The 508,244-nt window shown below is 36.2% G+C and overlaps 1 protein-coding gene across 1 annotated transcript; it reads left to right on the forward strand.

The window, feature by feature from the left end:
• The first annotated feature begins 66,319 nt into the window (after positions 1-66,319).
• LOC149551258 (Pleckstrin homology (PH) domain superfamily protein) lies at positions 66,320-350,435 on the forward strand. Its single transcript, XM_089786820.1, has 10 exons — positions 66,320-66,830; positions 108,331-108,428; positions 115,093-115,180; positions 172,628-172,865; positions 172,976-173,026; positions 173,145-173,213; positions 211,509-211,606; positions 250,202-250,324; positions 294,874-294,963; positions 350,115-350,435. The coding sequence occupies exons 1-10, from the start codon at positions 66,720-66,722 to the stop codon at positions 350,256-350,258; spliced, it is 1,110 nt and encodes a 369-aa protein (XP_089642946.1). The 5' UTR covers positions 66,320-66,719; the 3' UTR covers positions 350,259-350,435.
• Positions 350,436-508,244: the final 157,809 nt, after the last annotated feature.

Raw genomic sequence — 508,244 nt, forward strand, 5'->3', positions numbered from 1 at the left:
CAAGCATCAGAGACTTCAAATGTCGAGTAACAGAGTTTTTCATAGTTATTTGTATTGGCACAAACTACTATGTAAACCATTTTTTAGCTAACTTATAGATTGAATTACAATATTTGGTGATAAGGACAAATCTTAAGTTGGAATCCCTATGAATTACATGCATCCAATCAGGTAAAGGGAAGGTATAAGTGGAAAAATGGATGAATCATAGCCATTGATTCACACCTAACCCTAAGGCACCTACGTCTTCTTAAGGAGGAAAACCCCTAAAATTCTTATGAGCATGAAAGGGAATGAATGAATGATCAAGGAGAGTTTGCATGCACAAACCAGGACATTCATGGTGACCAAGGTATTATGATCTAAAATTGCATTGTAGAATTAGTTAAAGGAGAATAGATGAAGGAAATAGTAAACAATAGAGAGACATCTAATCAAGAAGGATTAAGAATACATTAGTTTAGAGGTGTTCTATCATCAAGCAAGAAACTGCTAATCGCATGATCAATGCTGAGACATTCTAATAGGTGAATTAGTTAAATCTCTTTAAAAAGTGGTCCTAACAAGCTGTATTGGAATCATCTGACAAGGTGCTTACTTTATTGTGAGTTTAAGTCCTTTAACAAGGCACACTTTTTGTAAGAATTTTTCTAAGGGAAAAATTCATCCAGGAACTAAGAACTCAAACACAAGCACATAGTAGACCAAAGAGAGAGAGAGAGTATGATTAGAATAACAATGTATTCAATAATTGGTTTCTTATAGTACACTAGGATTGCCTGAATATAAAGGCCTCAAGAGAGCTTTTAGAATGCATAGAAGTTAGCATCATGATGTGTCATACAACCAAGCACATGTCCACCAGATATGGATTATCCTCCATTAAGCACAAAAGTAAGTGTGATGATGAGAGAATAAGCCTACAAGGGTGGGACACAGAAAACAATGTTGTAGACACCATGTGCTCAAATAGAGTTGCATACTCCTATGTTTTCAACATGACAACTCAAAAGGTGTGCAAACTCTTAAGTGTCTCCCAAATAAAAATAATAAAATAATGCAAAATAATTAAATAATGTATTAACCTAAGTAAACTTAAGTAAGTGTAATAAGTGAATACTTATTTACACCAACACCCCCCCTTAAGTGCAAATTAGGGGAATGCCCTTAAGCTTACGAACTAGGATGAAGATGCATAATGGGTCCCGGCTACTAGGCCATGTAAGGTACCCATGTACATAATGAAATGCAATCTCCCATAAAGTGGAGAAAGAGGGAAAACCTCATGGGAAAAACCCTCCCCCAAAAAGAGAGATAGAGAAGGATGCATCGATGGATGGAGTAATCAAGATCCCCCCATTATGACATACATCTAGTATATACATAACAGAATAAAAGAAGGAAGAGAGATAGAATAGGCTCCCCCCCCAAAAGAGGAATGCCAACAAGTGAAAGCTGCTTCGATGAAGAAGTTGGTCCAAGAATGCAGAATGGTGCTCCTCCCCTTAGGAAGAAACAATGGAAAAGGTACAGTCCTAAAGATGTGTGCTGGCCCTAAAACCTGCTCAAGTATCCATGTACTGATGTTGAAGTTCACCCCTTCCAACTGTGCTGAAAAGAATGAATGCAAATCTATCAAGGATGTCTGCTAAACCTATTCCAATGAACCATCTATCTCCTCTACTGACAAAGAGATGTCCACTAATTTCTGTTCATAAGGATCCACAATCATGCCAACCTGTCCAGATTGATCATGTAGAGAATGGACATGAGGATCAGAGTGAGCCCTCGCAACAACTGTAGAAGAATCATCATCAATGAGAAGATGTAAGTCCTCAAGTCTATCTCCCAAGTCAACTGAAGTTGGAGCTGGAAGATGAGATGTACCACGTTGTGATGGACCTTTGACTGTGGCAATATAAGCACGTGGACTGAACTAATGTGACCTCTCACTGCAACTGTCGATAGAACCCCACATGTCTGAACCTATTGAAGCACTATCACATGTGTGACTATCAGTTTCCACTATCTATAATGTGCGAAGAGGAGTAGAGGATAAGCTCGATAAACTTTTCTCAAAGTGTACATCCTTCTCCACAAAAATCTCATGAGTCTTTGGATCCATAAGTTTGTAAGCCTTCACATTGTCTTCATAACCGATAAAGGTACAAGGCCTAGGTGTTGGTGCCTTGCAACTCCTGGAAGAAAGGTTTGCCCATGCTAGACAACCAAAGACTCTAAGGTGACTCACAACTAGTTTTCTACCACACCATGCCTCAAAAAGAGTCTTTCCATCTAAGGCTAGATGAGGAGGCCTATTAAGTATGTGAGTAGAACTGCTAATGGCTCCAACTTCTAATGTAGGATCAAGAGACTTGGCCTTTATCATGCAACTTGCCATGGTCTTGAGAGTCCTAATCCTCATAGCTGCAACATTTGTCTTGTACGGACTGAATGCTGGTGAAATCTGAAGATCAATCTCCTCAATCCTGCAAAAATTTGTAAGTCTTCTATCAACATATATGTTCTCATTGTCCACTCTAAGTACTTTGATGGCTTTCCTTGACTTGTGTTCAACATGAGTCGTAAAGTCTTGAAGCTTCTGAACTACTTCATTCTTAATATGAAGGAAGAAGACCCAAGTGAATCTTGAAAAGTCATCAACAAATGCAAGTATGTAGCAGCCTTGGCTAACTAAAGTCACTAAAAAGGGTTCTTCTAATACCATGTGAACTAGCTGAAGAACAATTAGAGCTCGAGAAGACTTTCCTTTATCATACTTCTCCTTGAGATTCATATCCACTAAACAAGATGAACACTCTCCCTTAGAAAATTTGATGTTGGGTAGACCTTTGACCATGTGTTTTGAGAAAAGTTGCTGAAGAGAGTGGAAGTCAAGGTGACCAAACCACTCATGCCATAAGTTGTTTTGTGAAGTAGAGTTAGTTAACAAGGCTTGAGAAGAACTCTAGGCACAAAGTGGGAGAAGGAGTATAACCTCTTGTCATCATTGACTTTCCCAACTGCTACCAATGAATCATCTTTGAGACTTTGCACCATCACTAAATCTAGAAGGAACTCAACCTTATGAGCATCTCCTAGGTGAGTGATTTGGTAAACTGATAGGAGATTGGAGCTTAGATTTCAAACATAGAGAACATATTTGAATTCCCCATCTTCCATTTCTACATGTCCTTCCCTTCAACTTCCATCTTAGCATCATCTCCCATGAAGATGTGTGGTACCTTTGACTGCTTCAATGAAGAAAAGTCTTCCCTTGAAGAACCCATGTGGTAAGAGGCACCTGAGTCAAGTATCCATTCTGAAGAAGAACTTGTGTTGGCCATAAGTGCTTGACCTTTACCCTTTGAAGAGTTAGGAGTAGAATCCTTGGAAGTACCTAGCACTTGAATCTTGTTCTTCTTGAGTAGATTTTCTACCTCATTGATTCTTTTTGTCTTGCAATGATGCTCGTCATGATTTGCCTTTTTGCAATATGCACAAAAGAGTTTGTCCTTCTTTTCATTACTTCCCTTTTTGTTTGAAGAAGAACTACCTTGTTGAGAGGAGTCATGTTGTGTCTCAGATTGTGTTTTCTTCTTCCATTGCTTCTTCTTCTTGTTGCTTTTTCCCCCTTGACTAGATTTGGAATCATCACTAGCCACCAAGGCTTTGATCTTAGATGACTTTAGAAGTCCAAAATCCACCAAGTGAGATTGTTCAACAATCAACATGTTTGCAAATCCATCAAAGGAAGGCTTCTGGTAAGCAGATCCCATGGTTAACATGTGAGTATTAAAACTTGAAACAAAGTTGGTGTACTTAGAAGGTAGCTTCTTTAGGATGTGATGAATTAACCTATCATCCTTAATGGGATTTCCACAATCTTTAAGAAGTACCCTATACTCATTGACTTTGATGATATAATCTTGAATTGTGTCATAATTCTTAGGATCCAAGAGAAGCAAATCATCTTCAATCAGAAATCTCTTTTCTTCATCCACTTTACCATACAACTATTCAAGTTTGTCCCAAACTTCCTTAGATTATGAATAATTTTTAACGTGAAAGAGAAGATCCCCATGTACACAACTCCTGATAACACCTAAAGCTTGTCATTCTAGATTTGTCCAATCAATGAGTTCTTTAGCATCAGTAGGTTTGGTAATTGTACCATCAACATAAAGACTATATCCTTTTTCCATTAATCTACTCCATGCAATATCTTTCCATGTAAAATAGTTGCATGAAGTTAAATGAGGAAATTTAAAACCCATGATGCAGAAATGAAAAGAGCACAATAAAGAGACACAAAAAACATAGTGCACACCCCCCCTTTTCACTCAATCAAAAGACCCCCCCAAAAAAAGATACTTTTGGCACTTTATAAGTAGTGTGTTTACAATGGGCCACTTGTCAAAATGAACAAAGTGGAGTTTTTGATTTTGCTTTTAAAACTACCTTATAAGACTCAAACCTGTCACTTAAGCATTGTAGCTTAGTTTTACAACAATTCTGAAAGAGAATCAAAGCTTTACAATGCCAAAGAAGGCCTTATTCTAAAAGTGAGAAATTGGTCCACACAACCCTAGAATTTGACTTTAGATCTAGAAAGTAGATGAAAAAATATGCACTTTCAAAAAAAATAGAACCTAAAAAAGTGACCAGATGTGCTCGTACAGAGCTTCTAAAGTTGCAAAAGGCAGGATTATGCAGGTACAGTCACCAAAAAATGCAATTTTTGCAAAATTTGTGCACCAAAATTAGAAAACAACACAACCACTAGAAAATTCAAGAAATTCTACCTGATTTCAAAAAAAATTACACCTGAATTGGAGTCTGGATGTCCAAGTTACAAGCTCGTGAAGTCAGGCTGCCAAACTAAAAAGCATTCTAGAGAGGGGTCTAGAGGAGAAATTGCAAGTCTAAATTTGACAGTCAAGCAGCCATCAACCCAATTTTAAAATTCTTGGAAATGATGTTCAAACGATCGTCAATTTTAACATAGGCAAAAGATGAAATCAGTAAAAAAAATCAGCGACCTGGTTGACGTGGCAGCTGACTGTACTTTTCATACTGTACAGAAATGAATACGTGTCTTATTCGTACACTGACATGGCACTTCAAAGGACTTGTTTCCAAGTGGAAAACATGGTAGTACCAGGTCTGATGACTGGGTAGTCTTGTGAATAAAAATTTTCCGTGTGGCAGTACTGGCGTAGGGGTATGTGAGTGGGAAGCCAAAACAAAACTGTCACCACATGGAGTAGCATGAGAGGTCACCAAGCCTCACTAAATTTTGGGAAAATGTGTTGGCAAATGTAGTCAGAGCTAGTGCATTAAACTCATGCGTGGGCAAGAATTCGATCAAAAAATCTAGCCATGCCGGAGGAATCAGATCCGCGAGGGTATTCACTACGAGGGCGAAAAAAATCACCAAAAAATGAAGTTGCAGCGAGCCAAGAATTAAAGAAGATGGTGAAATCTTCACGATGCCGAAGAAATAGTGGGCGGACTGAGAAAAGTCTACGGGCGTCGATGCAATGAACTGCTAGTGGGTTTGAAAACTTTAAATCGATTGGGAAACTCCTGTTGCACGAGAAATCAGACCGCGTGGTGCTAGATTTATGTATTTAGTCCCACATTGTGGGTGTAGCTTGTCAAGCGCGTTGTAAAAGAAAAATGCCGCAGAAGCTAAAGCAAAGGAACACCGTGTGGTGTAGAGGTCACCGCCTGTGTTTTATGTTTGTTGTCACCAAAGGGGTTGGTCTACTAGATTTTAATGTCACTGATGTATTACTGATACTGCCTGGGACTAAGTAAATAACCCCTGTGAATAAAATATACCCTCCAAATTGGTAGATCTAGGGTGTCACTGCTCGGGTCTACTAAAAAAATTTCTTCGACGTGCCCGAAGGACAAAAAATTAATTTTTGCAAAAATACAGAGAAAATAAATGCAGATCCAAAAATAAATTCATAAATCTGTGAAAATGACCATACCCATACCCTAATTGGGGCCTCCGAGTTTCGATTTGCAAAAAAAAATTTGCCTCACGATCGACTTTGGGCCAAGGTAGGCGTGCTTATAGTCAATTTTTACTGGTTCAGCGTTCTGGATGCAATGGTGAGGTTAGATCTAGTGTTGGATGCTCCCAATTTTTGCAGCACTCCGGATTCGGGCTGAGGTGATGAATAAAGCAAGAGGTCTCGAACGGCTTGTGATGAGAAAATCTCCAAGTTGCTCTGATACCATGTAAGAATTTGCTTAAGGGAAAAATTCACCCAGGAACTAAGAACTCAAACACAAGCATACAATAGACCAAAGAGAGAGAAAGAGTATGATCAGAATAACAATGTATTCAATAATTGGTTTCTCATAGTACACTAGGAGTGCCTAAATATAAAGGCCTCAGTTGAGCTTCTAGAATGCATAGAAGTTAGCATCATGATGTGTCATACAACCAAGCACATGTCCACCAGATATGGATTATCCTCCATTAAACACGAAAGTGAGTGCGGTGATGAGAGGATAAGCCTACAAGGGTGGGACACGCAAAATAGTGTTGTAGACACCATGTGCTCAAATAGAGTTGCATACTCCTAAATTTAAAGTAAAATCTAAACTTTACCCAACCCCTCTTGAAAAATCTATAAATACAAGGCCATTTCAAGAGCAAAGAGAGCAAGTTTTATGCATCCTTACTATAGGAATTCTAGAGCTAAGAGTTATCAAGTCATGAGCATCATTTCTATAAGTTATTAGTATCATCTAGCATTATTTAGTATCATATTTACAATATTTATGTGTTTATCCTTTTAGACCATTCATCCATATAGATCTCATATAGCTCTTTCACATCCATCTAAGCATCATTTTAGATCATCATAATTAACACATTCCCATTCTAGGAATGTCACTAAGATGTAGAATTTGAGAGCACTTTTAGAAATCTTAGTTAGGGAGACATGAGACAGTTTTGATCTTTCAATTTGAATTAATATAGTATGTTAAATTTTTTGTTCAAATTGGATAGATCAAGTTGATGTTTCATGAATATGTTTTTTAGAAGAATAAGCTCTTTTACTTTGCATTGAGATTTTATGTGCTAACCCACTAATGTTTGCATTGTTCAAGCTTGTTCCACACAGGTGCTTTTAAGAGCATACACTAACCATGTAGAAAAATAATGTTTCTAAAATTAAAACAATATATATTTTTAGTTCTTAGTTATTACTATGGTACTATAGTATATCTCTATATTATAATTTAATTCTAATAAATTGTTTGTACAAAGTTTAATAAGTATGCACCTCATAAATTTTGTGATTCATGGAAAAGATATAGATTTTTATAAAGAAAAGGTGTGATGAGAAATATGTTAAAGAATATAAATCCTATTTTTATTCTTAAGACGATAAAATTTAAAAGTAATTCATTTTATTATTTTCTCCATTTTAAAAAGCTAATAGATTTTAATATTTGTAATATAAAAAAATATTGACATTTTTTTGGGAGAGGCAATAAATACCTCTTAATATGACTCAAAGGAAAGATTGATTAGTGGATTGGTATCCTACTTCTAGACATATGTTTTTTAACAATAATTTATTATTGTTATTCTTTATTGTTTCACTTAAAATTTTATATCTTAGATTTTTTGAAGTCTTGTAGGAAGGACCTATAGTAGATGGTAAATTCATCTTTTCTCAAAAGATTCCCTAGGCTTACTTGAAGAGAAAAGTGATACAAAGTTTACTTTATTAACAAAATTAATATTTGTATCATATATTATATTGTCATGATTATCTTTCCTTCAAGATAAATTTTATTTAACTTAAAAAAAAAATCTTTAGTTTTTCTTAATTGATATAGTAAAATTACATTTGTCAAATAATATAAAAAGAGTATTTATATTCATGTAAATTAATCAAATTGTTTCTATTTTGAGCTCTTGATTCTTAAGTTAAGCACCTCATTTTGTTAGGACCTTACATTAATAAAGTCATGAAAATAATATGTGATTTTTTGCAACTATTTGTAATAAATGATTTTCATCCCAAACCTAGAATATTCCATTTGAAAGTTCTAAATACTCAATTGAAACCATTTACGTTTATTTTGAAACCCTTAAATGTCTTATATAAAACCATCATTATCATGGAAAAGAATTTATTTTCTTCTTGAGCTTATGTTTGGCATATTATAGAGTAGGATACATTAAATAAGAATTTTAGATCCAAACTTTTGATTTTTAGATTGCAACCTAAAATCCTAATGTATGTTTTACTATAAAGGTATTATAGGGTTAGGAGAAAATGGAAGAGAGAAATGAGAAATGTGTGAATTTAGACCCTATGTTAAACAAACATAATCAATCAAAATTCAAACCCTGGCCAAGAAAAATGTGGCAGGGCTTTAAAAATGGTAGAGAATAGTGCAAAATCATTATGCAAATAGATATTTCTACAAAGCAGCTTTCAAATCAATTCAATCGACCAAATAATCGATAAGTTTTGTATAATCTCATAAGATTAAAGAAAATAACATAATTTCCAAATATAGTTCTAAGGCCCTCTTAAAGCTCCATTATGAAAAGGGAAGATGTTAACTTAGGTTTGGACAAATTCGAATAGCATAAACAGATCAACTATCAATATAGGAAATGGTTTGAAGAAGGGAGTTAGCATCATCGATCTATCATGAAAGGTTAAATGTCAGTGATAGGATTGAGATTGCAACTAAAACCCCACCCATAGAAATCACAATAGAGAAATTCCAAGAAAACAATATCAATAATCAAGATTGTAACTTCAACACAATAATAATCAACATAGTCGCACTGAAGAATGTTGGTTCAACTATAAATTGCTTCTCCTCTTTGCTCTCTGGAATGGTCCTAGGCTGATGACATCAAAAATTGTCAAGTAGTTTCATGAAGCATTTGGAAATTATGTAGGTATCACTTCCCTCTCTAGTAATTTGATCTAAAATTGAAGCATTAGGAATGTGTTACTATATGGGTCAACTTTCCATTTTTAAGGTTTTAGCATTGATTTCTCTATATAGAAACCTAATTTAAATATAACTAATCAAAATCATGTATTAATCTTGACATGGCTAGTAATTAAAACATTTCCGGTTGAAATTTCTTCACAACCTAATCATCAAACACATTGGTAACTCTCTGGGAGACTAAATCTGATGAAGGGGAGACTATGGATGAAGTGGTAATAGAAAATCTAACTATATGCATAGCTAGTCAAATACACATACCCAACAAGGATATAGAAGAAGGAGAGGTTAAATAAAAAGTATACATATATAACATTCGATCCAAATCAATGGAGAATAAGATCATATCCAGCCAATAATGCTAAATATTAAAAATGACTACAATGATCAAAATGGAACAATAAATGAATCAACCAAGGCTAATTTGAACTTCACAAAACCAAAAATTGAAACTCAAGAAGAAATAATGAACATGAAAATAAGGAAAAGAATGGGAATAGTAACTCTTATCAACAAAAGATCAACTACATGGAAGAAGTTAAGGAAAACATGGGGATACTCAAAAAAATATTTGAATACACCACAATAACATATGAAATCAATTTCTCTAATGGAAAGAAGCACAAAAATCATAATAACAACCAGTAGATCCAAAAATCAGAAAAGGTCCTAACAATGAATATCTTTTATCAACTAAACTGGCATTAGTTAACAAGATAGCACATTTTCTATCAAAAAATAAACAAAAGAGATCATTGAAGATTATGAGCATAAACTTCTCAACCAAATCCAAGGTAATTTAAAATTTGATTATACTCAAAGTCTAGATGATAAGTAGAAGCATAAGGAACTCAAATAGAGCAATCAAAGGACTGAGAATTAAAATCCTTATAGAGTCTAAAATCCATCATGAGACAGAATCCACAATCTTGCCACATGAAGAAATAAAGGAGGATAGAGAATAAGAGGAGAGGGACTTAACAAATCCAAATGAGTCTAAAGAAGATGTAGTAAATTTCAATACGATGGTAGAAAGAACACTAAGGAAAGAACTAGAAAAAGAAGAGAATCTGAACTTGGAATTTAAAAAATCCATAACATATGAAGCAATGAGGACACAACTTGGACTAGAAGCTATAAATGATGGAGGGGATATGCCAAGGATAATTAAAATACAAAAAAAGAAAGGTTGACGATCACTGATGGAACTCAAATGCAAACATGGAGATGCAAAAAATAAGTCCAAACGCACTAACTTATTTTATGCAGGGAAGGGGCAATACATTCCCAAGGATCAATGAAGGTCACAACATATAAGATCAGGTGCATCAATGCCCCTAACAAAAAAAGATCATTAAAAATGTATCTTGAATTGTTTAATTCAAATATAATTTTAATTCAAGAAACCAAACCTAGCTTAGAAGAAGCAAAGAAAATGAATAACAAAATGGGAATGTGGCAGGCAAAATGGGTTGAACCATCTGGGGCTTCAAGGGGATTGGTAATCATGTGAGACCCTATGAAAATAACATTCAAGCCAATAACTAATAACAACAATTGCTTATCTGGTACAATTAAAAGTGTTAATAGTAACATATCTTTTATAATCACCAACTAATATGGCCCCACACATAATAAACACAAATTATCGTTATGGACAAAATTAGGTAACCACTTGATATCACATAAGACAAACTCTCATACTTTAGGTGGAGACTATAATGCAATTATGGATCAATGTGAGAAATATGGAGCATCATCTCTTATTTCCTATATTAAACATTATGCAGTAAGCAACAATTTAGTTAACATAGAAACCAAAAATGGCTACTTCACTTGGAACAATAGGAGGATATGATTTAGTCAAATAGTAGAAAGTTAGATTGATTCTTCTTCAAAGGTGATCTCGTCAATTTTAACCACTCTTTAGACTCTTAAATTTTGAAATTCCCAAGATCACATCACTTTCTGGTAAGGCTAGATATTATTAAACCTAACAAACCGATTATAAATCCTTTTAGATTTGAAAACATGTGACTCCTACACAAGAATTTCATGGAATTAAAAGAAAATGGTGGAATGAAGAAAAAATTGTGGGATCTAAAATATGTTGCTTCATATCAAAACTTCAAGCACTAAAGAACAAACTTCTAAAATGGAAGAGAGAATTCTTTAATGATATCTTTGAGGAAAAACTCAGCATAGAACAAGCATTACATATAGTATTTAAGGTATGAGTGGAGAAATTTTTCATAAAGAAAAGGAATTATTAGAAAAACACAAGGACATCCTCACAAAGGAAGAAATCTTCTAGAAACAAAAATCCTAGGAAACTTGATAAGCCAAAGGGGAAATGGATACAAAATTATTTCCCAATAGTACTAAGATTGGAAGATTAATCAACACAATTACTAGAATTAAGAACAATCATGGGAACTTAGTGCACAAAACTAATAAAATTATAAAATAAATTTTCAACTACTTAGAAAACAACTGCAATGAATCTAATGGCTCTAATCTCAAAGCATAATAAGAAATGCTAACTTTCACTTTGAAAATAATCTTAACAAGAAAAAACTAATGGTTGAACAATAAATTCACCTTCAAAGAAGTAGAAGGGGCAATTTTTCAAGATTTTCAAGATAAAGCTCCAAGCCCAAATGATTACAATGCAAGGTTTTTTCACAAATGTCAGCGTATAGTCAGTAAAGAACAATACAAGGCCATACAAGAAACATGTGACTTAGGAACCCTTTTGTTAGAAATTAACAATACTTTCACTACCCTTTTACCCAAGAAAACCAATTATTTAGAATTAGGAGACTTCATATCCATAGCTTTATGCAACACTATTTACAAAATTTTGTCTAAAATTTTAGCTAACAAACTGAAACAAGTACAACTTAAAATTATTTCAAAAGAACAAACATGGTCTATACTAAGTATATATTCTATAAGGTATAATCCACACAACCCTATCCAATAAAGAACCATGTATGTTGATAATACTTGATATCCAAAAGGCTTATAACAAAGTAAACTAGAGATTCCTATGCAAATGTTTAGAATCTTTTAGTTTTTTCCTAAAGATGGATAAATTTAGTTTCCAGTTATATCTACCCCTATGTTATCTATCAAGATCAATGGCAACCCTAAGGGTTTCTTCCAAGCATCTAGGGTATTATCCAAGGTGACCCATTGTCCTCCTTCCTATTTTCATCATGATAGAAGCCTTGGGTAGAACAATTCACAAATTACGTGCCAAGAAGGAAATATTAAAGGCATTAAAGTCTCATAAAAAATAGATAATATAATTCACCAATAGTTTTTTGATGATACCATCTTGCTAGGTCCTAATGAGGAAGCTCAACATTTCAAAGAAATTATTAATCTATACACAACAATATCGGGATAGGTTGTACATGAAATCAAAAGTTTTTTTTCTTAAATACTAATCCAAAAACAAAACTAGAAATATGAAAACTTTAGGGTTCAGATCATGTGACTTTCCTTGCAAATATTTAAGAGTCCTGATAGATAAGGAAAGAAGAGCAATAAATGGTGGGATCCAATGTTAACTAAGCTTCATAGTAAAATGAAAAGTTTGAAAGGAAAATTTGACTTTCCAACGTAGGAAGAAACATAATGATCAAATCAATCCTCTCTTATATTGCTATCTACCAAATATATATTATATTCATGCCCTCTATCATTTCAAAGAAATTTGACTCCAAACTTAGGGATTTTTTTGGCAGGGGGCTTCAGAGTATAAGAAAATTGCAATAGTAAAAAGGATACACATTTGTAAACTAGTGGGAAAAGGGGGGTTAGGTATCAAACAATTAACATCTCAAAACTTAGCCTTAGGAGAATAGCTTATTTTGAAAAAATGCTCCAAGAACCTAATGGGAGATGGGCTTCCACTTTTCTCAACAAATACCTTCTAAATGCATAACCCATAAGAGTCAACTATGTTCTAGCTCATGTTTTTGATGAAAGTGGTAACGAGGGATTGTTGAATCAATTTTGGTATTTTTTTTATATTATTGGTGAAAATGGGAGGGTCTTGTTGATCTCATATTGTTTTTGACAATTGAGTGTTAAACACACTTAAGACATTTACTTAGTTCGTGTCAAACTAGTAATGCATGTCGAGTACAACATGTAAATATAAGACCATGTCGAGTTGCAATGAGTGTCGAGTCACTCAGATGCGAGTGATTCATGTGTCAAGTCACTCAAATGTTGAGTAGATAGACCATGCCAAGTGATTCGGTGTCGAGTGAATAGTAGATGTTGAGTGAAAAGAAAAATTATAGTGTATGTTGAGCATCAGTAACTTCATATGCCATGTAACACAGATTGGACATATTTGTTTGTAATGGCATAAACAACTATGTAAACCATTTTTCAACTAACCTAAGGATAGAATGTGATCTTTTGAAGATAAGGACAAATCTATATGTAGATTCCATGTGCAATTACATGTAACCAATTAGAAAATAGGAAAGTTTAAGTGAAGATAAGGATGAATCACAACCGTAGATTCATACCTAACCCTAAACCACCAAAAAAAAATTAAGGGAGATGAAGCCCTAGACTTTTTAATGTAAGTTATAGGAAGGTAACAAGGGGTGAATGATCAAATTGGAGAAGGAAACAAGATTTTTTTCAAAGTATTCAAGGTGACTTAGTGGTGAGAGTGAATTGCAAAATCAGTTAGAGAAGAACAAAGGATAGAGAAGGATACAACATTGTCATATCTAATCTTGAAGGATTAAGAAGGACATTGTGCAGAGTTGATTTGTTATTAGGCAAGCAAGTGCCAATTACAAGATCTATGTTGAGACATTTTGACATGTGATTTTAGTTAAATCTCCTAGGTAGAGTAGTCCTAACAAACTTTTCCAAATCCTTTAACAAGGTGGCATTCCAAATGAATGACCTAAAGTCCTTTAACCAGGCACACTTCTAACAGGGTGTTGAAATCCTTTAACAAGGTGGGACTTAATAGTCTTTGTAAGCCTTTAACAAGGTAGGCCTTTCATAGGGCAGATCATGATTCATGGTCAAACTATTGTAACCTTAATTGGCTACACTTTACAATTGCAGTAGTAAAGATTTGTGGGTGTCATCCCCACCCCAGTTTTATCTTTTCATTTGGAGGGTTTCTGGGTAATCATATCTAGTGTCAAATGTGTGATTGCTTATATGCTTAAATGATTTAGATGTATGTTCTTTACATGTTATGGGTTCAAAATTTAACTATTTATTTAGCGCGCCCCCCCCCCCCCCCCCCACACCAAGAAGTTTACCTTTCCTACTTGTAATTCCAACAATTGGCATCAGAGCTGAGTTCTTAGAAGGAGAAGCTTTGTAGCTTAGAGGAGAGATCTTAAAATGGAAGTCTAAAAGTTGGGAAATGCTATTGAGTACCAAGAGATTGAAATACATCTTATACTACATCAATTGAATGAAGCTAGAGATTCTTTGAAGAGATCCTTGAAGAGGATTGCTATAGCAAAGAATGACACACAATACAAAGAGATCAACACCACAAAGCTATTTGCAGTTGGCAATTCCAGTGAATTTGATGTAGCAGTTGTAAATCTAATTGAAAATAATAAAGCACAAACTAAGGAAATTAGAAATCTCAAGCTAGAATAGGAATCTCAAGCCATGATGCTATGTGAGATAACAGAACAAAAGAAGAAAGCCACTGAAGACAATGCCATGGTTGAAGAAGAAAAAAGAATCTTGAACAATACACTAGAAGAGAAGTCAACAGAGCTAACTAGGATCTCAAATATGCAATTGGATATCTTAAGCCAAATGATGAATGCTCATCGTGAACTAAATGTCAAGGACATTGGGATAACCACATTAAAGTTGCAGAATGAACAACTATGGAATGATCTAAAAAGAGAAAGAGAAATTGTTGAAAGTTTCAACAAGCCAAATGAAGCCATCAAATACTTTGAACAATTGCTAAAATCCCCTAGATCCAACAATGATGCAGCAGGATTAGGCTACACAAGCACTAAAGAAGGAGAATCATCCAAAATTGTTAAAGAAAGGAACAACAGAGATAAGAACTCCAAACCTACTTGTTACTTTTGTGGTAAGAAAGGACATACTGCTAATGTGTGTAGAAGCAAGAATACAAATCAAAATGCTAAGCCTAAGAACATGACTCATTGTCATAAGTGCAACAAGCAAGGACATCAGGCACATGAATGTAGAACCAGAACCATGCATGGACCAAGATTTGAAGGATATTGCTACAACTGTCAGAAGTATGGACATAGAGCCTTTGAATGCGGATCCAAGTCCATGTGTTCATCAAACAAGCTAGCAAAGGTAAGAAGCTATGGAAACTCTTATAATTGGGATTACAACACAAAACATAGCTATCATTATTGTCATGAATATGGACATATCCTTGAGAATTGCATTAAGACACATTTTAGAGACAACTACAAAAGATGGTTGAGTCAAACCACATGTTTCAGCTATCACAAGACTGGTCACATCAGTAAGCATTGTCCAACTAGGTCAAAGGCACCAAGTTGTGAATTTGATAAAGGAAAAGGCAAGGCAGATGTTGAACACATTAGGAATGAGATGAACAAGACATGGAAAAAGAGAAAAGGTTGTAGTACATCAAATGGAGAAGGCATCACTTCACCCAATGGGTCAAGTGATCACACCTCATCAAACTAGGCAAACAAGAGGTATGTGGGACTGATATTTAAATGATATATTATACATTAGTTCCAAGATAAGTTAGTACTAAAAAGACTACATTAGCATGAAATAAAATGCAAGATGTTTAAAATTTGAGTCAAATCTTTGAGTTTTTCATGTTGTTGCCGAATATGAAATGTTTTCAATTGATGCCAAGTGGAATGCTAGTTGATGTTGAGCTAGCAAATTAGCTAGTAGATGTCAAGCTAGTAGTAGCTATTGAGTGATGGAAATATATATAGATGCTGAGAAACTTTGGAAATGGTGGATGCCGAGCTTACAACTGTATAAGCACTAAGCATTAAATGCAAGGGCTTTGAAGGGTATTTTATCGATTTCTACTCATTTTTAGTCATTTCAAATTCAAGCAAGTGCAAGTAGAGTAGAAGGTGGCTCATAAACTAGTTCAAAGCATTTTCAAAGATCTCAACAACAATCTAACACTAGCATTCAGATTTTGCAAGGTATTTTATCATAAGTTGAGCTACGCAATTTACTTTTGCAAAACCCCTAGATTGACAAAATGGTGTCCAGTTCTAAAAATGTAGAAGGCAAAGAAGTTTTTGATGTCTAGTTGGTTAGTAATGAAGCGAAATAACCCATATTAAAGGCCATTCCTAACATCCCATACAAAAAAGATCCTTTAGGCGCATTGTCAATGATTTTGCCCAATGTCATTATGGTTCAAGATGTTAGAAAATGTTACAATGGGAAGATTCGTAGCAAAGGAAATTTAGAAATAAGATAAGCATATGAGAGATTATGTGAAAATGGTTTTCTAAAGGAAGAATACAAAATTGTTGAAAGAAAGGGTTTGACCTGTGCCCTAGAATTTTTGAGTGTCTTCAAGATAGAATGGATTATAATAGTTTTAAGTCAAATCCATGATGGATGCTTATGGCTAGAGGGTGGACTAGTAAAGATATCAAAGAGGATAATCCATAGGGTGACTAGATACCCAACCCTAGATTGGCCAAAGACTCTAAAAAGTGACTAAAGAAGTGATAGAGAAAAACAAAAGAGTTAAGTGGAACAAGAGAGTGATGAAAATAGATACCATCACTAATCCTCTACTCAAATTTGCTATTAGGGTAAGCTTACACAAATTCTATCAATCTAGCAGATTGAATAGTGTACCCTATATTGTAGTAGATGTTGGTTACAAAATTGTGAAGAAAGATCATACTTATGATCTAGCAAAACTTCAGCTACAACAATCGATGGAGAATCTTGGAGCCATCAGAAAGACCAAAAGTGATCAATGTAAGTTTGGTGCAATACTAGTTTGCATATTCTTTTATGTATAGAGTAAATTTCCATCTTTTGGTAATGTAGGATGGAAGACAAACAATTCAATTTTTGTTCAAATAAATGAGTACATCAAACAAATGGGAGAAAACTTTGAGACATTGATGACTAGTTACTTTGAAGACTTTAAGAAGTCTATGAAGCAAAGGATGAGGATACCTGTATCTTTGGTTGCGCAATATTACAATAATATATGTTTTCTTATGGACATTGATTACACATACGTACATGCTACTACACCTAGGGTAAGATGGATAAGACCCTTAGGTTATGAGATCAATGTTGATGAAGCCTCAATAGCCATCACTACACTTCTAGTAGAGGAAGTTGATAAAAAGGAAAAAATCTTTGGAAACTATGATGTAATGAATTTAAAGGTAGAAATGGAATTGAAGAAAACTTCTACTATGAAGAAGGACAAACTAGTGAAGAAACTCAAGGATAAATTTGGTGAGGGTGCAGAGGAGGAAGAGGAAGAACAAGAACAAACCCAAGAACCTCTTGCATTAACCCAAGGCTTGGGAGAAGACAAACAAGAAGAGGAAACAATCGGTGTCAAGGGAGAAGAAGCCAAGGAAGCACCAACACATGTCGAGCCAAAGAAGAGAAAGGCCAAGGCACAGCCTATGGCTAAAGCAAAGAAAATTGTTAAACCAAGCCCAACAAAGCCAACTACTCCTACCACCAGAGCCAACACAAGAGCAACAACTCAGAAGGCCAAGGAGAAAACTAAGCAGATAGAACAAGGATACCAAGAGCATAAGAAATAGAGAAGGAAATATATTGCACAACCTAACTCAAACAAAGAAAAGACAAAATCAGATGATATTAGCTAATTTAAAGTGGTAAGTCACAAACCACTCTCTAATCTTGAAAATATATGTGAAAGTGTCAAAAATAATGCAGATTTATCTGGTTTGAAGAATTTTGATTTTGATAAATTGAGTAGAGATGAAAAGAATCAAGTGGAAGAGGCATTGTATGCTATGATGTCAAAATTTAAGAACACTCCTCTAGATTTTTCCAACACTATACCCAAAAGCCTATATGATATTGTTGAGAAAAAGTGGCATTACTGTTTAAATATTGAGAAATAAATCAGAGAGTCAACATTAGTTGAAGTGATGCTAGAGCTAACAAAGGGACAAATTGCTAAGGCAATGAAGAGATATGCAGTTAGATTTACACCTAAATATAGGGCCTTCAACATTCTTCAAAATAATATTGATGATGTGGTTAAGAAATCAACCCAAATATGGAAATTAATCTATGGGTTAACCACTATGAAGCAAGGTGAGGTTGACCCCTCTAAATTAAAACAAGATGGTAAGAATGAGAATAAGCAAGATGACAAGGATGATGACATGCAGGAAGATGATAGCGTAGATAATATTGTTGGGGAGGAAACTAAAAAGCAAGATGATGACACGGTAACAGTTGAGCAGAAGCAAGATGAACAAAGTGTGCAGGACACACATGTGTCAAGTGTTAACCACGCACATGACACAATCAAGTCAACTGAAACAATTATTATTAAGGATGTTTATGATGCTTCAGTTTAGAACATCAATCCATTGATTGTAGATGACTTAAAGAGGATATTGGACCAATATACACTCCAAGCAAAGTTATGTGAAAATCTAGTATTAATGAGTATAGATGAGCTTCAAAAGGCTATAACTGATATCACAAGGGACAAGGTGAATCCACAAGAACCACCTTCTACCATCCCTTCAATTACCCATGTGCAACCTTTAATTCAAACACTAGTAGGTACATATACCAAGGTTGACACGCTAGTGAAAGTCGACACTAGTGAGAAGAAGCAGACTGAAGTAGAAGAGAAAGACAAAACAGGACAAATAGATGCATCTGTACCTAAAGCACAAGATCAAGGTGCTACTCAAATCATTGTGATAGACAAGAGCATATTTAAAGAGAGTGAAGATACACGAAAGGTGAAGGAACAAGAGGCCATCCAAGCATTGGTAGCTTTACCAACATCTGGTTCTTCACTTGCAAAATCTCTTTAGAAGTTGAGCACAAAAGCTATACCCCTGCAAATCTCAGTGTTAAGCTTCAACTCTACTAAGGTTGAAAAGGTAACTCACTATGGGGACATCACTCTTGACGAAGAGGTAATAATACCTAAGTTTTATTATGACACAATGACTCTAGATCAAATAGGTATTTTACAACAAGCTTTAGAGGAGAAGAAGCATCAAGAGATGCTAAGGAGGGAATATAGGTAGTGTAGATGCTCAAAAATGGTTCACATCTGCTCTTTCATCACTTCTTCATACTAATTTGTCCCATTTTCTCATTCTACTAACTTTGATCTTTTGGCCAAATTGATCATACTTTATCATTTGTATACTCTTTCACATCAATTTCATGTCATTTCAAAATCATATCAAATCAACTTGAAACCATTTCATATCAACTCAAAATCACCCCAAATCAACTCAGAATCACTCAAAATCAATCCTAATCAACCCATAACATATCAAACATCCCAAATCAATCATCACTTATCAATTCCTAGGTATTGTTGTGGCTTTCAGTGCCTTGGAAACCTATCAACCTATCAATCTTATCAATCTGACCTTAGTATTGTCATGGCTCTTAGTGCTAGGTCAAACTATCATTCATGTCATTCAATCTTTGACATTTTTGAGGCTTTCAATGTCAAATCATGTAATCATCAACCATTTTAATAATATTGATAGTGTCCATCGATGTTCATGATCAAACCTTTTCAATCAATTTCAATCCTGTAGCATTTACAATGTCGGTTAAATGTTACATATCAATCAATTCATGTCATGTGTCCTTGGCATGTTATCAATTTCAATCAATCAATCTGACCATGGCTTTGGTCTACCTATCATAATCTTATTTGATATCCATTATCATTACATTTTCATCAAAGGATACTGTCACATTTATTCAATCATTTTTGGCCAATCATCTACTAAGTTTCCCTATAGGATTAAATAACCCATAATTTAATCCTATTATTCTTTCTACTTATTCTTCCTAATTATCGTCCTCAATTAATTAATTTTATTAATTAATTGATTCATTATCCACAAACCATGGAAATTCTTAATTTCCTAAGTCACATTTTCATCCATTAATTCCATTTTCTACTAATTCTTATTTTGTGGAATAAGAGGATTTTTTAATTCCAATATTCCATAAAAATATTGCATCGTCATGACACTTGGTTATGACACCTCGCAGATTCTCCTTTGACACTTAGCTAAGATATTTCATAATCAAATATTCTTATTTGTTACACATGTCCCTATTTGGCTTATTTTTCATAGATTCTTGGCTTTAAATGAGCTTGAGGTGTCTTATGATGCATCATAGATTCTCTTCCACATTTAGCAATGTTTGACTTCCATGCGTCATAGAATCTCACAATTGGCATATTTTGTCATATGTGTCATGTATTCTCAATGGAATCTCTTGCCACATCGCATATCTAAGGGTGAAAAATCCAATGCTCTCATCCTCCATGCCAATTATAAAATGAGCATTCTTCCTCTCATTTTCGGTCCTTAGATCTTTGAAGCCCCTAACTCTTGAGTCTTTATGTCCTACTTCTTGAGTCTTTAAATCCATAGCTTCTTTTCATTTTGCATTCTTTCTCTCACACTAAAATCACACTTCTAGTATTCTCATGGAATTATCCCTATCATAGACTTTGCTTCAATATTGTGTGCACTATAGGCAAGTTGGAGCTACATCATTTGGAGAAGAAAGAAGGACATGGGAGCTACAAATGAAAGAGGGAGTTTCTAACCTTGTGTTTGCTTCTTTTGATTAGTTTAGATTTCATGGTAGACTAGTGGGTACTAATGTATGTTGATTGAGTTTTGTGATTTCTCATAGTATGTTATGCATTTAGACCATTTTCTAGTTGCTACATTTTGGTGAACTCGACGTGAACATGCATATCTAACTTGGGTTTTCTTGTTTTGTGCTTGTAGGTGCAAGGAAGGAGCTCACTTGGAAGGATATAATGACTATCTACTATTCTTTCTCATGCTTAGATTAATTGGGGGGTCTAGTAATATGGTTGAATCCTTTCATTCTATGCATTTTTTTAGCTTGTTGTCCTAGGGTGCACACTACTCTGTCAAGGTGCACTTGGGACCCCTAGGAGCAGTTTTAGGAGTCTAGAAGCCACCAAAACCCCTTTCTGCTATTTTTGACTTTCCAACTACATCCAAAACTTACCAACTACATCATTGACGTAGTCTTCACTATTTGGGTGCACTTGGTAGTGTAGGTGTCAAAAAAATTTAGTTTTTGGGTCTCTATTAGGCACCATTTCCCCACAATTTGCACCTGACCTCCCAACTACACCTAGAAACTACCAACTGCACCCAACTAGGCCCCAACTATGTCCTTGATTTATTTTTCACTGTCTGGGTGCACTTGGGGGTGTTCCAAGCCATTTTGGCCTTCTAGAGTGCCACATGCTCTATCAGAGCACACCTGGTTCATAGTAGGCACATACATCAATCAGAATCTACATATAAGGTTTCCATTTCCTTCTAGAACTTAGATTAGATGATTTTGTGCTACTAATGGTCTAATTGCAGCATGTGGCAATCGTGGGATGAAGACATGATCATAATAGACTACTAATTCATGCTTTGCCAGACATTGTTGAAGACCATTGTGTGTTTGTCAAAACCATGTGTGTGGATTTCCTAGATTAGATAACACTTTGTTTGGTGCTTAAAATGAACTTTTTCTTTTTTTCCTGGTGTGTCTACAGTGTTTAAATCCCTAGGGGTTACATTGGATGTATCCTCTCCCCTCACCATTCATGGATCTTGGGTGTAAGAGAAATCTGTGTAACTTCTATAGGAGGCCTGCCTTGGACAAAGATACTTGATATTGGGTATGCCAGGGGACAACCTCAGAGTGGTAGTGGGCCAAAGCTAGGTAAATGTTCTAGCTGATATATAAAATTTGATTATGGTGAAAGCCATGTGAGTATTATTGCTACGTGATAGCTCTCCTCGAGTACCCTTGTGGTGCGTCAAACCCTGGTTCTCGAGGCTGGGAGACCTTCTGCGAAAGTTTATCATTCACTTGTCAAATGGAATTCCCTTACTAAAAATTGTGTTTTAGTGGCCAAAATCCTTTCTATCCACTGGCTCAAGGGGTCACCCATGCCCATGAAAATATCCTACATTCTCGCAGTCCTTAGTAGAGGCAATACTTCCCTTGGGAAGCAGATCTTGGTAGCTCTGAGAAGTGAGTGCACTGTAAGGGGGAGCCTGTGGTGCCAAGATCCTAGGTTGTCCACTCTAGATAAGTGTGGCTAAACTTTGGTTTAAGTAGGAATTCAGTGGATACAGTCCTAAAAGACTAGGTTGTGGTGTGTTTGTTCACTTTTAACAACAACTATTCTTGTCTTAATGTGTCTTGCGTGTGTGTAAAACATAATCAAGATAAAAGCCAACATTCAAATTTACACCTTGGAAATGTGCAAAGACTTGTCAAAACATTACACATTGTCAAAAATTTACAACCTTTATCAAAATTTGCAAACTTTGGTTCAACACACTCAAACCTTGGAAAACATGGCAACTTGTGCTCCTAAATGTGCTTGGCAAAATGTAGATTTCATTCTTGCATAGACTTCACTTGCATTCACCCTAGTATAGGCTTCATTCTTGTATTATATAGACTTCACATTGCACCTTTTAGTCCTCATTTAGTATCTATTACCTTTCATATTGCATCCATTTAGGTTTATTTTACCTCCCTTAGTCTTTTGCATTCCCATCTCTAAATCTACACTTTTGCATCCACCACCTTGCATCTTTGCATACCTAGACAAAATTCTTGCACACTTTAACCCTCATTTTGGGTATCCTAAGAATAATTTTGAGCATTCATATTGATCTTAACACTTTCCCCTACTATTTACCTCTCTATAGCATCAATCTGGCAAATATAGCTCCCAAAATTGCCTTAGTTTCAGCCTAGTTTACCAACTGCATCATGAAACTACCAACTGTGTCATAAAACTACCAACTAAATCATTGATGTAATTTGTACTATCTAGGCACACTTGGTGGTCCTCAGATCCAATTTTGGATTCCAGATAACATTTTGGGGCTTCAACTGTGTCTTTAGGTACCTGGTTAACTCCCCTTGCATTAGCTTGCCCAGATCTGCATTCTACATCACCTAGTCTTCATTACCTTCACTTAGGAAATCATTATATAGGTCATAACCTCTGTTTTGCATCTCCCAACCTATCATAACATCAACCCCAACATCTTAGCTTCCTGGCATATCAGTTTGGTAACCATACCACTAAGAATCAGCAAACCTTCATCTTGACTTACCAACTATGCCCAAAAACTACCAATTGTGCCCAAATTGGCCCCAACTGCATCAATGACACAATTGGTACTATTGGGTTGCACTTGGAACTATTAGGGCACACTTGAGCACTTGCAAGACCATTTTGGGCCTCTAAACTACACTTTAGAACCTTAAAACTGCATCTAGGAGTCTTCGTACCTCTCCATTCTACACTTGACCCAAAACTGCATTTTGCACCCAAAATCCCATTTTTCATCATAGGAACTGTCCATATTACATATCCACTCAGCATGACCACCATTTCAAGCCTTTGAAACATCAATTTGAACCCCGAAACCTTTGAATTTAGTCAAAAATCTAGACAAAGTATGAGTCTTAGAGTATCTCCTAGTGTTGACGAATAATGGATCTTGACTAGTCTTTTTATATTTTCTTATCATTTTCTTTGGTCAAAATATGTCTACGTCTTGATAGATTTGACCTTTTTATCTTTTATCAATTTGATCTTTTCGTCTTTTATCATTTTTTGGTCAAGATCCAAAGTCCTTTATCACAAGGCTAAACTCCTAGACAAAATACTTTCTAAAGGTTTTACCTAAGTTCAAAACTTTCCATATACCCTTATCATAGCATAATCATATCCCTAGAATCCCTAAACATCATTTTGACTTACCCTAGTGGTATATCTCCTTCATCTTGCATTGATCAAAATCTTAGCATCATTTTCATTACCAAAACCTATCAAATTGTCCATCAACCAAGTTGCCTTCTTGAGTATTTACCCTCATTTTGCATATCCCAAACATCATTACGAATCATAGAACACCATCCTTTGCATAATATATCTTGCATACACCTACCTTTAGTGTCATTACCAAGTCCAAAACATAACCCTAACCTTTATTTTGCATACCCTCAAAACATCACCTTGCATTTGCATTTGCATAACATCCCTAAGACATTTTCACTTTGCACATCAAAACCCTAGTTCATTTAGCATTTCCTCACATTTCATAACATCCCTAAAGACTTAAAAATCCCAAAAAAACTCATATATTGCATACCCACATTTTAATTGTCAAGTTTTGACCTCTTTTACCAACCACAACCCTATTTTACCAATCACAACCTTGTTTTACCAACTGCACACTTCAAGTGCGCAATTGGTATTTTTAGGATGCACTTGGTAGTTTCAGGGCACACTTGGTAATTAGGTGTTTATTTCTAGGTTCCAAAACCCTAATTTTTACTTCCACACCTTGCATTGCATCCCAAGACCTTAGGAAACACTCTAAACCACTCAAAACACTCAAAATTTGCATCTGCATTCTTAGGTATCATGCCAACACTTACTAGGACACAATCAGCCCAGAGACCCAAAGAACCTTATCAACCTTTGTTTTTTGAGTCACAAGCACAACAAAAACCTCATCCAAGATAGAAGAAGAGCAAGAGAACCCAACAAACCATTGACGAAGAACAAATCAAGGCATCACAACCTTGCAAACCCCTTAAACATGTATCCACAAGAGCACCATAATCAAGCTATGACACAACAAATCTTAAACAATGCACCTACCGTGAGATTTCCTCCAAACACTTCTGCCACACATGGGATGGTTCAGTGGAGTCCTAACTTTGAACCTATATTCGTGCTAATACCACCTAGAGGTGGAAGTGTACCAACCACACCTGAAGATGAAAAATCACATTCCTTTGAATTCAGCCAACCTAACACAAGTACCTTCCACCCTAAAACATCAAACATACAACAAGGTATTGTACACCTCAGTGATGACTCCAACACTAACTATGGCATCATTGATGAAGAAATGGCTAGGGCATGTCAAGACAAAAACTTCCATAAAAACTTCAAACTTTTGGCAACCCAAGAAATTGTCAAATTCAACCCAAATGTGGAAGGACCTAAGTCCAAACATCAAACCAACACAACCATTGAAAACATACAACCCATGATCAATTTGGACTTAGATAAGGGAAAACAACCTTTGGATTTTTCAAACACAATAATGGCACCTATAAGGTCCCATCACGAACCAACAATTGAAATCCTCCAAAGTACATTTGAACACATCAATGGTAATCCCTTGTTTCATGAAATACCACCAATTCCTAAACACCCCAAAAGGACATTGAGGCTTGATTTTGGTCACATGATGCAACAACAAGACACACCTAAAGGGACTTGTACTCTAGGGATGCCAGACATACCTTCTTTGGAGGTAAATCAACAAAATACACCTTTTCTCCTAACTCTACCAAGTGTTATGACATCAAATGTCATGGAGCCTCCCACAAGTACATTATGTGAAACATAAAACATAAAAATCCCTATTGATGCACAAAGGAAAAGCCTCATTGATATTACACCTATTCCCAAAAGGAATGCACCTCATTTTCAAGTCAATATGATGTCCTACAAAGAACCCTCCAAAACACAAAGGAGCCAAAACAACAATACCAGCATGACGATCACTTCTCAAGTACATAACTAACTATCCCAACAACATCAACCTTTGGTGGTACAAGGACTTAACACTTCCAACCCTCAACCAAGTCTACATCCACTTAACATGCATCCCACATATCAACAACAACATCAACCATAATGACAACAACCTCAAGTGGGGCAAACATCCAACATTCCTAATATGCAGTCCCATGTGAACCCACTTGACTTACACACAATTTATCAACAACAATTTCAGAAAAAATTCCAACAACAACAAACCATGTTTGCTAAACAACAAGAACAACTCAAACAACAAATGGAATATCAAAGATGCCTTGAGCAATAAATTGCATACTAGCAATATTTGTTACAACAACAACATGTGCCACAACAACCTCAACAGATACCTCTACAACAACACTCATGTACATGGTTTCACATACAACCAATAGAGGTATCCCAATAGCACCTACCACATATGGCACAACAACAATACATGGTACAACAATCGCAATCAATCCCACAACAAGTGTCACATCAAATACCACAACAAATACCCCAACAACAAGGACCCTTCTGTCTTCGAGGTACCAACATACCTCCTCCACCTAGTGACACATCACCAAACTCATCAAACATAGAAATGTCAGAACTAAGTAGACATAGCTCTCACGACAGCAAATGGTCTACTCACAGACACAAAAGACTTGAAGGAAAGACTATCACACAAAATCCCAATGAAGAGTTATTGCAAAAATTCAAACAACTTTCCAAATAAGTCAAGGCATTGGGAGTCCAAAAGAACTAGGCTCTATATATAGAAAGGGACCTACGTCCTAATCCATTCAATAAAGGTTTGTATATGCCTTCATTTCCAAAGCACTTTGAGGCTCCAAGTTTTGAAAAATACTAAGGAAAAGGCAACCCTGTTGATCATATCAGAGAATTTTGTGCTTCATGTACCGAACTTAGTAATGAGCTTACTTACCTTATGAGATTGTTCCCTCATTCTATAGGTGGGCCTACACTTGAATGGTACTCCAAACTTCCCAGTAATATCAAATCTTGGTCAGAACTTGCAGACAAGTTCATTTCCCACTTTGCCTTTAACATTACGAATGAAGTGACACTTTTTGATTTATGCTCAACTAAATAGAAGATAGGAGAACCATTCATCACATTCTTACTACGATGGAGAAGCTTAGTCAATCAATGTTCACTAGACATTCTTGAAGAACAACAAGTTACCTTGTGCATTGAAAACTTATTTCTAGACTTAATGTATGAACTCAAAATCAAGAGTCCAAGAACCATTTCTAAACTAATGAAAAAAGGGGCTAGTATTGAAGATGCTCTTATTTGTAAGGGAATCCTCAAGATAAACAAAGAAAACACAAGCACCAACTGGTCTAATGACAAGCCAAAAAATTTATCCAAAAACAAGAATGTGACTAGTGATGGCATTGTGGATGCTCACACGATTAGCACAACACAACCTCAATTGACTTTGAAAGGCCCAAACCCCACAAATTCATAAACTCCTAATCAAACAGCACCTCAAGAACAAGATATTGAGACTTCCATGCAAGACAAACCTCAAAGACATCCTAGAACCAAGGACAAGAAATTTAAACCATTGGGGATACCTCTTGAGACTGCATTACAACAATTACTAAGTAATAACTTCTTGCAGTTACCCCCAATCAAAGATGAACCATTGACTAAAGCTGATTGGTGGGATGATAGAAAGTACGGTGATTACCATCGCACCAAAGGACATAAGACTTCATCGTGCTTCCAATTGAAACATGCAATAAAAGACCTTATTGATGATGGTGTAATCATGGTTGATCCATCACTATTAGCATCCAACTCTGATCACACTATTTTCAAATATCCTTTGGGTAATCATGACAAAGAGAAACACTCAAGTTCAAAATCAAACTCATAAGGTAATGTGAATTACACACGCACCAAATATGACTACACCATCAATTTCTTTAGTGAGTCTAATTCCCACATATCCACATTCACATTGAAGGCTAAGGACCCTCATTGTGCTATCACTACACACCATAGCAAGATCACTCTACTCGGAGCCCCATCTAGACCTATTACTACTACTAGACTTGTACCCCCTAGTAGACTTGCTGCTCCTACTTCATCTAATTCTTATTGAATAGCTTGGCAAGACCCCTATGCAAATATCCATTTTAGACCTACTGCGTGCTTCTCCCCAACATTAGAAGATCTTGGATCAAGCCCTTAAAGAGTTAGTAGTCCCAGATAACATTGATGTTGCCCAGTTCCAAGCCATGGTTGGGAACCTATCCGCGTCATAGCATGTCACTTTTTCCCTTTGGGATATTCCTAAAGACAAACCCAACCACAACAATCCCCTCCACCTTGAAGTCTTTGTCCACAATGTTAAAGTCAGACGTGTCTTGATAGATGGAGGAGTAGGGCTAAATATCTATACACTTAAAGTAGTCAAAGGTTTGGGTCATTTTGAAAATAATGTGGATCCCTCTCGAAGGATCACAATCAAAGATTATGATGATGGTGAACATTTCTCTACAGGGGTCATCATCTTACCTATTAGAGTTGGTCCAGCTACTGAGAACACTTTATTCTAAGTCCTAGATATAGAAATGAATTGCAACATGATACTCGGCTGCCCATGGATCCATGCTATGAAAGCATTTCCTTCTACATATCACCGGTGCCTAAAGTTCTCCTATAAAAATGTAGAGGTAACCATCCCAAGTGATCTAGATCCCTTCTAGTTCTATGCCATATTAGAGGAACCACTGCATACCAGGTCCCTACAAACCATGTAGTAAATCCCCTAGAGTCCTCCAAGTATGTTAATCATTCCACACTAACACTTGCATCCAAAGGAAAGCTCAAAATCCAAGACCAAGGTTGTGGTGAGTACTCCATGTCTCATGCCTTTCACATTGGTAAACTTGCTTTATCCCCCAAGTCATATGGTAAACCTCAGCTTATATAGAACAAGCCTAAGTTTGTGCTTCAAAAGAAACCTTCTATGGCTTTCACTAGTGGAGGCGGGCTACATGAAGAACATGTCTATGAAAATACCTCTACATGTATTGAAAAGGCTAAAGTAGAACAAGAAATTACTCCTATATCCCCCGAAAGGTATAGACCTAGATTCACCATCATGCAAAAAAAGGGATATGATGGATGTAGTGGCCTAGGGCTCCAAAAGAAAGGAATTGTTCAACCTATCACTGCATCAAGATGACCTCATAGCTTGGGACTTGGATTCAAACCATTTATTTTGGCTCTTCCTAATACTGAGTCATCCTCATCTAAGGAGGTGAATGCTTCAAACGATGACAAGGCATCTAAGAACAACCAACCCGAACCCACCCCATCTGTATCTAACTTTGACGATCCTAATACCTCCCTTGGTCTTGATCGTATGTTTGTGGACACTGATAGCCTACCTATGGAAGATAAACATGTTAATCCACCTGTCACTCAAACCAATTCTTCACCTTGGATCGAAACATTCTGGGATCCAAGCACTCTTGCGTTTGAACATGATCCCGATGACATCACTAAAGTGGATATCCATATATGCCTTTGACCAAAGCTTATTCAACACTGATGATGGCATTTCCTTAGTTTTCCCTAAACTAATTGATTGGGACCAACAAGGACCACCAATGTTTGACCAATTTGAAAATGATGATGTCATGTCCTCTTTTCAAATAATTAAAAATAATAATCTTTGCTAAGGCGGGCAGGCCCAATAAGGTGAAGTTTTGGAAAAAGGGGATAATCTTTGGAAGCTAACGGACTAATAAATGAAGATTATTATTAAAATATGTTTTATTAACCCCTCTTGGATGTGAGTTATGGTTATGCCCTCTTTTAAGGGGTTTGGAGGCATTTTGGGCTGATTCTAGAACTTGATTTTTCCTCATTTCTTTGTTATTCTTCAGAGGCTACCAAACCTGTGGAGAAGGAGACCCAAGAACGGAAGTTTGCAAGTTTCCAAGGAGACCCAAGAATGGGAGTTTGTAGGTTTCCAGGAAGGCTAAGGATGGGATTTTGATGCCATTCCATGTGCATTCTCATACAGAGTTTGCCTTTGTGTTGAATAGTGTAGATTTGTGGGTTTTTGGGTGTGTTTTTTGGTATGAGTTTGGTGTTTTCAATTGAGTATTTCATATCAGTTTGGGTTGCTGTTGTATTTCAGACTTTAAGATGTTAAAATAGAGCTGAATATATATATTGGGACGTGATTAAACTTCTGAGATAGATTATTAGTGTTTCTGAGCATTTTTGTGTTAATTTCGAGAGCCCAATGAGCATAGTTTTTGTCCTACATTTGTGAGATGTTGTGTAAAGGCTATACAGATCTAGAAATGTCATTTTGTAGGTTGTTATGCTGCTGAAATTTCTGTAAAAATGTCCATTTTCAGATTTATTAATAATTTGTGAAGTTGTGAAGTTTTTTGGCACTATTTCGGACATACCCGATTTGGGTTTATTTGAGAAATTGATGGATCTTTGTAATATTGGTTGTTTGGTTTTGAAAATCTGATTTGAGGCTTGAAATATCATGTAAAATAAGTAAAGGGACATTTTAGTGGTATCAGAGTCATGATATTTCCAGCCTGAGGGTTTGTAGAAGTTTGCATGTCAGTTTTCACAACTACCCAGATCTTGCATGTCAGTTTTGACAACTACCCAGATCTTGCATGTCAGTTTTGACAACTACCCAGATCTTGCATGTCAGTTTTGACAACTACCCAGATCTTGCATGTCATAATTTATGGTTGCATGTTGCTTCTAATCAGTTGCATGTCAAAATCTATGGTTGCATGCTATTTCTAATCATTTGCATGTTAGTTCTTGGTGAATTTGGCTGTTGCATGTTGCTTCTAATCAGCTGCATGTTGAAATATATGGTTGCATGCTACTTCTAATCAATTGCATGTTAGTTCTTGGTGTTTGAAGAAGTTATAACCTATTGGGGTTACACTCTACTTTATCCAGAATGGACAGGTATAGTACAGAGTCTCAAAGGACACGATCTTGGACAATTGATATCCAGAGTCAGAACAGTAGAAAGGATGGTTATTTAGACATTCGAGATTAACTTAAGAAAATAAGCCATGACATGTATGAATAGTTGGTTGAGCACCACCATATAATGAATGACATGTTGTCTGACCCAGCTAAGGTGGATAAGTTGACTGGATTTCTATTTGGCAGATTTTCTCACAGGGCAGATGACACAATTACCAAGAACTTGCATGAGGAGTTTGAGAAACTAGCTTATAGCCAGGCTGAGGTCTCAGATTCTACCCTACCACAGGAGGTAGTGAGAAAGGATATTACGCAAACTGATAGTAATGGTCAACTTGATACTCAAATTGAGACAATTGTATACAGCTCATCAAAGGGTGATGTCACAGGTATTCAGGATGGTATAGTTACAACAGGTAGTGACTACAGCGTAGTCGGTTCAAATGATGATTATGAGGATGTTGTTGTGCATGATGGTGAGATACCTGGTAGAGATGAGCAGACATTGAGCATTCATGACTTTTCTGAGAAAGAGTACCAGGCACAGTTAGATGCTTCGTCACATGAGGTTGAGGCAGGTAGTACTTCACATGATTTGTCCAGCCAGCTAAAGATGAACAAAGATAGTATTGTGACTTCATTATCTCATCATGATAGGATGCGGGATATGATAGAGGATCACATTCAGATGATTCAATTACAGGGTAGACATAAGGGAGTTCAAGAAAAGTCTTCTTGTGTTGACTTACAAGCGATTAGGGAAGGAATGGGAACAATGAAGTTGAGTTATTCACATCTTCTATCAGATCGTGACCATCTTCTTAGCCTTTTCGGATACTATTCAGATGCCTTGAGGAGGAAGGAGGAGGAAGCTGAAAGGCTTTCTCACAAGCTTGAGGACACTCGAGCTTCTTTGGTGAATACTCCATTGGCATTACAAGACTGGGAGAGACATGGGGATAAGCATGGCATGGAGTTGAGTTTAGTTTCATCTTGCACTCCTGATACTCAGCTTTCTACAAATGGTAGATCATATGTGGTCGTTGATAATGTTGTGTGAGTTCATCTCGCATTCACATCTAGGATACAGGGACAATGTCAGATAGGTATGTGGAGTTAGTTGGTATTGGTCATATTACTCAAGTGAGGATTTTGCTTGAGTTACCAGCTGATTCTAGTTTACAGATATGGACTCGAGATTGTTATATTGGCATTTGGAATTCAGTTGACTGGAGATCTTTAACACTTTTTGGTAGCAGTGTTTGTTTGGGTGCTGTCATGGATTTGATTAGCAGATTGCACAATGTTGTCTTTTCTTGTGCTAGCAGCTTGTTCGATGTTGGTATTAGTTTTTATACACTGGTGTTGGGCTTTGTTCATATATCCAGTCGACCATACTTGCTGGAATGTGTTGATGATCTTTCATTTTTGGCAGTATGTACAGATGAGTCCTAAGATCATATTGGCATTGATGACATCTAGGAGGATGCAGTGGGCAGTTTTCAAGACTTAGTTTCTTTGGGTACAAAGGAGTTGGACAGTAGTGCTACAATTTTTGATACTCTGTTTGTTGATATGAGCTTTAGAGTTGATTCACAGAATATGGATGGTAATAATCTAGAGACTAGTAACTTTGAGGATACTCCTTTAGACAGTGCATCAGAGGAGGTTTGTAGGAGACAATCAAGCCAGTGCCATCATGTGTCTAATCAGTTGAGAGTTAGTGAGTGAGACATTGCTATCGCTTGCCAACATTTTGATGCTGCTCATCAATTATTAGCAGTTTATGGATGGGGTTCTCCTACTAGTGATGAGCAGGGAGGCAGTTATCTTTCCTTGATAGAGTTCCACTCTTTATGGGAGGCTATCCAGATTCTGAGACAAGATTATATGTAGTTGGTAGCTGATAGAGATTATCTTATGGAGTGGGGTAGTATAGCATATGATGCATTGTTGGCCAAGGAAGATGAGGTGAGTGAGCTTACTGAGCAGCTTGAGGTGACTTCTGAGATTCTTGAGAGTACACAGTTGGCTTTCAAGGAGTCACAATTTCATTTGGCTAAGGTGACCATGGAGTTAGAGCAAATACAGTATTTACTAGATTCTGTACAGTCACAAGTTGTGGTGTCTGATGATCCGAGGATGTCCATGGTTGAGATTGTCAAAGATAGTGGAGATGGGGATGCATCTATCCTTGATACTAACATTGGCATATCAGGTTCATCCCCACTAGAGTCAGGTTCAGTTGAGTTGGGTGCTACAGTAGATTGTTGTGGTATGCCTAACATGGTGGTGACCTCTAGCACTAATGGCATGAAGACTAGAGATGATGTATCAAAGACCATGTGTGATGTTGGTGAGCCGATAGTTGGCATGGTTTCTGCTAGTAATACTACTCCCTTGGTGATGTCTTTGGAGTTAGTAGTCAGTTCCAACTTGGTTAGTGATCGATTGTAGTTAGTTACATCTGGATTGTAGTCTGAGCCACTGACTGAGATTGGTGCATTCTATTAGCATTACATTGTAAGGTATGCTCATCAATTTACCTTTGATGACCATGTTGATGAGGTGATGATACAAAGATGTACTTTGGTTCCTAGTACTTATCATCAGTTATGGGATAGTTTAACGCCTCGGGGTGAGAGTTGTGATGGGCACGACATGGCAATAGGTTCTATATTTGACAGCTTGATAATACATGACTTAGAGCAGGAGTTTCAGAGTGATGCTTCAGCGGGTGTTGTTATTGATTCTACTCCTGTGGCTATGACATCTCCTGACTTAGCTGGTGATTAGTCGCAGTGGGTTGTATCACTTGTTCATGGTGAGTTGTTGACTGAGGTTGGTTTTTTTTATCAACATTATATTGCAAGGTATGTACATCAGTTAGCATTTGATCCTTGTGTTGAGGAGTTGATGGCAGGAAAATTTGGTTTGGGTTCCAATTCTTGCTGTTTATCTTGTGATGGCTTTTCACCATCAGGGGTGCATGGTAGTTATGGTTATGAGACACTGGTCGGTGATCTACAGAGTTGTGTTGACTGCAGGCATTGTATAGTGTGTGGATTCTCCATACTTGGTACAGTTTCATTCGGGAGCACTCACCATTGTTGCAGAGTTGGATTGTACATTCTGTATAGGCCAGTGGAATGCATTGATGGTATTTACTGTGTTGGTAGTCCACTTTACTTAGGTTTTGATGTTCTAAGAGTTTGTGTCTCGTGGGTTTCTGACTGTGGAAGTTGTGATTTTGGAGTTTGGTTGAGCTATAATTGTCAGTTTGATTATGGATTCCTCTTGGTCATATTGCAGAGGATATTGCAGGAGCCTGTGTTAATTGGTAGTAGTATAGTTCATGACTACATTTGGGATCCAGGTGGATTGATTGGTTTATTGTTCAGCCATTGCTTGAGGACAAGAAATGTTTGGGAGGGGAATACTTGTCATGTCCTCTTTTCAAATAATTAAAAATAATAATCCTTGCTAAGGCAAGCAGGCCCAATAAGGTGAAGTTTTGGAAAAAGGGGATAATCTTTGGAAGCTAATGGACTAATAAATGAAGATTATTATTAAAATATGTTTTATTAACCCCTCTTGGATGTGAGTTAGGGTTATGCCCTCTTTTAAGGGGTTTGGAGGCATTTTGGGCTGATTCTAGAACTTGATTTTTGCTCATTTCTTTGTTATTCTTCAGAGGTTGTCAAACCTGTAGAGAAGGAGACCCAAGAACAGGAGTTTGCAGGTTTCCAAGGAGACCCAAGAACAGGAGTTTGCAGCTTTCTAGGAAGGCTAAGGAAGGGATTTTGAAGCCATTCCACGTGCATGCTCATACAAAGTTTGCCTTTGTGCTAAACAGTGCAGATTTGTGGGTTTTTGGGTGTGTTTTTTGGTATGAGTTTGGTGTTTTCAATTAAGTATTTCATATCAGTTTGGGTTCCTGCTGTATTTCAGACTTTAAGATGTTAAAATAGAGCTGAATATATGTATTGGAACGTGATTAAACTTTTGAGATAGATTATTAGTGTTTTTGTGGTGTTTCCAGGCATTTTTGTGTTAATTTTGGAAGCCCGATGAGCATAGTTTTTGTCCTACATTTGTGAGCTGTTGTGTAAAGGCTATATAGATCTGGAAATGTCATTTTGTAGGTTTTTATGCTGCTGAAATTTCTGTAAAAATGTCCATTTTCAGATTTATTAATAATTTGTGAAGTTGTGAAGTTTTTTGGCACTATTTCGGACATACCCGATTTGGGTTTATTTGAGAAATTGGTGGATCTTTGTAATATTGGTTGTTTGGTTTTGAAAATCTGATTTGAGGCTTGAAATATCATGTAAAATCAGTAAAGGGACATTTCAGATGATGCCATCGCAGAATTCTTTGAGCTCCATGAAGATGTACCACAAGGTGATCACAAATCTAGATTTTCCATTGATCTTAACATCATGGCATATTTTGGGGAGTGAACTCCATCTTTTAGTTGCAAAATTGAGAAAATAACAAAAAAAGACACAAGTAGGTCTCTCGATGAAAATTGAAATGTGCCATTAGACCATGAAAAAGTAAAAATAAAGGACATATCTGAGGGTGAAAACCTCTCTGAGGCACCCAATGATGGTAGATTGGACACACCCCCATTAAAGGAAAGATCAACATTACATGTGGAGATGAAAAAAGAGATTAATCTAGGAACTCCTAACAACCCCAAATCATATACTTTGTAGCCTCCTTATCACCAGAAGAAAAGGATGAATTTATCAGATTCTTTCTAGAGAGGCAGATCAACTTTGCCTGGTCTTATGTAGATATGCCTGGATTAGATCCTGAACTAGTTCTTCATCACTTACCACTAAAACTAGGAATGAAACTAGTAAAGAAAAAGTTGAGAAAAATGCATCCTCAAGTTGCCCTCCTTGTCAAAGCTGAATTGAAAAAACTATTGGATTTCAACTTCATAAGACCCATTGATTATGTAGAGTGGATATCTAATCTAGTACCAGTAAGCAAATACTCTGGGGGCATTTGGATATGCACTAACTTTCATGATCTTAATAAGGAATGTCCCAAGGATGATTTTCCTTTACCAAACATAGATATCATTGTAGACATCACATCTAGGTATGAGATGTTATCACTAATGGATGGCTTTTCCAGCTATAATCAGATAAGAATAGCCCCTGAAGATCAACACAAGATAGCTTTCACATGTCCTTGGGGAAAATACTATTGGAATGTCATGCCATTTGGTCTTAAAAATGATAGGGCAACATATATAAGAGCAATGACCACTATCTTCCATAATTTCATGCACATCCTCATGGAAGACTATGTTGCTGACTTACTTTGCAAATCCTATAAAAGGAAAGATCATTTGGGCATCCTATATCAAATATTCACCATAATGGAAAGCTATAAGCTTCATCTAAATCCAAAAATGTGTGTATTTGGAGTTGTCTCTGGAAAGTTCCTAGGCTACATTGTTTCTCAACGAGGCATTGAAGTGGATCCCGAGAAAGTAAAAGCAATACTTGACATGCCTCCTCCAACAAATCTAAAAACCCTAAGAGGACTACAATGAAGATTGCAATCTATCTTTAGATTCATTTCACAATTGGCAAATAAGTGTCACTCCTTTCAACATCTCTTACGTAAAGGAGTATCCTTTCAATGGAATAAGTAGTGCCAAGAATCTTTCCAATAGCTCAAGGATTATCTTCTACATCCATCAGTTTTAATGGCTCCCATTCCAAGAAAACCATTCATTTTATATATATATATCTACTACAAATACAACATTAGGAGCTCTCTTAGCGCAAAATGATGAACAAGGAAGAGAGCGAGCCATATATTACATTAGTAGAACACTTGTGGGCTATGAGCTAAATTATTCACTAATTGAACGAGCATGCCTCGCTGTTGTCTTTGCAACCCAAAAGCTCAATCATTACATGCTCCATTAGAAAATGATGCTCATCTCTAATATTGACCCATTGAAATACCTCCTTAATAGAGCTACTCTCATAGGATACTTAGCCAAATGGGTCATGATCCTTAGTGAATTTGACATAGAATATAGACAGAAAGGAAATCAAAGGGCAAGTGATAGCAGATCAGTTAGTAGAAGCACCTATGGCAGATGATCATCCAATGTTGATAGACTTTCTAGATGAAGCCATATTTCACATGGATGTAGCTAATGAATGGAAGCTTTATTTTGATGGATCACATACACAAAATAGTTCAGGAGCTGGCATCATGTTTATCACCCCTCAAGGAGACATTATCCCCAAGTCATACAGGATAGCATTTCATTGTACAAACAACATAGTAAAATATGAGGCATTGATCACAGGACTAAAGATAGCTATCCAGTGGAACATTCAACATTTACAAGTCTTTGGGGATTCCCAGTTGGTCATCCATCAAGTTAATGATGACTATGAAACCAAAGATGATAACTAATGCCCTACAAGCAGATGGTAGACTTCCTTAAGTCTAAATTTGTCACTATCTCTTTTCATCAGCTACCAAGAATACACAACAAGCAAGCTGATGCTATGGCCACCATTGCTTCTATGATTGATATGCCTAAAAATGTGGAACATTGTGAATTCCTTGTTGAGCAACTTTTGATTCCTGCATTCAAACTTCCTCAATGTGAGTTTGTGTGCGAACTTGTTGGTCACAATTCCCCCTGGTATCAAGACATCTATAATTACCTACATGCCCAAATCCTACCACCACACTTATCCAAAAATGACCATCGAGCCTTTATTTGTCAAGCTACTAGGTACATCATCATCAGTGACACCCTTTACAAGAGATCCTTTGACCAAACTCTTCTTAGATGCCTTAACTCACAAGAAGTTGAAACTGCCTCGCAAGAGGTTCACGAAGGTATATGTGGAGGCCATTTCAATGGTATGAGTCTAGCCAAGAAACTTGTTAGAGCTGGATATTACTGGCCTACCATGGAATAGGATGCCCATGACTTTTCTAAAACATATCATAAGTGTTAGATACATAGCAATCTGATCCATGCAGCAGTACAAGAATTATAGCTAGTCATATCACCATGCCCCTTTTCACAATGGGCATTTGATCTTACTGGAGTTATTTCTCCTCCATCCTTTGATGGTCATAAGTTCATTATCATAGAAACAAAATATTTTACCAAGTGGGTTGAAGCTATCCCTTTGACCTTCATGACTGGCAAGCATATCTCAAGGTTTATTCTAAACTACATCATATGTTGGTATGGAGTCCCCTTGGCTATTATTACTGACCATGGTAGTTTGTTTCAAAACAAAGATGTAGACAAGCTCTGCAAGAAGTACAATATATACCATGGATATTCTAGTATTTACCATCCATATGGCAATGGCCAAGCAAAAGCATCTAACAAGACCATTCTTAAGATTCTCCAAAAGACTGTCAATGATTCAAGTCGAGACTGGCACCTCCAAATAAATCCAGCTCTTTGGGCATATCGAACAAGTGTGCACGCTCCTACCGATGCAACACCATACTCTCTTGTCTATGGCATTAAGGCCATGCTTCCCATCGAAGTTGAAATTCCATCATTGCAAGTATCCCTACAAGATGTTGTTGATGATAAAACCTACCGAATATCTAGGCTCCATGGGCTAGAAATGCTTGATGAATGGAGACGGGTTGCCTTGACACATTTGAAAGCTTACCAAAATTGACTCAAACAGAGCTATAATAAGAAAGTTAGAGGTTGTCATTTTGAGGTCGATGATTTGGTCCTAAAGATGAACTACAAGACTCAACAACATAGAGAAAAGCAAGGCAAATTTGAGCCAAATTGGGAAGGACCTTATGTAGTTACTGCATCATTTGGGTCTAGAGTATATCAGCTTGTGACCCTAGAGGGTGAACCATTTCCCATGTCCATCAACAACATGCATCTTTTCAAGTAATACTCTTGATTATGTCTAAAAGTCCTGAAAAAATATCAAAAAAATAGTGAAATGTCCTGAAAACAAAAAAAAGGTGAAAAAGTCCTAAAAAAAATGGATGCCTTGACGAAAACTTGGCAAATAGGCATCTTGGCATGAAAATTTGAGTTAAGAGAAAAATCTCGTCCAAAAGTGAAAACCTGGCAAACAAGCACTTTAGGCAAGTACCATGGTGAAAACCTGGCAAACAGGTGTCATGTGTAATCAGTTGTTGCTCCTCATCTATCAAGATTCCATCTGGTCTGTTCCCCTTTTGTCATTCCTTGATCATATCCATCATCCTAAAAGACATCCTTGGCTCCTTGACCATGGCTCATGAGCTGGTTAATGTCCTTTGTTATCTCGCTTAAGCATCACCAGTCTGCACACACTCTATCATCGGTCTTTGTACATAGTTTTTGTCTTGTCTGGAGGCATATTACCTACACATTGCATGAGTTTGAACTTCGACTGGGGGCATGTCCCTAAGAAATTTTTATCAATCGGACCTATCACATAACAGATTGGAGCTAACATTTGTATATGCTTTTATGATCCTAAAAAAATCCTAAAAATTCAAATACGATCCTGAAAAAATCCTAAACATTCAAATATGATCCTAAAAAAATCACTAAAAAATAATCATAAAATGTCCTAAAAAACCACTAAAAATCATAAAATGTCCTGAGTAAACCCTAAAAATTGTAAAATTTCTTGAAAAAACTAGCCACACAAAAAAATCAAATATTCCCAAAAAACTCTAAAAATCACAAAACCCATCAAAATTTTGCAATAAACCTTGTACATATTCATTGTACATAACCACCCCTTTTGCGTACACACTTGCACTTTGTCAACTAAAACTGAAAGAACTACACTTTCAAGACAATCACACTATCTGAGCAATGTGAATCAATGGTCAATCCAATCCACAACTAGAACTATCACACCATCAACATGTCAAACACAATCTGAACACCTCAAAAACTAAAAAGAAAGTAATAATGGACAAGAATAGTTGTAGGCTCACATTGTTTAGTGAGTGATTTATTTTTGCTTTATTTTTCTTTGATCATGTCCCTATGCTACTCGATGATATCAACTAATCTATGAGAGTGGTCGGGATGGTTCATGGTCATCTTTTTCTATTTCTGTCTCTTACAATGTACCTTTGAGAGTCTGGGGCATGTACATATGCCTTAGGAAGGACAAGGTCATTTTTCATCTACATCGTGCTTGTTTACACAAAAGGCTTGCATTTGTGCTCTGGCCCTTTATGCCATGATGTGTTGCATTTCATTTTCCATATCAAAATAAAGCTCCATTTGACATATAGTGCACTTTCTACAAGCAAAAGTCTTCCCATCATACTAACAATTCTTCATCTCATTTCCTCGGTCTTTTGTGTCTTCTTCATCTGCTACCTTGGTCTCGTACTCTGATACACCAAAAGAATTGTCATCCTGCATTCCTGCATATGTCCAAAGTCCAAAATGATCCAAAGCAATAAACATGGCATTTATATTATATTCACATTTCATTTGCATCCATTTTACATTTCATTTGCATTCATTCTCTATCATATTCACGTTTCATTTGCATTGATTCCATTTCATTTACATTCATATCACAAGTGGCAAAAATAAAAGATGGAATTTCCTATGCATAACATGTGATAAATCAACATGTGATGTCATCATATATAATTCCACACAAAAAGTATAAATGCATCCATATAAAACATATAAAGCATATGCATAACATAACATGTAGGCATCATAACATAAGTCATCATCTAGTCCATAACATATAGTCATCATAACATAAGTACATCCCAAAAATGTTGCACAAAAGTATCAAAGTACACGACCATGGTTTACATCAATACTAACTGCCCATAGGCATGAACCATGAAAGAGCATAATAATAAAAACCAAAAAGCACAATAGAGAAGCCCCTCTATACATGAGTATGCTAGTGTCATCCTATGCTATCCCTAGCCTCACGACCTCTATCTGGCCTTGAGGAGGATCCCTCTACTCTCTGCAGTGACCTCATAGGCCCCATCACCCCCGCACTACTCTATGTCCTTTTTGTCCTGTGTGAATGAGATCTCGATGCCCAAAAATTCTTTACTCTCTGCCCCTGGTGGCACCACTCTCTCATACTAATCTCGCCAATATTATGCCTCCATGTGAGCCTTGCTCATCATCATCACTAGATATCGAAAGTTTGCATCTTTGATGCTGCTGATAAAATTTTGAGACTTCTGCACTGCCATCTCTACCCTATGCATAGCTGCGTCTCTCTTAACCCTAGCCTGGTCTCTCTCAGCCACCGCCTGATCTCTCTCCACTGTAACTGCATCCCTCTCTCCTGTCATGGAATCCCTCTCTGCCACAACCTGATCCAACTAAATTTGTAGCCCGCTAATCAACTCCAAGAGATCTAACTGACTAGGCCCTGCCTCTACTAGTACTAGTGCCCTGTCAGCATAGTCCACAAGATCCCCCTCCACGTCCATCGCAGCTACATCCCTATCCTCCCAATAGTCCTCCTCATCCTCTCCCTTATCATCACCCCCAACACCATCCCTACCGCCACTACCTCTGCCCTCCTCTTCATCTCCCTCCTCCTCTCCCTCAGCATCCTCATCATCACCCCTTACATCACCCTCAGTATCCTCATCTCCCTCCTCCTCCTCCTCTCCTCCCTCCTCATCCTCTCCCCCATCCTCCCCTTCCTCATCGTCACCATCATCAAATCCCACTTCATCCTCCTCCTCTTCCTCCTCATCCTCCTCATCTTGTGGCCTCCCTCATGGTACTAGTACTACCAAATCTATCAAAGGTCTCAGCCAATGCTGTGCAAACCACCTATCATACGTTGTTGTCATGCCTATGTCCACTATATTTGTTGCTACCCCCCATAGTCTCGGCTGTAACTCTGCTAACTATGCATATGCTACCTATGTCCTAATGGGTGGTCCCCACTCTTGCACCTCTACTCTAGATTGAGCAAACAATGCTAACCCTATAGGTACATCATGTGTCTCCCCAAACTGTCTCCATACTTGTTGGTAGGTACATCTCTATAACTAGGTGACTAATCACTATGTGCCCTATGAGGTAGCGCTCCTGCCTGTAGTATGGTAAGTGGATGTCATCATCATCCCATCTGGGGAAATCTCTGTATGGTCTCCATATGAATTGTGTCATCCTATCTATTTGATGGTGAAAGTATCTTGCATATCCCAATGGTCCTCGAGCTAGTACACCTCTATAGCTATAAGCATATGGCATATCATCCACCAACACCCGCTCTACCAGAGGCTTAAATATTGCAATATGCTCATAGGCCCATATTTGTAATAATGTGCCACTAGTGCTAAAGGATAGTCCCCCTCTATACACTACCTGATGCAAATAAAAGTGTAACATCCCCAACATGCATGGGCCCCAATAAAACATAGTGCCCTCCATAATCATATGCTCAAGTACTCAACCCCATCCAACTAGGAATCCATGTCCCCGTCTATTAGGTATCAGCAATCCTCCAATAACACAACAGATCACAACTGTCAGTCGCTCATGGCGTGCCACCAATAGGTTTCATCCGATCTTATAGTCTTGAATCCCTAGCTCTACATCTCCACATCCAAATAACCGGTATAGAGTTGCTCGCCCTATAGCTATGTCATATGCTACTAACTCTCCATGGATAGGGATCCTCAAAATGTGCCATACATCCTCTAGGGTCACATTCACTTCCCCAATCAGTAGGTGAAATGAACTAGTCTCTGAGTGCCACCTCTCTGTCAAAGCCATCAACAAAGCTCTATTCCCCCTCACCTCTGGCATAAACATCACATGATATAATCCAAACCCAACCAATATCCCTCACTCTCCAAGTGTCATCTAATGATGTAGTGCAAGGCTCCATGGCTTATGTCCCTGTATCTATAACAGGGGCACCTCCTTCTACATAATCACATAGCCTATGTCAACCTCCTATGGTTTTGCATCTAGTTTACCCTACTTTTGACCCAAGTTTAACTTAGTTAGACTTTAGTTTGACTAATTTTGACTTTTCTCTAAGCATGTTTGACTAATTTGACTTATGTTTTCAACTCTTAATAGGTTTTTGAACATGTTTGCCAAGTTTTAGGTCATTTCGAGCTCCTTCGCATCATTTTGATCCTATCCCTATCAATCGGTCAGCCTTTCTCCTCCATCACAACTAAGTTTGACCAAATTTGACTTTTTCCTAACTATCCTAGCCTTAGTTAACCTATATTTTCAAATCTTCCTAGGGTTTTGAACATGTGTTCCAAATTTTGAGTCATTCTAAGTCTGTTTGCAACCTTTTGGGCACTTTTGCATGATCCTCTATCAACATTTACCCAAGTTTGACCTACATCTGCCCTATGTTTGACCAAATTCTAAACATTTTTTCCACCTTTGACTGTATTTTATCATTTTTCTACCATCCCCCTAGGGTTACACTAGCCTCTAATAAATTTCAGCTTGATTCAGGACCATTTGAACCCCAATCAGAGCTTTGGCGTATCCTAGGGCGCAGTTGGGATTCCCAACTACATCATTGACGCACTTGGTCCTACCAAATGCATCATTGACACACTTGGTCATACCAACTACATCATTGATGCACTTGGGAATGCCAACTATGTCATTGATGCACTTGGCTGCGTTTTGGGTTCAGTTGGGGCATTTGGAAAGCCCTACCTGGCCCCAGGACCCTCGGTTGACCCCGTTTCCCCCCGATAGACTTCTAGGTGCCTAAAAAGCAGTAAAAAGCATGGAAATGCATAAAAAGGAAAAATATGGCCTTGATGTACTCACCAGAGGTCTAGCATATGCCCGCCATCAGAAGATCTGAACCCATTCACCACGATGTTGCTCCCTAGGTATTTGATCCATCCTCGTTGCTCTAGAGCTCTTTTCTTCCAAATGAGAGAGTGAAAATGACTTTCAAACTCCTCTCAAAGCCCTTTTATAACTTGTTGCTTCCTAGATGGTTGTGCCAAAGACTCTTTCTGTGTTGGTCGTGATGCCTATTTACACTTCAGAGGCCATAACTTTTGCATTTTAACTTTGATTTTTGATCTGTCAGTTGCTATGGCTTCATTTTCTCTTTGTCGATGAAATCAACCTATCATATGCCTATGTTGGTCAATTTTTTAAGGGGTCATAACTATATACCACATTGTTGGGGCATGCTTTTATGGCTTTTTCATTAGCATTCTTTGACACAATGCTCTAAATCACATTGTATCAAAGAGAGGCAAAATGTAGACGCTCAAAAATGGTTCACATATATGGTTTCATCACTTCTTCATACTAATTTGTACCATTTTCTCATTCTAATAACTTTGATCTTTTGGCCAAATTGATCATACTTTATCATTTGTATCCTGTTTCACATCAATTTCATGTCATTTCGAAATCATATCAAATCAACTTGAAACCATTTCATATCAACTCAAAATCACCCCAAATCAACTCAGAATCACTCAGAATCAGTCCTAATCAACTTGGAACATATCAAACATCCCAAATCAATCATCACTTATCAATTTTTAGGTATTGTTGTGGCTTTTAGTGCCTTGGAAACCTATCAATCTTATCAATCTTACCTTAGTACTGTCATGGCTCTTAGTGCTAGGTCAAACCATCATTCATGTCATTCAATCTTTGACATTGTTGAGGCTTTCAATGTTGGATCATGGCATCATCAACCATTTTAATAATATTGACAGTGTCTATCAATGTTATTATGATCAAACCTTTTCAATCAATTTCAATCCTATAGCATTTACAATGTCAGTTAAATGTTACATATCAATCAATTCATGTCATGTTTCCTTGGCATGTTATCAATTTCAATCAATCAAAATGACCATGGCTTTGGTCTACCTGTCATCATCTTATTTGATATCCATTATCATTACATTTTCATCAAAGGATACTGTCGCATTTATTCAATCATTTTTGGCCAATCATCTACTAATTTTCCCTATAGGATTAAATAACCCATAATTTAATTCTATTATTCTTTCTAATTATTCTTTCTAATTATCATCCTCAATTAATTAATTTTATTAATTAATTGATTTATTATCCGCAAACCAAGGAAATTCTTAATTTTCTAAGTCACATTTTCATCCATTAATTCTATTTTCTACTAATTCTTATTTTGTGGAATAAGAGGATTTTTTAATTCAAATATTCCATAAAAATATTGCATCATCATGACACGTGGATATGACACCTCATAGATTCTCCTCCGACACTTGGCTAAGATATGTCATAATCAAATATTCTTATTTCTTACACATGTCCCTATTTGGCTTATTTGTCATAGATTCTTGGCTTTAAATGGGCTTGAGGTGTCTTATGACGCATCATTGATTCTCTTCCACATTTAGCAATGTTTGACTTCCATGCATCATAGCATCTTACAATTGGCATATTTTTTCATATGTGTCATGTATTCTCAAAGGAATCTCTTGCCACATCACATATCTAAGGGTGACAAATCCAATGCTCTCATCCTCCATGCCAATTATAAAATGAGCATTCTTCCTCTCATTTCTGGTCCTTATATCTTTGAAGCCCCTAACTCTCAAGTCTTTATGTCCTACTTGTTGTGTCTTTGAATCCATAGCTTCTTTTCATTTTTCATTCTTGTTCTCACACTAAAATCACACTTCTAGTATTCTCATGGCATTATCCCTATCATAGACTTTGCTTCAATATTGTGTGCACTATAGGCAAGTTGGAGCTACATCATTTGGAGAAGAAAGAAGGACATGGGAGCTACAAATGAAAGAGGGGGTTTCTAACCTTGTGTTTGCTTCTTTTGATTGGTTTGGCTTTCATGGTAGACTATTGGGTGCTAACGTATGTTGATTGAGTTTTATGATTTCTCATAGTATGTTATGCATTTAGCCCATTTTCTAGGTGCTACAGGCAAAAGCAAACTCTTCAAGACATTAAAGACATCTTTTAGATGCATTCAGCTTGCCTACTCCTAAAGAGACAAGGCCACTACTAGAACAATTGTCAGATATTGTGGAAAAGGTTAATAATGAAAACATGGATACAAGTGCAAAACTTTTAGAATTGTCTAAAAGAAAGTTTCAAGGAAAAGTAAATGAGAAGATATCCAGTGAAATAGCACTAACCCAAGTTGCACTGGCAACAAAGGTTGAGGATGTGAAGAAGGTACTTGAGAATATATTCTCATTGTATACAAAATTGTGTGGCCCCACACTCTTCACCCAAGAGACTTGACATAGAATTCTGAGCCTAGAGAGGAATCTAAACATATCAAGTACACAACTACCTCAAAACCCAGCTCAAAGTGAGAAGCATTTTCACACATTACTTCAATCAAAAAGTCAATTAGCTATGTTAATAGTAGAAGAGGCTAACATAAGAGCCAAATTGACAAATATTTAGGTGTCTCTCACCCCACACATGGAAATCCTCCACAAGGAACTAGGTTATGTAGAAACTCTACTAAAGGAAGATCCCAATCTTTCTATTCTAGATGGCCTAGTACACCTTGCAACAGAGCTAGCTATTCAACTCAAGTCATTGGATGTTGCATATGAAAACTGGGATGAACTCGTAAGATCATCATGGAAGTCCATAAATCATTTTTTGACAAATACACTATTAGTGTACAACCCATTTGACATAAGTGTCAAAAAGGGGGAGATAGAAAGAAAAGGGGGAGATAGTAAGCAAAGGGGGAGTAAGTAAGAATATGTGGGAGTAAGAAAAGAAAGGGGGAGATAAATAATATCGTATGGGAGACAACAAAAATAGCAAACAAGGAAAGCAACAAAATGTAGAGATAAAAATAGAGCAGCATAAAGAGTATAAGTGCATTGAGGTCAAAGAGTATCAACAGAGACAAACCTACTCGGAATGGAGAACAAGTTTTGGATATAGAACATACATATTAACTCAAGGGGAGTTATACATTTTAAGGTATATAGGTTATTACAAAATTTTGGAAGTTTTGAAGTTTTGTATATAGGTTGAGTCATGGATATGTTATACTGGAGAAGATTAGATTGATTATGTATATTCAAGTGTTTTTGACACTCATGTCAAAGGGAGAGATTGTTGATCTCATATTGGTTTTGAAAATCGAGTGTCAAACACACTTAAGATATTTACTTAGTTCATGTCAAACTAGTAATGCATGTCAAGTACAACATGTAAATATAAGACCATGTCGAGTTGCAATGAGTGTTGAATCATTCATGTGTCGAGTCACTTATATGTCGAGCAAGATAGACCATGCCGAGTGATTCATGTGCTAAGTCGCTCAAATGTCAAGTAGATAGGCCATGCCAAGTGATTCAAGTGCTGAGTGAACAATAGATGCCGAGTCAGAAGCAGAATTACAGTGTATGTTGAGCATCAATAACTTCATATGTCGAGTAACACAGATTGGACATATTTGTTTGTAATGGTGTAAACAACTATGTAAACCATTTTCAGCCAACCTAAGGATAGAATATGATCTTTTGAAGATAAGGACAAATCTATATGTGGATTCCCTGTCCAATTACATGCAACCAATTAGAAAATAGGAAGGTTTAAGTGGCAATAAGGATGAATCTCAACCATAGATTCATACCTAACCCTAAGCAACCAAAGTTTTTTTAAGGAAGACAAAGCCCTAGACATTTTAATGTAAGTAATAGGAAGGTAACAAGGGGTGAATGATCAAATTGGAGAAGGAAACAAGATTATTTTTAGAGTATTCAAGGTGACTTAGCAATGAAAGTGAATTGCATAATCAATTAGAGAACAAAGGATAAAGAAGGATATAACATTGTCATATCTGATCGTGAAGGATTAAGGACATTGTGTAGAGTTGATCTATTGTTAGGCAAGCAAGTACTAATTACAAGATATATGTTGAGACATTTTGACAGGTGATTTTAGTTAAATCTCCTAGGCAGAGTAGTCCTAACAGGCTTTTCCAAATCTTTTAACAGGGCGGCATTCCAAGTGAATGACCTAAAGTCCTTTAACTAGACACACTTCTAATAGGGTGTTGAAATCCTCTAACAGGGTGGAACTTAACAATATTTGTAAGCCTTTAACATGGTAGGCCTTTCTCAAGGCAGATCATGATTCATTATCAAACTATTGTAAACCTAATTGGCTACACTTTACAACTGTAGTAGTAAAGATTTGTGGGTGCCATCCCACCCCAGTTTTACCTTATCATTTGGAGGGTTTCTGGGTAATCATATCTGGTGTCAAATGTGTGGTTGCTTATAGGCTTACATGATTTAGATGTATGTGTTTTACATGTTATTTCAGTTTATCTATTGAATGCATGAGAGAGAGGTGTGGTGAAAAGTTTTATGGGTTCATGTTTTAACTACTAATTCACCCCCCCCCCCCACCTTCTTAGACGTTTACCTTTCCTACTTGTAATTCCAACAAGTCTCTAAAAATTAGATCTCTTTGAGTCCAAGTGGACATCACCATTGGATTCAGAGCACATCAAAATCCCTATTTTCATATAAAATTCATCGATTTTGGACAACGTTGACTGGGGAGGCAAAAAAAAAATGCATACCTAGGTTGTACATCCCAGGCATGCATCTCAACACAAGTTTTTTTTAAAATTTAAAAAAAAAAAAAGGAAAAAGAAAAGTCATTTAAAAAAAAAGTGGCGTTGAAAAATAAAAAAGTTTGCACAAATTAAAGGTGCATGTATTGATTTTTTTAAAACCTTTTTTTTAATTGCAAAGGATGCTTTCACAATGTTGACATCAGTAGAGTACTAACGCAGTAGGTCATGATGTCAACATTTGTTAAACCAAAATTTTATAGTCATTCACCCATCATTGTTTGAGTTATTCTATCCCAAAGACATATTGATGTTTCTTTGGCTATATCTTGGTCATACAAAAGTATTTTTTGACAAATCTTATATCATTGAAAAGATAATTCCAAGCTTTTCATAATGGTATAGGTTATTGCACTTTTGATGTTGTTTGGTTTCCTATTTATTCAATCATAGTCTGATGATCCTTTCTACATTCTGAGGGACATAACTTGCTTGTTTTAGCTCTGGTTTCTGATCCAAAAGAAGCGTTAGAAAACTCTTCTCGAGAACTTTCTAGATTCTTTGTTATTTTCATTACTATTTTTAAAAGATACATGTGTTCTCAAACTGAATTTTTTTTCTCTTTGCTTGTATAAGAATTCTTTCTGGGATCTGGGGTTCAATTTTTTGCATTGTGGGAGAGGGGGGGGGGGGTGTTATATTATCATTTATGCCATTTACATAAGTAAACCAGAACTAATCAAAAATAAAAACACCTTCTAAAACAATTGTTGAGACCTTTTCTTGTCTATAATTTTTGACCCCTCATAACAATCACACATGGAAGTCCCTAATGACACAACTTCTCCAGTCAAAAGGGTTGTGGTCTTGTTTAGATGCAATATAAGCAAATTTATAGAGGCCTTTTGAGGTCATGAAACACAAGAACAATATGGATGAGGCAATGGTGTTGATTTCTTTATAGGTATTTGAAAGTCTACATTTTTATCTTGATGGGTGCAATACCCCTCTAGCTATGTGGACCAAGCTTAACAACTTTTTTGGTACAATGAATGAGTTCAAGCAACTTTAGATTGAGGCACAAGTTACCTCTCTTATACCAAATTCTTTTCCTTCTATTGAGGACTTCTTGATGAATTTCAACTAATAGAGATCTTTGTTGTAGGGTTGTGGAAAGATCAAGACCAACACTAAGTGCATTTACCTGATTCTTTCTAAGCTTTGTGGCAACTTTTATATTTTTGCTTCTACCTTCCATTCCACCATATATGCTTTGGGTACTAGATTTACCATGCCATCCTTTGAGGTTTTTTGTGATTGTTTGACTCGAGAGCAAGCTAAGATCTCTTGATTGGATTCTCTCACAAGCTCACAAACTTATGCATTAGTAACTCAAGCATCTTCTAGAAAGAAGGAGAAGAAACAAAAGTCACATCCCATAGAGTCTCAGATTGATTCTATCCCACACATATCATCAGGCCCACCTCCTCCTAAGGGGGATAAATCAAAGCTAGATAGAATGAAGTGTGCTTATTGTAATAATCCCAATCATGATGAATCACATTGCTCTAAGAAGAAGTTAGATGGCTATGCCAAACAAGTTTCAAATTTAACAACTCTCCTTCAGAAGAGCAACATTGATATTCCTTCTACTTCTCACATCTCATCTTCTTCATCATTATTTCAGTTAAATGGTAAATACATAGGAAAGGATCATGCACTATGTGCAACTACTACTCCACATTCTTCTCGATGGTTACTAGATTTAGTTTCTTCACACCATATGAAATCTTCTCAGGATTTGTTCTCTTCTTTTGAGGCTTCTCCTATTCCACAAATTTTGATGGGAAACAACATAGTTATGATTGTATGTGGGAGATATTCTATTGACATTGATGATGGTACATGTCATGATGTATTGTGTGTTCCATCTTTGTCCTCTAACCTTCTCTCTATTTATCATATTACACATAGTGGGGTAGGGAAGATAATTAAGTTTGCACAAGATTCAGTGCACATCAAAGATAGTGAGACATACAATATTGTTGCTACAGGGATTGTTGATGATTCTTCTAGCTTACACTCTTCCTCTCATTTTGGTCCACCATCTCCACTATTGAAGACTCACTCTCCTTCTTCATAAGAGAATACTAAGGTGAAGTTGGGTCACTTGAACTTATGTGTTGTTCCTAAGGCTAGTCTTGTGACTTCTACACCCACACCTCTTGTTCAGATTCCATTTATTGCACATGATTACTCTTTAGCATTACCTAAAATTTTAGCTACATGGACATTCATCTCCTCTCATATGATAGATTCAACACACTTATTATACCACCTCCATTGGAGATTCTATTTCAAGATTCTCATGCATTCTACTTTGAGCATCAAATAGGACTTCTAGCTTCACCTTACGTTTAGGGGTTTCATCCTCCTTGTTTAATGCCCTTGTTTCTTTCAAATTAGAGCCACATTGGTATATTCATCGACATAGAAGTTCTAACATTCTAGGGGTCTATGGAGTCTCAAACCTCTATCATGGGGGGTTTCATTGCAATTATGGTTTTGAGAGTCTCTTGAGACATATCATTTGTACTTTTTCTTTCTATCTCTTTTTCGAGTAGGGTTTTTTCCTACTAGGTTTTCCCTATTTCTTTGTTTCATAGAGATTTGGTTGTGATTGGGTACTTCATCAAGCCTTATTTTCAAGACCCAAGTTTGCTTTCAACATTGTAGTTTCCTTTCTTTTTCATGCATTGTTTGTAGATGCATTGTTGTTCATCTTAAGGGGATGTTAGAGTAAAGGATTAATTTCATTTAAATTTTTTAAAATTACATTTACTCCCTTATTAACATTTCCCTTTATGCACATGCATTCCCATTTAATAATTAAAATATTAATTAATTTACACCTTAGAGTTTCCCTTTTAGGTTTTATGATCTCCTTCTATAAGGATTGGTCAATTGTAAAATTCAGTTCATTCTTTCATTCTGGAAATAAAATATTTTCATATTTTAATAGCCAAATCATTGCCTTCTCTTTGTCTTTTCTTCTCTATGACAGGTTCTTGCATACAAGTGTTCTTCAGGGTTTGTAGATTTGTATTGCTCAAATCTATTGAAGTTGATCAAATTTCAACCCCACAATTGCCAAGAATCACCTGCATGAAAACACCTATCACAAAAAGAGAGAAGCTAAAGCTACTGAGGCTAGAATTCCCAGATCCACAAATGAGACATTCTTGATGAGCAAAAAGATAAATTGCTATTATCAAAAGTGAATGAATTATTACAAAGAGATCAATCCTTATAAAGGAGATCAAAGCCTTGAAAGGCAAAACCCAAGTTGCATGATAAAAAATAAATTAAAAAATTAAATATTATATGCCCAAAGTTTAGCTTAAGTAAACTAGAGATAATAAGTGACTTAATAATTAAATCAATATGATTTAATTAATAATAAAACACTTTATTACTATAACATTCCTATCTACCAAATATCTATTTTATTCATGCCCTCTAGCATTTCAAAGAAATTTGACTCCAAATTTAGGGATTTTTTTTTGGCAAGGGACTTTAGAGTATAAGAAAATTGCAATAATAAAAAGGGTACACATTTGTAAACTAGTGGAAAACAGGGGGTTAGGTGTCAAAAGATTAGCATCTCAAAACTTAGCCTTAAGAGAAAAGCTTTTTCTGAAAGAATGCTCCAAGAACCTAACAATAGATGGGCTTACATTTTGCTCAACAAATACCTTCCAAATGCAAAACCCATAAACCTACTTAGATCTAAAAGTCACTTGATGGACCATGAATTTCGAACTTTATGATAGCTTGGAAAGAATTCATTAGCAATAAGTTGACTTGGAACATTGGAAATGGAGGTAAAGAACTCTATTGTTAGGATTCATGGACGGGTTACATACCCATAGATTCTCTACAATTGGACTCCAACATTAAAACTATTTTAAAAGAAGATTGTGGAGAAATTTTTTTCCATTAAATCAAGATTAATGACAAATCATCATCATTAGGATGAAAATGGAAATCTCTAGAAGGAATTGTCAGAAGAACTAAAAATATGAAAATTGCAATAGTAAAAAGGGTACACATTTGTAAACAAATGGAAGAAGGGGGGTTAGGTATCAAAACATTAGCATCTCAAAACTCAGCCTTAGGATAAAAGCTTATTTTGAAAAAATGCTCTATGAATCTAATAGGAGATGGACTTCCATTTTTCTCAGCAAATATCTTCTAAATGCAGAACCCATAAACCTACTTATATCTAAAAGTCACCTCGATGGATCGTGAATTTGGAACTTTATGACAACTTGTAAAGAAATCATTAGCAATAAGTTGACTTGGAAGATTGGTAATGGAGGCAAATTAATATTTTGGTAGGAATTCATGGGTAGGTTACATACCCATAGATTTTCTACAATTGGACCCCAACATCAAAACTATCTTAAAAGAAGATTGTGGAGAAAAACTTTACCATTAAATTGAGATTGATGAAAAATCACTATCATTGGGATGGAAATGGGAATCTCTAGAAGGAACTGTCAAAAGAACAAAATGACTTATTTTCAAAAGCATTAAGGCTTAGAACCTTGAATTTTAAAGAAAGAGCTGACAAACTCATTTGGAGTGGGTCTAATGAGAGAAAGTATAAGGTCAAATAAGGATAAAATTTAGGTACCAAACAATTTAACCAACAAAACTCATAAAATTTTCTATGTTTATGCTAGAACAAAGCATGCTTACCCAAAGTTGGCACCTTCATGTGGGAGACCATGCAAAAATGCATCCTAACACTAGAATTGTCCTGAAAACTAGGTTATGAAGGACCATCAATATGTGTTCTATGAAAACAAAAAGAAGAATCTATAGATCACATTCTTATTAATTTTCCTTACACATCAACATGTTGAAACAACATTTTCCTTAAAATAAACTAATCAACTAAACACTCTAATGAACTTATAAACTTTTTTACAACAATGGTCATCAACAATGATGAGTAGCCTATACAAATACATATGGGATTTCATTTCTCAATAGTCTCTTGGGAATTTTAGAAAGAAAGAAGCATACGACTATTTTATCAATTGAATCTCTAAGAAACAAAATAGAAGCCTGCATAGGTGAAAAAATAAATAATAGTATAAGAAACACTAATCAAGTAGAAGGAATCTTTGCCTAATGTGATGACCTCGCCTAAAGGAACTAGATGGGCTTTATTATCCCCCCTCCCCTAATATGGAAAAGAAGGAACCTAAATCAAAGAATAGAGGCTTGAATGCAATGGGAACCCTTGAGAGAAGGTTGGCTCAAGTTGAACTTTGATGGTTCCTTAAGACAAAACCCTTGGACAATTGGTACTGGATGCATAGTTCACAACTAAGAAGGTAAGGTCATAGCTAAATTACCTAAACTCCTTAACAAAACTACTAGCAATATCACAAAAATAATAGCCTTATCAAAAGGGCTTCAACTAAGCAAAGATATTAGCATACAACAACTAATAGTTGAAGGATAATCTCATATAGTTATTAACACAATTAAAATGGGCAAGATTTCCAATTGGAAACTAAATTCCTTATCAAAATGGAGATCTTAAATCTTTTAAATGATTTCACTAAGACTAAGTTCAAACACATCTATCGCAAAGGAAACAAGCTAGTTGATGCATTATCCAACAAAGGCATTGATGGTCATCTCATTAAGAAAACTACCCTCTATTGACCACCTTTCTCATCTTTGGATTAAAATAGTCCTTAATAATTTCTCTCCCTTGATAATCCTCAAATCCAATGCCACAAAGGCATTATTTCATACCATATACACCCTCCTCACTTATCTCCTGAATTTACCCATACACATTACAATGACCTATTAGGCCATTATAATATATATTGAATTTTCCATCACTTAAGTAGTATGATCATGAAATCAGTATCCCCACTACAATTTAGTTAATCATAGTATATAATAATCCCATGCTCCTTGCCAATCTTGGTGTTATACAAGCTATTCATTATTCATGGTCAATTGGTAAAGCTACATGGTCACCATAATCGAAGTTTGTTGGTAAATTAGAGTCATTAATCTCTCCCTGATATTCATTTGCCTAAATGTTACAAGTTGCAAGATTAACCTTCTCCATGTCAGGACATGTAAGGATAAATGAATACACTATTATATTTTATAAGCCTCCCTGCCAAGAAAACCAATTTCATAATTAAACTATTTTTTGTTAGCTTGGTAAATACTACATGTCATATATTGTTATTAACAAACATATATAATATAATAATATTTTTTAGTTTTAATTTATTCCTCATAGATTTCCAATTTCTTGTATTTCTATACTTCTAACTTGTATCTAAGATTTTACTAATAGAGTTATGAATCAACAACACATTAATAGAAATCTTAGCCTAGCTCTTTTCTCAAGTAATGTCTTTAAGGAGATAGTAAAACTTTATAAACCCTCACCCCCTTGGACTTGTTGATAATATACCCTTTATAGCCTTATTTTTCTCAACATCTTCTTATGTTATGTCTAGTTTATTTTGTTTGACATTTATTTCCTTAGGTCCTAGTCTCCTTTAGTTAGTCGATTTCCCCCCCCACCCTCTGTATTCCTTTCTTGTGGCCTATAGTTTTGGTAGGTTTTATTTCATATTTTTCTTTGTTGTTTTCTTCTTGGTTTTTTCCCCTTCTTTTTTCCAGTCTCCCCCCTCCTTAATTGGTTGTTTTTTTCTTTCCTTTACTAATCCTTTGTCTTTTTTGTTCTCATTGGGCAGTTTCCTATCTTGTTTTGGGCATATTGCTTGTTTTTCCCTCTCCTTTAGCTCTTATAGGTATTTCTTCCTCTTTAAATTTCTATTTGTCGTTTTCATGGGTTCTTTGTGTCTTTGCTTATGCTTTATTGCCTTTTTATTCCTCTTTGTATTATGGCTCTTGGGTTTAGGTTTAGTTTTTCCATTCTTCTATTCGGCTCAATTTTTCTCAACAATTTCCTTGCCCTATTCATTTTGTCTTTGTTTGAGGCCTTTCCTTCCTCTTTTCTTGCATTTTTTTCTATATTATTTTATTGCTTTCTCCTTTTCAATTTCCCCTCACTCTCTATAACCCTTGATTTCTTGTGTAGCTCTTTTCTTTGTATTGTTTGTTTATCATTTTTTTGGATTATCAGTATCTTAGGCCTTTTCATCAATTCTATATAACTCTTTACCCCCTTTTTATATGTTTTGACTTTCTTGAGATCCTTTCCAGTGGTATTTCTAATTTTGACACATATATGTAATATATCACTTAAAGTTGTTTCAATATTTCCACAGGGGTTGTGCATCTAAGTCCAAGTTAAATCCAATAAGTTATTTTCTCTTTAGTATAATTACTAACTTCCTTTAAGTTCCTAAGTTAGAAGGGAACTACTTCCAAGTAAGTAGAGGTATGTCTATTTCTATTTTAGACAAGCATGGTTCAAGATATCTCAACATCAACCTTTATTCAAATCACATTTTTTAGATATAGATCTCGATATACTCTAACAAATATTTTAATCATTACAAACTGTATAGAAACAAGAAGTCAATTGCCTAAGGCAATTCAACAAGCCTAAGACTTAAATAAAAAATATGAAGCTAATACACTCTTATGGAAGAGTAGAGCTATCCTTTCCAAAATAGCACTATTTGTATGTTAATAAAGAGTTCATGTATTATAATGGGCACATCTATCACAAAACCCAAAGAGTGGGTAAGATATAACATGAACATATATTATAATATCAAATATTTTTAAAGAGAGGCATTCCTTCCTAAGGACCCCTTTCAATTAAGGGGCACATATATTTTTAGTAGATAGGATGCTTGCATCCCAAGCGAGATTGAAGGTTTTCTTTCCCATTCTTTTTCTCTTGGAGTCTACCCTTTGAACGGGGGTAAAATAATATTATGTAATTACACTAAAAAAAAATTTAAAATGACTTTCATCCTTGTTTGTTGTATTTTGCGGACAAATTTTCATCCTTATTTGCTATATTTTGTGGGTAGATTTTCATCCTATGAAAATATTTGAGAAACAACCCTAGAAAATTATTTTTAGAACTTTTGAGTTGTATCTATTTGCAAGGATAGTATATACTTTTTAATAAAAATATCAATGTTTGAATGGTCTTAGAATAAATTAAACTTCAATTCTTTGAAAATATTGAATCTACAATACATTTTGGAAGTGTCTGTATTTTAGAATCATTAATCATTATGGTATTTTAGGCTAGATATACACATTTTTTTAAAAATAAATCAACATAATGTCTTATAAAACCATTCCTATACTTAGTAGTTCCCCACAAACTTATATTTTCAATGCAATTTTTGCTATATTTCTTTGCCTAAAAAATTGTGCATTCAAAAATATTAAACAAATTTTATAATGTTTGGCATTTTTTTTATTTTCAGTTTTATTTCTTTCACGTTTATCTTCATTTTTCCATTGGTTCTTTCTATTTTTGAAGCTTGCGATGAAAAATGAGCAGTAGAATTTTTTTTTTATTGTTTTCTAGAAGCTTTTGGTAAGCCCTCTATGTCAAGAAACCTTCAATTAAGCTATGCTAAATATTCTTAGCCTTTTTTATAAATAGATTGTGTTGCAACTGAAATTATATTTGACAAAAATATAAATATCTAATCTTAAAATTTGATAAATATTAGATACATAATGATGTCAGGTAATAATTAATAAGTATATAAATAATGATATCAACTTTGTTAAATCTAAAATTAAATAATTTAAATTTTATTTATTCATTTTTAATATTTTATTTTTATGACATAGAAAGTCATTTATCACTTACACCAATACAATTTGGTAGTTTATGTTCACAAAAACAAATGATAGTATAAGTATGCATACTTTTTATTACGGTGAAACATTCAATTTTTATTTATACAAAGTTTTGTTTTTAAACTACAATGGTTTGCACTCTAAAACTACATGCATTTTCCCATGATTTAGAAATCCTTGAGTTTATCTACACTATTCATGTTCACTAAGGTGAGGGTATCCAATAAGGTGAGTTTGTGATAAGGTTGCTCATGTATGTGGATGATCTGATTTTGGTTGCCAAATCTACAAGTGGGTTGCAAGAACATTTACTTTCACTTGAGCACTTTTTCAACATGGTTGGTATGCAAGTTAATATTAGTAAAACTAAAGTTATGATCTTTTCTATAAGCAAAAAACAACATCAACATAAATTCTATTTTGAGGGCAATGTTCTTGAGGAGGCAGCGGAGTATAAATACCTTGGGATTGACTTCAACAAAAGTATAAGTTGGGATGGTTGTAGAAAGAAAAGGGTTTTGGGAGGTTCGAAGCCACTTTGTGCTCTACAAAATAGGTGTCATGATGCTAAGGTTTGGGATTGGAAAACCAATCAAACTCTGTTCAGACTTCATGTATTACCAGTTGTTCTTTATGGGTATGAAATATGGTACAACATTCCAATCTTACAATAGGGATAAATCAAGATGATCCAAAAGCATTGGATTATTAGTAAGTTTAAAATTAAAATCATAGTCCCCTATGATATCATGCTTTGTGAAGTGGCAAATGTATCTATTGAGGCTCATGCTATGGCTCACCTCATTATCTATCTTTAAAAAATTGAAAATATGGAGGCAAGTAGATGGCCCAAAGTGGTCTTTGATGATATTTTGTGTAAAGAAAAAAAGACTTGGATGCAACAAACATCAAGTGGATGAGAAAATGGGATATCCATTTCAACACATTTCCTGCCAAAAATAAAGAAATGCAAGTATTTGTTATGGAGAAATTTCATAAGAGAAATTGGGAAAAAGGGCTTGGTAGGAAAAATACTTAGTACATTAGTGAGTTCAACCCCACATGTGGATATATGCCAAAAGGAGTATATAGAGGCTACATACCTTAGAGAGCTAAGACTCTTATTGCACAGCTAAGGACCAACTCTCATAAACTCCAATGTGAGACCAGACAATGGAAGAGACCAAAAGAGCTCTAGGAAGAGAGAATCTACTTGTTTTGCAATTCTAGGAAGGTGGAAACCAAAAAACACTTCATTTTGGAATGTGAGGCATACAAGGACAACAGGGTTGAATTCATATATATCCTATCCAATAACTCATGGTACAACTTAGTCAACAAGGAGAACATTAAGAAGTTTGGTGAGCTCATCATTAGCCTTCACAAAAAGAAAAATGAATTAACAAAGTCAATGTAGTGGATATCGTATCCTAGAGGCTATGTTCAACCTCATGGACATTCAAATCTCATCTATCTATCTATCATATGTAATTAATCCTTCTTACAAGAGAGCTTAGTCATTTTGTTTGCTTTGATCATTTTATATATTGTTAGAGATGTCTATCATAATGCTTGTCATATAAGTAAAAATGTATACATTACATTTTTTTATTATGTGTGTAATGTTGGAAAGCTTTTTCTTCTTGTATAATGAACTCTAAAGTTAACTATTATGATGATGAATATTGCATGTAAAATATTACATAATATGAAACATTATATAAACCCTAACCCTAACACTAACACTAAGCCTAAGCCTAACCATAATACTAACCATGACATAAACCCTAATCCTAATAAAAACCCTAATCTTACCACAATCGTAGTTCTATACTCTAAGACATAAACCTTACCTTAAACCCCAACCCTAATAATAATTTTAACCATGTTATAAACCCTCACCCTAACCATAATTACCTTAATCCTAGATATCATACCTAACTATATCCCTAAATCCTTATCCTAATAATTTTCTTAACTCTAATCATTATGCTAATCATGATGTAAACCCCACTCCTAATGAAATATTTAAACCTAAACCTTGATCCTAACTATAAGCCTTATACAAACCCTAAAGAGAACTATAATACTAACCAAAATGTAAACCATTACCTTAACCATAATAGTAACTTGTTTGAAAGTAAAGTCCAACAAGATAACCTGGGGAGGGGGGGAGGTGAATTAGTTATACTCTTAAAACAACTTTTAATGTCTTTATTAATTTTAAAACATGTAAGCAGTAGAATCAATACCCATATAAAGACAACCATACACAATAACACCAAATATGTTAACTAGGGAAACCTTTGATTAGAACGAAAACCCTGGTGGAGATTGTACCCACAAAATTATGTAGTAATATAAAATTCCCTTGTTAGAGGATATATCCTATTAGGAGTCAATGAAATACAATCAATACATATGAGTCCCTGCTAGGAGACTTTGAATTCATGTTAGGAGATTCCAACCCTATAAGGAGTTGAAAAAAGGACAACTAAACCCACTGTCCAAATAGCCTCTGTACTATTCTTCTTGAATAATACAAGTATAAAATAACAATAGTCCAACTAGAAACTTGTCTTGCCAAATATAGTTCCTTGTAAGTTCACCATGCCTCTATCACACCAAATTTTTCTCTGATCTTCACAAGTTTGCATATCAAGTTCGCACAATACAATATTACAAAGATATGACCGCATATAATACTTTGCATCTAAGGAAAACATCTTTCCTTTATACCAAGTTCTAAAAAAAAGTTATTGAGTCAAAATTGAGGCTTTCCCAATTTACACAATATATATATATATGACCATCTTAAGATATTACAATACATGTCACATTACAATTTTACATTTGATCCAAGATTACAAACAAACTATTAGCTCGTAGTCTTCATAACTTTTCAATCGATGATCTTTAGATTATGCCTTCTAAACCAAGGCATCTCTAATAAGTCTCCAAACTCTATCTGAATCTTCTTAAGTCAATTCCATCTCTACAAGGAGATAAAATTGAAACAACAGTATCCATTTTCCATAAGTGCAATTTGAAAGTTGCCTTCACTAAAATCCTCATAACTCTATCTAGTCTTCATATTTTTGTACACACTCTTATCAGTAGCATCTATACATACGGTAGAACATAACCTCAAGTGCACATGAGCTAATCATAAATCCTTGAACTACACCAAATGCTTCTACCTTTGTAACTCTGTTAATCTTTATAGAATAAATAGTATGTTGGCATCAATGAAAAACACAATCATGAATGCAACACATAAGCATTGAATCACGCCTCCAACAATGCTAATATACTCCCTCATTAGAATATCATCAACATTCATGCTAACATAATTATGCAAAACCCCCAACTGAACTATAACCTTAATCCTATTCCTAACCACAACAATATCCTTGACCCTGATCCTAATCCCTAATGCTCATCCTAAAACTAAACCCTAAATGTAATCATAACCCCTACCCTAACTATATTACTAACCATGATGTTATCACTAATCCTATCCACGATCCTAAACCTTGAACTCTAATCCTAACCCTAATCCAAAGTGCTAATCATACTCAAAATTTAGCCCTAACTCCTAATCATATAACTTTAAACCCTAATCCTTATGCTAACCCTTATGATAATGCTAACCATAACCCTAACCATAATCCTCACTCAAGACCCTAATTACAACCTTGACCCTCAGCCCAAACCCTTATCAAAATCCCAAACCTAACCATAATACTAACTAGAATGTGCATGCTAAATCTAATAATAATCTTAATCCTAAATCTTAAAACCTAACCCTGATTATACTCCTAAATCATGAATCCAATACAAAGCCTAAAACTAAGCATAATATTAGCCATAATATGAACCCTAACCTTGATCATAATCCTAATATTTGTTAAAACCCTAGCCCTAACCCTAATCCTAACTCTAAACCCTAAACCCTAATCTTAATCCTAATGATAATATTAATTACAATGTAAACCTTAATCCTAACTAAACCATAATTCTAAACCCAACCCTTAATCCTAGTCATAATCAAAACCTTATCTTACTAATTATGATGTAAATCCTAACCATGGTAATCCTAATCCCACACCCTAAACCATAATCCCAACTATAACCCTTATATGTTTATCCCAAATATAATCGTAATACTAACCATGATATAAACCCTAACCCTACTTATAATATTAAACCTTGAACTCTAATCCTAACCGAAAACCCAAATCCTGATTAAAACCCTAACCACAATCTTAATGCAGTATAATTATATATTGATACATTTGACACCTTTCATGTTGTGTCACAATTACTTCTAATATATATATTATATTATATAAAATACAACAAGAGATATCCTTCTCAAGGTGCTAGTACAATAGGTCTCTCTCTCTCTCTCTCTCTCTCTCTCTCTCTTCCCACACACACACACACACACACACCATTGCATATTTATTAAGAGTGTAATAATGGATAGTTTTCCCTTCTTGTAATGGGAACTCTAAAGCTAATTCTTGAGATGTTAAATATCACATACAAAAAGCCACCTTTAGATTAGTTTGCATCTATAAAACAATAATATGCCATTATCTTTTTCCCTCAAAAAGTTATACAAAGGAGAAATATTCAATTAGGTAATAAGCTCCATTAGAATAAGTCTAGTAAGAAGGATGAAGATAATTTTGGTAATTAACCACTCTTAGTTCCTTATTAAGTTTTGGCTATGAAGTCCCAAGTTTATGGATAAATGAGGAGTTAAATCTTTTGTTTTCCTTTGATTAGAAACATTAATAGGCAAGTGAAATTGCTCCTAGGTGGATTTGGATCAGGGGTTAGATTATAACCAAGGAAACAAAACTGTATAATTTTTGGAGTAGGATATCTAGTTTTATCTCCTTGATTTGAATCGAGCATCATGTTAAATTCAATTTGTTAAAATAACTAACATGCGATCATCATTTTGTGAGCATAATTATGCATAGGCAATAAAGGATCAATAAATAAAGCTTTAGGAATATGACATTACAATCCAAGTGAAATGAGTAATTATAGGGAATAAGAAGTAATTATATATTTTCAATGTATGAATCTTTGGAAAGCATAAATGTATATTTATGAATCTACGTGTAGGTGTGTATGTGTGTACGCACGTGCATGCGCATGCATACATGTACATATGCATGCATGTATGTATATTTTCCAGAGTTCCATACATTGAATCTATATAGATGCATCTTGTTCCTTTTAGTTTCTTATGACAGTTATATATCAATTTAATAAAAGTATAGACTCTAAAAATCATGCTATTTCAAGGTGAGATTAATCTATCACAAGCACAACGAATAAAAGGAGATGCATCATAAACAAATGCTAAAGAACAATCAAAGGTAAACATGCATTGTAAGTAGACAATACTGTAAAAGTGAATCAAATAGTCAAAGTTTGTAATGACCCCAACAGGTTATAACTTCTTCAAACACCAAAAATCTTTATACTTCAGTTGTTTGACATTTCGTCAAACACTTTGCAAGCAAGCTCTGATACCACTGTAATAACCCCAACAGGTTATAACTGCTTCAAACACCAAAAATCTTTATACTTCAGTTGTTTGACATTTCGTCAAACACTTTGCAAGCAAGCTCTGATACCACTGTAATGACCCCAACAGGTTATAACTTCTTCAAACACCAAAAAACTTTATGCTTCAGTTGTTTGACATTTCGTCAAACACTTTGCAAGCAAGCTCTGATACCACTGTAATAACCCTCCTCAAATCTGCTCTCAAAGATGCTGATTGAAGGCTCAAAGAATTTTGTCAAACAATTCACATGCAAGAGACATATGATTGATATAGTATTTCAGCTTGCTTTAAATGACTTTTTCCAATTTGCATCAATGAGAATCTAGTGATAGAAGATTACAATGAACTACACAATGATCTAACATGAGTGTGCTCCTAATTTTGACAATATTCAGTGCATATATTATGATCTAAGCATGAGAAAAGAACACGTATAGCCAATTGGCATTTTTGCAAACAGTTGGTATGCAAACTATCTAGTTGATAAATAATGAGATTGAATTGCTTAAATGACACTAGCAACTATTATCTTTTTGATTGCAATCAAATTTCTAATACAATGATCATGAAATATGGCCAAGACTTTAGCATTTACATGGATTACCAAAATGACAATGCTGGTATAATGCACACTTACAGCTGAAACTTATAATACCCTAAAAAAAAAATACTAACAAGCGAACCTGGTTGTAGATGGCTGTAATAAATTTTCTTCAATGCTGCCCCTTTTGCTTTACTTTTTCGAACTGCTTTTTCGGTTCCGCTTTTTCCGCTTGCTTTTTCGATTCCGCTTTTTCCGCCTGCTTTTTCAGTTCCACTTTTTCCGCTTGCTTTTTCGATTCCATTTTTTTCGCCTGCTTTTTCGGTTCCGCTTTTTCGGACTACTTTTTTGTTTTTGCTTTTTCGGATTGCTACCCTGTTGAATCTCAAGACCATATCTTTCAACGGCGTCAAGATTTTCAGCTTGAAGGGATTTCGTCCTTCAAACTATTGAGACATAACCTTCAGAAAATTCTCCAATTTCTTTGATATTTCCAACCATCCTTAAAAGAAGCTCTTCCATTTCTTTTATAGTGTTCTCACAAGAGCTCCATCCTTCGTTTTCTCAATATGGGATAAAACATAACTCCCTTTATGTAACTTATGTCTCCAATGTGTTATAAAATAAAGGGGACTCTTTTAATTTAAATATTTCCCACAAACTATAGTCTATGCATTAATAAAGTTAAATATTTAAATTTAACTTTATAAAATAGCTTTATCAATGCAAAACAAATCTTATCAATGATAAACAAGTCTTCTTGCCAATTTTAAACAATTACCATCAACATACCACTGTCACTGGATGTCCACCTATGCCCAAGATGACTTACTATAAATAGTAAGTATGCCCAAAGTTGCCTCAAAACCCCTCAGAAAGACCTGCAACTGAAATTATCTAGGCCAAATGGCCTCTAAGCCCCTTTAATGTCCTAGTTAGCCTACGGGACTGTGGGGAAATAGGCTAACGACAACATCATGCTATGAATGCTAAAAAGGGGACATCACAAAGTTAATGTAAGTCTTGAGGTTCATGTCCCTTTTCTATCTTGAGGGTTTATGATGCTCAAGTTTTATCATGTTTTCAAGACCTTTTTAATAGTTTGGTTGTCTTTATGAATACATGAATATAATTACTATAACCATGATTATACCACCCAACAGTTTGTAATGATCATGCGATCATCATTATGTCCATGTACTCATGTTTCTTGTTAAAGGTCATGCTTCTTGGTGGTGTCTTCTTGAATGTTGTATAAGTTGATTTAAGAATCAAATGTATGAGATGTTTGAGAGACCCACTATTTTGGTATTTTATTTTATGTCATTTTGTGATTCCTAGGACTAAACAATATATTTATTCTCCTACTTAATGATTTTAATAGTTTATTTATTGAAAAGATAGGGGAAGAGACCCTGTAACTAATAAGGGCTCCAATAACCATGATAGTTTTGTCATGGATACTCCCAATCACCGCTCTTAAAAGAGCACCCAAAAATGGAAACACATGTACTAATAGTCGATCACACATGTACTAATAGTCAATCATTTATTTATTTTTTTAGCTTTTTCGTTGGTGATTGGCCAATTTGTGCACCATTATTGGGGCATTTCATAAATACTATTGGAACATTTAATCACAAGTACTGGTATTTTTTGAGTGAGTAACTATTGGTGAATGAACATAGTGGATGCTAGACAATTTTTTTGAAATGACACTTTTGGACCACTTCGTGTTCCACGATCCCTATGGAGAGATTTGTGAATACCCAAAAACCAAAACCTTAGATTCAAGATCTTCACTCACTTACAAAGGTACATCACAAAAAATGACAAAATTTGGCTTACGATTCAATAAGTTCTAGATGTATGAAAATAGCTTGAACAACTACTCGAACTTTTCCCCTATATACTAATTTTCTAATACATATTTCAAATTCATATATATGTATATATATGTGTATATATATCTATATGCATATATATGTATAGATATATATACATATATATCTATATATGTATATATTTATATGTATACATATCTATATAGATGTATACATAGATATGTATACATATAGATATATACATATATACACACACACACACACACACACACACACACACACATACATATATAGATATATAGATATATACATATATATAGATATGTATGTATGTATGTATACATATCTATATATACATATATACATACATACATACATACATACATACATACATACATATCTATATGTATGTATGTATGTATATATTTGTGTATGTATGTATGTATATATCTACATACATAAATATGTATGCGTGTGTATTTCTCTAATACCAATTATAAACTCACACATTAAATAACTAATTACTATTTATAAATGTTCAAGATATGTTTATGTCATGTAACACTCCTTATGTTAATAGTTTATTGTCTTCTTTTGACACTTTAAGTAGTTAGTCGGTGCTCTTTTTTAATAGACTTTAAAAGAAAGGGCCAAAGTATCCTAACAATCCAAAATGCTATTCATTTTTTAAACTCAATTTTCCAAACGAGACCGATTGAATCAATGAATGCAAGATTTTAATAACGTTCACGAGTAGCCTATGGGACCACCTAGAAACAACCAAACCCCCGAAAACCTAGCTCTTATGAAATTGTTTCTATTCTTCAACATGAATGTTGACCACTAAGTTTGCTGACATGTCAAATTATGATTCCTCAAAAATAGTAGCTAAAATATCCTCATAGCTGAAAAAATATCAAAATATCAAGACCTTCAACTTATTTCCTTATTTGAAAAAATATGAAAATATCAACACCTTCAACTTATTTCCTTATTTAAGAAAATATCAAAATATCAAGACCTGCAACTTATTTCCTTATTTAGGAAAAATATGCTTCCCACCCATAAAGTTTCCCTTCTAGGAAATTATGTTTTTAAGAAAGATGAATACTCGTTCAGCAGGACAAGTATTTCTTTTTGCATCGAGCTAGACATCAAATTTGGGAGACAGATGAATACTCGTTCAGCAGGACAAGTATTTCTTTTTGCATCGCGCTAAACATCAAATTTGGGAGCGAAGCAGCGGCTGCGGAAACGACTATCAGCAGGATCATCGCCAAGAAGTAACGAAACTTTTCTATTTATTACGTAAAGTTTCATGGAGAGAGAAAGAGAACGGGAAATATTTCCATACGCAGTAATGGGGGACAGGAGGCGGCGCCGTACAGGGGAGCAACAGCCTATTTCGGATTCCACCAATGATCAGATTGTGAGTAGTCCATTCCATTTTTTTGTTTACAGAACTATTTGCAAATCCACTGCACAAGATAACATGAATACAATTTAGGCGCCCTTGTCTTATACTTATTTATTCCCAATACTCTGATAGCTTGACGTTAAGTTCTTTCTTTTTTTGAGTTCTGCCATTGCCGGTCGGGTTAAGACTACATCAGCAGAGTTTGTATCGTGTCGTTGTCAAATTATTTTCCAACACCCAAATGGATTCTAATTAGCTTCTTCGTGTTTTGGGTTCTGGCACTGGTTGTCTGTTTCCGTATGTTCTGCCATTTTGATGGAAACAATTTAATGAGGAAAATACGAGTCAACAACACTGATGACCGTTAATGCAGTGAGTGGGTGTGCTCTTTCCACTCGTGTCTTCACTGTCAATTAGCTCGTTGTCTTGGGCTTTACACAATTGTTTCTGTTTTGGATCGATGAGCTTAGCCTGAGGAAGCCATACCTGTTAGTATTAACAATAAACAAAATGTTACAGTTTAGTAGGCTGCTCCTGTGGAGGAACAAAACAAAATCTCCTCAGGGATACATGTATTACAAAATGCTGGTTACGATAATTATTATACTATGTTAAAGTTGGACCTGCGCAGCATCTGTGCCCCCATCGCTCTCCGAACTCCACGTCCTTCGATAATGGTGCTCTAGAAGCAGCCTTCAGATATTCGATGCTCCCCGTGCCCTGCTATTTGCGCAAAGTATCGTTTTGCCCAATCACCATAATGATGAATGGAACCCTGGGATTGGTATATGGAGAATTGATAACAGGTGATGTCCCCATGCGAGGTTGGAAGGCCAAACCAAGAACTGCATCATTCAGAAATTTCCTCTCCCCCCATCTGTGGCCTTGATTAAAGGATTCTGCAAAAGTTTTAATGACCTCTTTAGACTCTCCAGCATCAAGAAAGATAACCATGAACATTAATGAGACATCTGTTTTGAAATGATACCAATCTGCCCAGGATATGGAGGTCTCCCCGAGCACTAATCAAATCATGTGAATCATAACTGGTTCTTGCCTTCATGATCTTATTCAGCTCAAAATCTAAAATCTCCCCCGCGAATGCAATTCTTTGCTTCTTAGCTTTCAGCACTGTGATATCCGTGTCCCAATTTGTCCTGTATACTGTACAATAAAATGTAGTATGGTTTGTAATAGCTACCAATGTCGGTTTTGGTACATGCTTTATCATGAAACTTTGCCTTCTTACACTGAAATACCTTGGTACATTCTTGGCAGGAAGTGAGCCAAACTAAACTAACTTAAAATAATCATTAATGCACTTAACTTTATTGTGGAGAGGACAGTAGGTCAGGCATTTTTTTTTGCCATAGGATTGAGGTGTTGTTACTAATCTAATTCATATCCATATTAATTACCATGTTGGCCAAAGCATCGGCCACCTCCATTAGCCTCTTGATATGCATGATCAATGGTGTAAATGGAGAAACTATCAAGTAATGACTAGCATGGATTGAATATGTTGCCACTTTTTAAGTATAGAGAAAAATATTTGTGGGTACTGGGTAGTGTTAACAATGATTAATGAATCTCCTTCTATTTGGATCACTTCCAATTGCTTGCAAGTTTGAAGCTCTAGTAAGATGGTTTGGGTTTCTACTTCATTGTTGTATGGCTTGGGAATTTCTAACAACTGTTGCACCAACCATCTTTATATTCTGATCTTTGATAATTCATCCAGTTCTAGATTTTGTGAGTTTTCCCTCAAAAGTGCCATGGAAATTGAATGTGTAATTTGAGTTCTTGGGGTAAAATTATTTTGATCGTAAAAACAATTAATTGCGGTTTTTTGTGTGGGCAAGGGGTTCAATGGGTTATTGTTATAGAGGTGAGAAAAGATTCGACTACTTTGTGTTTTGTTCTTGAAAAGTGGGCCTCTTGCTTGCTTAGCTTTTGAAAGGGTTGGCTGATTTTCGTTCCATAAAACAAATCGTCCGTGATACTGAGTATTTTCATCTATGGAGAAGGTATGCCAAAATTAAGTGGTCTATGAGATATAGTTGAAATTTTGAGATGATAAAACTTAATTCAATCTTCATTAATAACACATCTAAGAAGAGATCATTGTGAAACCTAAAAGCAACTAGCTATTCGTCCATTGAAGGTCCTATTTCCATACCATTCTTATTAGACTTACTATCCTAAAAGCTCTTAATATTATACTTATGTATTTGTAGTTGTTATTTTGTTTTGATTTAAAGCTGATTAAAATTACACTGAACCCTGCTTTTCAAGACCCAACTTAAAATCTTTGCTGCAGGACAAAAATATATAGTATGACGATGATAGATAGTTTCTATTTATATTTAATGGTTATCTATTGTAATCTACTATAAATATTAAAATCTTTCTAATATTTAGTTAGTCTTAGTTATGTGTTAAGCTATCTATTATCTAGAATAGAATTTTTCTATTCTTGATGATTATTTTTAAGGAAACATTGTTTATTCATCTCTATATATTGATTTCTATTAATATGAAGCAAGTATTTTACCATACTTCCTGTACTATGGTATCAGAGCGAGTCAATGGGATTTCATAAAATTTGGGGAATTCTTAAAGAGAAATTCAAGCCTCTTTTGACCTGGATTTTATTTTCTAGAAATTTGGTTTTCATAAGAGGTATTTTATGAAATTTGTGGTTCATCTTCAAAGATTTTTGCCGAATATTGCAAGCTTGTTTGAGGGTTTCATTGCATGATTTCTTGGTTTGGGAAAAAGTCTCCAATTTTTTAAGGTTGCATGTATTTGCATGTGCATTTTGTTATTTGCATGTACTTGCATGTGCTGTTTTACCATGCAAAGTCTCATGTTTTGCCAGATGAAGGTTTCTTTGACAGGTTTTCATTATTTCTTCCCTTAAAAATTTTTGATGGGTTTTCATAATTTTTTTCCCTTAAAAAAATTTCTGATGGGTTTCATAATTTTTTTCCTAAAAAAGTTTTTGATGCGTTTTCTTAATTTTTTAAGGAAAAAATTATCTGTTGGGTTTTCATAATTTTGTCCCTCAAAAAAAAAAAAAAAACAAATTGTGATTCTGTAATTCGCAAAGTTGCTTGGGATTTCTTTGTGGGTTTAAAATTTTTCCCTCAAAAATTATTTGTTGGGTTTTACGGTTTTTCTTAAAAAACAAAGCTTTGTATAGTCTGGTTTTGATTGATTTTTCACCTCAAAAACTTGTGTTCGCTTTTTTTGATTTCTCCTAAAAAATCGTGGCTTTTTACAGTTTTTTTTTGTGGCATGATGCTCATCTACAAAGTTTGGAGGGTTTGTTGATTTTTCCTCAAAATTGTGCTAGCCGTTCTCAATGTTTGTCTCTGGCTCCAGGGAAGAGAAGCTCTGTTATACAACATTTGGTTGGATATTTTATGATGATTTCTGGTTAGATGTTTTGCTGATTCTAGGAGGGTTAGTTGCAGACTCATTTCATTGGTAGAGTCAGCGGCAGGTTCTTGTCTCTTGATGCAAAGCATTCTGAAGAAGAGGGCACCCTTCTTTGTTATTTTATGGGCGAGTTTTGGCTTCTTGGCCATTAACATTTTACAGATCTAGGGACAGTCTCTGTAGGTTGTCCATTTTTTCTGTGTGCCTCAATTTTTGTGCTTTGATTTTCGAGCCGATGGATCCAGAATTGACAACATATTCCTTCTGAGTTTTTCAAGCTCTTTTTTGGGTATCTTTTCATTTTTCCTGGGTTTTTTGCCTCAAAGTACATGCCTTCATAAATTTTCATGCTTTTTCATTGAGAAATGTGCTGTGACATCTTTGACAAATATTTTGCTCAAGGGAAATCATAAGTTCAATGGTCGGCCTTCACGCTTTTTCATTGAAAAATGTGCTATGGCATCTTTGAGAAATATTTTGCTCAAGGGAAATCAGAAGTTCGTTAATGCTAACAATCTTTGAATATCGAAATACTAATCATATTGTTTGGGGTACTACACAATGTTCGACTACAGTTAGAGGATTTCTTTAGTTATGTAATATCCAATAACATAGGGTTCATACATAATCATAATGTCATAGTTAGATTTGGATATAGTAAAGAATGTAAATCAACTTAATGGATGTTGGATAAGAGATAAACATTAAGTATAATACTCGGACCTAAATCTCACACTTCAACAATCAATAGATATAACACCCAAACCTAAATCTGAAAGCATGATCCATCCCAGGAGAAAGACGGACTAAGAACATGCTACACATATCTTAATGTCAGATCCACAATAACCAGAACAAGTACCAAAGATAATTCAAACATGTAGAAGCAAATTACCAACTTGCTAGTTGTAACCAGGCCTTCATACACTATGGAGAGATCCATACGCCACATCAGAAGCCTTGTCAACATGCCACATTAGAAGTTGGCACAACATATTTCCAGATTGAAACAACAACTGAAAAAAACTGTAATATTGGACGACATAGTGTCAGAACACCAGAAAGACATTTATGATTACCAAAGAATGCCATAACCAGGATCAAAACTTGAATCCATCTATGAGTAGCAACACAACTTCAACCCTGATTTCTGGAGCAGAAACACTCTGGAAAGTACAAATAATTTCAGCTGTAAAACTATTAACTGCTTTGCCACTCCAGAAAGTACAAATAATTGCAACTGTAAAATTGCTAACTGCTCTGCAACACAATACCACTGCAATTGAACAATAGACATCTGGGCCATTTAGGCTTCCGGATGTAAGAATATAACACAGAGGCATTGTAACACTCCATCTTCATATGATCACAAGATACATACTTGTCTTCCACTTTTATAGTCACAGGATACATACCTGTCTTCTACTATATTGAAATCATACGGGATAGATAGTTGTGTTCCACTGTTCTGAAACCATACTCGTCTTCTACTGTGTTCTAGGTTCAGCACACAAAGCCACATCACAAAGAATAGCAAACTTCTGAACCACAGAGCTTGAACAAAAACACAAACTCAAACTCTTTGGAACACTATGTTTGATATCAATGACAACAGAAAACAGTCATATATTTCTAACACCATATTCTAGTCTGAAAGCTCCATAGTGGAAGTGGCCGAATCTTTTGTACAAAATATTGTACTGTGCATCATTTTCAAGTTTCAAGGCCACTTGCTTGACCAGATCAGCTATTGTTCTTCACCAACATGTTGGCCTAATACTTGGCTAGAATGTTGGCTGCAATCTTTGATAAGAACTTTTTGATCAACAAATTTAGCTACCCACTTCAAATTTGTCATGGCTGAAATTGAAACTGAATTTTATTTAATCTATGATCATAAAAAAAAATCAGCCAGGTCAAGAATATCACCAGAAAGAAATAATTACCATCCCAATACTAGAATAGACTGAATCATCCCCAGTTGTTTTCCCTCTACTAGCGTTCTGCAAATGAAGTTTGCCAAAAGCCTTTTTATTGAAGGTCATGTGTCTTGATACCTCATGAACTTACACCAAAAATAGAGTTGGTGGATAAACATGGAACCATAGAAAAGGTTGCAAGTTTTAATGAAAGATCATCCATTGTTGAAGTTTGTGTACTCCTTGCAAACTACTTTTGTTTGGCTTTCTCCTTCTTCCCGAGACATTGAAAAGCACAGTAATGAAACTTTTGGCACTTGAAACACTTGTTATTGCTTAGATTTTTTTTCATCTGTTGGGAATAATTACAATCCTGTTGCTTTTCGTTTTGACCCTTTGCAAGCTTTTCCTTACCACTTTTTTACCTAGGGGCATGTCCTTGGGATTTTTCCTGGCACCCCATTGTGGGACATCCTAGGGATAGGGGGGACGCCTTAGGGATGTACCTGAGCCGTCCCCAATTGAAGTCTAAAAAGGGAAATGCCCCTGTTAAGCGTGGCTGTCCCCAATGCACAAAATCTAGAATAATCGCAAGCATTGTAACTTTGTAGTATCTTTCTGAATTTTCTTCCATCATCTTTGTTTAATTGCTAGGCTGAAAAATTTGAAGTCTGATTGGTTCCGACTACTCTTTTCTTAATTACTGTGTTGCTTTTCCGATACTCATCCTTTGAGACATGGGTATCTACATTACTTTTTCAACCGTTTGTACTCCTAATTTCACCTGCTATTTCAGTTCATGTCTTCTAGACTAAATCATTTGGACATTACTCTCTTGCAAATCAACCTCTTGGGCACTCTTATGGTCATGCCATTTTAAGATTTTTTCCTCAAATCACTTTAAATGGCATCCTTTGGCCGGGCATCTATGCAGTCACAAATGCTATGTATTAAGGATCTATAGTTTATATATCAAAGTTTCTAGATGCAGGCTCAACAAGGTCGACTCAACTCATGACTCAGCTATGATTCAATAAAATGAAAAATCTCTTGAAATTTGGAGATTTTTAACGATTTAAAACTTATTTCATGCACCCATTATTGAATAAAGCTTAAAGACACTATAACCTCATAAATTAGAAGCTAATTTGATTGCATACATAAATTTACATCCATCACTTAAGTACAAACATAAATTATATCTGAAGGAAATAGAAAACATAGATTTATAGAATTTAAATATTGTCAAATGTATATAAAATCCATGACACCAAATGTTCCCAAACATATTTGTAAACAAAAACAAGTCTATGGCTCAGGCTCAGCCTCATAGTACTCTGTTTGCTTCCTACAAAGATGTCTATGGTATGTCCTAGATGGTTGAGTAGCCATTGTCTTAGCCAGTGAGGTGCCACAATGGTCAACATTAGTTGTGCCTACACCGAATTGTGCTTTATCCCCCTCCTTTGCTATTGCCACAACTTCAGCCTCTTTGTCTGCCTTGTTGACCCATTTATGGTCCTCTTTAGTGAAGACAAAATTGGTAGACACAGTGAGCCACTTACACTCTGGATCAATCTTCACTAGAGTGATTTGAGGGGAGTCAGTTTCCTTAATCTGTTTGGTCCGAAGATGAAGGTTGTAATGAACAAAGTCAAGATCCTTCAACCTCTCCTCAAACAATCTATTGTGCCTCTTTGAGTGGGTATGCTTGAACATGGACCAATTGTGCCATAAGCGTTGCTTGGCCGACTCAAAATACAGATGACAATTTTTTGAAGGTTCAGGTTGACGGCCCAAACATTTGTCGTCACCATCTATCCGAAATAAGGTAAAGAAAAAAAAATAGTCTCATTTCCAACTTTATGGCTAAATTATGACATCAAAAATTAAAATACATAAGCCATAAACTTAAGAATATATTTTGACCTAGCTGTAATTCTATCTGAGTGTATGTGCACATCTTGCTTGAGAAAATCTCCCCTTCATTATTATATTTTTAGCTTAATTGTTGTAATTGAGCTTGTGCCATTACAACACATCTTTTGTACCATTGTATATAGGCCACTAAGAACCTCCTCCTCTACCTTGAAGTCAACACGGAAACGAAATGCTAGATTGAGGTGATAAGATGCTGCATGGATGGGTCTATGAAGTTGGTTTTGCCATCCCCTATTAATTATCGCCTAGATGGGTCCATACTTATCCTCAACTCCAGTATATATATATGGATCTAATGACCTCCTTGGCCCTATCCACACCCTCACATATATAGACCATTGAGGGCTTCTTCCCGTCAATAACTCGTAGGAGAACTACCAGGGGCTTAATGACCTACAAATGCTATTAAACAAAAATAGTAAAGTCACAAATTAAATAAAAATAAGTAAAATTGCAACAAAACAAAAATATGCATATAAATTAAAAATAAATGGTAAATATAAATGTTAAATTGTAATAAATTTACCTCCATGATTTCTCTACAAGGGCATCAAAAACTTGGCTCCTCGAAATTTCCTTTAGCGGTTGTAGCATAGGATGAGGAAGCCCACTCCTTACCAATAAACATGCGCCTTAAAGCTGCCCTTGATTTCATTAAAGATTTGAGTGTGAGAAAATTTGAGGCAAATCTTGTGATACTAGGACGAGCAAACTCCTTTTGTCCTTTGTGTTGCCTCATAATGCTAAGGACTAATGCATGATTGTAGATAAACTTGCAGATATTCTTGGCCCTTTCAATGTATGATTTTATCCATTCAATCTTACCAATATATTCCGACACAAGGTTAGGGCAATGGGCCTGTAATGTCCCTTGTTCTTAAAGGTTTGAGACTACCAAACAATTTCCCTCCTTGAACTATTTCCTCTGAATAAGAAATCCATTAATACTGTTTCACCAATTCAAGATCACCATCTCACAAAGTAATGAGCAAGATAATTTTATCTATATATTTGTACCTTAGAAAAATATATTATTTCGTCTATACTTGATACACCCGATATCACTTTTATAATGAATGTCCTGATATTCCATATACCTTTGGCCTTCTCTCATTTGTTAATGGATGATATGCTTGTTGGGTGGATATTTTGCAACTGACAGTTTTGGATAAAAATTCAATCGCAAAATAGGATGACCAGCCACAACGTGTGAGACAGAGTCTCTCCTACCTTAAAGGGAAGGCTCCCCCTTCTCACTGTTCCTTGGATCAACTCAAGGTAAGCAAGAAATTGAGAGATTTATAAATTGGGTGCTACTATTATCCTTTCTTCTTAACTTTCAAAAAAGGATCCACTTATTCATAAGGCGAATAATGGGCAAGGTGAATCTCTAATTACACTTCTATCATGAGCTGGAAACAGTGATACCGATAAATTTTAACTAACTCAAAGGCTAGCCAAAACGTACTAGTTTGGCTCTAAGTCCTGTTGTACTTCTATGTGGTAAAGTGTTTACAATTAGGGCACAAAGACTCCTAAAAGTAACAACAATCTAACTATTTTGCAAATCAAGATGAAAATACAAGCTACAGAGAAAGCTTCTAGCTATAGATTTTCACAATTGTTCTTGGTCAAAGCTCGGGATTCAATTGTTTCTTAACTCTTTTTTATCAATCACAAGATACAATATCAATGACAAAAGATAGTACGAATCAAAGGTAACTTGAATGAATTATAGACAAAGCTTACAATTCACATAAATAACAATCTCACTTAATCAAAGTTAAGTCTCAAATGCTCCTTTGTATTCACTTTCTCTCAAAATAGTGCTACACAAACAAAGTTGTCATGTCCCCTTTTCAAATAATTAAAAAAGAAAATCTTTGCTAAGGCAGGCAGGCCCAAGAAAGTGAAGTTTCGGAAAAAGGGGGTTAATCTTTGGAAACCGTTGGACTAATAAATGAAAATTATTATTAAAATAAGTTTTATTAACCTCTCTTGGACGTGAGTTATAGTTATGCCCTCTTTTAAGGGGTTTGGAGGCATTTTTGGGAGATTACAGAACTTGATTTTTGCTCATTCTTTGTTATTCTTCAGAGGCTGCCAAACCTGTGGAGAAGGAGACCCAAGAACGGGAGTTTGCAGGTTTCTAAGGAAACCCAAGAACGGGAGTTTGCAGGTTTCCAGGAAGGCTAAGGACGGGAGTTTGAAGCCATTCCATGTGCATGCTCATACAGAGTTTGCCTTTGTGCTGAACAGTGTAGATTTGTGAGTTTTTGGGTGTGTTTTTTGCATGAGTTTGGTGTTTTTAGTTGAGCATTTCATATCAGTTTTGGTTGCTGCTGTATTTCAGACTTTAAGCTGTTAAAATAGAGCTGAATATATGTATTGGGACGTGATTAAACTTCTGAGAGAGTTTATTAGTGTTTTTGTGGTGTTTCCGGGCATTTTTGTGTTAATTTCGGGAGCTCGATGAGCATAGTTTTTGTCCTACATTTGTGAGCTGTTGTGTAAAGGCTATATAGATCTGGAAATGTCATTTTGTAGGCTGTTATGCTGCTGAAATTTCTGTAAAAATGTCCATTTTCAGATTTATTAATAATAGGTGAAGCTGTGAAGCTTTTGGCACCATTTCTGGCATACCCGATTTGGGGCTTCTTGAGAAATTTGGAGGATCTTTGTGATATTAGTTGTTTGATCTTAAAGATCTGATTAAAGGTTGGAAATATCATATAAAATCAGAAAAGGGACATTTCAGTGGTATCAGAGCCATGATCTTGCCAGCCTGAGGGTTTGTAGAAGTTGCAGGTCAGTTTTGACAACTACCCAGATCTTGCATGTCAGTTTTGACAAATAGCCAGATTTTGCATGTCATAATTTATGGTTGCATGTTTCTTCTAATCAGATGCATGTTAAAATTTATGGTTACATTCTATTTCTAATCATTTTCATGTTAGTTCTTGGTGAATTTGGTGGTTGTAGAAGTTTGCATTTCAGTTTTGACAAGTACCCAGATCTTGCATGTCAGTTTTGACAACTACCCAAATCTTGCATGTCATAATTTGGTGGTTGCATGTTGCTTCTAATCAGTTGCATGTCCAAATCTATGGTTTCATGCTACTTCTAATCATTTGCATGTTAGTTCTTAGTGAATTTGGTGGTTGTAGAAGTTTGCATGTCAGTTTTGACAACTACCCAGATCTTGCATGTCATAATTTGGTGGTTGCATGTTGCTTCTAATCAGTTGCATGTCCAAATCTATGGTTGCATGCTACTTCTAATCATTTTCATGTTAGTTCTTGGTGCTTGAAGAAGTTATATCCTATTGGGGTTACACTCTACTTTATCCAGAATGGACAGGTATAGTACAGAGTCTCAGAGGGAACGATCTTGGACAATTGATAGCCAGAGTCAAAATAGTAGAAAGGATGGTTATTTAGACATTCGAGATAAACTTATGAAAATAAGCCATGACATGTCTAAACAGTTGGTTGAGCACCACTGTATAAATGACATGTTATCTGACCCAGCTAAGGTGGATAAGTTGACTGGATTTCTATTTGGCAGATTTTCTCATAGGACAGATGACACAATTCCTAAGAACTTGCATGAGGAGTTTGAGAAATTAGCTGATAGCCAGGTAGAGGTCTCAGATTCTACTCTGCCACAGGAGGTGGTGGGAAAGGATATCACACAGATTGATAGTAACAGTCAACTTGATACTCAAATTGAGACAATTGTTTACAGGTCGTCAAAGGGTGATGCCACAGGTATTCAAGATGGTATAGTTACAACAGGCAGTGACTATAGTGTAGTGGGTTTAGATGATGATTATGAGGATGTTGTTGTGCAGGATGGTGAGATACCTGGTAGAGATGAGCAGAAATTGAGCATTCATGACTTTGCTGAGAAAGAGTACCAGGCACAGTTAGATGCTTCATCACATGAGGTTGAGGCTGGTAGTACTTCACATGATTTGTCCAGCCAGCTGAAGGTGAACCAAGATAGTATTGTGACTTCATTATCTAATCATGACAGGTATGTGGAGTTAGTTGGTATTGGTCATATTACTCAGGTGAGGAGTTTGCTTGAGTTACCAGTTGATTCTAGTTTACGGATATGGACTCGAGATTGTTATATTGGCATTTGGGATTCAGTTGACTGGAGATCTTTAACACTTTTTGGTAGCAGTGTTTGTTTGGGTGCTATCATGGATTTGATTAGCAGATTACACGGTGTTGTCTTTTCTTGTGCCAGTATCTTGTTTGATGTTGGTATTAGTTTTTATACACCAATGTTGGGCTTTGTTCATATATCCAGTCGACCATACTTGCTGGAATGTGTTGATGATATTTCATATTTGGCAGTGTGTATAGATGAGTCCCAGGATCATATTGGCATTGATGACATCCAGGAGGATGCAGTGGGCAGTTTTGAAGACTTAGTTTCCTTGGGTACAGAGGAGTTGGACAACAATGCTAATGTTTTTGATACTCCGTATGTTGATATGAGCTTTAGATTTGATTCACAGGATATGGATGGTAATACTCTAGAGACTAGTAACTTTGAGGACACTCCTTCAGACAGTGCATCAGAGGAGGTTTGTAGGAGACAGTCAAGCCAGTGCCATCATGTGTCTAATCAGTTGAGAGTTGGTGACCAAGACATTGCTATCACTTGCCAACATTTCGATGCTGCTCGTCAGTTGTTAGCAGTTTATGGATGGGGTTCTCCTACTAGTGATGAGCAGGGAGGAAGTTATCTTTCCTTGACAGAGATCCACTCTTTATGGGAGGCTATTTGGATTTTGAGACAAAATTATATGCAGTTGGTAGCCGACAGAGATTATCTTATGGAGTGGGGCAGTACAGCATATGATGCATTGTTGGCCAAGGAAGATGAGGTGAGTGAGCTTACTGAGCAGCTTGAGGTGACTTCTGAGATTCTTGAGAGTACACAGTTGGCTCTCAAGGAGTCACAGTTTCATTTGGCTAAGGTGACCATGGAGTTAGAGCGACTACAGTCTTTACCTAATTCTATACAGTCACAAGCTGTGGTGTTTGGTGATCCGAGGATGTCCATGGCCGAGATTGTTAGAGACAGTGGAGATGGGGATGCATCCATCCTTGATACTAACATTGGCATATCAGGTTCATTCCCACTAGAGTCAGGTTCAATTGAGTTGGGTGCTGTAGCAGATTTTTGTGGTGTGCCTGACATGGTGGTGACCTCTAGTACTAATGGCACGAAGACTAGAGATGTTGTATCAAAGACCATGTGTGACGTTGGTGAGCTGATAGTTGGCATGGTTCCTACTAGTAATACTACTCCCTTCGCAATGTCTTCAGAGGTAGTAGTCAGTTCCAACTGGGTTAATGATCGATTGCAGTTAGTTACATCTGGATTGCAGTCTGAGCCACTGACTGAGATTGGTGCATTCTATCGGCATTACACTGTGAGGTATGCTCATCTATCTACCTTTGATGACCATGTTGATGAGATGATGATACAGAGATGTACTTTGGTTCCTAGTGCTTATCATTAGTTATGGGATAGTTTGATGCCTCAGGATGAGAGTTGTGATGGGCATGACATGGTGATAGGTCCTGCAATTGACAGGTTGATAATACATGACTTAGAGCAGGAGTTTTGGAGTGATGCTTTAGCAGGTGTTGTTATTGATTCTACTCCTTTGGCTATGACATCTCTTGACTTAGCTAGTGATCAGTCACAGTGGGTTGTATCACTTCTTCATGGTGAGCTGTTGACTGAGGTTGGTTTTTTTTATCAACATTATATTGCAGGGTATGTACATCAGTTAGCATTTGATCCTTGTGCTGAGGAGTTGATGGCAGACAAATTTGGTTTGGATTCCATTTCTTACTCTTTATCTTGTAATGTCTTTTCACCATCAACAGTGTATGGGAGTTATGGTTATGAGATAGTGGCCGATGATTTGCAGAGTTGTGTTGACTGCAGGAGTTGTACAGTGTGTGGATTCTCCATACTTGGTACAGTTTCATTCGAGAGGGTTCACCATTGTTGCAGAGTTGGATTGTACATTCCATATAGGCCAGTGGGATGCGTTGATGGTATTTACTGTGTTGGTAGTTTGATTAGTCCACTTTACTTGGGTTCTGATGTTCTAAGAGTTTGTGCCTCATGGGTTTTTGATTGTGGTAGTGGTGATTTCGGAGTTTGGTTGAGCTATAATTGTCAATTTGATTATGGATTCCTTTTGGTCATATTGCAGAGGATATTGCAGGAGCCTGTGTTAATTGGTAGTAGTATAGTTCATGACTACATTTGGGATCCAGGTGGATTGATTGGTTTATTGTTTAGCCATTGCTTGAGGACAAGCAATGATTGGGAGGGGAGGACTTGTCATGTCCCCTTTTCAAATAATTAAAAAAGAAAATCTTTGCTAAGGCAGGCAGGCCCAAGAAAGTGAAGTTTCGGAAAAAGGGGGTTAATCTTTGGAAACCATTGGACTAATAAATGAAAATTATTATTAAAATAAGTTTCATTAACCTCTCTTGGACGTGAGTTATAGTTATGCCCTCTTTTAAGGGGTTTGGAGGCATTTTTGGGAGATTACAGAACTTGATTTTTGCTCATTCTTTGTTATTCTTCAGAGGCTGCCAAACCTGTGGAGAAGGAGACCCAAGAACGGGAGTTTGCAGGTTTCCAAGGAAACCCAAGAACGGGAGTTTGCAGGTTTCCAGGAAGGCTAAGGATGGGAGTTTGAAGCCATTCCATGTGCATGCTCATACAGAGTTTGCCCTTGTGCTGAACAGTGTAGATTTGTGGGTTTTTGGGTGTGTTTTTTGCATGAGTTTGGTGTTTTTAGTTGAGCATTTCATATCAGTTTTGGTTACTGCTGTATTTCAGACTTTAAGCTGTTAAAATAGAGCTGAATATATGTATTGGGACGTGATTAAACTTCTGAGAGAGTTTATTAGTGTTTTTGTGGTGTTTCCGGGCATTTTTGTGTTAATTTCGGGAGCTCGATGAGCATAATTTTTGTCCTACATTTGTGAGCTGTTGTGTAAAGGCTATATAGATCTGGAAATGTCATTTTGTAGGCTGTTATGTTGCTGAAATTTCTGTAAAAATGTCCATTTTCAGATTTATTAATAATAGGTGAAGCTGTGAAGCTTTTGGCACCATTTCTGGCATACCCGATTTGGGGCTTCTTGAGAAATTTGGAGGATCTTTGTGATATTAGTTGTTTGATCTTAAAGATCTGATTAAAGGTTGGAAATATCATATAAAATCAGAAAAGGGACATTTCAAAAGTTCTGCTGGCACAATTTCTCTAGAGCTCTCTTGTATAAAGATAATGATGATTTTACAATGAGGGGGGCACTCCTTTATATAGGCAAAGAAGTTGAGAAAAAAGGGGAGGAAAAAGTGGGAGCAACTCAACCAACTTTGACCAAGTCTAACTACAGAAAAAAATGGATTACATGCAACTGCACATGCAACTCGCATTACATCTTTTATGTACATGTAATTCACATTACATGCAATTACACTTTATCATGTAATGCATCTTAAACAACTATGAAGTAGAAATTACATAACAATCTTAAAGATTGCTTCTTAATGCTTTGAATTTCACAATGACGTCACCCACTGTAGGAAGATTAGCAATCTCCATTTTCTTTGATATGGCTTCGATCCTCACTGCATTCTCATATGCTGATTGAACAACTTTAGAATTTGCTGTTGTATTCTCCAACAAGTGTTTTGTCAAGGATTTGTACAAAACGAACTTGTTCATTGTGTGCGAACCAAATTCTTCAAAATCTACATCAGCATAGATTCTGATTGTATATTCTGAATTCACTCTCTCTGCTGCCAAAAGATTACCAAGATTATCAGTAACATGGCATCCAAATTGCTCCAAATCACAACTAAGGCTTGTTTCAACTGCTTGACAATCTTCAAGAGCCACATGAAATTTTGTGATCAACTTTCTTAAGGTCTCTTCCTTGTAACCAATGAGTCCTTGAAATCTGAAGAACATTTCACATGACGGAAGAACGTCACATGAGATCATAGCATTTAGCTCAAATTTTATCATTTCATCCCAATCCTCAAGGATTTCCTTCAGGTTATCTGCTTCCTGAGTCAAAGAAGAAATTAAGCTTAGTTCCATTTTGTTCATCTCTTTGATAGGCTTTAGAATTGCAAGTGTCTCTGTGATAGCTCAAACTCCTTCAACAATGATTTCCTGTATCCAAGATTTAGCAGCTTCAATCAACCTTCTTTCCTTAGATGTTTGTGATGCAACAACATTCTGAGAAGATTGCTTCTGGATGACCTCATTCAAACGAGCTATTTCCTGTTTCAATTGATTCTTCTTTTCCCAAAGCTCATGACTGCTTTTTGATACATTTACCAATGCATCATGAGCATCTTGCAAAGAACTCAAACGAGATTGCTTTCCAACTTCAACCTTAGTAAATTTATAATCAGAGCTAGTGAATTCTTCAATAGGTTTATCTACTAAGGGCTCAACAACTTCAACATACTTGGTTTTGTCAGAATCAACCAAAATTCTAGAAACAATCTTGTCCTTCAGAGATTTGGATTTAGTCTTCTTCACAGGAAGATTGTTAGGAGGAACAACCACCTTCTTTCTCTTCGTTGTTATTCTACTCAACCATGTAGGTAGGCTGAAACTTTCATCTGTAGAAGCAAGCACAGTGGAGACTATTGGCATTGATCCAGATTGTATATCTGTAGTGATTGAACAAGATTCAGTTTGCACTGTTGTAGGCATAGAAACATGTTGTGAAGATTCTGTCATGAAAAGTTCAAATCCTGTCAAAGATGTATCAAGTTGGGAAACTTGACCACTAGTAAGAGTCGGAAAATTTTCAAACACATTTGCTAAGTGTTCAAATTGATCATGTGCAGGAACACGAGGAGCAACAGATGAAATCGGAAGAACCATGGTATTAACTTCTAAGACAGGAATAGAGTGAGTGAAAACAGTAGAAAATGAATCTACATCATCATCAACCTCATGCAAAAAGGGCTCTTCATGTGGAGAAGATGTGCAAGCTTGTGCAGGCTTGGGGGGAGATATGATTCTTATTTCTCCTTCTTCATCTGAATCTTCTTTCTCGGATTTTGTTTCCAATTCTTCTTTTGATTCTGTCACTGATTCTTGAATTGGTTCAAGAACTTGGGATGATTTAGTCCCTTTTCCGCCCTTTAATTTGATTTTGAGAGTATTCTTGACATTTGAAGATAAAGCACCATCTTTCCCTATAATTTCTAGTTGTGACTTCCTGCCAAGAGGACCAAAGCTTCCACAATCTAGACCCATTTTAGGATTTACTCTTTTTAGGCTTTTACTTTTCAACCACTTGTTAGTGTTTGCTAAGATGGATTGAAACTTGTCCATAATAGATGTACCTTCTTTTTGTTGCCATTGAATAGGAAAATGACACATTTTATCAAAATTGGCTTGATGAAATTCTGGATCAAGGATGTTGCTGTCATCTTCAACTTGGGAATCTAGAGGGATTTCCAACATATTAAGATCGATTATTTGTTGCAAGGTTAACCTGCAATAATCCATCTTTATAATATCAAGCTCTGTTCTCATGTCAATCCAAATGTCTTCAATGCAATGAACATGAGTATAAGCCCTCTTTATCTGAGAGTTCATCTCTTGATAATCAAAGTCAAATCTAGCCTCGAACCTCTTCAATGTAATCAATTGCAACTCTGCTTCCATATTCTTCGCTTTAGGCACGGAAACAATTGAATAATTGCCAATAGATAAAGGCCTAGCCGAGGTGATGCCAAATCAGGGCCTATGTGATACATGTTGATCATTTTGCACATCCATGAGTTGTCTTGCTAACTCCATTAGAATAATTCGATTTGTAGCATACCTAGGTAAGGTATACAGCTCTCCTTTGAAATATCCAACTCTCAAGCATGTGAAAGTGGGAAATTGAAGAAAAATGCATCCGTACTGGTTTACCTTTTCCCATGCTGCATCAGATACTCTTTTGATACACAACTGTTTGTCGAACAGACACCTATAATGTCCAAAGAAAGCATCTTGGACTCTTTTGTAATGATATTTACTATTAGCCAAAGTAATTTGGTCATAGTATTCCCAAATAGGTACTTGAAGACAATCACCTTTGTTGGAAAGACCCGAAAAAGACCCCATAGCAGCAACAATGTAAACTAAATATGAATTCATGTAAAAAAGTACTGATGTTCCTATATTGCATATCTGCTGACCGAGTGCAGTACTGATAAGCTCTCCCCAAAAGATGTGTTCTTTATTCTCTATGATTTGAAACATAAATTTGTACATCCATGGCTCAAAGTCGGAAGAATCCTTAAGACCACAGATTCTGCTGAGAAGGATGATGAGATCCTTGTATTCCTGTTTAAAATTGGATCGATGAAGAGTCTTTGGCCACCTGGAAAAATTACTTCTTTTGTTGTCTAACCAATAAAGGTTGACATACTTCTGATAGTTGCTTTTTTGTTCATTCCGACAAGTCAATGAGGAATCTTTGGTCAAATCAACACATTCTGATTTATGAGGAATTTTGAAGACTTGTTCAATCACTTCAGGGTCAAGGCTCATAATAACCTTGCTGTCAGCATCTTTGATATTCCTTGTCTTAGGAGTGAAGTGCCGAGCACATCCATAGACAAAATCAGGTTCTATGGCCGCCATGGGAAATGTAGAAACCAAATAGATGTTGCTTCTTTTAATGCATTTCATCTCATGCGTAGCTGGAGCTTCAATCCTTTGTAGAAAATCGGCTACATCTACGTGACCAATCTTGGTGTCTAGTATGTTATCCAGAACAGATGTAATTGAAGAAGGAACTGCATGAGCCAATTCTTTGTCATATTGGTATTTCATCTTGCCCTTGGATTTGGAAGGCGAGGACATTTCTTGTGCTCGTACTATAACACAAAAATTCCAAAACATAAATACATTGTCAGAAGGAATCTCCATGTAAGTGGATTCCAGAGCAGCAGTGAAGATTCAAAAATGAGTGACTTTCGAAGAGAAAGCGTATGCATATGCAACGGAATGTGAAATGAAATGAAATGAAAGTATGAATATGGAAAATGGAATGGAATGAAAATGCGCGAAGGTGAAACGCATGGGAATGCGTGCAAAGTGAAAGTTGCTGATTTCAAAAGTGACTTAAATGTTTTCAAAGCTTTATTGAATGAAGCATGCATATATGTAAATGCAATATGTAACAGAAGGTGGAAAGTGAAATGAGATGTAAGTGCGAATGTGTATACTTTACATGTATATGCGGATGCGGATGGAGGGTAACATGTAAAATATGTTATGAGGTGGAAACATGTATGGAAACATGTATTTATTCATGTAAGTGCGAATGCGTATATGAAGATGGAAATGAAACAATGGAGGTGAGATAATGAATTATATAGTCACTTTTGGAGGAAGAAAGAAGTCAAAATTCACGGAAAGTGAAAATAACATCTTTTTTATCTTTTCAAAATATGACTTTTGATCAAAATCGGACCTTTCGGATGCAATTACACGTAAGGCATTTCGTGTAATCGTGTCGTGCAAATGGAAGTGAAGAATGAGATTGATGAAAATGGAAACGGAAAATGGGATTACATGCATGTGCGGATGGCGAATGAAGTGAAAAACATGTAATCGCATTTGTGGGATGAAATGTGAGATGTAATGACATGGAAACGGAATATGAAATGAAATGATAATGCTTTTGCATGTAGTGAAGGAAAAACAAGTTTTTGAGAAAAAACTTGCAACTTCTCCAAAATGGAGAAAAACCGGCAACAAGCACACAAAACCAAAACAAAAGAAAAACACACCTTTGAAAACAACTCAAAACATGCCAAGATGCAATGCACTCCCAAAGATGAAATTCAAATTTGGAACTTGGGGAAGAACTAAAGACACCAAAATGAAAAAGAAATTCATATTTAAAGGAAAAATGCAAATACGGCATCCATTCAACGATTTCATGCATAAAATTAGCAAGGATAAGCATGAATTAAAATGTTAGAAAGAAGAGGTCCACTTACATGATGAATATGTGCCAAAAATGAAGGAAAAGATGCTTTTTGTTTGAATTTTTCTTCAAAAAATGATGAGAACTTTTCAAATCTCCAAAATCCGAATGATGAAGGGAAGCAAACAAGGAGATTATTTAGCAAAATGCCAAAACGTGCCCTAGATTAGCTCCTCCTTGCAACGTTTTAAAGATTGCATGTTCTTGAGCCGTTTTTGCCAAAACAAACAAAAAACGTGATCTTCAAAGTAAAATGTTTTGATGATTTAAGACCAAAATAATGATCCTCAACCAATGTAATCACCTAATGAGGTAAAAACGACTTGATCTCATACAAAAACGTAATCAAACTTGGCAGATTTATGAAGTTTTATGCAAAAAACGTACCCTAGATTAAGAGTTTCAAACACGTTTTTGGGTGCAATAACTTGATTTTTGATGAGAGCAAAATGATCACCTCTCCGAAACATGATGAATGCAACTGATTTCATTCAAATCTATGGAGAAAATCAAAAGTTATGATCAAAATAGGAGGTTTTTGGAGCAAGAACATGTTTTGTTCACATAATAGGACATTTTTATGTTCATTACATATTTTAAAACATGTAGGAAGGCAAAATAGGACCTTTTTGAGTCCAATGCATGTTTTAAAATATGTTTTGACATATAATCTCACTTTTTGAAGCCCATTACATATTTTAAAATGTGCAAGTTTCTAAAATCTCACTTTTTGGAGTCACTTACATATTTTATAAACATATCTCACCTTTTTCATGCACAAGCATGAAAACTCAACTTTTCATGTCATTGCATCAAAAAAGTCCACTTTTACAAGCTTTTGATGTAATGACTTGAAAAAGGTCTTCAAAATGAGTTTTCATATGCATTAGCATAAAAAGTTCTCACTTTTCATAGTTTTTTACATGCATATGCACATAAAATGTCCACTTTTAGGCTTTTAAGTTATGCATTTTACTTATTTTTATAAAAATGTCAACAATATGGGTCAAAAATAATATTTATGCATTATATTAATCAATATAAGTCATAAACATTAAGTTAAAGTGACATTTATATAAGTATTTGATTTAAAAATAAAAAATTTAAAAAGTAACTATATAGTTCTATAGTCACTTTAAGTGAAAAATTAAAAAGTAACTCAATTTAAAATTATAACATAAAGTGCACTATAGTCACTTTAAGTTATAAATTTAAATGAAAAGTAACTTTGAAATATAACAAAAAGTGAATAAAATGTTATATTTTCAAAAAGTGAATGTCAAAATGAAAATATAACATCATTTTTTTAATTCGTGCTGTTGCAACTAAAATGTCCACTTTTGAGGCACTAAAATGACCATATCTCTTGACTGACAACTCCGATTGACCTCTAGGTTAGACTGAATCGAAAGGGAGATCGAAAGGCATAACATGAGCAAATTCAAAAAACAAAAAACAAGCAAACACAAACTCAAAAGCAAAGAAAGGACTGTGAAGGCTTCAAAAATCAAGCAAAGGCTCGACAGAAAGCGAAACAAAAACGACTTGACGAAGGCCTTCAGTAAAACAACTTGATATTCGAATTGAAATGGATCAATCGATCAACATTAAGCAATTGAATATCAAATTCAAACTTAGAGAAACACGAAACTAGCTTGAAAAAGTTTTGTGCTGTCACCAACATTTTGTGGTGACCAAATGCAGGACAACAATGCTATAACATTCCTCTATACATATAATGATGAATTGATAGTTCGGATCCATTGTTTGAGAATATGGAATGTATAGGATGTTTAATATTGCTTATAGTGGGATGTTGTGATTTCCAATGTGTAGTTATATTCTTGCATCGAGAGTATGATGGTTGTCCTAAAGTAGATGGTTTGTGCTTTTTTGGATAATAGCTTTCTTTGGTGTTTTCTATTCCTATCTCCATCCTTACCAAGGAGGCAATTGTTTCTAGAGTGTACTATGAATTTGATGGAAGTCATCTGTAGCCTTTGCTGTCTATCTGTGTGTTCTTCTCTTCTCCGACATTAGTTGGTGTCCTGTCAAGTAGTACTGGTTTGGATATACTTGTTCTTGTTTACTTTTCTATCGCAGTGAGAAAATATTATATTTTCTTTTTATACTCTCCTTATATGTCTTTTTTAATCCTTTCTTATATCTATTTATCGTTGCATATCAGTCCTTACTACCTGACTGCAAGTCCAACTGTTATATGGTAAGCTTTTGAAAATCTCTCTCCCTGATTCTGAATGTTCCTCCTTATGCATTGTTTGACTTGATAGATGACCTAAGAAAGTCTTCTTTCCTTTTCCATCCATTGATGCCAAATAACATTATGAATTCTTTGTTGATTGTTCTGTGAATTTCTATTTGCTTGGAAATGTATAGTTGTTGTCTTAACTTGCTGTCAGACTGCATATTCAATTCCATCTTCCTTAATGGATGTCGTCCTCTACCATTACTGGTTATATCCTCTATTGCCTCTTGTGTCCACGTACTCTTCACCATCACCTCCTTCCTGAGATAGCTGCCGCAAGTCCATAGAGGATGAAGTCTGATGCACATGGGAGTCTTGGTTGTTCAATGCGGGAAATTGCCTATTAAATGTGTGCTTTTCCAAACATTTCTCTTGCAGATTCAGATATGCAGGCTCCTTGTTGATGTGGCTGCTTTTATAAATGTTTGGATTAAGATTATAACCAGATTATTGTTTATACATCTTGCTTCAGATATCCTTCTCGATCGATGAGTCCATGTGGATTATATTTGCAAGGTAAGGTTCGATATTTTAAAACCTTTTCTCCATCCTGCCTCCCTCTCGATGCGAATTCATTTCCATATATATATGCAAGTTCAAGCATATCTTTTTCCTTTGATCGAAGAGCTATGCCCTTTGAGTGATTAGAAGAGTCATGACTTGTGCCCTTAGTTGTTCGCCACATATGTTTTTCATTTGTAATTGTTAAGTATCTTAATTAGTTTTTCATTAGATCTCTAATTGTTGATCCTTATAGTGTCAAGAATAATAATTTCATTTACATCATATTACTTGGTATTTGATTTTTATTATTATTTATTTATTTGTTTAATTTTGATCTTTTCATGTTATTTTATTATTTATCTTCTATATATTATAATGTTAGTATTATTAATAACAATATATTTTATTTAATAATTAATTATTATACATTTAATTATTATTAAATTATCCTATTTAAGAAAAAGGGGACATGACAGGGCCGCACCTGGAGACCAACAAATTTTCAGGTGCCTCTCCATAAAAAATATATCTGCCATTTTAAATTAATTAGAAATTTAGATCTGTAAGAAAATTTTAAATAAATTCATAGATGCCTCTCCATCAAAACTTTAAAAGTTTAAAGTTTACTTGCAACAACATAACTTGCTGCATTATCCATCACCACCTGCATCACATTTTCTTCCCCCACCTCACATATGACTTCCTCAATAACCTCACATAAGTATGTGACGTTTTTAACATGTGAGGAAGCATCAACACACTTCAAGAACATGGTGGCTTTTGAAAATAAAGAAAAATGATTATCAATTATCATGGATCAACCAACAAATCAAAATTTAAATTATTCAAGGCATTTAGGGAAAGTAGAATGATCAATCACCTCCACATGAAACAAGTAAATTTAAGAGTGTTCTATTCCTCCTATTTGTCCAACAATCTGTCATGATGGTGCAATCTTTTTGGTTCCAAGATTGTCAGTGGTCATCTAACTCAACTTTCATATCCTCAACTATTTATAATAAGAGTGGGCTACTTAACTCAATATCAATAGGGGCTTTAGACCCCGCCCCACAAATGGTTAACATCTACCATACCTTGCCAGTAAGGAGACTTGTCACAAATAGATTACGATTAGACAAAATCATGTTCAACTTCAAAATTCAAACTATAAATCTTCAAATTTAATTTTAAATTTAAAACAATCAAATCAAAATGAATTACTTGGCTGCAATAAATGGAATGTTGCAAAAGTACCAAAACTTGCAAATTTGTTTTCTTGTAGCATCATGAACCTCCTTGTTCCAACCCATGCTCTCAAGGGAGGGTTGTGCACTAGGAGTACTGCGCGGCACAAAAAAGCTATCCAACTTGGATCTCCAGACTCTAGGGCCAAAGGTGATAATGCCACTAGGAGGAGTTGAAGTAGAAGCACTAACACTAGCAGAATTGGGATGAATGGGAGGTATTGTAGATCCCTCTCCAGCATAGCCTACAGATGCGGATGTGGTTGCAGATGCGGATGAAAGAGAGCCAATAGCACTTAACTCTTCTGATTGCCTCTTCCTAGTTTCCTTTTCTTGTCCATGTGCTTCTAGCTGGATATAATGGAAATGTTTTGCCTCAATAGTTTGTTTTTTACATACCTCAATATCATGGCTAGGTATGTCAACAATATGGTATTTAAATCTATTGATGCCACCATGATTGATTTCTTTACAAAAAAAAAACATTTTGTTTGATTTTTTTGTCTACCAAGAAAGTCTTCAGTATATTTTTAAGCTTCATCCTTTGGAGGCGTTAGGAAAAATTAATGTTTAAAAAATTGTGAAGGCTGTTGCAATAAGATGATTTTATTTAGTTATAAACTAATAGAAAAAATCAGCAAATCCTACATTTAAAAAAAAAAATAGTATGCAATTTATATTTTAATAGAAAACATTCAAGATTTGGAAAGTTAACTAAAAAAATATAACAAACAAATGAAAAATCCATAAACATACCAAAACAAACTATCAGAATCTACAAAATTTAACACTTACCTCTTTCAAATGAGTTGAGAAGTCTTGCTATGGACTCCTTGATGCTCTAAATGCAAACTTATAGCCTCCTCAATGTGATTTGTAGACTCCTTGACACTCTTCTTCCCTGCTAGTTGTAAACCTCCAGCCTCTTGTTTTCCTTCCTTTCTCTCACTTTTCCTCCCTTCTCCTCACAACTAGCAAATAAATCGCCTTTTAGGATAAAATGAGAATATATGCAAAAAAAAAGAAACTTTTCATTGATTTATGTTTTATGCTTGGCCAAAATGCTGGCTGCCGGGCATGAGTCATAAGTCACGAACTCTTGGAGTCATGCCATGACTCGTTGGCTTGACGAGCCATGCAATTCATGAGCCATGAGTTGCCGAGTCATGCCGACAGGTCATCGTGATTCGTTTTCTTCTCCCCAACTTCATCGACTTGAAAAACTCGCTCAACTTGTAGTGAGTTTAGGAACAATATATGCATGGTTGCTCAATGTTTTCATATGAATTTTTGAAATTTTCCCTATTATTACATAGTTGTCCCCTTCCCAAAAATTGGCTCGCAAAATCATGGAGTGTCCCCCATCTCCCTATACTAGAAACCCAGGGTAACATAAACACACATGTATATGTAAAACCCTCGTGAATGTAGGGTTATGAGAGCATGGAAAATTTAACAGAAATGGGGATGGCCATCAACATGGTCGAGGCATCATATATGTCATGCTTCTTCCTAAGGAATCAAAATCCATTAAGAAACACATTAAAGAAGATATCGATATATTGAGAAAAACATTACTTCATGACTTTCTGAAGTAACATGCCAAAGATTAAGAACAGAGAGCAGTCATGCATGTAAGGATAGTAGTTATCTGAGGCACAGCAATTCTAATTGAAGGAGTGATAAAGAAACAAAATTTAAATAATGATAAACAAGGATCAATGGGGAAAACAACGAGTAAGCACTTATGAAGCAATTCTATCATCTTAAAAGGCAAACAATAAAAAGATGCAATTAAGTGAACAAACATGGGCATCAATTAATTTTGGAAAGGCATGTCCGAAGAGCAACGACTACCAAGATATGTCTTTCTCCATGAGACATTAAGATATAAAAGGGAAGACTACGATGGGAGTGAGGGCATCAAACAATCAGTTTTAAAAAGAAACATTGATCCTCTTCAGGCACAGACCGAATCCAGCACTAAAGAAATAGATCAAACTATCAAGCAAGCAATCTAAAGGCTCATTGATCCTCCAAAGACAGGAAAACAATATACAGCGATTCATTAAATAGATCAAACCATCAAAGGGAAACAATCTAGTCAGAGCATAAGACAATAAAAAAGTCTGCAGCAAGCATGCACATAGATTAGATTTGAGATCTCTATATATTGCCGAACGTAGCAATTTTACCCAGTTGAGGTAGGCATGAGATGTATGCGTAGGAGATGCATTATGAAGATATTATTTACCATGTAATTTCTTACAGTTTTGACATAGAATAATAATGCGAAATTTCCATTCTGAAACATTAATCTGGCAAGTAATCATGTGGAGAAGAGAAGGAAATGCGAGAAGGGAAGCAGATATGGGATTACCGGCTAGGTAGACCACCCCATGCTGGATATGCAATGTGCCTGCCACTTGGGGCCAAGAGGGCAAGTGTCCCCTCTTGGGCTTAGATTAGATAATTTCCAGGCACCTATTTCAATTTTCTGTGATGTCCCCTTCCTAATTTTCCTTAAAGGCACGAGGAAAGGACTGATTTCCTGATTTTGATCAGCAGTCCTTATCCATGCAGAATCACGAGTTCGCATCCCCTACTTATGAAGACATCCATAATGCAGATTTGATTGTGAAACCTACTTCTTTTGGATTTGCAGCTGCCCTGATTAATGTCAAGACTCTAGTCAAATAATATAGATACTTTAATGGTGGGTGGCTATCCTACTTAGCTGGTTATAGCATCTTCAAAATTGTCATGGCTTACCTCAGCTGGTTGGTCATGTGTGTGGTCATGATTAGATTGTTCATAGTTGGCATGAGATGGATGCTAAGTCATCACATGGTTTAGGAGACATTACTGACATCATCTGAGGCCTGATTTTCGGTTCGTATGATGTTGGCCTGATTTATAACAGCAGCGTGAGATGGACAGTTATGTTTCTCTATGCACATGAAGAGTACTTTTGAATTTTCACATCATTTTGATAATCTATGAATTTAGATGAAGGATTGTTGGTGTATCCATAGCAAGAGACATCTATCTCTTTACATTTAGCTTGGATGGTATATGGATTTGTGAGGCACTGTTGTGTTGTATGCATTGTCACACATTGATCTTGGTGAGCTGCTTCACAATTAATGGCATAGTTGTGTGTATATTAGAGTAGTGTAGGGGAGTTCTCGTAAGGCCAAGTATTGTATTGGCGAGTTTGCTGATGTCATTTTGAGGGTCTTTCAACTTGTGCCCAGGAGAGTTAAGGAGGAATTACTTGTAATCATGGTGAAGCATAGAGCTTTTAGTAGATATTCATATTGGGCTCCATGATGGGTTTGAGATCCTGGCGGTGTAGAAGAATTGCTTGAGGACAAGCAATGTTTGGGCTAGGAGAACTGTAATATCCCCAATTTTAAGGTGACATTAATTAAATTAATTTTATTAAGCTGTCAAAAATAAATGAAATATTAAAATGATGACATAATTAATTAAGTAATAATAAATAATTAAAAAACACATGATAGATAAAGTTCTCCAATTGTAATTAAGTTGGCTTAGTTGGCCTAATTCTAGATGCTTCTTGGAGTTCTTTATAAGGAGGTTGGACAGAGGAAGATGGCATGTTTTTGGATTTGATAAGATAAGATAATGATATTAATGTCCAACAAGAGACCGACAAGGGTTCCAAGGGATTGAAAGATCACAATAGTGAGGAAAGAAACGACGTGTTCGAGAAAGAGCGAACAAAGTAAAGTAAAGTAAGGGAACTACAACAAGCGAGAGAAGGACTAGATATCCTTTCTCAGGGAAAAAAATCCAGCACCGAAGGGTAAGGCCTTGGGCGACCAGGGGTCTGGGCTCGTCTTTGAGTAACACTGGAGATGGGGTGTCACTATTCGGTGAGTCTGCAATGAGGCCTTATTGATCTGGTATGCCCAAAGATGGGTGTGTCAAGCGGCCGCTTCATGCCCTTGGAGGAGGACATGGGCGGGAAAAAAGTGGTGATGAGCTGATTTGAGGCCTGTCTCCAAGGAAACATGAGTTGTAAAGTGTGGATACAAAGTTGAGTAGTCTTCTAGAGGTATAGCGCTAAACACCGCTGGTTAGAATAATTGAAAAAGGCCAGGAGTGATCTGCAGTCTCTGAATAAGCAGTGAAACTTGCCTCTGATCTCATTGTAAATGGGGCATTTGAAGATGAAATGGATCTCAGTCTCTGTCTCGGATAAGGTGCAAAGGCGGAAAATCCGCTCATCTTTGGTCAGATGGTAATCCGTCTAGCACTGAAGGCAGTGGGAATTGACTCTAAAGGATCCCAGAGAGATGTAGAGGGCGTGACTCTAACGTCGGCTCAAGTAGAAGGGACGCACAATAGTCCTGTTATGGATCTCCAAAAAGTGCTCAAATTAGAAGGTCATCCATGGACACAAGCCCCCAGAAGAGTTAATCTAGGTGATGGTGATGTACTGTCTATAAATGTCTAGTCTGACATGCCCATTCAACTCTGCGAGAGGGGAGGAGATGAGTGGGAGCATCTAATGAGAACTGGTAAGGTGGGAGATGATTAACGTCAATCTCGATCGAGCTCAATAAGGTAGTGGCCTGGGTGTACCAACAATGAGGCCTGTTATCCCATCAGAGCGGGCAATATCAACTGAGGAGTAGTATGAGGTAGGAGTATCTATGGTGGCCATCTATGGAGTCTGCAAAGCCTTTGAGGCAGTGAATGAACCAGATCAAATCAAAGATGGTGCTAAGCGTGAAAGGATGAGCACTGAACTTAGCTAGAATAATAATGTGCAACGTTTATTTGTGACATCATATAATCTGACGAAGAAGGGTCTAAACCTACTTGATCGAGGCCCTTTCGTCGGTAGAAATTGTGTATCGGCCGACGGGTCCCTTCGGAAAGGAAATTGTGTATCAGCCGACGGGTCCCTTCGGTAGAAATTGTGTATCAGCCAACGGGTCCCTTCGGAAAAGAAATTGTGTATCAACCGACGGGTCCCTTCAGGAAGGAAATTGTGTATCAGCCGACGGGTCCCTTCGGAAAGGAAATTGTGTATCAGCCGACGGGTCCCTTCAGAAAGGAAATTGTGTATCAGCCGATGGGTCCCTTCGGAAAGGTTTTTATGTAACGACATGTATGTGGCCGACGGACTCCTTCGGGAAAGTTCTTCGGAAAGTATTTATAACCCCTTCGGGAAGCATTGTATTCATTTTATCATAGATCTTACCATCGAAGCATAATATACTGGTTAGCATATGCGAATAATAATAAGAGTTTTGCTGGTTGTTGTTCATGTTCGTATTCTTTGTCTGTGTGCATTTCTTAATTAACTTATGTGGTAAACATTTGGCGCTGTTGCCCGATGGACCTGGTACGCAAGCAGGCGGATATGAATTAAATGCCGAATCAGTTGAACAAAGATAAGAGTAAGCTGAAGGAAAAAGATGACATACGCGTTGCGCAGGAAAATTTAATTTTGGCTCAGCAGATAGAGCGTCGAAGGAGATTTCAGAAGATTTCCGACGGAAACAAGAGCGCGAAAGGATTGTTGAAGGAGACTCGACAACGGCTTGATTTGGTGGAAGAAGCGAGGGAGGAGTTTCTGAACCTGCATATGCCACGGGAAGAGAATCCTGACGGAAGGAGATCGACTCGCACGGCTCGGAGTACCGAAGGAGCACGAGCGTGGAGTGATCTCTTCGTCCGAGATATACTTTCGGAACGAACAGCTTCGGTTGACGAACCCTCTTTTTCACCAAACAGCGCGAGTGTTGAAATAGTGCGGAAGCAGAAAACAGTGCGGGTGTAGAAAACAGTGCGGGTGTGCAGAACAGCGCAGGTGTCTAGAACAGCGCGGGTGTGCAGAACAGCGCGCGTGTGCAGAATAGCGTGGGTGTTCAAAACAGTGTGGGAGCTCAAAACAGTGCGGGTGCTCAAAACAGCGCGGGAGTGCAAAATAGCGCAGGTACACAACAAAACCCTCGACATACAATGATAATGGCAGGTCCGAAGGAAAAATTGCCTAAATTTGATGGTGATGAAGCAGCTGATCCCATTCGACATTGTAAAACATGTGAAACGATTTGGAGGGCAAACGGCATAACAGATACAAACGAATGGATCCGACAATTTCTTGCTACCCTACGGGGTGTTGCGATTGATTGGTTTACTGATGCTGATCCACAAAAATTAAATAGTTGGGATAACATTAAGGAGTTCATTGCAGAATTTCAACTTTTGCGCGATGATAATGAAATTGTAGCGGAGATATTCAATACCAAACAAAAGAAGAATGAAACAGTACGGGTCTTCGCGAGGAGGTTGAAGGACTTAATCAGTAAAATGGAGAATAAACTGGCAGATGGGCTCCAGAAAAGATGGTTCATTGAAGGCCTTCACCCGAAGCTGCGGAAAAAGATGAAGATCGTGCCACCATCGACATACGTTGAAGCGTACAATCGGGCAATGAACCTCGAAAGTGACCAGAAGACAAAGAAGAAGAAGAAGACTAGCTCATCGGATTCAAATGACGATGACCCTTCAGGAGAAGATAGCAGCGACGATGATGAGGGAAGCAACAGGAAGGTCCGTGCCCTCCAGAAGGATATGATGCGGATGATGAAGGAATTCAAAAACATGAACAAGGAGACTAAGGGCAATGACCTATGGTGCACAAAGTGTAAGAAAGAAGGCCATACGAAGGGATCCTGCCCGAAAGATCAATTTTGTGAAATTTGCTAGATCCTGGGACACTCGGTAAAGGAATGCCCTTTCAATTTAAAAACAAGGACACCGCAGCAAGTGTTCTTGTCACAGGAGGCATCCCCGTCAGGAGGGAACGGGAACACTAGTACGGAAGGTGCCACATCAGGTGGATACAGAAACAACCGGCGCGGTCCAAACAACAACAGAAATAACAACAATAGCAACAACAACAATACAGGCGGAAGGAGTCGAATTCAGTATGATGCGAATGGTCGACCGATTGTTCAATGCCGTGCATGCAATCTGTGGGGGCACTTCGCCCGAGAGTGTACAATGGCGAACACACCGAAGTTGTTATGCAGATGGTGTGGACTTGGTCATCATGAAGATGCTAGGTGTCCGAAGTCGGGAGTAAACTTGATCATCGTCGGGACGGACGAAGAAGAGGTTTTGGCCATCACACGGCAGCAAGTGAAAGTGTACCCCGACCTAGCGGAAGAAAAGAAGAGATTGGAGGAAGCATGGGTAGAGATCTAGAAAGCAACACAGGCAGAAACGACACACCTGAAAGACACGCTGAGTACTTCCGTACGGAACTGTGCAGAACAAAACATTGTACGACAAATTTTGCAAGCCGAGATACCTGTCAGGATAAGTGATCTGTTGCTCACTATGCCTCAGCTCCGATCGGCACTCACAAACATCGTTCCCGTTGCCCAACTACCAGGAGAACATGGAAGGAAGCAGGAAAGTGGAGCAAGTGCAGCGGACAAAAAGGAGAAGGAAAGTGGCACAAGTGCAGAAGATCCGATGCTGTTAGCTCTTTCATCCGGACGCTATCTGGCGGTTGTTGAAATGGGCATTCTCGGGACTGTATTGACGGAAACAATTGTGGATGGAGGGTCCGGTGTCAATGTGTTGCTTGAAGACACTTGGAAAAAGTTGGGACAGCCGACATTATGGCCGCCTACATTCCAGCTGCTAATGGCAGATCAACATGGAATCAAGCCCTTGGGAGTCCTAACAGCACAACCAGTGATGATTGGAACACAGCCATTCCTGTTGGACTTTGTCGTGATCCCACTGAAGCGGAGAGGATATGATGCCATTTTGGGCCGGGGGTGGTTGATACAAGCCAAGGCAAAGCACGATTGGAAGAAAAATACTTTATCACTTGAAAGCAAAGCCCGAAAGTATGTCATCGATCTACACACTCAGATGGTTGGAGAAGAAGCTCTATCGTTGGATTCCGAAGGAGAAGATGATGAGAGGAGGTAGAGTATGGAACCCAATCAGGAGGGAGTCCTACGATTGGAAGGAGATGACGATCTGGATTCAGTAAATGGTCTTTACCATTGGCAGATAGAGGATTACGAGCTCTTTCCAAGTTGTAATATGCTAAGGATCAACGAAAGTAAGAAGGAAGAAGGAAATGAATGTCCGAAGGAACACAGAGAAGTCGAAGGAGGAAATGAATGTCCGAAGGAACATAGAGAAGCCGAAGGAGGAAATGAATGTCCGAAGGAACACAGAGAAGCCGACGAAGGAAATGAATGTCTGAAGGAACACAGAGAAGTTGAAGAAGGAAATGAATGTCCGAAGGAACATAGAGAAGCCGACGGAGGAAATGAATGTCTGAAGGAACACAGAGAAGCCGAAGGAGGAAATGAATGTCCGAAGGAACACAGAGAAGCCGAAGGAGGAAATGAATGTCCGAAGGAACACAGAGAAGCCGAAAGAGGAAATGAATGTCCGAAGGAACACAGAGAAGCCGAAGGAGGAAATGAATGTCCGAAGGAACACAGAGAAGCCAACGGAGGAAATGAATGTCTGAAGGAACACAGAGAAGCCGAAGGAGGAAATGAATGTTCGAAGCAACACAGAAAAGTTGAAGAAGGAAACGCGGGTATGACTGAAGCTGAAGGACAGAACATACAGTACGAACCCAAAAGAAGGAAAGATTCTACTGTACGACTGCGCCAAAAGAAAGTATTACGTCGAACCACAAATATAGCAGAAAGGTACCAACAGCAAGGAAGACACACGATACGGTCTGCACAGGCAACAAAGAGGAAGGGTTCAATAAAAGTTGTAGCAGTACAAAGTGTATGTGTTATTGATGGACAGAAGGGGTAGTTGACGGAGTCCATGGTAGCGAGCTTCGAGAACAAACTGGGCGATATGGAGATGACACAGAACAGGCATAGCAGGTTTCAACTCGGACAGTGGGTGTTGAAGTACGATGACTGGAATGAGATCAAACCAGGGAAGTTCAAAGTTAAGTGGGTCGGGCCGTATCAAATCTGGGAAGCAGGGGACAATAGAGCAATAAAATTATGGACTTTGGATGGACAGGAAGTGCCTCAGGTGGTGAATGGCTCGAAGCTGAAGGTATACTATGGCCGGAAGACTTCTGCGTCAGAGAATGGCTTTCGGGCAACTCCTTCGTCGTTGAAGACCGACGATGCCGATGGTCGAAGGGAAAACTGACTTTGCTATTGAAAAAAAATAATAATAAAAAAAAATAAAAACAAAAAACCAAAAAAAAAAATTGAAAAAAAAAAAATAATAGAAAGAAAAAAAAAAAGAAAAAAGAAAAATGAAAAAAAGTACCGTACGGATTTTGTTTGTTCACCATACGGTTTTCACTTGGTCTTTTAGTTGTACGGTTTTTAAGTTGGGAGCTACTATACGAATTTTGGAAACAAAGCACTGTACGAATTCTTAACTGTTCACCGTACGGTTTTGGAGGAAGTACGGCTTTTGCATATTATAAAGTATGAGATGTACGGCTTTCTATTGTATGGATTTCCAGCAAGTGTACGATTTTCTTTTTGGTGTACAGGTTTCAATATTTGAAGAAAAAAGTACTGTACGGATTTCATAGTTGAAGGGAAGAATACCGTACGGTTTCCATATTTGGAAAAAAGTACCGTATAGATTTCATAGTTGAAGGGAAGAATACTGTACGGATTTCATATTTGAAGGGAATAGGCACCGTACGGTTTCCATATTTGAAGGTTGGTGTACGGTTTTTAAGACAATGTACGGTTTTCATGCTTGAAGGTTGGTGTACGGTTTTGCTGTAGTACAGTTTTTAATACAATTTTTAACTGAAGGCTGGTGTACGGTTTTTTTAAAGAGCTGCATATTGTAACATTGGGACCACTGTACGGATTTTGATAGAGAAGGTTAGCGTACGGAATTTGGAAGTAAAGATAGCGTACGAAAATTGCAATTTGGAATGCGAGGTAATTGTATGGATTTTTCAAGCATATCATGTGTCCGGATTTGGATTGCAAGATTACAAATTTTGAAGAGTGGGGTTTTTGCGTACGGCTTCTACTTGCTATTTGGTAGTACAGAAGGGTGACAGGAGATTTTTAAAAAAAAAAAAAAAAAAAAAAAGTCAACAAATCAAGAATGCTTAGAATGAGTATCAGATGATGCCACAGGGTAGAGGAAGAACCAACGATTGCCAGAAAGAGTGTAGAATCGGCAGAAAATGACAGAAATGGTGTGTTCCGTGCAGTTTTGTGTGGGTTTCGGAGTGCTAATTTGGTCTTGGTGGCGAGGGGTGCTGCCCCTCGACCCCGCCGGGGGCGTTGCCCCTTGGACCCCCAGTCGTTGCGGATATCAGTCATGGGAGTCTGACCAGTTGAGAAGACTTGGAGCTGCTGCAGGCATGGAGTGTCTATGTACCAGAGGCACTGAGAGTAGGTGTTGGCCGTGAGGCTGTCTTGGTGGATGCGTAGAGAGCTTGGGAGGAGCTGATCATCCAGTTGGAGGCAGTGCAGCGACACTTGGTTCAGCGTCCTCGAAATTGGAAGGCAGAAAGCGGCACAGGTGGCTATCAGGGTCAGATGGCAAATTGGCTAAGGTGACAGTGTTGAAGACCAATTAGTCAGTCAATGTATTTTGGTTGTTGATTTGTCTTAGAGATTTTGTAATAGTCGTCAGGAGACAACTTTTCTTTTTGGGGGGGATGATGTCGTCGGTAGAAATTGTGTATCGGCCGACGGGTCCCTTCGAAAAGGAAATTGTGTGTCAGCCGACGGGTCCCTTCGGTAGAAATTGTGTATCAGCCGACGGGTCCCTTCGGAAAAGAAATTGTGTATCAGCCGATGGGTCCCTTCGGTAGAAATTGTGTATCAGTCGACGGGTCCCTTCGGAAAAGAAATTGTGTATTAGCCGATGGGTCCCTTCGGGAAGGAAATTGTGTATCAGCCGACAGGTCCCTTCGGAAAGGAAATTGTGTATCAGTCGACGAGTCCCTTCGGAAAGGAAATTGTGTATTAGCCGATGGGTCCCTTTGAAAAGGTTTTTATGTAACGACATGTATGTGGCTGACGGACTCTTTCGGGAAATTTCTTCGGAAAGTATTTGTAACCCCTTCGGGAAGCATTGTATTCATTTTATCATAGATCTTACCATCGAAGCATAATGTACTGTGGGCATATGCGAATAATAATAAGAGTTCTGCTGGTTGCTGTTCATGTTCGTATTCTTTGTCTGTGTGCGTTTCTTAATTAACTTATGTGGTAAACAGGCCCAAGTCGAATCAAGAAGAGAAGGCCCCCAAACAACTGAGTCATACAAAACTGTCGGTTTGACCAAAGAGTCCAAGAGAGAAAGCTTGGACTCAGTGTCCTGAAAGTGATGATGACAGCATTGTCTCTCCAAAAGGGTGACGAAACCCATCCCCTTGGCAATCCTGGGCAGGTGTGCGGGCCTCATGCTGAAACAGGGACTAGAGAACTTGACCCTGAAGTAGGTATACAAGGAGACAATCTCGATCGACTGATCGTGGAAGCTAAAGTGAAGATGCGAGGTCTTTAGACAGTTGAAGACCATAACTCGAGTCTTGCTCAGGTTCACTACAAGTTGACACCTATCATAGAAAGAGGCCAATCCACAAATAAGCCTCTGGAGCCCCTCTGGAGAGGAGGCTAAACAAACCACATCAGTAGCAAAGAGGAGAATGTAGATCAGAACTTGGTGCAAGTAGCAACCATCCTTGGGGAGTGAAACCTCATTGAGAAAGGTCTCGAGCTTGTCGATATAGATGCCGAATAAAGTGGGGGAGACAAGGCAGCCCTGCTTCACCCGATGGTGCTTTGAATTGGATTGGAGAAGCCCTCAGGAGTCCTAAATCTGCCAAGCACTGTTTCATAAAGTCTTATAATCGTTGTTAGGAGAATATTTGAAATTCTAATGTGTCCGAGTCTCTGGAATAGGGCCCCCTAAGGAATGGAGTCAAAAGCCTTACGAAAATCTATGAAGCAGTAGTAGACTTTCGCACCACGATGCCGAGCCTCCTCAATGATAGCACACAGTGTCAAAATATGATCAATAGTCTGGAAGTCGGAACGAAATCCAACTTGTCCTCTAGCATGACAATCTCTCCTGTCAAGCTGTCTAGAAAGAATAGTGGAATTGCAACATAAAGCTTGGCAAAGATATGCCCAATTATGATGGTCCTATAATTGCTAGGGTCTAAAACCAACCCGAACTTGAAGACCGGGTAGATCACTTAGGGAACCCAGTGCAAACCACTCTATTGAAGAGCATCAGAATCAGAGTACCGAGCTTAAAAAGCTTTGCCAGAAATCCTTCATCGGCAGCTCTGCTGCATCTCATGAATCTAATGGCCTTGTTAACGGTTGAGGGAGTGAATAGATGGCAGTGAGGGGGGATAGGATGAATGGGCAGTTTGCTAAGGATATCATAAAGAGTGGAGGTATCAGACACTAGAGAGTGCTAGTGCAGGGTGATGAGGGAGCAAGGTATGCTAGAAGGCCGTTGGGTCATGAGCGAACATGTCATAGGGAGATCTGCATTGCAAAGCCACGAACAACTGCTTCTTGTGACGAAGAAGGCGGTGGTACGAGGAATGCAACTAAGCATTGGAGGGGGAGCGAGCAACGAATAGGCATGCAGGGAGTGGTGAAAGGACTTGCAGTCATCATCATACCACTGGTTCATGGGAAAGGATTTGCAGTGGGGGATGGAGTGAGGGGGGTGAGGGCGGGGGTGAAGCGAACAATGAGGGTGAAGATGGAGTGGTCGGCCAAAGGAGGGCAAGTGATGGTGAAGCACCTAATCGAAGGGATAAAAGAGGCCAACGCAAGAGCATAGTCAGCCACACTTGTGCCCCCATAGTGAGGCCAGAAAGTGAAGAGCTCTGAGTCTAAGAAGCAGGGGAGACCATTCAAGGTCAACAAATTAGAAGACTCATAGAGCTAGAGAAGATGACATTTGAAACTTGAAAGAGGCCCTAGGTAGTCCTGAGAGCGGCTTTGAAAACCCAAACTGGTTGGATCAATCTCCCAAGTATAGGTCAAGTCAGAGGTGAGGTCAAGTCAGAGGTGCGGTCATAGAAATGCACTTGTACAAGTCAGAGAAGGGATCTCCATCCACTTGACTATGTATGGTATACGGAGAGATGATTGGTGAGAAATAACAAACAACAATGAAGATGTCTCTAAGATAGTGACCGGTGTGGCTAATTTGGATACATAATATTCTAGCTGAGGTGTTGGAGTTAACCACAATAGTGGCACTGACGAGGTCATCTTTGATCGAACAAGCTACACCCCCAAAACCATGGACATCGCCAAATGCCCAAACCTCTCTGCAGACAGAATGCCACTGATATCCAAAAAAACTCAAGGGGGGGCGAATCGGACGTTCATGGGTCTCCGTGACAGCCAAAATATCTGCTAGACCAATTGTATCCAAAAATAGACCAAGTAATGAACATAGAGTGCCATTATCGTTCCAACAATTGACATGAAGAGAACTAGAGGGTTTATCTCCATGCGATTGCTGGCGGGACCATCATTTGGCTATGGGAGTTGATCTCTATTCCCAACCGCTAGGAAGGGAATCCCAAATAATAGCTTTGAGGTTTGGGATCACCGCCCACTTCCCAGCATGTCTCGCTTCAACAACCAAACTCCTAGAGTATCTCATCTCGGCAACCTGTGCTCTAGTAAGGTCCTCGTCTAAAAAGAGCTTCGAAGGAAGAGGGAATAGCTTCCTCTTCGATCTAAGAGCCCGTAACCTATTAGAAAGTGAGAGGAACCACAAGAAAAGGGTACCATCTGGTCCCACCCAACACCTTTCTAAAGTGATATCTGAGATGTGTAGCTGGTCTGAGAGAAAGGACTGTCTCGCTGTCAAAGGATTAGTGGTGAAATTAGTGAGGCCCCAAACTCTAAGGTTAAGCTCATGAGCATGTCTCCAATGCTCCTTAGTAATTTGCCCCTGTACAATCTTTGCCATGCCCGCAAGAGGAGCGGTTTCGCGATTGGTGCAAATGGAGGCCCAAGATTTGGCCTTCTGTTCAGTCTTCGATAAAAGGGAAGTGTGCTTGACCATAAGCTCATTTTGTTTCTCTCCGAAGGTATTGAGGTCTCCTAGTTGCTCAATGATTGTGTCAAAGTGGGTTTTGATGCTTGATGTTTGAGAGATGAGAGTGTCAAATAAATAACAAAGAGTAGATGAGTTAGAGTCTACTTGCAATTTAATGGCAGCATCTCAAAGTTGTATCCCTCAAACACTGATTTTTTTACTCCATTTTTTATATTCTATCATATAGCCTTTGGTAGGTTTAGGATGGTGCAGGAATTCCAGCCAATGCAACCACTGAAATAGAGTCGGGCAAGACAGGAGAATTAGGACTCCCCATAAAGGTCAGCAACAATAGTCATGGTAGGAGAGTCTTGTAGGGAAGTAGTTAGAACTGTTGCAGGAGAGCAAAACAAAAGACTGCAAAGGGGAAATTCCCGACTCCAAATCAAGAGCCCGCCGCAAACAAACACTGTCCAAACATAGGTAACAGTAACAACACCTCGCACTGTTAGGAGAAAAAACAATGAAGTTCAGGAAGTTCCAATAGACCCTAAAAAATCAAGAAAGAAGAGGAAAAATGCAACCACGTGCACAAGGACAGGAGATCTAGGAAACACGCAATTACTTCGTAGGAAGCTACAGATAGAAGCTAGAAGAAAAACCCAACAAACAAATCGCACAACCCATAACATGAAACTTGGCATCTCGCCCGATAATGGATAATGAAAATTTGCGTGGAAAACCAATGCAAAAAAGAATAGCCAACTGTTGGGTTGAGAAAGCATGAAACCAGCAGGGATGATGTTCACCAACCAGACACACAAATGTAGGAAATGAGTTGCGAGAAACAACACCAAAAGATGGCCGGGGAAGTGCCCATGAAACTAGATACAAAGATTAGGAGATAGAACTAGCGACAACCATGGTCACAGAAACAATTATGGCCGTTGGGATTGGTCATGTAGGTAGCACTCTGAGCATCGACGCAGGTGGTCATCAGGTAGAAGACAAGATTTTGAGAAAATAAGGAGGTGTTGTATGATTTCCTGAGACTAAAACATTCAGGAGTTTGAAGAAGGGCTGGACAAAAACTTGGTTCTTCCAAAGGGATGGATTCATGACACGGTCTCCATCTATGCAAAATTTGTGAAATCTTCATTTGAGACAAATTTGCAAATAAGTTCTAATAATAAGGATATTTGCTTGTGTGGGGTTTGTTGTATTGGGACAGAGCAATACAAAGTATTGGCTAGCAAGTTAGAATGAGTCATTGCTTACAATACTCTGCAGCATAATATTTCCTTGTATTGTAAGATTTGCAGATTTTATTGTTCTATATGGATGATCCCGAGTATATATCCATGTCCTAGGAAATTACATTAACTGAAGGTTTCTTATTTGTTATTGCCAGTTTCAGTTGTTGGCCATGCTATTTCAGAGTTGCCGGTTATATCATTGGCATGAGGAATGATTTAAGGAAGTCACAATTGTATGTTTTGTGGCTCACCTTGTTGGGTGATAAAGTATAGGTTTTCTGTGGATGATCGTTTGACTCTTTATTAGATTTCAAAGGATAGAAGAGGGAAAACTCAAAAGTATCCCATAGAAGGGACAAATAGTGTTCTGAAGGTAGAGTTTGTAAATGCCGAGTGCCTCTACGATGCTGGCATTTTCTTCTCTTTCCCTCCTGTAGATGCAATCTTCAATATTGAGCAGAGGATTTCATTCCAATGTTGGAAGTAGTCTTTTGAGGGGAAGATGAGTACCTGATCAAAGATGCTTGGTAGGAAGGAAAAACTGGATAGCTGTATTGAGCCAGTAAAGAAATTAATTCGCTCTGGATATTCCTACATTGGAGCGCGTTGGAAGTCACATCAAATAAACTTTTTCATATTTATGTATTCCTTGCTTAAATAGATTATCAAAATTGTATTACTCTGATTTCTTATGAATACGAAGCTGAAAATGACTTTATTAATCTTTGTTTGAATGATCAAGTTTCATCATTTCCAAAGTCTATATTCTGCATGCACGTATTATTTTCTGAACATTAGATACCAGCAATCATTCATCAATATTTGTTTGGAAAGGATATTACTAGGATTTGAAGAAAGCCATATCAGATTATAAGAATTTGAGAAAGGAATCTTTCGACTGATGTGAGGAATGCTGCCGCCCAATGTTTCAAATTTTTTTCATTAACAAAGATAGAAGAAATGTTCTCAAATTCAGTTGATATAACTGCTGTTATAATAGCTGATATCTTGCCTTAGAATGACTGAAATCTGTTGAAATAGTGACAAAAAATATTAAATTAATTTTTAACTGATTTTGGGCCTTTTAATTCTTTTTTTTTTTTACTTTTATATTTGAGCATTTTTATGTAGGGATGACCAAGCATCTCCGGGATGGTTATGGAACATCATTGATGTCTCTAGCTGTCTTTGGGATGCCCAGCCATCCCTGCAAAGTCCCTATGTTTTTGTAATGGTTAGGGAAAATTCTTCTGAGTGGGGATGATGGTGGGATGTTTCCAAGGCATCACAGTACCACCGATACATCCTCAGAGAGGTACAAAGCAAAAATCCTATGAATGCATCTTTGATGAACACAGATTTTATACAGTAATAATAGTTTGTAAATGGAGAAATGGGAAGTTGAAAAATACTATTGTATTTCTCCCCAGTGATTTGTAGGTTTGGTGCCACAAATGCCATTGTTGCAGCTATGTTAGGTGTTGGAAGTAGTATTTTAAGTGGAGCAACAGTGCTTTGTAGAGGTACATGTTACTTGTTTTTTCAAGGTTTCTTTTCTTTGTGTTTTTGCACCAAGGATAAAATGGATTAGTTGCTTGCATTATTCAGCAGTCTGAAAATTCCCCAATAATACCTCTATTTTAAAATCATGCACATTTAAACAACGGTATGCATATATTTTTAATACTTACAGCTACATATGGATTATAACTCCCTGAAATAAATACTGCAGTTTTGAAAAAAGAAAGAATTTTTTTTTTTGGTAAATCTCAAACACCTAAAACTCTTAAAACAAAATTTGCAAATTTGAATTTGAGAACCATATAAAACTATTGTGTTAGGAATAGTAGGGTAAGAAAAAAAACTGTGTTTTCTTTTGAGAAGTCATGAACTGGGGTGGCAATTTGTTTTGGGCAGCCACAAACTAGAATAGTGCAAGCGGAAATTCCTTGCAGACCGACAAGTAAAGAAACTTGAAGGAGTCCAGCCAATTTGCCTTCTGAAAAGGGTGCTTAGTTTGCAAATTGGAGAGAGAACAGGAAAACAAGGAACAGCAGAAACTGGATGGAGGATAGGGCTAAATCCTAACATTCTATTCCTTGGTGTAGATGAAATACTAGTCCCTGTGCTCTGATACCAATATCAGGTCAGGAAATTGGACTGCAGATTGGGGTGGAACAGAAAAATGGTGATGTGCAGGAAACTAAATGGAGTATAAGTTCAAACCCTAACAACCTATTTGTTGATGTAAATGAAAATAGTTCTGCCTGTACTCCGATACCAATGTCAGGCCAGGAAATTGGACTGCAAAGCAAATTTGAAATTGTATTGATGCAAAATCCAAGATGGGATTATCGTTACTCTTTACAAAGTACATATTAATATTAAAATACTGTGCAGCTTGTCTTTTAAGATAACTCTTTAGTTTCACTTACAGCTGTGTAATATTAGTAAAAATATCATCATTAGATTGATTACTACCCTTAGGGTTATATGCACTAACATTCCAAGTTTCTTGGCATGTCATTGCTATTAATTGCAATATACTTGTAAATTTGGCCACGATTTTGTATCCTTCAGTCTAATTGCAATTTGTCATTATGATTAAATTGTTGGTTTGGTTAATGCAATTTTTATTACTGTAAGTCATTCTTCCTTTTAGTTTCAGTTCATTTTGGTATCATTTGAGATATTTATCCTATCTTTTGTTTTTTACACATGCTTGCTTTGACGAGCTTAGTACTGATGAGCTTAACTGTATTGGTTCGTATATCTCACCAAGCAGTTTCGACCAAAAAGGATAGTGGCAGTTCCACCATTTGATGCTAAAAGGGCTGAATCCTCCAGGCAGCACGTGAGAGCACTCAATTCTCAATTTGCAAGGTTTTGCACATTCTTGTTTCAATTCCTTTTAGGTTTTAACTTGGTATATGTTCATCAGCCTTTGTTAGAAGTCATGTTTACTTATACAAGTGAAACTAAAATATCTAATTTATCACTATGAAATGTTTTTATAGCACGGGCAAGGAACATTTCTTATTCAGGGATGATATTCTTTGTGCTAAAAAATGCCATCAATTTCCTTTAATGTATCAATAATTAATTGATTAAACAAAAGAACATGTTTTAATATATAAAACATATTCTTCTGAACTTAATAAATGCAAAAAATTTTCATGTAATGAGAATTTTGAGGTTTGATGAATTTGTTTGTGGGGATTGTGAAATAACATCACACAGACCTGAAAACAACACGAGGTATTTAACAGAAAATGGAGGCAGTTGAATCAGAGAGCAACATTGACAGACTTTTCTAAACAGTTCCCTGCATAGGCTGTATGGTATCACTAAGATTATTTAATATTGGAATTCTAATTCAGATGGATATCCTTTGGATGTTTGATTCATATTTCAGTACATTGATATGCTTGGCATCACCTATGCCAAGTCTGACCACTTATATGTGGATTTTATTGTTCTATTATTTGACTGTCTGCCAGATATTGTTGATACATGCATTCTATTAATTACTTAATTTAGCTATACTAAAGGGTAGGTTGCATTTGTAAATGACTCTTTGAGTTCATCCCAGTTTTATAACTGACCTTTCTTACATCTTGTTATTGCTGCAAGAGGGATAATGGCTAACACACAGGTTACAATTGCAACCTCTAGGCGCTGTGGAATCTCTTCGTTTTTAAAACTGTAGTGGAGGGTCAGAACCTGATATGTAAATTGAACATCTTCAAATTTTAATGTTAGAAGACATTGACAGATCTTAGATGAGCAGGATTTTGGAAATTCTGAGGAATTACAGTGTTGATAAATACTGAAGTTAATTGAGACAACTCAAATTAGGTAAATAAATTAATAATGAGCACACTTTATGTAAAATCAATACTCATTTGGGATGGGAAGATCATGGAAGACATGGAACTAAGATATGAGGTTTCTGAATGTGAATAATATTAAAACCTAATAGCATATGCTTTTGAAAACAAGGGAACTTAGATGCCTAAAATTTGAATTGAGGACACTCTGTTTAGATAATTTGTGCCAGTTTGGCTGAGTAATCAATCAAGCATGGGAATAAAAAATTTAGGAACAAGGAATTCTATCTGTTCATCTATTAGAACATTTTGTTTCTTCTCTCACGTTTTGAAATCAAATATATATGTCATCATGTAAGGTATTTGAAGCTTATATTTTATGTCAAATTAATCACCAATCTACATTTGAACAGAGTGATAATGAAAATTCTTTTCTATTTTTTGTGTTTCTGTGGTCATTAGAAGTCTTCTATAAGCACATGTTTTAGCCAATCTAGTCATTAGTTCACCATTTGAAGAAAATTTATTGGTCTAATTTCAATATCTTACCTCCTTCACACCCTTGTTTTATATCTTTGTATTTTGTGAACTAATCATCTGTAAATTGGAAATCTTCACAAGTTGGTGTCTGAGATAGAGAGTGATAAGAACCAATCTTCCCATTCAATAGTCCCAACTCTATCAACCTTCAAACTCAAATGATGATGAGGCAGTTGTTGAATATGCTTAGAACATCTTATTTTCCAATTTTTTTGGTAGGTGTTAAGAAAGAATTGGCCTCTTGAAGAGATCAAAAAACATTTTTTTAAACAAGAAGATAAAATAAGGAGGAGAAAAATTATTGCATAAAGAGACACTTTCATTTGCATTTTCTATGTTATGGGGCATCTATCTTTTTTAAGAATTGAAATGACATCCACATTGTTAAGACCTAAGTGAAGTTTCCATACAGTATTGACATGTTCAACAAGGCTTCTTACAGCTCCCATGGACGGTTAATATCTTTGAGGAAAGGCACCAGATTGCCTTAAGAGGAATAAAAATGCCTGTATGTCTCTTTTTTTTGATAGCAGTTATGTATTTTTCTTGTCGCAATGTTTTTCTCAAATTATTGCTAATCAAGGTTGCATGGGGACGGGGATACTTGGTACTTAGGGTATGGGTATGGGTATGACTACTATTGAAAAGAAGGGACGGGGGTACTCGGGTACATCATTTAAAGAATAAATATAATTTAATATTTATAGAAATTCTGAAAATATGAGTCATAACAATGGTTTTTCAAAACAAGAATAGTGATGAAGTTTGCAGATGTAATAAATTGTTTTCAGTTTCAGATTTGCAATATGTTTGTACTAATAATATATGTTAAATGTTTAGATGCAAAACAGATAAAGCAGACTTTAAATATGAACAAGAAGATCAAAAATCGTATAACAATGTCATATTGCAAACATACTTACACCGGCTCGGGGGACAAGTTTCCGGGATGGGGGGGACAAAGGGGCCTCAATTTGGGGATGATAGGGTGGCGGGGGATGGGGGTATATAGTATATACTATACATATGATGCTTTAAATGCTAATTATGAAGAGATGTATAACAATATATGACATAAATATGAAGTATAAGTTCATCAAGACCGCTATTGCTAGTTTAGTTTTACATTGCATTGAACATTGACCAATGAACAATAAAAGAGACCTAATTTCTAAGTTCTAACTTATATCAAATAAAATTAATAATCAAAGATTGAAGATTCAAATTCAAAAGTCACAGATATCTATTATCAACTTAGCAAAAGTATGAGTATCATTATCTCATCAATTAGTCAATGGCATTATAAACTTAATTACATCAAGTGGCATCAGCCATGATATGATCTTAATGTTCAATGTTCAACGTTTCAAACTTTACATATCCAAGTCTCAATTAAAAATCAAGTACAAACTACAAAATCAAAAGACAAAATCTACCAAAGGCCCAAGGGCCACCAAAATGCAGTAGAGGCTTCCTAGAGGCCTTTAATCATCTATGTCAAACTGAGGTTCAGGTTCAACAAACTCACCATCCAAACTCTCAGTCTCTTCAAGGGTAAGAGCCGCGAGAGGAACACCAACCAACCTTGCATCAGAAGTATCTGCATCCTCATCAACTTGTGATGGCTCCTCTGTCTTTACATTTCATTGTGCTGCAGGGCTCTCCTTGTACACACGTATTTTGTGATCCTTGATATGCAAGGCACAATGTACAACCTCTAGCTTCTCTGCTTTCTCAGAGGTAAGTTTGTTCCTCTTAAGAGAGTCATTGAAGCTATAAGTAGACCAGTTCCTCCCAAAAGCTAAAGAACTAGATGCCTAAGATAGCAATCAAATGACTAGTACGAGAATCAGAAAATTGAAATTCATAACTAAAAGTAAAAGTGAAAAGTAAAGGTTCTAAAGTTGAAGAACAAGAAACCTGCAATAGGAGATAGATGGCTACTATGATAGTTGTTGATTTGGGTCCATGACAATTCTGCCACAGAATAAGATCCTCTTGTGCCATTGTTTTTATGTTGGCCTTTGCTCTAGCTGGATAGCCCTTAAGAGTAGCAAATTTGTCCACTCAGTGCGAACCTTCCCTGCTGTCCCAATGTCATACATTCTATCAATGCACTTGAAGAATCCTTTCTTCACTTAAAGTTCAAATTTTAAAATCAGTTGATTAAAAAAATTAAATATTCATAAGTGCAAGTATACTAACTTATAACTTGCAAGTATACTAAATTGATAATAGATTACCTCATCATCATTCAATGGTGCAACTCTATGAGGCCTAGGCATGTACCACTTTGGATTCAATGCATAAGCAGCGATGTGTAAGGGAGTGTTGAGGCTGTCCTATCTACGCTAAATAATAGGCCGAATGTGCTCAGTGTAAAATGCTAAATTGGGGCCCCTCTCTCGCACAATTGCCTTCATTTGGCCAAGCATAGCATCAATGCACTCATACACCTCTCCAAGGGTAGCTGCATCCTCATCCCTATATTTGATGAACTGGAAAACTGGAGTGATGATAGAGATAGTGTATTTTGCATCACTTCAAAATATATCACTCTTCACTATCTCCTTCACCCTCATCCCCTACTTTGTCCTGGACCCATCCCACCTACTCCACTCATTCGTCATAACCATGAGTTGTAATGGCTCTTACAACTCAATCATTTTCTCCAAAAGAATGAAGTAGGATGCATATCGGGTCTCAACTGGTTTCAGGAACTCCTTCCTTGCAAAGCTCCTGAAAAGGGCTTGTGATGTGTGGTGATTGCAGATAAACATCTGCACATCTCTAACATTGCTCACTAAACTCCCTTAATCTAGATAATCTTCCCCATGCCCTTTAGTGCATTGTTAATGAGATTCACACAACATGGACTCCACCAAATATGTTTGTAAGTTGTTTTAACAAGTCTCCTTGCAACTCTACGCATAGGTGTTGCATTTGTCACTACTTGGATCACATTTTGTGGCCCAACCTCCTCAATAGCATCCCGAAGTATATTAAATTGAAAATCAACATCCTTTCGATGCCTTGAACAATCAATAACCCTGAGAAAAATAGCCCCTCTATGCATGTAATGATGACATTGATGAGTGGATAGTTCCTAATGTCTGTCCACCCATCCATGATGCTATTACAACCATACTCCCAAACTGGCCTCAAGTTCTCCTTCTCTATAGCAATCTTGGCATACTCTTTATCCAAGACTGTAGTCTGCAATTTGTGCTCACTTGGTGTTACAAATGATGATCCTCCTTCCCTTACCACCAATTGCATCATCTCCTTATAATAAGGAGACCGTGTCACATGAAGAGGATGCCATTAGAAAAAGAAATCTACCAATGACATCCTCTATCTCTCTCAAGCGGGCATTAAATAGTTTAGCAATGGGGTTACTTTCAGATGACACCTTTCTTTTCCCTTTGCTGGATTGTGCTTTAGGCATAGTATTAGATGTAGAAGGACCCGAGGCTGCCCCTCCAAATGATGTAGCTCTTTGCTGTGGTCTAGGAATAGAAAAATGTGGCTGCTCCCTCTCATAAGCCTGCTGAAGACTTTGGACCTGTTGCCTACCAGTCAAGGTGGTAGGTACCTCAACTCCTAAGTCAGCTGGAACATGCCAAAGCATGGTGAACTCAATTCTATAATGCAATTTTTTTCTTTCATCGAGAACTTGCATGCATGCACACCTTTTCCTGTCCAAAAGAGGAAATGTGCATTCACTCTAGTGATGCTCATAAACCATTTTGTTCCACAAATGTTGCATTTCCACCTCCTTGTACCACTACTTGTAGCTGTTCGTGCAGTTATCCTTGTTGCAAACTATGCAAGAAGAGATTTAGGGTCATAATTAGCCCTAGCTCACTTTGCCAAAAGAGTGGAGGGGCAATCTTTCGCTGGTGGACAGGGTGGCCAATTATTTGTTGATTGTGAATCTATTTCCTCATTCTGTTCATCATGCTCAGCCTCAGGGTTATAATCTTCTTGGCTGCTATGAGAATGGGCCTCCAAATCCATCTCATCATCACTGTGATTTGACCCACTTGTGTCATGACCTTGGGAGCTCATTTTCACACTACATTTCACAAGATGAAAAAAAATATAAAATAAATTCATGCTTTCAGCCTACGCCTTTCTTCAAAATCACTATCATTGCAATTTAAATTTAAGCAACAAAAATTTGAAAATGAGACAAGAAACATCTTGTAAAATCTAGACATGAAATTCAACTATGAACTAAAAACTAGAAACTAGAAACAAAAAACAATGATCTTGATTTGAAAAATCAGAAAATAATATTAAAAAACCATGAAAAATCCTATCTTTTGTTTTAGAAATCTCTTGAGCAAGCTAAAAAATCTTCCTTTTCCTCTTCTTCTTGCTCCTTACTCTTTGCTTTCCACACATTCTCTTTACTCAAATAATCACCCTTCTATGAGCTCTTCACTCTTCTTGCTGCTGTTGCAAAAATTGGAAAACCATGAAACGAATAGGAGAAAACATAGAGATTTAATGGGATTTCAACCTCTAAATGGGCCCCACATACCCTAGGGTTAGCAAACAATAAAAAACAAAATAATAAAATCTTTTAATTTTTTTTTTGTTGCACTTTTTAATGTCCCAAAACAGGGGACGGCCGTCCGTCCTTAGCTGGGTCAAGGGACGTGTTCCCATCCTCTTGCTGACTGCAAATTGGTGGCACCGTTGGGGACGTGGGAACATCATCTCCTTGTCCTAGGTGTGTCTCCGACTTGGGTGCAGTGGGCAAAAATGCCGGGGACGCGTCCCCATGTTACTATGATTGCAAATGATAAACTTCTGACTTGAATAGTGATAAAGTTTACTGTTAGTATTGTTTCAAAGTTTCAAATTGATTAGTATTGAATAAAGCTTGATAAACAACAAGATATAAAATTCTTAAACAAGGTCCTTAGCTATGATGCTCTCCATTGGGTACCCGGTACTTGGGTACGTGTATCCGGTACGTGGGTATGCATCCTAGGGGTGTTGGTATGCCTCCCCATGCAACCTTGCTGCTGACCAAATGAGGTATTTGAATATTATTTTCCTCTGTTTTCTATGTTAAAGTAGTGTATGCCACTATTAGTTGATGTTGTATGCTCATATATTTTCAATAGATTGTTACTAATTCATGCATACTTTTTTTTGGGCAGATGGGTGCAAAACCAACTAAGGGATCATCCTGACGAGCTTTGGCAAGATGGGGTGCAAGATTATATCAAGCATGCTACAGAAATTTTGGTTTGTATCTATGTCCTTCATAATGCATTCATTAATAATTTTCGAGCACTTCCTTGGAACAATCCATGCATTGTTGTTATATTAATGGTAACTATGGTTTTTACATTTTGAAGGTGTGTAAGTCAAACATCGTCATTGTAACAGTCAGACTTTAGATGCTGGTCCGTTTTCTAAGGTTTATTTAAAATTGCCAAGCTTGTGCTACTGATTGGATATCATATGATCATTCAGAGAAGTATTGGACCGAGGAACAAATTAGTCTGAAATTCTAAATGCATGCAATCAATAAAAAATGGTGGTAATAGTGATAAAGATGATTTTTTATGTATATTTTTGTACAGTCATTGGAACTTGGAACTGATTAAATTATAAATTCTTCGGATATTGCCATGTACAGCTCAGCAGCACATATCATTTTCATTGATGGCTAAAAAATAGTAAGTTGTGTTGTGTACTTCACAACAATGTTCAAAACTTGCAGATTACATGTATTTCAATTAATTTCAACTAGTAGAAGTCAAATCACAAAAACATTATGGACAGTTCTGCTATAAAAATATAAAGAAAATACTTAGGAGAAATTATTATGACGTGCCACTATGTGAAAGACTTACCTGGATGTGAGGATGAGCACAAAGTTTGCTATGAGAGTGGTGTCATGTAGCATCCAACAGACATGTGTATGCCCTACCATCTGAAAGGCTTACCCCCTACGCTTTGCAGGGCTTGACCCTGAGACCTCACTTGCGATACCATTGTGGTGGGGACAAGCACCAAGGGTGTCAATGGAGGGGTTTTTCTTCTAAATGATCCTTGAGGGCATGCAACAAAGAAGTTTAGGCTCCACGATTCAGATCAGGTGCATGCCTGCTGGCATGGAGGAACATCTGCAGGGGCTGATTCTGTAATGTCCCTTGGCAAAATTACAGTTGAATATGTCCATTTTTTGTCAATTAAAATTCTGATTTATGCAATAATTCAATAAATATGAAATATAAAATGGTAATTGCCAATTTCAATAAATGCAGATCAGGAATAGTTAATAGAGGAGATAAGGGAAACCCTTGTACATCAAGAGTCAAGACATCATGGATATTGTAATAGATCTAATGAGTAATGTTGATATAAAAATGGAAACCATCATGTTAGGTACTCGTTTACAAACTGTAAGTACAAAAAATATGCAATGCTATCTCTCATAAAGTAGAGAAAGAAGGAAAACCACATGGGAAAACCCCCCCCCTCCAAAAAGGGAGATAAATAAAAATGAGAGAGAAGACCTCATGTGAGGAAAAGTGTTAGAAAGTAAAGTCCACAAAGTTTTTTTTTTTTTTTGGGGGGGTTGAATCGTATATGTAATTACAACAACTGTCAATAACTTTATTAATTCTGAAACATGTAAACAATAAATGCAACAACCATAGAAAGATAACCATGCACAATAACACTAGATATGTTAACTAGGGAAACCCTTGTTCAAAGGGAAAACCACGATGGGAATGATGCCCACAAGATGATGTACTATTATAAAAATTCCTTGGGAAATGATGGACTTTGTTAGGAGACAATGAAATACAATCAGTACATATGAGTCCCTGTTAGGAGCTTCTAACCTTGTTAGGAGCTGTGCCAATCCTATTAGGAGTTGAAAGGAGGACAACTTAACCCATTGTCCAAATAGCCTCAAAAGCAGCCTTCACTAGACAATCTTCCAGGTAAGCATATTCAAGATCTTTGAGCTGACTAAACAAATTTGCCAATACAATTCCTTTGAAGCTTATAGTACATCCTCAACATCAATCTCTGCTCATAATTAGCCAAGTTTGCATTCAAGTTCGCATTATGATCTTACTGATCAATACGTCATAGTTCCACTCTTTGCCACAAGGACATGACCTTTCCTTTATACCAAGTCCTAAAACAAGTATTGAGTCAGGCTTGAGGTTTTTCCAATTTACAATAATATAGGACAACATGAAGATGTTACAATATATGTTACATTACAACTATACTCTTTGTTTACGAAGATATTTGCAATAGTTGGCTCACAGAAAACACCTTTTGAACAGTTTTCACCAAACCTCATAGAATGAACATTTGTTTTTGCCATTTGGAACATAGAGTCTTCAACATGTCTCTGACCTTCCTCTAAGCTTGTTTACTAGATTACATCTCTGTTAAAAGATATAATCAAGTTAGCAGTAACTGCTTTCTTGAAACTCTCTCTGAAAGCTACCTCTAGAAAGCATAACATAACTTTGTCTTATCTCCAGATTTCTTTTTGCACTCTTAACTGTAATATCCTTAGACATTATTGATTATGTTCCCAACTACACATAACCAAATTCATTGACTGTCGATCGCACCAAACAATTCTTTCTCCGTAATTCTGGAAGTCTTCACAGAATAAGGTATATGTTGACATCAATGACGAACACTGTCATGAATGCAACACATAAGCTCTGAATAATGTCTCCAACAATGCTATGATACCCCCCATAGTAATATTATCAGCATTTATGCTAACAAAATGATTCCCCCCATAAGATAGAAGAAAGGTCAAGTAATCCCCTTAGTGAAATATTTTGTACCCCCAAGAGATCTTGCAAATGAAAATACTTGACCTCAGTGAAGGTTTTGGTAAAGATGTCTGCAATTTGCTCTACTATAGGACAATATCGCAGCTCAATGATTGGTCCTATGTTAGCTCTCTGATGCAGTGCATATGAACCTCAATGTGTTTTGTTTGCAAATGTTGAATTGGATGTTTTGAGATCTTAGTAGCATTCTTATTATCACAATGAATGACCGTAGGTTGTGGGATGGTGAAAGCAAACTACTTTAGGATATGTTGTAACCATATAGCCTCTTTAGCTTCATTAACAATCCCTCAATACTTAGCCTTAGTTTAAGAAAGAGCAATAGAATCCTGCTTCTTACTCTACCAACAAATGGGGCCATAACCAAGATGGAACGTGTAATCTGAAGTAGACTTGTGGACATTAAAATCGCTTGCATAATTTGAGTCTGTGTATCCAACCAACTCTAGTCTAGTACTTGCTGCATAGTGTATCCCATATGTATGTGTACCCTATATTACGATAATAGATAATTGTCTATTAGTAGTTAATGGTTATCTATTGTAAATATCTAGTTAGCTATAGTCTACTTCCGTTTTTTAGCTTTCTGTTAGAATATAATGTTTCTATTCTTTATGATTGTTTTCTAAGGAAACATCGTTTTATTCTTTTGTTTAAATTGACCTTTCGGTCTTTGTTAATAACAACCAAGTATTTTACCAATTACTTCGTAACATGGTATCAAATCCAGTACTTCAAATTCTTTCAAAAAAAATTATAATTTATTTTTGAAATTATTTGTTAAATTTTTGTTGAAATAATTTCAGAGCTTTCTTGCTTGAAAAAAAACCTAGCTAGGGTTTCTGTTTGGATTTTTGGAGGGTCATCAACAACAAATCATTGAATCTATATGAAGATTGAATGATCTTTAGTTCGTAAACGAAAACAAGCTTGCATCCCATCTGATTTTTTTGTTTTTTTCAGAGCAGCCAGCCCTCCAAAAATCGCAATTTTTTAACAAACTCGTGTTTTTTATTGCTCCCATTTTTGTAGGCTAAGGAACTCGACACTGCTACAAACCTACTACTCCCGTCTGTGAGGGGCTTGCGCTGCTACAAACCACAAAAAATTGTGTTTTAAATCCCGTTTTTTGCAAAAAAAAGCCATTTTTTCTGCAGACGGGTTTTTGCCTTCTAGTCTTACTCCTCACGCTTGCTACGCCATTTCTTTGGTGTTTGTTCAGCAGTATTCAACCTTGTTCATCCATCCTTGAAGCAAACTCGACGGTTTTATCAGAAGACCTCAGTATTTCTGCAATTTTTCGACCATTCATGGCTGCTGACTGTACTTTTTTTGAAACCCTAGTTTTTGAGCTCGAAATTTTTATTTTATTTTAGATTCTTAGTGGGTTTTTCGAGAGCTCAACTAGGTTGTCGATAGATTTTTCTGCGTGCCTCAATTTTCGAGTAGCGAATCCAGAAAATGACACCATATTCCTTCTGGGTTTTTTGAGCTCTCTTTTGGGTCACACTTCAATTTTTCAAGGTCTTTCGTCTTTTTGCTGCAAAAAAACGTGCCTTAACAGATTTTCACATTTTTTCATTGAAAAACATGCCATGACATCTCTAACAAACATTCTGCTTGAGCACAACTTTCAATTTAATGGTTGCAATTATGGCACTTGTAAGCAACAAATCATTGCAATTTTTAAATATCGGAACATCAATCAACTTGTTCTCGGTGTTGCGAAGCGTCTGAGTGCTGTTGGTTCTGATCAAGATATATGGGATCTGAATAATCGCGAGGCAGTGACACTTCTCAAATTATCCTTGGCTAATGATCATCTTTCTCAAATTCCATCTGGCAAGACAGCTGTCGAGATTTGGACACATCTTAAAGGTCTTCATGAGACTTCTGACAAAAGTAGAGCCTTCTTTTTGAAAAACACTTTGATTTCTATTGTCATGGATGAGCGCACCTCGCTCCAGGCACACTTGAATCGGATTCAGAAAATTTGTGATCAATTACTTACCATCAGTCACAAGATTGAGAAAGAGGATATTGTGGTTATTACTCTTCGGAGTTTACTAAAATCCTATGAGCATTTTATTGAGACTCAATATCACAACTTCTGGTGTTGATTTGAAATTCACTGATCTCTGCACCCTGCTGCTTCAACAAGATCGGTGGAAACAACAGTTCGGTAGCAGCTCCATAGAGCAAGCCATTGCTTTGAAATCCGTTCAGAAGGATAAAGACAAGTTTCAATAGGCATCTCAACAGAAGTCTTTTGCATTAGCATTAGATGGTTTTCGAAAGAACATTCAATGTAACTACTGCCACAAGTTTGAACACATGAAGGTTGAATGTCGGAAATGCTTAGCTGCACAGTCTAAGCAATTAGGTTCGCAACCCAAAGAGAACAGTGCAGAGCACACTGAGCAGGTGGAATCTGCCTTTTACGCCTTCATAGCTAAAAGACCTGTAGATCATGTCAAGTCATTTGCTTGGCACATTGATTTAGGTGCCTCTCGTCATTTCACTCACCGTAGAGACTGGTTTACTGACTACCAGCCTTATTCAAACTTTGTTATTTTTGGTGGCGGAGAAGAGTACATAGTTGTCACTAAAGGCAACATTTAGATTCAGTCTGTTGGGAGGAATGTCATATTCCTTGATGTGTACTATGTTCTATGGATGGAACTAAATCTATTCTTAGTTCGTCAGTTGCTGCGACATTCTCCACACTTGGTAGTCACCTTCAATTTACATCAGTGCACCATCATTGACCGGGCGACTAAGTCTACTGTTGCAGTGGGTCTTGAGGATCATGGTCTTTTCAGACTTACCGAGTCTAGTAATTCTTAGGACTTAGCTATAGCCACTTGGTGGTCTTCTGTTAGCACACTTTCGCATACACGATATGGGCACTTAAATGTGCATTTCTCTCACAAATTGTTCAGGATGAACTTGTTCTTGGATTGCTAGGGATTCAGACTCAACAACTTGGAGTTTGTGATGCATGCCAGGCTGGGAAGCAACATCGCACACCTTTCACCAGTGGCGACTCATGGCAAGCTTCTTAGGAACTTTAGCTTGTACATGCCGATATCTACGGGCCTATGGCCACTCCTTCTATTCTTGGGTTCAGATATTTTCTTTTGTTTGTTGATGATTTCAGTAGAAAAATGTGAGTGTATTTCCTTAAAAAGAAATCATATGCATTTCCTGTATTTCAAAAGTTTAAACCTTTAGTTGCAAAAGAGTCTGGGAAATCTATTATTACTCTTAGATCAGACAATGGGGGGGAATTTTGTTCTAATGTTTTCTCCAACTTCTTGGATACACATGGCATCAAATGCCAATCAACCACACCCCTCATGCCACAACATAACAGTGTAGTTGAATGTCGGAACATGACAATCATCGAGATGGCTTGATCCATGTTTGAACACAGACATGTTCCGAAGAAGTTTTGGGCAGAAGTAGTTAACATTGCAGTTTATCTGTTGAACTGGTCACCCACAGTAGTGGTCAAAGGTAAAACTTTGGAAGAGGCCTGGTCAAGTCGCAAGCTTAGAATTAGTCACCTAAAGATTTTTGGCTCCCTTGCTTTTGTTTGGATCCTTGATGCGTCACGCACCAAGTTGGATGCCAAGAGTCAGAAACTCATGCTTGCGGATACAACAGTCTTCACAAAGCCTATCGCTTGATTGATGTTGAGACATCTCTCGTCTCATCTACAGTCGAGGTGTAGTCTTTAATGAGCAATGAAGACCATTCATGCCTGTTTCTCCTGTTCCTGATCTAGCAGAACAACCTATTATGACTCATGATTTGGGAGTTTGGCTTCCATTAGGTCCACCTAATGGGAGGGCTTTAGTAGCTCCTACAGCTCTAGTTATACCAGTGATATTTGTACAGACACCTCCAGCTTCTTCAGCAAGGTCACCTCGTTTTGTAGATGCTTCACTTGAGTTTGATCCAGATTCTTCTGATGAGGAACCTGTTGATCAAGCATCTCCAAAAACTCATGTTGGTTATTCCCCTATTGGGCCTAAGTGGTGGGCTAAGACGCTTGTTGATCTTTGTGATGATGAGCTCATTGATGGGAGAACTACTTGGAAAAAGAGCAAAACTACAGATTTTGTTAACTTTGCTCTCATGGCCAACATTCATAGTGTGTTTGAACCTCAAACATATTCCGAGGCTAAAGAAATTCTAGAGTGGGAACAAGCCATGACATCTGAACATCGGAGCTTGCTGAAGAATAACACCTAGGTCCCTTTTGATCTTCCAATAGGAAAGAAACCCATTGGCTGCAAATGGGTTTACAAAATCAAATACAAATCGGATGGTACTTTTGACAAGTACAAAGCTCATTTAGTGGCGAAGGGCTTTTCTTAGCATCAGGGCATTGATTATGAGGAGACCTTTCCTCCTACTGCAAAGATGAGCACTATTAGATTAGTCCTAGCCATGGTAGCACAGTTTGGCTGGAAGGTCCATCGGATGGACGTCAAGAGTGCTTTCTTGAATGGTGATCTCCATGAAGAGGTCTCCATGACACAGCCTCCTAGTTTCAAGGTTTCTAGTAAAGACCATTAGGTTCTCAGATTGGTAAAAGCCCTCTATGGCTTGAAGTAGGCCCCTCGGGCATGTTACATAAAAATTGATACGTACCTTAGTGATCAAGGCTTCAAAAGGAGTTCTACAGACTCAAATCTGTACATCAAGACTATTGATAGTGATACCATCCTTCTAGTTATTTATGTGCATGATTTGATCATCATTCCTAGTTCAACATCTTTTATTCAGGGTATCAAACAAAATTTATGCCAGTCTTTTGATATGACTGACCTTGGGCTCATGCATTATTGCCTAGGTGTTGAAGTTTGGCAACAGTCTTTTAGTATATTCATCTCTCAATCCAAATATGCTAGGGCCCTGTTAGACAAATTTCGTATGCATGATTGCAAGCTCGCATCTAGACTTATGGAGAAAGGTCTCAAGTTATCTACAAAGTCTGATTCTCCTTTTGTTGATGAAATTACATACAAGCAACTAGTAGGCAGCCTCATCTACCTCTCTGCAACTAGGCCTGATATTAGCTTTGCAGTCAGCTATATTTCACGCTTTATGATAGCTCTTAAGGCTGATCATTGGATGACAACAAAGCGTGTGCTTCGTTATGTGAATGGCACTTCGGATTATGAACTTCTGTACTCTCGAAGTTCTAATCCTAAAGTCAGTGGGTTCACAGATTCAAATTGGACAGGCTTTGTTGATGATAAAAAGTCAACTTCTGGATATGTGTTCAGTTTGGGATCCGGTGCAGTCACATGGACTAGTAAGAAGTAGCAGGCAATTTCTCTCTCCTCTACAGAGACTGGATACAGAGGGACTGTTAGGGTAGGATGTGAAGCTGTTTGGCTTCATCGGATGCTTGGAGATATGCAGATGTCACCAGCAGGACCAACTACTCTATTTGCTGATAATGAAGGCGTTATCAAGCTAGCACGAAATCCAATGTTCTATGAACAAACCAAGCATGTGGATGTTCATTGTCATTACATATGACAACTAGTTGAAGACTAGACTATACTATACTAAAAATGTGGATGCTGTTAAACTTCATACAATCTCACCAAGAAACATAAATAGACTAGACTATAGATTTGCGGTATGTTCCTACCATAGATCAGAGTGCAGACATTCTCACTAAGCCTCTTGGTCTTGATAAGTTTGTCAAATTCGGAGGACAACTGGGTGTTCTAGATAGATTAAACATTAAGGGAGGGTATTATGATAATAGATAAATTTTCTATTATTAGTTAATGGTTATCTATTGTAAATATCTAGTTTGCTTTATTTTTTAGCTTTCTTTGATAGAATAGAATGTTTCTATTCTTTACGATCATTTCCTAAGGAAATATCGTTTAAAAAAAATTTATTTATATAAATTTACCTTTTAGTCTTTGTTAATAACAAGCAAGTATTTTACAAATTACTTAGTAATACCTTGTATGTAGTGCAAGATGCGTTTGGCTTCCTTCTAATGAAGCTCATGTGGCTCTTGTATGAAGTGAGAAACTATGCCAATTGCAAAAGCTATGTCAGGGTGTGTATGTGTCAAGAAGATGAGATTTCCAACAAGTTGTCCATACAATATAACATAACAAATGGTGTGGTATACTTAGCCTCTAACTTGACACCTCGAAGAAGGGGAGTAGGTGCAACCTTGCAATTAATCATGTGAAATCGAGCAAGTAAATCGAGAGGATACTTGGGCTGAGAAAGTGTTATCCCTGCTGAAGATTGTTTGATCTCAATTCCAAGGAAATAATGAAGTAAACCCAAGTCTGTCGTAGCAAATCTATCCTGAAAAGAAGACTTGACACTGTTAATGATGTATGATGTACTCTCTGTAATGATCAAGTCATCAACATAAAGCATGAGTATCAAGTGTGAGTCATCCCTCTCGAAAATGTAGACATTTGAATCTGAATAACACCTGGTGAAACTTGCTAAGAGAAAGGAATCCATCTTAGCATACAAAGCCTTTGGAGTTTATTTAAGTACATTGAATAGACTTTGTCAACCTACAAACCATAGTAGTATCCTGTATGAATCCTTGTGTTTGCTCCATATAAATCTCTTCAAGAAGATCCCCATGTAAAAATGTACTCTTCACATAAAAAATGCACTCTTCACATCCATCTGATGTACAACCCAACCATGAATTGCACCAATAGCAAGTGTCAAACAAATGGAGTTCATCTTGGCAACCAGTGCAAAAGTCTCAATATAGTCAGCAACAGGAATGTGTGAGAAACCTTTTACAACAAGTCTAGCCTTATACTTATCCGCACTTCCATCTGCTACAAACTTGGTTTGATAGATTGACTTACAACAAACCAGCTTTCTTCCCTTAGGAAGAGTAACTAAGTCCCAAGTGTTGTTTTTCATCAAAGAGTTATACTCTTCCTCCATAGCTTTGTCCCACTTAGGAACCCTTGATGCTTCCTTGAATGGTTGTGGATCAGAAGCAATTGCTACATAAGCATGTGAGAATGATTTCAGTTGTGACCTAGTCCTTGTAATGCCCCGCATTCGGTGAGTGGGGCTAATTTCTCCAATCTCTCTTTCTTATGCTATTTGACCTTGTGCTGAATAATATGATCAATATGCAACCCTTATATGTATATTTATAGTGGATTACTTGTATCCGAAAATATATATTTTATGGAGAGATTCTCTTATGATGGACACTCCTTTAATTTTTGCCGGGCTAGATATATCTATTTATTCTCTTTCTCTTACAAAGATCATATGTGTATTTGATATGATGTATTCTAGGGGATGGAATGAATGAAGCGAATCAATATATAAATCTTTTCTCTTCCTTTAATAAGGAAATATGTTGCTATAATCCAAATGTGTAATGTCCCTTACTTAGTTTTCCTTTATTATTGAGACAATAACTTACTCCTCTTACTCCCTTCTTCTAAATCTTACACTTAACAAAGAAAGTTAAATGAGCTTGTTATTTATTGCTGTCTTGGATTCAGTCAACAACATTTAGAATGTAATATGATCCTTACATAGTATATTCAATCAATCTATTATAGATCGATCCAATTCAAGATATACCACCTATAAATCACTTTTACATATTCTTGGAAGTATTTGTTAGTGGTTATTTGGGCATGATACTTTGAGAAAGGAGCTGTCGTGGTATGCATCTCTCATACTAATTTGTCATGTCTAACCATAAATTTGTAATAATAACAAGAGGTTAGTATTAACCAAACCTTAATGCGTCATGCACTGAAATGACTCGTCAATAGTTACTCTTAACTGCATGAACCATAATATATTCCTTTATCATAATGGATTCCGCCTATGTTAGCTTGTACGATCTTCCGCAACAGTGGTGAGCAAATAAATTTGGTTACCTAGCAAGTTTGTATACTATCGATTCTAATTTTTTTATTTTCTTCTTGTATCAGAGACTCATTCCCTATTCCATCAAATGGGTATTGCAATATGCGAGTCATTGTTCGAGAGCATTATTTAGCCAACATATCAAGTTTGATGATATGTTGTCTTAATCGCTAATGTGGCTGAATTGCCTATACACCATTGATTCATTTGTTCCATCAATATCGCTATTTTATCCTTGGCCCTTCGTTTCTCATATCCTTGCTCTATGGTATACGTAATATATTTCGTGCCCTCTCCAATAGTCTGTTCTTATCTGTCTATGTATGTATGCATTTGATTAGTATTGTTTGATCCCAAACATTTGACTATGATCCTCCCCGTAGTCTAGATATCCACATAGGATTTTTTTGGTTGTTCCCATTTTTTATATACACTTCTTATCGCCCAGTATCTGACGACCAATACACCCCTTGATTTATACTCGAGGATGCTCGAGAGTATGGAGGAACACATAAAAGGTTGAACCTATATGCAAACTGCCCTAAACATTAAACGCTGATCCTCATCCATATTCAATGATCACTGTCTATATCAAGTCTGCTATATATAATTTCTGCAAGTATTTAATCCTAACAACTTATGATTCTCCTCATATACTATGCTTGGTCTGCCATAGTTCTCCGGCGATGCCTTGAATGTAGTCATCTATAATGAATTCTTTTGACTAGATATTTTTTTCCTTACCACTCTAATCCCCATATTCTTAAAATCTTTGCTGGCCATATATCTGTAAGTGACCTTCCCCAAGGATTGCATCTAATTTGTATTTGTTATTATATTTAGATTATGATATTGTTGTCCTCCATTTTGTGATGTAGTACAAAACTTTTTCAATTGAGTTTTGCATTTATCCAAGATAATTCAATATTTAGTTGGAAAAGATTGATCTACTTATCATTCCCAATTCATAGAATGGATTCTTTTACTAAAGGCTATCGTCAACTCTTTTTCGTTTTTACAGTTTGTTAGCATATACTTGATTTTTGAAGTCTTCAAAGTCCTTTTTTGCATTTTCAAGTGTTTGTTTAGATTGTTTTGATCTTTTGGTTCCCTTCAATTGCTTGCTTTCAGTTTTCCCTTCGATTCGATATATCTTGGGGCTTAATTAGAGTTTTCAATGAAAAAATATCAAGGTTTTAGCATCTAAGAAGTGGGTTCCCCAAGTCCAATTGCATATTTAAAATATTGATGCTGTATTCTAATGTTGAGTTGCACTTTTTGAAAAATATAACTTAAAATGACTTTATGCTATGTTTTCAAGTTACTTGATCACTTCAGATTTATCATTTAAGTGATTTAAGTGACTATAACACACTTTATGTTATAATTAGATGTTGAGTTGCTTTTTGATTTTTCACTTAAGTGACTCTATGCACTATATAGTCCATATAACGTTAAGATTTACTTTAATGTTTTATTTTAAAACATTTAAGTGAAATGTTACTTTTCAAATATATTTACACATAATATGTAAACTATAGAGTGCAAATATTGTATTTGACCCCTTTAAGTGATATTTTCTCAATAATCATTTAGACGTATGCTAAATAGAAAACATAAGTGATGCAAATCTATTATATGTTATTTTTGAAAATAGAATACATGTAAAAATGCATCTAGTGAACCCAACTTTGGCTTAGACATGTAAATGCATTGCATATTTAAAACATGCAATGACATCTTGAGAGTGCGATTTTAGCATATGCTTAAATACATGACATGCAATCACCTCCCAAGACCTCGATTTTGCACTACATGCTTGTTTGTTGACTTTTTAAAACTTGCATTTGCATCTCAAGAGTGCGATTTTGTCATGGTGCACATGCAAATGCCTTTGGACAGCTCGATTTTGCTTGCAATATGACTTACATGCATCCACATGTGCTTGCAATATGACTTACATGCATCCACATGGCATATTTAAAACATGCTTTTGCATGTGGAGACCCCCATTTTGGCCTTTAACTCCAAAAATAGTTGCATATTTAAAAGATTGAAATGCACTTGGAGAGTGCCATTTGCCTCTTGTACCAAAAAACGTGACATGCTATTGCATCTCAAGACCTCGATTTTACCCTTCAAGTGAAAACGTTTGGGTTTATTGCATTTTTTTTCAAACATCCATTTGCCCTTTGAGAATTCGATTTTGGCTTAAATGCACTTGTTTTTCCCATTTAAAACATGCATTTGTGCATTACAAACCCTATTTTGGGCATTCTAAGGCAAAACACACATGCAATAGGGCATTCTAACCCCAATTTTGCATAAAAATTGGAAGGAAGATGATTTTTTTGAATCTTTTGCAGCCAAGACATGCACATGTAATGCAAGTTGGACAGCCCGATTTTGCCTTGAAGAGACTTTTTCAAACATGAAAATCACTTGGAGAAATGCAAGTTGCTCTTTAGAAGATATTTGCAAGATCATTTGCAATAGTGAGTTAAGAAACAATTAGAGTTGAAGCTTTGACTGGGAGCGATTGTGATAATACATAGACTAGAAGCTTTGATTGTAGCTTGTGTTATCATCTCAAATTCACGAAAATAGTTAGAATTTCCTTACTTTTGGAAGTCTTTGCACCCCAATGGTAGAGGTGTTTCTTATAAAATAGATTAAAACAAGGCTTAGAGCCAAATTGGTATGCTTTCAATCAGCCTTTGAGTTGGTATTGGTTTATCGGTATCACCGTTTCTAGCTATTAGATAGAAGTGTAGTTTAGTGATTTAATCTTGCCCAGTACTCATTCCGTGGGTAAGTGGATTCTCTCTTGAAAGATAATAGAAAAGAATATTGGTAACATTCCTTACAAAATCTCTCAACTTCTTGCTTACCTTGAGTTGATCCAAGGAGCAGTGAGAAGGGGGAGCCTTCCTTTTAAGGTAGGAGAGACTTTGTCTCACATGCTGTGGCTGGTCATCCTATTTCGTGACTAAATTTGCACAAATTGTTGGTTGCAAAATATCTACCTAACAATTTTTTGTGACTCTACGGGGACACGAAGCACATTTGAGAGCCTTATGTTTCATTTGAAGTATACTAGTGTCCTTTTTCATTCTAAATATTCATTGTAATTTTCTTTCTTGAAATTGTTTCAAGCATTTACCAAGGACATGTAATTTGCCCAAGGTTCTTGGGACAATGCTTTTTGACCATTGAATTTGGCTCTGCCTCTACATGCTCTTCTTGATGGCTCGCGAAAGAATTTTTCCAAATTCTTCGGTTATGAACAACAATATATCCCAATGAACATATTGCTGCTTTCTACATTGTATGCAATGTTCATGCTATTGGATATGAGTACGTGTATGTAAGGTTGTTCGTGGAAACTCTCCTAGGCATGACTCCTGATTGGTTTTACCATTTACCACAATAGAGTATAACAAGCTGGGCTCCTATCATAGCCAAGTTTGAGGAAAGGTTCAAGCCTCTTGAACATGCCCATGCATTGTTGGCCCAACTTGCTTAGCTGAAGGAGTCATTTCACGTGCCTATGCGTGAATTTGTTGCTCATTTCAACAAATTGACATGAAGAATTCAAGTTGTTGCTCAACCTACAACTGCGAATTTGAATTGTTTTTTTGTCAATACTCAAATTCCTGAAGTTAGTTTTGTATCAAGGAGAGGAGCCCCAACTACTCTTGCAGCTGCACAGACATTGGCGATTGAAATTGAAGACGATATTCTTGCTGGGAAGATAAGAATCGAAGCAAGATTGAAGAAAGTCATCATTCTTCTAATTCATCTTCTTCCAGCACAAGGATAGATCTTGTAGTGCAGTAGTTAGCAAGTTAGTTGCTTGCTCTCAAAAATCAAATGCTCAATGAATGTTCTTCGTTCCTCATGAAGATGTACAAATGAGGCCTCTTTGAATTGTTCCACATAGTTCTATTGTTGAGAATCAACAAAAGTTTGTTTCACCATCAAAGAAGCTTGTAATTGAGGAAACCATTAACAAAGACAACAATAAAGCATCTTGTATTTGAAGCTAGTGATCTTGTTATTCTTTTCTAGGAAAAGGAAGAAGACAAAGTTGGTGACTCTCATATTTGGTGCACGAAGTATTAGAAGGCCAAAGATGAAAAGATGAGGAAGGAATTCTTCTTCCAATGTTCAAAATAATCATGTCACACATGCAAGCAAGTTTTGATCAAGATGAAAATGATGTATTTGAACCTCAAGGTCATGAATTTGAGTACACTTTGCATAGATGTTCTACCTCGGAGCTTGAAAAGGAATTTCTCATAAACGATAAAGACTTTCCCAAGTCAAAAGTTTGTGAGAATGTTGAGCTCTATGTTCCCCCGAGTTTTCGGGACGGGGACGGTAGGGGACAGCGGGACGGGTTTTCGGGACGGCATTTTTTTTTGCCAATTTTGGGGACGGCGGGGGACGGCAAATGGGGACGGCAAAAGTGACATTTTTTTTAGTTTTTTTAATTTTTTGTGTGTTAAAAAATTGGGGACGGATGCAAGTCCGCAATGAAGTTTTCGGGACGGGGACCTCCCCGTCCCCGAAACGCTGTTTTTTTGGGGGGGACACGTCCCCGGGGAACATAGGTTGAGCTACTTAGTGGAGGCATGTCATTACTGAAATTACATGAGCAAGATCTTCTTGATCATCCTGAGGTGTTGGTGCTTGATGAACTAGTAAAGCAAGTTGCAATTAGCAGGAAGAATCTAGAATTTGTTCGATCGATGTCCAATCCGACATCTTGCTTGGTTGGAGGCTAATAGAAAGTTGGACATCGTACGTGTACTTGAACGTGAAAATACAATTGAAGAGGAAGCAAAAGAAGCATGTTCGGGTGTGGAGTAGTAGTTTCAATTCATTGATCTATCTTGGAGCAACAATACACATGATTCATCTCAAAAAGGTGAGTTCTTCCATCTCTTCCAAGAGGTGTTACATCGGGCATTGACATCATTGTTCCAATTGTTCATGTTCCATCTGTATGAAGCTACTTGTGGACATGAAAGGTACTGTAAGTTGTTGAAGAAAGGTAGCTATTTTGTTGAACCATTAAATGGTTTCATTTAAAAGTTGCATAATCGGCTAGTTTAATTAGGTAGGTCTTTCTTTGTTTTTTACAAGTGCGCTTGCACATTTTTGTTTATTTTAACTAGATATGCTTTTCTTTAGTTGTTAGATTAGTTTCTGTTTTGGTTCACTTGACTCTATAAGCCAATGGAATGAATGAAGACACTTAGTGAACTGAATTCTATGCACTCTTTGTTTTCAAGAACAAACGAGTAACATTCCCTAGATAGAGCCAATTGTTGTCCTCCATTTTGTGCTCCATTTTGTCATCACAAAATGGAGGTAACTGTACAAAACTTTTTCAATGGAGTTTTGCATTTCTTTGAGATAATGCACTATCTAGTTGGAAAAGATTGGTCTACTTTTCATTCCTAATTCATATAATGAATCCTTTTACCGAAGGCTATTGTCAAGTTATTTTCGTTTTTTCAATTTGATAGCCTATACTTGATTTTTGAAGCCTTCAAAGTCTTTTTTTGCATTTTTTAGTGTTTGTTTAGATTGTTTTTATCTTTTGGTCTCCCTCAATCTCTTGCTTTCAATTTTCCCTTTGATTCGATATCTCTTGGTCCTTAATCGAAGTTTATCAGTCAAAAGATATCAATGTTTTAGTGTCTAAAAAGAGGGTTCTCCAAGTCCAATTCATATTTAAAATATTGCTGTTATATTCTGATGTTGAGTTGCACTTTCTGAAAATATAGCTTAAAATGACTTTATGTTATGTTTTTAAGTTACTTTATCACTTGAGATTTATCACTTAAGTAATTTAAGTGACTATAACGCACTTTATGTTATAATTTGATGTTGATTTACTTTTTGATTTTTCACTTAAGTGACTTTATGCACTACATAGTCCAATTTAACATTGAGATTTACTTTAATGTTTCATTTAAAACATTTAAGTGAAATGTTACTTCTTGATTATATTTACACATGATTTGTAAACTGTAGAGTGCAAATATTGTGTTTGACCCCTTTAAGTGATATTTGCTCATTAATCAATTAGACATGTGCTAAATAGAAAACTTTAGTGATGCAACTCTATTGCATGTTATTTTAGAAAATAGAATACATGTAAATGCATCTAGAGAACTCAACTTTGGCTTAGACATGTAAATGCATTGCATATTTAAAACATGCAATGACATCTTGAGAGCAATTTTAGCCTAAGGGCAAATACATGACATGCAATCACCTCTCAAGACCCTGATTTTGCACTACATGCTTGTTTGCTAACTTTTAAAAACTTGCATTTGCATCTTAAGAGTGTGATTCTGGCTTAGTGCACATGCCAATGCCTTTGGTGACCCTAATTTTGCTTGCAATATGACTTGCATGCGTCCACGTCGCATATCTAAAACATGCATTTGCATGTGGGGACCCCGATTTTGGTCTTCAACTCCAAAATGCCCAAATGCATGTGTTTTCCTTGCAGATTGAGAACATGCAAATGCACTTGGAGAGTGCGATTCCCTCTTGCTCCAAAAAATGTGACATGCTATTGTATCTCAAGACCTCGATTATGCCCTTTAAGTGAAAACATCTGGGTTTATTGCATTTTTCAAAACCTGCATTTGCCCTTTGAGAACTCGATTCTTGCATAAATGCACTTGATTTGCCCATTTAATACATGCGTTTTGGCATCATAAATCCTATTTTGGGCATTCTAAGGAAAAATACACATGCAATAGGCCAATCTAACCCCGGTTTTGCATAAAATGTTGGAAGGAAAGGAATTTTTTTGAAGCTTTTGCAGCCAATACATGGACATGTAATGCAAGTTGGAGAACCCGATCTTGCCTTGAAGACACTTTTTCAAAATGAAGATCTCTTGGAGAAATGCAAGCTGCACTTTGGAAGACATTTGCAAGATCATTTGCAATATCTTGCTCATGCATTTGGTTCTACAAACCATGATTTGAAGTTAAGGTTTGAATCTTTCAAAGGCATTTGGTCATTACATGCAAACACACTTGCTAAACCCAATTTTGGAGAGAAGAAGTTCTTTCCAACTTCTTCTTTTTCCAAATTTTGCTAATTTCTTTCCAAGTAAGTGTAAGGATTCAATTTCAGTTGCATTTCTTGCTTGTTTTGCTAATTTGTTGCATTCTTTGGCTGTTTGTTTTCCATTTGTTCAAATGCAGCCCTAGTTTTTTGCATCAAGTTATTAAATAGGTTGAACCTTCATTTTTGTTCCAAATGCAAAACTCCTGATTCTCAAAAATGAAATTGCATGCAAAGTGAAGTTTTGGAGTTTGCCAAAGTATGAGTCAAAGCAAGAGGCATGTTTTCCTTTTATTTTTAAGTTTTTGTATATATTTTGTTGCTTGTTTTGGTTTGTTTTTGGAGAAAAGTTGGAGATCTTCCCTCGAGAATGCAAGTACTTTTACATGCTTTCGCCTTACATTTCATCCATTATCCAAATACATCCAAACTCCATATTCCTACACATGTTATCACATTCTCTAAATCCGATTACATATTTATATCGAGTAAAAATCATGAGTTTTTACTATATGTAATTGCATCTCCTAAGCTCGATTTTGGTAAAAATTCACATTTTTAAATGTCAAGACTCTCATTTTGCACATATCCATATGCTTTGAATTTGCATTATTTAGCCATTCAAAGCAAAAGCCCTATTTTGCCCACATGCAATGGCCATTTTTGGCCAAAATACAAGCTGTTCCATTCATTTCCAGTCTTCTAAAGTGTTTAGTAAGTATTTAATCCATACTTCAAACACCCATCCCTCATGGATCCGTCATTGTAACTGAAATCCCAAAGTTTTCATGGATCCAGTCGCATTGGACGATGTTTTTTATTATTTAGAATCTCCATGCTACAACAAACTCTTCAAGATATGTCAGAATTTCTTCAAAGAATAGAGATATCCTTTCAAGAAGAAATGTTTTGAATTAAAAGAATCGATAATCATTTGGTTTGCACTTTCCAATGGTGGCTGTAGAACACGAATTTGTGTTGGAATGTACCAAAGTAGTTTGGAGAGAGAGAGAGAGAGAGAGAGAGAGAGAGAGAGAGAGAGAGAGAGAGAGAGAGAAGATGCTAGTGGGAAAGTTTTTTCGGGTTTACATCTGAGCAACATTGAAAAGGTTCTCAAAGTGTAAGTTCCAAAATATTTAAATTTGAGAAAGGAGAATTTATGACTTGATCACATCGAATTTTCAAAATACAATTGGCAAATCATCAAAGAGAGTAGAGTAGCGCAGAATACAGGGACTCCCGATCTAGTGATCGTCCATGATTGCATCACTAATTACAATGCCTTTGCTGATAATTGATAGGATTGATTGAGCAATTCCAACATTTTCTTCATATTGTTGTAGTTGCCGAAGATAGATTACATGTAATTACATGCATATTACACTGGCCTTCAATGCATGTAAATCCAATAAATTTTCTTTTCTAGTTTTATTAGGTCAAAGTGGTTGAGTTGCTCCCACTTTTTCCTCCTTTCTCTCACTTCTTTTCCTATTTAAGCTGTGCTCCCCTCATTGTAAATATGATCCTTATTTTATGCAAGAGAGCTCTGACAAGCATAACTTTGATTGTGTAGTACCAATTTGGAAGAAAAGTAAATAGCAAGAAACAATTGGAGCTTTACTTTGATTAAGAGCAATTGTGATAGTGCAAATTAGAAGCTTTGACTGTAATTTGTGCCTATTGTCTTTGATTCATGTTGTTATTGTGTGTTTAATAATAGAGCACAGTGAGTTAAGAAACAATTGGGGCCAAAGCTTTGAGTGGGAGCGATTGTGATAATACATAGACTAGAAGCTTTGAATGCAGCTTGTGTTATCATCTCAAATTCACGAAAATAGTTAGAATTTCATTACTTCTGGAAGTCTTTGTGCCCTAATGGTAGAGGTTTTTTTTCTAAAATAGAGTACAAAAGGGCTTAGAGCCAAACCGGTACACTTTCAATCAGCCTTTGAGTTGGTATCGGTTTATTGCAATCAATGTTGCCCATTACTTGTTCTGCGAGTAAGTAGATTCTCTCCTAAAAGATAAGAGTAAAGAATATTAGTAGCATCCTTTACAAAATCTCTCAACTTCTTGCTTACATTGAGTTGACCCAAAGAATGATGAGAAGGGGGAGCCTTCCCTTTACGGTAGGAGGGGCTTTATCTCACATGCTATGGCTGATCATCCTATTTTTCGACGGAATTTGCACAAATAGTTGATTGCAAAATATCCACACTATAGATATTATAATATATAATGTTGTTATCAAATGTAATATTAATATTAGTTTATATTATATGATAATATAAAAATATAACATTTGTATTATAATTGTATATATATAAAATTTAAATAATACATTAATAATATATTAATTTTAATTAATATTATATTAATATAATATATTACATTTAATAATGATTTATATTATAAATAATATTAATTTAATATACGGTATTATACTTTATCAATATATTATATCCTTAAATTCTATTATAATTTATTATTAATCTTATTACTTATGATAGGAACATCACAGTCCTCTTGTGTTTGAAGGATTCCCCACTAATGCACCTGCTGAGTCAAGTGTTTGTTGTGCCTAATGAGGTCTAGTTGAAGAAGAAGATGAAGAAGGAATATCCTCAACTATTGTGGACCCTACAAAGGTGGTGCCCTGAGAGTCAGTTTTGAAGTATCATCTTCCAAGTCACTGTCATCACCATCACTTTCTATGGAGGAGGAAGAAGGATGAGTTGAAGAAGCCAAGCTAGGATAATTCTCATCAAAGTGAACACTCCTCTCATAAAAAATCTCACGTGTCTCTAGATCCATAAGTTTGTATGCCTTAAGATTGTCAGGATAACCAACAAATATGCAAGACCAACAAATATGCAAGGTTTACTTTGTAGTTCCAATGCTTTGTGTTTTTGTGGAGGTATCCTTGCCCAAGATGGACAACCAAAAGCTCTTAAATGTTTCACACTTGGTTTTCTTCCATGCCAAGTTTTAAAAGGAGTAACTCCATCCAAGGTCTTATGAGGACTTCTATTTTGGATGTGATTGGCACAACACACAGCTTCAGCCCAAAAAGCTTGATCAAGAGACTTATGTTGAAGCATACAAGTAGTCATCGCCTTAAGGGTTCTATTCTTCCTTTTTGCAAAACCATTTTTTTGTGGAGTGTATGCAACTGAATGTTGAAGATCAATACTCTCATGTTTACAAAGCCTATAAGCCTTGAGTTTAAATATTCCCTTCCATTGTCTGTACGAAGAATCTTGACGGCTTCCCTGATTGCTTCTCAACTTAGCCTTGAAGGTGAAAAATTTATCAAACACTTCACTCTTATGAGCAAGGAAGAAGACCCAAGTGTAGTGTGAAAAGTCATCAACGAAGGTGAGAACATAGCGAGCCTTGCCAAATGATGGCACTGGAAATGGAACAACTACATTACCATGAACCAATTCAAGAACAATTGTTGCTCTCCAAGACTTCCCCTTGTCACACTTTTCTTTTGGATGCTTGCCCACTTCACAACCTGAACATACACTATTTGAATACTTGACATGAGGTAGACCCTTGACCATACCCTTGCTGCTAAGTTACTGAAGATAGCGGTAGTTGAGATATCCAAACCTTTCATGCCAAAGTTTACTTTATGATTTTGTCAACAAGGGAACTAGACTTCGGCATAAAGTGAGAAAAATAATTAAGCCTTATATCATGATTAGCCTTGCCAATTGCTACCATGGAATCATCCTTGAAATTTTGGACCATCAGGAAGGAACTCCACTTTGTTTCCACATCCATAGTGAGTGAGTTTGTAGATTGAAAGGAGGTTGGTGCTAAGATTGGGAAGATGAAGGACATCCTTGACAACTCCATTGTCCATATCAATATCCCCTTTTCCTTCAACTTCCACTTGTGTATCATCACTAACATAGATGTAAGGTACATTAGCTGGTTTCAAAGAAGAAAAATGCTCCTTTGAAGCACCCATATATGTGTAGCACCTAAGTCAAGAGCCCATTCCTTGAAATTATTTGTACTTGCTACAAAATCTTGTCCTTTTCCTTATTCTTGTAGGCGTTTGACAAATTGATGTTGTTTTTCTGGAGAATGCTTGTTAATCATCAATTTTCTTATCCTTGGAATTATGCTCATCATGACCATGCCTCTTGCAATATGCACAAGCTTTCTTTTCCTTCTTGTTAAAATTGTTCCCCTTATTATTATTGTGGGAAAAAGACTTACCTTGTTGTGATGAGGAAGACTGTTGTGTCCCATCTTGTGGTTTAGCCTTCCATTGCTTTTGCTTCTTCTTGGAATTCTTATCACTTTGATTCCCTTGATTCCCTTTATTAGCCACCAAAGCCTTAGACTTACAAGACTTGAGAATCTTGAGAATCCCCATACTCATCAACCTTTCTTATTCTAAGACCAAAATTGCTGAAAAGGACTCAACTGAAGGTTTAATGAAGGCATCTCCCATTGTCAACTGTGAGTATTGTAAATTGAAACAAAAGCAACATACTAATAAGGAAGATGAGTCATCAAATGTTTGATCAACTTTCCATCCTTGATAGGTTCACCACAATCCTTAAGTTGTGCTCTACAAGCTTCTACTTCGGTGAGATAATCTTGTATGGTGTCAAAATTCCTAGGATCCAATTTAAGAAGATTATCCTCAATGGTGAAGGCCATATTTTCATCTACTGTTCCACATAATTCTTCAAGTTTATCCCAAGCTTCTTTTGCAATGTTAAGGTTTTTGATGTATTTGACAAGATGTGAAATATGTTGCAACAAGGTTCCTAAAGCCTTATCTTGTTTTGAATTCCATTTGTCTATAGTAGCATCGTCAACAACATCACTAGGTTTCTTTGCAATACCATTCACATAGAAAAGTAAACCTTTTGACCTTAATGGTGTCTTCATGTTTTTCCCCAAATAACATAGTTATGTGGTATTAATTTTGCGAAAGAACCCATAATGCAAAATAAAAATCACAATATAAAAGGAGACACAAGAACTCAAGTCACCCTTTTTTTCACTCAATCAAAGAACCACGCCCCCCAAAAAAAGAAGAAGAAGAAGAAGATGATTTTGACACTTTATATATGCATTGCATGTACAATTGCCTATTGCCAATTTGGTCTTTTGATTGTGATGTTTACAAGTGTCTTGTTGAGGCCAAAAGAAACACTAATCAATATAGCTCAGAATTAAATCAAATATTAAGTTTTACAATGATAATACAAGTAAAAAAAGACCAATTTGTGAGAGTGACATTTTTTGCCGAAACAAGGCTACAATATTATTGCAGATTTGGAAAGTAGCCAAATAATCATGTACTTTTAAAAAAAGTTGCATTCGAAAAGTTCTTATGAGCCCAAATGAAGCCTTTGAAGTTGCAAAATTCAAGATTGGAAATGATTGCACTTTTTGAAAAATCTGTGAACCAAAACTAGAAAATAACACTACTGCCAAAATAAAAAATAATTGCACTTAATTTGTAGCCTGATTGACCAAGTTATGGCCTCTCAAAGTTAGACTGCAAATGGTGTGGGGTTCGACTTTTCAAACTGCGATAACATCTGCAAAGCTATGTGCATGAGTTTGATGTCCAAATGACCGTCAAAGCAAAATAAGAAAGCCTAGATTTGACGATCAAATGACCGTTGAATAAAAAATGCAAGAAAATGACATCAGCAAAATAGCTTACAAAACAAATGACAGGGCGCTGACTGGTTGTATGGTTGGCAACATCGCAGATAAGGTGTGTTGTCCTACATTTTGTGGTGACAAAATGCAAGTAATAGTACAAAATATTTTCAAACTAGTTTTGCATTTCTCTAAGTTGAATTTTTTATTTGATTGCTTAACGTTGATCAATCAATCAACTCCAATTCATGTAGCAAATCCTTTTGCGAAAGGCTTTCATCAAATCTTTTTCTTTTTTAGATTGTCGAGCCTATGCTTTATTTTTGAGACCATCTTCCTTTTCTTTGTTTTTGAGTGTGTGTTTCTTGGTTTTTAGTCCTTTGGTTTTGCTCGAGTCATGGCTTTCAGTTTCCCCTTCAATTTGATCTAACTTGGGGCTTAATCGGAGTTGTCAGTCAAAAGATATGACCAATTTAGTGCCCAAAAAGTGGATCTTTTAAATGCAACTGCACGAATTAAAAATATCATGTTATATTTTTTAATTTGGGATTCAATTTTTGAAAAATGTAACTTAAATTCACTTTATGCTATGTATTTAAGTTACTTTATCAATTAAATTTTCACTTAAAGTAACCATTGTGCACTTTATGTTATGTTTTTAAATTGAGTTTACTTTTTGATTTTTCACTTAAGTGACTATATTAACTATATAGTTCAATTTAATTTTTGATATTCAAATCAAATGCTCTTGCAAATATTATTTATTAAATGATATTTACATATTATATTGTTAATATGATATGTAAATATAGTTTATGTCCCACTTAAGTAATATTTTATCAAAATTAAATCGACACGTGCTTATAAAAATTACTTAAATGTGTAAAATCACTTGTAAGTGGACCTTTTTGATGCTATTACATGTAAACTCACTTAAAATGTGCATTGGCATCAAAAAGGTGAGCTACATTAGTAATATGCATATGCACCAAAAAGGTAAGCTTTTGCCTTGAGTTGCATATGCATGTAACTTAGACATGTCTTTACACCAAAAATGTGTGTTTTGCACTAGAGACATGTATTCGCACTTCCCAAACCTATTTTTGGGCAAAAAACATGTTTTTGAAACATGCGTATGCCAAAAATGTGCGTTTTGTACCAAAGACATGTATTTGCACTCCCCAAACCCGTTTTTGGGCAAAAGACATGTTTTTAAAACATGTGTATGCACCAAATGTAATAACCCCGGTTATAACTTCGTCAAACACAAAGTCTTTTGTAATTCAATTGTTTGACATTTCGTCAAACATTTTGCAAGCAAGAGATATATTGCATATCTAAATTCTGATTGCTTTCTAAATGCCAAACTTTAATAAATATGCTTGCAAAGAACACGCCAAACATCTAACAATGAACATGCAATTGTTTTTGTATAACATTGATTACAAATAGCAAAATATGCATCTACATCAATAAGACATTAGGGCAACAAATTCTGATATAAAACTCTAATATAAATCAGATTACAACAGATTTTACAAACCCTACCAATGCCCTAAATATCTACTCTCAAACAATGCAAAATAGTAGATAAAAACCTGGAATTGCTCCAAAAATATGAACTTTCCCGTAGCAAATCACTGTAGCGATGACACTGTAGCAGCGTCACTATAGCAGACTCAGTGTAGCAGCGGTACTGTAGAAAAGTTACTGTAGCAATATCCAACTTATTCCTTACTCCACAAATGTGGCCCTACGCCACAAATTTGGCACAATGAAAAGACTGATTTATCTTCTCCAATAGTTGCAACCCTTCAGAAGATATTTCACCACCTCAGTTATGCAAATCAATGGGAGTGTTCGTTCCCAATGATCAATGTAGCAACTACAGAAACCCTTGGCTCAACAATTTATGTAGAAGAGTAGATGGCAACACATTCAATGCGCAACAATGAAGCTGCCCTCCCTATTTATTCATTTCCTCCAATAGATGGACCTCCTTCTAGAAGAAATAAAATAATATTAAATTCCTCCTAGAAGATTCTTTTAATTTATTTATTTAACTTTAGTCACTTTTAATTAAATTAATTAAATATAAAGTCACCTTTTAATTTTAATTTATTGAATGACTTTATAAGAAATTAATTTAATCAATTTCTTCTTATTTCTCCACTTAGCTTTCAGAGAATGTAAATGGTAAGAACTCTACTGAGATGCTAAAAAGATGGGGACATTACAGTCCGCCCCTCTTGAAATTGCTTGTCTCTAAGCAATCTCAACTCTGGATGTTGCAAAATTTCTTCACTCTCCCAAGTGGCATCCTCTACTGGCAGGTCCTTCCACTTCACCAAGTACTCCCTGATACTACATCTCCTCAAATTCCTCTCCTTGAACTCAATGATAGCCTTTGGTCTAAAACCAATTTCCCCTCATCGTCCAAGGGTGGAAGCACTGTAGAAGGAACAATCTGGTGTCCTAACACCTTTTTGAGATGTGACACATGAAAAACATTATGGACTTTGCTCTCTATTGGCAAATCCAACACGTAAGCCACCTTTCCAACTCTCTTGATCACCCTAAAAGGCCCATAATAATGTGGCTTAAGTTTTTCGGCACCACTCTTCTTGAGAGTGGACTGGCGGTAAGGTTGCATCATCAAATATACCATACCACCTACCTCAAAAGTCCGCTTAGTCCTCTTTTGATCAGCATTCTGCTTCTGTTGATTCTGTGCGTTAGTGATATTATCCTTAAGGGCCTTCACAATGTCCTGGCTCTCCTGTAATAAGTCTTCGGCACTAGGCACTCTACTATTTGATAGCAACAAATCCATGAAATTGGGGGTGCCTAATATCCATATAATGCCATGAATGGTGACATTTGGATAGACATGCGATAAGTGAAATTATAACAATATTCACATAGATATATCCACTTAACCCAAGCCTTCTATTGCCCTGCTATGTAATTCCTGAGGTATCCTTCCACCCATTTGTTCACTAGCTTTGTTTGACCATCTGTCCGGGGATGGTAGCTAATACTTAGAGTAAACTCTGTCCCGTACAATTTGAACAACTCCTGCCATAAGTGACTCATAAATGTGCTATCCTTGTTGTTGACAATGCTTTGAGGTAAACCATGTAATCTAAATACCTCTCTGAAGAATAAATCTGCCACCTGTGTAGTAGTGTATGTAGTGTTGATTGGGAAGAAGTGGGAAAACTTTTTGTAAGCCGATCAACAACAGTGTATATAGAGTCTCTACCTTGGGCTCTCGGTAGTCCTGTGATGAAGTCCATGGATAAACACTCCCACTTTCTGTCAGGAATTAGAAGTGGCTCAAGTAAGCCGACTGGGTTAGAGTGTTCCTATTTATTTTGTTGGCAAGTAGGACACTCTCTAACATATTACAACACCTTATCTTTGAGCCCCTTCCAAGAAAAACGCTCACGAATCTATCAGAAGGTTTTGTAAAAACCAGGATGTCCTGCCATAGGTGAGTCATGATAAACTCTTAACATCGTCCTGTTTACCTTTGACTCTGGCACCAAATAAATGCGCCCTTTGTAAATGATGATCTCAATCACAAGGGTGAAATCACTATTCTGGATCGATCCATCTATGAATCCCGATGCCCATGTATCCTTTGCATATTCTGCAAGGATCAAATGTCTCCAATCCTTTGATATATTGGTCATCAAGCTCAAGTGGGGTCTTCGTGAAAACCCATCTGCTACTACATTCTATGTCCCTTGAAATAGGTAATATCAAAATCATATGCCTGTGATTTACTTACCCATTTCTGCTGCCTGTCATTAAGATCTTGCTGCCCCAAGAAATATTTTAGGCTATTGTGGTTGGTTTTTATGCTCAATTTTCTACCCATTAAATACTGCATGAATTCGGCCAAAGCATGCATTGTGGCCAACATTTGCTTATCATAAATGCTGAAGCTCCTTTCAGGCCCCCTGAGCTTCCTACTCTCATAAGCAATCGGGTGTTTGTCCTGCATAAGCACCAATCCAACACCTTCGCAATATGGATTACAATGCAACTCAAAAGGTTTGCTAAAATCTAGAAATGCTAGCACTGGACAAGAAGTCATAAACTCCTTGAATTTATCAAAACACTCTCGTGCCTCCAGAGTCCATAGGAAAGCCCCCTTTCTCATCAAGTTCGTCAAGGGTGCTACATGCCTGGAATATCCACTAGCAAACCTCTTGTAGAACCCACACAACCCCAAAAGTCCTCTCAATTGTGTCAGGATTATTGGAGTAGGCCACTCAATAATAGCACGAATCTTTTCGAGATCCATGCGTACTCCCTGAGCACTGATAATGTGACCTAGATATAATAATTCTGATAACTCCCAAATCATTCTTTGATTCTTTTGCATCCAAAGATGCTGCTCAGAATGCTCAACAAAGTGTCTAAGTGTCTAAGTGTTGCACATGCTCATCCCATGTCCTACTATACACCAAGATGTCATCAAAGAAGACTAACACAAATTTCCTCAACTGATGCTGAAAAACCCTGTTCATTGTGGACTGAAAAGTAGTTGGAGCATTAGTTAGCCCAAATGGCTTAACTACAAATTCAAAATGGCCACAATGACACCTGAATGTTGTCTTCTCTATATCCCGCTCTTTGAATCGGATCTGATGATAGCCCGATCTCAAATCAATTTTGGAGAAGAAACATGCTCCATGTAGCTCATCTAATAACTCATAAATCCATGGGATGGGATATTGTTTTTAATAGTCTTCTTGTTCAAAAACCCTGTAATCTATGCACATCCTAAGAATACCATCCTTCTTCACCAAAACCACAAAAGAAGCTAAAGGAGACTTACTTGGTCTAATGTGCCCCATAGCAAGTAGTTCCTTGATGGTTTTCTCAATCTCATCCTTCAATCTGTTTGGATGAGTGTAGGGTGTGACCATGATGGGTTTATCACCCTCCTCTAACTCAATAATATGCTCAATACATCTATCTGGAGGTCTACCTAGTGGTATTTCTTCATTTTTGGAGAAGTTGCAAGTTCTTTCCCAAGGAATTGGTCATGTTTCACTTTACTCCACCTTCCATTTCATGCAAGGGCATCATCACATTCCATTTCCATCTTTCCATATGCACTTACGCCTCCGTGAGCACGTACATTTCATTCCACTTCTCGTGTCATTACACACTTCACATCTCATCTGTTGTCTGCACTTACATGCAAGCTCATTTTTCATGCGTTGTCACACATATTCATCTCACTTTCCATTCCTCATTACATGTTGCATTTACATATAATCCATTTTCCGTGCAATAACATCTTGAAACCTAAGTCACTTTTTGAAAATCAGCAATCTTCATTCGCACACATTCTTGTGCGTTCCGTTGTCACACATATTCATCTCCTTCCATTTCCACTTTCATAATATTTTAGTCCACTTTCCATTTTCATCCACTGCATATGTATGATGTCTCTTTTTAACATGATCTCATTGGATCTATAAAGTATGTAATCCATACTCGAACTGTTGTTGCTGATCAAGAATCAACCTTTATGGCGATTTCCTTTGCTGATGTGTTTATATTTTGGGATTTTTGTGTTGCAGTGCTAGTGCAAGAGATGTCCTCACCATCTCAATCTAAAGGCAAAATGAAGTACCAGTTTGATAAAGAGTTGGCTCATGCAACTCCATCTCAAGTCACATCCATTCTTGACAACGTGTTAGACACAAAGATCGAACACATGGACATGACTAATTTTCTACGGAGAATAGAAGGTCCTATTGGTCATGAGATGAAATGTATCAAGAGCTGTCATATTCACTTGGTATCTATGTTTCCCATGGCTGCCATGGAGCCCGAGCTTGTTCCTGGATGCGCATAACGCTTCAGCCCAATGTCAAAGACGATCAAAGATGCTGATGACAGAGTTATTATTAGTCTTGATCTAGAAGTTATCGAGCAAATTTTCAAAGTGCCGCATAATGCTGAATGTGTAGATCTGACTAAAGAATCATCTTTCAAAATATGGAATGAGAAAAAGGGAGATTATTAGAAGTATGTAAATCAATATTGGTTGGATACTAAGAGACACAACTTCTTGAGATGGTCAAAGACCATTCATAGGTCTAATTTCAAACAGGAGTACAAAGATCTTATCATTCTTCTCAACAGGGTTTGTGGTCTCAAAGATTCCACTGATTTTGAACCATGGATGTACAAATTCATCTTTTAGATCATGGAGAACAAAAAACATATCTTTTGGGGAGAACTGATTAGCATTGTACTTTGTCAATAGTTGCTCAATAGAGGGACTTTAGTGTCTTTCTACATGAATTCCTACCTTGTTTGTATTGCTGTTGCCATGGGATCTTTCTCTAGAATCTCAACCAAAGGAGATCATCGTCAGTTTCTAGTTTGGGATTACTATAATCAGATCACTCTGGCTAATAGTAAGTTTGATTTTTGAAGAGTTTAGGATGCTTTCTTTGGGCATTTCTGCTGTTTGTTTAATAGACAATTATCTATCAAAAGGGTATGTGATGAAGCTTGGGAAAAGGTAAATCAGTATGGTTGTATCTTTATCTAGTTTCCATCTTTATCTTTATGGTGAGTCGTATACCTTACCTAGGTATGCTACTGATAGGCTCATTCTGATGGAATTTGCTAGACAACTCATGGAAGTTCAATCTGATCAACATGCTTTACATAAACCTGGTTTTGGTATTTCTTCTTCTAAAGCCTTGGTAATTGGTTATTATTTGATCAATTTTGTACATAAAGCAAAAAATATGGAAGGAGAACTATAGCTGATCATTTTAAAGAAATTTAAAGCCAGATTCGAATTTGATTACCGAGAAATGAATTCTCAAATTAAGAGGGTTTTTACAAATGTTCATCGCATCAATGATGTTTGGATTGACATGCAAATAGAACTGGATTTAATGAAGATGGATCACTGCAAATTAACTTTGTAGCAAATCATTGATCTTAACATGCTTGAGATCCCATCAGGTTTCCAAATCAAAGATGATGACAATATTCTTGATCCTGAATATCATCAGGCAGGTTTTGATAAAAGATGCCCGTTTTCCATTCAATGTTAGCAGAAGGAAGGTACATCCATCCTTGATAGATTTCAATCCATTTTAGCAAACACTAATAGGTGGCTGAAAATTAAAAGCCTAAAAAGGGTTTTTCCGAAATTGGGTTTGGATTGTGGAAGCTTTGGTCCTCTTGGAAGGAAGTCAGAGCTGGAAATAATAGGTAAAGATGAAGCTTCTTCTTTTGATGCAAAGAAGTTTCTTAAATTCAAGCTAAAGGGCAAAAAGGGATCCAAATCATCTCAGATCCTTGAACTAGTTCAGGAGTCAGATGAACAATTAGAGGAAGAATCAGATGAAGAAGATGAGGAGGAAGAAGGGTAAGTTATGATCATATCTCCCCCAAGAGCTGCACAGACTCATGCACCATCCATGCATGAAGCACCTTTTGTGGATGAGGTAGATGATGATGTGGATTCATTTTCCACTGTTTTCACATCTTCTATTCCAGCTTAAGAAGTCAACACGTTGGCTCTTCCTATTTCTTCAGCTGCTCCTCTCATTTTAGCAAATGAATAATATGAACATTTGGGAAGTGTGTTCAAAGATTTTCCAACTCTTACATAGGGTCAAGTTTCTCAACTTAATACATCTCTGACAGGTTTTGAGCTATTCATGACAAAATCCTCTCACCATGCACCTATGAATTGAGCTGTGCAAGTTGAGTCTTGCTCAATTACAATGGAGATACAATCAGGATCAATGCCAATGGTCTCCACTTTACCTACTTCCATAGATGAAGGTTTCAACATGCCTGCATGGTTGAGTGGGATCACAATGAAGAGAAGGAAAGTGGTTGTACCTCTGGATAACCTTTCTGTAAAGAAAACTAAGTCCAAATCTTTGAAAGATAAGATTGTTTCAAGGATCTCAGTTGATTCAAAGAAAACCAAGTTTGTAGAAGTTGCTGAGCCACTAGTGGACAAACCCGTTGAAGAACTTACCCGTTCTTATTACAAGTTCACTAAGGTAGAAATCGGGAAGCAATCATGTTTGAATTGCTTGCAAGATGCTCAAGATGCATTAGCTAATGTGTCGAAAAGTAACCATGAATTATGGGAAAAGAAGAATCAACTCAAACAGGGGGTTACTCGCTTAAATGAAGTCATTTGGCAACAATCTTCTCAAAGTGTTGTTATTGTGTCTTAGATATCCAAGGAAAGAAAACTAATTGAAGCCACTAAGTCTTGGATAGGAGAAGTCATTTCTAAAGGAGTTCGAGTCAGTATGGAAACATTTATAGTTAAGAATATAAAAAATATGAGTGAAATGGAGCAAGGCTTGATTTCCTCCTTGACTCAAGAAGCAGATGATTTGAAAGAGATTCTCAATGAATAGGATGAGATTGCTAAATTTGATTTAGATGCCATGGTTTCATGTGACATTCTTCCATCTTGTGAAGTGTTCTTCAGGTATCAAGGACTTATGGTTTATAAAGAAGAAACATTGAGAAAACTGGTTTCAAAGTTGCAGATAGCTCTTGAAGATTGTCAAATGATAAAAACAAGGATCACGTGATCTAGAGTAAATGGGATGTCAGATTCTTGACGGACATGATAATCTGATTACAATTGAAAGAGCAAGTTCAAAATATACAATCAGGATCAATGCTGATTTAGATTCTGAAGATTTTGGTTCTCACATGATGAACAAGTTTGTCCCTAATAAATCTTCCACAAAACACTTGCTAGATTCTTTGACGACAAATTCTAAGGTTGTGCAATCAACATATGTAGATGCAGAAAGGATAGAGGCAATATCAAAGACAGTGGAGATTTCTGATCTTCCTATAGTGCATGATGTTATCATCAAGTTCAAGGCACTAAAGAACAATCTTTAAAATTGTTATTTTGTTTTTATTTTTTTTTCTAGATCAAAGAGGATGCATTGCATGAAAAGATGTAATTACATGTAATGCGAGTTGCATGTGCAGTTGCATGTAACCCAATAATTTTTCTTCTAGTTAGACTTGGTCAAAGCTGGTTGAGTTGCTCCCACTTTTTCCTCCATCTTTTTCTAAACTCCTGTGCCTATATAAAGGAGTGCCCCCTCATTGTAAAATCATCTTTTATTGTATACAAGAGAGCTCTGGAGAAATTATGCCAACAAAACTTTGTGTAGCACTATTTTGACAGAAAAGTAACAAAGGAGCAATTGAGACTTAACTTTGATTGAGTGAGATTGTTACTTGTGTGAATTAGAAGCTTTCTTTGTGATTTGCATATGTTATCTTTGATTTTTGTAATCTTGTGTTTTTGATAATTGAGTATAAAACGAGTTAAGAAGCAATTGGAGCCGGAGCTTTGACTAGGAGCAATTATGGAGATATATAGTTAGAAGCTTTATCTGTATCTTATACCTCTGATTCACAAAATAGTTAACTTTACTTTTGGAAGTCTTTGTGCCCTATTAGTAAAGCTTATTCATATAGAATTACGACTGGACTTAGAGCCAAATCGGTACACTTTTAGCTAGCCTTTAGATAGAAGTGTAGTTAGAGATTTCACCCTGCCCATTACTCACTCCACAAGTAAGTGGATTTTTTCCTGAAAGTTGAGGAAAGAATATTGGTAACACACTTTTACAAAATCTCTCAACTTCTTCCTTATCTTGGGTTGATCCAAGGAATGGTGAGAAGGGGAAGCCTTCCCTTTAAGGTAGGAGAGATTTTGTCTCACATGCTGTGGCTGATCATCCTATTTTGCGACTAGCTTTTACCCAAAATTGTCAGTTGCAAAATATCCACCCAACAGTTTTTTGGCGACTTTGCTAGGGATTACGAATGCATTTGGAAGCCACTTGGCTTTCGTTTAAAATTTAGTTCCTTGTTCTAATTGACATTACAAGTTATCACACTGCCAAGCTTTGATTACGTGTGTTCCCAAAGAAAGAAGGGTGATAGTTCATCAAGTTCTGCCAGATCATTTTAGGCACAACAAGCTCGTCTTGATTTGCTTACCAAAATTCCTTCTCTCTCTCTCTCTCTCTCTCTCTCTCTCTCTCTACAAGCTATCCTCCTAAAAGGAAGACTGTTATACCCAATGAAGATTCCTAATTTTTTCTCAAACCCCTTTTGTCCACTGCACAATTACATGTTGCTACTCATACTACTCATCCTCTAGTCATCAATATGGCTGCTGGTCTGTGGGGAGCAGCTTTTGGTCCATTGAATCTTGCAGCACCATTGCATGCATTACCTCAAGGTTCTCGTAAGAAGTTTCCCAAATTCTACGAGGATGGTAAGCAACACCCGAATGAACACATTAAAGTCATCTACATTGCTATAGGAATTTTTGGTGTTGAACATGAAAATATATCTGTAAGACTTCTTATTGAAACCTTACAATGTAAAGCACTTGACCGGTTCTATAATTTGGAACCTAATTCTATCATAGATTGGGCATCTTTGCATGCTAAGTTTCTTGAAAGGTTCAAGCTTGCAGAAGATGAGCATGCTCTCCTAACACAACTCACACAAATGAAGAAGGAAGCAAATGACAAAATGTGGGAGTTTATTGCTAAGTTCAATAAATTGGCTAATCGAATTCCTACTGCTTCTTAGCCCACTGCCACAAATTTGAAGTGTTTCTTCATCAACACTCAGCTTCCTGAAGTTGACTTTTTGTTGAGAAGAGATGCTCCTGCAATGTTGGCTCTTGCACAATCTTTGGCAACTGAGATTGAAGATGATCGGATTCTTGCTGGGAAAAATTTGTAAAGATGCCAGCTGATTTAAGAACAATTCCTTCCCAAAATCTTCTTTCTCGGGTATATCTGATTCATTGGTTCAGAAGTTAGCAAATGAACTTCTTGCTCTCAAGAAGCAAATATCTCAAGGGTCATTTCCGACACCATATAAGGATATTCTAAGGCGACCATATCCTAATGCTGCGAATAATTATGTAGCTAAAAATCAGAATAAGCTTCCTCCTCCTTCGGAGAGGCTTGTGCTTGAAGCACCACCAAGTAGCACAACTACTAGTTACTTTGAAGTTGATAAAATGAATGATAATCAAGATGAATATCCTTCTGAGGATATTGCTGCTCTATATCATGATGATCCTCAAACAACTGGTGACTCTACCATTGGGTACGTACAATACAATGATGTAGATCATGAAATTGATTTTGCATAAGCTTATGCGGTGATGACACGTTCACAAACCAAGCTGGCTCAACAACAAGAAGAGGCCGAAAATAAGTTGGATATTCCTCAAATGCCTGTGACCATTGCAAAGCGGGAACAACATTACCTAGCCCACCTAATAATCTAGCTAAAAATCAAGTAAGTGCTGACTAATTTGCTCCTACATCTAGTATTTCTAAATCCAGTATGCCTAATATTAGTGCTAAAACCCAGGTTGAAAATTTCAATTCTTCTTTAGCAAATTCTTTCTAGGCTTTTGATATTATAGATCATGCTAAGAAGACTAAAATTCAAATGTCTGAGGTTGAATATCTACAAGCCTATCCAGATCAGCTGGATAGACTTACTAAATTTGTCAAAGAATCTAGGCTTACCCAAACTCATTTGGTTGCCTTTGAAATAAAAAATATGCCAAATAACTTAATAACCATTCCATCCTTAGTTCCAAGAAAGATTGAACCTTTCTATATTTCTCTTTTGATCAATGATTTCAAGTTAAGCAATTATGTAATAGATTTTGGTGCCTTTGATAATGTTATGCCAGCCAAGGTTGTAGATGCTTTAGGTTTGACTTTAACTAAGTCTTTTGGTAGCTGTTACTCTGGAAAACAAACAAGTACCCCTAAAAGGACAAATCAAAGATGCTCAGTTTGCCTTTGTGTCTTTTCCAAACAAAAGGATCAAGATGACCGTCTTAGTTGCTGATGTACCAGCCTCCTATGGTATGTTACTTGGTCGCAATTTTTACAAAGATGTAGGAGAACTCAATATGGGTATGACTGAAGCTAGAGTACTAGTTAAAGGTGTTATGCAAAAGTTGTACTTTGAAAGAGAAACAAAGTATGTGGTAGTCAAGTCTAATGATCCACATGCTCAAATTCTTTTTGAGTTAGCCAGAATAGGTAATTACTACCTACATGTTGATGAAGTATCATGAGTTGCCAAAGATTGGACTGATTTTTAAAGTTCTTCATTATTATCAGACATTGAAAGATTTGTTGATGTTGTTGAAGTTATAGAAGAAGATGTTATTCCGAAGGAAGGAGTTATTCTTAAAGATGATCCTATGGATTGTTTTAAAGATGAAGAAACTCTTTCTGAAAGTGATTTCATTGATTCTCTTGAAGGGAGAATCATTATGAACAATTCTGGAGGAAGTTTAAGTAGTTATAGTACTGTTTGGAGTATGGAATTTGATGATAGTTGTGCTTCTATGGGATCCAGTGCTAGAGTTTTATTTCACTTGATGGTGAATTGTTTCCTTTTTCTTACAAGTTGCAATTTCCTAACACCAATAATATGACTAAATATGAAGCCTTGATATTAGGGTTGAACATGGCGCAAGCTAGAGGGATTCAAAACTTGCATGTAAATGGAGATGCTGAGTTGGTAGTATGTCAAATCAAGGGTCAATATCATGCGAAAAATGATCAACTTAGACATTACCCTGATTTAGCTTGAGGTTACATCAAATTGTTTGATGCTTTCAATATTTTTGTAATTCCTAGAGAATTGAATGATAGGGCTGATTTACTAGCTGTTTCAGCAACTCTGCTACTTCCACACAAAGATTTTTAAGACAATATATGTGAAATACATTTGGTTTATCGACCAAGTGTTCTAGATAATTGTGAACATTGGGAAGTGTTCAATGATGATACTCAAATCATCAATTTTCTTGAAACAAAGGAGGGTTTTGATGGGTTGTATTTTGAAGGAAGTGAAAATGCCTCCAATGAAGTAATTTATGAGATAGATCTTGAAACTGGTCATGAAGTTATTCAGTGTAAGGGAAATAAGATTCCAAAGGGTTTGGTTTCCTTGGAAAACCTTTTTGACAAGCATGATAGATATGTTAAGGAACAACAAAATACAAGGATGCGATCTATGGAATAGTATGAGAAATACAATATTGGAATTGAAGAAGACCCAAAGCTAGTTAACGTTGGTAATCGGTGCACGGAGGAAGAGAAGGAAAAGTTTATCACCTTGCTTCGGGAATACAAAGATGTTCTAGTTTATTCTTATGAAGATCTCAAGTCTTTTCATCCAAGAGAAGTACAACATGATATTCCCCCTATGTTTGGCACAGTTCCTTTTGGCCAACAACAGAGACAATAAAATCCCAAGGCTTTAGGTATCATTTTGGTAGAAATTCAAAAGATGCTTGAAGCAGGTATTGTTTTCCCTATTCATCATTCATCTTGGGGAGCTAATATAGTTCCTGTTAGAAAGAAAAATGAAGAAATTCACATGTGTGGATTTTCCTAATCTCCGTCAAGCATCTCGCAAGGATAATTATCCACTTTCGGTCATGGACTAAGTGAAGTTGTTACTGATTCTGAAATGTTTTCTATGTTAGATGGCTGTTTAGGTTACAACCAAATTGAGGTTCGTGAAGATGATCAGAATAAGACGGTATTTAGTACTCCATGGGGAACTTTTGCATATAGGCGAATGCCTTTTGGTCTTATCAGTGCTGGAGCAACTTTTCAATGAGCAATGGATCTTAGTTTTGATGGTTTGATCAATGGTAGTATTGTTGTATACTTGGATGATTTGATTGTTTATTCCAGAAAATGTCAAAAATCATTTCTTTCATCTCCGACAAGTTCTAGAAAGATGCAAATAGCATGGCATCTCTTTGAATATCAAAAAATCAGTTTTTGGTCTAATGGAGGGAAAACTTCTAGGACACATTGTGTCGAAAGAAGGTATTAGGATTGATCCAGGAATGGTACAAGCAATACAAAGCTTATCTTTGATATCAAGTAAAACAACAGTTCATTCTTTAAGGTGAATTTTTTGAGAAAGTTTATACCAGATTTTGCTAAACAAACTCGTCATATTGTTGAAATAATGAAAGGAAAAAAATGCTTTCCATTGGAACCAAGAAGGAAGAAAAGCATTTGCTGAAATCAAGGATGCTCTAGCACATGCTCTTGTGTTGGTATGTCCTGATTATACATAGAGCTTTATTATTTATAGTTATGCTTCGGAGCATACTCTTTTTGCTATTTTGATGTAGAGAAATGATGAAGGTATTGAATCACTTATTTCATTCATGAGTTGTCCCCTGAAGGTTCATGAATTGAAATATAGTCAAATGGAGAAACATGCTTATGCTGTTGTCAAAGCAGTGAAGCATTTCAGATTCTATATTTTGAATTGTCATATCATTTCTCTAGTCCCAAATATGACTATCAAGACTATTTTGACTTAGCAAGATTCTGGTACTAAAAGAGGAAACTGGATAGCCAAGATTCAGGGGTATGATATGGAGATACGACCTACCAAGTTAGTTCATAGTAAAGGACTTTGTTAGCTTATGGCTGAAAATGAACCCTTGCAGGTAGAAGATGAGAATTCCTCTTTTCTTCCTATTGTCTTGTTCGTTAGCACTATGGATGATTGATTCTATGATATGGCACACTATTTAAGCTATGGTGAATGTCCTCCACATTTGACATATAAAGAATGAAGGACTCTCAAGTTAAAAGCTTGGAGTTTTGTTTCTTTGGGAAAATGATCTTTACAAGCGAGCAATGGATGGAACATTCCTAAGATGTGTTGATAAAAGTCAGAAAGTACGACTTTTGGATTCTTTTTATAATCAGGTATGTGGTGGACACTTCTCAACACTTGTTACTGCACATAGGATTTTGAGAGTAAAGTATTATTGGCCCATGCTTTTTCAAGACGCTTACAATGGGTAAAGAAATGTGAATTATGTCAGCAGTTTGTTGGAAAGTAGAAACTTGCTGCTCTTCCATTAAAACTGATTGTGATTGATGAGCCATTTCAACAATGGGGAATTGATTTTATTGGTATCATTAATCCATCTTCAAGCAAGGGTCATACCTATATTTTAGCAGCAACAGATTACTTTACCAAGTGGGTTGAAGTAATTCAAGTGAAAGGTTCTACATTTGAAATAATTTGTCTTTTTGAAGCAGAATATCATTTCACGTTTTGGTGTTCCAAATAATATTGTTGCAGATAATGTCGTTGCTTTCTTTTCCAAGGAGGTTATTGAATTCTGTTTTAATCACGGGATTACTTTGGCACACGCATCTGATTATTAACCACAAGGTAATGGTCAAGCATAATCAAGCAACAAGAATATGGTGACTATCATTAAGAAGTTGGTTGATTCGAATCAGAGAACTTGGCACAAAGCTTTGTTTGATGCTTTAAAGCTTTGTAGGCAGATCGGATTGCTCCAAAGCGAGCAATTGGAATGTCACCTTTTCAGTTGCTATACAGGATGAATGCTGAGATTCCAATAACATTAGAGTTTCCAACTTTCAAGTTGGTACGAGCCATTGAGGATGACACTTATTCAGATGCACTAGATAATATGATTATGTTTCTTCAGCAATTGGAGGAATGAAGGAAAGAAGTGGTTGACACGCTTGCTGCTCATTAGCAACAAGTCAAAGTTCTTTTTGACAAAAAAGCTAAGTATCTAGAATTTCAAATTGGTGAACTTGTTCTACTTTGGAACAAAAGATGAGAATGAAAAGGAATGCATGGCAAGTATGATATCCCCAAACTCAGAGGTCAAACTAATTAAAACAATGACACAAAACAATATTTAAATAATAAATATAACCAATTATTACTAAAACAATATTTATAAAATATTAAATAATCAAATAATATTGAAATAAAACTTAAATAGATATGTTTTAACAACAGGTAATTATGACCCTATGAAATTGAATCTCACTAAGATAATTGATAAATGATATAAATATTATAATTATATTATAATATTACATACGGTTGATAATTATAAGAGAATAATAAATAAATGATAGAGTAATATCAAAACACAAACTAAATGAATAAATGCGATTTAAATATTTATTTGTATATATAATATTATATACGATATAATAATAAATTTCATTACTTGAAATATAATGTCACCTTTGAACGACGAAGCCTATGGTAAAAGTCACTGATTATACATGCAATGTCATAGATAATATGAAGGCGTTGAATCCTAAAATATAAGTTTGTCAATAGAGGTTATCAAATGTCATACTGGAGTATATATTCGATGGCAACTTTATAAACACTACTTCATGAATAGTGTGATCGATAAAGCCAATATTATTAATCGGTTCACATTAATTTGCATTGAAGTTTATTGATCGTTAATAATCCAATTGACTAATCAATTTAAGATTTTTTGAATCGTTAGTTAAGAAGAAACGAGGAATATGAAGAGGCACTGATGTATCACTTAGGAAACATCCCTTTGTTGGTAGGAGTATAAGGAGGAGGATTCAACTATGGATTAAGGACATCAATGTCGGACACCAAACTCTGTATCTGCAGAGTAGTCAAGTGGTTACACCCAAACACTCCATCATTCCAAGGATAAAGAAGGATTTCACGTGAAAAAATAAGTAGGCATCCATGATACCTGCCCAACTGTTGAATATATCGGGGAGGATAATTGGACATCGTTTGCCACTCTCCATCATCTAGTGGCGTGATTTACTTAGGGCACTCACTTTGCGAACATATTTGTTTCAAATATCCTACAGTAACATTGACTAAGGAAAGGAGGAAAAATCAGAGCATATGTAAGTGCAAATACATTTCTGGATAGCACTTTTAGTGGTGATATTGGTCATTCCTTCACTCCAGTGTTATTATATATGTAAGAGAATAATATCCAACTATAGATCGCCAGTCCAAGCATATAGTATCAAGTAACTAACCGATTAATATAAACCATTAAGTGTGATAATACTTATCTAAGGGGATTGATGTCAAATTGGGTGGATACTTGGAATAGAAGTTTTATCCTTGTACCAATAATCATTAGACCTCTACTCATAATCAGAGGGATATATCAGGAGATCATTAAGAATTAATATCCAATATCAAATATTAAGAAGAAAGAATCATTATTTTGATTGGAATTAGTATGGCTTACTATATATAAGACAAAATAGAAGGCAAAATTGTACATAATTACCATTGCACAAGGGAAATTGTAAAGAGACTAGACACTTACACATTTAAGAAAATAAAGTAATCTCAAGCTATACCAAGGAGGGTCATTACAACAAGTTTGACACTCTTTGGCAATGACCTTTTATAATTCATCAGATTGTGGGCGAAAACAGTTTCTGGCTTGCATATCATGATGGAACACCAATGCCACTACCCTACAATGGACAACATTTGTAACATTACTTTAAGTAATTATCAGATACACTTGTACATAGTTTTTGTTTTTGAGTCGTAGTTTAGTTTTTGTTTTCTTTTGTCACCTGACTCTATTATCCAATGGAGTGGATAAAGGCACTTAGAGAACTGGAATCTATATCACTCTTTGTTCCCAAGAATAAATGAGTAACATTCCCCAGACAGAGCCAACTGTTGTCCTGCATTTTGTCACCACAAAATCCAGGTAATAGTACAAAACTTCTTCAAACTAGTTTCATGTCTAAGTTGAATTTGTTATTTGATTGCTTAATGTTGATCAATCAATCAACTCCAATTCACGTCGCAAATTCTTTTACGAAAGGCTTTTGTCAAGTCTTTTTCTTCTTTCTGATTGTTGAGCCTATGCTTGATTTTTGAGGACTTCATTGTCCTTTTCTTCGTTTTTGAGTTTGTTTCTTGTTTTTAGTCCTTTGGTTTTGCTCAAGTCATGGCTTTTGGTTTCCCCTTCGATTTGATCTAACTTGGGGCTTCATTGGAGTTGTCAGTCAAATGATATGACTAATTTAGTGCCCAAAAAGTGGACCTTTTTGATGCAACTGCACGAATTAAAAGTATCATGTTATATTTTTAATTTGACATTCACTTTTTGAAAAATATAATTTAAATTCACTTTATGTTGTGTTTTTAAGTTACTTTTCGATTAAACTTTCGCTTAAAGTAACTATAGTGCACTTTATGTTATGTTTTTAAGTTGAGTTTAATTTTTGATTTTTCACTTGTGACCATATTAATTATATAGTTCAATTTAATTTTTGATATTTAAATCAAATGCTCTAGTAAATATTACTTATTAAAGGATATTAACATATGATATTGTTAATATGATAATTTAAATATAGATTATGTCCCACTTAAGTAATATTTTATCAAAATTAAATTGACACGTGCTTATAAAAATCACTTAAATGTGTAAAATTGCTTGCAAGTGGACCTTTTTGATGCTATTGCATGTAAACTTAAAATTTGCAATGACATCAAAAAGGTGAACTACATGAATAATATGCATATGCACCAAAAAGGTGAGCTTTTGCCTTGAGTTGCATATGCATGTAACTTAAACATGTCTTTACACCAAAAAGGTGTGTTTTGCACCAAAGACATGTATTTGCACTTCCCAAATCCGTTTTTGGGCAAAAAGCATGTTTTTAAAACATGCGTATGCACCAAAAAGGTTCGTTTTTGCCTTGGGAGAGCCCATTACATGTTTTTAAGATATGTAATGGCCTCCAAAAGGTGCATTTTGCTTCATATGACATTTTTAAAACATGTTATCACCTCCAGAAGGTGCGTTTGCATTGAAACACATTTTTGATCCTTCAAAACTTGTTTTTGAAAAAACTTAATGCGATTGCCCTCTGAGAACCTATTTTTCACTCAAAAACTTGGATTTGATCATGGAATGACTTGAAAACCCCAAATAGGAAAGGCATTTTTGCATCTTTTGACATTTCCATGCTATGGATGTTTGATTTCATGCTAAAAATGTTTCTTTTATGATGATTTGCAGGCATTTTGTTCTTCAAAAATGTCCATTTTAGAGTGATTTTAATTACGCTTTTTCTTGGAGAAGGGTGATTTTGTCATATTTATTCATCTTCAATAAACCAAAGGGCACATTTTTGCATTCAAATGACAAAACCGACTTAGAACATGACAGATTTGAACCATGTTTTTACCCAAAAATGTCCCATGAACATGCATTTGTTTAAAAATGTTGGAAGTTTCAGAGATTCTATGGCACGTTTTTGGCATTATGCATAAAAAATGCCTTATTTGCTACCCCTTGCGGATTTCTCTTGCAAAGTTTGAAAAGATCTAAGTTTGTTGGAGAGTTTTTCAATATTGGAGCTTTTCCCTCCTTCATTTTTGGCACATAATCATCATGTAAGTGGACATTTTCCTTCTTGCTAATTAATTTGTGTTTATCTTGTTGATATTATGCACATTTTAGCTTGATGATTTACACTAGTTGATTTTGTTGCCATGGAAAGTGTATTTTTCCTTTAAAAATGATGAAATGGTTCATTTTCATGTTTTTGGTTTTTTCCCAAACTCCAAATTCAAAATTACATATTGAAGTGCTTTGCTTGTTGACATGCTTGAGTCAATTTCCAAAAAGTACATTCTTCTTTTGAAGTTTGTTTTTGTGTTTTGTGTGCTTGCTTTCAATTTTCCTTCATTTTTGAAGAAGTTGCAAGTTCTTGCCCAAGAACTTGGTCATGTTTCACTTCACTCCACCTTCCATTTCATGCAAAAGCATCATCACATTTCATTTCCATCGTTCCATATGCACTTACATCTCTATGAGCAAATACATGTTATTCCATTTCCAATAATTTAGATCTGAAATGCAATAATGTCCAAAATCGTACCAAATTGCAGATTGGGCCTTAGGGGTCCGACTTGCAAAAAAATTGCCTCATATTTGACTTTTGCCCAAGGTATTTAAATTTCATAGTCAAAATTGACCGGAACGACCACCCAGATGCAATGGTGAGGTCTGATCTTGCTCAAAATGCTTCCACAAAATGTTGATCACACATTTGAATTGTGGCCCTCCAAAAGATGAGACAAGTAAAGCTCTTCAATGACTGAAAGGAATGCTCCCTTGGCTCTGATGCTGTGTAAGAATTTGCTTAAGGCAATGAATATATGCCAAAATCTGCAAGCTCAAGAGATGACACACGAGAGACAAAATGATGATCAAATGAGAATCCTAATATTGATCAAATGATAATGGATGAATACATCATGGATGTGCTTGAATATATAGGCAATGCATGATAACTAGGAGTGATGATAGAGATAAGCTATCAACTATGCAAGGTGTAATCACATGTCCACCCTCCATTGTGCAATAAAGTATGTGCAACAATGAGAGGATGACAATGTGATAAGAACACAAAGGTGGAGCTCATAAGCAACGAGGTGTGAGGCAACACTATGTGCTCAAATAGAATACACACTCCTAGGTGTCTACATGACAAGTAAAAAATGCATTATCCTAAGTAAACTTAAGTAAAATGTAATTAGTAAATACTTAGTTACACCAACACTTAGTTATTTTCAGAATTGATTTCACTCAACCATCACAAGTAATGCAAATCACAATAACCCCTACTGGTTCTAACTCGAACAAACACCAAATTTTCTTACTTTTCAGATGTTTGACATTTTGTCAAACACTTTGAATGCAAGCTCTCTCTCGCTGTCTTTTACTTTAGATTGTTTGTGCTTGCTTGGAATGGTCTCAAATGAAGTTTAAATGCTTGCAAATGATTATTCAGATATCTAGGCAAAGAACTAAATGCTAAATGCAATCTTTTTGTGCTTTTGAATGCATACATATGACTTCTACATGTAAAATGTGCACCCAGAGCCAATGAACATTTTCAGAAACACTTGGCGTGCACTCTAATAAGCTGAGTATGAACAGTTAAGATATGACATTAACAATATCAGATTTCCACATTCCATTTGAATGCAAATTGGTTTCTGGATGATTAAAAAACATACACAATCAAATCCAGAAACCAATTTACAAGATATGACATTATATCAAACTTATGGCATGCAATTAAATATTCCTTATTGTTTGCAATCTCTAGGACAATTTAGCCAAGAATCTTGGCTAAATATAAATTTCCAAATAATGCCAGTCTGATATAAATGATCACCTATGGCAGCACCTGGAATGATAACGCAGGTATGCTGTAGCACGAAAATGGATTGCAGTTAAGAAATTGAATATATCCTGCTGCCAATACGAGTAATTGTGGAACATAGACATTTCCAGGTCTAAACGGGCATCTTTGTTACCTAATGCTGCCCTCTAAATGAATGCCACTGCCTCTAGATGGCCTGCAACTCTCCGAAAGTACCAAACACATTCCATACAATGGCTGCGGTCTTCAATAAAGAAATTCTTCAACCTTTGCAAACTATTCTGGAAACTAATGAAGCATGCAAACCCTTAATTCTGCAACAATAAATTCATTCTGGGCCTCTGGATGAAGCGAACGCTCTGTATGATATGTTGGGTGTTTCACTATTTCCCTATGCTGAATAACTTAGAAAATTCACAATTCTTCAAGCTTGAAATCTGAAATCCGTCTACAATCTTCCCTTCATGCAAATCGATAATATAAATGCATAATAGAATGCCTTTTGTTTTCCTTCCAAAGCTCTTTTATGAATAATTCTCCATGAATCTTCATTAGGAAGGCCCTTTAATGATTTTGATATCTTTTATAATAATGAGTTGACTTTAATATATCATTAATAAAGCACACTTTTAATCAATGGGTATTAATTACCCATTATCCTTAACATGGCCCCAATTTTATTATAAAGTTGATGACTTTATAATATATCTTAGATAATCAAATATTAATAAAGGCCATTGAAATATTAATATCTGATTAAATACTCATTAACTTGACAAACCGTGTAAACTAGGGAGTCTCGATCATTGCATCCTCTCTCCATATGACTGCCTTACTAAAACTAGAAAGGGCCCTTCTCGATCAACCTTAGACTTACGAGAAATAGTAAGTATAGTAAACGAAGCGCAAACAAAGTTCAATCTGAGCCAAAGTAGATCAAGCTGGAACATGCTGAATTCTGTTGAAGGCAAGAACCTCCATTAACCAAGCCTCTTCCTCAGAATACCCTCTATCCACAACAATTAGCCTACAAAGGACATAATAGTAGGCTTATCACTCAAACTTTGATGCTCGTGAAAAATGGAGACATTACAGTCTGTCTACATTCTACTGATCCCATATGAGTGTAGCACCCAATTGTACTACGAAGATGATAACTCCGAAAGGTGTTCGTATCACAACCAAAATATTCGTCTTCCACTAAATTGTCATGGATGCACTGACTTTGCTAGTAGTCTCCCACCAACTTGCAGCTACTAGCTTTAGCAACGAATGATGGCATATACCTATCCCATAAAGGATGGTATGATCTTGGAGCCCATCCACATCAACGCATAACCAAGTCCTCTACCCATGGATCAAAAGAGAAATGATACATGCTCTTCAGTGTGTAGTTCCGATAAAAGGATCTTATCTCTGTCAGTGGCTCACCATTAACAACTTGTGAATTGAGAATCAAACGATTACTCCAATCTCAGACCTCGAACAACTATCTGGGTGGTCCCATCCAAACCTTTTTGCATACCCAATTGCATACTCTTTCTCATGAAACAATTGGAGATATTCTAATTTAAGTGCCTCCAATGCACTCTTGATAAACCTCAAATTGTGAATAGAGAGTACCAACCTTAACACCATATTAGCTCTCCTAAAATTTGACTCTTCAAAGTAGGTACTCAACATGTTTATGTGTGCAGTCAAAACGAGACAAGGTTGAATCAACCTTCTCTTTGAAAACCCTCAACTCGTCCCTCCATCTCTGAGGCTCAACAAACTGTCAAGCATAATCAATTGCATGGAATAAAAAAATAGGATTATTTCTAGAGGGAAACGACCCAACACAAGAACCAACCTCCCAAATAGATGATACTCTGCGTATATTCTATGAAGAAGATGGAGTAGTGCCATGAATTGTCACACATTTCATTGACAAATCCACCTCTACCTCACAAGGACTCTCAATGAGCTGCCATGCATCATCTGTCAATGTGCTGATTACTAGAGAACCTGATACAACAAGAGGTCCTCTGTAGCTCTCAATCAAAGTACTCATCCTAGCTGAATGCATTGCATCTAGATCAGTGAGAGGTGTAGCCACATCCTCACTACAACCCATGAGTATCAACTCATTACCAACTGCCACTGGGAAGCTGAATTTAATTCGTAGTTGGTGAACATCATACTTGGCTTAACTCCATGGTAACCTCATCCAATTGAAGTTGCAGCTCCTGAAGAGCCAATTGGGTGCTCTCCAATATCTCTGAAGTTACCTTAAGTCCACGAGTGAGCTCAACTACCTCCTCTTCCTTTACCATCAAACATAGGAACATGTGGACGTGTCCCCCCCTTGCCCCATGCACCTAGGACTTGGACGCACCGGGAACTTGGGGACTCTGTTCCCTCATCCTTAGTGGTGCCACCAGATTCCACCACCTCCGCCAAGGATGGGGGTATGTCCCAGTGTTGATTATTTTTCTGATTTGACTATTTATGTTCAATGTTTGATGTTCCAATTCAATGAAATGTTCAAATATTTACTCTTTTACATCTTTATATCTTATATTGCAATAAATCTTTTCATAACTAGCATTTTAAGTACCATACATATAATATATACAACCCCCCCGCTATCCCTCTGCCATCCCCAAATTAAGGCCCCTCTATCCTCCTATCCTGGAAACTTGTCTCACCATCCCCTATGGTGGTGTAACTATGCCATCAAAGCATCGTAACAAGTGCAAACCCACTCAAGAAGGTAATCTATGCACTTGTTACATTGCTTTGATGGGAAAGGAGGAGGAGGTAGTTGAGCTCACTCATGAACTTGAGGCAACTTTAGAGATATCGGAGAGCACCCAGTTGACATTTGTTAAGTATAATGAAGCATAATTACTTGGTTGGGTCTAACACAAACTATTTTTATTGGGTGGTCAAAGTATTTGTTTGATCTAGTTGCAACTCTAATGCAAAACTATTTGGATGTGAATGCTTTTTACTATTTTTTCTATCTATTTTAAGACGTGTAAGCTTTTTGGCCTTGATTGAAAACCAATTTGTTGTGTTTGATATGCAATAGTGTTCTTTTTTGCACAAGTATTGTAATAGGCCTTGTTTAAACAATGGAATGGTTTTTTGTACTAACTGTTTGATTAATAATGTTGGCTTGAGTCTTTGCAATTTCATCCTCATCAAGATGGTGTAATTATTTTTAAGTTTTTGGCTTTATCAGATTATCCTCATGATTCTATTTAGATAAATCAAATAGTAATTGTGGCAATCATACTTAACTTCAAATTGGCAAGCATAGTTCAAATTGTTGTTCTTTGCCACTTTTCGGCAAGGCCAAATTTTTTTCCTCGGCAAATATCAAAGAGAAACCAGCAATTTCTCGAGAATTTAAAAAATGACTTTAATTTAATTAAAAATGCATTATATATATATATGCAATAAGTAACAAAATCGCATCCTCATGTGGAATGCCGATGTAGTCAGAGACTCTGAACTCTGAAGCAAACTACAAATACCAAATTGGCTTTGTCAAAATATAAGCAAAAACAAATGTGAAGTTCAATATGAAACTAATCTACATCTTCTTCTTCCCCTCCTAGTAGTTCTAGTAAAAAATATGGGAGAGGGAGGGGGTCTAGCAGCTCTAGCCATAACAATTGTTTGTGTTGGTGCTGGTGTTGGCCCTGGTAATGACTCCTCATCCTCCTCATCCTCACTGTCACTGTCCCCACGCTCACTGCCCTCCTAAATGTTGTCTAGTCCCACTACAAAACAACCCCCCTCCATAGCCTCCCTCTCCAACTCATATATGTCATCCTCAATAAACAGTGAAGGCTGCCCTTATGTTGTCCAATCGCCAAAAGGATCTATGTCATCCAGATCAAGTGGCTCAGCTGCTGCTGACATTACCTTTCTTATGCTCAACTTGAGGTTATAATGCACAAAGACAAGGTCATTTAGGTGTTTTTGTGCGAACTTGTTCCTCTTTTTTGTGTGAATAGATTCACACAAGCTCCAATTACGCTCACAACTGGATGAGCTACAAGGCTGACATAAGATCCGAAGAGCAAGCTTTTGTAGATTTGGGACATTGCCACCCCAATTTCGCCACCAAGCAATCTGCAAGACAAATATTAAAGAGTTAGAATGCAAGATGTGGAGAACTTTTTGTAGCTTAGTATTTATCTACTTATCATGCATGTGAGAGATTCCAAATTCCAGATATTGTACCTGGTGTCTGAGTGTGTCTGTCTCTCTTTGCCAAGGCTGAGGAGAATAGTTTGCCCATTGCATTTTGATACACTTCCATTTCTACCATAATGAGGTCTCTCACCGCAATGTCAGGTACCATTCTCTGCATGCATTCACTGAAGCCCTCCATGACCTCTCCATTGGTATCCGCATTTGATGGAGAGAAGCGGCAACAAGGGTTGAGGAGATACCCTATTGCATGAATGGGTTGGTGGAGCTGATTGCTCCATCTCCTATCAATAATATCTCATATTGGCTGAAATTTTAGGCTCTCTCCCTTGTACTTATTTCTTACAGCCTCTGTGGCCCTATCCATGGCCTCATAAAGGGACCCCATTGGGATTTGTTCCCCATCTACCAAGCGGAGAACTCTAACCAAGGGCTTATTATGGAAGTAATTGGTAAAATACTTGCTTATTATTAATAGAGACCAAAATGTCAATTTATACAAAAGAATAAAACGATGTTTCCTTAGGAAACAATTGTAAAGAATAGAAACATTATATTCTAACAGAGAAAGCTAAAAAATTGAAAGCAAACTAAAGCTAACTAGATATTTACAATAGATAACCATTAACTAATAATAGATGACTATTTATTATCGTAATACCCTCCCTTAATGGTTAATCTATCTAGAACACCAAGCTGTCCTCTAAATTTGACAAACTTAACAGGACCAAGAGGCTTGATGAGAATGTCTGCAGTCTGATCTGAGGTAGGAACATACTGCAAATCTATAGTCTCGTCTTCAACCAACTGTTGTATGTAATGACAGCGAACATCTACATGCTTGGTTCGTTCATGGAAGACTGGATTTCGTGCTAACTTGATAACGCCTTAGTTATCAAAAAATAGAGTAGTCGGTCTTGTTGGTGACATTTGCATATCCCCAAGCATTCGACAAAACAAACAATTTCACATCTTGCCTTAACAGTCCCTCTGTATTCAGCCTCTGTAGAGGAGAGAGAAACTGCCTGCTACTTCTTACTGGTCCATGTAATGGTACCGGATCTCAAATTGAACACATATCTAGAAGTTGACTTTTTATCATCAACAGAGCATGAATTTGTGAACCCACCGAGTATAGGATTAGAACTTCGAGAGTACACAAGTCCATAATCTGAAGTGCTCTTTGAAGCACACGCTTTTCTGCCATCCGACGATTAGCCTTGGGAGTTGTCATAAAGCGTGAAATATAGCTAACTACGAAGCTGATATCAGGTCTAGTAGTAGAGAGTTAGATGAGGCTGCCTACTAGTTGCCTATATGTAGTATCATCAACGGAAGGAGAATCTGAGTTTGCAGATAACTTGAGACCTTTCTCCATAGGTGTAGATGCAAGCTTGCAATCCTGCTTACGGAATTTGTCTAACAAGGCCCTGGCATATTTGGATTGAGAGATGAATATACTAGAAGACTGTTGCCAAACTTCAACATCTAGGCAATAATGCATGAGCCCAAGGTTAGTCATATCAAAAGACTGGCATAAGTTTTGTTTGATTCCCTGAATCAAAGATGCCAAGCTGCCAGTGATGATCAGATCATCCACATAAATAACCAAAAGGATGATGTCACTGTCAAGAGTCTTGATGTACAAATTTCAGTCTAAAGAACCCCTCTTGAAGTCTTGATCATTGAGGTACTTATCAATTTTTATGTACCATGCCCAAAGGGCCTGCTTCAAACTATAGAGTTCTTTTACCAATTTGAGAACCTGATGGTCTTTACCAACAACCTTGAAACCAGGAGGCTGCGTCATATAGACTTTTTCATAGAGATCACCATTCAAGAAAGCACTCTTGACTTCCATCTGATGGACTTTCCAACCAAATTGTGCTGCCATGGCTAGGACTAATCTGATCGTGCGCATCTTTGCAGTAGGCGCAAAAGTCTTCTCATAATTAATGCCTTGACATTGAGAAAAACCTTTCGCCACTAAATGAGCTTTGTACTTATCAAAAGTACCATCCTATTTGTATTTGATCTTATAGACCCATTTGTAGCCAATTGGTTTCTTCCCTGGTGGGAGATTGGAAAGGACCCAAGTGTTGTTCTTCAACAGGCTCTGGTGTTCAGATGTCATGCCTTGTTCCCACTCTGGAATTCCTTTAGCCTCAGAGTATGTTTGAGTTTCAAACACACTGTGAATGTTGGCCATGAGAGAAAAGTTAATAGAATTTGTATTTTTGCCCTTTTTCCAAGCAGTTCTCACGAAGATCAACAAGCGTCTTAGCCCACCACTTAGCTCGGATAGGGGAATGACCAACATGAGTATTAGGAGATGCTTGATTAGTAGGTTCCTCATGAGAAGAATCTGGATCAAACTCAGGTGAAACATCTACAAATCAAGGTGATCTTGCAGGAGAAGCCGAAGGTGTCTATACAGGTGTCACTGGTGTAACTGAAATTGCAAGAGCTATTGGAGCCCTCTCATCAGGTGGACCTAATGGAAGCCGAACTCTCAAATCATTAGCCTGCATAGGCTAGTTTGTTGGATCTGAAATGGGAGAAACAGGCATGAATGGTCCTCGTTGCTCATCAAAGACTACATCTCAATTGTAGATGAGATGAGATGTCTCAACATCGATAAGGCGGTAGGCTTTGTGAAGACTGTTGTATCCAACAAGCATGAGTTTTTGACTCTTGGCATCCAACTTGGTGTGTGACGCATCAGGGATCCAAACAAAAGCAATCGAGTCAAGAACCATTAGGTGACTGATTCTGGGCTTGTGACCTGACCAGGCCTCTTTCGGAGTTTTACCTTTGACCGCCACTATAGGTGACCGGTTCAACAGATAAATTGTAGTGTTAACTGCTTCTGCCAAAAACTCTTTCGGAGCATGTCTGTGTTCGACCCATCTCGGTGATTGTCTTGTTTCGATGTTCAACTACACTGTTCTGTTGTGGTGTGTGGGGTTTGGTTAGCTGGCATTGGATGCCATGTGTATCCAAGAAGTTGGAGAAAACATTAGAATACAATTCTCCCCCATTGTCTAATCTAAGAGTATTAATAGATTTCCTAGACTCTTTTTCAACTAAAGGTTTAAACTTTTGAAATATAGTAAAACGTTAGAATAAAATTCCCCCCCATTGTCTGATCTAAGAGTAATAATAGGTTTCCCAGACTCTTTCAACTAAAGGTTTAAACTTTTGAAATACAGTAAATGCATCTGATTTCTTTTTAAGGAAATACACCCACATTTTTCTACTGAAATCATCAACAAACAATATAAAATACTTGGACCCAAGAATAGAAGGTGTGGCCGTAGGGCGGCAGATATTGGCATGAATAAGCTGAAGTACCTGAGAAGCTTGCCATGAATCGCCACTGGTGAAAGGTGTGCGATGTAGCTTCCCAGCATGGGATGCATCAGAAACTCCAAGCTGTTGAGTCTGAATCTCTGACAATCCAAGAACAAACTCATCCCAAGCAAGCTGTGTGAGATAATGCACATTTAAGTGCCCATATTGTTGATGCCAGTGTGCTGACAGAAGATCGCCGAGCAGCCATAGCTAAGTCTTGAGAATCCCCAGAATCAGTAAGTTTGGAAAGACCATGATCCTCAAGACCCACTTCAACTGTAGACTTAGTCGCCCGATCAGTGATGGTGCATTGATGTGAACTAGAGGTGACTGCCAAGTGTGGAGAATGTCACAACAACTGACTGATTGAGAGTAGATTTAGTTCCATCCCTGGAACATAGTACACATCAAGGAATATGAGATTCCTCCCAACAGACTGAATCTGAATGTTGCCTTTGCTGACAACCATGTACTCTTCTCCACCACAAAAAATAATAGAATCTAAATAAGGCTTGTAGTCAGTAAACCTGTCTTTGTGGTGAGTGAAATGACAAGAGGCACTTGAATCAATGTACCAGGCAAACGACTTCACATGGTCTGCAGGTCTTTTAGGCATGAACGTGTAAAAGGCATATTCCGCTTGCTTAGTGTGCTCTACATTGTTTGCTTTGGGCTGTGAACTTTATTGCTTAGATTGTGCAACTAAGCATTTTCAACATTCAACTTTTATGTGTCCAAACTTGTGGCAGTAGTTGCATTGAATGTTCTTTTGGGAACTGTTTGATGCTGGAGCAGAAGACTTCTGCTGAGATGGCTGTTGAAACTTTCCTTTATCCTTCTGAAATGATTTCGCAGTAAAGGCTTGCTCTGTGGAGGTGGAACTGGAGCTGCTATCGCGAACTGTTGTTTCCATCGACCTTGCTGAAGCAACAGGGTGCAGAGACCAGTGAACTTAAATCAACACCAAAAGATGTGATGTTGAGAGTCTTGATAAAATGCTCATAGGACTTTGGTAAACTCCAAAGAGTGATAACCACACTATCCTCTTCATCCATCTTGCGACCAATGGCAAGTAATTGATCGCAGATTTCCTAAATCCGTTTTAGGTGTGCTTGGAGCGAGGTGTGCTCATCCATGACAATAGAAAACAGAGTGTTTTTTAGAAAGAAGGCTTTGCTTCTGTCAGAAGTCTCATGAAGACCTTTGAGATGTGTTTAGATCTTGGCAATTGTCTTGCTAGATGGAATCTGAGAAAGCTGATCATCAGTCAAAGATAATTTAAGAAGCATCATTGCCTCCCAATTATTCAAATCCCATGTAGCTTGATCAGAACTAGGAGCAGTCGGACGCTTCGTAACACCCAGAATTAGTTGATCGGTAATCTGATATTCAAAAATTGTGATGATTAGCTGCTTCCAAGTGCCATAATTTCGACCATTAAATTTGGAGTTTTGCTCAAGAAAAATATTTGTCAGGGATACCGTGGCACAATTTTCAATGAAAAATTGTGAAAATCCGTGGAGGCACATTTTTCATGACAAAAAAATAGAAGACCCAAAAAAAGAGTGACTCAGAAGAGAGCTTGAAAAACCCAGAAGGAATATGTTGTTTGGATCTGCTGGCTCGAAAATTGAGGCACAAAAATCAAGGCACCAAAAAAAATCTGAAGACGCAATTGAGCTTTCAAAAAACCCACCAAGAATCTGAAATCAAAATATTTTGCGAGTTCTGAAATTAGGGTTTCGAAAAAATATAGTCGACAGCCATGAATGGTCAAAAATTGTAGAAATATTGAGGTTTTCTGATAAAACCGTCGAGTTTTCTTCAAGGATGGACAAATAGGGCTGAATACTGCTGAACAAACACCAAAGAAATGGTGTAGCAGGCGTGAGAAGGAAGACTTAAGGCAAAAACCCTTCTAAAAAGAAAAGGCCCATTTTTTGCAAAAAGTGATGCTCAAAACACAAATGTCTATTGTCTGTAATGGTGTTGAGCCCTCACAAACGGGTGCAGTAGGTTTGTAGTAGCGGCGAGTTCCTTAGCTGACGAAAACGGGAGCAGTAAACAAAAAACACAAGATTCTTAAAATTGTGATTTTTGGAGAGCCTACTGTTTTGAAAAATGAAAAATCACATGGGATACAAGCTTGTTTGTATTCACGAACTAGAGATCATGCAAAAATTCAAACAATTTCTAAGATTTGTTTTTAATGGTTCTTTAAAATTCGAATAGAAACTCTAGCCGGTTTTTTTTTTTAAACAAGAAAACTTTGAAATTATTTCAAAAAAGTTTAACAAATGATTTCAAAAAGAAATTATAATTTTTTTGAAAGAATTTGAAGTATTGGCTCTGGTAAAATACTTGCTTATTATTAATAGAGATGGAAAGGTCAATTTATACAAAAGAATAAAACAACGTTTCTTTAGGAAACAATCCTAAAGAATAGAATCATTCTATTCTAACAGAGAAAGCTAAAAAAGTGAAAGCAAACTAAAGTTAACTAGATATTTACAATAGATAACCATTAACTAATAATAGACGACTATCTATTATCGTAATAGGGCTTCAACAGCTACAATTGAAAAGTACAAAACAATTATTAATTAGAGAGTAGGGTTTTAAATTAACAATGAAACACTTTATTAATCAGTGCGAAAAAAAACCAAATTTTGAAGTTTCAGAGTTACCTCCACAATTTTTGTAGCTCAATCAAAAAATTGGATGTCAAACACAATGCATGCAACAGTCTGTCCATCGGTCTTCTTTGAATAAATTGACTCTAGCCATTTTGGACACACAAACATCTGCCTCAAAGGATTCATATGATGAAGAACACCTTGTAACATTAAAAAAATCGTTGCAAATCTTGTGACCATGGGTCTAACTAGCTCCTTGCCTTCGGTGTAGTCTCTCATCAAGTGAAGGACCCAAGGGTGATTGTAGATATATTTTGTTATCTTCCTTGCTTCCTCTATAACCGGTTTCACTCAATCCAATTTCCCTATACCCTCCAAAAGAAGGTCAATAACATGCGCTGCCCAAGGAGACCAAAAGAGTGTGTTACACTTTTCTTGTAAGATCCTACTTGCTGCCACATATGCCGCTGCATTGTCGATTATGATTTGCACCACATTTTCAGCCCCAACCTCTCCATTACAACATTCTCTAGCTTTAGTGCCAAAGTATCATCCATCTTTATCTTGTCCGAGGCATTTAAGGATTCAAGAAAGACTACTTGATCCTTGCAACAAACTAAAAAGTTGATGATGGCACGATTTCTTCCATCTGTCCATATATCTGAAAGTATGGTGTAGCCATATTGTTTCCATTGTAACTTTTTCTCATCAACCACATCTTTACCCCTAAAACAACATCTTTCAACGATCTACAAGCACAAAATAAAAAATGAGATTAAGTACACAACTTTGATTAAGAAAAATTACTTTCAACAAGAATAAGTAAATTGGAAAAATATAAAAGTATTAAAGTTTGAAACAAGTGAACTGACCTCCCACTCAAGGCTGCAAGAGTAGGTGGCTTGTAGCCCTTTCCCGCTATCGTATAACCAATCACAAAATTCAGAAAATATGGACTTTGAAGGAGAGCTTGTTAAAAAACCAAAAATCAACACATTGAATGTTGAGTTGCTCATGCACATCGCGGTTCCATCCAGTACCCTCCAATGATGGTTGTGCTCTAGGTGTGTTGTTATGCACAAAATAACCATCAATAGAAGAGTTTTTTGGTCCACTAGAACTAGCGGATGTGGAAGTTGATCCCGAGGACCTGCCACGGGTAGGTGTGTTCCATGCATGGATCCGTGGGCCACGAAAAGAGCCCACTATCCCCTCAAGTACTTCTTCTTCATCAAGGGTGATTGGGATACTTGACCACAACCCACACCATTTTATTATGAATCATGATAATTGTTTAGAACAATCATTAGTTGTGATTAGAAAATAATAAATTATTCTTGAAAGGAAACAAAGCTTGCGATTCGTAAATGGATGCCCTCACGGCCAATTTTGCCCTTTCCCTTTTCAATTTTTTCTCTTCTTGGGCACTAAGCAAAGCAATCATCTCCCTTTTTATTTCCTCCGTAGTCGCATCACAAACCCTTGTGTTATGCTTTTCTATACGAGCAAGGTGGTACTTCAAATGAGATATGTCTCTATGAATTTGTTTTTCACATTTCATGCATATGACACTATTATGCTTTGTTCCTTCAAAGGCATATTTCCATGCAAAGTCTCTAGCCCCTTTAGGGCGTGTGCCTATGATTCTAGATGGACATGCTACGTGACCATTTTGAGATGCTGCAGCTGACCCTGATGTAGAGGAAGCCATATATGCTGGAAAATTAGAGAATAAAACAAAAAATGTATTGGCCTTTAGGTTTTGAAATTATTGAGAAAAACTTGATTGTTCTTGGAAAAATTGCAAAAAGCTGGTGTTAGATCTTTGTCATTACATTTTAAAACGTATTAGAGAACATTATAAATGGTATTGTTAGATTCTTAATTAAGTTAGATGCAAGATATGCAAGTATGGGAAGACAAAAAGAATTTTAACTCAAAATGAACAAAAAATTGAGAAACTTACTTGTGAATCCAGACTTGTTTGGAAAGAGCTTCGAATCCGCTCCTAATCCACTGGAAATCGCTTCAAATCAATGCCAAACACTTAGGTGCTGCTCCAAAACCCTTCTCCATCCAAGAAGCTGAATGCAGCAAACAAAATAATAAAATGATGTTCTCATGTGCAGGTATTTACTGGCACACTGCCTGCGAGAAGTCAGTAAGTTATCGCGAGAAATGGTGATATATTGCCGAGTTATCGCCAACTTCTCGTCTCGAGAAGTTCAAAATCTTGTCCACCAAAAATGGTGATAAAATCATAACTTTTCTTGCCAACTGGAACTTCTTGCGAGAAAACGATTTATTGCCAATATATCGGCGAGAATTTGAACTATGGTTTGAAGTATATTTTACTATTTGCATACTCATTGCACCTTTTTTTGTTGCAACTATTTGTGAATATTAGTAAGAGCATAGGAAGATGAATAATTATGATGCTGATTCATTAACACTTGAACAAATTTAGACCAGCCAGTTATAAACTGTTTGACAAAATGCCTATGCATTAGAACTCAAGAAAATTGTCAAATAAAATAGCTTTAAAAATTGGTCCAGGCTATTAAATATATAAAAATAACTGAATATATCAATATGTATACATTTTTAAATTGCTTGTTTCCATAGTTAATTCAGAGAATCTTAAAAATTTGTCATATCCTATCTGCATATCTTATCTGATATCACAGATGTATCCGATACTGGATCTGTTTCTGTACAACTCTTCTCTACCATCTTTGCAATTGTTTGTTTTGTTTTTTGTCTGAATTAGTACGCCAGCTTTATGTATTAATTTTACCTGCAAAATAGGTACAATTCAGTGATGTGGTGGAGTGGCTCAAAGCAAATGCAAATTTGAGTCAACAGAATGTTCCAGTGAGCATGTCTAATGGAGTTTCCCCAGGTATAGAGAAAAAGATTGTAAAAGAAGATAGCAAATCAGAGCTGCCAGTACAAGTAGAAGACTCAAAGAAACCAGGGATAGGATTACCTTCAGGTTCATGGAGCTTCGGATTGACTCCTAACAATCAAGATACATCAACTGCAGGTGTGCACTCATCAATCGGTTAAGGTTTTTGGTAGTAGGATAATCAAATCCCAAATAATAATAATAAATGAAAGACTTGTTGAAAACTGGGATGATTTTTCTGTTTACAGGATCATGGAGTTTTGGATTGGCTTCTGCCAATCAGAATTCTCCTGTAACAGGTGATTTTGTCAACCTAATCTGGCTTAAAAATGCAATTTGTTTTGATGCCTGTATTGACTCTGAATCACATGTTCTTCTCTTGCATTTTAATTTAATTATTTTTTGATTGAGGTGCAGGAAATTTATTTCAGCCAACAGTTCCAGCTAGTGAAGCAGGAGGGGCTTCAAACAATCTAGAAGAAGATGGTAAGGTTCCGAGTTTTGGGTGTGACATCCAAAATCCAAGCTCCATGATTTCTTGTTCTACAGATTAGTCCATGCATGCTGAGGATGTATTGATTTTGGTTGGACAATAGTATTTATCCACATGTTCTAGCAAACTTAAATTACTAATTGTCCAGAACTCATTATTTTTTGTTGGGTTTTGGTTGTGATTAACTTAGTTTAGAAAAGTTGTTTTTATCCAGGAATGTCATACACTTAATGATTTATAGGATGCTTTGATACAATGGTATTTGACTTTATTGTGGACATCTTCATAGGTTATAAATTTGGAAATGGAAACTATGTGATAGTTAAATTCTAAGTCACAAGGTTCAAATTCGAGTTCGAGTTCGACGACTATAAAATTCAAATGGAGTTCGGCAAGAGAAAAAATTCTAGAAAAAAATCGAATTAAATTTGCCTTATATATTTTTAATTATTTTTAAAAATATATGTAATATATCCTATAAATTATCAAAATAATTAAAATTGCCTAATAGATTTTAAAACTATAAAACATGATGACACATTTATAAAGTATAAAACATAGTATTTAATATTTATTAAGTATAAAACAAATTTTTTATTTTACATTAATTTAATAGACTGATTAAATATATATCTAATGACCTACTAGTCAAAGATTTTCAAATTCAAAGAATCAATTATATTACTTAAAATTAATATTTTTTTTAAACATTTCATTTATAATCAACAAATTTAATAAAACAAAAATTTATTTATAATGAATAATGTAATATATGTATTATTACATTATAAAGAAATAAACCTAAGATTCATGAATATTATTTCATTTGTACTTAAATTTAATATAACAAAGAATTCATTTATACATTACAATGAAACGAACCTAATATTACATAGCATTATTAAATAAAGTTAACAAAGACTATTACATTAAAATAAATTTAAGAAAGACTATGACGTTGAGAGACATTTGAGGACTTCGCAGACACGGGAGCCGAAAATTGTAGGCGTAAGGAAAATCATTGTTGTTTGCAAGAGCCTGTGCACACTTGTCTACAGGAGCTGGAGATTTCGCATGTGCACACTCCACCGCTACAGGACTATACAAACCTTCATTGAAACCTCTGTTGAATTCTTTGTTTTCACAATTTTATGCGTTTCAAGGCCGAAAAAATGGGTTCCAAAACCCTATAAAATATGTTGCCAAATGCCTACAGTAGTAGTTTTTAAATATTTACAGCAATAAAAAAAATCTCCAATTTTTGCTGGCGAATATTGACGATTGTCATCAAATATTTTAGGAAAAATTAATATTCGGCAAAATCCGAATCCTGTGACTCAGGTTAAATTAATAAAACTAGTTCTTTTATGCAAGAGTAACTTTACTTTTCCCATGTATTCCTAAAATTTTTACTCAAGCAACAATCTGTCAATTATCAATATCATTAATGTGAGCTCCTCTTACTAGAAGCAGAACTTAACACTTTTTCCTTGAAAACTTTATCTATCTGGTTCAATCATTCAAAGCCATTCTATGAGTAACATTGTCAGGCACATCCTTGGTGATGTGATTGTAGCATCCACATTTCCCGGGTTTTAATTAACAACTAACATATCCAAGAATTACAGATATTACTTCATTTTCATAGGAAGACAGTTATGTCAGTCATGTTAATGTGAATGAGATTTATGGTTAAAATCAGTTAAACAAATTTTCTTAACTAAGAATTGAAATATCATCATTGAATTTACTATGGAAATTAAAATCTACATACCATGGAATTTGACACCGAAATCAATCTTGGGATGCTTCTGCAACCACCCAAGTTAGTCCACAAATACCGCTATATCAAAATCAAATGACGATTTCCATTAAATACCACTATATCAATTAGGGCATTACATACTACTGTATTAGTTAGGGCATTGATTACCATTGGATCATTTAGGGCATCGGATATCGTTGTATCACTTAGGGCTTTGATGCCACTGTGTCATTTAGTGCTTCAGATACCATTGTATCATTTAGGGCTTCGGATACCACTATATCATTTAGGGCTTTAGATACCACTGTATTATTCCTTTTCTTCCGATTGCTAAACTGTGGCACTAACTTAGGATTAGAAAAATATGCTCATTATTTATAAACGTAAAACTAAAATAACAATGCTATAGATATATACCATATTCAGTTAGAAGATCAACTGATCTTACTGGTTAACAATTATATTGACGATAAGAATTGCTTTCATTTTAAGAAATAACGATGATACAACTCAATTTATCTTACCTTCTACTTGTATATACATCATAAAGTAAAAGTACTTGTCTCTGACAAACGTTTGAATGCATAGCTAATCTTTGTTTGTTGTACGTCTGACAACTTTTGGAGAGGTGAAACATTGTCAGGGGCTTAACCACCCAACCTTGAACCATAACTTATCTCCACACAATCTCTATCGAAAAAGGCCCTCCCTACCCGAAATAGACAGGGAACATCTTGTCATCCCCTGAGCATCTTAGCATCTAATCATACCACTCGACTCAACAACGGAGAATACAATAATCATGATAATGCATGAGCTATTAAATGATTCCTTTTTAAAAATGATAAACATTGTTATGTCATAATTAATTTTGTTTCATATTATCACAGATTCCTTTCTCTCACCTCTTCACTCTTTTCCTTGGCTATACAACCAGATGAGTCTCAGTTGTTTGAATCTTAGAGCAACCCGCTCTTTCTATTAATCCTTAACTGGTAAAAGAATATTATATGTTTTCAGCTTATCACAAACTATAACTTCAAAGAATATGTTCTTGAAAACTAGCAGAAATATCATTGACTCTTATTTCCAATTTGTATATTTAAATCATGATTTTATTGCATCTCCAATAACTCTTTCTCAAGAGGTTCTATCCGATGATTATAATTACAGTTTAGCTGTTATGGAAATCGGAAACCAAATAGGAAATGATAAGAAGTATACAGCTATGCATGGAATATGATTGATTATGTACTTCCAGCTTATCATAATCTGTGATTTAGAAGAGCATGTTCTTTAAATCTTGCAGCAAATAACATTTGGTTCTGATTATCAATGGCATAAATAAAATATGATTCTATGTCATGGATTCTTTACTATTATTTTGATAGTAACTCCTTAAGACAGAGTCAATTGATGGTACCTAAGCATGATGATTACACAATAGTTGCTTGCTGCTAAGGAGTTCGGTATACAGCAGTAGTTGTTAATAAGATTCAAAGCATTACTTGAGGTTGATGGATCACATAACCCGATATAATTTTGGAAATGTTTGGAGCCCTGCCAAATGCTATTGATTCAGTTCTTCCTCTGATCGATCTCCAGGCGCATTCACAAGGTGACTTACAGTCACGTCTTCAGCAAGAATAATAATAACCCAAATAGAGAAAAGATTGGCAATGCTAAAAAGCTAGAGATATGGTATTGCAGAAATTTCATAGATGGAAGATGGATGCTTGAAAAGATAGAAGTCAGGTGCCTGGAATTTTTTTTATATAAGTCAGAAGCTTGGAGAAATAGAAGTCGGGTGCTTGAATTGATATAATATGTCTCCCCACCTCTCTCTCGACTTCTTAAAAACAAAAGGTAATGTCTCCTTGGCTTCCAAGAAGCCGGAAAGAAAAAAACAGAATTAATGGAGAAGTCAAAATTAATAAAGGAAGCCGATCTTTGACAAAGGTAATCGAGTGTATTTAAAAAGATATCTGCCTCTATACACGGCTTCAATTTAAAAGGAATAGTCGTGACTTCTTGGCTTCTGTAACTTAAAAGTTTATCTTGCCAATTAAAAAAGCCAAGTGTCTACTCGGTTTCAATCAAGGAAAAGAATTGGAAGGTTATAATTTGAATGATATTATATTTTGAATATTATTATAATTTTATATTTATAAGTACATGTAAATATATTAATGGGGTAAAAATCACTTTATTAAATTATTATAATATAATGGTGCCATTTCATTTTTATATCTATATGTACATATATAGATATATCTATTATAATAATAAGGTGAAAGATCATATTAAATCCTTTGAGGTACGTTTTATAATTCAATTAAATTATTTTACGTTTTAAATTATTTATTTAGTAATTCATGTGGTTTCATTGATTGTATCCTGATGTTCAAGTCGCTAGGTCCTCAACCCATTTGCCCAGTGATAGTGATGCTCCTGTGCCTAATTCTTTTCTGACAATGCTTCCACCCCTTCGACGTGCTTCCTACAAGGAAATTCTTTGCAGTTAAATCATATTACCATAACAAGTTATTTAATCATAAATAATCATAATGGCTAACTGCCTATTCAATTCCATGAATTCATTATAAATAATTATAATGACTATCTTACCATTTTGCAGGATTATAACAATTTAACTATCAACTGACTTCATGTGAACCTCAACGGCTATATTTTAAATTAGGTAAAAAATTGGGATGTAACAGTGATCATCAATACTAATAATATTTCTGCAATTGAGGAAGACTGAAAATATGTTTGGGTTTGAGGATTTCTTATCACTTCTTCCATTATTTTTGTATACTTATTATGTGGTTCGCTGGCTTCTTTTGATAATTTCTGGATATGAATATAGTTTCCTACTAGAAATCCTTTATTTGATTTTATAATTCAAAGCCATGCTACACATAACATTGTTAAACTTCTATGATTGGGGAGGTTCAAAAAAACTGATTTGAATTTATGCTCCTGTAATGATTTGGATTTCTGTTTTTAACTCCCATTGCTCTCTTTTTGTCATTTTTTGATTTCAAGATTCAACGTTTGTTTCTCTTCTTTATAGTTCCTTATATCATTTCTAGTGGAGATGGGATTTTTGTGGAGAGTACTGCATCTGGTTGCATTGAATTTTCGCCTGTCTCCAAAAGTTTGGTCACTATGATGTCTCGTGTAAATCTGTTAGTTGTATGTCCCAATGGCAAAGAAAGTTTAAAAGAAAATGTATCTGCAAGTCTTTTCCTTCCTCTTCAATATTCTCAAGGTTTTCCAATACTTTTTTTGTCACAAAGTTCTAGAGCTCTTCAAAACTGCCAAACATTTTAATTTGCTGGTATACATAGGGCCTTTTGGTTTTTGCGACCTATTGCTGTCATTATCCATTGCACTGTGTTGCCATTATTCTGAATTGGTGTTGACATAGAGACTTTCTATTATCTTCTCTTTTGTTGTATATGAAGTTCCAAAGTGTTGGATTTTCAAGCTCTTTGCTGCATGTATCTTGTTGGTGTTTGAAAACGCTGGAGGGTTTTCAATTATCCCACTGAGAAACTGACATATCTAGGGGTAGCTAACTCCCATTTTCAACATGCCATTTCTCACAATGGGCCAACTATAAGGTAGACCCTTCTTCTTCTTCAGGCTTTGCAAAACCTAGGCGGGTGGACCTATAGATTCTTTATATGGTACCAGTTATCAAAGCATACACTGAATCTAATATAAAGCAGATAAAAACTCCTAAATCTTCTATACTTAGCCAGGAATCACAAGCATGAAATAGCTAAGAACATAACTCATGAAACTGGCAAGCTAAGTGCGGGTTAACATTGAATAGCTTTCAACATAAAAGGGAAAATTGATTTAATATGTTGATAACAGCAAGACCCAAGTATGAGCAACAGAACTTAATGATCCTATCTCTGACCAGTGCCTTATCTATTGGGTAATTAAAATGAATTACAACAATACATCTCATGGAAACCTCTGACATAATTCCTACATCAAGATCCCTGATCTATCTTTCACCTTGTGAATAGACATCTGCTTCATATTTGAATCTCATACTCAGACAATCCTTTCATGAAATCAGTAAACCCTGTGATAAACACCAAGCAATTACATGGCTCTTTGTTCCATAAGCAAGATATTTCAATCACATGCATCACTAAGTGAGATGCAACCTAATCTATGGTCTTTGATCACAAACTAGAAAAGATTACCGATCCATGAACAAGAGAGAAGATTTAAACTGAATTTGAAACCATTGCCGCTCTTTATTTGCTTTTCTTGAAACCAAATACATGAAATGTACAAAAAATAACTCATAAGTCACCTAACAGACCAGAACTATCTGCATAAAACATAAAATGCTGTTCAATACAACAGAGAAATGCTGGGTGTGTGGCTTTCATAGCCTGAGCAGAGCTCCAAGAACTGGAAATAGAATACCAACCAACAACCTTTTTTTAGAGAAGAAGAAAGAATAAATATGGAGAAGACAATTCTTGGATTTAATTTGCAATTGACATGTGTCCCTTTAGAAATCCTTCCCAAGAAGATCAGAAACCTCTTTCTAACTTCTCCTTCTAACTGAAAATCAAATCCGCATCATTTCACCTCTCAAAGGCATCAAAATATCTCAGAAATCTGATGATGAAAGGATGTAATTGATTTTGGTCATCAATGAAGAAACTTGCTCATTCCATTGCCAATGCCTTGGAAAACACAAATTGACTTACAACACGAACCAGTGAAAACCTGTGCAAAAACCAACCTCAAATTCGGAAAATTCGGATTCTCCTGGTTCCGGTTGTATATTGGAGTGCCCATTTTTGACAAAAATAACCCCTGATATGGCCATTTGAAGTTCAGGCTTCTGCTCATAGCGTTGCACACAAAAGGATAAAATTGAAAAATTGAAAAATTCTATAGTTTAAACTATAGAAAAGTTATAATTTGAAACCAAATTTTATTCAATTGCAGACTGAACATAAATGTGCACATCAATATTTGGATATTTTAAATTTTTGAACTCTTTTGTACCTTTCAACCATTCAAGCAACGCCACTTGTCATCGTCTCATAGGCCTATCCTCTGGGTGAGCGCCACATGTCACTTTTTTACTGGCTCTAAACTCCAGCGAGACCCACATCTCATCCTGACTCTCCTTCAACGTCATCGCCAAGTCACCCACACCACATCAGCGTCGCTATCTCGCGATGGCTAACTGGTGAGCATCTTCGCTTGACGAGATAGCGACATCCACATGATTCACCACGTGTCACGATCTCGTTGCAACTGGTCTGAACTCGCCATATCACCTCCTACTCGTTGCCACTTGGCGCGATTTGATTTGTTGCTCGTACTGCAAGCGGGACCCACTTAACATTTTGAATCTTGCCGGATTTTGGAGATTTTCCGGCAACTTGCTACCTCACTAGTTGGATTTTTTGAAATTTCCCGGCTAGCGAAGTAGCGAGGTGCCAGATTTTTTAGTTTTTTGGTCGCCTGCAACTTGTTAACGTTACCAGTTTTCTACGTGTTCATTTGTTCAAAATTTACCATCAATCATTAGCTGGCCGGCCGGGCCCACCTGCACAAGCGCTTGGCTTCAAAAGCCCCTTCTCTTTAATGCACTATGCATTGGCAATGATTTCTATTTAAAACTTTAAAAATCTTTCCCACGACGTATATGGGATAAAAGGCTTTACATTGTTTTCCCTCTTTTCCAATCGCGCAAGGTCTTCTCCATTTTCTCTTACGTGGCTTAGTTCTTTTTCATGGCGGATTCTTCCTTATAGTGTAGGGTCTAGCCTTATAGTTGGCCCATTGTCAGAAATGGCATGTTGAAAATGGGAGTTAGCTGCCCCTAGATATGTTAGTTTCTCAGTGGGATAATTGAAAACCCTCCAGTGTTTTCAAACACCAACATATCTTCTATTATTTTTCCCCGCTCCTTCATCAACAAGACATACCAACACTATTATCAGCTCTTAAACAACATTCTCCTTTGTTTTGTGCACTGACATTTTGATTTTCTTGAAACCTTGGCTCATTGCATTAATTTTCAAACCTTCCAAAATGTAGAACTACAAGGGATTTAAGATAAGTTACTCAGTTCGCCAATTTTAGGGCCAGACCAGGGTTGGGATTGAACCGGTTCTTGGTTCTGTTCTGGTTCACCTGTGGGTTTGCCCAAGGTTCAAACTTAGGCAGCCTGGTTTGTCTGGGCCGAACCCAGGTCGAACCAGGGAAGATCCAGACATACCAAGTGCTAGCCAGGTACATTGCAGAGAACAATTATTACAGAATATGAATAAGATCTTAACATTACGGAACAATATTTGCTGAAGTTCAGATATTTATTACATCAAATTAAATTAGCCTTTCTACCAATGAATTTTTTATATCCAATTGCTGATAATGATCCCTGTCTGTTTAATTGGAAGCTCTTTCTTCGCATCATGCTAATATTTGCTTCCAAAAATAAAAATGAATAAAACAACAATGTTGTTTCAGGGCTTTACAAATTTATTGGAGAAATTAATAGGAACAAACAGAATATATTACGGCCTTTATATATTCAAGAACAACTGTTACAATTAAAGGTATCCATTGCCCATAAATGAAGGCATATAAATCTGTCCTTTTAGCTGAAGGTTTGAAAGCCTTTTTAGCATGCCCAGGGCTGTCCGTAGGTTTTCCAAATATGCTATCCAAGTGACTGTATCTATATCACAGAAGTAACTCAAAGTTCTGAAACAAGTTTCTGAGCATAAAATTTGAAATAGTGATGTTAGAGTCTTTTATATTCCACAATCTCGAGCTCCTAATCACTTATCCTGTGATGATTTCTGACCTGCTGTGCATTTTCAGCGTGGAAAATCCTTCACTCATGGCAATAATGTTAATCTAAGAATATTCGTTTGTATGCAATATTAACCTTCAGATGACAGAACCTATGAACTTGCCTCAGAAAGTTCTAATTCCACTAACTCTGTCCGTAGAAGTAAAGGACCAGCAGAATTTACCAAGAGACTCATGCCAATTTTAGGACCTCAATGTTTAGATTTTTTAAAGTTTCCATGATGGCACGTGATATATCAAATAGCTGGCTTCTGCAAATAATTTCTCATGCCAAACAGAGGAGTGTCCCCATAATACTCATGCCAAGGTTCATATTTTTTTTACCTGACAATAAAAACTTAATCCAAAAGAAGATTCAAAATTTATCATTAAATTAAAATACACATTTGAGCAGCCAAAGCTCGTGTGATCAGTCACAAGATTGTTATAATTGCTCAGCTAAAGGGGTATTATATCCTTCCAATTAAACAGTCTAGTCTTGCTCCTGACTTTATCTCCCTTTATAAATATATTGACTTTTTCCAAAACTTTCTTGGTGGAATGTATAAGATGCTCCAACGGAAAATACTATCAATTTAAAATATTCCCCCATGAATGTCATATTTAGGACAAAGTATTAAGGCACTGAGAAATAATCAATGTCTTGAACACAATAATATAACTTATTTAGCAAGATAACCTAATTTCTGAATAATAAATTTACTTACTTCTGTTTATGCCCAATCATGAATCCTGAAGTGAATGCACTGGAGGATTGAGTGGGTTTCTGTACAATCCACCTGTCTGCCAAGGGCTTTTGTTTTGGCTGAAGAATGAACTTGGTACAATTCTTTCAATAAAAAACTTATAAAAATATTCTCCAATGATATTTTCCTCCCGAAAGCCTCCTTTGTAATCATTCATTTTAACAATTGCTTCAGTCTCCAGGCTCTCTTATAACAAATAATTAAATACTTAAATTCATTAGTAACTTTATTATTATTTCATTTTTGACTCCGAAATTAATTTAATTAAATAATAATTAACCAAATAGTGGTTGCTGTAAATTAACTTTAGAAACCATAATAAATTGATTAATTGATTATTTAATTTAACCCAAATGTTAAAAAGGGACATTACACTTGGTCTACCAAGGGAGCATAAGATAATACCAATAGACCAAGGGAGCATATGATATACCGTGCAGATTTATGAATTTTATCATCAATTTTAATAGAGTTTGGAAATAGAGATTATTTAAATGTCAGTGATGCATCTAGCATACTAACTTTGAAGAAATTGGAAGAAAAGGTGGGATTCAATCTATCACTTGAGGCAGCACAACTCAAATCCTAATATGACAACTGTATTTACTATTTAGTATCCCAAATCTACACATCTAAAAATTGGGGATTGCTTTGCATGAAATGCTTGTTTATGCTAGTGATTTCTTCATCATCGTTGAATGTAATGTACCCATTTACTCAGTCAATATCTTTTCCAGAGGTTGGCCTACCAACAAGGTTCTCGTAGGCTAATAATTTGGATAGGGTGCGCATTTAGGGGTCTTGTGGTCCTTTGGGGAGACATGTGTGGCATTTTTGGAGCTTAGAGCCAATTCCTATCTTTCTAGGAGGAATTCCTATTAGTTAGGAGACGGCAGTTTGTCTATTGACCACTTGGAGCTTGTGGAGTCTTGCAGGGAGGCTTATGAGTCTTTCTAGATGTTTAGAGACAGTCTCCCATTTAGGGAGATTGGGAGATGGTCTGTTGTGCATTACGAGCTATTTCAAATGGTCTGAGACAATTTCGTATTTTTAGGAGACTGACTGTCTGTCTGCTATATTTAGACCTCCCTTGGGGACTAGGTGCAACATCAGTCTTTAGTCAAAGAGGTTAGGTGATGGTTATAGAATGAAGATTAAAATATTAAAGGTTTTTTGTAGTTGACTATAATATTTCAATTTAATAATTAAAGTTTTTCTATGGAAAAGGTGAAAAGGCATATAATTAATTAAAGTTACTATATAAAGAGACTTTAGAATAATGTAAGTTACTTTTAAATAAATCGTGAAGTAGTTTTATCATATTACTAATAAGTCATTACATATTGCAATGAAGTGGAGACCCTTTATGGAAAAATAAAGTGGAAAAAATAGAATAAACATTTTAATTTTAATTTTATAAGTAATTTAAAGGGTCCATGAGGAGGTACAATAGTCTAGAGAAAGAACAAATTCAAGTTATTTAGTTAATTAAATCATGAGCAAACCCTTGTTATTTTTTGAGGAATAATAAAAACTAAAAGACATTTGGCATTCATTTTGATTGTCTTTGAAATCATTTTTACTGGTGAAGATTGGAAGTTTTAGAGCTCTTAGAGCTAGGTTTTTGTAGAAAGTATTTGTGAAGACAAAAACTGTCACAAGTTTGAATGTTTGCAGGTGTGGACAATCACCCAAGGGCATAACATTCATGTGGCTTCAATTAGAGGCTGCATATGAGCTTCCAATTAGTGATATTGGTGAATTTATTTTATCGTTCACACTCTGCTTAATTAATCAGTTTGACAGAGTTTGAGGGCAGATTGAAAGTAATTCTGAAATTGTAGATTTGAGCAGTTTGTGGAGATTAATTTTTCAGTAGAAAAAAGATACATTTCAAACTGCAGAAAAAGGGGATTGATAGAGGTTCATGTAATTGCAGACCAAGGAGCAGATTTGAGCCATTAGATGCCATTTATCAACACTCCCTTACACCTAAAGCCAGTTGTACATTTCCTGGAGCCGTTATGCAACAATTCAATTTGAGACTCCGATGTTTTTTTGAGTTGTTAAGCGACAAATCAGACTTGGAGATTGTAAAGATCAAACATAGGGATGCATCACCTATCTAAACCCCTTTCCTCTATAGGGATATAGAGTAGGGTAGGGGACGGGGACGGGGTGTTCCCCAACCAGCTCCATTTCACCACCCAAACATTGCTGGGACGCCTCCAAGACGAGATGTCTAGGAGGTACCAAGGCGTCCTTTGACCATCCCAAAGATGTCTGTGTGTCCCCCATTGATGACAACATTTACAATTCATTTTTTTGAAAAATATGTTTTTAATTTGGTTTTGGTTCCATTCGAACTCTTAATGGAGGTGGGTCCCATCTTGGTCACTACAAGCCTACATAAACATCTCCAAGCTTCATTTTCCCTCACAATTGTATTTCTCATTGCTTACTATAGTAGATAGAGAAGAGGGAAAAGGAGAGAGGAGTGATTGGAGGAGTGAAAGGAGTGAGTGCAAGTGGAAGAGGATTAAAAAGAAGAGGAAGATTCTACACCTTCCTTGAAGGGACTTGTCAAGCACAAGGCAATGTTTTTTAATTTTATTTGTTTTATTAGCTAATTTTTATTTCTAAATTTTAAAATTCTTTTAAAATGTTGAATGTTCATTATTTTTTAATTTTTGTTCTTCAAATGTTGAACATTTTAACATTTGCTTTTTCCATTTTTTGTTGTTTCATATTATAAATCAGAATTTATGATGAACCTTGAGGGCAAAATTAGAGTTTTGCATTTTTTTTAGAAAACTATTAAAGTAGGCTGAAACTAGTTGCTTATTAAATTTATTTTCATTTTGTAAAATTGAGTTACATAATGAGTTCTAGTCATGATATGAGTGGATATGAGATAGAAATTTAGTCTCTGGGTGCAAGTCAATCAGAATATGTAGTTGAGCATGAAGTTGAGTTTGAAAAGAGTGACCATGGGGCTGATGTGGAAGCCCAAACTTGTTCCATGGCTAGTCAACTGACTTCTATAGATTTCCCTGCCTAGCTTCTGTTAGAGTTTGCTAGGGGTCCTTATGATCCCAAGTCTCCTCTTAGACAATTTGCAACAAGAACAACCCTAATGCCATTAGGTGGTGGCACAAGAAAATGGAAATGCAATGTTTATAATATGGAATAGTATGGGATCATCACTAGAGTTAATGTACACTTCCTCTTTTAGAAAGAAGTTGGTGTGAATCCATATAATTTTTTGCAAGATCCTAAAAATATTAAGTACAAGATTGAGTTCAACAAGCTTTGGGGTGTTCCTGAAGACAATGTAGTTTTAATGCCTGCAACTTTGTCTTGTAGACAACAAGTTTAGACAATTCAGCATGTGCAAGGGCAGCCACATGTTTCTACTCATACATTGTATCATAGAGAAATAATGACGTCAAGGCCATCCTTAGAACCTCCATCCACACAGAGTGCATCAGGGGAGGGCAAGGGGAAACATAAGATGCAAAGTAACCCCATAGCTGATTTGTTCAATGTGCAGTTGATGAAATAGATGATTCCATTGGCAAGTTCTTCTTTGTGGATGACATCCCTTGGCATGTGCCTCAATCTCTTTAAAAGGAGATGATCGTGATGGTGGGGAGGGAGTCCATCATGAGTACTAGGTGAGCACAAATTGAGGAGCAAGTTCTTGGATGAAAACTACGCCAAGTTCAATGTTTTGATGGAGCCTATGAAGGCATGTTGTATACAGTTTGGATGCAACATAGTTATGTAAGGGCGGAGACACATTAGCCATCATCCACTTATCAACATCATGGTTCTATGTTTAGATGACCCATTTTTTTTTAGGGCAATTGATTGTTCCAGACATCACAAAGATGTTGACTCTTAGTTTGTGGTCCTTACGGAGGCTATTGAGGAGGCTAGATCACAAAATATGGTCCTAGTAGTAACAAATGCAATGGGTGTGCAAAGCTACACGGAAGCTTATTGAGGTAGTTTATAGGCATATTTGATGGACTCCATGTTATGTGCATACAACAAATAATGCACTCAAGGACATGGGGAAGATTGACTAGATTAGAGGACTGGTGAACTCTGTGGGTGTTGTGTAAATGTTTACATGCAACAAACACATCTCACATGCACTCTTTAGGAGCTTTGCAAAGGAGTCCTTGGAACCTGATATGAATCTTATTTTATTCTCTTGGAGAGAATGCTTGAGTTACAAGAGCCATTGCAACTCACAATTATGATGAATGAGTTGAATTGGTGGGTTAAGGCCAAGACAAAGTGGCAGAAGAGGGTGAATGAGATAGTAAAGAGTGATAAATTTTGGTGTGATGCAAAATACATCTTCTCTATCATTACTCCAATTTTTTTAGGTGATTAGCTATGGTGATGGGGATGTACCTACCCTTGGAGAGGTGTATGAGTGCATCGTTTCTATGCTTGACCAGATGAGGACCATTCTGCGAGAGGATCCCACTTTAGTATTCTATAATGAGCATAGTTGACCAATCATTCAACACAAAAGGGACAAGATGAACACTCCTTCACACATGGCTTCTACTGCATTTAATTTGAAGTGGTACATGTCTAGGCTTGGTATAATTACACTAATTCAAAATGGTGAGGTGAAAGTAGGGTTCCTTAGGTGCATTGATACTATTTTTTATGCTCCAATTGTTGTTGAGGTTCACACTGATTGGACAAAATTTTCCACTCTAGAGGTTATTTTGATCCAAGAAAGATGGATATAAGAACTATGGCATAGGAGTACATAACTCCGATATTACCACACTAGCCATTCATTTGCTATCTTAGGTTTCTAGTTGAACTATAGAGAGGAACTAGTCTACTTAAAGCTTCATCCATTGACTTAAGAGGAACATACTTACCTCTAAGAGAGTAGAGAAGCTAGTGGCTATACATAGTACCTTGCATATAATTAACTGCAAGACATACTTATATAAGGAGAGCCTAATAATACGGTGGGATGTAGAGCCAGAGGAGCCAACATAGATTGATGAGGACGACGATGTAGTGAATTCAGAGGCAAGGCTGGTTGGTGCTCATTTGGTGCATCTCGATCACAAGGAGTCCAATAGTTCTGACTTTATCTTGAGGGATGATTAGAGGCCTCCCTTGACTACGTTTTGACATTTTATGCTTGTTTTGATATCGCGGTACTCATTGGAATCATCTTTATGATATTTTTGATATAATAGAAATCTCCATTCACCGTTTTGACAATTATATTTAGTTTTCTAATCTCTAATTAGTAATTTGATCTGCAATGTTGCATTGTTCATTGTTGAAATGTTCAAGTATTTAGTATTTGGCATTTGCAAGTTAAAAATTTTAATTCTTATACTTATATACATCTTTTTCATAACTAACATTTCAAGTACAATATCTATAGTATAGGGAATATACAATACACAACCCCCCCCCCCCCCCCCCCCAAGAAAAAAATAAAAATAAAATTGAAGCCATTTTGCCCAGTCCGAGAAACCTATTCTACTTTCCCCTCATCCCTGGTCACCCACGACCTGTGTTACATTGGAAAGGACATCGGATTATAAGGAAATCAGGTGAAAATCCGGTTTCTTGTAATGAGTTGGCATGTAATAAGGATGATCAGAGTTGTACTAAAAAGATCTGGTATGTACTGGCAACTTATCTGAATAAAATTCACATTTTTGGCCTTCATTGTATTGCTTACTTTACTGTTTATATCTAGTATTATTCTATTGTTGTTTCCCTCTAAAATTGAAAAAACAAGCAAAATCATTCAAAACGAGAAATCTGAAAAGAAACAAAAAATTGCCAAACTCAAAAAATTCGGAAAAGTCATAAAACAACAAAAAGTTAAAAAAAAAATTGCTCTTCTAAAACAGGGTGGGTTATTTCAGTGGTATTAGAGAACATTTATCCTGCCAGCTTGTGCATTCAGTTGTGATTTAGGAATTTTTTCAAAGAAAAAAATTCAATAAATAAATAAGATATAGATTTGATAGCTGAGCTTGCCAAAATGATGAATGATCCTGACATCAAAGGGTATGGCAAGTCATTATAAAAACCCAAGTGTAGGGTAGGGCTTGAAAATAAAACTTTTGAATCCAAGACAGTTTTGATTCCAAGCACAAGGGAGAGAATACAAAATTGGATTAAGCACTTGCAGATGTGGATAACATCACAGAAAGGGATGTCAACTTCATTTTTGCAACAACTGTCATATGTCTTGCCTCATCATGAGATAGCAACCTTTTCACATGAGGACGATGGTGTTGTAGAGTCTTGTTTTGATTGCACTCAAGGCTCAGATGTTAAAGCTGTATTATGCGTAGCGGATTCCGATTTTGTGTATCAAATTATGGAAAATAGGCACCCACTGAATAGAGTGAGTTTCTTGGTAGGAAACATGGAGGTAGAGCTTTCTTACAAGGTTGATGACACTCATGCATATGTAGATGTCTCTCAATCAACCAATGATGATTTCTCCCAATTTTATGTGAGTACTGATGCCTATGCTGGTGTGGGTGATCTTGGAGAAGATGAAAATCAGGCATGTATTGTAGCTACATTTGAAGATAAATTTTCATTAGGAGGTGCAATATTAAGTCATGGGGGAGATTTTGCAACTACTAATGAAGTCGAATCTTAGTATAATACATGGGATGGATCTATATTTGACCATAGTACTGTTCTAACTTCTATACAATTGGACATGGAGGATGGCATTAATAGCATTGATGGTGTTGATGCTAACTATTGATTTCCAAATCAACGGTTTGTAAAACCCTAAAGGTATGTCAGGCTTTATGATTGGGTTCTACAATTGACTTGGCCAACAAAAGAGATTCAATTCTAAAAAGGATTGATTTCTCTTGCACTTATAGTTCTGCTCGACCAAGGCAGGTGCACATGTATTATAATTAAGCAGATTAGGCTTTGTATGGTTTATCTTTGATCCATTCTTCTATTTTAGAGTTGCATGTGTTAGTATGAATGCTTGATGTTGTTGTATGGAGGATATTGTGAATATGTCACTGAGATGATTGACTGCTTATGTGTTGCATTCACGACTGTTTGTCATTGATGTCAACATATCAGTTTTCAGGACAGTTCAGTCAAAGTTGTAGAGGAAGATTCGTTCGGTGACGTTCGTGGTTAGAGAGTTATGTTTTGCACACTTAGAGGAGTATTTACAAACATGTTCTGATGTTGTGTCTATGTTCTCAAAAAGAGATATGTAGATTTGCGTGAGTTACAAAAGATTTTGTGGAGACTGCTCTCAGAGTGAGTTTTTGGAAAGCAAGAATTGGTATTTGTTCTGTATCTTTTTGGTGAGGCTGAAGATCATTCAGCAGGATTGGATTATGGTAGAAGACATGTTGAGATGCTCATTCTGTGAAGATTGTTTAGAATGTTGTTCCTAAGAGGCTGCCTATGGTTAATATCATTATGGAAAGTGTTATTCGTAATGTAACGTGTAAATGTAATATCTTATTGTGGTCCTATACTATTCATTGTAAATTGAGAAAACCTCAAGGACAACTCAATACTTGTTTAAGGACTTGGTATAAAAGAAGGATACTTTTCTTATGGTTGTGTATCTAGTGCGGATGTTTTAAATTACTGAGATCATATGTTATGTTATGCGAGCTTGAATGAGGGTTTGGCTAAGATCAGAACAGAGATTGATGTTGAGGATGTATTTTGGGCTTCAAAGGAACTTGTTGTAAGGTTTTCACACCATCACCCCAAAATTTTGGGGACCCCCTTTTTTTTTTCGATTGCCTTAGCAATTTTTGGTCTAGAGATTTCAAATTTGAAGATTTCACGTCTTGGACACCTTCAGGGCAAGTGGGGAGAGGGTTAGATTTATTTTCACCCGGTTTCAACTTGATTTTCCAGAGCCACCAATTTCATCCTTTGGCCAAACAAATTTTAAAAGAGCAACACTTGGTAGGATAAAATTGTGAATTTTGTACTTAGACATTTTCTTTTGAAAATTTGGATATAATTGTATAAAATTGGATAATTTTCAAAAAAATGAAAATTTTGTTAAATCTGGTCTTTTGGAAAATCTTGATTATTTTTGGTGAAAAGGATTAATTTTTGCGATGGTGAAATAAAATTGCAAAATCGATTTTTGGCTCTAGAAGAAATTTTATTTTTTTTTGTCAAATTTTTTTTTATTGGTGTAGCAAAATTGATTTGGGTAAAAATTGCAAAAAATTGGCTTTAATAGATTAAAATTGCCTTGAAAACTTTTTGCCTTTAATGAAATTGGTAATTTAATATTGAAAAATGGCTTTTGGTTAGCCAAAATCCAATTTTAATGACGTATTAATTACTAAATCCTCACTAAATAGAAATATTTAACATCTCCAAGGCACCATTTAATTTCCTTTTGCAATTTAGACTTAATTGGCAATTTTAAAAGGCAATTTTCATTTTGGCAAAATTAATATTTAGCTAAGTATTTAATTGTGAGCCATAATTTTGCATTAATTATTGTTTTTCTTTCTCCTAGGGTCCAAGTCGGCTAGCTTGGAGAGAGTAAGAAAGTTGGGTATAAGAGGAGGCCACTCTCCCATTTCTTTCTCACTTCTCACTTCCCCCTCTCAAGGCATTGGTGATTTTGGAAGAGCAGATCTGCACTCTTCTTGCTTGGCGAATTTTGTGGAGGCCAAAATTTGTGGGTGCCGAAATTTGTGGAGGGCGAAATTTGTGGGAGCCGAAATTTGTGGAAGATAAAATTCTGATTTTTTCAAGAGGCTGTGATTTTTGCCCTAGGTTGGGTAATTTTATTTGGAGGTGAATTACATGATAAAGTTCTGATTTGCAAGGGATTTGAAGTTCTTAAGGTCAAGTCCTAATTCCGAAAAGTCACTGTAAGATTATTAGTTAAGGTGAATTTTCATCATCTAGAGTTGCAAGGGGTCCTTAAGCTGACATCCTTCTTTCGTTCTAGTCTAAGGATTGCCCCTCTTGGTTCTTCTTGCCTTCTGGTCCACCACTCTACCATCCCGTAATAGGGCGACGAGCATGGAGGATGTTAGTGCAAGTAAGAATCCCAAGCGGGCAAACACTAAGAAAGACAAAGAGGATATGATGCCCAAAACTCCCTTCTCAAAAATGAAGAGAATAACCGACACCAATATCGCTACAGTGGACATGATACGGATGAAGGACAGACTAAAGAAAGGACAATCCCCCTTGGCTATAGGTAGAGGTAATTTCAAATCATTTAGAGTTGCAAGGGGTCCTTAAGCTGACATCCTTCTTTTGTTCTAGTTTAAGGATTGCTTCCCTTGGTTCTACTTGCCTTCTGGTCCACCACTTTACCATCCTGTAATAGGGCGACGAGCATGGAGGATGTTAGTGCAAGTAAGAATCCTAAGCGGACAAGACTAAGAAAGACAAAGAGGATATGATGCCCAAAACACCTTTCTTCTCAAAAAATGAGGCGAATAACCAAATACCAATGGCGGTACCATAAAAGGATATACAAAAGGCAGTTGCACATCACAACCCAAGCGTCGACACTTCCATTTCAACCATGATGAGCAACATTGAGGTGGCACTTGATTTTGAGGATATTAGAGAAGAGGATGTCAATGAAACAGATTTTGGATTGAGGTTGGATGAGTTGGGGAAGGTTGCTAACAAGAAGAAGCATTTGGGCAGCCTTTTCTCTCTCAATACTTTTATTGGATTTGAGAAAGAATATGAGAAGGATCACGAAAGGATACAAACAGCAAGTGGCGTGGCGAAGTCAACAAAACTCAGGGCGAAGCACCCACCTTGTCCTCCTATGGAAGAAGTTAATAAAAGGGTAGCTAAGTTCATTGCCTTAGCTAAGAAGATGAAAGAAAAGGGAAGATTTCTATTAGAAGATCATTTGATGTAAGCCCAAGTGGCAATTTCCCTTTCTTCTAGAATAGGACAAGTGTCTATTTTTGATTGGTCACCATTTTGGTGCCTTCTCATTGGTTGCCACTTTTGCACTTTTTTCATTGGTCCATTGATGAGGTGGCAGCTTCTCATTGGCCAATGGGGTGGCAACCCTAATTAAGGTTTTGAGGATCCAATCTGGATCGTTGATCTTGCTTTGATCTCCACCGTCCGTTGCATTTCTGGCCCCTATAAAAGGCCATTTGCTCTCATTTGTAAAGGGGTTGGAGAAATTGTTGCGAAGATAATACCAAAATTGCTCTCTTTTTCATTGTTGCGATTTGCATGTTGATTAAGAACATTGGGTATTATTGCATGTTTTCTACTCCCACTTAGATTTCCTTTCAATTTGTTAAAGTTGGTTTCATTTCAAGTTGCTAAGTAGGAGTGAAGTAGATGGATAGTTGTATGGTAGCATTGGTAAATGTTTGATAGGGATCAATACTAGACCACTAGCATCCTAGCGGCTGGTTGGGAAGCTTTGTGTGGTAAGCTAGTTTATTATTCCTTTGAATCATTGCACCTGTGGAACTGAGGCCACTGGTTAGCTCTCATTAGGTTTGGTCCCCGTCCATTTGCTAACCTTCCATTCATAGGAGTAGTAGTAGAATAGTGAGTAGCTGGATAGTTGAGGCTTAGAGAAGCAAGTTAGAGGAGTAAGCTAAGTATTAGAACACATCCATTCACCTTCCACAACTATCGCTTTCCCATCAACATCATCACTGGCAGAGACATCCTCCATCACCACCAATATCAACATTATTTGCCTCCGCACATTTCACAAACCGAGTCGTCATCTCCATCATTCCACCAAAGTCCAAGTCATCCTCGAATGAATAGCGTAAGGCCGCCTACGTGATTACCAGCAAATCACATTGATAAAACTGAGCGAGTATCCAACGGTGTAAGGAACATTGGAGTTATTGCTTATGTCTTCATGAGTAATAACTTTTCAAGAGAGGAGTTGCATGTTTGATATCCCATGTTGAATATTCAAATCCTAATATATTATGTAAGTGATACAAAACTCGCATCAACAGAACTGTATTGGCAAATGAGTTTTTGTTTAGTCAGTTCAAATACTAGGATATGTTATCCTAAAGATTGTTTAGTGAAGACAATCTTGAAGCAGTTTGGACAATGGGTATCGTTGTCTTCCTATCAACTCTTGATAGGGTTAACACTTCTCCTAACAAGGATGGAATCTCTTGACAGTGATCCAAAATCTCCTAACAGGGACTCCTATGTACTGATTGTATTTCATTGGCTCCTGACAGAGTCTATCCTTTCATAAGAAACTTATATACTAGTACACCATCTTGTGGGCATCATTCCCATCGAGGTGTTCCCTCTGATCAAGGGTTTCCCTAGCTAACAAATCTAGTGTTATTTTGCATGGTTATCATTCTATGGTTGTTGCATCTTTTGATTTCATGTCTTAGATTTGACAAAGTTATTAAAAGTTGTTGCAAGCACATAACTGATACATCCCCGCTTAGTTATAGTGGTGGACTTTACTTTTTAACAATTAGTATCAGAGCATCAAGCTTTGAAGGAAAAGTCTAACAACTTAAGGAGATCCATGGATTCTTATTTCATGAAAGAAAGTCTGAAGTTTGATCGACTAAATTATGACTGTTGGAAGAAAAAGATGAAGACTCACTCGATCTGCATGGGTTTAGAATTTTGGCTAGTTACACTGAAGAGAGAAGATGTAATAGATAAAGATAAGCTTGATTCATGTGAACAAGAAGCTAGAGATCTATTAATGCAAAACATGCTTGCTAAAGAATCATTGTTGTCAGCTCTTCCAGAATTTGAATATGCAGAGGTAAAAACTTTAAAGCTTGCACATGAAATTTGGATTAGTTTGCATAATATATTTGAAGGTGATGAATGTGCAAAGAAGTCTAGATTACATAATTAGATATGTATGTTTCAAAGTGCTAAAATGTAGGAAGATGAAACTATAAGGGGATACTTTAGTAAGATAGTTGAAATTGTTGCAAGAATTAGAAGTTGTGGTGGAACTAAAACGGAAGGTGAAATTGTGTGGAATATTCTGAACACTTTGATACCTCCTTATCATCAGAAGACACAAATGATTGAAGAAGTTGTTTCTTGCACACCTAACTTTTCCTATGAAACTCTTCTTGGAAAGTCGCAAGCATATGAATTATGGATGAAACAGAATGAAGGATTACCTAGAGTTCAATTTGCTATTAACGTGTAGAGAGACAAACTTACACTTAGAAGGAGTGTGAGTACAATTGGAGACTATGCTAGGGAATGGACAATAAAACAAAAAGATAAGAAGATTGATGAAGGACTTTCATTGCTTATGAGGAGAGAACCAAAATATTAGAAAATCCTTGTTTGTTGGACATGTAAAGAACTTTGTCATTGTTCATTAAAATGTCCTACCTTAGTAAGCCCTACAAATCTAGAATTCCAAAAGATTGCTTCTTTGTTAATGAAGATGATGAAATTGATTTTAAGATGGTAAATTTCTTAGATAGTGATGATGAAGATGATAAGATAGGATTTGTTGCTATTAAGGAAGAAAGTCCCGAGGAAGAAGTAAAGGAAGAAAAAGCTTTTGTATCACATGTTGAAAAGACGGTCTGATTGGATTATAGACAGTGGATGTTCTCATCATATGATTGGAGAAATGAACAAGTTTTTTGAATTCAATAATTATGATGGAGGAATAGTCAGAGTTGGAAATAATGCACCATGTCAAATTAAGGGAAAAGGATCAGTTACTCCTAATGGAAAGACTAGCACTGAGGATGTTTATTTTGTGCGTATATTGAAACATAATCTTTTAAGTGTTGGTCAACTTGTTGACAAGTGATATTAGTTGCAATTTACATAGATTATTAGCATAATAAAAGACTAGGATGGCATAATAATTGGTACAAGTACAAGAACTAAAGGTAATCTTTTTCAATTGAATCCTACTGAGATGACATGTGGTTGCTAAAGTGGATGATAGTTGGTTATGGCATAAGAGATTTTGTCACATTAAGTTTGATAACATTGTGAAGATCAATACAACACTTGGAGTAAGAGATTTGCCTAAGATTAAGAAACCTTCTAACATGATTGTGTGTTGGCAAAGTAGAAGAAAAGATCATCTTCCAAGAAAAATGTTTATTACTACAGAAAAGTTGGAGATTGTGCACATAGACTTGAGTGGTTCTACAAGAAGAAGAGCATTTCATGGTAAAATGTATTTTATGCTTCTTATTGTTGATTTTACTAGGCTGATGTGGGTAGCATTTCTTAGAGAGAAGTTTGAAGCTTTTGAGAAATTCAAGATATTTAAGAGTAGAGCTGAAAATAAATATGGTTTGAAGATTAAGTGTTTGAGATTAGATAGAGGAGGATATATTTCAAATGAATTTAACATCTTTTGTGAGGATAATGGTATAAAGAGATAGCTTTCAGCTCCTAAGACACCAGTACAGAATCAGATTGTAGAAAGAAGGAACATGTCAGTAATTGAAGCAACTAGAGAAATGATGCTTGAGAACAATGTATCACCTAGCTTTTGGAGAGAAGCACTGGACACCATAATATATACAATGAACAGAGTACAAATTAGACAAGGAAATGGTAAGACACCTTATGAACTTTGGACTATGGTATGTAAGATTGGTTTCTTGGCTAAGCAAGAAACATGATTGTATTTCACATAGTACAATAGAGGCAAAATATGTAGCAGTAGCAAACAATTGTAATAAGATAATTTGGATGAAGCAAATGTTGAAGGATGTTGGAATTGAGTTTATTGAGGTTATTATCATACATTGTGATAACACAAGTAGAATTAGCATGTCAAAGAATCCAATGTTACTTTTAAAGACAAAGCACATTTCAATTGAGTATCACTTTTTGAGAGAAACAAGTAGAATTAGCATGTCAAAGAATCCAATGTCACTTTTAAAGACAAAGCACATTTCAATGAAGTATCACTTTTGAGAGAAAGGGTAGTAGAGAAAGAGATCATATTGGATTATGTTAGCACAAAGGATCAGATAGTAGACATATTTACAAAACCTTTGGCTAAGGATGCATTTTGAGTATTTGAGAGGAATGCTTGGGTTATGCCCCAAACTTCATCATAGTTGATGTGGAGATCGCATCAATCTAGTATAAATCATAGCACTATTCTTTTGTCTGGACTGGATGCTTGATGCTTCTCGTATGGGGGAGTATCTGTGTTTGAGCTGAGTCATTAAGGACTCTTGGTAATGGTATTCAATAGTGTCTTTGGACACTTGAACTTTTGCAAATTGGATCAAAGACACTTTAGAGAATTGGCATAATGACACCCCTTGTCGTTCATGTCAATGGGGAGAGTAATACATGAAAAACACCTTTTTAGAGCTAATGTGGGCGAGATATGTTATGGGGAGATTAGAACATGAAAAACTCTTTACAACCTGCCTGTAAGAGAGAGATATGCTTGTAGATTCATGGGCAACATGAATGGGGGAGTAAAGGCAGATGAGGAAGAAATATATTTTGGTATTCATCGTACTTTGATGTTTTTCATCAAATGTTGCCATCAATGCCAAAGGGGGAGATTGTTAGTCTGAATGCTTGATGTTGATGTATGTGGGAGATTGTCAATATGTCAGTGAGATGATTGAGTGCTTATGTGTTGCATTCATGATAATGTTTCTCATTGATGTCAACATATCAGTTTTTTGGACAGTTTAGTTAGAATTGCAAAGGAAGATTCGTTCAGAGAGGTTTGTGGTCAGAGAGTTATTTTTGCACACTTAGAGGAGCATTCAAGAATGTGTTTTGATGTTGTGTCTATGTTCGCGGAAAGAAATGCAGATTTGCACTAGTTACAAAAGATTTTGTAGAGATTGCTCTTAGAGTGAGTTTCTAGAAAGCGAGTATTGGTAGTTGCGCCATATCTTTTTGGTGAGGTTGAAGATTGTTCAACAAGCTTGGATTACAGTAGAAGACATAAAGGATGCTATGGTTAACGGGGCAAAATCATATGTTCATTCTGTGAAGATTTGTGAAGACTATTCAACATGTTGTTCCCAAGAGGCCGACTATTGTTAATATCATTATGGGAAGTGTTATTTGTAATTTAACGCATAAATATAATATCTTAGTGTGGTCCTATACTATTCATTATAAATTGAGAAAGCCTCAAGGTTGACTGAATACTTGTTTTAGGACTTGGTATAAAGGAGGGATACTTTTGTTATGGTCGTGCATCTAGTGCGGATGTTTTTAATCAGTTAGATCATATCTTATCTTATGCGAGCTTGAATGAGAATTTGGCTTAGATCAAAGTAGAGATTGATGTTGAGGATGTATTGTGAGCTTCAAAGGGTTACATTGGCAAAGGAGTTGTTGTTTAGTTAGTTCACATACTTTGATATGTTATCTTGAAGATTGTTCAATGAAGATAGTCTTGAAGCAATTCAAACAGTGGGTTTAGTTGTCTTCCTATCAACTCCTAATAGGGTTGTCACAACTCCTAACTGGGTTGTCACAACTCGTAATTAGGTTGGAATCTCCTGATAGGGATTCAAAGTCTTCTAACAGGAACTCATATGTACTGATTGTATTTCATTGGCTTCTAACAGAGTCTATCCTTTCACAAGAAACTTCTATATTAGTACATCTTGTGGGCATCATTTCCACTAGGGTTTTTGCTTTGATCAAGGGTTTCCCTAGTTAACAAATCTAGTGTTATTGTGCATGGTTATCTTTCTATGGTTGTTGCATCTTTTAATTGCATGTTTCAGATTTGATAAAGTTATTAAAAGTTCTTTTAAGCACATAACTGACACCTCACCACTCTCAATTATATTGGTGGACTTTACTTTCTAACAACACGAATGGTCTAAAACAGATTATTCTATCTTTCACCTTTCTATCTCTTGCTTGTATTACTACAACTGGAAATAAAGTATAAAATTACTTGATTGGTATTGAAGTGAAATTTGATCAACACCTCAATCTAGGCCACAAAGTCATAATAATTATCTGCTCCTTCAATGTATTGAATCTGACTACTCAATACTACCCTTGTTTATGCCTTACTTAACGAAGACAAGTAAATCACTAAATTCTGTCTACACCTTATATAGACATGCAAATATGTTAATCATTGAATGTTGTTTACTTGATCTTAGTCCTCCTAATCACAATATCCTTCCAATTGGATTTTTGACTCTTCCTTGAAGAGACCCATATGAATAGAACACACAAGAGTGTTATGACACAATGACAAATTAGCTATATCATTGATATGCTAATTTATATGATAAAGAACAAAATGTAGAAACAAACCAGTGATATTTTGTATACCATCTATGAATAGTTAAACACAAATTTTGAACAAAGTATATCTTCCTGCTGGCAATCCTTTGAGTAAAGTAGTGATAAAAAAAAAAATTATCACGCGTCCATCCCTTCGATCCAATCTATGGTCCTGTTTCACAAACACAAAGGATTTTATTTGATTGATTACATCTATTGGGTTTAGAACTATAAAACTATTCATGTATTGATTATTTAGAAAACTAATAGCTTTCCCTAGAAACTGGTTTACAATGAATTTACAAATTATTTGTTCAAAAGTAATTGCTTGACCTTATTTTTGTAGACAAATTCTGTCTTCCAAGTTGTTCATCATAGTCCTGATTTAATTGAAATATGTCCATGTTGTTACTATAAGTCCCAAACAAGAATGTTCTCTGTGATCCACCCATGGCCGTGAGATTCCTTGAGATCTCATTCCAACCTAGGCATTTGTGGCACAATATATGATAGCACTCATTTATTCTTTATGGTCTGGTGGATGCTCATAAACCCACTATCCTAGTTTCCAATTTTCAAGATCATTTATTTAATAGGATATGCATCTTTCAAAATGGTGACATTATTGATGTTTTGCAAATCATACTTTAATTCGTTATATCATTCTAGTAATATGGTAAAATACTTTTCCGATTTCCATCCTTGGGCCCACCATAATATAAAACATTCATGTTTTTTAATCACTCGCACTTCCACAACCATCTGTTAGTCGTCTCTTGTTGATTTGTGAACATGCTAGCATCTTCTATGCAACTGGTGGGACAATGCATGCTCAATCCCTATTTTGCATATAGAATCTTTCTCAACTCCCAACCCTTTGTGAGTGATTTTTGTTTTTGCTCGTTGCTATTTAATCACTTTTGGCAAATACTTTAGCGTTGTGCCGATGATATTGCACTCATAAGTCACATGGAAGGGTATAAATCTTAATAAGAACTTTATCAATGGTTTTCCCTTTTGCAACATCGCAACTCATTTTATGGGTTGCCTTTCCTTCTTTGCAAAATGTCGAAATTCATATTAATATTGAAATCTCTATTCCATTGCATGGTCGCAAATTGATTGAAGAACTTCATTTTTCCTATACAAAAATGTGACCTATTGCCATGTGGATATGGAAGACCAACAAAATATTTTACAATTTTTTTTCATGTCAATATCCAGCTATGGGACCATGCACATATTTGTCTTTATCATCGCTCTAGGACACGTGTCCCTCTATTGCTATTTCACAAACCAAATCTTCCAAATCAAACCTCCTTTCTGAGATGGCAATGCCATGGCATTTTTGCATAGAGGCTACCTTATTGTTATGTTTCACAAACTACCTATTATCATAAGATATAGGTTCTATGAAATAGTGATTCCTTTGTTCTTCATCGCTGTTTTTGACAAATGTTTTGTTTTAGAGAAATGTTTGTCATGCAAAATAGTGATGTGTTCAATTTTACACAAGCTTATGATTTTGAATAGATAGGAGCTTTGTCGAACTACATAGTGAATGAATTTTGAGGATTTTATGTGAGGTTTTAGGGCTAGAAAATACATTGAACTAAAAGATAGAACATATAGGGCAGAAAATATATTGACATTAAGGCTTTATGGCTAGTAGTGGGAGATTATTTTAGAATCAAAAGGAAATTTGTGGATGTCTCAATAGTGGTTCTACTTGGGGATGAATGACAATCTCAGTCATTACAAGGAAAAGATAAATAGAAAAAGAAAAGGAAAAGGAAAGAAGGGGAATGGGGAAACCTAGACTACTATGCATGGAATAAATCTTAGATGAGTAGAAGTGTTTCAAGAATTGTGCTTGCACTGACAGTTCTTGATGTTCACTTGCCATAGTTTGCAAGTGATAATTATCTTCACCACACTTACCTGTAATAATAAACTGCCCTATCCATAATGACACAAACTTGCCATGCTTTCCATTAATCTAATTTCTGGCATTTGACATAAGGACCATGTCATCAATCTTGAAACTTATTTCTTTTCTCTTTTGTCATATAGATATTTAACCTACTGCTGGATTTTGGCATTCTGCTACTAGGCCTTTGCTTTAATTTTATCCATTTCAAGCAGTTGTCACATTCTTTCTCCCATAGGTTCAAGTATGTTGACATCCTCCTATATAATAAACTTGTACATTGGTAACTAATTATGCATGGGCATTCATGCTTGTGATCAATATACCAATTCAAAAGAAGATTCGTTTTTCTTCATTGTTATCATATTTTCCCACACAACTAGTCACAACTTTGAGTTGGATGCCTTTTTATTGTTTTCCAACATCCTCTTGATTATCTTTAGGATACTATTATTATTTGATTCAACCTCCCCATTCCCTTGGGGATGATAAGGTGAAGAATATGATAATGTTATGCCATAGCCTTCACAAATATTCTTGAATTTATTAGATCTAAAATACATTCCATTATCCATGATAAGCTTGGTAGGGACAAAGTGTGTTATTAAATTGTCCATTAGAAAATTTATAACTACCTTCCTAGTAGCTTGTTTTGTTGGCATGACTTCTACCCATTTGATGAAATAGTCAATAGTCACCATTTGGTGAAACAATCAGTAGCCACTAGTATCCAACTATGTCCTCCACTAGATTTGTCAAATATTTTACCTATAAAATTAATGCCCTTTTGCTAGAATGGTTCTTCCCCTTGCATGGACCTTAAAGGCTCAACAATTTGATTTTTAAGTTTTCCAGTAGATCTTTGGCAACCTTCACACTTTCTTATATATTGGTTTGATTCTTTGAACATTGATGACCAACAATATTCGACTCTTAGTATTTTGTGGGCTGTGGTTTACTAGAGAAATGTCCTTTGCATACCTGTTCATGCATTTCTTTGAACACCATTTTTGCTTTTCCTTTATCCAAGCATAGTAATAAAATGTCATCCTTATCTTTCTAGTATCAACCTTAGTTACGAGGGTTCATCACTTTGTTCTCCGAACCACATATTGGTTTGAACTAGTACCAAATTTGGGTCCAATTCCTCCAAAATTCGCCGAGGGTTCAAAAATATTTGGTGTATCAACAACTCCTTGATTTTCCTGCAAGATGTTATATGTAGGCATCCTAGGTTGCATCTTTGATAGAGTATGTTTAATTGCACAAAATGGACTAGACTAGATCATGAATGTGGAGACAATGAGCCTCTCCAGTAGTAGACATGAATAGAATAAATCCATCATTGACGGATAGAAGAATGTTGTAGGTATGACTTTGCTTCTTTTATAACATGATACACTTCTTTGCAAGTGCTTGTTGTATGCCTATTGTAATAAACAGGGCTTTCGACAAAGGAGCTCTCTTGTTTGTATTCGACTTGTCTAGCAAGGCCTAAGATATGCCAATCAATTGGACAATGCTTTGTAATGATGCTATGATTATAACTACAAGTTTAATGTTTATGGTGTTTTTGTTGTTTAAATGATTATATCATATGATTTTATGATACTAAGTGACAATCTAATTTTAGCTTATGCTTCTAGCCTTCATATATATGTATATATTTCTTACATATTTTTGTACAAACAAACCCAAACAAACCCAAAACTATTTCCAAAATTTTTTCCATACTAGCAAACTGGTTCTTTGAATCCGTATCTTGAATCAAACTCGAACCAGTAACTAAGGTATTGACAAACAAGATAATCCCATACCATAGTCCTTCCTACATTTGTTTTCTTTTGACCCCTAGGTGTGACATATTCGAGAAGAGGCTGTTTTTTGTTGAAAGGACCCTTTGCATATTTACGCACGATTTTCAAAGAGCACTTAAAAATATCAGGTTGAGTCTCAGATTGTGGCTACCCACTAGTAGCTTCTTCAACACTATGAGTTTCCTCACTACCACTACTCTCACTGCTGCTCATTTTGGTTTTTGTGATTTTATGAGATTGAAGAATGAAGCTGAAGTGAAGTAATTAAAAAAATAATATAAAAATCAGACTACTTTATGCTAAAACTTTGAAAAAAAAGAAGCATAATGCAAGCATGGAATTGTGAGTAAACTCACCTCGTCCAAGACCTTGTTTTCTAAGATGACAAAATCACTTCAAAAGGTCCTTGCTGCTGCTCCAACTCAAACTTCAAACCGTTGCCGCTGCTTCCATAAGAGAGAAAAATAAAAAACTTATGCATGCCAAATGAATTTACCATATGCAAATAAAAGCCAAGTTTTTGGCTTTGTTATCAGAAGGTGGGTCCCATGGAATGACCTTGAAGAAGCAAAACAAATTAATTTTTTGTTTTTGGACATGCATTATGTTGGGGACAGATGGGTGATGGTTGTGGTGTCCTCGTCCATCCTTGGGATGTTTTGACCTCCCAAGTGTTTTTGCAAAAAAAAAGGAGGGGGGGATGTCCCTTGGCCGCCCGGGAGTCCCAGAAAAGTCCCCGAGACTAGGACCGGGAAGAAAGGTCAAGGAAGTGTCCCTTGGTAACCCTATTCATAATATATTATTATTTTAAGTAGTGTTACCAGCCTTAGACTCGGCTCGGACTTGATCAAGCTCTAATTGGGTCAGACTTGGTCTCGGTACCCAGACTCAACAAATAAGAAAACCTATGAAATTCAAAGATTTTTAAGGATTTTAAGTTTTTTTCATGCATCATTTGGCCAATTAACATCAAATACATAATAATTGAGATAAATAGAAGCTACTTTGCACACATATACAACTCTTCATAGATCATGTAAGTATAAATGCAAATATTTGAAATAAATTACTTAAAGTTAAACATAGTAGAAATCTGAACTATAGTGTAACTATCAAATGTCTACAATATCCATGGAATATGCAATCCAGGGAATCAAAAATTCAAAACATATATCAAAAGAAAGGCTTATAGTAGCCTATGTCTTCCTACGAGTATGATTGAGATAGGTCATGGAAGACTCTAGAGCTATCCTCTCTCCCTGTGTTTGAGGTTGAACCTTAGTGACATGCTTATCATGATCATCCTCATCCTCATACTCATCCTCATAATCCTCATTATCAGAGGCAGATCCATCACTCTCGGCTTCAGGGTCCTACACTGGGTCTCCTTGTGCTCTAGCCTCCTCCACTGCCATTGCCACTATCGGATCCCCAAACCCCAATACTCTTCCCTCAACTCTTCTTTCTCTATTCTTTGTGTTTGGATGTGATAGAATGACCTTTTTAAGTCTTGCTCATGCTGAATATACCAAAAAAACAAAATAAAAACAATTTTTTAAAATTTTTGTCTTTTCTAGACGCTGTCCGCCAGCCAAGTCAGGCTGACGGGACTCCGCAAGTTAGACAAGACTCGGCTTAGAGAGCCAAGACTCGGCCAAGTCCAAGTCTTGAGGTAGTTTGCCTCATTTTGCTTGGCTCACCTTAGGACTCACTGAGTCTTGTAACATTGATTTTAAGTATATTGTTAATTAATAATAGATTAATTTTATATTATTATTTTTACTCTTAGTTACCTGGGTTCATTGGTATGGCCTCTAAACCAGGTCTAGGTTTGATCCAGTACCAAATTTGGGTCCAATTTGTGAAAAAATCGCCTAGGTTTCAAAAACAATTGTGTATCAATAGCTCCCTGATTTTCCTACAGGATGTTATAGTGTAGGCATCCTAGGTTGCATTTTTGACATAGAGAATGCTTAATTGCACAAAATGGACTAGACTAGATCAAGAATGTGGAGATGATGAGCTTCTCCAGTGGTAGACATGAATAAGATAAATCCACCATTGAGGGATAGAACAATGCCGTAGGTATAACTCTACTTCTTTTATAGTATCATATACTTCTTTCCAAGCTCAGCGTGCTATATGCCTGTTGTAATAAATGGGGCTTTTTACAAAGGAGCTCTCTTGTTTGTATTCAACTTGTCTAGCAAGGCCTAAGATATGCCAATCAATTGGATAATGCTTTGTAATGATGCTATGATTACAACTTTAAAGTTTATAGTGTTTTTGTTGTTTAAATAATTAAATCATTTGATTTTATAATACTATGTGACATTCTAATTTTAACTTATGCTTCTAGGCTTCATATATATATAAATATAGTTTTTACATGTTTTTGTACCTACGAAACCAAAGCCTTTTCCAAAATTTTGCCATACTAGCGAACTGGTTCTTCGAACCCATATTTCAAATCGAACTTGAATCGGTAACTAAGTTTTTACTTGTTAATTAATTTATTTCTATTATTTATTATTAAATCTTGTTATGGAAATGGGGACATCACAAAGTCAAAATTGATATACAATGATTAATCATGGAGTTATAATAATATTATTATTATTAAAGTTGTACTTTAATAATAAAGAATAATTAATTATTAAGTGCATATCATTAATTGAATAAAGGAGTTACTATAAGTTATAATATAAAGTTGCTTTTGTTATTAAAGCTCTCCAACTTGTTGAAGAAGTTACTTCATAAGGTGAACTTAGAAGTAAAGAATGTTTTATCACTTACTGCTAGAAGGACAAACATTCACCACGGAAAGAAGCTATATAAGCAAGGTTGTACTTTCATTTGAGATATGCCATGAGATTATAATATTGAAATTGTATCTCCATTATTGTTGATTCAGTGACAAATTTCCAATGACAAAAAGCCATGGGAAATTGAAGGGTGGACACAAACCCAAACCTTCCACATTGAGTGGATTCGCATAAGAATCTACGATTGGTCTTCAAAAATAACTTTTGGGAATTTATTGCTAGTAGCAGAGGAGGCCATTTGATGAACATGAAGACATTCAAGGAGGTTCACCATTTTAGAGTTTTAGAAGTGTGGTGGAGGATGAATTCTAGAGTTATTAGTTGCACCCAGGTTTAACAAGTTTTCATTGTGAATGCTTAGAGTCGTAAACAGTCCAACATATAGGCCTTCATATTGTAACCAGATTTAGAGATCATTTATAGGGGATGTGTGAAGCTACAACAATGCCAATCACAATGAACTCTGGTGTTAATCATCAAATTTCAAGTGGGTATTGCAATCCACTATATTGCTGCATGTGGGAAGAATTTTGAGTACAAAAACTAGACATGGAGGTGTCTGAATAGATGGTGCCATAGAGTTTTTGACAGTCTTCACTAGATACATATACAACAGTCTTCTATAGTGGCAGTTGGTGATGGTCATATATTCACATGGTGTAATAAGGATGTGGTTACATCCATTACAGATACATGTGCAATATTCTTGGATGGGTTGAGTGTTTTAGTTTAGAGCAATAGAGAACCACTTGAACCTTTAGGTTCTCTCGAGGATAGTACTATTATAGATGATGCAGGTTAGATTGCTAATAGCTCTTGTGTAGTAATGGTGGATTCTACAGGGAGTTGTGTGTTAGAACTTAGTACATCATGTTACCCAATAATCTTCACACGAGACTCACAAAGTATCATCTAGTCAGAAGTATGGCTTTCATGTAGAATTTTTGCTCCCATTTCTTGGAAGCGAACCTATTATTTCATTCCATGTAGCTGACTCTAGGTGTTAGTTTATTGTGTTGTTGGGTCAAAGTGATCAGTTAAAAGTTGCAAAAGAAAAGGTTGATTCTGCCTCCTATTGTTTTTATTGCATAGATTCGTTTATTGAGTACCTACTTGAGAGTCCACATTTCAAAGAGCATTCGTTTGTAACCATTGAGGATACTCTTGTTCAAGATTCATGTGGTATTCAATGTTTGGTGGGAGAATTTGGAGGTACTTGGACTACAATGCTTCCTCATAGAGATTTTGTGGTTGAGTTTGCAAAGAGTGCTACTAGAACTCCCCTCCAATCAGGTGTTTGGAGTTAGAGATTGGAGTCATCTCTTGATTCTAGAGCTATTGGTGATGAGCCATCGACAAAGTTTGGAGCTTTCGACCATAACCATGAAGTGAGGAGTGCTTATTTTTTTCTTTTGTTTTGCATGTGGAGGACTTGATGATGCATGTGTGTGGATTGGCTCTGAGATTGTACTATCCTTTGTGGGATGTGTGTTCACCATCTTGAGTTGATGGAATTAGTTGCTAGAACTTGGTGGGGGAGTACTTGCAGAGTCAACACATCCATGACAATTTAGTAGAGGATGGGATTGTGATTGTGTTATAGATGCCTACAAATTTTCATATCTCCACAATACAAATGGATGTGAGTATTGGTCGGATTGGGACCTAGGTGGTGACAAGGTCAGCATTGTTTTTGGGTGGGTTCTAGTGGTTTGTAATGTCCCCATTTTTGCCAGTATCAGAGTTTGAGAGATTAGCCTATTATTGTGATCTTCGTACACTAATTATTGTGGATAGAGGGTCTTCTGAGGTAGTGGCTTGGCTTGGGAGGGTCTTATCTTCTCCACAATTCAGTAAGTTATAGGTTAGTTTTCATTTGGCTCAGATCGTACTTCATTTGGGCTTAGTTTTGTGTGCTTACTATTTGTGGTAAGTTGGGTGTTGATTGAGATGGACCCTTTCTATTTTTGGAAAGTGCATTTGGTCACATGGAGAAATAATAGGTGTAACTCCTATTTCAGATGACATATTTAAATGATGAGCATTTTGGAAGTTATAATATTTTTAGTGGCTAAATTATTATTAAATCATTAAATGACTTATTATAAAGTTATAATTATAATATCACTTAAGATGAGGGTTGAGTCAGCTTTGGAATGGGCCATTTATTTCATTTATATTATGCCTAAGCCAAGTATTAAATGTTGCCAAAAGAGTGAACTTGGAAAGTTTCAAGAGTTGAGTTCTTTTGGGAAGCTTTCACAATTTCAGAAGTTGTGTTCTTTTGAAAACTTTTGTTAACAAAGACATAATAAATATGAGCTCATTTCCTTGGGAAAAGCACGCTTGAATATTTATTTTCTTTTGTTGCCTTCGTGTCTTTCTGAGGTTCTAAAGTTTGTGCCCTTGCTGAAGTATAAGGGTTTGTTCTGAGGATTTGTTATCCACTGTTGAAGTATAGTGGAAGATTGTCTGAAATTGGTTGTGCAAATTGCTGCTGAAGTATAGCAATTTGATTTGTCTTCTCAATTGCATTAACTATGCAAGAGAAGCTGATGTTTGTGAGTGAATTGGTCTAATTCAAAATGGAGTTAGAAATTATAAGTTGTAGACCTGTGTTTTTCTTTGGAGTTTGATATTATCTTTATTGGGGCAGCATCTATTACATGCTAATTGTGGTCTGCCTTAAGTTGGAGGGAGCATACTATTGTACGTTGTTCCTCATACAAATCTGCTGCAATTTGATATCTACAACAGTCACCTACAGGTTCTTCATTTAATTGCAAATTTCATGAGAGTTATAGTGATGTGTTTTAGTCATTAAATTGCATGCCAAGTGTTTGTAAAAATGCCTATTGGCTGTAGATGCACATTTCACAGGCTGAAATCATATTTATGTGTTTGAATGGTAAAAAAAATTGCATTTGTACTTAAACTTCTTTGTTTGGACATCCAATAACCATTTGCATGCATCTAAAATAAACTTGAAACATTACAAGCAAGTGGAAGTAATCTGAAGATAAAAGACAACGCGATAGAGATTTCATGCAAAGTGTTTGACAAAATGTCAAACCATTAATCTTGTGAAGAAAAAATGATATTTATAGAAGCTATCACCTGTTGAGGGTTATTATAGGTTGGCTTCACTACTTTTGGTAAGGTGAAGTTGGGATCACCGTTGAGTCACAAAAGTGTGAGGATGTTCTTGGAAAGCTTCTATTTAGGGTTTGGGATCCAGGTATATTTGGTTGGACACTCTTTAGTGTATTATGGGTTCCTTCACATTCATTAGGGTTCTAGCATTGGGGATTATTGCAATGTGTACATTGTGTGGATTATTTGCAATCTCATTTCTGAATCTCTGATTCTCATGTACATTATTGGTTTCAAATGCACAGTCTTGGTGCGCAAAAATTGGACAGTTGGTTTGGTGTTCATTTCTGTTCAGCTGTGGTTATGCTGGTGCTTCAACAATGCTATTGTTGTTGTGGGATATTTCAGTCTTCCTTTGGACTTCTAGTATAGTTGTGTTCCTTTGCAGTCATGATTGCTTGGGGACAAACAATCTCAGGGAGGGCGGGCTGTAATGACCCCATTTTTTGCGAGCATCAATTATAGTGGTTTAGCCTATCGCTGGGTCCTCATAGGCTAATAAAGATTGTTGGAGGGCCTTGTTTTGGAGATATTTGGTATTTCAGTTGACAGTTAACAATATTTTTATCTCTAGATCCTTGGCGTATTTTCAGGCATGTTATTTAGGGTGTTTGGGCTCCATTTTAATGTGCTTACTACTTATAGTAATTCAATGTGTTGATAGAGGCCAACCATACTATTAGTAGTAAGGCACTCTGGCTAGCAGTGAATGCAGTGGGCTATACTTTAATACTAATTAATTTTAAGTGCATGTCATTAATTGAATTAAGGAGTGACTAATATAAAGTTAGTGTCAGTTCACTTTATTTATTAAAGCTCTTCAATTTGTTCGAGAAGCTACATCATAAGTAAATAATGTTTTATCCCACATTGCTAAAATGATGAGAATTTATTGGTTAAAGAAGTTATATAAGCAAGGCCATCCTATCATTTGAGATATGTCACAAGATTATAATATTGAAATGAGATCTCCATTGTGGCTGATTATCCAGTGAAAGATTTCCAAGTATGAAAACCCATGGGAATTTGAAGGATGGATGCAAACCCAAACCTTCTACTTCGACTGGATTCACATCAGAATGTATCATTGGGCTTCAAGATTAATCTTCGAGAATTTATTACTAGCTGGGGATGAGGCCATTCGATGAATAAGAAGGCATTCAAGGAGGCTGACCATTTTGGAGTTTTAGAAGTGTGGAGAAGGAAGAGTTGTGATCAGCTGCACCCAGGTTTAAGAATTTTCCATAGTGAATGCTCAGAGTCATTATGTCGTATACAGCCCCAACATACAGGTGTTCAGATTTATAACCAGATTTAGAGATAATTTATAGGGGATGTTTGAAGCTACAACAATACCAATCGCAGGGAACTTTAGTGCAAATCATCAGATTTCAAGTAGACATTGCAATCCACTATACTGCTGCATGTGGACAGAATTCTGAGCACACAGACCAGACATGGGGATGTCTGAATACATGGTGCCATAACCACTTTTAGAAGCTATTCTGAAGAGCTGGAGAGGAGACAAAACTTGGTGATGAGCTTTGCATTGGAAACAGGGTCTGGAAGGATGTGGAAACACCTGGGAGCAAATGATCAATCATTTGGAACCTTGTATCACCTCATGCAGGGGTATGTTGATTTACTACTTAATTTGGCATTCATAGAATGACCAAACAAATTAGTAAGGAAAGTATTTGTTTGGTCATATGTTTTCTCTTGTTCTGCAGTAGAAAACACTCTACTGTCTCAAGATTGTTTGCAAACTGTATGACAAAATGACAAAATGTCTTTATGAAGTTTGGTGTATTTACAAGATAACACGTTTCCAAGTGTTTGTGTTAATGCCTATGCATAAAGCTGAAGTATTTTTGGATGAAAGCACAATTTAATTTGTTAAATCTTGAAGTATTTGTTATGCATCCTTAATTGTTATCAAAGACTGTTATAAGAGCGTTCAGTGGTTGTCAAAATGCCCTTGCAAGAAGTTTGTATTTGGTTTACGTTTTTAGCACAATCCTAGACAGGATTAGTACATATTCTATCGCTTTATGAATATTCAATGGCTTATGGTCTTGACAGTGATGGCTTTTGCAATAAATTTTGATTGGTTTGTAATTGGAAAGGCTATAAATCCATGAGCAATACATGACTTTTTGCAAAGAACTGTTCAGTGCCCCCCAATTAGTACCCTCAGTGGATAGTTGGTTGTTCTTCTGCAATTTCATAGCTCTACAAATTCTTTCCTTATTTCCCTTTCGTATATGAATATCATTATTTTGTATCTTGAATCCAGCCTTTTGCACCACATGAATTTTTTTATAAAGGAAGTTCATCTATATTCATGGGATTCTTTTAGGCTAAGCAACATACTCTTTAAGTTTTTTATTTCCGGATATGTCTGATAATGTGTTGTTAAGATGAGGAGGTGTTTATAATATGGGGGAGAAACCAGGAATCAAGTTTTGAGTCTCCAGGTAACTATGATAATTTGTCCTAGATAAATATTTGCTAATAAATAATAAAATCATAATAGTTTTAATGGTGATCGTCAGGACTACTATGCACAATTAAGAGATTGATATCTGCATATAGAGAGCAATTTGAATTTGTAGATATTGTCAGCGGAAAAACAGTCCTCTTGTCTTTGCAAACAAGTCAATATTGTTTAAGGGTGAGAGATTCTGGATAAAATTCTCTTTTACTTTTCTTTTGGTGGGGAAGGGGGGAATGATGGATAATGTTTATAGATTCTTATTAATTTTAGCACCTAACAGCTACTTTTTAATTCTGTCAATTAACATTGAAGTGCATCTATTGGATTTATAGTAATGAATTATATTTATTCTTGTTGACATGAAACATTTTCTACTTATTCATTTGAAGGTGAAGATGTTGAGCGACCCCCTAGCCCATCTGTGAAAAGGGCAGAGGAACCTGGAACTGCTGTGGTACATGAAGTCAAGTGCAAGTTATATGCAAAGGTGAATAAGCATAAAATGATATGAAGTCATTATCTATGCTTTTTTAATATATTATCTTGTCTTGATTCATCTTAATAGGTTACAGCTATATGGAAATGTATATCTCAACATAACTTATGCTTCCCTAACTTCAAATTGGTCTGGCTGTGACATATTCACATTATTTGAAACCTTCCAACTGTCTGTAACTTTCTTTATTCTAAGTAAAATGTCATCATTATGTGAAATATAAAACTTAATAACATAATGGCTTGTTTTAATGCTGAAAAATACCAGACATATCACAGATAGTTAGGTCACAGTTAGCATGCTTAGTAATATAGTTTAAACTTTGGAATACATAAAAGGAAGGGAAACAATTAAGCTGTTATTGTATAAAATATGTAGAATTGACCTCTCTTCGCACCACCATGCATTGCTTTGATTTTTCATGTGGTGCAAAAGGCTGGATTCAAGATGAGTTGTAATGATGATAATTTCTATGTTCACAATTTAAGAATATTGTCTAGGGTAATGCCATATATGTCATTATGTGTATTACCTTCTGTGGCTTAGTGACAGTAGATAAAATCCTTGATTGAATTTTCATGATATTTATCAAATTAAGCAAGGAAAAAAATGGAAGTATATACTTTTATGTCTTTATATTGATTTATTTCTACAGGTATACCTGCACAAGTAGGACAATTTGCATCTGGAAGAGACATTGGCTTAGACATATTTGGCATGATGTCATGTCCCCCACCCAAATATGATTTGGTTTTGCAAACTCTACGCCTATTGCTTGTTACGATAAGTTAGAGCGTAACAGTAAGAGATGACATGGAGGTGCCTTCATTAGGTGTTCTCAACCCATTCGAGCGTGGCCAGGAATCTAAGTGTATGCAATTTTTGTCCAAGTCATGATGGTGACTGGATATTCCATGTTTGGCATGGCGTAATACTCCTACTTCTGCTGCTTGACTTGACATGGAACTCCACTGCCAGCTTTCCGACAACTCCTGCCATGATTCCTCTGCACAGTCCATGCATATTTCCTACCCAGTAATGGCTGCTGCGACTCTTAGTAGGAATATAGGAGTGTTGGGGGTGTGTAGAATGCCATCAAACAGTTCTCCATTATCTAAGACAAAACTCCTTGCTCGAGATTTCTACTCAAGTTCATTATTAAAGGACAAGATCCCTTTATCCTGTGAATTGGACGTCACCCTATTCACAGTTACAAATGCTGGTTAGAAGCTTGATACTCATGTTGTTGCAGGGCGCTCTAAAGTTGCTTGGTCAACTGGAGAGTGTGGGACGGGTGGCTACCACACATCAAACTGAGGTGTACACACATATTGTCCGACGGTCAGACTTATCTTGCTAGGCACATCCAACTTTCACACCATGTTAACAGCCACTATCTTGTAGCTTGCTAGATGAGAGCAACTATCAACAAGAAGCCACATGGGTTGGATGCATTTGTCAGGTCGGGTGCTTTCATGAACCTTCTGGTTGTCATTTCAATACCACAGGTTGATTTGTATGGTTAATGCATTAGGCACATGTTGTTATACCTTTCTTTCCTGTAAGAATCATCAAAGTATTAGGAAGTCTAAGTTTTGAGTAGTTTAAAACAACTGTTTGATGGACTGTTTATCTAGTTTGTAATCTCAGTTATTTGATGAATGCATGTGTCTTAGGTTTATTGGAAATGCTTAATGTGACTTTGAACGAGTTTCACTAGTCTGTGAACTTTTCTGCACTACCTTGTCAATAGTTTTATCGGAAGGAATTCATTGGGATAATTAATTCCTTCAAAAAGCAACTGAAGAGATTAATAGGCCCAACTCTAACACATATCACATGAATAGATAGTTTCAGCTAGGTATCTTTATCGCCATTATTGGAGGGTTGACTATTACTGGAAATCTTACAGTGGTATCAGAGCAGCGATCCTGCTACCTAGTGGGTGATTGCTTTTGAATGCATTAGTATAACAAGGAACCACAAAGAGTTTGGAGACCCTTGACGATACTAGAGGGTAGGACAATATCTAAGATTGTGGGAGTTCATTCAACTGCTGAGATGTCTACAAATCCGGCGAAGGAAGCAGATAGAGAAGTTAGGGAGACATTGAGAGCCCTTAGGGAAGTGGATAACCATGTTGTTGATGTTTTGCAACTTCTCACAAAGACAATGCAACAATTAAATATTGGGCCAGGAAGACCCCAAACTCATCACAATGATGGTAGTAGTGCAATTGGGACACCAGAAGGTGTTAGAGCACCCACTCATACTACAGTTAGACCCTTGATGACCATATTTGCTAAGAATAACGAGGAAGTTCAGATTGCGAATGCAGGAGTAGCAGTGGCAATTCCAAAAGATGTTATGGCTATGCATGCTGAGTGGGATCTATTCCTTGATAATGATAAGGCAGATTTGAGCTTTGTTCAGTATATTGGACAGTGGAGGGAAATGGTAAGGGCTAGATAGGATAGAAGGCCTAGAGGTCAAAACAGGGACTTGAAGCATGCTATGAACAAACTAACCTTACCAGTATTTGATGGCAATGGGAAAATTACAGCTAGGGTCTGGATACATGAGCTGAATACATTTCTCACATTAAAACCCATGACTGAAACTTAGGCAATTAAGTTTGCTACTATGTATTTAGACAGGATAGGTTACGATTGGTGGCATCATGACCTTGTTACTCAAGATCATGGCATGATTAGCTCATACTAGAAGTTTAGCAGCAAGTTGATAGCTAGATTTGACATGAAGGACATAGAAAATTATAATAGAGAATTAGCCCAACTTAAGCACGGTAGAGCTTTGGACACATATTGATGAGTTTCAATGGATATCTATTATGGTTCTTGACATTCCTGAAAATGGGAACGTGATGTTTGTGGAGGTATTGAGTGAGAGATTCAAAGGGTTTGTTAAAGTGGTGAAACCCAATACTCTCCAATATGCAATTAAGATGGCACTTGACTTAGTTCATTATCAACAATTCAACCCCTTAAAAAGCCTTTCAAGGGGTCACAGACCAATCTGAAATCTTCAAAACAGAACAACGCTAATCCACCTAAATCAGATTTTGAGTCCAAGAATGAGCCAAGAAGGAAGACTTCTGCTAAATAACCTTGGACCCTGGATCATAGATGCCTTGGAAAGGGTAAGATTAATTATATTGAGGTGGTTTCAAATGATGAAAATGAAGGTAGCAAATCTGATGACAGCGAAGAGGAAGGCAATCACAAGTAGCCTTGATTGGAGACAGTTGAGGGACAGGTTTCGAATCAGCCTCCTGCAATTGCCACTCTCTTAGAAGTACTTACAGGCAGTCTCATCCACTTGAAGGGAGTGGGGAAAGGGAAAAAGATGGTTTCCTTATTGGATATTATTGTCTCCATAACATCTAATAGGAAGTTAAAGGGGAACACAATTCTCAATTTTGATGTTAAGGTTGTTGTTGGAGATCTACTTAATTGGTCAAGGATGGTTTCACAACTTCAAATTTAGCTGGGAGGTTACATATTGACTACTGATTTTTATGTGATCGAGTTAGGAGGGGTGGACGCTATTTTGGGTCTGCAGTGACTTTAGACTCTTGGTTGGTACACTATTGATTATGACCAAAAGGAGATTGAATATATGAGAGGAGATCAGTCGGTCATTCTTAGAGTCATGATTGACAAAGACCCCGAGATTATCTCAACTCATATGATGAATTGTATTGAGACATGATGATATAGACTAGGCAGCGCTTTGTTCTATCTCCACTAAATCCATCTCAGATTTGGGACAACATCATGTTGATATTTAGTCAGTGCTAGATAAGCACAAGACTGTTTTTGGTGATATTCCCCCAAGCATACCTCTTGACTATGGGTTTGAGCATGTGATATAGTTGGAGGAGGGTACAAAGCCAATCATTACTACACCTTATCATCATCCTAGACATTATGAGGACATTGAGAGGACCATTAGGGAATTACTAGACATGGTACACATCAGGCCGAGTTTGAGCCTATTTTCTTATTTAGTGGTCTTAGTTAAAAAGAATGATGAGGCTCTACAGATGTTCATTTATTACAGAGCTCTGAACAAGAGGACTATTAAGAATAAGTATCCCATTCCTCGCATAGATGAGTTATTGGATAAATTACATGTGGTCATTTACTTTTCGAAGATTGATCTTCACTCAAGATACCATCAGATTCGGATCTGCGAGGAGGATGTGTAAAAGACAACTTTTAGATGCCACTACAGATTGAGTTTTTGGTAATGCCCTTCAAACTCACCAATGCAACTGCTACATTCTACTCATGTATGAACCACATATTTAATAAACAGTTGTTTAGGTTTGTGCTGGTATTGTTTGATATTTTTTGATGTTCAATAGGACATGGGAGGAACACATACAACATTTGGATGAGGTCTTGAGCATCATGGAGCAACATTCATTGTTTGCCAAAGAGTCCAAGTGCGACTTTGGTTTGACAAAGATCTTGTACTTTGGACATGTTATTGGGGCTAATTGGGCTAAGTTCCATCAGGAAAAGATAGACGGTATACTAGATTGGCCACCACCAAGAAACACTAGAGATTTGAGAGGATTTCTTGGGTTATGTTCTTACTATGGGAGATTCGTGAAAGGGGTTTTGTCAGCTTGTAGCCCCACTTACTAATCTCACATAAAAAGGAGCTTTTAGGTGGTTAGAGAAGGTGGATGAGATATTTGATAAGGTTAAGTAGGTGATGAGTACGTGCCCAATGTTAGCATGACCAGATGTTACTAGGTCGTTCATTTTGGAGTGTGATGCCTTTGGTGAAGGGATAGGTGTGGTTCTTATGTAGGATAAATACCCTATTGCATATAAGAGAAGGAAGTTGAAGGATAATAAGGAGTTTTATTCCACCTATGATAAGGAGATGTTAGCCATCATGCATGCTCTAAGTTAAAGCAATATTTGGTGGGTGGACAGTTTGTGATGAGGATGAACCATAATAGTTTGTATTTTTTCTTGGCGCAAAATGAACTAAATAAGAGGCAACAAAAGTGGATCAACAAGGTGCAGACTTATGACTTTAACGTTGAATATGTTAAGTGGAAGAACAATGTAGTAGTTGATGTGCTTTCTACGAGACAACTAGTTCTACGTGTTGTACTATGTCAAAGATTTTAGCTGATTGGAAGTCTCAACTTTTAGTTGAGTATTCCAAGAACACATTTGCATGTGAGGTTATGGATGAGCAGATTCAGGATGATAGGTATAGGGTCATTGATGATGCAATCTACTACATTTTTTAAAATCTAGTTCTTGAATCCAAACTTAAGGAGCAACTTTTGTAGGTGGTACATGATAATCTGATAGGAAGTCATGTTGGGTATTTTAAAATATATAGGCAAACCATAGAGAGGTTCTCTTAGAAGGGACACAAGAGTAATGTCCTTCAGGATGTTAAAGCTTGTTTGACTTGTTAGCAAAAGAAGTCTGAGCATGTGTATCTAGTTGGCTTATTGTAGCTCTTATCGATTCTTGAGCACAAATGGGAGAGTATATCCATGAACTTCGTCATAGGGCTTCCGAGGGTCTATGGTAAAGATAGTATATTCATTGTGGTGGACAAGTTGACAAAATACACTCACTTTTTTGCCGTGGCCACTGATTGGACCTCCTCTCCAGTAGTAGTGTTGTTTTACAGATAGGTCTTTAGATTGCATGGTCTACCTAAGACCATTTTTAGCAACAAGGACAACAAGTTTCTTAGCATATTTTGACAGGATCTATTCAAAGTAGTTGGGACACAACTCACCCATAGCACCACTTACCATCCTCAAACGGATGGTCAAACATAGTAAATAAGTGGATAGAAAGATATCTCTACAATTACATATGTGCACAACAACGAGCTTGGGTCACGTGGCTATATTTGGGCGAGAATTGCTACAACTCGACTCATCATATGTCCATTAACATGTCTCCTTTTAGATTACTTTATGGTTATGGCTCATTGTCCTTAGACTTGGCCTTGGTAGACTACAAGACTAAATGGGCAAAGGATTGGTTACAAGAACAACAGGATATCCTCGTAGCTCTTTCGGAAAATATGCAATGAGCCCAGAGCTAGCAGAAGATCTACTTTGATCATCATAGGACTGGGATATCATTTGAGGTTGGAGATATGGTGTTCCTATGTCTCCAACCCTACAGGCAAAGTTTGTTAAAGAAGAGCAGTATAGAAAAGCTCAAGCCCGGATTTTACGGACCCTACAGGGCACTGATGAGGATTGGAGAGGTGGCATATGAGCTGGATCCATCATTTGACATCAGGATTCATAATGTCTTTCACGTCTCATGTCTCAAGAAATCTTTTGGACAACATCTCATGATTTCACATGGATTACCCCCTTTGGATGGGGAAGGGAAATTAGAATTTGTCTTTGCCAAAGCGATGGAGATGAGGGAAAAGTGGTTGAGAAATAGATCAATAAGGGAGTTTTGTGTGATGGAAAGATCTACCCATAGAGGTAGCCATCTAGTAAGTTGAACACATCTTGTATTACCTAGCACTGCGATTGCTTGAGGACAAGTAATCTCGAGGAGGGAGGACTATCATGTCCCCCATCCAAATATGATTTGCATTAGTCAACTCTAGGCCTATTACACTCATCTTGATAGGCTAGATTGTAATGGTAAGCGATGATGTGGACGTGCCTTTACGAAGCATGTTCGACTTATTCCAATGTGACCAGGATTCCAAGTGTAAGCGATTTTTTTCGAATTCATGATAGTGACTAGATTTTCCATGTTTGACGTGGTGTAATACTCCTACCTCCACTACATGACCTAACTTGTAGCTCCATTGCCGGCTTTTCAATGACTCTTACAATTCCTCTGTGGAGTCCATGCATGTTCGTTGCCCAGTAACAATTGCTGCAACTCTCAGTAGGAATATAAGAGTGTTGGTGGTTTGTAGAAGGCCATCAAATAGCTCATCATTTTCTAAGGTAAAACTCCTTGCTCGAGATTTCTACTCAAGTCTTCACTGAAGGACAAAATCATTTCATCTTGTGAATTGGACATCACCCCATTCATAGTGACAAACGCTTGTTAGAAGGTTGATAGTCGAAGTGTTGTTTGCAGAGCATTGTGAAGTTGCTTGGCCTACTAGAGAGAGTGGGAAGGGCGGCTACCACAAATCAAACCGAGGTACACACGCATATTGTCTAAGAGTTGGAATGATCTTGCCAGGCACATCCAACTTTGACACCATGTTTGCAGTCACTATCCTTTACCTTGCTAGACGAGAGCGACTATCAACAAGAAGCTACACAGGTTAGATGTATATGTCAAGTCAAGTAATTTCAAAGCCCTTTAGTTTTCATTTCAATGCCACAGGCTGATTTGTATGTATAATGCATTAGGCGTGTGTTATGTCTTTCTTTCTTGTAAGAATTTCATCAAAGTATGAGGAAGTATAAGTTTTGAGCAGGTTAAAACAACAGTTTGATGGATTGTTTATCTAGTTTGCAATCTCAGTTGTTTGATGAATGCATATGCGTTTTGAGGTTTATACAAAAGGCTTAATCTAGCCTTGAATGAGTTTTAGTAGTCTGTGAACTTTGCTGCAATACCTTGTTAACAATTTTATCAAAATTAATTTATTGTGAGAATTAATTCCTTCAGCAAGTGACTGAAATGATTAATGGGCCTACTAACACATATCATAGGAATAGATAGTTTCAGCTAGGTATCTTTATCACCATTGCTGGAGGCTTGACTTGCCATAATAGTGGAAATCTTACACCATAACAATAAAAGTCATATTGATCATTAGGTCCATTGCAATGAACATTGGGACTATAAGTCCCTGTATTGGTTTGTAGATGGGTCAGGGAAAGATTGCATGAGCCAAATATAAGTTGAGTGGCCCTAAGCTACAGTCCTCTAGTTATAACTAGCTCTTTGAGGCCTATTAGATGTTTAACAGGAGGGATCCATGCATAAAAGCTCCTATATGTCTTAATTCAATCATCATGACAATTATGAACTTTTCCTTCTATTGCATAAAAAGCTGAAAGACTTGGTGACTTATCAAGAGATTTAGTGTAACATTTCTTGTATGGTACAGTGTTAATTTTTACTCTTAATTTGGAATCATCTTCATTTTGACATCTTTTGATAGTGCACTCATTCTATTTTTTTCTTCTTTTTGAGCTTTTGCTTCAAATACTACTAGATTCAATGGAATCTGAGTAGTAGATGTAGTTCTGTGTATACAATACCTACATCCTACGATATAAGGATGATTAATGAAGTACATATTGGTAATGAGCTCATTTATTGTTGAATTGTTTTTCTCTTATAGTTATGCATTACTTTTGGTAGCCTATGGACAATTCCAGGCTTGGTTTGATGCTTCTAAGAGAACCTAACTTCTGATAATTGGTGTGTCTTAAATTTCTCAACTGTGTCTCGACTTAAAGAAGCTCTGCTTACTCATGAATAACATTTGTAGTATGGGTGGACTGAATGTTGCAGATTGATGTGATCATAAATCATTGAGCTTGTTTTTAAATTTGAGGATACTGATGAATTCAAAATAGTAACTATGAAAGTGTTCTAATAATACGTCTGGTTATCTTTGTAATCCAATCCAGTCCTGAACATTCAGTATAATTCATTATTTTTCTTTACCTCTAGAATTTTGTGTGCACGTGTGTTATGCTTGTTTGTGTGGTGAGTGGGGGGCCATAAGTGTTGTACATCTCTCTATACATGTGTATCTAATAACATTTATGCAGAGACATTCATTGAAGTGCTCAAAGAGATAGAGAAGATGGTCTGTAATTGTGGTATGCAAAGTCATTGAATATGATTCCCTTTTTCCTTTTCCTTGGTGTTAGTACCATTTATAGTCAATAGACCAAGTACGATGAAGAGGTTTAGGGCATTGCATCTTTTAATAGGAATGCTTGTACATTATAACATGACAAATATCAATCTGATCCACACTTACACTGATAAAACGATGTGAAAAAGGGACCAACTGTTAGTAGTATTTTATTTTCATCTATGTCAAACTAATGAAAATATAATATTTGTATGTTTCCATTCCTTTGGAAAGGAGCAAGAAAAGTAAATGGATGAATGACATAGGAATTGCTGATGTGGTTTGTTTACTCCCTATGGGTTATCTAGTTTTATACACAGAGTAAACAAAGATTCAATCAAAACATGAATAAACAATAATTCAACATTAACACATTGCACATAATATTGGCAGAGATATAACTTCTATTCCATGTAAAGTTTGTACAAAAGAAACTCGTTCTTGGTGCTAGTCTTACATATATGAAGCACCCGACAATTGGTTGAGCATACCAATTGTCAGTTCCTCCAACATAGTACAACTTCTCAAGAACCATTTGTAATTGCATTGCCATAACAACCAAAAACATAAAATATTATTAAAATTTTTCTTGACAACAAAAAAAAAAATGCTTATGTATCACATAACAAAGCTATTGAGAATAGAGATGAGAAGACGTCCTTAGAGTGGTGGAGGACGTCAATCATAGAAGCTGTTGTTAGAGGAGCCTGAGATCCCACTCACCTATCATTTGCTTCTCCTTGGCCACCTTCATTAATCTTAGTGCATCCATCTTTTTCTTCTTCATACGTCCTAGTTCCCCTATGTTGGCTCCAAATTATGTCTCTATTGCTGACAACTGCTCCTTCCCAACTCTTGCTACTTTCTTCTAAGAAAGTTTGTTCACCAAGGCAATGGTGGATTTTTTCTGCTCTACCAATGTTGCTTCAATGACATCCTCCAATCCTAGGGCCAATACGCTTTTGCCCTTTTTTTTGGGCAGACTGGGTTGCCTTCTGGAGTTGAAAGGATGTCTCAAGGAATGTTCACTCCATAATATATAAGATGCTCATCATGTCAGCTTGCACCTCTGGAATATGTGGTCTGTCCCACTCTTCCAACTCTACGTCTTTGTATGGGACCATCATTGAGTTGTAATCTTCTCTGCAAATTTCGTCTCTGAGTCTCCTTGCATGAACTTGACAAGCCTCTCTGTCTCTATTGTGATGGGTCCTATATCTAGTTGTTAAGTGAGGTCTATAACCCCACGTGCTGATTTAGTCATTGCTTCTGGCTTTGCCAGATATCGGTGGATGGATTTTAGGGCATTTTGTCTATCAAGTTTGAAAACCCCTATGGAAGCCTCCTTCTGAGTGGGCTCCAACTCAATGTCTCCTATCACCCTTTCCTCTTGTAGGGAGATATTCCCCTACTTAGTACTCCCTTTCTCTATTTCAATGAGCTCCCCTTGTACTGCTAGTGGTGCCTCCTTATGTTTTTGCCTAGTATCAATGCCTTTTGTGTACTTAATCATCATTATTGATGGTGGTGGGATATCAACCACCCCCATCTCAACCTTCTCCAAGAGATTATCTATCTTAGTGCGCCCATCCACCTCCTTAGGCACTTGTACTGTCTTTGCTTGGCATGAATCCTCACTCCAGATATCTTGTGATCGAGTGTATTGGTGTGGTGTCTTCCACTCTTGGGCACTTGTTTGCCCCTTCCAACCTACTACCTAGGTCTTTGGCCTTGGGAGTTGTGCCTAGTGTCATAGGGATTGCAACAATGGTCATGGAAATTATGGGGGTAACATTCTTGATAGAAGGTTTACCACAAACTCTACTAGAGTGTCTTGTTCAACTCCTCGTGAGCTGTGGTCCCCACCATATGTGCCCTCTAATTGACAACCTCGTGCGTTTGATGTACCTGACATGCCCCCTCAATTGTGACCAAGTGTGCAATAGATGAGAGTTGTGCCGAGGTAAACACAATCTTTAGTTCTATAAACCATTTGGCTCCATAGTTGGCCACCACTAATATGGTCTTCTTTGGTGTGGTGCTTTCTATAACGACCACTTCTTCCTCACTTTGCCCTCCAACATCTTTATCTTTTCCTTTGCTAACTCCATTCTTCCCTTTGACAGCCTCGTCTGCCTCCTTCGTTTGGTGCCATGCAATACCATTCATCTACCATGCTCTCGTTCTCTAGGGAAGAGACCACTTTATCTTCTACCATGACATCTTCGTCTTGCTGTCCTCATCCCCTTCGTCCCTTTGTCTATACTTGTTTTCATGTTTCGTTGCCAATTGTTAGAGTATTGAGATGCTTCTAGTAATGCATGGTTGGTTTGTATGGCTCCACCCTAATAGTGGTACGGATTTTCTCCACTTGTCCGGTGGCACTTGTGTTGTCAAGGTATCTAGGAAAAATGCAATAGCATGTAGAAAGTTTTGTTTGAGATGAAGGAACTGCATTGTGCATTTTTATAATACCTACCCCCAATTGTATACCTTTCCATTCCTAAAGCCACTCATAATTTGACCATCCATATGACAATATTCAATGCCTTGCTAGCTCTTATAATTTTGCTTTTTACCAAATCCATGATACATTCCCACTCGATAGAGATAATAAAGGATAGGCCCCTACGATTGTTACTAGGCCACTAACTATCCCATTCTTGTGGTGAAATGTTGAGCCTACACATTGTCTTGGCATTGTAGGTTATATAGTTGATCACTACTACCCCTTTAAAGTTGAGCATCCCCACTGTACGGTTTGTGATGTAATTGTCACACAATGTACGGTCTGTTAGTAGCATACAGTTTGATGATTTTGTGTTATATAGTTTGCTAGTGGCATGCATTCCGATTGTTTTGTGTTGCCCATATAGTGTGCCGTGTTTAAAGATTGAGTGAGATTTGATGGTAGTGTTGTACGACTTGTCACCATATAGTGTTTTGGTTGCACCGTATGTATTGCTCCCTCATTGTTCCTTCCCTATTTCGTAAGATCTTTTGTACATTTTGGCAATCATGCAGTTTCTTTCCTCTATGTAGGTGCCCCACACTATGCTTCCTGCTTCCTTCCTCTATGATTTCTCTTTCACACCCTTCTTTGCAACACTTTGAGTTTGTTCCCTCTTGCGTTTGCAAAATGATTCAGTCTCCAGGCAATTTATGGATACTTCAAGGGTCTGGTTACACTTTTTTGTTATAAGTAGCATTAATTCTTTTGTTTTTCTATAGCATCCTCTTTTATTTTTCTGTCCTCCCGTGACTCTATTTCCCTTGTGTGTTTTATAATTTCTCAAACATTAGCTTTTTGACCATTACTTTTTTCCTTTTCATCTTTCCATTTCTTTTCCTGTTCATTCCAATCTTCTTGATCTTTAGTTTTCTAAATTTCTTGTTTTTTAATTTTTTGCAAAAAGGCATATCTTTTAATTTTTCTTCTCCTTGTGGTTCTATGCATCCTTGGTTTGCCTCTGTACATTTTCCTTTAAATTTTCTCATTTCGTTGTGGATTTTTTCCCTTAATTTTGTTGTCTTTGAGCTTTTCTCCCTTACTCCATTTTTTTGCTTTTTCCATGGCTCTTCGTTTTCTTCACCTAGTCTTTGTTTTCTCTCCTCTTCTTTCATGGTACGGACCTTGACTTCAAATGCGCATTGCCACATATAGCTCCATGGAGGCTTCTTACATTTGTTTTCTCAAAAGGTTCCCATATATTCAAGGTTTAATATTTTGTCGACTAAGGGTGTTGGTCCCATACCGTTACAACTCCCATCCACATAAACCACCATACTTTTGGTACCACACCACTTTGTATTCATTCATTGTTGGGGGCCCGACTTGATTTGGTTTGTACAATGCATTGGGGGTGGACTGGTATGAGGTTTCTCTTTCTTTGACAACACACTTTTGGATGATGTGATCTATATATCCATCTCCTTTTGCTATGAATAAATCATCCATTTTTACAACCATCTTTAGGGATAGTTTGAGAGTGGCACCACACTCTTCAAGGTCCATCTTCTTGCATACTCTACCATAAATCAACACTTCTTTGGGTTGAGCACTAGCTGTGCCCTTCGACATATTTCCATACATTCCTTTAGAGTTGTGAGGTGGGCTCCTTTCCACTATAAATAGACCAATCATCTAGGAAGGTTTTGAAGTTGCTAATTGACATTTTATCGAATATGTGTAATAATATTCTTTCAAACGTGGTAGGGGTGTTGTAGCCTAAACGACATCTAGTTATATGTGTACTCTCCATCTTTGATCATGAACGTGTTTTTTATTTATCCTCAACAATATTCATTTGATTATACCCAAAAAGCCCTTCCACGAGCGAGTACATCTCATGCTCAACCACCTCTTCCATATGCTGTTAGTGAATGGAATTAGAAAGGGGTCCTTAATAGTGACTACATTGAGGTCTTTACAAATTTATTTTATAGTGTCACTAGGACAAGAAGAGAAAAAATAATGTTTATCTAGAAGCCACATTACCATATTCATCCTCTCCAGGCCAAAAACGGTAGTCGGTTCGATCTGAAGTCAGAGTTGATGCGAAATTGAACCATACTCGCCCATCCTCTACAAAAATCGCTACAAAGTCGACATGCGGGACCTTGGTCGATTTGGTAGTGAATATAGGATGCCATTCATTTTTGCGTGCGAATTGGGAATGACCTAGCAGCGAATTTATGTTGACTTTTCCAAATTCGTTTTTAACATTTTGCTGCCAAATAAAGTTATAAACCTAAAAAGTAACAAGTGTATGTCTTAAAACTTAAGTCTTTCTCCCCTGATGGCAAACAATGAATACCATTCCTCCCGTGACGACAAACACCATTTCCTCTTGCGACAACACACACCATTTCACTGCGACCACCAACTATTGTTGCAGGGTTTTGTAACTTGTTCGCTGCTTTGTCTTCCTACAACAATGAGTTCGGTTGACAGTTGAAACCTAGTAAGTATAGAAAGTGGTGCTCACTGTGTTTTAAATATTTGTTTGATTACTGATTAGTATCCTAGGTGCTCGAATTATTGATTACAAACAATTTTAGTTTTTTTCCCAGCCCTAGGTGTTCAGATTGGTACATCCTTACTGTGTATAGAATCATAGACAAATATTTGTTTGAATACTAACTATTATTTAGTATCAATTTATTTAATTTAATATTACTGTGTCTCACTGTCACTTGTATTCGTATTTATTTTTTAATTTATAGACTTCAATTTTACTGTGTCTTATAGTTTTAACATTTAGAAATCTTTATAGACTTCCTTGAGAACTGAATAGGAAACTCTGTCTTACTGTTATTGATCAATCTTACGCTAAATTAAAAATTTGATCACAGTCCGTCCTAATTTTTCATTTTGTATCACTATGCTTTAAAATATGCTACCATATTTCTAATCTTTGAATAATGTTGAACTCTGTGGCTTCTTATTTCAGGCTTCAACACTTTGAGTTTGAATGGCTGCAAGCGGTTCTGGGATTGGAAGCCCCCACTTCAAAATCAACAGATGCTCCTTGTTATGGAAATATGTAGAAATACTTCAAAAAATGCAAGATGGAGAAGGTTTTCAAGTAGTTCCTATAGTAGAGTGAAAGCACATTTATGCTTTATTCCCCAGAAAGGCATTAAATTTTGTACAAGAAAGTCGAGAGTAAATGGAAATCTACCTAAAACCCTTCTTCCAAACCACATTGTGAACAAATTCATTCAAAAATAAAAGCAACCGGATGAACATGCTGGGAGGGCAAGTGCTTCTCATCTGTTGCAAAATGGTAGGCCTTGAAAGAAAGGGAAAATGTCATCTATGTCTTCAACTTTTGTTACCAATGAACCCACTGACTGAGGGTCATCCATTCTTACGTTCTCCTCAACAACAAGTAGTAAGTAAGAAAACAATGGGACCATTGGAAGCATCATTTCAAAATGAAGCTGGAGACATTGCCGAGCAAGCCATAGCACGATTTGTATATCCAAATGGACTATCATTTAATGTTGTTTTCTCACCATATTGGCAATATATGATGAGAGCAGCTAATGAGGCTCCAAAGGGGTTCAAGGGCCCTAGTTATAAGAAGATACACACCACTTTATTTGATGATGAGGTGGCCCGTGTAGAGGCTGCCATGCTGCCCATCAAGGATTTGTGGACCGAAATAGTTGTCACAATAGTATCGGATAGATGGAAAGATGTGAGGAACCATCCTCTGGTGAATGTTATTGCAGTGTCTACAAGAGGTGCAATGTTTTTGAGAGCTATGGACTGTGAAGGTCAGGTAAAGGACAATCCTTCCATTGCAAACATTCTAATCCAAGCCATTGTGCAAGTTGGCCTTCAAAATGTTGTTCAAGTAGTAACCGACAATGTAAAGAATTGTAGGGCTGCCAGCTTATTAGTTGAGGAGCGGTACAAACACATTTTTTAGACACCTTGTGCTGTGCACTCACTCAACCTAATGCTCCAAAAAATGGGCACTAAGGTTGAGTAAATTAAAAAATTGTATGAAGAGGCACAAGATATCCAAATGTTTGTCACAAACCACCATATGACACAAGCCATATTTAGACAATTCTCGAAATTGGAGCTCAATTGTTTAAAATTTAAACATGTTTATAAATCTAGTGGCATTAGATTAGTAAACTTTTTATGTTTTTAAATATAAATAGACTATTTGATTTTAAATTTTTAATCTATTAATGTTTTGATCTTAAAATAGGTTGTTGAAACCCACTTTGCTTCCAACACTATTGTTTTGGGACGACTTATCAAAGTGAAAGAGACATTGTCTAGAATGGTAACCGATGCTAATTCGAGCATATGGAGGCAATCTAATCGTGAAAGGGCAGCTGTCATTAAGGAAAGGATATTACGAGACTCTTGGTGGGATTGTGCTAAATACCTTATGAAGTTCACTAAGCCTATATTGAGCATGATCCGATACACTAACATGGATAGGCATTGCTTGGGTGAGGTATATGATGGCATTGACTCCATGATTGGAGATATTAGAGCCATCATAAATAAGAAAGAGCAAGACCTTGATGAAAAGTTCAAGGTGCCAAAAGTAATCATGGAAGAGAAATGGAATAAAATGACTACCCCTTTGCATCTACTTACCTTTACATTGACCCCTAGGTTCTATAGATATTAGAGCCATCATAAATAAGAAAGAGCAAGACCTTGATGAAAAGTTCAAGGTGCCAAAAGTAATCATGGAAGAGAAATGGAATAAAATGACTACCCCTTTGCATCTACTTACCTTTACATTGACCCCTAGGTTCTATAGCCAAGCTGTCTGCAAGGGGAACACCACTAGAGTTGTTCCATATAGAGATCTTGAAGTTTCTGAAGGGTACAAGGCAGCCCCCTGAAGACTCTTTCCCAAGCACCTATGATCAGCAGTGAGGTCTAAATTTATGAGTTTTGTGAGCACCGATGATTGTGGTCTTGATGCTCTTGAAGACAAGAACAATGCTGATGCTCATAAATGGTGGTACTTCCATGGACAAAAGTACTAGCTCTTGCAACCTGTTGCCATCAAAATTCTATCACAGGTAAGTTCTTTAATTTTAAGATTCTAATATGTAATTTCTTGTTCATAAATATTCTAAACTCTTCACTCTATAATTTCAAATTTGTAAATCTTGATAGGTTGCTAGTTCAACATCATCTGAGAGGAATTGGAGCATATACTCCTTTATCCACTCAATAAAACACAACTAACTAAACTCCAAGAAGGTAGATAACTTGGTCTTTGTGTATTCCGACTTGAGGCTCACAACTCAGAAAGAGAATACCTACAAAAAGGGGAGGCAAAACTATGGGTTTTTGAACCAGAGTCTACAGAGTTGGAAGCCCACTTTGATGCACTAGCAATTGATGATGGTGAACATAATGATGAGATACATAGTGATGTTGAAGCTAATCTTGAGGCTACAAATGAGACTACTGATGCTAGTAGCACTAATTCTGCTTCTAATCTACAACTTCTTAATGATGAGAAATTCTTTAATGATTTCTAATCGCATGATTGATAATGATTATTGATTAGTGATTAGTAATGTTGGCATTACTATTTTTGAATTGAAACATTGATATAGTGGTGTATTTTGACATTTTGTAATGCTATTTGAACTAAACTGTGAATATATATGGTGGTGTATGTTGCTAAATTGCTATAATATTAGCATAGTGGTGCATAAACTTATTTGCTGCAACATATGTCTACATATATATAATTTTTCTTTTTAATAAAAAAAATCTTGTATGAACGAACCCAAAACAAACCGAACCTAGCCCAATTTTTTTTTGAGCAAATGTCGAACCTGCATACGAACCAAAATTTGAACCGGCAACTTAGTTTACAAGGTCTTTCTAGACATTTCCAAGTTTTGTAAGGAAAAATAAAATGGGGAAATAATATTAAATTCCCTTCAAAAGGTTATGAAAATGAGGATTCGGGTTGAGAGAATGATGCATTATATTGTTCTAGAAACCCATTTTTTGAAGTTTGAGCATTTGGTGTTCATATTTAGTTGGAGGATGTAAGCCCTCTTGGTATCAAAATCAGCGGAAACAAATTCTCATTGTATTGAAATTGGAAGACAAAAGCTCTCTTGGTTTTTGCATTGAATTTGTGGACGGAAATTCTCAAATGCAGTAGAGACGTTTCCATCTAGGTATCACATATGGGCAGAAAGCTTTTTTCAAGACAATATTGAAGATTTTGGAAGTCACATTTAACATTGATGAATTTCCACATTTTAGCTTTTCTTTTGGCTCTTCTATTATAATGTCCCCATTTTGTCGGCATCAGAGTTTTAGGGATTAGCCTATTATTTTGATCCTTGTAGGCTAATTATTGTGGATAGAGGGTCTTCTATGGTAGTTGCTTGGCTTGGAAGGGTCTTATCTTCTCCACATCTCAGTAAGCTACAAGTTGGTTTTTGTTTGGCTCAGATTGGACTTTGTTTGAGCTTAGTTTTGTGTACTTACTATTTGTGGTAAGTTGGTGTTGATCGAGGTGGACCCTTTCTATTTTTGGAAAGTGCATTTTGTCACATGGAGAAATAATAGTTATGATTCTTATTTCAGACGACATATTTAAATGATGAGTATTTTGGGAGTTATTATCTTTTTAGTGGCCAAATTATTATTAAATAATTAAATGGCTATTTATAAAGTTATAATTTAACTTTATAATTTCACTTAAGCTAAAGATTGAGTTATCATTGGAATGTTGCCAAAAGAGTTAAGTTGGAAAGTTTCTACTAGGAATAAGGTGTCTCAACCTTGTATAATTCCTATTCTTATTATTTGTTTTGTAAAATGTATATCTTGCAAATAATGTTGATGTGTCAACATCTTGAATTGTGTGTAAGGAGATCACGACTAAAACGGTTATGACGGATTCCTATGACACGTAAGAGCTATGTTAGGAAGATTCAATGACAGGTGAAGACATGTGGCAACTAAGATATTTGAGTACTCTACACTCTACCCCAATAGTGGGGTTCGAAATTTTTTTTGGGATTCCTATTTTCTCGGAGAATGGTAAAATCCTAATACGGTTTACCTTTGGGAGTAGCCATAAAGTGAAGCGCATGTTATAAGCGTTTTTTAGGGTTGCGAAGAGAAGTGATGCAAAAAAGGTGTATTGTTGGTACTGCGAGTAGCTACAGGAGTCTTCTGTTGTTGATGTTGAACTTGCATTGCAAGTGTATTGTAACCTCGTGTTGAAGATAATACATTGTGCAGGTTCTGAAGGGGTGGGGTTGTTTTACCGAAAGGTTTTTCCCCACCGGCAAATCCTTGTGTTATGTGTTCCTTTCTTTGTCTATTTTCTGTATGCATGGTTGGCTGCAATATTGTTGTTTACATGATATTGAATCTGTAAGTGTAGAAGATTTTAATAGGATTTGCATCATACTTTCCTTATGAGATTAGTGTAGGAAGTTGTTTCTGCACCTGAGTTTCCTTACAAGTGGTATCAGAGCTTGCTCAACTTTTGATCCTAGTTGTTGGGTAGGGTTTTTTGAGCTAATCTCAAGTTGAGTGGGAGTCTTGTGCAGAGCATCCTGAATCTTATTTGCAGATTGAGATGGCGAGTTCATCATATGGAAGAATGGAGGTGGAGAAATTTAATGGCACTAATTTCGAGTTGTGGAAACTCAAGATGGAAGACATGTTGGAAGATTGTGACCTATGGGAAGCGACTACAAGCGCTACAAGACCAACAACTATAGCTCAAGTAGATTGGGATATCAAAGACCATAAAGCTAAGGGTCTCATAAGACTCTGTTTAACCGATGCAGTCCTTCTGAACGTTCTAGATGAGAAAACCGCATATAGTTTGTGGGAGAGACTTGGGGCCGTGTATCAGGCCAAATCTTTGGCGAACAAGTTGTTCCTGAGGAAGAAGTTGTATTCTCTGCGAACGGAGGAAGGTGGATCCTTAACGGATCATTTAAATGCATTTAATTTGCTGGCTGCACAGTTGACATCAGCTGGTGTCAAGTTAGAGGAGGAGGATCGTTGCTACACACTTTTGTGTTCTTTACCGGATTCATGGGACCATCTTGTGATGGCTCTCGGAAGCACATTAGTCACCTTCAAAATGGATGATGTGGTGTCTTCACTACTATCAGAGGAGATGCGGAGAAAGGCTTCCGTTTCGGAAAAAGGAGCCCTTGTTGTTCGTGGGAGATCCACGGAAAGAGGAAAGAAAAATGACAATAAGTCTGACAATAAGGGTAGATCCAAATCCCGTGGGAAGTCAAAGACTTCCAATAAGTCCAAGGAAAAATGTTGGAACTGTGATAAGACTGGGCACTTTCGTAAAGACTGTAAAGAGCCTAAGAAGAAGAAGAAAGCCTCAGATTCTGGTTCTAAAAAATCTCAAGAAGATGGCGATGCATTCATCGTAGCTTTGGCAGCCCATGCATCTGATGATGTGTGGTTGGTTGACTCGAGTGCATCTTTTCACATGACCTCTCATCGAAACTGGTTCTCAAAATATGAAGAGTTCGATGGTGGAAAGGTGTACTTGGGTGATGATTCTCACCTAAAGATAGTTGGACGCGGAAGGGTCACTATCAAATTTCCTGATGGACGAGTAAAGGGAATCAATGGAGTTATGCACATTCCAGGTTTGGCACGAAACCTATTATTTGTAAGTATTCTGAATGATGTAGGTGTGTAAGTTGTTTTTTTAAAGATGGATGTAAGATGATGAGAGGAGCTATGGTGCTTGCTAAGGGTACTAGGAGAGGTACTTTGTTTCAGCTTGATGCACACATTTCTCAGTGTAATAGTTCTTTTGTTTCAAAGAAGAGAGCAGCTATCACTTCATCCCCACCATCTGAACGAGCAGTAAAGAAGACTGTGGTTAGTGGTTTTGATGGTAGTGCAACAAGTGTACCTAAGGGTGCAAACACTTTGGAAGGAAAGCTTCTTGCAGAAAAGACAATGTTGGGGCATTTGAGATTTGGTCACATTGGTGAGAAGGGTCTCAAAACCCTGAAAAATAAAAATCTTGTTGAGGGTTTAAATGATTGCAATCTTGAGTTTGACTTCTGTGAACACTGTGTATATGGTAAACAAACTCGTGTTCAGTTTTCCTCTAGTTCTCACAAATCATTTGATGTTTTGGATCTTATTCATTCTGATGTATTTGGTCCTGTAAAAGTTCCTTCAATCTCCAAGTCTGTATTTTTTGTATCTTTCATAGATGATTACAGTAGGACATGGATTTATTTCCTTAAAAGTAAGACACAAGTCTTTAGTCGATTCAAGGAATTTAAAGCCCTTGTAGAGAATCAGACTAGTAAGAAGATTAAGTGTGTGAGAACTGACAATGGTGGTGAGTTTTGCTCAGCAGAGTTTGAAGAGTTCTGTAAAGAACAAGGTATCGAGAGGCATAAGACAACTCCGTATACCCCACAGCAAAATGGAGTTGCAGAGAGAATGAACAGGACACTGATGGAGAAGGCTAGGAGTATGCTTAGTGGAGCTGGTTTAGAACAAAGGTTTTGGGCCGAAGTTGTGGCCACTGCTTGCTATCTGGTTAACAGATCTCCTACATCAGCCCTTGTTGGTAAGACACCCATGGAGGTGTGGTCTGATAAGAAGCCTTCAATTAGACATCTTCGTGTTTTTGGTTGTGAAGCTTATGCACATGTTCCAAAGGAGAAAAGATCTAAGTTGGAAAACAAAGCTGTTAAATGTATTTTCATCGGTTACAGTGCTGGTGAAAGGATACAAGCTTTGGGATCCTGTGACTAGTAAGGTGTTGTATAGCAGGAATGTTATTTTTAGAGAGCTAACATCTTCTCCTATTGTGCTACAACCAGATGAAAAAGAAAAGGAAAAAGATGTTGTTCAGTTGCCTCCTACCCCTGAGAAGACTGAACAGAGAGACCATGTTGGGTCTAATGATGAGGAGAGCTCTTGTAGCTTTGATAGTTCAGAAGAAGAGGAAGAACAACCTCAACCTCAGCCCTTGAGGAGATCCATGAGAGAAAGAAAGCAACCAGAAAGGTTTGGTTATTCTGTGTTAGATTCCAGTTGTGCTTTTGCTTTTATTACTAACATTGATGAGCCTAGATCTGTGAAAGAGGCTTTGGGCATGGAAGATGCAAGTTCTTGGATTGAGGCTATGGATGATGAGATGGCTTCATTAGAGAAAAAGAAAACATGGGACCTTGTACCTTTGCCTAAAGGGAGAAAATTTGTTGGTTGTAAATGGGTCTTCAAGAAGAAATTCTTTGCAGATGGCAGTGTTGAAAGGTATAAAGCTAGATTGGTTGCAAAGGGGTATTCATAGGTAGAGGGAATAGATTATGGTGAAATATTCTCTCCTGTTGCAAAGTTGACATCCATTAGATTTCTGTTATCTTTTGCTACATCATATGATTTAGAGATAGAATAGATGGATGTGAAGACAACTTTCCTTCATGGTGATTTGGAGGAAGAGATTTATATGTCACAGCCTGAGCACTACATTGTTAAAGGTAAAGAATCCTTAGTTTGCAGATTAAAGAAATCTCTATATGGTTTGAAGCAATCTCCTAGGATGTGGTACCTTAAGTTTGATGCCTTTGTGTTGTCAATTGGATTTGTAAGATCGAAATCAGATCATTGTGTTTATTTCAGAATTGAAAATGATCGCCTTCTTATTGTTGCATTATATGTTGATGATATGTTGCTGTTTGGGAAGGGTAAGGGTATGATTTTTGATTTTAAATCTCAGTTGTCAGCACAGTTTGAGATGAAAGATCTTGGGGCAGCTAGGTACATCTTGTGTATGGAAATCAGTAGAGACAGGTCTAACAGAAAACTTTGGTTGAGTCAGAGTAAGTATGTGAAGTCTGTGTTGGACAGGTTCAGCATGGCAGATTGTAGACCACTATGTGTTCTTATTCTTGTGGGAACAAAGTTATCTGTAGAAGATTGTCCAAAATCTCCTAGTGAGGTGGAGGACATGAGTAGAGTACCTTATGCTAGTGCAGTTGGCAGTCTTATGTATGCTATGGTCTGTATTAGACCAGACATTGCCCAAGCAGTGGGAGTCCTGAGTCGATTTATGGCTAATCTTGGACGGATACATTGGGATGCAGTTAAGCGAGTATTCAGATATTTGAGGGGTACATCAGATTACTCCATATGTTATCATGGTAACTCTTCTGGATCTCCGCATTCAGTTTGTATTCATGGGTTTGTGGATTCAGATTGGGCAGGTGATATTGACCACAGGGGATCCACCAGTGCTTATGTGTTCACTATGTTTGGTGGTGCCATCAGTTGGATGAGCAAGCGACAACTTGTGGTTGCTTTGTCCACTACAGAAGCTGAGTACATGGCTGCTACTCATGCTTGTAAGGAAGCCATTTGGCTTAAGAGATTGTGTTCTGATGTTGGTGTTGATGCAGAACAGATTACTATTTGGTGTGACAGTCAGAGTGCTATTTGCCTTGCAAAGAATCCAACTTTCCATGCCAGAACGAAGCACATTGATGTGCAGTATCACTTTGTGAGAGATATGGTGGAAGATGGAAAGGTAAATTTGGAGAAGGTAGATACTGTAAAGAATGTTGCAGATGCATTAATGAAACCAGTGGGCACTAAAAAGTTCAGATGGTGTTCGGAGTCTATGGGCCTTTCGGCCTATAGCGGTTAGTTCCTGTTATGTTCCTGTTGCTCTTACAAGGTGTTTGACAAGTGGGAGAATGTTAAGAATAAGGTGTCTCAACCTTGTATAATTCCTATTCTTATTATTTGTTTTGTAAAATGTATTTCTTGCAAATAATGTTGATGTGTCGACATCTTGAATTGTGTGTAAGGAGATCATGACTAAAACGGTTATGACGGATTCCTATGACACGTAAGAGCTATGTTAGGAAGATTCAATGACAGGTGAAGACACGTGGCAACTAAGATATTTGAGTATTGTACACTCTACCCCAATAGTGGGGTTCGAAAATTTTTTTGGGGTTCCTATTTTCTTAGAGAATGGTAAAACCCTAATACGGTTTACCTTTTGGAGTAGCCCTACAGTGAAGCGCATGTTATAAGCGTTTTTTAGGGTTGTGAAGAGAAGTGATGCGAAAAAGGTGTATTGTTGGTACTGCGAGTAGCTATTGGAGTCTTCTGTTGTTGATGTTGAACTTGCATTGCAAGTGTATTGTAACCTCGTGTTGAAGATAATACATTGTGTAGGTTCTGAAGGGGCGGGGTTGTTTTACCGAAAGGTTTTTCCCCACCGGAAAATCCTTGTGTTATGTGTTCCTTTCTCTATCTATTTTCTGTATGCATGGTTGGCTGCAATATTGTTGTTTACATGATATTGAATCTGTAAGTGTAGAAGATTTTAATAGGATTTGCATCATACTTTCCTTATGAGATTAGTGTAGAAAGCTGTTTCCGCACTTGAGTTTCCTTACAGTTTCAAGAGTTGAGTTATTTGGGAAACTTTCGCAGAGTTCTTTTGGAAACTTTTGTCAACAAAGGCCTTATAAATATGAGCTCATTTCATTGAGAAAAGCACGCTTGAATATATATTTTCTTTTTGTGCCTTTGTGGCTTTTTCTTGAGTCCGAGTTGTGAGCCCTTGCTGAACTATAAGGGTCTTTATGTTTCTGATGTTTGAAATCATTGCTGAAGTATAGTGGTTTCATTGGTCACATCTCTTGTCTGTCATTATCCGTGTCTAGGAGATTGACTTAGTAATTATGAGAAATGGCAATTCACAACTGAGGTATTGTGAATTAGATTTCTAAGATTTATTAATCTTCCATTTCTATGAGTCTGTTGCTTTGGAAGAAGTCTTCTTGTTGGGAGTTGTAGTGGATTAAATTCTAAGAATTTGTGAAGCTGGAGATTGTTGAAGTCTTCGTATTGTATGAATTGTAGCTGGAAGAAATCTATTGTGGGAGATTTAATTACATAACCGCCTACAAGTTGCAAGGGTCTGATCTGATTTTATTGTGAGGAATCTATAGGCGGTGCCATGCATTTCTGGATGCTCAGTGTTTTTCTATTTGAGAGCTTGTTTGGCATTTGAGGCTGTTGTTTGTCATTTGAGAAGGCAATGTTTGGGTATTAGTGGGCGGAAAACATAGCTGGAAGCCTTCATGAGACTTTACCAGGCTTGAACTTGACAATTGGGGCTCTCTTACAGGGCACAATTCTGATCTGACATTTACAATATGCTAAATGTGTATTGAATGACAAGTTGCTGAAGCCTTTAGAGGTGTTACTTGTCTCTGTATCTTGTGGCATTAATAAATCAGAATTCCAGGGCTGCGAGTCAGCTATTGGACCTAATTTTGCATTGCAATTGTAGGTGGCAACTACCTTCCATGTTGGTGTTCAGATTTGGTCAACATTTTGCAACTGTTATTTGAGAGCCTCGCTGCCTAGATTAAGATCATTTGGAGGCTGCAATTGATGGTGTAGCTGGACACCCATTGTGAGATCATTATCAGGTTCACAGTTTGAATTAAATGATAATTGCTTATTATGCAATAAATATTGTGATGATATTTGTGAAACTTTTATTGTTACAATTTGGTTTTTGCTCAACTCTTGTGGTTCTTATTCCTTGGCATAATATTTGCAAGAATAGTTTCAATCGCAAGCTGATCATTATTTCAGAACTGCATACTGTTGTTTGGTATTTATTATGGCAAAATGTGAAGTGCCAAAATCAACTAAAATTTGTGAGTGGTTGTGCATCTTCTAATACGGTGACTGAGATTTACAACATTTTTTATAAAGTGTTAATAGTTTGTCTGTCAAATGTTTGACGAAATGTCAAACTCTTGTTAGCAAAGTAAATTGATGTTTGTTAAGTTTGTTAAGGATATAGTTGTCTAAGGGTTTCTACAGTTTTGTAATGTCCCTGTTTTTGGCAGGTCTATGCAGTTGGAGTTAGTGCATCATAGTGACCCTCATGAGCTAAAAGGCTGTTTTGGGGGTCCCAGCTGTAGATTTACTATTTTTAGTAGGTCTATTTTTGGCAATTGCTAATTTTGCAGTGTAGTGGGTGGCTTCCGCAATTGGTTGTCACCTGAGGTAAATTAAGCTAATAATTGGATGAGCTTTTATTTATTATTAAGTTGCATTATTATAATAATGTTTATATTATTATAATAATGACATCAAGTGATATTTCTAAAAAGTGTGTTGGAAAGTTTCTAGTGTTGAGTTCTTTTGGGAAACTTCCACAATCTCTGAAGTGGAGTTTTTTAGGAAACTTTGGGCCAACAAAAGATTATAAATGAGAGTTCATTTCATGGGGAAAAACACGCTTGATTATATATTTGATTTTGTGCCGTTGTGGCTTTTTCCTGGGTTCTTAACTATATGCTCTTGCTGATGTATAAGGGTAGAAAATCTCTTTTGCAATTTAGCTGCTGAGGTATAGCTAAGTTTGCCCAACTTCTCTACTGTTCATCATTATATCTGAGAAGTGTTTTCATTCCATTGCTGAAGTATAGTGGATTTGATATTTGTTGGATTCTCCTATTGTGTTCACTGTGGCTAAGGAGACGAACATCCTGGAGGTTAATTAATTGTTGTTGTTTGGCAATTAAGGAGGGATCGAGTTGGTTATTGTGATAGCTAGAAGTGTCATTTTGGAAATACATGTGGTATTGGTGGGTTTCAGTTTGGACATTATTGAGGTATTGCAGGTGATTGCCAACATTGAAGTACAACTAGCAAGTGGCCAAGTAAATCTTTTGCAATCACGTGGGTAACTCGTGAAGTGACATTGACATCAGACGTCCTTTATAATTTTGCTGCTCTTGTAATTGGGATCTGAATTCACCATTCGGATATTAGGTGTGAAGTTTGGTTGCATTTGAAATTGGAGGTGGCAGCTGCCAAATATTGAAGCCACGTGAATGCATTCTAGACGTCCTTGCTAATTGGAGGCAAGTGCAAACAGGTTCTTGCAAAATATTGTAATTTGATAATAAGTTTGCTCATAAAAACTTGTCTTTCCATTTCAATAAATTTAAATAATTCTGGAGTTGTTTTTATGGTCATTGTGTTCTCCATTGTGTTTATATGCAATCTGAAGAATTCAAAGAGATATAGTTTAAATAAAATAAAATAGTGGAATTAGTTCATTGGCTGTCTAAGATTTGTAGAGAAAACACCAAGGGTTTTTACCACTGTAATGTCCTCATTTTGTTGGCATCAGAGTTTTAGGGATTAGCCTATTATTGTGATCCTTACAGGCTAATTTATTGTGGATAGAGGGTCTTTTGTGACAGTGGTTTGATCGGAGGGTCTGGATTTAGAGCTTCCTCTTTCTGTAGCAACAGTGGCTGAGGAGCAATCGTCTATTGAAGGGATTCAGTGTCTTCTCTTACTGTATCAACTGTGGCTGAGAGGGAAAACCCTATGCTGGAGAGACTGGTGTTTCATAATCCTGATTATTGGTAATTCCTATTTCTGATTATTGTCAATTTGTAATTCTGATTTAGAAATTCACAGCACTGTGATTGGGGATTGATCTGCTTTTGAAATCTGGACATTGGATTTTTCTGGAAATACATTTCATATGCAAATTGCAAATCGGGAATTCATCACTACTGGATTTCATAACCATTGGCAATACATAATTCTGTGTGTTCGAGAATTTAATTTCTGAATTTCCTGAGTTTGAGTGCCCAGTAATTCATTCTGTTGGGGCCCTTTGATCACCTGCAATTGAGGGCTTTCTTTGGCATCTGGGTTCCTGCGCATTAGGCATCTGCTGTCCATAAAAAATATTTTGAAACCCTTGCTGCTGGGTGATATATTTGACTGCATATTGGCAGGCTTACATTGTGGGAGATTAACGGCATTGGTGACTACTATTTGAGCACACAACTCCCTGGATTTTGGGCATTAATCTTCCTTGATTCTGGAACGCTAAATCTGTTCTGATTGGAATTAAGTTTGTTATAATTTGCTAACAAGCTGGGCATATATTTTACTCCTGTAGATGCCATTTTATATTCTCACACCTAGTCTGGTCGGAGATTCAGTTCTGCACATTCTAAGGGTTGTGCTCTGATTGAAGGCAGTAAATATAATCAGCTTGCATATGTGGATGCTTGCAGGAGACTGTAACAAATTGTCTTGGGTCTGATATTTGTTTGTAGTTGGACGCTTTGCTCACTGAGTACCATCACCAGGTTCATCAGTTATTTATTTATTGAGTTTTTTCAGCATGTGATGTATGAGCAAGGAAGAATAGTTAATAAGATTGATAATTGCGTATCTATTGTGATTTTTCTATATTTTGGCATTGCATATGCAAGGGCTATAGATAAAGAGTTGGAGTACTATCTTTAATCTGTCATTGCAAATCAGTTATATTCATGGTTACCAGGAGACCCGTCTCCTACACCTTGAGACCCGTCTCCAAGACTCCCAGTACCGGAGACACGTCTCTAGGTACCGGAGACGTCCCCAAAAAAGTTTGGATGCACGAGGTTTTGGTTGCCATCTCCAAAGTCCCCCAACCAACAATTGATGTCTCCCACCAAATATATTGAGCATAAGGCATCATAAAATTCCTAAATCTTATCCTCTATCATCACCCCTTAAAAATTTGTTATTACTTATATCATATATGTTAGTAATTATAATGATAGCCACTATAGTTTTCCAATCAATTTGCTTAATTGCCTCTAGAAAGACTTGTCAATGATGTATAATTATTTCTTTATTAAACAACAATTAACGTCTCCAAGTACCCCCGTCTCCTATTTTTGAAAATTAGCCATACCAGTACCAGTACCAGTCTCCAAGGTCTCCAAGTACCCCAGTCTCCTGGTAACCTTGGTTATATTTATCCAATTAAAACTCTTGTAATCTGTAAACTCCACAAAATCACAACATAAATCAAACAGAAACAATTTCTTTTAGCACTGTAGGGGAATGATTTGATTGGGTTCATTACATCTATTTTCAATTTGGTGTTTGTAGGTTTTTGCGAGTTTGAAGGTTTTGTGTTTAGTTTCACTTTAAATGTGATTTTTAAGAAATCATGATATACCTTATATCATGGCTATACCTTATATTATTCTTAGTTGTACAATTTTGGAAGCAACTGTTTTGTTTATTGTGGATTTTAAATAATAAGTAAAGAGATTGAGATCATATTGAGGAGTAATTATTTGATGCATCATGACATTATTACATGAGTCGAATCTGCCATATATACTATGGAATCTTATGGTTTGGGAAGCAGTATAAATTATTATAAGGCCTATACACTTTTTAAAAGGGAATCAAAACTTACAAAGTGTACTGATTTCATATCAGAGTTTCCAAATATTAATTAGTTTGGGTTACCATTTGACTCCAAAGTCTAATATTCAGTAAAGCTTTCATTCTGCTAGATTTATAAGAAATCATATTATTGGCTGAGTGTGGCTAAACCTTGTAAGGTATTGTATACTATATAAAAGCTGCCAATTTTTTTGGTTCCATGTGCTACTGTACAAATCAGAAAGTGGTCCACAGTATTCCAAAGGTCTACTGTACCATATTTAAAGGGTATGACAGCCATTAACTATTTCGTTTAAACCTGCTGCTTCATATTCTGGCAATATTTCTATTAAATTTATATATCAGATTTATCTATAAATGAAAATTCTGTTTCTCTTGATCTATATTCTTATGGTAATATATGTATATAATTTCCTTGATATTTTCGTGAAGGGAAATAGCATGCTATGGTAATAATTTGATAGTATTTAAACTGAATTCAAAATAATGTAACCTGTCAAACTCTGCAGTTTGCAATGTATCGAAGTCTACAATATTTCTGTGTTCATGTTATTGTTAAACTGCAGATCGAAGCATTCAATATTTAAGTATTGATGGGTAGTCATGTCCCTGATGGGAGTGACTCCACCGCAGAGTTATGTCCCATTGGGTACATGGCTGCCACGTCACACTTCATTAAAACAAACAAATCAATATCAATTGCTTCATTAGTCATTGACTAAATAGTCGATCAATTGGATTTTAATCAGTCGGTCATTATATATATATATAATGTATATGAAAATTATAGTTATATATTACATACATACATCCGACTGAACTATAACATTAACAATTTCCAACCAGCAGTACACTTAACTCAGTTGTACAGTGTAGATGTTGCAACAACCATTTCAGGTATACTCTGCTAAAATTCTGATTTATCTTGGAATATTTCTACAGTTAATATTTAGCATTTTAGATCACTGAAATCATGAAATGATTTTTTTCATAATAATTTTTTGTATATTTTACCACCATAAGCTTTAAATACTTTCAGTTTAGTAGTTGATTTCTGTATTGTTAATTTGAAAGGCATAGTGGCTGATAATTTGGGAAGGTTTACCACGAGATTCCTCATTTTGATATTTACGCCTCCCATTGTAGTGTAGCTGCTAACATTAGCACTTCTTTATTTGGATTGGATTTTTGCATACATAACTCTAGTAGGCCTGCCGCTAAAGTCTACACATTATCTTCTAGGCTTTCACTATTTGTCAATTATGGGGCTTGCTGCTAGTAAATGAAGTTAATAGCAAGTGATACGATATGATATGATAGATTTTAATGATGTCCACGAGGCTAAAGTATGGGACCCACACAATCACCCCCTCAAGGTAGCAGCGGAACTAATCTAGCTGCAAAGTTTTGGTTAACTTGTCTCTCCTTCACTGAAGTTTGATAATCAGAGCCGCTGTTCTCTTCACTTGATTTTCCTTGAATAAGTAGTTGAAGTCCTCATTCTGCAATATCTTTGTGTAATTGGATCTAATGTCACTGTATGCCAGGCAATCCTTGACAAAGTGCTTCTCTGTCTCTACTGTTCCAATATTATAGAATAAACATGTTTTGTTCGCCCACTCTTCCTTTGGAACTTGCCATCTACCTATTTCACATCGCAGCCGGTGTGAACTAGTTCTAAGTTGCGCCATCAACATTTTTGCTTTCCAATTAATAGGTGCTTTTATATAGGCCTTTTCATCATGACTAGAAGTGGGGTTAAATTCTTTAATGTAATAAGATTTTTTCCGCCCTATGTGCCTTGTCCATAAAATATTGCGAAATTTTTCTATGACAAACTTCTTTATTTCTTTAATATTATCCGGGCAAGTATTGATGTTGATATCCCACTTTCGCATCCATTTGTCATTTTGCTTCATCCATGTGCTTTTCTGTTTGACAAGTTTTTCCTCTATGACTAGCTTGGGCCAGCGATGTGTTTCTAGACCTTGGGTTTTCTTTAAATAGCTTAGTATCTGAACCAATGCGACAGCTTCTAATGGAAAGGAACCCACCTTTGCCAATAAGATCTCATACGGCACCGTGGACTTGACTTTAAGATTGCATGTGATGAAGTGTTTTTGAATTCTTTCTACTTGTCACCATTTCTGTTCGGACATACTACCACCCCACACTTCACATCTGTATAGAATAACTAGAGTGACCAGCAAACCAAAAAGAGTTTTCATGGTCGCCCAATCCCATAATTCTGCATTCCTGCACCTGTTTTGTAAAGAATATAACGCCTTCAAGGCCCCTTGAATCCTTTTTGATCTGCATGTATCCTAGTTGAGTTTGTTATGAAAATCTATGCCCAAGTATTTGTACTCCTCCAAAATCTCAAGAGGGTTACCCTCAAACAAGAACTTGTCCTGTATAATCCTATTCTTCTTCAGCGAGAAGATCATAACTTTGGTTTTGCTAGTGTTCACTTGCATTCCCACTTCATGGCAAAAACTTTCTAGTGCTTTAAAGTGTTTTTTCAAACCTTTAGCCATTCTAGCAAGTATTATAAGATCATCTGCATATAAGAGCAATCTTATCACAAAGTGGGCCAGCTGTGCCCCCTTCCCGTTGGTCTTGGTTATCCATTCTTCTAACTTGTCAATATAAAGCCTGAATAATGTTGGAGATAGCAAACACCCTTGCTTAACCTCGATGTTGCTGCCAAAATCCTCTGATAGCCCTTCTATTGTTCTGATTTTAGCTTTGACCTGCTCATATAATCTGTGAACAACAAACCTAAGTTCTTTAGGAAGTTTCAACTCTTCCATTCTGTCTCAAAGTTTGTTACGTGGCACTGTGTCAAATGCTTTTTTAAAGTCCACAAAACAACAAAAAGCCTCGGCCCCTTGAGTGTCCCAAACTTTCTGTATCAAATATCTGAGAGTGATGCCGTGATCTATAGTAGAGTGTTTCGGTCTAAAGCCTCCTTGCCCTTTTGCTCTTTTGCCTTTTGTTTCAACCCATTTATTGATTTTTTGTACTACCATGCTGCCAAATAACTTTCAGAAGAGTGGATTGATCATGATGGTTCGGTAATTAGAAGGGTTGTTTATATCTCCGCTTTTGTGGAGTGGGATCACCACACTTGTCCAATTTATAGGGAAGCCTTCTCTATTGACATCGTTGAAAATTTTAGTGATGTGTGGTGCCATGGTTTCAACACCCCATTTTAAGTATTCAGCTTGTGGCCCATCTATATCTTGCACTTTACCGGTAGCTAACCTCTTTATGCCTTGAATAATATCCTTTTGGCTGAATAACTCAGCTGTAGTCTCAGTTACCATGGTTCTATGTTCTCCTAAATCACACTCATAGAGGGTCTTGGCATATTCTAGCCATTTGGTTCTTGTGATGTTCTCTATCTGTGTCTTTCTCTACTTAAGCTCTTTCCAAAACTTTTTGGGTTGCTTTTACCAAGATTAGTCAACTCTATTCTTCTCATGTTCACATACTCCTCTTTCTTCTTTTTAATCAGCTGACCATATTCCTTTCTACTTTCTCTGTTCATGTTCTTTTTCCAATTCCTTTTTACCATTTTGCACTCCTCATCAAACCACGGATTAGCCAGAAAAATGTTCTTGGCTTCTCTTGTGGCCTTAGATCTTTTATAGTTCTCCAGGGCTTTAATGATAGTAAGAACAAGATTATCCTTGTCCATGAAATGTTGTTTATCAGACTTGAGATGCTTTCCCTGAACCCTAGACAGCCGCAAAAGAGTCTCGGAAAATATTATGGTTTTCTTGTGTCATTAAAACTTTGCCGATCGAAATCATCTTCATTTTCTGTAAAGATTTTGAGATAATATGTTGGTCTTTAAAGTAGGTGGCTACCCTATAGTCAGAATCATCTTCTATCTCAAAGTTAATTATCTTTGCAACATAGTCTTGCGAGCATATGACATAATCTACAACACTTTGCCCATTCTGCCTTTTGCTTGTGATTCCACCCGATTTAGGCCACTTTGCCATACCATTGCATATGACCATGTTATATAGATAGCATAAGCTTAGTAATTCAGCCCCAAAGTGATTAACCTTTCCCGTGCTATCCTGCGATGATTTTTCCCATTTTTGTGTCCCTTCTTCTTCTAGCCAAACTAGGTCTCTGCTTTCTTTGTAACTCTTCTTAAGATTGAGAGTTTGGTTGTGTGCTGTTCTAGCATTGAAATCACCTATTATAATTATTTCCCCTAGAGAGCTAAAGGCCGCTATGTCTTTTTTGATTGCAGCGAATGGGTCTTCTTGATCCAATCTATGTTTTTTGAGTGCAGCAAAGTAGCAAACAACCACCATTGTAGAAATCTGATTCTCTGTTATTTTTATCCATATATATTGCTTGTTTACATCTTCTTTCTCTAGGCTTATAAATTTGCTCCAAGTTTCATTAATTAGAACGGTGATGCCTTCATGCCCCTTACCATTTTCTACTTCTCGTTCCACAATGATACCTTCTTATACCCCTGAAAATCTGTAACCCTACATCGATCATGTTCATGAGTCTCGATAAGCATAATGATGTCATTATCTTTAGCTATCGGCCCTAACCCAGGTCCTTTTCTCCAAGGATAACCTCTACAGTTCCAGCTGACTATAGTTATATGTTCCTTGGTAGGCCCAAGTTCCTATTTATTGTGTGTGATTTTGTCATTGATTTGGGCTTTGCCATTTTGTAGCCACACCCATTTGCCGTTTTCTCTTGCTGTTTTCACTTTTTCCCATTCCTTCCTTCTTTCTTCTTGCTAAGTTAAGGTGAGGTCATCATCAAGATATATGTGCGTGCCTCTGAGAAATTTCCTATTACTTAAGATGCTGTTTTTGCGCCCTGTATTCCTCATTGTCACTCTAACATGCCTGTCCTTGCCTCCTCTTATCCATTTTCCGATTCTTTGTGCTTGTATGGTTGTTTCATGCCAATCTAATTGGTCTTAAGGAAGTCTTTAACTAGATTTGTTGTGTTTTCTTGTTCTTCATACTCTTGTAGCCCTTTGATGACGATATTTGCTGTTTTCTCACTTCTTTCTTTTTCCTTTCTAATTTGCCTCCGAACTTATTTTTCTATCCTGTCAATAGAAGTGTTTGCTGGCCCTTTTACTATGTTAGCCCATGATCTAAATTTGTCGATTTTCTCTCTGAGTTGCTTCTCTTTTATTTTCATATTGGCCATGGCATCTTGTATATTTTTCGTTTGAGGGTTTTTTCTTCTTTCCTTAGCTCCTCATCCCCTAGTACTGGCAGTTGTCCTCTTTTCCTCTACTTCTTTCTTTAATAGTATTAATTCATACTCACCTTTTTCCATATTAAATTGCAATTTTTGAATCTGTTCTCTAAGTGACTTGATCTCCATTGCTAGTTTCCAGTTATCTTTAGTGACTCTTTTCATTGTGATACTTTCTATTTGGCTTCTCTTTTCAAGTGCCCACACCCTCTCCTTCATAGCTACCAAGTTGTTCATAAAGATGTCTGGGTACCACGTCATGGGTGTCCTTGTGGGGCTGTAATTATTTGACAGCCCATCTTCCACTGTGTCCATTGCCTGAGAATTATCTATCTTCCCTTACCTTTGATATCATTAAACCACTTAACTATTTCAGAGATTTCATTCGGCCTCAAACTCTGTTCCTTGCCTTTGTACTGTCTTGGACTTGTGGTATTGGCTTTAGAAGTATAGCTGTGAGCTTCCCTCTTTTTGCATATTTAATCTTTGTTATCTTTCTCCATCTGATTATTCTTTTATACTATTTGGCATTCATGTAAATATAGTTTCCTCTTGTAGGTGGTTTGCTAACTTGTGAAAAGCTCAAAATGTTTGTGGATATATTGCCATTTGTTCCTCCAAGACTGAACGGACTCATGTGTCCGGTTGGAGATCTTGGAAGAGTGAGGAAACTTCCTTGATTCCAGTTGATGATGCTGTTTTGTATTAAACTATCCCTATGTGTCAGAACTGTGTCTTTGTTACCAAAGATGTCGTTGTGTTCAGTAGCCTTCCCCAAACTTGCTTGCTATTCTGTTGCTACGGGTGCACTGACCATTTGATTCCCTGCCACATTATTACTATGAGATCTTGTGTTGTGCCCTGTGATCCCATCTAGTTTTGACTATGCCTCCTTTATCTTTGGTTGATCGATCAATGAGACTTGTGCAAGTATCTTCTCATCATTTTGAAACCCTACAGGTGTTTTTGTGATTCCCCCGATTATTCCTTCCGTAAGAACCATGTTGTTATTTTATGGTTTTTGCGTTTTGTTTAGCTAGTGACATACATTTAGTGTAGAATTTTTGTGCATGCTCACGTATGATATGGAATAAAGCAATGTGTAAGAAAGTGATTACTAAGTGGGGCACTTGGACTTACCGGTTGATATCTCGATGTAAATAAAATAATAGGGTTTCGTTACCTGTGATGCCCTGATGCTTTTGGTTGGCTATCTTTTTTCTTCACGTACTTTTGCTGTCTGTGGGTCCGACCCGATTTCCTCTACTTTCTGGCTTCTTGCTTGAGAAAACTTTTTGCTCCCTTATTGAGATTGCTGGTCGGAACTGCCACTCCTATTGCTGGTTGGAACTGTCGCTCCTGTAACTGTTGCTATCTAGAGCATGCTTACCTTTGTGCTTATGAAAAAGCCAATGCTTTGCCTCCCTATACTCGATTTGCTTTGCTTGATATGAGAAACAGTAGGTACCATTTGATTCTCTGTCATACGCTAGCCATTACAGACCACGTGTTTGAAGGGAGATGTGAAACATTGCGTTATAATAAGAATTAGCCGTCCACACTAGAGAAGTGTGCTTTTGAATCAACTTTGGCAGTTCAACACCTCAAGTAAGCATGAAAGAAAGTGTAACCAAAGAAATGCAGTAGAGTGTTAGTGTTGCTTGGAGGCGGCGCATTCCTTGTCTATCCTCCCATTTCTTCTGGGTGCGGCAATCCTTGTGCAATCTCAACTATTTTATGCTTTTTTCTTGGTGATTGGAAAGAGCTAGGGCTTGTGTTAAAACTTTGTAAATTCGTAAAGATAGCTAATGTTTTGTAATGTCCCCTTCTTAGGCAGGGTAGTTGGCAGATGAGTTTTGCCTATCAATTAGTTCCTGTAGGCCAGCAGATTGTGTAGGGTATCCTTTCAAGGGCATATATAAAAATGTTAGGGCTTTGTGAGTCAGTTTGACCAGATTTGGGCAGTCGCCTAGACTTTAGAAGGAATCCCTATTTTGTAGGGATGATCTGGTAGTAGGCTGGACCACACTAGGGGAAGTTCGAGATTAGCATGGAGACTTCTTGTACAGTTCCTGTTTTTTAGGAGATTTGCTAAATTTTGGGAAGAGATTGTCAATTAGCTTGAAGTGTTCAGACAACATTAGTGGGCAGGTGGCATCAAACGTACTTCAAAACAGGGATGAGATGAGTGAGCTGATTTAAATAAGATATAACTTATTGGATTGTTACCTTTTAATAAAGAGTTGACCCTCTACATGGATCAAATCATTACAAGGGGAATTATTTAAAACAAAATGCAACCAAAGTACATGTTAAAATGACTAAGAAAACCCTAAATATGTTCAAATGGGCTCAGAGGAAAAACAATCCAATAAAATGGATATTTGGAGGAAAATAGAGGCATCTTCAAATTCATTTTTTTTTACCCCAGCATTTGTGTGGAGAGCTCTCTGAAGGGTTTTTAAGCAGATCTATTTCTGAGAACGGAAGCTCTGGAATTTGGAGGTTTACAAGTGTGTGAGATCACCCAAGAGTTTTTACAAGCTAAATTCTACAGGCTGATGGTAATTGCAGTCAGTATTTCTTCATATTGAGCTCAACAGTTGAGTGAATTGTTTAATTTGAATAGGGGAAGGGCAGATATTAACTCCAGATTGCAGATTGGTGGTGTTGGAGGGAAGATATACAAATATTGAGAAAATGCCCCCAACTATACCTCTCCAATTCATATCAGAATTGATCCAGCCTGGATGTGGGTGTTTATTTGTGCAGTTTAGAATATTTGATAGCTGTTTGGGGCAAGGAAATTACAATTCTTAGCTTGTGCATTTTCACAGAGGCTGTAGGAAACGATTTTGGGATACACAGCAGCTGTACATCCTAGGGTTTCAGCAAGCTTAGTTGCAGATGAGTATGCCAGCAGCTTTAGCAGTAGTAACAAGAAGAAAAAGTTAGTTTTTGCACTGTAGTACTTAGGTGTAGGGAGAAGTTGGAGGTGTTGAGACCAAATTATTTCTTGTACGTTTTCAATCTAATTTCCTGGTATGGTTACTTCAGACCCTGTGGAAGGTAATTAGATCAGATTTGTTTGTTATCATTTGCAGTAGTTGTTATTAACTCATTGATCAATTTCAGATTTAGAGTTTTCTTATTTCATTGCATATCATTTCTCAAAATACCACAAGAAAAAATGAAAAAAGCATGAAAAGGATTCAGAAAAGGGCATAAAAACCAAAAAGAAAAAAGAGCTTCACATACGCAAGTCAAAGTCAGAAACTTAAAAATTCAGAGTTGGAAAACACCATCCGTTATACTATACTACATACTGATATTCTGGCTCAGGCCATTACATTGTTCAAAAAACTAATATTTTGTTAGTTCTTTTTTTTTTTTGTGTTATGTTTTAATTGGATTTCACCTTGAAATTGTTCGTAAAAAAATCACTTTGGTTGGGTCTACTTTGGTTCTTGTTTGTTTTATAATTTGAAGATATTTTTGAATGTGAGATCACACATTGCAGTATTACAAAGAGCATACCAGAAACAACTGGATTCTTCAATAGATTGTTCACATTTGACTTCAGTTTCATGTTTTACCTGGTATTGAATTTCTCTAGATGTAGGCTGGATTATCAGCAAATAATTTGCATGTTTTCTCTTCTATCATAGTCACCTATGTTTAGGTAAAAATACTATCATAATTCAATGTGAAGCCGAACCTTTGATGTGTCTAGTGTGTATGCCTTGAGGAAAAGCTGTAAGGAATGATTTTTATTTATTATTAAGTTGGTATACATGACAGGTCATATAATTGTTTGTAGCAAGCAACATGCATATTACCAAATAATTATAATGAATACTTGTGTTCTTTTCTCAACATATTCAAGTTGTGTAAGTTCTGTGTGAAACACTGGCTAACATAGCTTTTGTAATTGTCAATTAGTGATTCCAACTTTTAACAAATAATCATTGGGGAAATGTGACACAAAATAACAATCCTACTATTGTGTAACCCTAATGATGCTTTTAGAAAGATTTTGAGATGCAAAAATTGCCATCAGCTTTCAAAGTGTTTGGTTTAACACTTAGCACAGTAGATAAATATTTTGAACATTTGTAATGTTTGAATTGATGATAGTTGTTTGCAATGTTGTAAAGTTTAAAGTGTAAAGAGAAATAAGCTTTGAGTATATTATATACAGTCAAGATCTTGTGTTTTGTCATTCATTGAATGTCTGATGATTGTATTCACCTGTATTAAGAATTGGGAATATTGTTTTGTTTAGACCATTTTTTCCTAAAATACTTTCTTAAGCTAATTATCTTGCTTGCATCAATCAATGATTTCTCTATTCTACAACTCACTTAAGATACGGAATCGAGATTTTGGTTGCTACATGTAGTATGACATTGTACTCCCTGCACACTATTTATAGGAGAGTGTCCATTTACACAAATATGTTTGTAGTAAACAGTTGTCCAAATACATAATACTATATGCTGTTTTCATCTCAGGCATTGTTTACACCGCTAAAATCTAAACAACTAGTTTTCTTGTGGGATTTGATTGTTAAACTGGGTGCTTAGGACTTGTTTTACTGTAAGGTGTGGCATTGATTTAAACTTTTGTGTCAGCCGGAAAATGTTGCAGAGAAGGGATGGAAAGATATGGGCATGGGGCAACTTTATATCAAATGTAAAGAGGATGCCAGAGTAGGCACAAAGGAGGCTAAAGCAACAATTGTAATCCGCAATGATGTGAGTTTTTTTAATTTGGCTTCTTGGGTGTGAGAGTGATCTTGTTAATGAGCATTTGGAGTGTGAGAGTCATCCTTGTTTATGTTTGTTTTGAGGTTTTGCTTAAAATAACAATATTAAAAATATTGGAAAATAAAATCTCAATTTGTGGTCTATCCATTAAACTGATTCATTGAATATATTAATTCTTAGTTGACATTAAAATTTTTTTTGTGGTTTTTGTACTTCACTTTATTTTATTTTTTGGAATGGTAAGCTACAATCATCTCATGCTTTTTGTTTCTCATAGGTTAGTCCTGTTGACCAGGAATATGTTCCATTTTATTGTGGTTCATTCACATTTCAAGGATCTCCAAAACGGAAATTTCAACACGAAAATAATCTGAATGAGAGTTTGTATAACTAACATGACAAACAAAATGCTTTTTTGATCAAATAGGTAAGCTACAATTATCTCATGCTTTTTGGTTCTCATAGGTTAGTCCTATTGACCAGGAATATGTTCCATTTTATTGTGGTTCATTCACATTTCAAGGATCTCCAAAAGGGAAATTTCAACACCAAAATAATCTGAATGAGAGTTTGTATAACTAACATGACAAACAAAATGCTTTTTTGATCAAATAGAACACCCTTTTCAATATTGGATAATGTGTACCAATATGGCTTGTACAAACAGCTGAGAACCAATGCCACAAAAGAAAGCTTCTAGAGAGCACAAATCAAAGTAAATTGTTGTGAAACAGACCCATGTCAAAGCACAATATTAGCGCAGAGATGCACCAAATGGACAGAGCATGTAGTATCATGCAAGCAAAAACATACCTAAAAAATGGGCTGCACGATAAATTTTTCAATGTTTTGTCAGCCATCAGCTGGTTACCAAGAATATATCATTTACTTTCACTGTCACACCTTTTTCTGATCCAAATCCGAGATGAAATTCTGATCATAACATTGTCATTATTTTCTGATTGGAACATTCTCTCAGACACTAGTCCGGGTATGCTGTAGTTGGGATAGCAGGATAAAGATTAGATGCTTCATTATTAGACTGTTCGTAGAATATAATTGTCAATCTTGCTTCAACCTGCAACCGCATCATTATCCATTGCAACTTCTTAACCACCAGATTTGGCATCTAACAGCATCAACAGGGTTGAAGCTAGGGCAGCTGGAGTCTCTAAGTTCTCCAGGTTGCATTGCCTACCTATCCACTCCATGTTCAGATTCTTCAACTCCTAAAGTCCATTATTGACCTGTATCTTTGGACTGAGACACATGAAAAGGAGGCCCCTCTGATGAGCAAAGAATTATACTGGCGTGTGGAGGGGGGTGGGGGGTGCCAAGGGCATGAAACAGTATATCAATATTCATTTTACCTTTTGATAATTATTTAATTACTTCAAGATTTAATCTAAATTAGCACATATGATAAGCCAAATAATGAACACCTCCTCAACAACAAAATTTACATTGAAATCCTTTTGGGAGAAAACCATGGGAAAAATATTGCTTGTATTAACCTTTTTACAAATTTTGTTAGCACCAATACCTCACTCAATTTTTGAGCACCAACTCACTAGGTTTCTCTTCAAATATTCTCCAGTAACTCTCTTCCCAATCTGCTATAAACCTGTTCTTGAATATGCTATAAGCTGCTCATAAATTTGCCTAAAAATTCGAATCACTATTTCCTTATAGATCTGCACATAATCTTTTTAAATTCTCCTTACAAATCTGCAATTAATCTTCTCACATTTCCTCATAAATCTACAATTAATCTTCTCATTACTTGCTCTTCCTAAGTCTGGTGCATATGATGTATTTGTTCTTTTTCTCCACAATGCATACTTGAATCCAACACTAAAAACTCTTCATGTACCTTTATTAAGAGAGGTGGCAAGACATCATTCTTCACCACGGACACATTTTCTTCAATGGAGTCATCCGTTGCAGCCCCGTACGTTTTCATTAAATAAAATCAGACACATGGGTTGCACCCATTACATACTCATACAAGTTGCAAGTATTGCATAAATCACTGATATCACGTTTTATTAAAAGACATCATTCTTCACCATGGACACATTTTCTTCGAGGGAGTCGTCCTTTGCAGCCCCTTACTCTTTCATTAAATAAAATTAAACACATGGTTTGCACCCATTACACACTCTTACAAGTTGTAAGTATTGCATAGATTGACATTAAGGATGAGATCATTGTGCATCCTTCTTACATTGAGCGGCACTGGAGTAATGCCCTGTGTATCCCATTGGGCTCCTTCAGATTGGGCTCCCATTGGCTTTGCATCCAGACCGACCACCAGAATGGTGACTTTACTAGTCAAATCTTTTCAATAACCACCATTCATAAATAATTAATAATCTAATAGTTATTATATTATAATTATTTCAAGTGGGATATGCTTATAAAGCATATAATATAGAAGGTATTATTACCTTATATTAGAACACTACATATATATGTTATAAGGGTGTGACCCCTAATAACATTATGTTCTAACTTTGCCCCTTAATGTTAATAGGGGACATCACATGTCAATTTCCATAAAACCAAAAATGAAATGCCCCAGATGCAGATCTTCTTTGACAGTGATTCCAAAAGGAGAAAAATATATGCAAACATGAAGATCATGGATTTTGGACTACATGAGAGTAATCTTGTTATAATTTAGAATCCCATTGTATTAATAATGATGCTATGAGGTCTTATTAAAAATAATATTGGAGCCATGGTTTCCTCAAAATAGCCTCTCCCTAGGTTCATTACATCGTTCCCATAGGACTTAATCCAATGCTTTTACAAGTGGAAGATTTACAAGTAGAAGAATTTACAAGATGCTAGTATGACTTAGGACTTACGAATGCCTACGGGCAACATTCAAACTAAAGGAATTACTTATGCCCACCTAAATGCTTTTGAAACTAGGATTTAGGTACTAGGTGGTGTCATTGACATGCACACCCCTTCTTTATGGTATCGCCTTTGGCCAAACATTGATTTTAATTTGGAACATATAATGTGTAAAGGTCTTGTCCCTATTAGGTCTTACATAAGGATTTAGCCACTAGGTGGTGTCATGCACACTCCCTCTTAATGGCATCACCACTAAGACAATCATTGCACAAAGGTATTAATAAGTGATGACTAATCTTCCAGTCTCTATCATCGGTTTGGAATAGAACTGGATAGACCCCTTTCACTTGAATAGAATACTTTCACTTGAATAGAATTGGAAAGATCTTTAATTATAGAATACTTTTTCTTGTGTCAATGCCATGATCTTCAACATGCTTTTATGACTTAAAAAATGTTATTCTTTGGAAAGAGGAAAAGAACTTCAAATAGGATGGTAGTTTTACATGTATCCATTTGAACTCTTCTATAAATCTTCATATCCATATTGATTCTTCAAGAGATGCTTTTGTATTTCACCCTTTTAACAATTGTTAAAGTATTGAACCATCCATCTAATAGCATCTGCACCATATCTTTTGAAGATATAATCTAAACTACAATCGCTAGTATAGTGCATAATATAGTAGTAAATCAAACTTGATTTTGAAGGAAAGAAAAAAAATTAATATGATGAATTGCCATTAGCCGAAAGGTCATTTAGTATTCCTCAAAAAATAGCAAGGAAATCAAATAATATTTTCATGAGTATATGCATGAATAATTAGTTGTCTTATTTAAAAGAAAAGTAGACATACTATTACACATTATAATGATTCATAAAAATATGCAATGGGTGAGCTATCCTCTCAAGGCTTGATCCCCAATGAGTGCATTAATGCGATAGACAACTATTATAAATAGCTGATGTGTATCAAATAATCTTAAAACTAAAGCAATGTGCATGCCAAAGAAATAATATTCTTTAAATGAATATATTGATGTGAAATCATTAAATAATATCATATTCGATATATATAGCTTAACATTTTGTATTTCTTTATTGAATGAAGCATTATATTGATTATATAAATTATTTCCCATGTATGAGAACTTTGTGCTCCAATACTTACCAATCTCTTTAATGAAGATATGACAAACAATCAATATATGAATACCTCACGAGTCATAAGATTTCTCTTGAATACATTATTTATTGTTGATTATATGCTAATGACTATTCACATAACTAATGACATAGGTGACTCTACAATGTATTTCATCTTTGATCTCCAATAAGGACAGTATTTGTCTCAAGGGGATTTACAAATGTAATGTCCCCATTTGTTGCAAGCATCAGAATTTTAGGATTAGCCTAATATTTGATCCTTGTAGGCTAATGAGGATGATTAGAGGGTCTTCTAAGGATTGATTCATCTCCAACATTCAGGGATTTATGGATTTGGCCTTCATTCGATATCATTTGGACTCCATTTGCCATACTTACTATGTATAGTAAGTCGGGAATAATAGAGATGGACCCTTTCTATTTTTAGAAAGTGTATTTGGTCACATGGGGAATTATGAGGAGAGATTCCTATTTCAGACAACATGGCAATTAGACAAGTATTTCAAGAGATATTAAAGCTCAAATGACTTAAGTGATTTATTTAAATATTTTAATGTTATTATAAAGTTATAAATTAACTTATAATAATAAAGTCACTTTAATATTATAAATTGCAAATATAAAGTTACTTTATGATTTAAAGTCACTTTATGACAAAAGTAACTTAAGTGACTAAGAGACGAAATTGACTTTTTATCCCACATTGCCTAGTTGTTTGTGTCTTCCCACATATCGAGGTTAAAAAAGCATGGAGTTACATGGGGATCGACAGCATGAGATATATTAAAATATTATTTCAAAAATGGTTGCTTGAATGTGACTGGTCTTTTCTTAAAGACGAAACCCCTTAAGGAGTTTAGTGAGGCTGGACGTAAACCCAGTGGCTCACATTTCATTTCCAGATTTGAAATTCGGATTAGCATAGTGGAAATTGATGGGAAGTTGGAGTTTCAACCACAGATAGAAGTTACGGGGATTTGAAGTTAGATCTTGGCATTGGTGACGTACAGGCTGGCAGCAAACAGACTTGAGCATTCCACGGCAGCAATACTGGCATTATATCGTCCAGCAGTATGGGTACTCACTCCTCCAGCAGACAGCATACCCCATTGCTAAGATGGGGGTATCCGAGCTAGTGTGTGACTCTGGCAATCAAGGCAGCCATCGTTCTACAAGAGGCACAGACGGTGTCTAGGACAGATAGCAGGTAGTGTGGACTGCTCTCCAACCGCAGCACATGCTCATTACTGAAATCAGGATCTGCACATCCATTCCAGTTTCCTTCCATCATATGTCCTCTCAGCCATATTAAGATGTCCACTTAGGAGATGTAGGAGTTATTTCATTTAAATCACGCATTTCCAGTTGGTAGTTTCTTTCAGCACTTGTAATAGGAGTTATATGTATTAATGCAATATTATTGTTCCTCTTGAGCTGCCATTGGTACAAACTACTTTTAGATGTCCATATATCATTTGTTTTGAACAGTCACACCATAAATGGTAATAACAGTCACAGCAAGAATATCACAGTAATATCAGTACTTTCATCTTTGGGAATGCACACCAACTGTTTGTAAAATGCCATAGACAAATTCTGAATTCTTTTGCAAATATAAGGGATGGGATACTACAATTGTGCACTATATACCGTGATGTGTTATGAAAGAAAATCTAAACATATAAACAATAAGAATTCAGGAACAGAAGTTTGCTGAGTGAGGAGATATTTTTGTAGACTTGCAGCACTTGTTGCTATTGTTTCTCCTGCTGTTCTGTAACAGAAAAATGTTCAATTTCAAGTTCGGAACAGAGATTTTGTTGTTGCCTAGAGACGGGATGCAAAGTGTTTGGTAAAATGAATTTCAAAGATAAGTGAATATTTCAGAATGCTATACTTATACAAATGTTTGACAGAATGCCTATGCTATGAACTTGAAATTTGTGGTTTAATATTGGCTCAGTTATAGTAAGGGTGCTTACAACAAAACTCATAATGTCACATGATTAATTGATTCCATGTTGATATCACAATGTGGGCCATTGAACATGTATTGGTTGTCGTCATAATCTTTGGATTAAGAACATACAAGATATAACGAAAATGAATCTATATGTTCAGAAGGTCCTATTATGGAATGAGTTTCGTACATATAATTCAATTGAATTATCCAATATATGCAAATGAAAATTACATCCACCATACATGAGGATACAATGATGCCAACTAGAATGATAAGAAAATGGACCCTAATGCTATCAAAGTGTCAAATTAAGTGTAAGTGTTGTAGTTTGAATTCCATATGGAAACAACTATGCTTTATTATATATGCATTCAAAATTGGAATTTTCTCTTAAAACTCTAAAACAGGATGTGAAGAAAGATTGTGCTAGTGATTTATTGGATACGTTACTTGGTTGCATCCTAATAAATTCATGCATATGAATTGACTTCAATTAGTTAACTTGTTTGTTTTGAAAAGTTAAATCCACCTTTAAAACCAAGAACACAGAGAATATACCTATATTTTATCTTAAAAACTATCACTAAATGAATATCTAGAAACATGCAAATCAAACCTCATTAATTCCTTGTGGATAAACAAGATAAACAGTAACGAAACATATATTTTAAAAGACATATCATGTTTTAACATGGTTACCAGGAGACTCGTCTCCTACACCTGGAGACCCGTCTCCAAGACTCCCAGTACCGGAGACACGTCTCTAGGTACTGGAGACGTCCCCAAAAAAGTTTGGATGCACGAGGTTTTGGTTGCCATCTCCAAAGTCCCCCAACCAACAATTGATGTCTCCCACCAAAAATATTGAGCATAAGGCGTCATAAAACTCCTAAATCTTATCCTCTATCATCACCCCTTAAAAATTTGTTATTACTTATATCATATATGTTAGTAATTATAATGATAGCCACTATAGTTTTCCAATCAATTTGCTTAATTGCCTCTAGAAAGACTTGTCAATGATGTATAATTATTTCTTTATTAAACAACAATTAACGTTTCCAAGTACCCCCGTCTCCTATTTTTGAAAATTAGCCGTACCAGTATCAGTACCAGTCTCCAAGGTCTCCAAGTACCCCAGTCTCCTGGTAACCTTGTGTTTTAATGATTTCACACATAGTTAAAAGTCATACATGATAAGGCCAAATTTAGAGGAAATATATTCAAACGTAATAAGAGACTCACACCAAAGACATACAATAGAAATTTTATAGTAGTCAATGTATGGAAATGCTCAAACCTTCAAGTAGGCAAGGTAGGAGGAATTTTTGTCAGCTTGAAATCCTAAGGTTAATGCATCTTAAGAAGACCTTATCAATGAAATGTGTTGAAGTATTGTAGTTGATAAGACCAATGTAGACATGCATACAAGTCTAAAAATAGAGAAAAGGAAAGTGAACAGATTAATAGCCTTCTTCAAGGGGATGATGTCTCATTGAATGAAACAAATGAAAGAAAATAATATTGAAAGGTGATTCCAGGAGTTCATCTAGGTGTGAAGAAAAATGTTCTCAACCAAATGTTATTGTTACAAATGCTCTTGCTTGTGCAGACTGATCTACATACTCAAACCATAGAAAAGCACCCAAATTATTTGAGGCATTATTCAGCTGCTGTATAAAATTGAGTGACAATTTTGGTCTCCCTAGTTTTAGTTTGTAGGAAAATGAACATATTTTTTTAGCTTTAATATATTAAACATGATGTGGATGACAAGATTTTGTTAAACCAAAAGAATATCCAAGTGACAACTCACAACTCAAAAGAAGATGTTAGTTTCTCAACCAATTCTCTCTTCATGTAATGGATCACTTAGTTAAAGTTGACTCCTTAAAGTCAAGCCGTATAAGGGAGTCTATTCAATTTCATGATATATTCTAGTGAAAAATGCTTACTGTTGTCATAATAGCCACAAATTCAATGAATCTCTTAATTTTTCTTGTAGAAAAATAAAGGAATTGAATATCGACCAAGTTTGGTGCACTCCTAACTAAGAAGGAACTTGAAAGTGGAACTATAATACAATCATCTCCTCAAACCAATTGCTATAGAGATTGTACATTTAGATCTGTGATTATTACGTCTTAGCAAATTAGACATGACAAAGCCTCATAGTGGTTCCCTGCATGTCCATTGTTGGAATGATAGTGGTACCTTATGGTCCTTACCGAGTCTCTTATGGTTCTACAGTCATTCTTCTTGTTACTAAGATCCACGAGAGCCCCATTTGTCCTCTTCCTGGCATAGTTGGTTACTAGTGGCCTTCTTCTTTCAAGGGCAAGGTTAGGTGCTTGGGTTTGGGTCGGATCTAGTGCATACAACAAAGTCAAATCTAGGGGATCTAGGCTTACAACACTTCTTTGAGGATAGTTAGGGACCCTTCACTAGGTACAACTATTTTCTGATACAACTTTGTGAGCCCTCAGACTTGGTGATCCTGAATGGGCTCTCCTCCTTTTCAGGTTTTAGTCTTTTCACTTGCTAGCCTTATTGAGGCGACACAAATGTTGTTGACTATGCTATCTTTGGCACCTCCCTCATTCCCTCTATTAGCCACTTCACTATCTCTCGCCTCCACTTGGCCAACCATGTCCTCCTTAGTCTCAGTCTAACCTCTAGAGTCCTTCCTCTCACCCCCCTGCCACCTCATCTACTCCTGGTGCGACTCCCTCTTGCATACGTACCTCTTTTTGTTTCACTGAGAGTGACTGCAATCTCTTTGTCCACCATCTTTAACAACTCCTCCCTTAGGATTTCCTCTTTGATTTTGGAGATGCCTCCATGTTTGACGATTATGTTGTTCAAGTCCGCCCTCCTCTCCATCCCCCACTGCCTCTCCTCATCCTCTCCTAACCCAAGTGTAGGAACACTTGCCCCATGAATCATTGGTTTGAGGAGGACTACAAGTCTTTTTAGTGCTTGATTTGCTTGGCCTTTTCCACCCTTTCACCCACATTCGTCCAATTGAGACTTTCCTATTGTTGCTTTCTTCATCAGAAGAAGCGAGTTTTCCTGTCTGGCAGAGTGTAGATCCTTTGCGCCTCTCTCATATAGTCCCCAAAGTCTTTTGGCACACCTTGTTCCTTGCTCCCTCCCTCGCTCTAGAGCACAACTCCCTTGTTTCCCACACCTCCACTCTCTATGATATCCCTGACCAGTGCCTCCTCCACCTCACCCCCTACATTGTTTCTGCCTCTCTAATTTTTCCATTATCAATGAGGCTATTAGATGCATCAACAATAGCTGGACTGCAAATGAGGAAGGGTTCCAAGCAGAACTCTTCAAGCTTGATATTATAACTTTGGGCTCCTTTCTCAAAGTGCTCTTTAAAATAGTAGTTTCAACTGGTTTCCCAACAGTTGGTTGTGACATATTATCTATCCTTTTCATAGGATTGGGTCGATCTCGGACTGTGAGATCTACACGACCATCATGGTTGGGCATACTTTTGCCAAAATTTATTCCAGAGTGTCGAATATTATTTCATCTAGGGAGCTCGAATACTATTTCATCTAGGGAGTCCAATAGGCAACATTATGGAGCTAGGGGGTAGATTGGTTTCTATATTGATTTCTAGACTGTGGATCATATTCTTACTCTACAAGCTATTATTGAGGCTCACCATCACTTTGTGAAAGTCTTATTACTTCATAGACTTTCACAAGGCTTTTGACTCTCTTCCTTTGGGGGCTCTCTTCTAAAGACTTAGGGACGTTGGGGTCCTAAAACTCTCTTGACAGCTATAATGAGATTGTATGAGAGGGTGGTTTGTAGATTCACGTATCTATAGGGATTTTCAGATTTTATTTAGAGCACCACTAGGGTGAAGTAGGGTTGTCCTCTCTCCTCCACTCATTTCGACATTTATATTGATGAGCTCGAGGCCTTCCTCCACAATTTCTCTCTTCTTGGTGATGGTTGCTACTTACAACAGGTTTTGATCTCCATTTTACTCTTTGTGGATCTCAAAAGGGGCTCTAGTGACTTCTAGATGGGTTGGCCTCCTATAGTGACTTGCAACATCTTGTTGTTAACTTGGACGAGACTTGGGTCTTTAATTGTCTGAAGACTTACACATCTCCATTTCTATTTTGAGGGCACCGAGATCGAGATCAAACCTTCTTATACCTACCTATGGGTTAAGTTCTCCAAGCCTTGTTTCAGTTTGAGAACTACCATGCAGCCCTGGGTCGATATAGGGCTTGATTCCTTAGCTATGGTTGAGAGATAGTGCTTCAAACATCACTTCTAGGATACTATGACCACGATGTCCCTCGTGGACTCTTGGTCAAGCCGACCGTACTATACGACTCCATTGTGTGGGGACCCTCATGGATTTCGATTGTGGTTTAGTAGAGAGAGTTGAGACTCTCCTTTGGTACATTATCAGATGTAATCGGTCCAACTCCCTTAGTCTCATTTTGGTTGAGTTTCGAGCTCATCCTTTCAAGCTTGGGACCATCTTTGACTTGGTTTGATTTTTCCATTGGCTTCAAAGCTTCGTAGACTCTTTTGAGGGTCGTCACATATGTTCTTACCTGACCTATTTCTCTTTCAAGGCAGTTGCGAACTTTCATCACAGAGATAGAGCTCATTGTTGGTTTGCTCAAGCTTCTGCTCTTCTTGGTTCAGTTGGGATTGCGATGTATCGTCTTCTCCCCTTTCAGTTTCCTTTGGATGTGCCTGCTCACCTCCTCCCCTCTTAGTAGGTGCTGAACAAGCACATCAGGCTTGACATCTACTGACATAATATTGCCATGACTTTGAGTAAGCCTATGGGGGGGTTCCCCCAAGGATGGCTTTCTATGCCGAGCAATAACATTACCTTGATATCCAGGACTAGGTTATTGTGCGCCCTTGGTACATCACTCACTGCTTGACTCATGCGCTTCACATTTCTTTGGGGTCATTTAGAGTGGGCTCCCACCGGTTACGTATCAAAATTGACCACCAAATTGATACACAAGATAGGATCTATCGCCTTTTCCCCCTTGGTAAGGTGGAATCCGAGACCCATTTTGTTTTCCATGCTCCATCTACTATGAGATCAAGGGGAGGTTTCACTGCTTGTTCAAAGATTATTGGTCACCTTCTTAATTTTTAGATACATTGATCAATGGTGTTTGATCCTATATCTCCACCAGACCATATAACTTTGGAATCACACTTTGTAGTTATTATTCCTGTTGAGACAAACTTTGGAACAGCTCATCATCCCCTCTTTGTTCTTGTGCCTTTCTCTAAGGGGACAAAGTGGATGCTTGACCCTCCTTTGGGTCACATCAGACTTGTGAGACCTTGCAGAAGACACACTCGGCAACATCAGCCTATCTCTAGTGGTTCCCAAAGATGGTTTGGGGCACTTCCTCACCCTAGATCACATCCTTCAGTTTTGGACTACTTCTTGTCTATGAGGAATTTTTAGGCTTTACTTGTTTACCTGTTCTTTTTCTTTCTCGCTTGTTCTTTTTGTGTACACCATTTAGTGCTCCCACCGCTAGTTATGGCCTTGTTGTACTCTTTCTAGTCCCTTAAACATTTCTGGTTTCTTGTTGGCCATTAATAAATTTATCTTATTGTATCTTATACCTGCAATTGCACCTTGTGAGTGAAACTATGTTGAGGGATCTTTATTGTAGTTGTTTAGGGATGACTACTTTACATTAAAATTCACAATATCTTTTATGAATTCATGTAGGCAGACTGTGGTGAGGCTACAATAAACAATATAAAAAAAACCATCAAAAAACCTTGTAGGTGGTGGTTTTGGCAGGTAAATTGTTGACCTTAATAGATCCGCTAATTGAAAAGTTTTGACATTTTGATTTCCATATGTTAGCAAAGAACACCAACTTCTTATGCTATGGATGAAAGAATAACACATCTTGGATAAGATTACTGAGTTTATAAGAAGGTGACTATTCATAAAGGTTGCCTATTTTAATTGGTAGTTGTTGCAGATGGTTTGACATTGCCATAAGGACAACACCAACCCTACATTTGTTAGTAAAATCGAATGTGGCATCAACAAAATGAATGATTACGAGTTCCACACATAGGGTTTCTCTAAAAAGAAGTGTCTTTTAGCTTTTGTAGGGAATTTAATATCTATCAAGTATAGCAAATATGATTTATGATTGTAGTTTATATATAAGGTTTGCAACTTTTGGTGCTGAAATGATCTTTAATTTCAGTGTTTATTGTAGCATTCTATAAGTGGGTTTCAAGTATGATGGATATGGCATCAAAATTATGTAAAATAAAACATTGTAGACCGTCATATTCATTAAATTTAGCAATTAAGATTACATAATATATATGGCGCAATTCTTCTAACAAAATATGATATCAAATTTATATGTTTGCATTTATAATCACTTGAGAAGGTGAAAATGCTTATTAATCATTTTGAAATGAATGCACACTTTTCTCAATTAAAAAATATTGTTGTTAGTTTGGTCTACTTATTAAGATAAAAGTGATTTGTGAAAATAAGTAAATAAATTGAATTTTCAAATGCTAAAGGATTAGCATAACCTAATTGGCTTTGATACCATGTTAGAATTTAGGATCTTAGAGTACTAATCATTATAAGCAAGATATAAATACAAGTAAGATGAGTATCGGACAAACATAAATTTAACACATTACACAAGGTATACACAGGGAAAACGTTTTCAAGTGAAAAACCCCATAAAGCATCATTTTATCAAAACACTTACAAAGTAGTTTATTAAATAGACTGAACCTAGGGATACTTCTCCTTACTTCCACATGGCCCAAAATACCTTTCGTCCATAACGATATATGTAACACACTATAAAGCTCAAAATTCTTGTTAACCTGAAAAAAAGAGAACCTTCTTAAATATAGGAGGAAAGGTTATTTCACCAGTCACGCCTTTTCAATAAACCTCATTCATAAATAATTAATAATCTAGTAGTTATTATATTATAATTATTTCAGATGGGATATGCTTATAGAACATATAATATATAAGGTCTTATTATCTTATATTAGAACATTATATACAAATATTACAAGGGTACGATCCCTATAACATTATGTTCTAACACCTCTCGATGGCTAGTTGTTTCTAAGAAATAATAGTTTATTTCTAAGTTACCGATTCAGATGTGGATTTGGAAGCGGATGCAAGGTGCGTGAATTTTTTTTTTTTTGGGGGGGGGGGGGGGGGGCGGGGTGGATGCGGATGCGTATGGAGGTGTATATATATTTTCAAATATATATATAAACTGGTGACTTGCAAACAAATAAGAAATCTGGGTTATGCTGATGCCCAAAAATGGCAAATTACTATCAAATCTGCTTATTAACAATAATAACACCTTGAACCATGATGAGGGCACAATCCACAACCAAAATGGACACAATAGGAAAAGGGAAATATTATTATTATAAGTGATATGCTACTACATTCAATACAATGAAAATAGACTCAAAGACATGCCCTATGAGCTTACAATGGTTTGATTTAGGAGAAAATCGTCCTCACAGTACCCCCTCTCAAACTCCACCAAGAACTACCTTTACAATGCCATAAATGTTCTTAAATAAACTCCAATTAGGCTTAGGGTTAGGAATCCATTTTAGAATATGCCATTTGGCATCCATCGCCAAAACAAAAGGTTCTAGAAATCATGTCAGAAGTTGGTGTAAAATTAGAAGAATCCATAAATGGTAGTCCCACTTTCAGGAGGCATAACTTCTGATCTAGGACTCCGATTGACGAACCGTTTACATTTCTGGAAAACTCTCTGAGCGCTTTATAGGCTTATGGACCAGCTTCGCTCGTCCCCCATTTTTCAAGCTCATACAAGGCTGTTTAGTGCCTCAAATCTGACTTTGAAGTGCTCTTAGGAGGTCTCTAGGCAACTTAAAATTGCAATAACTTTCAAACAATAAAACCTTTTGACTTGATTCTTTTTTTGGAGTGTTTTAAATTACAATTATAATCATCCCTCCAACTTACACCCTCTAACTCATCATAATTATGGCCCAATTACAAAATCACCTATTTTTTGCATTGGCACATATCTCAAGGTGCTCAAAAACTCTAACCCAGAAAACCAATAGTGGAACTATGAGAGTTGGAACTTTTATTTGACCCAAATGGTTACCTAGAATTGAAAACACATTAAACAAAAACTAACACTAAGCATATTTTTGGGTGATACAGGATTGCCCTTACACCATTGGATGCTCCTGCATCAGACACCCAATGTAGATTGAAAAGTGACCATGTCACTTTATAGTTGGTAGAGGAAAACCCAATTGGGCAACCTCCATTGCAGATATCCAAGTTGAATCTTCTACTTGTCGTCCTTTCCACTTCACTAGGTATTCTTCATACTGCTTGTTTCTGGTACTCCGGCCCACACAACTATCCAAAATTTCTTCTAACTCTTCCTTTTTAGAAGTAGGAATTGGACATGGTGCCAACATCAACTCCTCATCTGCACCATAATCATGATATTCTGTTAAGTCTGCAACATTAAAAATAGGAGAAATGTGAATCTCATCTGGCAATTCCACCTCATATGCATTTCTTGAATCATGCTTCTTCAAAATTTTGCAGGGGCCAAATTTCTTCATCTTCAGCTTGTTGTAGATACCCACTGGAAATCATTCCTTCCTTAAGTATACCATAACCAAATCCCCAACTTGGAACTCCTTATGTCTCCTCTTTTGATCTTCCATAGCCTTATACTGTTGGTTCATCTTAGTAATATGTGCATGTACCTCCTCATGTAGGTTCTTGACATGTTCAGCAAATTCTTCTACCTCAACACTTGTTCTCTCCCCTTGCTCCATCTTCCTCAGCTCTGGTGCAGTCCTTGGACCACTCCCATACACAATTTGGAATGGTGATCTACTAATACTTCTGTTCATAGAATTATTGTAAGCAAATTTTTCTTGTCGTAGAATTAAATCCCATCCCTTGGGCTTATCTCCTACTAAACAGCTTAGCAAATTGCACAGACTCCTATTCACCACTTTTGTTTGTCCATCAGTCTGCAAATGATGTGCAAAACTGAACTTCAATTCTGTCTTCAACTTCTCCCACGAAGTCCTCCAAAAATACCCCATAAATTTAGTATCTCTATCAGGAACAATACCTTTCGGGAGACCATGTAGCCTCACCACCTCTCTGGAAAACAAATCTGCAATATGTACTGCATCATGAGTCTTGTGGCATGGAATGAAATGTGCCTATCTTGGAAAACCTATTAACCACCACAAATATTGAGTCATTACCACTTTGTGTCCTTGGCAATCCAAGAACAAAATCCATACTTATGTCCTCCCAAGGCTTTGATGGAATAGGTAATGGTTGATAGAGTCCAGTATTGTGACTAAATCCTTTGGCTGTTTGACATACTTGACAACTCTGCACAAACTTTTTCACATCCTGCGACAACTGAGGCAAAAAATAATGCTCTCTAATAATCGCAATCGTCTTATCTCGACCAAAATGTCTTGCCATCCCTCCACTGTGTTTCTCCTTGATCAGGTTCTCCCTCATAGAACTCCTTGGAATACACAATTGACTGCCCTTGAACAACATACCATCCTGAATCAGGTAATCTAGCCACCTGGTCTTGTCTAGAGTAGTAGGTTCTTTACAAGCCTTCCATGCCTTTGCAAAATCAGGACCCTCAGGGTATAGATTCTTGAGTTCATCAAACCCAACCACTTCAACCTGTATTACTGTTAGCAACAACTATCTCCTACTTAATGCATCTACAACCCTATTAGACCTTCCACTTCTATGCCTCAATACAAATGTATAGCTTTGCATGAACTCTACCCATTTCAAATGTCTTTGATTGAATTTACCTTGGCTATTTAGGTACTGCAATGCCTGGTGATCAGTATGCAAGACAAATTCTTTTGGCAACAACAATGCCTCCATTTTTTAAAGCCTTGAACTATTGCATAGAATTCCTAATCATAAACAGAGTACTTCTTTGCATCATTCAATTTTTCACTAAAATAGGCAATAAGTTTACCTTCTTGGCTCAACACAGCCCCAATAACACTGCCACTAGCATCGCAATCCACCTAGAATACATTGTTGAAATCAGGAAGTGCCAACACAGGTTGCTCTGTCACGTTCTTCAGCAATTCAAAACTCCTTGCAGCTCTTGTAGTCCACTTGAACTCTTTTCTATCCCCCCTCATTGTTTCAGTTAGGGCTGCACATATGCTATTGAAATTCCTAATGAACTTCCTTTAAAAACTAGCCAGACCATGAAATGACCTCACCTCAGTAGCAGACCTTGGAGTAGGCCATTCCATGATGACCTTCACCTTCTTAGGGTCCATTTTGAGACCTTTAGCTGATACAACAAACCCCAAATAGATTAACTCCCTTTTGACAAAGCTACACTTCTTTAAATTAATCAACAATTTCTCTTCCCTCAACCTTTCAAGGACACTACGAATGTGCGATAAATGTTCATCGAATGATTTACTAAAAATCAAAATATCATCCAGATAGACAATAACTAATTTTTCTAAAAATTTCTATAATACCTCATTCATAAGTCGCATGAAGGTGCTTGGTGCATTGGTCAACCCAAAGGTCTTGAATGCAGTCTTCCACTCATCTCCCTCTCGTATCCGTATTTGGTGATAGCCACTCTTGAGATCTATCTTTGTCAAGTACTGAGCTCCACTCAAACAGTCCATAAGATCATCCATTCTTGGCAAAGGAAACTGGTACTTGATGGTTATTCTATTTATAGCTCGAGAGTTTGTACATATTCTCCACTCTCCATCCTTCTTTGGTGCCAGCACTGTAGTGCACATGGACTTAGGCTCTCTCGAATGAAACCTGTCCTTAACAGCTCTTGAACTTGTCTATTTAGCTCCTTAGTTTCAGTAGGAGTCATCCTATGAGCAACCTTGTTAGGCAAACTAGCTCGGAGACTAAATCTATTTGATGATTGATTTGCCTTACTGGCGGCAACCCTTCTGGAACATTATCAGAGATGACATCTCCATACACACTTAATAGACTTGAAACTTCAAGTGGAATTTCACTACTACCTTCCTTATCTTTTTTAGGAATCAAAGCATAACACATATGCTGATGTTTCATTCCATCTAGAAATTTTCTTCCATCAACAAGACATACCCTAGCACCACTGCATACCTTTTCTCCCTCCTTTATCAAAGGCTTCAATTTGTGGCGAACTCCATCCTTTGTCAGAGAGTATGTATTTGCGTGACCATCATGTACAACATGCTTGTCAAACTGCCATGACCTTCCCAACAATAAATAGCAGACATCCATTGGAATGATGTCACAGAGAACCTCGTCGTGGTAACTCCCAATCTTGAACTTTACCAAACATTGCTTATTAACCAGGACCTTATGATCATCTTGCACCCAAGCAATCCAATAGTGTTTGGGGTGTTTCTCCCTCTTGAGCTTTAGCTTTGAGACCATCTCGTCTAACACCAAGTTGTTAGTGCTTCCACCATCAACAATCACATCACAACATTTGCCCTCACACTTGCACCTAGTACGAAACAAACTTCTTTGTCTAGGTTCAGTCTCACCGCTCAATAAGACCCTTTCATTAACTAGAACCTCTCCTCTTTCTGCATCGTCTGAATGCGATGACTGTGCATCATGAGCAACCCTTGCTTGACCATCAGCTCTTCTATTTGTCCTTCCTTGGTGTTGAGGGCATTCGAAGGCACGATGACCTTCTTCATTTCAATGAAAACAGGTACCACAGAAGCCACCTCTTCCTGAACCTTGTCCATGTCCTCTACCTCTTCCTTTTTGATCTCCAAAGTTTTTGATCACAAGAGTGGTTGAAACCCTCGTTCCTTTGGTTTCGGCTAGTACCCCCATCTTCATTTTTCCTTTGGTTCTCATTTCGGCCTCCAAATGACTTACCACCGCCCTTTCCTCCTTAATTGCACCCTCTTTGCCTTCCATAAAACTTTTTGTTTAGCTTCTCCTCAACTCACAAGGCAAACTGGTATGCCTCTTTAATGCTAATCATTCTAACCAAACTTAACTCCTCCTAAATGCTAGGTCTTAAGCCACTAAGGTAGCGGGCAACCTTCTCCATGTTTGCTTCTGCATGGCTCGCTCTAATAAGGACTTGGTAAAATTCCTTTGTGTATTCCTGGACAGATTTTCTTGCTTGTTTTAACCCTTGCATCTTCTTAAACAAATCAAGCTCGTAATCAATAGGAATGAGTTGCTTCTTCAGTTTGTCCACCATGCGATCCCATCTTGTGATTTTCTCCTTTCCTTTCCTATTTCTTTCCAACTGAATCTCTTGCCACTAGATTTTGGCATGGCCTTTCATTTTGGCCTTCGCAAACTTAACCCTATCAGGGTCCTTGATATCCTCATACTCAAAATATTCCTCCAGCTCATTGATCTAGTCGATCAACACATCCGAGTTTAGATTTCTCGAAAACATGCCAACATCAATTTTAGGTCTTTTTCCAAGCTTGGCAATGGCCCTAAAAAGCTTTTCCTCCGCCTGGTTTAGGACTTCTCTGTCTCCTTCCCCTTCCTGCTCAATATTTCCTTCATTTTCTTCCTCACCTTCGTCTCCTACAGCAACATTCATCCCTCTGCGGATCTCCTCCTGCAATGCCTGGACTTGTCTCTGGAGGGCTCTAACCTCAAGAGTAACACCTCCAGCCCTTCCACCATGCTCCCTTCGTGGGGGCATCTTTTTGTATCAAAGCCACACCCACACAGTCTTGGTGCAAACTACCTCATAGTTGGCACTCTGTCTACACACTCAAGAAAACCTTCTTTGATACCACTGATGAGGGCACACTCACAACTGAAATGGACACAACAGGAAAAGGGAAATATTATTATTAGAAGTGATATGCTACTACATTCAATACAATGAAAATAGACTCAAAGACATGCCCTATAGGCTTAGAATGGTTTGATTTGGGAGAAAATCCTCCTCACAATACCCTCTCTCAAGCTCCACCAAGAATTGCCTTTACAATGCCAGAAATGTTTTTAAATAAACCCCAATTAGGCTTAGGGTTAGGAATACATTTTAGAATATGCTATTTGGCATCCATCGCCAAAATAGAAGGTTCTAGAAATCACGTCAGAAGTTGGTGTAAAATTAGAAGAATCCAGAAATGGTAGTCCAACTTTTGGGAGGCATAACTTTTGATCTGGGACTCCAATTGATGAACCGTTTACATTTTCGGAAAGCTCTCCAAGCGCTTTATAGGCCTATGAACAACTTCGCTCATCCCCCATTTTTTGGGCTTGTACAAGGCCATTTAGTGCCTCAAATCTGACTTTGAAGTGGTCTTAGGAGGTCTCCAAGCAACTTAAAATTGCAATAACTTTCAAACTGTAAAACCGTTTGACCTAATTCTTTTTCTGGAGTGCTTTAAATTACGATTATATTCATCCCTTCAACTTACACCCTCTAACTCATCATAATTATGGCCCAATTACAAAATCACCTATTTTCTACATTGGCACGTATCCCAAGGTGCTCAAAAACTCTAACCTGGAAAACCAATAGTGGAACTATGAGAGTTGGAACCTTTATTTAACCCAAATGGGTATCCAGAATTGAAAACACATTAAACAGAAACTAATGCTAAGCATATTTTTGGGTGATACAAGATTGCCCTTACACCACTGGATGCTCTTGCATCAAACCAGGGCATCCAAATACAGTTCAAACAACAAATAGAACCAAGATGTATATAAATATGCAACTCATGTGCATCTGAGCTATAAGTATTATTGGATAAGGTGTAAGTAACTGCCCATAATTGTCAACTTCCATAGAGAACTAGACGCCCAACGAATGAAGGAAAGTTACAAAAGTATTAATAGTTTGGCCAACCACAATACCATAGACAAATCAATTCATAGTTTGCCCAGACATATCATAGTATGCCATACTAGAAGATGTTCAATCCCATATTTTCCCTCTTAAGACACCAACATCATGTAGAAAGCACATAAATCCTTGCCTGGATTCTAGGTGCCCATGGGTGGCATGCAAGTGGCATCCTAGAAGCATCTACAGGGCTTCTAGATGCACTAGGCATCCATACACACCAGCTTCTGCATCTCGGGTTGTTGAGGAAGAATTGGTAACTTAGGTTTATTTCTCATTATGGTTATGAGATTAATATCTTTTGAGTATCTTATTAGTTATTCTTTTAATGGTCAATATTGTATATCTTGTAAATCTTAGAATTATTCTAATATTCTTTTATTACTTCATTATTAGAAGGTTTCTAATAATGTCTTCTTTGTAAACTATATAATGAGCATCTTGCTCATTCTTCAATCAATTTTTCGTACCAAACTAATATGGTATTATAGCAAGTTTTTAAAATCTTATTTAAAATTTTTTTTTGTTTCTAAATTTTTTTTGTTTTGGATCTTTTAATAATTTTTTTCCAAAGAATATTTTTGAAGGAGTTCGTGGGTTTGTTTTTAGGAATATAATTTTACAACCTACATTCGTGCTTGGTTCTTTTGCTCCCATGGATTTCTTGGACCAATCTAAATGCATTACAATGTGAGGTTTGTTTTTTACCTTTTCATGGGTCATTTTTTACCCATGTAGATGCCTCTTAGATATTTGTGTTTCAAGAACATGATCCCTCTCTCCATGTGACAAAATTTGTATTCTTTTACAAATTCATTTTTCTTGTGCAAGTTACATTTCCTACTCAGTTACAAGTTTCTTCATGGTTTTTCAACTTTGTCTTCTCTTTTGTTAGCCTTTGTTCAGCATTTGTCAACATCGACCATTACTTATCTATGTTTTTTTCTGCAAGTTAGGCTCCTCTTTAGTAATTGTTTTCTACAAGGCCAACCCTTATTTTGCATATTTTGATTGTCACAAAGGTCATTCTTCACTCATTTAGGGTTTTCTAAACAAGTGGCTGGTTTTCTTGATACTCTCATCATTGTTTCTAGTCTTTTCAACATTTTTCAAGCTCCATTTTTTGTGATAACTAAGTCGTCTCTAGGGTTTCTACCTTCATTTGCAATCTTCCACCATTTTTGTTTAATATTTGCAGCCGACTAGGGTTTCTTTTGAAACCTCTATTTTTCTTGTCCGTTTCAAATTTCGACTATAAATTCTTTGTGGGTTTTTTGATACCTCAATAGGGTTGTCTTCGGTTTTTTTGGGTGTCTCGTTTACTATGCATCAAATTTTGTGCTAGCAGATTCACCTTGTACTATGTGCCTATACTTGCCTCTATAATCAACACATTCAAATTTGTCTATTTAGCCATCTAGACTTCTCATTTTTTCTTGCCTCAAAAAGCATGCGATGACATCTTTGACCAACATTTTGTTGGAAGATAGTCAAAAGTTCTACGACAAAAAGTACAATACTTGGAAGCAATGTATGATGACAAATTTTGAGTACAAATGTCTTGATAACATTTTGTTGGGCAAGACTACTCATCCTGAGGAAGAAGGTAAAGAGTAGGATAAATTTGATGAGCAAAATAAAGAAGTCCTTAAGCTCATCAAAATTCCAGTCATTGACGATCAGCTCCACTAGATTCCTTTCAGTAAAACATTTGCGAAAATATTAAACCATCTGAAAGGTTTGCATGAAACCTCGGGTAAGATCCACACATTTTTCCTAAAGAACATGCTCTTCTTGATCATGATGGATGATCGTGTGTCCCTACAAGTTCATGTCAATAAAATCAGGGATATTTGATATTAGTTGGAAGCCACTGGACGCTAAATGAAAGAAGACATGGTAGCTAACACCCTAAAGTGAGCACTTTGTTGAAACTTTCAATGTTGTTTCCAATCATTTTGATGTTTTGTTTTTTGATCTTTGCATAATGCTTCTAAACAAGATCATTGGAAATGACAATTCGACGATGGTAGCAACTTTCTCAGCGAACTCCGTTCCTAAGGACACAGGCAACTATCAATTCTCCTTGGCTTCTTAGCAAAATCCCTTTGCTCAGTCATTAGAAGTCTCCTGGAAGAAAAATGTTCAATGCAACTACTGCCATAAGTTTGGTTATGAAGTTGGAGTGTCATAAACACATAGCTGCTGAAGCTAAGCAATCTAGTTTACAACTTAAAGCACATGTTGTGGAGCAAACTAAGCAAGGTGAGTCTACCTTTTATGCCTTTATGACCAAAAGACCTGCAAAACATTTTAAATTCTCTGCTAGTACATTGATTTAGGTGCCTCCCACCAATTTCGCTGATAGCCAAGATTGGCTCACAATTTTTCAGCCTTTCTTAGATTCAATCATTTTTGGGGAAGAGTACATTGTTGTTGGAAAAGGCAATATGCAAATACAATCCGACTGAAGGAGACTAATTTCCCTTGATGTGCACTATGTTCTAGGAATGGAACTCAACCTTCTCTCAGTCAGTCAAATTCTGAGACATTCTCCTCAACTAGACATGACCCTGTTTACATCAGTGCAATATCATTGATCAAGAAACTTTGTGCACTATTGCCATAGGTGTTGACAATCGCGGTCTTTTCAAAATTGGTGAATCTAAGGATTCCCAAGACCTTTATATGGCAGCCCACCGCTCCTCTATTCATACACTCTGGCATTGATGATATGGGTACTTGAATGTGCACTATCTTTCTCAGCTTGTTCGGGAAGATATTGTTATTTGACTTCCAAAGATTCAAACCCAAAACCTTGGAGTTTTTAGAGCATGTTAGACTTGGAAGCAACATCATACTCCTTTTTTAGATGATGACTCGTGGAGAGCCTCTATGCCATTGCAAGTGGTCCATGTTGATGTTTGTGGACCTATGGCTTTGTTATTGGTTACAAATATATTTTTCCTTTTGTTGATGTTTACAGTTTTAAAATGTGAGTGTACTTCCTTTGTCAAAAATCAGAGGTGTTTGTTGTGTTTCAAAAGTTCAAATCATTTATAGAAAAATAGTTTGGTCGGCATATTCTTACCCTTAGAACTGGCATGGGGGGAGAATTTTGTTCCTTTACTTTCTCTCATTTTTGTGAACAACATGGCATAAAGCACCAATTAACAACCCTACATCCCTCAACAAAATAGTCATTAAGTGTCAAAACTTCATGATCATTGAAATGGCCCAATCTATGCTTGAACAAATGAGTGTTCCAAAGAAAATTTGGGGCTGAACTCGTCTACACTGCTGTCTATCTTCTCCACCACTCTTGTGTAGTGGTTATCTAGAAGAAGATTTTGGAAGAGGTCTAGTTAGGCTATATGCCCAAAATTAGTCATCTCAAACTTTTTGGCTTCATTGCCTTTGTCTGAATCTCTAATGATAAGCACACCAATTTAGATGTCAAAAGCTAGAAACTCATGCTAACTGGATAATCATAATGCCTATTACTTGGTTGACATGGAGACTAATCATCTCATCTTCAATCGTGATGAGGTCTTAGACAGAGAATGCAGGTCATTTCAACAATCTCCTCCAATTTTGGTTTTAGAGGATGAATCTCTCAAGACTCAAGACTTGGGTATTTGTCTTCCATTAGGTCCACTTGATGGGAGGATGTTAACTAAGAAAGTTCCATCTGTTCTTGTTCCCACCTCTCCAGGGTTCCTTCTCATGCTAGCTCACCCAAACATGTAGCCACCACCTGATTCTCCCTAGGATTCATTCGATCTTCTATTTGATGATGATGATCCCATTGTACCTCTCGCTTCTGATGTTGGCACTTCTAGTCTCCGACTTAAATGGTAGGATAAGATGATTGGTGATCTTCATGATGATGAGCTCATTGAGGGTCCAACTGCTTGAAAGAAGAGCTAACCTTCCAACATTATAAATTTTACTTTCATGGCCAAAATTCATTGTGTTTATGAGCCTGAAACATACACCAAGGAAAAATGGATACATGAGTTGCAAGAAGCTATGAAAATTGAGCATTATAGTCTACTAAAAAGTAACACTTGGGTTCTATTAGATCTTCTTGTCAAGGGATTGATTTTTAAAAGACCTTTTCCCTAACAACAAAAATGAGAACCATTAGATTAGTCCTAGCCATGGCAGCATAGTGTGGCTAGAAGGTCCACCAATGGACATCAAACGTGCCTTCATTATTGATGATTTACAAGGAGAGGTGTACATGACACAACCTCCTAGATTCAAGGTTGTTATTAAAGAATGCTAGGTACTCAAATTGTGAAAGTACTTTATTACCTCGAACAAGCTTCTTGGACGTGGTACATAAAAGTTGATAAGTAGCTCACAGATTAGGGTTTCAAGAGAGGAGTCTTAACTTGAACCTGTACATCAAGACTATTGGCAGTGACATCATCTTTTGGTCATTTGTGTTAATCATCTAATCATCAATGATAGTTTGACATATTTGATTTAAGAAATCGAACATAATTTATGCCAGTCTTTTGACATGACTAGGTATTGAGGTTTCGCTGTAGTCACTTGGCATCTTTATTCATTAGTCTATGTATGCTCAGGCTCTTCTTGACAAATTTAGAATGCAAGACTACAAACTTGCATCTACACTTGTGTAATTTGGTCTATACCTATGCATCCAATCTGGCTCTCTTGTTGAGAATGAATCCGTATTCAAGAAACTAGTTGGTACTTTAGTTATAATGTCAAATTCAATCTTGGAAATTCAACAAGTTGTAATAACAAGATCTAAGGATCCATTAAGATCTAACAAATCAAATGAAAATTATAATTGCTTGAGGACAAGCAATTTCAAGAGGGTAGGATTGTAATATCCCCTCTAGTAATGAGATCTAATATTAAATCAAAATATATATCTCTATTTGTAATTGACAAAAAAGATATATATGTAACAACTAATCAATTATTAGATAAATAAATAAAATAAACATACTAGATATATTAAATAATAATTTAATGAAATATCTAAGACAAATTAGATTTTACCAAATCAATCAATTTTTACACTAGACATCAATTAAAAATAAATAATACTCAATAATTGATAGTCATCGACAAGTATTGATATAAAGGAAATACAAGTAATCATTAAAATTAATAATAACTAGATCTCTAAAATAATTTATAATAGTAATTAATTCTTAGTAATATTCTAAATAGTTAAGTCCCTAAAATATACTAAGTAAACATTCTAACCAAGGGACACAACCCCGTGAGAATGATGCTTCACAATTGCCAAAACAATATATAACATTATCCTTTGAATGGTATAAGCAAGCATGGGAAAGAAAATAAATAAAATAGAAAAAAGGGAGTATATGACCAAAAAAAGGAGGACAATACCTTAAATTAGACCACCTATATTAATGATTACTACCTTTGAATAATCCTCATATTTAAGGGAGAGGATTACGTGTTAAGAAGGAAAGCATATACATTCAATATTATAAAAGGATATTACCATCAAAGGTGGCCACTCATTTAATTAAATAACCTCCCTTACATTGGTCATCCCAGGTGGACCACCAAGGAAGTAACACCAAGCAAGTAAAGGGCACTTCTTGGATATTGAGTGGATGTAAGTATTTATCTTTCTTTTATATTATGAATATGTACTTTAAGTGAATATGATTAAGAACTGTTTAGGACATATATCTTATTAATAAGGAAATATTATATAGAAATATAGATTATAATAAATGTATATTATATATTTTCAAATTTAAATTGGATATTTATTTAATCTATATTATATTGAATGATCTAATATTATTATGTGGAATCATTATTATTGAAAATAAAATTACTCTACAATATTACTATTATTTTATTTATGACCAGAAGCGAACAATGATACCAAGGAGGGGCTTGTATAAATCCAATCTAGTGGATCTTATCCCAATAGAGAGTGGGGCTCAACATCCCGTTCGTGAAATGGGGTTGGACCTGTAAACTTTAAGGGAGTCCATGGATGGTATCTAGGCAACTTGGCTAACATTTGTATCATTTGGTCATAAATTTAAATAATAAAAATGATTTGATAACTTAAATGAGTACTACGAATATTACAATTGATTTAAAGATGCCAATCATGTTGAACCCAAAATGGGGACATTGCAATGGTATCAAAGCATAGTTTTGACATCTTGTAGGGTTAATATAGTTATAAACATTTCAAACTATTGAACACAAGTGATAAAGAAGTTTGAAAAAAAAGATGATTCGGAAAATGATGAATATAAGTTCATGAATGCAAGTGATTTATTGTCAAGATGGGAGAGGTAGAGTAAATCCACTCGAGATAGGTAGATCCCAAGATGGGTAAGGACATGGGTTCCAATAGCTTGAGGAAAGATTCCAAGTTGGTGAGGACATGGTTTCAAATGCCTTGAGCAAAAAGTCCAAGATAGGTAAGAACATGATTCCAAAATCCTTGAGGAAAGAGTCCAAGATGGGTACTAAATGCAGTTCTAATGCCTTGAGGGAGCCTACTTGTAGATAGGTATCTAGCACCCTGTGACATTGAAATTTTCATCCTTTTAAAGAGGTAATTTCTAAAACAAAAGGGACTTGAGCTCAGCATGCTAACCTATCTATTTCATTAAACGAATCATCAACGAAAATATATCGAAACTATAAAGATCAATCATACTATATCTTTCGATGAATAAGGTATCAATCAAATTTTGCTTGGAATCATTTGAAACAACTCACCAACCTGTGTTAGCTGACTGGATGGTTTCGGCGGTGTTTCTGTAGCCGACGGATTGGCTGTCGTTGGTGTGTTGTATTTTGTAGCCGATGGGTAAATAGTTTGTAGCGGATGTAATGTTGTGGCCGATGGACTCCTTCGGGAAGGTTCGGCGGTAGTATTTATATCCCACCTGGGATCATTGTAAAGCATCAATCATCTACTATTACGGATATTATGAAGCGTAATGTATGTCTGGCATATGCGAATATAATTCTGCTATTCTGTTCCATTGTCTGTATGCGTTGATTTCTTTACTAGTACGGTAAACATTTGGCGCCATTGCATTATGAATTTGGAAGGTGAGAGGAATGAAGATTAATGCCAAATCAGCTTAACAAAGATCGGAATGAGGTCAAGGAAAAAGATGGAACCTGTACTGCGCAAGAGAATTTAATTTTGGCACAGCAAGCCGAACACCGACGGAGATTTCAGAAGATTGCCGACGGAAACCGGAGCACCGAAGAATTGTTGGAGGAGACTCGACAACTCGTGGAATTGGTGGAAGAAGCACGGGAGGAGTTCTTGAATTTGTGTTCGCCGACGGAGGAAAATTCAGACGGAAGAGCATCAACTGGCATGGCTCGCAGTGGCGAGAGAGCACGAGCGTGGAGTGACCTCTTTGTCCGGGATAGACTTCCGTGGGAAACTTCAGAAGATCCTTCTTCTTCACCAAGGTTTGTAGCTGTCGACACCTCCGGTGCGGGAGTACAGACCGCTGGTGTGGGAGTTCATACTGCCGGTGTGGGAGTGCAGACCGCCGGTGTGGGAGTTCAGACTGTCGGTGTGGGAGTGCCGACCGCCGGTGTGGGAGTACCGACCGCCGCTGTAGGAGTGCAGACCTCCGGTGTGGGAGTGCAGACCTCCAGTGTTGTGATGGCGGGACCCAAAGAAAAGCTGCCGAAGTTTGAGGGCGATGGTACAGCCGACCCCATCCGACATTGTAAGACATGTGAGACGATCTAGCAGGCAAATGGAATCACAGATGCCAACGAATGGGTCAGGCAATTTCCGGCAACCCTACGGGGTGTGGCGATTGATTGGTTTTCGGATACGGATCCACAAAAGCTGAATACCTAGGATAACATTAAAAAGGAGTTCCTAGCGGAATTTAAAATTTTGCAAGATGATAATGAAATCGTAGCAGAGATTTTCGATACCAAACAGGGGAAGCATGAAACTGTTTGCGTAGATTAAAAGACTTAATAAACAAAATCGAAAGCAAGCCGGTGGACGGATTGCAGAAAAGATGGTTCGTGGATGGCCTTTGATCGAAATTGCGGAGGAAAATGAAAATTGTGCCACCGTCATCATATGTGGACGTGTATAACAGAGCATTGGACCTTGAAAGTGAGCAGAAAACAAAGAAGAAGAAAACTAGCTCCTCTGATTTTGATGACGATGAGCTTGCCGGAGATGATAGTAGCGACGATGAAGGTAGCAGCAAGAAGGTTCGTGCCCTACAAAAGGATATGGTTAGCATGATGAAGGAGTTTAAAAACATGCAAAAGAAGCCAAAAGGTAGTGAACTATGGTGCACGGAGTGTAAGACCAACGGTCATACTAAAGGATCGTGCCCAAAGAACCAATTTTGTGACATTTGTCAGATCATGGGCCATTCAACAAAAGACTGCCCCTTTAACATGAAGACAAGAGGATCTCCGCAGGTGCTTCTCACACAGGAGGCTTCCTCGTCAGCTAGTAGTGGAAACACGAATACGGCCGGCGCTACATTCGGAGGATACAGGAATAATTGGCGTGGACAGAATAATAACAAAAACAATGACAATACCAATACGACCAGAAGCCGGATCCAGTATGATGCAAACGGACGGCCGATTATTCAGTGCCGCGCATGTAACTTGTGGGGGCATTTTGCGCTGGAGTGTCCAACAGCGCATACACCTCAACTATTGTGCCGATGGTGCGGACCCAACGATCACGACGACTCAAAGTGTCCAAAATCCGGAGTGAACTTGATCACTGTCGGGGCGGATGAGGAAGAAGTTCTGGCAATTATGTGGCAACAAGCAAAAGAATACCCGGACCCCGCCTAAGAAAAGAGGAAATTTGCGGAAGCACGGGCGGAGATTGGAAAAGTATCCCAAGCAACAACACCTCCGGACACCGCCGACACTTCAACGAGGAATTTCGTAGAACAAAACATAGTACGGAAAATTTTGCAAACAGAGGTGTGAGTAAAGGTAAATGATTTTCTTCTCACCATGCCTCAACTTCGATCTGCTCTTTCAAATATTGGAGGAGAATCAAGTCAAGGGAAGGAAAAGTCACCGGGAGAACCAAGTCGAGGGAAGGAAAAGGAAATTGCTGTAGGAGAAGATCAGATGTTGCTGGCGCTGACATCTAGACGACACCCTGCAGTCGTCGAGATGGGGATACTTGGCCATGTTCTCACAGACTCCATAGTTGACGGAGGCTCCGGCGTAAATGTATTGCCAGAAGAAACCTGGAGGAAACTTGGACAGCCCACATTGTGGCCTCCGAGATTTCAGCTGCTGACCGCCGATCAACATGGCATTAAACCACTGGGTATTCTCATGGCACAGCCTGTAACCATTGGCACTCAGCCGTTCCTGATGGATTTCGTGGTGATTCCGTTGAAGAGGAAAGGGTATGACGCCATCTTGGGCTGCGGGTGGCTTATTGAAGCAAAAGTTTGACACGACTGGAAGAACACCTTATCACTGGAAAGTAAAGGCCGCTGATTTGTCATTGATTTGCATACCCAAATGGTAGGGGAAGAGGCCCTGTCGTCAGATTCTGAGGGAGAGGAGGACGAAGGCAGACAACGGATGGAACTGGATCAGGAGGGCGTCCTCCGATTGGACGGGGGAACAACAGATGACGACTTGGATTCCGTCAACGGTCTCTAGCACTGGCAAATGGAGGACTATGAATTATTTCACAGCTGCAATGTTCTGTCGATTGAGAACGAATATCCGAAGGAGTTTAGTGAAGTAAAGGAGGGGGAGGCACTGTTGGATGTTACACCCACCCATGCATTCAGTGAAGGGGAGACAATCAAGTATAATGAAGCTACGCTGCAAACGATGAATTTGGGGGATGAGGTAGAGCCGAAGAACATACTAGTCGGAGATAATTGGGATCCAGTACTCAAGGCTGCGGCATTCAAGATATTTATGGACTACAAGGATGTGTTTGCATGGACATACAAGGACCTCAAGGGAGTACCGCCGGAATTGTGTGTGCACTGCATCCCGCTGGTGGAGGGAGCTGTACCTGTACGAAAGCGACCCTACAGGATGAACAAGAACTATGCGGCACGGGTTACGGAGTAAATCAACCAGATGCTGGAAGCTGGCATTATCTTCAAGGTACAGACTAGCGAATGGGTGTCACCGATAGTCATCTCATTGAAGAAGGATACTACTCAGATCCGGATATGTGTCGATTTCAGATGCCTGAATGCAGTAACGATCAAGGACCCTTTTTCGATTCCATTCACAGATAGCATTCTGGAGGAGGTCGCGGGACATGAAATCTACTCCTTTATGGACGGGTTCTCCGGATACAATCAGATTTCTATAGCGGAGGAGGATAAGTTGAAGACAATGTTTGTCGTCGAAGATGGGGTCTACACGTACAACCGGATGCCATTTGGGTTGTGTAACGTGCCGGCCACATTCCAGTGGATTATACTGCATATCTTCAACAGGATATCTGTGGGAAACTTCAAAGCCTTCCTGGATGATTGGTCAATATTTAGCACAGAGGACGAACACCTGGCAGCACTTGGTGAATGTATGGAGAGATGTCGCAGAGCCCGGCTAGCATTGAATCCCAAGAAGTGCAGATTCATGGTTCCACACGGCAGACTGCTCGGACACATTGTCTGTAAGGAAGGATTAAAAACGGATCCCGACAAGGTGAGTCATTCTTGAAATGCAGCCATCTACTAATGTGACGGAGGTAAAATCTTTTCTTGGGCATATAGGTTACTATCGGAGATTTATTAAAATTTTTGCCAAGGTGTCCCAACCGTTAGATAAGTTAACTTGCAAGGAAGAATCATTTAGATGGGATAAAGAGCAGGACGAGGCATTCAAAGGGCTAAAGGTACGACTGGCTACGGCACCCATCCTGGCATATCCGGACTAGAATAAGGAGTTTCATGTTCATGTGGATGCCTCCAACTATGCGATCAACGCGACCTTGGCACAGACTGGTAATCACGGACTGGATCATCCAATATACTTTGCCAGCCGGTTGTTATCAAAGGCCGAGCAGAACTACAGCACGACTGAAAGAGAAGCATTGGGAATAGTCTATGTTGTGCAAAAATTCTGTCATTATTTGCTTGCTACACCGTTTGTGTTCTATGTTGATCACCAGGCCCTATTGTACATGATTAATAAACCTGTCATCCAAAGAAGGATCAGCAGATGGCTACCCCTGTTGCAGGAATTCACTTTCAAAATCATTGTTCGGCCAGGAAAGAAGCATGTCAGTGCCGACCACCTGTCGCACATCAAAATAGGGGAACCAGCGGAGGGTGTGAATGACGACTTCCCGGACGCGCAGCTGTTTCAGATTGGGGTACTGCTGGAATGGTACAGGAGTATTGGCGAGTACCTATCAATAGGACAGTTTCCCATTGGGATGTCACCAAATGATAGGCGTAAGTTGATAATCAGGAGTCGCACGTTTCAATTGATCAATGGATTGCTCTACAAAATGGGGCCGGATCATATTCTTCGGTGGTGTGTTGGAAGAGGAGATACCGCAAGTGTTAAAAGAAGCACATGAGGGTCCCGCGAGAGGACACATGGGGCCCGACACCACTGCATGGAAGATATTGCTCGCAAGTCTCTGGTGGCCAATGTTGTACAATGATGCGCAAGAATGGGTTGTCAGATGTGACACTTGCCAACGGGCTGGGAAGCCGCTGAAGAGAGATTTCATGCCACTTCACCCCTCACACGCGCAGGAACTTTTTGAAAGATGGGGATTAGATTTCATTGGACCACTGAGGGTGAGCAAGACTCGACGGTGCTGTTACATTATTGTTGCAATGGAGTACCTGACCAAGTGGGTGGAGGCACGTGCGTTACCAGATAACTCGGCCGTCAGCACTGTGAAATTTATTTATGAATAGATCATTACCAGGTATGGAATTCCGTTACAATTAACAAGTGATAGGGGAGGTCATTTTGTTAATCATGTTATTCGACTGCTCACCACTCAATTTAAGATTTATCATTCACTGTCGAGTCCGTACTATCCAAGAGCAAACGGATAGGCGGAGGCCACCAATAAAATCCTAGTATCCATCATCTACAAATCCTGCGCGGTTGAAGGTGCTGATTGGGAGGAAAACTTACTCGCTGCCCCATGGGCTTACCGCACGGTGTACAAGGTGACGACAGGGCACACACCATTCCAGTTAATGTTTGGACAGGAAGCAGTAATCCTAGCGGAATTCATGATCCCGAGTCTCCGAATAGCGTTGGAAAACAAGTTGGATGACGACGGAAGCTTACAAGAGCGGTTAAATAATTTGAATAAGTTGGAGGAGAAACGGTTGTCGGCACAGTGGGCGACGGAAGTGGCACAGAACAGACGCAAGGTCTCGCATGATAAGCATCTGAAACATAGCAGATTCCAGCCGGGACAGTTAGTATTGAGGTATGATGGCTGCAATGAAATCAAGCCGAGAAAATTCAAGGTGCGGTGGGTTGGACTATACCAAATCCGGGAGGTTGGTGACAATGGAGTAATCAAACTGGCAAACTTTGACGAATAGGAGATGGCTCAGGCGGTTAACGGATCCAAACTGAAAATATATCGCGCAAGAAGGATGTCGTCGTCGCCCTGTGCTCACATACATCCTTCGTTGTCGTCATTAAAGGACTGTAACGCGGCGACACCAACTGGAGGTACTTCTATTATTTAAATTTTAAAAACAAAAAATTAAAAAATAAAAAATAAAAAAATAAAGAAAAGAAAAGAAAAAGAGAAAAAAAAAAAAAAATAATAATAATAATAATAAAAATTGGACCCCACGGGCAAAGTCTGTCTGCGGGTGGACAAAAGTCCCGCGGGCAGAGTCTGTTCGTGGGTGGCATAAGCTCCGTGGGCAGAGTCTGTCCGTAGGCAGACAAAAGTCCCATGGGCAGTCTGTCCGCGGGCTTTAAAGTCCTTGTCCGCGGGCTCTAAAGTTTCTTACTCCTCCGCTAGACAAACATCTAACTCCGCCAGTAAGAGTTTTTTTTCTGCCACTCCGCCAGTAAGAGTTTTTCCGCCAGTCAATCTCCTCCTCCGGTCTATCCTGTCCACGACAGCTTCCGCATATCACATACAGTGAGACCGCGCGGGAAGAAGAATAAGTTTTTAGCACGGGAAGGATTGGCTCTATTCCGGTCGAAGGCACTCAACCCTACAATCTTTGCTCTAGGATTTTAGTCGTGACTTATGCATGCAGAGTTTGCACCGATACTGGACGTCTGGAGCAACTAACGTTTTCACTGAGTGTGTTACATACAGTAAGACGCCTATCGAGAAGGTGCAGGGATTATAGCAGCTGGACAACCATCAAGGTGAAGCGTTCTGATTTCATCAGTAGTAAAGCATGCCGTCACACACTCCCTTCGCAGGGTAGAAGAGTGGAGGAAAACGGATTCAGTCTTGGACCTCCTCGCTGGGAGCTTGACGCATTTCTTTTGCAAGAGGGCAACCTAGGGCAGCCACACCCAACGGTCGTCTAACTTTTCTCCCCCATGGGGGGACTGGGCGGACAATTTTTTCGAAGACGGTAATTTACCGAACGCTTCCATTGCCTGCCACGGGAGTAAGGAGGGACTATATAAGAAAGACGATACCATTTTGCATGGAGTCAGCGGGCAAGCGGAAGCTGTGGAAGAGTCAGTTGGCAACAAATATGGAGAAGAATTCAAGAGTTTTGGCATTGGGGATTCGAGTTGCAGGCCCCTCCGATTCCAGTAGCAAGAAACAGAAGACCAAGGAGGAACTCACTTATCTCACCGTCCAGTTTGAGAGTCTTAGTGGGAGCGAATGCCGGAAGTGGTGGCAGGAGACCTCGGAGGCAGACCAAATTAAACAAATTTTGATGCTGGCACAGGTGCATTGGGCCATCCAGCTTCCCATCTTTTCCATCCGGTTGTTCGAATCAGTATTGCGCACCATGATAAAGACATAGCACCCGGAGTAGAACAAGTACATTCCTGTACAAGCAGCAGCAGATGACGGTGTCCTTTAAACCTAAGGATTTCACTAGGGTTTTCGGCATCCCTGGCCCCGACGGGAGGAAAGTGGAAATCAAAAACCATAAACTCTCATGGGAACGGAAGGAGCATTGGATAGATCTAGTGTGCCGGGATCTTACACCCATCGAGAGGGAGGCAGCGGTTCAGGGGACAAAGTGCAAAGGGCTTCGCAGGGACTTTATTCGGGAGGATCATTGGCGGTGTATCATGGATGTCATCAAGAGCAGGTTGACAGGCGCCACTCGAGCTTCGGATATAGCATTGCCGCAGATTGTGTTTATTAATGGTATCATGCAGGGAGTGGTATATGATTGGGCCTCAGTGCTTGCTGACAGGATGGAGGAATTCATGACGCTTCAACACTGAACATTTTTTATGCCCCACCATGCCATCGGGCTGTTTCTGGAGGCTACAGCTAGCCAGATTCCACTAGATGGTTTTGAGGCTCCTCCAAGGGGCAAGTTGGCAGACGGGGAGCCTCCCATATTCTACTGGCGACACTTGGATACAGGAGGATCAGCAGCAGGTCACAAGAAAGTACTCCGTAGACTGGTTGCTTCCGGAGAGACAGATAGCGGACGAAAGGACATTTCGATGAGTGACGGGGCTGAGTCCGTGGAAGAAGAGGTGAGCACATCGGCGGAAGTTGACGGTGAGGCAACGAGTAGTGGGCCCACATTTTTTACCCTTCCTCAGCTGTCAACTTCGGCGCACTTGACTACTTTTTCGACAGTCATTCCGGTGTTTGGTCAGCGCCATGCCCCGGTCCTTATGACTCCTCCAGTGGAGGCAGATGTCCCACGGACAATGACGGAGATGGTCCCACAGACAACGACAGATGTCCCACGGACAGTCGTCGAGATATTGCCGACGGCTGTAGTGGAGGTGATTCCAGTTGTAGTAGCAGATGTTGTCGTCGCAGTCTCACAGAGAGCACAGTTGCCACCGCTGGAGCTTGAGCCGCAGGTTCAGTTGGAGGTCATTGATTGTGATGCAGTTGTCACTGTTTCATCATCTTTTTTTGCAGAGGCCGTGTCAGCCTAGCCAGTACCAGAGGAGAACATGGAGCTTGCGCAGTCAGACAAACCAGAGGTGATGGATAGAGCTAGTGAGTTTCTGAGGCAGCAGTTCCGACTCACTCTTGCGAAGCGGGGTCTGTACATTCAGTCTCCTTGGCGTTCAGGAACATTACCAACAGTACCAGAACCTCAGCGTCAGGAGGAGGGAATGCCACATGTCGTGGTTGCGCCAGCAGCAGAGAAGGCAGCACCGGATGTGGGCATGGCTCCCTCTGATGGGGAGGAGAACAGTGATGCGGAATGGTCATTGGAGGACTTTGCCAAGGAGGATTACGGGTCAGATGAGGACAAGTGCAGGGATTACCTCAGGACTATGAAGTCTGCGTTGAAGAAGGGACAGGATGTGGCAATTCAGGCTCTGACTCGGTGGAGGGAGTGGCATTTGATCAGAGCATATATCCGTGGGATCTATCCTCGACGATTTCAGACTTGTTTTGTAGACAGGGGCTGGCTGGCAGTGGAGACAGCTGAGATGTTGGCAGATTGGGCTACTGAGCTGGAGTTGGGACCCAGAGACACCCTTATGATGAAGCTGGCACATGAGATTGTGGGACTATACAAGGATGTTTACTATGGTCGTCGGCGTGCGGAGGTGGACAAGGTTGCAACAGAGAGATCATTGGCAGCTGAGAGTGAGGCTAGACAGAAGCTAGCCGCTAACTTGGCCGACCAGCAGGCAGCATGGGCCACCGAGCGGGCAACACTACTGGCAGATATGGCAGCAGCGGTGCAGGAGAGGGACATGGCTATGCAAGATACAAAGGCGGCGGTTCGAGATAAGGATGCGGCTGAGCACAAGATGCAGTTAGCTAGGACGCAAGCTATGGATGCGGCGCTTCTTCTAAAGGAGGCCGTCGAAGTTAATTCTTAGATTCAGACAGATCTCCGCATCAGGACAGAGCAGGTGTATGAGTTACGTTGCCAGCAACACCCTTCTGGGACGCCCCCTTCTCTCTAGTATTTCTTCTGTTGTCTATAAGTTGTCTCCTAATTTTGTTAGTCGTCAGGAGACGACTTTTTTTTTGGATGGGATGGTGTCAGCTGACTGGATGGTTCTGGCGGTGTTTTTGTAGCCGACAGATTGGCTGTCGTCGGTGTGTTGTATTTTGTAGTCAACGGGTAAATAGTTTGTAGCGGATGTAATGTTGTGGCCGACGGACTCCTTCGGGAAGGTTCGGCGGTAGTATTTATATCCCGCCTGGGATCATTGTAAAGCATCAATCATCTACTATTACGGATATTATGAAGCATAATGTATGTCTGGCATATGCGAATATAATTTTGCTATTTTGTTCCATTGTCTGTATGCGTTGATTTCTTTACCAGTACGGTAAACAACTTGGACACCACAAAATATACCAATCGTCCTATGTCATTCATCATCAAGCTTAAATCAATCATACAATGTCAATTCACTCATTGAATGCACTTATCAATTTATCATGTAACACTTGGTTAAATTGTCAAATTCTATCTTGGAAATTCAACAAGTTGTAATAACAAGATCTAAGGGTCCATTAAGATCTAACGAGTCAAATGAAAATTATAATTGCTCGAGGACAAGCAATTTCAAGAGGGTAGGACTGTAATATCCTCTCTAGTAATGAGCTCTTATATGAAATCAAAATATTAATCTCTATTTGTAATTGACAATATATATGTATGTATGTAACAACAAATTAATTATTAGACAAATAAATAAAATAAACATACTAGATATATTAAATAATAATTTAATGAAATATCTAAGACAAACTAGATTTTACCAAATCAATCAATTTTTACACTAGACATCAATTAAAAATAAATAATAGTGAATAATTAATAATCATCGGCAAGTATTGATATAAAGGAAATATAAGTAATCATTAAAATTAATAACTAGATCTCTAAATTAATTTCTAAAAATAATTTATAATTGTAATTAATTCTAATAATATTCTAAATGGTTAAGTCCCTAAAATATACTAGAAGTATAGTTTAGTTTGGGCACCGGTGCTATCACTTGGACTAGTAGGAAGCAGCAGGCGGTATCTCTTTCCTCAACATAAGCTGAATTTTGGGGAATAGTCAAAGATGGTTATAAGACAGTACAACTTTGTAGGATGCTTTCCAACATCCGTATGTCTCAAGAAGGCTTGTCATCCCTCTTCTGCAACAACCAAGGGGTGTTCAAACTTGCTAAAAGTCAAGTCTTCCATGTACTGCACTGAGCATATTGACATTCATGGTAACTTCTTTTGACAGTTGGTTAAAGATGGATCCATTGATTTGCACTATGCTCCTATAGCAGACCAAACTGCCGATATTCTCACCAAGTCACCCCTTCAAGAGAAAAATGTTATGTTCAGGGGGCTCCCTTGTGTAGTTGACAAATTGACTGTTAAGGGAGGCTATTAAAAAAGTATCTCTAAATATCTTATTAATTATTCTTTTAATGGTCAATATTGTGTATCTTGTAAATATTATAATTTTTCTAATATTCTTTTATTCTTTAATTATTAGAATGTTTCTAATAATGTCTTCTTTGTAAACTATTTAATGAGCGTCTTGCCCATTCTTCAATCAATTATTTTTTACCATACTAAAAATGGTTACTATGATATGATCTTCAAATAGAACACATCAGCATGATTCTAGCGTGGGTTTGGCTTCTTGGGTTGCTATTGGATTATTGGGAGGAAGTCTTCATAGGCATCATCAAAGGACAATCCCTTTAATCAGTTTATTGTAGTGGAGGTGGTCACAAAGCTTGTCCCTTCTATGATTATATTATTCTCAAAATTTGGTAAACGGATGCAATGAGCAGTTTGTGGGAGTTCCATGGTTGCATGCCATTTTTGCCTCAAAGTTGGTGAGACAACAGAATGCTCATGCAACAAGAAAAAACAATCTTTTCAAGGAAAAAAGACATGCTTCACCTTCCTAGTCTCCCAGAAAGCATATGGTGAATTATAGAGTGGGAGAGTATCCCTTATTGGATAGAATATAAGTTGTTGATTTTGGTTTTGATATGGTTTCTGTCGTCGGTAGAAATTGTGTATCAGCCGACGGGTCCCTTCGGGAAGGAAATTGTGTATCAGTCGACGGGTCCCTTCGGAAAGGAAATTGTGTATCAGCCGATGGGTCCCTTTGGAAAGGTTCTTGTTATGTAGCCGACGGGTCCCTTCAGAAAAGTTCTTGTTATGTAGCGACATGTTGTATGTGGCCGACGGATACCTTCGGGAAGGTTCCTCGGAAAGTATTTATAACCCCTTCAGGAAGCATTGTATTCATCAGATCATATCATGAAAGCATAATGTAATATCTTGACATATGCGAATAATAAGAAGAGTTCTGCTGTTTGAGTTCGTGTTCATTATCTGTGTGCAATTCTTAATTAACCTATGTGGTAAACATTTGGCGCCGTTGCCTGATGGACCTGGTACGCAGGCAGGCGGATATGAATTAAATGCTGAATCAGTTGAACAAAGATAAGAGTAAGCTGAAGGAAAAAGATAACATACGCGTTGTATAGGAAAATTTAATTCTGGCTCAGCAAACAAAGCGTCGAAGGAGATTTCAAAAGATTGCCGACGGAAACAAGAGCACGGAAGGATTGTTGAAGGAGACTTGACAGCGGCTCGTTTTGGTGGAAGATGCGAGGGAGGAGTTTCTGAACTTGCATACGCCACGGGAAGAGAATCCTGATGGAAGGAGATCGACTCGCACAGCTCGAAGTGCCGAAGGAGCACGAGCGTGGAGTGACCTCTTCGTCTGAAATATACTTCCGGAACGAACAGCTTCGGTTAATGAACCCTCTTCTTCACCAAACAGCGCGGAAGTCGAAAATAGCGCGGGTGTTGAAAACAACGCGGAAGCCAAAAACAGCGCGGGTGTTGAAAACAGCGCGGAAGTCGAAAACAGCGTGGGTGTTGGCACCAGTGCGGGTGTGCGGAAGAGCGTGGGTGTGCAAAACAGCGCGGGTGTTGGAAACACGCGAGTGTGTAGAACAGCGCAGGTGTTCAAAACAACGCGGGAGCTCAGAACAACGCGGGTGCTCAAAACAGTGTAGGGGTGCAAAACAGCGCAGGTACACAACAAAACCCTCAACATACAGTGATAATGGCAGGTTCGAAAGAAAAGTTACCTAAATTTGATGGTGAGGAAGCAATTGATCTCATTTGACATTGTAAAACATGTGAAACAATCTGGAGGGCAAATGGCATAACAGATGCAAACGAATGGATCTGACAATTTTCCGCTACCCTACGGGGTGTTGCGATTGATTGGTTTACTGATGCTGATTCACAAAAATTAAACAGTTGGGATAACATTAAGGAGTTCATCGCAGAATTTCAACTTTTGCGTGATGATAATGAAATTGTAGTAGAGATATTCAATACCAAGCAAAAGAAGAATGAAACAGTACGAGTCTTCGCCAGGAGATTAAAGGACTTAATCAGTAAAATGGAGAATAAGCCAACAGATGGACTCCAGAAAAGATGGTTCATTGAAGGCCTTCACCCGAAGCTGCGGAAAAAGATGAAGATCGTGACACCATCAACATACAATGAAGCGTACAATCAGGCAATGAACCTCGAAAGTGACCAGAAGACAAAGAAGAAGAAGAAGAACAGCTCGTCCGATTCAGATGACGATGTATCTTCAGGAGAAGATAGCAGCGATGACGAGGAAAGCAACAAGAAGGTTCGTGCCCTTCAAAAGGACATGCTTCAGAGGATGAAAGAATTCAAAAACATGAACAAGGAGACTAAGGGCAATGACCTATGGTGTATGGAGTGCAAGAAAGAAGGCCATACGAAGGGATCATGCCCGAAAGATCAATTTTGTGAGATTTGCCAGATTATGGGACACCCGGTAAAGGAATGCCCTTTCAACTTGAAAACAAGAACACCGCAGCAAGTGTTCTTGACACAAGAGGCATCCCTGTCAGGAGGGAACGGGAACACCAGTATGGAAGGTGCCACATCGGGCGGATACAAAAACAACTGGCACGGTCAAAATAACAACAATAGCAACAACAACAATACAGGCGGAAGGAGTCAAATTCAGTATGATGCGAATGTTTGACCGATTGTTTAATGTTGCGCATGCAATCTGTGGGGTCACTTCGCCCGAGACTGTACCACGGCGAACACACCGAAGTTGTTATGCAGATGGTGTAGACCTTGTGATCATGAAGATGCTAGGTGCTCGAAGTCCGGAGTAAACTTGATTACTGTTGGGATGGATGAGGAAGAAGTTCTGGCAATCACATGGCAGCAAGCGAAAGTGTACCCCGACCCGGCGGAAGAAAAGAAGAGACTGGAGGAAGCATGGGTAGAGATCCAGAAAGCAACACAAGCAGAAACGACACACCTAAAGGACACACCGAGTACTTCCGTACGAAATGCGTAGAACAGAACATTGTGCGGCAAATTTTGCAAGCTGAGATACTTGTCAAGATAAGTGATCTGTTTCTCACTATGCCGCAGCTCCGATCGACACTCACAAACATCGTTCCCGTTGCTCAACTACCAGGAGAACATGAAAGGAAGTAGGAAAGTGGAGCAAGTACGGTGGACAAAAAGGAGAAGGAAAGTGGCGCAAGTGCAGAAGATCCGATGTTAGCCCTCTCATTCGGACGCCATCCGGTAGTCATCAAAATGGGAATTCTCGGGAATGTATTGACGGAAACAATTGTGGACGGAGGGTCTGGTGTCAATGTGTGCCTGAAGACACTTGGAAAAAGTTGGGACAGCCGACATTATGGCCGCCTACATTCCAACTGCTAATGGCCGATCAACATGGAATCAAGCCATTGGGAGTCCTGATAGCACAACCAGTGATGATTGGAACACAGCCATTCCTGTTGGACTTTGTCGTGATCCCACTGAAGCGGAGAGGATATGATGCCATTTTGGGCTGGGGGTGGCTGATACAAGCCAAGGCAAAGCATGATTGGAAGAAAAATACTTTATCACTCGAAAGCAAAGGCCGAAAGTATGTCATCGATCTACACACTCAGATGGTTGGAGAAGAAGATCTATCGTCAGATTCCGAAGGAGAAGATGATGAGAGGAGGCAAAGTATGGAACCAGATTAGGAGGGAGTCCTACGATTGGAAGGAGATGATGATCTGGATTCAGTAAATGGTCTTTACCACTGGCAGATAGAGGATTACGAGCTCTTTCCAAGTTGTAATATGCTAAGGGTCGACGAAGGTAAAAAGGAAGAAGGAAATGAATGTCCGAAGGAACACAGAGAAGCCGAAGGAGGAAATGAATGTCCAAAGGAACACAGAGAAGCCGAAGGAGGAAATGAATGTCTGAAGGAACACAGAGAAGCCGACGGAGGAAATGAATGTCTGAAAGAACATGGACAAGCCGAAGGAGGAAATGAATGTTCGAAGCAACACAGAGAAGCCGAAGAAGGAAACGCTGGTATGACTGAAGCTGAAGATAGAACATACAATACGAACCCAAAAGAAGGAAATATTCTACTATACGATTGCGCAGGAAGAAAGTATTACGTTGAACCACAGATATAGCAGAAAAGTATCGGCAGCAAGGAAGACACACGATGCGGTCTACACAAACAACAAAGAGGAAGGGTTTAATAAAAGTTGTAGCAGTACAGAGTGAATGTGTTATTGACGGACAGAAGGGGCAGCTGACGGAGTCCATGGTAGCGACCTTCGGGAACAAACTGGGTGATATGGAGATGACACAGAACAGGCGTAGCAGGTTTCAACTTGGACAGTGGGTGTTGAAGTACGATGACCGGAATGAGATCAAACCAGGCAAGTTCAAAGTTAAGTGGGTCGGGTCGTATCAAATCCGGGAAGTAGGGGACAATGGAGCAATAAAATTATGGACTTTGAATGGATAGGAAGTGCCTCAGGCGGTGAATGGCTCGAAGCTGAAGGTATACCACGGCCGGAAGACTTCTGCGTCAGAGAATGGCCTTCGGGCGACCCCTTCGTCATTGCAGACCAACGATGCCAATGGTCGGAGGGAAAATTGACTTTGCTATTGAATTTTTAAAAAAAAAAAAAAATTTAAAAAAAAAAGAGAAAAGTACCGTACGGTTTTCATATCTGAAGAAAAAAGTGCCGTACAGTTTTCATATTTGAAGGAAAAGTAGTGCCGTACGGTTTTTATAATTGAAGATTGGTGTATGGTTTTAGGTGTTGTATGGTTTTTTAAAAAGTAGTGTATGGTTTTTAAGAGTTGCATATTGTAACATTGGGACCACCGTATGGATTTTAATAGCTTGAGAAGGTTAACGTACGGACTTTATTGAAATCACCGTACGGTATTCCAATACAGATTTTCAACAACAGTTATGGTACAGATTCCTAGTATAGTGACCGTACGGATTTTTTAGGGGTTTGATCAGTACGGATTTCTACATGTGCTGTACAGATTTTTGAGGAAAGCCATTGACACTGCGGATTTTGGCCGTACGGCGTATGGAATTTGGAAGTAAAGACAGCGTACGAAAATTATAATTTGGAATGCAAGGTGATTGTACGGATTTTTCAAGCATATCATGTGTATGGATTTGGATTGCAAGATTATAGATTCTGAAGAGTGGGGTTTTGGTGTGCGGCTTCTATTGCATTCAAACTTTGGAGGACGTTACAAGATGTTGCATAAGGAAGGATTCGATATAGTGGCAGGATGTATGGTGTAAGGGTGACAGGAGGTTTTCTAAAGAAACAAAAAAAAAAAGTCGACAAATCAAGAATGCTCAGAATGAGTAACAGATGATGCCACAGGGTAGAGGAAGAACCAACGATTGCCAGAAAGAGTGTAGAATCGGCAAAAAATGACAAAAATGGTGTGTTCCGTGCAGTTTTGTGTGGGTTTCAGAGTGCTAATTTGGTCTTGGCGGCAAGCGCACCCGGGGCACTGCCCCTCCACCCCGCCGGGGGCATTGCCTCCTGGACCCCCAGTCGTTGTGGATATCAGTTGTGGGGGTCTGACCAGTTGAGAAGACTTGGAGCTACTGCAGGCATGGAGTGTCTGTGTACCAGAGGCACTGAGAGTAGGTGTTGGCCGTGAGGCTGTCTTGGTGGATGCGTAGAGAGCTCGGGAGGAGGTGATCATCCAGTTGGAGGCAGTGCAGTGACACTTGGTTTAGTGTACTCGAAATTGGAAGGCAGCAAGTGGCACAGGTGGCTATCAGGGTCAGATGTCAGATTGGCTAAGGTGACAGTGTTGAAGACCAGTTAGTCAGTCAATGTATTTTGGTTGTTGATTTGTCTTAGAGATTTTGTAATAGTCGTTAGGAGACAACTTTTCTTTTTGGGGGGGATGATGTCGTCGATAGAAATTGTGTATCAGCCGACGGGTCCCTTCGGGAAGGAAATTGTGTATCAGCTGACGGGTCCCTTCGGAAAGGTTTTTGTTATGTAGCGACATGTTGTATGTGGCCGACGGATACCTTCGGGAAGGTTCCTCGGAAAGTATTTATAACCCCTTCAGGAAGCATTGTATTCATCAGATCATATCATGAAAGCATAATGTAATATCTTGGCATATGCGAATAATAAGAAGAGTTCTGCTATTTGAGTTCGTGTTCATTATCTATGTGCAATTCTTAATTAACCTATGCAGTAAACAGTTTCAAGTACGCAGGATCAGCAAATTTTTCCCCTTAGGTTTGATTTCTTTCATACAAATATACACCATTAATATATTATAAATTTGTATTAATTTATATATCAGGCATGTTCAACCATATAATAATATAAGTTAGGAGTGTGATAATCATAAAGCCATAATTGCCAATAAAATACCTGGTGTAGCATATTCATAATTTGCAAAAGTCTGAAAATGTATTTGCAAAAGGATCTTTTAGGGTGCAAAATAGTATGTGAGCTACTTCAGGTTGATGAGTAGCAGGATATCCAACTTTGATTGTTAGTGCTTATGTTGTTGGATACTGTTGTTTTCATTGGGTGGAGTGGTTGCAGGATACTCATTTTATAATGACTCTAATTTTTGAGCCTGTTTCTAAAATCATGTGTATATCTTCATCCTGCATTCCTTTTTGTCATATTGATGTTTGGGACTTACAATTGTGATTCTTGGCTTTGTTAAATCTTGTAACTTCAACAATAAAAGATCATATCATGATTATCAAATTAATTATCATATCACTTATTTTCACTTTGGTTTTAATTTTAATTTTTAGATGCCATTTTATTAGTTGTTCTCATTCTTCTAGGAATCCTGTCCTGGAAATTTAGAGAAACATTTGCATTTTGTAAGGATTTAAGGCTGTTAAATGTTTAGTTACAAGCCTTGTTTATGCCATGGTATTTTTTTCTTGTGATTGTTTGTCAAAAAGAATTTGGCATGACCTTTTAAAGATTTTAATTGTGAGTTCTTAGTTATACTAGCCCAGCAAGTTAATTGGATGTTGAAAATGCATTGCAGGTAGGAAAAGTGGTGCTTAATGCTCTTTTGTACCCAAATATGAAACTGAACGTGCAGAAAAACACAATTACAACAATTTTATATACAGCGGTAATGACTTATATACTGATGCTTTAGTGCTAGAATCTTTGTATGGGCATTGATATTTGTTGCAAGCACTTTTTCACCATCAACATTTGCAGGCACTTTTGCACTGTCATTGATATTTTCGTACTTAAATATATGATGAAGTAAATCTATCGTTTTGAAAAAGGCCTATTTGGAACACTGTCCCATTATGCAATTGATTGTTGTGTTACCTTTTTCATCTAGGTCCTCTTCTACAGGTATTTGTTATTTGCAAGAAGAGAGTTGGGTATGTCTTTAAACATGCAAATTGATAAGGTGTAACAATTTCAGGGCTATTTATTTATTTGTGTTGGCATTTTAGTGGAGTAAATGTGACCCCACATAAAGGAAACTATGTTCCCTTGAGAGCAAGTTTTATAACATACATTCAGATATCTCCGACTGGCTAAATTGGTGAAGATATCTTATTATAGATAAACAAGATGAATATTTTGATTACATAAATACAAATAGTAGATGACAGGGAGCCACGGATGCTAGCATGGTGTGCATACGTTCATGTAGTGTGCTATAGTCCTATATGGACTGCAATAGAGAAATACTCAAAATGTGGAGACAACCCAACTCTGTATTTCAGCTAACCTTTCTATTTCAGCTAACCTTTCTGCTTTCGAGCTCTTCCAATAAATCTGTGGAGACATGAGAGAAAAAATGTTTGGGGCTGTTCGGAAACTTACCTCAGTCAAGATCTTGTTTTGGTGTTTCCACCTCCACATCAGCCAAATATATAGATAGACCAAACAGGCAAATATATAAATAAATGATAAAATATTTGATAGATAGGGAACGTGATAAACTCCAAATAAATAAATGATCAAAATAGATAAAAATATATTTCCAGATAGGCTTGAGAAAACCAAGAGATATGCATAGACTATTGCGAAAATTTGAGTGTTGTAGCAAGCACGATATTGTTGGAGCAGGCAAGAGATAGAGGATAAGAGAAAGTTGTGAGGGCCAAGAAAGTGGTAGATTTTGTGCACAACTTCCAAGAGAGAGGAAGGAGAAAGAGATCATCAAGCCGCCCTAGAAGGTTCTGAGCCGTTGTCACCGACCTGGGCAGATGACAAGTGTCAAATTGCTTAGAATTGACATTTGAATATTTGGATGCCATAGAATGCATGAGTGGCATGTGGATGTCTATGCGACACGCTAGTGTTCAGACAAAATCATGCTGAAGAATGACAAGAAACAAGGAAGACATATGGTTCATGCATAAGTAATGCTCAAAGATAGCTATTGAAAAGGGACTCTGAGCATCCTGAGAGGGATAAGATTAATGCAAGGGCTGAAATAGACCTACACAAATGCTTGGGGAATGGACTCTAAAGTGGCTACCAAAGTATAGGTAATATGGAGAAAGGGTTATGCAATTTTTGACATTATATTTTGCTCCACTTAAGCAGGTTTATTATGCCACTAAAGGAAATTTATGGAAAGTAAATAACATCATGGTGCCAGAAGGATACTACAGAGGAAGTAGATAGTTATTTGAACCAATGAAGCATGTCCTCAATATGCAGATCTACAAAGTAAATGCTCTAGATGGAAAAGCTTTACAAGGCAACAAGGTTAGAAGATTAAAGCCACTATGCCATGGGGTTAGAACATGATAGCTAGGTAGCACATACAGAAATCAGAATAAACACAACAAACAAACAAATTTTTTTGAGTCAGCAAAGATAAAGAGACCTTGATGTAAAAGGTTGTCTCAATGCAATATGTCATCCCCAAAATACAAAAATCGACATAGAGGAATCCTTAAATGCAAAGAAGTTTTTATGATTGATTGCTTCAAGGAAGATTGCACCCAAAAGTTAGGGCAACCAACCAATAGCAAGAGATAATATATGACCTAGGAACTAGCTTTCTCTATCACTAAGGGTCATGTAAATGTTTAATCTTTGTTACAAAAAAATAATTAAACATTGTCATTTATATACAAATTATGAGAATAGTGGTCTTTGAGATTATGACAGTATAGGTATCAAGTTGTGTTGTGCTAGATAGCCATACAATAGAGCAATTTCAATTGTGTTGATAGGAGTAGAAAAAGATAGATAGTTGCATGATAAAAGCCAATATGAGTAGCAAAGGCTAGATAGTTGTAGGGTAGGGCGAGAGATTTTGATAATGCCCAATATGAGTAACAATGCTAGATGGTCATATGATAAGGTGAAATGTTTTTGCTAGTATAGGTAACAATTCTAGATGGTTGTATGATAGTGTGAAAGTTTTTGATAGTGGAGAGGCCCCGACAAAGGCATATATGATATGATAAGTCAATAAGAACCCTAGACAACAGTTATAACTATATTTGGTTGATTGATGATAAGAACCCAAAGTTTCTTACAATCAATCTGTTTTAATGAGTAAAGTGAATAGATAACAAGGCACAAAGTCTTTTGCTAACTATCCAAGTTGAAATAATAAACTTGAAATCAAAGCAGTCTCTAGTCCCAAGTATTTGCAGCCACTATCAAACTATAACAATTTTGTTTCCAGATGCTCAATGCTTTCCAGAAACAAACCCAAACGCTGAATTTTTTTACATAGATAAATTATAAACTGAATCAAAGATAAATTGATCAATGCAACTTAAGAATCCAAAGACCAATTTCAAGCTTCACAACACAAAGTTTGAGAGCACCTACTTCTTTATTCAATTCAGAAATTTTTATATCGAGAAATACAAAGGTTTCAAGTTACAAGCACTTCAACAAAGCCTCCTTGTATAAGGCAAAAGATAAATATTTACAATGAGCTCTTTGCTTTGTATAGGAAAATAAGAAAGAGAAAGATGGAGGAAAGGGGAAACCCTTAACCACCTTGACTTATTCTACTAAAACTCCTAACTAACTTTGACTTATTCTAAGTTGCATGTGTAATGTGTTGCAACTCGATTACATGAAGCATGTATATAGGTGCATGTTTCCTATTTTTACAAAGTATATTGCTTATACTTGTAACTTGCCAAAACTACTTCTACTTCTAAAAAGCATAAGAAAGAATTGCCCAAGGCACCGAGAAAGATCTTCACATTGTATCCATGATCTCTCCGAATTTGTGCAACACTTCTTGTAGAACTGTTGCATCTAGTTCTTTGGTGCTTCGTCCAACAGCTAATACCTTACAAATAACGTTTACGTTCTCTGAAGTAACACTACCACTTTCTTTTATCTTGCTTTGGAGATCAAAGAGTGAGAATCTATAGCTTGCGAGAGCATCAATCTCTCCAAAATCAAAGTTTTCCACCCTACTTTATCAAATTCTACTTTGAGAACTCCCTCATCAACAACTTCTCCACTTTCAGTGATAATCGCACATGTCAGCTGCCGAAAACAATTACTGATCTTGTACTCTTGGTCTTGTAAAAGTTATATTGCTGCTTCAACTTCAACCACTAGGCTTATCAACACCTTTTCCCTAGTGCTTATTAGATGCAAGGTATTGTAGTACATCTCCACTAAAGAGAAAATACCATAATCACACAAAATATCTAAGTCAACTTCTTTTAGTCTTCCACACATTCAGGTCCACCGCAAGAGATTTAAGTTGTTGATGAAGCGAAGCAAGAAGCTCCTTCAATGTGGTTGAAATTATCTCTCCCATGTCTTAGTATCCTGAAGCTATCCTTGATCACATCCACCCTTTGGGACACGAGATGATCGCACCCATAATTCAAAATCTCATCTTTGCCACTTATTGATGAGGCAAAAAAATACATCACACAAATATCGGAGATAAATCAGTAACTTCTTAGGAAAATATTGGAAACTTTTAAATTGACTTAAATTTAAACAGAAATGCATTTTTGTTGCAAAGTTCAATAAGGAGATGCATCTAATGAGTCAATAAATGAGTAAACAAACCAAACAAGCTGATCTAGATATATAAAAATGCAATATGTAATAGAATCACTATTGGCAATATGGTTAGGTAGGATGAGTTAGGGTTGTCATTTATGGCAACATATATCTTTGGATGAGAAGGCAGAATATACTATTGAAGATTCTACAATCAGAGATAGAAAATTGTCTAAATGTTAGATAGTTTCACTAGTAGCGCAAAGATTGTTTTTTGGTATAGCGAAGGCTGCAAAGATATTTGGCACGTGCAAATTTAAGGGGAGGTATATTAGAGATTCATAATGACGTACCTAAGTGCGCAAGTTAGTACGAACAATACAAACAAAGTTATAGGTCAAATACCAGTAAAGGCAATGTGTACAATGGAACAAAGTACAACAGAACAGAGGTATAAAGTGTTAAGAAATTAATTCAGCCACGAAATAATTACTTATGTTTGTAGGGATGATATTCTAGATGTTTACACTAAATCAGTAGAACATGTAATTGCATCAAGCCGACTACACAAGAGTTTTGTGAAAGGAAATGGTATAAGTAAGGAATTACTTCATGCGGAGTATGGTGATGTGCGATATATGTGATATATGTGAATGTGAAGTTTATGATGAATATGCAAACTATGTATATGACATGTGAACTTGTATGAGAGCTCTGTGATGTGAATTTTGATGTCAAATCAGGCTATGCGATGTACAATAGTTAGCGGTAAAGAGGTTTTTGTATCTATTACTTTTGTAAGTACTATATTGTATAATTGCATTTTAGGGCAATGAGCTCTTCTTGCATACAATTGTAATTGTAATACTAACTTCTAACAGGGTTGAAGGAACTCCTAACAGGGTTGAGGCTTTTAACTAGGGCCTAGTCTTCTAACAAGGACCGAGACACTATATGTAATTCATAGACTCCTAACAGGTTCAATATCCTTAACATGATTCTTTTGTTTAGTGGATCATTTTGTGGGTACCATTCTCATTGGGGTTTTCCCTTGGCCAGGGTTTCCCTAGTTAACAAAATATGGTGTTATGAGTTCTCTTTGTGTTCACAATGTTCAATTTGCAAAAGAGAATGGTGCCATATGTTCTTTACGGACTTCAACAACTATGACTGGACCAAAATTATTCTGAGCTGCATTCACGAAGGAATGTTTTGGGTTGGAGAGGTACCTGTCATGATTGATAATGATATGTTATATAGGTTAACTAGTTTGTGCAATGAGGGCAGAAACTCAGTTAATGGAAAGAATGTAAAGAAGATGGTGGATACCAATGTGAAGACCAAATGAGATGGCAGAAACATGAGAATTGACCTAATTAAGTAGACAAATGTGAGAGTGATCAGCAAGATCACTGGCTACAAGATGAATCACAATTCAAAATTGAACTCTGTACCTTCTAGTTTCCTACATGCAACTTACATGATGATAGCTGAAAGAGAAAAAGTTAACATGAGTGATATTCTGAGGCACCAGTTATTGGATATCATTGAGAAGCTCAAAAAGACTAGAAGTGCAGTGTTTAGGTTTGAGTCATAATTGATTCACCTATTCTTCCTAGTAATGAGGCAATTCCCGGTGATGGAACTCTAAATTTTGGCAAACTTTAGAGTCCCAAATATCATGCTAAAAGGGAGAACTTTTATATCTTACCCAATACTTATATTTAAAGTTTAAACAATATGCTTCAAAAAAACCGAGCATTGTGACAAGAAGAATGTGAAGAGGACTGGTTCTGAATGTTAAATGCAAGATATCCCAATACTTTGTCAATACAGGCTCCTATTTTGATTTTCAAAATGCAAATAAAGAGGCCAAGCTTCAAAAACATGTTATGTAGATACAATTAGTGCAAGTTAAAAGGTCTAGAGCATATGGCTGTCCATGCCAAGTCTAAAGTAGCTACTCCAACACACCTACAACAAACTCCAATTATTGTTCCTCCCTCACAAAAGAGTTTCATTAAGAGCCATCTCAAATTCAAATATACTGACATTCCATTCAATTGCAAGCAGGTGAAGTTTATTTAGGAATCTTTTAAGAAGTTATATCATACTGTTCAAAGAAGATGCCTTCATGGGTGCGTGAAACAAACGCAAATATTATTGGTACTCGACAAATATATAGAGGAACAACATTCTATTCTTTTTGCAACTGATATTGTTTCAAGAAGCTTGGACTTTTCATCTATTTATTGGATTGTTTAGATGGATTGCCCAGGAGTTGTACCATCTTATATTCATTGTGTTGGACGTACAACCTATTTCACAACTGGAGATTCTTTTGTACTTATGGCTATTTTTTTTTTGTCTAAAGCATTTTTGTGAGCCGAACATTCGAATTACATTGGTATAGGCTGTTGGTTAGAGGCATATTGAGAAACAATGCTTTAGTTGAACAATGCATAGTGGACCATTGAGTGATTATGAGAGTTGAATATTTATGAATCATCATCTGTGTTGTACAAAAGAAACTTCTCCATGAAGATATTGTATCCTTTGCACTACTGTAGAAGTGTCAAGATTGTGAGTAGTTAGTGAATTGTTTTGAGAGAAATACATCATATTCATTTCCAAGGAAGAAATAGGTTGTGGCCTTCATGCTATAAGTTGGATTAATGAGATGGGATACATGCCCAAAGTGGGAGCGGACTGTGTTTGAGAAGTTGGGAAAAATTGCAAGCATAAATTACAAGTGGGACGCATGGCTGTAGCTTTGCAAATTTCTAATGAATGGCTTAATGAACATCAGGTTCTTCCTTCCAGAACTCATCCGCATCTGCAAACGAACTCATTTGAGTGATATGCATATGAAAAACGATAGTCCACAATGACAGGAGTTTGGTCCATGTCTTCCTGGAAGACAAAGCCCACTGAAAAAGATGCTATTGTATGAAGAGCTATCAAAATAATACTGAATCTTCAAAAAATGTTTGGGTGTGATTACAATCAGGCAGACTTCAGAGGAAAGAGGAATATATTTGAAAGATGCAGCATTAACACATTCACACATCGCGACATATAGTCAAGAGATACCGACTTAAAAGGCAGTGGTTTAGGAAAATACATAATCAGGAGATGCTTGCATGGAGAAGCCATCGGGGGTTCGAAGCCAATGTCAATGAGTATACCATGACTTTGCAGATAGAAACATTGATTCAACAATATCAAGCATTAAAAATTACTCAAAAAGTTTATCATCAATGAAATAGATGATAGTCTTCCCAGGTTTACATATCATGGATAATGAGATTTCCTCAGTATATGCCACATCATATACCTTTAGTGAAGACATTAATGAAGATTCCTGCAAGGTGTATATTCCTTGTCTCTATTAGCATACTGTTATGGAAGGAAGGCTTTGACCATCATCCATCGTCGAGGCTTGAAAGAAACAAAGTATAAGTATTGATAATACACGAAGAAACTAGCACAATAAGTTTCATTGGTAATCTAATGTTATCAAAAGAAATAGTATTAAAAAAAATACAAGATGATATCAAAACAGGCGATTAAATTTATGAAAAGGTGCATTTTAATTTTTCAAAGGGAATGGTTTTTCCGTTCAAAAAGTCACGCCTTTTTAAAATACAGAGACATAAATAATGATTGATAAAAAATTAGAAGAACAAGATTCAATATTCGAAAACATTCATATTCATATTCTCAAAGAAGAAGCATTTTATATTATTTTGTATGGAGGAATAAGGAGCAATATTATGACTTTGTAATATAAATTCTATTATTTTATTTTTTATAATAAAATAAAATGTCTTTTGTTTATTATTAAAGGCGTGGAGATTTAAACTATAGAAGAATCGTCCTTTGTAATTATTTTTTGGAATTCTGTATACAAATTAAATGTTGGATAAGTGGACATGGTTAATTAGCATTTTAAATTTGATCATCACAAATATTGTGAAATATATAATTGTTTTTGTATTTGTGTCCAGTTTGTCTCCCTACCAAAGGAGTTAAAGTGCAATCTGGACTAATTTAAGATTGCATATATATTTGATCTGTTGCATCTTGATTATTTAATTGTTGGCAATGAAGTGCCTAAAACATTATAAAGTTGTATATGAAAATTCACTAAAGTTGACTCTATTGCCCGGATGAATAGAGGCATTGGTCTTTCTATTATTGAAGTCAAAAAATTTGTATATTCCTCCTACAAGCATCAAATTCATTATTAAAATCTTATACAATTCATTCAATTCAAACATTCAACATCCAATTTCATTTTAAATTGAGTTCAAGGACTTTGCCAGTCGAGGAACTCCAAAGTTTAAATTCATTTTAGAAAAGCTCTGGACCAAGTAATCAGGTTCGAGGAGAAGGTTTACCCACCTAGGTGTAGCGGAGCCTGAAGTGCAGGGGAATCGAGAAGTATTCCTGTTCATTGGCCAGAATTGATTGTGGAATCCTATCAGAGAAGCAACAATCTCTTGGATTTCCAATATGTGGTTTTGGGAACCAACACTTGGTATGCCTGTTAGGGAATGGGATAACAAGAATTAATGCACCATGAGCTTGGTGACACATCATTACAAAAGATAGACATAGGAAAAGATTGTCAAAGATATCAACAAAATGATGAGAGAATTTCAATTTGTGATGAAGCAGAGGTATAGGATACCACCCTCACTGGTAGAAAAGTACAAGGAGGATATCTGTTTCATGGTTGAAACATACGTGACTTGCATGGAGGTAGTTGTACCAAGAGTTAAGTTCATAGATCCCATGGGTTCTGAATTGAGTGAGGAAACCATTGAAGGGTATGCAATGATCATACTCGAGCTTGAAGTAGACAAGGATACTCCTAGATGGGGAACTTGTGCAGAGAAGATTAGAGAAGTAGAGAGCAAGCTTTACAAAAATGAAATCAAGAAGAATGTTGAGAAAAAGATAGAATCAATTCTCAAAGAATCAGGGATGACTAGAGAAGAGTTCAATGAGATAAAGGGTATAGCCTTGGAGATGAAGGCTAGTGGTCAAACTGAGATATTGGTAGCTACTTCTATTGCCATAGCAACACCTTCAGAGGGAGTAATAGTAGCAGGATCTACTTTGTAGATAACTACTGCTCCCTATGCTGCAGTTGCCCAAGTACAACCCACTGTTGTACAACCTTTGAAGAAAATTGATGAAGAGGAGGTAGAGATTGTAAAAGACAAATCATCTACTCCTCCAACAAAGAGAAAATCAAAGAGACTGACCAAAGTGAAACAAGAGGCTAAGTCATCTAGTAAGAAAAGGACCAAACAGCTATCAAGTGGCCCTTGAAAGATGAAGGCTAGTGGTCAAACTGAGATATTGGTAGCTACTCCTATTGCCATAGCAACACCTTCATAGGGAATAACAGTAGTAGGATCTACTTTGCAGATACCTACTGCTCCCTATGCTGCAGTTGCCCAAGTACAACCCATTGTTGTACAACCTTTGAAGAAAACCGATGAAGAGGAGGTAGAGATTGTAAAAGACAAATCATCTACTCCTCCAACAAAGAGGAAATTAGAGAGACTGAACAAAGTGAAACAAGAGGCTGAGTCATCTAGTAAGAAAAGGACCAAGCAACTATCAAGTGGCCCTGGAAAGAGGAGAAAGACACTACAAATGGTTGAATCAAATGAGTTTGATAAATATGATGAAGAGGACAAACCTATAGAACAAGTAGTTGGTGAAGTAAGGACAGCTAGTGGAAAGAAGCCTTGGAAGCCAAAGGTAGAGAAGTTGAATATGCAAATCATAAATGATAATAATTTCATTCAGTTGAATAAGTTTTACAACATGTATAGCAATATGGGTAGAATCTAGTTAGAAAATGTAGTAGTTAGAAACATGATTCTTAAGAATAAAAGATTTGAAGATGTTCAAAAACATATTGCAGAGGATTTGTACAATAGATGATTAACAAAAGAAGAAGAGTCATTGGAGAGGATAAGAAAATAAGAGAAAACATGATCAAGAAGCTTTCCGAAGTTAATAGTGATGAACACTTGCAAGATATATTGAAGGGAATTGAGCCCTTGCGAAGAAATAAAAGAAGACACATTCTTTTGATGGGAGGAAATTATGAAGAAGTAAAGAGAGAGTCTGAAGAAGCTATAGTCAAGTATATGACTATTGTACCAAAAGGAGTGAGCACGAAGTCAGGGGGAGCAAGCCCTATATTTGTTAAATAGAGTACTCTAGCAGCAGCAGCAGCAGTGGATGCTAAGGACACTCAAATGGCAGATCTATCTTCACAAATCTCCATTGGAATAGATAATATGCAAATTGGCACTGCAAGTGTAACCGTTAACATCGCAGAAGATCCTTTCAAGGATCTTGGGCCAAACATTGTTGACAATATCATTGATTACTCTAGTTCAGATGAGGAGAAAAAGAAGAAAGAGCAAGATGAGAAGAGAAGGAAGAGGAAGACAGTAAAGAAGTAGAGAAGAAAAAAAAGGAAGAAGAAGATGCGAAGAAGAAAAGAAGAGAACAGAAGAAGCAAAGAAGAAGAAGAAAGAAGTAGATGAAAAGAAGAAGGAAGAAGAGGAAAAGAAGAAGGACAAAGAGATTAGAAGAAAAGAAGATGAGAAGAAGAAAGAAGATGAGGAACAGAGGAAGAAGGCAGAGAAGGATGAGAAGTCAAGTGCACCCAATACTTCTCTCACCCTAGTTGCACTTCTAGGTTCAGATGATCAGTAAGAACAAACAGGTAAAGAGTCTGCAAAAGACTCTCATGGAAGTTACTGACAAGTTGTAGGGAGTCTTTACTATAAAATCACTTGATCCTAACCTCGAGGACAGAGCAAAAGCTGTGATTCAGGCATTTAATGCTGAATTCACAAGTTTGTCAGAGGTTGCAACAACATAAGCTCAAGCTAAGCATGATGCACAAATGTTTGACATTGTCTCTCAGAACATTAGGAATGACTTTTTGACTCTTGATACTTGTATCAAGTCATTAAGGAAGTGCGAGCTTGAAGGCAAAGCTTTGTATGTGAAGTGTGCAATGTCTTTTAGCTTCACAAAAGATATTGATAGTGAGCTTAAGGCTAAATGCGTAGAGCTAGAAGCATTGGCTAGTTAGTTTACTCAACTTGGTGTGCAGATTGAAGCAGTTGAAGCACAGGTTAGCAAGGCTTATGATGAGATAGTCTTCTTGAAGGCAGAAAATCAAGGATAACCAAGAGGTTCTCACTTCTAAGAGAACACTTATTAGTGAAATTGAGCACAATTGAGCACCAATTGGAGGAATGTTTGTCAGTTAAGACATCTTTTGACAATTTTGTATACTCAGATTTGAATGCAGTTGAGATAGCATTGTATGGTTTGTGTGCCCTTCTCAACATCTCAAAACCAGTCAACGACTCATGGGAAAAGAATATGAAGAGTCTTGCAGTCAGTTTTGGTGACTGCATTTCTCGCTTGACAGCCTAATAAGAGATAATGGAACACATTTTTGAAATGTAAATAGATTTTGACACCTTTGTCTGTAATGTCCCCATTTTTGTTAGCATCCGAGTTTGAGATATTAGCCTATTATTGTGATCCTCGTAGGCTAGTTATTGTGGATAGAGGGTCTTTTGTGGCAGTGGTTTTGCTTGGGAGGGTCTTATCTTCTCCACAATTCAGTAAGCTATAGGTGGGTCTTCATTTGGCTGAAATTGGACTTCGTTTGGGCTTAGCTTTTTGTACTTACTATTTGTGGTAAGTTGGTGTTGATCGAGATGGACCCTTTCTATTTTTGGAAAGTGCATTTGGACACATGGAGAAATAATAGGTATAACTCCTATTTCAAATGACATATTCAAATGATGAATATTTTGGGAGTTATTATATTTTTAGTGGCCAAATTATTAAACGACTTATTATAAAGTTATAATTTAACTTTATAATTTCACTTAAATTGAGAGTTGAGTTATCATTAGAAAGAGCCATTTATTAATTAGTTAAGCCAAGTCAAGTGAAAGAATCTAATGGAAGCTTCTAATTTATGTGTGGTGAAGCTTCTTGAATGAAGTTACAGAATATATATTTGCTTTTGTTGCCTTTGTGGGTTTTTTGAGGTTCTAATGTTCAAATCCCTTGCTGAGGTATAAGGGTTTGATCCGAGGTTTTAATCCATTGCTAAAGTATAGTGAAGGTTGGTTTCTTGTGAATTTTGTTCTTGAAGATTGCTTGAAGTCAGTGTTGAGGTATAGCGATTTCATTAGGTAAATCTCCTTAATATGATTATTTGTGACTAGGAGATTGGAATTGTATATTCTGAGAAATAATTTAGTGTCTTCCATTGCTGTATTATTGTTTCTTGGAGGACCGTTATACTGCAATTCCAAAGGTGTTGGAAATCTAGTATGTTCTGGGGCTGCTTTTGAATGTGTTTACAATGGTGAATCTGAACGCTCAAGAGATTCAGTTTGGACACCAAATATCCTTTGCATTTGGTGTGGTTTTACACTGCTAATATACTTGAGTCTGGACGTTACTGGAATTTTACAAATAGGGGGTCCATTGACTGAATTGTGGACACCCAATTTCCCACAATCTAAAAGTCAATCTGTAGGACTGAGTTATTGATCCTTGTATGGTTTTTTCTAATCTGCTGGTGCTTGTATTTGGCGCAGCGCTTAAGCAATTTGGGCAGTGATTTCAGACTCATATCTGCCTACTTGTGAATGCTCAGGCTACGTGGGTTGATGCTGCAAGTCTGAATGCAATCCTGGGCATTGTGAAAATTATTATAGTTGGAACTGAATCTGATCAGGCCTGTGTTCAAATACTTGGGAAAGCATTTCTGCCATTAGTCGCGTCTAGTCTAGATAAGAAGGCAATCAACATACAAAAATTGGTTTGGAAATTCAACAAGCAAGTGCCAAAAACAATTAGTTGTAATTCTCTATTTTCTAATTGCCAATAAAATTGTTATTTTATAATTGTGTGAGGATTTTCAGAATTATAGTAACCGATTGGAATTACCTATTGTCAATTCAGAAGTTCATAATTGTGTTTTCTACTTTAATGCAATACATGTGAATTTTCATGATACAATGCAATGGTCTGCACATTTACAATACCAAACCCACCATATTTTGGTAACTAGCTTTGTCATGGTATAAGAGTTTTGCTTTATATATATCCAATTTCTTGAGGATTGGTATTTTAAGATAGAGGAGAATTTGCAATTTTAAAGCAATTGAAGACATATTCCATCCGTTAGATGTTGTGAGCCGGTGAGGGCTTTTACAGTCATTGATGTCAAAGTAGGAGAAGAATGTAAGAAAATTGTATAATTTGATAATGTATAAATATGTAAGGGGGAGCTTAGCTATATATATAGGAGATCATTGTAAAAGGAGAGATAAGGAAAGATGGTAATATGATATGTAATGATCCCCATACATTGAATGAATAAAATTTGGAAATTTTAAATGCCAGTATTGAGAAGTTTCTTTTTGTGTTTTATTGTTGTTTTGTGTAACATTTTTGGGACTTAGCCAATTTTCTCATATATTGTTGTCAATGCTAAAGGGGGAGATTGTTGGCAATATGGCTAGGTAGGATGAGTTAGGGTTGTCATTTATGACAACATATATCTCAGGATGAGATGGCATAATATAATGTTGAAGATTCTATAGTTAGAGATAGAAAATTGTCTAAATGTTAGACAATTTCACTTGCAGCGCAGAAATTGTTTTTTGCTACAAAGATACTTGGAATGTGTGAAGTTAAGGGGAGGTATATTAGAGTGTTATAATGACGTACCTAAGTGCACAGGTCAGTACAAACAATACAAACAAAGTTACAAGCCAAGTACCAGTAAAGGCAATGTGCACAACATAACAGAGTACAACAGAACAAAGGTATAAAGTGTTAAGGAATTATTTTGGTCACAAAATAACTACTTATGTTTGTAGGAATGACATCCTAAATGTTTACCATAAATCAGTATAACATGTAATTGCATCAAGTTGACTACACGAGTTTTGTGAAAGGAAATGGTATAAGTAAAGAATTACTTCATGCGAAGTATGGTGATGTGCGATATATGTGATATATGCAAATGCGAAGTTTATGATGAATGTGCAAAATTGTATATGACATGCAAACTTATATGAGAGATTTGTGATGCGAATTTCGATGTCAAATCAGGCTATGTGAAGTACAACAGTCAGTAGTAAAGTAAAGAGGCTTTTGTATCTATCTCTTTTGTATAAAAGCACTATATTGTATAATTGCATGTTAGGGCAATGGGCTCTTCTTGCATATGGTTGTAATTGTAATACCAACTCATAATAGGGTTGAGGCTTTTAATAGGGCCTAGTTCTCTAACAAGGACCGAGACACTATATGTAATTCATAGACTCCTTACAGGATCAATATCCTTAAGAGGATTCTTTTGTTTAGTGGATTGTTCTATGGGTACCATCCCTACCGGGGTTTTCCTTTGGCTAGGGTTTCCCTAGCTAACAAAATATGGTGTTATGAGTTTTCTTTGTGTATGGTTTTATTTACTATTAAACATTATATGCATGTTGCAAAGTAACTAATAATATCCAGCTGTGGGCAAAAGTTTGTAGAATATTGATTCACCCCCTCTCAGTATTATCTATTTCTAACAATCACATCCTCATGTGGAATGCCAAGCTAAGAGCATGTAGACAAGCCAAACAAGATTGTTTAGCAAGTTCAATTGTGGTGAACTTGTAAATTGTAATCATTCGTTTGCATTTGCTCTATTGGTTTTTCAACAAGAGGGTCAACCACCTTTGTGTCTTTGGTGTTGTCAGCACCCACCACGATCCTTGATTCCACTTTAGCCTTCTTGGTTTAGGAACTTTGGCCCTTGCAACCACATTGAAATCATGTTCCTTAGGTGGAAGTTCTTCCTTTTTCCTCTTTTGAATAATTGTAGTGAGCCAAGGAGGAAGAGTGAAGAGAGCCCTATAGCAACATTGGTGAAGAAAGTGGATACTAGATTAGTGTATGCAACTGTAGTTACAATCGCTCGAGCCTCAGGCATAATTGCCACTTGAGCTGAACTACTATGTGTCACCTTTGCCACGAATTGCTCAAACTGTGCCAATAGAGTATCCATCAATGCCATGGATGGAACCACAAAATTTGGGATCGAGATGGTGTAAGCATTTGACACCCTTTCGGAGTTATGATATTGTTCCACTATTAGGATTGCAGGAGCAACTGAAGTGATGGGCATAGCTAGTGTGATTGGAGTTGGATCCATATGGAATGGTGTCTTCTTAGGTGAAAAAGTGTCTATGGTCGCATACAAGGGTGAATCTGCTAACTCATTTGAGCCTGGGGTGGAATTAGAAAGGGTTGTTGCAAACGGGACCTCTGGAGGAGGTCTCCGCAGTTTCTTGGTGGATGAGGAAGCTCATTATCGCTAAGATCAATGTGAATCTTCTGAGGTTCTACGGATTTCACCTCAAGTACACGTCCCTTTGCTCTGTCATCCTTGATAGTGAGCTTTGGAATGGTTGTCGTTGAAGACTCCGTGCCATCTTCTATTTGCCTCTCATTTCGACCCTTGGATCAATTGGACCAACTGGATCAGAATATTTTCCAAGCTTAATCTTTATGGGTTTCAACCCTCTTTTCTTCAACCAAATGTTTGTATTGGCAAGAATAGGCTGAAAACTATCTCATATGGAAACACTTTCCTAGGATGAGTAAGATGGAGACGGGATAGGTGACCTATCAAGACAATGCTTAGTGTATTCTAGATCCAATATCTGATCATCTTCAACCCCTATAGGGATTGCCGCAAGGTTGAAGTCCACAATTTGCTTAAGGGTCGACCGACAATAGTCCATTTGACGGATGTCAATCTTTGTGCGCAACTCAACCAAAAGGTCTTCAAGTTAATGAACATGAATGTAGGCTTTTTTGATTTTATCATTCACGCCTCGTTAATCAAAGCAAACACGTGCCATGAACTTCTTCAAAGTTATCCTTTGCAGTTCAAACTCTATGTTCTTTGGCTTTTGGTATTGTGTCTAGTGAATAGCCACTAATTCTTAAAGGATTCTTTGATGAAATACTAACACTTGGCATATGCAAGGAAGACTGATATGATTGTACTGCCATTAACTGCCTTGCTAACTCCATCAGGATGATCTTGTCAATAGGATATCACAAAAGAGGATATGGTGAAATATCCCAAAAGGATATTTGCTTTGCTGTTGCTATAATATTTAATTATATAAATTATATTTTCCTTAGATTTTTCTTTGATCTTATAGAGCTAGACAAAAGTTGCAGAAGAATGTTGTTTTTTTTTGTATTTTTCAGAATATAGGTATTACAATGAATAAATAACAACAATTGATAAATAGAAGTGATAGAAATAATATGCAACAATATATACTAATTCGGAAATGATTCTAAAACCATACTAGTAGAGTCTGATTTATTCCAAAATAGTACCAATACATATGTGCTTCAAACAAGATGGATGCCAACTGAAAATGGGATCTTGGTGAGCTGCTGTAATAAATGCTAGGCTGAGCCAAAGTGGCCACCTTCCCTAAAAATCCACTGCCTACAAAGTGTAACTACAATACTAGAAACCGATCTACTGCTTTGATCAAACTGTATGCATAGGAGCCGTCGAATCTGATCTTGTTGAGGGCTACGTCTTTGCAAATTTGCTCTTAGCACTATGGTTTGCGTCCCAGGTGAGGAATGCTCTTCCAGAGCAATGGCATCCAAAATGGGATGATAAAATGATAAAAGATACTCCTCTTTAGGTTGCCTTCTCCTTATATCCCCTCTCCAAGGCAATTCAAACCCTAAAAGAACCCTAAAGTGGATTGCATTTGAACTTTATAATATAACATTATTTTCCTAATAAAGGCGTCCAAATAGAAGGAAATTGTTACTTTATTAATGACAAATAGCTCCAAGCATCAAATAAGTCCCAGCAAGTGATAATCAAATACTAGAGACTGAGCTCTTTCCAACGAGTTATCACACATAGGCAAATCAATCCAAATGGAGCATGAAAACTCCTTATTACTCCAAAATGGGTAAACACTTAGCTTTATTTAAATTATTAAAATGCTAACTATAATATCCTCCCCTGATTTGAACTTTGACTTGCAGAAATTTAACTTAAGGAATATTGTCAAACACTTTGTATGCAAACTCATGAAGCTGATTTTCTCAATAAATTGCTTTCCAATGAGTAGATCTACGAACAACTATGAAGTGACATTAAAATGCATAATACACATCATAACATTTTCACAAACACTTGGCACACATTCAATAGTATATGAAAAATCTGGAAACTCTTTCAATCTGCTAATAAAGGGTGATTTTTAAATGTAGATGTGCACTTACAGCTGCCTTAAAGGCTGCAACAACTATTCAGACTTGTATTCAACAATTATTATGCAAAATATCAAAATTTGACAGAAGAAACCTGGAATTAGTTGCCGTAGTATTTTGCAGATGTAGTCGGCCAGCCCTCGAAACTTCTAATCAGCCAAAAAAACAAGTAAACTTGATACCAACACTGTTCACGCCGTACTGTAGCAAAATACTGTTCATGCCAACTGTAGCAAACTACTGTTCATGCGGCACTATAGCAATAACTAACTTTAGATCTGCACCTCAAACCCTTGTAAATTTCTTTATGCAAACGCCCCAAATGAAACCCAGTGTGTTTCCTGAAGTGAAAACACCCTTGATCCTCCTGATTGTGTCTTCCAACAGCGAAGAGAATGCTAGCAAAGAGGGATTCCGTCCTCCAAGCCCGATAATCAGATATCCAGCAACATAACATTAATCTTCATCCAAGCATACAAAAAAAAAGCTCTTCCATTTCTTTTTATAGCGTTCTCACAAGAGCTCAATCCTTCATTTTCTCAATGTGGGATAAAACATAACTCCTTTATGTACCTTATGTCTCCAATGTGTTATAAAAATAAAGGGAACTCTTTTAATTTAAATATTTCCCACAAACTATAGTCTATGCATTAATAAAGTTAAATATTTAAATTTAACTTTATAAAATGGCTTTATCAATGCATAACAAATCTTATCAATGATAAATAAGTTTTCCTGTTGATTTTAAACAATTACCATCGACATACCACTGTGACTGAATGTCCGGCCATGTCTAAGATGACTTACTATAAATAGTAAGTATGCCCAAAGTTGCCTCAGAACCTCTCAGAAAGACCTGCAACTGAAACTGTTTAGGCCAAATGGCCTCTAAGCCCCTTTAATGTCCTAGTTAGCCTACGGGACTGTGGGGAAATAGGCTAACGACAACATCATGCTATGAATGCTAGAAAGTGGACATTACAGTCCGCCCTTCCCAAAATTGCTTGTCCTCAAGCAATTTCAGCTCTCGATGCTGCAATATCTGCTCATTTTCCCAAGTAGCATCCTCGACAAGTAGGTTCCTCCACTTCACTAGATACTCCCTGATAGTCCTCCTGCAAAGCATCCTCTCCCTAGAGTCAAGTATGGCCTCGGGAACCAAGATAAGCTTTCCCTCATCATCAAGAGGTGGCAATACTACTAAAGGCACCACATTGTGACCCAATGCCTTCTTAAGGCGTGACACATGGAACACATTATGCACTTTACTGTCTGCAGGCAACTCCAACTCATAAGCTACTTCGCCCACTCTCCTGATTACTTTGAACGGTCCATAGTAGCGTGGTTTCAATTTCTTTGCTCCACTCTTCTTGAGAGAGGACTGTCTATACGGCTGTAACATGAGGTGCACCATATCTCCCACCTCAAAAGACCTCTCAACTCTGTGCTGATCAGCATATTGCTTCTGCTGATTTTGTGCCTTTTGCAAATTTTCCTTCAAGGATCGCATAATGTCCTGACACTCCTGCAAAGTATCCTTGGCCTTAGGCACCCTGCTGTCCCCAAATAACAAATCCAAAAGATTAGGAGCATCATACCCGTACAGTGCCATAAAAGGGGACATTTGAATAGACATATGGAAAGAGGTATTATAGCAGTACTCCCCTAGATGTAGCCACTTCACCCAAGCCTTCTGCTCTCCTGCAATGTAGTTTCGAAGGTACCGCTCAACCCATTTGTTCACTATCTCTGTCTGCCCATCAGTTTGGGGGTGGTAGCTGGTACTCGGAGTGAGCTCTGTTCCACATAACCTGAACAACTCCTGCCAAAAGTGGCTCATAAATCTGCTGTCTCTGTCACTGACTATGCTCCGTGGTATCCCATGTAGTCTGAATACCTTTCGAAAAAATAGTTCTGCTGTTTGTGCTGCTGAATATGTAGACAAAATTGCAAAAAAATGTGCAAATTTCGTCAATCTGTCTACCACAACAAAGATACAATCCTGACCCTGTGCCTTGGGGAGGCCTGTGATAAAATCCATGGAAATGCTATCCCACTTCTTCTCTGGTATGGGTAGGGGCTGTAGTAAACCACCCGGAAAAGAATGTTCCTGTTTGTTCTGCTGACACACAGGGCATTCCCTAACAAACTAAAGCACCTCTGATTTGAGTCCTTTCCAAGTGAAGTGCTCTCTCACCTGCCGATATGTCTTAAAGAATCCGGGATGTCCTGCCATTGGTGAATCATGAAATGCCCTCAAAATCTTCTGCTTCATAGCAGACCCGGGTACTAAATAAATCATTTCCTTGTAGATGATCAGATCATTTACGACAGTGTATCGACTATCTTGAATAGCTCCCTCAATAATGCTAGATGCCCAACTATCCTTAGCATATTCTGACAAGATCATCTCTCTCCAATCATCCACGAGTATCCCAACAGCAAGCAAATGAGGCCTTCTAGATAAGGCATCTGCAACAATATTTTTCTTCCCTTTGACATAGGCTATGTCGAAATCATAGGCCTGTAATTTACTCACCCATTTCTGTTGCCTGTCATTAAGGTCCTTCTGTCCAAGGAAATGTTTCAAGCTATTATGATTTGTTTTTACTGTGAATCGGCTTCCCACTAAGTACTGCCTGAACTTAGCTAGCGCGTGCATGATTGCTAGCATCTCTTTGTCGTAGATGCTGTAGGTTCTCTCCACACCTCGTAATTTTCTACTCTCATATGTGATGGGATGTTTGTCTTGCATGAGAACAGCTCCTATGCCCTCTCCCGAGGCATCACACTGTAGCTCAAAAGGCCTGGTGAAATCTGGAATGGCTAAAACAGGACATGTACTCATCAGCTCCTTAAACCTGTCAAAACAATCCTGAGCCCTCTCTGACCACTTGAAACTATCTTTCCGTGTCAAATCTGTAAGTGGTGCTACTATCTGTGAAAATCCCTTCACAAATCTGCGGTAGAACCCACAAAGCCCGAGAAATCCCTTGAGTTGTGAAGTGTTCCTCGGTGGTGGCCAATCCAGAATGGCCTTGATCTTGTCTAGGTCAACCCGAACACTTCCTGCACTAATAATATGCCCTAGATAGAGCAACTCTGTCATCCCAAACTCACATTTACTCATCTTGGCATATAATGACTCCCTCTCTAGAATACTGAGCACTGTATCAATATGCTTCAAATGTTCCTCCCAAGTACGGCTGTATATCAGTATATTATCAAAAAATATCAACACAAACTTCCTCAACTGATCTCTGAACACTCTATTCATACAGGACTGGAAAGTGGCAGGGGCATTTGTCAACCCAAAGGGCATGACTAAGAACTCAAAATGTCCATAGTGGCATCTAAAAGCTGTCTTCTCCACATCCACCTCTCTAACCCGTATCTGATGGTAGCCGGATCTCAAATCAATCTTGGAGAAGTAGCATGCACCATGCAATTCATCAATAAGCTCATCGATGCGTGGGATAGGGTATCGGTTGTTGATTGTCTTCTTGTTTAGCTCCCTATAATCAATGCACATCCTCATTGTACCATCCTTCTTCTTCACCAATACTATTGAAGAAGCGAAAGGACTTTTGATTTGGCCGTATGTGCCCCATGTTAATCAACTCCTTAATTGCCTTTTCTATTTCATCCTTATATCTCTTCGGATGGCGGTAAGGTGTGATGATAAATGGCTTAGCCCCTTCTTCTAATTCAATAACATGCTCGATTCCCCTATCCGGGGGTCTCCCTGGAGGTATCTCACCAAACACCTTAGTATGTTTGTTTATTATTTTTTGTACATCAGGTGGATACTCTAGTTTATGCTGCTCTGTCATCTCAGGCATTACTCTAAACTCTGCTGCCCACTGCACCTGATCATGTCTAAAGAAACTCTGCATCCGCTTGAGTGACACCACTCGAAGTCTCCCATCTGACAAACCTCTGAGCACTATCTTCTTACCATTTGCTTCAAACCTCATTTCCATTTTCTCAAGGTTAAATGTAAACTCTACCAGAGACTTCATCCAGTTCATCCCAAGCACCATATTCTGATCACCAATGTTGACCACAAAGAAATCTCCTGTCATGTCATAATCTCCCAAACGAAGCTGGAAGTTGGAGATTTTCTTGGTACATTCAATTTTGAAGCCATCAGCAACCATCACCTTAAATCCCCTATGCTCCTCTGTATGTAGCCCTCTGCGTGTCACAAACTTCTCATCAATGAAGTTATGTGTCGCCCCTGTATCAATGAGTGCCACAACTCTCTGTCCATCCAAGGTTCCCCTAACTCTGAAAGTGACGGCCTCCTGTATACTTGACAACTGAGCTATCGTGCTATCACCGCGCGCTTCCTCCTGTGAAGAACTATCATCATCTCCATCTGATTCAGATGACTGCTCTGAATCTCCATCTACTGACTCTTCGGCTGAAAAGTACTCCATCTGCTTAGCTTTTTCTTTCAATGGACACTTATGTGACAAATCCCAAGGCTCCCTGCAATGAAAACAAAGCTTCTTCTTCCTAAGATCATTAAGTGTCTCATTGTCCAACCTCTTACTTTCCTCCTTAGTTGGCTGAACCTCTTTATGAAAAGGTTTCCTGTCCTTATCTTTCCTTGAAGGGAAACTCTTTGCCTGGAATTTATTTTTTGAAGATGAAGAGGAATCCATGTCACGAGCTTTCTTAATGGCTTCCTGCAAAGTGGGAGGGTTGAGAGCTTTAATCCACCCTCTCAACGGATCAGCTAACCCATCCATAAATAGAACTAGTATCCTCCGTTCAGATACATCTGTTACTAACACTGCAAGTTTCTGAAACTCTGAAATGTATGTTTCCAATGATCCCCACTGTTTAAGTTGAGCTAACTCCTTGAAATGGAGTTCTGGATCCTTCCTATCAAAACGTTCAATCAGCCTCTCTGTAAACTCCACATATGAGGTAATGTGTGCATGTCCCATAGTGACCATACCATGATGCCACCACTCGTGTGCTAACCCATCCAAATGAATTGCTGCATACTTAATAGCTTCTTCCTCGGGCATAGGGTTCAATTGAAAGTATGTGTCAAGCTTTTGAACCCAAGCTCTTGCTGTAGACTTTCCTGAGCCATCATAATATGGTAACTCAAGTCTCCCTACTTTCTTCTGTAGCTCATAGCTTTGGTTCCTGTCATGTCCACGTGGCATATGTTTCATCCGCACATCCATATACTCCCTAAAGGTAATTGCAACAGTAAAATCTGGCCCTCCGGCTTCCCAATCTCTCCTCAACTGGTCCTGTATATCAGTAATCTGGGGCTTTGGTACGAGCTGCTCTGGAGCTCTACGAGGAAATGTAGGAATCATGGGCCTTGAACTCACTGTCCTAGCTTGCTGGGGTGCATGACCGAAATTGTTCCCAACTTGTTCATCTCCATTATGTGTCCCATCCTGATCATTTCCATTCTGATTGTTACCATTCTGATTATTTCCTCCACCCATGTTAGCATTCAACCCCATTTGACGAGCCATCATCTGCATCATAAGATCCAATCTCTGATTCTGTTCTTGTGCCCTTTGTTCTGCTACTCGCTGACCTTGTACCAAGGTCTCTAATAACTGTAAGCATCTTTCCTCTCCAGGCTCTGGACCGGCATTCCCGCCTCCACCTAATCTTGTATTCCTGTCATCTCGGTCACCCATATTGCTGTCTTGATCAAAGAATACCTCCGCTGTGTCTGTATGACTGGATTCTATACCCCCCTGTACGGATGAACTAGACTGTTTGCTTTGCAGGTTTGAACTCCTACTTTGTCTTGCTCTGGTATTGCGGAAATAATAAGGCCCCTGTCGCATGCTCAAACATAAATGCTCTGATTTTAGTGTTTTGACATTTTATCAAACACTTTCCCCTCTATCCGCCAGTTCCAAATTTCCTATAAGACCTCCACAGGATGGCAGGACTTATAGCTCTGATACCACTGTAATATCCTCCCCTGATTTGAACTTTGACTTGCAGAAATTTAACTTAAGGAATATTGTCAAACACTTTGTATGCAAACTCATAAAGCTGATTTCCTCAATAAATTGCTTTCCAATGAGTAGATTTACGAACAACTATGAAGTGACATTAAAATACATAATACACATTATAACATTTTCACAAACACTTGGCACACATTCAATAGTATATGAAAAATCTAGAAACTCTTTCAATCTGCTAATAAAGGGTGATTTTTAAATGTAGATGTGCACTTACAGCTGCCTTAAAGGCTGCAACAACTATTCAAACTTGTATTCAACAATTATTATGCAAAATATCAAAATTTGACAGAAGAAACCTGGAATTAGTTGCCGTAGTATTTTGCAGATGTAGTCGGCCAGCCCTCGAAACTTCTAATCAGCTGAAAAAACAAGTAAACTTGATACCAACACTGTTCACGCCATACTGTAGCAAAATATTGTTCATGCCGACTGTAGCAAACTACTGTTCATGCGGCACTATAGCAATAACTAACTTCAGATTTGCACCTCAAACCCTTGTAAATTTCTTTATGCAAATGCCCCAAATGAAACCCAGTGTATTTCCTGAAGTGAAAACACCCTTGATCCTCCTGACTGTGTCTTCCAACAGCGAAGAGAATGCTAGCAAAGAGGGATTCCGTCCTCCAAGCCCTATAATCAGATATCCTGCAACGTAACATTAATCTTCATCCAAGCATACAAAAAAAAAGCTCTTCCATTTCTTTTTATAGTGTTCTCACAAGAGCTGAATCCTTCGTTTTCTCAATGTGGGATAAAACATAACTCCTTTATGTGCCTTATGTCTCCAATGTGTTATAAAAATAAAGGGAACTCTTTTAATTTAAATATTTCCCACAAACTATAGTCTATGCATTAATAAAGTTAAATATTTAAATTTAACTTTATAAAATGGCTTTATCAATGCATAACAAATCTTATCAATGATAAATAAGTTTTCCTGTCGATTTTAAACAATTACCATCGACATACCACTGTGACTGAATGTTCGGCCATGTCTAAGATGACTTACTATAAATAGTAAGTATGCCCAAAGTTGCCTCAGAACCCCTCAGAAAGACCTGCAACTGAAACTGTCTAGGCCAAAAGGCCTCTAAGCCCCTTTAATGTCCTAGTTAGCCTACGGGACTGTGGGGAAATAGGCTAACGACAACATCATGCTATGAATGCTAGAAAGGGGACATTACACTAACTTAGGAGAATATTTAAATATATTAAAATATTTCCTAAGTAGCCAAGGAACAACCCAAACACCTCTAAAAAATGAAACTGAGTTTGTCACTTGCTTGTGACTGATGTCGGACAACTTGGGCCAACTGGTAGTCGCACCCTCAAATCTAGGGATACTCCTAAAATATAGGAAACACACCCAATTCTCCTAAAATTGAGACCAGGGGGTGATCTCATAGAACCTCAACTTTTGAAACGTTACCACCTCCTAAAAGGTAGGAATCTCCTCCTACAATCAAGGAATTGCCTCTTAAAATCAAGCAACTGCTCTCAACTGATTTACTACTGCCTGCAATAACAAATCTGGATGCTGAAAACCTTGACTAAGTCCCTGATCACCATTGCTAGCCTACAAGACTCCATAATAGGCTAACTCTCATGTTACTGCTAGACAAAGCTAAAAAGGGGACATGACAAGTCCTCCACTCTCGGAGATGCTTGCCCACAAGCAACTGCAAAGTTGGATGCTGTAAAATAGTCTCGCCCTCCCAAGTGGCATCCTCTATAGGGAGACCTCTCCAACAAATCAAATACTCTCGAATAACCTTGCTTCTCAGTTGGCGTTCCCTCTCTTCGAAGATCTGGAGATGGTATAATATGTTGTTCTAGGGCCTTTTTTAGACATGACACATGGAACACGTTATGAATCCTACTACCAGATGGTAACTCAATCTTATACACAACCTCTCCAACACGCTTGATAATCCTATATGGTCCATAAAAACAAGGTTTAAGCTTATTAGCTCCACCCCTTTTAAAGGTGCTCTGTTGGTAAGGCTGTAGTCGTAGGTATAACATATCCCCCACCTCAAATATCCTCTCAATCTTGTGTCGATCAGCATAGACCTTCTGCTGATTCTATGCTTGCTGAAGATTCTCTCTAAAAATCTCATGATGTCTTGGTTCTCCTTTACCCAATCCTGTGCCAAAGGAACCCTATTGTCACTAATCACCAGATCAACAAAAGATAGAGCATCATAACCATAGAGGGCTCTAAATGAAGTCATAGCAACCGACATATGATATGTAGTATTATAACAATACTTGTCCAAGTGCAACCCACGCACCCATGTCCTCTGTTGCACTACTTTGATATAAACATCAAGATCTTCAAAGTGTTGTATCTCACCATGAACCCACTGGAGGAATGTATTGTACATGTCAATTCCTGGATTCCAAACCAATTTAAAAAAGAATGCAACATATTCATATTGCACCTATCTAAATAGATGTGCAAACCCATATTGCCAATGCTGCTCCGTGAGGTCCCTACTAACAATCCTTGAGCCTGATGCAATCTAGGGAAATTGACAAAATAACATGCTCAACCACAGTATGCGAGCTTCCATATCTCTTAAACATACAACTAGTTGTTCCATTTTGACAAAAATGCCCAAACACTCCAAACCATGAAGCAGTATATGGAAGTTTGTGTAAAGTGATGTATCTCACGAATCAATACCTCGGTCCCATAACAAAACACATGTCGTACTATGTACGATGTAGAACTTCATATTATCACCATCACTATCAAGTAACCCTTTGTGTATGTAGGACACCATAACTATGGGTGAGTAATATCTTGCATGCTCAAAAACTATCAACAATGGTCACCCTATCTCACTGTCATAACTCTAACCAGCAATACAAGTGGTATCAAACATACTATCAAACCAATTCCAATCAACAAAAAACACACCCCACTCCATTGCTAACCTATAGGGGCACCTCCCAACACACCCATACTATTAAAAACTTAATGTAGACAGTGAAAAACTCGGATGAGTCATAAGATCCCCACTAGGATAGTCACTAATCCTCAATGGATTGAAGAGTACAAAGTCACCGATCAACAAGGTTATTTCTGCCTCATCAAGGAAACCATGAGGCCACCTCTTAACAGAAGTATATGCCATAAGGGAACTCTTGAGTGGTCAGCCCACCAAGTATATGCTCAACTTCACAATCATACTCCAAGATTGAGCTCCTCATATCATTTGTGTCATCAAGATCAAGAGCCTCCTCATCATCCAATTCAAAGAGTGGGTTATCGAAAATCAAATCAGCACTCATCTCGGAAAAGGGGTTGTCAACAATTATTGAATGTATGTCATCAACTTCTTCAAGACTATAGGCAGAAAACTCATGAGAATGGGAAGTAAAATTGTTGCTATCCAAACTTAGAATTTTGGAATCCTCCTCTATACCTTCTTTGGAATCATTTTGTATATCCTCAGTATTAATGGAACTACTAGTGTCACTGGATAATGTATCATCAAGTGGTTCCTCTTCCTCATTCACCTCATGAATACGTTGTCTATCTAAACAGGCTGTTGCAAGAAGCAGGTTTTCTGATTGAGTTGAAGTAGAATGTAGTAGACTCAGCTCCACACAATGTTCCTCACAATGCTTTTCTGATTTTGTAGGTAAAGCATGGATTAAACTCAGCTCCCTACTCAGTTCTTCAATTTGATTTTCTGCCATGAGGAGAGCTACTTGAGAATTTCTCAAAGTTTCTCAACCTTTAAAAGTTCTAAAATAAGTTAATCAATCTCCTCTTCTTTCCCTCACAAAGCAATAGAGTAAATAACACCAAGGTCAAGAAGATGATCTCTATCTGAAAGGAGGTTTAAGTAATTATTCTTCATTGCCTCCATGGCTGTCTTAAGCACATGCAAATCAGAGATTGATGAAGCCTCTTCTTTACATTTATGTCTTCCCTCAAGTTGGACCTTCCAAATGTTGCTCTCTATTAACTTGTGGGAACTGTCAAAATGTGACAAGGCTGCAATGATCTTTTCTTCACCAACCTTCAGTTGGCTCTCCAAAATAAGCTTATGGACATGTGTAAATCCATAAGAAAAGGATGTGGACAGCCATTGAAGAGCAGGGCTCTCTTCAATATCGTCTTTTGATACCCCCTCAAGATCTTCATTTGGTAATTCCTCTTGCCGGTTATTGTTGGTCTGTGTTTCTTTTGTTAACTTATCTTCTCTCCCAATACTCTCTTTTTTATCCTTTGATTCTTCTTTCCTTCCTTGCTGCTGATATGAACTTTTGGATACCAAATCATCCTCGGCATCTAGTATACCCATAAATTGTGTGAATGCAAGCATGTATTGTATCTCCTTAGGAAGAGAACGACACTGATGGTAGCTGCTCATGATTGCATCATTGAAAGCCTTAGCAGGAGGCCTCTTACTTGTACCTATTGATGGAGATGAAACCTTAGAGCACCCATTTCTCATTCTAGCCATGGTATTGACCTGCAACTAACCCAACAAGCTGGTAGAAACTAGGCTCTGATACCACTGAAATATCCCAAATGGATATTTGCTCTTCTATTGCTATAATATTTAATTATATAAATTATATTTTCTTGTAGATTTTTCTTTGATCTTATAGAGTTAGACAGATGTTGCAGAAGAATGTTGTTTCTTTTTGTATTTTTCAAAATATAGGTATTACAATGAATAAATAACAACTGATAAATAGAAGTGATAGAATGTCATGTCCCCTTTTTAGCGACACAGTTCCTACAGTAGATTTGCCTATCATCGACTCTCGTAGGCCAATGATTTTGGAGAGAGAGTCATCTTGCCAGAAGATTGCATTTTGCTACATCCAGTAAATGGGGCCTACATGTTCTAATGATGAACTAAGATTGCACTTTTAATTTAATAAAGTTATTTAATTTGTTTTATAAAATTATTTGATAATAAAAGTGCATTATAATAAGATATTATAAAAGACGATTTCGGAAGTTTCCAGTGACTTCTCAAAAAAGTGAATAAATAGAGGACAAGAGGCACCCATTTGGACAAGCGGTTTTGTGGATTCGACTTATATTCCAATTGGAGCAATTTGTAGTCATTGGTCTGCAAATTTCCATTAGGTCTTTGGGAACGAAAACTCCCTTGGATCTGCATAACTGAGGAGGTGAAATATCTTCCGAAGGGTTGCACATTGGAGGTGGTCTTCAGCCATTTCATGTTGGGCTTATTTGCGTATATAGATTATTTGAAGGGTGACGATTTTGGAGTCCTGAGAACTGGAGAATTTGAAAGGAAGCTGGGAAGATATTAACCCCTCATATCTGTTCCGACTTCATGCTGATTAATGCAATATCACCCTTGAACCCAGACGAATCAGCTGTACCAAGAAAAAGGTCACCGTTTGCAAGTTGGAAATTATAATTAAAAATCACACCAGTCATACAAGTACGGCAGCAAGGGCAGAGCAAAATCATTATCCAAATTTTGATCATCTTCAGCACAGGATCGAGTTCAGGCCAGTTCCATCATTTTCAGACAGCGATTATAATAAACAAAACATCCAAATCCGTGCGGCAGTTGGTATTACTTCAGCGACATTAGTGTTTACGCAGGTTGTAGAAGGGCAAGCTATAAACAGTTCAGAGTCCGAACTCCATCAGTTGAATCCGTAGGATCTACAATTAGGTTTGGTGCGGCCTTGGAGTGCATGCGCATGATAATTCATGAGGACTACAATCCAGGTTTTTCGGTATTGCCTTAATTATATACGTTTGGCTCTCTTCAGTCTTGACGTTGTTATTAGATTGCTATAAAACATTGATTGGACATGTTGTTACCATTAAGAAAATTGTAATTCAATCTGTCCTCAAATACTAATTACAATAAGATTTTCTTAATATCGCTGGAGCTACTATTATTCATTGTAGTTTTTATATCTACCTTATTTGACACATTTCTTTAAGACATTACAACCCTACACATTTAACGGTTGCATGCCAAGTATTTGACAAATTGTCACAGTTCAGTATAGTTTCTTTTAATAACTCTTGTAATAAGGGTCATCACATAGAAATAATATGCAACAATACATACTAATCTGGAAATGATTCTAAAACCATACAAGCAGAGTCTGATTTATTCCAGAATAGTACCAATACATATGTGCTTCAAACAAGATGGATGCCAGCTGAAAATGGGATCCAAGTGAGCTGCTGTAATAAATGCCAGGCTGAATCAAAATGGCCACCTTTTCTAAAAATCCATTTCCTGCAAAGTGTAACTGCAATACTAAAAATCGATCCACTGCCTTGATCAAACTGTATGCATAGGAACCTTCGAATATGATCTTGTTGAGGGCTATGTCCCAACAAATCTGCTCTCAGCACTAGGGTTTGCGTCCTAGGTGAGGAATGCTCTTCTAGAGCAATGGCATCCAAAATAGGATGATAAAATGATAAAAGATACTCCTCTTTAGGTTGCCTTCTCCTTCTTTAGGTTGCCTTCTCCTTACATCCCCTCTCCAATGCAATTCAAACCCTAAAAGAATCCTAAAGTGGATTGCATTTGAACTTTATAATATAACATCATTTTCTTAATAAAAGCGTCCAAATAGAAGGACATCACTACTTTTTTAATGACAAATAGCTCCAAGCATCAAATAAGTCCCGACAAGTGATAATCAAATACTAGAGACTGAGCTCTTTCCAACGAGCTATCACACATAGGCAAATCGATCCAAATGGAGCATGAAAACTCCTTATTACTCCAAAATGGCTAAACACTCAATCTTATTTAAATTATTAAAATGATAATTTAGGAGAGTATTAAAATATATTAAAATATTTCCCAAGTAGTCAAGGAACAACCCAAACACCTCTAAAACATGAAACTGAGTTTGTCACCTGCCTGTGATTGATGCCAAACAACCTGGGCCAAATGGTAGTCACACCCTCAAATTTAGGGATACTCCTAAAATATAGGGAACACACCCAATGTCATGTCCCCATTTTTGGAGGCAGTTCGATTTAATTAATTTAATTAATTTGGTTGTCCAAAATAATGAATATTTTATGAGGACGACTAATTAATTATTTTAATTAAATAAATAAGTGATATTAAGTTACTTATTTATAAAGTTATCAAATAAATAAATATTAAAAGGTAACTTTATATTTAATTAATTTAATAAAGTGACTTGGATTATAAAAATATTTTATAAAGTCACTTAATAGATAAAATAAAATAATGTTCTGGAAGCTTCTGGAGAAAATGGAGAGAAAAGAATAAATAGGCACCCCGGGGCTCCATTCTAATCAAGCAGTTGTTTATTTCTCTCTTGTTATCAGATTGTGATTCAATCACATGTGCATTGTGGAGCCTAGGGTTTCTGCAATTGTCACAACTGGCCATTGAGAACGAAAACTCTCAATAGGTACGCAATTTTGAGGGTGTGAAATATCATCTGAATTATTGCAGATTGGAGGTGACATTCAATCATTTCATCAGGGTATTGATTTGGGTCTAAGGCCAAATAATTACATAGAGATAGCTGCAGTATAGAATCCCCTTTGTTCTTTGTCAGCCAGAATTGATCAAGAGAATCCATCCTTATTAGCGACGGTTGGAAGTGTATATAATTCAATCAGCATTAATAATTGGAACGCATCATCCCTGGAGCAAGATCGTAGGCATTAGCTGAAACAGCAAGGGTTAGAAATATATGCAAAGCTTGGCTACCGATTTTGGAGCCAATACTACAGCAGGCGGAGGCATATATGATCTTTCATCTCTTGCGATTTCCCAAGACCTTCGAGCGAACTCAAATAGCCGAGCATCCTCCAGCAGATTTCAACAACGTTGTGGTGCCTCAACGGGCAAGCCAACAATTGAATCCACATTCATCGTGGACTGTCGAATTATATCAGGAGGACAGCATTTTTTGATTGGTGTGCAAGTTTGGTGAGTTCTGGGCCAATTTCATTCTCCTTGGACTGGACGACATTATATATTGGTTCTTTATTGCGAGTTGTGTGGGATTTGCCCTCTCAGCCTCAAGTGACTGTGCAAGCTAGACGTCCTTCACCTTGTGCCTGCGAACTCCATATTGGTTAATACCGTGTGCCATTGCTGTCTAGTGTCCAAGGCGATTTGACTTCAAGGAATCATATTGCATAATTTGCCATCAACGTGGGTAAGAGGAGACAGAGATAAGGTGACTACGAGTTCTGCAGAGGCACTTCACAGAACAGAAGATATAGTAAGTACATGGCCGGAGCAGAGTTGGGGTGCATCTTACGTGACTAGGGAGAAGAAAGTCGGTAGCGTATAATACAAAGAAAGATTGCAGAAGCTCGTCTAGCTGGTGGCATCCGTTCTACCTCAGAGTTAGCAGAACTTGTGCATATTATTGCTTTCAAATTTTCAGGAAGGCAGGAATGAATGAAGACAGCTATTCGTGACTTTCAAGCATTGAGAATTGCAGTGAATGATGAGCTAGGAACTTTAGAAAATGCTCTTAGGGAGGTAAAGGACAAACCGAATCCATTAGCGGCATCCCAGGTTCTTGATGTTGTTTTCTCTTTTAAAGCCAGAGGAATTTAATCTTTGTTATCAGTTTTGCCACAGATCTGTATTTGTCCATTTGGTGAATTGAGGTTATCAATTTCTTAATTTAACAATTGTATGCCCAGTCTGATAAACTTAATAGCACACTATCTATTCATAAGGCTGTTTAGATTACAAGACAGGTTGATTTATGAATTATCTTAATTTAAGCATTGGTTCTCTAAGTGTCCTTGATAGTTAGGGTCGTATCAGTGGTGCAAACTGTTTGACGAAATGTCAAACCCCTGAAGTATTAGGATTTTTGGTGTTGAAAGAAGTTATAACCTGTTGGGGTTATTTCAGTGGTATCAGAGCTAGTTTTCTTGCCATCCTATGGGGTGAAAACCGACTTACATGAGTGATCAGCACTCTACTTTATCCAAAATGGACAGGTACAATACAAAGTCTCTGAAGACAAAATCTTGGACAATTGATAGACACAGTATCCAGAGTCGAAATTGTGGAAAGGATGGCTATTCAGACATTCAAGATGAAATTAGGAAAATAAGGCATAACATGTCTGAACTGTTGGTTAAGCACCACCGTATAAATGACAGGCTGTCCAACCCAGCTAAGGTGGATAAGTCGACTGGATTTTGATTTGGCAAATCTTCCCGCAAAGCACTGACTGATACAGTGAGAGATGTTGCTAAGAACCTTAATGAGGAGTTCGAGAAACAAGTTTGCAACCAGTCAGAGGTTTTAGTTCAGCCACAAGTGGTAAAAGATATTACACTAATGGATAGTAATTGTCAACTTGATACTCAAGTTGAGATAATTGTATACAGGTTACCCAAGGGAAATATCTCAGGAACTCAGGACGGTTTGGTTCCAACAGGCAGTGACTACAGTGTAGAGGGTTCAGATGATGATGAGGATGTTGATAGTAAGATACCTGGTGGAGATGAGTAGACATTGAGCATTCATGACTTTGCTGAAAGAGAGTACCAGGCACAGATAGATGCTTCGTCACATAAGGTTGAGGTTGGTTGTACTTCACATGATGTATCTAGCCAGCTGAAGGTGAGCGAAGATAGCATTGTGACTTCATTATCTCGTCATGACAGAATGCGAGATATGATAGAGGAACACATCCGGATAATTCAGTTACAGGGTAGACATAAAGGAGTTCAGGCCAAGTTTCCTTGTGTTGACTTACAGGCGATTAGGGAAGGAATGGGAACGATGAAGATGAGTTATTTACATCTTCTATCAGATCGTGACCATCTTCTTAGACTTGTCAGAGACTATTCAGATGCCTTGAGGAGGAAGGAGGAAGTTGACAGGTTTTCTCGTGAGCTTGAGGACATTCGAGCAACTTTGGTGAATGCTCCATTGGCATTACAGGACTGGGAGAGACATGGGAATGAGCATGGCATGGAGCTAAGCTTAGTTTCATCTTGCACGCCTGACATTCAGCTTCCTGCAGTAGATGGATCATATGTGGTCGCTGATAATGTGGCGAGTTCATCTTGCATTCACATCCAAGATACAGGGACAATATCAGACAGATATGTGGAGTTGGTTGGTACTAGTCATATTACTCAGGTAAGGAGTTTGCTTGAGTTACCAGTTGTTTCTTGTTTACGGATATGGACTCGAGAATCTTTCATCGGCGTTTGGGATTCAACTGAGATCTTTAGCACTTTATGGTAGCAGTGCTATCATGGACTTGATTAGCAGAATACACGGGGTTGTCTTTCCTTGTGCCAGCAGCTTATCCGATGTTGGTATTAGTTTTTATACACCGGTGTTGGGCTTGGTTCATATATCCAGTCGACCATTCTTGCTGGAAGGTGTTGAAGATTTTTCATATTTGGCAGTGTGTACAGATGAGTCCCAAGATCATATTGGCCTTGATGACATCCAGGAGGATGCAGTGGGTAGTTTTGAAAACTTAGTTTCCGTGGCAGTTTCTTTTGGTACAGAGGAATTGGACAGCAGTGCTACAGTTTTTGATACTTTGGATGTTGATATGAACTTTGGAGTTGATTCGCGAGATATCGATGACAATATTCTAGAAACCAGTAACTTTGAGGATACTCAGCACTAGTGCATCAGAGGAGGATTGTAGGAGACAGTCTAGCCAGTGCCATCATGTGTCTAGCCAGTTGAGAGTTAGTGAGCGAGACATTGCTATCGCTTGTGAGCATTTTGATACTGCTCGTCAGTTGTTGGCTGTTACTGGCTGGGGTGCTTCTATGACAGATGAGTCCAGCGGTGGTTACTTTTCTTTGGCAGAGATTCATGCCTTGCGTGAAGCTGTTCGGATTTTGAAGCAGGATTACTTACGATTGGTAGCCGACCGTGATCACCTGGTTGAGTGGGGAAGTACAGCCTATGAGGCACTCTTGGATCGTGAAGAGGAGGTGAGTGAGCTTTCCCAGGAGCTCATAGCGACTACTGAGGCTTTAGAGGACACACAGCGAGATCTACAGGAGTCGCAGTTTTAGTTAAAGGAGGTGACCGTGGAGTTGGAGCATTTGCGGTCAAAACCAGCCCCAGACCCAGTTCATTTTGAGGTGGTTGGTGGTGAGTACACTCCTGCAGTTGCTACTGAGGAGCATGTTGTTGGGACTGACACACATGTTCAGGATTTGGAAGTAGCTGGGCCTAATGAGTTTGGGATACTAGTGGGGTCGAGTCTCCAGATTGATTCTTCCCAGATAGATGACAGTGTGGTACAGTTGAACATGCCACCTTTACAGGAGGATCAGTTGTGGTGTGCAGGGAAGTATGCTGATGCTTCCTCGTATGATTTTTACTGTATTGAACCGTTCATGGAGTATTTGCTGGATAGTGCATGTGTTCATTTGGACTCGCATAAAGTGACAGAAGGTGTTCTCATCCAAGGTACTAGTGTTATTTGCAGATTGGTTGAGAAGATTATAGTGATCCTTTCTACTATGCTACCTCACAGGGATTTTGAGGTGGGGTTTGTTGAGCGGAGTGCACAGGATCCTATCCAGCCTACAGCCACTCGGAGCCAGAGATTGGAGCCATCTGTTGATTCCCAGTTCAGTGATGGTGAGCCAGTAGCAGAGTTTGGGGGTTCCTACCGGCATTATATGGTGGGGTACGCTCCTCATTTTTCTTTTGACCTAGAGATAGAAGATTTGATTTCACGCAAGTATAGTTCTTACCATCCATTATGGGATGGATTGGCACCATCTTTTGAAAATAGAATCGGTATTGAAAGTTACACAGCTTGCAGTATCGACACACCCGGAACAGTTTATCAGTGATTGGATTTGGTGGCAGTGACTCAGGTACCTATGGTTGTTGTCATATCCACAGTGCAGTTAGGTGCAAGTATCAATTAGACAGGGACTTGAGTTTTGATAGAGTCGATGTTTCAGTTGGCTTAAGTTCCGCAGAATGGTTTCTTTTATCGACATCTACAGTTGGTCTTCAGATGATTTCATCAGAGTTGTCAGTGGTTTGGGTGTTGAGTGCCGTTTTTCTGTTGCTGATTCTTGTATTGTTGATGTTAATGATTTCTCCATGGGAGTATGGTGAGGATTGGGATATCACACAGGTTCTCATTTGGGATCCAAGCGGATTGATTGGTTTATGGTTCAGCCATTGCTTGGGGACAAGCAATTTCAGGAAGGGCGGACTGTCATGTCCCCATTTTTGGAGGTAGTTCGATTTAATTAATTTAATTAATTTGGTTGTCCAAAATAATGAATATTTTATGAGGACGACTAATTAATTATTTTAATTAAATAAATAAGTGATATTAAGTTAATTATTTATAAAGTTATCAAATAAATAAATATTAAAAGGTAACTTTATATTTAATTAATTTAATAAAGTGACTTGGACTATAAAAATATTTTATAAAGTCACTTAATAGATAAAATAAAATAATGTTCTGGAAGCTTCTGGAGAAAATGGAGAGAAAAGAATAAATAGGCACCTCAGGGCTCCATTCTAATCAAGCAGTTGTTTATTTCTCTCTTGTTATCAGATTGTGATTCAATCACATGTGCATTATGGAGCCTAGGGTTTCTGCAATTGTCACAACTGGCCATTGAGAACGAAAACTCTCAATAGGTATGCAATTTTGAGGGTGTGAAATATCATCTGAATTATTGCAGATTGGAGGTGACATTCAGTCATTTCATCAGGGTATTAATTTGGGTCTAAGGCCAAATAATTACATAGAGATAGCTACAGTATAGAATCCCCTTTGTCCTTTGTCAGCCAGAATTGAGGAAGAGAATCCATCCTTATTAGCGACGACTGGAAGTGTATATAATTCAATCAGCATTAATAATTGGGATGCATCATCCCTGGAGCAAGATCGTAGGAGTTAGCTGAAACAGCAAGGGTCAGAAATATATGCAAAGCTTGGCTACCGATTTTGGAGCCAATACTACAGCAGGCGGAGGCATATATGATCTTTCATCTCTTGCGATTTCCCAAGACCTTCCAGCGAACTCAATAGCCGAGCATCCTCCAGCAGATTTCAACAAGGTTGTGGTGCCTCAAAGTCAAGCCGAAGGCTGGAACAATTTAATTAAGTCAGGTGCCGTTTTATATATATAAAATCGCATAGACTGGCAGACGGGCAAGCCAACAATTGAATCCACATTCATCGTGGACTGCTGAATTATATCAGGAGGACAGCATTTTCTGATTGGTGTGCAAGTTTGGTGAGTTCTGGGCCAATTTCATTCTCCTTGGACTGGACGGCATTATATATTGGTTCTTCATTGCGAGTTGTGTGGGATCTGCCCTCTCAGCCTCAAGTGACTGTGCAAGCTAGACGTCCTTCACCTTGTGCCTGCGATCTCCATATTGGTTAATACCGTGTGCCATTGCTGTCTAGCATCCAAGGCGATTTGACTTCAAGGAATCATATTGCATAATCTGCCATCAACGTGGGTAAGAGGAGACAAAGATAAGGTGACTACGAGTTCTGCAGAGGCACTTCACAGAACAGAAGATATAGTAAGTACATGGCCAGAGCAGAGTTGGGGTGCATCTTACGTGACTAGGGAGAAGAAAGTCGGTAGCGTATAATACAAAGAAAGATTGCAGAAGCTCGTCTAGCTGGTGGCATCCGTTCTACCTCAGAGTTAGCGGAACTTGTGCATAGCATTGCTTTCAAATTTTCAGGAAGGCAGGAATGAATGAAGATAGCTATTCGTGACTTTCAAGCATTGAGAATTGCAATGAATGATGAGCTAGGAACTTTAGAAAATGCTCTTAGGGAGGTAAAGGACAGACCGAATCCATCAGCGGCATCCTAGGTTCTTGATGTTGTTTTCTCTTTTAAAGCCAGAGGAATTTAATCCTTGTTATCAGTTTTGCCACAGATCTGTATTTGTCCATTTGGTGAATTGAGGTTATCAATTTCTTAATTTAACAATTGTATGCCCAATTTGATAAACTTAATAGCACACTATCTATTCATAAGGCTGTTTAGATTACAAGACGGGTTGATTTATGAATTATCTTAATTTAAGCATTGGTTCTCTAAGTGTCCTTGATAGTTAGGGTTGTATCAGTGGTGCAAACTGTTTGACAAAATGTCAAACCCCTGAAGTATTAGGATTTTTGGTGTTGGAAGAAGTTATAAACTGTTGGGGTTATTACACCCAAATCTTTTGAAATTGAGACCAGGGGGTGATCTCATAGAACCTCAACTCTGAAAACCTCACCACCTCCTAAAAGGTAGGAATCTCCTCCTACAATCAAGGAACTGCCTCCTAAAATCAAGGAATTGCTCTCAACTAATCTACTACTACCTACAATACCAAATCCTGATGCTAAAAACCCTAACTGAGTCCCTGATCACCACTGCCATCCTACGAGACTCCATAATAGGCTAGCTCTCATTTTACTGCTAGACAGAGCTAAAAAAGGGATATGATATATGGCTCATCTCTAATATAACCAAATTTCATGTATGTCAAGTTGGAGAACGAGAGGAACATTCAACCATACTCATTCACTTTGCACAAACCTTGTTGGACACACTATTCTTTGGCAGTTCCTTGTTGAATAAGAATGTATAATGCTCAAAGAAGACATCTTGCATACTCCTATGATGCATGTGACTAGATCTTAACATGAGCCGATCAAGATACTTCCATACAGGCATTGTCATGCAGTCACCCTTTGTAGATACGCCCAAAAATGAACCCAAGGAAGCAACAATGTATATTAGATATGAGTTCATATAGAAAATCCCACTTGAAGAGAGCTAGGAAAACTACTCCAATAACATATCACTTATTGTCTCTTCCCAAAAGATCTTTTGTTTTGGACAAACGATGAGAGAGATATACTTGTACATCCATGGCTCAAAAACATTCGATTCTTTTGAGTCTAGCGATGTGACCAAGCATAGTGATAAGATCATTGATACCTTCTTTGTAATCAAAACGACACTCCTTTTGGCCATCTAACAAGATTTTGCCTCTTGTTTGTCAACTAGTTGCCATTCACATACCTATTGCATTCCACCAGATCATTGTTCCATCTTTCCAAAGCTTTTTATTTAGTGATGTCAGTCACCAATTAAGAGAGTCGAACTCAGAAGATTCGATCAAGAGTTTCCGAATCCAAACTAATAATGGTCTTCCCATCTTGATCTCTAATATTTCTTGGCGCTGACACATGAAATTATGAACTCAGACTCATGACCAACCAAAGGAAAAGTGGAAATTAGATGAGTGCCACTTTGTTCGATATACAACATATCACTTGTAGATGCAACATCTACTCTCTTCAAGAAATCCTCGATATCAAAGTGTGAGATATTAGTGCCCTTAATGTTTTCACAATACAAAGTGACTTGTGAAGGAGACATGGATTGTGATACTAGTCATACTGGTACTTCATTTTTTGTGTCTCTTTACCTTTACTTGGAGTGATGTCCTCTATCATGACAAGTATGTGCATGCAGACAACTGTTTCCTCGAAAAGCAAGGGAAAAAGTCTTTTAGTCTCTTATGCAAAATCTGAAAATGAATCCAAAGAGATTTTCGGATATAGAATGATTGCATGAATGAGTTGAATAGATTTTGAATCTTGACTCAATCTTTGCAAAATGACTGCATTTCTTGAGTCAAAATTCATAGCTTGCCAAGTGTAGGAAGTTGGAGATTAAAAATGTTTCATTTTAGCAACCATTTTGACCAAGCATGCAATATGCAATGGATATTAAAAATGACATCCAAAGCATTATATGTAACTTGAAAAATTTTGTATACAAGCTAGAAACAATAAACAATGTTTTAAATCTTACCTTGAGGCAAATAGCTGAAGATTTGATGAAGAACAATGCTCAAACACAAGGCATTTTTGGGCAAAAATGTTTCCTAAATGGGCTGTAATATGAACAAGATCCTCTGAACTCTGCACTTTTCAGTAGCCAAGAATAATCCTTGAGAGATTTATTGCAAAAATGACTCTATAGGAAGCAAAAATGATTGAGTTTTGACCATGAATCTTCTGATTTTGTGCTTGAAAATCCTGTTTTTATTTAAAATGTCCGAAATAAGTGGGTTTTTACATGTCAAAAACATATAATTTTTCCTCAAGAATTGCCACTATTGCTTGGTTGATAGAAAAGCATCTTAAGAAATGAATAAAGACACTTTTCAACCTCCAAATCACATGCTTTCTTGCCCAAAATCACCACTTATCGAGAATGCATGAAAGAAGTACAGACATAGATTTGATTATGAAAAACATGTGCTTTTCAAGCAAAAATTGCTATTTTGATCCCCAACAATTATAAAACAAGGACACACTTTCTAGTATTAAAAAACCAAAGTAATGAGAACCGAAATTAGCAAGGCCGAATCAAATCGTGAATTGGCTATGAGTCGGCAAATTTAAAAAAACCCTTTAAATTTAGAGATTTTAACAATTTAATACTTATTTCACGAGTCTTTATTGACTATAACTTAAACACACTTTAACATCATCAAATAGAAGTTAACATACATAAACATGGAACATAAATGATAAATTCATCACATACGTAACTATGTTACACGTAAAATGTAAATTGTAGGTTGTGGCTGAAGTAAATAGAAATCATATGATCATAATGATTCAAATCATAGAATGTATGTAAGATGAAGATCCATAAGACATCAAATCATAAATGTATGTAAGAATCTTAGATGAAGATCCATGAAACGTATGTCTATCAATATTTGTAAACAAAACGAAAAAACAAGGCTCCAGCTCAAGCCTCATCATCATCCTCAAGCTCGGTCGCAGCCTCAACCTTAGCCTCTGAGTATCTAGTTTTCCTACTAGAAAGACGTCTAAGGTAGGTCCTAGAGGACTACCGAGCCATAAACCACACATGTAAGATGGGCTCACGAACAACATCACTACAGCCTGTGTCTGTCCATGCGTGTGTGCGTCTACCAGTGCCTAAACGTGCTCTAGCTGCCTCCTTTTCCATGGCCATAGCCTCGGCCTCTCTATTCACATGATAAACCCACTCATGGTCTTCCTCAGTGAAGACTAGATCCACGGCCTCAGTGAGCTACTCTGACTTTGGATCAATCTCCTCCAGAATGATTGGAGAGGAGCTAGTGCCCAAAATCTGTCTGTTCCTGTAATGAACAAAGACAAGATCATTCAACCTCTGCACAATCAACCTATTTCTCCTCTTTGAGTGGATGTGCTCGAACATGGACCAACTTCGCTCACATCTAGAAGCATTGCTTGGATGAGTCAGAATACGGATGGCTATTTTTTGAAGTTTTGGGGTTGTGGGCCCAAACATTTGCCACCATCTCTCTGAAATAAGGGAAAACAAAAACAATTAGTCTCATTTACAACTTTAAAATTACATAATCAACAATTAAAATGCACAACTTATAAGTCATAAACTTTAGATTCATGAATATATTATTTAATTTTATTTAATCAACTAATCCGATTCACGATTGGTGAAAAATCGCCCAGGTTAAATCTAATCACCAAACTGGCAATTCAGGCGATTTTGTGTTGATTCTCGAAACTTTGTAAAAAACACATGCTTTTGGGTCAAAATTTGCCACCCATATGAAGATTTGGTCAAAAATGCCTTCAAAGTATGTAATGACATGCTTTTTGAAAACAAACGCACATGCTTTTGTCTTAAAAATCACCACTTTTATGTATTGGCATGTTAACATATGTCATGATGTTCTTTTTGAAGGGAAAAACATCTTGTTTGAACTTTATAAAAGCCCGCCATATTCACTAACATATCAAAATGCCTCTAGTGGAAGAGTAATGACATGTTTTTAGGAAGGAAAAAGACATGTTTTTTCAAAATGCATGAGCTTTTGGGTTCAAATACCCCACACAACATGCATTTTAATTCTAACTTTTCCCCTAGGTATTACAGCTGTTGCTAGGGTTTGTTCTGGGGGATGTTGGAGGAGTCAGATCTTGATTCTGCTATGGGTTTGTACCTTCTTTTGGTGGTGATGCGCTGGAGCATTTTTGCCTCTTGCAACATGATTCCCTATTTTTGTGGGTTTGTAGCTGGCCCTTTTGGGTGTTGTTTTTTCCATTCTTGGTGTTGGTGATGGCACGTGGCATGGGGTTTATAGACAATTTTCTGTTTGTCTAAGAAGGATGCCTTTATTGTTGCGCTATAAGTGGGCATTTTGGGGGCTTGAGGTCCTTGCAAGTTTATTTTTCGGTTGTGGCTATGGGTTTTGATATTTGCCACTATTACGTGCTTTGCACTGGAGATATCCAAGATTGTGCTTGGGTTTCTTGGGGGTTCTTTGTAGTGGAAGCCCTAGGCTTGGGGTTGGTTTCAGTGTGGTCTATTGGCAAGCTTTCCATTAGGATTTCAACTGGTATAAAGGCTATGGGAGACGCTTTCATTTTGGTGTTTTTGGTCCTTCCTTATAGAACCCTTCTGACTCTCTTCAATTGCTACTGAAAATTGACAGGTATTTGTTGATCTACAATGTCTTGAACTCATACATAGGCATTTTATCAAACACTTGTAAGCTCAAAACTGATTTAAATCTCTAAACGTCATACATTCATAGAAAATACAGTTTAACAAACACTTGGCATATATATCATTTTGAGTATGCATCAGACTGTTTGAAGGCATTCCGTCATACATTTTGCATACAAACTGACTGTTTCTTACAACAATTGTTGGCTATTTCAATCATAGGATGAAATATCTCAAATGGATATTTGCTCTGCTACTGTTATAATGTTTAATTATATAAATATAGGTATCACAATGAATAAATAACAGTAACTGATAAAATAGAAGTGATAGAAATCATATGCAACAATACATACTAATCTGGAAATGATTCTAAAACCCTATCAGCAGAGTCTGACTTATTTTAGAATAGTACCAATACAGATGTACTTCAAACAAGGTTGGCACTAGCTGAATATGGGAACCAACTACAGTCAAACAAGTTCAAATGATAAAGCCCAAGTTGCTGCAATAAAACAACTCCAGACTGCTGCAAATAAACACTCTAGAATTCCTCTTGTGAGTTGCTATAAAGACACGCCAGGCTGAACCAAAATGGCTGCCTTCGCTAAAAATCTACTACCTGCAAAGTGTGACCACAATACTAGAAATCGATCCCCTGCCTTGATCAAACTGTATGCATAAGAACCTTCAAATCTGAACTTGTTGAGGGCTATGCCCCAACAAATCTGCTCCTAGCATTAGGGTTTGCATCCTAGGTGAGGAATGCTCTTCGAGAGCGATGGTGTCCAAAATAGGTTGACAAAATGATAAAGATATTCACCTTTAGGTTACCATCTCCTTATATCCCCTCTCCAAGGCAAATCGAACCCTAAAAGAACCCTAAAGTAGATTTCATTTGAACTTTATAATATAAAATTATTTCCCAATAAAGGTGCCCAAAAAAGAAATCATTACTTTATTAATGAGAAATAGCTCCAAGCATCAAATAAGTCCCGACAAGTGATAATCAAATAGTAGAGACTGAGCTCTTTCCATCGAGCTATCACACATAGGCCAATCGATCCAAATGGAGCCAAAAAAACTCCTTATTACTCCAAAATGGCTAAACACTTAGCCTTATTTAAATTATTAAAATGCTAACTTAGGAGAATATTTAAATATATTAAAATATTTCCCAAGTAGCCAAGGAACAATCCAAACACCTCTAAAACATGAAACTAAGTTTGTCACTTGCCTGTGATTGATGCTGGACAACCTGGGCCAACTGGTAGTCTCACCCTCAAATTTGGGGATACTCCTAAAAAATAGGGAACACACCCAAATATCCTAAAATTGAGATCAGGGGTGATCTCATAGAACCTCAACTCTGGAAAACGTCATAACCTCCTAAAAGGTAGGAATCTCCTCCTAAAATCAAGGAACTACTCTCAACTGATCTACTACTACCTAAAATATCAAATCCAAACACTGAAAACCTTGATTGAGACCCTGATCACCACTACTTGACTACGAGACTCCATAATAGGCTAACTCTCATGTCACTTCTAGATAGAGCTAAAGAGGGGACATGACACGGGACTAAAAATTCAGTCACTTAAATGACAATTTTGAAGACTTAAACAAGATCACAAATAACTGCAGAAATGGAAGCAATTTTTATTGGCAATTATAAACGTGAAATGGAAAGGTGCATCAAGAAAAGGTTAGTTGGTACCAAACATAGCATAAAGAATTGTGCCCAAGTATTTTCAAAATCACTAAACAATGCATGACTTCAGCTTTGCTTCAAACTCCATTCTTATTTTGGGTGCCAAATGCAGATTGTACTAACTCCAGCCCAAATGCCTAGCATCCAAGGACTCATGTGGCCTAGTCTGAAGCACGACTGCCCCCTTTGAGTGCATAAAACCCTTTTTGAATTGCTATGAATTCCTGTAGCTGACAACTTGTGTTTTATCTCTGCAATAGCCAATTGCCCTTTAATTCAACTATTAATTTCCTCTTACCAATTCATGCACAAATGTGGCTCTGAGATAAGCCACCCACTAGAGTAGATTTCAGTGCTTATTTCAATACTCACATGCTAAATCCTGGAAGAAAACTATTTTTCTCCAAGTGCAGAAACCCTTGGACAAATTGCACCAATTTCCTAAGAACTCACACCAAAAACCAAGTCAGGAAATCAATTCATCATAATGCGCCATTTACTTCATGAAGCCCTTTATATACTTAATGCCAAATACTTGCTTTTGTTTTTTAATTAAATTCATTAAATGCACCTCACGTGATAAATGATATTGCTTTTCATGTGCTCATGTTGACTCAGGAAAACATTAAATGGTTAGCCTCCTTTAATATTATACTTATTTAAATTTTTAATGTGTCATTTGGCCCCGCTCATTATTTAACTTTAAACTATATAATGAATTTATCATTACAAAAGCAATTTTCTTAATGATAAATAACATCAATGTGCTCAATAAAGTCATTCCACTAAGCCAACTGATGAATGAGTCAACCATTGAGTAGAATTGAGTCTAGGTGCCCTAGAAGATATTGTAACTTGTTAACTTTGGCTTACTATAGAAAGTAAGTGTCTGAATAATTGCTCCAAGCAATGGTGCCAAATCTAAATACTGTCAGAAACTTGTTCAGGCACCCTGCTAAAGACAGAAATCCTTACCTTTTTTATATTAAGTTTATTTAACCTCCCATTTCAGAAATCGAGCATAAGATCTTGCTTTTACAAAGAGAAGCAGCAATCGTTGCACTGCAGGCCAATGCCTGAATTCCTGGCTTTCTTGAAATAGACATTTACCATAAATAAGTGTGCCAAATCGAAGCAAATGAAGAGCAATCCTGAACTCTCCTGTCTTGTAAAATGGGAATTGACCTTTGGTTATGCTAATTGAGTTCACCTAACCATCTGACTTAGCCTACAAGGGCCACTGATAGGCTAATCCAAACAACCAACTATGTTGAGCTAGAAAGGGGACATTGCACTTTTCTTCTCTCCCTCGAGATTTTGGGAGACTTCAGACTGAAGGGCTCTGTTCTTGCCAGTTCCTTTGGTGGTTCTTGTTGCAGTCCCTAGTATGTGAGCTGGATTTTGATGGGTATGGAGTTTTTCCTGGCTTTTCTTAAGATGCCTACTCGGCTTTCTTTGACGAGGCATTATAGTTATTTTTATAGAAGGATCTCTCTGATCTCTCTCTAAATGTGGTTGCTATAGTGGTTGTGCTTTAGACCTATTAGCAATGTTATTCCCTGGTTAGGCATTTTTGTTATGGCTGTTGCTTATGTCTCTCTTATTGAGGTTGAGGTGTGCATGAGTATTTTATCCTGTGAAACTCAAGTTCTCAGATAGGTAGCTTGTTCTTTCATTGTTTTTTCTCTAACTAGAAGGTTGCTGTAAGAGGATTTTTTCCCTGCTGTCCTCTTCATTCTACCCCCATTTCTCCTATTGAGGTGGAGAGTGTGTTGGTGGATTGGAATAGGTATCATTATTTGCATCTTTGTTATTCTCTGACCTTTCCCATTGCAGTGGATTGATCTCCTTTTGTGCTGGAGATTGCTGTGAGTGAAGATCTTGATAGGTCCTTCCTGGGAGCTGATGGAAAGCATGTACCTAAAGAGTAGTCTATCTGCTTCTCCAGTTTGGTCTTGGGCTCAGATAACTATTTTTTCTATGCAGAAATGATTTTCAGGTGATGGGAACTTTCTTGTTCCTTGTCGAAGGTTGGGGGAGCCTTTCAAGACCCCTTGAATGTAATGCTTATATTTGGCTTTTGGGCCCTTGGCTGCCTTATGGCTGATTTTTTTGTGTTGGTTATGGGATCCATGTAAAACCCACATTACTGGTTATGGAAGCTGGCCAAAACCCTTTAATGTTTGAGGGAGGCTTTCAAAACCCTATGTAAAGTGGCTTCAGCAGTTGTCGGCGCAGCTGGTCTCTCGTCTTGTGTATGTTTTTTAGGCTGCTGTTGTCTTGCTGTTGGTAGGGCTGCTGCTGATTGATGCTTTCTTTTGTGCAACCATTGTTTGTGGGTTCTAAATCCCATTACAAAATGTGTTCTGGGTTTTGAGGCCCCATCAATACTTGATTGTTTCTTAATAAGAAACACTAAAGCATGTATGTGTGTGTGTGTGTGTAATGTCCCTGTCTTTTTAGCATCTCAGTGGAGTTCTTAGCCTTGACATTCTCCGAAGGCTAAGTGGAGAAATAAGGAGAAATTGATTAAATTCATTTTTTATAAAGTCATTAAATAAATTAAAATAAAAAGGTGACTTTATATTTAATTAATTTAATTGAGAGTGCATTAATTATTAGAAGGGGGAAACTTCTAGTAATTTAATTTTCTAGAAGCACAATTAATTATTGTATTGCAAGAGAGAAGCTTCTAGCGAATGCATTAATTATTGGAAGGGGGAAATTTCTAGTAATTTAATTTCCTAAAAGCACATTAATTATTGGAAAGGGAGAAACTTCTAGAGAATGCAATTATTAAATATTTTATTTCCTTCTAGAAGGGTGAAGGAAAAGTATAAATAGAGGTCAGAGCTTCATTGTTTATCATCCGATTATTGTGAATTGCATTTGATATTAAGTTGGGAGAAGAAACTAAGGTTTCCAATTTTAGTCAGCCATTGGAGAGACGTCAACTCTTCAGTGTTGCAACCATTTGAGGTGGTGAAATATCCATTGAATTTGGTATTTGAAGAGCTTCAATTCAGGAGTTCTATTTGTGCTTAAATTGGGGAATAGATTTTGACTGCTACAGTACGCATGCATGATGCCGTGCTGTAGTAATTCATTTCCATTCTTGGGCATCACTATTATCAAGTTCCTCTTGTAACTATGAGTAGTTATCATTGTACTTCATAAGCATATGATTTTGTTGTGATAATTTAGAATCACATTTTGGCATTGTTGTAGTCATTATTGTATGTTAATTGTTTGTCAAAATGTCAGTTGGTTCTCGATATGCATTTCATATCTAGTTTCCATGGAAAATAGCAAAAGAATTGCACTTGCATATTAGTTCCTTGTAAGAGTATATTACATTGGTATTAGAGCTTGCTTGAAAAGTGTTTGACAAAATGTTGAACAACTGAACTAGAGAAGTTTTTGGTGTTTGAAGAAGTTATAACCTGTTGGGGTTATTACATTGGTATCAAAGCTAAATCCTGCCATCTTGAGGGTTTAGCAATCACATGCAGTCACCTGGGGTTGCCTCTTACAGATTTTCCACTTGCAGGCAAGCTTTATTTGACAGGGAACAAGATTTTTATAGGCAGCTAGACACCATGGGTGATAGGCAAGAGCATAGCCCACCAAGAGACAATAGGAATGAGGATCAGGAAACAAGGGAATTTTATAGAGCAATGGTGATAGGACAAGAACGGATGGCTCAGGCTTTGTAGACACTCACCACCATGGTTGAGTGCATGAATCCACAGCGTAGACGGAATCAGGAACAAGAGGATAACAGGAGTGCAGTGGGATCACCTAGAGTTCATAGAACTCTTTTCAAAATAGCAGACAGGCCCACACATCCTACCTTTGTTAAAGAGGAACTGGTACAGGAACCAATGGAGGAAGTTGAGGATGAAACATTTGTAGATATCCTTGTGGCTGCAAATGATGAATGAGAACTATTGGTACTGCAGGTTCGAGAGAGGATGACCTTTGAACGTTTTGTAAATCAGAGAAGAGAACATTACAGGTCACTCAGACAGGATAGGAGGACTAGGGGTCAAAATAGTGAGCTGAGGAGGGCTACAGGCAAGCTTACTATGCCTACATTTGATGGGAGTGGTAAGATGATAGATCAAGCTTGGATTCATAAGCTTGACACATTTTTGGCACTAAAGCTAATGACAGAGATTGAAGCTATCAAATATGCCACTTTGCATTTGGAGGGAGTAGCACATGATTGGTGGTACCATGGTATGGTAACACTTCAGCATAATTAGGTGACCGAGTACCAAAACTTTGTGGATAGGTTGGTTGAAAGATTTGACAAGAAAGATCTAGAGGTTTATTTCTGGGAATTAGCATAGCTGAAACAAACAGGCAACATGGAGCATTTCATTGGTGAATTTTAGCGGTTGGCAATCATGGTGGCAAACATTTCAGAGCGTAGATTGATAGTTGTTTTCATTGAAGGCCTATCCAAACCACTGAGAGGTTGGATAAAAGCATTGGATCCCATTTCTTTACAGGAAGCTATGAAAAAGGCAAGAAGTATGGAACATGCAAACAAATTTCAGTAAAGGAGTATCTTCTAATAAAGATAACAAACCATTTTATAAAAAACTAAAGATGACTAATTTTAAAAATGATTCTAAAGATAAAACTCTAGCACCTTTTGACAAGGAAATATTAAATGATTTGAGAAAGAAAAAATTATAGTTCTACTATAAGGGACCCTACGATGCAAACCATGACTATCCTCTTAGACCAAAGGGCAAAGCTAACAAAGTTATGTGGGCATGCTATGAGGAATTCGAATTAGATAATTCAGACCAGCAATCTGATATAGAGGAAATAGATGGTGAAAAAAAAGAAGACAAGGCTGAAAACTTGTCTAAAATGGAGTTCAAGGATGGGGAAGGAGATGGGCAACTTAGGGAAGCTCGTCTCACTAGTATTAAGTAAGAAGGATCATTTCGAATGAGAGGAGTACTTGTTGGACAGCTAGTTATAACTTTGGCTGATACTGGTGCTACTCATAATTTCATTGATGCTAGGTTGGTGGAAAGGCATGGCATACAAACAGAGGATTTTGGGGGAATTAGAGTGAGGGTAGCTGATGGCTATGTCTTCAATTGTGATCATAAGATCACTGGGCTCCCATTGGAAGTTAATAATTATGCCTTTAAGGTAGATTTCTATGTTGTGCCTATGGGAGATACAGATATAGTCCTTGGGATGAGTTGGTTGCATGATATTGGTGAGTTCACTCTTAATCTCAAGGAGATGGAGATGAGGTTTAAAGTAAATGGGAAGACACAGATTCTTAAGGCAATCAGGAACACTGATTTTAGAATGGTCTCTTTCTAGAGGATGGCTAGATTGATTCGACATGATCAGATCGAGTGGGCAGCAAAGTGCATGTTAATGCCATCATAGGAGGGGCAGCAGAAGACTGAATATCCTCCTGATATTTGGAAGCTTAGAATTAAACACTCTAACATGTTCAATGACATTTCACCGGTAGACCACCAGATAGGGGTATTGAGCACATCGTTGAGTTAGAGGAGGGGGCTAAGCCCATCATGATTAGACCTTATAGGCATTCAAAGAGGTTGAAGGATGAAATTAAAAAAACCATAAAGGAGTTACTTGCTATGGGCCACATTAGACCAAGTAAATCTCCTTTCACTTCTTTAGTGATGTTGGTGAAACAGAAGGATGAGACATTAAGGATGTGCATTACAGGGTGCTTAATAGGAAGATAATTAAAAACAGGTACCCCGCTCCCAGGATAGATGAGTTGATGGATGAGGAAGGCCACTCCACAATGGCACGAATCTTTTCAGGATCCATGCGTATGCCTTCTGCACAGATGATGTGACCCAAATACAACTCTGTCATACCCAAATCACATTTCAACTCCTTTGCATACAAAGACTCTCTACCCAATATATCCAACACCGTGTCAAGGTGAGCCAAGTGCTCCTCCCAAGATCTACTGTACAACAAGATATCATCAAAGAAGACAAGTATAGATTTCCTTAACTAAGGATGGAAAACCCTATTCATTGTTGCTTGAAAAGTACTAGGTGTGTTAGTTAGCCCAAATGGCATAACTACAAACTCAAAATGGCCACAATGACATCCAAAGATTGTCTTCTCGATGTCCTGCACTCTCACTCTAATCTAGTGATAACCTGATCTCAAATCTATTTTTGAGAAGAGGACATCGAGAAGACAATCTTTGGATGTCATTGTGGCCATTTTGAGTTTGTAGTTATGCCATTTGGGCTAACTAACACACCTAGTACTTTTCAAGCAACAATGAATAGGGTTTTCCATCCTTAGTTGAGGAAATCTATACTTGTCTTCTTTGATGATATCTTGTTGTACAGTAGATCTTGGGAGGAGCACTTGGCTCACCTTGACACGGTGTTGGATATATTGGGTAGAGAGTCTTTGTATGCAAAGGAGTTGAAATGTGATTTGGGTATGACAGAGTTGTTGTATTTGGGTCACATCATCTGTGCAGAAGGCATACGCATGGATCCTGAAAAGATTCGTGCCATTGTGGAGTGGCGTTCACCAGTGAACCTTACACATTTGAGGGGCTTTCTTGGATTATGTGGTTTCTACAGGAGGTTTGTGGATGGATATTCCAGGCATGCAGCACCCTTGATAGATTTGATGAGAAAGGGAGCTTTCTTGTGGACTCCTAAGGCACAAGAGTGTTTTGAGAAATTTAAGGAGTTGATGACTTCCTATCCACTGTTAGCATTACCAGAGTTCAGCAAACCTTTTGAGCTACATTGTGATGCTTTTGGAGAGGGCATTGGAGCGGTGCTTATGCAGGAGAAGCACCCTATTGCTTATGAGAGCAGGAAATTTAGAGGGCCAGAGCGGAGCTTTAGCATATATGATAAGGAGATGTTAGCTATTATGCATGCTTTGGCTAAATTTAGGCAATATTTGGTAGGTAGCAAATTTTGTATCAAAACCGACCATAATAACCTAAGACACATTTTGGGGCAGCGAGATCTCAATGATAGGCAGCAGAAGTGGGTGAGCAAGTTGCAGTCCTATGACTTTGATATTATATATTTTAAAGGGACATAGAATTTAGTTGCTGATGTTTTATTACATAGGCCCCATTTGAGCTTATTGACAGATATATCAAAGGATTGGAGAGACTTGATCCTTGCAGAGTATGCAAAGGATGCGTGACTGCCGAATTCATAGATGGAACTATTCAGGATAGCAGATACATCCTTGTGAATGAGCTCATCATTTACAAAGGGCGAATATTTTTGGTTCCAGGCTCAACAGTGAGGAGGATGGTTCTTAAATCTTTTCATGATTCACCTATGGTAGGACATCTTGGTTTCTACAAGATATATCGGTAGATTAGAGAGTGCTTCACATGGAAAGGGCTCAAAGTAGAAGTACTTCAGTATACTAGGGAGTGTCCCACCTGCCAGCAAAATAAGAAGGAACACTCCTATCCAGGCGGTTTACTTCAGCTGCTTCCGATTCCTGATAAGAAGTGGGAGTGTTTATCTATGGACTTCATCACAGGACTGCCTAGAGCCCAAGGCAAGGACTGCATATATGTGGTTGTGGATCGCCTTACGAAGTTTGCACACTTTTTTCGATCATTGCTATACAAGTAGCAGAGTTGTTCTTCAAGGAGATATTCAGACTACATGGCTTACCTCGGAGCATTGTGAGTGACAAAGCTCACTTTGAGTACTAGCTACCACCCTTAGACAGATGGTCAGACAGAGACAGTGAATAAATGGGTGGAGGGATATCTCAAAAATTATATAGTAGGGCAATAGAAGGCATGGGTAAAGTAGATTTATCTTTGTGAGTATTGCTATAATACCATTTATCACATGTCTATTCAGATGTCACCCTTTACGGCCCTGTATGGGTATGAGGCACCCAATTTTATGTATTTGCTTTTGAGTGACAGTAGAGTACCTAGTGCAGGTGATTTGTTACAGGAGAGTTAAGACATTGCTAAGACTCTCAAGGATAATATAACCAAGGCACATAATCAGTAGAAGCAGTATGTAGATCAAAAGAGGACAAAGCGGACTTTGGAGGTTGGAGATATGGTGTATCTTATGTTGCAGCCTTACAGTCAATCCACTCTCAAGAAGAGTGGTGCTGAGAAACTTAAGCTATGATATTATGGTCCATTCAGGATTATTAGGAAAGTGGGAGAGGTGGCTTAAGAGTTAGATTTGCTAGTAGAGAGTAAGGTGCACAACGTTTTTCATGTGTCATGCCTCAAAAAGGCGCTAGGACATCATATTGTTCCTTCTACAATGCTCCCACCCTTGGATGATGAGGGAAAATTTATATTGGTGCTAGAGGCTATCATTGATTTCAGGGAAAGGAACTTGAGGCGGCGCATTATAAGGGAGTATTTGGTGAAATGGAAGGACCTGCCAGTAGAGGATGTAACATGAGAGAATGAGGAGATTTTGCAGCATCCGGACTTGAAGTTGCTTGAGGACAAGCAATTTCAAGGAGGGCGGACTGTAATGTCCCCATCATTTTAGCATCTCAGTGGAGTTCTTAGCCTTGACATTCTCCGAACGCTAAGTGGAGAAATAAGGAGAAATTGATTAAATTAATTTCTTATAAAGTCATTAAATAAATAAAAATAAAAATGTGACTTTATATTTAACTAATTTAATTAATTGAGAGTGCATTAATTATTAGAAGGGGGAAACTTCTAGTAATTTAATTTTCTAGAAGCAAAATTAATTATTGTATTGCAAGAGAGAAGCTTCTAGCAAGTGCATTAATTATTGGAAGGGGGAAACTTTTAGTAATTTAATTTCCTAAAAGCACATTAATTATTGGAAAGGGAGAAACTTATAGAGAATGCAATTATTAAATGTTTTATTTCCTTCTAAAAGGGTGAAGGAAAAGTATAAATAGAGGTAAGAGCTTCATTATTTATCATCCGATTATTGTGAATTGCATTTGATATTAAGTTGGGAGAAGACACTAAAGTTTCCAATTTTAGTCAGCCATTGGAGAACGTCAACCCTTCAGTGTTGCAACCATTTGAGGTGGTGAAATATCTATTGAATTTGGTATTCAGGAGAGCTTCAATTCAGGAGTTCTATTTGTGCTTAAATTGGAGAATAGATTTTGGCTGCTACAATATGATGCCGCATTGCAGTAACTATGTTTGATTCATTTCCATTCTTGGGCATCACTATTATTAGGTTCCTCTTGTAACTATGAGTAGTTATCATTGTACTTCATAAGCATATGATTTTGCTGTGATAATTCAAAATCAAATTTTGGCATTGCTGTAGTCATTATTGTACGTTAATTGTTTGTCAAAATGTCAGTTGGCTGTAGGTATGCATTTCATATCTATTTCTCATGTATTTGCATTGAAAATACCAAAAGAATTGCACTTGCATATTAGTTCCTTGTAAGAGTATATTACATTGGTGTTAGAGCTTGCTTGAAAAGTGTTTGACAAAATGTCGAACAACTGAACTAGAGAAGTTTTTGGTGTTTGAAGAAATTATAACCTGTTGGGGTTATTACAGTGTATACATATACATATAACCAGCCCAGTCATTACTCTCTGCTTCATTTTCTGAAATGTCGTCACCATTTTGGAAGCTTAAACTACAGGTCCAAAGGTGAGTACAGAAAAATATCCATCATCATCTGGAAGTCTATCTGATTGCTGTCATCTAATACTCATCTGTACACTGAATCACATCTGCATGGTGAAACCCCAATCTATCTACCTGAATGTTGGAGTTGCACAGGCAGCCACACACTTCTTGACCACAAGCATTCATAACTCAGTTATTGTGAGATGCAACAAGTCCCATTCATCTTTTTGCACAGTTCCAGCTGAGTGATCTATGTTTGAGTGCCCCCCCCACAAAGCACCACCTGTGGCTTAACACATAGATCCATAAGAACACCTCTCTAGTGCAGTTCCCGTTTAAATTTGTGTTTGTCTATTTGACAATTTGTCACAAACACTCAAGTAACTATCATATGATATTTTTTTATCAGAATATAATTGTTTGATCTTATGGTAATGGAGGTGAGTATGCTGTGATTATTCATTGGTTTTGTTTTCCAATAAACTATTTAATTGAAGAGTTTATACTTTATAACTGAGACCAGTCATTTGGAAGTAAAGGAGCAGTCATATCTGTTATTGAAACTTTCAATCAGGGATCTCACCCATTTGGCTAAACAAGCAATCAGTGCAGAGCTCTTATAGCACAAACAATGCAAGCATTGCTGTATGAATTCATGCTGCAACAACTCACCCACTTGCAAAGTTGCAACTGATTCTCAAGCGAAATGCTACTTTTGTTGTGTTCCTATTTTAACTTCCTACTCTTAGCAAAACACAACACAGAACAGTGTTCGACAATAAATCTCTATTCAAATTGAATTGAATGCAGGTACAAAATGTATCAAATGAGTTTGGCAAGGGTCTGTGGGTCCTGCTCCTCATGGGGTCCATGGGGCGTGCCTGTAGCAAGTTACCTGTCATTGCAGGGGAGGGTTGGGTAGCTGAAACCTTCCACCAAGCCCAATTGAGACTTTCAAAACCATAAAAACCTTCATGGTGCACACCATTTTCGTAAGTTTTTGAAATGTATAAGAACAATACTGATAAAACCCCAAGACGGGAACTTTTTGGAGTATTTAATCTGTGTTTTGATGCACAGTTCTAGTCAAGGGCTTCGACTTGCAGAGTCTTCAGTGAGTACTTAGCAGAAAATTGTCAGAAACTTGACATAAAAATCCATGATTTAGTCTCTGGATAAACTCTGAAAATTTGTGAGTACTCCATGACTTCCTGAGTCTTCTTGCTATGGTTGGTCACTGTCTTCAAAGAATGTGTTATAGTTCTTAATAACTAGCATCCACTATTACAAACTCATATGGAAGTTGGTATAGCAATTATTGCTTTTGCTTAATTGATTAGGAAAGTATTGGTACTCCAATTGTCTCACGGAAAAAGCTAAGCCAAAAGAGATGCTTTGATTGTTTTTTCTGGTATGCTTGCTCATTAAGGTTAAGCGAGTGCTTTGGTTAATAATGTTTGTTTATATAAATGCTTTTTGATATATGTTCTGGATCTATACATCCTACTAGTGTGTAAGCTAAGGTCTGAGAAAATGTAATAATCTCTATGTTACTTCTAACTATCCTTCACTCAGTCACTCTTTTAATTAAATATCAATTTTCAAATATCTAAGTTTCTGCTCTTTTTCATATTTTCTACTGGATGGGTTTTCTTGTATTAATAGTATTATTCATGCAATGCTGGCATGGATTAAGTACTCAAGATTCAAGGAGTTGGGTATTTTGGTCACTTCTGGGGAAAACCATAGAGTGCCCACATAATTCGCCACAGAAGAAATTGAAGAACACATGCTCTTACGTGCATCTCATAACATTTTGGAAATTTTCATTTAATTATATAATTCATAAGCCTTATGAAATATTACAGTGTGTTACTGAGATAATTTCAAAACTTTGATGCTTCTTTATGGGGCCATTTGATCAGTTTTGTCCTTAACGATTGACTTGGTATTTTGCTTTCAGGATGGGGAGCTTAAAAATGATGAGGCAGGCAGAGAAAAGAAAGAGGTTGGGAAAGCTCGTCTGTATTTGTTAAAGCTGAAATCTGAAGATGAGGCAAAGAAACTTGAGGGAGCTATCAATAAAAATGCACCAGCTGCAGAATAACATTCCTAAAATATAAGTTATCTTGTCATATAAAGCATCACTGACCAATGCCAGATCAATTGATCAATTATTTGTGTACTAAAGCCTGCTTTGACCATCGTCCTGTTTTAACTTTAATGTAACAAAACCATAAAAATGAATTGGTGCCTAACAAATGGAAAGTCAATTTTCATGTCCTGTCTCTTTGTTCCAACGTAGTGTATCATTTCAAAATGTGTTTGAGAATCGTGCTGTTTTAATTTTTTTTATGACTGAGCAGCTTAATAATGTTTTTAATTTTATTTCATGCAATATATATGTAGAAATATTATAGATGTAAGAAGATAGTCAGAATTTCCTGGATTGGATATTTTCTAATCTAATTTATTTACTGCAACATTCTATAATAGTAAAATTATTAATGTTTTACTTTTATCACATGGAGGTTTTGCAGATGATTTTTCATATTTTGGGCTGCAGTCAAATGCTGTTTCTATTAAGCTTAAAACATCTAAAGTTAATTTACACATTCTATGTAAAATGTCTTTCGAATGTTTCAAGAATTAACCACACGTTGAAATGGATAGAATTGTATGATTAATTCATACATCTATTATCAAATAACTTTTTAAACAAAACCGTTTCATGTTGGCAAGGTTTCTCAATTCAGATGAGCTATAGAAACATTAAATAAATCATTGGGAGCTTTCAAAGACTAACAAATACAGGGGAAGTTTTCATAGTTCATACAAATCTTGTTTGTAATTTACCAGATTATTTGAGGGAGACTTGTGTTTACCGCATAGGGTAAGAAGTTCAACACATGTATAACACGATTCAATTCAGAATAGGTACTTTATTCATGTATGCACTTGTAGATTACAATCCGATTACAATGACTACAATGATCAATGATGATTCCAAAGTCCATCTCGGACATATACATATACCTTTCTGAAGGGGTGACTCAAGCGTCACGCGTCTGTTCGGATACTACTCTACCCGTCGGCTACATTACACATTTTACCGACAACATCATCCCCCCCCCCCAAAAGAAAGGTCGTCTCCGGACGACAATACAACAAAATTCATTACAAATTTTCATTAACAACAAAATACATTAATTGACTAAGTACAACAAGATAGATCTATTTCTGTCACATCACTTTCACATTTATCTCATGCTTGCACCAAACTGGTCTCCAAACCACGTTGCACTGTGTTTCAAGACGGCTTCAAATATCTCTTACATATAATGCATACATTCTTATATGCTTTCAAACGGGCGTGTGACGCTTGAGTCACCCTTTCGGATACTACTCTACCCGTCAGCTACATTACACATTTTACCGACAACTACTTGTATTAGTATAAGCTATTTGTATGATAGTTAAGGAGTTTTGCTATTCATTTGTCATTCAGTTGACTTTATAATTCAATTTTTTGTTTTCTAATACATGCTTTTGTCATGTCCCCACTCTAGCTCAGTTTAGCAGAGACATGTGAGTCAGCTTATTATAGGGTCCTGTAGGCTGACAGGGTGGATAGAGACCTAGTATGATTATTCGGTGTTGGGGACTTGATGTTCTGGTGGTTATTGATCAGTTGGGAGACGTTCTTTTTTTTTAGGAGTTAGTGCTTACTTTTTAGGAGGTATGATCTTGCTGTAATGACCCTTTTTCTGAATCACAAGATTTGGCACTATTTTGATAACATGGAGTGTAATGTCCCCATACTTACACCCCCTTGAAGTTTAGAACTGTTTATATTATATTCTCAATTGTAAGAAGCTTCTTCTAATATGCATGGAGTCCAATATACAAGATGATGAGGGATCTGTCTATATAAATCTTTGACACAAAATGGAACAAGTATGTCTATATCAATATATATCAGTCACCAACTGAAATCTTTTGATATGAGTGAGATGTTAAGGCATATCTTTGATCTGAGAAGACTTCTTGGCCTGCTATTATTATGAGTTTGAATCTTTGCTTATATTACTACTTATGTATTTTGGATTTTCCAATATTTGAATTATTTGTCCAAGTCTTAATACTTATTAGTGTGCTTTCCCTTAGTTCAAGTTAGGAGGTGACAAGATTACGTTTATGTAGTTTTAATACCTCCAAGATTAGACACTTATAATTCGTATGTTTTCCTGCCTCATGTGATTATTCGAAAACGCTATAACCTCTGTTTTGCCAGCAATAACCCCCAGACGTTGTTTCTATGACTCCAATCACAGGTTGAAATGTCTATATGATGGCAATACAAACATTGAATATTTCACTACCAGTCGATATCTGGTGAACTTGGGACTATCTATATGAGGAGACTTTATATCTTCCTTATTGCTCAATCTTTTACCAGTAACGTATATTATAGTTTATTGTGATATGTTGAATGTTTCCTTGGAATGACTGGATGTTCAATCTTATCAGTCTAACCAAACTGCAAGTATAGCTGCCCGATTCCTTATGTAGAATTCTAATTTGTTCCTCTTGCATGGATGCGTGTGTATGTTTATTTCCACTTTATGTATTTACTTCCGCTCTCTCCCAAGGAATGTAATGAGTCTGCACTTGATGTTTATTCACTCTCGTATTTTCTCAGGTGTAGTATATTAGTTATCCATCCAATACTCGGAGTTGATGTATCTTGCTGCGATTGGTTAATGAGAATCTTCACTTGGATTGTCAGATGGTTTTTTCCTCCCCTTTTAATAGATTCCATATGCGGCTTATATAGCTTGCGTGACTGGGAGGTCACAATCTATGGTCAAGACCCAAGGCTAATGTCCATTATATTTAAATAATTTGTATTTCAGTATAATTAGTTCATGTTTTGTATGTTTAACGTATAAAGTAAATGTAATTCATTTAGTAGATATATAATTAAGATATTTTATTATTATTATTATTTATTTAACTTTATCAAATGCAGTTATAATTATATTCTATTATATTATTATATCATTTATTTCTATCATGTTTTCTTATTAACACTAAGTTTAATAAATTATAATATAATTTATTATTAGACTCCTTATGTTGTTCTTTATTATTATTATTTTTAAATTCTAAGGGACAAAAATAGGGGACATGACAGTCCGCCCTTCCTCAAATTGCTTGTCCTCAAGCAATTCAATATTTTCTTCTTGTGATTTTGTTGATGCACCTCACTATAGTTCTGCAAAAAGCAATTGCAATTTTGAGATTAGATCATAATAAATTTAAAGATTGCAAGATTTGATTTAAATTACTAAAATCGATTTAAAGAGAGAACTTATCGTGATGTATTGGAGCACTTTCTTGGTTGCTTGCTTATGATGACTCCTAACGACTGTATCCTGGGAGAGACTTTATCTCGCCCCAAGCCCCTATGGATATCCCTCTAGGACTATCCATTTGTATTCAATCCTTAGGAGAGACTTTATCTCGTCATTAGGCCTCAACGGTTATCCTTTTTGGATTACCCCTTTTATAATACTTAGGTGAGACTTTATCTCATCCTAAGATCTCTATACTAATTTTCTTTGTAGTGGGCTGCCTTAACAATTCTCCCATAATCATAGTGTAGTATGGTGCTCTACTAACAATTCTCTCTTTACTATCACTATGATAGGGTGCCCTCAGCGGTTCTCCCTCAACTATTCTTGCAATAGGGTGCTCTAGTGGTTCTCCCTTAATTACAAAGCAATAGGGTGTCCTGATCATGGTTCTCCCTACATACTGTTGCAATAGGGTGCCCTAGCTATTATCTCTTAATTAATTCTGCAAATAGGGTGCTCTAGCGGTTCTCCCTTAATTATAGAGCAATAGGGTGTCCTTTACCATAGTTCTCCCTAACATACTACTGCAATAGGGTGCCCTAGCTATTCTCCCTAATTGCACTCTTAGGAAGGTGCTAACAATAGGGTGTCATGAGCAGTTCTCCCTTAATTGCCACTCTTTCCTTTTATTTAATTTAAATATTTGAAGTTCTATTAATAGTCACAAAAATATGTTCATATACGTATTATTTGATATTTACATTTCCTAAGTTAAACTTCCTCAAAGTTTCAATGATTTTTATTCTCCTATCCTCTCTTGATCATCGTCACACTCTTGTTCTAACGCTTCTATTTTATGGAGTCAACTTTTCTTGTCGCACTTATGTCCATGTTCACAAGGGCCTCTGCACCTGAAACACATGCCTTTCTTCAATGTATCATCTATTTGCTTTTGAGCTTCCTTACTCAAGCATTGGTGTCCTTTGCTTTATTTCACTTTGCAAAAATAACATTCTTTCTCTTTTTGGTCTTTGTGTGAGTCTTCATTTCTATGCTTTTTTTTTGTCGAGAAATTCTTAGATCTTTCTTTTGATGAATTTGATTCTACCATTTTCGCTTTTCTAATGGCTTCTTCCAAGTTTTGCGGTTCATGCAGTTTGACAGAGTGCCTAGTAGAGTCTTTCAATCCTTCTATAAATATATGAGTGAGTCTCTTTTGGGAAAGGTCTGAAATCATAATTGACAACTCTTGAAATTTGCGAGCATAGTCTTCCACTATTCATGTTTGTTTGAGTTGAGTTAGTTCTTGGAAATACCATTCAATGTCCTTGTCATCAAATCTGCTCATGAGCTTTTGGGAAAATTCTTCATAGGATTTTATGTCTTTATGCCCCAATGAGATTCACCCATGGGTCCACCAATCATGTGTTGCTCCCTCTAGATGCACTATAGCAAATTGCAAGACATCTTCTTCTATCATGGGATTTAGAATAAAAAATGTGTTTAGTTTCTCCAACCATTGGCATGGTGTAATCTTACCTGAACCATCAAAATGCGGAAGCTTTATTTTGTTAATTTTATGTCTGAGCTCTTCATTTACCATCCTTCTAGACATCTCCCTTCGTTTATCTTCACAAAATTCTCTAAATGATATCACTTGTCTAGTGTTAAGTTGTAGAGCAGCATACGCCCTCGTAATATCTTCTGTAGTGTTGTCCTGCATTTTGTCACCACAAAATTTTGGTAACAGCATGAAACTTTTTCAAGCTAGTTTCGTGTTTCTCTAAGTTTGAATTTGATATTCAATTGCTTAATGTTGATCGATTGATCCATTTCAATTCGAATATCAAGTTGTTTTACTGAAGGCCTTCGTCAAGTCGTTTTCGTTTCGCTTTTTGTCGAGCTTTTGCTTGATTTTTGAAGCTTTCACAGTCTTTTCTTTGCTTTTGAGTTTGTGTTTGCTTGTTTTTGGTCTTTTGAATTTGCTAATGTTATGCCTTTCAATCTCCCCTTTGATTCGGTCTAACTGAGAGGTCAATTGCAGTTGTCAGTCAAGAGATATGGTCATTTTAGTGCCTCAAAAGTGGACATTTTAGGTGCAACAGAACGAATTAAAAAACTGATATTATATTTTCATTTTGACATTCACTTTTTGAAAATATAACATTTTATTCACTTTTTGTTATGTTTTAAAGTTATTTTTCATTTAGATTTATAACTTCAAGTGACTATAGTGCACTTTATGTTATGATTTTAAGTTGAGTTACTTTTTAATTTTTCACTTAAAGTGACTATAGAACTATATAGTTACTTTTTAAATTTTTTATTTTTAAATCAAATACTTATATAAATGTCACTTTAACTTAATGTTTATGACTTATATTGATTAATATAATGCATAAATATTATTTTTGACCCATATTGTTGACATTTTTATAAAAATAAGTGAAATGCATAACTTAAAAGCCTAAAAGTGGACATTTTATGTGCATATGCATGTAAAAATTTATGAAAACTGGAAACGTTTCATGCTAATGCATATGAAAACTCATTTTGAGGACATTTTTCAAGTCATTACATCAAAAGCTTGTAAAAGTGGACCTTTTTTATGCAATGACATGAAAAGTTGAGTTTTCATGCTTATGCATGAAAAAGGTGAGATATGTTTATTAAATATGTAAGTGATTCCAAAAGGTGAGATTTTGGAGACTTGCACATTTTAAAATATGTAATGGGCTTCAAAAAGTGAGATTATATCTCAAGACATATTTTAAAACATGCATTGGACTCAAAAAGGTCATATTTTGCCGCCTTACATGTTTTAAAATATGTAATGAACATAAAAATGTCCTATTATGTGAAGAAAACATGTTCTTGCTCCAAAAACCTCCTATTTTGATCATAACTTTTGATTTTTTCCATAGATTTGAATGAAATCAGTTGCATTCATCATGTTTTGGAGAGGTGATCATTTTTCCCTCATAAAAAATCAAGTTATTGCACCCAAAAACGTGTTTGAAACTCTTAATCTAGGGCATTTTTTTTGCATAAAACTTCATAAATCTGCCAAGTTTGATCACGTTTTTTGCATGAGATCAAGTTGTTTTTACCTCATTAGGTGATTACATTGGTTGAGGATCATTATTTTGGTGTTAAATCATCAAAATTTTTTACTTTGAAGATCATGTTTTTTGCTTGTTTTGGCAAAAATGGCTTAAGAACATGCAATCTTTAAAACGTTGCAAGGAGGAGCTAATCTAGAGCATGTTTTGGCATTTCGCTAAATAATCTCCTTGTTTGCTACCCTTCATCATTCGAATTTTGGAGATTTGAAAAGTTCTCATCATTTTTTGAAGAAAAATTCAAACAAAGAGCATCTTTTCCTTCATTTTTGACACATATTCATTATGTACGTGGACCTCTTCTTTCTTACATTTTAATTCATGCTTATCCTTTCTAATTTTATGCATGAAATCGTTGAATGGATGCCATTTGTGAAAATCTTTGCCTTAGAATTTTCATTTTTCCTTTAAATATGAATTTCTTTTTTATTTTGGTGTCTTTGGTTCTTCCCAAAGTTCCAAATTTGAATTTCATCTTTGGGAGTACATTGCATCTTGGTTTGTTTTGAGTTGTTTTCAAAGGTATGTTTTTCTTTTGTTTTGGTTTTGTGTGCTTGTTGCCAGTTTTTCTCCATTTTGGAGAAGTTGCAAGTTTTTTCTCAAAAACTTGTTTTTCCTTCACTACATGCGAAAGCATTATCATTTCATTTCACATTCCATTTCCATGTCATTACATCTCACATTTCATCCGACAAATGCGATTACATGTTTTCCACTTCATTCGCCATCCGCACATGCATGCAATCCCATTTTTCATTTTCATTTTCATCCATCTCATTCTTCGCTTCCATTTGCACGACATGATTACACGAAATGCCTTACATGTAATTGCATCCAAAAGGTCCGATTTTGATCGAAAGTCATATTTTGAAAATATAAAAAGAATGTTATTTTCACTTTCTGTGAATTTTGACTTCTTTCTTCCGCCAAAAGTGATTATATAATTCATTATCTCACTTCCATTGTTTCATTTTCATTTTCATAAATGCATTCACACTTACATGAATAAATACATGTTTCCACCTCATAACATATTTTACATGTTACCCTCCATCCGCATCCGCATATACATGTAAAGTATACACATTCACACTTACATCTTATTTCACTTTCCACCTTCTGTTACATATTGCATTTACATATATGCATGCTTCATTCAATAAATTTTTGAAAATATTTAAGTCATTTTTGGAATCAACAACTTTCACTTTGCATGCATTCCCATGCATTTCACCTTCGCGCATTTTCATTCCATTCCATTTTCCATATTCATACTTTCATTTCATTTCTTTTCACATTCCGTTGCATATGCATACCCTTTCTCTTCGAAAGTCACTCATTTTCGAATCTTCACTGCTGCTCTGGAATCCACTTACATGGAGATTCCTTCTGACGATGTATTTATGTTTTGGAATTTGTGTTACAATACGAGCAAAAAAAATGTCCTCGCCTTTGAAATCCAAGGGCAAGATGAAATACCAATATGACAAAGAATTGGCTCATGCAGTTCCTTCTTCAGTTACTTCAGTTTTGGATAACATACTAGACACCAAGATTGGTCATGTAGATGTAGCCGATTTTCTACAAAGGATTGAAGCTCCAGCTACGCATGATATGAAATGTATTCAAAGAAGCAACATCCATTTGGTTCTACATTTCCCATGGCAACCATAGAACCTGATTTTGTCTACAAATGTGCTCGGCGCTTCACTCCTAAGACAAGGAATATCAAAGATGCTGATGGCAAGGTTATTATTAGCCTTGACCTTGAAGTGATTGAACAAGTCTTCAAAGTTCTTCATAAATTAGAATGTGTTGATTTGACCAAAGATTCATCACTGGCTTGTTGGAATGAACAAAAAAGCAACTATCAGAAGTATGTCAACCTTTACTGGTTAGACAACAAAAGAAGTAATTTTTTTAGGTGGCCAAAAACTCTTCATCGATCCAATTTTAAATAGGAATACAAGGATCTCATCATCCTTCTCAGCAGAATCTGTGGTCTTAAGGATTCTTCCGACTTTGAGCCATGGATGTATAAATTTAAGTTTTAAATTATAGAGAATAAAGAACACATCTTTTGGGGAGAGCTTATCAATACTGCACTCTGTCAGCAAATATGCAATGTAGGAACATCAATACCTTTTTACATGAATTCATATTTAGTTTACATTGCTGCTGCTATGGGCTCTTTTTCGGGTCTTTCCACCAAAGGTGATCGTCTTCAAGTACCTGTTTGGGAATATTATGACCAATTTACTTTGGCTAATAGTAAATATCATTACAGAAGAGTCCAAGATGCTTTCTTTGGACATTACAGGTGTCTGTTCGACAAACAATTGTGTATCAAAAGAGTATCTGATGCAGCATGGGAAAAGGTAAACCAGTACAACTGTATTTTTCTTCAATTTCCCACTTTCACATACTTGAGAGTTGGATATTTCAAAGGAGAGTCATATACCTTACCTAGGTATGCTACAGATCGAATTATTCTAATGGAGTTAGCAAGACAACTCATGGACGTGCAAAATGATCAACATGCATCACATAGGCCCAGATTTGGCATTACCTCGGCTAGGCCTTTATCTATTGGCAATTATTCAATTGTTTCTGTGCCTAAAGCGAAGAATATTTAAGCAGAGTTGCAATTGATTACATTAAAGAGGTTCAAGACTAGATTTGACTTTGATTATCGAGAGATGAACTCTCAAATAAAGAGGGCTTATACTCATGTTCATCACATAGAAGACATTTGGATTGACATGAGAACAGAGCTTGATATTATGAAGATGGATTATTACAGGTTAACCTTTCAACAAATAATCGATCTTAACATGTTGGAAATCCCTCCAGATTTCCAAGTTGAAGATGACGGCGACATCCTTGATCCGAAATTTTATCAAGTTGGTTTTGATAAAATGTGTCCTTTTCCTATTCAATGGCAACAAAAAGAAGGTACATCTATTATGGACAGGTTTCAATCCATCTTAGCAAACACTAACAAGTGGTTGAAAAGTAAAGGCCTAAAAAGAGGAAATCCTAAAATGGGTCTAGATTGTGGAAGCTTTGGTCCTCCTGGCAAGAAGTCCCAACTGAAAATTACAGGGAAAGATGGTGCTTCATTTTGAAATGTCAAGAATACTCTCAAAATCAAATTAAAGGGCGGAAAAGGGACTAAATCATCCCAAGTTCCTAAACCAATTCAAGAATCAGTGATAGAATGAGAAGAAGAATTGGAAACCGAATCCGAGAAAGAAGATTCAAATGAAGAAGGAGAAATAAGAATCATATCTCCCCCCAAGCATGCACAAGCTTGCACATCTTCTCCACATGAAGAGCCCTTTTTGCATGAGGTCGATGATGATGTAGATTCATTTTCTACTCTTTTCACTCACTCTATTCCCATCTCAAAAGTTAGTACCATGGCTCTTCCGATTTCATCTGCTGCTCCTCGTGTTCCTGCACATGATCAATTTGAACACTTAGCAAATGTGTTTGAAGATTTTTTAAATTTCACTAGTGGTCAAGTTTTCCAACTTGATACATCTTTGATAGGATTTGAACTTTTCATGACAGAATCTTCACAACATGTTCCTATGCCTACAACAGTGCAAACTGAATCTTGTCCAGTCACTACATATATACAATCTGGATCAATGCTAATAGTCTCCACTGTGCTTGCTTCTACAAATGAAAGTTTCAGCCTACCTGCATGGTTGAGTAGAATAAAAATGAAGAGAAGGAAGGTGGTTGTTCCTCCTGACAATCTTCCTGTGAAGAAGACTAAATCCAAATCTCTGAAGGACAAGATTGTTTCTAGAATTTTGGTTGATTTTGACAAAACCAAGTATGTTGAGGTTGCTGAGCCCTTAGTTGATAAACCTGTTGAAGAACTCACTAGCTCTGATTATAAATTTACTTAGGTTGAAGTTGGAAAGAAATCTTGTTTGAGTTATTTGCAAGATGCTCATGATGCATTGGTAAATGTATCAAAAAGCAGTCATGAGCTTTGGGAAAAGAAGAATCAATTGAAACAGAAAATAGCTCGTTTGAATGAGGTCATCCAGAAGCAATCTTCTTAGAATGTTGTTTTATCACAAACATCTAAGGAAAGAAGGTTGATTGAAGCTGCTAAGTCTTGGATACAAGAAATCATTGTTGAAGGAGTTCGAGCTATCACAGAGACACTTGGAATTCTAAAGTGTATCAAAGAGATGAACAAAATGGAACTAAGCTTAATTTCTTCTTTGACTCGGGAAGAAGATAACCTGAAGGAAATCCTTGAGGATTGGGATGAAATGATAAAATTTGATCTAAATGCTATGGTCTCATGTGACATTCTTCCGTCATGTGAAATGTTCTTCAGATTTCAAGGACTCATTGGTTACAAGGAAGAGACCTTAAGAAAGTTGATCACAAAATTGCAAGTGGCTCTTGAAGATTGTCAAGTAGTTGAAACAAGCCTTACTTGTGATTTGGAGCAATTGGGATGCCGTGTTACTGATAATCTTGGTAATCTTTTGGTAGCAGAGAGAGTGAGTTCAGAATATACAATTAGAATCAATGTTGATGTAGATTCTGAAGAATTTGGTTTGCACACAATGAACAAGTTCGTTTTGTACAAATCCTTGACAAAACACTTGTTGGATAATACAACAACAAATTCTAAAATTGTTCAATTAGCATATGAGAATGCAGTGAGGATTGAAGCCATATCAAAGACAATGGAGATTGTTAATCTTCCTACAGTGTGTGACGTCATTGTAAGATTCAAAGCATTAAGAAGCAATCTTTAAGATTGTTATGTAATTTCTACTTCATAGTTGTTTAAGATGCATTACATGATAAAGTGTAATTGTATGTAATGCGAATTACATGTATGTAAAAGATGTAATGCAAGTTGCATGTAATCCATTATTTTCTGTAGTTAGACTTGGTCAAAGTTGGTTGAGTTGCTCTCACATTTTCCTCCCCTTTTTTCTCAACTTCTTTCCCTATATAAAGGACTGCCCGCTTCATTGTAAAATCATCATTATCTTTATGCAAGAGAGCTCTGGAGAAATTGTGCCAGCAGAACTTTGTTTGTGTAGCACTATTTTGAGAGAAAGTGAATACAAAGGATCATTTGAGACTTAACTTTGATTAAGTGAGATTGTTATTTGTGTGAATTGTAAGCTTTGTCGATAATTCATTCAAGTTACCTTTGATTCGTACTATCTTTTTTCATTGATATTGTATCTTGTGATTGATAGAAAAGAGTTAAGAAACAATTGAATCTCGAGCTTTGACTAGGAACAATTGTGAAAATCTATAGCTAGAAGCTTTGTCTGTAGCTTGTGTTTTCATCTTGATTCGCAAAATAGTTAGATTGTTGTTACTTTTAGGAGTCTTTGTGCCCTTATTGTAAACATTTTACCACACGGAAGTACAATAGGACTTAGAGCCAAATTGGTACGTTTTGGCTAGCATTTGAGTTAGTTAAAATTTATCGGTATCACTGTTTCCAGCTCATGATAGAAGAGTAATTAGAGATTCACCTTGCCCATTATTCGCCTTACGAATAAGTGGATCCTTTCTTGAAAGTTAAGAAGAAAGGATAATTGTAACACCCAGTTTAATATAAATCTCTCAATTTCTTGCTTACCTTGAGTTGATCCAAGGAATAGTGAGAAGGGTGAGCCTTTTCTTTAAGGTAGGAGAGACTCTATCTCACACGCTATGGCTGATCATCCTATTTTACGATTGAATTTTTACCCAAATCTGTCGGTTGCAAAATATCCACCCAACACATGTAGTAGTTAGGGTTTGCTCGACCACTTGCTCCTCTCTTAAATTTACTGTTCTAGGTAGGAATGTGGGTTGGGGTAGGCTGGAGCTTAAAGTTACATTGTTATTTTTAGAATGGACTGAATTAATTTCTCTCCCTATGTTAGGTTGACTCCTTAAATTATTGATCAAATTTTCCATGTTCTGTAATGCTTGCAGGAGGGCTTGATTTGACTTTTCCATGAGGTTTAACATGTTTTGATTGGTTTTGTGGGTTTGCTCCATATAAGATCTTACTTCGTTTGCCAAATCATTCATTGTAGTTTTATTGGTTTTTCTCTCATAAGTTTCCATAAGCCTTCACAAAGGATGGCAGGATTAATGCTCTGATACCACTGTAATGACCATTTGTCCAAATCACAAGATTTGGCACTATTTTGATTACACGGAGTGTAATGTCACTATACTTACACCCTCTTGAAGTTTAGAATTGTTTATTATATTCTCAATTGTAAGAAGCTTCTTCTAATATGTAGTGGAGTCCAATATACAAGATAATGAGGGATCTGTCTATATAAATCTTTGACGCAAAATGGAACAAGTATGTCTATATCAATATACATCAGTCACCAACTGAAATCTTTTGATATGAGTGAGATTTTTAAGGCATATCTTTGATTTGAGAAGACTTCTTGGCCTGCTATTTTTATGAGTTTGAATCTTTTCTTATATTACTACTTATGTATATTGGATTTTACAATATTTGAATTATTTGTCCAAGTCTTAATACTTATTAGTGTGCTTTCCCTTAGTTCAAGTTAGGAGGTGACAAGATTACGTTTATGTAGTTTTAATACCTCCAAGATTAGACACTTATAATTCGTATGTTTTTCTGCCTCATGTGATTATTCGAAAATGCTATAACCTCTGTTTTGCCGACAGTAACCCCCATATGTTGTTTCTATGACTCCAATCACAGGTTGAAATGTCTATATGATGGCAATACAAACATTGAATATTTCACTACCAGTCGATATCTGGTGAACTTGGGACTATCTATATGAGGAGACTTTATATCTTCCTTATTGCTCAATCTTTTACCGGTAATGTATATTATAGTTTACTGTGATATGTTTAATGTTTCCTTGGAATGACTGGATGTTCAATCTTATCAGTTTGACCAAACTACAAGTACAGGTGCCCGATTCCTTATGTAGAATTCTAATTTGTTCCTATTGTGTGGATGCGTGTGTATGTTTATTTCCACTTTATATATTTACTTCCACTCTCTCCAAAGGAATGTAATTAGTCTACACTTGATGTTTATTCACTCTCATATTTGCTCAAGTGTAGTATATCAGTTATCCGTCCAATACTTGAAGTTGATGTATCTTGCTGTGATTGGTTAATGAGAATCTTCACTTGGATTGTCAGATGGTTTTTTCCTCCCCTTTTAATAGATTCCATACGCGGCTTATATAGCCTACATGACTGGGAGGTCACAATCTTTGGTCGAGACCCAAGGCCGATGTCCATTATATTTAAATAATTTGTATCTCAGTTTAATTAGTTCATGTTTTGTATATTTAATGTATAAAGTAAATGTAATTAATTTAGTAGATATATAATTAAGATATTTTATTATTATTATTGTATATTTAATAATAATAATAATTATTTATTTAACTTTATCAAATGCAATTATAATTATTATATTATATTATATTTATTTAAATATTTTATTAATAATAATATAATATAATAATATATCATATTATTATATATTATATTATCATATCATTTATTTTTATCATGTTCTTTTATTAACGCTAAATTTAATAAATTATAATATAATTTATTAGTAGACTCCTTATGTTGTTCTTTATTATTATTATTTTTAAATTCTAAGGGGCAAAAATAAGGGACATGACTTTTGCTCAGGGTTGAGTCTTCATGAGATTACTCTTTGGGTTCAGTTTCATAGGGATAGGGCTTGCTTCCTAAATTTTAGGAGCATCCCTAGATTTTAGGGATGAGATTGCCAGTGTATCCTTGATTTCTGACTTCAATCACAAACAGGTGACAGGATGATTTTATGGTTTATGATGTTAGTTGGGCATCTTGTGGCTATTTGGGTTATATTTTTAATATTTCCTAAGTTAGCATTTAATGATTAAATAAGGCTAAGTTATTAGCCATTTTGGAATAATGAAGGGTTTTTTTGTCTCATCTGGATGTGCATCCTATGGTGTGATAGCTCGTTGGAAAGGTCTCAAAATTTTATAAATCTTTCTCTTTGGTCTCAGGGCACTTCAATGAACGAATTTCTATCTATGAGAAAAAATGTCATTTTCTAGTAACATGACCACTTTAAAATAAGAAATTATAATACTTTCACTACACAACACCACTTGGAGACACTTAGGGTTCGATTTGCAATTGAGAGGGTTTATAAGGAGATGGAAGCTTCATTCTATGAGTACCTTTTGCATATTTGACAACTTGTTTATGAATTTTCTTTGAATGGGTGTTTTCTAGACTAGGATGCAAACCCCAGGTTAATGATTGGCTAGGATGTAGCCCTCAGCAATCTTTGGCACTGAATCTCTTAGGCATTGTGCATGGTGATTAAGGACAGAGGCATCAATTCTCATTGGAGTTTCAGAGTGGCATATCATCTTTCCAGTTGGGACGTGGTTCATTGCAACCTGTGGGATGCCATTTGCAGCAAATACACCCGTGGTGTATAGCGTATTTCACCTCCAAATGTATGCTGGATTCACGAACATTCTTCACTTTCCAGTTGTTATCAAAATTGGATGTGAGCTTTGGGAAATGCATTGGATTTATTGCTTGGTTCTATAATTTAGATAAATCTGTCTGGTACAATTTGCAATAATTTTGATTTTTGTTGTATACCTTATTTATTTCAGTATTGTTTCATGTTTGTTGTTCCCTATTCCTTTCTATGTTGTAAAACCATCAAAACACAAAAAGAATCCAAACTTTCTGCATTTTTGTCTAGTTCTACAAGCAAATTTAATAAACAGGAAAACAAAAATTTAAATTCAAAAAATTACAACAGTTTATCAAAAGAGATCCATCAAGGATCTTTCAACTTTCATGGCCAACATTGGTGAATTAAGTATATACATGATACATGCTAGGTCACAAGATGTGCCATTGTTAATTTTTTTTGTTTATTGTTAAGTAATTCTGATGTTGATTCACTCAACAATTTCTTAAAGTCAAGCAGGGTTTTAAAACAAAACTTCATTGAATTTGGTAAACATGATTTTGATGGCCTTTGTAATTTTGACAATGATGGTGTTAGTGGTGCACCTTCATCCTTTGGAAAAAATCGTTGCTTATAATTTTTTAATGGTTGCATAAGTCTGACAGCCTTACTTTTATTTTCACTATTTGTGACATACAGATTGCTTGACGTTATTAAGGAAAGATGGATTGGTTTGTTAGTGCACTCTTTGAGCTTAATGAGATCAAGTGGAATACATTGAATCAGCCACCAAGAAAACACAAACCATCTATATTATCCAAAATACACTTCTCCATGGATTTGTATAGTACGAACTTGTTGCCCATTATGAGGACTGATTTGTAATGCATTGTGATTGCCCGGCACTCAAATCAACTTACTTTGACACCATGAATCATTAGTACGTTCGTTGTGGAATCCACATCTAAGTATTGTTCCATCGACACAAGACGTAATTGGATACCATGGAATTTAGCTGGGATTCATCTCTAACATTTAAATTCTATGACATCATGTAGTGGATTAAGAGTTAATATCTTTAATCAAGTTGATTGGAGGATAAATGGCCAAACCAACTAAACTTTTTTGAAGTTGATTTGAAGGTTTTATAATTGTAATATATCTATTTCAAATGGGATGCACGTCGTTTTAACTTCAATCTTGTAACTGAACATTCATGACATTGCTTGTCTCTGTACTAAGCTATAGAAGCAGACCATTGCATTTTAGTTCAGCATTGTAGGCATATATATATAAGCATGCTCATGAAGAACAACAAAGGCGTTGTTTCTGACCCATTTGCACTTCATATGTTGTGTTGCTGCACTATACTTACACATTAATTTGTGCTAGAGTGCAATGTCTTCTAATTATATGTTTCTTTAAATGAGCTATTGTTATGCCAAACTTGTTAGTACTGTCTTTTTAGCTTAAGTTGGTTATAGAATTTTGAATATAACTTGTTACAATTCTGGTCTATGTTGTCATGTCATAACCTACTTAGAAAAACGAAAAGAAAAGAAAAAGAAAAGGTCTCCATCCCTTCCACGTGTTTACTATATTATTGGCCTGCAATTATACTTGCACATATCATACATCCTACATGTGACCTCTTTGTAATATATGAAAGGTTTTTTGGTCTAGAATCCATGTTTCTCCAAGGATAATGCACACAAGTTAATACAATAAGAAATATTCAAGAATAAGAAGATAAATTGCTAAAACAGTAATCAACATATGCTTATATTGTCAAAAAAAAGAAGACTAAAAAATACAAAAGATGGATAATTTTGTTTCCTGTTCAAAGAATAACACCGTTCCCTCTTAAAAGAATAGCCATTATGGGTGAAATTAAAGGGATATGGTGATATCTTTAATAATTGCAATCTCGTGCAATTTGTGGGTTTGTTTACTTTTTGGAAACACTCCAAAAATAGGTTGGATGATTGTGGAATTTAGGACATAAACAAATTTAGGAATTTAAGACATGAATATGTAATGTAGGGGGGATGCTAAAGCCAGTGGTAATGACAACGTGTAGGATGAAGTATTACAATTGCATTATGAGTTGATTAAAGTGTTTACATCCCTTCCCATCTAGTATACTATATTATTTTATATTCTTTTATTGTGTGAGGTTCACGCCCTTATTTTTTATGATCGTATAATTTTAAGGGTTGTGTTTGTGTATTAAGTCATAGACATATTATTTTACCTTGTTTTCCTCAGATAATTCATACAATAATAAAATATCTATAATAATAATTGATTATTAGTTATGAACATATTGGTGGAGCATCGCTAAGAGTTTTAAAAGCAATATTCAAAGGATTAGTTGTTGCCGCATTGTTCTAGGGCTCTCATGCTCTAGCACTTGTTCTATTTGATTATCACAGGGGAGTTTGTGCATGGCAGGGAAGATATTGAAGAGGCCTAAAGGTAGCTTTTTGTTGTCTAGTGGGGATATTTTGTTGTGCTAGGTAGGTTTTTATTTTTTTGTGGTCTAGGTGTTAGGAGAGTGTGTGTGGCTAGTGGTGGTCAACATGTGTTTGGTGCATAGTTTGTAGGGTTGTTCAATGAGGTGCATTATTTTGGAGGTTTCATTATGTTGTCTTTTATTTGGATGGAGGAACATAGGGCTTCCAATAGTCTAGTAGTCGCAGGTGTTAGACTATTGTCTGGGCCTTCTTTCGGTGTGCATACAAGGTCAAAAAACTCCTTGTATGGGGTAGCGAGCTCTAAATTGAATAAAGTGAATGTCTACCTTCCTTAGAGTAATGATCATCTCGTTCTCATTATTCCTTTTGAATTTGTTATGGAAGATGTCGCTTATTGAAATAAGCATGTTTTGATTTGTGATTTTTTGGGCATATGAATTTCTTTATCAACATTAGAGGCCTAGATTTGTTGCACAAGTTGTCTTGAAAGAGATATGGAGATAATGCTAATTGCAAACAACTATTTTATGGTTGTCTTTACCTACATGTTTGATTAAAATCATGTTTTGAAGTAGACCCTTATTGTTAAAATCATGTGGACTTGTTTGTTAAACTCTAGTTCAATTTAGTGAAGGAGTTGCTCTTGAAGGCTTTTGTTAGGGTTCCTATTTTGCAGCTTCCTTTAGAGCTTTGGAGTGAAATATGTTGTGACAAATTGTTGCATTTCTTAGGAAGCCTGCTACAATTGCTCAATAAACCCTTGACAAAAAGGTAATCTCAATTGCTAATAGGTACTGGATTGAAATTGATTTGAATATTCCATTCTTACTCTTTGGAAATTTATTTATACTCTTCTACTTGGGCGCAACAATTAGATTATCAATCCTTTCCTCTGTTGTCATATATGTCATGACTATGGTCATCTTTAGTGTCAATCTCATTGGGTTAATAAAGGGTTGGGAAGCTTTGTTGGGGGGTTTTGGAGGTTCCACTGCTTTAGTATTAATGATGGATAAAATGGTAAAAGGAAAAGCATCGTGAATGTGGATACACTTTCCAAGGATTTTTTCATACCTACTAGGTCCCAAGCTAAAGGCAAAGGACAAAAGTGGTCCTACATGGATAGTGGTGGCAATTTGGCTAAGAGGATGTATGAGGATGATATAGGGTTGTCATTTATGACAACATACACTTACTATGAAGAGGGAAAAACATATTATTGAGTTTTGGATACCTGGACTTAAAAAATTGTCTAAGCATTGTTCAGGAAAATATTGAACAGACAAAGTATTTGTTGTAGTGCGGATTATTGGAAGCACTTGAGTTTATGCACTATTAAGGGAAGGTACTACATGATCTCATGGTTAACAATGCACAAGAAGATTCATTGTACATGTCAAGTTATAGATTTTTTCCAAATACATCTTAGGACAGACAAAATAGAGCAGATGACAAAGTAAAGGCATTATGGTTAAGGGATTGTTTTGGTTTACCAAAATAACGACTTAACAATGTTGTGACAACATCCCTGATGTTAACCCACACGTAGAAAAAGTTAATTCAAAAGATTCAACAAGATGTCAAACAACAAGGCCAACATGATAAAGATTTTGGTATAAAGGAAGAGCTTTTGTTTGTAATAAGTGTGGCATTGTATTATAATGGTATAATGTTTAAAGGCACATGTTCTATGATCAATATTGATGCGAACTTGATACTAGCGACAAGGATATAATAGGTAGTGAAGATATCATCATTGTGTAAAAGGTTTTTGTATCTATACCTTTTGTTTGCATATTGTACTATTGTATATGCATGTTTGGGTAGTGGGCTTAGCTTGCTATTTGTATTGCATTACCAACTCCTAATAGGGTTGATGCTTCTAACAAGGACAGATACACTATACAAATGCAATAGACACCTAATAGGGTCAATATCTTTTACAAGATACTTTTGATTAGCGGATCATTTTGTGGGTACCATCCCACTGGGGTTTTCCCTTGGCTTGGGTTTCTATAGTTAACAAACAATGTTGTTATGAGTTGCATTGTGTTATGGTTATGTTTACTTTTTAGTTTCATCATATATGCAAGTTTAAAGTTTGTTAATGATATGGTAAAAGTTTATGGAATACTAATTTACCACCCCCCCCAGTCTTCCTTATTTCTAACATTTGGAATCAAAGCACAGTTACTCATAGGAGGCCTAACAACACGAGTAAGATCTCTATGGATATGGATAAACTTTAGAAGAATTTGGAAGAAGATCTTGAGGAACTTGATGTAGTTACTGAAGCAAGGAACAAAATGAAGATCAAACTTAGAGATGCACAAGATTTCATTCAAAAGTTTAAGGAGCAAATTGAATCATCTAAATCCAAAGAGAGTCACATGATCAGATCAAGGATAGTGATGTAGTTTCTAGGCTTAGGAAGGAGAATGAATTTCAGAAACATAAACTTGAGATTACCAATCTTAAGATGAGCATGATGGAAGATAAGAAGAAAAGTCAACCAGATTTGAGATTTGAGAATGTAGATCTAAAATCCAAAATTACCAAGGCAACATCCAAACTTGAGACTACAAAGCTACAATATACAAAAATTGGGGAATACAACACTATAGTAAAAGAAGAACTAACACAAACCAAGCAATATCTTGAGAAGTTATATTAAAGCACTAAGAAGCTTGATGAGAAGATTATCACAAAAACATCTGTTGGAGACAAAACAAGAATTTGATACATTGAAGGAGAATCATCTAAAGGATATGAAGTCACCAAGGAAAAATATCTAGTGAACTAATAGTTTGATCAACAAGACCTAGTCAACCTGAACAACCTGAAGAAATAAGGAAATAATTTAATGGAATATACTTTGCATGTAATCAGATTAAACACATGAAGAAGGAATCTACAATTAAGTATACTAAACCCTTTTCTAGTTATTTTTATAATTGCTTTTCTTATGGACATAAATCTAATGAATGTAAGAAACCTAGATATAATAATGGATTGTATGAAAGTATTAACCTTGTAGCTAGTAAACCATTGAGAGCAATAAATGTATAAGTAGAGTAATGTGTTATAAGTGCAACAACTCTGGACATATTGGTAGGGATTGGAAATCACATACTAATAAATTTGGACCTAGATATGGAAACAATGGCACAGCATGCCAAATTTTGATGTAAGAGCATGCTAGGTGTAAGGGCAATCTTGCATCACCCAAAAATATTTCTCCTTTCAATTTTCCAATTTTGTGTTTCCAATTAGGGCTATTCTTGTCCAGAGTTTCTATTTGTAGGAGCCTCCTAATTTTAGTAAGTTCCTATTATGCATTCAGATTATTTTAATCTCATATGTGGGGCCTCATCTTGGACATATCAGCATGTTAGATGAATTTTATTGTCATATCATATGTATTATTGCAATTATTGCAGATTTTCGGTGTGAATTTTGGCTATCTGAATTTTAGGTTCAATTATGAAAGCTTAAATGGCTTCAAAACGAGGAAAAATATTTTTTAGTAGGCCATTTGAGGTTGATGGGGACTTCCCACTCCTGTGTCTCAAAGGAAATGTATGACTCTTAAAAAAATCAACCCATTTAAAATGGCTTTGGTTCAATTTTCCTTGACTATTGACCTTTGGTATTTGCATGCCTATCATGTACCCATGTACATAAATCTAATGAATGTATGAAAGTACTAACCCTAGAGCTAGAAGACCATTGGGAGCAACAAATGTCATAAGAAATGACGTAATGTGTTATAAGTGCAACAATTCTGAACATATTGGTAGGGATTGCAGATCATAGACTAATCGATTTGGACCTAGACATGGATGTAATGGCATTTTAGATTTTATGCAAGAGCATCCTAGGTGTAAAGGCATTGACTGATGTAGATCTTTAGCCGAGGATTTCAAAATAGGGTTATAATAGCTCATTGGGTCAATGGTTTACTAGTTATGGTCTCTAGAAGTGGACCCATCTGAAAATGTAGTTTACAATTTGTCTTGAGCGATCATGTGTAATATAGTGTACTAAAATAAGGTAATAATAGGTTCGTCAACTTCAAGGGTTAGGGCTTAGTGTCAAGAACCTTCCTAGGTGGTGAAAAAACTCTATATAAGGAAGGCTCGTAGGTTATCTATAGTAGTGTAGGGTGATAGTGGCAAATTTTTCTTGCATACTATTGTGAGGGAGGTGTCTATGTGGGTTTGCATATTGTAGTTTTGTCATTTTGCATTTGTGGCAATAATAAGAAGCCCAAATTTTGTTCTCTCAAATTGTCTTTTTTCTCTATTTCTATTTTGTGTTGTGGTATTAAGGAGGAGCACCCTTCATCAAGTGGTGTTAGGGTGAGAGTTCCTAAGTGTGTAAATAAACCACTATCTAGGAGGCATTGTGCACTAGGACCGTGGCTTGGGCTAAGTGTGTGGATAGATTGCCATTTGTGAGACTGTTTGCACTAGGGTTTCAACATAAGTGCGAAAATGCCTCCACAACAAGAGCATGGTGTCAAAGGTGTTACACCTAAGGTTCAAGCCCTCTAGAGGCAAATGCAAGCATTGTAAGAATAGATGTCTAAAGGGATGAATTTCATCATAATAGATGAGAGTTAGGATGAAAGAGAAGGATAGATTGATTAGGGAGGACATAAATTTTTTAGCGTAGAAGAGGAAAACCTTTCTAGGGTCATTTCCAAGCTTGAGAAAAGACCTAAATTTGAGGTACCCACATTTTTGGAAAATCATAACCTTGGATCAATGAATGGGAAGAATATTTTGAGTATAAGGATATCTAAGATCCATATAGGGTCAAATTTGTGAAGCCCAAATTGAAGGGTCATGCAGAGATATGGTTGTAGGAGATTCAATTGTGTAAGAATTTTCCTTAGGGAAAAATCACCCAAGATCAAGAAGCTCAAGCATAAGTACAATATGGACCAATAAAGTATGAGTAGAATAGAAATATGATATTCAATTGATATAAATACACACTAGGAGTGCATGAATTTAAAGGCCTCTAGAATGACTAGGACTTAGCAAAATGATAAGACTCACAACTAAGCACATGTCCACTAAGAGTGGATTATCCTCCATTAAGCACAAAAGTTAGTGCGATGATGAGAGGATAAGCTTAACATGGGTATGTCACATAAAATTATGTTGTAGACACTATGTGCTTAATTAGAGTGTGAACAACTATGTTGTCTACATGACAACTCAGATGATTATGCAAACTCATGTGTTGTAGACACCATGTATTGAATTAGAGTTGCTAACTCCCGTGTTGTCAACAAAACAACTCATATGAGTATGCATACTCCTAGGTGTCTAGCCTAATAAATTTTAAAATAATTCATTAACCTAAGTAAACTTAAGTAAAGTGTAATAATAATTAATTATAGGTAGACCTTTGACCATATTTTTTTAAGTGAAGTTGATGAAGATAGCGGAAGGCAAGATGTCCATACCGCTCATGCCATAATTTATTTTGTGATTGAGAATGTGTCAATAAAGCATGTGAAGGAGACTTAGGCACAAAGTGGGAGAAAGAATAAAGCCTTGTGTCATGATTGAATTTACCCACTGCAACCAATGAATCATCCTTAAGATTTCACACCATTACTGAATCAGGAAGGAACTCAACTTTATTGCCACCTCCATAGTGAGTGATTTGGAAAATTGAAAGGAGATTACTGCTAAGGTTAGGAACATAGAGAACATCTTTGAACTCTCCATTTTCCATCTCAACTTGTCCTTTCCCTTCAACTTCCACTTTTATATCATTCTCAACAAAGATGTGAGGTACCTTAGACTACTTCAATGAAGAAAAGTGTCCTTTTGAAGAAACCATATGATATGAGGCACCTCACTCAAGAATCCATTCCCTTGAAGAACTTGAGCTTTCCATAAATGCTTTCCCTTTTCCCTGTGAAGTGGATGGATTTGAATCCTTGGAAGCATTTGGCACATTAATTTTGTTCTTCCTAAGTAATTTTTCCAACTCATCTATTCTCTTAGTCTTGCAGTGATGCTCATCATGATTTGGATTCTTGCAATATGCACAAAATAGTTTATCCTTCTTGTTTTTGTTTCCCTTCTTGTTGGAAGAAGAATTGCCTTGTTGCAAGTAGGAAGATCGTTGTGTCTTTGACTGTGATTTTTGCTTCCATTGCTTTTTCTTGATATTGGTAAAACTTTTTCTGCCTTGATTTGATTAGTTCTCATTACTAGCCACCAATGCTATAGACTTGGATGACTTGAGAATTCCCATATCTATCAACTTGGATTGTTCCAACATCAACATTTTTGGAAATGCATCAAATGTAGGCTTAGTGAAGGCACTTCTCATGGTCAACCTGTGAGTGGTGTAACTAAAACCAAAAGATGCATACTTTGAAGGTAGCCTCTTCAAAATGTGATGAATCAATCCATCATCCTTCATAGGATTACCACAATCTTTAAGTAGTGTTCTCAATTCATTTCCTTTGTTGACATAGTCTTGAATTGTGTCAAAATTAGTAGGACCCAATAGAAGTAGATCATCCTTAGTTTGGAATCCTTTTTCCTCATCCACCTTACCCTACAATCCGTCAAGTTTCTCCCAAGCACCCTTGGCATCCTTAAAGCTGGAAATGTGGAAGAAGAGATCTCTATGAACACAACTCCTAATCATTCTTAAAGCTTGGTTCTCTTTAATTTTCCAATCAACTTGTGCATCACCATCAGTGGATTTTACAATTGTACCATCAACATATAGATTTAAACTTTTTTCCATTAGTCTACTCCATACAATATCTTTGCATGTAGTATAATTGTGTGAAGTCAGAAGTGGAGTTTTAGGTGAACCCACTATGCAAAAAAATTAAAAGAGCACAAGAGAGAAAGAGAGACACAAGAACACAAGACACACCCCCCTATTCACTCAATTAAAGAACCCCTCCTTGCCAAAATGATTCTTTTGGTACTTTATATGTAGTGCATTTAAATAGGCCCCTTGTCAAAATGGACAAAAGTGGGTTTCTAATTTTTCTTTTTACAACCTCCTTTTGGAGTTCAAATCTAGTACTTAGTAATGTAGCTCAGATGTGCAACAATTTTGAAGTATAATCAAATCAATACAATGCAAAAAAGGACCTATCTCTGAAAGTGGTATTTCTATCCACACAAACCTATAATTTGATTGTAAATTTGGAAAGTTGATGAAAAATTAAGCACTTTCAAAAAAATGGAACCTAAGAATGTGTCTAGATGAGCTCGTACAGAGAATTTGAAGTTTCTAAATGCAAGATTGGATAGGTACAGTTGTCAAAAATTGCATTTTCTAACAAATCCATGCACCAAAACTAGAAAATAATAGCACCACTAAAAAATTCAAAAAATTCTAGCCAAAATAAAAAATAATTGCACCTAATTTGGAATCTGGATGACTGAGATATGACCTCCCAAAGTTAGACTATCAAATCAAAACTGAATTTGGTGAGGGGTCTAATTAGTAAAATACTATGTTAAATTGGATGTCCAAATATTCATCGTAGCAGTGTAATCTGGCCTGTTGATGACGATCAAATGATCGTCAAATTTAATCCTGTCAAAAAAGTGACGTGAGCAAAAAAAAGACCTGTCCTAAAGATGTGGTAGGTATGAATGTTGACATCAGCTATATAGAATGATGACATGGCATATAGCACTAAGTAGGCTACTTACATGGCCAACGATATAGACATGTGGTGCCATGTGGAGGATGCATGGCAGAGTTTGATCCAGTTGGGCGTCTATGCTGTCTACTGTGGAGTGGACACATGGCTATATTGGTTGGAAGCCACGTGGAGACTGGTGACATGTCTTAGGCACTCTGTAGGACATGTGTCATGTGATAGATCACTAAAGCGTCAAAAATAAAAAGTTGTTAGAAGAGTTTATACGGTCAATGCTGGAGAGTGGTCACCGGCTACTGGCGAAGCTACGGCAGGGGCTGGGAAGAAGGTCAACAAGAGTAAATGGGCCAACGGTCAGTGTCTCATCGGAGGATGGGTTATAGGCTACTAATGGGAGGTAATACATTGATGATTAGTGGGTGTGGGATTTTTAATCCCACATTCACCAATTTTGTGAATTTTGAGCTGTTTAAAAACAAGCAGCAATAGTCATTAAAACAAATGAGGCCATCGAATTTGTACAATGAATTCCATGGAGTATATTGCATTGTTACCAAAATGTGTTTAGTCAGCCATGGAGTTATAATTTCCTGTTAAATATGTTTTGGATTTAATAATCGCTGATTGTAATGGAATATGCCGATATGTTGGAATATTCCACCATGGGGACCAGAATTTGACCACCTGGTTCTAGCAAAAAAAATTTCTCTACCCGATTTTTTTTTTTGAAAAAATAATCTGAAAATTGCAGGCACAAATTGCAGAGAAAATAAATACAGATCTGAAAAAAAATTATTCAAATCTAAGAATGATCATATACCAAATTTGAAAATCAGGCCTTCCAGTTCTGGTTTGTAAAAAGTTTTTGCCTCAAATTTGACTATAGCCTAAGGAAAATTTATAGTCAAATTTTACCTAATCAATGCTCCAGACACAATGGCGAGGTCTGCTTTGGCTCTAGATGCTCCCAATAACTGTGATACTCTAGATCTAAATCGAGGTCCTCGGAGAGGTGAAGCAAGAAAATATTCTCCAATGGCTATGTAAATAGAAGCTCCCTTAACTCTGATACCATGTAAGAATTTTCCTTAGGAAAAAATAACCCAAGATCAAGAAGCTCAAGCACAAGCACAATTTGGACCAATAAAGTATGATCACAATAAAAATATGACATTCAATTCAGGGAAATACACACCAGGAGTGCCTAAATATAAAGGCCTCTAGAATGACTAGGAGTCAGCAAAGTGATAAGACTCACAACTAAGCACATATCCACTAAGAGTGGATTATCCTCCATTGAGCACATAAGTTAGTACAATGATGAGAGGATAAGCTTAACATGGGTGTGTCACATAAAATTATGTTGTAGACACCATGTGCTGAATTAGAGTTGCTAACTCCCATGTTGCCAGCAAGACAACTCATATGAGTACACATACTCCTAGGTATCTAACCTAATAAATAATTAAATAATGCATTAACCTAAGTAAACTTAGGTAAAGTGTAATAATAATTAATTATTTATATTAACAAATTGGAACGAAATATGAGAAGGAAAGATAAAATCACTAGATAAGATTGGATAATAGATAAATTGAAGCAACAAATCATTCCTTAGGATTATGAGCTTGATCAATTGAAGAAAATTCAAGGTTGAAGCAATCAAGAAGACATATTTAAGAGTATACCAAATAGTTCTACCAAATTCTATTGGAATTGACCATGTCGAAGCTAATAAGAAGAAAGTTTCCCATTATCTTTATGGGTTGAGGCCAAGCATTTAGGAGGGGCTAATTCTAGTTCAAATGACCAGTATTGAGTAGACATACTAGTTTTCCCTAAGAGTTGAGGAAAAGTTGAACATAAAGTTTGATAACAAAAATAGTGGTAGAGGTTGTGGTGCAAGAATTGGCAGATACTCTTATGGAGGCAAAAATGATGATCAAAAGAAGAAGGATGAGGCTAATAGTAGCAATCAAAATCAGAGGGGAAATAATCATTTTCGATCAAAATAATAAAGATCAAAGAGAAAGAGGGAAAGGATTTGGTAGAGGAATTTTTTTGGAACTTGTTTTCATCATGGGGAAGAAGGGCATAAGGTATTTGAGTGTGCTTAGTGCCAATGAAGAATTGATAGAAGAACTAAAGGTCAAGCAAGAGTTGCACATGTTGATGAAGAATCTAAATCATTACATTCTAAAGATGTTGAAAGAGGAGAAATCCTAGTTAATAGAAAAATCCTACTAAGTAGTGAGAAGTGTTGCTACTAGAATACTAGTGCTATTGTTCATGTGGTGGGGTTATTTTTCAGGAAGTAGTGGGACTACATGGTATACCAAAGAGCATAGTTTCTAATTGGGGTACCAAGTATGTTGGATATTTCTAGCATACATTGTGGAAGAAATTGAAGATAAATTTGAAGTTTATTTCATCATATCATGCATAGATTGATGGAAAAATATAGGTGGTGAACTAGAGTTTTAAGAATTTACCAAGATGTTTGGTTGAGGATAAGCCAAAAGACTGGGATATGATTTTACCAAAGATGAATTTTGCATACAATAATTCTATCAACATGAGTACTAGTAAATCACCATTTCAGATTGCATATGGGAGTAATTCGAAAATTCCTTTTGGATTGAGGCGGTTGGATAAAGGAGAGATAAGATGTGCCAAAGAAAAAGATTTTGCTAAACATTGAAGAAGATCCATGAGGAGGTGAGGAAGATCATTACAAGGATCAACACATAATATAACGCTAAGATAGATGAGAAAAGGAGGTATAAGGAATTTCATATTGGAGATGAAGTCATGGTTCATTTGAGGAAGGAGAGATTTCATTGTTTCAAGTGGGTACATATAATAAGTTGAAAATGACAAAATTTAGACCATGCAAAATACTGAAAATGCCTATGAAGTAGGGTTAGCTAAACTAAATATTTCACCAGTATTCAACATTTCAAAATTGATAGAGTATTATGAAGGAGGTGATGTAGATGAAGTTGTAGAAGTACAATGGAGTATTCCAAAATATACTTTAGCTACAAAGGATATTGAGGAGATATTAAAAAATCACATTGTAAGAAGCACAAGGAACAAAACCTATAAAGAGTATTTGGTCAAGTGGAAAGGACAACCTATTGAGGATTCATCATGACTAACAAGAAATGAGGTTAACTTGGTTTTCCTATGAACACCTAAGATGTGATAGTGTCACTTCTCAGATTACCTTTAGTGTTTGATGCATAAGCATCCTAGGTGTAAGGAAAATCTTACATCACCCAAAAATCTTTCTACTTCCAATTTTCTAGTCTTTTATTTCTAATAAGGGCTATTCCTAGGAAAAGTTTCTATATGTGTGAGCTTGCTAATTTTAGTGAGTTGGTATTATGTGCTCAAATTATTCTAATCTCATATGTGGGGCTTCATCTTGGACATATCAGCTTATTAGATGAGCTTTATTGTCATAGCATATGTATTAGTGTAGTTATTGTAGATTTTTTGTATGAATTTTGGCTATCCAAACTTTAGGTCCAATGATGAAGGCCTAAATGGCTTTGAAATGAGGCGAAACCTTTGTTGATGAACACTTGTGCAATTGGTAGTTGTAGATATTTAATCAAGGATTCTGAAATGGGGTTATATTATCTCATCGAGTCAACAATTTTCCAGTTATGGTCTTTAGAAGGGGACCCATCCAAAAATGTAATTTTTAATTTGTCTTGAGTGATTCTATGTAATAAAGTGTAATAAAATAATGTAACATGAGGTTGGTCTACCTCAAGGGTTAGGGCTTAGTGTCTAGAACCTTCCTGAGTGGTGAAAAAGGCCTATGTAAGGAAGGTCCATAGGTTATCTAGGGAAGTTTTGGGCAATAGTCATAGCTCTATCTTGTAGACTGTTGCAAGGAAGGTGCTCATGTGAGTTCACATATTGTAATTCTATAATTTCACATTTGTGGCGATAATGAGAAGACCATATTTTGTTCTCTCAAATTGTGTTGTCTCTTTATTTCTATTGTGTGTTGTGGTATTAAGGGGGAACACCCTTCATTAGATTTGCATCAATTTGGGACATATATAAAGGTTTTGTAGAATGAACATAAGATCACATAATATAAACTTTAGAAGGAATGCAGACAACAATGTAAGAAGGCATGAGAATGTGAAAGGAAAAAAAAAAGAAAGATTAGACAAAACATTTGTTAAATAAAGATTACCTACAAGCACTCCAGTATGGATAGAGAAGAAAAATGACACACTAGAGAAAAATTTGAAATTAGTAATAGTAGATGAGAAACCCTTATAAACTTAAACAATCAATTCATTATAGAAACAAGTGATAATACACTTGAAAATTCATCAGACCCTGAAATGGTGACATAAAGTTTTGTGCACTAGGGAGAAGCATAGAAATAATTTCTAGAAGCCATAGTTAAGAGCACATAAGGATATAAGATCATATGTGAGAAGGAGAAAGAAATTCAACCTATTGGATACAAAATCAGCTCTTTGAATTGTGCATACATGAACAATCAATGTAGATCAAATTTGGGGTAGATATAAGAATTGAAATAAAATTAATTAACCACAATATGAGGATTTGGAGCCTAGAAGAACTTGTAGAGGAGATTAGAGAGTGAATTGAAGTTGATTTGAGGCATTTGAGAAGCATATTCAAGCAAATTTATGCCAAGCCCTAATTCTACAATATTGAGGTATTTAGTCACATCGTTGAGTTTAATTTGTGAAGTCATTTGAAATTAAGAATGGATCCAACTTTATTGCATGATATGATGGAAAAGCCAAGGTATAAGTCTAAGAAGAATTATATAGAAAATTTGGAATATGAACCTGCTGAGGCATTTTAACAAATTTTGGATGGAGTGTTAGTTGTGGAGGATATAAGGTCTCCCATACACTGCAAGTTTGAAATCTTAGGAGATATTGCCATTTCTATTAGGATTAACCTCAGATAGAAATAATAGTTACATGCAAATATAACCAATACTAGAAAATAGTAGATCGCATAAAAGAGAACACAAGACACCAAGATTTAACGTGGTTCACCCAATCCCTAGGCTACATCCACCAACAACAAGTCCAATATTATTATTATCTAGCGATTACAACTTGATTACAATCCCTAATCCCTTACAACTCAATACCATCACAAGAAGCTACAATATCACCATTCATAATGAAATCTCTAACCCTAAGCTTTTTTATAAAAGCTTTTGCTGCTTACAAAATTAGGGCTAGAATAATAGAAAAATAGCAATCGATGCCTTTTACAATATAAGGAAATTTTTGGCTTCAGGGGTACTACCCTCAAAAACCCCCATAGGGGCATTGCCCCTCGACCCCACCCTATATTGCAATAGGGAGCATACCTAGGGCATTGCCCCAAGACCCCGTAGGGGCACTACCCCTTGATCTCATCTTGGGGGCACTGCCCCCAAACCCCCATAGAAATAATTTAGAGGGAAATCGCATCGAATAAACCCCTGACTCTGATTAGGCTCCACATCACAACAATCTCCCACTTGGAGACTGATCAAAATCCACAAAAATAACCTCCCACTTGAAGATTGATCATAACACTATGAAACCTATACCTCCTACTAGAATATCAAACCACCCAGGACTCTATTATTCTTGTATTTTGTTCAGTCTACAAGACCAACCGAAGCCAAAGAAGAATTTGGATTCTCCCTTGTCACAACCTTTGTAAACATATATGTTGGATTATCATTTTTATGTATCTTCTCTAGCTTTAATTTTCCATCATCCCAAACTGACCGAATGAAATGGTAAAGCAATTTTATGTGTTTTATCTTTGAATGAAGAGCTGAATTCTTTGCAAGATGAATGACACTTTGACTATCTGTAAACAAATAATTATCCTTTTGAGGGTGTCCCAATTCTTCCAAGAATAACTAAAGCCATATCATCTCCTTAGCTGCCTCTGTAGCAACAACATACTCTACCTTTGTAGTGGATAAAACATTAACCTTTTGTAACCTAGAAACCCAACTCATGGCTGCCCCACCAATAGTAAATACACAACCTCTAGTACTCCATCTAGTATCAACACCCCCTACCAAATCTAAGTCAACATAGCCCTATAAATCAATACTAGAGACCCCAAAGTGTAAACACTTATTGGTTGTTCCTCTCAAATATCCGAGAATCCATTTAACTACATTCCAATGCTCAAGCCCTAGATGACTTATATACCTATTAGCAACTCCCATTTCATGTGCAATATCTAGCCTAGTACATACCAAGGCTATCAAGCTTCCTATAGCTAAAGCATAAGGTACCTTAGACATCTTGTCCTCCTCTTCTTATGTCTTGGGACACATCTCCTTAGTCAACTTTAAATGACTAGGTAAAGGTGCGCTGGCAACTTTAGCATTCTCCATAGAGAAACATTGCAACACCTTCTCAATATAATCAACTTGAGATAATGCCAATTTTTTGTTCTTCCTATCTCTACAAATCTTCATACCAAGGATTTCTTTTGCTGCCCTCAAATCCTTCATAGAAAATGCATGTGCTAACTGACATTTTCAGCCCCTTAATATGATCAATGTTAGACTTAGCTACAAGCATATCATCAACATATAAACATAAAATAATGTAGTTGTAGTCATCATTCAACCTCTTAAAATAAACATAATGATTTGAATGACACCTGCTATAACCATACTCGTGCATAAATCTGCCAAATTTTAGATACCATTGCCGAGGAGCCATATAAACTTTTCTTCAATTTGCACACTAAGTTTTCCTTACTTTTGACCTAAAATACCTATGGCTGAGCTATATATATCTCTTCATCCAAATCACCATGAAAGAAGGCCATTTTAACATCAACCTACTCCAAATGCAAATCTTCAGTAGCCACAATACTTAAAACAGTGTGAATAGAAGTCATTTTAACAACAAGAGAGAATATCTCATCAAAATTGATGCCTTTTTTTTGTGCAAATCTTTTTTCAACTAACTTGGCTTTTATTTTTTTCTTACCTCCGGCCTCTTCTTTCAACCTATAAACCCACTTATTCTGTAAAGCTTTTTTACTTGCAAACAACTTGCATAAATCCCATGTCTTATTTTTCACCAACGAGTCCATTTCTTCTTTCATTGTAGACTCCCACTGAATCTTTGTATCCACCTACATAGCTTCATCATAACATTTAGGTTCACCAACATCAGTAAGTAAAATATAATATAAGGAAGGAGAATTTTTTGTTGGAGTTCTACTCATCCTTGTTGACCATCTAACATTCAGTGGGTGTGTGGTATTTGTTGTTACAGTTGTTGCACATGATGAAGAATTGTTGGAACATCAACTTTTGGAGTATCATCTAACACTACACAATCATATTATTTCTTCTCATGTTGCTGCAATAAATATTTGTAGAACACTTTCTCATTGAATATTACATCCTTGCTTCTTATAATTTTATAATTTTCAAAATCTCAAAGTCTATAACCAAATTCATTAATGCCATATCCAAAAAATACACATTTCTTTGACTTAGCTTCCAGCTTGGTTCTATTTTTAGAATCTATATGATCAAATGCTTCACAACCAAAGGTTCTCAGAAAAGAATAACTCAACTTCTTACCAATCCATGCTTCTTCCAAAATACCACAACCTAAAGAATTAGAGGGACCTCTATTAATCAAATATACAATAGTATTAATAGTCAAGAGATGCTTCTTGCATGCTCCATTATAGTCTTGTTCATGTGTTCAGCCACTCTATTTTCTCGTGGAGTCCTTGGAACAGTTTTATGTCTACAAATACCATTAGTGGAGTAATAATCTTTAAATTCATGACTACAATACTCACCAACATTATTAGGTCTAAGACATTTTAATTTCTTTCTAGTCTCATTTCAACTAAGCATTTCCATTTCTTAAAAGTTTGAAATATAGCAGATTTATGTCTAAGGAAATAAACCCATACTTTTTTAGTTGCATCATCAATAAATGTAACATAATAATGAGAGCCACAAAGGGAAGATACCTGAGCTGATCCCCATACATCTATATGCACAAGCTCTAATTTCTCACTTTTATTTTCCTAGTCTTCACAAAACTCACTCTCTTTTATTTTCCATACACACAACTTTCACAAAAATCCATATTAACACATTTCAAACCTAGTAAAACTTTCTTTGAATGAAGTACTTTCATACCTTTCTCACTCATGTGCCCAAGTTTGTTGTGCCATAGCATTATATCAAAATCTACATAAGCTATTTGTTCTCCCTGCTCAACTGCAGCAATTGTTCTTGAACATTCAATTTTTTTTCTAAAAAAATCAAAGTAGAAGGAACAATATGACCTGTACAAAGATAAAACGTGCCTACTTTCACACCTTTTGCTACTACAAAGGAACCTTTTGAAACCTTCCAATTTTTATCATTAAAAGTAACTACACAACCCTCATCACTAAGTTGCCCTACTGAAATTAAATTCCTACTCAGCCTTGGAACATGTCTTACCTCATGTAGTAGCTAATGATTCCCATTCTGAAACTTAATCTTAACTTTTCCCTTTCTAACAATATGACAAGGTTCATTATCCCCCAAAATAAACAAGCCCAAAATCCCCTTGGACATAATCAATGAAATAACCTCTATGAGGTGTAGCATAAAATGAAGCACTAGAATCTAAAACCCATGAATCATTAACACTTTCTAAAGACAAAAAGAAAAGCATCCTCTTCAGATTTGTTACTTACTATATTTGCCTCCTTGTTCCCTTCTAGTTTATCTCCTTAATTTTTCTTTTGAGTCCAACAATCTTTCTTCTTATGCCTTGATTTTCCATAGTACCAACAATCTCTTAGTCCTCTAGATTGAGACCTCTTCCCGTTTGAATTTTCTCTTGATTTCTCATGATTTCCAGAATTATTTCCTCTCTCAGTCATTCTACCTCTGCTTTGTGTGTTCAAAGAACTTCATGATGTAGATCCACTTGAGGTTTTCCTACGAGTTTCCTCACTCAAAATAACACTAATCACATCATCATATCTTAAGGTACTAGATCCAAAAATAGAATTACTCACAACCATTACCAAGCCATTCCAGCTTTCAAGCAAAGAATACAAAATCAAGAGAGCCCTAATTTCTTCATCAAAATTGATACCCATAGAAGATAACTAACTAGTAATAGTATTGAACTCATTTAAATAATTTGCAACAGATCCACCTTCTGTCATTTTCATATCAAATAAATTCCTCATGAGAAATACCTTGTTTGAAGCAAAGAGCTTTTATATAGTTTCACTAGGTTTTGCATCAAATCTTCTATTGTCTTCGTTTTGTAATATTAAATACCATTGGTGGTGCTAGGCATAATTGAATGCTTCCAATTACCATTCTGTCTAGAAGATCCTAGTTGTCATTTGTTATATATCCCTAATTCTTGGTTTTTTTCTTCCAATAGCTTCCATAAACCCTTCTGATAAAAATAGTCCTTTGTTTGCATTTTTCATAACTAAAAGTTTCGCCCATTAAACTTGTCAACCCCTTAGCTTACCCTCATCTACCATTACTCCCACTCAACCGTGAGCCTCCCACTGAACCATGAGACCTTCCTATAGAGGATTGCTAAAAAAAATGACGACAGTCTAGCTAAAAAAATGACGACTATCTGGCTCTAATACCACTTGTTAGGATTAACCTCAGATATAAATAATAATTACATGCAAATATAACCAATACTAGAAAATAGTAGATCACATAAAAGAGAGCACAAGACACCAAGATTTAACATGGTTCACCCAATCCCTAGGCTATGTCTACCAACAAAAAGTCCAATATTATTATTATCCAATGATTACAACCTAATTAAAATCCATAATCCCTTACAGCTTAATACCACCGCAAGAAACTACAATATCACCATTCATGATGAAATCTCTAACACTAAGCCTTTTTATACAAGCTTTTGTTGCTTACAAAATTAGGGCTAGAATAATAGAAAAATAGTAGCTGACATCTTTTAGAATATAAGGGCACTACCCCCAAAAACCCCTATGGGGGTGCTACCCCTCGACCCCACCTTATATTGCAATAGGAAGCACACCTAGGGCACTGCCCCTTGACCCTATCTTAACCCATATAAATAATCTAGAGGGAAATCATGCCAAATAAATCTTTGAGTCTGATTAGGCTCTACATCACAATGATTTCAAATGAAAATTGAGTATATTGGAAAGACATGAGTTTTAAGAATGAATTTGAGCACCTAGGGAAATTGATAATGAAGAATGGGAAAAAATCATATTAAGCAGAATCCATGAAACTAAATTTTAGATTAGAGATTAAATCATTGAGATATCTGGTGACCTAATACATAAAGTTACATATTTAAGCAACAAAGTAGGATACCTATTAATGATAAAATGTAAAGAAAATTGTAGTGGAAAACACAAAGGTTAAATAGAATGGTAGAGATATGATGTTAACCTTGATTAAGAAAGATGATGTAATATTCATTAGCAAAATCTTAGCATACAAAATGAGTTCCAACTCTAGGGAAGATGAAGTCTTAGCAGGCCTCATTAATGCAACATATAAGGTATCTATCACTACAACATTTGCTGTTAGATTGTGACAATAATTTGCAACAATGATGTAATTTGTGATGATTTTCATTTTTTTTCAATTGTCCCCGATGTTGTCGCCATATATATATATATATATATATATATATATATATATTTATATTTATATGACATAAATCATTCCCCATTTGTTTTGATTGTGGAGAGCTACCCTCGAAAGAGGGTGGAGAGCTTTGAACATTGTCGTGCCCTTGTGATCAGTGCATTTCATTATTGGGATCTCTACATTTTGTTGTCATCCCCTTGCTTTGTGATTTTTTAGAGTGATCTCTGCATTTTCTTGTCATACCCTTGCTCTACAATTTTTTTGTCATGCCCTTTTGATCTTCGTGCCCTTGTTTTGTGATTTTTTTTGTTGTGCCCTTTCTCTGTGATTTTCTTCAAGGGCTATGTAAATGTTCATTTCTTTTCCTTCTAAACATGTATCCCTTTATATTTCCTACTAAACATGTATATCTTAGAGATCATTTTAAAGGTGATTATTACATATTAGAACAATAGAAAAATTGATCATGTTGCATACATATTTTAGAATCCAAATTAAAAAATAATACAACTCACTCAACCTGTGCTAAGTGACTTACCTCAAGATTCTGCACAAAAATAATGCAGATGAGGAAAATTGGGTAGAGTTTGCAACAAATTTTAAAAAAACATATCATAGCAGATATTTTTAGAAAGAAAATAACCATAACCCAATTAAATGGGTCTATTTGCTGATTAGCTGAGTTGAGTACAAATTCCTATAGAATTGTCATCAGATTGGGTACAATAACTAGTAGGATTGTATATTTGTAAGACTATTATTTTTCTTAAAATTAGATTGTATAATTGTAATAGGCATATGGAGGATTGTGTAAAATAAAAGACCATATGTAGGTCAAAAAAAATGCCTATGTAATTCATGTCTATATTTGGCCACATGCACGTAAGATAATAAGGGTTTTATGTAGCTCTAGCCCCTACCTATGGTGGGGTAGAAAGAAGGTGTGTATGGATAGATTTAAGAAATTATAGATGACAATAGTGTCCAAAGGAAGGAATTATAGAGGGTAATATCTACAAACAAATGCATGAAATTCTAATAGATCATTGTTCATATCTTTGAAAAAAAAAACAAATAATTTCATACCTGAATTTTACTAGCATAGAATGTGCTCTATGTCCCAAAAAAGTAAAGGGATTTTACAGATGCCATATAGTTACTCACTCAAGGGTGAATACTTGCTCCATGGTAGAAGCAACTTCTGTAACTAGGGGTTTTTTAATGAAAAATGTATGATACGCATGAATACCTTTAGCCTATGATCATTAGATATGAATCCATATAAGTTATCTACAAAACAACATCACAATAATTTTATTCAAATCTCATCTCAAGCTTTTATCTTCTGAGTGAGTAAGGATTCTGAGTGAGTAGAGTTATTATAATTTTGATAGTGGAAATCTTAGTTAGTCTTCAAGAATGACACACCAAGAATAAGCATATCTCTATGGCTCCATTATAGTGTCATCTAATAGGTAAAGTAGTATTAATTCTAAATAGTCCACAAGCTTGAATATCTCTCATGATATGAGCTTTCTGTATGAGTGCAATTTATTATTTAGATAAATCTCTAGAATTGCTATGTAGTTTGATAAAACGATAATGATGGATAGAGTGTGGTAATTAAAAGGTCGGATTTGGATTACTCAATTGCTCAATTTCTTGAGTTCATCTCTGACATAATTTTATTTATGTATAAGAGGATTATATGTTTCTTCATTGTTTTCAATATCTATGTTTATTCTAAATATGTACTCTTGCTTATTTTTAACACATTTGTTGACAACAATTTACCTTTCAACTATTGTTAGGGCCTAAGCTTCAGAATCAATGTAAGTTAATTTGCATGGTAGTATAATTTCTTGAATTTATCAACACAGTGCTAAGTGGAATCCAAAAAAAAATTCATTTCAATTCTCCATTGGGGACATAATCATATTGTATTCCTTAATTTTGGTTGCAATAATGAGGGTTTTAGCTCAGGCCATGGGAGAGCATTTGAGTTGTGAACATAAAATTGGGAACATCTGAGCTAGAAACAACATCTAATCTTCTAAAAGCATTCCTCCTCTAAAGAATCAATACATAGAGCCAATATCATCATGAGTAGACTCACTCTCCTTAGAAGAATCCAATAGAAACTATTCATACCAAACTAAGTATGCAAAATCCTATACTTATAGATTATATTATCTCTTGGTGATTGAGTAAAGATCAAATACAGTTTTCCAAGGTGATAAAATTGCATATACAAATGTATGTATGTGTATATGTATGTATGTATATATGTATGTATGTATGTGTGTATATCACTCCATTTTGTTATCATGCTATTGTGATAGCTACATTTCATTGTCGTGCCCTTGTGATCACTACACTTCATTGTCATGTCCTTGTGATTGCTACATTTTTTTTTCATGCCCTTGTGATCTCTATATATGTATGTATGTATATATGTATATGTATATATATGTGGGTATATATACATACACACATATGTGTATGTGTCTATGTATGTATGTATGTATATAAACAGAGAGATCTATGTATACATACATATATACATACATACATAGACACACACATGTGTGTGTACACATACATATACATAAAGTGAAGCTTCTCTATACATACATACATAGACAAACATATGTATGTATATATACATATACATATACATATACATAAGGAGAAGCTTCTCTAATCACCTATTGGGGGAAATATAAAGAGATACATGTTTAGAAAGAAAAGAAAAGAACATTTACATAGGTACCTCTTCTCCCTTGAAGAAAATCATAGAGTAAGGGCATAGAGATCACAAGGGCACAACACAAAAATAAAATCACAAAGCAAGGGCACTGAAACATAATCCTAGATCTCCACTAATCTCCACCAAGGGCACAACAATGAAATGTAGAGATCATAAGGGTATGATAATGAAATGTAGTGATCAAAAAGATATGCCAATGAAGTATCCACCAACATTCAGAGCTCAAAGCTCTCCACCCTCTTTCGCACACAACTCTCCACAATAAAAAAAAATGGGGAATGATTTATGTTGTATTTTCTTTTTTTCTTTTTATATATATCTAAAATCAACTTCACATTGTGTTGTAACTATGACATAGGTGTTTGATCCTCAATAGCTTTCATTTCAATATTTTAACATTTCAACATTCAAGTTTTCAAGTTTCCTCTTCATTATTTGTTTGGTTTATCAATGATGTCCTCCAGTTCAATTATAGTGCATCTTAACTAGTTGCTCCATGATGTGATCACCCATCTATCTCTAGATTATGCAAGAACTTGATGTTTTACAGAATCTAGATAGATACCGAGAGTTATAGACCCATAAACCCAAAGATCATCATGTGTGCATCCCACTTTAGGGAAAATTTGGATGTCATATTCTTGTGCATATATTTAAATCACTTCCTTCAAACTCAACTAAGGTGCACCCATGGAATTATTCAGGTGAATCTCACTACGCATGGAAGCTGAGGCTTATTGTTGAGCATATGATGTTGCTGCTTGTTGTTGCTAAAGTGACATAAATTGATGATTCTTAGTCACTATAAGATACCTTACATTATCTCTAGCCCCAGGTTGTTCCACAGTCATACCCTCTACAGCTTGATTTATCATTTCAAGGGTTTTTTAGCTGACTTCTTATCCTCTCATTAGCATGAATCTTGGGGCGAAATAGTCCTTTCCATCCTAAAAACCACTTTGTTACTTCATTAAAATTAAGAGTTGAACAAAGCCAACTATACAAAACCTGCTACCACTTTGGAAAAAATGTTGCCTCCAACATTGCAACCATATGATAAATGGGAATAGCACATGCCCGAGCCATAACCCAGTTAAATTGGTCTAGTTGTTGATTAGTTGGGTTGATTAAAAATTCCTATAGAACTATTGTCAGATTAGGTATGATAAAATGAACAATCAACTGTTCCCAACTAGGAGGATCAAATACATTTTTCCAATGTGATAAAATTGCATATGTAGATGCATCACTTGCATGCCAAGCATGAAGTGCATTCCCCAATTAATAACCAATGGTTGGATATAAAGGATCCATACGCTGGCACAATAATGGAAGCCAAGGATCTAAACATGAATGTATTGGCACAGTCTCCCTGCGAGGATCCCAAGTATCTACTGTTACTGTTAATTCAGGCATCACTATATGATCTAAAATGTTATGAATTAATGAAGCCAATAGTAACTTCTCTCATCTCTCCATAAAATTTAGTATAGGTTCAGGGTCCCTTGGCTCCTAGGAATTTTTAGCAACTATTCTCACTACTAGCAGAATAACTTCAGTGAAGAGTTGAGTGTAAGGAGTTGAAGAAGCAAGTTCTGCTTCTATGTAAATGCCATAGTCATGAGGCTCATTCCCTTGTAGAAGCCTCTACCACAATGAAATTACCTCTAAACCATGTATATATGTATGTATGTTTGTATATAGACCAGGAAAAATGAGCAAAGTTAATGTCATTATTAATGGACATTGTATTTCCCCTACATACATACATTATATATATATATATATATATATATATATATATATATATATATATATATATATATATATATATATATATATATATATATATATATATATATATATATATAGCCCATTAACTCAACATTATTTCTAATCAATAGCTAGACCCATTTAAGTTTTTAACTAGGTTATGGCTTGTTTCTTTTTGAAAATATCTTCTATGATACGTTTTTATAAAATTTCTTGTGAACTCTACCCGTTTTTCTTGGTTTGCATTATTTGTGTGTTGAATTTTGAGGTAAGTCACTTAGCACCTTAAAAAAGATCTCTCTATACATACATAAATACATACATACATACATACATGTGTGTGTGTGTGTATGTGCCCTTGTGATCTACATATATGTATGTGTATATATACATATATACATATGTATATGTATATATGTGTATATATAAATACATACACACATATGTGTGTGTCTATGCATTTATGTATGTATTTATGTATGCATATAAATAGAGAGATCTTGAAACAACAAAAAAATAAAACTCATTCAACATGTAGCATAGCCATAGATGTGATGGCAATGCCTATTGGTAAGTAGATTCCTTCTTTTCTCTCTCATTTTGAGAAAGATTTAAATTTGAAGCTTACACAGATGGAATTTTGAGTTAGTCAAAGTAAGTGGAAGATAAGGATTGATGAGCTAGCATATTTAATGCATGAGGAGAGTTTTTAATGCAATCAAAGGAAAGGATTTGATCAAAAGTTTCTAGAAGAAGAAGGAGAACAAAAAGATAGAAGGATTTGATGAATCTAACCTAACCCTAAGATCAACAATGATGTTTAACCAAAAAAGGATTGAAATTACCTATTTAAGGAGGCATAAGGAATGAATTTGAAGGTTGGTTCATTATTGATTAGCAAGCTTAAGGAGAAGATGTGAAGAACAAAACAACAAATGTGAAGTGCGAAGAATTTGGTGAAGAGTGATTGCTCAAGGAGATGCTAAGCAGATCAATGATGGAGATGTCAATAGAGGTTAGTCAAAGAACCAATAGATGAGAAAATGGAGACCTTAATTTTCAAAGTGAGTTGTACTTTATAGATCAACCCTACTGTTACATTCTAATCACTGTATTAGTCAAAATCCTTTAATCAAGGTGAGATTCTAATGGAATGATCCAAATTCCTATAACAAGGCTACTCCTAAGAGTGTGGTTAAATATTTTAACATGTTCACATTTAATAGTGTGTTTTATAACCTTTAGTAGGGTTGGTTCTTAACTATGCTCACTTCAAAAGAGTGAAAAATTGGTAGAATGTTAGTGGATTTTCCAAAATTGGGTTTCCACATTAAAACCTAATGTCAAAATATTATTTTCATGTATGGATATTATTATTATGCATGCTATATTTTGCAGAAGCTTATTTACTAGAAATCAACACATATAGAGACAAGGAGTTAAGTATTTTCATGAAATGTTAAATTGTTGATGATATGCTACGTATAGATTGAGTGGGTATCTAAGATTGTTTAAGCTATTTGAAGTTAGTAAAAGTTGAATTGGTACATCTGAACCTGAGGATAACTGATTCACCCCCTCCCTCCTCATCCTACCCTCTCAATTATTCTAAATCATAATAACAAAATTATCCTTGATTGTGGCTCTTTAGAAAAAAAATTAAATGTGTTGATCATATGCATGTTTGTAATCTTGCATGTGACTTTGTGTTTTGCAAATCACTCTTTTGGGAGGTTCCTAAGTTGGGATGGACTTTCTTGCAAGTCCTAGAATCAAGACAATTTTTTTGGTACGTGAGGCTTTTTGTCTCTTTTATTTACAAGTCTAAATTTAATTTTTAATATGAGCTTCATGATGGGGCTTATAATTCATCTTTTGATTCATAGTGAATGAGTTTGTAATATGAATATTTTGACTTGAGCTTTTAACTATTTTTGTAGAATTCAACATGTAAATGAGATTATTACCCTAATGGTTATTGTATATAAAATAATTCTAAAATTATTTTATTTATTCAAACAAGTTCTTATTATAAATTGAGGACAGTGACATTTTTAGTCATAATTTTTATTTTATCATTTGGGTTGATCTACATTTTTAATATGCTATACAAAACTTAGTATTATAAAAGTATTTTATCTCTTAATTTTGTGTATAAATTTCAATGTAATCAAATATATAAAACTAATTTATTAAGATTTATTTATTTTCATCAAAGATATTGATGTATTGACAATAAATTTTAATTGGTTTGTTGTGTTGATATGATTTATTAGATATTTTGTTATGAGATTAGAATGCAAAAACACTTCAAAATTTCTCTCTATTATGTGTCTAGCATTCTCTATTCTATATATATATATATATATAGTCCAATGTTCATGAAAGTGGATAACAATGCTCTAATAATAAATTTCACTTGGTCATTTCAGTTGATACAATTTTGGATATATTATTCTAAGTTTTAGATTTGAAAGATTATTTGGATTTAATAACTAAATACTATGTTTACTATGCTATATGATCAAATTTTTCAAGATTATTTAATTATTATTTGTTTAATATAGAAGGTAGTATTGTTTTGACCATAAGTCTTAACTTATAAACTTGTTGTCCCAATTTTTGGACTTTTTTTTTTAATCTAAGTGATAAAACAATTGGTATTATCTCTTAATTATTTAATATATAGTATTTATGAAAAATAAAAGTGACAATTTTGTAGCAATTTTATAATGAGTGATTATACAATTTATGACCTAATTATATTTGCAAGTTCTTTTGAATTTTGAAAAGAATATTTTGTAGTACAAGGGTTAGACATAAACCTACTTAGAGCTCCCACAACTTGGGCTACATGTGGTATGATACAAATTGGTGCATACATTAGACTACCAACAATACAAGTGTACAAAAATTAGATATGTCTTCAATGTCATCATCAAAATTAGGATACTTTTCTAAACTCAACTTTGTAGCAATAAAGAATAGTTCAATATTTATTGGCTTATAGTCTTGAATTTTAAACCTTTTAAAATGATATCAACATACTTATTATGATCTAACCAAATATTAATGTCATCATGATCCCTTTTGATATTTTATTTAAAGAGTAGATATGTCTACTATAGCATTAATACCCTTTTCTCCAATGTGATAATCTATAGTGCCACAACATACATGCATTTTCATTTTTAGTTACAATAGAAAAATTACAAAGAGTGGAGGTAGGTTAAGAAAGGATCCTATTTGAGATTCAAGGGAAATCACCAAACTTCGATCACCAACATGTAAGTAGACTTGTCAAATGAAACACATGTTATAGAATCATTTTAATTGGAAGGTAAAAGTAGTTTTCTTTAATGTCCTAGAAATTGTAAAAAATTATGCCTTATAGAGTCAAAAGTTACATACCTTTTACAATTTAACCTACACTTTTGTAGCCACTTGAGTGATTATTCCTCCAACATTTGAGTTGGTTCACTTCATGGCTTGCATCAATCTTTCCTTACTATGACACTTAGGATAATTTTTTATTAGTTACCTCCTTAAGTCTTTTTTGTGTTAATTGCATGTTTTTCTTGTCTCTTGTCATTTTTGAGTGCAATCTATATGTTGTGGTGTCCACAACACACACCCCATTCCTTAATAGGAATGGGGACCCCCTACTTTTTTCGACTCTCAAACTCATAGTTCAAGAGTCAGGAGAAGAAATCTGATTATAGTTAGGAGTCTTAGAGTCAAAAAATTTCCAAAAAAAAAACAAATCTCATACTCGCGCGCATCAAGGCACGGTGTGCTTTACACAAGAGAGAGAGGGTTATAAAACCCTCCCTCCCCTTCTTATTTTGCTCATTTACACAAGAGCAAGGAGGGAGGTATGGATACACCCCCTCCCCCCTTTTTTCTGCTAAGTCACACATCCTCATGGGTGTGCACGCGCTGCACACACATGGCACACAGTGCCCTTTAGGGTGTGCACATGCTGCGCTTGAGTGGTGTGCCACAAGCAGTGCCCTTTTGGGAACACACGGTGCCTATGCAGCATGTCGCACAACCTTTTGGGCACACGAGTGGTGCCTACGTGGTGCCTGCGCCCGTGCCCCCTTTTGGGCATGTGAGTGGTGCTCACTGGGTGCCCCTTGTGTGACCTTTTGGGACATGCGTGGCACCTACGTGGTAGCGCCCAGCCGTGCCCCTTTTGGGGTGCACGAGTGGCACGCGCATGCACATCGTGGACCCTTTTGGGCCCGTGTGTGGTGCACCCAATCGTGCATGCGCCCTCGTGCAAACCCTTGTGCCTGCACTCGCTCTATTAAATAATTAAAAAAAAATTTAAACAAAATTTAAAAAAAAATAATAATAAATAAGTTCCTAAGGGGGACTTTTTTTTTCTTTTTCTATATCCAATAATTAATAATGTTTTCTTTTTCCCATGATTTGCAGGTAATATAATCAGATGATGTCCACATCCATATCAGTAGCAAAACTAGTTGTTTACAAGTTCCAAGGTGTAACCCCAAAATCACGGTTACATGATGAGTACTTTGAGATCAAAGACATAGACCTTGGACACACAAACTTGGGAGAGTTCTTGAGAGTTTGTAATAGTCCAACTGAAAGGTCATCCTTGAGATCTGCCCTAATCTATTCTGGATTAGTAAATGCAGCATCACATCCTAGGACCGTCCAGTCAGCTGAATTGATTATGATCCTATCTTGAAATTTTGTTCATGATGAAAGGGTGGTAAACAGAATCACTGGGGAAGTGATCTTGGATCTACGACCTGATAATATCAAGAGGGTTTTTCATCTACCTAGAGCTGATTAGTTCATCATACTTTCGTATGAAGTGGCTAAGAGGTGGCATAAAGAGCATTACCAGGAGGCCATCGACATCGTATATTCCTCATACTTCATTGAGAAGCCACCTTGGGGGAAGACAATCAAAAAATTGGATATGAATCAAGGATACATGAAGGATGACATTAGATATTCAATCATTCTACTAAGAAAAGTTATGGGATTGCCTGCAGCGGGTCATCTCGCTCCATTCATGGTCAACTTCATTGAGACCATCAGACATTCAAAGATTCCACTGGATTGGGCCACCACACTTAGTGAGAACTTGTGTGATCAGTTGTAGATAGTAAAGGACAAGAAGAAGTTCTATATGACTTCTTATGTGGTGTATCTACTTGCAATAAGGGTAACCGACTATCTTGGGTTATACAAGAAGGGCAGTATGCAGGACCCTAATGCATGACCATATATAGTTTATCCTCAGCTAGTGAAGAAGAATCTCTCACCGCAGAGAAAGGAGTACAAAATTGTGAACGATGCCTTCGTATTTGCCATCATTCAATTCATTGAAGGGGATTATGGGAAGTGGTTGTCTGATGAAGGCAAGATGTCGATCATAGCTCTCGGTGAATATTTCATCTAGTTTTGGACATTCACATACATTTGGGTTGGTGGTGCATCCATCAATCCAAAGAAAATCCCAAGGTACCCAAGTGACAAGTTAGTTCTGATGAAAATATCCTGACAAATTGAGTCAGCTTATGAGAGGATCAAAAGACAACGGAGGCCTTGTTGGGATTGGCCTTTTGTAATAGGAGCATACCAGGTAAAGAGAAAGTAGGATATCCTAAATTTCGAGTAGGAATGGGAGAATTATCCTCTTGAAGAATATAACTCTCCCTGGCCATTCTTCAACAATGTTGGTAAAGTGGAAAAGTTGGTAGGAAAAGAGTTCTACCACGAGGATGCCATTGAAGATCATTAGATGAATGCCATAAATGACTACGATGTTTGTATCAGAGACTATTGTAGAATGACTTTGTATTTAGTAGAGAAGGCTCTCCATTTGACCATCTCAGATGAGATAAGGCTACAGGACTCATAGGAGCTACTGGATCCCCTATTCAATATAGATAAAGTTGGCGAGAGGCTCATTCTGATTGCAAAAATTGATAGAGAAGAAGGAGATGATATTAATCATTGAGCGAGACATGTCATTAGAATGAAAAAGAGTTGGATTAAGAAACCCTTTCCACTTGATCCAATTCTGAATATAGTGATATTCCATGCACATGCTCACCTAGAAAGGGGAAAGGGAAAGAATGTCACAGTTCTTGTCTTTGTGCTCCAGTCTCCTATCAGGCCAAAAATAGTCTACCAGCTAGATCATCCAGTGGGATACTACCACCCTCCAGAGAAGAAGGGAAAGAGGAAGAGAGCCTCTCCTTAGAGGTTTCAGGAAGAGCATGTTGAAGAATAGGCCCCTTCCCAACGACAAGAATCTAATCCCCAAGAGCCCCAAGATGGTGGAGCTTCTCATATCCAGGTTGAATTTCCATTGCCTCCTATTTTGTCAAGTCAATAAGAAGAAGGAGAAATTCTAGAGACATCCATTCATCTAGTGCATGAAGAGCCCGCTTCTCCTATGGTTCCATAGAAAAAAAAGAGGATCAAGGTTAGAATGAACAAGAGGTAAAGAGTTTGTAAAATATTAGTGCCTAATCCATCTATTCCTGAAACCATTCCCAAGGAAGAATCAGATGAAGGGGAAACAGAGTCAGATGAAGAGGAGAAGAAAATGCCTCTACAAAGGAGAACTCAGTTGGCCAAAGCCACAGAATTGGAAAGAAGGAAGAGTGTCACAAATACCCCACCACCCACCCAAGCTGAAATGGTAGAACTCTCTTCTTTGAAAGATGAAGTACAACAATGGGTGAATGAGAAAAGGGAGCTAGGTGATGATTTTCTCTCCATCCCAAATTTTGATTTCATGCTAGTGGGTACAAAATTAGTTGGAGATAAGATCAGAGATACCCCTATAGGTGAACTTCAACAACAAGATTGGATGCAGATGCCACCCAAGACACAAGGTCCTCATCTCACTCCCCCATCTTCACCTCAGGTTATGATGGTAGATAAGGTTTCGGTAACACCTCCACCTCTGAGTTTAGAAGAACATGTTCAAAAGGAATCATCATTACAAGGGCAACTAGAACCAAGGGTTACCAATGAGCCATCAAAAGAGACACAAATAGTAGAATGTATACAACAACCTTCTTCAAAAGTTGAGGATCAAACTACGTAATCTAAAGAAATCGAGACTACAGAAGAAGAACCCTCATAATAGGAGACTCCAAGCAAGAGCAATAGAGGGAATGAGGTAGTTGAACACATCCTTTCATCATCTAGAGTCAAGGTTATAGAAAGACATATTCTAAGATGGTTTCGGAAGGAAATAATGAGAAGTGCCAAGCATCAATTTTGTGCTCCAGAGGATGATATTGTGACATTGCAAAGATTTTGAACAAGCCTGACTCTCCATTACATGATGCAACGCCATTTTCATTCATTACTACTACACACAGAACCAAGACTAATTTGCACAAGTGGCTCACCCTCTAGAAGGTACAGCTAAAGAAGTTGTTAATCTTGAGGACTATGAAGTGAAAGATATCATGTTAGGAAAGCCTACACAGGATACATCCTGGCAAATGATGACTATGGGAGTCAAGGAGGTTCTCATCCATATGGAACAGGATGAGATTGAAATTAGAACACTTCGAAGGCAAGTTGAGATCTTAAAGGGATATTTAGCTGAAGTTATTGGTCCTCTTGATTTTGAATGCCCTGAGGAGACTTTGAATTCCATTTTTAGAGAAGGGGAAGGTGTATGGCTCAGTCCATTTTTGAGAGCTTGTCAGGATTGGTGAGACAACCTTGAGGATAAGGGTGTTACTATAATCACATGAAGTTTGAGGTTATTGCATGCTACACAAGAGAATGTTGATAAGATCGTGGCAATTTTGAGGCAGGACTTCAGTATCATGGATGAGGTATAGACATGGAGCAAGGATTTACAAACTCTACAAGCCATAAAAGGGCAAAGGTACCACATTCTGATTGATGTATATATTGGAGAGGAGTTAGACATGATAGATGATTGGATAGAAAAGATTGCAGATGGAAATAAAGTGATGGAAACATTACATGATGAGATAGATAGGCTCAAGGACCAAGCCCGAGAGCGAATTTTAGAAGCAGAAAAGTTGTATAGTGATGCATGCTTGGACATTTTTGAAGATGAAGAATGAGAGAAACTGTTGCCAGTTGAGGTAGTTGTGGAAAATTTCAAAAATACTTTAGAGGAAGCAACCAATGATGAAGACATTAGACAAGCCTTCAGGATAGAGGAAGCACTGTTAGAGTTGGACACCAAACTTGAAGATTTTACAGAAACTCGAATTGAGGTGGACAACTACAGACAGAAGGTCAAAGAAAAGTATGAGGCTTTGGATATTTTGGATGCTACTAAGATTACTAAGATTATAGAGAAATTTGAGGGAAAACATCCAAACATAGCTTTGGGATAAAGATGAACAAAACCCAGATGCCAGAATTTCAATTTTGACACTTAGTAAAATTTTGAGATTTTGACTCAATCGAGGTCTACAGGTCTGTAGCTCCACAGCTCCGCAATTTAGAGGTGCACTGACAGTTAACTGCCAGTTCCAAAAATAACACTTTCCATGCATCGAGAGCGCATTCTAATGGTAGTTTAACTTCGACACAAGAAGGGGCAGCTTCTATTTTTGGTGTCTCGATGCACTTCTACCTTGACTGATGGCTTCCTCCTACTTTCTCTTTCATGCTTTCTCTATTTTTGACATGTAAAGGACTGATGCATCCAATTAATGAATAAAATATGGATGGATGTGAGGCCTTGCCCCGATCCATCATAGCATAGTGATACATTATTATTATTTTGATACTCACGACTTGAGATCTCAGGACATTATCAGATGCTTTGAACATATTATATTATTTCATATTGTGTGATGTTTACTTTCAGATATTTCAGTTCATCATTTAATATTTTATGAATATGTATGTTGATGAAATAAGTAAATGTAGGATTAACACTTTGATTAAGAGATTTTAATGGTTAAGAATTGAGTAGGATGAGAGAAACCCTTATTGATTAATAGATGCATGTTTTAATTTATGTGATTTCCTGATATGTATATACATATGTGCATGTGATTTTATGGTACTACTAATGTGTGCAATGAGTGTGCAGGATATTTTAGCCAAAAAACCCGATGGAGGAATAGAACTGATCCCTATGTGTTATTGTGGAAACCTTGTTGTTCGTAACTAAATTATTTTGTGAGATGTATGAATGTACCTTTTCATGATCAGTAAATGTTAATGTTTGTAACTATTTTCTTATAGTGTCACTTGACACTCGCGAATTGCATATGCATTCCAACAAGCTAGTTAGGGTTATCTATGTAACCTTTTGACCTAAGTCGGATTAAGTTAGTGTCATTTTTTGCTAATTTGTTTCTTAATTGAGTTTAGTCACCCCTAATTCGAATTAGTGCTTAATCTGAATTTTGGAGTTTTTAGTTGGTCCTAATTATTCTTAGCTTTTGTTTGGTTCCAAATCAATTCCTAAGACCTTTAAAACATGGAATAATTATACCCAAGGGGTATGGGTACATGGGTTGGGGGTATTTTCCACCGCCTAAGCCCCTTTTATTGACTTTTGAGGTCACTCAAAAAGTCTATTTTTGCCTTTGTGCGAAAATTGAAAGTGGTTACCATGAGTTGCATAACCTCAACTCCACTTAGTGGTTAACCTTAGGATTGGTTGAGTTAGAAACTTCTAGATTTGTAGGTGAGTGGGGGAAGTTATTGACCTTTTGGGTCGTTGAATTTGGATCTTATTTAAAGGCCCTTCTTGGAGTAGTTTTGGTTGTTACCCAATCTCTACTTTTAGAGAGGAGTCTTGGAAGATTGAAGGCAAGGAAGGAAAAGCTCTTCTCAAATTGATCATTTACCATAACCTCTTTGTGAAGGTAGGAGTTCTTCACCTCCCTTGTTCAGATTGTTTATGCTTGTTTCATACTTATGCTATTGTGTTGTTATTTGGATGCTTGTATGTACATTGGGTATGTTGGGAAAGATTGCAACCATGTTTTCTTGAATGCTTTTCTTTCATGTTTATATTTGAATTTCAAAGTTTTCTTGTATGGGTGTTTTGGTATTACTCACCCTTGGATAGGGAAAAAGTGACCAATTTTAGGAAAGGTCTTTTTAGTTGGACTCCAATAGTGTAGAGTCTCTTCTCAGGATGAGAAGAGGGGGAGAGGGTAGGGTGTTATGGGCCCCTACCTGTCAACACAAACCTTGTATGAGTTTTGGCATGTTAAAATGGAAGAACGAAAGTTCTGGAATTATAGCCCCGATTTGGGCATCTATTTTGGTGTTGTGTCTGACATCTCCATTTGGAAAAATCCATCTTTCCCTAGTTTTGATTCATTGTGAATCCTGTTGTGAAAACCTAGTATGAATATGCATGTTTGATTTTGTCTCTTGGTCATGCTTGTTTGTCACCCGGTCAGATTTTGTTCCCTCCACGATCTTAGCAATGTATTTCTGAAAATGATATGGACCCCTTGATAAGGGACACAAAGGAAATGTAATTGATTGTTGAAATTCCAGGATTGAAATCCTATGAAAATTGTATTTAATAACTTTGTTGTAATGGCAATGACGCTGGGTTTTCTTCCTAGTTCTTTTCCGGCTGAGCCTTTGAATCGGGTTGCCAATAAAATAGTGGTTGAGTATTATTGGTTCTCATGAGTTTTGCTTGTAATTTTTTGGTTATATGGATGCACATCAAAAATAAGATGAAATGATGATGTTCAATTAGGAAAAATTTCAAGTTTTCTTATATGTTGAAAATGAAAAAATTATGTTATGAATGAAGGTTCAGTTTCGTGATTATTGTAAACAAAAAATCAATCTTGCAATGTTATTTTAAGTAGTTATTAAATTCTTGGATTAACTAGGTGTTAGCAAAATTCAATAACAAAAAAAAAATACACTTATACCCTCTTTGATTTAATGGATAAAATTGGTCATCATACTTAGACAAAAAAATTATCCTTATGTTTTTGTTTGCTTTAAAATTTCAACACTTAGAAAAAAAATAGAAAAAAAAAATGTCCCAAGAGAGTAAAAACTCTTTGGTTTTTGTATGGGGAACCAATTTAATTCTCCTCTTGTAACAGAGAATCTTTAAAAGATTCTCCTATATATCTTGGTTGAATAATATAAATAAATTAATCAAACTACAAATAAATACAATAATTCAAAAAAAAACTTTTAAACATTTTAAACAATCCTAAATATCTATCTCCCACCAAATAAACTTTAAGCTTTAAATTCCTTGAATCCACTTGGCACTAGCTTTTGTTGGGAGGTGTATGATTAATTTTCAAAAAAACTAGTCAAATCTCATTTGTGGGTGACCTCACCCTGTACCCCCCATCCCTTTGTTGTAGTTGTTTATTCCTTGGAAGGACACGCTGAGTTTTATTATGCTTGGAGTTTACTGTTGGTTTAATGCAACTATTCCCCCCTTTTCCTTAGGCGCCACCACACATATTTTGGTCAGCGCATGTTTGTGGGGCAGAGTGCCTAGGGGGAAAGGCTTAGGAAGCGCTTGGAAAGTGAATGAGATTTGAGTGGTCGATGTGACATGTGGGGGGGGGGGGGTAAGGTAGGATTTGAGGGGTGAGTAGGTGAGTTAGTGTTAAGGGTTTGGGATGGGTTAGTTTAGTATTGCTTTATTTTTTTGGTTAGTAAATGTTACTAAAGTTTAGTTTAGTAAGATTTAGTTAAATGCAATTTAGATTAGTATTAGTGCTAGGTTAGTATTAATGTTAGGATAGTTAGTATTTTAGTTAGTTTTTTTATTATCATTATTAAATGTAGATAGATGGTATTAAATTTAGTGAGTTATATTAGATATAGTTAGAATGTATTTATGTTAGTTTTGATTTAAGTTAGTTAAGTTTTATTCATGTTAATTCAGTTTAGATTTTAGTCTAATTAATTTTAAATATGTTACTTTTATCATTAATATTATTATTACTTTAGAATAGATCCTTAATTCAACCATATTGATATTAGAATAAGGTTTTAATAAAGTTGTTTAAATTTTGTGATAGACGTTATCTCATTATCAGGTTCATCATCGAATGTTTAGACTTCTATTTTTAAAATGCTTTTTTTTGAATAAGTGAATTTTTATTATTGATTAATATTGTCTTTATAGATTAATAAATGATCAAAGTTAATGGAACTTAAATTATGATAAATTATGGTTTTACTATTGTTCTAGAGATGTAATATTTAAAATGTAATTAAAATTTGTAAAATATGAAGTCTTATAATTAATTGGAATTAGATGTTTTAAAACCTTTGTGAACCTTATTACAATTAATTTTATATAAAAAATAATAATTGTGTGGGTGTTTTTGCCCTCATATTTTGGGCATGACAATGGAGTTCATCTAAGCACCAATTAGATTGTTAGTTTGTATATATTTAGTTTGTTTAAATGTTTTAAAAGCATTTTATTGCATCAAGATATCGCTCACTCTCAACACAAATTGAGGAGATGATTTCTTATAAATACCCCATTGTAAAATGTAAGAAGGGCCACCGTTATTATGCAATAAAGTTATACTTTTGGTGCTAGCATTCAGAGTGTAGTTATTCTTGCCTGAATGTGTCATTGTTTTGTGGATTTTATTCATGGGATTGTGATTGAGCCAAAGGTTTATTTCGTTGTTTCTGGATGTGTGATCTTTTAGTTATGATGTTTGCTACAAATATGTGAATTTTGCTGACGTAACAAGCTTGAGAAGAGATCACCCAATTGTGTCTACATAGCTTTTTGTCTCGCATGAGTGCACTTTTCATATCCTTGCGATTTGATGAAAATTAAAACATCATTCGATTTGTTAAAGATTCTCACCGATGATTGCATTAGTGGATTCTAGGAAGTGATGCTCCTATTTTTATTGGTTTCTTGTTGATTTCTTCGAAAGTTTAACTCACAACATGTTGTGTCCTATAGCTTATGTCCATTTAGGAATTTCAATTTCAAAGTCATTTGATTTCATGTTATTTGCTTTTAGTTTCGTTAAGAGTAGGACCTCATACTAGCTGCATTGTTAGAATTGCATTCATTGAAAAATAGAAAAAAGAAAAATATTGTTCTTTTGGTGTGATATTTTGAGATAGCGAACATATTTTACTTCAATTCCAAGATAAAAGAGTTTTTAGAACTAGCAAAGTCCTCCTCATGAACACTCACATTTATCTTCTAAAGAGCGGATTTTGGTATGTCACAAGACAAATACTGAACCTTGGAGTGGATCCTTAAAAATATTTTCTTTTCAAGAGAGGAATTACACTATGGATTCCTGTCATTGACCTCATGCAAAATGAATGCCCAACACTATCGAGACACTAGCATGGTGTGTGAACATTTGTGTGCCACACTAGTGTCTTGAGATATTTTTACATTAAAAATTTATTCTTGATCATTTATCCATTATCACCTAATAATATAAGTATAGTTCATGCAAAATAGCCTATATAAATGTTTTAACTCTTTCTTTCCTTCATCTTCTATCTTTTTAAACACGTATTTCATTTTCATAAATTCTTTGAGTTCTGTCCTCCCTTTACCCACTAACCCCTCCCCCTCTCTCTACACTTAACTTGTATAATGCTCTATAACTTTCTAAGACAATATCTCATAATAATAGTAATTATTGCATTCTTGTCTTATTCAAGCCTTGGTGATATCTTTTTGTTATCTTACATTCTTGTTGGCTAAAAGTTATGCAAGTCACTTTGACCACAACTTGTAAAATTGTAGCTTTAGGCAATGTTACATCATATTTCTTTTCCCTCTTATAAATATGGGAGACTCTCTTATTAATATAGGTGGCTTGAAATAATAATTAGTTGGGGATTACAAAATAGGGTGGTTCTTTTAATCTATTTGTCTTTTTGAGAGACAATTTCATAAACATTTTTAAAAAACACTAAAACTTAACAAAAAGTACTTGTTTCTATGATAATATCGATGCATTGTGAGTTGACATAAGAATAACATATAAGACACCAATTTGCTTTAATATGGGTGGAATAATTTTAGAAACCCAAAGTCTTCAACACTTATCCTAAAAAATGATTTAGTAACTTGCATAAATGGTAAGATACAAAGTCTCTTACCAAATGCTCACTAAATTCTATCAAATTACTTAACACTGAAACCCAGTCTTTCACACATTAATATGTCAAGGTATTATCAACTATAACAAATTTCCCTTATGCAACACAAAATCTGTGAAAACTCAAATTGTATGATAACTCTGAACGCAATATGGAACTCAAAGTCTACAAGATTGAATTCAATACATCTTGAAAAAAGAAGTAAAACTCACAATCAATATTTTAAAAATGTTGTCACATAACACCTTGAATCAACAAAAAGTTTGGAAGAAAAATGTCTCTTTTATTTGAACCAATTCAATCAACATTAAAGCATAAAGTCTTTGACTGCATATGCAAACTCACAAAGTTTTCTTGCATCTCCTAAAAGATGAAAATTACAATGAGTCTCCCTCCTATATATAGGTGATGGGATGAGAGAGAAAGGTGGGAGAAACCCAAAAAAAATTAACTTATACCCTAACTAAATTTGACTTAAATGCAAACTGCAACTCCTAATGTACTTGACCTAAAATATTATTACATGCAAATGACTTTGCAAGTCAGAAGGTCACCTGCAATTACAACTTAATCTTATGTTACATGTAATTTGTCAAAATGAAATTATAAAAATCATGATGAAAATAAACTAAGTTTATGACAAGATAAAATGCGACCTATTATATCATCCTCTGTTAGTCTCCATGTTTATAGAAGATTCTCGATCATCGACATGTTTAGGTTTGTTATAGATTTCATATAATTTTGTATCACAAAATCCTTTATTTGAAATGCATCCTTCAAAATTTCTTTTTGTCAATCCCTTGAAACATTTTTATGATTGCAATCATTCCATTACTCATCTCTTTTCTTGTATAGCTCCATCATGTGATTACTTTTTTCTCATGTCACTCTCTATTTTTGAAATCTATTTGTAAAATAGGACCATTGCTATGATCAATTGATTGGGTAGATTGTACTAGAAAATAGGAGAAGTTGTGGATCTTTCTATTTAGATAAAATGCCATGTCCCCTATTCTACCAGTTAAATTTAATAATATAATGAACCAAAGAAATAATAAATTATATAATTTATTATTATATTGACAGTAATAATAAACCAAAGAACATAATATAGAGATAAATAATATTATAACAAAGAAGTAATATCATTAAATAATTAAGAATAATAAGAGAATGATTAGATATAGAATAATATTAAATAATGAGCACTACACAAGTCATTAATAATAAAATAAATTTTAATATTCCTTTATATGGTAATCAATTATCAAAATCTAAAATTTTATAATATTTAAATAATAGTTAATGTGAACAAATGAGTGCAATAAAATCATAATCAAGTATTAAATTTAATAATATTAGATAAATAATAATATGACATAATCATCATTAAAAAGGAATATATTTTTTGATTATATATCAAAATTAATATCATACTCTCTATTTCGGATATTAATAAAAAATTGATAAAGTCGTTATGCAATTATCAGCCTTTACAATTAGTCAAAATAATGGCAAATATAAGTGGATGGTATTAGACTCAAACTTTCACTATTGGGTTTTTTTTGCTCTGCTAGGGTTTTCTTGCTACATGCGAACTTTCAATTTTTTTTGCGTACGGCCCTTCGCTTGCACTCCCCTTCTGTCGGCACTTGTCATACTGCATTTACTGCGGGAGCTTTAAGTTAGGATATAATGGCTCTGGCTAGCAGTGAACCAGTTGTTTTTGGTATTGACGCTGCCGCTTCGGACTGCCATGGCACCGCCACCGAACAAATGCCCGCACAAGTTTGTCCCGAAGGTCTTCCACGAGGTAATCCTGATATTGTCCTTCCTTTGCAAGAATTTGATGCTGCATGTGACTGGTTAGAACAACATACCTTGATAGGGTATTTTTTTGGTAGGACTCCCCCTGAAGCTATGCTCAGAGAATGGGTCAACAAAAGCTGGACTCCTCATGGAGTCCGCCTTGATGATGGGCAAAACCTTACCAAAGGTTTTTTTCTTATTTTGCTTTGCTAACCCATCGCAAGAAGACATGATTTTTACCAACGGCCCTTGGTCTGTGTGTTCCTCTCTGCTTGTTTTTCAAAAATGGTCCCAAGACTTCTCTGTCTCGGATGATAAAAAGCTTAGGGTTCCTATTTGGGTCGAATTCCTAGGTCTACCCTTGCCCTACTGGCCTTTTATTGAGGCTATTGCCCAAGCCCTTGGTAAAGTTGTTACCAAGGAGCAAGAGAAATTTTTTAATGCTTGCCCTCAGCGGCGTGTTTGCATTGAAGTTGATCTTTCTAAAGATCTCAAGGATTCTGTGGAAATCCAGATTGGCACTCAAACCTTCTCATAGAAGGTGCTTTACTTGAACCTACCTAACACCTGTTATAGGTGCTAGTCTGCAGAACACAAGATCAGGGATTTCCCTTTGGCCACGCCTAGGGTCAAACCCCAGCCTAAAGTGACACTTGTCAAATAGGTCGAAGGAAAAAAAGAAGAATGGGTTACTGTTAGGTGCAAGGGCAAGCTTGCCTTGAATCCTTTGGCCCCCAAGCCATCCTATGCGGCAGTTAGCGTGATTCCTCCTGCTTCCACTGAAGTGTCAATGCCTACTAGCATGGAGATGCCAATGACTTCCATTACACTTGTTCTAGTTTCGCAAGTTTCAAACCCTGCTGGTTCGTAGGGGATTAAGGCAGCTGCTAGGGCCTCATCCTTGGCTGGGGCTCGTTCTCCTATTGTAGTCTCTTTCATAGTACCACCAGCAACAAGGCGTTCTCACAATCCTCTTGGACGTGTGGAGATATTAGGGGTAAAATGGCAGGCTGTAAGTTCAGAGGATTTCCCATATGATTTCCACCTGGTTTCTACCTTTTTGCAGAATAGTTACTCCTCTCTAGAGGACGAGGATGATATGGAAAAGTTCTCATGAACTTCCTCTCTTGGAATGTTCAAGGTCTTACAGACCTCCCCAGAAAGTACTATGTCTGGGATACCTGTCATAGACTTGGGAATTTAGATTTTCTTTGCCTGCAAGAAGTTAAGATTTCTGGTTTCATGCTTTCTGCTACATGCCGCGCCATTTGGCAGGATAGCATCATGTTTTCTTCTCAGTACGAAGCTGGCCAAGGTGGTGTAGTTACTCTCCTATCACCTTGCCTTCATTCTACTATTATCTCGCATGGTTCTGACCCCACACACCATATTATTTGGCTTTTGCTTTCCATTAACAATCATTCTTTTGGAGTCATTAATGTTTATGCCTCCAATGATGCTGTGGAAAGGGCACAAATGTGGGTTTGGCTTGTTGACAACTTGCCGCCAGCTACTTGGGTCTTGTGTGGGGACTTAAATATGGTTGAAGTGGCCTCTGACAAAGATGACATTCTACCTTTCCGTTGGACAGCTGGGGAAAGAGAAGCCTAGTTTTACATGCGTCATAAATTGGGCCTTTTTGATCCCAATACTAGCCACTGTCATGATAGTGGGGCCTGGCACACTTGGTCCAATTTTTGAGCTGGTCCTGACCGCATATTGAAATGTCTTGATCATGCTATGATCTCGGCACAATATTTTTTTTCCTTTTTTGAAGATCATGATCTACCTATCATTCCCCTGACAGATGTGACATTGTTAGACCATTATCCCATTTATTTTGGCATTTTTTGGCAAACAACTATCCCCAAAGTGGCCAAGTCTCAATTCTTCCTCAACATGTCTGTGTTGTTGCATGCTTCCACCATCTCCCACATACGTGTCTGGAATTTGGAACCACATCCACATTCCCAGTGAGGTTGGATTCAATGGTGGAATGATGCCATTACCAGAACGGCTCAATTTTTGCGCATCTACAGGCGTCAGCTGGCAATTTTTAGAAAATGGTCTTATGAAGCCAACACCCTTGCCCTCAAAAAAGCCTTTGAAGCACTCACCTTCAACCCCTTTGATGTGGATCTTCAAATTCAGCTTGCCAAGCTTCGCCATGAAAAGAAAATTGCTGATAACTATGCTGCCCGAGGAGCTCAAATCAAAGCCCATCTCCACTGGTTGGAGGTTGGCGACAAAGCCTTGAAGGAGTTCTTCTAGGCTCTCCGAGCCCGTCATACCAATATTGGGACTAAAAAGATAAAATAGGGAACTGATGTTCTTTCCAGTCTACCTGACATCCTGCAAGCTTTTGTTCTTCACTATGAGAACGTCTTTGCTTTGCAGGGCCATTCGGTTGCTCAGGAGGAGGCTCTCAAAAAGTGTATTACTGTTACTCCAAACTGCCTTGCGATTGAGCAACGTGCTTTCTATGAGCAACTTCTTTCCCTCCAAGACCTTAAAGAGGCAGTTTACTCCATGGCGGATGACAAATCCCCTAGGTGTGATGGATTTGCCTATGAATTTTACAAACATATTTGGGAGCAAATTGGTCCTGATCTGCACAAAATCTATCTTGAAGCATACCATTCTAAAAGTTTAGGAGCGATCATAAATAAAAGAAATATTAAATTCATACCTAAAGCTGGTGATCCTGAGGACATCTGCAATTGGAGGCCCATCACCCTCTTGAATGTGTCTTATAAGATCATTGCTAAGGCGTTCTCTCTCAAAATCTGCCATATGCTTCCTCTAATTGTGTGGCCTGAACAAACTGGCTTCATGAAATCCAGGTATATTCTTGACAACATCATTGTTGTCCGGGAAGGTATCGAATGGGCTCATAAGTCCAAGCAGCAGGCTATCTTTTTAAAGATAGATTTTGCTAAATCCTATGATCACATTGAATGGCCTTTCATTTTGGCTATGCTTCAGGTTTTGGGTTTTGGTCCCAATTTTCTTCAGTCCGTGGAGATGCTCTTTGGTGACACTAATGCTTGCATCACCATCAATAATTTTCAATCTAAAGCTTTTGGACTTTTTCGTTCCATCAGACAAGGTTGTACGCTAGCTCCATCGCTTTATGTCCTTGCTGCTGAAGGTTTTGGTTATTTACTTGCTCACTCTGTGTCTTCAGGACTGGTCCGTGGCATTTCCTTGCATGATTCTTCCTCCCAATTAGTTAATGGTCATTTTGTTGATGATTCTTTTCTTACTCTTCTTGAAGATGAAGAAAACATCAAAAATGCTTTAAATTGTCTGGAAACTTTTTGTCAAGCCTCTGGCTCTGCCATTCAATGGCATAAAATGCTCTACTATTGACAGTCTTTTTTGCCAGCTCCACCTTGGTTTAGCCAATTCCAATAGAAATGGGTTACTCATGGAGAAATCTTCCGCTTTCTTGGCATTCCCTTTGCTTTCCAGGCTTCCCCTGTGGAACTTTGGAATGCTATGCTTACAAAGATTAGCAAAAAGCTTGATTATTGGATCACTAAGTCGCTTTCTCTTGCTGGTAAATTCTAGATTTGTTCTAAGATTTTGGCTGCCACCCATGTGTATTATTATTATTGTTGGGCTCCCTCCAAAGCTTCCTATCTCAAATTAGAATGTTTTCTCAGAGATTTTCTTTGGGCCTTTGGTTATGACCATCATGGTTTTCACAGAGTTGCTTGGTATTTCTGTTGTCTCCCAAGGGAATCTGGGAGTCTCGGCCTGCTTTCCACTCAGAAGTAGGGCCTTGCCCTCTGTGCTAAATGGATTATCAGAGCTATTTGTGAAGATGAAGCCTGGAAAATTCTTGTTAGGCATTGCATCTCTTCAGGCTTCCCTGCTAACAAATTAGCGTGGAAGGGGATTGGTTTTCAAACCCTTCTCACTATGCGTGAACCAGTGGTCATACAGGGCTCTTTTGTTATTAAAAGCATCTGGAAAGCCTGGGAAGCTATTAAACCTTGGCTTTGTTGGGTTGGTGATGAGTTTCGCAATGGGCTATCCTTAAATCAACAGAACATTTGGTGGTCACCCCTGTTTGCCTTCTAGGGTACTCCTCTTGTCAAGACTCAAGGTGCCAGTGCTCTGCGTTTCTTTAAATGTGGCATCCGCACTACCAAGGACATTTTTTCAAGAGTCACCATGAATTTTAGGTCATGGGAGGATATGCAAGTTCAATACCACCTTGTTCATGCTGATCGCCAGACTTATGACTTTCTGTTGTCTTCCATCCCTGTGCACTTACTTCATAAAGTGGGGATTCAGTCTATTCGTCCTTGGTGGTATGATTGGAAGTGGTTTTCTGCCACTCCATTTACCAATTATAAGCCCAATATGGGATACAGATGGCTTTCGTCCCACCTTTCGATGGTGGACACACTTAATCAATGGTGGCATTTGCATTCTTCTCTTTCTCAATGGAGAAAATGGTTCGACACCATTTGGAGTGCCATTACAGAACCTAAGATTGCACACTTTTCTTCGTGCCTTGCCTTCCAAGGTCTTCCTCTGGGGCCTTGGCTCAAGCACATTGGTGTTCCTGATCCTAGATGCCCCTTCTGTGGCCAACCTGAGTCCTTTTTGCATATTTTCTAGTTTTGCAAGTGTGCTCAGAATTATTGGCACTGGATTCATGATTTTTTCAAGCCTTTTAGGCCCAAACCTTTTTCATGGCACATGATCCTGTTGGGTGATTCCCCCAGATTTCCTTAGAAGATCTCCTAGATTTGGCATACTTTCAGGATGGAAATTTTGTTTTCTCTATGGAAAGATAGGAATGCAGTTTTATTCACTCATAGTTTTTTGGATGTTAACATTGCAATGTACACTAAGGCATGCATTTGTAACAATGTCATTATGCAGATACAGGTGCAAGCTAATAAAGTTTCCCTGGAGGTTGCACACTTACAAGAATTGTTAAATCATTGGGGCAATGCTCCTTGCACCATTGCCAGAGTGACTCCAGATGCCTCGACCGATGCCTCCTTGTCTTGCGGTCACCGTTCTCGATGCCAATCCTCTGGCCGCCATTCACACACGCCGTGCTTCCAAGGTCCTCGCCACCACTCTCCCATTAGTGGTCATGGTGGTTGGAGGCACCGCTCTGCTTCCCCACCATGTAGTGGTTCGGGATGGTCCCTGGCTCCCCCCCTAGGCAAGCTTCTAGCTAGTCTCTGGCTCCTCCCTCTAGACGGGTGTACTCTGGCAAGTTTCCTCAGTTGGTCTTGGCAATTTCTCCTCCGTGGCCAGAAAAGAAGGATGCAGAGACTGCAACTACCCCAGACCCTGCTGATGCTACTGATAGCTGGACTGTTCCTAGTTTGCCTCACAATCCCATTGATGCGTGGGGATTTCCTGATAAAGATGATCCTCCTCCCTTTGCTGGTACTGCCTTGGCAGCCTGACATTGTTAAAAGTGTTTTTTTTTTTTTGATGAATAGTTTATAGTTTTTGGCTGAGGCCATGTTGTTTATTCTAGCTTCGACTATTTGAACTCATTCGTGGGGTGATCCTGTATCCCCCGACCCCTTTTTTGTGAATTGTAATCTTAGTAAATTTTATTAATTGAAAAGGACTATTCATCAAAACTTTCACTATTCATAGTTTAAACATTAATTATAATTGATCAATACATTATCGATCAGACTCAACTCTTACATCCTTTGAAATCTCAAACTACTCTGATGAAGGTATATGTGTTGGGTCCATCATATCATCGATAGGGGGAGATATAGAAGACATAGATGTAGATCCTGTTATCCACACATAGGGGTATAGGCTATTAAATCGAGAGGAGAAGAATATCATCAACAACAGATAAAGACGTCACTCAGGATAGGGAACACACACAGAGCAATTCATATTACAACCAAAGGTTTCCAAGAGACTAAATGTGTTATTATCATCTACATCTGCATCACATACATCATATTGCATTTAAAACATATATAACTCTTTCCTTGCACTCATATGACCAAATTGTTAGACCTCTAGCAGATGGTGCACACTTCTGTTCAAAGGAAATATTTTGACCACTAGCAACAACCATGACATTTAGTTTAAGTCATCTTATATGGTTTTCAAACATTCATATAATAGGAATGTTCAAACCTGTGTGAGGGAGACAATCAACACTAAATAAAACTCATAACCAGAGCTGTTGCAGATATATAGGAACAAATTGGGAAAGCCACAATCAGCACAGGAAAACAATTGAACAACATAGAAAGATACTTACTCATAAGGAATAAGAAATCACCCTTGAAGATATCAATTAGATTAGAGGAAAGAATAAAATATAAGATAGGTAGAAGAGCCCACAATAAATAAGAAGTTGTTAATCTATCATTTCATACTTATATCGGCTAGATTAGAGTCAATCAGAACTTGCAATATATGCAGAACCAGTTTATAGCATACTAGAAAGGTTTACTATCTATCATTTAGTTTGGAGACATCTTTTTTTGGTAGACAATTAATTACAAGGATCTAAATCAGAGAAGGCCCTAGGTGCGTCAATCAATAATTCATATGTGTGCAACCCTCTACACCAAATCAGAGACAGTATGTATAATTAAGAATTCAACATATTAGTCCCTATTTCTCAAATTAGTCATAGTAGGGACATTACATAAAACTTTGTAAGTTCTGAGCTATTCATAGATGTTATGACTGGAAGGCCTTTGAGAAATAAAAGATTAAACAAACTAGATGAAATCAAAATTTTAAGAGGGAAAAAAGATGAATGAAAGGTTTTACTAGTGTACTTTAAGTAGATGAAATGAAATCATCTAACATAGAAATGAGATTCAAAAGCATATATATAAAAGGGGAAGATGTTTTACTTGTATGTGGAATTTTTAAATTTCTATTACAAGTCATTTGGAAGGACCTTTTTGCATGAAAATTGGTTTTTAAAGTAAACTTGCAAGTTAGAAAGAGACTTCAAATGTTTTTGGAAACCACTTGAAAGTGGACCTTTTAATTCCAATTATAAATAGGGGAATAACTTAGCTCTTTTTAGCAAGATGAACATATGAAGGGGACTTTTTAAATCCATATGCAAGAAGGGGAAAAGTGGCTTCTTGGAATTTTCTCTTTGTCGTAAGAATATGTATTGTAATTTGGGGGGAGAACTATTTGAAACCATAACTGAAACAATTGTTATGTTGTCCTTGATGTCAAACCTTAATGGTAAGATATTTGCTAACAATGTAAAGTGTCATATCTTTTGATTGATGAAGAGAATATGGAAAGAGAAGATAACAAGGTAAACTAGTAAAGATGTTGAGTAAAGAGGAGTAAGTATGTTGGAATTATAATGGGAACTTGATTAGTTACTATTTGACAAGATAATGTGTTGTTTGATCATTGTATGAAGTATGGAAGAGATGAGAAAAATACAACTTTGACCTAGTAACTTGTGGTCAATGAAGAAGTCGAAGTAGAAGGTTAAGGAGCTTAAGTTATAACTGAGTAGAATAGTTTTATCTAAGAAATGGTAATGGCTGAGAGAAATGAAGTGGAAAATTGTAGTAGCAACCAAGTGTAGTGAAGGCTAAGAAATATAATGTAAGACAAGTGAGACATAATTAGTAGAGACCGAGCTACCTAGTGATGATCGAGCTGAAGAACATAGTGATGACCAAGTATCAACACTTTGATAGCTTGTGAAAGTATTAAAATTTGAGGTTGACATAGTTGAATTTATGTAAGAGTCAAAAAACATAATGATAAGGATTGATGACCTAGTGTATTTAATGCATGAATTGAGTTTGTTAAAAAATATATGGTTAGGATTCAATGACACATTTTTAGAAGTTTTAAGCAAGGAGATCAAAGATAAAATGATGGACATATTCAATGAATTTGATTAAACCCTAAGATGTATAGTGATGTTGAAGCAAAAAAAAGATCAAACCCCTCTATTTAAGAAGTCATAAAAGTTGTTTGAGGTTGTTTATTGGTAAATTTGTGACGGAAAAGTGAAGATTAGAGCTGTAGAGGAAAAGTAAGAATATTTTTGAAGAGTGGTTTCTTGAAGGGTTACCAAAAGATTAGAGATGGAGAATGTGATGAAGTTCAATCAATGAACTAGGAATGAGTTGAATGGAGATCTAGATTTATAAAGTGAGTTGTATTTTATTAGATCAAACCTAGCTATTACTTTCTAACCATTGTGGCAGTAATCTAATACTTTAATCAAGGTTCACCTAAAAATCATATTGTAAATCCTTTAATCAAGGTGACATTCTAATGGAATGATCTAAAGAACTCTAAAAAGACCACTCCTAATAGGGTGATTAAATCCTTTAATAGGATCACACCTAATAGTGTGTTTAGTAACCTTTAATAGGGTTGGGTCTTAATTGAGTTCACTTTAGAAGAGTGAAAATTGGTAGCACGTTACTTGATGGTTTTTCTCAAATTGGGTTTTCATGTTAAATCTTGGTGTCATACTTGTGTGAATTTTGTTTCCATGATGCATGTTATTTATTTATTATTATTTGACATATCCTAAATAGAGAGCTAAGTGATGAATGAATAAGTTAGATTGTTGATGAGTTGTATTGGACAAGTGAATTTATGAGTTTTTTGAAGTTGTTTAAAGTTAAAATTTGAATTGGTACATATGGTGCTTAGGATAATTGATTAACTCCCCCTCTCAATTATTCTAATCATTTTAAAAATTGGTATTAGAGATTTTGGTGCATCTAAGGAAAGTTTGAAGGACTTGAGATAAAAATCAAGATGTACAAGAGAGAGGTACCCAAGTCGAACAAACAAAAATTCCTAGCATGGAAATGTTTGATGAGATTGCATCTACATGGAGTTGGATATTCTTCACTATACTACTTGGAAAATGAATAAATTGAAGTGCCTAGACCCATGACTATTGATAAAATCAAGGAGAAGAAGGGGCATGATCAAATGATGATAGATCTAGCATATTCTTTAAGTTATGCTAAATTTGATGATGTGAAGGATTGCATTACTACAAAGAAAATGTTGGATAAGTTGACACAAATTCATGGGGGAGATAAAAATATGTTAAGGGTTAAAAAAGGAAGTTTGAGAGGCAAGTTCGATGACATGAGAATGAAATAAGGAGAAATTGTTGCATACTATTTGGCTGAATTAAAGAGGTGGTGAATGAAATTAGAGGAGCTAGAGCAAACATAACTAAAGAAACTATGATAAGAAAGGTATTGAGAACCTCTCTTCTTATCTATACAATTAGAATATTTATAATTTGAGAACTAAGATGATATGACCTTAGATAGCCTAATTGGTAGAGTCACTGCATTTGAATTATCAAATTTTGATAACTATACACCTTCTAGTATTGAATGTTCTTCCAAGTCTTAACTAACCCTTGATGGATATAAAAGAAAGAAAAGTTCAAAGAGTAAGCATGTGGATATTGAAAGTGAATCAAATGATGACCTTGATGATCTAGAAGCATTATTGGCAAGAAGGCTACCAAAAGGAAAAGGAAAATACAAAGGTAAACTTCCTATAATTTTTTTTACATGTAAAAAATTTGATCATATTAATGTAAGGTGTCCCAAAAAAGATAAAAATGAGTAAAAAAAAGACAACAAATACTGAGGAAGGAGATACAAAAAAGACAACTGAGGTAACAAAGACTACAAGGGAAAAGGTAATAAATCTTGCTACATTGCTGAAGAAGATGGTTTTGATAGTAATTTTGATGAACATGATGAATAATGTTTTTATGTTGCAATGAGAGATGAATCTAATGAAGAAGAAAAAATTGAGAAAAATGCTCTAATCTCACATGTGAGTAAGAATGATAAATGGATAATTGATAGTGGTTGTTGATATCATATGACTAGTGATATAAGCAAGTTTGGTAGTTGTGTTAAGTTTGGAAATGATGCACCATGTTATGTGAAATGTGAATGATATATTGCATTGAACAACAAGATTAGATGTGACAATCCATAATGGGTTGATGGATTGAAATATAATCTCTTGTGTTTGTCATAGTTGAATAGTTTAGGATACCAAGTTGAATTCCAAAACAACAAGACAAAAATATATGATGCTACTAGTAAACTAATTAGAAGTAGAGAGATAACAAGATGTGATTTGTTCTAGCTAGACGTATCCGATGATACATGTTTATTTGAATAATTTGAAGATGTTTGGTTATGGAATAGTAGATATGTCATGTGAACTTTGATAATTTGGTAAGCATTAGTAAAATGGAAAGAGTAAGAGGTTAGAAAGATTGAGAAAACTTGAAAAAGTGACATGCAAACAATGTCAAATGGGAAAAATGAAAAAGTCTAGCTTCAAGAGAAATACTTATTCTTCTGATAATATTTTAGAATTGGTTCATACTAATTTATGTGTTACTATTGGACTGCAAAGTTATTATGGTGACAAGTACTTTATTCTATTAGTTGATGATTTATCTAGAATGATGACTGCAATATTTGTTAAAGAAAAATTCAATGGTTTTCAAATATTTAAGAGGTATTTGGCTAGATTTGAAAAGGAAATAGGTAAAAGCTTTAAATTATTGAGATAAAATAGATGAGGTGAATTCATATCCAAGGAGTTCAATACATTCTAGAATGATAAAGGAATCAAAAGACAAATGTCCACATTAAGGACTCCACCACAAAATAGGATAGTTGAAAGAAGGAATAGATCAATCATGGACCATGCAAGAATACAAATGATGGAAAAAAATATTTCACAAAGGTATTGGAGAGAAGATGTAAGTAATTCTATTTATACCCTAAATTGAGTTCAAATCAAGAAAGATACAAACAAAACCCCTTTTGAATTGTGGTGTGTTTATGCACGTGATGTCAAATATTTGAAATTCTTTGGACAAAAGTGTTATATATTGAAAGATGCAAGGAAAGGAAAACTTGATGCAAAGAGTGATGATGGTATATTCCTAGGATATTCCACTAAAAGAAAGACATATAAGTGTTGGAATACTAATAATAATAAAATTTTGGAAAGTAAAAATGTCAGAGTTGATGGATTTGCTAAGAAGAATGCAAGAAGGAACTTGAAGATTACATAAACTTTGTATACATATATGAAGGAGAACCAAGTACCTTACCTAAACCAGAGAGGGAGGCTTTTGACCATCAGTAGATTGGCACTACCAACTATTACAAGACAAGATCTATCAAGTTTCAAGAAGCTGTTGAGCATCAAGATATAGGAGTTGAGTCATAGAGAGGAGATCGAACACTAGATGGAGGAAGTCAAGCTATAGCAGGAGATATCTAGAGAGAATGAGCAGGATGAACCAAGTGAATTACTACAAGAAGAAAGAAGATTTGAACCTATCATAGAAAAATATGTTAGAAGACACCATACACCAAATCAAATCAATGGAGACAAAGATTTAGGATTCATGAAAAGAATCAAGTTGAAGAATAATACATATTTTCTATGTGAGTTTTAACCAAGAACCATCAAAGATGTACTAGAGAATGAAGATTTGACTAACACAATGAATGCAAAAATTTATCAAATAGAGAAGAAAAAGGCATGGATGTTGGTATCAAGGCCAAAGGATAAGAATGTGGGTCAAACCAAGTGGGTATTCAGAAACAAGCTGAATGAGAAAGGTGAAGTCTCAAGGAACAAGGCAAGTTTGGTTTGTAAGGGATATGCACAAGAGGAAGGAATTGACTATGGAGAGACATTTTCCCCAGTTGCAAGGTTGTAAGGAGTAAGAAAATTACTTGCATATTGCTTTTTACAAAGGTTTCAAGGCATATCAAATGGATGTGAAATCTACATTTTTGAATGGAATCTTTGAAGAAGAAGTTTACATTGAACAACTTGAAGGATTTGTTGATCCTAGCAAAAATAACATGGTATGTAGGTTGTACAAAGTGTTGTATGATTTGAAACAAGCCCCTAAAGCATGGTATGCAAGATTACATACATTTTTGATGAAAATTGGTTTTGCAAGAACTAATGTAAATGATAATCTATACTTGAAAAGTGAATTTGAGAGCAAGATATTGCTAGCTGAAATATTTGTTGATGATATCATATTTGGAGGACATGATTTATTGTGAAAATCATTTTCCAATGAGATTAAAGAATTTGAGATGTCAATAATTGGAGGGATTAAATTCTTTGTTGGCTTGTGATTTTATCAAATGAAAGGAGGTATATACATTAAACAATCAAAGTGTGTCAAAGAGATATAAAAACCTTTGGAATGGAAGATTCAAGATCAATTGGAACACCTATGGCTGCTAGAGATAAAATTTCAAATAATGATAATTCTATTGAAGTATATCCAACATTATATAGGTCAATGATTGGCAAATTACATGTATTGAATATAGCAAATCAGACATTTCATTAGTTATTGGTATTGTTGTAAGATTTTTTGCTAATCCCAAGGAAAATCACATGATGGATGTGAAAAGGATATTGAGATATCAAAAAGGTACATAAGACTATGGTTTATGGTATAAAAAGAATGAAAAGTTTGAGCTAAAAGGTTTTATAGATGCTGATTGGGCTAGAAACATTGATGAGAAAAAGAGTACAAGTGGAGGCACTTTATTTCTAGGAAAGAGATTCATTTCATGGAAAGGAAAGAAGGAAAGTGGATTTCCCAATCTACAATAGAGGTTGAATATGTTGCAGTAGCAATTAATTGTTCAAACATTGTGTGGATCCAACAATTTTTGTAAGGTATGAAGGAAGAGAGTACTGAACCTATGGTGATATATCATGATAACATAAGTCTTATAAATATATCCAAGAACCTTATTATGCATACAAAGACCAAGCATACTTCCATTAAGTGTCATTACTTGAGGGAACTAGTATAAGACAAAGAAGTAAGACTGGAATATGTGAATACAAAGGAACAAATAGCTGATATACTCACAAAGAAATTACCTAAGGATACATATTTGTTTCTAAGAGGTAAGTTAGGGGTCATTTCCCTATCTCAAAAACACTAAGAAGAGATACATTATTGTGTCAATTTTTATGATCATAATATATTACAAATTGATGCAGGAGGTCACACTTTAGGAGCTTCCTAAAGCTATGAAAAGAAGAGCATAATTATGAAGATGAAGCTACAAATTGGTACATATTGTTATAGTCAAGTATTTGATGAAACAGGGAGAGATATTTCAGAGATCAGTTGGTACAAAAAGTGACAAATAAAGGATGATGTGTACATGGTATCTACACTCGAGGATGTCTTTGGAATTATTGTCAAAGAGGGAGAAGCATGCTAGTTATCAGTTACCATCCAATTACAAGAAGAGGGAGAATATGAATAAAGTATCTAAATTTGTGTAAGGGAGAAGATGTATGTTGAAGAGGGATTCATTATAGTTGATATTAAAATTAAGAATCTCCAATTGGTATCATAGAGGGAGAAGTGTAAAGAAGAAAAGAAAAATCATATGTAAGATCATGTGGATGAGAATTCAAATGAAATTAAGGATATTAATGAAGATCTTAGATAGGTCATGGAGGGAGTAGATAGTGAAAACCCAAAGGATACTTTTTTCCATTTCATGGAAACTAAAGGTGTTGCCATCAATGCCAAAGAGGGAGATTGTTAGAAATCACAATTGTAACCATTTTTATGTTGTCATTGATGTCAAACCTTATTGGTAAGACATTTTCCAATAGTGTAGAGTGCCATATATTTTGATTGATGAAGAGGATATGAAAAGAGAGGATAACAAGGTAAACTAGTAAAGATATTGAGTGAAGAGGAGTAAGTATGTTGGAATTGCAATGGGCACTTGATTAGTTACTATTTCACAAGATAATGTGTAGTTTGATCATTGTATGAAGTATGGAAGAGATGAGAAAAGAACAAGTTTGACCTAGTAACTCGTGGTCAATAAAGAAGTTGAAGTAGAAGATTAAGGAACTTAAGTTATAGCTAAGTAGAACAATACTAGCCAAGCAATGGTAATAGCTAGAAGAAATGAAGTGGAAATTTGTAGTAGTGACGAGTGTAGTGAAGGCTGAGCAATCTTGTGTAAGCTAAGTGAGACACAATCAATAGAGATAGAGCTACCTACTAATGACCAAGGTGAAGAACATAGTGATGACCAAGTATCAACAATTTAATAGTTTATGAAAGGATCAAGTTTTGAGGTCGATGCTATTGAATTTATAGAAGATCCAAAATGTGTAAAAGATAAGGATTGATGAGCTAGTGTATTTAATGCATAAATTGATTTTGTTAAGTGGTCTATGGTGAGGATTCAATGAGAAGTTTCCTGAAGTTTCAAGAAAGGAGAAGGATAAAATGGTGGATAGATTCAATGTATCTTACCACACCCTAAGATCTATGGTGATGTTTAAGTGGAAAAAGATCAAACCCGTATATTTAAGGAGGCACAAGAGATATTTTATGGTTATTGATTGGTGAATTTGTGAAGGACAAGTGAAGAACATAGTTGCAGAGGAAAAGTAAGAAGTTTTGTGAAGAGTGATTACTTGAAAGGTTTCCAAGTAGATCAAAGATGGAGAATATGATGAAGTCTAGTCAATGAACTAGGAAAGAGTTGAATGGAGATCTGAATTTATAAACTGAGTTGTATTTTATCATATTAAACCTAGCTACTACTTTCTAACAATTATGATGGTAAAATCATTTAATCAGGGTTGACCTAATAGTCATATTGTAAATCCTTTAATCATGGTGACATTCTAATGGAATGATCTAAAGACCTCTAACAAGGACACTCCTAATAGGGTGATTAAATCCTTTAGCGAGGTCACACCTAACAATGTGTTTTGTAACCTTTAACATGGTTGGCTCTTAGTCAAGCTCACTTTAGAGAGTGAAAAGTGATAGCATGTTACTTGGTGATTTTTCCCAAATTGGGTTTCCATGTTAAATCCTAGTGTCATACTTGTGTGAATGTTGTTTTCATGATTCATGTTATTTACTGTTATTTATTTCTATTTTTCAACATATACTAAACAAAAAGCTAAGTGATGAATGAATGAATTGGATTACTGATGAGTTGCTATATTGGCTGAGTGAATTTATGAGTTTTTTAAAGTTGCTTAAAGTTGAATTGGTACATTTATAACTAAGGATAACTGACTCAACACATCCCCACCTCCTCCCCCCCCCCCCCCCCCCCCCCCAACCCTCTCTAAGTTATTATAATCATTCTAACAAAACTCATATTACTTTGAAGAATAATACTCTTCCACAAAGACCCTACAAATTTGAAAAGGTTGTTAATGACAAAAATACATATAGAAAAAAAAAAAAAACAAACAAAAAACAAAAGAAAATAAAAGAAGACTTGGATGATTTTTCATATAGAATTAAAAACTTCTTCAAAGTAAAGAAAAAAACAAAGGAAAACATCCATTCCTCTTGTGAATTAAAATACAATGAGGAAGAAGTCTTGAATCTTGAGAAAAATCCCCAAATTATTGATGATTTGAATTTAGGAAAATATCTCTAAAATTTAGTCGTATAGACAAATCAATTTGACCAAATCCTCCCAAAATTGAATACATTTTTAGTCCTTCATGAATTCTTTACAAATTGGTGACCATGAAAATTTAAATGCAAGAAAATAGAAACCCAAAGATTGATTCAAATATTTAAGACATGGTTTGATCATGTAAATGCTTGTGAAATCAAAATAAAAGTTGAAAATGTAATTTAAAGTCATGACACAATTTTAGACATTATCGTTTCCTTCTAAAATTACTGTAGTGCTTGCCCATAGTTCACATTTTTACTATCATTGTCAAACTCTTTTAGGGCTAGTTTTATGTTGATGATTAATAGTGGCATTGTTTTGAGATTATCAGATATTGTTTTTACATTCAGTTTATTATATGATGAGATTACTTGGTACTTTATATTTCATGTATGTATGATGATTATTTCAGTTTTTGCAGTTATTGATGATGATTAGTTAGATGATTTATTATCATATGTGTTTTCTTATGGATACTTACTACATACTTGCATGTGTATGGTGTGCATGTTTGTTTCCTTTTTGTATGGTGTTTTTGATGTGGTTAAGGAAGGGAGTCGTAGGCACCTACTACTCAGGATCTACATGATGCACCACTTCCTGCCATTGCCTGTTTAGAATAGCATATATATATTATATGTACATGCATGGATTTTATGCAGGTTCTAGGTACTGGGTATCAACTTCCTTGAATTGCCAGGATGATCGTACCCTATCACATTATCTCAATGGTAAGAGAGGGGAGATAAATTCTCAAGTCCAAATCCTAAACCCTTAAACCTTTTGTCCTAGAAAGGTATGGCAAGTATCCAAAATATTTCACTTTTCGAATGTGTCGAATGACATAATTCATGATTTTAACCCTTTAGACTAATTTTGTGTGGATTTTTCTATGATGGGTTTTCATATTTTATCTTGGAGGTCTATGGTGAATTTCCTATTAATTAAGTCTAAAATTAAAAGATTTAATTAATAATTTAATTATTTTGGAAAAATTAATATAATATCATGATCTTTTGATATTTGGATTTTAATTAATTAAATGGGAATTAATTGAGAAAAGAATTAAATAAAAAAAATTAAAATTAAAAATAATAAAAATAATAATAAATAATAATAAATAATAAATAAATAATAATAATAGAAATGATAAAATAAAGAAAATAAAACTTATAAGTCTACCTAGGAGTAAACACACCTCTTTATTGCACATGTGTCTACAACACAGGAGTTAGCGCACAAATTAAGCACATGGCGTCTACAACCTTGTGACTCATCTAGAAGGTTGGAAAATGCTCATGCTTAGTTGTCAATGCTTATCTCATCTTCTAGTTGTTTCTAGAGACATTTTAGCTGCTTCCTAAGAGTTCTTTATATTCAGGCACTCCTAGAAGTTTGGGGAGTGTGTTTGGAGGACTCGAGAATGTTGGAGAAGGAAGGAGCTTGCTCTGCAAATTCTGAGGAGAAGTGATTTAGCATCAGTGTCTAGATAGACACTTGTGATTTTTGCATGTGATATTTTACTTCTTGCACTTCCTGTCTTCATCATGTCTTCTGAATGCTTTCTGAGGACTTCATGTGTTGAATATCTTGGTTGTATGCGTTCTTGTCATGGGTAGTTAAATTATATATGAGAAAATTCCACATGCATAGATCTGAGGAATTTAGTGGACTGGAATTTTCAGATGCTTATGGACAAATCTATTTAAAAGAATTAATGGGTAAATTTAGAGAACAATTATTTTAAAAGGAAATTCTTAACTTATAGAATTAGAAAGCCCTTTTCATTTAAAAACTATGTATATGTTCCCTTTTTAAAATATACAAATCTACATACATACATACATACATACATATATATACATACATACATACATACATATATATGTATATGTATATATATACATATATAGATAGATGTATATATACATATATAGATAGATGTATATATACATACATGTATATGTATATATACATGTATATATATACATATATGTATATATATACATACATGTGTATATATATATACATATATATATATATATATGTTTATTATAAAAATAATGTAGTGCTTAATAACAATCTGCATGTATGTATATACATATATACATATACGTATACATACACATATACATATATATATATACACATGTATTGTCAATATTAAATCGTTATGTGGGAAACGTTTATTAATAAAAATATTTAAAAATAAATAAATTAAAATTTAAAAATGATTTTGGGAAGGGACCCCACCTACCCCCCCACGTACCCCCCCAACTACCGACGACGTACCTACACGAGTCGCAGAGTACTCGCGTGTTCGTAGGGTACCTGCGACTCGTGGGCTGCATGGCCTTGCTTCATATATAGTCTGTGGGATAAATAAGCCTATGACCATTAAATTAAAGTGGGTACATTTTATAATAAACTTACCATGCTCCCCATTGACGTTAACGTCAGTACGTAATCATGGGTTGCAAGAAACCTGCATAAGCAGTGTACCTACGACAATATGTGATTTTTGCATATGATATTTTGCTTCTTGCACTTCCTGTCTTCATCGTGTCTTCTGAATGCTTTTTGAGGACTTCATGTGTTGAATATCTTGGTTGTATGCGTTCTTGTCATGGGTAGTTAAATTTTATATGAGAAAATTTCACATGCGTAGATATGAGGAATTTAGTGGACTGGGGTTTTAATATGCTTATGGACAAATCTATTTAAAAGAATTAATGAGTAAATTTAGAGAAAAATTATTTTAAAGGAAAATTCTTAACTTATAGAACTAGAAAGCCCTTTTCATTTAAAAACTATGTATACGTTCTCTTTTTAAAATATACAAATCTGCATACATATGTGTGTGTGTATATATATATATATATACATACATATATATATATATATACATATATATATACATATATATATATATATATATGTACATATATATATATATGTGTATGTATATATACACATATATATATATACATATATATACATATATATATGTGTATGTATATATATATATATATATATGTATATATATATTTATGTATATATATGTATGTATATATATGTTTATTATAAAAATGTTGTAGTGTTATATATATATATATATATATATATATATATATATATATATATATGTACGTATACATACACATATACATATATATATGTACATGTATTAGTTCTAAAAATTCTTTTAAATTGTTGATATTAAATCATTATGTGGGAAACGTTTATTAATAAAAAACTTTATAAAAATAAATAAACAACTACCGATGGTATACCTACACGAGTCACAGAGTACCCGCGTGTTTGTAGGGTACCTATAACCCACGGGCCGCATGGCCTTGCTTCATATATAGTCCATGGGATAAATAAACTTGCGACCATTAAATTAACGTGGGTAATTATTATAATAAACTTACCATACTCCCCACTGATGTTAATGTCAGTCCGCAATCATGGGTCATAGGGTACCTGCGTAAGCAGTGTACCCACGACAGTATGTGATATTGCATTTTTTACATTTAACAAATGTTTTAATATTATTTTAATTAAGAACAAAAATATTAATATAAGAATATTATTTAATGATTGTTGTTAAATAAATAATAAATATTTGTATTAATAGAAATTAATAAATAAATCATTAAATTAATATTAATAGGGGCATTATTGAGATAGGAGATTCTTAGTTAAAATTAATTTGTCTAAATTTAATTAATGATGAGTCCGGCTTGAAGATTTAATAGTTATATATTTGCTAATTAATATAATTAAATACAATTTTAATTAAGATTAATTAATTAGTGGAAATATATAATTATTGAATTATTAATAAGATTGTTTTTACCTAAAGTTAATGAAGATTATATTAAATTAACAAGCATATTTAGAGTATTTTAAGGAAATTGTAATTTCGAAAGTGATAGGTATTATTCCAATTATTTTTGAAAATTGTTTTAAAATAATGGAGGGATAGTTCTATGTTTTATTCGAAAAGATAAATGGGTTGACTTGGAGATTAAATGGAGAATCTTATACACTTGAAATGAAATTGAGACCCCTGCACTTAATTCAACTATGTAATTTTAACGAACCAAAACATGTGCTTGTATTTTGTGTTTTCTTTATGCTTCATGTTTGGGTTTTTGGGTTGACTAGTTTGTTGACCAGTTATAGGATGTCTACCAGAGGCTCGGGGGTTATGATTGTGATGTCATGATGATGTTTTTTGATCTCGATCTTTTAAACTCAACCATGGTTATGTGATGGCATGCTGATTGATATTGTCTTTAGTCTTCTTGTGTAAGCTGTGATATATGTAACCTTTTTATGAGTTATCGATCAGTTGTATTTGGATTACTTCTTAGTTACCTTGATGAGATTGAATTGTTTATCTAATCTTGATGATGTCATGTGGTGACATGTTTTGACTTGACCATTTTGGAGTCTTCGATCAATATTACTTTGAGATACTTTTTGGTTGCTTGTTGAGAACTAATGGATATTGTGATTTGTTTTGAGATTCCTTACAGTTGCTTGTTGAGAACCAATGGATATTTTTATTATCATTGATACCTTCAGTTGCCAATAGAGAACTGTTGTGGTCATGATTATCTATGGATGCTTTTCAGTTGCTCGTGGAGATTTGATGCTCTTACTATGGATTATCTTTTGGTATTTTTTCAATCGCTTGTATAGGACTGTGGTGATTTTGTGATTTATGATTCCATGAGTTAGGGTAGGTTATCTACTTGTAGTGTTGGGAAGTGGCTTACAATGGGGGGTGAGGCCCTAAGAGGTTGCCAAGGTAACTCATTGTAAGTTGTTTTAATAAGTGAAAACATTACACCTAATACTGACTTAATGAACCTAATAAGCTAACTGTTTGTTCTTGCCCATGCCTCGAGTGCTAGTATAGACTAGGATGGGAGTAGAGAGGACACTTGGTTGCAACCTTGCATTTCATAGTATGCCTTGTCTGTATGAGAGGATACTAGTGGCTGCATAGGGATCACTAGGGGTTAGGGTCTATCGGGAGACTACTAGGGTAACTCTAGTGTGATTAGTGCGATGACACTTTCTCGCTTGCATAGTAGGTTTCCTACATGTCTTTGTTGTGCCTCTGGGATTAGATGTCAGTGTGATTGGAACCATTGAGTTAGTAAACTTTTAGGATTCCTGGACTTAGAGTGTATTGATGCTATGTGATTTGATAGCTTATTTGGGACTTGAGATTATCTCCTCAGCGCAGTGGGAGTGGACCATTTAGGTTCCACGTGGCCAGGTGGTAGTGCTTTTCCACTCTTCCATTTGAGATCCATCTGAGACACCATGGCTGATGCATTCTTTGTTGACATCTATCTTCATTCTGTTCATGGATTATGATGGTGGACACATATCCTTATATTGATGATTTGCATCTGTTAGATGATGTTATCTTATGCTTTATCTTGCATGTTAGATTTCTTTCTGCATATGATGTAGTATGATTTAGGAGTGGCATTCCTACTATGTTAATACCGATGATCTCTTCAGTGATTTGTGATGATATGTGTGGAGGGATGGCTAGGGCCCACGATGGTCTAATGATGCTATTTATGGTTGGGAGGAATCATGCACTTAGTTATGTTTGTGATTTATGGTTATCTGTTATGATGGATGTTTATATCTTTTATGATGATGTATCATGTATGACATGTGGTTTCATTTACTTTATTGCATCATGGATTAGAATTAGGATGATGATGTACTTATTTTCACGTATGTATATTCTTTTAAGCCTTTCATACCCTATGGCATGTACAGTGGATGATTGAGCATTCTACAATGAAATTTACTATGGGACATTTGGAACAAAATATATTATTTTAAGAACGTTGGACTTTTCGTTATTATTTTATGTGGATGCAGTATTAGATGGAATTAATATTAGTTAAATAAAAGTGATTCAATTTTAAGGGATCCTTGAAGAATGTAACATGTTATGTATGTTGCTTTCAGTTGAATGATGTCATTGCTTTCGCTACTATGTTGTGAATGGTTAAACTTTCATGTTAAATTTTTTTAAAAAAAAAAATGCTACCAAACTTAGTGAAACTTTAGGTTAATTCTTTGGATCCCTTGGTGGGGCATTACAATTACCCTAATGCCTCGTGACAAAATTTTTAGAACAAAACACCTTAAAAAAAAGAATACATAATGCCCCATCATATATGACGATGGGCTTTATGCAAGTGCAAGGGTGCTTTCTCTCTTTTAAAATAACTTTCATAGTCCATTTACAATTTTTTGTATTCTTTTTGCAAGATGTTTTTATCTAAAAATAACACTTTTAATAAAGATGCACTTTTATGTTCCTTTTGCAAGTCAACTTCTATGCATGATTTTTTTTGGCTTGAATTACATAAGAAATATTTATAGAAATTGTCTTTTGAGAATCATCAAAAAGTTTTAGAAATATATTTTGAAAGAATGTTTTATTTTTTGTTTTGAATGAAGTCATGTAATTGATCTTAAAAATATCACTTACAAGTATTTTATTTACAAAGTTATTAAACATGTAATAGTGGATTTTAATTTCTCCATTACAAAAAAATTTCAAAATAATATGCAATGTCTCACAAAAAGCCTATATTTCATGACTTATGAGGTCTTGGTGAACTTTTTATTCCACATCACAAGATTTTAATCAAAGAATAAGAACATATCATAAGGCTTAAAATCATGACCTGTAGGTTACTTATTTCATTATTATCTCTTAAAATATGGCTCTATTTTAGACCTACAATAGCTTGAAACAAGTGAAATTCAAAAAGCAACAAATCTAAGATGAAATAAAAAAATGGGGAAAAAAAACTTTAAAAATGAAAAAAAAAAAAAAAAATTGCTCAAAGGTTACAAAAAATTGAGTTCCTATATTTAGGTAATAAAAACTTGTCATGGCAAGAAAGACAAATTAGAACTTGATAAAAACTTTTGAAAATGGCATTTGTAGGATTTAATACTTATGAAAATTCAAGGGATAATTATTTTCCTTCATAAAATATCATTTGGAACATAAAATTTAGATAACTATGGCTACAATTCATGAGAAATTTAGTAGGATTGTCCAATTTTGTGAATTCAAAATCAAGGACAACATTTATCTCTAACTAGGTAATGTGTCTCATTTTTCATAGGAACAAGTGAAGGTAGTAGAATAAAAAATCTTCAAGTTCTTTAGTACCATCGGTCTATAGAGTGAAGCATCAAAGAAATAAACTGACAAAAAAGATGATGTGATTGACACAAAGAAATCGAGTCAAAATGAAACATAAATTTATGCAAACATATTTATTTAAAAAAATAAAATAACCTAAACAAAACTAGCCAAGAATAGAAACCTTTGAAATGAAACCATTAAAAAGTTTGATAAAATAACTTCCTCTATTCAATATCTTGAAATACCTATTATGTTTACAAGAAGCTTTATATAGATGAACCACAAACAATTGGAGAAATGATGTCAATGCTTGATGTAACACCTCTTAGAAGAGATGAAAAAATCCACCTTCTTGAAATGGATCATATGTATTTCTATGCCAATTTAGGTGCGTGAATTTATATTTTGTCCTTGTTGAACTGCAAATGCATGTTTATCCCCTTCCTCAAATTTATCCCCATGCTTAGGTACAAGTGGAAAGTATGTCTTTCTATTAGCCTCTAACCAAGCCAGATGTCTAATTGGAATCACCTTGATTTAAAAAATTGAATCCTTCTTTTCAATTATAATTTTATTAAATAGTTCATCAACCACTTCCACTCAAGGTTGATTGGGAAAACCTTTCATACCTTTATATGTTTCTCACAAACTCTAGACTTGGGAAAGTCTTTATTGTTTATGAGAAGTACTTTTTAAAGTTATGGAATACGAATTTCATACAAAGCATATTCAAGTTCAACACCTTGAGACATAAATGTATTATTTTCATCTTTCTTAGGACTTGTCAACATGTCCATTCTAGTGAAATGATTATCTTGAACATTAGAAGAAATATTTTCCTTCCTCATATTTACATCACTAGATTTATAAGACTGCATGAACTTGAAATAAGAGTCACCAACCAATTTTCTTTCCTTTCTTGGAAGAAAATATCAATATCACTATCTTCATATTTAGGATGCTTCATTTCTACTTTCACTAATGATGCATCAATAGAAATATTATTTGGTGATGTAACTAACTTTTTTGATTACCATCAACAAAAGTATGAACAATAGTTGGAAGAGGTTTCCTTTCTACATCCTTGGGAGGAAAGAAGAACGTACCTTGAAATATTTTTTTTGAGGTAAATTACCTCATTTTCTAACCTTTGCACTACAATAGCCATTTCCATGGAATAATATGTGTCCAAAGAAAAATAAATTTCTTTACACTCAATTGCTTCAATTCTTATTTTCCCAACTAGAATGAAATCATCCTCGATTTCAAATACTAAAGTTTGGGTAGTAGCATGTTGGCAAATTGGATAGTATGAAGTGAGAAAAGTATGGAGATAAATTTTTGCTAGTAAGACTTAGAAAATTGTCTAATTATTATGAAAATTATATTGAATTTGATGAAAGATCAACCCCACAACTCCCAAGAATCACTTGCATGCTAACACCTGTCACAAAAGAGAGAAGCAAAAAGCTATGGAGGTAGGAATTACCAGATCCATAGATGAGTCATTTTTTATGAGAAAAAATAAAGATTACTATTATAAAAATTGAATGATTAAATAAAAAAGAGATTGATCCTTATAAAAGGATATCAAAACCCTAACAGGGTAAAACCTAGGTTGCATGTTAATAATTTATTATTATATGCCTAAAGTTTAGCTTAAGTAAACTAGAGATAATAAGTGACTTAATAATTAAATCAAAATGATTTAATTAATAACCTAAAATGTCTTATTACTCTAACACCCCCCCTTTAAGATAAACTTAGAGAGTAGCTATAAACTTAGAGAGTAGCTAAAAACTTAGAAACTACTATTGAAAGAAAATTGGGTCCTGGCAGCAAGGGTTGATGAGGTACCCAAGCACAACCAAATATATGAAAAGAGGAGAAATAGAGAAAACCACATGGGAAAAACCCTAATCCAAAAAGAGATGGAAAGAATATTCCAGAAGATAGAAACAAAAGAATGATCATGAAAAACACCACTGAAGCATGAAGCTGTAAACACTATCAAACTGTTGATTTGAAGAACCTCCACTGTATAGAACATGACTAGGTAGTGAAGGCTAAGTCTAAAGAGCTGATGAATTGAAGGTGGAAGGTATCTTCATAGTCTCCAAAAAAAGAATGAAAGAATGTCTATATAGTAAAAGATCCATCTCACTGAAATGTATAGGTATCCAACCACTTCAATCACCTAGTACACAAGATTAAATACTAAATACATAGCTCACTCCATCCAACCAAGAAAAAACTAGAACCAACATAACACCCCTATAATGTTGAGAGGTAATACATGAACATTGAAATTGAATGCAATATTTCTTGCAGAAAGAAGAACTAGGAACATCAACAGTGTAAAAGAAGTATAAACACCTATATTGGAACATGTCATCGACACATCATGAGGCTAATGTCATGGAAGGAACACTTAGTTGGCAAAGGAATATGGTGAATATGGGCAATATGAAACCCCTCAAGGAACTTTATAATATAGTGTCAGTACAACAAAACACAAAAATGTCCAAGATCTCGAAATGCAATAGAGTGACACTTGATCTCAATGTGTTTGCAAAAATAATAGAAAAAGATGTCAACAAAGACCAAAAGAGACATAAGGCTGATAGAAGAGATAGTACAACCCATGAAAAATCATCTTAAGAAACAAAATTGATCTCTAGACCTGAACTAACCAAGATATCCATCATAATTTAAAAAAATAAAAAATTCAATGGGATGTGCCTGGAGCAGAATATGGAAAATAGAATGTTTAAAAGATATGTCTCTCAGAGTGCAAAATAGAAATTCTGAATTTGACAGCCAAAATCCAAATAATAAAATAATAAAACTCACTCAACCCATGCTAAGTGATTTACCTCAAGATCCTGCACAAAAATAGTGCAAACCACAAGAAATGGGCAGAGTTCGTGAGAAATTTTACAAAAACATATCATAAAATATATCTTTATAAATTCAAAGAGAACTTTTTGAAGGTTCTTATTACATATTATCTACCCAATAAAAAAAATCATCCAACTACATACATATTCCAAAATTCAAATAACAGAACAATAAAACTCTCTAAACTCGTGCTAAGTGACTTACATCAAGATCCTACACAAAAGTAATGTAGACCAAAAAAAATGGGTAGAGTTCACAAGAAATTAAAAAAATATATATCATAGCAGATATCTTTATATATTTAGAGAGAATCTTTTAAGGTACTTATTACATATTATCTATACAATAGAAAAAATGATCTAGTTGCATACATATTCCAAAATCCAAATAATAAAACAATAAAACTCACTCAACCCATGCTAAGTGACTTACCTCGGCATCCTATAGAAAAATAATGCAAACCACGAAAAATGGGCAAAATTTGCAAGAAAATTTACAAAAACATGTCATAGCAGATATCTTTTATATATTCAGAGAGAACTTTTTGAGGTGCTTATTGCATATTATAGACATAATAGAAAAAATGATCCACCTGCATATGTATTCCAAAATCCAAAAAAAAAAAAAAAAAAAAGTCACTCAACCCATGCTAAGTGGCTTACCTCAAGATCCTAGACAAAAATAATGTAGACCAGGAAAAATGGGTAGAGTTCTCGAGAAATTTTACAAAAACATATCATAGCAGATATCTTTATATATTTAGAGATAACTTTTTAAAGGTTCTTATTACATATTATCTACATAATAGAAAAAATGATCTAGCTGCATACATATTCCAAAATCCAAATAACAAAACAATAAAACTTAGTGAATCTTTGCTAAGTGACTTACCTCAAGATCTTGCACAAAAATAATGCAGACCATGAAAAATGGGTAGAGTTTGCAAGAAATTTTACAAAAACATAATTTAGCAGATATATTTATATATTTAGAGATAACTTTTTAAAGGTGCTTATTACATATTATCTACACAATGAAAAAATAATCTAGCTGCATACATATTCCAAAATTGAAATAATAAAACAATACAACTCACTCAACCTGTGTTAAGTGACTTACCTCAAGATCCTACACATAAATAATGCAAACCACAAAAAATGGGTAGAGTTCACAAGAAATTTTACAAAAACATATCATAATAGATATCTTTATATATTCAGAGAGAACTCTTTTAAGGTGTTTATTACATATTATCTACACAATAGAAAAAATGATCCAGTTGCATACATATTCCAAAATCTAAATACTAAAACAATAAAACTCACTTGACCCATGCTGAGTGACTTACCTCAAGATCCTACACAAAAATAATGTGAACTAGGAAAAATGGGCAGAGTTTGCAAGAAATTTTACAAAAACATATCATAGCAGATATCTTTATATATTCAGAAAGAACCTTTTAAAGGTTTTTATTACATATTATCTACACAATAGAAAACATAATTTAGTTACATACATATTCCAAAATCCAAATAATAAAAAAATAAAACTCACTCAAGCCGTGCTTAGTAACTTACCTCAAGATCCTACACAAAAATAAAGCAGACCACAAAAAAATGGGCAAAGTTTGCAAGAAATTTTACAAAAACATATCATTAAATATATCTTTATATATTCAAAGAGAACTTTTTAAAGGTGCTTATTACATATTATCTACACAATAGAAAAATGATCCAGCTACATTCATATTCCAAAATCTAAATAATAAAACAATAAAAATCACTCAACCCATGCTAAGTGACTTACCTCAAGATCTTGCATAAAAATAATGTAGACTGTGAAAAATGGGCAAAGTTCACAAGAAATTTTACAAAAACATATCATAGAAAATATTACAAAATACATAGAATGATTTTTTTACTATAAAAACTCTTCCTATTTTATTGAATAGAAAAATAAATAGAGTTGAAAGCATGAGCTATGCAATATTAGTTCAATTTTATCAACCCTCGACTCTTTTCTTAGCTCCACCAAATTCTACATGATCTTCTACTTCTAAGATATACTTCATTTTTTGTTTTCTTAAGCCTTTGATTTCCTCGATCATTTTAAGGTATGGACGAGTTCTTACTCTCTAGCTTATTGATGCTGATCAAGAAACACATTCACTCTAATAGCTTCCTTTGTAATCATAAAAACTAAACTCCACCATTAATAAAAATAATTGCAATGATCTCAATGTTGAATGTAATTGATTCTTGAAAGGCATGTGGGGATTAAGTATTTTAGTTGATTTAATCAAACAAGAAATAAAATGTACCAGGTTGACATTTGGGATAAGATAACACTTAGAGTGCTCATGGGTTGAGAACCACAACCCAAATTCTTATATGATTATTTGAAATAGAGAGATCTAATGGTAGAAACTTTTGAATTGGGTGTGCATGAATATCCACTGGGTCTATGAACAACAATTCTAGGAGATGTTTGTGCTTGTCCTAATACTACTTGGATAGAAAACATGGTATGCCCAATTCAAGGTGATTACTTCCCAAATTTAAAATAGAAAATTTTTATTGACTACCAAAAAGTTTGTATAGTAAAAATAAGGCCATTGATTTTGGTGTGGACTAAAAATACATAGAATAATATTACATTGTAAATGGGGTTGTATTTGATATTATGTTTAATTCATAATTATAGTTAGATACTATATGACTCCCTATTTGAATTGTGTTCCCTCTATTTTTTGCTGAAATTTTATATACCAAGATCTTACTTTGTGCATACTTTGATTTTTATGAGTATATGATGATTAGCTAATTTAGTATTTCATTAAATAGCATCAGATACACAAATTATTTATTTAATTGAAGTCCTTTTTGAGTTCTTTATTCATATATTTGCAACCACTTTCCTTAGTGTTATCCTAAGATAATATGGGCTTTTCTACACATCATAGAAACATGAAGAAAGAAATTGAAAATCTATTATAGAATATATAACAATAGAGAAACATTATAGCTAGGAGAAGCAAGGATTTAGGTTACTTGAAGATGGAGAAATAATATTTCAATTGAAAAAAATTTAAGCAATTAGTTGTTCCTAGCTAGTAGGATAAAATACAATTTTTCAAGGTGATAAAATTTTATATGCAGATGCATCACTTGCATGCCAGGCATGAAGTGCACTCCCTAGCTTATAACGAATGGTTTGATATAAAGGCTCTATATGCTAGCCCAACAATGGAAGCCAAGGATGTAACCATGCATTTATTGGCATAGTCTCCCTATGAGGATCCCAACTATTAATTTGGGCATCACTATATGATCCAAAATGTGATGAAGTATTGAATTTGGTACTAACTATTGGAATTATAGATGGAGTAACTAAGGGGAGGGGGGTGTGAATTAGTTACCACAAAAAAAAAACACAAATCCCTTAGATGTCTTTAATACTTATTTACTATTGATACTCAGTAAACAATGTAGTAATATTGTAACTCGGTAGATTAATTAGTTACTAATCATCTAGCATTCATAATTATTAATATGCATGCAAAATTTAAATAAAATGAACACAAGAGACACTAGATTTAACGTGGAAACCCAATATGGAAAAAACCACGAAGTAACTAGCTACCAATTTTTCACTCTTCTAAAGTGAGCCCTGTTAGGAGCCAACCCTATTAAAGGTTACAATACACACTATTAGGTGTGACCTTGTTACAGGATTTAATCACCCTGTTAGGAGTGGCCTTGCTAGAGGTCTTTAGAACAATTCAACTGAACTGTCACCTTGTTAGAGGATTTAAAAAATGGCTGTTAAACCAACTCTATTAAGAGATTTGAAATCACTGCTACAATTGTTAGAAAGTAACAATGAATTGACTTGAATTAAGATGCAACTGGTTTTGTTGATTACAGGTCTCTGTTCATCATCATTATAATCAATTATAGTTTTTTTGTTCCTCAACAATCTCTAATTATTCTTCAAAATTTTCTTCCACAATAATCAACCTTCATATCATATTAGATCCATCACACACACTTAGAATTCACAACTTGACTTCTTATTTATACAATTTAGATTATCAAGTCGGCTCAGTCACATGTTACATTTACCAATAAACCATACATCAGTCGGCTACAAATATTACTTTAGACAAATAGACATTATTTTAAAAATCAATGAAATCCTTCACTAGTTGACCCTGCTCAGTAGATACTCCTTCCAGAAATTTCACGAGTTAACCATCTTGATTTGGTTAACATTACAACTTCTGCAAAATCCTTTGGTTATCGAGTTGACTCGGTAAGAACTAAATTCTTTCTTTATTTATGAGAGCTCGATAAAAACTAAATTCCTTCTTTGTCTGTAAGAGCTCGATAAGAACTGCTTCTTCCATAGTTCCATTTGATGACCGAGTGATCTTGGTAACAACTAAATTACTTGAAAGTTTAGTAACAATTGTCTACTTTTTTTACTAACCTTTTGAGTTTGGTAGACTCTATCCTTTGCCTTGCTAACCAACTGAGCTCGGTAGACTCTATCCTTTTTCTTGCTGACCAACTAAGCTCGATAGATTTGGTCTGATGACTTATATGACATTTGTGTGACATCAAAGACAATACACAATTGAACAATTGTATCCAACAATCTCCCTCTTTAGGATTGATGGCAACACAACATGTCATAGCAGAATGAAATTTGAAAAAAAGTCTTTACTGACAAAATACTTCACTGTCTTCTTCAAACATAGCAAACTCTCTCTTTCATAATAATCTCTCCTTCTTACATGAACTCTCTTATTATATTGCAATTTTAGAAAGATATAATAGTATATTCTCCCTTTGACAACACATGCCAAAGAAAACATAAATCAACTGAATAACATTGTACCCAATGTACTGATTCATATGCAATGTCTTCATTACTTTGCTACATCAACTGATAGATCTTCAATTCTATTTCTATTAATGCATCACTAAAATTGTATTTTAGTGAGCTTCAGATAGGGGAATGACCCCTAACTTACCTCTAACATACAAGAATGCATCCTTAGGTAAAGGCTTTGTGAATATGTAAGCAATTTGTTCCTTTGTATGGACATATTCGAATTTGATTTCTTTTTCTTGTACCAATTCTCTAACAAAGTGATACTTTATGGCAATATGCTTGGTTTTTGAATGCATCACTAGATTCTTGGAGATATTAATTGCACTTGTTTTATCACAAAACATAACAATAGATTCTTTGATTTCTTTCTTCATACCTTCCAATAATTGTTTGAACCACATAATGTTTGCATAGTTTACTTTTGTTGCAACATATTTAGCCTCTGCTATGGATTGGGATGTACAATTCTACTTTTTACTTGTCCAAGAAACCAACCTTTTTCCAAGAAAGAAGCCTCCTCCACTTGTGCTCTTTCTGTCATCAACATTCCCTGTCCAATCTACATTAGTGAACATTTTTAAATCTAGATTTCCTCCAAGTTTATACCATAATCTATAATCTTTAGTTCCTTTTAAGTATCTCATGATCCTTTTGATTGTCATCTTATGATTTTCTTTTGGTTTTTCTGAGAATCTTGCTACAATTCCTACTACAAGGGTAATGTCTGGTCTTGTATGCACTACATACTACAACTTTCCAATCATAGATCTATACAATGTCTGATCCACTTCTTTTGATTCATCATCTTTGGTAAGTTTCAATCCAGTACACATAGGAGTCCCAACTTGTTTGCAGTCTTCCATACCAAACTTTTTCAGTATCTCCTTGATGTATTTGGATTGGGTAATGTAAATACCATTCTTACTCTATTGAATTTGAAGACCAACAAAGAATTTGATTTCACCAAACATTGAAATTTCGAATTCCTTATTCATTTGTTTGAAAAATTCTTTGTAAAGATCATCATTTCCTGTGAACAAAGTATCATCTACAAATATCTCTGCTAAAAATTTCTTATTATCTGGTCCTTCCTTTATGTACAAACTATTGTTATAATTAGTTCTTTGAAAACCAATTTGAATAAGATAGTTATGCAATCTTTCATACCATGCTTTAGGGGCTTGTTTTAGACCATATAATGCTTTATGCAGTTTGCAGACCATGTCCTTCTTGTTTGGATCAAAAAAACTTTTAGATTGTTCAATGTAAACCTCGTCATCCAATATGCCATTGAGAAATGCTGACTTGACATCCATTTGATAAACTTTGAATCCTTTGTATGCAACATATGCAAGTAAGGTTCTGACACCTTTCAATCTTGCAACAAGAGCAAAAGTTTCTCCATAGTCTACTCCTTCTTGAGAGTATCCTTTGCATACCAGCCTAGCTTTGTTCCTTGACACCTTACCATCTTCATTTAACTTTTTTTTGAATACCCACTTAGTTCCAATCACATTTTTGTCTTTAGGTCTAGGTACAAGAGTCCATATTTTGTTTTTGTCTATTTGTTCTATCTCTTCATTCATGGCTTCAATATAGCTTTCATTTTCTAATGCATATTTAATATTTCTAGGTTCAAAATCAACAAGTAAACAAGTGCCTTTCAACTTAATTCTTGTCATTGTTCCTTCTGATTTATCTCAAATGATCTGATCTGGTGCATGATGCTTCCTGACATACTTGGCTAACATAGACTCCTTTCTTTTTGAATGACTTCCATCTTTATCCTTCTCTGTCGCAACTTTTGGTTCTAGATCTAGTTGCTTGGGCTTGGTAGATGTTGATTCGATAGCTTCTGTTTGTAACTCAAGTTCTTGCAACTCGAGTTTTTGCAACTCGAGTTCTTGCAAGTCAGTAGGCATTAGCTTGGTTTGAACTTTCTGTGACTTGGTTACTGAAGACTCTGGAGTTAAGGATTCCTAATTAATAGGTATACTTGGCATTATATTAGGTTCAATGTAAACAAATCTCCTATAGTCTTCAAGTTCCCTTTTGCTTTCTTCTTCAGATCTTTCTACAAACTCATCAACTTTTACATGTGCACTTTCTATGACTTTGTGAGTAGATAGATTCAAACATCTATATGCTTTAATTTTTCAAGAATATCCCAAAAATATTCCTTCATCACCCTTTACATCAAATTTATCTTTTCTAGATTCTTTCAAAATGTAACATTTGCTTCCAAATACTTTTAGGTAACTTACATTGGGTTTGTAGTCATACCATAACTCATAGGGAGTCTTGAATGAATCCTTTTTTAGCTATACTCGGTTCAAGATATGAACTGCAGTGCTAATAGCTTCCTTCCAATATTTGATAGTAATGCTCTTTTTAATCATTAAAGTTCTTGCATAGTCCATCATAGATCTGTTCCTTCTTTCAACTATTCCATTTTGTTCAGGAGTTTCTGGTGTTGAAACTTGTCTTTTCATTCCCTTTTCAATGCAAAATTTATTGAATTCATGTGAAATAAATTCAACACCTTTGTCAAACTTTAAACATTTCAGTCTTTTGCCTATTTCCTTTTCCACTCTGGCCAGATACCATTTGAATTTTTCAAATGCTTCTGATTTTTCTCTTAGGTACATGATAGTCATCATTCTTGAATAATCATCAACAAAAATAATGAAGAATTTTTCACCAGTATAACTTTCAATGCCAATAGGTCCACACAAATTAGTATGCATAATTTCTATAATTTCTTCAGACTAATAGTTCTTTCTTTTAAAGCTAGTCTTTCCCATTTTACCAATTTGACAATTCTTGATTAGATGAACTTTAGGTTTCTTTATGTTAGAAGTGTCTCTTACTTTCTTGAATTTACTTATTTTTACCAAGTTTTCAAAGTTTACATGACATAACCTCCTATGCCATAACCAAATCTCTTCAATTTGAGCAATAAAACATGAACATTCACCAAGTTCAAGATAAAACAAGTTACCTTTAGTTTGAGTGCCTGATCCAATTAGCTTTCCTTTTCCATCCAACAGTCTTGCTTTTCCATGCATAAATTCCACTTTGAATCCATTATTGAGTAGTTGCACCACACTCAACAGATTGTGCTTTAGTCCTTCTGCCCAATATGCATTATCACATACAAGTTCCTTGGTCAGTGAGATTCTTCCTTTTCCTTTTATACAACAAAGTTCATTGTTACCAAATCTTACACTGCCACCATCATAGTCTTAAAAGTGTTCAAACTTAGTTTTATCACCATTCATGTGATGAGAAAAACCACTATCTATAATCCATGTATCATTTTTTCTCACATGAAAAATAAGTGCCATTTCTTCATCATTATCAGATTCATCATTTACAGCTATGTAAACAATTTCATCTTCTTCTTCATCATCAGAATCATTAGAATCTTTAGACATGAAACATGTTTTCTTACCTTTATCCTTGAATGATTTGAAGTCTTTCTTGCCATTGCACTTGTGACCCTTTTTCTCATCCTTTTTTTTCTTATTTGGGCACCTAGCAGCAATATGTCCAATTTCTTCACAAGAAAAATAGATTAGAGGAACCTTACCTTTGTATTTTTCTTTTCCTCTTGAATATTTCCTTACTATTAGAGCTTCAACCACTTCAAGATCACTATCTAAACTTTGTTCTAATTCTTCATCACTATCTAATTGAGGATCCTTTAACTTTTTGCCCTTTTCTTTGAGTGAAAGCTTGGCTTCAAATGTTGATTCAATGTTCTTGGTAGTTGGAACATAATTATCATAGTTGTCTAGCTCAAATGCAATCAATTTTCCAACTATGGCTTCTAAATTTATCTTATGATTTGCTTCACATCTTCTTTCTTGAATTGCATTGACTCTGATTGCATAAATGGGAAGTAGAGTTCTAAGAACTTTACTTATAACCATCTCCTCCTTGATATCTCCTCTAGATGCTTTGATTGCACTAACACATGCTTTAACTCTTTCAACATAGTTTGCAATATTTTCATCCTCTCTCATCCTCATTTGATCAAATTTTCCTCTCAAACTTTATGCTTTGGCTCTTCTCACATTATCATCTCCTCCATAGATTTCTTTCAGCTTGTTCCACATTTCAAAGGTGATTTTGCAGTCCTTGATGTCATCAAATTCTGCATAACTTAGAGTAGATGCTATATCTATCATCATGTTGTTGTGGGTCTTCTTTTCAGCAATATCATTGACAGATAATGTACTAGTAAGTTTTGCATATTTTTCATCAAGGTACTTCAATCTTGTATCTCCAATAGAAGCTAGATGAAGTCTCATCAACCCTTTCCATGGTAAGAAGTTGTCCCTGTTAAGTCTTTGAATTTCCCTCTTATAAGACATCCTGACCTTTGGCTTAGATCCTTGAAATCTTTTCCTACAAGCATCAAAAGTTCTGATACCAATTGTTGGAATTATAGATGGAGTAATCATAAAAAAAATCCATAGATCCCTTAGATGTCTTTAATACTTATTTACTACTGATACTTGGTAAGCAATGTAGGAATACTGTAACTTGGTAGATTAATTAGTTACTGATCATCTAGTATAAATAATTATTAATATGCATGCAAAAGTTAAATAAAATGAATACAGGAGACACTAGATTTAACGTGGAAACTCAAAATGGGAAAAACCACCAACTAACTAGCTACCAATTTTTCACTCTTCTAAAGTAAGCCCTGTTAGGAACCAACCCTGTTAAAGGTTACAATACACACTATTAGGTGTGACCCTGTTAGAGGATTTAATCACCCTGTTAGGAGTGGTCTTGCTAGAGGTCTTTAGAACAATTCAACTGAACTATCACCTTGTTAGAGGATTTACAAAATGGCTATTAAACCAACTCTGTTAAGAGATTTGAAATTACTACTACAATTGTTAGAAAGTAACAATGAATTGACCTAAATTAAGATGCAACTAGTTTTGCTAATTATAGGTCTCTGTTCATCATCATTATATCCTCCTTGATCAATTATAGCTTTGTTGTTCCTCAATAATCTCTGATTATTCTTCAAAATTTGCTTCCACAATAATCAGTCTTCATATCCATTAGATCCATCACACATACTTAGAATTTGCAACAAGACTTCTTATTTATACCATTTAGATTATCATGTCAGCTCATTCACATGTTACATTTACCAATAAACCATACATCAGTCAGCTACAAATATTACTTTAGACAAATAGAAATTATTTTAAAAATCAATAAAATCCTTCACTGGCCAACCCTGCTCGGTAGATACTCCTTCCAAAAATTTTGAGTTAAGCATCTTGACTTGGTTAACATTACAACTTCTGCAAAATCTTTTGGTTACCAAGTTGACTCAGTAAGAACTAAATTCCTTCTTTGTCTGTGAGAGCTCGATAAGAAATAAATTCCTTCTTTGTCCATGAGAGCTCGATAAGAACTATTTCTTCCATATTTCCCTTTGATGGCCGAGTGATCTTGGTAACAACTAAATTCTTTGAAAGCTCAGTAAGAACTACCTACTTTCTTTACTAACCTTTTGAGCTTGGTAGACTCTGTCCTTTGCCTTGCTGACCAATTGAGCTCGATAGACTTAGTCTGATGACTGATATGACATTTGTGTGAGATCAAAGACAATACATAATTAAACAATTGTATCCAATAGTAACTTCACCCATCTCTTTAGAAAATGTAGCATAGGTTTAGGGTCCCTTGGCTCCTTAAAATTTGTAGCAGCTATTCTCACTACTAGAAGAATAACTTCAATGAAGAGTTGAGTGAAGGAGTTGAAGAAGAAAGTTATATTTCTGTATAAATTCAATAATTACGTGTTGGAAATATTCAAGATATGACAAGTTACTAAGAGGGGAGGGGTGAATCAGTAACTTGTCATATCTTGAATATTTTGAACAATTGGTATTAGAGCTTTTTTGGTTCTCAGGACAAAGCTTGACAACTTGAGCAAGGATCAAGGACAATGGAGATATTTAGACTTGACAAAGCTATTGAAAATGAAAAGCTAGATCTGAAAATGGCCATGGCTCAACTCAAAGCAACAAAGGAGCATCTTTCTCAATCCCTGAAGAGAAGAAAGGAACTTGCAAGAAAAATGAATGATCATCAGTATGTTGAAGAAAAGATAGAAGACCTTTTACCATCAAGAAGTTTAGATGAAGCTAATGAGGCTATCAAGGAAATCCTAGCAAAGAATGGTTCTCTGCAGGAAGAAGTAATAAATCTTAAAAGAGAACAAGAAATCCAGTCAATCAGGCTATGTGAAGTTTTGGAACAAAGAGACAAGGAAAATGAGGACTTAGAGGCAAGAAATAATCAATCCCTTCAGCATGAAGATCTTGTAGATCAACTATCTAATGCAAATGAAGAAATTATGAATTTTCGATCTGAGAATGAAAGCCTGAGGAATGATTTAATCACTGAAAGACAAATCAATGAAATCTTAAAAAGCAACTTGAGATCTGAAAGATAAATCAATGAAAGTTTGGAAAATGACTTGATCACTGAAAAGAAAATCAATGAGAGAATGATGAAATCTCAAATAGACATAACTCAATTAAATCAACAAAGTGAGCGGAATCTTGATAGACAAAAAGGTAAAGTTGGACTTGGTTACAAGGAAGAAGTGAAACCTCCAAACAAGATGCCCAAAGGAATCAAAGACCTACTTGCAATCACTGTGGTAAGCTAGGTCACACATCAAACAAGTGTTGGAGCAATGGAAAAAATAAATTCAATGGTAAATGTTACAATTGTAGTCAGCATGGTCATAAAGCTAATGAATGCAAGGAGAAACCAAAATTTGAAGGAAATTGTCACAAATGCAAGAAGCATGGTCACAAGGCATTCCAATGCAGATCCAAATCATTCAATCCAACTAAACAACTTGTTAAGGAAATCTTTGGATGAGACTACAATACTTGGTGTAGATGTCATTATTGTGGAGAATATGGACACATTAGCAAAGACTGCTCAAGGCATCACTTGAGAAAAAGAGATACAATAGTAAGATCTTATACATGTACAAAACTCGGCCATATGGCTGAAAATTGCATGAATATAGGAAGAGTTGAAGATGAAAAGAAAGCTAAAGCTGAAACCATTCACAAGAAAATGAGGCAACAGTGGATTCCAAAATCTACTGAGCAAGATAGTTCAAATGATGACAATGTCACTCAAGAAGTGAGTGACTCCATCAACTCCAATTAGATTCATAAAGGAGGATATGGAACTGCATCTTCTAATGATATCTCAAGAAATTCCAAAATAAAAGAAAGTAAAATGATCAAATTAGTGTTCTAGATACACAAAGATCAAAGAAAGCGTATCTTTTGCCGAGTTGCATCTACCGAGGAAAGTCGGTTAAAGACCTTACCGAGCTAGGTCGGGAATAACTAAAAGTTTTGTTTGATCACTGAGTTGCAAGCATCTATCGAGCAAGTCAATGATAGCCTGTCAAACACTATGTCATATCAACTACCTTTGTACCAAGCATTTATGGCAAAATTTTTGTCAAAAGGGCAGAATTCGATTTCATTCTTCATTGCAATTTTAGAGCTAAGAAATTTTTAGGTGCAATTCAAGCAATTTTGAGTGATTCCAAGTGATTTTCTAGAAAAATATTTGTTCGAAAAATTTCTATCTTTTACTGAGTAGTAATGGTGTCCAGGAGTAGTAGCGGCACCCTGGCAAAGAAGGGTTCAGAGATGTTGGTAAAGGGTGCATAATGGAAAGCACCCAACTTCAAAATTGTTCTGGCCATTGCAGAATCACTTGACCCTAACAATGCTCAATCTCAAATTCCACCTAAGGTACTCCTCATAAATGATATTCATACACATTTTAAATGTTTTGTTCAAGAAATTAAAAACCTAGAGATAGACAATGCCCTAGGAGAAATGAGTGTAGATGGCTCTCTGAAACCTGAATTCAAGCATCTTGAAACCAAAGGCTTGACTCATATCTCGCATATGCCAAAAAATTTCTAAACCAAGTGGATTAGGTATATTTTGAGTTGGGTGCACAATGGGAAACTATGGCTAGAGTAGCCAATGTTAATTATAAAAAAGATGATTTACAAAATCATGGGTCTCCCTATGCTTAGCAAAGCAAAAACCACCAAAACCCTAGGTTGGGAGGAGTTATAGAAGCAAACCCTAGTTGAGTGAGATGGTAGAGGTTTAAAGGTCAACACTATATCAGATGTCAAACTAAGATTTTGCATTCATGTCATTTCCCACAAAATCTATAGCTCTAGTTGACTAAACAGTGTACCTTGTGAGGCTATGGATTTGGCCTTTAAAATTGTAAATAAAAACCTTGAATTTGATCTATCAGAATTATTGTTGAGACAATTGAATAAAAATATGGATAGTATAAGGACTTCAAAGAATAATCCTTGTAAATTTAGCTATCTATTGATCTGTTTATTTTTCTATGCTCAAAAATTATTTCCATCTAAAGGAACTGTAGTATGGAGAAAAGATATTCCCATTCTTTATCAGATTAATGAGTTTGTAGCAGAAATGGGTGAAAATTTTGATAGCATCATGGATAATTATTTTGAAGATTTCAAGGAAAGAATGAATAATAGGTTCCAGATTCCACCAAAATTAGTTGAATACTATAGAGATGATGTATGCTTTATGGTTGACTATGATAAGGTATACATTTAGGAAGTTAGACCTCGAGTTACATGGGTGAAACCTCTTCCTTATGAGGTAATTATTGATGAGGCCAAGGAAATAATTGAAGCATTGGTGAATGAACCACTAGACCCAAGGCAACCAATTTTTAGAACATATGATGAGGCAAAGGCCACAATTGAGCTTGTAATCAAGCTACCCCAGGCCATAAGCAAAGGCAAGAGGAAGATAGCCAAATTGAAAACTACAACTGGTCCTCTTATTCTTACTGAGGGAAAAGGTGAGGATGAAGAAAATGATGAAGAAGAAGAAGGAGAAGAAGAAAAAGAAGAACATGAATCTGAAGAGGAACAAACAAAGAAGAAAGGTAAGGTAATTATTACCAAACCTAAGAAAAAGCCTACTATAGTATTCTCCACAAGAACCAGAAAAGGAAAGCAAGAACCTATACTATTCAAGCCTCCACCTACATTAGAGGAAAGGATTAAAAAATTGGAAGAGGGATCTGGGATCACAAATTTCAAGGCATTGAAATTTGAAACAAGAACTGGTGCTAAGAAAATGTAGATTGAGGAATCGGTACTCAATAAGATGGGTAAATGGAAATACTCCCCGGACTAGCTTGTCTCTCAAATCTCCAAAGAACTATTGGAGAGATTGCAACTGAGATGGGAGTCAGCCACCCAAACAGTCAAAGACATATATGAGTAATCTCTGAAGAATCTTCTACTGAGTCTCACTAGAGCATAAATAAAGGTAGAAATGAAGAACCATGAAGGTAAAATGATGATTAGATATCACACATGTTTGATTTTAATTAAAGACATTGAGCATGTTGTAAATGATGCAACAAACATGTGGAAGAACAACTATCATCTACAAAAGCCTAGTGAAGATCCAGTTGAGATCAAGGATGATGATAGTAGTGACAGTGATGATTTTGATAGCACTCCATCCATCACAGTTACTCTAGGAGAGCTGCATGCACTTATGGAAGAAAAAGAGGAAGAAGACAAGGAGGAAGAAGCACATGAGGAAGAAGAAGATCCAGTTAAAATTACAGTAGAACTGATTGCATCCCTTCCTCACTCTCCACCAAAGACTGTTACATCCACTATGGTGACAACTTCTGCAAGTGAGATTGTGAGCACAATTACCACATCAATTGCTCAATTTTCACTGGCCACGACCAACTCCAGGTATCTGAAACAGATGTGCCAAGCACTTCATCTATCGAGATGACTGTTACTTCTTTAGCTACTAAGCCAGCCTCTTCAACTCCTTCATCATCAGTGAGTGTACCAGTAAGTTCCACAATTTTGATTTCAGAACGTTCTATAGTTTTGTTAGCATTATCTACATGTACTTTAAATCCAATTAGTTTAGATACTACTATACCAAGTGTATCATCATTTTTGGGAAGTGGTTCAGTTTTTTATCCTGTTTGTACTCCTATTGGCATTCAATCTTCAAGTCCTATCCCAATTTTTACTACTAGCCCTTCCATCTCCACTATTGTGTCTATTCTTAAGGTCAAACTAGTCATCACAAAAGTCAAACAAAAGCATCCATTAAAACTTCTGATCACTAGAAAATAAATTGATGAAGACTTTGACCTAGAAACCGAGATACTGATACCTAAGATTGACTATGACACTACTACCATTGAAGAGATGAGGTTAGCTAGTCAACTCATGGAGATGAAACTGATGTAGAAGCAGTTAAGATCAGAAAGGGATAAGGAATACAAAATAATTGAGAATTCCAAAGATATAATTACAGATGCTATAAGTGTTGAAGTAGATTCTACTCAACACATTTTGATTTAGTTAGAAGAGGCTGTACAAAAATTTAATGAAGATTCTTTCGGTCAAGAGAAACTTATTGAGAAAGCTAACAAGAAATTTGATAATAAAGTTAGAGCATATTGCTCAAAAGATAGCAATAAATCAAGTTGAATTGTCAAAATTTTTGGAAAATCTTGAAAATTCTTTTAATAATGTAGCATCACTTTTTGCTAAACTTTGTGATGTTTCTGGATTTACCAAAGAAATAAAGGATAAGCTAAATAAGATTGACATTGATATGCAATCAAGTGCCTCCAAGCTAAAGGTGAACTCCTCCTCCACAACCTTCCATCACACCAAAATTAGATATTTGGTAGATGTACAGGTAGAACTATTGAGAGAGGAAGCAAGGATCTGGTCTACCCTCATAGACATCCAGAATATGATCCTACCTATCATGGACACAATGCAAAAACATATTATTCACTTCAAAACATTGGTCCAAGATCAAAACTTCTCAATGGCTGATCACTTGATCCAATTATCAATAGAAGTTTGAATTGCCTTCTCCACCTATCAAATTTTGTAGTAGACTTGGGATAGTACTTTTTCAACCATCCTTAAGGTACATCAAGAATTTTTATCTCACTTTGGTGTAGCCATATAAATTGTATATATGTAGCCTTTGGCATTATTGTCAAAAAGGGGGACATATTCAGAGATTTAGCATAATAAATAAGGAAAGGTATCACTATAAATGATAGGGGGAGTTAGCACACAATAAAGTTTGCATGTGTACATAAGTATATTTTTATATGCAGTAGTTCTACAAAGATATTTAAAAAAAAAAAAAAAAAACCTAAATTCATTCAGTCAGGTTGTGTACATATGTTTTGACTTATAAGTGTTTTGTCACTAATGCCAAAAGGGGAGATTGTTGGCATTAAGTTATTTTTTCCATTAGTGACAACACTTATTTGTATTAGTATAGCTACTAAGCTCATCACTTAGTCTACAATGTATACTGAGCATTTAGTGGTTACCTTGTACATTTATCACTTAAGTAGTTTACACTGAGCTTCGCAGTTCACAACGAGCATTCTAGTGTTAACCAAGCTGAGTATAGCTACTGAGTGAATGTGCAATCCAGCAGTGTCTACCAAGTTTACAGTGTTCATCAAGCTTCACAGTGTTTACTGAGTGATGAAAGCACAATGTTTACTGAGTGATGAAAGCACAGTGTCACTTGAGTGATGGAAGCGCAATAATGAAAGTATAATGTTTACCGAGTGAAAGCAAGGTAAACAAAGGATTCAATTTTTACCGAGTGATACTATATCCACCGAGTCTCCAATGGTTACCAAGTTTAGAACTACATCAGATGATTAGTGTGGACCGACCCTTCACTTCTACCAGTTGCATGATGATGCTGAGTAATACAGTGGACACCGAGTATCAGAAGGTCACCGAGTCAGTTCAGTGAACCCAAGTTATTTACTGTTTGGCTGACTCAGTAATATTTTGTTCACTTGTGTTTTAGCTGACCTTGAAATTGTAATTATTGGAATGGTATATATGTAATGTATTATATCATTTGCAAGATGGATGGCATATGGATGAAATTATCAAGAGAGATATTTAATGTTTGAGAAGTATAAATGTGAATCAGCAAAAGAGCAAAATATTTAGCAAGGTCTACAAGGAGCAGTAAAGTTTCATCAGTCACAAGAGGTGATCTATACTTCAAGGATCTAATCAGAAAATCAAGTTTGTAAGTAGATCCACTATTTCATCCTAATAGGTGAATTGGTTTTGTAAATCCTTTAATAGGGTAGACTTAACAGTCTTTGTATAAATCTCCTAACAAAGTGCATACTTTAGTGTATGTTTGTAAATCCTCTAACAAGGTGGACCTAGCAGTCCTTTATGCTCCTAATAGGGCAGATCACCAAAAGTGGTCAATGTAAGCCTTAATAGGCCAACTTCATATTGCAGTAATGAAGTTTTTTGGGTATCATCTGCACCCTAGTTTTAATTTCTATTTGGAAGGTTTCTAGGTCACCAAATCACTGTGGACATGTGTTATGAATGTTTGATCTCTCATTTATGTAGTAGATTAGATGAATGAATGGTGAATAGTATATATGGTTAAAGTGTTGAATTGTCTTAAAAGTTTTGAAGTTACTGATTCACCCTTCCCCTCTCAATAACTTGTCATATCTTGAATATTTCCAACATTATGAGGCTCATTCCCTTGTAGAAGCCTCTACCATAATGAAATTGCCTCTAGACCATGCAAAGGATTTTGAAGTGGTTGCCAACCTTGAAACACTCTTATAAGCAATGGAAAAGCAAATTTAGATGCAATACATGACAAGTTCCAAGGTGATCATGAAAAATCCTAATATCTGAATATCTTAAATGCAATAAATTTGAGGGTAAGAATCTTGTGAGAAGTGTGTTTTCTTTAAAGATCCCATGCACACAAACTTTGAAAGGAGAAAGCAAATAAAGAACATACACAAAGACTAACAAAATGTTCCAAACAAACAAATCTGAGAAACCAACATTTAAGGTATTAGGATACATCAGTTTAAGAAAATGTAGGTGCTATTTCCAAGGTGATCATGATAGAACAAGAAAAAATGTAATTCTTGCTATAGTTTGGTCAAACAAAGATGAAGTTTTGACATAATAATGACTCATGTTTAACACCATTCACTCACACATGGTTAAACCAATAGGTGGCTAACTTGAAGGAAAAAATAATTCAATTAAAATATGAACTAATGAGGAATCATGTGAACAACTCCCTGAATGTTCAAGAAAACAAGAGGAATGAAGAGGAATGGGATAGAGGAAAAGGGTCGTAGGTGTTTGATCCTCGATAGCTTTCATTTCAACATTCAAATTTTTAAGATTGGTCAACACGTCACTTGCGGACCTCTCATGTCAAGCACTTCCTATACTATTTCAACACCATGTTATTGCTTCTAAGCTAACAGTTCTTTGGGTGCATTTTCTTGTAAAAAATTAATTTTGTAAAGTTTTCTATATTGTTTCAACACCAAATGTTTCTTTCAAAACCTTATGTGTTTATATAAACATTAAGTACAACATGCCCAATATTTTTGTAGATATACACATTAATTACACCAAATGTTTCTTTCAAAACCATATGTGTAGATATAAACATTAAGTACAACATGTCCAATATTTTTGTAGATATACACATTAATTATACCAAATGTTTCTTTCAAAACCATATGTGTAGATATAAACATTAAGTACAACCAAATCAATAAGGGTACACAAATAAGTTATTTGTGTGGAGAAGGATCATGTCAGATAATAGAAGGGAGTTTGATCAAAATAGGGAGACAATCACTAGATTGTTGTCTAACTTTCAAAGACTAGGAGATGAAAAATGTTATTGTTCTTGCAAGCATTGTAATTACTTAAAGACAAGAAGAATCAAAATCAAAATAGCTAAGAGACATTGTTGGGAGAATGGTCACGCTGAAGGGGGGTTTTATTATCATCAATTGGTAAAAAAAAAATTATATTTTTTCATAATTAATATACTTATGAACCATAGAACGAGGGTTTGATTATAATTATTTTTATATAGGTCTATCTCCCCAAGGTAGTATGCGATATGGACCAACACATCTCAGCAGAACAAAAAGGTGTGAATATGGAGGAACATGGAGTTGTGAGTATTGAAGGAGAAGATCATGATCGCATGGAAGATGATGATCATGTGCCAAAAAACAAATTTGAAGATGATGGTACGGATGCATTGATCCATTACAAATTAGGTATTGGTGTTGTTTTTGTTGTTGTTGTTGCTGCTAATGATGATGATGAGGAGGAGGAGGAGGAGGAGGAGGATAATGACATTGAGGCTATCCATGATATACCTCTACTTGAGAAGGAAAACATGGCTCTTTACAAAGGATCCCAATCAAATCTTCTCTTTGTTATATTGTTGTTGATGAATTTGAAGGTTATGAATGGTTTATCCAACATAACAATGTCATGTATGCTAAGGCTTGTGATATACGTCATTATACTCTATAAAAGGTGAAATATGTACCATTAAATTTTTTTATACTAATGACTGATATTTTTTTTTTGTAGATTGATAGGTGACTATTTGTTACCACCATCAAATGTTCTCCCTCACTCATATCGAGAATTTTGTGCCACTATGAAATATATTGGAATGAAGTGTCAATCAATAGATGCTTGTCCTCAAGATCGTGTAATTTATCATAAAGAACATGAAAATGCAATAGAATGCCCCAAATTCCATATGAGAAGATATTAAGATGATCAAATGAAAAAAGGGGTGTCTCATAAGGTTCTCCATTACATCCTCATTATTCCACATCTTAAATGATTATTTAGGTGCAGTAGCTTGGCACAATTTATGGATTACTATGCATGCAATAGAAGTTGAGATGACATTATTCAAATGCTTGTAGATGGTTCAACATTTAAGGACATAGAGGAAAAGTGGCCACACTTTAAAGAAGAACCTCAAAATCTTAGGTTTTCTCTGGCAACTGATGGTGTCAATCCATACAAAGAGATGAGATCTGTTTACTTGGTCTGGACTATTTTTGTTATCAATAATAACCTTCCTCCATGGATGTTAATAAAGAGGGAGCACATTATGTTGGAAATGATTGTTCCAAGTATTGAATTATTTTATTGTTACCTACATGTAATTATAAGTCTTTGAGTGAAATGACCACAATAATTATCTAATGTTGTTCATTTAACTAGGTAAGTACCAAGTGAAAGATATCAATGTACATATTGCGCCTCTTATCGACGAGTTGTTGGTGTTATGGAATGGTTAACTATGTATGATATCTCTAGACCAATTGGACAAAAAAAATTTCAATTCCATGAAATTTTTGTGTGGACAATTCATAATGCCCTAGGGTTAACACATTTTTGTGGTATGTTATGTTGAAATCTAGTTGTACACAATAATACTAATTCTAGAAATGAACTTTTTTAATCCAATTGTATCATTATCTTATAGGTCTTCAAATAAAGGGAAAATTTTCATGTCTAATGTGTGGTCCAAATATTAAATCTCATCATTCCAAAAGTTTAAGAAAGAAGGTGTTTGATGAGAATAGACACTTCCTCCACACAAAAACATAAGTTTTGAAGTGTGAAAAAAACATCTTTTCAATGGGAAAGAACAAACTACATCAAAGCCATGAAGAATGACAACTCACCTATGGCTGTTGGAATATAATAAAAATTGAGGTCATCAAGGCATTAATACTGACCATGTTTTAAATGGAATAAAATGTTATTCTAGAGAATTTAGTAGGTTACACTACTACAAGTAGCTACAAATTGTGTATTTGTTTAATACCATGCATATTGGAAAGAATGTAACATAGAAACTATAGAAAATATTGGATGGAAGGCATGACAAAGAAAAACTTGCTAAAATTTGTAGTGACATTCATGATTCCAATCATGCAATGAAAAATATCATTGAATGAAATAACAATAGAGTTCAAATTAATGAAAGTTCCCTTCCTTGGTTATTAACAGAGTAGCAAAGTAATGCCATAAAAGAAGTAATATGAAAAATGAGATTTCCTATAGGATTTTCTATGAATAGAAGCAATCTCATATCAAAGAAAAGTGAATTTTTCCTAAGGTTGAAAATTCATGATTAGTCTACTTTCATCAAGGTAAGTCTTAGTCTTTTGTATTTACAGTATGTTTGTCAAATTACATTCAATTTTGATTGTATTACATTAGAAACGAATGAAATGATTAGTTGACAATTGTTGTAGTATGTGCTAATCCTATCACTCCTAAATGATTTTGACAATAATATCAAACAAGTGATATATGATCTTGGAAAATGCATGAGGTAAGCAGTGATATTTTTAAAATAAATTAAAAAAGTAATATATTGTAAAGTATCATATTTATATATTATTGTGTCTTCAATCCCTTGTAGGTAGTTGTCATCTAAAGAAATCCATAAAGAAGATATAAACTATTGGAAGAAAAGAATTCTTCTACTAATGTGTGAAATGCAAAAGTGTTTACCTTCAACTTTTTTTCAATGCACAAGAACACTACCTCACACACCAAGTTGAGGTGATTGAATTGTGTGGACCTGTACAGCCTAGGTCAATGTGGATGGTTGAAAGACACTTGAAATTTTTGAAGGGTTTGGTTTGACAAAGAGAATGTCCTGAGGGTTCTATGATTGAGTGATATATGGCATACAAGATGATGATGTACATTACTCAATATCTTCCTAATCTTGCAACAAAGACCCACATAGATTGCATTTGGGATCTCAACTCCATTAAATTTTTTGAAGGGGAGTGTACTTGGTGGGGAAAGGTAGATTTAGGAAAGTGAAAGATAATAAATTATGAGATGTTATTGTACTTAATTAATTCTTAATCTTCAAAATAAATCTGTTCTAAGTCATCTATTTACTTTTGTATAGCTATTAAAGAGTGGGATGTAATATATTTATTCATTGAAAACAATCAAGATTGGATGATGGTATCGATTGAATGATGTCAACATTCACTAGTACATTTGGGCTCATTTTTTGACCTTTATTGGTCAAAATTTTGACCCAAATTTTGACCAAACTTCGACCAAATTCAACCAACACATTGGTCAAAAAAAATTTTGTTGAAAATTTGACCAACCTATTGGTTGGTTGAAATTTTGACCAATACGTTGGTCAAAAATTTTTGACATTGCGAGAACATTTTCTGCCAAGCATTGGTCGAATCAAAATTTTGACCAATGCTTGGTAGAAAACTGCAGGGCAATGGTCAAAATTTTGACCAATGGTTGGTAGAAAACTATTTGGCATTGGTAAAAAATTTGACCAATGCTTGGTAGAAAACTAATGGGCATTGGTTGAAATTTTGACCAATGCTTGGTAGAAAATTGTTAGGCATTGGTCAAAATTTTGACCAATGCTTGGTCAAATTCTTTTCAAGGCTCACAGTTGTTGAAGTCCACTTTAGCAATGGCCCTTCCTATGAAATTTCCATCTAAAACCTTTCTAATGAGATAATGTGTTATGAGCTCTTCATCAGTGGGATGGAACGTGAATCCAGGAGGCAGTTGTGCATCACCCATATCATGGTTCATGATATGGGTGATGCACAACTGCCTCCTGGATTCACGTTCCATCCCACTGATGAAGAGCTCATAACACATTATCTCATTAGAAAGGTTTTAGATGGAAATTTCACAGGAAGGGCCATTGCTAAAGTGGACCTCAACAACTTTGAGCCTCAGGGAGGGTTCAATTCCCTCTTTTATTATTCACTATGCATATAATCCCATACACCCATTTGATCTCAAATGATGATATGTACTGAATGTTGAGTGTTTGTGTTGAGTGCTCCAAAACCATCCATTTCATGCCTTCATCTATATACAATGTCTTTCTAGTTTCTTTCTACTCACACACCCATTTCATTTCATATGATCATCTGAAAATTGTGTCACTCTAAGCTCTCAAATATTTCCTCTTGATTGATCATCTCATAACTGTTGAATGAGAGCTTTGGGATAAGCTATAGGAATCCATCAAAAGTTTGGCCAGATTTTGATCTAGGATATAGTACTAGAAGCTATATTTCATGCCAGTCAAAAAATCTTCTTGGCCATGGCCTAGGGCAATATGAAACAACCAGATGAATGCCACATTCATGTTTGATGGAGAAACCCTTCCTAAGAAAGGGGAGAGATTTTTTTTTGACCACTCAATTTTTGTTCTCCTAAAGGTACATGCCAGAATTAGAAAAAAATAGACTCATCTTTGGAGTTGAATCTACTTCCAGTTATAATGAGCAAGCTTCTATCAGATAATGGAAGCCAAGAATTGGGAACTTCAAGGCAACCATTCTGGGACTATTAGAAACATATGGATATGAGTGGAAAATTCTGGTATTGAATTGAAATCTTTTCCTCAAAATTTTCTTTATATCATTGTTGCACTATATTGCAATGGTCTAACTAGTAGGCAGCATTAGAGAATGATAATTTGGCTTGTATTGATTAATAATGGAAGTGGTAGAAGTAAAGACATGCCAGTTGCAAGTTATAAGACTTTTTATGAGTTCCATATGATGGATGGTTGGTCAAAATACACACAATTCTCTTCTTTAAATAGTTATAATGGGGTTTAAAAAAGAATAAATTTAAGAAAGAATTTATTAACTAAAAACTAATGCATGCATCAAAATGACAATCTTTCTGATAATGAAATCTGATTTTGTAGCTTTGATATGTCAACTCGCCAAGTTGCCTCACCAAGTTGGCTCACCCACATGTCCCACCAAGTCCCCAAGTTTTCTCACCAAGCCAACAATTCAAGTGTGCTCACCAAGTTGACTCTTTAAGTTTGCTCACCAAACCCATCCCCTAGGTCAACCCTTCAGGTCAAATTGCCAAGTCACTCCCACCTAGTCACCTCAATGAGTTCACTCTTTCAGTCAGCTCACCAAGTCATGTCACCAAGTCAACTATTCGAGTACGCTCACAAAGTTGACTCTTTATTGTCAAACAAGATTTCAACTTGATATATTTTAATGACATTAAATATGCTCTATCACAAATCATACAACACAAGAAGCAATTTGAATTGCACAAAACCTTACAACAATTAGGAAGGACCTAAAATCAATTAAAAATAATTATTCATATGCTTGCAATAATTAATCTCAAAAGAGCATTCAAATGCTAACAAAAACTATTCAAAGTGTTGTATAACAAGAATGGCATATTGACCATAATAGTAAATTTAATAGTTGGGAAGTGACATAATATAAATGTACCTCTTCAAATATGGGCATTTTGGTAATTCTTTATGTCTTTTTAGATAAATATGTAATCATGTTTAGCAAACAGAAATCCAAAACTAGTAACATACATTGCAAAAACCAGAAATTTCCCAACACAATGAGAATAAAAGGATCACTAATTTCAGTATCCCAATGTTTTTAAGTTGCATTCCATTATAAGTGAGCTATTTGTGCATAGTAAACAACTTTTCCCTACCTTAGAGAATCGTTTCAATATTATGATACATGTAAACACTATATCCATTGTGACACATATTTGAGGGAAATGAGAATAATTTAAGATACAAGATAGATAAATAGTCATTACCCAAACTCTATATTAAATTGATTATGTACCAAAACCCATGCTATTAATTCACTCCCTAATACGTCCAATTGATGTACCCAGCAAAGAAGCTAGCTATTAGCACATCACAAATTATAGTTTCCCATTCATGTGTAAAAAGAATGAGATGATTAGAGGTATGAGAATAGGATAATACCATCACAACACAATTTTAATAGGTGTTGTGAGACATGAAGTGAATATATTAGCTGGAAATTCACCACTCTAAGGAAGAATCTCATCTGCTCCACAAGCCACAAGTAATATACAATCCTTCATTGTGACTGCAGAAGAATTACCAGAACCCAAGTCTTGATGCTGCACATCAACCAAAGACACTATCAAGAAATATATTATATATACTCAAAAAAATAATTAACTTATAAAGGGGCATATGTATCTATTTGGATTAATACTCAAACAAATAATTAACAAACAAAGCTTCTTTACCTCTTCAATAGTAGGATCAAGCTGCAGCCTATATCGAGCCTACATATGGAAAGATAGTATTTACATCACTAGTACTAATATGCATATTTTAAATCACTGTTGAGGCTTGTTCAGACCTCTAAGAGGCACCATGTGTACCTTGTACATCTGTCACTGGAGGTTGATGCTTTGCAAGAATGTTAGCTGCACATTAAAAAAGAAAAAAAATTATTCAATTGATAGGCTTAACCATCACCAAACTACATAAAATTGCTTGTTACTACAAAACTTGAAATGATTTAGGTGTGCATCAGTGTGGAATAAGCAAAAGTAAAACTCATTTGAAAGAAAAGTTTTTTTCCCAAGCAACTGTTATACGTGTTGTCACTTATGTACTATTAAAAACAATTAAGCTCCATACTTATGTAGTGAAAGTTACAACCATACATGTCATTAAAGAAAAAAGGAAAATTGCATACATATGTAAAGAATTAACACTTGATGTAATCTACATTATCCAGCGTATCTCTCCCAATGTTCATACCTTATTACTTCCTTAAACCCCAGCACCATGTTTGACATTAACTACCAAATAGAGTGCTTTATCTTATTCTTACTACATCGACATCCTCACACTAAGCATGTGATAAATCCCTCTTGCTTGAGATGCACGAGAATAATATAGATGATAGTTGGTTCAGGAAATTGCTTTAATAAAAAAGAAGTTAGAACCATTGATTTGCATCATGTTAAATGAGAAAACTCAAATATTGCTGATGCCAACTAAAGAAAGAAATTATACCAATGTCTAGCAGAAATAACTAGAAATAGATTAAAAGTAGCTGAATGTATAGTAGGTACAATAGCAAGGGAATGAAGAAAAATAGCTATAGTCATGGGGAAAAGAGAACAGAAAAAAATTGGGCTTAACTGAAGCATGGGGTGAACCTAAGAAGATTAATTGCTAAGCTAGTACAATGATAAATAGAAAGGTAAGGGAAGAGCCTAGAAAATAGTAGAAAAAAAAAAGCCACTCTAAATGGGTGTGTGTATAATAGTAGTGTTGTGACCTTTTCATATATTTCCCCATTGCAAATGGGGACCCCGTCACTTGCTTATTGGTTAGGTCATTTTAGGCTTAGTTGTGGTAGTTTCTTTGGCCTTGCTTTGGCCCCTAGGTCCTCTCCTTAGGAAGTGAGTGAGTCGTTAACCCACATTCTAAGATTCATCAAGGATTGGAAGAAAATGGTAGAAAGTATCAAGCAAATCACCAAGGAAGTTGTTAACAAGTTGCCCACAAAGTATCGTGCAGACATTGACAAGAGAGTCATCAAGGTGGGTCATGGAAATGTAGAAATCATTAACCAAGTCAAACTAAAAGCACGAGTAGCAGTGGAAATTACTTCAGTTTGTAAGTCAAGTGGGATAGAAAGATGCAAATGTTAAAGAAAAAAGTGTTTAAGAATCTTATATAGAACAAGGGAATGCTTAAGGATTCTTACACATTCAATTAAAAAATAAAGTTAAGTTCCAGACAAATGAATGTCTTAGGAAAAAACCTTCCACATTTCTAGCTCATTTCCTAAAATTTGGTCAAACTAAGAAGCATTTCCAGCTCCCCTTCTAAATTCCAACCTCCTTGAGGGCCCACTTCCAGCTCCTTGTCCAATTTCTGACCTTAGTATTGCATTTCGAGCTTGTGTATGAAATTCTGGTCTTTCTCCTCAACCATTTCCAGCTCCATCACTAGAATCCACCTAAGGAATAAGAGGAAAATTTAAAGTATAGATATTTGAAGTTAAAACAACAAATTTTGAGTTTATAGTTCATTCTCTCAATTTTCCTTGCACTTGTAAGATAAATTTTCTGTCCAAAAACTTCCATGGTTGTCTTTAGGTGCTTGCCTTCCTTATAGAAGGGTTTATCTCTTGATGATGTATTTTTAGAGTAACCTTTAGCCCTTCTTTTAGCAATATCAAGTTGTAGGGCTCTTAGGATTTCACCTTGGAGAGTGGTAAGATCAAAGGCACTTACAAGGCCCTTGATCAATTCCAATAGTCCCTCCATAGTAGGTATGTGAGTCCCTTTTTCACTTATTCTAGTAACCAAGACAAAAATCCTTTGTGATTCTATCACACGGTCCTCCATGGTCTGTTCTTGCCTTAATTGGGTTAATTTTTGGAACAACTCTCCAAATGCTTTTGATCAAAGATGTCAATGATTTTGTAGGTAATGTCATTAGACAATGCTATGTTTTAATGCCCTTGCATAAGCAAACCATGGTGCCACCAGTTGTGAGTGACCCCCTCCGAATGTATGCATCTCCTTTCATTGTGGGGTAGTATCCAATTTTTGGACCCATGAATGAGTAGTGACATTCCCTAGCCCATCAAAATCAAGAAGAGTTATTTTTCTTACTGGTTGACCCATTCCTTTCAATGGTTAATTCTTGATCTGGCCTAACAAAAATCTCTAAATGGAATGTTTCTCCTCATTTCAAGGTCAAATCTTGAATATGATTCAAAGAGTTCTTCTAATTAATGATTTCATTCATTATTTTCTTCTTCTTCTTTATCTAGCCCATTTAATGGTATAAAGGAAGGTCTACACATCCTTGAGTTGACCTTAGTGGTGAACTATTGTTTTTAAAATGATAAGAGCTAGAAACCCTCCCATTGGTTTGGTTGGATCTAGGATTATTGTTGTTCGTATTTTGGATGGCTTGGAGAAGTAGTGTCATTCTTTCATTTTGATTCATGAGAGCTTGAGTTTTTTTTTCATGGCACTCCATGAAAACCCTCAATCTATTTGTCATTTGTTTTCCCATTCTATTTTTTTAAATGGTGTTATGGACACATACAAGTTCTTCTTTTCTCTCCACAAGGCTTGTATTGTTTTGAATGGATACAAGTTTCTTCTTTTCTCTCCCAAGGCCCTTCGAACTCTTTGGCTAGGTTGTATCCACAATCATTCATCCCTCAAGCTAACAAGAACAATGTTCTCCTACCAACTAAAATGTCCCCTTTTTAATTTCCTTAAAACCAAAAATATGATTGAAATAAGGAATGTAACATAGTTATCAACATAAATCTTGATTTAAGTTCTGCAACCATGTTGACCAACATGCATTGCTAGGGAGTGTCAATCTAGCCTGAAATCCAAGATTCCAGATGGCTGAGGGTTCCTTGATCCTTCCTCCTAAAGCTTTCCCCTTGGTTGATTCCCCAATGAGATGACTATTCCCCCTCCTCTTGGTGTGGCTATGTGTTCTTGGTGATTTTGATTGATGTGTTTATCGTTTCTAGTTTCTCACTTGGATATATGGGTTATGAATGCCAACTAGTCACTTTTTATTATATGACTTATTTTTTGTACATTTGTTTATATAATGCTTCAAATATAAAGCTCATTTAAGTGTTTCCAATAGAAAACTTCTTCTCTAGCATAAATCTCAAAAAGAGAATTTAATTGTCAAATTCATTGTTCTGATTTGATTGCTAGGAATCCAATGCAATACTATTAAACTAAGAACTGACTAACAATGAATTAGGATTAGTTAAAAAATTCTTACTACATGGGACCATATCAGGACAAAATATGTCCCAAAACATACATGCTAAAAAGTGCAATCAATTTTTTTAATCCTTGCTGTTATTTGCAAAGTTGATGCTTATTATGACCCTACTAAACTTAACTAATTAAAGAATAAAATAGAGAGTTAATTTGTTTTCTGCATAATGTTTACAAAAAGATACTAAATTAGGAAAAATATAGCCTCTAAATAAATGTAAAAACTATGAAAGGGCCCAAGTAGCGCTAGTTGAAATCATTAGACACTATTGAATAAATAATTACATTTAGTGGTTACTATTTTTTGCACCTACTATTTGCAACAAACTACCAGATCAAAATCAAAAATCCCGTCACAACATAAGTGTGCAAAAAGAAAAGGCAACCTTCCAAACTCCTAATTTTTTGTTGTAGCTATCACTTACTAGACAATTTTAATTTTAAACTCAAGTTTCTAAAAGGACCCAAGTCATAGTTTTAAATCTCTTCTAGCATAAATGTAAAGCCCGACAATCAAGATTAAAATCTCTTACCCTTTTTATTCAGAAATGCTACCACTTATGATGATACTATTGAAGTAATTTACTCTCAATATATTGTTAACTTAGCAGCCTCGACTAGGGACATAAATTTTTCTCCACAACAATAAAAATGAGCAGACAATTTTTAATTCCTTGCTCTCATTTTTAGTATTATTGTTAACCACAACCTTGCTATGACAATTAATAAAAAAAACAAAGAATTGGGTTTGTTTTCCGTAGGCAACACTACCAAAGATAATAAACATTTATCGATGCACTGTAACATGGGTATTAAAAAGAGGATTATGGTGCTTAGCTTCTGGATTAGATTGTGTAGAGATTTTTACCATCGACATTTCAAATAACACTATGTGATCCATCATCATGATGAGAGAGCAAGAGGTGTAATAGTAAATATAGTGTGACTCGATCCTAATGATGGATCATATAGTGTGATTCGAAACGTTGATGGTAAAATCCTCTACACAAACTAATCTAGAAGCTAAGAACCATAACTATCATGGATTATGGAAATCTAATCTCGTGAATTAGGAAAAGTCAAATTAAAAAATCTCTCTCTTTCTTGTAGTACAAGTATTAACTGTGAACCTATTGAACTAATGATTGAATAAAATGGAGAATTTTGGTTGTTTTCAGCATCATGTTTACTGTGGCATGCCCAATTAACACTAGAAATCTCCTCTTAACATAATATAGTAGGAAAGTGCAATAAAATTTTGGTTTCCCACGAGATGCACTCAAATGGTTAAATTGTTGGACTTTTGAAGAGGAACCTCATGTTCAAATTCCCATGAGAAGTGATAAAGTGTTAAAATTGAGATAAACTAGTAAAATATAACATTCAACTTACTAGATGTGACGTGTGCCCCACTAGACAAGATTGGTCATGAAACTCGTGGATCAATTTATAGAAGAGATGCTCCTTAGTTGTTGAATCAATGTCAAATATAATCTAAAAAAGAATACCACTTCAAAATAATGCATTTAATACTGGATTTCTCACTCTTACTAACACTACTATTACATCCTATGAACCTTTTAGACTACTAATTGGGTTCATTTTCTATATAAATTATACAACAAATAGCCAGATCAAAATTGAAAAAAAGTTTCACAAAAATAGAGCGATAAATTAGCAGATGCTTTCTCAATTTTTATATAAAATGTACACAACAATTAATGACTACTTAAGAAAATGTCATCAAACATCTGATCATATCATATGCCTTAATTATAGATTTTTAGAATGGAAAGCTAGGGAAAAAGTATTCTACAATAGTACACATAAAAGTCCATGCCTTAATAATTTCCCCATTTGCCACAAAAGAACTATGAGAGGACCAAAATAATTACTTACCAATAACATTGGGGGTACTACATTTGTAGCCTTCATTAGACAAGTTAAAGTGTGAGGGCATAGGGATTTCTGTTTCATCAACCCCAAACTCAACACTACTCATTTGAATCTACACCTGAATCTGGTTCAAATCCCTAGTAGTCTCAATAGAAGTCTTGAGATCTGTCTGTGGGAATCCTGACAAAATGATGCCATTGGTAACATTGGCAAGAAAATTGTAGCCATCTTCAAGCACAGCATTGCTTAGACCCATTGGCATCTCCCCATGCTGAAACCCAACATAAATCTAGCACCCTTTAACTTCTTCTTTTCCAATGTTAAGCACAGTTGTTTTGGAATTAAAGACATAAGGTTGATCTTTTGCATTTGGTGTAAGGGGATAAGTTATCCTTGGAGTTTGGCCCTGGTAATTCAAATAAATTCTATTGCACCTATCCTTCACTAAAACTCTAGAAACACTTCTTTGTGCATCAACCCATACATCTATGTATGGACCCATCATATCTTGGTTTAGCATTGCTTATTTTCTCAATAAAAGACACATCACACAAGCAAGAATCAATATCAGCAAGGAAATATGAGTAGTAAGAAATTTTAAAATGTCGTTAAATTATAAGAATGAAGTTATAAAATACATGAATTTATTTATTTTCGAGAAATAAATAAAACTTTAAAGAAATCCAATCAACAATCAAATGATATTAATTAATTAAGTAAGGTGTGTATATTTAACAAATGCAAATATAGAAATGGGTATAGTTGGAGAAGGTGAGAAACATGATTTGCATTATTATATGTTATAATTTCACAGATTTAAGCTTTAGTGAAAAAAATTGTAACTGTAGCTTAAATAAAAAATAAATAAAGCTTTACTTTACAATTTGGGGAAGTAATTAATTAATCAAAATTGATTAACGAATAGCTTTTCACTTAAATAATAAAATAATCAAAATTTGGAAGTGGTAAATAGCTGAAGTAAATTTTTCTTTCTTGGTTATTTTTGACGAGTAACTAGCAGCCAAATAGGATTGCAAGACTGTGATTTAGGCATGGTAATTTATGCTCTTCCCAAGACTGAAATTCACTGAACCTATACTTTTAATGAATGTATTTTTTACTTAGGTTATTTCTCTCCTTTTACTTTTCTCTGCACACTTTTTGTCACACTTGGTCCTCTTTTTGCTACTCAAAATGTTGCACATCCTACACTATTATCATTATTTTTAGCCACATATCATTCATACTCTCAAAAGCAAGCTTGAAACATATACGCCATGTGAAGGAGAGAAAATAGTATAAGACAAGAGTGTCAAATCCTCTTAAAAACAAAAACACCCAAAATAATTGAAACTAAATTCTCTTTGAGAGCATCTAATGCTGCCCTAATTGAAACTCATAATCTCCATGCAATTTTTGCTTAATAATAGTGCTCAGTGATCTGTTCTGAGTGCTACAAATCCAATAAATTTTATTGAGGCTCTGAAAGATTTGAAGTGGTGAAGAAATGGAAACCATAGGAACTTTCCTAAGAATGGCATGGTGGGTCATTTTTCTTGTTTCCATTTCGTATGCATGAAAATGGTGTACTATACACATCTTCCATAGCTTGGGTCAACACTTTCATGGAGAAACAGGGCAAATAGACCTGGCATTCAAAGGAAAGCCAGCCAGCGAGGGTAGATGGTAGCGTGGGGCTTAAGCTTTGCTATCTTTCAGGAAGAGCAATGGCATCAGGGGGGTGGATCTCCTCCTCTTGTGATTTCTAGCTTGAGCTATCTTGTCTCTAATCTGAGTTTCAAGTATCATCGCGGCTCCATTTTCATCTATGCAACTCCAAAGGGTACCCATCTTTATAAATCACAACATCTTGATTATGAAGGGATGTTACTACACTTGTCACATATGGATGGAGAATTTTCTAGGAAGCGTGACAGACATGCTACTGAAAAATGTGGAAGTAGACACAACACACACTAAAAGACACAATAGATGTGAAAAGAAGGACGATGACAAAGCACTCCCAGTATGAATTGATTTGTGACTCGGTCCTAGATCTAATAGCAGCAAAGCATTCCAAATATGAACTGATCTCCAACTACATCCAAGATATGGATGGATCTAATGACCATGTGCTAGATATGTACTCGCACGAGGTGTCACCTTTCTTAACAGATCCTCATTTTTTCTTTTACCAAAATAAATGTCAAAAATTGAGTACTCCAATTCCTTAAAGACATTGATATCATTGTATATGTGAAAGTACAAACGTCAATATGTGGAAGACATTGATATCTATTGAGACTCTCTGATGACTTGATGGTGGTGGGTAAAGAGGTGGTAGTAACAGCGGGTTACAGTGAATCTCAAACTTCAAGTCAAAATGAAACATTTACAGTTCAAAATATTCAACGATCTCAACTTCCAGTCAAAATGAAACATTTACAGTTCAAAATATTCAATGATCACAATGACTTTGATCATCTTGTCATCCTCTTCTACAATATGAACCATAGATTGGAAAACTTAGATCGGCAACTTCAGTAAAGGGATGCCTTTAGCATAACTAGAGTAATATGTCATCAAGATCTTGGTGCAGTGAACCATAACCAAGGACATGTCAATTTTGTAGAGCAACAACATGTTTCCATATGGAAATATCAACAAATTAGTAGAACATAAAATGTGGGTAAGGGCAATAGGGATTCAGATGTAGAATCTGAGCTGATGCCAAAGAAAGACATCCAATCAAAAGAGTCATGGAAAATCCACAACTTCCTAAGTTCTAGGGAAGGAACTAAGTCCCAATGCAACCTTTGAGTACATATAACATTACAATTTCATAATGATTTGTGACCAAGGTTATGATCTGAACATAATGAAGTGCATTCTATTCTTTCCCATCTATACATATAGATCCAAACTTGCCACATTTCACAAAAGTGCAGGATCTCATACGCATCACAAAATATTTTTTTGAAAAAAGAAAAAAGAAAACTTTAATATTGAAATTCAAGGAAAACATCCACATGACCTAGGTAGTAATGTAAATCTTAATTGTTTGATCCAAGCTAACCCTAAATCACTTAAAGATGACCCATAAACTCACACAAAATTCATTTAAAATAACAAAAGAATATTGCACCACAATTTCCTTTTCTTACCTGTATAATGACCATGAGCAAATTTTTTGGCAGCGTCTTCCTTTCCAGAGATCAACTTCTCGAGATGAAAAAGTTATCGATAGTCCCTAGTTTGGACCTCATCAATAATAGTTGGTTCCAAATCTACAAACATGGCTCTAGGCACATGCTTCCCTACACTAGTTTCGTTGAAGAACGTATTAAAAACATCGTGTGTCACACCCATCGAGTTATCACTGCCCAGAAAAAAAAACTTTCAAATCAAGATTCATTAAATCTCTACCAAAACCTACCCACGACATAATGAAGCAAACCCAGATCACCAAATAGAAAGCCACCAACACATAGAAGGATTTAGAAGCCTAAAGATATGAAATGGATTTGTAGAAAATAGATTCAAAAGCTTAAGCAAATGAAAATGGGTTACTCCAAAGGGATTCAAGAGCTTGGAAAAAAGTAAAAAACTAAATGGGCATGAATCAGATGGATTCAAGAGCTCTAAGCTAGTGTTGTGGAAAATTTGAAGAGTATTTTATCAAGTGAAATTCTTGTCTCAACAAGCTTGCTATCTCCTGACATCCAATGCAAATCGATTTGTTGTAACACAGAAAAGTCACGCGTGGGAAAGACAAAATGAAAGTGAGAAATATTTTTTTGGTTTTTTATGCATAGGCCCCGTGTTGGTCAAAATTTTGACCAACACGGGGCTTACATGTTAAAAAAAGAAATTTTTTGCCTTAACATTCTGACCAAATTAAACTTATTTAGTGAATGGTCAAAAATTTTGGTTGAAAAATGAGGTTAAATGTAGTAGTGATTCTGGTCATGGATTAAAATGGGGATCTACGTCTTCATTGGTTAAACAAGCTCATTTTAATGGAGATCTTAATGTTACACAAAATGAAATAGATTTAAAATATGGTTTAAGAGATATCCAGGTACCTATAAGTTTGTTAATCAATGCAATATTTTTGAACTTGTGGTGGAATAATTTATACATATTTGAAAATATTGTAGGTGAAACACCACAAGAATATGTTCTACAATGGTTATAAATTTTGCATCAAATATTTAGATGACACAAAGAGAACTTGTAATTATGGGATAAGTTCAATCTTCCAGGAGACCAATATTTCATCTAGAAATGGCTTACATTTTTGACAATCTCAAAATATATATTATGGCATTTTGGTTCATATAGTTGACTATGACTTTAAATTCTTCAAATTAGTTCTCTTCATCATCAAATGGTGCATACTATGAATCAATCAACATTATCTTGATAGAACTGTTATTGTGCATGAGAATGGATTTCCAATGATTAATATAAGGTTGTTTGAGTTGGTTGGGGATGAGCCCTATATTCTTCCAAGCCAATGCAAGTAGGTATTTTACTTAGAGGTTCCACATAAACTAGGTTGGTCATTTTTTTTTATACATGATCCAAGGAGAAGGTTGATAAAGTATAATGTGATGGAAGAAGAAGATACTAAGGAAGAGGAAGAAGTGAATCATGAACCACAGTTAGTCGATGATGCTCCTGAAGCAAATGATGTTGTTATTGATCACGATGATGATGCTTCTATTAATCACAATGATGATGATGATGATGATGATGATGATGAGGAGGAGGATGACAATAACAACGAAGACTAGGAAATTGTTGGTGACAATGTCAATGATGATGATGATCCCGATGATGAGATGGATGAAGAATAATATCAATGTATATACAAGTAAATATTTTCTATTTGATTTTCTATTTCTAAATTATTAATACAAGTAAACATTTTAAATTTAATTTGGTGTAGAAATAAAAATTTAACCATAATATGTGTTGGGATTAAGAAAACATCTTATATTGTAATTGGTGAGGATGCAGATGATGAGCGTGTTGAGGGCCAAGCCAACAGGAAAGATGATGTGGTTGGACAAGGTAAAAAGCACTACAATGTTCTTTAAAATCTTTAAAGTCTCATTTTAAAAAAATTTAACCCTTTTATTTGTTATTACAGAGGACCAACCTTTGCAAAGGACATCAAGTGCACGTCCATGGGTGAGAAAAAATATCGATGATGACATGGATATGCCTCTACAAAAATATATGCAAGGACAAAAAAATAATAAAAAAATAAAAAAGACATGATTCATGTGAACTTATGTAACTTATTTGATAATGATTAATGTTTATGTATAGATGTTTTGTTTATGTTCTATTGAATGTTCTAATGAATCTTATGTTTCAATGTTAATGGGGATATTTTAATGAAAACAATGTGTTAATAAATGTTATCATGTGATAATTCATGAATGTTACATTTTATTAATAGAATGAATGAATTTTAGATGTTAACGGGGAATGTAAATGTTTGGGGGGGGGGGGGGGGGGTGGGGGTGCAGGGGGTGGTGGGGCCAAATGAGCATCCAACTTCATGTGGTTGGCCCTAATTAATAGAGAATATTAAACTATTCTCAAAACCAAGTGAAGCTAACAATGACCTATGATTGCATGATAACTAACTATGTGAATCTCTTGGTTTTAAGCAATATAGAAGGACACCATAGTCAAACTCATTTATTTATAAAATTTAGTCGTAGTGTATGAAGTATTTAAAAGAATGGCTTTCTATGGGATTGCCTCAAATTATTCCTCTCCAAGGTATTCTATTGTTTATATTTATTTTCAATCATGTTTGATTGCATTTGATAAATTTTGTTGTAAATTAGGAGACATGCCAAGTTGCCATTTCCAAATTCCAAGCTCACCTTTTCATTTTAATATTTTATGATATTTCATGTTTTTCTGCTGGTCAATTTGTAGGCCATTCTCAAATGCAAATTAATATCATTGAAATTTCTGCTATCCTTGCACAAAATTCAAAATCACAATCTTCTGTTGATTTGAAACCTCACATTCAATGCATTGTGGATGGAGACACTTCTCTCATCCTTTATGTTCTTCCTATTATTGAAATTATCACAATGGTACAATTTGGCACCTATCTTTAATATAGTAAAGTATAGTATGGTCTCTTCTCTTTGTCCATACATTTTAGAAATTTGTTCATTTAAGGAACATTTGAGGGAGAGCACATGATGTTGTTGACTAATGCAGATGATGCAAAAAGAATACATTTCTTCTTTGATCTTCTAGGGGCATTGAGGAATTAGTAAGTTCTGTGAATTCTTCACTTCATCAAGTATCATTATAAGATTAGTTTTATATTTAGTTGTGTAGATTCAATAATTTATAATTATTGTATTTTTTATTAATGATCTGATACAAAAGAGATTTCTTTTCAATTCACAGTATTGGCTTTCTGATCAACATGATTCTAGATAAAGACCATGTAACTTGTTTTTTAACCCTCCCACCTTAAGTTTTTGAAGAAATATCTTAGATCAGTTTCAATGGAAAAAGATCATATTTACATCTTTGATCTTTTTGAAGGGTTTTTAATCAATATTTTAGATCATTTTCAATGAACAAAGATCATGTTTACATCTTTTTCTTTTCCTTAAGTCTCTTCTGCCTTTCATCAAGACCATGTCTATGGAGCCTCTACTCTTTTTTGATTCCATATCTGCAATGTGGGAATGATGAGGGGAAGCAAAAAGACACACACAATCTTATATATAAAAATAAAGAATTATATTGATTGAACATGCGACTAAGCTTTAGCTCTTACATTCTATAACTCTATTACACATTTCTACATTCAACTTACAAACTTTTGTTTATAGCTTCTATCCAAAGAGTACATAAAAAACATTATATAGACACTATGGAGGAGACTGAATGCCCATAAAGTATGTTAGATTTTAGATATGATGGTGGACATAGCAAATAGACCTAATAAGGGCTCTTCCTTGTAACCCTATCTTAGGATTTAGGTAAGAAATCAAACTCTTCCAAACATCTACCAAAACTAAAGGTAGATTCAAACACCCATTACTGAACTCTCTCCAATTCCAAAATCTTAGGTTCTAACTTGTATATGCATTTAACACATTAATTAATGAACTTGCATATGCATTTACCTTACCAAAATCTTTCCAACTTCCAACTTGTGGACTCCTAGATATTGAGGAGATAATCAAAACTTAAACCCTTTCCTTTAATAAGGATTTCATGGTTGTTTTAAGAAACCAATCTCAAACCTCCATCATCTCAACTGCCAACCCTTCCATTGGATTCTCCAACATCCATGAGTGGATATAAATGTTCCTTCTCATATGAAACTCTAGACAACTTCTGTCATGTTTTTCTAGAATGTTGTTTTATTGTATTACGCATGCAATAACAGATGCTTGTTGATTCTTGGCCACCTCCAATATAAGAAACAAGGTTTTGGTGTTAAAATATTAGATGGAAATCAAAAGAAACCAAGAAAACATTCTTAAATCCCTTAACTCCATTCAGTGGTAATATGTAGTTAAAGAGGCATTTCACTCTAACAAGGTACATAATTTACTGTCTAAAATAGTGAACAATGAGAAATTTAGCAAAATCCATTGATGCTATGCACACTTATAACATTAGCAACAACTCTAAACTTCATTAATAAATATAAGGAGCTCAAGAATCACCATAGCATGAGATATGAGAGAAGATACAAGGATTGTAATTCAAACATCAGCACATTAGTAGAATTTTACAAAATAATTGAGTTATTATACAAGATTACACACCATGTTTTTTTCATCTTTCTTTTCCATGTCTCATCCCTCTATATCTTCTACCTAAGATTACATTATTTTATACAAAAAAATGAAATTTCACCTCCTCTAAGGGCTCATCCAAGATGGATGACCTTTCACCTCCCCAAAACTTGTCATTTTGAAAAAATGCTAATAACAGTTTTTTTTGACAATTTTACATTTTTTTTGCACATTTTTCATTTTATGCTTTCACATGCTTTCTTGGCACTCTAAATAGGTCCAAAAGCTTATTATGACCTTTTATCACTACACCTAAGGTTTTATGTGACATTTTCCACATTTAGACTCTCTTTGACCCATATTGCTTAAAATATGAACTTGGTCAACATGACCTTAATTGAACACTTAATAAAATGAATTGAAACAACTAATACACTAACCTATAAAGACTCAAAAACATACTAATTATGACTCCAAATTCTAAGGAGATGGTCAGGGTGCTCCTACACCAAATATATAGCAAACTTGCCCAAAGATGAAAAATGGAAAGAAATGTCAGTCATAATAGAAACAAAGGAAAATGATAAGAGAAATAGAGTGACATAATACAATAATTGAAAATGTAAAGAAACAAGTTTGTTAGGAACTAGAACTCATTAAGGAATATCAAAATTGTTCAGTATCAAGTGTTTCTAATTCAAAGATAACTTTTGGAGGGCATAATTTGGATGGCAATCAAGGGAATTCAAACTTGGAAGTAGGTAACTCTTTGTCACTACTAGAAGATCCAACCATGAAGACCATAGATGATGCAAAAATGGAAAATAGTAAAGTGGATTTTGATGTTAGCATGACTATCACCAATACTAGCTTAGACAGAGCTAAAAAGAGGATTGAAATGAAAGAGGGTGCTAGATGCAAGTAATTTATGACATCTAAGGAGACATAAAATAACCAAATGCTTCTTAAAATAGTAGGTAATAATGCATCAAAGAGCACAAACTACCTTACTCACAGCTCCAGTAAAATGCATGAAATGAATGACGATAAAGAAATAAATGAAGACATTGGTGCTCATGCTAACAATTCTGGTAGTAGTTTTGGCTTGCCACATACTGCAAATGAGCCTTAGGCCCCTCATTTCAAAAGGAATACCAAACCTCTATTTACATAAGCTGAGTTGTAGGACTATTTCAATAATATAGGTGGCAAATGAGCATCTAATATGATTACACAAAGACATGAAGTACCATTACCTAGTCTGTATATACATTTACCATTTTCTGAATTAAATCTATAGAATACAGAGCTTATAAGAAAAAAATTTCTAGTTTTATCATTATTGGAGGTTTGTGCTTCATAATCATATAATCAGAATTAGATTTGTGCAATGATTGCTATTGTAGGTATGTTTGAATATATTGTTTCTTGAAGTGTTCTTAATATCTCATTGTTTGCAAAAAATTGAAGATGTTCAATATATTTGAATAGATGTTAAGGAATTCTACAAAATATGAATTTATTATTTCATTGTTACACTTTATTGCTTGATGCTTGATGAGAAATGTATCTGACTTGTCCATGTTTCATCTTTTCTTTTTTATTGTGAGCTTATTTAGTATGCTCATTTTAAGCTTGATGCAAGAGCATCCAGAGGTATAAGGGCAATCTTGTGTCACCCAAAAAAATGTACTTAGACTTAGTTTCTATTTCATGTCTTTACATTTTTGGATACCCATTTGGGTCAAATAAAGGTTCCAACTCTCACAGTTCCACTATCAGTGTGTTTGAAAATCTCAAAAAAATAGGAGCATGTATTTGGGCCATCATTTCAGTAAACTAGAAGGTGTGAATTGGCCATATTAATGTAATCATGATTTAGAGCATTCCAGAAAAAGAATCAGGTCAATAGGCCCCACGGTTTGAAAGTTATTGCAGTTTTTTGAGTTTTGGAGACCTCCTAAGAATGCTTCAAAGTCAGGTTTGGGGCATTAAATGACCTCAAAAAGGGTCAAAAAATGGGGGACAAGAAAAGCTTGTCCATAGGGCTATAGATTGCTTTGAGAGATTTCCAAAAATGTAAACAGTTCATCAATCAGAGCTACGGTTCAAAAGTTATGCCTCCCGAAAGTTCAGTTACCGTTTCTGGATTCTTCTAGATTTGCACCGACTTCTAATGCAGCTTCCGAAACCTTCTATTTCATCGGTGGATGCCTACTAGCACTTTCTAGAATGTAATCCTAGTCCTTAACCCTTCGGGGTCTATTTAAGGAGATTTTTGGCATTGTAAAAGGCAGCTCTGAGTGGAGTTTGAGAGGAGGTGCAAAAAGGAGAAATTATCTCCAAATTTATGCTATTGTAAGCCCTTAGGGCATGTTCTGAAGTTTATTTTCTCTGTACTATTTGTACTAGCTTATTTTCTCAATTAATATAATTTCCCTTTTCTATTGTGTCCATTCTGTTCTTGGGTTGTGTCCCCATCAAGTGGTCTCAGAGCGGGTTTTCCTGAGTGTGTAGACAGAGCGCCGACTATGAGGCAGTTTGCACCAGGACTATGTGGTTGTGGGTTTGAGTTAGAAGATGCCTCCATGAAGAGAGCATGGTGGAAGGGCTAGAGCTATTGATATTGAGGAGGTTAGAGCCCTCCAGAGGCAGGTACAAGCATTGCAAGAGGAGCTTTGTAGAGGAGCAAATGTTGCCGCAGGTGACAATAGTGAGGATGACAATAAAGAGGAAGTAATGGGACCAGAAGAGGAAGTTGATGAGAAAGTTCTGAATCTTGTAGAGGAAAGGATTTTTAGGGCCATTACTAAGTTTGGGAAAAGACCTACAATTGAAGTGGGTATATTTTCAGCAAATCTGAAACCAGATGAGTTGATCGATTGGATCAATGAACTAGAAGAATACTTTGAGTATGAGGATATAAGGGACCCAGATAGGGTTAAGTTTGCAAAGGCCAAACTGAAAGGCCATGCCAAAATTTGGTGTCAAGAGGTTCAACTGGAAAGACTTAGAAGAGGAAAGGAAAAGATCACAAGATGGGATCGCATGGTGGACAAATTGAAGAAGTAGTTCATTCCTGTGAACTATGAGCTTGATCTGTTTAAGAAGATGCATGGGTTAAAGCAAGCAGGAAGATCAGTCCAAGAATATACAGAGGAGTTTTAATAACTCTTGATTAGAGTGGGGCATGCAAAAGCAAATAAGGAGAAGGTTTCTCGTTATATCAGTGGGTTGCGACCTAGCATCCAGGAGGAATTAAGTCTGGTAAGAATGACCAGCGTTAAAGAGGCATACTAGTTTGCCCTACGAGTTGAAGAGAAGCTGAATAAAAGGTTTGAAGGAAGATAAAGAGGGCGCGGTCAAGGAGGAAGGGGAAGCGGTAGATCATCTGGAGGCCGCAATGAAATCCAAAAGAAAAATGAAGATGTGGGTACTAGCAGAAACCAGAGGAATGAGGGTTTCAACCGCCCCCATGATCAAGACTTTGGAAATCAAAGAGGAAGAGGTAGAGGACGTGGACAAGGAAGAGGAGGCTTCTATGGTACCTATTTCCATTGCAATGAAGAAGGTCATTGTGCCTTTGAATGCCCTCAACGACAAGGAAGGACAGATAGGAAAGCTGAGGGCCAAGCTAGGGTTGCTCATGTGGATGAGGATGCACAATCATCACATTTAGAGGATGCAGAAAGAGGAGAGACCTTGGTAAATGAAAGAGTCCTACTAAGTGGTGAGAATGAAGTAGGACAACAAAGGAGTTTGTTTCGTACCAGATGCAAGTGTGAGGATAAATGTTGTGACATGATCATTGATGCTGGTAGCACTGATAACCTAGTATTAGAAGAGATGGTCTCTAATCTAAAGCTCAAGAGGGAGAAACATCCCCAACCCTATCGGATTTCTTGGGTAAAAGATGATCATAAGGTCCTGGTAAGTGAACAATATTTAGTAAAATTCAAAATTGGGAGTTACCATGATGAAGTTCTCTGTGATGTTATTTCGATGGATGTTTGCCATCTATTGTTGGGTGGACCATGGCAATTTGATAGACATGCAATACATGATGGACATGCAAACCCATACTCTCTGACAAAGGATGGAGTTTGCCACAAATTGAAGCCCATGAAAAAGGAAGGTGAAAAGGTATGTAGCAGTGCTAGGATTTTTCTTGTTGATGGAAGGAAGTTTTTAGATGGCATGAAACATCAGCATATGTGCTATGCTTTGATTCCTAGGAAAGATAAAGAAGGTAGTAGTGAAATACCATTTGAAGTTTCAGATTTACTAGGGGAATTTGGAGATATTATCTCTAATAATGTTCCAGATGGATTGCCACCAGTAAGGAAAATTAGTCATCAGATAGATCTGATTCTAGGAGCTAGTTTGCCTAACAAGGCTGCTCACAGGATGACTCCTACTAAAACAGAGGAGCTAAATAGACAGGTTTAGGAGTTGCTGAGGAAGGGCTTGATTCGAGAGAGCCTGAGTCCATGTGCAGTACCTGCAATACTTGCACCAAAGAAGGATGGAGAGTGGAGGATGTGTACAGATTCTTGAGCTATAAATAGGATAACCATCAAGTACCGGTTTCCTTTACCAAGGATTGGATGATCTTATGGACTGCTTGAGTAGAGCTTAGTACTTCACAAAGATAGATCTGAAGAGTGGCTATCATCAGATATGGATTCAAGAAGGAGATGAGTGGAAAATAGCCTTCAAGACCAAGGAGGGTCTTTATGAGTGGTTAGTCATGCCCTTTGGATTGACGAATGCCCCAAGCACCTTCATGCAGCTCATGAATGAGGTACTTCAGAAGTTCTTGGGAAAATTTGTTATTGTCTATTTGGATGATATTTTAATTTTCAACAAGACTTTGGAATAACATTTACTGCATATTTGTAGTGTCCTTGAAAGGCTAAGGGAAGAGAAACTGTTAATTAATCTAAAGAAGTGTGTCTTTGCAAAAAAGGAGTTAGTCTATTTGGGATTTGTTATATCACCTAAAGGTCTCAAAATGGATCTAGAGAAGGTAAAAGCCATCTTGGAATGGCCTACTCCAAGGTCTGCTACTGAGGTAAGATCATTTCATGGTCTGGTTAGTTTTTACAGGAAGTTTATTAAGAATTTTAGTGGCATATGTGCACCCCTAACTGATACAATAAGAGGGGATAGAAAAGAGTTCAAATGGACTACAACAGCTGTGAGAAGTTTTGAATTGCTGAAGAAGAAGGTGACTGAACAGCTTGTGTTGGAACTTCCAAATTTTAGAAAAGTGTTCCAGGTGGATTGTGATGCTAGTGGTAGCGCTATTGGGGCTATATTAAGCCAAGAAGGTAAGCCTATTGCATATTATGTGAAAAATTGAATGATGCAAAGAAGAAGTATTTTGTTTATGATCAAGAGTTCTATGCAATAGTTCAAGCCTTAAAGAAATGGAGGCACTATTTATTGCCAAAGGAATTTGTTTTGTATACTGATCATCAGGCATTACAGTACCTAAATAGCCAAGGTAAATTGAATCAGAGGCATATGAAGTGGGTAGAATTCTTGCAGAGTTATACATTTGTGTTGAAGCATAGAAGTGGAAAATCTAACAAGGTTGCAAATGCACTAAGTAGGAGATAGTCACTGCTTACAGTAATGCAGGTTGAAGTAGTTGGGTTTGATGAACTCAAGAATTTGTACCCCGAGGATCTTGATTTTGCTGAAGCATGGAAAGCTTGTAAAGAGCCTGTTGCTATAGATAGAACCAAGTGGTTAGACTATTTGATTCAGGATGGCATGTTGTTCAAAGGTAGTCAATTGTGCATTCCAAGGAGTTCCATGAGGAAAAATCTGATTAAGGAGAAACACAGTGGAGGGATGGCAGGAAATTTTGGTCGAGATAAGACCATTGCCATTCTTAGAGAACATTATTTTTGGCCTCAAATTTCACAGGATGTGAAGAAGTTCGTACAAAGTTGCCAGGTTTGTCAAGTTGCCAAGGGGTTTAGTCACAATACTGGTCTTTATCAGCCATTGCCTGTTCCATCAAGGCCATGGGAGGACATAGTATGGATTTTATTCTTGGATTACCAAGGACACAAAGGGGTAATGACTTAGTATTCGTGGTGGTTGATAGGTTCTCCAAAATGGCACATTTTATTCCATGCCACAAAACTCATGATGTTGTCCATATTGCAGACTTGTTTTTCAAAGAGGTAGTAAGACTACATGGTCTTCCAAGGAGTATAGTTTCTGATAGAGATACTAAATTTGTGGGGTATTTCTGGAGGACATTGTGGAATAAGTTGAGAACAGACCTAAAATTCAGTTCCACGCATCACCCACAGACTGATGGTTAAACAGAAGTGGTAAATAGAAGTTTGGGCAATTTGCTGAGATGTTTAGTTGGGGATAAGCCCAAGGGATGGGATTTGATTCTACCACAGGCAGAGTTTGCTTATAATAACTCTGTAAATAGGAGTACTGGAAAATCACCATTCCAAATTGTATATGGGAATAGCCCAAGGACTGCACCAGAGCTGAGGAAGATAGAACAAGGGGAGAGGACAAGTACTGAAGTTGAGGAATTTGCTGAACATATCAAGCATCTACATAAGGAGGTTCAGGCACACATAACCAAGATGAGTCAAGAGTATAAAGCTAGGGCTGATCAAAGGAGAAGACATAAGGAATTCCAAGTAGGAGATTTAGTCATGGTACACTTACGAAAAGAAAGATTTCCAGCCGATACTTACAACAAGCTGAAAATGAAAAAAATTGGCCCTTGCAAAATTTTGAAGAAACATGACTCAGGAAATGCATATGAAGTGGAGCTGCCAGATGGTATTCACATTTCTCCCATTTTTAACATTGCAGATTTAATAAAGTATCATGATGATGGTGCAGATGATGAGCTAGTGTTAGAGCCATGTCCAATTCCTTCTTCTAAGAAGGAGGAGATAGAAGACATTCTAGATCATCGTGTGGGTAGGAGTACCAGAAACAGGCACTATGAAGAATATTTGGTCAAATGGAAAGGACGACCGATCGAGGACTCAACTTGGATTTCAGCAGCTAAGGTTTCCCATTTGGGATTTCCTCTACCATCCATAAAGTGACAGGGTCACTTTTCAATCTACCCTGGGTGTCTGATGCAGGAGCATGCAGAGGTATAAGGGCAATCCTGTGTCACCCAAAAAAATGTACTTAGACTTAGTTTCTGTTTCATGTCTTTACATTTTTGGATACCCATTTGGGTCAAATAAAGGTTCCAACTCTCATAGTTCCACTATCAGTGTGTTTGAAAATCCCAAAAAAATAGGAGCATGTATTTGGGCCATCATTTCGGTAAACTAGAAGGTGTGAATTGGCCATATGAATGTAATCATGATTTAGAGCATTCCAAAAAAAGAATCAGGTCAATAGGCCCCACGGTTTGAAAGTTATTGCAGTTTTTCGAGTTTTGGAGACCTCCTAAGAATGCTTCAAAGTCAAGTTTGGGGCATTAAATGACCTTGAAAAGGGTCAAAAAAATGGGGGATGAGAAAATCTTGTCCATAGGGCTATAGAGTGCTTTGAGAGCTTTTCAAAAATGTAAACGGTTCATCAATCGGAGCTACGGTTCAAAAGTTATGCCTCCCGGAAGTTCGGTTACCGTTTCTGGATTCTTCTAGATTTGCACCGACTTCTAACATAGCTTTTGGAACCTTCTATTTCATCAGTGGATGCCTACTAGCACTTTCTAGAATGTAATCCTAGTCCTTAACCAGCTGGGGTATATTTAAGGAGATTTCTGGCATTGTAAAAGGCAGTTCGGAGTGGAGTTTGAGAGGAGGTGCAAAAAGGAGAAATTATCTCCAGATTTATGCTATTGTAAGCCCTTAGGGCATGTTCTAAAGTTTATTTTCTTTGTACTATTTGTACTAGCTTATTTTCTCAGTTAATATAATTTCCCTTTTCTATTGTGTCCATTATGTTCTTGGGTTGTGTCCCCATCAAAGCTTCTACTTACAGTGTTGGGACAAATCCATTAGATGTAGTAATCTCTTAGCACAATGGGAGCCTTTCAACCATTACATCGAACATGAACTTGATACAAGTATAGACTACCTAATATTAATAACCCATATTTGCCACATGATTAAATGTGAAGTATTCCTCAACTATATGGACTTAGCATGTATCATAATTAAAGACTAAAAATCACTCCAAAAAAACTAGACACTTTTCTACCAAATATTTGTTATATAACTGATGACCAGCATTCCATATTTAATATTCTTTCATAAACACATACTAGTAAAGAAGATATTTCATACTCAATAGATGAAGAATGAGAAGTTTCCCAATATCCCATCTCTCCATAGCATGAGCTAGGAACTACAAGATGCTCTATCATATTTAGAAAAAAAACATGTATCCCTCATGGTAGTGGAAAAATCAAAGTGTGGTATTATTTGTGTAAAATATTTGCATGCTTCCATAATTCTTCTCAAGCTCTCACATGTAAAATTTTCTCATATAGTCTTTGTATTGCATTTTGATTAATTTTTGTGATCTGGTCTCAATTAACCTTTGTTGAATATTAGTTTGATTTGTGTTCTATTCAACGAGCCTTGTCACAACATACTAATTGAGAGATGGAATATGCATGCTTGTAGAGCTCAAATCTTAGCAACCATAGGGATAGCCACACCAATAGAAGTTTCCACTAAAACCATATGAGAAATAGGAACCTCCAAGAAAGAGATGAGAAAGGAAGACACACATCCCTAATTGAAACACCAAAAGGTAGAGTGGATCAACAAAAGAAAAGGAGCATTGGCAACACCATCAACAACAAGAGGAACTCAAACTGTGATAGAAGCAATTGGGCTCATTGATTTTAGGGGATACTTATATAATGCTATGTATTAAATATTTTCCATTGAAATCAGCTATTATAAAATGATAATAAAAGATAAATAGATTTAGAAGAAATTAGTTAAAGTAGAACTTGTGCAATTGAGGATGTTTGCAATGTTACCTAGACCTACAGGAGAGAAAATGGAGTGTACTTTAGAAGGAGGAAATTTGTGCTACATGAAGGAAGTTGCACCATGTTGAAAGGACCTTATAAAAGTAATGTTAAACAATAAAAAGGCATGGTAAATCCCTTGGGAGATGTGTAGATAAGTAAATACAACACAATATCTCATCATGTGTCAAGACATGAGATATAACATTGAATGATACCACAAGGAAAACATCTAAAGAACATGTTAAAAAAAATATTCTTCTTTGTTAGAATTACATTTTACTATGTTGATGACACACATACATTGTTTGGTGCGGGTCATGCAGTTTCCTCTTTGGCCCCTCTCATGGAGATTATGTTTGACATTCTTCTAAGTTGTTTGATTGATATTGCTTCTTCTCAAGCATTTTGCAAATAGTGTTGTATTTCTATTTCCTTTTTATATTACTATAGATAAGAAGTCCAACATTGTGATCATTTCTCCATGCAAGAAGTCATGGATTCAACATATATTTTGTGTGCAGTATTAGTTTATTGAGATCTTGATATGAAAATAGGTAGACCATTGTCAAAATGCCACTTGGAAACATTTGGTAGTGGTGCACCTATTTTCATCTCAAGTCCTCAATAAACTAATGTTGTACATAATGTATGTTGAATCCATGACTTCCTACATGGAGAAATAATCATGACATTGGGCTTCTTATCTATAGTAATATAGAAAGAAAATGGAAATGCATCACTATATGTGAAATTCTTTAGTAGAAGTAGTTTCAATCAAATAATTTAGAAGAATGTCGAACATAATCTCCATGAGAGGTGCCAAAGAGGAAACTACATGACCTACATTAAACAACGTACATGTGTGATCAACATAGTAAAATGTATTTCTAACAAAGAAGAACATTTTTTTTAATATATCAAAAGTTGTTGACTGTTGGAACAAGAGAATTATCATCATATATCCATCTCACTTGTGATAGACAAAGACAATAGAGAGCCATCGCACCCATGACACTGTTGTTGCCTACTGTTGTGGTTGTGATGTTTGTTCTAATGGTTGACTATCGATCATACATCATAATTTTCATTATTAGGATGGAAAATTGGAATTTTTTGATGTCATAATTGTGGGATTGACATGTCGCAATTATGAAAATGTAACGATGACCTATTTTCCCTACCTTCTGCCAAATTGCAACAAATTTTGGCATCATACTTGTGACAGACAAGGTTTTTGTCACAATGTTCGATGCCAAAAGTCCAACACCTATCAAATGGGAGCCAATTCTTGGCACTATCACTTGGGTGACCATTATCCATCATAATTATGATGTCCTATCATCGCAATTCAGGTCCAAATGTAGTAGTAGTAGTTTGTTTAAAGTATTAATGATGATGATGTTGTATTAAAAAAAATAGATGAAGGCTTCTTATATAGATTTAGAAAGACAATATTTGTAAAAAGAATAATTATGAACTAAAGAAAAAAATAGAAGCTTCTTAATAAACTAAAGACTAATTAAGATGACCATTAAAGAAATATTATAATATTTCAATACCATCCCTTATCAGTCATCATCTAACTACTCCACAGAAGACTACATGTCTTGTGGTTATAAATTCTTTAGAATATTTTTCTATAGATGCGACCCTTCTTGGATCTGCAAAAGGTTAATAGCTGGTAAGCAATCAAATGTGATATTGGGTAACAAAGGTATTACTCCTTGTAGCTAGAGATACCAATATGAAACTAAAATTACAATTTTGAGGAAAATCAGCTAACCCTTTTGTAGATAAGCACTATGACCCAAAAAAAACTACAAGATGATTCACCAAAGGACTTTTGAAGATGAGCACTAAGACTCAAAATAGACTACAAAAAATCATAATTTTTAAGGAGAAAATTTGGAAAAATCCATGCACAACTTTTGAGGTGAATAATCGATCAAAACTAGACAACAAAATATAAGACATAGATTTGAGAATACGAAGCTTCATTTTGAGGGAAAAGTGGCAAAACCCAATATATAATTTTGGAGAATTTTTTTATTAAAACCCAACATATTATTTTAGAGGAAAATTTTATTAAAGCCCACCTAGAACTGTTTAAGAGGAAAAATATGAAAACCCACAAGATAATTTCTTGAGAATAAATTATTAAAATCTAACAAATAATATTTTAGAAAAAATGTATTAAACCCAACATATAATTTTTTAAGGGAAACATTATGAAAATTGATCATAAAGATTTTTAGAGAAAATTTTATGAAAATCCATTAGAAACTTTTTAAGGAAAAATTTATGAAACCCCATAGAGAAACCTTCATGCAGAAAAACAAGAGACTTTGTGAGGTAAAACAACACATGCAAGAATATACAACTCACAAATTGCACATGCAAGAGCATGTAACTCACATATAGGTACATGCAACCTTAAAAAATTAAAGACTTTTGTTAAAACTAGGAAATCACACAATCAAAACTCTCGGCCAAGCTTGTGATTCTCAACAAAAATATTCAAAGATCAACCAAAGAATTTTCATTAGATACCTACAATAAAGTTTCTAGAAATAATCTAGACCAAGAAAGGCTCGAATTTTACTAAAATAATTCACCCAATTTTATGAAATTCCATTGACCTGCTCTAATTCTTGTGCAATTGCAACTAACATTAGAGTTGCATTTTACATTGTCGTAGGGGACATAATCATTCTCTGATACCATTTTTTGGTAAATTGATGTTGTTTTTGTATTAACCAAAGGAGGTGAAATATTCTTATATATATTTACAAAGATGATATTTCTAATAGAAATAATTGTGAACTAAAGATGGAAATAGAAATGACCTAGTCAACTAAAGACTAACTAAGATGACCATTAAAGAAATATTAAAATATTCTAATAGCCTTTACCCTCTCATGAGATCCCTATTATTTTAGAAGATATCTTGTTGTAAGCGAGTGAGATTATTGATATCATGTAAAAATTCAATTTAATGTCTCGTGATAAATTATTTTGTATCTTATATCTATGATGCAAATTTTCAATCGATGTTGGTCTTTCATGATACTTTGGATTCATTTGCTGCAAAAATAAAAACTATATAAATCATTGAGATTCCCCAAGGAGTGAGTTCTTGCTCCTAATTCACAAGGTGGAAAAATTGAAATCTTTTCTACATTGGTTTAATAAGAAGAAACTCTACTTTATTTATCATAGAAAAATAATACAAAATTTTCCTCAAAATCTACTTATAATAATTTTTCTTGGAGATTTTATACATACATACATACATATTTACAAAGATGATGTTTCTAATAGAAATGATTGTGAACTAAAGATGGAAATAGAAATGACCTAGTAAACTAAAGACTAACTAAGATGACCATTAAAGAAACATTATAATAGCCTTTAATCTCTCATGAGATCCCTATTATTTTAGAAGATATCTTGTTGTAAGAGAGTGAGATTATTGATATCATGTAAAAATTCCATTTAATGTCTTGTGATAAATTATTTTGTATCTTATATCTATGATGCAAATTTTTAATCGATGTTGGTCTTTCATGATACATTGGATTCATTTGCTACAAAAATAAAAACTATATAAATCATTGAGATTCCCCAAGGAGCAAGTCCTTGCTCCTAATTCACGACATAGACAAATTGGAATCTTTTCTACATTGGTTTAATAAGAAGAAACTATACTTTATTTATCATAGAAAAATAATACAAAGTTTGCCTCAAAATCTACTTATAATAATTTTCCTTGGAGATTTTATGCATACATACATACATACATACATGCATGCATGCATACATACATACATGTAGACACACACACACGCATACTTACACATATACTCCAATCTATAGCAAACAGGTACTATTGATACATGGTGATTGATTAGGAATGTACTATACACTTTTCATAATTTTATGAATAATTTTGGGCCAACATGTTGTAATTAATTATAACCCTAAAGAGGCAAAAAATCTTGTATAAAAAAGGCTTGGGGTTAGGGATTTTCATAAGGTTTGATACGATAGTTGTTTCTTGTAGCTGTATTGAATTGACATTAAATTTTGGTGTATTATGTTCTCTTTTGTGTGATTTATTATTTTCTAATATTGGTTATATTTTTATGTAATTGTTATTTATATCAATGGTTAATCTTAACAAGTACATTAATAGATTTTTTTTTGGGCTTCTACCCAACAAATTGGAAATGAATGGCCTAAGTAAAACCTTATACATTGAGCATATATTAGAATTATTGTTATAACAAGAACTTAAAATTTGGGAAAGGACACATTTCTAGTGGTTTAATTTAAAAAATAATAAGCATGTATGAATCACAAATTATTCTCCTAACCTAATAAATAACACTTAAATTTTTATTTCCTCAAGAAAGTACCCCATGACATTATCAACACATCTTCTATCATGGGTGTACATATTAAAAACATCATGATGTACACTGGTGTTAAAACAACTTGTATGATGTGGAAATATTGGGTGAAATATATCTGATTATGAAATATATTCATGTGGTTGAAGAATACATGTAGGAAGTTCCATGAAGGAAGAACCAATAGAATGTCACCATTGGATTAGAAAATGGGTACTCAACACTAACTAGGTAATTAGTCCCTCCATGTAGGGATGTTATCTAAGAGATGAATGAATCCCAATAGTAGGTACAAGCTATCTATGAAGAGAACTTCCTTTATAAAATGCAATGACTCAAAGTCTATATGATGAGTAACATGAAGTTTGTATAAAACTATTGAAAGGAGATTGTTGAAGTGAAAAAGATTGATGAAACCTATCATGGAAAAATCATTATTTTGTTACTGATGTCAAACATATTACTTTTTAGTAAGACAATTTGTTACTTTGGTCTAAATGATATCAATTTATTTATTGATGCAAATGATTTGAAAAGAAAGGATAACAAGAGAACCTATAGAAAGATTGATTTATATGGTGTATAAAAGTAGCACTAATACCAATCAAGACATTGATGATATAGTGTATTATTTATCTACTTAGGGCTATAATGAAAGGATACTTAAGCAAAGACTAGAAGAAAGCTAAGCAAAGAAATGTGTCTACCAAGCCTAATCGAGAAAACAGTGCAAGCTAAGAAAAGTTAGTACATGCCAAATAGAAATTTAGTTGAAGCCAAGCAATAAGTTTAGTATGAGCTGAGCAAGTGAAATAAAATTGGTGTTGAATAAATAAATTTAGTATGTTCTAAGCATCAATAAAGACTTAGTAGATATTGAGAAACCTAATGTTGGTTGACCATTAGAACACAACAATTGTCAAGAAAATAGAGTGTTATTGTTGACTGCTAGTAAAATGTGTTAGATCAAAGATTTTAAAAAATTTGAGGTGACAAAGTTGCTTTCTTGAAGTGTGTGAAGTTTGTGGAAGATAACCATGATGAGTTGGTGGCACATAATTCAAGATAAACCATTTTGAGGTGAATTCAAAGAGGATTGTAGAGGAAGTTTCTAGAAAGGGATAAAATGGAAAAGTGGGTAGATTCAATGAATCGCACATAAACCTAGAATGGATGATTGTGATTAAGTGGGAAAATATCTAAGTTATCTACTTATCTAAGTTATCTATTTATAGAGATAATAGGCTAGAATCAATAGTTTTCATGTGTCAGAACCTAAGTAAGACAAGAAGTCTCGGGTGTTGCTTCATATGGTGGCCAAATAGAAGATTTTGTAGTTGGCATACAAAGCAAGAAGGCTTAAGGTTATGAAGTCTTGAAGAGTGAACAAGCTATTAGAGAGGAATAGGATGAATGCCAATAAGAATGGAGGATTGCATGTGAGATCTTTAATCTTCAAGTGAGTTGTTATTGTTATCAAATCAAGTCATGTTGCTACTCTCTAACAATTATATCAATCTAGATATATCCTTTGGACTAAGGATTACCTAATGGTCATTAGTAAATCCTTTAATAGGGTGAAATTCTAATGGAATTTTCTATAGTCCTCTAACAAGGCTCACTCCTAACAAGGTGATTTAAATCCTTTAACTAGGTCACATTTAATAGTGTGCATTGTAACCTTTAATAGGGTTGGCTCCATACAGGGTTCACTTCAAAAGAGTGCAAATTTGTAGCATATTACTAGTGGTTTTTCCCAAATTGGGTTTCCACATCATTTTTTTTGGTCAAAATGTGTGATTTATTTTTTGGTATTGCATATTTACATTTCTACAAAGTTATTTTGACATAGGACAGCAATATGTATATGTTTGAGATATTGAATGGTCAATGCACACATAAGAATAAGTTGCAGTACTAAATTTTTTTATTTGTATATTTGGACCTTAGATAACTGATTCATCCCCCCCCCCCCCCCCTCTCAATTATTCTAAATTATTCCAACAATTGGTATTAGAGCTCCAAGTGCTTAAGAGACAGTTTGAAGTTACTTAAAGCTAAAGATCAAGATGTACAAATGGAGGTGCCCAAGTTAAACAAGGAAAAATTTCTTGCATGGAAAAGTTTAATGAAGCTACATTTAGGAAGTCTTGGAGATTATGCATAGTCAACTATCACCACTAAGCATGTTGATCCAACTAGAGCCTCAACTGTTGAACAATTGAATAAGAAGAAGGAACACAATTAGTCAATGTTGGAGATTGCATTTTCCCTAAGCTACTCAGAGTTTGATGATGTCAAAGGATGTGATTCTACTAAGAAGATGTGGGATGCCCTAAAAAAGTTCTATGGAGGAGAGAAGAATGTGCTGAGAGCCAAAGCTAAAAACCTAAGAGAAAAAATTGATCAGATGAGAATGCAAGATAGTGAGACTGTAGTCCAATATTGTGCAAGGATCAAAGATATTGTTAATGAAATTTTAGGATTAGATGGACAGATTGAACATGAGAATATGATCAATAAAGTATTCAAAAACTTATTTCCTTTCTATGCTGTTAGAGTCTCTTCTATACAAGAACAAAGGTGTACTCCTAGTAGTAATCTGACCCTTGAAGGATTGGTTGGTAGACTCACTACTTTTGAACTTTCAAATTTTGATATTTTCAAATCTGAGAATGTTGAATCTACTTTTAGAACTAAGATCACACTAAAGAACCTAAAGATAATAATAATAAAAAGGTCAAACCTATTGCTAGTGGCAGTGATATAGATGATGAAGAGCTAGAAGAACTAGAAGCATTGCTGGCTAGGAAATTTCATAGAGGCGAAGGAAAATACAAAGGTAAGTTATTGATGACATGTTTTAATTGTCATGAGGTTGTTCATATTGTAGTAAGATGTCCTAATAAATCAAATAGAAAGAATGAAGACAAATTTAGAGGTAGAAAAGATGGCAATAAAAAAGGCTACAAGGATAAGGGAAAGAAGGCTTGTTACATTGTTGAAGAGGAATTTAATGACAAATCTAAAGATCACAGTGATGAAGTTGTCTATATTTCTAAGAAGGATGATTCTGATGAAGGTGAGGCAATTGTATTGATATTTTATGCAAAAAAAATTGATAGATTGATCATTGACGAAGGATGTTCACATCACATGACTGGAGACAAAAGTAAGTTCATTACCCTTGAGTATTACAATGGAAATAGTTTTAGATTTCGTAATGATACACCCTATCTAATTAAAGGAAAAGGATTGATAATATTGATAGATTAGATCATGTGTGACAATGCTTACTATGTGGAAGGACTTAACTATAATCTATTGAGTGTGTCATAATTGAATAGTTTAGGTTGTAAAGTTGGATTTGATAACAAAAAGGTTAAGATATATGACACTCATGGAAAACTAATTGGAAGTGGAGATTAGACTAGAGGTAATCTATTTTATCTTGATACAAATGATGTGTGGCTATGGCACAAGAGCTTATGTCATGTAAATTTTGATAGTTTGGTTAGTATCAGTAAGATGAAAACATTTAGAGGTTTACCAAAACTGAAGAAACCTGATAATGTGATTTGTAGACAATGTCAGTTAGGCAAGATGAAAAAGTCTAGTTTTAAAAGTAAGACTCATACTTCAAAAGAAATTTTGGAATTAGATCATACTAATTTAAGTGGACCAATTGATGTGCAAAGCTAAAAATGTGACAAGTACATTATCCTAATTGTTGATGATTACTCAAGAATGATGACAATAATGTTCTTAAAAGAAAAAAGTATGCTTTTCAAATCTTGAAGTGGTATGTGGAAAGAGTTGAAAAGAAAAATGGTAAAACATTGAAATGTATAAGATCTAACAGAGGTGGATAGTATACATCAAATGCGTTTGAAAACTTTTGTAATGACAGAGGAATCAAGAGACAAACTTTTACACCTAGGACCCCTCCACGAAATGGGATTGTTGAAAGGATGAATAAATTTGTAATAGATTTTTCTAGAACATTGATGATGGAGAAAAATGTTGCTTTGAAATATTGGAGAGAAGCTATTAGTACAACTATCTATACCTTGAATTGAGTACAAGTAAAGAAATGTATACATTCCACAACTTTTTAATTATGGTATGGATACTCACCCAATGTCAAATATTTTTAAGGTATTTGGAAGCAAGTGTTACATTCTTAAAAACAATAGAAATGGTAAACTTCATGCTAAAAGTGAAGAAGGTATATTCCTAGGCTATTCCACAAGAAGTAAAGCTTATAAGTGTTTAAATACTAACATTAACAAAGTTGTAGAAAGTGCAAATGTAAAGTTTGATGAATATACAAAAATGCATGAAGATGAACCAAAGAAGGAACCTAAAAATTATAGAATCTTTATGTACCACTATGAAGACATGTCTTCTGATGCTAATAATTTTGAAAATTGAGTTGTTAATCAACAAGAATCAGTAACTATTGAGTCACATACACTAGATGTTGAGTTGCAGTCAGGAGCCAAGTTGCAGTCAAGAGTCAAGTTGTAGTCAAGAGCCAAGTTTTAGTCAAGAGTTGAGTTGCAATCAGAAGCTGAGGTACATTTTGATATGAATATTAGTTTACATGAAAGGAATGTTGAGTCTAATAGAGAAGTATATAATGAATCTAAAAATGAACTTCATGAAAGACCTAATGTAGAAAGGAGAGCTCAGCCAAGATTGTTAAAGTATGTCAAAAGACATCACCTTGCTGAAGAAATTATTAGAGATAAAGAAGATGGACCAATGACAAGGAATAGGTTGAGAAATGACACATTTTTTTTAAGCATGCATGAGCCTTAGTTAGTGAAGGGTGCATTAGAAAATTAAGATTGGAGTGTAAGAATTTGCCTTAGGGTAGAATTCACCCAAGACCAAGGAACTCCAACACAAGCACAATATAGACCAGAGTATCATCAGAATAACTATATAGTATTCAATTCAATGTACAAGTAAACTAGGAATGCATGCATATAAAGGCCTTTGAGATGCATCTAGAATTCCTAAGAATCAACATCATGATAAGTCATACAACTAGGCACATGTCCACTAGATATAGATTCTCCTCCATTAAGCACAGAAGTAAGTGTGATGATGAGAGGATAAGCCTACAATGATGTAGCATGCAAATTAATGTTGTAGACATCATGTGCTAAATTAGGAGTTTGAATAACTATGTTGTCTACATGACAACTCAGTGAATGATACAAACTCTAGTGTTGTATACACCATGTGCTAAGTTAGAGTTGTGCACTTATGTGTTGTCAACATGACAACTCATAAAGGTACGCAAACTCCTAAGTGTCTAACAACATAAATAATAAAATAATGCAAAATAGTAAAATAATGTTCTAACCTAAGTAAACTTAAGTAAAGTGTAAATATTAAATATATATTTACACCAACAACCCCCCTTAAGTGCAACTTAGGGGAATGCACTTTAGCTCACAAATGCACAATGGGTCCTGACTATGAGACCATGTTAAGTACCCATGTACACAAGAAATGCTATAGAATGATGCAATGTAATCTCTCATAAAGTAGAGAAAGAGGAAAAACCTCATGGGAAAAACCTTCCTCCAAAAAGAGAGATAAGTACAATAAAGAAGATAAGAGAGAAGAAGACCTTAGATGAGGAAAAAAATCCCTTCCAAAAGAAGGAGAAGAGAGAAGTCAAGGGACTCCCCTTTCTACAACATCCTGCACTCCCAAGAGATCTAACAAATGAATATACTTGACCTCAATGAAGGGTTTGGTGAAATATCGATGACTTGCTAATACTATAATGCAATGATCTGCTCATGTATAAGCTCTCTAATGTAGTACATATGAACCTCAATGTGCTTTGTCCACTGATGTTGAACTAGATGCTTAGAGATCTCAATAGCACTTTGATTATCACAATGAGTAACTGTAGGTGTGGGTAGATCAAATCCAAACTCCTTCAAGATGTGTTGTAACCAAAGAGCCTCTATAGCTACATTGATAGTGCCTCGATACTCAGCCTCTATGGAAGAAAGAGAAATATTATTTTGCTTCTTACTCTACCAACAAATAGGGTCAGAACCAAGGTGAAACATGTAATCTGAAGTGGACTTGTGAGAATCTAAGTCCCCTACATAGTCGAAGTCTATGCATCCTACCAACTAAACAACTAAAAAAGCTATATCAGGGCATGTATGTGTCAAGTAGATAAGGCTCCCAACTAACTATTTGTATAATGTAGCATCAACAAGTGGAGTGGTACACTTAGCCTCTAGCTTGACACCTAATAGAAAGGGAGTAGGAGTAGGCTTGCAGTCACTCATGTGAAATCTAGAAAGCAATTCAAGAGCATACTTGGGTTGTGAAAGTGTAATCCTTGCTAAAGATTGTGTGATCTCAAGGAAGTAATGTAGCAAACCCAAGTTTTTCATAGAAAATCTATCCTGTAGAGAGGTCTTGACACTTTGCAATGATGGATGAAGTGCTCCCTATAATGATCAAGTCATCTACATAAAACACTAATATCAAGTGTGATTTGAATCAGAATGACACTTGGTGAATCTTACAATTTGGAGGAATAATCTATTATTTCATGGCATATTCCATTCAGGGGGCATCTATAGGTTGAATCGAACCAGACTTTAACATTTCCAACCACCTCAACAATCACTACTAGCAACTACTATTTATGCCATCTTCAAGAAAACTCGGCAACATTCAAGGCATGACCTGTCCACCAGCGAGCTCTATAGTTGTATGCCTGTGGCATGGTTCTTTTAAACACAATGCATTGGAAACTCCCACTCAATGTGGGATTAATACATCCAACTCTCACCGCTATAAAGTTTTTTGGGTGAAATTAATAGAGAAATAAAAAAATTAATAAATTTGCAAATGAATTAACCAGATTGTATGATGACCATACCAGATTTGCAAATCAGGCCTTTGGATTTTGATTTGCCAAAAAAAAATTTCTCATAATTGACTATGGCCTAAAATAGGAAAATTTATAGCCAATTTTCATTGAATCATCACTCTGGATGTAATGGCGAGGTTTGATTTGGCTCTAGATGCTCCTAATTGCTGCTAATGCTCTAGATCTAAATTGAGTCCCTTTGAGAGATGAAGCAACAAGGTCTCCAATGGCTATGTGATGAGAATATTTCTCATATCTAATACCATGTAAAAAAATTCTTTAGGGAAAAATTCACCCAAGACCAAGGAACTCAAACACAAGCACAAAATAGACTAGAGAATGATTAGAATAATTGTATAGTATTCAATTCAATGTACAAGTACACTAGGAGTGCCTATATATAAAGGCCTTTGAGATTCATCTAGAATGCCTAAGAATCAGTATAACGATAAGTCATACAACCAAACACATGTCCACTAGATATGGGTCATCCTCCATTAAGCACAGAAGTAAGTGCGGTGATGAGAGGATAAGGTTGCAATGGTGTAGCATACAAATTCATGTTGTAGACATCATGTGCTAAATTAGGAGTGTGAATAACTATGTTTTCTGCATGAAAACTCAGTGAATGATGTAAACTATAGTTTTGTAGACACCATGTGTTGAATTAGAGTTGCACACTTTTGTGTTGTCAACATGACAACTCATAAAGGTACACAAACTCTTAAGTGTCTCACAAAATAAATAATAAAATAATGAAAAATTAAAATAATGCACTAACCTAAGTAAATTTAAGTAAAGTGTAAATAGTAAATATCTATTTACACCAACATGGAGTAAATGCATGAAAGAAGAGATTGATTAGATTGAGAAGACAAAAACATGGACTCTAGTACCCAGACTAGAGAACAAGAATGTTATTGGAACCAAGTGAGTGTATAGAAATAAATTAGATGAGAATGGTGAAGTTACACGCATTAAGGAAATATTAGTTTGCAAAGGATATGCAGAAGAAGAAGGAATTGACTATGGAGAGACATTTGCCCCAGTTGCAAGATTAGAAGGAGTAAGAACTTTTCTTGCTTACTCTGCATACAAAAGATTTAAATTTTATCAAATGGATGTTAAGTCAGTATTTCTTAATGGTATATTGGATGAGGAGGTTTATATAGAACAACTTGAAATATTTTTTGATCCAAACAACAAGAATATGGTGTGTAGATTACACAAATATTTATATGGTTTAAAGAAAGCTCCTAGAGCATGGTATGAAAGGCTTCACATATATCTTGTGAAGATTGGTTTTGAGAAGACTAATGACAATAGAAATCTATACTTGAAAATAGAAGAAGGTAAACTAATTTTACTAGCTGAAATATTTGTTGATGATATCATATTTGGAGGACAAAATGCATTATGTAAGACATTTGCAAATGAAATGAAAGAAGAGTTTGAGATGTCTATGTTTGAAGAGATAAAGTTATTATTTTGGATTGCAAATATATCAGATGAAATATGGTATTTACATCACTCAATCCAAGTGTGTGAAGGAAATATTGAAAACTTTTGGTATGGAGGATTCAAAACTTGTTAGTCCTCCTATGGTGACAGGACACAAACTATCCAAAACTAATAGTTTTGCTGAAGTAAATAAAACATGTATAAATGACAAGTCATTGGCATTATTGTCAAAGAGGAAGATATAAGAGAAAAAGGGAGAATATAGGGTAAAAGCACAAACCTGTGTCACCCTTTTATAAAGGAAAAGGCTAACGAAAGTATAAATTGTCATCTTCAATGACATAAAACAGGTAGTATTATTTTGAATTCAATAATGAAGTAAACTAATGAATTGTGTAGAAATGAATAAAGTTTAGGATTATGATTTTTACTAATTATTTGGAATAAGATTTGATATATTTTCCTAATTTTTAAAGACAATTTTTTACTTATTGAAAAACACTAAAAATTAGGGGTCTAGTTCCCACCACAAAACTATATGAAAATAAACTTATTTCCCTTCGATCTTAGATTATGTTATAGATAACATATATAGTTAGAACAATCAAATATAAAAAAATTTCTTTATACCTATATTTTATCTTTTATAATGATTCAAATTTCAACTCACCTAAAATCAATAGTTTTCATCTCCTACCACACTTTTTGAAACAAATATATTCTAACTAGAAAAATAATTATACATTCTTGAAGAGGACTCTCTCCTCTAGAATGTTATGTGATTTTAAATTTTTTTAAATATGATTTATTATTTTTCTTTTCTCAAAATTGACATCTTCTCGAGTTTTAAAATATGTACTTATATAATTTTTTAATTACAATATACTATATCTAATTAAAACACTATAAAATCTATATGAGAATATTCTTGACTTTGAGCTCTATAAAACGGTGTTTATATGTTATTAAAAACATATCATAAAAAATAGTAAGAGTTAGTGAAACGTCAATTTTTTGAAATAATTTTATTTCTTTAGTAATTGGATACAAACTAGTATAAAACATGCATTTAATAGGCATTTCCAATTGGAAAAGTTTGAGACCATATATAACTTAGCTGGAATGAATTTTTCTAGATCATATGTTTAAATAAAATTGATTTTTAGATAAAAATAATGAAATTTAGTCATTTTGATAAGTCAACCTAAAAGGTGACATAGCTTTATACTTTTACCCTATAACAAAGAGTTGTACCTGAAACCTGAAGAATATATTGAGGGAGATATTAAAAAGATTGATGGGGACACACCCAACAACCAGAATAGACACAATAGAAAGGGGAAATATATTAACTGAGAAAATAAGCTGGTACAAATAGTGCAGAGAAAATAAACTCAAAACATGCCCTGCGGGCTTACAATAGCATAAATCTGGAGAATATTTCTCCTTTTAGCACCTCCTCTCAAGCTCCAATCCGAACTGCCTTTTACAATGCCAGAAATCTCCTTAAATAGACCCCGGAGGGTTAAGGACTAGGAGTACATTCTAGAAAGTGCTAGTAGGCATCCACCGACAAAATAGAAGGTTCCGAAAGTTGCCTTAGAAGTCGGTGCGATTCTAGAAGAATCCAAAAACGGTAGCCGAACTTCCGGGAGGCATAACTTTTGAACCGTAACTTCGATTGACGAACCGTTTACATTTTCGGAAAGCTCTCGAAGCGCTCTATAGCCCTATGGACAAGCTTTGCTCGTCCCCCATTTTTTGACCCTTTTTGAGGTCATTTAATGCCCCAAACCTGACTCTGAAGCATTCTTAGGGGGTCTCCAAAACCCGAAAAACTGCAATAACTTTCAAACCGTGGGGCCTTTTGACCTGATTCTTTTTTTGGAATGCTCTAAATCTCGATTACATTCATCTGGCCAAGTCACACCTTCTAGGTCACCAAAATGATGGTCAAATTGCATGCTCCTATTTTTTCAGGATTTTTAAATGCACTGATAGTTGAACTATGAGAGTTGGAACCTTTATTTGAGCCAAATGGGTATCCAAAAATGCAAAGACATAAAATAGAAACTAAGTCTAAGTACATTTTTTTGGGTGACACAGGATTGCCCTTATACCTCTGGATGCTCCTCCATCAGACACCCAGGGTAGATTGAAAAGTGACCCTATCACTTTATGGATGGTAGAGGAAATCCCAAATGGGAAACCTCAGCTGCTGAAATCCAAGTTGAGTCTTCGATCGGTCGTCCTTTCCATTTGACCAAATACTCTTCATACTGCCTGTTTCTGGTACTCCTACCCACACGATGATCTAGAATGTCTTCTATCTCCTCCTTCTTAGAAGCAGGAATTGGACATGGCTCTAAAACCAGCTCCTCATCAGTACCATCATCATGATACTCTGTCAAATCTGCAATGTTGAAAATGGGAGAAATGTGAATACCATCTGGCAGCTCAACCTCATATGCATTTCCTAAGTTATGTTTCTTCAAAATTTTGCAGGGACCAAATTTCTTCATTTTCAGCTTGTTGTAAGTACCAACTGGAAATCTTTCTTTTCGTAAGTGCACCATGACAAGATCCCCTACTTGGAATTCCTTATGTCTTCTCCTTTGATCAGCCCTAGCTTTATACTCTTGATTCATCTTGATAATGTGTGTTTGGACCTCCTCATGTAGACGCTTGATGTGTTCAGCAAAATCCTTAGCTTCAGCACTTGTTCTCTCCCCTTGTTCTATCTTCCTCAATTCTGGTGCAGTCCTTGGGCTATTTCCATATACAATTTGAAATGGTGATTTTCCAGTACTCCTATTTACAGAGTTATTATAAGCAAACTCTGCCTGTGGTAGAATCAAATCCCATCCCTTAGGCTTATCTCCAACTAAACATCTCAGCAAATTGCCCAGACTTCTATTTACCACTTCTGTTTGGCCATCAGTCTGTGGGTGATGCGTGGAACTGAATTTCAAGTCTGTTCTCAACTTCTTCCACAATGTCCTCCAGAAATACCCCACAAATTTCGTATCTCGGTCAGAAACTATATTTCTTGGAAGACCATGTAGTCTTACCACCTCTTTGAAAAACAAGTCTGTAATATGGACAACATCATGAGTTTTGTGGCATGGAATGAAATGTGCCATTTTGGAGAACCTATCAACCACCACGAATACTAAGTCATTACCCCTTTGTGTCCTTGGCAATCCAAGAACAAAATCCATACTTATGTCCTCCCATGGCCTTGATGGAACAGGCAATGGCTGATATAGGCCAGTATTTTGACTAAACCCCTTGGCAACTTGACAAACCTGGCAACTCTGTACAAACTTCTTCACATCCTGTGTAATTTGAGGCCAAAAATAATGTTCTCTAAGAATGGCAATGGTCTTATCCCGACCAAAATGTCCTGCCATCCCTCCACTGTGTTTCTCCTTAATCAAATTTTCCCTCATGGAACTCCTTGGAATGCACAATTGACTACCTTTGAAAAACATGCCATCCTGAATCAAATAGTCTAACCACTTGGTTCTATCTACAGCAACAGGTTCTTTACAAGATTTCCATGCTTCAGCAAAATCAAGATCCTCGGGGTACAAATTCTTGAGTTCATCAAACCCAACTACTTCAACCTGCATTGTTGTAAGCAACAATTGTCTCCTACTTAATGCATCTGCAACCCTGTTAGATTTTCCACTTCTATGCTTTAACACAAATGTATAACTCTGCAAGAATTCTACCCACTTCATATGCCTCTGATTCAATTTACCTTGGCTATTTAGGTACTGTAATGCCTGATGATCAGTATACAAAACAAATTCCTTTGGCAATAAATAATGCCTCCATTTCTTTAAGGCCTGAACTATTGCATAGAACTCTTGATCATAAACAGAATACTTCTTCTTTGCATCATTCAATTTTTCACTAAAATATGCAATAGGCTTACCTTCTTGGCTTAATACAGCCCCAATAGCGCTACCACTAGCATCACAGTCCACCTGGAATACTTTTCTAAAATCTGGAAGTGCCAACACAGGCTGTTCAGTCACCTTCTTCTTCAGCAATTCAAAACTTCTCGCAGCTGTTGCAGTCCATTTGAACTCTTTTCTATCCCCTCTTATTGTATCAGTTAGAGGTGCACATATGCCACTGAAATTCTTAATAAACTTCCTGTAAAAACTAACCAGACCATGAAATGATCTTACCTCAGTAGCAGACCTTGGAGTAGGCCATTCCAAGATGGCTTTTACCTTCTCTGGATCCATTTTGAGACCTTCAGGTGATATAACAAATCCCAAATAGACTAACTCCCTTTTTGCAAAGACACACTTCTTTAGATTAATTAACAGTTTCTCTTCCCTTAGGCTTTCAAGGACACTACAAATATGCAGTAAATGTTCTTCCAAAGTCTTGCTGAAAATTAAAATATCATCCAAATAGACAATAACAAATTTTCCCAAGAACTTCTTAAGTACCTCATTCATGAGCCGCATGAAGGTGCTTGGGGCGTTCGTCAATCCAAAGGGCATGACTAACCACTCATAAAGACCCTCCTTGGTCTTGAAGGCTGTTTTCCACTCATCTCCTTCTCGAATCCGTATCTGATGATAGCCACTCTTCAGATCTATCTTTGTGAAGTACTCAGCTCCACTCAAGCAGTCCATAAGATCATCCATCCTTGGCAAAGGAAATCAGTACTTGATGGTTATCCTATTTATAGCTCAGGAATCTGTACACATCCTCCACTCTCCATCCTTTTTTGGTGCGAGTACTGCAGGTACTGCACATGGACTCAGGCTCTCTCGAATCAAGCCCTTCCTCAACAGCTCCTGAACCTGTCTATTTAGCTCCTCTGTTTCAATAGGAGTCATCCTGTGAGCAGCCTTGTTAGGTAAACTAGCTCCTAGAATCAGATCTATTTGATGACTGATTTGCCTTACTGGTGGCAATCCATCTGGAACATTATCAGAGATAATATCTCCAAATTCTCCTAGTAAATCTGAAACTTCAAATGGTATTTCACTACTACCTTCTTTATCTTTTCTAGGAATCAAAGCATAGCACATGCGCTGATGTTTCATGCCATCTAAAAACTTCCTTCCATCAACAAGACAAATCCTAGCACTGCTACATACCTTTTCACCTTCCTTTTTCATGGGCTTCAATTTGTGGCGAACTCCATCCTTTGTCAGAGAGTATGTGTTTGCATGTCCATCATGTATTGCATATCTATCAAACTGCCATGGTCTACCCAACAATAGATGGCAAACATCCATCGAAATAACATCACAAAGAACTTCATCATGGTAACTCCCAATTTTGAATTTTACTAAACATTGTTCACTTACCAGGACCTTATGATCATCTTTTACCCAAGAAATCTGATAGGGCTGGGGATGTTTCTCCCTCTTGAGCTTCAGCTTAGAGACCATCTCTTCGGATACCAAGTTATCAGTGCTACCACCATCAATGATCACATCACAACATTTATCCTCACACTTGCATCTGGTACGGAACAAGCTCCTCCGTTGTCTTGGTTCATTTTCACCACTTAGTAGGACTCTTTCATTTACCAAGGTCTCTCCTCTTTCTGCATCCTCTGAATGTGATGATTGTGCATCCTCATCCACATGAGCAACCCTAGCTTGGCCCTCAGCTCTCCTATCTGTCCTTCCTTGTCGTTGAGGGCATTCAAAGGCACGATGACCTTCTTCATTGCAATGGAAACAGGTACCACGGAAGCCTCCTCTTCCTTGCCCATGTCCTCTACCTCTTCCTCTTTGATTTCCAAAATCTTGATCACGGGAGCGGTTGAAACCCTCATTCCTCTGGTTCCTGCTAGTACCCTCATCTTCATTTTTCTTTTGAGTTTCATTGCGGCCTCCAGATGATCTACTACTTCCCCTTCCTCCTTGACCTCGCCCTCTTTGTCTTCCTTCAAACCTTTTACTCAGCTTCTCTTCAACTCGTAGGGCAAACTGGTATGCTTCTTCAACGCTGGTCATTCTTACCAGACTTAATTCCTCCTGGATGCTAGGTCGTAACCCACTGATATAACGAGCAACCTTCTCCTTATTTGCTTCTGCATGCCCCACTCTAATCAGGAGTCGGTAAAACTCCTCTGTATATTCTTGGACTGATCTTTCTGCTTGCTTTAACCCATGCATCTTCTTAAACAGATCAAGCTCGTAGTCCATAGGAATGAACTACTTCTTCAATTTGTCCACCATGCGATCCCATCTTGTGATCTTCTCCTTTCCTCTCCTAAGTCTTTCTATTTGAATCTCTTGCCACCAGATTTTGGCATGGCCTTTTAGTTTGGCCTTTGCAAACTTAACCCTATCTGGGTCCCTTATATCCTCATATTCAAAGTATTCATCCAGTTCATTGATCCAATCGATCAACTCATCTGGTTTCAAATTTCCCAAAAATATACCTACTTCAATTGTAGGTCTTTTCCCAAACCTAGAAATGGCCCTAAAAAGCCTTTCCTCTACAGGATTCAAAACTTCCCCGTCAACTTCCATTACTTCCTCTTCATTGTCATCCTCACTATTGTCATCTGCGGCAATATTTGCTCCTCTACGAAGCTCCTCTTGCAATGCTTGTACCTGTCTCTGGAGGGCTCTAACCTCCTCAGGATCAATAGCTCTGGCTCTTCCACCATGCTCTCTTCGTGGAGGCATCTTTTAACTCAAACCCACAACCACACAGTCCTAGTGCAAATTGCCTCACAGTCGGCGCTCTGTCTACACACTCAGGAAAACCCGCTCTAATACCACTTGATGGGGACACACCCAACAACCAGAATAGACACAATAGAAAGGGGAAATATATTAACTGAGAAAATAAGCTGGTACAAACAGTGCAGAGAAAATAAACTCAAAACATGCCCTGCGGGCTTACAATAGCATAAATCTGGAGAATATTTCTCCTTTTAGCACCTCCTCTCAAGCTCCAATCTGAACTGCCTTTTACAATGCCAGAAATCTCCTTAAATAGACCCCGGAGGGTTAAGGACTAGGAGTACATTCTAGAAAGTGCTAGTAGGCATCCACCGACAAAATAGAAGGTTCCGGAAGTTGCGTTAGAAGTCAGTGCGATTCTAGAAGAATCCAGAAATGGTAGCCAAACTTCTGGGAGGCATAACTTTTGAACCGTAACTCCGATTGACGAACCGTTTACATTTTTGGAAAGCTCTTGAAGCGTTCTATAGCCCTATGGACCAGCTTCACTCGTCCCCCATTTTTTGACCCTTTTTGAGGTCATTTAATGCCCCAAACCTGACTTTGAAGCATTCTTAGGGGGTCTCCAAAACCCGAAAAACTGCAATAACTTTCAAACCATGGGGCCTTTTGACCTGATTCTTTTTTTGGAATGCTCTAAATCTCGATTACATTCATCTGGCCAAGTCACACCTTCTAGGTCACCAAAATGATGGTCAAATTGCATGCTCCTATTTTTTCGAGATTTTTAAATGCACTGATAGTTGAACTATGAGAGTTGGAACCTTTATTTGAGCCAAATGGGTATCCAAAAATGCAAAGACATAAAATAGAAACTAAGTCTAAGTACATTTTTTTGGGTGACACAGGATTGCCCTTATACCTCTGGATGCTCCTGCATCAAAGATCAGATTAGGGAAGGAAGGAGAAAGATTGTCAATTAGAGACAAGACCAAATGGGGGAGAAATTAGAGTATATAGAGGAAGGCCCACATACTAATAGAAGGAGAGATTTCAATAAAAGCTAATAAGTTTCTTTTTGGTATTTTTGTTGGTATTGGGTTTCTATCAATGCCAAAGAGGGAGATTGCTGAAAGGAGATTTATTGAAGTGAAGAAGATTGATGAAACTTATCATGGAATAATTATTATTTTGTCACTGATGTCAAACCTACTACTTATTGGAAAGAAAAATGCTTACTTTGATCTGAATGCTATCAATTGATTGATTGATGAAGATGATTTGAAAAGAAAGGATAACAAGAGAACCTAGAGGAAGGTTGAGTTATATGGTGTATAATGTAGTGCTTGCCCTCATTCACATTTTTCTGGACACATTGTTGTTATTATTGCCAGACTATGTTAGAATAGTTTTATGTTGATGGTTAGTAGCATTGTTTTGAGACTATCAGATATTGTGCTATGGATTCAGTTGATATATGATGTGATTATTTAGACTCTACATTTCATATATGCATGATGATTATTACATTACTTTTAGTTATTGATGATGATTAGTTAGATGGTTTATTATCACATGTGTTTTCTTATGGATACTTACCCCATACTTGCATGTGTATGGTGTGCGTGTTTGTTCTTATGTATGACATTTCTGATGTGGTTAAGGAAGGGAGTCGTAGTCACCTGCTAGTCGGGATCTACACGATGCACCACTTCTTGCCATTACCTATTTAGCTTAGCATATATATATATATATATATATATATATATATATATATAGTATGTACATGCATGGATTTTATGTAGGTTATAGGTATTGAGTATCGACTTCCCTAAATTGCCAGGATGAGCATACCCTATCACACTATCTCAATGGTAAGAGAGCGGAGATAAATTCTCAAGTCCAAATCCTAAACCCTTAAACTATTTGTCCTAGTAAGGTACGACAAGTATCTAGGATATTTTACCTTCTGAATGTGTCGAATGACATAATTCGTGATTTTTAACCCTTTAGATTGATTTTGTATGGATTGTTCTATGATGGGTTTCATATTTTATATTGGAGGTCTATGGTGAATTTTCTATTAATTAAGTCTTAAATTAAAAGATTTAATTAATACTTTAATTATTTTGGGAAAAATTAATATAATATCATGATCTTTTGATATTTTGATTTTAAATAATAAATGGAAATTAATTGAGAAAAAGAATTAAATAAAAGAAATTAAAATTTATAATAATAATATAAATAATAATAAAGTAATAAATAAATAATAATAATAAAAGTAATACAAGAATTAAAATAAAAGTTATAATCTACCTAGGAGTAAATGCACCTCTTGATTATACATATATCAACAACACAGGAGTTAGTGCACAAATTAAGAACAAGGTGTCTACAACCTTGTGACTCATCTAGAAGGTTGGAAAAGACTCATGCTTAGTTGTTAACACCTTCTGGTGGTTTCTAGAGACATTCTAGGTACTTCCTGAGAGTTTTTTTATATTCAAGCACTCCTAGAAGCTCGAGGAGCATGTTTGGAGGACCCGGGAACATTGGAGAAGGAAGAAGCTTGCTCTACAGATTCTGAGGAGAAGTGAATTAGCATTAGTGTCTAGGTAGACACTTGTGAATTTTGCATATGAAATTTTGCTTCTTGCACTTCCTGTCTTCTTCGTGTCTTTTGAATGCTTTCTAAGAATTCCATGTGTGAATATTCGAATTTTTTTTAATCTTGTCATGGATATTTAATTCTCTATGTGAGAAAACCCCCATATGCGTAGATCTAATGATTTTATGAAACTAGGGTTTAGTTTCTTATAGATAACCCTTTTAGAAAGACTAAATTAGGGAACAATTACTTTGGAGAAATTATTATTTTGCAAAAATTGGGACAAACCTTTCTGTTAAAAGTATGTGTGCGCAGACATTATTGAAAGAAAATAGTTATATATATATATATATATATATATATATATATATATATATACATACACACACACACACACACACACACATATATATATACATACATACATATATATATATATATATATATATATATATATATATATATATATATATATATATATATATATACACATATATATAAACGTTTTAACAAAATTGTTTATAAAAAAATTACAGATGCGCTGCCTTCTGAGAAAGAAAATTATTTTAGCGCATTTGATAAAAGTTATTGAAAACATTTTTTATAATAAAAAAATTTTTTAAAAAATGGGAGGGCAGGGGGTTTTTCCCCACCCCACCCCTGCCACATATAATAAAGCTAGCCCACAGCCTGTCGACACAGTCGTACCTACAACTACGGTTGCAAGGCTGACTACAGTAGCAGTCGTCAGTGCACGACTATGCGCCAAGCACAGAAGAAACCCGTATTTGGGTATATATGTTATGCTTCATTTAAAAATTAAAAAAAGGTTTATGTTATGTTATTCAATTTTATAAGTTATTAAATATTAAAAATTGCTAGATGTTAATCATTATATATATATATATATATTAATAATTGTTATATATTAATATTTATGTATATATATGCTTATATATATATATAATATTAATGAAATTTTAATATTCAAGATTTTAAATAAATAATATAGTTTTAAATTAATCAATTCACTTAATTAGAACTTAGTCTAATTAAGGATAATGAGAAATATTCAAGTTATCTTTTTTGGGATTTTCAAGAGAAGAAATTGAGTTATTTGGAAAAAATGATAATTCATTACCAAAGTATCGTATAACATATATTCCTAGAGTATTTAGAAAATTGATCGGTTGACATGAGGGTTAAACGAAGAACTTTATATTCTTGGAATGTACTTGAAATAAAAACGAAATCTCCACACTTTATTCAACTATGTAATTTTAGCAAACCAAAACATGTGCTTGCATTGTGTTTTCTCTATGCTTCTTGTTTTGGGTTTTTTGGGTCGACTAGTGTTGACTAGTTATAGGACGTCTACAAGAGGGTCAAGGGTTATGATTGTGATGTCATGATGATGTCTTGATCTTGATTTTTTAACTTAACCATGGTTATGTGATGGTATGCTAATTGATATTGTCTTTAGTCTTCTTGTGTGAACTGTGACCTTTTATGAGTTATCGATCAGTTGTATTTGGATTACTTTCCAGTTGCCTTGATGGGATTGAATTGTTTATTTGATCTTGAGGATGTCATGTTGTGACATGGTTTGACTCAACCATTTTGGAGTCTTCGATCAGTATTACTTTGAGATACTTTTTGGTTGCTTGTTGAGAACCAATGATTAATGAGAATATCAGTGATACCTTCAGTTGCCAATAGAGAATTGTTGTGGTAATGATTATCTATGGATGCTTTTCTTTTTCTCATGAATATTTGATTCTCTTTTGTGGATTATCTTTTGGTATTTTTCCAGTCGCTTGTATAGGACTTTGGCAATTTTGTGATTTATGGTTCCATGAGCTTAGGGTAGGTTATCTACTTGTAGTGTCAGGAAGTGGCTTGCAATGGGGGTCGGGGCCCTAAGAGGTTGCCAGGGTAACTCATTGTAAGTTGTTTTAGTAAGTGAAAACATTACACCTAATACTAACTTAATGAACCTAATAAGATAATTGTTTGTTCTCACCCATGCCTTGAGTGCCAGTATAGACTAGGATGGGAGTAGAGAGAACACTTGGTTGTAACCTTGCATTCCGTAGGATGCCTCATCTATTTAAGAGGATACTAGTGGCTGCATAGCAATCACTAGGAGGCCAAGGTCTATTGGGAGAATACCAAGGTAACTCTAGCGAGATCTGTGCGATGACACTTTCCTGCTTGCATAGTAGGTTTCTTACATGTCTTTGTTGTGCCTCTGGGTTTAGATGTCAATTTGTGATTGGAACCTTTGAGTTAGTATAATTTTAGAATTCCTGGACTTAGAGAGTATTTGTGCTATGTGATTTGATAGCTTGTTGGGACTTGAGAGTATCTCCTCAGCGTGGTGGGAGTGGACCATTTAGGTTCCACGTAGTTGGGTGGTAGTGCTTTTCCATTCTTACCATTTGAGATCCGTTTGAGACACCATGGCTGATGTGTTCCTTGTTGGCATCTATCTTCATTCTATTCATGGATTATGATGGTGGACACCTATCTTTACATTGATGATTTGCATATGTTAGATGATGTTATCTTATGCTTTACTTTGCATGTTAGATTTCTTTTATGCATATGATGTAGTATGATTTAGGAGTGACATTCCTACTATGTTAATACCAATGATCTCTTTGGTGATTTGGAATGTTACGCATGAAGGGATGGCTAGGGCCCACGATGGTCTAATGATGCTATTTATGATTGAGAGGAACCGTGCACTTAGTTAATTATGTTTGTGATAAATGGTTATCCTTTATGATTGATGTTTATATCTTTTATGATGATGATGTATCATGTATGGTATTTGGTTTCATTTACCTTATAGCATTCGCATCATGGATTAGAATAGGATGATGTATTTTATTTCACATATGTATATTCTTTTAAGCCTTTCATACCCTGTGGCATGTACAATGGATGATCAAGCAATCGAGAATGTAATTTCAGAACGTTGGGACTTTTCATTATTATTTTATGTGGGATGTTAGATGGAATTAGATAGAATCAGTATTAGTTAATTTTTATGTGATTCAATGTTAAGGGATCCATGAAGAATGTAACCTGTTATTTATTTTCATGTTTACTTTCAATTGTACGATGTCATTGCTTTCGCTACTATGTTATGAATGGTTTTACTTTCATGTATAAAAAAAAAATGCTACCAAACTTAGTGAAACTTTAGGTTAATTCTTTGGATCCCTTGGTGAGGTGTTACATTTGGTATCAGAGCCTAAGTTTCTACATTGGGAGCTCTAGGTATTTTGGAACAAACAAGGACTTTGAACTATTATGTGTATGTCTGTCAAACTTGAAAACTAGGTGGACTAAAATAGAACTTGAACTATTACTCGCATATGCAACACTTAGCTTTCAAAACTAAAAATTCTACTTAAACCTAAACATAGGCAAAACTAAAAATTTAACTTAGTCTATTTGTAAACTTGTGCCTTTTATGCTATACAAGAAGCATGCCTTATGGTTGTAATAGTGCTTTGTATCTAGGATATTGTTGTAGGACGGTATCTAGGACTAGGTCTTCTGTTAGAGGCTGTGGTAGAGGCCATGGTCATGGAAGAGCTATCAGTTTCCATGAGTCTATCCATAGATGGCTTGATCATGAAGAAAGTGGAGGAGAGCATGCTAGTGAGTAGCAGGAAGAGAGTCATAAGGGTGACCAAGTTGGGTCTGAGGAGGTTAACTTGAGACAGATGATGCAGACTATTCTTGATTGCTTACCTCCTGCTCATGAACATCATAGAGCACATCAAATAGAACAAGAGCATAGACGTAGGTCTAGGAGCCCTAGGAGGGATCAACAGAGATCCATTATATCTACTCAGATGAAGGACCTTCCAAGATCTAAGATCAAGCCCTTTAACAAGCATGGTTCTAGATATGTGGTAGAACAGTGGCTTATAGCCCTTGATAGGATTTTTGCTATGCAAGACTTTGACAATAATGTTAAGGTGAGATTTTTGATTACCAATCTAGAGAATTTTGGTGCCACTTGGTGGACAATTGAGGAAAAGAAGCTAGGCATAGATATGAACAGTGTCACTTGGGAACTATTCTTAGAGAGTTTTCGTGAGCGATTCCTACCAGAGGAATGGAAGTAGCAAAGGGCAGATGAGTTCCATAACCTCAAGCAATATTATTTAACTATGACAAAGTATGAGTGCAAATTCTACAAGCTCATGTCCTTTTAAGGATTTAGTGACAACTCAGCTCAGTTGACACAACACTTTATTAGAGGTTTGAACAACCGTATAATTGGGGGTGTCAAGGTATTTGAGCCAAAAACCCTCAAGGATGTAGTTCATTGAGCCATCCTTGTAGAACAAAGTGTCAACCTTGGTCAGGGAGGTTTTGTGGGAGCACTTATAGCATCGATATCTAAGGGCAACTACAACTCAGGTGGAAACAAGAAGCCTTCCTTTTCTAAGGGGAAATAGTATCAGTAGCAGTTTCAGTAGAAACAGCAACAAAAGGAATCAAACTCTCAAATTCAAGGTGGTGGTAGAGGTTCTAACTCCAAGAACAACTGCAATGCTTAGCGCAATAAATGAAATCAGCCCCCTCAACCAGCTCAGAGCAGTCAGTCTTTTGTTAATAGGAATAGCTGTCAGCAGTCAAATGCACCACCTATGGGTAGAGGATCTAGTAGAAATATAGGATGTTTTACATGTGGGCAAGTTGGACATTTTGAGCTCACTATCCACAGTGAGCACCTTAATATTCAGGCCCTAGGCCAATAGCATTCAAGCCTACATTTAGGGATGTAGGTAGAGCTCATAGAGTGTTTGTAGTAGTAGATCACCATCAAGCGGATCATTAGGGAACAGTGGTTGAAACCATAGGAGCTATTTGAGGTACACCTCTTTCAGTGTTGTTTGATTTAGGTGCTACAGATTCATTTATTTCTCCATCTTTAGTTGCTAAGTGTAAGCTAGATGTAGTGAAGCAAGATCATTGGATTTGATACTGCAGTCGACCTTCGAGTTATACCTCTTGGTTCTTACAATGTGGTTTTAGGAATGGATTGGCTTGGCTCTCATAGAGCTAGTATAGACTACAGGAAGAAGATTATATTGTGTCAAGATGACCAAGGGAATGATGTGAAGATTGTTGGGATACCAAGGCCTATATTTCTAAGGATGATTTCTGCTATGCAATTGAAGCAGAGTTTCCATAAGGGATGTCATATATTTGTGGTTATGGTAAATGATTTCGATGAGGAAGATCTTGTAAGGTAGACTTTGGATCACTCGATTCTACAAGAGTATGTAGACATTTTTCCAAGCGAGATTTCAAGTATGCCTCCAAAGAGGGACATCAATTTCAAAATTGATCTTATTCCAGGAGTGAAGCCTATCTCTAAAGCTCCTTATCACATGACTACACAGGAATTGAGTGAGTTGTGTCTTCAGCTAGAGGAACTTTTGGCCAAAGGGAGCATTCAACCTAGTGTGTCACCTTGGGGAGCTCCAGTGCTCTTTGTGAAAAAGAAAGATGGTTCTTTGTGCCTTTGTATTGATTATAGATAGTTGAATAAGGTGACAATAAAGAATAGGTATCCTCTACCTAGGATTGATGACTTATTTGATCAGATCAAGGGAGCTACAGTATTCTCCAAGATAGACCTTAAGTCAGGATACCACTAGCTTTGCATTAAGGAAGCCGACATTCACAAGACTGCCTTTCAAACTTGCTATGGGCATTATGAGTTCACAGTGGTACCTTTTGGGCTGACTAATGCTCCATCAATTTTCATGAGTTTGATGAATGCGGTGTTTCAATCTTATCTTGACAGGTTCGTACTTGTGTTTCTTGATGATATGTTGATATATTTTAAGTCTCAGAAGGAGCATGAGGAACACTTGTGATTGGTTGTACAATGCTTGAGAGACAATCAGCTCTATGCCAATGTGGTTAAGTGTGAATTCTTCAAATCAGAGATTCAGTATTTAGGGCATTTCATTTTAGGTGATGGTATTTCAGTAGACCCTGCAAAGATCTAGGCAATAGTAGATTGGCCTACACTGACTAATGTGTCAAAGATTCATAGTTTCATGGGTCTAGCTGGTTATTATCATAGATTTGTCCAAAATTTCTCCAGGATAGCGCATCCTATCACTTCCCTTCAGAGGAAAGGAAAGAAGTTTATATGGATAGAGAAATGTGAGGAAGCATTTCGGAAGCTCAAGGAGCTTTTGACCAGTGGACCGATCTTAGTAGTACCTAATCCGAAAGGTGATTTCATGGTGTGTATAGATGCTTCCCTAGAAGGGATTGGAGCAGTCTTGATGTATAATGGATAGGTGATTGCATATGAATCATGCAAGCTCAAGGATCATGAGCTAAATTATCCTACACATGATCTTGAGTTAGCAGTGGTAGTTCATGCTTTGACAAGGTGGAGACATTTCTTGTTGGGGCATAGATTCGAGCTACATAGTGATCATCACAGTCTTTAGTATATTTTCATGTAGCCTAATTTGAATGCTCGCCAGAGGCGATGGATGGAATTTCTATGTGAGTATGACTTTGAGGTAAAGTACATTTAGGGAAAGGAGAATGTAGTGGCAGATGCTTTGAGTCATAGGAGACATGTGATATCATCTATGACTCTTAGTGTTGATTTGAGGAGTCAGATTCTCCAGGCACTTTCTACAGATTCTTGGTATCAGGAGGTGTGCAGAGAGATAGATTCAAGA

Source organism: Cupressus sempervirens, chromosome 6 (assembly GCF_028749045.1).
Source record: "Cupressus sempervirens isolate cs-2001-9-10 chromosome 6, ASM2874904v1, whole genome shotgun sequence".
NCBI lineage: Eukaryota > Viridiplantae > Streptophyta > Pinopsida > Cupressales > Cupressaceae > Cupressus > Cupressus sempervirens.

Excerpts from the sequence above, each read along its gene's own strand:
- LOC149551258 (XM_089786820.1), top strand. The coding sequence starts at position 66,720 with ATGGAGAGAGAAAGAGAACGGGAAATATTTCCATACGCAGTAATGGGG. Across the intron at positions 173,214-211,508 it reads AAACAATCTAGAAGAAGATG|GTGAAGATGTTGAGCGACCC; the intron begins GTAAGGTTCCGA and ends ATTCATTTGAAG. Across the intron at positions 211,607-250,201 it reads AGTGCAAGTTATATGCAAAG|CCGGAAAATGTTGCAGAGAA; the intron begins GTGAATAAGCAT and ends CTTTTGTGTCAG.